Below are 537,864 nucleotides of genomic sequence, written 5' to 3'. Positions count from 1 at the left end.
CCCTGCTGTGCTTTTGGCAGAACACTACAGTGCACCCTGCTCTCCACCGCCTTAAACTCCCTCCTGCCTGGTCGCAGCCTGCCATATCGGAAGACGTCTTCTCTCACCCGCCTGGCATGTCTCACCCACCCACAGGGCCCTGGGCTAACCTGGCCAGAGTTACTTGCAAGACCCCCATGAAATCCAGGGTCCCACTTGGTTAACGTTCGCAAAGGCGTGGCCCAACAGTTGATGGACCTCCAGTGTCTGCAGAGAGGGGGCGTTTCTCGGCATTTTGGTGCGCCTGCGGTGGGTATTTGTTTGTAATTGAAGGGTGATCCCAGAGGGTCCGTCCAAACGCAAGGGAGCTCCCCCTGCCCAAGTCCCTCTCCTTCACAGCCTGTACCCCAGCTGGCCTTGCCACTCCCAGGCATGCCTGCCTCATGGAGGCACTCTGCTACCTCCAGTGGCTCCACTACCAAGGGTACGTCTGCAGGCTGCGAGGATATGTCACAACAGTCCTTCTGCTCAGCCTTGAAGGCTTGGTAGGGAAGGCGCCCCAGAGAGAGTCCTCAGGAAGCCCCCTCCCGCTAGGAGGAAATGGATGCCAGGTTTTTCAGATGCCTTGAGCATAGCCTTGATGCTGTGGCCTTAGTGCGGGAAAGATTTTCTGCTGCAGCCCAAGAGGCACCCTCTTTTTGGCATCGGGCTGCGTACTCCCTGATCGTCGGCCCTTGTACCGGCATCAATTTGTTCACTCAGCCAAACGGGTCTCCTTCTCCCCCGCCTCCCTCAAGGCCCCTGGTCTTGTCGGGTCAGGCTCCTCTCGGCCACTTCTCTCAGGAGGGGACATGTCTGAGTAAAACGCAACAGGGCTCCTGAAGGCGGCAGCCACTATGGAAGAGGACATCTACGGCGGGACTAGCTCTCCCGAGGAAGCCCCTCACCGTGCCAATAATGCAAAAGGAGCATTGCTGAACTGCGGATGGTGGAGGAAGTGCCCGTCGGTTAGTTAGAGAGCGCTGGCCGTACGTCCCGAGCCTTGGAAAGAACCACGGCTGGCAAAGAGACCAACCAACGCCCTGTCTGACATCCTAGACCATTCACCGAGGACAAGGGAGGCAAAATGCATGCAGCCCTCTCCACGGAAGCTGTCCTGCCGGCCGGGGAGACAAGAGGCAAAATGAACTGAGACTTACCAACTTCACAGAGCAGAGGAAGGCTCGAGGGGAGGACGGAGGAGCTGGGAGTCGCGCACACTTTTATACTGTGTCCCAGAGCCCCAGGGGAGCTGAAAAATGACACCAACAGGAAGCATGTTGAGAAACAGCAATTTTGGCTTCTCAGAGCTCTGCTGGTAGATGAAAGACAAGCCTCCTTTGCCTGAAATGCTTGACTCCCTTTTCATCCTGAGCATGAGGGGAGTTTACACCGAAGCACTGAAGTGATTTTGTTGATAGCAATTCTGTTTCTCTGCAGACCAGCGCTCGTTCGAGGTCTCCTCCCAGTTGCTGGTGAAGCCTTGCAGCGGATTCAGGCCACGAGTAGGTGTTGTGCGCGTCCTGCCCTTCCTGGGGAGCATGGCCACCACTCGCTTAGGACTTTGCCTGTGGAGCATGCCTTGAAGGCCACTCAGAAGGGTCTCTCTTTGACGGGCTGGGGCCGACCCTGAGCAACACCGGTGCCTGCAGGCTATGGGGTTGCTCAGAGGCCAGCCAAGCCTCTGCAGGATGGCTGTTCCACTGAGGGCCAGAGAAGGGAGGAGACTCAGATCCCCGGGGTGATTGGAAGGTGACGGTCAAACAAGGCCCTCCTGCGGTCTGGAGAGAAAACCCCTTGTGCGCAGGGGTGGCGACACGGAGGCCATTGCTGGGGTGGCTCAGGCTACTCGGTGGCAGGTCTCTGCTCCCCTCGGGCCTCTGAGATGCACGCACTTTCCAGTCATGCAAAGGGAGCCCAGCAGTTCAGCTGTTGTCTTCGGTCAGGAACGGCCAGAGTGTTTTCTTTGGGAACTGCACAGCCCTTGCCTTGCCTTGCCTGCCAGGACTTTACTACTACTCTCCTGAGGAGAAGCCACGGCTCACCGTGGCCCTCGAGAGCGAGGAAGGAGCATGCTGAGTCGTGCCTGAAAGCGAGCCATCACCAAGTGGACCTGTTTGCTTTGGCGCAGTTTGGCTTCCCAAACAACACTCATCCTTGGCATCATTGCCGGGTGGCTTGTTCAGGTCACTGACCCAGAGGCTCTGGCTTGTTTTCGCTGGCTCAGGGACGGATTGGCACGTTCAGGGCCCTTTAATTGCAAGGTGGCACCAGCAGACCACCTCGGAGTCATCTGTGAGTCACCAAAGAGGGCTGAGGCACTACGAGAGACCTCAGCTCCACCTCGGCTGCAAATCATCCATGCACTGGCATCAGGGGCTCTGGGGGAAATGGATTCAAGACGTGCAGGGGAGCCTAAGCACAACCTCATGTCCGCATTCCTGCAGAAAGGCAGCTTTTTTTGTACGGTGTTGTCATGGCTCTTGGTGTCTTGCCCAACCACTTGGTGACTCTTTGAAATCCTGTCACGCTCCTTGGTGAAACAGCAGCCTGAGGAGGCCAGCACGGACGTGTCCTGACGTTCCCGCTCCCGGACGTTTCTGGAGCACAGAGCAAATTGAGGAAAGTTGCCGCCCCTACGTGTCCAGGGCCTGGGGAGCCTGCTTTTTTGACAGACCGGTGTGAGAGCCCACCGGACTGAGGCTGCAGCCACTGAGTGGCACCACATGGTGCTCCCTGCAACCCTACGAGACACAGAGGAGACTGTGCCGGTCTGGAAAGCTCTGCGGGGAGCTGAAAGGCCAGGCCCATGTCACCAGCCCTGAGAGCTGCCTGGAAAAAGCCACGCAGAGCCCGTGCGGCTTGGGAAGAAGGGCGGCCTGGTCCAACCTTTTGTGTGAAAGGGAGCCCAGATGGGATGCTCTAGCACCCTGTGCCATTGCATCTCAAAATCCTCCAGTCATGGGGCTTCTACCACGTCCCTGGGGAGGTTCTTGCAGCGGATGCTTGTTCCCCCTGTGAAAAATGTCTTTACAGGCCCCTGGGGTGGGCTGGGGCTGGAGAATCTACTCGGACTGACCAGGGTGCAGGCCCTGCCATCGGTGTCCATCCCACGCGGCGCAATCCCATACGCAGCTTTCTGTTAGCCACCAGGGACAGCAAGCCTAGCCTCTGCACTATTTCCGCCAGCTCAAGCTCTGACCTTCAAGGCGCAGAGAGGTCTGGCCTCAGGGGACCAGTGCAGTGGTTTCAACTCTCTGCAGCACTGGAGCTCTGGCAGGTAAAAAGAGGAGTTGCGTGCAGTGGGGCTGGTGCCCCTCAGCTCCCTCTTCATTCCTGACTTTGAGCTGTGCTGGGAGAGAAGCAGCCTGTGATGAGATCCTAGGGGAGCGCCACTTCCTGTCACAGAACATTGCACGTAAGGTATTTTTTTTGCGGGAGACATTGCTCTTATCTGTTCACAGAATCTCAGAATCGTTGGGGATGGAAGGGACCTCCTGACATCCTTTAGTCCAGGCTGCACTGATCAGAAGCAGGGCATGGTCAGGCAAGCGCCAGTTCTTGAGTGACAGCCATCTTATCCCATCTCCCCCCCTAGTTTTCTCAACTTTCTCCCCCCCCGCCCAGTAGCACCCTGAACCCTCCCTTCCCCCACCTCTGCTTCCTCCCCCAAAACATCCCAGACCGAGTCTCGTGCTGTGCTTGTGGGGACCAGACCTGGACACAGTACTCCGCATGCAGCCTGACGAGCACTGAGTAGAGTGGGATGCTCACTTCTCTGTCTCTGCTAGCAATGCCCCTTCAGATGCAGCCCAGGATCCGATTTCCCTTTGCTGCTGCAGCGGTGCGCTGCTGACTTAGGTTCAGCTTGTTGTCCACCAGGACCCGCGGGGTCCCTTTCTGTTCCCCAGCCGCACACATCCTAGCCTGTACGGGGCTCTTTCGTTATGTCTTTCTTAAACGTCATACAGTTCTCGTGCTGTCCTGTGATGCTCTTCCTCTGCACTCATCACAGATTTCCAGTACTTAAAGGCCACTAGAGAGAGGACAGACGTTCTTCACAAAGAGTCACATGGAGAGGACGGGGAGCAACGGGGAGAGGTTTCACCTTGAAAGAAGCGAGACATTTTTCACAGTGGGAACAATCATCCGCTGCAAGAACCTCCCCAGGGACGTGGTAGAAGCCCCATGACTGGAGGATTTTGAGATGCAATGGCACAGGCTGCTAGAGCATCCCATCTGGGCTCCCTTTCACACAAGAGGTTGGAGCAGGTGAACTTCTGAGGGCCCTACCAACTGGGGCGATTCTATGAGTCTATGACTATTTGGCCTTCCTTCCTGCTTTGTCTTGTGGCTTTCGAGGTGTGCCGATGCGTCAGGGGGCTCCCTGCCCAGCAGCTCTCGCTCCAAACCGGCCTTGTCTCCGTTGCTCTGGGATGTCATCAGGGGCGAAAGAGGAGGCTCTCTCAAACCCAGGAACTATGGAGAAAGCCGTGCTTTTCCCAAGGGAGGCACTCTTGTGTGCCGACTCAGCTGGTCGGGATTGGCGAAGAGGGGAGAACAAAACATGACTCTCGTGCAAAGCTGATGCCCAATGTCTTTAATGAGAAAAATCAGAGGAAAATGGGGAAGGCGAGCGCTTGAGCAAGGCATTTTGGAGGCTGCGTAAAGGTCAGGGAGGTGCTGCCGTCTGGAGGAAAACCTCCACGCCAGGGGTGCTTCTTTCCCAATTCCCTTTCAAGGCTCTGTCACTCGTGTCTCACCTGGACCCATTGCTACGGACGGAAGGAGGAGGTATTTCATGGGGAGCCTAAGGCAGAGCAGAGCAAGAGGGGGAAAGAGAGAGGCTTCCCTGGGAAGAGACGGAAGGCCAGCGCCTATGCCTGCGCTGGCCTTTCCTCCAGGCGGAGCGGTGGGAGCTCGGCTCCTCTGCAGACCGTGGCCGTGCTCTCAGGGCTGGCTCCAGGGCTTTCCTCGAGGCTCCTGGCGCTCGACCACGGGCTGGCAGTCCACGGGCTTCAGCATAAAAGATTGCCCCGTCCCAGAGGCCCGCAGAGCCCACGGCCCAGACCGGACCACCCAAAGCCCCCCAGGCCCAGGAAGCCCCCGGAAGCGATGGGCACACTGCCAGCGCTGAGAGAGCTCCCCACGGCAGCCGACGCGCTGGATCCCACGGCTGTGCTCTGAGGGAAGGAGCTGAGGATTGGGCCCGGCAGCGTCACCGTCACTGGCGAGGGCTGGATGGCAACGCTGGAGTCGGCGCACCGGATGACGCACGGCTCGTTGCAGCTGTTGGCAAGCGGGGTCGGGCCGCAGGCGGCTGGCAGGCACGGGCTGTAGCACGACATGTCTGGCGGAGGGAGGCGACCCTGCGAGACCGGGAGGGAGCACGGGGCGCTAGCTGTCGGGCCCTTTTGGACCCGCAGCTTGGCTCCTCTGAGAACAAACAGTGCCTGGGAACTCAGTGGAGAGAGATTTGGGACGGGGCGTGAGTCATAAAAGCTGTGTGCAGCAGGAGGGCCCGCAATGGTGCCCTGCTGTGCTTTTGGCAGAACACTACAGTGCACCCTGCTCTCCACTGCCTTAAACTCCCTCCTGCCTGGTCACAGCCTGCCATATCGGAAGACGTCTTCTCTCACCCGCCTGGCATGTCTCACCCACCCACAGGGCCCTGGGCTAACCTGGCCAGAGTTACTTGCAAGACCCCCATGAAATCCAGGGTCCCACTTGGTTAACGTTCGCAAAGGCGTGGCCCAACAGTTGATGGACCTCCAGTGTCTGCAGAGAGGGGGCGTTTCTCGGCATTTTGGTGCGCCTGCGGTGGGTATTTGTTTGTAATTGAAGGGTGATCCCAGAGGGTCCGTCCAAACGCAAGGGAGCTCCCCCTGCCCAAGTCCCTCTCCTTCACAGCCTGTACCCCAGCTGGCCTTGCCACTCCCAGGCATGCCTGCCTCATGGAGGCACTCTGCTACCTCCAGTGGCTCCACTACCAAGGGTACGTCTGCAGGCTGCGAGGATATGTCACAACAGTCCTTCTGCTCAGCCTTGAAGGCTTGGTAGGGAAGGCGCCCCAGAGAGAGTCCTCAGGAAGCCCCCTCCCGCTAGGAGGAAATGGATGCCAGGTTTTTCAGATGCCTTGAGCATAGCCTTGATGCTGTGGCCTTAGTGCGGGAAAGATTTTCTGCTGCAGCCCAAGAGGCACCCTCTTTTTGGCATCGGGCTGCGTACTCCCTGATCGTCGGCCCTTGTACCGGCATCAATTTGTTCACTCAGCCAAACGGGTCTCCTTCTCCCCCGCCTCCCTCAAGGCCCCTGGTCTTGTCGGGTCAGGCTCCTCTCGGCCACTTCTCTCAGGAGGGGACATGTCTGAGTAAAACGCAACAGGGCTCCTGAAGGCGGCAGCCACTATGGAAGAGGACATCTACGGCGGGACTAGCTCTCCCGAGGAAGCCCCTCACCGTGCCAATAATGCAAAAGGAGCATTGCTGAACTGCGGATGGTGGAGGAAGTGCCCGTCGGTTAGTTAGAGAGCGCTGGCCGTACGTCCCGAGCCTTGGAAAGAACCACGGCTGGCAAAGAGACCAACCAACGCCCTGTCTGACATCCTAGACCATTCACCGAGGACAAGGGAGGCAAAATGCATGCAGCCCTCTCCACGGAAGCTGTCCTGCCGGCCGGGGAGACAAGAGGCAAAATGAACTGAGACTTAGCAACTTCACAGAGCAGAGGAAGGCTCGAGGGGAGGACGGAGGAGCTGGGAGTCGCGCACACTTTTATACTGTGTCCCAGAGCCCCAGGGGAGCTGAAAAATGACACCAACATGAAGCATGTTGAGAAACAGCAATTTTGGCTTCTCAGAGCTCTGCTGGTAGATGAAAGACAAGCCTCCTTTGCCTGAAATGCTTGACTCCCTTTTCATCCTGAGCATGAGGGGAGTTTACACCGAAGCACTGAAGTGATTTTGTTGATAGCAATTCTGTTTCTCCCGCAGACCAGCGCTCGTTCGAGGTCTCCTCCCAGTTGCTGGTGAAGCCTTGCAGCGGATTCAGGCCACGAGTAGGTGTTGTGCGCGTCCTGCCCTTCCTGGGGAGCATGGCCACCACTCGCTTAGGACTTTGCCTGTGGAGCATGCCTTGAAGGCCACTCAGAAGGGTCTCTCTTTGACGGGCTGGGGCCGACCCTGAGCAACACCGGTGCCTGCAGGCTATGGGGTTGCTCAGAGGCCAGCCAAGCCTCTGCAGGATGGCTGTTCCACTGAGGGCCAGAGAAGGGAGGAGACTCAGATCCCCGGGGTGATTGGAAGGTGACGGTCAAACAAGGCCCTCCTGCGGTCTGGAGAGAAAACCCCTTGTGCGCAGGGGTGGCGACACGGAGGCCATCGCTGGGGTGGCTCAGGCTACTCGGTGGCAGGTCTCTGCTCCCCTCGGGCCTCTGAGATGCACGCACTTTCCAGTCATGCAAAGGGAGCCCAGCAGTTCAGCTGTTGTCTTCGGTCAGGAACGGCCAGAGTGTTTTCTTTGGGAACTGCACAGCCCTTGCCTTGCCTTGCCTGCCAGGACTTTACTACTACTCTCCTGAGGAGAAGCCACGGCTCACCAGTGGCCCTCGAGAGCGAGGAAGGAGCATGCTGAGTCGTGCCTGAAAGCGAGCCATCACCAAGTGGACCTGTTTGCTTTGGCGCAGTTTGGCTTCCCAAACAACACTCATCTTGGCATCATTGCCGGGTGGCTTGTTCAGGTCACTGACCCAGAGGCTCTGGCTTGTTTTCGCTGGCTCAGGGACGGATTGGCACGTTCAGGGCCCTTTAATTGCAAGGTGGCACCAGCAGACCACCTCGGAGTCATCTGTGAGTCACCAAAGAGGGCTGAGGCACTACGAGAGACCTCAGCTCCACCTCGGCGCAAATCATCCATGCACTGGCATCAGGGGCTCTGGGGGAAATGGATTCAAGACGTGCAGGGGAGCCTAAGCACAACCTCATGTCCGCATTCCTGCAGAAAGGCAGCTTTTTTTGTACGGTGTTGTCATGGCTCTTGGTGTCTTGCCCAACCACTTGGTGACTCTTTGAAATCCTGTCACGCTCCTTGGTGAAACAGCAGCCTGAGGAGGCCAGCACGGACGTGTCCTGACGTTCCCGCTCCCGGACGTTTCTGGAGCACAGAGCAAATTGAGGAAAGTTGCCGCCCCTACGTGTCCAGGGCCTGGGGAGCCTGCTTTTTTGACAGACCGGTGTGAGAGCCCACCGGACTGAGGCTGCAGCCACTGAGTGGCACCACATGGTGCTCCCTGCAACCCTACGAGACACAGAGGAGACTGTGCCGGTCTGGAAAGCTCTGCGGGGAGCTGAAAGGCCAGGCCCATGTCACCAGCCCTGAGAGCTGCCTGGAAAAAGCCACGCAGAGCCCGTGCGGCTTGGGAAGAAGGGCGGCCTGGTCCAACCTTTTGTGTGAAAGGGAGCCCAGATGGGATGCTCTAGCACCCTGTGCCATTGCATCTCAAAATCCTCCAGTCATGGGGCTTCTACCACGTCCCTGGGGAGGTTCTTGCAGCGGATGCTTGTTCCCCCTGTGAAAAATGTCTTTACAGGCCCCTGGGGTGGGCTGGGGCTGGAGAATCTACTCGGACTGACCAGGGTGCAGGCCCTGCCATCGGTGTCCATCCCACGTGGCGCAATCCCATACGCAGCTTTCTGTTAGCCACCAGGGACAGCAAGCCTAGCCTCTGCACTATTTCCGCCAGCTCAAGCTCTGACCTTCAAGGCGCAGAGAGGTCTGGCCTCAGGGGACCAGTGCAGTGGTTTCAACTCTCTGCAGCACTGGAGCTCTGGCAGGTAAAAAGAGGAGTTGCGTGCAGTGGGGCTGGTGCCCCTCAGCTCCCTCTTCATTCCTGACTTTGAGCTGTGCTGGGAGAGAAGCAGCCTGTGATGAGATCCTAGGGGAGCGCCACTTCCTGTCACAGAACATTGCACGTAAGGTATTTTTTTTGCGGGAGACATTGCTCTTATCTGTTCACAGAATCTCAGAATCGTTGGGGATGGAAGGGACCTCCTGACATCCTTTAGTCCAGGCTGCACTGATCAGAAGCAGGGCATGGTCAGGCAAGCGCCAGTTCTTGAGTGACAGCCATCTTATCCCATCTCCCCCCTAGTTTTCTCAACTTTCTCCCCCCCCGCCCAGTAGCACCCTGAACCCTCCCTTCCCCCACCTCTGCTTCCTCCCCCAAAACATCCCAGACCGAGTCTCGTGCTGTGCTTGTGGGGACCAGACCTGGACACAGTACTCCGCATGCAGCCTGACGAGCACTGAGTAGAGTGGGATGCTCACTTCTCTGTCTCTGCTAGCAATGCCCCTTCAGATGCAGCCCAGGATCCGATTTCCCTTTGCTGCTGCAGCGGTGCGCTGCTGACTTAGGTTCAGCTTGTTGTCCACCAGGACCCGCGGGGTCCCTTTCTGTTCCCCAGCCGCACACATCCTAGCCTGTACGGGGCTCTTTCGTTATGTCTTTCTTAAACGTCATACAGTTCTCGTGCTGTCCTGTGATGCTCTTCCTCTGCACTCATCACAGATTTCCAGTACTTAAAGGCCACTAGAGAGAGGACAGACGTTCTTCACAAAGAGTCACATGGAGAGGACGGGGAGCAACGGGGAGAGGTTTCACCTTGAAAGAAGCGAGACATTTTTCACAGTGGGAACAATCATCCGCTGCAAGAACCTCCCCAGGGACGTGGTAGAAGCCCCATGACTGGAGGATTTTGAGATGCAATGGCACAGGCTGCTAGAGCATCCCATCTGGGCTCCCTTTCACACAAGAGGTTGGAGCAGGTGAACTTCTGAGGGCCCTACCAACTGGGGCGATTCTGTGAGTCTATGACTATTTGGCCTTCCTTCCTGCTTTGTCTTGTGGCTTTTCGAGGTGTGCCGATGCGTCAGGGGGCTCCCTGCCCAGCAGCTCTCGCTCCAAACCGGCCTTGTCTCCGTTGCTCTGGGATGTCATCAGGGGCGAAAGAGGAGGCTCTCTCAAACCCAGGAACTATGGAGAAAGCCGTGCTTTTCCCAAGGGAGGCACTCTTGTGTGCCGACTCAGCTGGTCGGGATTGGCGAAGAGGGGAGAACAAAACATGACTCTCGTGCAAAGCTGATGCCCAATGTCTTTAATGAGAAAAATCAGAGGAAAATGGGGAAGGCGAGCGCTTGAGCAAGGCATTTTGGAGGCTGCGTAAAGGTCAGGGAGGTGCTGCCGTCTGGAGGAAAACCTCCACGCCAGGGGTGCTTCTTTCCCAATTCCCTTTCAAGGCTCTGTCACTCGTGTCTCACCTGGACCCATTGCTACGGACGGAAGGAGGAGGTATTTCATGGGGAGCCTAAGGCAGAGCAGAGCAAGAGGGGGAAAGAGAGAGGCTTCCCTGGGAAGAGACGGAAGGCCAGCGCCTATGCCTGCGCTGGCCTTTCCTCCAGGCGGAGCGGTGGGAGCTCGGCTCCTCTGCAGACCGTGGCCGTGCTCTCAGGGCTGGCTCCAGGGCTTTCCTCGAGGCTCCTGGCGCTCGACCACGGGCTGGCAGTCCACGGGCTTCAGCATAAAAGATTGCCCCGTCCCAGAGGCCCGCAGAGCCCACGGCCCAGACCGGACCACCCAAAGCCCCCCAGGCCCAGGAAGCCCCCGGAAGCGATGGGCACACTGCCAGCGCTGAGAGAGCTCCCCACGGCAGCCGACGCGCTGGATCCCACGGCTGTGCTCTGAGGGAAGGAGCTGAGGATTGGGCCCGGCAGCGTCACCGTCACTGGCGAGGGCTGGATGGCAACGCTGGAGTCGGCGCACCGGATGACGCACGGCTCGTTGCAGCTGTTGGCAAGCGGGGTCGGGCCGCAGGCGGCTGGCAGGCACGGGCTGTAGCACGACATGTCTGGCGGAGGGAGGCGACCCTGCGAGAGCGGGAGGGAGCACGGGGCGCTAGCTGTCGGGCCCTTTTGGACCCGCAGCTTGGCTCCTCTGAGAACAAACAGTGCCTGGGAACTCAGTGGAGAGAGATTTGGGACGGGGCGTGAGTCATAAAAGCTGTGTGCAGCAGGAGGGCCCGCAATGGTGCCCTGCTGTGCTTTTGGCAGAACACTACAGTGCACCCTGCTCTCCACTGCCTTAAACTCCCTCCTGCCTGGTCACAGCCTGCCATATCGGAAGACGTCTTCTCTCACCCGCCTGGCATGTCTCACCCACCCACAGGGCCCTGGGCTAACCTGGCCAGAGTTACTTGCAAGACCCCCACTGAAATCCAGGGTCCCACTTGGTTAACGTTCGCAAAGGCGTGGCCCAACAGTTGATGGACCTCCAGTGTCTGCAGAGAGGGGGCGTTTCTCGGCATTTTGGTGCGCCTGCGGTGGGTATTTGTTTGTAATTGAAGGGTGATCCCAGAGGGTCCGTCCAAACGCAAGGGAGCTCCCCCTGCCCAAGTCCCTCTCCTTCACAGCCTGTACCCCAGCTGGCCTTGCCACTCCCAGGCATGCCTGCCTCATGGAGGCACTCTGCTACCTCCAGTGGCTCCACTACCAAGGGTACGTCTGCAGGCTGCGAGGATATGTCACAACAGTCCTTCTGCTCAGCCTTGAAGGCTTGGTAGGGAAGGCGCCCCAGAGAGAGTCCTCAGGAAGCCCCCTCCCGCTAGGAGGAAATGGATGCCAGGTTTTTCAGATGCCTTGAGCATAGCCTTGATGCTGTGGCCTTAGTGCGGGAAAGATTTTCTGCTGCAGCCCAAGAGGCACCCTCTTTTTGGCATCGGGCTGCGTACTCCCTGATCGTCGGCCCTTGTACCGGCATCAATTTGTTCACTCAGCCAAACGGGTCTCCTTCTCCCCCGCCTCCCTCAAGGCCCCTGGTCTTGTCGGGTCAGGCTCCTCTCGGCCCACTTCTCTCAGGAGGGGACATGTCTGAGTAAAACGCAACAGGGCTCCTGAAGGCGGCAGCCACTATGGAAGAGGACATCTACGGCGGGACTAGCTCTCCCGAGGAAGCCCCTCACCGTGCCAATAATGCAAAAGGAGCATTGCTGAACTGCGGATGGTGGAGGAAGTGCCCGTCGGTTAGTTAGAGAGCGCTGGCCGTACGTCCCGAGCCTTGGAAAGAACCACGGCTGGCAAAGAGACCAACCAACGCCCTGTCTGACATCCTAGACCATTCACCGAGGACAAGGGAGGCAAAATGCATGCAGCCCTCTCCACGGAAGCTGTCCTGCCGGCCGGGGAGACAAGAGGCAAAATGAACTGAGACTTACCAACTTCACAGAGCAGAGGAAGGCTCGAGGGGAGGACGGAGGAGCTGGGAGTCGCGCACACTTTTATACTGTGTCCCAGAGCCCCAGGGGAGCTGAAAAATGACACCAACAGGAAGCATGTTGAGAAACAGCAATTTTGGCTTCTCAGAGCTCTGCTGGTAGATGAAAGACAAGCCTCCTTTGCCTGAAATGCTTGACTCCCTTTTCATCCTGAGCAGGAGGGGAGTTTACACCGAAGCACTGAAGTGATTTTGTTGATAGCAATTCTGTTTCTCTGCAGACCAGCGCTCGTTCGAGGTCTCCTCCCAGTTGCTGGTGAAGCCTTGCAGCGGATTCAGGCCACGAGTAGGTGTTGTGCGCGTCCTGCCCTTCCTGGGGAGCATGGCCACCACTCGCTTAGGACTTTGCCTGTGGAGCATGCCTTGAAGGCCACTCAGAAGGGTCTCTCTTTGACGGGCTGGGGCCGACCCTGAGCAACACCGGTGCCTGCAGGCTATGGGGTTGCTCAGAGGCCAGCCAAGCCTCTGCAGGATGGCTGTTCCACTGAGGGCCAGAGAAGGGAGGAGACTCAGATCCCCGGGGTGATTGGAAGGTGACGGTCAAACAAGGCCCTCCTGCGGTCTGGAGAGAAAACCCCTTGTGCGCAGGGGTGGCGACACGGAGGCCATCGCTGGGGTGGCTCAGGCTACTCGGTGGCAGGTCTCTGCTCCCCTTCGGGCCTCTGAGATGCACGCACTTTCCAGTCATGCAAAGGGAGCCCAGCAGTTCAGCTGTTGTCTTCGGTCAGGAACGGCCAGAGTGTTTTCTTTGGGAACTGCACAGCCCTTGCCTTGCCTTGCCTGCCAGGACTTTACTACTACTCTCCTGAGGAGAAGCCACGGCTCACCGTGGCCCTCGAGAGCGAGGAAGGAGCATGCTGACTCGTGCCTGAAAGCGAGCCATCACCAAGTGGACCTGTTTGCTTTGGCGCAGTTTGGCTTCCCAAACAACACTCATCTTGGCATCATTGCCGGGTGGCTTGTTCAGGTCACTGACCCAGAGGCTCTGGCTTGTTTTCGCTGGCTCAGGGACGGATTGGCACGTTCAGGGCCCTTTAATTGCAAGGTGGCACCAGCAGACCACCTCGGAGTCATCTGTGAGTCACCAAAGAGGGCTGAGGCACTACGAGAGACCTCAGCTCCACCTCGGCGCAAATCATCCATGCACTGGCATCAGGGGCTCTGGGGGAAATGGATTCAAGACGTGCAGGGGAGCCTAAGCACAACCTCATGTCCGCATTCCTGCAGAAAGGCAGCTTTTTTTGTACGGTGTTGTCATGGCTCTTGGTGTCTTGCCCAACCACTTGGTGACTCTTTGAAATCCTGTCACGCTCCTTGGTGAAACAGCAGCCTGAGGAGGCCAGCACGGACGTGTCCTGACGTTCCCGCTCCCGGACGTTTCTGGAGCACAGAGCAAATTGAGGAAAGTTGCCGCCCCTACGTGTCCAGGGCCTGGGGAGCCTGCTTTTTTGACAGACCGGTGTGAGAGCCCACCGGACTGAGGCTGCAGCCACTGAGTGGCACCACATGGTGCTCCCTGCAACCCTACGAGACACAGAGGAGACTGTGCCGGTCTGGAAAGCTCTGCGGGGAGCTGAAAGGCCAGGCCCATGTCACCAGCCCTGAGAGCTGCCTGGAAAAAGCCACGCAGAGCCCGTGCGGCTTGGGAAGAAGGGCGGCCTGGTCCAACCTTTTGTGTGAAAGGGAGCCCAGATGGGATGCTCTAGCACCCTGTGCCATTGCATCTCAAAATCCTCCAGTCATGGGGCTTCTACCACGTCCCTGGGGAGGTTCTTGCAGCGGATGCTTGTTCCCCCTGTGAAAAATGTCTTTACAGGCCCCTGGGGTGGGCTGGGGCTGGAGAATCTACTCGGACTGACCAGGGTGCAGGCCCTGCCATCGGTGTCCATCCCACGTGGCGCAATCCCATACGCAGCTTTCTGTTAGCCACCAGGGACAGCAAGCCTAGCCTCTGCACTATTTCCGCCAGCTCAAGCTCTGACCTTCAAGGCGCAGAGAGGTCTGGCCTCAGGGGACCAGTGCAGTGGTTTCAACTCTCTGCAGCACTGGAGCTCTGGCAGGTAAAAAGAGGAGTTGCGTGCAGTGGGGCTGGTGCCCCTCAGCTCCCTCTTCATTCCTGACTTTGAGCTGTGCTGGGAGAGAAGCAGCCTGTGATGAGATCCTAGGGGAGCGCCACTTCCTGTCACAGAACATTGCACGTAAGGTATTTTTTTTGCGGGAGACATTGCTCTTATCTGTTCACAGAATCTCAGAATCGTTGGGGATGGAAGGGACCTCCTGACATCCTTTAGTCCAGGCTGCACTGATCAGAAGCAGGGCATGGTCAGGCAAGCGCCAGTTCTTGAGTGACAGCCATCTTATCCCATCTCCCCCCTAGTTTTCTCAACTTTCTCCCCCCCCGCCCAGTAGCACCCTGAACCCTCCCTTCCCCCACCTCTGCTTCCTCCCCCAAAACATCCCAGACCGAGTCTCGTGCTGTGCTTGTGGGGACCAGACCTGGACACAGTACTCCGCATGCAGCCTGACGAGCACTGAGTAGAGTGGGATGCTCACTTCTCTGTCTCTGCTAGCAATGCCCCTTCAGATGCAGCCCAGGATCCGATTTCCCTTTGCTGCTGCAGCGGTGCGCTGCTGACTTAGGTTCAGCTTGTTGTCCACCAGGACCCGCGGGGTCCCTTTCTGTTCCCCAGCCGCACACATCCTAGCCTGTACGGGGCTCTTTCGTTATGTCTTTCTTAAACGTCATACAGTTCTCGTGCTGTCCTGTGATGCTCTTCCTCTGCACTCATCACAGATTTCCAGTACTTAAAGGCCACTAGAGAGAGGACAGACGTTCTTCACAAAGAGTCACATGGAGAGGACGGGGAGCAACGGGGAGAGGTTTCACCTTGAAAGAAGCGAAGACATTTTTCACAGTGGGAACAATCATCCGCTGCAAGAACCTCCCCAGGGACGTGGTAGAAGCCCCATGACTGGAGGATTTTGAGATGCAATGGCACAGGCTGCTAGAGCATCCCATCTGGGCTCCCTTTCACACAAGAGGTTGGAGCAGGTGAACTTCTGAGGGCCCTACCAACTGGGGCGATTCTGTGAGTCTATGACTATTTGGCCTTCCTTCCTGCTTTGTCTTGTGGCTTTCGAGGTGTGCCGATGCGTCAGGGGGCTCCCTGCCCAGCAGCTCTTGCTCCAAACCGGCCTTGTCTCCGTTGCTCTGGGATGTCATCAGGGGCGAAAGAGGAGGCTCTCTCAAACCCAGGAACTATGGAGAAAGCCGTGCTTTTCCCAAGGGAGGCACTCTTGTGTGCCGACTCAGCTGGTCGGGATTGGCGAAGAGGGGAGAACAAAACATGACTCTCGTGCAAAGCTGATGCCCAATGTCTTTAATGAGAAAAATCAGAGGAAAATGGGGAAGGCGAGCGCTTGAGCAAGGCATTTTGGAGGCTGCGTAAAGGTCAGGGAGGTGCTGCCGTCTGGAGGAAAACCTCCACGCCAGGGGTGCTTCTTTCCCAATTCCCTTTCAAGGCTCTGTCACTCGTGTCTCACCTGGACCCATTGCTACGGACGGAAGGAGGAGGTATTTCATGGGGAGCCTAAGGCAGAGCAGAGCAAGAGGGGGAAAGAGAGAGGCTTCCCTGGGAAGAGACGGAAGGCCAGCGCCTATGCCTGCGCTGGCCTTTCCTCCAGGCGGAGCGGTGGGAGCTCGGCTCCTCTGCAGACCGTGGCCGTGCTCTCAGGGCTGGCTCCAGGGCTTTCCTCGAGGCTCCTGGCGCTCGACCACGGGCTGGCAGTCCACGGGCTTCAGCATAAAAGATTGCCCCGTCCCAGAGGCCCGCAGAGCCCACGGCCCAGACCGGACCACCCAAAGCCCCCCAGGCCCAGGAAGCCCCCGGAAGCGATGGGCACACTGCCAGCGCTGAGAGAGCTCCCCACGGCAGCCGACGCGCTGGATCCCACGGCTGTGCTCTGAGGGAAGGAGCTGAGGATTGGGCCCGGCAGCGTCACCGTCACTGGCGAGGGCTGGATGGCAACGCTGGAGTCGGCGCACCGGATGACGCACGGCTCGTTGCAGCTGTTGGCAAGCGGGGTCGGGCCGCAGGCGGCTGGCAGGCACGGGCTGTAGCACGACATGTCTGGCGGAGGGAGGCGACCCTGCGAGAGCGGGAGGGAGCACGGGGCGCTAGCTGTCGGGCCCTTTTGGACCCGCAGCTTGGCTCCTCTGAGAACAAACAGTGCCTGGGAACTCAGTGGAGAGAGATTTGGGACGGGGCGTGAGTCATAAAAGCTGTGTGCAGCAGGAGGGCCCGCAATGGTGCCCTGCTGTGCTTTTGGCAGAACACTACAGTGCACCCTGCTCTCCACCGCCTTAAACTCCCTCCTGCCTGGTCACAGCCTGCCATATCGGAAGACGTCTTCTCTCACCCGCCTGGCATGTCTCACCCACCCACAGGGCCCTGGGCTAACCTGGCCAGAGTTACTTGCAAGACCCCCATGAAATCCAGGGTCCCACTTGGTTAACGTTCGCAAAGGCGTGGCCCAACAGTTGATGGACCTCCAGTGTCTGCAGAGAGGGGGCGTTTCTCGGCATTTTGGTGCGCCTGCGGTGGGTATTTGTTTGTAATTGAAGGGTGATCCCAGAGGGTCCGTCCAAACGCAAGGGAGCTCCCCCTGCCCAAGTCCCTCTCCTTCACAGCCTGTACCCCAGCTGGCCTTGCCACTCCCAGGCATGCCTGCCTCATGGAGGCACTCTGCTACCTCCAGTGGCTCCACTACCAAGGGTACGTCTGCAGGCTGCGAGGATATGTCACAACAGTCCTTCTGCTCAGCCTTGAAGGCTTGGTAGGGAAGGCGCCCCAGAGAGAGTCCTCAGGAAGCCCCCTCCCGCTAGGAGGAAATGGATGCCAGGTTTTTCAGATGCCTTGAGCATAGCCTTGATGCTGTGGCCTTAGTGCGGGAAAGATTTTCTGCTGCAGCCCAAGAGGCACCCTCTTTTTGGCATCGGGCTGGGTACTCCCTGATCGTCGGCCCTTGTACCGGCATCAATTTGTTCACTCAGCCAAACGGGTCTCCTTCTCCCCCGCCTCCCTCAAGGCCCCTGGTCTTGTCGGGTCAGGCTCCTCTCGCCCACTTCTCTCAGGAGGGGACATGTCTGAGTAAAACGCAACAGGGCTCCTGAAGGCGGCAGCCACTATGGAAGAGGACATCTACGGCGGGACTAGCTCTCCCGAGGAAGCCCCTCACCGTGCCAATAATGCAAAAGGAGCATTGCTGAACTGCGGATGGTGGAGGAAGTGCCCGTCGGTTAGTTAGAGAGCGCTGGCCGTACGTCCCGAGCCTTGGAAAGAACCACGGCTGGCAAAGAGACCAACCAACGCCCTGTCTCACATCCTAGACCATTCACCGAGGACAAGGGAGGCAAAATGCATGCAGCCCTCTCCACGGAAGCTGTCCTGCCGGCCGGGGAGACAAGAGGCAAAATGAACTGAGACTTACCAACTTCACAGAGCAGAGGAAGGCTCGAGGGGAGGACGGAGGAGCTGGGAGTCGCGCACACTTTTATACTGTGTCCCAGAGCCCCAGGGGAGCTGAAAAATGACACCAACAGGAAGCATGTTGAGAAACAGCAATTTTGGCTTCTCAGAGCTCTGCTGGTAGATGAAAGACAAGCCTCCTTTGCCTGAAATGCTTGACTCCCTTTTCATCCTGAGCATGAGGGGAGTTTACACCGAAGCACTGAAGTGATTTTGTTGATAGCAATTCTGTTTCTCCGCAGACCAGCGCTCGTTCGAGGTCTCCTCCCAGTTGCTGGTGAAGCCTTGCAGCGGATTCAGGCCACGAGTAGGTGTTGTGCGCGTCCTGCCCTTCCTGGGGAGCATGGCCACCACTCGCTTAGGACTTTGCCTGTGGAGCATGCCTTGAAGGCCACTCAGAAGGGTCTCTCTTTGACGGGCTGGGGCCGACCCTGAGCAACACCGGTGCCTGCAGGCTATGGGGTTGCTCAGAGGCCAGCCAAGCCTCTGCAGGATGGCTGTTCCACTGAGGGCCAGAGAAGGGAGGAGACTCAGATCCCCGGGGTGATTGGAAGGTGACGGTCAAACAAGGCCCTCCTGCGGTCTGGAGAGAAAACCCCTTGTGCGCAGGGGTGGCGACACGGAGGCCATCGCTGGGGTGGCTCAGGCTACTCGGTGGCAGGTCTCTGCTCCCTTCGGGCCTCTGAGATGCACGCACTTTCCAGTCATGCAAAGGGAGCCCAGCAGTTCAGCTGTTGTCTTCGGTCAGGAACGGCCAGAGTGTTTTCTTTGGGAACTGCACAGCCCTTGCCTTGCCTTGCCTGCCAGGACTTTACTACTACTCTCCTGAGGAGAAGCCACGGCTCACCATGGCCCTCGAGAGCGAGGAAGGAGCATGCTGAGTCGTGCCTGAAAGCGAGCCATCACCAAGTGGACCTGTTTGCTTTGGCGCAGTTTGGCTTCCCAAACAACACTCATCTTGGCATCATTGCCGGGTGGCTTGTTCAGGTCACTGACCCAGAGGCTCTGGCTTGTTTTCGCTGGCTCAGGGACGGATTGGCACGTTCAGGGCCCTTTAATTGCAAGGTGGCACCAGCAGACCACCTCGGAGTCATCTGTGAGTCACCAAAGAGGGCTGAGGCACTACGAGAGACCTCAGCTCCACCTCGGTGCAAATCATCCATGCACTGGCATCAGGGGCTCTGGGGGAAATGGATTCAAGACGTGCAGGGGAGCCTAAGCACAACCTCATGTCCGCATTCCTGCAGAAAGGCAGCTTTTTTTGTACGGTGTTGTCATGGCTCTTGGTGTCTTGCCCAACCACTTGGTGACTCTTTGAAATCCTGTCACGCTCCTTGGTGAAACAGCAGCCTGAGGAGGCCAGCACGGACGTGTCCTGACGTTCCCGCTCCCGGACGTTTCTGGAGCACAGAGCAAATTGAGGAAAGTTGCCGCCCCTACGTGTCCAGGGCCTGGGGAGCCTGCTTTTTTGACAGACCGGTGTGAGAGCCCACCGGACTGAGGCTGCAGCCACTGAGTGGCACCACATGGTGCTCCCTGCAACCCTACGAGACACAGAGGAGACTGTGCCGGTCTGGAAAGCTCTGCGGGGAGCTGAAAGGCCAGGCCCATGTCACCAGCCCTGAGAGCTGCCTGGAAAAAGCCACGCAGAGCCCGTGCGGCTTGGGAAGAAGGGCGGCCTGGTCCAACCTTTTGTGTGAAAGGGAGCCCAGATGGGATGCTCTAGCACCCTGTGCCATTGCATCTCAAAATCCTCCAGTCATGGGGCTTCTACCACGTCCCTGGGGAGGTTCTTGCAGCGGATGCTTGTTCCCCCTGTGAAAAATGTCTTTACAGGCCCCTGGGGTGGGCTGGGGCTGGAGAATCTACTCGGACTGACCAGGGTGCAGGCCCTGCCATCGGTGTCCATCCCACGTGGCGCAATCCCATACGCAGCTTTCTGTTAGCCACCAGGGACAGCAAGCCTAGCCTCTGCACTATTTCCGCCAGCTCAAGCTCTGACCTTCAAGGCGCAGAGAGGTCTGGCCTCAGGGGACCAGTGCAGTGGTTTCAACTCTCTGCAGCACTGGAGCTCTGGCAGGTAAAAAGAGGAGTTGCGTGCAGTGGGGCTGGTGCCCCTCAGCTCCCTCTTCATTCCTGACTTTGAGCTGTGCTGGGAGAGAAGCAGCCTGTGATGAGATCCTAGGGGAGCGCCACTTCCTGTCACAGAACATTGCACGTAAGGTATTTTTTTTGCGGGAGACATTGCTCTTATCTGTTCACAGAATCTCAGAATCGTTGGGGATGGAAGGGACCTCCTGACATCCTTTAGTCCAGGCTGCACTGATCAGAAGCAGGGCATGGTCAGGCAAGCGCCAGTTCTTGAGTGACAGCCATCTTATCCCATCTCCCCCCTAGTTTTCTCAACTTTCTCCCCCCCCGCCCAGTAGCACCCTGAACCCTCCCTTCCCCCACCTCTGCTTCCTCCCCCAAAACATCCCAGACCGAGTCTCGTGCTGTGCTTGTGGGGACCAGACCTGGACACAGTACTCCGCATGCAGCCTGACGAGCACTGAGTAGAGTGGGATGCTCACTTCTCTGTCTCTGCTAGCAATGCCCCTTCAGATGCAGCCCAGGATCCGATTTCCCTTTGCTGCTGCAGCGGTGCGCTGCTGACTTAGGTTCAGCTTGTTGTCCACCAGGACCCGCGGGGTCCCTTTCTGTTCCCCAGCCGCACACATCCTAGCCTGTACGGGGCTCTTTCGTTATGTCTTTCTTAAACGTCATACAGTTCTCGTGCTGTCCTGTGATGCTCTTCCTCTGCACTCATCACAGATTTCCAGTACTTAAAGGCCACTAGAGAGAGGACAGACGTTCTTCACAAAGAGTCACATGGAGAGGACGGGGAGCAACGGGGAGAGGTTTCACCTTGAAAGAAGCGAGACATTTTTCACAGTGGGAACAATCATCCGCTGCAAGAACCTCCCCAGGGACGTGGTAGAAGCCCCATGACTGGAGGATTTTGAGATGCAATGGCACAGGCTGCTAGAGCATCCCATCTGGGCTCCCTTTCACACAAGAGGTTGGAGCAGGTGAACTTCTGAGGGCCCTACCAACTGGGGCGATTCTGTGAGTCTATGACTATTTGGCCTTCCTTCCTGCTTTGTCTTGTGGCTTTCGAGGTGTGCCGATGCGTCAGGGGGCTCCCTGCCCAGCAGCTCTTGCTCCAAACCGGCCTTGTCTCCGTTGCTCTGGGATGTCATCAGGGGCGAAAGAGGAGGCTCTCTCAAACCCAGGAACTATGGAGAAAGCCGTGCTTTTCCCAAGGGAGGCACTCTTGTGTGCCGACTCAGCTGGTCGGGATTGGCGAAGAGGGGAGAACAAAACATGACTCTCGTGCAAAGCTGATGCCCAATGTCTTTAATGAGAAAAATCAGAGGAAAATGGGGAAGGCGAGCGCTTGAGCAAGGCATTTTGGAGGCTGCGTAAAGGTCAGGGAGGTGCTGCCGTCTGGAGGAAAACCTCCACGCCAGGGGTGCTTCTTTCCCAATTCCCTTTCAAGGCTCTGTCACTCGTGTCTCACCTGGACCCATTGCTACGGACGGAAGGAGGAGGTATTTCATGGGGAGCCTAAGGCAGAGCAGAGCAAGAGGGGGAAAGAGAGAGGCTTCCCTGGGAAGAGACGGAAGGCCAGCGCCTATGCCTGCGCTGGCCTTTCCTCCAGGCGGAGCGGTGGGAGCTCGGCTCCTCTGCAGACCGTGGCCGTGCTCTCAGGGCTGGCTCCAGGGCTTTCCTCGAGGCTCCTGGCGCTCGACCACGGGCTGGCAGTCCACGGGCTTCAGCATAAAAGATTGCCCCGTCCCAGAGGCCCGCAGAGCCCACGGCCCAGACCGGACCACCCAAAGCCCCCCAGGCCCAGGAAGCCCCCGGAAGCGATGGGCACACTGCCAGCGCTGAGAGAGCTCCCCACGGCAGCCGACGCGCTGGATCCCACGGCTGTGCTCTGAGGGAAGGAGCTGAGGATTGGGCCCGGCAGCGTCACCGTCACTGGCGAGGGCTGGATGGCAACGCTGGAGTCGGCGCACCGGATGACGCACGGCTCGTTGCAGCTGTTGGCAAGCGGGGTCGGGCCGCAGGCGGCTGGCAGGCACGGGCTGTAGCACGACATGTCTGGCGGAGGGAGGCGACCCTGCGAGAGCGGGAGGGAGCACGGGGCGCTAGCTGTCGGGCCCTTTTGGACCCGCAGCTTGGCTCCTCTGAGAACAAACAGTGCCTGGGAACTCAGTGGAGAGAGATTTGGGACGGGGCGTGAGTCATAAAAGCTGTGTGCAGCAGGAGGGCCCGCAATGGTGCCCTGCTGTGCTTTTGGCAGAACACTACAGTGCACCCTGCTCTCCACTGCCTTAAACTCCCTCCTGCCTGGTCACAGCCTGCCATATCGGAAGACGTCTTCTCTCACCCGCCTGGCATGTCTCACCCACCCACAGGGCCCTGGGCTAACCTGGCCAGAGTTACTTGCAAGACCCCCATGAAATCCAGGGTCCCACTTGGTTAACGTTCGCAAAGGCGTGGCCCAACAGTTGATGGACCTCCAGTGTCTGCAGAGAGGGGGCGTTTCTCGGCATTTTGGTGCGCCTGCGGTGGGTATTTGTTTGTAATTGAAGGGTGATCCCAGAGGGTCCGTCCAAACGCAAGGGAGCTCCCCCTGCCCAAGTCCCTCTCCTTCACAGCCTGTACCCCAGCTGGCCTTGCCACTCCCAGGCATGCCTGCCTCATGGAGGCACTCTGCTACCTCCAGTGGCTCCACTACCAAGGGTACGTCTGCAGGCTGCGAGGATATGTCACAACAGTCCTTCTGCTCAGCCTTGAAGGCTTGGTAGGGAAGGCGCCCCAGAGAGAGTCCTCAGGAAGCCCCCTCCCACTAGGAGGAAATGGATGCCAGGTTTTTCAGATGCCTTGAGCATAGCCTTGATGCTGTGGCCTTAGTGCGGGAAAGATTTTCTGCTGCAGCCCAAGAGGCACCCTCTTTTTGGCATCGGGCTGCGTACTCCCTGATCGTCGGCCCTTGTACCGGCATCAATTTGTTCACTCAGCCAAACGGGTCTCCTTCTCCCCCGCCTCCCTCAAGGCCCCTGGTCTTGTCGGGTCAGGCTCCTCTCGGCCACTTCTCTCAGGAGGGGACATGTCTGAGTAAAACGCAACAGGGCTCCTGAAGGCGGCAGCCACTATGGAAGAGGACATCTACGGCGGGACTAGCTCTCCCGAGGAAGCCCCTCACCGTGCCAATAATGCAAAAGGAGCATTGCTGAACTGCGGATGGTGGAGGAAGTGCCCGTCGGTTAGTTAGAGAGCGCTGGCCGTACGTCCCGAGCCTTGGAAAGAACCACGGCTGGCAAAGAGACCAACCAACGCCCTGTCTCACATCCTAGACCATTCACCGAGGACAAGGGAGGCAAAATGCATGCAGCCCTCTCCACGGAAGCTGTCCTGCCGGCCGGGGAGACAAGAGGCAAAATGAACTGAGACTTAGCAACTTCACAGAGCAGAGGAAGGCTCGAGGGGAGGACGGAGGAGCTGGGAGTCGCGCACACTTTTATACTGTGTCCCAGAGCCCCAGGGGAGCTGAAAAATGACACCAACAGGAAGCATGTTGAGAAACAGCAATTTTGGCTTCTCAGAGCTCTGCTGGTAGATGAAAGACAAGCCTCCTTTGCCTGAAATGCTTGACTCCCTTTTCATCCTGAGCATGAGGGGAGTTTACACCGAAGCACTGAAGTGATTTTGTTGATAGCAATTCTGTTTCTCTGCAGACCAGCGCTCGTTCGAGGTCTCCTCCCAGTTGCTGGTGAAGCCTTGCAGCGGATTCAGGCCACGAGTAGGTGTTGTGCGCGTCCTGCCCTTCCTGGGGAGCATGGCCACCACTCGCTTAGGACTTTGCCTGTGGAGCATGCCTTGAAGGCCACTCAGAAGGGTCTCTCTTTGACGGGCTGGGGCCGACCCTGAGCAACACCGGTGCCTGCAGGCTATGGGGTTGCTCAGAGGCCAGCCAAGCCTCTGCAGGATGGCTGTTCCACTGAGGGCCAGAGAAGGGAGGAGACTCAGATCCCCGGGGTGATTGGAAGGTGACGGTCAAACAAGGCCCTCCTGCGGTCTGGAGAGAAAACCCCTTGTGCGCAGGGGTGGCGACACGGAGGCCATTGCTGGGGTGGCTCAGGCTACTCGGTGGCAAGTCTCTGCTCCCTTCGGGCCTCTGAGATGCACGCACTTTCCAGTCATGCAAAGGGAGCCCAGCAGTTCAGCTGTTGTCTTCGGTCAGGAACGGCCAGAGTGTTTTCTTTGGGAACTGCACAGCCCTTGCCTTGCCTTGCCTGCCAGGACTTTACTACTACTCTCCTGAGGAGAAGCCACGGCTCACCATGGCCCTCGAGAGCGAGGAAGGAGCATGCTGAGTCGTGCCTGAAAGCGAGCCATCACCAAGTGGACCTGTTTGCTTTGGCGCAGTTTGGCTTCCCAAACAACACTCATCTTGGCATCATTGCCGGGTGGCTTGTTCAGGTCACTGACCCAGAGGCTCTGGCTTGTTTTCGCTGGCTCAGGGACGGATTGGCACGTTCAGGGCCCTTTAATTGCAAGGTGGCACCAGCAGACCACCTCGGAGTCGTCTGTGAGTCACCAAAGAGGGCTGAGGCACTACGAGAGACCTCAGCTCCACCTCGGCGCAAATCATCCATGCACTGGCATCAGGGGCTCTGGGGGAAATGGATTCAAGACGTGCAGGGGAGCCTAAGCACAACCTCATGTCCGCATTCCTGCAGAAAGGCAGCTTTTTTTGTACGGTGTTGTCATGGCTCTTGGTGTCTTGCCCAACCACTTGGTGACTCTTTGAAATCCTGTCACGCTCCTTGGTGAAACAGCAGCCTGAGGAGGCCAGCACGGACGTGTCCTGACGTTCCCGCTCCCGGACGTTTCTGGAGCACAGAGCAAATTGAGGAAAGTTGCCGCCCCTACGTGTCCAGGGCCTGGGGAGCCTGCTTTTTTGACAGACCGGTGTGAGAGCCCACCGGACTGAGGCTGCAGCCACTGAGTGGCACCACATGGTGCTCCCTGCAACCCTACGAGACACAGAGGAGACTGTGCCGGTCTGGAAAGCTCTGCGGGGAGCTGAAAGGCCAGGCCCATGTCACCAGCCCTGAGAGCTGCCTGGAAAAAGCCACGCAGAGCCCGTGCGGCTTGGGAAGAAGGGTGATCGTGTCATTTGGGGGAAGGGTCTTGGAAGGGGGATGTTGTCTTCTCCTGCAAAGGCTGGATGGCTCTGTCTTTCTTCTGCCGTTGTTTCCAGAAGAGCCATGCTCTGGGGCTGTTTCGCCTTCCTGCTGGGACGGTCGACCCTGTGCCACATCTGACGGCAGCAGCGTGCTCACTGTGCACAGGCAGAAACAGGTCCCAGGAGTCAGTATGGCGCCAGGGTGGGAGGCAGCCAGCCGTGCCTGATTTCCAGGCGGACCTGGAATTGCGCTGACAAAGTAGCCAGTGATGCTCCCTGCTGAAATGCTCTGAGGCTCTGTGAGGAACTTGCGAGGCACTAGACCCCGCAGCGTGTCCTCATCTGACGGGCAGGGAAGTGGCTGCCTATCTCTTCCAGCCCCCAAACCCCCGTGAGGTGGCCCTATGAGACGTGGCCCAGCCCTGCAGAAGAGGCACGGCTGGCCCACAGCAATCTCCACGGGGGAAGCTGCCGGCAGGAACCAGCCCCGAGGGAAACTCCCTAAATGGGGGGACCTGCCCTATGGCTGCTCTGTTCCCAGCTGGTGCACTAATGGATGAGCACTCAAACTACTGATGTGCACGAGCAAATGCCAAAGGCCATGGTGAGTAAGGACAGCAGTTGAGTACAGCCTTGCTGCTCCTCCCTCTCTGCTCTCCCTTCTGGCAATTGAGAGGCTGTGCAAAGAGGAGCAGACGCCAGGACAGACACTCTGCTCCTCACGTAGCTTCCTTTGCCACCAGATGGGAGCACGACACAGCCCGTAACAGCTGCGCTACAGCAGGCAGTGAGTACCATCGCTGGGCTGCTCTTCTCCTTGGCCCGCCATCCTGCCCCGCTGCTGGGTGTGGGAAAGGTGGGGAGGCATTTCTCCACTGCGTGAGGAGCCTGGCATTTGCTGTGCCTGGGCAGAGCTGAGGCAGCAGGAGAGGGCACACGCATCCACCCCCCCACCTCAGCAGGCATGTGGTAACACCTGAGGGTAGGAAGCGGACAGCACAGGCCCATCCTTGTTCCGCAAGAGGCCTTCTGCTTTGAACTGCAGCCACAAGAGGATAGGTCCTTCCCGAGGCTGGCAAGGCAACAAAAAGGGACAAGCACCCTCAGCCAAATGCCCATGAGTTCACTCCTCAGCCACTTTGAACTTGCAGCCTTGGGGCTGACTACCCACTTTGAGAATGAGAATTGACAGATCTCCATAGAACAAGACCCTTTCTTTTTTCCCCCCCTTCCGCTTTCTTTCTTTGTTTTGAGGCCCCCACAGAGCTACCTGGCCAATTCTGGGAATGGTCCCACTGCCCTCATCCCTTCACTCAGTGGCGCTTCTCTCCGTCTCACAGAGGGTCCATCTTTGGCCTTCACCTTCCAACCACCTCTGGGCATCTGAGCCCCTTCCTTTCTGTGTCCCTCAGCTGGACAGGCATCCAGCCGGGGCTTGGCTGATTGCTGAGCCCTTCCATGGCCCAGCGGGGCCTTGTGTTTCTCAGGGTCAGCTTCAGCCCTTCAACAGGAGACCCACGTGGGTGGCCTTCATCAGGAGTGCTCCAGAGCTGAAGGCCTGACTGAGAATGGTAGTCACGTTCCCCAGCAGGGATGTGCACAACCCACACACAGGGCCTGGAGCTACAGAAACCCTTACCTGGGAACGGGCATGGGACCTCAAATGACCGTTGCTTTTGAGGAGCCAGCATCTGATGCATGCCTGTGCTCTCGCCCAATAGGAAAAATACAAGCCAGACCTTTCAGATGAAAGAGACAAGTTCTTCATCTCTTGGCTGTGCTTTGCAAGCCTCAAATGGCTGATTGTTAACGTGCGTCACAAAGAAGGTGTGTTCCCAGTCTCCTGAGGCGCTGGATCACCATATAAAAAGCCTGGGCCACTCCGGGCCCTTCCATCCACATCTCTTCCCTTGCTCTCCACGGTGAACTTGGTAAGTCTGAACTCACACCTTCTCTTCCTGCTGATAGGATTTCTGTCAGGGGGACTGCTTCCCTTCTGTGCGTGGTCCTTCTGGTACGTGGTCCAGGCTCGAAAATACACTGTGCTTTCCTCTTCTGGTCAGTGAGTTGCTGAGGGAAGAGGGAAGGCTTTGTTCCCGTGCGCGAGGGAGTCAGCTGGGCTCTTTTGTAGCCGTGACTCTGCTGAAGTCTGAGGCTGGATGACCAGTAGCGCCTAACCAGTTATCAGATGCTTCCCCGGTGCTGTACATAGTGCAGTGGCCTGCCTTGGTCACTCTTGGCGCGGAAAGGAACCTTCCAGAGGGAGATCTGGCCCTACCCAGGCACTGTTAACCAAGCTGGGGGTCTGAAAGGGCCCGACAGCTAGCGCCCCGTGCTCCCTCCCGGTCTCGCAGGGTCGCCTCCCTCCGCCAGACATGTCGTGCTACAGCCTGTGCCTGCCAGCCGCCTGCGGCCCGACCCCGCTTGCCAACAGCTGCAACGAGCCGTGCGTCATCCGGTGCGCCGACTCCAGCGTTGCCATCCAGCCCTCGCCAGTGACGGTGACGCTGCCGGGCCCAATCCTCAGCTCCTTCCCTCAGAGCACAGCCGTGGGATCCAGCGCGTCGGCTGCCGTGGGGAGCTCTCTCAGCGCTGGCAGTGTGCCCATCGCTTCCGGGGGCTTCCTGGGCCTGGGGGGCTTTGGGTGGTCCGGTCTGGGCCGTGGGCTCTGCGGGCCTCTGGGACGGGGCAATCTTTTATGCTGAAGCCCGTGGACTGCCAGCCCGTGGTCGAGCGCCAGGAGCCTCGAGGAAAGCCCTGGAGCCAGCCCTGAGAGCACGGCCACGGTCTGCAGAGGAGCCGAGCTCCCACCGCTCCGCCTGGAGGAAAGGCCAGCGCAGGCATAGGCGCTGGCCTTCCGTCTCTTCCCAGGGAAGCCTCTCTCTTTCCCCCTCTTGCTCTGCTCTGCCTTAGGCTCCCCATGAAATACCTCCTCCTTCCGTCCGTAGCAATGGGTCCAGGTGAGACACGAGTGACAGAGCCTTGAAAGGGAATTGGGAAAGAAGCACCCCTGGCGTGGAGGTTTTCCTCCAGACGGCAGCACCTCCCTGACCTTTACGCAGCCTCCAAAATGCCTTGCTCAAGCGCTCGCCTTCCCCATTTTCCCCATGGAGCAAAGGGAAATCGGATCCTGGGCTGCATCTGAAGGGGCATTGCTAGCAGAGATAGAGAAGTGATCATCCCACTCTACTCAGTGCTCGTCAGGCTGCATGCGGAGTACTGTGTCCAGGTCTGGTCCCCACAAGCACAGCACGAGACTCGGTCTGGGATGTTTTGGGAGAGGAAGCAGAGGTGAGGGAAGGGAGGGTTCAGGGTGCTACTGGGCGGGGGGGAGAAAGTTGAGAAAACTAGGGGGGAGATGGGATAAGATGGCTGTCACTCAAGAACTGGCGCTTGCCTGACCATGCCCTGCTTCTGATCAGTGCAGCCTGGACTAAAGGATGTCAGGAGGTCCCTTCCAACCCCAACGATTCTGAGATTCTGTGAACAGATAAGAGCAATGTCTCCCGCAAAAAAAATACCCTACTTGAAATGTTCTGTGACAGGAAGTGGTTTACAGGTATTTTCTTTTTTGTTCCCGTGGCTGCTTGAGCCTTACTGAAGGCAAGGTAAGCAGCATCCACTGCTCTTCCCTTCTCCACCAAGCTAGTCGCCTCTACTGTAGAAGGCTACCAGCTTGGTTAAGCATGACTTATCCTTCGAAAATCTGTGCTTGCTACTCCGAACCACCTTCCTGTGCTACCTGTCTTTGGAAACTACTTCCAGGATGTTGTGCTCTATCATCTTCCCAGGGACTGAGGAGAGGCTGACCATCCTGTGAGTGCCCTAGATCTTCCTTCTTTCCCTTTTTGTTCCTCTTGCCTGGGAGGAGACAGAAGAGGTTGAGGTGTGTCCTGAGCCACTTCAAAACCTTGCAAGTTCTTGTCAGGCAGCTCTCATTGAGTGGCTCGCACTCAGAAACTTGGACCATTGTTGGGCTAACCGACGAGGATGGGATTCGAACCCATGCGTGCAGAGCACAATGGATTAGCAGTCCATCGCCTTCACCACTCGGCCACCTTGTCACCATACTCCTGCTGCTGCTGCTGCTCCTGCCACGGCTACCACTGCCGCTGCTCCTGATCTTGCTGCTATAGCTCCTGCTCCTGCTGCCTACACTTTTTGATACTGTTTGACATGGAAGAGAAGGAGCCAGGCTCCAGTTTTTGCCTTTTGACATCTGTCCTGAAATAACTTTTTGTTACAGGGCTTTAGTTTAGAAGCATTTTAGGATTCATTAATATTTTGAGAGAGATCACAGTATTAGGTTTTATAATTACGTACAGCACTTAATGATCAACAAATAAAATATAATTACTGTATGTATTTTTTTCAATCAAACACGGAACTTATTTAAAGATGTCAAAATGGCACAGGTCACCCAAAATTTACAGCACAGTTGCACACACAGAGGGGGAGTTAATTGAAACCTTACTGAAAGACAGCTAGAGAAATAATCCTGAATATATTTGCACACACATTCAGACAGACAGATAGTTCTGAACAAAATCACGCATAAATACCCACAGACAGAGAAATAGTCATGAACGAATTGCATGTGCATACGCACATACAGAGTTTAATCTATGATTGAAACTTCCCTTTTTGTGAGTTTCATAAATTATAACTTCTATGTGCCACCATTCATCAACAGAGAGTTGGTGAACCTTGCAAAATCAGGCTTTGAATCCTTGCAAAATTGTCAACAGATGACCTTTGAATTCTGACGAAATCTACGCTGAGTGGCTTCCCAGCTCAGGGAGAGACACTGGGTCACACAGCCTGCTGTGGTCCCAGAGAGCTCAAAGGGTCTCACTTTTGGATCACTATTTATTGGATCTCAGTATGATTGGCTTTGGTCAGAATTCTCCATTCTGGCCACAGTTTGTGCTGAGTAATTCTGGTAGACATTTCAAACAGCAGGTGGCCCAGGTGTGGTCAGAGGGTGTCTGGCCACCCTGGCTCAAGGCTACTGCACTTGCCACCAAGATAACAGCACAATGGGGCTCATCCTGACATACCATTCAGGCAGCAGATGGCCCAGATGTGACCAGAGTGCCTGACACACAAATCGCTGCACCTGTATCCAAGATAAAAGCACAAAGGGGCTTATCCTGAGGTCTTAGAGTGGCCCAGGGGGGAGGTAGATGGGGGGGGGGGGCAAAGAAAAACAAAGTACTGGGTAATATTACAAAAAAAATTGATAATAATTATAGTTGTGTTTGGTTTTCACATGCTCCCTGGTATCTACCCCATTCTCTGCAGCTGTACTTATTCCTCCTCTGTTCCTCTTAGTCTTAAGTACCAGCGTTACCAGGACCACTCACTGGAGCACAGTGTAATCATGGGACTTTGAGGCTTTATACCTTCATTCCATGGGTATCCTGCTAACCTTTAGGAGAGACCTCTTCCTGATATCCAGTCTCATTTCTCTGTGACAAGTTTGCTGGGTAAATCCCCTGTAGCCTCTGGCTGCACTCTGGAACCACCGGTGCACCAGCCAGAGGGGCAGCGTGCAGGATCAGAGCTCTCAGCAAGGGCACTTGCTGGCCTGTCCCACTCCAGGATCTGCCTGTATCTACAGAGGCTTCAAGAACCATTATAGAGGACCTGCATGATTTTTCTAAGAGACAGCTAGAACTGCAGTTCGCCACAGTCTTGGTGCTCAGATCCTACTTCTGGAAGCAATGGCATGCTACGGCATCCAGGCCTTGAATGCTGAAGCATTATTCCTGTATCATATTGCACATGTTCAGAATCATCTATGTGATGGAGATAGTGAAAAGCCTGAGAATCACTCACCTAGAGGAGCCAGCATACATCACTCCTAAAGATTAAACTCCTAAAGGTTATCACTCTTAAAGACTTCTAAGTGTTTTTTGAGACAGAAAAATATCTTTGGCCAAGATGGGATTCAAAATCATGTACTGTTTATTAGCTGTCAGACAGAGTAACTGCTTGGCCATCATGGGTTGTTCCTGTCATACCACATTAGGACTCCAATTGATTAGACACCTGAACTAGAACTGCCTCAACCTTTTGTTTCAAAAGAGTACACAAAAAGACGCTGAAGGGTCTTTGCTCCTCGAAGTTACATTTTTATAAAGACAAACTGGAACAGAACAACACTGTAAACGGATAAAACTAAGATCTGAAGCAGACAGTAAAATAAAAATGTCTGAAAAGCATTATTTCTCTGGCATCTGTCTTGGAGCCAATACACCAGCTCACATGCTTGAGTAAACTTTACTCAGCCATCACTAGGAACCTTCTTTTTCACTCAGAATAATAGAATCATAGAATCATAGAATGGTTCGGGTTGGAAGGGACCTTAAAGATCATCTAGTTCCAACCCCCCTGCTACAGGCAGGGACACCCTCCACTAGACCACATTGCCCAAAGCCTCATCCAACCAGATCTTAAACACTTCCAGAGATGGGGCATCCACAACCTCTCTGGGCAACCTGTGCCAGTGCCTCACCACTCTAACAGTACAGAATTTCTTTCAACATCTAATCTCAATCGACCCTCCTTCAGCTTAAACCCATTACCCCTTGTCCTGTCACTACACTCCCTGATAAACAGTCCCTCTCCAGCTTTCCTGTAGGTCCCTTCAGGTACTGGTAAGCCGCAATTAGATCTCTCCAGAGCTGCCTTTTCTCCAGGCTGAACAACCCCAAGTCTCTCAGCCTGTCCTCATAGCAGAGGTGCTCCAGCCCTCTGATCAGCTTCATGGCCTCCTCTGGATCCGCTCCAACAGCTTGATGTCTCTCCTGTACTGGGGTCCCCAGAGCTGGATGCAGTACTGCAGGTGGGGTCTCACAAGAGCAGAGTAGAGGGGCAGAATCACCTTCCTCGACCTGCTGGTCACACCTCTTTTGATGCAGCCCAGGACACAGTTGGTTTTCTGGGCTGCAAGCGCACACTGCCGGCTCATATTTAGTTTTTCATCCACCAGTACCCCCAAGTTCTTCTCCACAGGGCTGCTCTCAATCTACTCATTGCTCAGCCTGTATCCATATTTGGGATTGCCCCGTGCCATGTGCAGGACCTTGCACTTGGCCTTTTTGAACTTCATGAGATTGACACAGGCCCACCTCTCCAGCCTGTCAAGGTCCCTCTGGATGCCATCCCTTCCCTCCAGCGTGTTGACCACACCACACAGCTTGGTGTCATCAGCAAACTTGCTGAGGGTGCACTCGATCCCACTGTCCACATCCCCGACAAAGATGTTAAACAGTGCTGGTCCCAGTACCGACCCCTGAGGGATGCCACTCGTCACCGTTCTCCACTTGGACATTGAGCTGTTGATCACAACTCTTTGAGTGTGACCATCCAGCCAATTCCTTATCCACCAAGTGGTCCATCCATCGAGTCCATGTCTCTCCAATTTAGAGACAAGGACGTCATGCAGGACAGTGTCAATTGCCTTGCACAAGTCCAGGTAGATGACGTCAGTTGCTCTTCCCTTATCCACCAATGCTGTAACCCCATCATAAAAGGCCACCAGGTTTGTCAGGCACAATTTGCCCTTAGTGAAGCCATGTTGGCTTTCACCAATCACCTCCTTATTTTCCATGTGCCTGAGCATAGTCTCCAGGAGGGTCTGCTCCATAATCTTGCCAGGCACGGAGGTGAGACTGACTGGCCTTAGTTCCCTGGGTCTTCCTTTTTACCCTTCTTAAAAATGGGGGTTATGTTCCCCTTCTTCAAGTCGTTGGGAACTTCGCTGGACTGCCAGGACTACTCAAACATGATGGAGAGTGGCCTGGCCACTTCATCCGCCAGTTCCCTCAAGACCCGCAGATGCAACTCATGAGGTCCCATGGACATGTGCACCTTCAGGTTCCTTAGATATTCTCGAACCTGATCTTCTCCTACAGTGGGCGGTTCTGCATTCTCCCAGTCCCTGCCTTCTGTGACCTGGGCAGTGTGGCTCAAGCATTTGCCAGTGAAGACTGAGACAAAGAAGTCATTGAGTAGCTCAGCCTTCTCCATATCCTGGGCAACCAGGTCACCTGTTTCATTCTGGAGGAGACCCGCTTAGCTTTCAGCCGAGGCTAAACCATGACATCCTGATAAAGGAACATGTAGTCTGTAGTGAGTCCTGTGTTACCCATTTGTTTCATCCACGTGACATTGTAGGGCATTTGCTGTGACTGCATTACTTTCACAGTTAGGTGAAATTTACCTTTCCCTCCATAACCAGTCAGATGGTATTTTTGGTCTAGTATTATCATCAGAAGACTTTAATTTTATTTTTTTTATAGCTTTGAAATTTTGGTCTCTCTCATAACCTACCAGCACTTATGGAAAACTTATAGATTAGCAGTATAGTGTTTTCCAATGGAATAACCAAGTCTCCATTCCTTTAAGGATTTCAGTGTTCTGTGCCTCTCCCTTTTTGTTTTGTTTTTGTTTTTTTTTTTTTCCAAACTCTATGAAAAAAGATCATCTTAATCTCCTCTTTGTTCTATGTCTTTTAAAAACCTTTTCTATCTTGGCTAGAAGGTCAGGAGATCGTCTTTGTAACTGTGCTCCAGACTAGACATGTGTCACACTGCAATTTCAATGCTATATCTAGGGACTTTTTAATTCAGTTCCACACTATATCAAAGGCTTATCCACTATACATGAGCTTGGAAGTTAGTGCTGATCTTGTTTCATATGGTTTATTGCAGGATGGCAAGAGGCAGACTCTGTTTTACCCTCACAGACAGTGATGTCTCATGCTACAAAAAAGCACCTGTTGGTGTCATCATCTGGCATATCCTCCCTGGAAAAAATTCCGGAAAGTAAATTCAGTTTTTGGAATAAGCCACAGTTTGTAACTCTCGCAGCTGGGGACATTTAAAAAAATGCAGGATGCTGACATCAGCCAGAAGATCTCTAATATTGCTCAAAAAGCTTTAAGAATTTTATTTGTTTATTTCAAAATGACATGAGAGTATTATCCAATCGAATAACTAATCAGGCACAAACCACAGCTCAATGTAGTTTGTACTGAGAGTAGCTGATAAATCAGAGAGAAGAAAATTGTGTAGTTCAGGAAGAAAACTCAGACACATTCATCATCACATCCATACCAGTCCTGGGTGATCAGACTGTAGAGCCAACAGGTCCTTGGAGAAGTGGATTCTTGCAGCAAAAGATATTCTCCAGTGCTGACTCTGTGCATATAGCAAAACCCTCCCCACACCAATCTAATCATTACAGAAAAATGCCTGCCCCTGCCCCTCTTGGTCTGTGGCCAGCAGTGCCAGTCCTGGTAGTAGTTTCTTCTTCCTCACCTAAGGACCACTTAGGGATCTTGTTATACATTCTCAAATGTGCTTTACCTCTTCTTCTTTCTTCAGTGGTTTGCAGCTCCACACTAAATTAAAATTTGCCTTATATGGCACATTTAAAAATGCTAGTTACTTTCCTGTGTTCTCTTTGTTTACTGGTAGAAATGGTTTCACCGCACTAGGAGGTCTACATTTCTTCAGTTGACTATTGCTGAATTTGTCAGAGCCTGGAAGTATCCAGTGTTCATCCCTGCCCCTTTTCTGATCCCATACGTATGGTCCTCTATGCTACATATCAGCTCTCCACTTCAAGGCCTGTATTCCTACACCAGAAGCTACAGCAGAGTATAGGCACATGCTATCACCCTTTATTCTTTATATTCTGCACATACAATATAATTCATGTATATATTCTGCATCTTATTTATTCAGAATAAGGGCCTGTATATCTATACTGCATCATGGTGCTGGAGTCATCAGTATTTAATTCTATGCAGAGTAACTACTTGTTACTGGCAGCAGCATAAAAATATGTCTATACTGTACAAAATGTCAGCAGAACTATAAACAAAACAGGCATAGCCAGCTGGTGTGAGAATTGCACATAAGAGGTTAAAATCACTGGTGTCTGCTTATCTCTTGTGCAAACATTGTGGATGGAGATCTGTAAGTTCGGCATGAGAAGCAGATGAAAGAGGGAACCTTACTGTGGCAAGACAGTCCTGTTTTGGCTAAAGAACACGGAATAAACAGATAAATGGTTTCTATACAGAATCTTGAAGACCACAGTGCTCAGAGTGAGACCTTTTGCTTAATTATCTGTGAAATGACACCCCTAAGTATGATGAGTTGAAAGAAGTATATGCTAAACATAGATGACTATAGTACTAAACTCTCCACCCAAATCATGTTAAATGTCACCCCAGGGAGGGGAGCAGCTAAGGCTGGGGTATAAAGGTTGTTGAGAAAAGTACCCCCCTGAGGAAGAGAAGTAATTTAAGACCCAGAAGAGGCAGTTGAAGGGCTGTGCTCCTTCTCCTGCACCCAAGATAGGGATCCCTTCTTGGTAAGCATTGTTCTTCACCTTCTGGTGAAGAATACCCAGGATAGCATTTTGCTGGCATTATAGTCACATATTAGCGCTATGGCAGGAAGTGTATTTATCATCGGCAATTCTGAACTCTTTATATCTGTCACTTTAATAAATTACCTATCTGTTTCAACTTTATGAAACTGTCTCAGTGAAAGTCCTTTGGGGGCTCTGACAGGCAAACATTGACTCTGATAAGTGGCTACACACATAATCCTTTAAACATAAACCATTAACCAAGTCTGGAACTAGGACTGGACCTAGCCCTACCTAGGCTCCTCTCTGAGAAGGACTTTAGAAAGCAAGAGTAGAGGAATGAGAAACAAAATGAAATCTTAAAACACCTCCCCCCACCCCTCCCATCTTCCCTGGCTCAACTTCACTCCTGGCTTCAACCTCCTACCCCCCCAGCGGCACAGGGGGATGGTCAGTGGGGGTTACAGTCAGTTAATCACACGTTGTTTCTGCTGCTTCTTCATCCTTGGGGGAGGACTCCTCTCTTTGTCCCCCTGCTCCAGCGTGGGGTCCCTCTCATGGGAGACAGTCCTTCACGAACTTCTTCAACGTGAGTCTTTCCCATGGGCTACAGTCCTTCATGACCTGCTCCAGCATGGGTCTCTTCCATGGGGTGCAGACCTTCAGGAGCAAACTGCTCCAGCGTGGGTCCCCCATGGGGTCACAAGTCCTGCCAGCACACCTGCTCCGGTGTGGGCTCCTCTCTCCACGGATCCACAGGTCCTGCCAGGAGCTTGCTCCAGCGCGGGCTTCCCACGGGGTCACAGCCTCCTTCAGGTGCCTCCACCTGCTCCGGTGTGGGGTCCTCTACGGGCTGCAGGTGGAATCTCTACACCCCCTCATCCTCCCTCCATGGGCTGCAGGGGGACAGCCTGCTTCACCATGGTCTTCACCATAGGCTGCAGGGGGATCTCTGCTCCAGCGCCTGGAACACCTCCTCCCCCTCCTTCTGCACTGACCTTGGTGTCTGCAGAGTTTCTTACATCTTCTCACTCCTCTCTCCGGCTGCAAAAGCTCTCTCTAACTGTATTTTTTCCTTCTTAAATATGTTATCCCAGAGGCGCTGATTGGCTTGGCCTTGGCCAGCGGCGGGTCCGTCTTGGAGCCGGCTGGCATTGGCTCTATCAGACACAGGGGAAGCTTCTAGCAGCTTCTCACAGAAGCCACTCCTGTAGCCTCCCCCCGCTACCAAAACCTTGCCACGCAAACCCTACACAAGTCTTTAGCAGTCCATTGTATCGTACAATTTTCCCGGAGGCTGGTGCATCATAGGGGATGCAATAGAGCCACTCAGTGCCGTGCTCTTTGGCCCAGGTGTCTATGATGTTATTTTGGAAATGAGTCACGTTGTTTGACTCAATTCTTTCTGAGGTGCCATGTCACCACAGGACTTGCTTTTGAAGGCCCAGGATAGTGTTCTGGGTGGTGTCATGGGGCACGGGATGTGTTTCCAGCCATCCAGTGATTGCTTCCACCATAGTATGTACCTAGTGCTTGCCTTGGTGGGTTTGTGGGAGTGTGATATAGTCAATCTGCCAGGCTTCCCCATACCATTGTTAAGCTATCGTCCTCCATACCACAGAGGCTTTACCCACTTGGCTTACTTGATTGCAGCACATGTTTCACATTCATGGACAATATGTGAGATAGCGTCCATCACCAAGTCCACCTCTTGATCACGAGCCCATCTATATGTTGCGTCTCTTCCTTGATGGCCTGAGGTGACATGAGCCCAACGAGCTATAAATAATTCACCCTTATGTTGTCAGTCTAGATCTACCCAAGCCACTTCAATCATAGCATCCTGATCCACCTGATTGTTGTTTTGATGTTCCTCAGTGGCCCAGCTCTTGGGTATGTGGGCATCTACGTGATACACTTTTATAACCAGCTTCTCTAGCTGGGCAGCAATATCTTGCCATAATTCAGCAGCCCAGATAGGTTTGCCTCTGTACTGCCAGTTGCTCTGCTTCTATTGCTGTAACCACTCCCACAGGGCATTTGTCACCATCCATGAGTCAGTATAGAGGTAGAGCATCGGCCACTTCTCTCTTTCAGCAATGTCTAGAGCCAGACGGATGGCTTTCACCTCTGCAAAGTGGCTCAATTCACTTTCTCCTTCAGCAGCTTCTGTGACTTGTCGTGTAGGACTTCATACAGCAGCCTTCCACCTCTGATGTTTTCCCACAATGCAACAGGACTCATCAGTCAACATAGCATATTGCTTCTCATTTTCTGCTAGTTTATTATAAGGTGTGTCTTCTTCAGTGCATGTCACCTCCTCCTCTGGTGACATTCCAAAATCTTTGCCTTCTGGGACCCTCCCTTTGAACATCCAGCCCTGCACCGGCAGTTGAGGTGCCAAGAGGAGCTGTGCTTCAGTACCAATCACTTCTGAAGTGGCTTGAACCCTTTCATATGCTGTCAATATCTCTTTTTCAGTTGGAGTGTAGCGGACCGCAGATCCTCTGTATCCCTGACTCCAAAACCCCAGGAGTCGACCTCTGATGCTTTCTGCCAGAGACTCCAGGTAGGACCATTTTCTCTGGCAGCGGTGCATAGCACATTTTTTACATGTGGTCCTCCCTGGACTGGCCCAAGGGCCACCACATTAACTATTTCCTGTTTAATTTGTTCAAAGTCTTGTCGTTGCTCAGGGCCCACTATGAAATAATTCTTCTTCCAGGTCACTTGATAGAGAGTGTTTACAATGAGACTGTAATTTGCAATATGCATCCTCTTAACACAAGACCTAAGAAAGCTTGTGTTTCCTTTTTGCTAGTAGGTGGAGACATGGCTGCTGTTTTGTTGATCATATCCATTGGGATCTGATGACATTCATCTTGCTATTTTATTCCTAAAAACTGGATCTTCTGTGCAGATCCCTTGACCTCACTTCATTTTATGGCGAAACCAGCTTTAAGAAGGATATGGACTATTTTCTTCCCTTTCTCAGAAATTTCTTCTGCTGTGTTACCCCATACAATGATGTCATCAATGTATTGCAGGTGCTCTGGGGCTTCTCCCTGTTCCAGTGCAGTCTGGATAAGTCCATGGCAAATGGTGGGGTTGTGTTTCCACCCTTGGGGCAGTTGATTCCAGGAGTACTGGACACCCTTTCAAGTGAAAGCAAACTATGACCTGCACTCTGCCACCAAAGGGATTCAGAAAAATGCATTAGATATATCAGTTGTGGCATACCATTTGGCTGCCTTTGACTCCAGATCATATTGAAGTTCTAGCATGTCTGGCACGGCATCACTCATGGGCAACGTGACTTCATTCAGGCCATGATAGTCGACTGTCAGCCTCCACTCTCCATTGGACTTCCACACTGGCCACATGGAACTGTTAAAGGGTGAGTGGGTTCTGCTGATCACTCCCTGACTCTCCAGTTGACAAATCAGCTTATGGATGGGAATTAGGGAGTCTTGTTGGTGTGGTATTCCCGCTTGTGCACAGTTGTAGTAGCGATTGGCACCTGTTGTTCTTCGACCTTGAGCAACCCCACAACAGAAGGGTACTCCGAGAGACCAGGCAAAGTAGACAACTGTTCAATTTCTTCCATCTCCAAGGCAGCTATACCAAAAGCCCATCGGTACCCTTTGGGGTCTTTGAAATAACCTCTCTGAAGGCAGTCTATGCCCAGGATGCACAGAGCCTCTGGCCCAGTCACAATGGGGTGCTTCTCCCAGTCATCCCCAGTTAGACTCACTTCAGCCTCCATCAGAGTCAACTGTTGGGAACCCTCTGTCACACCAGAAATACAAATGGGTTCTGCCCCTTCATAGCTCAATGGCATTAGAGTACAATGTGCATGGGCGTCCACTAGGGCCTTATACTCTTGTGGGTCCGACGTGCCAGGCCATCAGATCCACACAGTCCAATAAGCCCAGTTGTCACTCTCCTCCACCTTGCTAGAGGTAGGACCCCTCTTATTCTGCTCATCATATTTGCTACCCACTTCTTGCAAAAATGACTTAGAAATCCCTTCAAGAATACCATACATATGAGTAGGTCTTTCACTCGGTCTGGGAGACTACCCGCTGGAAACTGGAGCGGCATTTTTCCTGGAAGAATTCCCTTTTGTGATTGTTTTGCCTTGCAACTCATGTAGTCATGCATAGTCAGGGGTGGCATGGCATGTGGAAGAATATGGGCAGGTATCTAGAGAACTTCTCACCCCCAATGATTTGGAACTTCACTCCCGAACAACTAATGGACCCTGATAAAGTGATAGAATAGTTGAAAGGAAAATGCTTATTCCAAGCAGGCACAACTTACCACACTGTGCTGGGCCCTGGCCAGTATCTTCGAAAGACTGCTCTATATCAGGCAGCACCATCAGGAGGAAGAGAGGGAAAACAGACCAACAGGCACTGTGGCTACTCCAACCACTGCAACACATATGTACCCTCTTTATCTTCACTCTTGAGCAGAGGAACACTTACTCCTAATAGCTGAAATACTGGTCTGTACAGGTGGGGAGTAAGACATATCTTCTTTGAGTTGTGGGACATTCTGGGACAGTTTCTCCACAGCTGCGACGAGCGGGGAAGAGAGAGTTTCCTTGTATTGCTGGTGTTGGCCAGCCACTTCATCCACTGCTGGAGCCTTTTTGCTTTTCCAGTCCATTACTGCCAGTGAGTTGGCATATGATGAAGGTGCGCTCCGCACAAACTTCTGCCACACGGGTCGGGTACATTGGACTTCATCAGGATCTGTGGGTAACTGTGTGTTATAATAAACCATCTCCTGCGTGGCTAATTCTCTGAGGTACTGGATATCTCTCTCCATGGTGGTCCACTTACTTACCTGGATAACATACAACATCTTCACTGAAGGGATACCTTTCCTTCGTGCTTGAAAGAAGTCACTTCCAGAGATTGGCCCCATTATCCTAGTATCAGAGCAGCCAGGTAATGAAGTACTCACCTGGAAGTTGGTTGAAATCTTTTCACATATGTCGCAGCTCACTCAGGGACAGGGATCAGGTGATTATCTTTGGTTCTTGTCCTGGTTCTGGCAAGGACAGAGTTAATTTCACAAGGAGCCAGGACAGGTGAGCCAAGCTGGCCAGGGGCTAGTCCATACCATGTGATGTCATGCTCACCATAAAAGGGGGCTAGTCGGGCAGGGGCGGGCTTGACGTGGCTCCGGGACAGGCTGAGCATCCAGTCGGTCGTGGGATCGGTAAATCATTCTCTGATATCACCCATTGTTAGTATATGTTATCAGCACTGTTGTTGATTGTTTTCCCTCTCCCTTGCTGTCCCAGTAAACTGCCCTTATCCCAACCCTTGAGGCTGTGCCGTTGTTTTTCTGTTCTCCTCCCCATGCCACTGGGGGAGGGGTGAGCGAGCGGCGCATGGTACTTAGCTACCGTCTGGGGCTAAACCACGTCAGTCCTTTTTGGCGCCCAACGTGGGGCTTCTTCAGCATGTGTCACCTCCTCCTCTGGCGACATTCCAAAATCTTTACCTTCTGGCCAATCTGTGATCACTTCCAGAATCCCTGGACGACTGGGGCTTCCTATTCGAGCCCGTTGTGTAATCAGTGCAACCCACTTACTCCATGTAGCATCGGTTGCATGATGTGTAGAAGGAACCCTCTCTTTGAACATCCAACCCAGCACTGGCAGTCGGGGTGCCAAGAGGAGCTGTGCTTCAGTGCCAATCACCTCTGAAGCAGCTCGAACCCCTTCATAGGCTGCCAATATCTCCTTTTCCGTTGGAGTGTAGCGGGCCTCGGATCCTCTGTATCCCCAACTCCAAAACCCCAGGGGCTGACCTCGAGTCTCCCCTGGTGCTTTCTGCCAGAGACTCCAGGTCGGGCCGTTCTCCCCGGCTGCGGTGTACAGCACATTTTTTACATCTGGTCCTGCCCGGACTGGCCCAAGAGCTACGGCATGAGCTATTTCTTGTTTAATTTGTTCAAAAGCTTGTTGTTGCTCAGGGCCCCATTTGAAATCATTCTTCTTCCGGGTTACATGGTAGAGAGGGCTTACTATCAAACTGTAATTCGGAATGTGCATTCACCAGAAACCCACAACACCTAAGGCGGCCTGTGTCTCTTTTTTGTTGGTTGGTGGGGACATGGCTGCTATTTTGTTGATAATATCCATAGGGATCTGACGCCGCCCATCACGCCACCTTATGCCTAAAAATTGGATTTCCTGCGCAGGCCCCTTCACCTTACTTCGTTTTATGGCAAAGCCAGCCTGCAGCAGGATTTGGATTATTTTCTTCCCTTTCTCAGAAACTTCCTCTGCTGAGTTGCCCCATACAATGATGTCATCAATGTATTGCAGGTGCTCTGGGGCTTCACCCTTTTCCAGTGCAGTCTGGATCAGCCCATGGCAAATGGTGGGGCTGTGTTTCCACCCTTGGGGCAGTTGATTCCAGGTGTACTGGACGCCCCTCCAAGTGAAGGCAAACTGTGGCCTGCACTCTGCTGCCAAAGAGATTCAGAAAAATGCATTAGCGATATCAATTGTGGCATACCATTTGGCTGCCTTTGACTCCAGTTCATATTGAAGTTCCAGCATATCTGGCACGGCAGCACTCATGGGCGGTGTGACTTCATTCAGGCCATGATAGTCTACTGTCAGCCTCCACTCTCCATTGGACTTCCGCACTGGCCATATGGGACTGTTAAAGGGTGAGTGGGTTCTGCTGATCACTCCCTGACCCTCCAGTTGACAAATTAGCTTCTGGATGGGAACCAGGGAGGCTCTGTTCGTGCGGTATTGCCGCCGGTGCACAGTTGTAGTAGCAATTGGCACCTGTTGCTCTTCAACCCTCAGCAACCCTACAACAGAAGGGTCCTCTGAAAGACCGGGCAAACTAGACAATGGTTCAATTTCCTCCGCTTCCAAGGCAGCTATTCCAAAAGCCCACTGGTAGCCTTTTGGATCTTTGAAATACCCTTTCCGGAGGTAGTCTATGCCCAGGATGCACGGAGCCTCTGGCCCAGTCACAATGGGGTGCTTTTGCCATTCATTCCCAGTTAGACTTACTTCAGCCTCCAACAGGGTCAACTGTTGGGATCCCCCCATCACACCAGAAATAGATATCGGTTCCACCCCTTCGTAATTCGATGGCATTAGGGTACACTGTGCACCTGTGTCCACTAGGGCTTTGTACTCCTGTGGATTTGATGTGCCAGGTCATCGGATCCACACAGTCCAATAAACCCTGTTGTCCCTTTCCTCCACCTGGCTGGAGGCAGGGCCCCTCTAATCCTGCTCGTCATAGTCACTACTCACCTCTTGCAAAAAGGACTTAGAAGTCCCTTCAAGAGGATCAGAAGTGCAATCTGGACTTTCACTTGGTCTGGGGGGCTGCCCGGTGGAAACTGGAGCAGCATTCTTTCTGGAAGAGTTCCTTTTTACAGCTGTCTTGCCTTGTAGCTCATGTACGCATGCCTGAGGGGTTGAGGTGGGCTTCCCATCCCATTTCCTCATGTCTTCTCCATGGTCACGCAGGTAAAACCACAGGATACCTAGTGGTGTGTGTGCTCCATATCCCCTCTCTGGAGCAGAAAAATGCTTACTCCTAACAGCTGAAATACAGGTCTGTGCAGGTGGGGAGTATGATATATCCTCTTTGAGTTGCCGGACGTCCTGAGACAGTTTCTCCACAGCCGAGACGAGGGAGGAAGAAAGGTTCTCTTCATATTGCCGGAGTCGGCTGGCCACTTCGTCCACTGTGGGTACCTCTTCACTTTTCCAGTTGATTACTGCCAGTGAGTTGGCGTACAATGATGGTGCACTTCGCACAAATTTTCGCCACATGGGTCGGGTACAGTGGACTTCATCGGGGTTTGTGGGCAACTGTGCATTGTCCGGATCGTAATAAACCATCTCCTGCACAGCTAATTCCCTCAGATATTGGATACCTCTCTCCATAGTGGTCCACTTGCCTGGCCGACATACGACATCTTTGCTGAAAGGATACCTTTCCCTCACACTTGACAGGAGTCGCCTCCAGAGGCTAAGGGCCTGCGCCGCCTTCCCAATTGCCTTGTCAATGCCCCCTTCCCTAGACAAGGATCCTAGCTGCTTGGCCTCCCTGCCCTCCAGTTCCAGGCTACTGGCTCCGTTATCCCAGCAGTGGAGCAGCCAGGTAATAATGTGCTCCCCTGGAAGGCGGCTGAAATCTTTCCACATATCTCGCAACTCACTCAGGGACAGAGATCGAGTGATCACTTCTGGTTCTGGCTCTTCTTCTTGTTCTCCTGATGGTCCTGATTCATCATCATCTTTCACTAAGTGAACCGATTTCTTTGTGTATTTCTTTTTGTGTATAGGGGTGACTGATACCGGTATGGGTCGATCTTTTGGCTCGGCTACAGTGCCTGTTGCAGGGGTTTGGGCAGCTGCAGTGCCTGTTGCAGGGGTTTGGGCAGCTGCAGTGCCTGTGGGTCCGCTCTCTCCCTCTGGATGGTGCTGTCTACTATCAAGCAGTGTTTGATAGTTTGTGGCCAGGGCCCAGCACAGCGCAGTAAGTTGTGTCTCCTTAGAATCCCCACAGCATTTTCCTTTCAAATATTCTACCATTTTATCAGGGTCTTGCAGTTGTTCAGGAGTGAAGCTCCAAACCATTGGGGGTGAAAAGGTCTCTAGATACCCGCCCATACTCTCCCACATGCCATGCCAGCCCTGACCATTCAGCCTTGGGGAAGATCCCTGGGTGGCACTCTTGAAAAAATTTTTGCTAACCCTGAACAGGACTTGGAAAGCATGCAGGAGACCTAGCAATAGGAATATACTGGACTGAACATTCCAAGGATATTCAAAATTCTCAAAAATTGTAACCAACCAAAAGGGAAAAGGGGAGGTGAAAGAGTGGGAGAAAGTATCCCCCCTGTCTTCCCCATAGATTGGGTCCAATTATTAATCAATTCTGAAAGATATTGACCGAGGTACAGGCCTGACCAAATGCTACATACACATACCAGCTCAGACTCATGACTCTCAGTGATATCATAAGTCATTATCACACGATACAACAACATGAGAACACGAACCCACACGAACCAGAGGTGATACACAGCGCCGCAGGGATTACATAGAGTAAACACGGGTTTACAAACCAGAGCCATGTAACCAAACAGAACATCATTATGACCAGCGACTGTTTCAATAACATTATAAATGCTTATAACAACTTTGTTTTAACACACTCGGGTCAGACTTGTTGTTATCACAACCCCTCGTGCCCCACGTTGGGCGCCAAAAAGGACTGACGTGGTTTAGCCCCAGACGGTAGCTAAGTACCATGCGCCGCTCGCTCACCCCTCCCCCAGTGGCATGGGGAGGAGAACAGAAAAACAACGGCACAGCCTCAAGGGTTGGGATAAGGGCAGTTTACTGGGACAGCAAGGGAGAGGGAAAACAATCAACAACAGTGCTGATAACATATACTAACAATGGGTGATATCAGAGAATGATTTACCGATCCCACGACCGACTGGATGCTCAGCCTGTCCCGGAGCCACGTCAAGCCCGCCCCTGCCCGACTAGCCCCCTTTTATGGTGAGCATGATGTCACATGGCATGGACTAGCCCCTGGCCAGCTTGGCTCACCTGTCCTGGCTCCTTGTGAAATTAGCTCTATCCTTGCCAGAACCAGGACAGTTGTTCTTCTTCCTCCTGTTCTTGTGATAATCGTGGTTCATCATCATCCCTCTCTAAGCAGACTGATTTCTTTGTGTATTTATTCTTCTAGGGGCGACTGACACTGGTACAGGTTGCTTTTTGGCTCAGCTGCAGTGCCTGTCACTGGGGTTTGAGTAGCCACAGTGCCTGTGGCAGGGGTTGGAGTAGCCACAGTGCCTGTTGGTCTGTTTTCCCTCTCTTCCTCCTGATGGTGCTGCCTGATATAGAGCAGTCTTTCGAAGATACTGGCCAGGGCCCAGCACAGTGTGGTAAGTTGTGCCTGCTTGGAATAAGCATTTTCCTTTCAACTATTCTATCACTTTATCAGGGTCCATTAGTTGTTCGGGAGTGAAGTTCCAAATCATTGGGGGTGAGAAGTTCTCTAGATACCTGCCCATATTCTCCCACATGCGATGCCACCCCTGACTATTCATCCTCGGGGAAGATCTCTGGGCGGTATTCTTAAAACATTTTTTTGTAACCCTGAACAGGAGTTGAAACACATTCAGGAGACATAGAAATAGGAACATGCTGGCTTGAACATCCCAAGGGTATTCAAAATTCTCAAAAGCTGCTGTAACCAGCCTGAAGGGAAAAAGGGAGGTGAAAGAGGAGGAGAAAGTATCACCCCACCATGTCTTCCCCATAGATTGAGTGTGATTATTATTAAATTCAAAGAGATGTCATCCGAGGTACAGACATGACAGCAAGTCCCCATACAAATATCACCTTAAGCTCGTGACCATTGATGTTATCATATCATAAGTTGATATCTCACAGCACAGCAAAATGAGAATCTGGACCCTTCTCCCAGAGGTGATAAACATGGAATATGTACAGCAAGTAAGGGGTTTATATACCACAGCCACGTGACCAAGGAAAACACCATTGTGACCAGCACTGTTTAAATAATACAATAAATACTTATCACAACTTTGTCTTAACACGCTCTGGTCAGATATGTTGTCATCTCAACCCTTCGTGCCCCACATTAGCCACCAAAAAGGACTGTCATGGTTCAGCCCCAGCCAGCAGCTGAGCACCACACAGTTGCTCACTCACCCCTCCCCCCCCGCAGGATGGGGAGGAGAATGGGAAGACAAAGGCATAGCCTCGTGGGTTGGGATAAGGACAGTTTACTGGGACAGCAAGGGAGAGGGAAAAAACAACAGTACTTAGAATATACAAAATGAGTGATTACACAATGCAATTTCTCACCCCGCGACCCAGTGACCACACACTCAGCCTGTCTTGGAGCTGCCACTCTTCCTTGGCCAGCCGCCTTTATATACTGAGCATTGGCTAGTTTTGGCCGAAAACCAGGACATTCCTACAAATCCTCCCTCTTTAGTGTGCACTTCTTTTTGATGTTTTACCTTCACGGAAAAATGGTTCCAGAACCCTGAAGAAATTAAAGAACAACATAGTCTGTTCCACAAAAGGAAAAAAACAGCTTGCTTACTAATAGGGAAATGCATATCTGTTTATTTAAGGCTAATGCTTTGAAAGTAGGTGAAGATGGGGTGATGGAAAATCAGATTTCCTCTCAGCTTCTGCACATGGCTTGCATGACTTCTCGGCTCATTTGACTTAATGTTTTTGCATTCTCCTGTGGAAACTGATGAAAAATTCAGGACACCATGACCATTTTGCATTGGAAAATAGGTATTTATTCATATCTGTCATTCACTGTGGAGTCTTTTCAGCTGGAAGTGCACACAGTGTTTCAGACGTTGGCACATTATACAATTCTGTGGTTTGGAAATCTTAAATCATAGGTTGTTTGGCAGGCAACTTCAGTTTTCACAAGCAGGAATATGCATCTTGATTCCCAATGTCATTAGCTTCTAGAGCAAGTCAGGTTTACAAACTATGTCCAAAAGTCCTCTCCTATGCCCTCTTGAATAACCTTCTATCCTTTCCCACTCATTGAAAGCTAACACTGTCCTGGTACCTGCAGACCTAACCATGAAGTCTTTGTTCCTTGTTACAACACTCCAATATCAATGACTCCCCATCATTTGTAGATTTGTCATTCTCTTATTGGAGATGAAAAGTAGAATATAGAATGTAGGGCATCAGTTACACAGCAATGACAGGACTACTAAATCTGGTTGTCAAAACTTACAATTTTAAGACTGTGATACAATTTTTTGAAACAGCAAAACAGGAATGATTTATGGTAAACCATTCTTTTCCCTAGAACGCCAAAGGGCAACCCATAACTGTGATTGTCAGGTTAACAGAGAATGTCTCTCTGCAGGAAATGTGAAAGTTAGATCACTTACCTAAAGTTGCTATGGTCCTGAAATTGCTGGGAAAGAGGCACATCTGCCTTGCAGATACTAAAAGTGACAAGCAGCCTGCGGCACCTGGAAGCACAGTATGCCAGCCTGGTCTGTGTTCCAGCACTCAACTATCCACAGCAGCTCTGTGTGAGGTACTGGCTCCCAAGCCAGCTTGCTCAGAGACCTTTTCCTGACATATACATACGTCATTCATATTGCTGAACAGTGATTATTTCAAGTGGCAACTTCTTTATCGTACCTTTTGCTTGTTTTTGAAGATCTATTGTTATCAAGGGCTTTATGCAAATGTTTTTACGTGTAAAGTTAATTGAAGGCCAATGACAAGAAATTGAGACAGTCCTATGAACAACTACAACCGAAGGCAAAACAGAAAGGTAGATGTTTCTTTGTACCATTGAATTGATATTGTACTAGTAGCTTTTACATGACAGCCCAGCCTGTTGGTCTAGATAGGTCAGGCATGCGAATCACACTGTAGATGCTATATTTACTTTTAAAGTATCTCTGTCACATGGCTATACATAGCCATTCTCATTCAGGGCAAGCAGTCTCAACAAATGCAATGTTCTATGAAACTGCTAAAGGACTTTAATTAAACCTGTAATACAAAAATTTACAAAAATACAAAAGAATGCTTTGTCTGTACCTGGAGTCTTCATAGCCATAGTAAGTGATTCTATTTTCTCTTTTAGAACCAAAACCACTTCCATTATGTCTTTTATCTGAAACTAGGATTAAAAGCTTATCTGTTTTCCTATAATAGCAACATAACTAAAAGTTCAGTGTTATATTTTAGCCTATGTTTTGCCTCAAGACAGTATTTGTACTAAAATTCTATTTGCCAACATAAAGTAATTTTGAACAAAAGGAATCCAGATTTGATTAGACCATGCAATGATCAGGAAAACAGACAAACAATATTACCCTGTTTATGAAATAATAATATTAAGCCATAGATTGGAAAACAAGCTCCCACTGCTTCAAGCCTTTGGCATGCCAATTACCATATTTTCTATATGTGAAAACATAGCTATTTTAGATAAGAATAATTTAAAAAATAATGAATGTATTATTACTGGTTTTGTAACTGGCTACTGTTACTCTCTGTTACTCTCATATGATCTTTTGTTTCCTGCAGAGATGGGTATTCTTGCTGTACTTGCTCTACCATTGCTTCTCTTAGGGATCAGTGGAATTATTTATATTTATCAGTCAGTCAGGTGGCTATTGTCCACGTCAGCTGTGCAAAACAAGGTGGTGGTGATCACAGATGCCATCTCTGGACTGGGCAAGGGTAAGTTGTCTCATTTCTTCTCAGTGTCAGAGAACAGAAACAGCCAGGGAACCACTCTCTAGGTGATAAAATGTGCATACATTACCTTGTATGTATTCATAACAACCTGGATGAAGCAGAAGTTAAGAAATATATTTTTAAACCAATCCTACGATTTTTAAATGTGCATTTTTAGTCTCAGCCACAGGGACTGGTGGCTGGTAAACTTTTAGGAACTGCATTATTTTGTGTTTATTTAATTCAATAGAATGAGAGGTTTTGTAAGCACATTAGAAGTGCTATTTTTAGCATGTTGCTACTATGAGATCTAATTACACAGGCTGTCACTGCAGGGCAGCAGCAAATCAGTATAAACAGGTATCACCTTACTCTTTACATGTTCCTTCTCAGCCCTTAAGGATGTCAACATTTCCTGATCCCTGTAAACAGCAGTGGTCTCCCCTCTGTCCCTGTTCATATCTCTGCCCCCTTGTCACCCATGTTACTCCTCTTCCCTTGATATCCTCCATTACCTTAAACTGGGCTGCCTGGCTACATGTAATGGTGGGTTCAGGGACAGAAGGAAAGGGTATTTGATAATTTATCTGTTTATACAACCCTATTGCCTGGGTGGCCAGCCAATTAGAATATACTACTTCTTGGCACATATTTCCTGCCTACATGGTGCTGCCAGATTAAAGGTACTGGGTCATTTATTGCTTACATACAGTCCTGTTCTAGGCATCACTTGAGGGGTACTAGATGCAAGTACCTGATAAGGCAAACACAGCTTGAGGCTACATTTTGGCATTTTCGATGAAGATTTGCTGTCCGTTGGAAACGTTGCACTCTCAAGCAGAAAATAGATGGGGAAAGGGAATGCTCTTACAGAATTATTCTTTAGCAGAACAGAGCAGAGACCTGCAAAAGAAATGCACACTATGCTGGCAAGGAGTGCTCTTTATCAAAGCCTGTTAGGACAAGGTATGCAATAAATCTGACCTCCATATCCCACCTGGTCTTTCCCTTTCCCTGACACACTTCAGTTTCAGTTGTATGTAGTATTAGCATGTACTTTCTCTGATTGGTTGTACTTCAGTATTTTTATTTGGAGAGGCATGATTTAGAGTTCTCCAGCTGAGATTGGGTGTCTCGTAGAATCACAGAATGCCTGAAGGTTTCTAGACAAAAGTCCTGCTTGGAACAGGAACATCACCAGTGCTAGACCTGGTTGGGTATGGCTTCAAGTCAAATCTTGGAAACTTCCAAATATAAATAACATGTATTAAACATTTCTCCAGGTATCTTACTCCAGCACTGCATGACCTCTGGGGAAGATTTTCCTAAGTTCAATTTCCTTATTAACAATTTTTTTTTGCTTGTCTCTTGAGACTCCAAAAGCAATCACCGTGTCATGTTCCACACTCCCCTCCTCCACTGCCCCACATCCTTTTTCACATAGATGAAAAAGGAGATAACTCAAAGCAATTTTATTTTATTATCCTAAACATCTACTACCACTATCCTATAGGGTGATACCAAGAACTTATCTGCAGACTTGAATGATTCCAAATCATGCAGAATTTACTGTGCAGTCCACTCATGCATATGTGATGACCATTCATCTTGAGCTTTAAAATACCAGCTGTCTGGCCAGCTGCTGCATATTTGAGCTCTTAGGCAACAGCCAAATTCCTTTTCCCACATGCTAGAATTTCTGGACTAAAGATGACATTCATCAAAGTTAAAAAAGAGAAACAAAACCTATGATGATTGAAGATGTTTGCAATGGTTTATGGTTGTTATTTAAACCTGATTCCTGTTTCTTCTCAGTGCTATAACTCAGAAAAGTCCAGGATAGTTCTAGAGGAGAACATAATTGTTTTCCCTTTTTCCCTTTTATTGCTTTTCACACAGTAGTCACATTTTATTCACAAGGTTGCCCCAACTGTTATGATTATAGCAAAAACACTGGTGTAGTTGCCCTAGTACTGGCAAATAATCTTTTGGGCTTTAAATCAAAATCTTTGTATGCTAGAAAAAAGATACTAAAAAACCTACTGTTATAAATAATAAAAAAGATTTCATAAATAAAAGTCTCCAGCTGCACAGGTTTACAAAAATAGAAGAGTGGATCCAGAAGTGCTTCCATGTAGATATTAAGAGTTTAATATGGGCATTTAAGAAATCTAAGATGGGCATATTAGCATAACTGGATTTGCCTGTGGGTATTGAAATCTGAAGAAAATGCTTTCTGGAGGACAGACAGCTATAGCACTAGGGTTGTATTGTTGACAATTCAGCAAAGGCCATAGGAGCTAAGACAAATCAAACAGGCTGGAAAGGCATAAGAGTGATTATAAGACCGTATTCCTGTTCTTCCCATGCTGAATATGTAACTGTCATACAGATTAGTCAAACTGACATGACAGCGAGGAATATATTCTCCCTCAACAGCACCTAAAGAAGAAAATAGACCAAACACATGCTGTCAAGATGCTTCAGTCTGGTACTTCATAATCTGGATTGAGTTGATCACATAGTCCCATGAAGACCTAAACTAATAAGTTGGCTGCAGTCTTGTAGCCACTGAGGTGGGATGATGGGTAACACTGACTGCCAGTTCCTCTTGTTATGTGAATCCCCACTTTCAGAAAATCACAGTTGCGGTTCTCTTGCATAAGGAAGGGAAAAGAATCCTCCCCAAAGACCTAGCTTAAACTGGGGTGAACCCCTAGCTCAGAATCTCCCTGAATACAAGGAGAGAAAGCATTGCCAGCCCAGCATATCCAGAAACTTCTCAGTGGCCTTCTCAAGAAGGCTTCAGGGAATGTAGAAGAACTAGAGGTAGCTCAAGCTCGTCCCTGATTCCTCTGCCGACTACTGGGAAGGTCTGATACTCAGGAGATAAAGGTCTTGGGATGGATTATGTATGGAGGGAAGGGTCTGTAGAAGAAAAACCTCCCTCACTGGTGCTCCATCTGTGGGCCAGTGGGTGGTGAGTTTCTCTGTATTGCTCTTTCTTAAAGTTGTAGATGAGTTTCATGTTGCCAAGAGTTTCATGAAGGTAGCATACAGACCTAGTTTTACTATTTGCTGGGGTTGATTGTTTTCTTCTTTATACTGCAGTTTACATGAAGGTTTGCAAAAAATGCACTTTGTATTGTAATAAGCTTAAGCATGTATTTTTGTAAATATTTTTCTTTATAGCAAGTCTGTCTGTATCTGGAGAGAGTTAAGGAAGAAAGATAATTAGAACAATTTTTCTAACTAAAACACATCATCCATTAGCTCACATATTGTTCTTTTCTTAATTAAATTTTTATTAAATCTCATCACTAAATAGTACCATTGTGCTGTACCATTAATTGTGCATTATACCATTACATTAAATTATAATTTATTACTCACATATATATTATTGCCATTTAGTGCTTTCTATTTTCTCATAAATATTTATTCTTTCAAAATTACTGAATTTTAAAGCATAGATTCAACATCATTAGTGAAATCAGCATCCCATTTCAAGCAAAATAAACAAAATGAAATTATTATTGTCATTATTTCTTTTGAACGTATATCTCTCCTAGAATGTTCTCGGGTGTTTCACACAGGAGGAGCAAGGCTTGTGTTGTGTGGCAGAACATGGGAAAAGTTAGAAGCCTTGTATGATGCTTTGATTAGTGTGGCAGACCCCAGTATGGTAAGTATTTCCTCACCCTGCTTTGAAAATTCACAACTTGATGTAAACACCTTGTTCAAGTATACAAAGCATTTTAAATCCAGTAAAATAATCATAGAATCATAGAATCATTTTGGTTGGAAAAGACCTTTAAGATCATCAAGTCAATTGTTAACCTAGCAATGCCAAGTCCAACCACTAAATCATGTCCCTAAGCACCATATCTACACATCTTAAAAATACCTCCAGGGACAGTGACTTAATCACTTCCTGACACAGTCTTTTCCAATGCTGGATAACCATTTCACTGAAGAAATTTTTCCCTAATATCCAACCTAAACCTCCCCTGATGCAACCTGAGGCCATTTCCTCTTGTCCTGTCGCTTGTTACTTAGGAGAAGAGACCAACAACCTCCTTTCAGGTAGCTGTAGATTTCCCCTCAGCCTCCTTTTCTCCAGACTAAACCACTCTAGTTCCCTCAGCCACTCCTCATAAGACGTCGTCTCCAGACCCTTCACCAGCTTCGTTGCCCTTCTCTGGACACACCCCAGCACCTCAATGTCCTTCTTGTACTGAGGGACCCAAAACTGAACACAGTATTCGAGGTGTGGCCTCACCAGAGCCAAGTACAGGGGCACGATCACTTCCCCAGTCCTGCTGGCCACACTATTCCTGATACAAACCAGGATGCTATTGGCCTTCTTGGCCACCTGGGCACACTGCTGGCTCATATTCAGCCAGCTACCAACCGATACCCCCAGGCCCTTTTCCGCCACGCAGCTTCTCAGCCACTCTTCCCCAAGCCTGTAACATTGCACGGGCTTGTTGTGACCCAAGTGCAGGACCCAGAACTTAGCATTAAACCTCATACAATTGACCTCAGCCCATCGATTCAGCCTGTGCAGATCCCTCTGTAGAGCCTTCCTACCCTCAAGCAGATCAACACTCCTGCCCAACTTGGTGTTGTCTGCCAACTTACTGAGGGTGCACTCGATCCCCTCGTCCGGATCATTGATAAAGATATTAAAGAGAACTGCCCCCAGTACTGCACCTCAGGGAACACCACTTGAGACTGACCGCCAATTGGATGTAACTCCATTCACCACAAGTCTTTGGGCCTGGCCATCCAGCCAGTTTTTTACCCAGCAAAGCGTATGCCCATCCAAGCCTTGAGCAGTCAGTTTCTCCAGGGGAATGCTGTGGGAAACGGTGTCAAAGGCTTTACAAAAGTCCAGGTAGACAACATCCACAGCCTTTCCGTCATCCACTAAGCGGGTCACCTTGTCATAGAAGGAGATCTGCTTAGTCAAGCAGGACCTGCCTTTCATGAGCCCATGTTGACTGGGCCTGATCGCCTGGTTGTCCTGTACAGGCCACATGATGATGCTCAAGATGATCTGCTCCATAACATTCCCCGGCACCGAGGTCAGACTGACAGGCCTGTAGTTCCCCAGATCCTCCTGCTGGCCCTTCTTGTGGATGGGCATCACATTGGCTAACCTCCAGTCAACTAGGACCTCCCCAGTTAGTCAGGTTAGCTGATAAATGATGGAAAGTGGCTTGGTGAGCACTTCTGCCAGCTCCCTCAGTACCGTTGGGTGGATCCCATCTGGCTGCATAGACTTATGTGTATCTATGTGTTGTAGCAGGTTGTTAACCACTTCTCCTTGGATTATGAGGGCTTCATTCTGCTCCTCATCCCTGCCTTCCAGCTCAGGAGGCTGGGTACCCACAGAACACCTGGTCTTATTAAGACCGAGGCAAAGAAGGCACTAAGTACCTCAGCCTTTTCCTCATCCTTTGTCACTATGTTTCCCCCCACATCCAATAAAGGATGGAGATTCTCCTTAGCTGTCCTTTTGTTGTTAATGAATTTATAAAAACATTTTTTATTGTCTTTAACTGCAGTAGCCAAATTCTAGCTAGGCTTTGGCCTTTCTAATTTTCTCCCTGCATAGCCTAATGACATCTTTGTAGTACTCCTGAGTTGCCTGCCCCTTCTTCCAAAGGCCATAAACTCTATTTTTTTTCCTGAGTTCCAGCCAAAGCTCTCTGTTCATACAGGCCAGTCTTCTTCTGGCAAAGGGGATGGCTTGCTCCTGCACCTTTAAGATTTCCTTCTTGAAGAATGTCCAGCCTTCCTGGACTCCTTTGCCCTTCGGGACTGCCTCCCAAGGGACTCCTTAACAGGCCAAAATCTGCCCTCTAGAAGTCCAAGGTAGCAGTTCTGCAGACCCTCCTTACTTCTCCAAGAATCAAAAACTCTATCATTTCATGATCTCTATGCCCAAGATGGCCTCCAACCATCACATAACCCACAAGTCCTTCTCTGTTTGCAAACAACGGGTCCAGCGGGGCACCTTTCCTAGTTGACTTACTCACCAACTATGTCAGGAAGTTATCTTCCTCACACTCCAGGAACCCCCCTGGACTGTTTCCTCTCTGCTGTATTGTATTTCCAGCAGATGTCTGGTAAGTTGAAATCCCCCGTGAGAAAAAGGGCTAGTGACCGTGAGACTTCTCCCAGCTACCTGTAGAACATTTCATCTGCCTCTTCATCTTGGTTGAGTGGTCAATGACTCCCACCATGATATCTGCCTTGTTGGCCTTCCCTCTGATTCTTACCCATAAACAACCCTATCGTCACCATCATTAAGCTCTAAACAACCAAAACACTCCTTAACATATAGGGCCACCCCACTGCCTCTCCTTCCTTGCCTGTCTCTTCTGAAGAGTTTGTAGCCATCCATTGCATCCCAGTTGTGTGAATCATCTCACCGTGTTTCTGTGATGGCGACTGTATCATAGTTTTCCTGCTGTACGATGGCTTCCAGGTCCTCCTGTTTGTTGTCCATGCTGTGTGCATTGGTGTAGATGCACTTGAGTTGGGCTACTGATCTCATCACCTTTTTAAGGGGAGAAGCTCTAATTCCTACCGGACCTTCTGTGGTTTCTAACCCATCAATAACCCTTGTGTCTTTGCTGTCACATGGCTTTGCAACTCCTACCTCCACTGAGATGTCAGACCAAAATGACCTCACTAGCACACCATCCCACAAACATTCACATGTCACCCCCTGGCTTATCTCTAGCGAGTCTGCTTTTATCCCCTTCCCCCTTCAAATCTAATTTAAAGCTATTTCAATGAGCCCTGCTAACTCCTGTGGAAAAATCCTTTTCCCTCTTTGAGACAGGTGCACCCCATACGTCACCAGCAGGCCTGGTGTCTTGTAGACCAACCCATGATCAAAAAAGTCCTACTGGTGACACCAAGCTCAGAGCTAGTTATTGATCTGCTGGCTCTTCCTGTTTCTCCTATCATAATTCCCTGCACCTGGAGGGGTAGAGGAGAACACTACTTGTGCTCCTGATCCCTGAACCAGTTGTCCCAAGGCTCTAAAGTCTCTCTTGATTGCCCTCGGACTTCTTGTTGCAACTTCATTGCAGCCTATCTGAAAAATCAACAATGGATAATAATCTGGGGGCTCTATCAGTGTAGGAAGCTTTCTCTTCACATCTTTAACTCAAGCCCCAGGGAGACAGGAGACTTTCCTAAGAAGTGGGTCCTGTCTGCATATTGGGCCTTCTGTTCCCTTCAGAAGGGAGTCTTCTATGACAATGATCCACCTTTTTTTTCTTTATGGAAGGAGTTTTGATGCAGGGCATAGGCCAACTCAACCTCAGCAACACCTTCCAAGTTAGATGAACCATTGTCCTCCTTATCGTTTGGTTCCACTTGCAGAGCCTCATATCTGTTATGCAAGGGCACCCGGGAAGGTGGGGAAGTCACAGGGCAGATGCTTCTGCTGCACTGGGCAGGAACTTGTCACCATTCTTCCCTATACCTTAAGTCATTGTGTTCAGCCAGGCAGAGAGAGGATAGGGAATCCTCTGTATCATGCATCCTACCTTCCTGTTGGTCCTGTCCCAGGGAAGGTAGGTTGTGATTCCAATAGTCTATCTCTCTCTCGCAGTCCCTGATACACCTCAACCTACTCACTTCCTCCTTCTTCTATAAAAGATACTTGAAACGTGATTCACTGTTAATGGTGATTTGGTCACCCAGGTAACACACCCAACACAGTCCAGAAAGAGAGAGAGAAACACCTCTGAAAGTCTTCAGAGCGTGATGCCAAAAGTATAAGCAACACATCCTGTTCTCTTGAGCTAATTCAAAGCAATTACTGTAAAGTGGTCCTGCATTTTGAACAAGCCACCTAACTAGAAATGCTAATTTGGATGAAAGGGATCCAAAGTGCTTCATTTAATCACAGGAATTATCATTCATTTTTCACATAATTAGAGTGGGAAATGAGTCTAAAAATTGAGTTAATTTTGAGTTTCTCCACTACTTTGAGAGAAGTCCCAGCTAGAAGGGCATGGGAGCATGTGAATAAGAATGCCCTTTCCTCATTACCACTGACTGAGTCACCATACAAGTAGGCATGCCAGGCTGCCACTTCTACCGGTTCTTTGAAGGTGGTTTTTTGATGCTCATGGGCAAGCTTTCCTTCTGTGATGAACAGATAGTTGATTCATATCAGGGCAAAGGTGTTCCTGAAGGCATCACACAATTTCTACAGCCATTGCTCACCAGACCAACAAGTATTTGTGTTAGATCCTTTTTTTTGCAGTGAGCTTCATTCATCAACTATGAACATAGTGTGTTCATGTTAGTCTGCACAGAAAAAGATACTAAGTATGACTAAGGGATCTGCATTACATTGTCATAGTAATATATTAAGAGAAGACACTCAGATTTCATTCCTCTGTCCCATAGCTGATAAAATCTACATCTTTGCAGAAATTATACATATGTAAACTCTATTTGAATAACCTATAGCTGAACAAACCATTCCTGCCTTCCAACTGCCCCCATGTATATGTAAATTATCTATCAAAGCACTATATCCTAAACTCTGTGATCAGCAAAATTCTCCAGAGGGCTGCTTACAGAAAGACCATAACTTGGAGTGGTAGAAGTCACCCCCCCTCCCCATGTCTATCTGTCTCCACTACTACAAGAGAGTCAAAATTCAATAGGGTAGAGCTAGTCCAGCTTACCCTTCCCATGGTGTTCTGCTTCATCTGAATTTCAGTCTATGAATACCTATTGCTGAAGCATGTTCTTTCTAGAGTGGGTTAAAAGACAAATCAAAATTTTTGTTGGAATGATAAAAGCACTTTCTTCAGATATCAAGGTGAAATAATTTACAAGACAAGTAAATAGAATTACATTTTTACACAACAGGTATCCTTGAAATAAGTCTTTTCTTTATTAGACATACGCACCAAAGCTCGTACTTCTGGATATCTCAGACATAAACTGCATTCAAGATGTAGCTAAGGAAATCCTGAATTGCTATGGCTGTGTGGATATACTGATCAACAATGCAAGTATGAAGGTGAAAGGAGCAGTGCAGAGCATTTCATTGGAACTTGATAAAAAGATAATGGATGCCAACTATTTTGGACCTATAACATTAACCAAAGGTATTTAAATTATGTTTGCTGTTTTGCTGTCGCCACTTAAAGATTGAGATCCAAGACATTGGCATTATACTGTTTCATTTGCATTTATTTTTGTCTTCTTCACTATAATAGAAACCAATTCTGTGAAAATCAATGTATTGAAATTGAGGTGAAGAAGATCAAAACAGGAGTGTCTGGGTTTGGAAATAGGTTGGTCAAAAAATATATAAGCAGATATTTGAAAGACAGGGTTTTTTTAAATTTTCTGCTTATTGTATTTTGCATATGGTGACTCTCATTTTTGTGCTTCCTGCCTTTGTTACAAAGACAATTGGTTTCAAAACCCTTGCAAGGGTTTTGAAATCAGACACTTTCGAAAGCAGACAGCTGACAATTAAATGTATTAATACTGCACCCAAATCTGCATGTAGAATCCAAGTGAAGTCTAGAAGACACTCAATTTCCAGCTACTGGATTTTGTGATACTTTTGATTGCAGTATTGAGATAACCTTCATTAAAGTTCTGCTATCTACACTTCAGCTATCACTTCTTTTCACTAAATACATTGAGACCTTTTACTTATATGGCTTTCTTTTATTTCTTTCTTTTTTTTTTTTTTTTTTCCCCCAGCCATTCTTCCCAACATGATCTCAAGAAGAACTGGCCAAATTGTTCTAATTAATAGTATCCAAGGAAAAATAGGAATCCCATTTCGTGCAGCTTGTAAGTTAAACATAGCAAAAATGTACATTCTAGTCCATAAATTGTGAGTATTCCATGGCACCGATAATAGGTTATTAAAAGTGTTAATTTGCATCCCAATTCAATAAACTATTAATACAGTATTTGGCCAAAAAAATCAAAGTGGAACTCAAGAAAAACTAGGTAAAATATTATCTTTGAAGTACAACTACTGCCTAAGGTACTTGAGGACAAGAAGATGTCAAATGTGACAGCAAGGGGTGTTTTTATGATCTTAGGAAATATTCAGGAAACATCAAACTTGTAGGTCTAACATCTGTACTGGGCATATTAGTAGAAATCATAATGAAGAACGAAGCAGTGTATAAATATAACATACTGGTAGATACTAGGAACTGCTTTGTAAAGGGAGACTCATGCCCTTAATGGATTTATGTGTGGGAGTTTAAAAGGACATGTAGTAATTATATTCTGCTTGGCTTTCCAGAAAATTTTCAAGATCTTTCATCCAAAGTTCCTAATGAAATTAAGCTGTACTGAATTATGATGAAATATTAATAAAATGCAAAGTTAGTGGATAGAAAATATGGGATAGATGTAAACAGACATTTTTAACTGTGACAGGAGGTCAGAGTGGATGATGGGCTCTGAATTAAAAGGTCTGTGAGACCTCCAGATTGTGACTTACAGTTCCATGAAAGCAAAATACAGTTACAGAATCTGTAAGGACACCAATATAGAAAAAAAAAAAAAATTGTCTTTATGCCTTTATATAAATTTATGCAGTGCCCACATCTTAAGCATTGTGTGCAATTCTGGTCGACCATCTCAAAAAAAGTAGAAGAACTACAAAAAAGGCTCAGAAAAGAAACAGTACATTGATGGGACATCTGGAATGGTTTCCATCTAGGAAACAACTGATTGTGTCAAGATACATTGTATGTGTATAAAATCATGAGTAGCTGAAGAGCTATCAGAGATAGTTTTTACAATGCCTCTACCAATACCTATGTGGCGTGAAATGAAGCTGCTAGAAGAAGGAACTTAAAAACAAATGAACAGAGAAGCTTCTTTCCATTCCTGGAGCCCACCTGACATATTTTAGATTATATTATGCACAGATTATATTTTTACTGCAAACCGAGTCAAATACAAGGTGGACGACTGCTTTGCAGCTTGGCTGCACTTAACACATAGTTCTGGTTTTTGGTTCACATACTATCAGCATTCTTTAACACCATTCTCAATAAAAAGGCACTAAGAGGAGTTAAAAAATTCTTAACATTTAGTTACTTTAGTAACTTTAAGATTAACTTTAATATTAAAAGCATCTTAGATTGCTGCTGCAGGGCAAAGGCCTAATTAGTTTACAAAACTTTAGTACTCCTGCCTTCCAGAAATGGATATGTATTTCACTGCATTTTATTGATGTGTCACAGACTGCAGCGACAGATGGTGTAGAGACTCATCTCAGGGACAGCTGTCCATCCACCAAAGACATTTTTAAACTGTAGAGATAATAGAAGTATTATTCCTTAACCCAGGACTTAATATTTCTGATTGGAAAATCTAGACGCATGTTCTTTGAGATGTATTGGGAGATTGACTGCATGCCTCATGCATAATTGCCCTGTACAAATAATTTTCTTTTGTTTGTTTTAAATACATCATATGATGATTTCACCAAGTGAAATAATTCACTGCTCTTTTGCTTTTTGGCTAATCATTCCATGCTCAATTTTCCAAACATTCATGTTTTATGGAGCTCTATCATATATCCACATCCATGCATTCATATATTCAAACATATATATGTGGGGTTGTTGGGTTTTTTTTCTTTCTTTCAGATGCTGCTTCTAAGCATGCTGCTGTAGGCTTTTTTGATTGCCTTAGAGCTGAAATGGAAGAATTTGATATTTCTGTCGGCACTGTGAATCCAACCTTCATTTGTTCATACCATCGCCAACCTGCACCTGGCAACTGGGAGGCATCTATTTGGAAATGTAAGATTTGATGCATCAAGACAGTCAGTAGATGAAGCCCATGAGGCAGCATGGAGGCATTTCCCAGGTAGAAGAAAGGACCACAGGGAAAAGAATGGAAATGACAGGAAGGATGAACAAGTTAGGGGAGCAACAGAAAAGAGAGATTGGAGAGATCAGATGAGCCTGGTGAAAAGAGAAGGAACATGGAAAGAGACAACATTATGTGAGAAAATAAATATACCAGGGCATGGGAAATGGAGGTGAAGCAGAGCATGAAAGGTCCCAAGGGAGAGGTCCACTGCACTCAAGTTCTTCTTCTCTTAGGGACTGTGAGGATTTTATTTCAAAATTGTAAAAAGATCTTAGGGACGTACTGATGAGGGGAAGGGAAGGGGTAAGGGACTGAAAGTGCGTAGGAGTTTAACTCATTTGACTGATGCACTAACCGTGTATCTTTTCACCACCATTCCCTCAGATCTGTCTGTCTGTCTGTAGCTCTCACTCCTCTCTGATTTACAGTCTTTTTCAGAAAGGTGGCATATGGTGTGCACCCAGTGGAGGTGGCAGAGGAAGTCTTGCGCACAGTGAGCAGTAAGAAGCAGGAGGTACTTATGGCTAACCCTATCCCCAGAGTAGCAGTTTACATTCGCACCTTCTTCCCTGAGCTATTTTTTGCCATTGTTGCCTCAGGGATTAGGGAAAAGATGAAGACAGAAGAGGAAAATTGATTTTGTTTGGTTCTTTCCCCTGCTTTTGACCTGAAAAAAGTTTATGTTTCAAATGTCAATGACTTATGCTTCTCACTATGGGTAAAATAAAGCATGAGGTTTTATTAAACATGAATCAGCCAATGTCTCACTACCATTGACACACATTCATCTGTGGGACTTCTACTCTTCTGGATTTAGTAAATATGATGTCATGGTTTGCATTACAACAGTATGGGCAAAACTCTACTAGGAACTCTATCACTGTTATAAGAGAGTGAGTCCCAATCTAAATAGGTAGATCAAAGTTTGGGGACATGCAGCAACTTATCAGAATAGTCTTTCAGTGCTAGGACTGATGAGAACTTTAAAGGAACAAAGGGATGGGGACATACGAAGATGTGGGAGACAGAGGAGTGAAAATCAGTGGATCAGAGTTTTCCTCAGATGTGCTTTTTGGAAGTATAATAAGGGCTCAATATCTCATCTCGACAGGACCCTGGAGTGCATGCTTAAAAGATGGATTATGAGAATGGGACAATAATATGGAGATACTCCCTGTATTATACTCTCCCAATCTGCTACACATTTTGAAACAAAATCTGTCTCCGTATCTTGTTAACCTACTAATTTTTCACACAATTTTTTCAAATTCCTATTTGAAACATTCCATCCCTGAGGAAAGAATTTATTCATACATTCCTTATGTTTACTTTAAACCTCATGTCAGATAATATTCTCTGAGTTCTCCTACTTCTTTTACTGTGAGAGACAAAAAATAATAGTACTCAATTCATTCATCCCCAGTCATCCATGCCCTTCATACTTTCCATGCAGTTACCTGTTTTCCAAGTTGGAGAGCCCTGGTATCTATTCAGTCTCTGTGAGAAGTCCAGATTATTATTCTTGTTCTTCTTTATGTCTTTTCTTGGTTTATGTTACTTTTTTTTTTTTTTTTTTAAGATGGACAGGACACATCTACATGCAGCATTCAGGATAGATAAATATTCTGGATTCACAAACAGGTATACAGATGCTTCCTGGGTTTTTCAGTTTTCTTCTTTTGCATCTCATGCAAATTCCTGGTTTTGAGCCATTTTTCTGACTGCTACTGAGCATTGAGTTCCTTCCCTTGTCCACTCTGCTACATGTGGTAATTAATCATCATGTCCAACATCAGTGTGGCCATTGCTCATGCTAATTGTGTAAATTCCATATATTCCCAAAGTTCTCCCACTCCTAGTTATTCTAGGCTTCTCTTCCCTATCACATTTTCCCAGTTCGTGCTGAGGACTTGCCCCCTTTTTGCCTCATCCTGTGAGCTAAACCAGAATGTAAATAAAGCTAATGCAATGGTGTCCTGATCTTCAGTTTTACATCTAAGAGCTTAAATTCTGTCTCCCAAACCCTCCACTGGCCTTTCTTGTGTCATCAGTACTCACAGAGATCATGATCACCAAGTTTTTTGCAGACACTGTCAAAATGCCTTGTTTACAGAATATCTACAAAGAAAATACCTTCTCAGAAAGCATGCAACCAAACTACACTTGCTGCTACAAGTTCTATTGCTCATATAACTTTCAACACCAGCTGCACTTATCTAACTCTTTCTACCAGTAAGAATCACCAAACATGAAAGAAATTCTCAGTGCAAGGAAATACATGGTTATCATCTTGCAGGGACCTTAACCTTTTCTTGTATCTCTAATTAATTGCTGCGGCTTCAAGAAATATGCATGTATCTACCTCACTCAAGGAAGTAATTCACAACTAATGAGAACTAGCCAGTTTCTGCAGTACCTGCTGGAGCTTCATCTATTTTCTGTTGTAGCACTGGGCTTTTATTGGTTTTTTTTACTATCCCTTAACTGCGAAATCAAACATCCACTTTGTTCAAAATTTTCTTGCTCCTCACCTGAACTCTGCTCCCTCAAACGAATGGGCTTTTGCTGTGGTCTCAGTCGTACTTGTGTCTGTATCTCAGCAACAGCCAAGCCCTTCACAGCTCCACAAAATGAAGATACAGACTAATGGGTAATTTCATCAGAAAAGTATCAGAGAATCATAGGACATCACAGCTAAACGTGGATCAACATTGTCTTGCTTTGGGGTAAAAACAAGTGGGTTGCATGTTAAAATAAGTGGAATAATCCTTCTGCTCCATTTTGCACTTTCTAGATATCAGCAGAAATTCTTCATTATTTTTGAATATTTCACTTCAAAAATGTGGAACAGTTCTAGAAACCACAGTGAAAAACAGTGAGAATGACAAAGGTAAAATAGCACCTGTGATCTAGCAAGAAATTTTTAAAGAACAGATATATTTTAATCTAGAAAGTAGAAGAAAGTTATATCTAAACAATTTTCAAATACCTAAAACGTGCTGCCAAGAGGATAGAACTAAACTCTTCTCCATTTCTGCTGTAGTAGGACAATGCGCTAAAATTACAGCAAGGGAGATTTACAGGGAAAGAATTTTCTGCTAAGAATAGTTAAGAATGAAGGATAAATCGCCACAGAAATTTTAGAATGTCTGTCTTTGGAAGCTTTAAAGAAGAGATTAATGAGACATCTGTAAAAAAGCAATGTAGCTTTAGTTTATCCTGCCTAGAGGAAAAGAAGGATTAGATGACCTTTTAAATGGGTCACACTTTTCTATAATTTTGTGATTTTTTTCTCATATTGAGAGCAAGGTTTCTCCAATGGTATTTCTGAAGTAATACTTTTTCCTCTGGGGAAATCTATTATTTATTCTGAAGTTTTCTATTTCATTTCTCCATCTCTGCCTCACTGTCTCAATACCTTTGGATATTTGTTGCATATAAAAATATTATGATAATAAAAGAAATATTATGAGATGAGTTCATTAAGAGATACTTTCCGTGAGTCTCACCCAGCCATATTTTCATCTATGTAGATTCTTTAAGTACTTAATTACTTGAATCACTTTTATAAAGGTGGACAAAACTAGGTCTGCATATTTAGTTGTAGAAGTCATAGGAGAAAGATATTCAACTACAGCTCCCTTTTATTTCTTTTTTTTTTTTCTTTTTTTTTTTCTTTTTTTAAGCTTCCCACATGCCTAAGGGACACATAATTTTCTTTTAATGAGAGCTGTGCTTGCACTGTTCTATAATTTACATGTTTTTCTGCTGAAATCAACTATTTCTTGGTATTGGTCAATAAATTTGTCATTGCTGAACAAAAGGGCCCTTGAAGAAAGGAAGAATTTAAAAGAATGCTAGGAAATGAAAGTCTTAGAAGTGAGGACACTCTCGTCTAATTTTAGACATCTGTCCTAGGTATATCCTACCAAGAGCTAACCTCCCACATCCCCTTCTTAAGCAGTGGAAAGACACAGGTGCTGTAACCAGTGATTTATCTGACATACTGCTTAGGATAACATGAAATGCATCATAGAAGTGCCTGTTTCTCTCATTAATTTTTGCTAGACTTTAGGTAACCAGCACAACTGTAGATCAGTATATCTGTGCCACAGGCATCTGAAGTTTGCTGACATGCCACATTCATCAAGATAGATTGGGTCAAATGAACTGCAATAAAAATTCCACAGTATTTGATAAGTGCTTTTTTTTTTTTTGGTTGGTTGGTTGCTTGCTTGCTTTTTTTGTTGTGGTGGTGGTGGTTGTTTTGGTTGGGGGGGGCGGGGGGGACGACACAGTTGTTTTTTGGGTTTTTTTTAAACCTGATTTCAAATAATGTGGTAAGTCCTTACCCCAGAATTAGCAATGTCTACAAACTGGGAGTCAAAAGGGCCAGAATGTGAAATCATGGGTGGCAAATAGCAACAAGAAGTCTTTCATGCATTTCATCAGGTGAATTTGTTTACCAGACGTCCAGCAGAAGACATGTACCTTCTTGAATGGTTAACACGTGAGAATACCAGACCGTCTGAGAGTAAGAATTGAACAAGATGGGGGTCCTATTGCACAATTATTTAAAGGCTCTTGTCCACATACAGCACTTTATATGAGTGCAAACCACTGTGAGAAACAATCCTGAGGAAGGAGCATATGGTGGAGACTACTAGTCTGTGTTTATAAACTACAGGCTAAGAAAAAAATTGAGGTACTTAAATTAGATCTTTTAAAAATTTTGTAGGCACCAACCAAGTATGTTCCTGGATGAGGTGGAAATTCATCAGTGACATCCAGGAACAACACAGGACAGGTAAAAATCTATTGTAAAGAGACCACAGTTATTATAAAAGAAAAAAAGTAGAAAGATGGAATCAGGAATAATTCCTCTACCAGTGAAGATGTTAGAAACATCTCTATCACAAATATCTGAAACAAGTGGAAGGAATCAAGATCTTGTGTTCTGGTCAAGACATTGAGAGTCCTTCTACTAGAGTGGATAACAAACGCTCTAGCAACTGCATTTTTTCATCTGCAGAAATGAAGGTGACAGTTTCAGAATACTGGGTATGTTGTAATGAATAAAGACAGACTTTTCTAAAGATGCTTATTGCTGTCTACAGCTGTCTAGTGGGATGGTGTAGAGAAGATGGAGCCAGACTCTTCTCAGATGTGCACAGCGGAAGAAACAAAGGTAATGGAGACAAATTGAAACACATAGATTTCAGATTAGATATTAGGAACTATTTTTTCCCACAATTACAGTAGTCAAGCATTGGGACAGGTTGCCAATGAGGTCAGGAAATCTCACTTCTTGAATATACTCAAAACTCAACTGCTTAAGTTTCTGAGCAACATCATCTAACTGGTCTGTCTTTGAGTGGGGAGGTTGCACCAGAAACCTCCAGAGGTACCTTCTAACTTAAATTACCCTATAAATCTGTGTGAGTCACCTAGGTATAGATGAGTCTTGCAGTTGGTCTCAGCTAAGATAATTTTGATATTCCTCCAGCCAGAGAATGTAATTCTGTCCGTTTTCCCACTGGATGGGAAAATTTGGATGAATACCAAATGCTGAAAACGCTGAAAGTTAATGAAACTGCAGACAAGTTAGGCAGAATTAAATATATAATCAAACAAACCCTGCTGAAGGTACCAGGAGATGACTTTGGGTATAAATACCTGATTGACATCCTTTAGTGAGTCCCACAGTGCTCTATGCAATAAGGTGTCAGCTGGCAGGACACAGTCTACCCCAGTCACTATTCAAAGATACCACTTTACATTCATTGTTTTTAAGGTGTTCATCAGTGTTGAGAAGCTGGGAATAGGTTAAATGCTAAATTAATAATTAGAAAACTATGGCAATTGTTCTTTCTAAAGTTCGTGTGAATGAAGTGATGGTGCACAATGACCATAAATCAATCAATTATAAAACTAGCAGACTACATATAACTTAGCACCACAGGACATAAAAACCGTGAAGCATTGTACACAGTCAGATGCTGTATAGGACAGAAGCCAAGAGTTGATTGTAGGAACATACAGGCTGATGAGAAGGAATTTTTGTATTAGGTAGAGGGGTAAAATTTGAACCTTGAAAATAAAGGTTCATTTAGTATTTGAAATATACAGAAAGAAGCAATCAGTACTAAAAAGAACAGGAAAAAAAGGTTCCAAATATTTCCAAATATTAGATTCAATTTTGAGGAGACAGCAGGGGAAGGACCGTAGGATAATTCAGGTGGTCAAGGTACCTCAGGAGGTCTTTGGTCCACGCTCCTATCAGCTATGAGGTATGACCAGGTTGCTCAGAGCTTTACCTAGTCAGGTCTTGAAAATCTCCAAGTAGGAAGACTGCACAGCCTCTTCTAGGCAGCCTGTTTCACTGCTTGATAGTCCTCATGATGGGAAAGTTTCCCTTTATATCCAGTCCAAGCCTCTCTTACCTGAACCTATGCCCAATGTCTCTCATTCTCCTACCATGCACCAGTGTGAAAAGTCTGGCTCCATATAATAAATAACCTTCTTGTACAAACTGGAAGACTGCTAGACATTATAGATATTAGAGGGCTTCAGGTCCCCCTGAAGTCTCCTTTGCAGGCAGAAAAAGCCTCAGTCTCTTCTCATATCATATGTGCTCCAGCCCCTTCACCATCTTGGCGGCCACATTCTTACTCCACTTTGTTCCTGTGTTTCTTGTGTTGTGGAGCCCAAAACTGGGCATAGTATTCTATATGTCATCTAATGAATGCTAGATGGAGAGGAATAATCACTTCCCTGGATCTACTGGGTATGTTCCTGTTAATATATGGATGGCTTCCTTTCTGCCGTGCACTTTTTCAACTTGATGTGGTCTCAGTTCAACAAGATCCTCAAGTCCTTCTTCAAAGAGTTAATCTTCAGCAATCACAGCGGCCCAGTTATGCAACCACATCTCTTATTCCAATGATATTGCAGCTTGTCGACTGCATGTGGAGATATAATTCCTTCCACTTGTTTGCATTTGCGTACATACACTTGAGGTGGGTTTTTCTTTACCCTGTTTTATCATTCCTCAGGTCTCATTTTTTCCTATCACCTTGCATCTTTGCTTTCCATCACTGTTGACTTCTACCTCATGACAAAATCTCCCTCCTCCATTATTCCTAAAGTATTTCTCAACAAGTTGGTCAGCCTGATCACAAAGATGCTTTTTTCCAAGCAGTTTCTCATCCTCTGAGAGAGACATACGGTTGTTAAAGCCAAAATCCTGTCACCAGGACCAGCACAATCAAGTGTTTACCCACAGGATCCAGGCCCTACTCCCAAGCCTTGTCATTGCAGGACAAAGAGAATGCCACCTGGGCCCTCATGTCCTACACCTTCACACTCCAGACTCATATAGTTGCTCTTGACATGCTCAAGGTCTCCCTGATAATATCGTTGGTGTCCACATGGATAATCAGCATGGAATCAGTCTGAGAGCTGGACAGGCTTCAGCAGTCTCCCTGAAACACTGAAAACATCCCTGGATAGCAAGTCAGGTCACCAGATAGTGACCTCCATCCCCTGAAGGACATAGTCTCTCACTACTGTCACTTGCCATGCTCCCCTAGTTCTGTGGTCTGTTTCAGGCTCAGCTGAGTCTGAATGCTCCCCAGAGCCTGCAGCCTCTTGCCTGCTGCCAGAGACCAAAACTATTCTGCAGTTGCAGATCTGCCAATGGAGAAAGAGTTGTCCTCCTCTTGCCAGAGGCCACAAATACCAGCGTTCCTGATCCTGGGAGTCTCCAGTGAGCACAGCCTCTGCTGCTCTTCCTTCTGTGCATTATAGTTCAGGCTCTCATCTTTGCAGCGTCTCTGTGAAGATCTTGTCAATCTTTTTCATCATCCATTGTGCTAGGCAGCCTTCTCTCCTCCTCCCACAGCTCCTTAAATTCAGTACAGCTTCTCAGTCACAGCATATCTTCTACAGGTAAGGATGCTGCCTTCACCTGCTCCAGCTTCAGCAGTCACTCCCTGCAGCCCCAGACCCAGAGAGTTGCATCCTTCCTCGGGAGCCCAGTCTGAGCCAAGACCTATGCTGTGCCTGAGACAGTTGCTCCAGTTGGAGCTGGGGGCAATGCCCACTTACATATTACCACCAATGCTGAGTGCTCACACACTGCCTTCAGCAGAGTTTCTGCTGCTTTGAAGAGCAATGCTCTGGGCCCAAGGCTTGGAGTCCAGCAGTCATATAGCTTTCTCCCTAGCACTAGTTGCATGAATGCTTGAAACTCCCTGATCAGGAGTCAGCTTTTCCCATCTGCAACCTGGATCTTAGAAGCCTTGAACTTGATCCCAGAAGAACTAGAAACACAGCCCAGAACTGTTGCACAAACTTCAAGCGCCAGAAGCCAGCAATAGCCCAAGAAGTGTCTGAAGTCCCTGCTTGCATCCTGCCCAAAACTTGCCTGTCCTGAGGTCACACAGCATTCCCAAGGGCCAGTTACATAGCAGATTGATCCTGGGCACAGGTGCCTGCCGTCCCTTGATGGGCTTCCTAACACACACCACTTGCCTTCTGAGGAGACTGGCTTGTGTGTTGCTTTGCTATCTCACCTCATTTCTCTCGATTTTCCTCTCTTGCCTCTAATGACCCATGGTTTCCTTCTGAACTAATTGTTTTTAACTGTGCTACTCTATTATCAGCCCCACCTTATCACTGGCCTGCTATGGATCCTGCTAGCATAATAAGTTCAGACTATATTCATTTTAGGATTTTTTTTGCCTGAAAAAAATGTATAGTGATTTTTCTAAAGCTCAGAGCTTTAGTATACTGAGCTGCTCAGTATGCTGAGCTGCTCAGTATACTCTGTATGGCCTCTGCCACCCAGTGTTCCCAAGTGCATTTCCTAGCTGGCTCGTTAGCAGGAGAATTCATACAACAGTGAAGAAAAACTGGTGTCCAACAGAGTAGGCACACATGGCTCAGTTCCATGGGGATGTTCCACCTTGTTCTTCAGAGTGAAGTGCTGTGTATTCCTGATCTATGAGAATCATAATAATTTCTGCTTTCCCATCTTTAATGTGATTGTAGGTGATTCTTCATGTATAATAATAAAAAGTCAAATTTTGATTCTTTCTGATACTGTTTTCAGAATGATATCTAGAGAATTTCATAAGTTGTGTTCTGTCTACAACCATGTATCTTCCAGATTTCTGTTTGCCTTCCTAGCCATTTTAAATGACAGTATTTACATTGAAAGCATCTTCCCTCTATTAACCATCCATAATGCTCTGAAATTCTAACAAACTCACATACTTTATATTAGCATTAGAGACTGATTAGAAATCAGAGCAGTGGAAGACCTGTGTCACTTTTTCTGAACTGAGACACCTGAATCTACTTTTCCAATACTAAGACTTCCTGGAAACATCCATGGAAATATCATTTCTTTATTAAGAAAAATAACTAATGCTACACAAATGTACATTTTTATTAATTAATACTGTTTCATTCTGATCTAGTATTATCATTTACAGAATGTCTTGAGATACGGTTCAAATTTACAGAACTGAAATAGTGGCCAAGTGACGCATGCCTTTTATTGGGTGTGCAGGGTCCTCTGTACTGTTGTGAAAAGAGTTCACATACACATTGCAAGCTTTCTCTGGAGCTGTATGATCAGGAAACTTGTATTTAATCTTTAAATTCCTTTCCAGCATTTTTCTTTTGTGCTTGAATTCCAAAATAGTTTTTGTATATTTGTTAATAGTGGTGACAGCTGCAGCCATACAGCAAGCGAAGGAAGCCCATGCGAGGCTATAAACAAAAAAGTTTATCAGAAATTAGCAGAACATTTTCATATCCAAGTCCTTTGATTTTATTTTTGAAAATACTGCATACATGTGATTGTGTATTAGGGAAAGAGGACCATGGTGGGGGAGGAAGAAAACTTCTTTTTTAATGACTGTCCACATACCTGACTTATGTAGTTGACCTCTACATAGTTGTTATAATATTCACATTTGACATTCCTGTTTAATAAAACCCTATCACCAATTTCTCTGTTTACTCAACTTAGAGCTTAATATCAGAAAGAGCAACTATAAAAAAAAGAGGATGCATAAAAAATTAAAACATGCAGTTATTGAGACTACAAATCTCACATGTGACACAGAAAAAATGTGTGCCAGTTATTCGAAAGGGTTAAAAAGAAAAAAGAAGGCATAATTAAATAGCTGACTAAAGCAAGCTTAGAGCATTGAAATGCATTCCTGAGAAAATAGAGGTCATGACTAAACAGAGAGAAAAGGGCATCGACTCTGAAATGTTAAAAGTAAAACCATAAGAAGACAGAACTAAAAAATTATGTTGAGGTACAATTTGCTAGAAATGTGTGAAACTTCCAGACTACTGAGTGGGCAATGCATGCTGGAGGTGTAAAAGTAGCATGTAAAAATATGGCCACAGTGGAATGAATTGGAGTTCACAGTGGACAAACTTACTCATCACAGCCTTTCTTAACATGGCAAGGTCACGATTATCTAACAAAACATATGCTTTGGTGGAGAAATCAGTTTAAGAAACTCCTGCTTATCTCTACTCTTCCTCAGAGCTGTTTGTTCCCACATCTGTACTGTAGTTCAACAAACTAATCTAGGTTTTTAAATAATTCTTTCTTTTTCTTTTTTCTCCAGTATTATTATTAGCCAGGATTGTTTTCCAGGGTGATCAGACAACCAGATGTGTTGACAGAATTTGAGGGTGGTGGAGTATGACATGTAGATGTGAAGTTTATTATAAGAAACTCTTATAATAAGGAAACAGCAAGAATAGGGGAAAATCAGCAGAAGCAGATAAATTTACCTCCCCATGTGAATGGAGCAAGAATGGGATAGCAGGCCTACCTATAGTGGTATGGAACCTGTGGATTAAGCCAACCATGATAGAGAAGAATTGAAGATTCAGACTCTGGAATGAGATAAAAGTGGCAGATCTGCAGTAGTCCTGACTCATGTAGTAAGCATTTTTGGCTGAATAACTGAAGCACAGTAGCATTAGTAGACAAACTGATAGAACTGATATTACGAAGTACAGCTTTTGTTGAAGGTGCTTTTCCTAACCCATCTGTTGAAGCCCTTTGAAGGCATCAATGATAAGGACATAAAACTGATGTCAAGAAAGCTTCTATAAAGGTCTCTTAGTAAATACTGAAAGAAATTAATCTCTTATGAGCAGAGTCTTTTGTAGACCAATACTGTGTTATAAAAGAAAAAAACAAAAGATAGAAATAAATGGTTTCCTTTGACAAGACAAGAAGGATATCAGTGTGATTCTTCAAAGTTTTTGCCAGAAATTTTGCTTTTCCATAACAATTTGGAAAAAATGGGGAGTCCCCTATCTGACTAGAGAGAACTGAGGAAGGAAGTGAGCAAAGTCTTGTCGCTGAGAGTCAGAGAATAAAGGGCAGTTTGTCTGCAGTGGAAATTCAGCTTCAAAAAGGAGAGCATTCAATTTGAATTCTGTGCAGAGACAAATGACAAAAGGAGAAATCAAACAGGTCAACTCAACAAGGAAGCAAACTAAAGCAATCAGTCATTCATCAGCATAAGAGAAATGCCAATAGGAGCTCAACTGGATTATGGGTTGTCCTTTTACTGCATGGAGTATCCCATATGACATGTGCAATGGGAATTTAGCACAAGGCAGGTCTTTAGAGAGAAAATGTTGTCTCTTTATGCAAGGATGCCTCAATCTGAGAAACACAAGGAGACTGAGAGATTCACCAATAATAGAAACATCTTTCAACTTCCAGAAAAGCTGTTGGATAAGAGAAAAGAGAAATATGGAGGGATTTATTGAAGAGATGTTCAGGGATACCAGAGTGAGTAGGCTGAGAAAAGGAAAGAAGAAAGTGAATCCTGATAGAAAAATGGGGCATACAATTGATTAGAAAAAAAGGCATCACACAGACCATCCTCCTCAATGTCTTCCTGTATGCAAGTATTGATGGCTTGGAAAGTCTTGTGTTGGTAGAATCATTTCTTGGGGCATTCAGTGGTCCAGACTGCACTGAATTGTTAGAGAGCAGCCGTGAAATCCTCAGTTCCTGAGTGCATGCTACATGACAAAAGTCATTAGTCCAGGTGCTCAGAAGAAGGCTGGCTGTAATGTCAGCAGTGATGACATCAGTGACAAACATGATGGTGGTGATAGTGGCATCAATGGAGTTGTGTCAGCAACAGCAATAGTGAGAGTGATTTTGGTGTTTTTCTTCTCCTCCCAGTGGGATGGAAAGGAGGGAACAAGCTCCTCAGTATCAGTCTGCAGTTTTCTGTTCCCTCTCCCATTGGAAAGGGGAAGTAACAAAGGGAAGTAACACTCCCTCTCTTTCCACTGACCACACTTCTTACTGATTTTAGAGTAAAACCAGACCTAATCCCATTCCTGAAAGAAATGGAAATAGCTCCCAGAGAAGAGATCATAGCCCCAAACCATGGACACAAAATTACTATTGCAAGAACAAAAACATGAATGAATGGAAGCAGTGAGAGTCAAAGAAGCAAAACATATCCAAGTCTGAACAGAGGGAAGAAAGTGCCATTTGAGGATCCCGCACAGCTTCTATGATACCCATTGAGGGTATCCAAGTAGCCCCTGGACACTGTCCAGTGTATTGTCTGGATACTTGGCATTGGACCTTCTCAGACCAGTTCTTCCTGACAGAAGGGAGATCAACCTTTCCACTTCGACCACCCCAGACAATGCTACAGTCTTGGGGAAGAGTGGCTGGAAAGTTGCCCAGCAGAAAAAGACCTAGGGATGCTGGCTGACAGCCTGCTGAACATGAGCCAGCAGTGTGCCCAGGTGGCCAAGAAGGCCAATAGCATCCTGGCTTGTATCAGGAATAGTGTGGCCAGCAGGACTGGGGAAGTGATCGTGCCCCTGTACTTGGCTCTGGTGAGGCCACACCTCGAATACTGTGTTCGGTTTTGTGCCCCTCAGTACAAGAAGGACATTGAGCTGCTGGAGTGTGTCCAGAGAAGGGCAACGAAGCTGGTGAAGGGTCTGGAGACGACGTCTTATGAGGAGTGGCTGAGGGAACTAGAGTGGTTTAGTCTGGAGAAAAGGAGGCTGAGGGGAAATCTTATTCCTCTCTACAGCTACCTGAAAGGAAGTTGTGGTGAGGTGCACGTTGGGCTCTTCTCCCAAGTAACTAGTGATAGAACAAGAGGAAATGGCCTCAGATTGCATCGAGGAGGTTTAGGTTGGATAATAGGAAAAATTTCTTCACCAAAAGAGTGGTCAGGCATTGGAACAGGCTGCCCAGAGAGGTGGTGGAGTCATGATCCCTGGAGGTGTTCAAAAAATATGTAGACATGGCACTTCAGGACATGGTTTAGTAGGCATGGTGGTGTTGGGTTGACAGTTGGACTTAATGGTCTTAGAGATCTTTTCCAACCTTAATGATTTTATGATTCTATGATTCTAAGTGGGTGACATATGGGTGCTGGGCCACCGCATCTGCTGGACAAACAGGATAATAATCTAGATAATCTCTAGTTTGGGAGTACTGACAGATCCATCCTTCAGTGCTCTGAAAGCACTAGAGAAACATCTCCATTTATGCACATGTAACAATAACTTCAAACAAACTGTTGCTTGGGAAACAGACTCCTGGAAAGAAGCAGAGCAATGTACAGTGACCTTCAAATGAGATTTGAGTTATTAGGGAGGTGAAAAGTAACAGAACAAAAGACAAAATAAACCCCTATTTCACTGCAAAAATCCCTAGCATGTCTGCATAGTAAAGACTGCATGGAGCTATAAGCTCTTGTTCAATAATGGTACAATAAAAGTAGAAAGAGCAAGAATGAGTGACAATGAGCTGTGATCTTGGCTGTCAGAGCATGTACGAAGGAGTCAATCAGCCTGAGCTCTGCTGTACTGACCCAAAATATCAATCCTGATTGACTTTTTATTTAACCAAATACAGTTGTTCCTATTCTTTTTCTCTGTCACAGTTGGGGAAACAGCAGCAGTTTCCAGCACCTGAACATGCAAATGCTTACTATTGATTACATTTGATGGGTTTTCAAAGACACATGCCTGTAGCAAAAATCCCGTGAACAGTCCTCTTTCTTAATAAATTCACTAGATCTCCTCAGAGGATATGTTACAATTACTTACAGGGCCAAAATAATGTGGCTTTACCTAAGCCTGTTTTCAAAAATTTGAACCATCTTGTCTGAAATGTTCCAGATACAATAACCTGAAGCATATATTTGATCAGGAAAAATTCAGCCTAACTGGCTAAAGCTGGAAGTGTTTTAAACAACTTATGCAAGGCAGTTGTCCTGGGAGATGAGGGTACTAAATCTGAGTCTGATGTGTATGGAGAAGAACCTCTGCTTTGTGCAGAGCAGTTGGAGGTCCCCACACTGTCTAAAGGATGGCAAATGAAAAACTCACCAGCTTATACATTCTACGGAATAATCTAAGACAACTGAATTTGGAGAAAAACAGCTGGTTACTGAACTGAATGCCCAGGAGTGAAATAAGGAAGACCCAGTCCTTAAAAATTAGGTATATATTCCTTGAACATAGGGTGAAGTGACTGAAATGTAATGGAAGAACCAAATATAAACCAATAGGTACCAATAGGACCAGCCATAATCCCATGTGTGAGGTCTCCAGTCTTCAGGACCAAGATTTACAGTCATTTGAAATACAGTCGTGTACATCATGTGAGCAACCATGCCCAGAAGACCTAAAAAATATAATATCATAAGAACATTAGAAAACGTAAATTGAGGACATTCTTCTTTGCAAAAATTTTGCAGTTGTCCCTTGAGCTTCTGAAGAATATTTTATGAAGTATCTACATTCTATAAATCACTCAAAAATATTGGACATTATAATCTAAGTGCATTTACGTGTCATGTATTTGCCAATATAGTCATTAATACAGTCCCTTGACATCTACTTTGTATGCTAGAGGAATCTATGGGAGCAATGGGACATGCAGCCCATAGATACTAAGAGGTAACAAGTTGATTGGCTCTCATCCTTTGAAAACTTCTTAGTAATTCAATCCTAAGCAAAGATCAGCCATTACAACAAAGAATTGCTCAGCTGCATCGCACAGGACACATTTTCCACAGTTGCCTATCATTCAGTGGAAAGATTTTTCGAAGGTATGCAGTCATATGCCCTTTCTCAGTGCTTTAAATGCAGCCAGATTTATCAATGTTATGTAGGTGAATGAACAAGGAATAAACACTTAATGGCCATTATAAAGCACTGAAAGTCTAGATGAGAGGGGCTTATATTTAATCATTTAATTTTCAACATTTCTACTAGGCTGCTGCCTAATCCTAAGGGTATTTGTTCTCCCTTAGAATTTTATCTTCCAGTAGTGAACTTCCCTGTCAACATATTTATTTTTTTTTTCCAGATTCATTTACAAATCTATAAACACCCTTGCAGTATCAACTATCCTGCTATCTAAAACACATTAGCTTCTCAGAGCAGGCAGTCGCACACCAAACTCACAAGACCGAATTTCTTAGGTGTTCCTAAAGTAGGTCTGTTTCATGAATTGTTACAGAAGTAGGTAGCTAGCACACAGTGTCTCTCAGGCTAGGACAGGTGTCTTCGGGCATAACAAGTTGGGGCTGACAATGACCTGACTTCAGTAATCACTGGGAAATGGTCTTCCCTGACAAAATCAACAGGCAGTCAGGGGAGCTCTTTTACGTAGCACAGAGCCAAGAGGCTTTATGCTGTGACACACAGCGTTCGGTAGTTAGCAGGCACTCTGATAGCACTTTCCTTAACAAACTGATGGGAGAAAGTTGTTTGACTGTCAGTGTGGCTATTAGAGAACTGAGACCAGTTGTCAATCTCTCACCAGAGAGGTGAGATGTCATAGCCATCTTTGAGTTACACGAATGCCCGTCCTGAATCCTTCAGTCTGCCGAGAAATGTATATAACTGCAGTGTGAACATGACCTCCTGTGTTGGAACTCTCCTTTTAGCTCTTGTACAAGGATTAAATTCTGAGTCGGGCTCAGCATTTCAGCAGTGGTGTCTGGGCAGTTTGGTGCCTGAGAAATGGTGAAAATTCAGCTAATACAGATATAAAAGGTGAGCATAGTCATATATGTGTGCCTGCCTATTCGTTTTCATCAAACGCCACTGAGGGCAAAAGGACAGCGATATCAGTAATGTGTATTTCATAGCAGTAGAGTTAACAGTGCACATGTATGTAAGAGAAAACACTCACAAATTAGAATAATAATTATCACAAATTAGAATAATAATTTCTGTAGAGTGAAGAGCTGCATGTGGGACATTTTAAACCTACTACCTGTGGTCAGAAAATTTCACACTGTGATTCTTCTTTTAAGACATCATGTTCTGCACAAGTTAGAACATATATTTTAGGTTTCTATTCAGTCTGATCTAAAGACTGAGGGAACTGAGAAATCAAACAATAGCTTTAATGTGGTTTTTTTCAATAGTTAAATACCATAACAGGTTTTTTTAATTGTGTGTTTTCAATATAGCTAGAATTATGCAGCTACTCTTTCCAGTAGCTGAATTTTAATTTGCATTTGTCTGCTAGAACTGAGGGCATGTTTGTACAAGAAATTGCATCTTCATTACAGATTAGGGCAACTAGATTTCGTTTGTTTCTACAAAGACTTTATACATAAGTTTAACAGCCAAGACAGATGCTCTTCAACTTTTTAAGATTTCAAGAAATTTTACTAGCGGAAGTAAACGGAGCGTCCAGGAAAAGCTTGCTGCTTGCTGTGTAAGCCTCCTTAATACTGTACATGTCAAAACTCAAAAGAATATAAATAAAAGTGAGTATTTATGACTACGGAGAGAGGGAAAAGTTCCTAATAGTGGGAAAAACTTCCTAAAGAGTTGAATAAAGCTCACTACTCTTTCTTTGGAAATACACATGACAGTGGATCATGAGTTTTGGTGGAGGTTTTTTGGGCTTGGGGATTTCTTTAAGATGGGGCTAGACGAATATCTCCCAGGAAAGGTGTAGGAGAGTTGGGCCTAACTCAGGGTGGTGTGATGGGTCCCTAGAGGTTTTATAGTTCCATAAAATTAAGTAAAACTAGAGTACTTCAGAAGTCACCATGCGGAATGTAAATCGTGTTTGTTAAAGTCGACATTTAGCACTGCCCTCCAGGAAGATAGTGCAAAAAGTGGGCTAGAGAAAGACTAGAGCAGCAAGAGTAATCAGAGGTCTTACAAATACATATGAAGTCATATGACGTGTTTCTTAATCATTTCTTTTGGAGAAGATGAGGGAGAGATGTGATAGTCATCTTCAACTATGCAAAGGCTTCTGCAGAAAGGAAGAAAATTATTTCTTCCCAATTATCAAGGTCAGCCATTTAATAATCTTGATTTATTTAGCTAACAAAAATATGACTGGCAAATGAATTAAATATGTGACTATATTTAAGAGGAAAAAGTATAATAAAAAATATTTAATTGATGAAGAAAGGCATAACAATCACAAATGCAGGAACACTAAATCCAGAAATGTTAAGATCAGGATCAAAGCTCCAAATTTTGACAAAGACAATCTTAAGATTAATTCTTTGCCATCTGCCAGGTGTTTGATTTGCAATTAGTTGCCATTCTAAAAGATATGCTTTCACCAGGTATAAATTACTTTGGATTCTAAACAACCCTGACCATATCAAGCACAGTGGCATGTGTTCCACAAGAAATTGTAGTAAATAAAAATATGATTGCTTCTGGCTCTAAAACTCTGTGAAACATTGTTCGTGTTACCCATAATTGCTGGTTTTACTGCAACACTCCTTAATAACAATTCTATAATATAGACAGAATCACAGAGTACTTGAGCCTGTAAGACACCTTCAGAAGTCTCTGGTCTAACCTCCTCTTGCTCAACACACAGTCAACACTGAATTAATACCAGATTCCTCAGACTGAACTAGGGGCCCTCTGAAGTTTCTTCCAAAATGAATTTGCCTAGGATCTTCTTATGATTAAATAGTACTGGATTAAGAAGTAATAGGCAGAAAATGAAAGACAATTTAAATGACAATTCTCAACCAACAATTATCCAATTACATTTTATTGCCTTTAAAAGTGCTATTTTAATTTGACTATTGCTAATTTTATACTCAGCACATTGAAAAACAAAAAAATCCAAAATCAAGTTATTTGGAAGAGTATGTTACTTTTTTATCTTTGACAATAAACCTGAGGGTAAAAAAAATATAAAATTAAAATAATGAAGTTTAAAATAGTGAAAATTATAAATATAAAATATAAAAACATCATATGAAGAACTAATTAATTGAAAATAATATTTTCCATAAAATATTTCTGCATCTTATATCGTTAGTGGCTCTATAGGTATTGTAGTAGTTTTGAAACTTGTACACTGCTATTAATTTACAGGTGGAAGTGTATCAGTGTTGCATTTTCTGGATGTAATAAACTGAGATCCTTAACTGTACCTGCTAATACGGTGACTACCGCAGAAAAGGCGTTGATCTTTAGCCCATCAATGACAGTACTGTAGTAGCACATTTGTACTGACATAAGAATGGCTCCAATCAGAAGCAAAATGATGTACAGAAGCTCTGCTACAATAGACAGCCATAAAACCCCTGGAAAACCAAATTAATAGCACTTATATTATAAGCAGTCATTTAGTATTTTCATCATTTAATTATTCATTTATAATGTTTACTCAGCCTCAAAGGCTGTGAGGATGCTGTTATAACATCTCTAGGAAGACTTCAAGGTCAATGGACACCCTAAATTGTAATTCCCTCTACTGATTTGGCCATTTAGTGGAAGAGCACTTGCACATTCCTGCTATACACTCAAGAAGCTTACAGTAAAAGTTGGGGCAGTATGGTTTTACACTTAGTAGTGACCCTAAAATTACCATGAAACAAAGTTAATATAAAAAGAATTACTATCCAATTATCTAGTCGTTGACATCACAGTTGGTTAGTCCAGAGAGAATTGTACTAAAAGAGAACATCATGTTACCCAGCTAACAAACTGCACAGCCACACACACAGCCACATGGCGTGAGGCTCTAGTCATTAAATAAAATCTTCCCCATAGACTTAATTTTCCACAAGACAGAATCTTGATTTTTTTGGAAAGAGAAGCCTTCATGAGCCCAGACAGTCTCCAGGTTTCACTGAAATTCATTTCTCTGGTTATCTGCTAATTCATCTCTTTTCTGGATATCTGTTAATTACTTTTTATGTGAGAAGTTAATTTTCCCATTAAAGTTTCTCAGTTTGCTGCTTTACTATTAGCATGCTAATGTCCCATAGTCAGGAGCAGGAGGTCATCTTGTGTCCAGATCATAGCAAGAACTGGTCAACAACATTTCCAAACCTTATTAAAAACAAGTAAGGGTGTCCTAAGATTGTAGATTCAAACAGCAATTTCATGTGAAGGTGTATAATAACAATCATAACTTAAAAATAGACATGTTGCTAAGACATGTAATTGATTACTAAACACTACATATGGCAGTAAATAATGTTTGTGTGGTAAATAACCCCTACTGCAGGTTTTGACAGTGTCTGTGGGACTTCTCTGATTCAAAGGCCATTTAGACATTAGATTCTTGGGCCAGGGTATGTGTGGAGGTTCCTGGGCAAGGTTTATTTCTCCAACAAATCTTTGTCTCAGTAAAAAAATCTGATTTTGTTCAGGAACTCCATATGTAACATTGCCCAACAGAATTGAATGCTCCAGCTATGACAGCTTGCATCTTAACATTTTTGATAAGTGAGCCATCATTACATATGCACTGAACAACTGTGATAATCCCTGTCTATGATGCCTAGGAATGGTAAATTCACAAGGTGCATCCTAGGTTTGTGCACACAGCAGCCATATGCATGTGCAGAACACAAACTCTCCCTAAAAAATCTGCACACAGAATTTCACTACCCAGGGATAGCTTCTCAGTGTAGTTGTCAGGTACCTGGGTGCTGTCTTAGGTATCTTAATCTGACCTGCAAGTACCTGCGGTATTTGCCAATGCTGTTCATAGTTAGTTTCAGCATTATGCCCACTAGTGCTTTCATGTATTAGGAGCTCTCAGGGAAGGGTCCATAATCCACCCGACCTTTCTGAGGACCATGTCTGTATGGCTAAGAACCACATCTCATTTATATTTTTTTCTCACACTATAAAAATCTTGAATTATTTGTGCACAGTGACAAACTGCAATAGAGGGGGAGGACTAGGCTTCTGATACTGAGTCTTTCTTCTTCCCCAAGGGGCTGAAATTGTGTATCCAGCAAAGTAATCCAGTCCCAGTATCCTGGACATACAATTTCCACCCCCTGGGGAAGAAGGAAGACTTTTTTTTTCTGGATCAGCCACTTGCAAATTGATTGGTCTAACCACATCAGTGATAGGGTTTATGTTGGAGGGGGTTGCTCAACAGCATCTGCAGGCATGTGTTATAGGAACATGAAGCATTCTTTGAAAGAAAGAGGGCAACTCTCTGCTTTCAGGAGAGTGGAAATTCCTCCTTACTGTTCTGTGTAAGGTACAGGGAGGGGATTCAGACTGCCATCAAGATAGGTTTTGTCCACAGCATGTCTCCCCCAAGTCCCCTCAGCATGCTGCCTGCCTTGTTCACACACTGCCTGTCCCTCTGCCCTCTCCAGGCCACATGGTGCAAGCCACAAAATTCCTGACTGTGAATACGGACGCATGAGGAGAGAGGGGGCAAAAATTTACAAATCTTGACTACAGCACCTATATTCAAAGTAATTTTAAAAAACATTTGTATTCAAATGGAGTGTTTTCAAAAGTCACAGGGTCGTATTTAAAGTCATGTGGACTTCATTTTGAAAGTGAAAAACTAAATAACGGACAAAAAACTGTGGGATTAAAGCAACATTTTTTATATCAAAATACACAATATTTGTACTGGTAAATGTGATCAGGAAAGTTTTATTTACACAAACATAATATGCATATCTACCTCGATCAGCAGCTGGAGTCAGACTGATGAAGCTTCTACATTTCTCACCTAAAAAAAATAACATGTATTTTAAAACAAAATTCAGGATTATTTTGTATTCTGTAATGATCTAAAGAAAGTGATTAATAGAAAGCAGAAAACATAAAATCTTTTTTAAAAGCACAAACTGAGATGATCAGAATAGACCATTTCTGATGTATGTTTGTACACACAGAATCCCTGGTACGTCAACCTACTCCTGGGACTTAGCTAGAGAATCCTTCCAGACTTTTTCAAGACAGAAGCAGAGTCTGGAAGACTTAGAGAAAGGCTATAAATTGATTTCCAAAAGGTTGTAGCTGTGAAAGCCAGAACGGGAAAACGATCAATTCCTTTGAAAGACTGACAGCCTGTATACCATCATCTCTGTGAAGGAAGACCTGTTCTCCTTACAGCTGCTGCTCACATAAATTTCTTCTAAGCTTGATTCCAATTTCTTTCTGTAAGCTTTGATTTTCAAACCCATGTGACCTCCTGACCCCCACACAGATGCTGTGTACAAAGCTCTTGGAATTAATTCTGCTCTGCTCTGAAAATACAAGGGTTTTTTTTCAGCTACAAACTGCACCAAGTTGGAAAACAAGAACTGCCATAGCAGATGAACAAATTAAACAACCCCAGTATCTATAGTAATCACCACCTGGAAGATGTCTTTTGGAGATGTATAACTTAGATTTCACAAATTTAATTGCTCAAATTATTTTTAAAACAACAAAAAAATCACATTGTGCCTTTTATGTTGCCATAGGGGATCGTAAGCGATCATTTAAGGCAAATACGTTCATTTTTGCCTAAGTGACTAAAAACATCAGAAAAATAAAACACTTTCCTGTTAAAATAACTTCATTTGCTGCTCTGGTTACATGAATTAAAAAAAAAAAAAATCTTAATCTGCACTACAACCTGTCACTCTAAAGTTCTTTGCAGAATTTATTAGGAATATTTTAGGAATTGACTAGATAGTACCTTCTAAGATCCCCCATCCCAGAGAACAGCAACTTTTTAAGGATACTTTTTTCCTTTAAAATACATACACGATATTGCAGCAAAGAGGAAGGTGACACCAAATAAGTAGGAAGACTCTGATTACTTTCTTAAGTAAACTTATATAGTTTTACTCACCTTCTTCATTTATAATTTCTTCACAAGAATACCAAATCCCAGCATGAAACTTTCTGTCAATGAACTTGTCATCGCCTGTCTCCCAAATATACTGCACAGCATTGCTGTTGTTGGCATCAGGGCTATTAAAGCGGATGCAGTGATCCCCTTTGCTCTGTCCTGTACAGAAAGGTTTGGCAACTTTTCTTGTCCCTTCACACCAGTAGCTGCTACTGAATGCTGTAATAGAGCAGGCTAAAGAGAGAAAACTGAGAAAAAATGCCACTGAGGCTCTCTGTCGTCTGTCTGCAGCTGGGTCTGAAGCTGGCATCCTCCAGGTCTGCAGTATCAATTATTCTAGAAACAACCTTTTACAAAGTTATGTATATATCCGCCTGGTGAGACATCTGCCTGTATTTACCATCTCATTCTTCATTCGTCTCAGAAAATTGTACCAGCTTAGTAGTTAAGACAGAAAGCAGAGATATGGGCATGACCAGAAATCATGTGGCAGAAGAGATTAAGGGTATAGGACAGTGTTGTTTGGCAGTAATGTCTTGTGAAAGAAACATGAGGAAGTGGGACAATAGATTATAGTCTGCCCCATGAGTCACAAGAGTAAAGATACACAGAGCACAGAAGCACTGGAAGTATCCCAGTATGCAATCAGAAAAGTTTTATTTATACACAAAACAATGCATATTCACCTTGATCAGCAGGCAGAGTCAGACTGATGGAACTTCTCCATTTCTCAGCTAAGAAATAAATAAAATCTTGTGGCTCCAACTTTACACTGTTACACTGAACACTGATTAAATTGAATACAGTTGTGGATCTTACCACAGATAAATTCTTAAGGAGATAATACCAGTTGCTAAGTTAGAGCATTTCACAGCATTACAATACTTCCCAAGACCACTGGGAAGGTGATTGCATCTGTTCAAAGTTCCACCAGTGACAAATGAAAGTTATATGACTTTGCTATTGATGGGCTTCTGGGCACTGTCCAGACTGCTTCCATGAACACACAATAGAAGTCTCGTCCAAGTTAGGTCCAAGTAGAGAAGCAGCTGAATTATCCTCATTTTGTCTGTCCATCTGTTCTCTCTGTAAAATAGCATATTTTCCCTTCATCTGAGAAACTTTTCCCACCTTGACATGTTGTGTATGTTGCTTTTTCTGCCTGTTTGACAATGCAAATAAGTGATGCAAAGAACAAGAAGGAGCAGGAGTGTTAAATGATTACTTCGTTTTACAACTGTAAGGTCAAAATACATGCCCTAAGGGAGAGTGTTACCACAGGACACACATTGAAGTCACATATTTTTTAATGAAAATCATTCTGATTTTTAGGACAACTCTCTACCCAGAAGGTGTCAGGGTTGGAGAAGCATGTGGCTAGACAAGTCCCAGCATGAAACTCAAAGAGACAGGATAAATGCCTGTTTTAGACTGTTAGAAAGAGCTCAGCTTGAAGAGTTGGCCAGCAACAGAGTGCAAGACCAATCAGGTATCTGGACTAAAAAGGCAGAGCAAATCTCAGACCCTGAAAAGCAGAGTGTAGATAGAGCCAGGAGTTCTTTTTTCCTATAGCTTTGTGTTCCTGTATTTTCACAAGGACATAGCACTCATGAACTTCAGCTGAAGCCTCTAGGCATTGACACTGCTTCTGGACAGCATAACCAACTGCCCAGCAAATCTGAGAACAGGATCAGTAGGAAGGAAGGAGGGAGGGACGTCCTTTTAAGGATTAGAAACTTATCTATTTTGGTATTCCCAGGAGTTCTCTGCATATGACTGTATTCAAACATATCTTGAGGCCTGTGAAACCACTGACTCAAGGCAGCTGAGTTCACTTGTGAATAACACTGACACCTCTTTCATATCTACAAACTTTACAGTTTTATGCCCCTTATAAAATTTAACCAGCATAAACATCATAGCATTGTAGTTATCTTTGACTAAATACACCTTGTACTAGACTATGAATCAGTCTCTGGAAACTGTAGAAAAAGCTCTGTCAATTTTGTTCTGGTTGACAACTACAGTCTGAGATTTTTCACTTAGCCAGTTTTCTGCTTAAGCCCTATCAATGCTAGTACCATGCACTTTTAAATCATTTTGCCATTTAAGAATGTTCTGTATAGTAGGAGAAATGTATTCTATAAGCATTTATTGGTTAGATCTGTCATACTGTGAAAAAAGAAAATAAAAGAGGAGCAAATAGATTAGCTGGACCTTCCTTCAAATAAAGTGTTATATTCAGTGATTTTTGCTGAAGTAAAGTTGAGAGTAAATGAGGGTAAGCAGCTGTGGTTAGAGTTCAGCATTATGACATTCCTGATTTATGTTGTTCTAGAAAAAACACAGATGAGCAGTTGCTACAGGGGCTTTGAAGTGCCTCTCCTTGGTCCACAGAGTTGCCCTTAGGTGTCTCAGGGAGGAATACATATACTGACACATCCACGTAGGAGGCACAGTAGTGCAGAGCAGCCAGTGCCCTTACTGCCAGGCCTCTAGAGTGGGCTGGATGCATTTCCACCTTGAAATACTTGTCCCCAGAGCACTTCCATACCCCATGCCCCCGTACTCTTTGTTACCACATCCAGACTCATGTTACTCACATCCAGAGATGAGACATAGGTATACATCATGCCCTTCCACCTCCTGGATTCCTCTAGAAGAAAGTTTGGGCATGTGTCTAGAGAGGGAGTCAGGTCACACTGCTGGCCAGGTTGATGGGATGTGCTGCAGGGTGTATTTGCCACTGTTTGGGTTTAGTCTAAGTCTGGCAATGAAAACTGGTCTACATCTGGCCTCCACAATACTAGTGTTGCACCTCTGCCTGTCCTCTAGCTTAGCTGTTTGGGATGCCCATGATTTCTGGGAAGGGCACGAGCCATTCTCTGGTATGAATAGCTGTTTCATTTCTCTTGGAAATGGAGGAGTCAACATATGCTTGACTCTCCATATTGCCAACTCAAAACATGACAATCATAAGCTAGACCCTAAAATTATTATAGGTGGTTTTATTCCATGAGTCTCTATAACACATATATTTATTCATGTTTTCAAGCTTTTCTCTGCAACTAGAAAAGCTGTAAACATTTTTTTGAAAATTAAACTGAAATTCATTGGCAGTTTTCAAATTTGGCAGTTGAAGCTGTGAAAAAAACACTGAAAGTCACAAGAATTGTAGTAAAACTTTAATTGCTGGTAACAGCATTTTTTGTACATTTAGCTTCTCCCTGCACTGAGTGTGCATCTTTGACAAAATACGATCAGAAAGGATAAAACCAGCTATTACTGAGCTGCTTCCTAACAGTCAACTAGATTACTAGATTCAGTAAGCTTCCTACACAAAGCTTTTCTGTGTTCTAGGGCATCTTGTAATGGTTTCATGAGGTGTGTATAAATATATAGGCATTTATGGAGCTGGATTACATTCTTGCAAAAGCACTGGCAAAATTCCCATGGAGTTTCAAGGGAACAGGATCAGCCCTTCAGTGTTTTAATAGTTTTCTGACTTCTTATTGGCTAAAGGACAAGCTACAGTAAGCAGACTTTCTGTGAAGTTTAGAGTAAAACATAGTTGGAGTCTAGCAAGCCTAGACACTTTAGTAGATTTCCTCACTTATTTGTCAGAAGATTCATGAAGTAGTTGCACTCATAAAAGAAGACATTTTTACTTTTTTTTTTTCTTTTCCACAGGACGGGGTGATATAATTGATCTATAGTAGAGTGAAATAGCATCATACTGGGGACAAATTTATTAGAATGGGCATGGTGACACTTTTTGGTCTCTGTTCCAGCATGGCACTCTGGTCCAGAATATCTCCTGCACCTGCCAGCTCTGTCATGATATTGTTTCTAGTGAAACAGGTAAGCTAATTTAATAATTAATAATAGAAGTATGAAAGTGGATTCCTATCACATAACATTTTAACTTTCACAAACAGTATGTTTGTTTCAAAAATAGTTCTGACATAACAATTCATGTTTATTAAAATTTAGTTATAAGAAATGCTGACTGAGAAGCTGTGGAGTCTTGTATTAGAGCTCACTCTGACTAGGTCATTTATTACAAATTTATTCTATTAATGCTTGTTCATACAGTTAATAAATTGTGTTTACATGCATTTATACAGTCTTTTTTTATACCAATATTGATCAGTATTGAATTATATTTATTTTTCCATTTCCTACCAGATATCAATACTATTGTGAATCACGTTTATTTTCTGACTGTTTGTCCCCTGTTCTAAAAACAGATTTGCTTTGTTTCTAGCACTATCTTTTAGTCTTTGAGTTGTACGACGGGTGAGCATTGAGTCTTACATTTATGAAATCTACTGTTAGTGGTTTCATTCTGCACCTCAGCTTCTAGATGCTAGTAAATGTATATGCAATTTCTACTTTTATTTCTTGTAGAGATCTACTAAACTATTCACTTGTTTTTTTTTCCTAACTCTATTTAAAAATCTGAAAGCTTACTTCTTTCTCTATGTTGTGTTACAATTTAGAAAACCTTTAGGTATTTAATGACAAAATATCTCAGTGTAATTCACTTCAAGGAAATTTTCTCGTATGTGTTTAATTATTATTATTATTTGCCTATAAGAAAGCTACTAATCATGTAGTGATAGGAAAAAGGGGAATGGCCTTAAGCTGAAGGAGAGGAGATTTAGATTAGATATGAGGAAGAAATTCAGGTTGCCCAGAGAAGCTGTGGCTGCCCCTGTATCCCTGGCAGTGTTCAAGGCCAGGTTGGATGGGGCTTTGGGCAACCTGGGCTAGTGGAGGATGTCCCTGCCCATGGCAGGGGGTAGAACTAGGTGGGCTTTAAGGTCCCTTCCAACCCAAACCATTCTATGTTTCTATGATTTATTAATATCAGTCTTGATTTTGATTTTTTTTTTTAATACTAAGATGAAATACTAAGAAGTAGTAAATTTCAATTAATCTGAATAAAATTCATACATACATTTAGGGTACATTTCTATGAAATAAGTGTACATGAGAATAAGTGTAATTTACAGGCTTACTTCAAACTGAAAGTAATAAGGTATTTCTATCCACTTGTCCTCACTGTAGCTGGGTTACTAATAAAGTAACCCATGAGTTTGCATGAGCATATGCTGTAGAAATAGTAATTCTGTTCCTAGCTTTTTTATTAAGAAAATGTTACTGGGAGACACATATTCTGGTTTTGTTTTTTTAAATAGAAAATATGCCTAATGATTTTGTATGATTTAAATCAGGAGCTTCTCTGGCATAAATGAATGTAGAACTGAAACAACACTCAGGTTTGTGAGACACCTTAATTCTGTAGGACATCTTGACCAAAGCACTAGTTCCATCAAAGTTAACAGAAAATCTCCCAATTACTTCTGAGAGGTCAAAACTTTACAAGAATATAAGTCACAGTGAATTAATTTCTCACAGTGATTGCTGTAACTCATTTAAAGAAATATGTGATATATTTATTTATATTTTATTTAATAAGAAAGAAAAATTTAAAGAAATAACAATCATAAATCACTATATCCATATTTTCTAGCAAACAACTATATAAATATGAAAAATATCAATCAGAATAAACCAGGATCATGGCTGAAAGAATAAGTAAATATTTAAGTTCTTATTTCTAGTTTATACCTAAATTGAAGGGACTTTTCTGTCCATAATAGCATAGTCTGAATAAACAGAAACTTTTCATTTCACCATTAGCTTAGTATAAGAAATTAAAAGGGTGAAATCCTGATTATACTGTGGTCAGTTATGAAAAAAATAAATTGAAACCAGGCTGTTTGCAATCTTGGAGATTTATTATTATAATCCACTTTCTAAGTGAGAGGTTCAGGCAGTATTTTCTGCTGCACCCAACATATTTTTAAACAATGGTGTCATCTTGGTGTTGTTTGTGGACTCTGAGCAAACCAAATGGAATGAAAGACCCTTCCAGGGAAGTTTGATTAAATTTCAGTACGACTGAACTTTGATATGAGCGGAGACATGGGGCGGTTCATTTGCTATTAGCAAAACTTCAGATAGCCTGAAGTGAAGAAATGTCCAGTGTAGGGCAAAAGGTCACAGACTTTCTGAGTTTCTGTCCTGGACATTGGAGTTTAATTTCCTCTGTGTTGGAAGTCCCGTTTAAATGCTAGTAGCTGAAAATTAACTGAAACATAAAACTGAGATTAAAAGCCATGCTGAGCTGCATGTTGCCACTGCTTGAGATCATGGTAAATTTACCTGAAAGCTTGTATATCTACCACAGAGCATGCATTGTGTCTAAATTTTGATAGCACTGAGTAGCCCAAAACTTAGGTCATAATAAAACCTCACTGGGATCTGTAATCACAGACCCATGTCAGACGCAGAGAGCAATTTGTTGGTTCTTCTCAGAATATACCCACAGGACTGGGCCTGCTCCCACACATGCCAAAAGCAGGGGGAGCCCCCGTGATCTCAGCAGTGATTGCTGTGCTCCTCATGTTCACAGGCTGCAGACCTGCACCCCTCTCTGAAGAATAATAGTGACATGGATGTAAGATACAGAGGCAAGCCTGTCTCTCTGATTTTTTTTTTTTTTTTGTTGAATCTTTTTCACTTAGTTAAACAGACATACATCATCAAGGTATCCCACTTCCTTAATTTCCCCTTCCCTCTTAACACTAGTGCCTTATTCCCAGCCCACACAGTTTGCCTTCTCACTGAGCAATGAATAGCTCTCTAATGCATTTAATGCAGAAGGACATTAACAGGATGTCCCACCACAGAAAACACTGAAGTCTTCTGTCTGGGGCACCTGCATCGATCCCTTTCAAACCAAGAAGGGAAAGAAAGCTGATTTTCCTCGTTCCAAGGCACTGCCAGCATTCTTCAGCCTTTCTCTATACATATGTCCTTACAGATTTTCCCCAGAGAGAGTGAAGACCACTGCAGACTGAATAGTCACGTATGGACAGCAAGTTGCTTTTTTTAGCTGCTTTTGGTAGTCCCTGTGTAAGTAGCTGATGATCAGTTCAAAAGTTGCTGCCATTCAAGTCATCATGGTTTGCTGTTGAATATGTGTATCATTTCTTTGATAAGATAAATCTATGGGGATTTCTTAGTCTTTTAGTTTAATGATTAAGGCCACCACTTTTCTTACCACTTGTAAATCTATCACCATCTCTTTTGATGTATGACCATTAGAGTTCGTCATATTACCCAGGCAGAGTTGCAGCAGGGACAAATACTACTCATTAATACTGTTTTGTACTCCTTTTCAATATCCTCCCTCATATGTACAACTCCAGAAATGTCAGTAGTCTCCTGTACTGCAACACTGTCTACAGGTGGCTCATGTCATTTCACTTCAACAAGTAAACATAAATTCTTACAAAATCCTGACATACATCCTTCAGTTGTGGCTTCTAGGAGTAAAATGTTGCATTAGATCTATGACAGCGCATGCTCTGCAGAGGGGTTCATGTTTCTCTGTGATCTAAATGGCCCTTATTAACTGGTCATTGTTTAATCCCCTGCTAATTTCCAATCATCTGCACAATTTTTGATTAATAATTTAAATTATTTTATATGTTCTTCTAGCTGTGTTTCAGATTAACTTTTGAGGTCAGCTGACAGGTCTTATTTTTTTTGTCAGGTGTAGCTCTGATTTTATAAAGCCTTGATTTGTTTTTTTCATCAGAAACTCTTATGGTAAAAAACCAAGCATCTCACAGATATTTATATCAATGGTGACCAGGTATTGGCTATCTGATTCTGCTTGCAGCTTTGCAGAAACTGACAATTACGTAAGGAAGTGATGTGAAACTGTCATTTATGTCTAAACTGCTCCTCATTCTTGTTGAGTGAGCTTCTTCATGACTGTATGTCCAGGAATGGAACCAAACAAGTAGCCAGGTAGCCACTGTGAGGCTTTCCTTGTATTTTCTTGGCTGTTTAATGCATTTGTTTATTAGAAACTGAAGTGTTATCCCTTAAATCAAGCACTCTTTTCTACAAATGCGTCATCTCCACGTCTTTGCCTCTTCAAATGAGGTTCACTGACCAGGGAGTGTCTGAAGAATCTTCCTTGGCTCCCAGCATTTTGAGGCCTACATGAGGGAAATGTCAAGATGGTTTTTATTTTGGAAACATGCATTCCTTTCTCATGGCTGCTGTAAATATTCTCTCCTTATCTTACAAGCCCATCAGAGGAAGGATAATTATAGTCTTTCTACTCCTTGGAATTTAAAGTAGGGTGTCTGGAAATGAGCTGAGAGACTAATAGCACAGTATTGAACAGGCAACATTTTACACAGCAAAAACATGCATGAAAGAGTGGTCTCATATAACAGGTAGCTAATAGTCCCCACTGTTCTTGTTTTAAAAGTAAATAAATAAGATTTTCTTTATTTTTCCAACAAACATAGGTTCAAAGAAAAAGATACAGGTGAAGTTCACAGCCATACATTGTCCTGGTTATTTGTCTCAGCCCTCGGCACGTCACAAAGCTCAGACAAGCTCAGGACAACCACCCATGTATGAAAGTCAGTTTCCAAAGAGGGTCTAGCCCAGGCAAAAGGAAATTGATTTTACCTGGAGAGCTGAAAAACATCCTTTGGTATAAGGATTGTTGCTTTTTAGAAAACTTATATTTAGTCTGCTTTCCAAAATTTGGTCGTTGCAATTGGTAATACTTTCAACCAGTAGTCAATTTTTCATTTTTGGTGACTTCTAGTGAGAGTGTTCTCTGACTACTTGCCTGCCACTGGCCTCTCAAAGCCCTGGTTTCAGGAACCAACTGGCATAATACACAGAGACTGCTTAGGCTGATGTTCTTCTTGTGGATAAATAATGATCAAGTCACCATGCTGATACGGATCAGTAAGCACTATCTAGCATTATCCTTTCTCTACTACTTTGCTTCTAATTGGGCATTTCTTCAATAGCCCAAATCTAACACAGCACCAAGCAATTTTGCATTTAACTCTTCTATTTTTAACCATTTCTTTCCTAAACAGTGATTATTAGCTCTGGCTTTCTTAAAGGCCTCTGTAGTCAGAGTGTTGTGTGATAAAGATGTGTCAGAAAGATGGATATTTATAGAGAGCAAGATAAAACATGACAGTCTCCTCAGGACAATTGCAACCTTTACATTGATAGGGTGTATGCCACAGATGTCTACCACACCCTAAACACATCAGTCACTATATATAAAATCATTATCAAAATCTGTCTATAGCTGAGAATTTTTAATTTTTTTTTTAATAGCAGAGCAGATTTGTATTAGGAGTAATTTTATCAGTGGAGACAAATTTAATTCTCTCCTCTGTGCTAGCAATTGTTGATCTACATCCCTGATCTCATTCTTTCATGCTAACATATAGGTCTCTTTCCTTTCTGCTTATTTGCTTCCCAGTGCCAAGGGAGTGACTCAAGGTCAGCATGTCCAAGCAGCGCTCCTAAGCCTCTTTTGGAGGTTAGAAGTGGTCTTTGAAGTGCTGGACAGGAGTACAGAATGCACTGGAGAAAAGGTGTTAGTAGCTAAATTCTATTGCTTATTCATTACTCTTTTATGCTATTTTTTACTGTACTACTCAACCAAGTGTGCTTGATTATCTTTCAAAATACACTAAAAATAAACAGCCCTCAAAATTATCATCAATCAGATTCTCAAATTAATCTAGCAGAATCATAAATACACAAGAAGTATTAACTGACCTTGGCATTAATTGACTATAAAAAGCCTGGAAAGACTATAAAATTTGTGAAGATAATCACCCATTTTCTACAGTGGAGGAATGAAATGCCAATGTTTTTGGTGCACTCTCACAGTTCCTAGCAACTCAATATGTGTGTGGATTTTTTAAAAGGGATTTGACACAAGTTGAATAAATTTCTGGGGTAATATAGCACCACAGCAATACATTTCTTGCTCAGGCAAAGACAGCAACTGAAGAAATTTCACTAATAGTTTCCTGGAGAAGGAAGGGGTCTGTCTTTATCTCCCTGTTTACCTACTGTTCCTCCATTCATCTCTCCTTTCCTCTCTCCTCTCCTCTCCTCTCCTCTTAAATTTCTTATGAAGGGAAGAAACTTGCCACTAAAAGACCACAAGGTTCTAACTGATGTTCCTCATATTCAGTATTTTCACTCACAGGCCAAAGGATCTCTGCTGGAAAAAACCACTACTGGATGGAACAAATATAAACAAGAATGCTTGAAAATGCTGCAGGAATCAACTGTAGATACTGGTAAGGAAACAAACAGCACAATAAAACAACATGTTATGTTATGTTGATGAATATGGAAATATTCTTTTACTTGCTTTGCAGAAGTGTGCTTCTGTTTTTATAAATTCTAAATGTAGAACAATCAGCTGTAACGAGACATGCAGACATGCAATCATAAAGTTAATGGCTCTCTTTGTCCTGAAACATATTAGGTTCCCATATGTAAAACCAGATCATATACAAAAATGAAGCACTGGACAGCTGATGCTTAGCTACCACTATGGTGCAGCACTGATTGCCTGGTCAAGAGATAGCTGCTATCCACCATTGGTAAGAACCATGTCATTTGGATGAAGGAGACCAGTTTTCACTTCCCTTTTCAGCCTGAAGGAAGTCAAACCCGTATTCCTGGAAATAGAATAGAATATAATAGAATCTTTAAGGTTAGAAAAGACCACTAAGATCATCAAGTCCAACCAAATTATGCTAACCACAGGAGAACAGACTATCCAGGGAAAAGACGCCTCCCATTTCTGTACTTTAGAAACTGAGCCATGGCAGGCCAAAGCCCAATGCACTTGTGATACAGCCATTAGGTTAATAAGCTAAGGCACTGAGACCAGGTTGGCCCATGTTCACCTGGCACTTACAACCATTAGCTTGAAGTCCCTTATTTATTCTTCTGCCTCCATGGCTTTTGGATTCTTGCCCGAAGAGCAGCATAGCTTCAGAAGACAGTGTCTTCTGAAAAGTGGCAGAGGAGGAACTGAGTCCACACCTCCTACCTCCAGCTGAGCGCTTTAATTTTGATGTTGTTTGGCAAAAGGGGAGTTTATAATCTGGGATTATTTCACTCTTAAAAGTATTAACTCTGCTCAGCTAGATGTCTGTCTTTAGGAAAGGATGACACAGGCTTGGTTTGAGCAGTTGGAGAAGTTTAAGCAGTTTAAGCAGAGAGGTGACTGCAGTCACCGAGGAAACACAGTGGAACTTTGTAACTGTGCTCTATGTTTTGTACTCACTGGCAGATCTTTGCTCTTGTGTGCAAGAGAAACACTCATGATCGTCTTGCTTAGTGGCTATCTCACCCCATCAGCTGCACAGGGACATTCCAGGATGGTATTATGAGCTCTGACTCACTTTGCTGGTGGCAGAAAGCTGCATTTATGACACTATAGTGTGCAACTTTGTTGGCCAGAACGTATGGTCTGATTAAGATCAATGTGTGTATTTTTGATCATTTAGAAGTTGGAAATCAATCCAAAGCATTGGCCTGGGAATTTAAAACAGGAGGGGAAAAAAAAAAAAAGAGAGAGAGAGGTTTTCAAGCCTAAATTAAGTAATATTTTATGTTTTAAAGTTCCTTAAACTTTTCCCAAAATACTGAAATCTCTAAAATTCGCAGGCCTTTCAAAAGCAAAAGGGAAGATACACCCTGTGAGTCACGGAAATTATTTTTAGTGATCACATTCAGTCACAGGCTTTCTGTCCTTTTAAATGAATTCCGAATTGCTGAAAATGAGCAGTTCTACTTCGGTATGGCAGCATGCTAAATGAATGAATCCTCATGCTCTCCAGCCTTCATCACTGACCTGCTCCAGAGGCAGCTGCAGCTCCTGGCCGCTGCAACAGCATGAGCTAATTGACTTAGATAACACTGTGAAGCTGTAACAGCTGGGGAAACAAAGCAAGACTCCATTCTCATTACTGACCCCTATCTCCATCAAGAACTTAGTGCAGCTTTCATAGTATACGTGGGGCAGGATATGCCCACTCATTCTTCCTGAGCTTTTGGGTGTGCTTAAAAGCAAAAAGAAAAAACCATGCCAGCTATGCAAAGGCATCCAAATACCCATCAGGGACTACCATTCCAGTGCTTGCAGAGATGCAGTCAAAAACTAAGGCTCATCTAGAACTGAAATTGTGCAAAGATGTCAAGAATAACATATATGAGTAGATGCAAAGAGAAGACATAGGCTCCTAGAAACTTTTACTAACCAAATGAAGCAGGTGATTGGGAAAAGCCACACGGATTTATCAAAAGCGAATCATGCCTGGCTAACCTAGCATTACTTTCTACAACAAGGTAACATCTGCTGTCGACTCAGGGAGAGCAGTAGATGTTTTTTACCTGGACTTCAGCAAAGCATTTGACACTGTTTCCCACAGCCTTCTCCTGGACAAGCTGGCAAGGTACAGATTGAAAGGAGGGTTGCGAGATGGGTAGCAAACTAGCTAACAGGCCACACTCAAACAGTTGTGAAAAATGCTTTTTTGACTCAGGCTGGCAGTCTGTCACAAGTGGGGTCCCCCAGGGATCAATACTGGGCCCCACCCTGTACAAAATCTTCATAAATGATCTGGGCACAATAGCATTGAAAGCACCCTCACCAACTTTGCTGATGACGCCAAACTGGGTGGTGAGGTGGACATGTCAGAAGGCAGAGCCATCATACAGACAGACCTGGACAGGCTGGAAGAGTGGGCTAGCAATAACTGTATGATGTACAACAAAGACATAATGAAAGAGCCCAGGACAGGCTAGGATGTGTGTAACTGGTGAGCAGCCTTGCTGAAAGGGACTTGGGGGTCCTGGTGGATAACAAGCTAAACATAAGTAAGCAGCACACCACTGCAGGAGCAAAGGGAAATCAGATCCTGGGCTGCATCTGAAGGGGCATTGCTAGCAGAGATAGAGAAGTGATCATCCCACTCAGTGCCTGTCAGGCCACATGTGGAGTACTGTGCCCAGTTCTGGTCCCCAGAATTCAAGATGTGGACGGACTGGAGAGGGTTCAAAGGAGGGCCATGGAGATGATCAAAGGGCTGGAGAACTTGCCCTGTGAGGAAAGACTGAAGGAGTTAGGTCTTTTCACCTGGAGAACAGAAAGTGCAGGAGGGACCTCAATGAAGTAAAAGGCAGCTACAAAGAGGATGGAGGATCTCTCTTCACAAAGAGCTACATGGAGAGGACAAGGGGCAACAAATTGTATTGGGAGAGGGTTCACCTTTATATAAGAAAAACATCTTTCACTGTGAGAATGATCATTCACTGTAACAACCTTCCCAGGGATGTAGTGGAGTCCCCATCACTGGAGATTTTCAAGATGGAATTGAACAGGGTGCTAGATAATTTCATCTAGCAAATTGACAGATTGGATCCGATGATTTTCTAATGTCCCTTCCAACCTGGGCTGTTCTATGATTCTATGGTATTTCAGGAAAGCATGCCACTGGGCCACTAGTGGTGCTGAAAGAGATGGGATAACCCTTGTCCAAGTTGACCCACTATGTACCCAGCAGTGACAGCTAGGGGAAAATAGGAGTTCCAGTCCTAGTTATCCATGATGTCTATGTATTTTTTATGGGCAGGCACTGGATGAAAACAGAAGTAATCTGGGGTGTGTAACTTGTGCTTTCTACTCTCTGGGGACATTGAGGTTTTGGATTCAGCTTCCACCAACTTAAAAGAGGGTAATAAAGATTATATGAATAATGTCCTGGAGTATTCTTCTAGCCATTACTATGCAAAAGGGGAAAACCATCAATAATATTTAAAGCCAATTCTGCCAGTATGCATTTCCATGCTGAGAACTTAGAATCTGGTAATCTCCGTAGTTTAGGGACTTGCATGATGGCACATAATTTCTCTGTACTAAGCAGTTCAAAGCAGGAAAACCAGGCGGTTACCTCTGTCAAAACTGTTATGCTTCTAGTACAACAGAGTGTCAATTTGAGCACCTAATGAAATGTCTGCCAGCAGCGTCATGCCTCTGAGCTGTCTCAGGTCCCCCTAAAACTCAGGTAGGCAGGTTTTGGATTCAATAAAATCCACCTTCTAGGAAGTCTGATCATCCCTAGGCATGTGCTTCCCTAGTAGTAGGACCCCAAGTACCAAGAAGAGTATGATCTCACTCCCAGAGTTTTGCTTTTGTTGTCCTTTGACACTTTGAAAACCCCTCCCTTCTCCCTTCCCTTTCCTTCCCTCATCTCCTCTCCTCCTCCTCTCTTCCCCCCTCCCCACCCCTCCCCTCTCCTGCAATAAATTAGAAACTATGTGACTACACTCAGAGAGGCAAGAAGGCAAAGCGATGAGGATTGCAGAGGGGACAAAAGTTTTTCTGGAAAGCGAGGGAAGCAAAGCACAGATCAGCCCAGCCAGCATATCTGCAGGATAGCTTACAACTAAATCTGGTAAGAAAGAAACAGTAGTGAGAAGCTAGAGATCAATGACCTATGGCAAAAACCTGGTATGCAGAAACCCTTAGCATGATGCAAAAGGAGAGTGTATCATGGCGGGAAGGCAGAGAATGGTGGTTTTTAGTGGCAATTAGATGACCCAGAAGGCCAAAAGCATTGACACAGGGCAAGATATTAGAGGGCACTCTTTTGTGATCAGTAGAACCATAGGGACTCAGAACTCCAGTTTTCATGAAATGGAGAAAAATCTATTTTTCTCCTGGCAGCTTACTCAATTCACACTTGAACAACGACTACATGGATCATAAGGCAGATGGGGCCACAGACGTTCAGCCTCAAAGGTACAAGGTAATTATTTAGAATGCACATACTGTGCTCTGTATTTTAGCAGAAGCACCCCAAAAAGATGCTGATGAGACAGCATACAGCTATCTTTGTTGCTCCCTGTATTTTTTTTCCCACACAAGTCTCTCAAAGTGGACAACAAGGACGATATACTCTTCTGGCTTTGGATGGACAAAAGCATGAAATTTAAGAGAGAACTTCATCTTATCCTAGAAGACAGACAGAAACTAACCAAGAGACTAGAACAACCATTAAGGCATTTTATTTTATCTTACTGTAACCTGATTGCACCATTTCAATTCGGCATTATCAAATGTTTTATCTTAGCCTTAAGTCCTGTGAGTGTTGCGATACCTGTAAAGCTTAAAACTGAGTTAGTCTGAGATATTACCAGCTCCCTAACCTCTATTGCCAAAAGACTAAGAGCAATCACTATCCGAGAAGCTGGCAGTGGTCTGAGCTGAGAACCAGTGTCACAGGCGTCATGAAAGGTGGCATATCTTCCATTTACCAGCAAAAAGTCTGCGGCATGTACCAAAACCAGTGAGTGAGAGCAGGGCTGGAATCTGTCTGTTACATTTGAACAATAGGGGCTTTCAGGATGATTTTGAGCAATACACTTATCTCATAATGAAGCATGTAAAACCTGCTGCTGTTTTGTAGATCCAGGGAAGAAGAGTTACAGACATTTCTGCACTGTGCACTGACCATTGCACAGTGAATGCACGACGTTTATCTGCTACGCCTTGTAAATACTCTGAAGTAGCTGGCAGGTTATGTGGAACAGTATACAATGGTTTACATGATTGTCCATTATCTGAACAACTTTTTGTAAAAGTTCTTTTTGCTTCTCTCCCCAGGAATACATTGTAATGGGACATTTGATCAGTTTGTTTGCTGGCCTTACTCACCCCCAGGAAATGTCTCTGTTCCTTGTCCTTCATATTTGCCGTGGTCGAAAAATGGTAATGTGAAAGTAGTAACTTCTCTTTGAGTTTATGCTGGGAATCCAGCTAATGGACAGGTGGTGCTGGTCTCCCTTGTCCTGGAGTCCTTTGAAGTGTCTGAGGGTTTTCTTGTCTCACCTCTTTTTGCCTCTTTTCTGAATTGAGGCACAAAATTGTTGATGATGTTTAATTATTTACCCTTTTTCTCCATCTGTGCTTGTTAGCTATAAAGCAACATTTCCAAGATCGTGTAACTGTACTGCCAGGCCTTTATTGGCAGTAACAGGCTTGGGGTTCAGTTTCTGAGGTTCAACTTCTGGGGTCCCTACTAACCCCGGACATGACACTGTCTCTCAGAAAACTGGAATAGCCAAGCAAAGTAGCGGTCCGAGTGGTCAGCCCTCCAGTAGGACATACCGCACCACCAGCAAGTAATGTGCATGGTGAACAAACAAGCTTTCCAAGCAGCCTTTTCCTGTAGGGAGTGGAGCAGGGAGGCTCTCAGAAAGGGAAAAAGTATAACATCTGCAGGAGCAAAACTGTTTAAAAGCAATCAACATTCCCTTTCTCCTAAAGAAATGAAAGAACATTCCTACCTCTGAAGCCCCACATTTCTGAATCCTACTACACAGCCTTTCTTAGCTACATGTGGCTTTCTTAGCTGCATTTCTAATGTCACTTGGAAGGACCAATTGTGTCTGAGTCCTTTAGTTTATGGGAGACTACTATGGGCTCCTTATCCTAGATTCTTCCAGCCCACCCCACACATGGTTTGTTCTGTAATATCATCATTCGTCCTTTTTTGTGCTGCTAAACAGAAAAAGACCCACCCTCTATCTAGTCTCCCAAACAACTGCTTTTGCCAACCATTTAGAACAAGTTCAACTCTTCATAATAAACCTATAAGCATCTTCCCTCCCTCCATGTAATGGAGACTTTTTTTTTTTTCTGTCTAAATGTCTGCAAGAGCAAGGTGTAAGACATTACACCAGATTATGGAGCTTTTAATTGTCTTCACAGTGAGGAACACAGTGGGGTATTCTCATCCCTACCACAGCACCTTAGAAGAAGAGGCATTAGCGATAGCCCAGCTGTCTGTCCTAGCAATTCTGTGGGACTGGGGTTAGGGTTGCTTGTCATCCCCATTTCCATTGCTGGTCCCATTTCTGAGGCATAGCTGTGTCTGCTCCGGGACACTGATGGACTTGGACCAGAAACGCTTGGAACCTTGTAGTAAATTTATTGTGGTTGTCATCACTGTCAAGCCTGAGCACTGAAAAATTAGGATAGCCTGGAAATAAGATTCCTGATCACATTTCATACATGCCTTCCAATTTTTTTCAGTGTCTAGTCTCCACACAGAGCTCCTGTTCCATCACAGCAAACTGTCCTCCCAAAGCAGTTCTCTCAGTTCCGGTTGTTTTGAGTGAAACTAGATAGTCTGGTTGTTGCTGCAACCCTTGAACAGTTTCTAATTAAAAATGCATGAAAAAGTTCAGCTAATTTTCTGATTAGAAATAAATGGAAGGCAGCTGTTGAAGACAACATCAAACGAACATCAACCACAGTCCCCATACTATTCTTTTGATGTTATGGGCAAATTCTTAATTAATATAAACTAGGACATGCAGTGAAAGCCAAGAAAGCTTCACTGGTTCACCACCACCTGCTGATCAGGCCCAAAGCCACATAATAAAAACACCAGCCACAGATGTTTCAGCGAAAGATCATTCCCTCATCAAACCATACTCTTCCTCCTACAGTTTTAACTGCACCATCTGGGCAATGTGCTAGCCATACTTGATGGAACTTATGAGCTTAATGAGGAAAAAGGGCTAAAGTGAGATGTAGGCTTGTCTTTTGGATGTAGTAATTATGTATTATTTTTTAAATACCAGGTACAATTCTGGGAATTATTTCTGCTAGATTACATTCGTACTTTGTCCTATGTAAATATGAAAAATATATTGTTAAAGACGAAAGAAAACTGGTTTTTATTCCTTTTTTGAGTGCGGGCGGGGTGGTGTTTATTGCTGTGGTTTAAGGGAGAAATCTTTAAAATATGTGTGAAAAATGAAATCTTTATTTTGATCTTTCAGACTAAACCTCTGTTTACTTTCAGGAAGTGTAGGAAATGTGTACAGAGTCTGCTTGGATGAAGGGACTTGGCAAACGAAGGAAAACTCCACAGACATTTGGCGTGATAGTTCAGAATGTTCTGAGAAAAATAATTTAAAAAAAAATGTAAGTATGTTTTATATTATGGTTTAATACTTTAATCTTCTTAATCCCTTCTTGAGTAACTGATAAAACATTTCCATTGAATACCTGCAAAAGATGTTCAGATTTCATTTAGATTACCAAATGGAAAACTGTTATTTTATTTAGAAGGAGTGGAGGAGGAAAGATTAAGGCGGGGGATTTCTACTTTAGATGCCACAAATTATTTTCTGTTCAGAGTCCAATGTTCACATGTGCTGAATTGCTCCAAATAAAATTGAACAAGACTGCAACTTGACAAAATTAAAGTATCCCATCCTCTACCCAAAATCGCTGTAGTCTGCCAAGGCCAGAAAACTTCATGCCCTGCCACTTCCTGAACCTTTTAGCATTTAATGAGCTGCTAACTGGTTCTTTCAAATTTAGCTAGTCACAGTGTGGAGGATTCATAATGCAAATGCCATCCTTCTGGGTCTGATAAGAGCATACAGTCCAAACGTTGGGCTTTGTCAACAGGGGAAAATGGCTCTCCCGAGCTGCATAAAGAGCAAACTGGATATTGTCACCTCAACATCTCTCAGCTCTTTGTGCTGAAGATAGTAAAAACAATTACAGATCAGCTCTGTTTGTGAAGCCAGGGATCGCACTCTTGCTCTGTATCTGCAAAGAAGCTCGTGTTCTCTGTGAGAAGGCAATTTGCTCAAGCTCACTTCCACCACCCAAGTTAGGCTTAAGGTAAAGGACAGGGATCTGATCCTGTTGCCTGCTTGCACACTGAGGCAATGACTTACAATGAATGCAGCAGAGTTTCAGATAACAGTAAGGCATGCAGCTTATCTGCTTTCAGCTTCTTGTACCTTCTTTTGCCATAGAATTCAGCTTAGCTGCTGACAAAATAAAATCTCTTAGGTAAGCACTATTACTGTTGATTATTTTCTACTTTTTAGTACCTTATTGGGAGAGCACTGTTACTGTATATTACTTTATTGAGTAACATTACTTTATTGATTACTTTATTAAACACTATTAGTTCAGGATCTCCATGTACTACTAAGTTTTTACTAAACTCTTTATATAGTGAGTACATGAACTTCCAAACTTACAGTTTATTTATACAAGTGTGATAAATATTCATAAGTACTGAGAGTTTTCCATGGTTTGTTGATCATTCTGGATCACAAACTTGTGGGTGAGAGACACATTAATTCATCTTGTGTGACAGCAGACGATGTCTCTGAAAGCTTTAACTGGTTTTCCTACTGACACTAAATGTGGTTCTGTACCTGTTTGTTATATTTAGTGGAAAGCCCCAAGATGTTAGGAGTAACCCAGAGCTAGTAGCCACACACACTGGAGGAATCAGCTTGATTTCATTTGCTTTGATGTTACAAAATCATCACAGTCAAGATGATAACTCATACTTTTTATTACCTTTGTGCCTGTTCGAATGCTTTCATGGAGCAGAGTGACTCATGGCTGTGCAATGGCAATCTCCTGCACACACCGTGCTCTCCCTGAGCACTTTCATCCTCTCCAAAAGAGTTTCTAGCAGCAGGCACAGCTCACCCGTGCTATCCAGACAGCAATCACTAGCATAAATTGTTTAGAGACAACTACTGGCAGGAAGACAGTGCTAAAATCCGTGGCGCTGAGCATTAAAACAATTCACAAACCAGCAAAATCACTGAGGAAAAGACACAGGTTCCAAGAAAATCTTGCAGGCCAAACATGGATTATGAAAGCGAGATATCCTGTATCACTACATCCTCCCTGCAGAGAAGCTATATGAAGAGATGGGAAGTAGACATAAGCACCTAAATGGAAAATAATTAGCCAGAAGAAATATTAAATGAAACAAAGTGGAAAGAAAGCGTGAGTGCCCCCCTTCCTCTTCTGAGGTCTTATTCATCAAAGACATTCAACACAACTCTAATTTCATAATTCTGGGTTTTTTCTTTGAATTCATGGGAAAAGTCAGTCTATTTCAATGATTCTAGATTCTTAAAATTGTACAGACACAAGTGATCTGTAGCTGTGTCCCCAGACCATACACATAGTAATTGCACTTGTGTGTACGGGTCGAGTGAAAACCAACAGGATCTATTTGGTGCATGTAACCATGGCAATGACTAGCTGTAAATCAGACTACCAATGGTGTTTGTGCAGGCACAATTTGGAAATGAGACCCTGAGTGCCATCGAATTTAGAAAGGCACCCAGGCTATCTGCAAGTCTCTCTGTCACGGAATGATTTCCTGAAGCAGTGCAGGAAGCATGCATGAGAAACCTTCCCTTGCTGCCTTGCAACTCAAAGGACTTCAACTCAAAAATTCATGCTCTGCCCACCTGCCTGCATGTGTAACACATTTTTCTTCTTTGTTCCTAGGAAGAAGAACATAAATTGCTTACCACATTACAGCTCTGGTACACTATAGGATATTATTTTTCTCTCATCTCACTTGTATTAGCTCTCCTCATACTTTCTTCACTCAGGTTAGTACAAATTTGCACGCAATTTAGAAGTACAGACCCTGATATGCACATTCTTCTTTTCATGTAATTGAATTTATTGCTTGGCTATGTAAATAACTGGTATTTTCCTAATAAGCATTATAAAGGCAATTCCTAAGCAAAATCCATTTATGGCAACAATATGAATACAACACTATTTTTGTAATTTCTGCAAATTAAACATATTCCAGAGGATTCATACATTCTTTTTTCTCCCACAGAAAACTTCACTGCACAAGAAACTACATCCATATGAATTTATTTGCATCTTTTATCTTGCGTGCCACAGCAGTTCTTATAAAAGACACTGTATACTACAATATTTACTCCAAAAGACCAAATGATGAAACTGGATGGATATTATACCTCAGTCCTGAGGTAACTTGTTAGTTCATTGCTAATAGTAAATGTGTGCTGCTAGTGGCTGTGACAGTTACAGTTTCAGAAGTTTGCCGTATGGCAGAAAGTTTTGAGGTGTTTGTTAGCTGAACTTGAATCCTGAATTTTGCTGATAAAACTTGGGATAATCAATAAAAAAATTGTGATTTGGTAAATTGCAATAGATTTATTTTATATGAAGCCTCGTATAGAAACAACAAATTAATCAATAGTGATACTGAGAAACATACAGTTAAGCAAAACAACTTACACCTGTAATGTTTAGGAAGAAATCTGCACATGTATTCAGCACTTATATAACACTATATTTATTCACTCTTAGTACGCATAGCACAGTGCAATGCACACAAATCTTGCTTTTAAGACAATGTTATCAAACAATGTATTTCCTGTGAAAGAATACTAAGAGAGAAAAAAATAGCTTAAAGACTTTTCTGTACTAGGAATATGTGGTAATTTTCTTACACTTGTTTATATAATGGAATAGCAACTTCTCTCCTTTATGACCACTGTGGATAAATTATACTTGTATGATATTGTCTGAATATAGTTTGCTAATGTCAACCAGCAAAATTACCTGCAAGATATTAATGGTGACTATTATTTTAATAGCTCATCAGTGAAAATTCTGATATGCAGATCATGACAAAGAACACATGCCCCATCCTACACTGTCACTGTCTTTTCCTACTTGGCACCTCCACTCCAACTTTATGACAATGTAGAAGCCTTTAAATTGTTGCACTCCCCTCCAGCCTCTCCCAAGCAGCAAGGAGACTCCTGTGAGATATGTGACAGAATCACAGTTGTATCACAACCATGCGCTAGTTTTAAAACAGTTGCTAAACAAAAAAACAGGATTTGTCAGAGGTTTTATATATTAACAATGATTCCCGGTCTCTCATTTCTACAGATTGTAGTCATTTGCAGGACTGCCCAGTTTTTCATGCATTACTTTGTTGGGGCAAATTATTTTTGGCTATTAGTAGAAGGAATTTATCTGCATACGTTATTGATAACTGTTGTACTTTCTGAAAGACGACTGCTACAGACATATATTGTGATAGGATGGGGTAAGTACATTACATAACAAATTCCAAGCTCTTGATTCTGCGGTACATTTTTGAGTCAGTGGTGGATACTTTGTAATGTAAAAACACAAAATTGGAACTCTTGTTTGTTTGTTTGTTTCTTTGTTTGTTGTTTTTTCTTTGTTTGTTTTGAAGTCATTGGTTTTCAGCATAGATATACCAGTAGTGATAAACTCCTTGCAGTCCAGCTTGACCTGCACATACAGGAAATGTGTGAATTGTTTCATAAGAAAACAGTAGCCTAGTGGAAAGAACAAGAAAAAATTTGAGTAGATTTGGCTGTATTTTCTGTCATCAACGAATATTATGGTACTATCAGCAACTTCATTTTCTTCCTTCATAATAGAGCACATCATAGATAGCAAAGATGTCTAAACAATTTTCTTTTATATGTTCACCTTTCGAGCTCACCTTAAAGTTCTAAAGTGTGCTTTAGGTTAGAGGACAATCTGAAATACTGCATGATTCAGGTCTTATATTTCAGGTATTCTTCATGTAATAAAGACAATGTAAAGTTAGTTACCAGCATTTGAACAATTTTGTGTAAATTATGTTGTGTAATCTGACAGCTACGTTTGTATTCTGTATCTTGCCTGGTCAAAGGAGAAAATGAAGGTTTCCCAATTTTCAATAATCATCTAAAATCTATCTGTACAACTTGCAGGCCTTTGAAGGTTTTAAATAAAGATGAAAAATGTACTCTTAGACAATATGTAGGCTTGTTGCAAGAGTTATTGATTCAAATCCAGTGGCCTGAGATAAGGAGGAGGATAGGATGGATAGCCATAAGAACTTTTAATTGTAAAACTTTTATCAATGTATAGTTTTACAAGCTGGTTCACCATCACCACGTCTATGTCTATTGAACTACATTGTCAAATGTAAAATTGTGTATCCAGGAGTGTGGGACTATAGTTTATAGTCCACTTAAGAAAAAGTAATTTTTAGAAAGATTTGATTGTGGTAGATGATTATGTAGTTGTAAATAAATTATTCCATATTTGCTGTGCTGTACTGCATGCTAAAATTATCTACCAAGGATAAAGAGGTATGATTTTAATGAGGTGTTTGAACTCAAATATAAATAGCTGAAGCAAATGGCAGCAAAGATAGAAATTACAGTCCTTACAGTTAGAATGCTACAACATTTGCCTGTTTAAAGGAAATTTTTTGTTATTGTTATCAAGGCTGTAGGAAACTCCCTGTCAGTTTGACAGTAATTCATGTCATTCCGTTTTACTTGTCTGAAAGTCGTACTGGGCTCTGTCTGTACCAATCACAGGGAAAGAAGACAGTTCACTTTGGCATCTACCTTACCTCTTGAATTTTGAAATGAGAATTGGATAGCATCTAAAAAAATAGCCTACTGGAGGAATTCCTAGAATTAAGTGAATTTCAGATAAGGCCATTTTCATGCTTTTCTAATATGAATGTATTAATTTATTAACAAAGAACCATTGCTGAGAAAAATGCCAATGCTTAAAGCCAGACAGAATCACAGAATCACAGAATGGTTTGAGTTGGAAAGGACCTTAGAGATCTTCTAGTTTCAACCCCCCCTGCCATGGGCAGGGACACCCTCCACTAGACCAGGTTCCTCAAAGCCTCATCCAACCTGGTCTGATCCAAAGCAGGACTTCAGCATCTAAAATAACACACAGGGGGAAACCTGAGCAAAAAAGTTTTGAAAGCATGATATAACCCCCTGTTTTCCCTGAATTATCTAGCCTGAAGCAATAAAGATCCATTAAAGAACCCAGAAACCTTAACTCTCTTTTATAGAAATAGCTTGTCTTTACTATTACTGACAAAATTAAAAGATATCTGGCTTTTGTCTCTCATAGCATTTTTACCAGGTTTTGAATATGCATGAAATAGTATTGTATGCATTGTTCTGAATATGTCAGTACAACAGATTGTTTCACTAAAAGTGCATTGCATAATCTTGTTATCAATAAAAAAGTAGTCAGACCCAGTAATTTTGGCAGTGGCACATTTAATTTTGGAGTATTCAATCAGTTAGTTACAAGTGAATGTACAATTCATAGATGACATTGTGCCAATTCTTTTTCCTTTCATTAACATTAAGAACACCTGTGCTCTTTTAATCCTGTTTTATAATTTTAAATCCAAAATAAAATTTTATTTATCTTCCTGTAACAACAGAGGAACTCTAAGAGACTGCTCAGCACCTCACACCTCTTAGTTCTTTAAAGACCAGATAATACTACCATATCTCCAGAAGTTAAGAAATTCAGGTTGTTTTAGTCTAGGCTTGTGAGAAACTGAGGAGTTTTGACACCCTGATGATAAATGCAGAGCAGAGCCTTCACTACTGACAATAATTTAATAACATGGAAAGAGCTGAGAGTACAGAACAAGGATTAAACAGAGATGTTTGCAATGGGAACACACGCTTTCAGAAATCAGTCCATGCACACAAAGCAAGTGCTGTAGCCTTGAGAAAGTTTCATTTCTCATGTATAAAACAAAAAGGTTGATCTACTGTTTAAATCAAACTATTTCATGTACAGTATAACCTGACATTTTGACATCAGATCAGAAAGGAGCTTCAGGAAAAATTGCATTTAATTGAGGAAGCATGTACAATGGGGAAAGGCATGTTTGATTGCATACTTGGAAAAAAAGTTATTTTTTTTCACACGTGAAACAGAAGTATTGATTTTCAAGTTAAGTTGAAGTTTAACTTCAGCAAGTTAACTTTGTAAACGATGATGTGATGGAAATCAGTATTTAATACCTTTGAAGAAGTGATAAGGAAAGCCTAAACAAACTAGTCATTGATCATTTGGAACACGGTACCTCAAAGTCAATACTAGATACTCAAATGCAGTTCTTCAGGTTCCAAGATAGATATGAAATTCCACATACGAAATCTTTTTTCACCAAATCCACTCACTCATTTAAGCTGAGAAGGATATGTATATATTTTTCATCCTCATGCTGTCTCTCAACCTCTATCACTTCTCTGCTCCCCCAGTATGATTTATGCAGTATTTACTGAGTGCTCTGAGTGGTGTTTTCGTATCAGACTTCCTATGGGTTCTTAGAATCCGGTAATGCTTAAATCTTCAGTTTAGTTTACCTAATGGAGGAGGGGATCCATTTTATCTAACCTTTATCTAGGTCAAAATCAGGGAACCAATATCAAGACTCTCTCTAGAACCAAAGAAAGAGGGCAAGTACCTTTGAAGAGTGAATTATTTCAATGTTTAAAAGTGGGATATTATCTTAATCCTTTCATACATATCTAGATATAGTCATATTGAAACTCATCTTATTTCCTACAGCATCCTTTTCTCTGGCCTTACCTGTATTTATCCACTATGCTGCTGAGAAAACTATTTTTCAGGCTTGCAGTTTTGAACATGCTATCCCACCTTTGGCATCCCTCCTTTTCCTTTTGCTTCTTCCTCATCAGACTAACTACTTTCCTTCACTTTCACACACATTCCCATCCTTCCTCATCTATTAAAAGTTTCTGTCAAAGCATAACACCACACTTCATTGTCCATCGCCAAGCCTCTGGGATTTCTCCTCTGATGCACCTTACACTTTAAAGGGTCCTTCTCACCATCCATGCCTTGATTTCTCTGTTGCTTCTCACATTTCTCTTTAAAGATCCCTTGTGCTAGATTAATATGGCAGTATTAGCATACAAGCTGCTGACACACCAAGACCACTGTTTTCATGCTAGTTAGTGTTGTCTCATTGCTTCCTCACTCTTCCCACCTCTCTAAATCCATTTGTTGCTTTGAACACCAGCTCATTGAAACAGGGACTAATCATTTTCTTTATTGTTCAAACTGCAATAGGACAAATCTGTTAAGAAATTTGCTCACTAGCGTTAAGAGTATAAATAATAATGATCATCTCCCTGTCGGTCCCTTGCCATTGCTCTCATACCTGTATCATAGTCACTGATTTCCCAAAGCCCTTTTCCCACTAATTAGCTTAATTTGTTATTTATATTTATTAGAGTTACTGCTAAGATGGGACATCTGGCACCTCTCTTAGAGACATTTGTAGTACTGCTGCTGCTGAGCCATGCTTGCACCTACTGAGACACAACTACCCCAGCTACCGCCCAGGAACTGCACTAGATAACATCATCTCATCCTCCTGGGTATCATGTTTCCCCACAGGACAACCTCATATTCCCATGGACATGTAGCACCCTTCCCAAGTGGTGCATGCCCTGATTGTTCTCTCAGACCCGCTTGTTGCACCAATGCCATCTCCCAACCAAGTGACAACCTTTCTATCTCTTTCTCCATTTTACCTACTCAGAGGTCTATTATCTCTGAGAGTATTTTTCTTCTGGCCCTTTCCCTCTATTGACACACTCCAGCTCTCCCCATGATCTTAGCTAGTGTCCCAGAATCCTGAATAGATCCTTTTCTGGTCCCAGTGACCCACATCTCCTTTCCTTTCTTCCACACCCACCAGAAAATCTGTGTGTTGTAGGGCTGAGAATCCAGTTAAACACCTGCCTTTTGTAGTTCGTGTGCCTTGTGCTTATGATTGAAGCTTGTGCCTGCACATTTGTAGACCACTGAAATAGCAGTAATCTTTATTTCAGGGTTTTTTTTCAGTCTGCAGTCTATTATCTCCAGGAGAGGGTGCAAAAACAGGGGAATGGGGACCACTGATTATCTTTAAGGGGTCCAGGAGAGGTAAGCCAGGAACACAAGCTTTTGTCAGTTGTTTTAATTAACTGGACAGAGTTCCATGCCCCCACTGAAAATTTTTTAAGGTTCAACAAATAAAAATGTCAATAACTGGTGCCTTAGGTAGTCTGTGAGGCCTCAAGTACCAATTATTTTGAATTCTCAGAATCAGGAATTTGGAAGATTTGGACAGGTTAGCAGTGTGTGCGTGTATATATATGTATATATCGATTTGAAAATGCAAGATTCAACTATACAATGAAATTTAATTTTGTTTTTGTCCTACAAATGGGAAAAGCCAAGATCAGGTTGATTTTTGTACAATTCTAAATAGAAGACTGAAAAGCATATGTCTTTGCACCATGCACTACTGTAACATATCTGTGTTTTGTATGAAACATTCTCCAAGCTTGGCTGTAATTGATTCCTTTTCTTTTCAGTTGTTCCCATCCTGTTTGTGGGCCCTTGGGGAATAAGCAGATCAAAACTGGAGAACACAGGGTAAGTTACTAAATAAAATGTGCCTTAGAAAACTGGCTTTCTGTTTGCTGGAAACCCTTGACAGTAGTTGACACAGGTATTGATTACTAGATTATATTAAGATTATACAGCACCTATTAATATTTGTTACATTTTCTAGGTTAATTTTAGTACTTTTACATTAAACTTTAGATTTAGGATTTTACATTAAATTCTAGGAATTCTCAAATTTACTTATACATAAATCAAGAAGTAGAATGAACATTCACTGTTCCTGAAATGAAAGCTATCGCATCCAATATTCATCCACTTACATGAAGCAAATTGTCAGCACAAATAGCTTCATGGAAAGTATCTTGTTAGTAAGAAAAGGAGACCAGTGTTTTCCTTGGAGAGTATTTGCATTTTCAGTTTAATTAGTATTCACTGCCATTTTGAAAAAAGAAAAATTGTTATGGAGGATAATGACAAAAACTGATATTCACTAAAAGTTGATATTAAATGAATGTGTTCAGTATTCAGTGAATTAATCAGTAAGAGTAACTTGAACTAGTAAGAGTCAGATTTCCAGCCTTCTGATCTTCAATGATGCTGTTAATGGCATCACAGAGACTTTGGGGTTTATGTATGATTTTTCTTGTTCCCCTATTTTATTTGTTCCTAGAGAGTTTTGTTTGGAACACCAATATAGTTATTAAGCAATCACATCAGAAACCAAATCACTGTTACAATCCCATAGAGTTAGATGTTATATAGACCATAAATGACAAGCCAAGATTCTATGGAGTTTCAGGCTAATTAGCAAGAAGGAGCTTAGGACAAATTAGAAGGTTAGAGCAGGAGTAAAGTAGAAAGCTTCAAGGAAAAAGTACGCATACTTTTTAGCAGGTCAAGAACCATGGCCACAATTCATAGTTTACCCATTTCAAGTTTCCAGTTTCAGATAGATAAATTTGAGTAGGATGAATTCAATTATGAAGGTTTGGCGTTTGGTGGCATGTACAGTTGTGTGGATCCAAAGACTGAGTTTGCCATATAGTTATGAAGTTTGCAGTCCAGGGAAACCTCTCAACATTCTGGTGGAAGGATCTTCAGAATAAATACAATTACAGCTGTTGGTGAGATTCTTCCTAGTTTTTTTTCTAGTTCCATTTCTCCTGAGTGTGACCTGAAAAAGTTGAACTCTGTCAACTTCCTTTTGAAATATATACAGAGGTTATGTAAGCTTTTACATTTTTTACTATGACAATATAATTACATAATTATACTTTAAATTATTCTTCAGATGCTGGGCAACGAATGAACATATGGGAATCTGGTGGATCATCCGAGGACCAATGTTATTTTCCATTACAGTAAGAATTATTTCATCTGTTCTTCATACCATACACAAGTGTGATTGTCTTTTGTGACCCTTTCTCCAAATATAATCCAATTCTTGGATTATAAAAGATGAGACAGAAAAAATCGTAAATGAGGTTTCTTACTGTGGGTGGATGGGCATAGCTACCTCTCTGTTTATCTACAAACAACAAATATTTCCCTATCAAACTCTCGAAACACTGCTGTTTATCTGTGTGGTGAATTCTGCATAGAACCCTCTATATCAAAGATGTATTCTTTTTCTTCTCATATTTTTTACTTATATTTTTATCCTCATTTTGTAAGTGAGCATGTTACTTAGGAGAGTGGTACCATGTAGTGAGCACCACTAGAAAGCCCCAAGTTGTCTATAGAACAAGATGGAAAACAAGAAGATGCACATGGAAAATAAGGAGGTGATTGGTGACAGCCAACATGGCTTCACTAAGGGCAAATCGTGCCTGACAAACTTGGTGGCCTTCTATGATGGGGTTACAGCATCTGTGGATAAGGGAAGGGCAACTGACGTCATCTACCTGGACTTGTGCAAGGCATTTGACACTGTCCTGCACAACATCCTTGTCTCTAAATTGGAGGGACGTGGATTCGATGGACGGACCACTTGGTGGATAAGGAATTGGCTGGATGGTCGCACTCAAAGAGTTGTGGTCAACGGCTCAATGTCCAAGTAGAGAACAGTGACGAGTGGTGTCCCTCAGGGGTCGGTACTGGCACCGGCACTGTTTAACATCTTCGGCGGCAGCACGGACAATGGAATCGAGTGCACCCTCAGCAAGTTTGCTGACGACACCAAGCTCTGTGATGTGGTTGACACGCTGGAGGGAAGGGATGCCATCCAGAGGGACCTTGAGAGGCTGGAGAGATGGGCCCGTGCGAACCACATGAAGTTCAACAAGGCCAAGTGCAAGGTCCTGCACGTGGGTCGGTGCAATCCCAAGCACAACTATAGGCTGGGCAAGGAATGGATTGAAAGCAGCCCCGAGGAGAAGGACTTGGGGGTATTGATTGATGAGAAGCTCAACATGAGCCGGCAGTGTGCGCTTGCAGCCCAGAAAACCAACCGTGTCCTGGGCTGCATCAAAAGAGGTGTGACCAGCAGGTCAAGGGAGGTGATCCCGCCCCTCTACTCCGCTCTTGTGAGACCCCACCTGCAGTACTGCGTCCAGCTCTGGGGGCCCCAGTACAGGAGAGACATGGAGCTGTCGGAGCAAGTCCAGAGGAGGCCATGAAGCTGATCAGAGGGCTGGAGCACCTCTGCTATGAGGACAGGCTGAGAGAATTGGGGTTGTTCAGCTTGGAGAAAAGGCGGCTCTGGGGAGATCTAGTTGCGGCTTACCAGTACCTGAAGGGGCCTACAGGAAAGATGGTGAGGGACTGTTTATCAGGGAGTGTAGTGACAGGACAAGGGGTAATGGGTTTAAGCTGAAGGAGGGTCGATTGAGATTAGATGTTGAAAGAAATTCTGTACTGTTAGAGTGGTGAGGCACTGGCACAGGTTGCCCAGAGAGGTTGTGGAGGCCCCATCCCTGGAAGTGTTTAAGACCCGGTTGGATGAGGCTTTTGGCAACGTGGTCTAGTGGAGGGTGTCCCTGCCCGTAGCAGGGGGGTTGGAACTAGATGATCTTTAAGGTCCCTTCCAACCCAAACCATTCAATGATTCTATGATTCTATGATCTTAGAGAAATGATCTTAGAGAAATAGCAACAGAAGTACTCATGGTCATGGGTAAAAAACATTCACCTACTGAAAAAAAAAACAACCCAGCATGGCATAACAAGAATGAGTTATGATTTTTTTTTCTTAAACAAATGCAAAAAAAGTGTACACCTGAAACGCAACGATAATGAAGAAATGGAAATAGCATGATCAAAACAACTCATGAGGACATGATTATAAACACAGAATTTTGATAGGTGGTACTATGGTGTGTGTCCAGAATACCTTATATTCTCATGATGTCAGCAAGGCATCAGGGTTAGAAGAGTAAGTGAGTTAGCTAGACAGATAGCAAATATTGTAGAAATGTATTTTACTCATGTATATGTGTACGTGGAGTACAAGAAGGACTGCTCAAAGTGTAATATTGAGGAATTGATGCATTCAATGCATCAGTTGGAAAGCAGGGTATTGGTTTCTGTCACACTGGAGAAAAGATGTGGAAAGTAAAACTTTAGAGAAGAAATAATGGACTTTGTTTTGCTGCTGCTGAGTTCCGAGAGAACCGTGTGAGAGAGGAAGTGGGCATAGTTGGGACTGAGCTGTGAAACAGAGAAACACACTTAGTATCTATCCATCAAATAATTAGAAGGACAATGGAGGACTCTATCAAAAAATAAAAAAAAAAATTTAAAAAAAATTAAAAAAAAAAGAATTGCAGTAGAGACAAGAACCAGAAAAGAAAGCAAAAAAGCCTGAGACAAGGCAAAAGCCAAAAGAGAGCATTAAGACAGACAGAAACTGTCCTAAAACTGAGGGAAAGGTCAAGATGGATGTAGTCCAGACGTGAGGGGATCTGAACCAATTTCTTTCTGGATATGTCTAATTCTGAAAGAAGACTCAATCATCAGTTTATTTTGGGGGGGCTGGAGCAGAAAATACACAGCTAGTGGCAAATGACCAGCAGAAACAAATAATAGTATTTCTGTTACATCAAAGAGATCAAGTGTTTTGCTTTTGTTGTAAGACTATTAAGTTCACTGGTGTTAGTATGCTCAACCCAGAACAACTCCCCTCAATAACAGGAAATTAAACACACCTAATAGGCAGGAATGCATTTGGAAGTAATTTGAAGACAAGCACTTGGATGGAGACAGTAATTTAAAAAATACCTTTTAATTAAGCTGTTTCTGCAGAATTTCCTTTTAGCCAGTGACTCAATAGGGCATAATCTTTGCTGATGTAAATCAGTGCAAAGAACTGAGGAAATGAACCACTGTTTTTAGCAAGAGAACTAACTTCAAGATTGCATGTTACATCAAGAACACAGCAGTTTATTACTCCTCTCTGTTGAGCACTTGAGAGATCCCATCTGGAATACTATACCCATTTTTAAGACATTAACATACTGGACACAGCCCAGCAGAGGCCATCAAGACTATTGGGACCTAGAGCACATAATGTACAAGAAAAGTCTGAGAGAACTGGGTTTGTTCAAACTTAAGAAGAGAAGGCTAACAGGGGATCCGATTACTGTCTTCAGTAGCAATAACAATGGGGGCATTATGGGGCCAGGATGGTACAGCAATTTTTTTTCATTATTATTAAAGGGAATAATATCCACTTATCACCCTGTGATGTTTTAAAGAGACATCTGCGCACATTTGGGGAGAACAGCATGAAAAGTGTTTGATTCTTTACACAGAACAAGAACTAAGGTTCCAACAGTAATACCTACACATCAAAAGAAGGCAAGAAAAGTAGTCTTGAATAATTGTCCATCCCCAAAATGAGGAAGCAGGTTTTGCATTAAAATTAAAATGTAATTTTGTGCTGGAAGATCATGTTTCATAATGTATATGTAAAACAGGCTGAATAAGACAATGCAACCTCAGTAACATTTTTGAATAGGACTTTTGGTTTGTGGAAGTGAAATAGTTAACACCTCTTAGGCATTTGCAGACCTCATTAGAAAAGAAATACTTGCAGATTGGTCTTGGCCAAGTCAGCATAATTTAATTAACAAAAAGAAGTGAATTATTCATAAAAGAATGCCCAAGGCTTCCTTGTCTGGCTGTCTAGAGCCTCTTTATCTGAAGAACTGCAATCACTGCTGGTTTTTACCACATCCTGCTTACCTGTCATGATTTGGTGAAGAGTTGTATAACCTAAATGTGTATAAACTCAGTTAACTTCTCATTTGGAGAGAGTTGATGTCAGCACAGTCTGTCACTGCTGCTCTGTGCTCTCTACTGCAGCGGTGGTAATAAACTGCTTCTGTTCTGACCTGATCACAACTGCATTCTGGTTATTCAGCAACAGGTTTTAAAAGTGTTTAATATCAATTTTACATTTATTTAATAGCTATACAAGTAGTGTCATAGCATTTACTGTAAATAACCCATATATATTTTCTTTCAAGGTTAATTTTGGCATCTTCTTAAAAATTCTCAGGATGCTGATTTCCAAACTAAAAGCTCAGCAAATGAACTTTCATGACTACAAATACAGGTATGTAATAAATAACAAAGAAGTCCTAGCTGTTGGGTTTTTTTAACTCACAACATCAGAAGGGTGCCGATTTGCCCTTGGAGATTATTCATTTACCTACCACCACAAGGTGTAACAGATATTCAGAGTATGATATACGAAAGCCATCTGGGGAAAGAGGCTCCACAAACATTTTCTTACCCGAGAGGTAAAGGCAGGTCAGCACCTGTGTGCTGAGTATTATGGGCATTTTCTCAAGGATTTTGCAGTGGGGTAGGATCTCTGCTCTCAGGCATCCTCACTGTACACCTGTGGCCTCTACTGTTATGACACATTTTTTGCTCGAGTGTAACAAAAAACCATCAAAAAAAGGGGAAACATAACCCCCATTTTTAAGAAGGGGAAAAAGGAAGACCCATGGAACTACAGGCCGGTCAGTCTCACCTCCGTACCTGGCAAGATTATGGAGCAGACCCTCCTGGAGACTATGCTCAGGCACATGGAAAATAAGGAGGTGACTGGTGACAGCCAACACGGCTTCACTAAGGGCAAATCGTGCCTGACAAACTTGGTGGCCTTCTATGATGGGGTTACAGCATCTGTGGATAAGGGAAGGGCAAGTGACGTCATCTACCTGGACTTGTGCAAGGCATTTGACACTGTCCTGCACAACATCCTTGTCTCTAAATTGGAGGGACGTGGATTCGATGGACGGACCACTTGGTGGATAAGGAATTGGCTGGATGGTCACACTCAAAGAGTTGTGATCAACGGCTCAATGTCCAAGTAGAGAACAGTGACGAGTGGTGTCCCTCAGGGGTCGGTACTGGCACCGGCACTGTTTAACATCTTCGGCGGCAGCACGGACAATGGAATCGAGTGCACCCTCAGCAAGTTTGCTGACGACACCAAGCTCTGTGATGTGGTTGACACGCTGGAGGGAAGGGATGCCATCCAGAGGGACCTTGAGAGGCTGGAGAGATGGGCCCGTGCGAACCACATGAAGTTCAACAAGGCCAAGTGCAAGGTCCTGCACGTGGGTCGGTGCAATCCCAAGCACAACTATAGGCTGGGCAAGGAATGGATTGAAAGCAGCCCCGAGGAGAAGGACTTGGGGGTATTGATTGATGAGAAGCTCAACATGAGCCGGCAGTGTGCGCTTGCAGCCCAGAAAACCAACCGTGTCCTGGGCTGCATCAAAAGAGGTGTGACCAGCAGGTCAAGGGAGGTGATCCCGCCCCTCTACTCCGCTCTTGTGAGACCCCACCTGCAGTACTGCGTCCAGCTCTGGGGGCCCCAGTACAGGAGAGACATGGAGCTGTCGGAGCGAGTCCAGAGGAGGCCATGAAGCTGATCAGAGGGCTGGAGCACCTCTGCTATGAGGACAGGCTGAGAGAATTGGGGTTGTTCAGCTTGGAGAAAAGGCGGCTCTGGGGAGATCTAATTGCGGCTTACCAGTACCTGAAGGGGCCTACAGGAAAGCTGGAGAGGGACTGTTTATCAGGGAGTGTAGTGACAGGACAAGGGGTAATGGGTTTAAGCTGAAGGAGGGTCGATTGAGATTAGATGTTGAAAGAAATTCTGTACTGTTAGAGTGGTGAGGCACTGGCACAGGTTGCCCAGAGAGGTTGTGGAGGCCCCATCTCTGGAAGTGTTTAAGACCCGGTTGGATGAGGCTTTTGGCAACGTGGTCTAGTGGAGGGTGTCCCTGCCCACAGCAGGGGGGTTGGAACTAGATGATCTTTAAGGTTCCTTTGAACCCAAACCATTTGATGATATGATTCTATGAAAAGAAAAGGAGGTGTAGAAGATTTGTGGGACATTCCTAAGTGACATTAGGATTTCTATTCCACCTTATGACTCAAGAATATTCCTAGCCTTCTTGTAAACCCAAATGAGAACATTATCCTTAGCCTCTTGCAGGCCCTGGTATGGGCTCTCTTGGCCAAAGTCTCAATGGTACGTCATGTCTTATGTAAAATCCTGGAGTTGGCCTTTGCACAAACAGCTTCCCACATTGTGGGAACAGCAAGGGCAGGCTGCTCTGCAAGGAGCTAAGAGTACAGTGAAAACTGCACTTAAATCAATGGAAACCTGAGGATTTGTTAATAGCTTTCCACATCCCAGTTCTTTCCAGTTCTTAGTATCTTTAATCAAAGCATTGTACATCCCTGTCTGCTACTACAGTTCTGCTTTACCAAGATGAATTATTTGTCTAACAGGACTGGGCAGGGGGAGGGGGGATGGAAATTCTACTACTAACTTCCTATTAAATTCCAGTATTAAATCTGTAACGAGAACCGCATTTTTGTTTTCCTTCAACATTCAAGTTCTAAAAGATCTCAGGTATATTCTCCAGATTGATATAGGAAGATTGTTGTGAAGATAGTCACAGACAGCAGTGCTTGTATTTAACATTGCCTAATGTTTTGGATTATATTCTCTTTACTACTGCTTATAATTTTGCTAAACTTTCAAAGATTCAAGCTATTCCTCACATTGCTAGTCTTCCTCAGAATCACTTTCTTTTGAGATCTCTTCTTTCATCCATGCAAACATGTTCCTAGACTTGTTAAAGAAGATTCTTTTCCATAAAAATTATTCTGGTTGCATTTTTTTATAAAGTAGACTACTGCTGATAGTACCACAGAAACTTTGTATGCAACTACATAGTTTTCAGTGGTGAAAGGAAGGTCCAAGAATCCTGTTAACAGATCACTCATATTTAGCTATGTAAATAATTTTGCTACCTAGCAGCATAAGTTTGATGATAGTGGCCTTCCTGTTCAATTTCTTGTCCCTAACTTTTCACCTTTAAACCCAAAGCTAAGATTCCCTCCTGTACAGGCTTTTCTGAGTGTGCTCTGAAATTTGTTTTCTGGGAATTTGTCCTCAAAATCACAAAATTACTAATACCATTCCAGATATTGAGGGAATATTTCTGGTATCATTGCTATGCAGCCGAATTTTTTTAATTTTGCATCAAGGATCTTCAAAAATACTATAACCCAACATTTTCTTTTTAAGATTGGCAAGATCTACACTTGTTCTGATTCCATTGTTGGGGATCCATGAATTTGTATTTACCTTCATTACTGATGAACAGGTGGAAGGACTTTCAAGACATATAAGACTTTTCATTCAGCTGACAATGAGCTCGTTTCATGTAAGTACTGTTTTGCAAGTACTCTTTTTGGGGGTCATAGATTCACATATATATGTTGCTAACCTATAGATACCACAGGTATACAGTATTCTTATTTAATATTATGCTCCAACCTATAATGTCTCCAAATAAATACACTATTACAGTGACAAGGTAAAAAATTCACAAGCTGTGTATTCAAAATATGGTAGTCCAAAAGACCAAAAAAGGAGTCTGACATCTTTAGAAACAGTGCGTACTGTGTTCTCTGGTAATGGGCGACAGTTCATCAGAGATCCCTGTTCTGAAAAGAGATTAAAGTGGTTTATTTAAAATACATGTTTCACATAAGTTAATTACTAAAACACACTGGATGTCTTTTTTTAACAAGATTTTCAGGTGATCTGTTGACTTTGCAGTCACACTGAGGAGGCAGTTGGTTCTAGACTCATCTTTTTCAGTGCATAGTACATGTCCAGCATACTTCAAAACCACCACAATAACCTTGTTGTTGTGCCGCTGCACAAGCAAAAACCATTCAAGACTCTTTGCACCAGGAGATAAAGGATTAGCTTCACTTTAGCTTGGTTAGTTGAGGCAGCCAGTTCATGACTGACACATCACTGGCACAGCCTGTGGGGCAGTCCTTACCTTTTAGGACTTTTTCCAAGAGGAGATGAATGTAGACTACATGACATTTGGGGCAGTTTGATGAAAGGAGATGCAGATCTGAATACTGTGAGAACAACAAGCAGAGTTAAAACCTTTACTGTGAGGAGAAGAATGTGAAGGATAAACAGGAACTGCTTTGTGTGTGGTTCCGGCCTGGAGGACACACTATGGGTACACCTACGAGACTAATGCCCTTGAGTAAGTGCATTGAAGACATGTCTTGTACAAGAATTTGGTCAGGGCCATGACTCACCTGAGTTGTGTGCTGTTCAGCAGTTGTAACAGAGGTACTTCCATGAAAGCCTAGAGAAAAACTCAAAGACATTTTTTATGCTCAAACCACACCTTTTCAGACCTCAATAGTTCACATATAGGCATCAAAGATGTGAACTATAGGCATCTGAGATGCCCTTTTGGAGACCTCGGTTTGGGGCTTCTGTCTCTTTCATGGGTGTCATGGTTTAGCCCCAGCTGGCAGCTGAGCACCATGCGTTGCTCGCTCACCCCTCTTCCCCAGTGGGATGGGGAGGAGAATCAGAATAAAAAGGTAAATCTCGTGGGTTGGGATGAGGACAGTTTACTGGGACAGCAAAGGAAAAGGAAAATAACAGTACTTATCACAGAATATACAAAGCAGGTGATACACAATGCAATTTCTCACCAGATGACCTGACAACCTTATATGACTACACACTCAGACCATCCTGGACCTGTGCCGCCCCTCCTCAGCTAGCCCCCTTTTATGCTGAGCATGACATCATACGGTATGGAATACCTCTTTGGCTAGTTTGAGTCACCTGTCATGGCTGTGTCCCCTCCCAGCTTCTGGTGAAAATTAACTCTGTCCTAGCTGAAACCAGGATATTGGGTTTACGTATAAATTCAACAAAGTACTTAATGCATCAGAAACAAAATATTGAAAACCGCCCATGAATTCAGTGAACAGGCACCAATGAAAAATTTCACTTTTGCACACTATACCCCTGATTAGTGCACTCCTCTGGGACACGGAGACAACACAGGCCTCAGCTAGGAGATGATTTAACCTGTTCCAGAGAAGTGCCCAGTAAGGCTTATGCAGCACCATTTCCTCCTCTCCAAACAAAGCTGTGTAAACCAGCAACCAAAGATGCAAAATGACCTAAGACAAAGGAGGATGAAAGAGAATCTGAATCTGTGGCTTAGCAGTTAGAGCAGCTGGCTGGGAAAGGGATGCTTTGAGGCCTTGGCACCTGCTCCTGAATGTTGATACCATTTACATTAAATAACTATATATTTAAAAAGATAAGAGAAAATTAAACTAATCAGAGTAGCAAGGAGTAGAACATCTCAGTGCTTGCCTTACTCAACCTTTGCTTCCACTCATGGCCTTGTGAGACATGGCAGTAGTTGAAACTAACCTGCCTTGATTCAAGACAAGGTGCAGATATGGGCATGGCTCTGCCTGTGGTGAGGCACTAGGTATTTCTTGTACTTCCAGGTTATAGAGCAAAATATAGGATATATCACAACAGTCAGCTTCTCCTCCTTTGAAGAAAAGTGCATTGACCCACTGACTATAGCTGGATCCTTAACACAGGTGTCTAAGCCTATGCAAGGAATAACTGAAGCAGTTGCATCCCAGCTTCCAGTTACTGGGTTATTGTGAGTCCCAGTCTAGGTGCCCAGTGCCCCATCCTCCACCTCATTCAGTATATACAGGAGCTTAGGACTTGACGCTTGGGAAAAATTGCACTTGTATAGGTCTGAGTATTCAACCTTGGGTCACAGCATTTAATTGCCCACTGAATATAGTTTCCTAACCCTTAAATGCTTATATTTGACATGTTCCTGCTGGTTAAAGGACTTTTGGTATTTTTTCCCAGCAATAAAAAGATCACCTCTACATTTTCCTCCTATAAGATCAACGCCTGTAAACCTGTGTCTCATATCTTACTCCCGTAAGAGAGTAAGCTCTACAAGGAGCTGGTTTTCCTCCTGGTAATCATTTCAGCTTGACCAACAGAAGAACTCTTCCCATTTTGGTTACAAATAACTATAAAACAAGACTGCATAAAGTTCAAGTCCTTATGGGATGCCATTCATAAATTCTAACTAAGATTTTAAGACAGACTCTTTTTAATGGAGTTGCCATATATCCAGTTCTCTCAGAAGGCACACAAGGTAAATCAGGTAGCAATTTAATTTTCCTGAGCAAAGAAAGAGCTTTCTTGTTGTCTTCTGAAATAATTAGGCAGTTCAGGAAGTACCAACAATTCTTCAGGTGAAAGAATAACAAACAAGGTTAATTTCTGCAATACTCCATTTGAAAGGCCTGTGTATCAAGCTTTTCTACCCCCAAAAAAATCATAACTATGAGAATGTCTGTCCTCATCCAACGTTTGGGCTCCATTTCCCTAAAGGATGTGCTCCTTCACCATATCTGCTAAGTGACACTATGGCCTCCTATATGTACACTCACAAGAAGCGCTATGCTCATGAATAAATTTCTAGAGCTAAGATAAAATTTGTCAGAGCACTCACATGAATGGAACAGATAGATGGACTTGCATCTGCAGGTGGAAAAGAAGTTTCTCACCTATACATTCAGCAAAGTGTTTTACAGATGTTTATGCACTTGACTCCTCTTCAGTCACCCTGCCTTAGTAGTGTGTAAGTAGACAGAAACTTGAGGTGGTGAAGGCATGAGAGTGTAACTCTGGCAGCTCTGCACCCTCATACCTTGGCTGCAAGCATGAAGGTGTGAAGGAGCCACACTCCATTACAATAGTCAATGCTAAATAGTCCAAATTCCACAGCCAGCTGTTACTGCAACTAAATGGTGATTCTCAGATAGCTGCTTATGCACAAGCATACATGTGTTTCACTGCAACTATTTACTCTCCAGTTTACAAAGGCTAAAAACTGGGGATGCCAGTCATTCTGCAGGCACACAGAGCTGCTGTCTGATTCAATCTGTGTTCTGCAGACTTGCTGAGTAATGACTTTTCCAGGTAGTACTCCCATTAAACTACCTGCTTAGCGAAGTTGTCCTTTACCCTTATCATCCTGCCTTGACGTTCTTGGTGAAACAGGACAACAGTTTCCAGGCCTCCTTTCTTTAATGAGGTACCCAGCAACATCTCTGGCTAGAAGTCCTAACTACTCACTAACTCACTACTTTGACATACATGTGCCGCCTTCTACAGTCTGAGACATGAAGTCATCAAAGCATTATTGCACTTTTCCCACAATTTATGGTAACCTTTGTTTTTAACCTGTATGTATGTACCAGTACTCTGGCGTATGTATGCATCAGTGCTTTGACACTGTTATTGAGGTTCTAATGAAAAACTTCCAGTACAGCTTGGGGGAGAAAATGTCCAGGCAGGCAGAAGGGAGTTCATGCAGAGACATCAACTTAAGGGGGCCTGCTGACATGATGGTGAAGTACATGTTGTCGGTTAGACATATTCTTACTTGGAGAGGTTGCATGGACTAGATGTTATTTTAAGAAACACAGAATCATTTTAAGTGAAAATTTTATTTACTGGCTTGTACAAAGAAATCTGATAGAGAAGATAGCTTACTCATCCCTGCTAGAAAACACAAACTTCATTCCTTTTAGAGGAACATGCACGCGGTCGGCTACATGACATGCTTTACAGGCAAAACTTCTTTTCAAAATACCCAAAGATCTTAGATAATGCTTATTGCAGATTCTCTTTTTTAGTTACAGCATTATTTGTGAAGGGATTAGCAAAAAAGCACATAAACTGTACACAATTACATTTGTTTAGTCTGTAAATCTTCTCAGTAGTTTTAAAAAGCAATTAAACTGTTTTGTTAAAGAAAAACAATTACCTCTGGGATCTCATCTGGAGGTTTTAACTCAAACATTTTCAAGGAGCACAAAATTAAATTCTAAATACTAGTTCTACTGCAGATATGATGCTGGTTTGCTTTAGAAAGTGCAGCAATCTTGGCTCCCTGGTGCATGTGAGCTGTTAGCCGCAGGAAAAAATTACTATTTTCGGGTGGATAAAACCCAGTTATTTATCATGTTGAAATTGTCAATAGAACTGAAGAACAATTGTGAGGCTTACACATGCCTCTATCCTTTCTAATTGGTTATTATGCTAATGAATATTTCTTTTGAATTTCTGATTTTTCTTTTTCCTTCACACTGTGATAATTTTAAAAATGTATACCTTAGAAGTCATGGCATATGAGAAAGATTTCTAAATATGAAATTCCTTGTATTGCAAAAAAAATTAATATGAGGAAGCATTAAAGAAATCAGGATATAAACTTAACATCAAATACTAATAATCAACTGAATTTTCCACCTTCTGGTATGATTTCACAGTGCTTCTGCCTGTCACTGCATGTTCTGATCTTGCAGCAGCAATGAACTAAATTCACATAGGGATTTCTCCTCCTCACCCACCTCGCCTTCCCTGGTACCCCTGTGCAACAGGTACAAGGCTCTGGCTGTGGAAGGTCACTTGAGCGAGGATATGGATGACAGTCAAGCTACTCCAGAGGTAGCACCTAGGCCCAAAAGGCCCAGGCCTAGGGTCGTGACCACCCACACAAAGAAGAAAAGGAGGGTTATAGTCGTAGGGGACTCCCTTCTGAAAGGGTACAGAGGGCCCAATATGCAGGGCAGACCCTCCTTTCAGAGAAGTCTGCTGCCTCCCAGGGGCACGTGTTAAGGACATTACAAGGAAACTCCCCAGCCTGGTACAGCCCTCTGACTATTACCCACAGCTGCTCCTCCATGTGGGTGGGGATGAAGCAGAGACACGTAATGCAAAAGCGATCAAAAGGGACTTCAGGCTCTTAGGGCAGTCACTGAAGGATTTGGGGGCGCAGGTAATATTTTCCTCCCTCCTTCCAATGGAGGGCAGCAATGGTGGGTGGAACAGGCGGACACAGTCCATAAATGCATGGCTCCGTGGCTGGTCTCAACGTGACAACTTTGGGTTCTTTGACAATGGGGTGGCCTACATGGCACCAGGCTTGATGAACTCTGATGGGATTCATCTCTCTCAAAGGGAGAAGAGGATCTTTGCCCAGGAACTAGCGGGGCACATCGACAGCGCTTTAAACTAGGCTTGAAGGGGGAAGGGGATAACATCGGGCTTGCCAGCAACATGTTGTGGGACGATGTGCCCAGGTTGGAGCGATGGGGCGCTGGCAAGAGCCCTCAGCCTACTGCTCAGAGACGTGCTGGACGTACTACAGCACGTTCAAAGCCTAGAGGAGATGAGCCAGGGGCTCCAGATACAACAGGAACCAACAGCATAACACTGGGAAGATACATCACAAGAATTCCAGCCACTCCAGCTAATAAGTCAGCCTCATCAGGGGCACAACTGAAATGCCTCTATGTGAACGCACAGAGCATGGGGAATGAACAAGGGGAGCTGGAGACGTGTGTGTGCCTGCAAGGCTATGACCTTACTGGCATCACAGAGAGGTGGTGGGATAGCTCCTATGACTGGAGTGTTGGGATGGAAGGATACAGGCTCTTTAGGAAGGACAGGCAGGGCAAGTGAGGAGGGGGCATCACCCTCTATGTCAACGACCAGCTGGAGTGCATGGAGCTCCACCTGGGGATGGACGAGGAGCCGACCATGAGCCTATGGTTCAGGATTAAAGGGAGGGCTGGGGCAGGGGACTTCATAGCGGGGGTCTGCTACAGGCCACCTGACCAGGGGGACTGAGCAGATGAAGCCCTCTATAGGCAGATAGGAGCAGCCTCACACTCACAAGCCCTGGTCCTTATGGAGGACTTCAATCACCCTGACAATGCAGCTGAGCGCAAGCAATGTGTTGATGACAACTTTCTCCTCCAAGTGATAGAGGAGCCCACGAGGAGAGGTGCCATGCTGGACCTTATTCTCACCAATAAGGAGGGCCTTGTAGGGGATGTCAAGCTCAAGGGCAGCCTTGGCTGCAGTGACCACAAAATGGTGGAATTCAGGATCTCAGGGCAGTGAGGAGGGTGCGCAGCAAGCTCACTACCCTGGACTTCAGCAGAGGCAGACTTGGCCTCTTCAGGAACCTGCTTGGTAGAATACCATGGGACAAAGCCCTGGAAGGAAGAGGGGCCCAATACAGCTGGCTAATATTCAAGGGTCACCTCCTCCAAGCTCAGGAGCGATGCACCCCAACAAAGAGGAAGTCAAGCAAAACCACCAAGAGGCCCCCATGGATGAACAAGGATCTCCTTGTCAAACAAAAGGGCAAAGTCAAACAAAAAAGGAAGCCTGCAGAGGGTGGAAGCAAGGGCAGGTAGCCTGGGAAGAATGCAGAGAAACTGTCCAAGCTGCCAGGGATCAGGTTAGGAAAGCCAAAGCCCTGATAGAAATTAGTCTGGCCAGGGATGTCAAGGACAACAAGGAAAGTTTCTATAGGTATGTTAGTGATAAAAGGAGGACAAGGGAAAATGTGGGTCCCCTCTGGAATGAAACAGGTGACCTGGTTACCCAGGATATGGAGAAGGCTGAGCTACTCAACGACTTCTTTGCCTCAGTCTTCACCAGCAAATGCTTGAGCCACACTGCCCAGGTCACAAAGACAGGGACTAGGAGAATGCAGAACTGCCCACTGTAGGAGAAGATCAGGTTCAAGAATATCTAAGGAACCTGAAGGTGCACATGTCCATGGGACCTCATGAGTTGCATCTGTGGGTCAAGGGAACTGGCGGATGAAGTGGCCAGGCCACTCTCCATCATATTTGAGAAGTCCTGGCAGTCCGGTGAAAGTTCCCGCCAACATAACCCCCATAATGGGGAACATAACCCCCATTTTTAAGAAGGGGAAAAAGGAAGACCCAGGGAACTACAGGCCAGTCAGTCTCACCTCCGTGCCTGGCAAGATTATGGAGCAGACCCTCCTGGAGACTATGCTCAGGCACATGGAAAATAAGGAGGTGATTGGTGACAGCCAACACGGCTTCACTAAGGGCAAATCGTGCCTGACAAACTTGGTGGCCTGCTATGATGGGGTTACAGCGTTGGTGGATAAGGGAAGGGCAAGTGACGTCATCTACCTGGACTTGTGCAAGGCATTTGACGCTGTCCTGCACAACAACCTTGGAGGGAAGGGATGGCATCCAGAGGGACCTTGACAGGCTGGAGAGATGGGCCTGTGCGAACCACATGAAGTTCAACAAGGCCAAGTGCAAGGTCCTGCACGTGGGTCGGTGCAATCCCAAGCACAACTATAGGCTGGGCGAGGAGTGGATTGAAAGCAGCCCCAAGGAGAAGGACTTGGGGGTATTGATTGATGAGAAGCTCAACATGAGCCGGCAGTGTGCGCTTGCAGCCCAGAAAACCAACCGTGTCCTGGGCTGCATCAAAAGAGGTGTGACCAGCAGGTCAAGGGAGGTGATCCCGCCCCTCTACTCCGCTCTTGTGAGACCCCACCTGCAGTACTGCGTCCAGCTCTGGGGGCCCCAGTACAGGAGAGACATGGAGCTGTCGGAGCGAGTCCAGAGGAGGCCATGAAGCTGATCAGAGGGCTGGAGCACCTCTGCTATGAGGACAGGCTGAGAGAATTGGGGTTGTTCAGCTTGGAGAAAAGGCGGCTCTGGGGAGATCTAATTGCGGCTTACCAGTACCTGAAGGGGCCTACAGGAAAGATGGTGAGGGACTGTTTATCAGGGAGTGTAGTGACAGGACAAGGGGTAATGGGTTTAAGCTGAAGGAGGGTCGATTGAGATTAGATGTTGAAAGAAATTCTGTACTGTTAGAGTGGTGAGGCACTGGCACAGGTTGCCCAGAGAGGTTGTGGATGCCCCATCCCTGGAAGTGTTTAAGACCCGGTTGGATGGGGCTTTGGGCAACATGGTCTGTGGAGGGTGTCCCTGCCCGTAGCAGGGGGGTTGGAACTAGATGATCTTTAAGGTCCCTTCCAACCCAAACCATTCTATGATTCTATGATTTACAAACTTATATTCAACACAGAGGTGACACTAGTATCCATAAAGTCGTCTCCTGACCTGGTGAGTTTCTACATTTCTGGCAGCGGGTATCATCAGGCTTAGCATTCACAGGACTTAACAGCACCATGTAGTTCAGATCCTATTTCTGCTTGTGGTGTCTGTGAGGCCAAATTTAGAGCTTCTGCTCAGAATACAAAAAAAACCACCCAGTAGAGACATTTTCATAGACTTTCTACCCCAAAAAGAAAACTATCTCCAGGTGTAGAAGCAGTTCTGCATAAAAAGCTGCTTTTAAATCTATTAAATTTGTATTTATCCACCAGAAACTCTCTCCATTGTTTCCAAGTCTTCTATAACTATTATTCTAAAATTTATCCCCATAGTAAAATATCTATGGCAAACTCAATATTTTGTGATTTTTTTTTTTTTAAATTTTCTGTGAAATAATTCAGATGCAGAGGATTATTAAAAGTTACATTGATAAATGACATGTCAAAATTACCTATATCTTGCTACCATAACCCAGCTGAAGCATGAAATATAATAGAAATGAAATAAATGGGAAAAAAAATTGTGATTTCTGTTTCTCCTGCCCCCATTTCCACTGGTGTGGCAGATAAAATGTTCTTTTTCATACTTACTGCACATATGCTTAGGGAATTAATGGCTCCTTTCAGGATTGCTAGAAATTAACAGTAGGCTCAAATGCTATTTGTTAATACTAGATATAATAAAAAAATATGGAAGCTGCTGTGTATGTCAATTTCTTTTTTAAGATTTTGTCTGAGAAAACCAGAAACATTTCTGGAAAAGTATGAGTGTGAAAACAATTGAATTATGTCAGCTGTATTATGTATGGTTATGACACCTTTTACTTGTGATATGAACATTGCCTTGGGACTGATAATCAACAGTATTTATTCTCTTCATCAAAACTTGTGCCATAGATGTGTTTTGACATACCAAAAGAAGTGCATTTCCTGAAGCTATGGTAATAAATCTGCATATCTGTGCCAGACTCTTAGGCTGAGATGCATGCATGTAAGCTGTTTTGATCTGAGATCAAATATAGACAGGAGGAAAATGGAAAGAGTAATTTTAAGGTTGGTTTAAAACAAGCTTTATGTCTAGGATTTAATTTTTTAAAGGTATTTATTTAAATCAATTTCAAAGGGAAAATGGTAATTCAAAATAGCCTTAACACTTAATACAGCTGAGTCTTACACTAGCTCTAATCACTTAATATATCACTAATTTTTAAAAAGCACTCAAATGAGATCCCTCTCAGTAGTCTCACTGGCAAATTCAAACAAGCACATGGATAATATGAGACCCCAAGCTGCCTTTTTTTTTTACCGTGTTTAGAAATAGTAGCAGTCACAGTATAACAGCAGTAGTTTTTAAAAAAAAATATTATGTGTTAGCAAAAGGAATATAACATGGAAGATCAAACTGGGTTGTATAGACTCTGTTCTTCAACATCTGCAGCAAATGTGCCCTACATTTGCTAAGGCACCATACAAAAACAAATTAATTGGTACTTCAGTAATAATTAAATACAGAAAATTTGTTTCCTTTTTGAAAATTACAAAGCAATGTTTATACTTATGGCTTTAACGCTAATGTCATCTTTAAACAAAACCTTCAGGTATTTCCTGTACACTCTAACTTTTTCCTCTTACTGTCTTTTTCTTACAGGGTTTTTTTGTAGCAGTTTTATATTGCTTTGCTAATGGAGAGGTAAGAAGCAATGCTATGAGAAAAGTTTTTAGTTGATTAGTAAAGTATATTAATAGCACCAAGAAGAATGAACACTTTGGCTATGTCTGCTTACTCCAGAGCCTGTGTGCATTCTTCTGAACCCATATAATTGTTTTGTATGAAGAGAACAGCAAGACGTCTCACAGGTTTGGAATTCAAATGCAAAGTATTTCCACTGAAGCCTGAGTGGCTATAGCAATGTGGATGTATGGATACCCTGGGGTGTCTGAAATACCAGTAGAGACTTATGGTCAGCCACCTAAACCTCACTCCTTAAATCAGCTGGAATCCCAGACTTCGTGTTTGGCCAGGCTAAACCCTCTTTTAGTTTACCCCTAAAATCTGTGTGAAGCAACCAAGTTTGGGGTGTCAGACAGCAACATGTTGAAAAACTAATTTCATGCATGCACTTCTCAGGACATCCCTAAACCTGATGTGAGAGGAGTCCTTGTCTGGAAGTTGTCTCCTGCTATGCCTCAAGGGACAGCTGGGGGTTCAATTTGCTCCATGCCAGGATTTAGGCAGATCAGTGATGGCTCTGATGCAAGGAGATGACAGCAGAGAAAGCTAACCTCCTGCCCAATGTAGGGTGAAGACTGAATTCAGATCGGTTTGCTTGGGGTTTTGTCCAGCTGAGCTTTGAAACACCCTACCAAGGACAGAAGTTCCACCATCTCTCTGGTCCTCTGTTCCAGTGCTTCACTGTACTCAGGAGGAAACATCTTTTCCATATATTCTGTTAGAACTTTCCCTATTTATTTCAATTTAAGATCACAATCTCTTGTGTCCCTACCAAACACCTCTGTAGAGTGCCTGGCTCTCTCTCCTCCATGGTCTCCTCATAGGCAGTATGAGACAGTTAGGCTTCAGCGTGAACTCAGCCTCTCCTCATAGGGCAAGTGCTTTAGCCCTGATCTCTGCTGCTAAGTTCAAGCTTGTCAATACAGTTCTTGTATTGGGGCCCCAGAATTAGATGTAGTATTCAGAGGTAGTCTAAGTTACTGAGTAAAGAAGAACAATCACTTCTCTTGATCTACTGCCTCTGCTCCTGTCCATACAACCCAGTGCCTTCATCACTGGCACAGCTGCATGCTGCCTTTGCCTTATCACACTGACTTGCTACAACCTACCCAAAAAACGATGCTATGTAGGCTGTGGAATTAGTCTCACTTAATTTTAAATGTTTTCTAAGTTGAATCTCACTGTCTGTCCTTCCCTTACATTTGGTCCGGGTGCAGACCTCCACTACTTATAAACAGATATGTCAGTAGCACTTCAGAGTCTGGCACAGCCAGCTGGCGTGGTACACACTACACTGACACAGGTACATGAGTTGGACACCTTCTTAAAGGCACTAGTGAAACAAACAAGATGGACTTTATACAAAAGGTAGGCTATATGTTCCTAATATTTAACAAGGAAACCTGGAGCAATTTCAGAACTACCGAAATAAAAGAGAGAGCTGGCACTTGTCTACAGTACAGGAGGACTTGTCTAACATTTGTGAAGGGCACAGGACTGCTACCATCTCTCATCAGCAGTTGAAAGGTGCTCTTTTGGCCTTGTACCTCCTGGTACAGCTGAGCTATCAGGCCAATGGGCCTGCTGGTTAGAGCCAAGGCAAATCCCGCTCCTCTGGGCCGGCCTGGAGCCTGCCCTCCAGCTCGGGGGATGCAGGCAGCCGGACACTTAGTGCAAGGATTTAAGGCAGGCTGCCAGATAAACAACTTTAACAAAACAAACCAGATATCCAAACACAACATTCTGGCAAAGCTGCATGGTCCTCATTTCCACAGCCCCTTTTCCTCCTGCTCACTTCATCAGGCTGTAAACATGAAAGTCACTTGAGCTCTCCCACACACATGCATTAGGATCACAGCGTATCAGAGATTCAGGGGCTAGGAAAATCTTCCCTAAATTAGACTGAAGAGGATGCAGTCTTAAGGTGAACTTTGTAAACAAGTCTGTTTCTACTCTATGAGGACCTCGCCAGGTGGATGGTGCACCCCAATGGGGCAGGAAGCTCAGCACATCCATAGTCCCTCTCACTCTATAATTAGCATTTGGCTAGTGGACTGCAGGGTGGTCACAAGACATCACCATGGACAGACTGTTTTCTTCTCCCCTCCAGGTGAAAGCAGAGCTCCAGAAGCAGTGGTCCCGCTTCCTGCTGGCAGATCCCTTTGGCTGTAAACTCTGCTTTTTTGGGGAAAACATAAAATACCTCAGGAAATGTTCACAGAAACGAAAAAAACAGCACCTCAGCAGCAAACACCACTTGTGCCTGCAGGCAAGTGAGACCTGGGGCATGCAGCTCCAGCAGGTGCTAGTGAAGCAGAGGACAGATCTCAGTCCAGAGCAAAGCTGTGCTCTCCCATCTCGTCCACGGGCAAGCATGTCAGACAGCAGCGAAGGAGAAGTCACCACTGGAGAGACAACCGAGGAAGTCTTTGAAGAAAGTGAGATTTAGAAAGCTGTCCACTAGAACAGCACCTTCCAACAGCCACGGTATTTTGAAAGATCTTCTCTCACCTCCAGAATGTACAGATCTCTGGGATGTGCAACACAAGGAGGAAGCAGTGAATATCCCAATTGTCTCAGTTTTCTTAATCTGAGAAAAATGTTGATCTGGATGTTGCTAACCTGTGTGGCTGGGGTAGAGGAGGTTTGCTGAATCAAAAAATGCTTTGAATTCACCAGTCTGGAAGATGATTGATGCTGAATGTACACAGGAAGCAGGATATACTCTGGAAATGAGTAGACTCTGGACACACCACGTTGTGTCCCAGCAGCTTAATCCATGCTTGACTGCCATTCTATTCACATAATAGAGTTGTTTGTTTTTCCCTTTCACAGGTGTGTTGCATAGAGATATGTGTGCAGAAGACTCTTCTCCTCCACAGACTGAAATCATTCCATCTCAAAACCACAGTTTCAGGCCAAAACCACACACATTTTGTTTAAGCAAAATGAAAGGATTTATATATATTAACAAAAAAAAGCTTGGGAAGAAACAAACTTTTGCTTGCATTTTTGAGCATCTTCACTTCAAATTTAGTGCTGGAAATGCCATTATGAAATGGAAGATCAAAATGTTGTCTTTTGAAAGTGCCCAAATCAAATGTTTTGATACACTTTTTGTTTGCTTCTTTTGGTTTTCTCTATTTTTTGACACAAGCCACACATTCTAATGCATCTGCAGCTTTGCCCTACCTGTGGCCCAAATGACAAAATAGGTCAGTGGTAAATGCTCCTTCCATCTTCCTCTCAGGGGACCCAAAATGGATAATGACATGGGATTGTTACAGCACCAAAAGAATATTGTGAAATCCTTCTTCCAGCATTTAACAAGAACCATTATGAAATTTTAATTGTCACATACAGCTCACCCAGAGACCTATGAAATTCAATTGTTTGTTAATATTCAATGAGCCAGTTTCCAAACTTGCAAGCACAAGCTAGTTGGCATACTGAAAGGAAAAAAGAAAGAGGCAACAGAAAGATTGGCAGACAATATTTATCTACAGTCTAAACGTATACCCCAGGCATACACAAGTGTAACTATCTAGCCTGCAGCCAGTTACATTGCATTTGTTATCAATTTTTCCTATACTTTACTGGCAAACACTCTATTTGAACCTAAATGCCTGCAAATGTAATAAAACATATCCTGGGCAACTGGCTCTAGGTGGCCCTGCTTGACCAGGAGGGTTGGACCAGGTGACATCCAGAGGTCCCTTCCAACCTCAGCCGGTCTGTGATTCTGTGAAAACACTGTATGTCAAATCAATAATTTTCAGGGCTGCTCATGGGCTCTATTCACACATCTTCTCTCCACCAGGTGCCAACACTGTGGCTGCCCTTCCGGCTTTCCCATCTTCTACATCTCCTCATGGGGTGCCTTCATCCTTAGACCCCTGCTGCCAGCTTTACTGCAAATGGCACTTTTAAAATATATCTTCAATGTTTTGTTTGAGCAGACTAAGTTTATGCAGCTTATATAACTTACCAATGCTTTTGAAAATTATTTATCAGTCTACAAATGTTTAGACATGTAAACTTTACCAGTTATGATATACCATTTTCTTGAAAGAGCAGATAAATTTATTGACTAGCATTAGGTTAAGAACACATTTGAGCTATCACATTTCTGGTACCTTTCAAAAAGTATTTCTTTTACAGTTCTATCAGTGTTAAAATCTTAACCTATTTAATCAATACAAGGTTGTCTATTTCATTAAAATATTAATAAAATGTAAATATTCGATCCATTTAAAAATATATCTGCAGTTTTAAAAGGTTTTTTACCAGAATGTTTATTCTGTTTATACAGCATTTTACTGCAGTGGATTTCTCCACCATCCATTACAAGCATTAGACAGTACCTATCTGTTGACTGTGTCTTCTCCAACTTAAGAAAGACTGGTTCCTTCTAGAGCTGTTCTTTAAGATATTAAAAAGCTTGAAATGATTTAGAATGCATTTTACTTGGGTACTAAAAATGCAAAAGTGTAAGATTTTACTGCATCTCAGTAAATAATTTCCTTTTTAATTGCATTTTAAAATATTTCAAATGGTCAAGAAGCTAGTTTTCTGTGCTCTCAACAGCAGTCCCTGCTAGGTGCATTTTCCCCTCTATTATGTCTACAGTCTTTTTGCCTCTTTCAGTATATAAAAATCAACTTTTTTGTATATACAAACCCTGGAGGCCTGATAAAAACAATCATGACATGGATCCCTTCGGAAAGTGTGTTTGTAAGTAGATAAATCAGCAAGTTTCATCATAAAAATATAGCATTATTTATTATGGCACTAAAGTACAGAAGTTGTTAAATCTGGATGGCCACACACACGATGTATCTATTACAAGCTCCTCAGTTCTAAATAAAATATTGAGCAGTCTAGAAGACAGCAGCAGACTCAACAATTCAAACATATTAGTAGAATCAGCAAAAATAGCTATGAAAAGAGTCAGCAAAAAAAGCTGACTCTCCTCCTAGGAAGGTGAAGGTCTGCAGCTAGGTATCTTTTCCTTCCACTCTTTGTGAAGCTCCAGGGCCACAGGAGGGATACTGCAGCCAGAGGAGCTGGTCCCTGGAACGTGAGACAGAAGCCAGACAACTACAAGCTGCACAGATTGGAGTGACAGATACAGTTGGGAGAAAGGGCAAGAAATATGATCTCGCTCTGATGAAACAAGAGGTGAAGGAGACAGATTGGCCCAAATCAGTCTTTGTTTGCAAATGATATTTTGTGGAAATTACTTATCCAATTTGCACACAGAATAATTATCAGAGAACAAAAACTTTAACATTAGACCAGGTTTTTATGCTTGTCTAGACCTAGTAACAGGCTTTTTCTCTTTATCAATCAATTGCTCACCTTTACTCCCCAGATTTCCATTGCCTTTGCCTTATAAGAAAGACTGGTGTGAGCTAAAGGCTTCTTCCCTCTCAACGAGATACCCCATCCTTCCAGGGTCCTGGTGAGTTTGGTCTCTGCTGAGTCAGTCCATTAAGGTGGGATAAGGTTAAGACAAGGTGGGATATTCATGCTCAGGGCATCAGACAACTTCCACTAAAACTTGACTCCCACAGCTTCGAAGTTGTCTTTGCCAAGGATTTTGCTTTCCATCAAAACTTGTATGACAAAAAATTGAATTTCAAGCCCAGAATAGCTTGTGGGGTTCAACAGAGCTTTCCCATTAGATGTAGTGTGTTAACTGATCTAATTTGTATGAATAAGGTTTACACAATCTTAATAATCTGCTGTGAGACATGCTATAAATTTTTATGCTTTACTACACATAAAGCATAACCTTCCAGACACAGTGGCTCCTTCTATGGCCAGAGATGTCAACTATATGCTAATTATAAATGTGTACTTACATTCTTTGTTTAAATATATTGCTTCTACATACCAGGGTCTGTGCCTCAAAGGCTCAAATACTAAAGCACAAACACTCCAGTCTTGAGAGCTCTCTGTCAGTTATGTGTTGGAATCAATAATGCTGGTTTATATTTTTTAAAATATGGAATAAATCCAGTAGATTAAGAAAGATGTGCCCGTTCTGTCGTTTGATGTGCTCACTTCCCAATAGAAATGAAGTAAGGCGAAGAGTCACACATGTGCTACCTCACTGAATCCTATGAAAAACAGAAATTTGGGAAGGTCAGATGTCTAGGAGACACTCCCGCACTAATGTTCTGTTTTGTTCCAGTGCAAACACAAATTAATATAAGAACCTTTTTTTTTTTTTTTTTTAACACATAAAATGGATAAACAAAGGAGCCTATGACAACTTGTTCTTAAACTACAGTCATCTTCCCTCTAGCATGTTGAGGTTGGGATGGGTGTAGGTCTATCTTATCTACTGACCAAACTATGGCACGGTAATGGTATCCCTACACCTCCAACCTCAAGTACCGGAGATGAAAAGGTGATGCTGTGCCTCTGGGTCTATTTGGACTTCCCATACACATGCATCTGATACCTGTGTTGGGTTTGCGTGGCAAGGTTTTGGTAGCGGGGGGGGGGGGGCTACAGGGGTGGCTTCTGTGAGAAGCTGCTAGAAGCTTCCCCTGTGTCTGATAGAGCCAATGCCAGCTGGCTCCAAGATGAACCTGCTGCTGGCCAAGGCCAAGCCAATCAGCGCCTCTGTGATAACATATTTAAGAAGGAAAAAAAAAAAACAGAGAGAGTTTTTTGCAGCCGGAGAGAGGAGTGAGAAGATGTAAGAACATCTGCAGACACCAAGGTCAGTGCAGAAGGAGGGGCAGGAGGTGTTCCAGGCACCGGAGCAGAGATCCCCCTGCAGCCTATGGTGAAGACCATGGTGAAGCAGGCTGTCCCCCTGCAGCCCGTGGAGGAAGGATGAGGAGGTGTAGAGATTCCACCTGCAGCCTGTGGAGGCCCCCATGCCGGAGCAGGTGGAGGCACCTGAAGGAGGCTGTGACCCCGTGGGAAGCCCACGCTGGAGCAATCTCCTGGCAGGACCTGTGGACCCGTGGAGAGAGGAGCCCATGCCAGAGCAGGTTTGCTGGCAGGACTTGTGACCCCATGGGGGACCCACGCTGGAGCAGTTTGCTCCTGAAGGTCTGCACTCCATGGAAGAGACTCACGTTGGAGAAGTTGGTGAAGGACTTTCTCCCGTGAGAGGGACTCCATGTTGGAGCAGGGGAACGATGAGAGGAGTCCTCCCGCTGAGGATGAAGAAGCAGCAGAAACACCGCGTGATGAACTGACCGTAACCCCCACTCCCCGTCCCACTGTGCCGCTGAGGGGGGCGGAGGTTGAAGCCGGGAGTAAGTTGAGCCCAGGAAGATGGGAGGGGTGGGGGGAGGTGTTTTAAGATTTCATTTTATTTCTCATTCCTCTACTCTCTTTTGCTTAGTAATAAATTAGATGAATTCCTTCTCTAAGTTCGGTCTGTTTTGCTCGTAACGATAACTAGTGAGTGATCTCTCCCTGTCCTTATCTTGACCTATAAGCTTTTCATTGTACTTTTTCTCCCCTGTCTAGTGAAGGAGGGTGACGTGGTTTAGGCCCAGCCGGCAGCTGAGCGCCACGCGGCCGCTCACTCACTCCTTCCCCAGCGGGACGGGGAGGAGAATGAGAAAAAACAATGGCAAAAAGCCTCGAGGGTTGGGATAAGGGCAGTTTACTGGGACAACAAGGGAGAGGGAAAAAAACAATCAACAACAGTGCTGATAACTAATATTAACAATGGTGATAATAGAGAACAATTTAGCGAACCAACGACCGACCGAACGACCAGACACTCAGCCCTTCCCGAAACTGCGCCTCCCCTCCCCTACCCAACTAGCCCCCTTTTATGGTGAGCATGACTTCACATGGTATGGAATAGCCCCCCGGCCAGCTTGGGTCACCTGTCCTGGCTATTTGTGAAATTAACTCTATCCCTGCCAGAACCAGGACAGAGGGGAGTGATAGAGCGGCTCTGGTGGGCATCTAGCCCCCAGCCAGGGTCAACCCACCACAATATCAGAACTGGAGGAAGAGAAGTCCAGGCATGTACCTTCTTCAGCAGTCTTGATCTTTGTGAGTGCTCAGTCTTCAGTGCAAATTGAAGACAACCTAGAGTGTGTGGGACACAGAGCAGCAGGAGAAGAAATGCCAAACCATAACATACCTCCTCAGAAGACAGTAGGCCACAACTTCCTGGGCACAATCCCCTCACCCCAGACTGATGTCAGCTTCTTCACCTGCACAGTAGAGCAAACCACTTCCACTTGACTACAGGTCAAGTTCAGCAGCCTGTTGTCCCTTGCTCCACTCTCTGATATCCCTCTAGCACCAGCATCTGATGTTGCTGGCAGTCCCTGTTGCAACACTCAAAGCTTCTCTACTGGCACTTCTACAACAGCCTGATGGCAGAAGCTGCATTCAGGGACTTGTGATGTCCTCAGTTCACCAGCTCTCACCATCTTTGGGTCTCCCATAGTACTTCTCACTATACTAGCAACCTCACCATTCCCATCTGCCATTGCTAAATTGGCTTATTATTTGGTCAGGGTACCAGGTTGTTAGGCAGGCTGCATACATGCCTCAACTTTGTAGGAACTTTCAGGATACAGCTTCTTCCTTTCATTTGCTTTAGGAATTTTCTTACTTTTTCCCATCAGTCTCAGTAAGAGGAGACATCCTCCCAGTAAGAGGAACTCTGTGATCTGTAAAATTCTTAATGACATTAGATTTTCTTTTTTTTTAAAATTCAAAAATATTTTACTGACATATTCTTTTTCAGCTTTCATTGCAACCACAATTCTGGATTTTTTATTATTCCTTTTCAGCCTGCCATTCCAAGTATCACAAACCTTCTGCTGCACTAGATATGTTATGTTTAGGTATCTTTGCAGTCATTCCCGGAGCCACACAGAACTACAGTGAGAAGCAGCTGTTTGTAAACTATGTTATTGCAATTATCTCCAGGAAATTAAATTGAAGCTGCCACATAACCAGGCCTCAAAGGGGCAGTTTCCTTGTCTATTATGTTCATCACATTGTAATGATTATTTTCACTCATCACAGCCAAATTCTCACTGCTGTCCCTGTTTGCTGTTCAGCTTCTTTCTTTGCCTTCTCTGGAGTCAGCTCTGACTTCAAGCCCAGCAGCATCTCTGCAGACACTGCTGAGCAGCAGTCATGGGCTGTTCACCCTCTCCCACAGGCTTCCCTCTTCCATGTGTGTATCTGAGTCCCTCTGGGGCTCACGGAGAGTCCTGTCTACCCAGCATGCCATGCCTGTCTACTCAAATGCCAAAATCCTGTTTGATTTTACTATGTTCCAAATGGGTCCTTTCCTCACAGTGTCACAGTTTCCCTGCTTGGAGGACCATACAATTGCCAGAAAAATGGCACAATTTGCAGGGAGTTTGGACCTGTTTGGATGTGAAGAGCTGACTCCACATGATGTGTACCCCTTAACCACAGCCACCACACGGGCCACATCATCAGCAGAGATGATGAGGCTGACCAAGCGCTCGCTCCTGGCTTCCTCCCTTCCTTTGTGTTTAAGGGCTGGTGCTTTGGTCTGGCTCTGTGTAATGCTTTGGGATTGCAGTCTGCCCTACTTCAGAGTCCTCTCTTCAGGCAGGCAGTGAGGCTTCACAAGGAGGGTGTTAAACACCAAATAGAAGAACTAAAGAAAGCAACAACAAAAAAACCCAAACAAACAAAAAATAAATGCACTAGGGCTAATTCTTCAGCTTTTTCCTGCCTCCTTTGTCTCACAGTGCCACCTCTGGCAGGTAGCCAGAGTTTAGGGGTGAGAGGATGCAAATGGCATTTCCACTTAAAGCTGCCAGTATGTGGTTTAAGCACATTCATATTTGAATTTTATGGACACAATGAACAGAGGACTGGGACTCAGGATGTTTAAATTTTACACACGATGACTTCTACCTTGCTGGGTAACTTTGGAAAAGTCATGTCAGCTCCATGTGCTTCCCCTTTATGAAACAAAGGTGACAGTAATGACTGCTTGTTCAAAGCAAGGGAATAACAGGGTCATCATTACTGTTTATTACTTAAATCCAAAGTGTCAAAGATTCAGATAAAAAATATAAAAGTCCAAAGACAGGTTAAAATATAATACTTTGATTTTGATTTTTTTTTTTTCTTTAAATCTTATTTCCAGACCTGTACTCTGCTTTAGGTGGTTTGATGCATTTGTATTAGCATTCTTCCAGCAGCATCCTTAAAGGCAGGAAAGGGGTGGTGGGTTGGTAATGGTTCAGAGTTACAGCTGTGAGGAGCAGTAAGGCAGCAGGAAAGACATAGCACAAGTCTTTATTTGTACCTTATAAGGAATAAATAATGTACCTAAAACTTTAAACTTTGAGGGAGATGATAGACAAAAATCTGAGGTGTCTCTGCAGCTCTATTGGCAGCTGCATGCTCTGAACACTGCAAAGCAGGACTCAGCTCTGATCCCTAGAACAGCTGTATAGGATGGGTAGGAACACTGAGGAGTTGTGTACCCTAAAGGATTTTCCCCATTTTTTCAGACATTTGAGTATCACTGAACTCAAAATTCCACAACAGAAAAAAATCACAAAGAGTAACTGCCTTAATTCTCTTTTTAGTCAACACATTAAGTTGCACTGTAGTTGCTCACAGAAACTCACTGTCAGAGATGTTGCTTCCCACCTCGCCCGCTCTCCAGTCCAAAGGCCAACTTGTGCACCGGAAGGGCACTCTGTGCTTTGAAGCCCAGTTGGCTGAAAGCATCTCTTATGCCATACTGTGAGTTAAGAACTGCTCAGGCACATGCCTGTGCATAGTGCCAGAATTCTGTTGGCTGGCTCCAGGACACCTAGGTCAACGTTTGGAAGCAGTGCATGAACCTGCAGAGGTGTGCAGACTCCTGAAGAGTCTGGAGAGCACTAGGTTTATCAAGGATGAGATCCACCCGACGGTACTGAGGGAGCTGGCAGAAGTGCTCACCAAGCCACTTTCCATCATTTATCAGCTAACCTGACTAACTGGGGAGGTCCTAGTTGACTGGAGGTTAGCCAATGTGATGCCCATCCACAAGAAGGGCCAGCAGGAGGATCTGGGGAACTACAGGCCTGTCAGTCTGACCTCGGTGCCGGGGAATGTTATGGAGCAGATCATCTTGAGCACCATCATGTGGCATGTACAGGACAACCAGGCGATCAGGCCCAGTCAACATGGGCTCATGAAAGGCAGATCCTGCTTGACTAAGCAGATCTCCTTCTATGACAAGGTGACCCGCTTAGTGGATGACGGAAAGGTTGTGGATGTTGTCTACCTGGACTTTTGTAAAGCCTTTGACACCGTTTCCCACAGCATTCCCCTGGAGAAACTGACTGCTCAAGGCTTGGATGGGCATACGCTTTGCTGGGTAAAAAACTGGCTGGATGGCCAGGCCCAAAGACTTGTGGTGAATGGAGTTACATCCAATTGGCGGTCAGTCTCAAGTGGTGTTCCCTGAGGTGCAGTACTGGGGGCAGTTCTCTTTAATATCTTTATCAATGATCCGGACGAGGGGATTGAGTGCACCCTCAGTAAGTTGGCAGACAACACCAAGTTGGGCAGGAGTGTTGATCTGCTTGAGGGTAGGAAGGCTCTACAGAGGGATCTGCACAGGCTGAATCGATGGGCTGAGGTCAATTGTATGAGGTTCAATGCTAAGTTCTGGGTCCTGCACTTGGGTCACAACAATCTCGTGCAATGTTACAGGCTTGGGGAAGAGTGGCTGAGAAGCTGCGTGGCGGAAAAGGGCCTGGGGGTATCGGTTGGTAGCTGGCTGAATATGAGCCAGCAGTGTGCCCAGGTGGCCAAGAAGGCCAATAGCATCCTGGTTTGTATCAGGAATAGTGTGGCCAGCAGGACTGGGGAAGTGATCGTGCCCCTGTACTTGGCTCTGGTGAGGCCACACCTCGAATACTGTGTTCAGTTTTGGATCCCTCAGTACAAGAAGGACATTGAGGTGCTGGGGTGTGTCCAGAGAAGGGCAACGAAGCTGGTGAAGGGTCTGGAGACGACGTCTTATGAGGAGTGGCTGAGGGAACTAGAGTGGTTTAGTCTGGAGAAAAGGAGGCTGAGGGGAAATCTACAGCTACCTGAAAGGAGGTTGTTGGTCTCTTCTCCTAAGTAACAAGCGACAGGACAAGAGGAAATGGCCTCAGGTTGCATCAGGGGAGGTTTAGGTTGGATATTAGGGAAAAATTTCTTCAGTGAAATGGTTATCCAGCATTGGAAAAGACTGTGTCAGGAAGTGATTAAGTCACTGTCCCTGGAGGTATTTTTAAGATGTGTAGATATGGTGCTTAGGGACATGGTTTAGTGGTGGGCTTGGTAGTGTTAGGTTTACAGTCAGACTCAATGATCTTAAGGATCTTTTCCAACTTAAATTATTTTATGATTCTAAGGTCACACCTGGCCATACATCAGTCAACTCCCCATACACTCGTTTAAGCAGAAAGAAGCTCTGGACTCTGAGTTGGAAGGAAGTCATGGTGTTGTCCAGCCAAGACCCCAGTCTTGGGGTCTGGAGAGGCCCGGAGACCCCAGTCTGGAGAGGCCTGAATGCCAAGGACCTAGGATGTGGTACAGCACATCAACCCTCAATATGAGGCAGCCTTTGTAACCTGTGGGAGGCCCTTTCTTGTCATCATCTTTTGCAGTACAGGGATCCTTGCAACCTAAACCAGCATCTCTTGATTATCCTCCTGGGACAATCAGGTGTGTGGGGCAAGTAGCAAGAAGCTCAGATGTGGTCCACTACCCCTGCAAACCACAGAGCAACCTGTTGAGCTGTAAAAGTACAGGACAGATGAAGCTCTTGAGTGAACGGGATGAGGAATGAGATGTGTGCAAAGACAGCGTTGTGAGTAGTAGCATGGGTCTAGAAGGTACAGCTACATTGTCAAGACTTTTCTGTATTAATGTGACAGTGAGTTATGCAAGAAGTTGCCTAATGAATGGAAGAAAGAGATAGGGGATAAGCCACTAATAAAATGTAAAACCGAACCAGTCTGAGTAGAAGAAATTGTAGAATGAAGGAGATAAGGAGGAAGAGGAACCTGTGAAGGCTGACAGAGAAAAACAGAGATACAACAGATGAGAGACTAAATCTAAGGCAGTGAACAGAGATCGCATAGAACCACAAGAGACCAAGACCAGTTGTGATCAAGAAACAGGCAGTTAGCAGCTTCCAGGTAGAAGAAAAAACCAGCACAGAGCAAAGATGAGGTCCAGGTAAAATCCATAGGAGAGACAGAGGTCTGGGGGTGAGCAGGAAATAAGATTCTGGTATTGTAACCATCATTATGTTTTAGTTCATGGCTGGAAGAAAGAGGCTGGAGCTCCATGTGAAGAAGAATGAGTGAGGCAGCTTTGGGGTGTAGGTCTTTTTTTTTCCTTTTTTTGTTTTTCAGGCATGTGACATTTGGAAGCAGTAGAGAGCAGAAGAAAGCAGAGAGACAAAGTAACAGAGAGGAGGTAGCAAGAATGGAGTTGAGGTGAGGCAATGCCAGGCAGAGTGGAAGAGAACAAATGAAAAACAAGCAAAAGAAAAATCTCCACTCCTTTGGGGAGAGAAGAATTCAGTGTGACAGAGGAAGGAAGCAGGAAAGACAGGAAATCAGGGAAGGAGATGGGTGAATTTTATTGAAATTTATTTGAAAAAGGTATCAGGAGATCAATTGATCAATCATTAACTGATCTGTCTGTTTATATATTTATCTGTCTGTCTGTCCATTTATCTGGTAACTTGGGTATGGTCAGAATATTATGCCCCCTGGAGCATATTAAACATGGAGATCCCCAGCACCTGAGGTGTCCAGGAAAGAATGCTGTTCTGCCTGGGGCTGCTGGTGCAGCTCTGTACAAAGAGGTGGAGTTCTGTATGGGCTGGAGTGAAAGCCAGCATAGAAACAGCAGCAGTTGCAGATAAGGCTGAAGAAGTCTGGTGGAAATGAAGAAAGTAGATTAGTGGAGAGGATTTATGGAATTGAACTGTCCCAGGAACAAGAATGGATGTTGCAGGATAACAAACCAGACAGAGTCTTTAGAGAGAAAGGGTGCAGAATGGAGAGGGAGATGACAGCTGAAGGAACTCAGGGAATAATCATCATGAATTGCATCAGCAATTCAGGTGTCAGAAGAAGTGGCTGGTGAGGGGGCTGGATGAGAAGATGCCATTGGATGACACTAAGTGATGCACGGTAGGAGAGAAAGCAGGAAGAAATAGGGAGGTCAAAAGGAGAATCATTTACTGGAGGCAGAGTTGTGGGAAGTTAAGGGGTTGACTCTGAAATGAGACAAATGAGACAGAGGGGTATAATGTATGTATATGTGTACAGTTGAGGCAGGAACTGAGCGGCCTGAAGAAAGGGTGAAGAAATTATTGCCTGTGGCCAAGGGTAGCTCAGAGAGTAAGGTGGAGTGATGTCTTTGTTGGTGAGCAACAGGTAGGTGTGATGTTTAAAAAAAGTACAAGCCAAAACCAGCAGAGGCAATATCTGTGCAAGGAGAGCATTTACTCTGACAAGAGCATCATTGTGCTGGACCCATTGCCTAGGGTCAACACTTCTCTGATAGCTTTACACATGGATGGTAGAGGGGAATTAGTATCTTACTTCTCTGTTGTAACCACCTTGCTTTTACTACTGCCTTGGGCCAAAACTGCTTCTCTAGGCCTACTTTCCTGTACCAAGTCAGTAGAAGTTATGCTTGTCTTAAGATTTTAGAATATACAGATCTTTCTCCATATTTCAATGTTACTGGTTTTGATAACAGCATCTATAAGCATTGCAGAACAATTTTTATGCAAGAAATTCAAAACACTATATTCTTATAGTTGTTAGCTAGTTCCTATTAACTCTGAGGCAAAGAATTGCAGAGCACAGGAACTATCAGGAGAAAAAGCAACACAAATAAAAAAGTGCTATGGATCATTAGGAAAGAAATAGCCACTCAGCATTATGTTATTCTCAGTGGGCCTGCATCTTAAATACCTTGTGTAGTTATGTCCGTCCCACCTGGAGAGGACAAAGCAGAGCTAGGTCAGGCACATAGAAGGAGGATTTTGGAATCAGAACTGCTCACCCTGAACAACGCATGATTGGGGCAGGAGGGAAGGAACATGACAGTGAGCTGTCAGGTCATAGGTTGACTATAGAAGGCAAGTAGCTGTCTCTTCCCATGCAAGAACTAAGACAACAGATTAACCTCGAGAGGTGCAAATTAGTAGGCAGCAGAAGGAGATGCTTCATATTGTACATCACTGTGCTGTGCAGCTGTTTTCCACATAATGTTATGGGAAGTTTGTATCAGTTTCAAAATCAGCTCATGGGAGAAAGAAAATAATCTGTCAAGTGCTGTTTAAATACAACACTGCAACTGTTGAGGAAGAGAGTCCCTGAGCAAGGATCACGAGGGTCCCAAAGCGTAACACATACAACTGTAACACATTTGCAGGCATTTGAATGATAATGTGAGCAAACATGAAAGAATCCTGAGAATTGTGAGCAGTGCTAAGAGAGTGTCCTGACTTGACTCCCAGGTTTCCACATTAACCACAGCACCATCCAGCAACTTTTCTCCCTTTTAAATAGACCTGCCAGAAAGTGAAAGGGTCCTGAAGCCTGGACCCATGAGCAGAGTGCCATGATTGTCACAATGTTGGAGAAGTCAGCTTAAAGATGTCTGAGCAGCTGATGTAAAAAGAGAGTCCTAGTCTCTTTGAGCAAACAAGCAGAGACAAATGATACAATCTTAAAATATTTGCTAAGTCTAGGGAAAAAAAAAAATCATAGCTCTGGAAATAAAAAGACTACAACTTATGCTGTAGCTCCAGGAGACTGAGTGTTTGGTTTTCTACTTTATAAAACGAGAAGTCAAAATAAAATCAGAGCTAGATGTTCTCATCCTCTACTTTTAGGGACTTGTGAAAAAACAGTGCAATCAGAGCAGGCAGCATTAACCAGTGAGGCTGGACTGTTTGGCCCTACAATAAATACTTCACTAGTGCATGTTTGTAATTTTTTTTCATTTGTATAAGGACCAAGACAGTAATTTATACAAGCAAGATTCTTTGAGTAAGAAATGTGACATTAGTATTTCTGTGGTTTGAGTCAAGAATGAGGATCCTAACTGCTGAAACTTCACTTGGGGGGGGGGGGGTTAGTTCAATGTAAGGTCTGCAAAAAGCATTCCTTGGGCCATTTTGTCTTGACCATCAGTTCAGAAATTGCCATTGTATTTCATGAAACCATGTGAGAGGAATGTTAGTTGGCACCTATGTAGCAAACCAGAAAAGATTACAAAAGCTAAGTTAAACCAATAGTTTCAACTTTGCACATAGCTTCGCTTTTAAGGGCCTCATGAAGGACATACGTCACAATGCCCTGTGAGGGTTCAAAAACACTTTCAGCCCATTCAGCTTGTAGAATAAGTTTAACTTCTTCATTTGACTCACAAAAGTAGTTATGACTACTCCTATTCAGTGGTCTTGTGTGAATCCTTCCATGAGCAGTGCAAATCACTATGAGCATCTCTGACCTGCAGCCTGGTTCTCTGTCCATTGTAAGCCCTGCAAAGCAGAATTGTCTCTTCTTGTGTTTGTACAATGGTCAACATGGATGCAGACAGATCCAACAGATCACTGTCTGTCAGGCCCCTAAGTGCACCAGTATGACTTAACTGCCCTCACCAGCCTGACCCATACCCTCTGCCCATAGTTCCAAAAGAACCATTTAAGTTCAGGCCTGAGCTATGTTGTAGGTGTCTAAACTATGTTCTATGTGCAGCGATCTCCAGCTTTGCCTCTTGGATGGACCTCAGCCTTTGTTGTAGGCTTGTCTCCTAGTCCTGTGTCTGCCTCGTCTCCTGTTCCTCCTGACAAAATTCCATGGATGAACCTGGTTCATCACCTCACCTTGTCTTAGGATGCCAGTGCACCCCATCACCAGCACTCCGCTTTTTCCACACTTTTCAGACCTGTGCCTCTGGTCAGTGATGGCTCTGCCTGTGCTGTAGTCACTTAGCTCCAGTTTGTTCCACCTTCATGGAGTAACCCTGCCTCTTGCTGCTTCCTGATACCATTGCTCAGCACATTTTTAATCAGGAAACAGGACTATTTGTGATGGTTATATGTGAAACATTAGAAGATATAAGAAACAACTACAGTAGGGTGATACCAGGGAAAAGAACTGCCCAGTAGAGGATTATGTGGTGCCTTTCCGAACTTGGCACCCAGTTATCCACCTGGGAGGTGGAGATGCTGGGTGCCTTGGTGCTTCCAAGATTGTAGCTCCCTCTGGCATATAGTTTCAGCATCATGTCTTTTTAGCTGCAAGTTATGCCCTACTCCTTGAACAAGGCAACTTGTGCTGCATCACCACTGGTCTGCCTTAGAAGAATGCTTTAAGTACAAGGCTTTTCCCTGAAATATACTCAAAGATTTCAGATTAGGGTTAAGCAGTAATGCTTGAAGTAAGGTATGTAATGCAGCTAGAGATATGGTAGTGTCCTCTGCTGACCATACATCAAGGCCATATACGAAGAAAACAATGCAGTTAGAAAGGTGCCACATGGCACATCACAGGGCATGGCCTGTCATCTCTTTCCTTGTGGGATTCATTGAGGCACTGTAGACTGACAATGAGCAAGAATAAGTCAACTATGGCAATAAAGCCAGATTTTTAAAAGTAGGTGGCTTTCATATTTGTGGCCAAGATGATGTATTTCTGTGCTGTTAGGTCTGTGTCTGCACATTGTCCATCACTGGTCCTGGTAACACACCTTGCAATTTTCAACTGACACAGCTGCAGTTCTCTAAAGACATCCTAGTCTGAAGCCCTCTAAGGCAAAAAGGGAGGCACACTGACATCTGGTGTAAAAGACTGAAACATGCACTCCAAAAAATGCATTGTGAGACACAGAAACAGTTTTGAACTGCAGGAGGGCGAAAGGGCACTGGCAAATAACCCTGGGGTTTATCCTCAGGCAGCAAGTTGCTTAAAGAGAAAAATGGAAAAGCTATGCCTGACATAACATCATCTCCTGCATTTTAAAAAGAAACACCTAGAAGCAGTTTACCCTGTGTTCAGGAGAACTTGTAGATTCATTTTCAGTGCTATTTTTAGCAGATTTTTTTTAAAATTGTGACATTTAATCACGCCACTGATTAGATTGCTTGTTTCTCTATTTGTCTCGATGACTGGTCTTTTAACTATGCTTTATCAAGCTCCTGGTGTGTTTCTTGTCTGTAACCAGAATAGAGCTGGAGCCTCTCAGTCTGAACAGATCTCCAGTGTAAACCAAATCAGCACGGATCAGGTATAAATGCAGGTGCTCAGAACCAAAGTGCCGAGCTCACCCTTGGGCAGAAGAGCGCAGGGGCTTGCTGGGACATGTCCTGTTTTAACAACAAAAATCTGAGCCTATTAGGACCTTTGACACATCCTTGAAACTCACATTTTTGCTGCTTTGTATCCTGTCTCCAGTGGTGAAATCCTCATACAGCCCAGGAAGAGTGCACGGACAGACACTGGCACTGCCAGTGCACACCTGGCACTGCCTCCCTCAAACTCCTATCATAGCCCCTATAGCTGCAGGACCTTCTGCCACCAGAGGCTGAATGTCTGGCTCCAGCAGTGCTTGGAGTAAAACCTTTCTCCCAATAGCCTAAACCCATTTTAGTTACACAAACTTCTGACATCCTCAGCATAAGAATTTGCAGTTTGACGAATTACCTTGGGTGGTGTTTTTGTGTGTGTGTGTGTGTGAATTTAAATGCTTCTAGCAGGAGGGATTTGTGAAGAAAAGAGCTTTCTTGGCTTGTTTCAACTTCAAGTGAGGGAGAGGGACCCACAACTGCAGGGTACAAAAAAAAAAAAAAAAAAAAGAGAAATACAGGCAGGTACACTTGAAAATAACAGGCTGGGAAAAGATATAGAAGGCTGTTGAGAGGAAAGCTTCACACCCTTGGACTTCAAATGAGTTACGAGTGACAATTTAAAATTACCCTTTAGCTTCTTGGACATAAGCCCTGGTACAAAACCCCAAACTGTGAACATGGGAAGAAGTGTTCATTTGCTGAACACAAGACTGATACAAGGTTTTCTCTTTACAAACAGGAAACAGTTAATTAAGTATTCCATGGACTCTGTTAAGTTTTACTAACCTACTGACTATACTGGGTTTTTATCAGGTGTGAGGTACGAAAAAGGTACACCTCATGAAGGACTGGAGGGCACTTCCTTCAAAGGAGGAAATAATTACTGGGCACTGCAATGAATGACACTCTTCACAGTCCACACCTATATAAGCACCATAGGGTGATGCTGTCTGCCTGTTAGGTACAGCAGGCTACTGTTGGTAAAAGACTAACTCTGCTTTTATGACAGCAGGAACAGGGGCTCTGGACACTCCCGAGGCTTTATTGTTTGGGAACTGTGGGACAGTATGAGTGAGCATCTAAGAAAAACTTGTAGAAATGCCATTTTGCAAAGTAGATCTACACAAACATTTCATCTTAGGTAACAAAGCACTTGTTTTGTGTTAAAAGGGTCAACAGGTTACAAGGCTTTCCAGGCTCACCAGCTGTAATAAACATTCACCTACAATGTATGCTGGTTGCAGGAAGTCCCCATCTGAAATAATAAATAAATAAATACAAGATTTTACTCAAATCAATTGATGAGTCTTTTATTGCATACGAGTTCACTGCAGAGTACACAGTCTTAACTCTGAACAGGTATGCCTGAAATGCTGCATTTTTCCACAAGTTGCGTGACAGTCCCAAATCATTGATTGAAATATAGTATACAGTATCAAAAGTGCACACTTAGCTTCAACAGCGTAAGACAAATGCAGGGTGGTATCTGCAGCCAACAAAGCAGGTATCTAGTCCTGAAATACTCTGTATAAAGCCCTCATTCAGCCATCGCCACCTGATTACGTGCCTATGTACTTGGAGTGCTGAAGTGGGGTGTCCCTGTGGCAACAGTTCTCTTGCCGAACAGCCAGAGAGGGTCTGGCCAAGGCGGCTGGGTGCCGTTTGACACAGGGCAGTCTGCATTCACTTCAGGTTTCGGGACTGTCACAAACAAAACCTACGCTGGTTAAAACATTTTTCTCTGAATCGCAGGGGTCAGCTCATGTTTTCCCCAGGTTCCTGTAGGGTCGTCTTCTGTTGATGGGGCCATCAGTTCAGAATCTATTAAGGGACTTGGGAAGGGGCTATATCCGTCCTGCCTGTGGCATGTGCCCAGGAACAGCAACACAGGCAAGATGGTGTTTTGTGTATGCCTGAACCACTCTTCACAGCTGCACCTTGTCCAAAGCATTTCTAGAGCAGCACCTCTCCCACCACTGAGCAGTCTGAATGACTGTTTCTAAGGGGGGTGACCAGTAATGAGTGCCCTTCTCAAAAAAGCACGGCTTTTCAAAAGAGCCAAGGAATCTACACCACCTCCCACCCACCCTGACAGCAAGTAGGGCTGCACTCTGCCAGGGCTTTTCAACGGCTTCAGCATTGAAAAGCAAAGCAGTAATTCATCACAGCCATTTACTTCCAAAAACACTGCTCAAAACTGCATTCAAATGATTCACGCAAATCCACTCCAACATGTCCCACTCCCTCCTCAGGTGGGAGGAATTCTAAGTTTGTTCTGCTGCTTGGGGATGTGGTATTCCTTCACAACACTCCGCAGCAGTCTACTGCAGCTCTTCTCTGAAGCTGGAGCTGCATCAGAGCACGCAGGGTAAGAGCGTGTGGGGACCAAAGCTTGTCAGGCAGGGCTGCAGCACCATTTTGCAGTGTGCAATCAAGAGCCTACCTCTCACAGCAGTTCTTTGCTCTCTTTAACCACTGAATCGCTTCCAAATTCTGCCTTCAGCAAGACTTAGTTATTCCACCCCCAAAGGTAGGGGGAACCCAGCATAAATGCAGTGCAGGTGCTGTGAGGAACAGCAAATGGGCATCCCAAACATCCCGAGCAAAATGGGATCCGATCCAATCCTATGGTGTGCACATAGCTCTAATTTACACTTATACTTAATACTTGCAATAAAGTTAGGATACTCCCCACATACTGTGCAGTTCAGCATACAGAAAACTTGTATTTATCTGGAGATTTCAGGATCATATTGCTGATCAGGGAAACAGAAGAAGATGCAGGCTGTATTGACATACTTTTATTTATAATTAGCAGGAATTTCTGCAGTGTTAGATAACATCTTGAGGCACAAATCACGTATATTTCTTAGTCCTAAAACTGGTCTGAAATCAAATCTCTTCACTGATGCCCTGCAGCTTGCTTTCCACTTCTGAGGAATGTGAGAGGGTCAAAGGCTTAATTGCACAGTGGAATCCAAACTGATTTTTTAATTATTTTGATTTCAAAAGCCTAGCACAGATATTCCTGTGAAGAATGGGGTAAAACCTCCTGTCATTTACAACTAAATGTCGCAGTCTGCGAGGCTGCCATCCTGCTACTTCCACCACCCGCTCTGGTCTTTTCACCATTACGTTTTTCTGAGCATTGGCACTACACCAGCAGAGCAAGTGTCACGGCTTGTACAGTATAACTCCCCATCTTGGGTTTCAAAGTTGTATCAAAGTCCTCTACAACTGAAAATGCTTTTTGCTGGCAAGTTGCAGTTAAACGTACCACAGTATGTGGAGAATTGTAAGTATTCACCAAGCTGGTCTATACCATGCACTAACATCTTAAACAGCATTCTGAGTTTTATTTAGGCTACTTTGGGCAAGGTGCAAAGACTCTGCTGTGAAAACCAAGCTTATACCTGGAACTTTTTCAATGTCATACCTTTCTTCTCCTTCTCTGTGAAGAGAACGCACACCTCTGCAACTACTTACCACATCAGTGTACAAACACACTGCGGAGCTGCGGGATGCCATTCTGCAGGTGGTTGCAGAAATTAAATTTTTATATGAGGTCAAAACCCAACAAATTCTTAGAAGAAAGCTCCACTGAGGTTTATGAGATGCGTGGATAATGCCATTACTTCCAAGGTCCCAGAGTCACACATTGCTGGGAAGGTGGGCTTGTGTTCTGCAGAACTGCAACATCTGCTTGCTCTGAGTTCTGCTGCTATAGCAGTATCCCATGCTGGTCACTCTTGAAGACAGTTGTTGGATTAGACAGGGTTTTGGCAAGGATGACTTTGACTTTGCCAGAAAACCTGCCAGCATGCATGCTAACTCAAATATTCAAAGTAGAACAATTTATTAACAACAACATTTCACAACAGTGTTTTCTCTTCAACTAAGCTTCAAGATGCACGTGGAACTTGCAGGTAAAGGTCTGACCAGGTGTAGAAGACTTTTACAGATCATTTAAAGCATGCCCATTTCACGGCAACTGCTTTCAAACTGATCACGGTCAGCTTGCCTGCTTGCTTAAGAAACAAAACCTCTTAACTGCAGGTGTTTCTTAAGTTGATTTCCTAATACAAATTAAAATTTTGGGGACTGTATTCATCTGAATATCATGCAAAGACTTGAAAAGAAGAAGTACAAGTACTTTACACCCAAGTGATGTGATTGCAAATTCAAACTCCATTAAGCTGGTATCAACAAAGCAGTACATGTGCATATGGCACCCCAGGTATTCTGTGATGATACTGCATTCAAAAGGCGTGTGGCTTCAGTAGGAGAAAAAGCAACTGGGTAAAGACAATTCCATGCTCAATGTGTCTCTGTACAGTTTATTTTACAGGAGATGAGATGAGCACTGTGGTGCATATAAACTTGCGGAACAATATAGGAAAATACAGTTTAACCATATGAAATTGTTTTACAGTAAGACAGAAAAATTATGTATAGGAAATGCCTTCAACACTGAAGGAGAAGATCCACAGCTGACATAGAGTAGCTTCCACTGAACTCTGCCAGTTTACCCAAGCTGAAGATCTGCCCCTTAAATATTTTCTGCTTTCAACTTCTTAAGTTCAGTAAGTGATTCCTTCATGTATCCTTATGGAACAAAAGCCATAGTATAATTTGCACAATGATCCAAGAATTACTAGTTACCCAGAGGCTGTATGATATATAAACTATTTAAGGGGTCTATTCAGCCAAAATTTATGGAAAGTTATAAAAGTTTGGTTACACATCTTTAAAAATAAGTCATTAGTACTGGCAAAAGACAACTTTCCTAGAAATTTAGAAGTATTTAGCAAAAGTTACACAAAAAGGACCAAACAAGCAACTTTATTTTAGTAGAAAACTCTAGTTTAGTGTATGACTGTTGATCTGCCCCACCTTTGAATCCCTGCTGTTAGAATGTCTGCAGAACTGTTTGGTGGATTTCTCACACTGTCTTGGGGTGCTGAAAGAAAGGAAACCTTCTAAGGAGGAAGAGAAAATAATTGTCCAATACTAGTACCTGCTTTTCTTATAGTGGATACAGGTTGCTGTCCCTAAAGAGTGTTTTTGACCTCTTGGAGTAAGAGTGGTAAATGGACATCCAAATTCCTTAGGTCATTCTGAAAATCTCAGCCATCACATCAAAAAACTCCAAAGGAACACAGAATTTCAGGTCAAGCGTTCCCAAATTCAAATGACTAAGATTGTCAGGTCATGCAGATGTGAGATCCCCAGAATCACTATTAAGCTTTAGAACTTCCAGTACCAAAAAAATTCTTCTCAGCAACTGCTTTAAAAAAAGAGTCAAGGGTTTTTTTATTTTACAGAATAAAGGCCTATTTAGGCCCCAAATGCCACTTACTCAACTATTTTTATGCAGAATTCCCTGCTTATTCTACTGACACCACTATACTGAAGGATGTGTCAGAAGATTAGGATACCAACGCTCCTTCAATGCAGTTGCTTTTAAGTCTAACATTTCCTACTCCATTTTCAGCACTGAGAATTTAGGATGACTGTGCTGGACAGTAAATGATCAGTGAGACAAAGGCAGGTCTACTGGATATGTGGATGTCCTAAATGAGTGCGCAGTGCAGAGCAAGGAAGGAGGGTTGAGAATCCTGCATAGATCTGTGCATACTGGCTGCTCCTGAGTTTTGGAAATTTGTAGGGTGAATCTGTGTATTTTATATGTTTGTAGCAGATACAATTTAAAGAGGCACTTCAAGGGGAACTACTAGCAGAATTTTAGTAGGGTTCTGATACAAGCCATTACTCAGTTACTCGTTAAATCAGTAGCCCTGAAAGACTGCATATATTCAAAATTAAAGTCTTGTTCATTCACTGAACCTGAATACGGCAGCTGAAAAGCTTTTGTTCTCAATATCCACTGAGTTTGTCTCTTATGATGCACCTGAAATAGTTTAACTTAATGTAAGTTGAGGGAATTAAATTTGAATGTTTCAAATTTATTTTTTTCTGTAATTATTATGCAGTTAACCTAAGACGTATTTTTTATTGGTCTAGGAAAGATTTTGTCCATGTACAATTCTTAGAGTGAGATGCATCATTAGGCACGAAAGGTTTCTGCCTTGAGGAATACATGGGATTAGAAATTTAAGTCAAATTGTGCTATGTGTTGGTCCCTTCAGAAAATATGTCCAGGAAGAAAAAAAAATAAAAAAAAAATGTGACTAGCACAAGAAAGAGTCATTGCACTTCCAAACCCGGTGGCTAATAAGAAAAATCCAAAACAAAAACCAAAATAACCCCTCCAAAAAGCGTGCACTTACCACTCTCAGAAAATACCCAAAAGCATGAAGTTTGGTCAGCACATTAAGGAGAAATGAAAATTCAAAATTAAAGAAAAGATCCTGAAAACTTATGTATCTCAGTGATGGAGGGTTGACTACAGTAACAATGCAGAGGAAAAAATAAGAAAGATGCACATTTATATTAATAAGATCTACTATAAGACAAAGTAATGATTATCATTTATACAATAGTGCTTCCCAGGAAAAGACAAGGATTTGCTGATAGGAAATACTTCATCACCGTTATGCAACAGAAAGACTGTGTGCTGCTCCAAGCTCCGGGAGAATACCTGCGCACCAGGCTGGACACGTCCCCGCCTGACTTACAGTCAGTTCAACACAAGGGCACAGGACATCACAGCGCTGCCAACCACCAAAAACCATTCCGTAGTCATCAGCGTGGCACTGCCACAACTGGTCTTCCACTGGCACGACCAGGTGCTAGTTGCAGTGCCTGGTATCAAGCAATAGATACAAGGGAACGTTTCATCACTGATTTTCATGTGCTAAGTAGAATTGAAGAGTGATGAGGCCGCTACTGGACCTGTCAGGATCTGAGGGACACAAGTGCCATATGTTGAGAAGCTTAAATGCCACTGGGGCAGCTAAGTATTTTCCTGCCCTATGTGTCTGGGTTTTACTTTGAATCTGCCTGTGACTATTGCCCAGCTGTCTGAGTTCAATGGACCAGCAGGCTCCTCTGGTGAAATGCAGGACAGCTCTGCTGTGCAAAGGACAGGACACCCGTTAGCCGTTCCCTACTGCTGTACAAGCACAGGAGGAGTGCCCACACAGCAAGAACCATTCACAGCAACGCTTTGGCAACCTCTGGGACCTCATTCTCCTATTTCAACGCATACTGAGCGGCAAAAAGCTTACAGGCTTTCCAGAAAGGTCTGTGATCAGGAAAGCTCATTATTTTGAAAACTGCCTTTTTCACTGTCTTTTGAAGACCTAGTTGTCACAAAGCAGAAATGTTAGGGTGACCAGGACTGCCTCCAGGACACCAGACTCTGACAGCTATCTCTGGGAACAGACCCAGACTGCACTAGTGCAAAAGAGCACACTAGCTACTATAAAATTGTAAATATGTTTTCAATTCTGAAGGAAACAATCAAACGATCAGACCAAGAATTCACATCTACTCATTCCAGGGGGACCTTCAAGGTGCTGGTCTGGATTTCTTAAGGTGCTTGATAGTGAAGAACCCACCTGGGTAAAGCAGTGCTGCTCTTCTCCGTGTGTGTGACTAAAGAAATAGATGGGCAGAACTACCTTTCCACTTAATTGTGGACTTGAGTTTTTACAGCTGCATCAGGAGGTAAGCTGCAGGCCCATGTGCTGAGCTGCACTCCTACCACAGCCTGACACAGGGTCACTCGTGGAGCTGCTGGGAACTGCACGTATAGCAGCTAGGTCTTATACATTAAGTATTTGAGGCTCTCATTTCTTAATGTTTACCTTATGCATGGACTCAGTGACTAAGGAGAAAAGAGGCTTGTGCATTTCTATTTGTTAGCCTGATTTTCAAAGTCTTTTATCACCTACATGGTCCCCGTTGTGTTCCAAGAAATCTCAGTGCTGAGCACTTCCAAAGAGCAGGTGAAAAGAAGACTGCACATTTATACATAACCACTCTAACTTGCAGCAAATATTTAAATAATGACATTAACAACAGTGACAAATTTAAAGAGGTTCTGAGAAGGTCTGAGAAATTATGACTGCCACTGAGCATGTGAATGTAAAGTTTCCTGTGAATGCTTTACAGAAAACTCCTGCTTGCAAAAAAACCAAACAACAAAAAACCAAAAGGTGATCTGCATGCAGTTCACTGTCACAAGACAGCTACACACACTGACATTACAGCATGGGGCTGTCAGTTAAACAAAAAGCAGTTAATTCTGCAGCACAAAACTGCACAGATGCATAAAGTGTAAAGGGAACCAGAGCACAAGTTTGCATGCTGCCTGTTATGCACGAAAGGAAGAATGACTTTAGTGTTTACTGTAACTGTGCAACACGGAAGGGGAGCACAGCTACCCCACAGCAACGCAGGCAGGGCTGCAGAGGGGGAAAAGTATATAGGATTTCCATATGACTTTAACTGCGCTATTTTAACAATCGCTAAAAATCCCAATGTCGAATAATGAAATAACATTCCTATAAGGGAACAACTGAAGTCTTTCAAAAGATGCTCATAGAAATGATGAACAAAAGTGAGTTACAGGCGTGAGTGAGGCTGGAGCAAATTGGAAATCTGAAAATTAGGCCATTTTGGATGTTGCTCTATGAAAGCAACTGGACTCTCGCCAGTGATGGGAAGAGAGTGCACCAGGCCCACGTGGTAAGGGACTCGTGGCTTTCTACTCATTAACTGCAACAGGAATCAGCCAACAGCACTGGATCCAGAACGAAAGAATACCTTAGAGAAAGACTTCCAACAAGGACTCTATTGAGTAAACCATGCCAGAAGTAGGCTGGTATGGATGATGAATAGAACTTTCTTATTCTGTATGGCAGCTAACGTTACAGCTGGTAAGCACCTCACCACCTCTGGCACTGGATTCAGGACACCCAACGGATTCCAAGCCCTTGAGCAAAAGGGGCAAAAGGCTCTGGCTGAAGCAGGTCACCAGGGAGCCAGAGGCTTGGCAGCATGAGACCAGTATGTGACAACATTGCTTAGACAAAGAGGGAGCTTCGCAGGAGCAGCAGGACTCCTGAAACACAGGCAGCTTCAACAAAGACTTGGGCAAGCAAAGCTACCAGAAAAGAACCAGAGGCAAATTCCCACTAATTGCACCTCTTCAGGTAAAAGCAAACAGTACTAATCAAAAGCTCACCACCTGCTCTGTGACAACAGAGCTGTATGAAGATGTAAGACAGCTTTGTCACTCAAGAAAAATAGACTGATACCTGTAGTGACTAAAACAATAAAAACTTGCATCAAGCGTGTGAGCCCACCTGCCAGACGAAATGAGATGACCCTTAAGCTCAGTACCTATGGCGGCAAGAGACTTGCTTTGCTATTCCTGTTAATCAGTTACACTGCATCATCATGCTTTTCACATGCTAGCTATTTTAACATAACATGAAGCTTGATCTTGCTCTGGAGAAGAAGCTGTTTAAGATGAATTATTGCATGGGTTCAACTGCCATTTTGCAACTCAATGGAAGATGAATAGAGCAGTGCTGAAACTCCCAGTTACCTTGTTAGGAACAAATACAAGGGCAGGCATCCATGCTTCCCTTCAAACATGCCACTACCTTCTTTGAAGATGATGTCCGTTCGGAAGCACAGAGGCTCCAGCACTCCCTGACTTGTAAAGCATCACACTGTCCAGGATCCATCAGCCACAGAAGCAAATGAGCCAGGTAACACTGATCCCACTGTCTGCAGTGCCGTATCACAAGGGAATATCATCTTTTGCAGGAAATAAGCTGAAAACTGTCTACAAGCAACAGTAAAACTTCCCTAACGCTTCCACTGATTACAGATGAAAGTCTTGTAGAGGAAGCATCTCACCCGTGGCAGAGCAGCACCCCGTGAGAGTTTGCTGGCCCTGGTAAAGATTAACAGTCCAGTACAAGTGCTCTCCTCAGATTATTGAAGTGAAAAAGAGATACAGACTCCATCAAGAGAATTATTGTTCTGTGCAGCTCACACATTCCTGCAACATTTCGAATGGACCAAAAACTAGAAGTAGGAAAACTGTTTGGAAACAAAACAAAGGGGAAAAAATTACCAGAAAACACAACTGAGAATTTAGAGCAGCTTAAATACACCTTGGTAGAGGAACCAAAATACATTTCAGTCCTCAGAGAAACCTGTGCTAATGGACAGTATTTCCAGTCCAAAATAGATAAAACAACAAACATTTTTGAAGAAAGAGGAAAGATAAAGTATAATTGATAACAGATTATTTCAGATATTTATTAAGGAGAATACCGTATAAAGTGCACACCTAGCTGGTTTTGCAATCAAAACAAGAATGTGGTCAAGATTGCTCATTCTAATTTACAATACAGCTTAGAATACAGGGGTAGACCTGAGATGCAGCTCTTAAGTACTCCAGTTATTTTTGGCCATTGAAGTTTTGAAAGCTCACCCTGCACCTGTGGTTTAAAAAAAAAAAAAAAAGTGCCTGTCCTCCAAAGTGCATGGTAGAGATAAGAAAAGTATACATTGGTATGCAAAAAAAATTAATAGGACAGAGAGTGAAGCAGTAGGAAGACTGAAAAAGATCATCATGAAACTTCCTTGGTTGAGCAGCAGAAGCGGGGTCTAGGGAAGCGTATGTACTCTAACTGAGCTCAAGGACTATGCAACGCTTAGGCAAACCATGTTTCATGTGTATTGGAATGATCTTTGCAGGAACTTAGGAGAGACTCATGTAACAGCGTGCCAGATGCTTCCAACACAGAGAATAAAACAGTAGTTGCAAATTCAGACATGTGCAGTGGAAGTGCAGTACAGGAGGTGTCACACCAGGCAGGAACAGTGATCCTGAGCACACAGTGGTCACAGCATTGCACCTGCCAATGTGCAAAGATTTATAAAGGTTCATGACACAGCAGAGAAGTGGGTTGTGGAGGCATTTGCAAGACAGGAATGAATCTATACTGATAAAGAGATGGTTGAGAAAAAGGGAGCAACAGGAAAATGCAACAGAATTCAGCTTGAAATAACACGCCAGAGAAATAATCACTGCAGTAATATTAAAAATGTGTTTCAGGTAAGACTTCTCTGTGTCTCAGTTTGTATTTGTAAAGCAGAATATTAATTCTCAATGATCTAATTACAGCACTTTGAGGCTGGTGACCAAAAACCTAGAATAGTAGTAGAACAAAAGAAGGATGCAGTTTTGGTGTTGGGGAAAAAAGGATGGTAACGACGAGATCAAGTGGAGCATAACTGTCAATCAAATGAAACAGTATGGTTTGGGAAACTGCAGATAACAACACAGTAAACACTGAGTAAAGGCCACAGTGGTGAGAATCAAGGTTTCTGCTGGATCTAAAGCAAGAATCTTAAGAATCTTGGCATTGTACGAAATGCTGAAAAGTATATTAACAGCAACACCAAATAATCAATCAGAAGTAACAGCAGAAGAAAACGAGTACCTTTTCAAAATCAGTCTCCAAACTACGTAACACTATGGGCCAAGAGCAGTGTTGAATTTTTGGTAGTTTGCAGTAAGGGTAACAAAGAAAAAACCTAAGGTTAAGACTGATGGTGCAGAAGTGCTGGGCACCTACATCTACATTTAATGCAATCTAGCATCACATATTCATGATACCTTTGAAAATCAGTCTCTAAGAAGATAAACCTCAAAATTTAGCTGGACAAATTTGGTAATTAAAGATACCCAAAGGCTGTGATATTCAGCTGAAGGAACAACAAAGGGCAATTTAAACCTGGATCTCAAATAATATGTTAGGTGACTGTCTTTAAGGAGATTGTGAGAAAATATCTTGCATAAGCAGGAAAGGTTTTGAATATCTCATTTATTCCTTGGTATATAACCTCCTTCTGTCATTGAGGGCACTCAGACAGCTAATGAGGTAGGTATAGCACATCAAGTCTTTCCTGATAAATAATGGTGATGGTAACACTTTCAACCTTATTGATTGGCCTGGAACAGAAATCATGATGATAATGGGTTTATGTATCCCTGAGAGGGAGTATAAAACAGGAAGAACAGGAGTCTTCTCCATAGATTTTGGGAGAAGGGCCATCACTTCACTGCCATGGTGGGAAACTGTCATATAAAATCAATGTGTTCGCACAACACTGCTGTGAGATACGTGTGTTTTATAGATAGGGAGCCAGAAAAGTTAATTGACTTGCCTATGGCCATGAAAGCAGTCAGCAACAGACCTGGGATTCATGATCAGGATTTCCTTGCCTCCTGCATCATGTTCAAACAGTTATCTACTTGCTGGCCAGAGGCTCACTGCATGGTTTTTCTAACATACTGTATAAAGATAGTCATGCAAGGGATGTAGTACAAAGTCACTGAAGAACAGCGCACTCAGAGAGCAAATTTCCTCTGGAAGCTGCGTGCAATTGGGAACCTCTGGTGGGAAGCACATATCTGGTTTCTTCACCCTGGAATGTCTGGTGCTTAAGGCTTAGCACAATGAGGACCGTTTTAATGACTAAATGTAACAGAGAGCCCGCACAGGCATAAATTACATGGTGTCTGGTAGTGGAACAACCTTTTCCCTATGCTCTTCTGACCCCTAAAAATAAACATTAGCCTGGTTAATTCAGTGGACTCGTCACATACAACTATAGATCAGTCTATATTTCCATGTCCACAGGTCGGATATCTCCAGTTTTGTGTTCTTTTACCCACAGTTCCCTGTCTTTGGCAGGATCCACTTTCCGAAGCAACTGATCCACGAGCTCTACTGTCTAAAATGAACAAAACAAGAATCAAAATGTCACGGGTGCATTTCAAGCAGAGATAGTCATTACTCTGAAGCATAGAGCGGCTACGGGCACGCCTACGTTGAATTTGCAGACAAGTGAGAACTGCACGTACGCGAGACTCGGTGGACAACAGCCAGATCTGAATGTGAAGCCTTGTAGTGGGAAACAGAGAAAATGCAGACTTTTAACGTCAAGCAGACAGGCTTCCTATACCGGGCACTGGTCAGTTGGTCTCTGACTCCTGCCCTGCAATCTGTACCTTACGCCAAATACAACCATGTACTGACATCAGCATTCCCTGTATTTTAATATTTGAAAATTAGCCATTTTTTAGTAAGAAAAAAAAATATACTCCCTCCCCCAACAGTGAAACTATTTACCATCTTCCTTGCAAGAACAGATGACCTCAAGGAGTAGTACATCATGCTGGGAGAGCTAGTAATGGCTCATGGTGGCCAAATATAATTCAATTCATTGTGTCTCCCCCAGCAAAAAGGTGTAATTCAGCAGTATGAAATGTAACCAGGATCAGAGCAGAACTGTAGGGTGGCAGTACAGTACTGCTGCAAACTAACAAACTGACTGCATGTTTTCACATCTCCTTTTGATACAGGTCAGTCAGATGAGGATAGGGACCATTCTGTTCAGCTGGAGTGCAGTAGAGACCAAAGGCACCAAACAAAAAGCAGACTTACGCTTTGGTTGAACATGTCTGTCTCATGCCGCAGCTGTGTATACTGGCAAAGATGCTGCCGAATCATCTCCACCCTTTCAACTTCTAGTCTCTCAAGCTCCTGGACACGAAGAAAAACAAGTCCATATTTTTCTTGGAAGCTGAGCTTGAAGGCCCAGAGAAAGGATGACACACAAAAGGCTGCCAGTCAGTGCGATACTACCCCAGGGTCACGCTTTGGAGCTGAATTCTGTGGTTGCACATCCCTCTGATTTGCAGAGAATCAGAGACAGCAAGCAACAGAAGTCACTTCAGCCTGTGCCTAACGGCAGAAAAGAAGGTCAACACTTTTCCAAAACTTTTCAACCAAGACAAAGAGAGGAGCTACTGTCTTCAGGGATGCTGCAAGCAAGAGGGAATCTATTTCCTGCAAGAAGCTTTGCACGCTTTGTTGCTAGCTCCAGAAGTTACAGTGATTCCCTGGGGAAGCAGGAGCCCATGTTGGGGTGTATGGCTGAGAGGGCCTGACCGACCTCGGTCTAACCAGACACCTGTAAGAGCAGTTTTATCTGTTCACCAGATGATGAGCTGAAACAAGTCTCCACCTCACTCAGCTGGCCATAAACAGACCCCAGCAATGCTTTAGTGGAAAAGGCAGGTGATTTCCAACTTTGCTCCTGATTTTTTCTGCCTCCCTCTTCTCCTGGATTCTGATATTATACCCCAAATTCTGCATTTAGTCCCTCTTTGTCCATCTGAGCCGCAAAAGTGGAAGCAGCATGCTATGGAAGTCTGCCTTTAAAGACGTATACTGTAATGCACTGTGCTGTATTACTAGAAACCTCTGTATTCACAAGGACATCAATGGGGCCAAATCTTAAGAAACCTGCATTCAGAGGGCATTTCAGGTGTCCGCTTATGGGGCATCGTGGTGGAGTGCAACCTGAGCATATACAAGTAGGCAGGCTCCTACACTGCCTTCCCTGTGCTACCTGCAATTTGTTAAATGTCTTTTGGGAAATAGATTCTTCATTACAGCACAAAAATCTCAGGTGGCAGACTATCTGCCTAGGGAGGAAGAAGAGCAAAGGAGCTTATGGTATGGAAACAGACTGAGCTCCAATTGCTGTTGCTGGTTGATGTACTGCCCTTACGGAACAAATGGCTCACTTTAAACTCAGCCTCCCTTACTTAGGGCACAGATATGCAGGACCAGAACGCAGAACCCAGTGTGCTAGTGCTGGTAAGCACGCCACATGCAGAACGTGCATTGTATCTGCACCAGAAACTTCACGGAGGAAGGTAAGCAAGGAAACACAAGTCGTCAGACCTTGACTCTCTTGACTTTGTATTGCATATGAACTAACCTATATCTGAGCTGATTAGATGCAGACTGTTTTTCAATTTAGATTTTATATTCATGTATACCAAGACTTACCTTCAAATGCTTCTCAGTCTGAGTTTCACAACTGACAAACCTGCTGTGCAGCCTGCTGGCTATGACTTCCCTCTTGAGCTATCTACTAGTGCACTTCTGCATCATATTGATTCTCCAGGGGCAAATATGCAGCTAACATATACCTGGCCACACCTGGAGACAGTGGCACTTGCATCAGTGAGAAACCGACAGGGAAGGTGAGAAGAGAATCAGATCCCTTATGTATAGGAACAGCCAACTTTTTCTCTTTTGTTCTGCTTTTGGAAAGACATCTGCCTCCTGGTTTTCCACTTACCCATACGCCTTTATTTATTTACTGCAGTTTAAGTATTGCACCAACACACTTCCAAATGCTGCGCAATTTATTACCCTGCTTCTCATTAGGAGGAGTTTACAGTTTTGTGTTTGTCCAATGAGAAAAATATATGCAAAAGACGGTTTTATTTCCTACTTTTGAAAGCGACTGGATGTTGTCCAGAAGGGCTCTAAGGAATGACATGAGGGAGGAGCCCTAAAGCCAAAGTACAGGTATTTCAAGGAATACAGTACATCAAAGCTGTATCTTGGCATCTTGGTGACTAACCCCAAAGGTAAACACCCTGAGGGTGAATACTGTGAGCTGTGTTATCTTCAGAGAAACAGAATAATAGGCAATTAAAGCATGCCTCTTCTGAACTGGCAATACTCACGAAGAAATTCTAAAATCATGGAATGCAAAAATTCATTAATGTATAAATGGATTCAGTGATTTATCACATGTTTTTCCATGTCTTCCTTGTGCATTACTTCATCCTTCCTGAGGACAATTCCAGTGTTATGGCCCCTAAGAAGCCCTGAACTGATGTCTTCCTTGTGCATTACTTCATCCTTCCTGAGGACAATTCCAGTGTTATGGCCCCTAAGAAGCCCTGAACTGGTTTAATGCCTTCTGCAAAGAAACAATTATTTCTTCCTTCCCCTAATGATATGAGTTTTTCTTAGAACTGAGAACAGGAAATACATTGAGAAGTTTATCACTCAATTTTTCTCACTGCTTTGTACTGTGACTAGCTGTGAGTGATGAATGTTGCACGCTATCACAATTTTGCAGTGTTATACACGTAAGATGCTAGACAGAGTGACATACCAGAGTGGTGGTCACCATTTCCTCAAACCACTTGGACTGGGCTTGATTGTAAAGATCCACACAGCGCATCAGGTCATCTCCTGAAAAGTTCAAGAGAGCAACACATTAGTCTTCTCTAGCCAGTGTTACGGAGCTCAGAAGGAAACTGCATTTCAGGTTTTGCAGGCAGACCCAGAGGGTTTGCAGGTCAGTCCTGGTGGAGCTGAAGGCAGTTCATGGTATTTGTTATGTGCAACAAAATTTCAACAAAATGCAGGCACTTAATGTGTGGTAAAAGATTAAGTGATAAGAATGAATGAGGGGGAAAGACAAAATTTTAAAAAGAAAAATATGAACATTAAGTAATATTTTACAAAATGCCCAGAACTATGAAAGCAAGTTACTTCAGTTGAAAAAAACAATGGTCACAGACAGAATAAAATAATTAAAATGGGAAATCAATAATAATGAGTTATTGAGCTGTCAGGTAGCACTCTGTAGGTGACATTGCTGTCTAAGACAGGTCTGTTTAAAATGAGAGTCAAGTGTCAGGCTCAAGCTGTCTGAGATCAAGGCATGCTTATTTGCAACCTCAACCCAGGTGCACACTCATGCCTTCTCCAGCCTCTGAGGATGCACGATTCCAGTCAAGCTCTGACTTCCTCCTGTGTTCAGGGCAGTAACACAATCAGCTGTGATTATTTCAATTTTTACTTTGTTGCAGGCCTCTGTTCCGACAGAGAGAGAAAGGTGGGTGGAAAATCTGGAAGGCATGTCTCAGAGATTACTGCTTTCTGGCTAGTACATTTTTTCTTCTTTAAATGAGGCTCAGTTACACTTTCCCTAATGGTTTGATGCCTAGGTCCAGGGCTCAAATTCATCCTGTTCTTTTAGGTGCAAAAAGATCTTTATACATAAACAGGGACAAATCAAGCTTTAAGAACAGGATTCCACAGACCAAACAAGTGCCAAAGAAGTAAATGCATCTGGAAGTCTCTCATGGACTTAGAACTTGGGATGGCAACCAAGCTCTATGAAGAAGACAAAACAAAAGCACAATTCACCCTCCTTTCACTCTTCTCACCCCAATTATCAAAATCATCCGTTTGCGATGTCTGACTTTGAAAAACTGCACTTGTTTCTTCAGAGGATTGAATAGCAAACAGATTTGTAGCACGGTTCACTTTGACTTTGTAGCTACAATATTAAAAAACAAGAAACAGGTGGGTGGATGTGCAGCTGCACCCCAGCTCAGTCCTGCGGGGCTGTGTTCACCTCTGGCCGCCGATAGACACAGGTACTCACCCGCCTGCGTGGACTTCCGTCTTGCCTTCTTGATTTCCTCTTCTGTCTTGTTGCTGAGCTTCACCTCTAGCTGCTGTGTTTTCACTTCCAGATCCTTCTGTCTCTCTGTCAAGGCTTTCCGGGCCTTGGAGTAATTAAAAAAGAGTCACATGTTTTTGAGGAAAAGAGCTGCCAGCTCCTTTCAGCCATCTATGACTCCTTCACACAAATATTTGTCAGTAAGAAGTCTGGGACTCTGCATAAAACATGGTCTTAAATGGGATACAAGTTCTCAGGACACCGTGTGGTGTTCAAAGAAGTGTCCTACCACCATACAGAAGGTGTCACCAACAAATCACAAAAGCATCTGAACTCTTCGCAGGTTCTCAGAGAGGCACAGTGCAAAAGGGATCATCAGACTTTCATGTTTCTTAGTAACCTTCTCATTCGTTCTGGAAGAAAGGGAAGCTGGAGCTTCCTCCAAATGTCTTAACCAGCATCATCAAGACACCTCTTCCATTTGCTTTTCTTAGTTGAACGAATTTCAAGTATCTTACAAAATTTATTTTTAAGTACCTTCTGGATTGAATACACACTTACCAGAAACTCTAACCACAGGAACTTTTAGATTTATTTCAGAAAAACTAATTCAGGTGTGTAACAACAGCAGTTTATACTGTAGAAATCAAGAACCTGAGACCTGGTTACAACTATTTAAATTACTTAACTTTAAAGTTCTTCAGGTTTTTAAAACCTGATTTATTGGTATCATGACTGAACTTATACAGGCAAATTAGTGAAGTGTCTTAATAAATAAACACCATTACCACATAGGCATGCTGTCACCTCACTTGCTGACGTTGCTTAAATACATAAAAATAACTTGTTTTGCATGGACTTGCTAAAAAATAGGTCACATTTGTTCTTTATCCTGAATGGTTATATTTTGTTAGCACCTTGCAGTTTTCTACAGTCACACCAGCCTCCACGTTAGAACACTCTTGAGGGACTACTTGAATTTTTTGTTTGGTTTGAAAGACTCTGTGCTTGGAAGGTCACAAGAGGGAGCTGCAGGAAAGCAATCTGGTGAGAAGCTGTTTCCTTCATCAGGCACACTGCAGACATAGCTTTTCCCTTTATTTTATACCTTCTTCTCAAGGCTATTCTAATTCATTCTTTTCAATATCCTTACTGAGGACTGTGTTTATTTGTAAATATGACTGTGAAGAACTTACCGTTTTGCAGGAAAATGCCTTCCCTGCGTACACAGTCTAATAGCCTTGTGTATCCTGCAACAACTCTGTCCCCAGGCGAACTTTCTCACGTGCACTCTGGTCTTTAACAAAAGCCCAAACAGCCTTCTGGGTTGGCTGAGCATTGTATTTTCCTTTCCAACTTAAACCCAAGAGCAAACCACATGAGGATACCATTTGGCATAAGCAGCACCCTGGCAGCTGAGGCATAGGTATCCCATTTCCTGCCAGCTGCTGCTAAGAAAGCACTTTCTGGTGGGTGTAACTGTCCCTAAATCACAACCTCAGCTACCTACTGGATGTTCATGTTAAAACATTCTCCCGACACCAGGGTGCTGCTGCTGTTTGGGTTTTTCAGGTGAGGATGTTTGCTGTGCGATGCAGAAAACAGGAACTGGGAGAGGGTTGGTGACTGGCTGTGCCAGGTTCCAGCTGCCTTCCTTGGCCATCTGCCTTTGGCCACTTGCATGAGAAGATACTGAGCCAGGCGAGCCTTTGGTCTCACCCTGCTGCTATTCTAAAGCAAGGGGTTTTAAATTTTGAGGGCAATAGATGTGACTTCCAGATGCACATGAGCAAGGAGTATTTGCATTAAATGTATTAGAAACGCATTGTCCCAAATTGGGACGGGGAGGATGAAACAAAAAGCCAGTTCAGCAGTAATACATTAGCCCTGCCCATAGCCCCCGGTTTCCCAAATCTCAGCTAAGCGGCAAACCGTGCCAGGGGCCGAGCAAAGCATAACTAACAGCAGAGCCACCTTTGTGGTTCTTTGTGGAGGAACAGAAACTTTCCACAGGGCAGCTGCTTTTTTGTCCATACCAGCAGTATCTCATGAACTCTCCAGTTTGTTCTCTGCTCCCACCTTTTCAACTGCTGTGTAGCGGCTGGCCAGATGCTTCCGTAAGTCTGCTATATGGTGGTCACACTTCTTCATGTCTTTCTTAAAGTTCTCTCTGAAGTTGAGCAGGGGTTTCTCTACCTCGCTCTGAAGCTGGTAATGAAAACAAAGAAGAAATGGCAATAATCCTCAGGCAGTAATTCCTGGCTCTTCTGCTAAGCAGAGCTCAGGACAGAGAGGAAACAATACATACAGCGCAGCCAAAAGCAATGTCGTACAGCAACACTTCTCTTCCCCAAGGGAGATTTGAGTGAAGCTGCTACAAAACTCATCCCTTTGCAGGACAGCTCTGTTAAGGGAATATTTACTGAAGGGAGCAAAAGGACAAATATCTTGTTTTCCTCTCTCCCCATTAATTCGTATCTCTCTTCTTACACATAAGATTCAGCTGCAAGCAATATCCAGAATGCTACTTGAGGTGCTCTGATTCTGACCTAACTGATGCAACTTGCTTAAAAAAAAAAAAGTACACAAACTAAAGCTGCTAGCCTTGACTGTAACAAGATGAATCAGTGGACTGCGGTGACATGTCTGCATTTCTTTTATAGTGAACAGAGATCCAACAAGGGCATATCTTATTTATTTCTGTCAAGTCTAAAGAGAAGCCTGAGTATTTAGCTAAAACTCTTTAAGTAGTGGCAAGAAACCACCAAAACGAACTCAGGAGAGATCCATCAAGATCGCACATATGACTTATCTCTTACAAGCAGGACTTGACTGTCGGTGATACTCAACTCTATCAGAGTTTGTATCATCTTGCTCTTTGGCCTTCTGATGCACAGCTGTGACATCCAGGAAATGTGCTCTGAAGGGATACAGGTATTTCAGCTCCCCAGAAGCAACCAAATACAAATTTCTCTTGTGCCTCCTGTGGGGATGCTGGACTCCACCAATGCAGGTGAGTTGGGTCCGTAATCACCTAACATGCCCACACTATCAAATAGTGTCTGAAAGCAAGTATTTTCAGCCTTTCTCCAGTGCTGTTTTAATGGAGAAGGAAACTTCATTCAAGCTCAGTGCCGTCTTTTAATGGAGAGGGGCTACAAAGACAGCCGAGGCCCTGCAGCACACATCCTGGAGAGGTTAAACAAGCCTAAAGCAGAGCTTGTTTAGGCAGATGAAGACTGGCATCACAGCGATCTAATAAGGCCTACAGCTATCTGAAGGTTGGATGCAAGTGTAACAGAGCCAAATTCTTCTTCATAGGGCCAGGCAATCTCAAAACAAACAATTGAGCTTTGGGAGGTTCGAGTTGAATGTAATTTAAAATAAATAAATAAATAATCACCAGAATGGTGGCTGGGCAGTGGAACAGGTTGATCAGAGGTAATGAAATCTCTGATATTACTTTCTGAAAGTAATAGCAATAATCAATATGTTTAAAAACATAATCTTGTTAATAGAAGAAAGCTGGAACTAGAACTCCCGAAGCAAGTGCGGGAAGAGTTCAGAGGGTGCTACGTGAGTTTCTGTGCAGGGTTTAAGGGAAAAGTACAATAATGAAAGAGCCCCTATACATTGCCTGCCCACATGCACACACCACGCCAGGGTGCATTTCGTCCTCTTGGAAAACAATACAGGAGGACAACGGGGAGCAAAAAGTACTTCACTAATTACAGTCCTGAAGTAGAAGTTCGAAGCAGAGCAGCCGGTTTCCAAGGTAGCGGCCGGTTGCCGGAGTAACCTCTGCATAATCACTTACAAACAGCGCAGAGCTATAATTTTCCTCCAGAACATGGCTGTTGTACTGAGACATCTGCCACTGTATTGAACTTGATCACCCACAGAGGTTAACATAATGTAACAGGACGCAAGAGTATGTCACATGTGGTAGAAAAAAGCAGATAAATACCATAATTTGTAGAAGAAATCTCCTTGGGCATCACTTGAGAAAAGATCCAAAAATAACATGAAGTAAGTTCCCCGTGCACTTTCCAGAAAGGCTAACAATACAAAGAAGTTAGAGTCCTGGTTCTCCTCCTTCCAGACAGATATAGTAGATTCTTGTTGAAAAGCCAAATATTATTTTTTTATTTCTTCCTCTACAGAAGTAATCTGTACCAGCTCTAGGTAAATTTACTTGAGCAGGCTGGAACTTACATCCCTAGGTGAATAACCTCTCGAATCAGTTTTCCTTCTTTTTTTATGAAAAACTAGAGCAGATATGTTTTAACTTACTCATCAGGTAGATTAAATAAACTATGATTTTGGCAGGAACAATGGACAGAGTTTCAATAAGTTTGTTCACCAACTTATTAATTCTTTTAAATTTTTAACATATGTATGTGTATTTTCCCCACTAACAAGCACTGAAGGGAGATCCACATCAATTACAGGGCAAAAATCTTTGCAAAAGGAAGAACTATTTACCTTAGAAGAAAATTTGAGATGAACCTCTGCTTCATCAGCTAGACTCTTCTTTAGCTGAGCCCAAGCCTCTCCTAGTGTGCTGAAAGAACACAGAGCAACAATGATCAATGCCCCGTCTTCTGCACATCCTCCCAGTGAGACTTGTCAGGTAGTGCCAGACAGACATGGTACAATGCTTTGTGCCATATCTTGCTCAGCAAAATCATGGAAAAGTGACAACAGAAATCTGAGAAGACAACCAATCTCTGTGACCAAGGCAGAATTATATTAGCATTATATGTAGCAGAGCTTTGAAAACACTGATCATAACGATCTCCAGTTACAGAGATGCCACAGTCTCCATAAGCAAGGTACGTCAGTATCTTATCCTTGCCGTAACAGTTTTCTTTTCTAATCCTTAAAATAAATCTTCACCCATGCAGTTTTTCCGTTGCCTCTTCTACTTTACACCCTACTTTTGGTGAACAGATTATTCTGCTTCTCCTCGGAGAAGCCTTTCAGTATTTGAAAATTACTCCATTTTCTTCTTCCTTCAGATAAATTATTTTCTAGATGATGGCAGTTTAGGTACACTCCTCTAGACTTTCTCCAACAGCCTAGATTCCTCTTAAAGTGTCATAACCAAAACCATCTTCCAGCAGAGGTCTTCCAGTTGCTAAACTGGTAACAGATTATTTCATAGCAGACGCTCTTTCTTCTACATATCTCTCTGTATGACTGCCTTTTTAGACAACAGTGTGAAGTTGTTGATGAATAAGCTTGTGATTCATTACAGCCAGATCCTTCTCCCACAAACTGTTATGTAACTGTATCTTTCACATCCTGTGAAAGTATAAAACCTGGTAGTTTGTTGTCATTGAAATGCATCTTCATTTTTTTCAGTTAATTTCTCTAGTTTAACAAAATAATTCTGAATTGCAATCTTTTCTTCAAATTGTATGTACCATCCCTCCTGGCTTTGTCTCATGTCTGATTAAACCAATTATTTATTCTACCATAGGTCATTAACATTGAAAAAAATCTGGACCTAGGACGAACCTTACGGGATCTAGCTCCATAGCTACTTTCTGTACTTTACTTAAGTAGTGGGTATGATTTCTTACCTGGTTTTGCGCCTTAGGTTTTATTTAGGCCACATTTCTCTTGCCTGCCTACAAGAATCTCCAATTGCAAAAAGCTATACTAAATTAAGAGCTACGATGCTGATGACTTCTGTTATTCCACCACTGGAGGAATTTAGGTTGGTTTGACACTGTTTTGTTCTGTATGCATCCACAATAATTGCTCATCACCTTAGTTTTCTACAAAGTGCTTCCAGAAAGCTTGATGGTTTATTCTACCACTTTGCAGAGGTTAAATAAAGCTGAGTGACCTACAATTTCCTGGCTCCTTCTCTCTCCTCCACTCCCTTTTCAAAGATTCATTTTTGCCCCTTCCTGACAGCCTGAAAAATTGCCTGTCATCTGCAATTTCAAAATAACGATCTGTAATCTCTGACGTTGCTCCAGTGAGTTGAGTCCTCAAATATGGTGTTCACCACAGCTAAACAACCTGAGATGGTTTCACCTACATAAGTGCTCCCAACTCTTCTATTTCCCTGGTCCCACCCTGAGGTCCCCTCCCCATTGTCTAGTTCTCACTAGCACTAACTAGTGGATCCATTTAAATAAAGAAGGTATTTCAGCTTGCTAAGCATCTTCTGCATCCCATATCCAGCTACAATGACTTCAGTGACCATGGATTGTATCACCTTCTGTGTACGTGCACCAACTTGGGAAGAACCACTAATCTGTCATCTCATCACCCTCGTGTCTCACTCACGTACATGATGGTGGGTCTTTGTACCACCAGAGGAATGCAGAGGATCCTGGGAGGGACAGCCCATAATTTGTGTGAAGTCCAGAGACTGCTGGGCAGCAAAGATGGAAAATGCTCTGGACCAGCAGTGGTAACTGGTGTGTTCACAGAGCAGTTCACGGGGTGCCCCAACTCACACCTTCTCAGGAACGAGAAGACGACCCTGGCGAATGTCTAATTTGAGTGTGCTAGGCTGCAGTCCCACTTTTGGCTCCTTCAAATTTGCCTGTTGGGTACTCTTCCTCCCTCACTTTTTAAAATGGAATTTCCCCTTTCCTGGGCCTCACCAATTCCCAGGATCTTCTCACCAGCCTCTTCTTGGCCCTAACCAGTTTGGCCAACACAGCACGAGGAGGAGAAATTCCAGCAGGACCTCCCTCCATTCCTTCACCTTCCCGCCACTCCAGGCAGAACACCACTGGGCAGTGTTCCGAGCTCCCTGCACTCTGCTCCGTATCCCCTTCAGTTCTCTACTTCAACATTTTTAATGCTTTGGTCCTCATTCCCTCTCTTTTCATCTACTCTCCCCTAGTCTCCTTCCCCTTCATTTTTTCAGGCATTTCTCCCTTCTCCTATTGGGGGTAGGAGAAAGTGGGAGCAGGATGTGGAAGAAAGTGGTTTTAGCTTTTCTAGGAGCAGGTTAACACACACCCCTAAAGGGGAAAGAGGAACAGAAACCATCATCAATGTAGGTGCTTAGAGACCCAACAGCCTAGTTAGCCTCTTGCAATTTCTGTCCTTGCCTACTGGAAGCTGAACAAACACTTTGTGGAGCTTCCCTGCCAGTACAAACACACTGTGTCAGAACTAGGACAGTCATTTCCAAACTTGACTTTCAGTGCTTAGAGGTTTTCTGTTGGAACAGATAGCGTGAACAACTTCTAATCCTTCAGGAGTGGTGTCTTTTCATTATTACTGAGGAACTGCAATCTAAACTGCATAGCCTAATACCTTCTCAGTAACTTCCAACACGTGAACATGCTGTAAATAAGGGACAACCTGCTGCTTTTCTTGGAGGGCCAGACCCACGATGAGAAGAGACTTCTTCGTCCTCCCTCTGTCTGTGCTGCTCCAATTCTACTGGCCTAACCTTATGGATCCACTTTCAGCAGTATATATATTTCATATATTCTTCCACATTCAAAGTAATTTAGTACTTATACATACTTACTACTCCCTAAAGGACGTAGTGCTGGCTAGAACAAGGATAGCATAAACACATCATTGGAAATGCAAAGTTTTATATACATATTCCTAAAAATTTACCATGAACATCTTCAAAAGAAAAATACTCCAAAGCAATTCTATCTTCCCCAACACACCCAGGATGCTAAGCTAAATAAACCTCTACTCAATGGGAGAGCTCAGGAAAAATACACGCATCTATGTGGGAGGAATGCCTTTTACATTGAAATTCTTGTCTTCTGCAAAAGTCACAGAGACACACTTACCCTTCTTCCTGAGAAGCCAAGGAATTCTGAGACAGTTTGGACAGGTTCTTAGCATATTCCTCCTCAATCTTTATCCTACACTCACACACACACACACAGAAAATAAAAAGACATCAGTAAGTAAGCTTTAAGGCACACATAATTTAAAGAAATTCTCTGCATTTTAACAGATTTTGCCACCAAAATTTCGCCTTCAGTTTCCAGGGCTTGGCAGCACCAGTTTCAGGCTCCATCTCTCCCCTCCATATGCTAAAAATGCAATGGCAAGAGATGGGATATATGCAGGACAGCATGTCTGATAAAATTAGAAGAAAAAGCTACAGTTCTGGAAAGCAAATAACAAGGACAAATTGTTTCTACTGTGCAACACGGACTATCTGCGAAATTGGGCTCACTTGAGAAGCACGTCTTTCAGTCTGTGGTTAAACGTGAGGTCGCACATCCTTGAAGCAACGCTGAAGGAATGCAGTGATACAGGAGAAATCCAAACGACATTTGGGGTGCTGGACTGCATCTTTCCTAGGAACACTGAATGCTTCCTCCTCCCCTCTACAGGTGACAAAGTTAGTGAAGATGTGGCAGGGGCTCCTTTCACTGACAGCTGGTGGTGCAGCCCTTGCCCTTGACCCATCCCACGCACTGCCCTGTCCCCCCATCCTTGCCAGCTCAGCTGCTGGCACACAACCACTATGGGAATAGCTGTGGGGAGAACAGCAAGTGACCTGTCAAGTGAAGGGACAAGGGTAAATGCTGATTGCACAACAGGGAGGTTCACAGGTGATGTGCATTATGCCTGAAACCCATCTCTGCCTCTCGAGTTCTTCTAGTGAAGCATTTGCAAGGTATACATGATCCCAACTAGGGCAGACAACTGGCTGTTTGCTGGTTTTCAAACCAGCTTGCTCAATAGAGCATCTCCAAGAGAGAGCTGAGTGGCGCCCAGGCAGAGCAACTCCTGATTCTGTGCTAACTACGTACAAGCAGGGGAAAAAACTAGTTTGCAATCCATCTCCTTCCAGCAAGAAGACAGAAGGTGGGATATTTTTGGCACGCCCATTTGCAGTAGCTAGTTGAGCAAGCACTGTTATGTGTGGCACATTCGAGACAAAAGAGGTGCCTCGAGCCAGCTAAGAGGGGTCTGATATTCTGAGCTGCTGCAAATATGATCTGGATGTCACTCTGTGTGATGCAGCTGGCTGAGGCCCAAGGTGGTACCCAGCACAGTACAACTACAGACCTCACCCAGCATGCTGGGGTCCTCCTGCAAGAAAAAACCAGCCAGGTCCCCATCCTGCTGTAGCAAGAACAACAAATACAGCTGTCCAGCACCAAAGGCTACACTGTGGTTAGGACCTCACTATGAAAACAGCTTTATCCAGGCAGATTTCACCTGGCCTACTTTAAATATCTACTTTAGGATGAGACTTACCTCATCTCAGAAGTGATAATTTCTAAGGACTGGAAAGGGAGCGTAGCTCAACTATAACAAAGATGCAAACATCTAAATGTAGCCAAGATAATACCTAAGTGTCCAGCCCAAAGCCAGGGCTCACTGTTCTTGCCTCGGTTACGAGGAGTTCCCAACCAAAGCTCTAATCTACATCCTCCACCGTGCAACTTTATTCCTGCTAGATTTTGGCTTAAGGATGCCTTTGAGTGATTTACTTCTGGATGATAGGTGTGCAAAGGTGCTAGCTGGTCTGCTGACTGTTCTGAGCTGCCATACAGACAGACCCTCACAGAATCTGTGTCTCAGTTCTTCGTCTCACGAACAGAGGAATAACCACCTTCTATCATAAAGGTTTGCTGTGAAAATAATGAATTTAAAACCCTGTGAAGTTCTTCCTTGATACTGCTGTATCTGGGGAACTATTGAACACAAGAAGACCAAAGGAAGCCTCATGATTTTCACAACTGCACATAAGACACACCACGTCTGCTGCCATCAGTGCCTGCCCTAAGCACGGCACCCTACATGGAAGCCACTGGCTTTGGTGGAAGCGCTCCTCATCAGCCCCAGCTTTGGCGCAGGCTCTGGGGTTTCAAGTGTTACTTGTACTGCAGGTGGATGGCACTACTAATAGGGCAGACCGCCTGGCAAGGAGGAATAACAATAAAAAATAACAGTAAAAAATAACAGTAAAAAATAACAATAAAAAATAACAATAAAAAATAACAATAAAAAGGTGAATTGGTTACTGCTTAAGAGCCCCAATTGTAAGACATAAATCGTTCCACCCCAGCCTGGCATCCTGTCACCATCTGTGGCAAAAACACATTGAACACCTAAAAAGAGGCTAAAAAACCAAGATGAAGATATACCTCAAAAACAGAAAAAAATATGCCTCCTGGCCCTGGCCGATATAAACACCCTGCAAACTCTAGGATTGTGGTGACTGTGAAACTCCAACACATCAGTACACAGGGACTGCAGAGCATTGTGAGCTCACCTCCAGAAATACACATGGCTGTTTCACAGTTACTCCAGCTTCGCACCAAAAAAACTCCAAGCTTCTGTATCCGCTAACTTGTTTGAAAATTTTCAAATTTCACTCCCTGTGTAGTCAGAAGCATTACAGATTATAAGTGCATTTTGACCCATTCTGTCCTGACTTTATTAGTTCCAGTTGCAATTTGGATGTTTATTCCCTGCTCTCTTGTGCTTTTTTTGAAATAAGGTACTTTGTGCGCCCACACGCAAATAGTTTCAGTCACACCATGCTATAATGGATGAAGAAAAACTAGAGAGCTACAAAGGGAGGCAAAGATGATCTGATGTGACTACCGTGCAAGAAGAAACTAAATAGATTAAGACAACATAGGGAATACGGAGAAAAGGTGACAGAGGATACCTGACAGACATCTACGCAGCTGTCACTGTGTAAAGACAGTGATTATAAGTCTTTTTACACTATTTCTCCAGATTAGGAGGCAACAATGAAATTGTCAGACAACAGAAGCATAATTACTTTTCCTGTAGTACATAAATTACAAAAGTCTTCTACAAATCTTTGCAGTGGTCAAAAATATAAAAAGACTCAAAAGAATTAGACAAGTAGTGGAAGATGTTTACAAGTATCTGCTTAACACAGCAGACCTAAGGCAAACTCTGGCTCTGGAAATCCCCAAACTTTTGGTTATTGGAAGCTGGGAGGACAGAGACTCTCGTGCTCTTTTCCTCTTCCACACTCAGTACTGCCATGGTGAGATTAAAGTCAGTGGGCCAGAGAGACCTTCATCAGACTCACTACAGCCACTCTCCTGCTTGTGTTTCTTTTCATGTAGCTAAATAATCTACTATTTATTTTAAATTTTCTAAGCAAAGTCCAGCTCAATTAAAAAGTGACGGGTGAAAAGCCTAAGACAGTGTTCCTTTTCTAATAAAAACACTACTTATACTTAGAGAGACTGATGCTATTCAGGGCAGTTAGATTTTCTTCGCTGTTTTGGAGTGCTTACTTGAATGCAAATGCTGGACCATATTTTCACATTTGATTTAAAGTAATTCTTTCCTTCTTTCACTCCCACACCCTGATCTTTCAGTTCAGTCAATTTACTAATTACTTTCCTCCATTTTGTGAGGTCTGTGTCATTAAAATTCAAAGTCTGTATTGTAACCCTACCTTTGTCAACAAGAACTGAATGAACACATAACTGGTCAGTCTAAGATTACTATTTACAAGTTGCTCCTCCAAAAAGCATCTACTTGATTTCAGTTAGTGTTGCCTCTTGTTGGTTATTTGATGAAGAAATCTGGCTCTCGTGTCTCATCCCAGCTTCCTATTTAAAGCTATAGTTATTAGCTGCCTGAACCTCACCTCCAGAAGGCTGGTTGTACAAATGGGAGAGAATTTTTCCGGACATGAAAACCTCTAGTTAAGCATGGTCTTGTATTCCCCAAGCCACCTGATGGTCATCATGAAAATCTTATCAGTACTTCTTCCCTCTGAGCTGGGAAAGCAAAGGTTCCCCTGATGGCCTGAGCTCTCATTTCCATGAGTAACCTCTCCAGCTCAACACTGTCCCCCTCCTTTTCCACACAGAGCAATCCTGAATCATTTGCTCCAAACAGAAGAAAAATACATTAATCATCTTCTAACTCCCATCTAGATCCTCTTCACACTCAATTCCAAATCTTGTTTCCAGCACAGTGAATCTTTTCTGTCTTTTCTTCTATAACATGCCTAGTTCTTCCTCTACTGAGGACATGAACATGCCTCTTCCCAGTGTCAGAGTTGCTCTCTCCTTGCTCTCTCTCATTTCACACCAACTTTCTCTCTCTCTTGAATGCTCCTTACTTTTGTTTCTGTGAAATTTCATTATATATATTACTTTCTTTGGAGCAGCTTTCCTCCTCTTTTCCCTGGCCACGGCTATCACAATTCTGCTTGCCTTCTTATCTTGTTGCAAGCTTAGCAAGACTATTTCTCAATTGTACTTTTCCTTTGCCAGCTGGTCCTTTCTTCTACCTGCATTCTCTGTTCCCACTTTTTCATGGATCAGAGAGGCAACTGTCTCACAAACTGCCTTACATCAAAGGCATTAGGAACTACATGTGGATGCTGGGCACTCTGCACCTGCTGTATCAGACTGTCTTTATTGCTTGTGCTATATTTCGCGTTTCTCCACTGCTGCCATATCCCTGATACTAAAAAAGAAGACAAGAGGGAGAAAGAAAACAAACCACAAAGAAAGTGCTGCCCAATCAAACTGCCCCCCAAATGCCAACACAGGTGCCTGTTTGTTGCCCAGTTCATAGAATCACAGGATGGTTTGGGTTGGAAGGGACCTCACAGCCCATCCAGTTCCACCCCCTGCCATGGGCAGGGACACCCTCCACCAGCCCAGGTTGCCCAAAGCCCCATCCAACCTGGCCTTCAACACTGCCAGGGAGCCAGGGGCAGCCACAGCTTCTCTGGGCAACCTGTGCCAGGGCCTCACCACCCTCACAGCGAAGAATTTCTTCTTCAGATCTGATCTCAATCTCCCCTCCTTCAACTTAAAGCCATTCCCCCTTGTCCTGTCACTCCCTGCCCTTGTCACCAGTCCCTCTCCAGCTTTCCTGGAGCCCCTTCAGGGACTGGAAGGTGCTCTAAGGTCTCCCCGGAGCCTTCTCTTCTCCAGGCTGAACAACCCCAACTCTCTCAGCCTGTCTCCATAGCAGAGGTGCTCCAGCCCTCGGATCATCTCTGTGGCCCTCTCTGGACTCACTCCAAGAGCTCAATGTCTTTCTTGTACTGGGGACACCAGAGCTGGACGCAGTACTGCAGGTGGGGTCTCACGAGAGCAGAGTACAGGGTGAGAATCACCTCCCTCAACCTGCCGGTCACTCTGTTTTTGATGCAGCCCAGGATACGGTTGGCAAGCGGAAGGCAATATCAACTTGGCAGCAAGCACCAGCATAGAGGCAATAACAGAGGACACCAGCTCCTTCAACTGGTGCAGTTTCCTCCAGGAGAGGACATCCACCAGCATGCTCTGCCTTCCTCCAGGGAGTAAACACTGCTTGTTCCTTATGGGCTGTTCTCAAACTTTGAGAGTCATCCTCAAGATGATTTATGCTAGCTTGGACACATGACAAGCGATTTCAAATAATAGTGACACTACTTATGAGTAATAATGTCACATGGTCCCCTGTACATGGTTGAACTGAGCATCTATCAAGCGCTTGTTTGGTGCTCAGTGCATCTCCCATGTCAGCAGAGCGACAGACTGTTAATAGAATTTTCTGGTAGTGACATCTGCCTATATAACTTGGGGTTCACTCTAAATATCTGTATGTGTAGTTTAGCTCCATAACCAGTTTAAGTGCCAAGTGATGTGCTTTTACATCTTCCTCTAGGAAGCTGTGCCTATGCTCCATGTCAACAAATTGCTTCTCTAATTTTCAGACAAAATATTTCCTTTCTAAATATCATCTCTACTCTTGTTTTTTCCACATCTGTGTTTTTTCCTTGAATCTGCAGCTTAAAACCTTCTTGGTTCCCTCTATCTAAACAGACAGCTTGTGTGCAATACGACTGAGACAGGCACAGCAGGAGAGACGAGTGAGAGCTGGGGAAGATTGAAAGGTATGGATGGACATTAAAGAAATATTAAATGTTCTTTAAGAATTGGTAGCCTATCTTTTATTCAGTTTAAGCTATATCATAATGTACCAAAATAATATCTAAATCGGGGGGGGGAAATTGACATAAATAGTTAATTTGAAAGTAAATCGCTAATTACCTTTCTCGAACGAACTCTGCCATTTCTTTCTGCATTTGCTTCCCTTTTAGTTGTTTTTGAAGAAGAATTTCAAATCCTGACACTGTATTGTTCCCTTGTGAATCCTTCTTATCAGCCTGGAAGAAAAAAGTAATTCAGCAAAAATATATGGGGATCAAAACCACAGACACGCAGTTCCCAGAGGCAACGGCCCAAGGAGTCCAAGCAGTGGGTGCCAGTGCTGCCCGAAGAGCCCTCCTCTGAGAACAGCTGGTGGCCACAGCACCTCAGTCCCTCTCAGAGGAAGAGTCCAACACTTTCTCTTTCCCTCTCCCCTTATTCCTTTTTTTTTTTTTAATTTAAAAAAAAAAGGAAGTTTTACAGTTATCTTTAGCTAGCGTAAGACTACGTTGGGGCCGAAGCAGCAGCCTTGCCTTCCCTTCTGCCCATGGCCTTTCATACCTGGCAATGCCCCTGGGCTGGCTCTGGCAAGCTCGAGCCCTGACGGCTCCGCCCTGCAAGGAGAAGGACTCATGCAGCCAGCACCAGGAAACTGCTGGGGAAGAGGGAAGGACACCGCTGCTCCTTCCAGGGGTAACGTAGCCCTAAATGACCTTTAATAGACTGTCAAGTTCAACCCTGATTTGCACTCAGAAAAATACAGCCAGTCTGCACAGATCTGCTGTAAAGCAGGGTAAAACAGCAGCTTGTGCAATAGATTACTGCCATACATCCTATCGCTGTTTGTTTCCTACACAGCCCTTTCCACCCTTTGCTCCACTGACTTCAGGGTTGCTACAAGGATCAACAGAGTCTTCTCTCTGCTGTCTCTTTTCTCTCTCCTCTCTGTGCTCTTCCCTATTTCAGAATTTCATCTCCTACCCTCTTCCAACAAACAGGCCTGGAGAACAGTTCCCTAAGGACTACAGGTTTCGCTCCAATACCCTGGGTGCTGCACATTTACAAAGAGAAAAATGCCACATTAATCAAAGCGTGAGAGTTGCAGGACACCACACCAGGCACCGGGCAGCTGAGACAATGGGAGGAGTGGAATCGATCGAAGGAGGGCGAGTCGTGGGCAGGCCATGGATGACAAGGCTGAACAAGAGGAAAGTCCTGGGAGCGCAGCTTTGGGAGGATAAAAATTTGCAGAAGAATGGCAGCTTTAAGTGGAGTTTCACTGAGAGCGAGATGTGACCAAACCCAAGGAGCCAAGCAGTGGCCAAGCCTAAATGGAAAGAACCAAGCAGGGCAGCGACTTCCGTAAGACACATGCAAAAAATAAGCCTACACACCATTAATGATTTATTGCTCATTGGGATCAGAAGAAACTTTGATGGTTTGTTAACATGACCATTTCCAAGTATGTCAGTGTATTTTAGCAAGTTACTGCCATTAGTCCTCACACCAACGCTGAGCATGCATGAGGCGAAATGCTGCTGTGCCTCCAACAGCTACACTTTTTTGCAAGGGAAAGTCTCTCTTTTCTTTTTTTTAATGGAAACGCTTCAATAACTGAGAACTGAAAACACATGAGAAATTCATAAAATCTTCGTTGTTGAGGTAGGTTCCCCCTGCCCCCAAAAAAACAGTTTTCCAGTGGAAGATTTTTTCTATTAGCTCCACACTTGAGGGACTACTGTATCATTTTAATCTGATTCAGGAACCTGGAAGCCTTCTTTGCCTCAGTCTTCACTGGCGAATCCTTGAGCCACACTGCCCAGGTCACAGAAGGCAGGGACTGGGAAAATGCAGAACCGCATGCAGAAGATCAGGTTCGAGAATACCTAAGGAACCTGAAGGTGCACAAGTCCATGGGACCTGATGAGTTGCATCCGCGGGTCTTGAGGGAACTGGCAGATGAAGTGGCCAGGCCACTCGGCCATCATATTTGAGAAGTCCTGGCAGTCTGGAGTAGTTCCCGCTGACTAGAAGAGGGGAAACATAACCCCCATTTTTAAGAAGGAGAAAAAGGAAGACCAAGGGGACTACAGGCTGGTCAGTCTCACCTCCGTGCCTGGCAAGATTATGGAGCAGACCCTCCTGGAGACTATACTCAGGCACATGGAAAATAAGGAGGTGATTGGTGACAGCCAACACGGCTTCACTAAGGGCAAATCATGCCTGACAAACTTGGTGGCCTTCTATGATGGGGTTACAGCATCTGTGGATAAGGGAAGGGCAACTGACGTCATCTACCTGGACTTGTGCAAGGCATTTGACACTGTCCTGCACAACATCCTTGTCTCTAAATTGGAGGGACGTGGATTCGATGGATGGACCACTCGGTGGATAAGGAATTGGCTGGATGGTCGCACTCAAAGAGTTGTGGTCAATGGCTCAATGTCCAAGTGGAGAACGGTGACGAGTGGCGTCCCTCAGGGGTCAGTACTGGCACCGGCACTGTTCAACATCTTTGTCGGCGACATGGACAATGGGGTCAAGTGCACGCTCAGCAAGTTTGCCGACGACACCAAGCTCTGTGATGTGGTCGACACGCTGGAGGGAAGGGATGGCATCCAGAGGGACCTTGACAGGCTGGAGAGGTGGGCCCGTGCGAACCACATGAAGTTCAACAAGCTCAAGTGCAAGGTCCTGCACGTGGGTCGGTGCAATCCCAAGCATGACTATAGGCTGGGCAAGGAATGGATTGAAAGCAGCCCCGAGGAGAAGGACTTGGGGGTATTGATTGATGAGAAGCTCAACATGAGCCGGCAGTGTGCGCTTGCAGCCCAGAAAGCCAACCGTGTCCTGGGCTGCATCAAAAGAGGTGTGACCAGCAGGTCAAGGGAGGGGATCCTGCCCCTCTTCTCAGCTCTGGTGAGACCCCACCTGCAGTACTGCGTCCAGCTCTGGGGGCCCCAGTACAGGAGAGACATGGAGCTGTTGGAGTGAGTCCAGAGGAGGCCACGAAGCTGATCAGAGGGCTGGAGCACCTCTGCTATGAGGACAGGCTGAGAGAGTTGGGGTTGTTCAGCCTGGAGAAAAGAAGGCTCTGGGGAGATCTAATTGCGGCTTACCAGTACCTGAAGGGGCCTACAGGAAAGCTGGAGAGGGACTGTTTATCAGGGACAGGACAAGGGGTAATGGGTTTAAGCTGAAGGAGGGTCGATTGAGATTAGATGTTAGAAAGAAATTCTTTACTGTTAGAGTGGTGAGGCACTGGCACAGGTTGCCCTGAGAGGTTGTGGAGGCCCCATCCCTGGAAGTGTTTAAGACCCGGTTGGATGGGGCTTTGGGCAACGTGGTCTAGTGGAGGGTGTCCCTGCCCGCAGCAGGGGGGTTGGAACTAGATGATCTTTAAGGTCCCTTCCAACCCAAATCATTCTATGATTCTGTAAGCAGAGCTAAGAAAGAGAGGGCACACACAGAACCACAGCCACTGGAGACTTCCCGTGCTGAAGGCTGTATAAAAACTACTCAATTTAAGAGCTATTAATAGGCCTTCCCTTCATAAACCTCATCCTTTAAAAAAGTCATTTATCATTTGGCCTCCAAAATGTCCCGTGGGACTGAGTTTTACAATTCAACACAAAGTCTGTAACTATCTGCTTGTTTTAAATGTGATGTCCCCAGCTTCCTTGTGCATCCCTAGCTCTCACGCTCTGGGAAAAGCTGAAATAACATTCCCTGTCACCCACCTATCCCTCCTCCTGCTGCACAGACCTTCCGACTGAGGTATTTTGAGATGTGCAGTTTGTCCTACATCTTCCCCATGCCCTGACCAAAACCATCTCCTGACAGCTGACCTTGCCTTTCTGGACACAACCCTGATAACCACCCACATCTGAGACCAGTTAGATGGTTTCCACCTGATCTTCACTGGCATCCTCAGTCTCCCCGGTGCTCCCCTAATGCACTGCATTTCAGCCCAAATTCTCCTTTATCTTGTACCTTAAATCAAGCTGTTTGTTCCACTTTTTCAGAATCTCAGGAGCTGCAATATGGCATGTGGCTGTCTGCCTACTTACCCAGAAATAATCACAGTAGCTCCACTCCGAAGGTTTCAGCAACTGCTGCTCTGGCATTACGTCAGGGTGGGGGAAAGTCACAGAGTTTATCTGTAAAAAAAAAAAAAAAAGGCAAAAGAGAGTTACAAGGTAATGAAATTTAGCTGTTGGTGAGAAATAAGCAAATGAAAGGTTATATGCATGCACTTCCAATCAGAAAATCCGCAGTGAATGTATGTCAGTGAAGAAAAATTGGTTGTTGCATGGAAACAGCAACTAAGTATTCCCAGAAAGCTCCTCTGAGCAAGCAGGAGTGTCATCTCGGAGGAAAATAAACTACCCATTTCACATGAGGAAAACCTGCTTGATTTGGAAAGCGCTGTACAGGGAGTTCTCCTAGATCCCCAACAAACTGTGGTAAAAATCCTGACATGAAACACCCTGAGCATGCCCTGAACACAAGAAATACCATGAGCAGCACAGAGCACTGATGAGAGCACTTAGCTCATCAGAAAATCTTGGCTATGTTCGTCTCTTACAAGATTACAAAAAAATGTGTTGTTTTTTCAGTGTACAGCCCTTCCATCTGTCCCAGAGACCTTTTCAGATGAAAGTGATGCTCCCTGCAAAAACGAACAGGGGCTGTCTAAAGCCAGCTAGCCTTCAGTGTGCAAAACCCACAGCAATCTGTGAGACAGGACTCATCACATAGTCATTAAATAAAGGCATAAAAGAGTGTAAGTTATCACAGTAGAAAATGTTGCCTGATAAAAACACAGTGGAAGCTAAGAGCATAACAGCTACTGCAGAACATGCTGTGGAACAGCTCTGGACACAGTTAAGCCCTTCAGGGCAAGAATCACAGCTCAGTGCCAGCACATAACGCTCGCCTAAAATTTCTGCTGGGCAGGCACACTAAAAGCAGCCCCTCTTATCCCACCGACAGTACTTGTGTTTTAATCAAGGAACCAACAGAAATTGGGGATGGAAGACTCACAAATGTAACTGTATGGGTTCGGGGGTTTTTTTGGATGAGTTAACATGCATAGGAAATCCAAACCCAAAGCTGTGCGCAGGGTTAGCACAGCTGCAGCGGCAGACCTAAAGGTAGTGCTTACAGGCAGCGAATCTGCCTTTGGGCTATTCAGAGAGGATCAAAAAGGACACGCAAAGTGCTGACACAGCGTAAGCCCACTGTGCTGGAGCAATGCAGACAAAGCCTTTAGCTGATACAAGGCTGTTCCTACAAACCCACATTGGCTCTGCTGCTGTCTGACTATGCTGAAGTTTCAGTGGCTGTCCTGTATGTAATGCAAGAGCCTTCTCTACAAAATTCACTCTGTCCAGAGCTTGCCAAGTCCACTGCAAAGCAGGCTGAGGACCCCGTACCTACGATGTCTTCAGCTTGGAGACCAGGGCTCTCACTTCACCATCACTTTGCAGGCAGCAGCCGTGCACCGGTGAGCCTACGTCTCCAGCCACAGCCAGCCTCCACTAGCCACACGGTTCCAGCAACAGCCAACAGGAGCTGCTGAACACACCTCCCTGTTCCTTCACGCTCCCCATCAGAAGTGCCACGCACCAGGACCTATAAAACATCAGCTCAGTCCAGAGCGGGATGGCCATGCGACAGAGGTACCGGTGCTCACCCTCGCCCGGGCATCCCGCACCCCTGCAGCATCAGGGGACGTGCCAGGGGACATGCCAGTGTAGTCACACAGCTGAGCTTGCCTGTGCTTCAGCGATGGGCACCTGTGTTACCCCAGGCTGACCTCTGTCACCCCCACAGCCTCCACCACAAAGCCCCTCCATGAGGGGGCTCATTTCTCTGAGGACAAGTTCTGTCTCTGCTAAAGTCTTTCTCTCCTGCCTCTTCTGTCAGCTCCGTTATCTCAGGACAGCACTGCAAGCCCATCTTGCCCTGTTTTTTTGGTTAGGTAGGTTGGGTTACCTTCTCTTCTCCATTCAGGGATCAACAGATCTAAAAGCCTGCAAGCAGATCCCATCATTCGCTGGAAGCAGCCCCACCACAGGAGAGGAGCTAGCACCTCGCCTCCAGGCGCAGCCAGCGCAAGCAGGGTGTGCAGAGCTGCTCCGGTGCGAGGGGCTGTCAGTGTGCACTGGCTCAACACCCTGGTAGGAGACATCAGCTCCTCACACCCCTGCCAGGAAGCTTCACAACTGATCAGCCCAAATGTCTTAAAAATACCAGCTAGAAACCTTAAGTCAAATTGCTGCTTTCCGACAGCATCTGACAAGCTCTGACCTGGACCAGTGCTGGACCCGTGCACAAGGGCAGACAGAGAAAAGTCTCTGCATCACCGCACAGATCACTTAAATCACATGCCACTGCTGACCAGGGGCTGCGCTGGTACCTGGTCATGCCTCTACACTGTCACAGCCACACCCTATTTCTCAAATAACACAATATATTGTAGTATTGCCTTAAAAAAAATAAGATGGCCTCAGAAACCATGCACAATTGCTCTGCCACATATCAAAGTGGGCCAACTGCTTCCCGTGAGCGAGTACCACTGCAGCTCATCCTCCCAGAGCAGGGGAGATCCAGGAAACAAAGTACTGTCAGCAATGGTATAGGTAACCATGTGAAGGCATGCGGTGTCAAACAGGTTTAAACAGCTTCTAGCTTTGAGGATTTCTGGGTTTGATGCTTCATTTCACACTACTACATAAACATTTAGGTGACAGCCACAAGTCACTTGGAGTCCAGCCCCTCCAGCATCTCCAATCCCCCTAAAAATTTCAACCCCTCCAGCATCTCCATCCCCTGAAGCCCATCCAGGCTCTACAGCCCAGCATGAAGCACTGACCTGTGCCCAGCTACTCTGTGAGCTTACACAGCACACCTCTTGGGCATCCGGGACAAGGTGCTGCCTCCTAGGAGCAGACTGCCAAGCTATAGGAACTCAGGATTTAGCTTAAGTTAAAAACAGTTAGTAGCAGAAGGTAAATGAGGTAAAGAGACTGCATGGAAGTTCAGGGACACTGGAAACAATTCATATCTCATATCAGGAGCACCAATACTGCAGTGGTGAAAGGAGAAGCTATTCCGGTTTCCACCTGCCCTCTTACTGGTGCTCTTGCAGAGAATGGCTAGGAGATGCCCTGTGGAAACACACTGCTGAGTGGAGATTTGACAACTTATTTCAGCTGAGAAAGGACCAAATGCTTCCCATGAAGACAGCAGTGTTTTCTAGGCAGATTTCTAGGGCCCAACATTGTCACACTGGATAATGAGAAGGGGGAAAATCAGGCACTTCCTACGTGTATTTTGCAGCCTTTACCAGAAGACTGGGCATCGTCGCACTGCACACCAGGACACAGAGGTGGTGTGCAGCAGGAGCGTGTACAGTGGCACACAAGTTGTTCCTTGCAGCTTAAAAATCTGCAAAGGGAAACTGGAAGGGAAATGCATATTCCCTGCTAAAAACGGTGCCTGTTTCACAAAAACTAAATCTGTGTCAGTTGGAAGCTGCTTATTAACTAAGACTCTCCATTACAACGCTAATGTCCTGAAGAAATAAACAGAGTCACTGGAAATGCCCACACTCAGACTGGTGAAGGTGTCTCACTGCAATGGCATAAAAATTGTTAAAACTCTAGAAATAGTACTAAAAATTATATATGACTCCACAGGAAATCCTGTGACTCTTTCCTTTCATCAGCACAGATTTCTTAAACAAGAGCTTTTGGATCTGTATTTCTGACCATTTTTAAAACCTCTCAGGGTCTCCTAGCAGGGAGGGGAACACTGGGCTGACACTGAGTAGGACATGGCCGCGTACCAGTAATGAATGACAGCATCTTGCTCCCCCAACAATCCTCCCTCTGAAACGCCCCTTTTCTTGTTTCTGAAATCTAAATGAAAAAAAGTACTCTGGTTCACCAGCTTAGTCCCACTGATGAGCTTTTTGATTGATACTAAAGAGAGCCAAAGCATCTTGCGATGATGTCCTGATGGTTAACAAGCATTAAATAGCTCTATCAGTCCCACAGACAGTGATGTCCCTTCCCTGCATGAGGGACCACTGCTTTCCTTAATTTCGAGGGACCACTGCTCTCACTAATCGCATCCCTGACAGCCAGTCAGGCTACGTGCAAGGTCCAAACTCAAACAACCGGATAGACCATGGCAGTGCTAATCTGTCTCAGCAACACTAACTGGCCGACAAGGCCTGAACGAAAGTGTGCAGAAGCTATTACAGCTGTAATTGCCAGTAAGAAACAAAACAAATTAAAATGCATAACTCAGCTAATAATGGAGTCACAGAACTTTAAGAGAAAACAAAGCATTACGACCTGCATTATATTCACACAGGCTCCACTGGGACAGCTGAGGTGATAATGAGCTCCACCGTGACATTAACTCCTCATCCAGCTTCTTCACTAATAAAAATAATGGCTGTTGTCAGCTTGCAACAAAGCAACATTAATGACAAGACAGCAGCAAGGCGTACTCCAAGCATAAGCTGAGCAAACGTGCCAGAAGACAGCAGCCTGTCCTTCCAGCTGCTCCTGGACACCAGTGGCACCATAAAACCTGTGTGAGACCCTCTGGGTCGCTGGGGCTAGAGGAAGGTACGCCGTCAGAGAAGACGGGCTGGGAAAAACAGGGTGACAACAAAGCTGGGGGGGAACTGACAAGTAACAAATATTGACAAGCCTGCTGTGTACCAAACTCAATAAATAGATTAAAATATTTTTGCCTGTATACTGATCATGAGCAAAAGCAATTATAGTCTTACCAGCTAAATATTCCAGCTCATATTTCACATGAGTGCATCGGCAGTGATGGCAAAATGAGCTGTTTACTTTATAGGTGACTCCTGATTTTGCCTGAGATGCAAAGGGGTGACAGAAGAAGAAAAGTCACAGAGAGGCAGGTGAGCGCACAACAGCGGCGTGCAGCAGAGCAAGAAACTTTGTTGGGCTGGACATGCACATTAATTTCATGGACTTCAAAATCCTCTGGAGGCTTTGAAGTTGGTACAGGCACTCACCAGTAAATGAGACGTTGCCCAGCAATGTGAATAAAACAAGAATAATTTAATCAAGGCTTAGGTAATCAACTACATGTTTATTACAAAAGACGCTATATAAGTAAATGAGCAGACCGTGGGTGAGCTTACTGTGCTGTGCCTAAGTGACTGAAGCGGGGCAACATTCTTATTCATTTCTTCAACTTAAAAATGCAGATTATTTTTCCTGATTTCTGCACATTCACAGCACCTTAACCACAGCACAGCTGTGCCAGATTGCCTAACTTCAGTATCTGCTTTACAATTTCAGCTGAGACCTCAAGTACAATGGCCAACTCCACTAGATGTAATGAATTCACCTGCCAAATGGGACTGTTTGGGCAAAAAAGCCAAATGCAAAGGCTGGAGATCTCAGAAGAGCTTAGGCACAGACAAAGACTTGGGCAGTTTTAACTCTACCCAGACAGGGAAGCTCAGGAATGCCTAGACTGTGCCTAAGTAGCTTCAATATCATGAGTTTGCATGTGGTGGCAGGGTAATGGCTATGGTATGACAGTAGGGGAGAACAGATAACTGAAGTCCTGAACGTTAACAAAGTCAACTGATATGCTTCCTATTTCAAAGGGAAGATTCTGTCAAAAATGTTCAGGAGCCCTCTTTATTTGGTGTATCTGTAGAAAGGTTCAGATATGATTCAGTCGGTACCTGACAAAGCAGGGCATTTCTGACAGTTTCTGCCACGCTGAACGTGCAGCCTCATACTGTGTTCATCACGTTGTGACAGATGCAGAGCACAGCAGCAGAAAACACCAAGTTACTGCATGTAGGCTGCTCCCCATCTGCAGCATGCTTTCATTTATGTGTCCAACATACGCAATACAAATGCCAGCATTTTCCAAGTCATGCAGTATCTTGACAAGGCACTAGAGCATTCTTCAGAAAGACACCCAAGATAGGGGGTTTCTAGGTTTTCTAAGAGAAAGATAGGTTTCTTGCTCTTCAAGTTAGGCGCAGCTCTGTCCTTGAGTTGATATGCCCCTGTACCTTCTCTATGTAACTCTACCTCACCTATGGCACAGGAGGTTCAGCTTGCACAGGCCAGAGACAGCTCTTCAGGAATCAGACAGCAAACCATCCAACCTAAAATTAATGAGTGCACTCATTGCAAAATCACTGCAAAATCAACTCACTGCAAAACTAACGCAGAGTGCAGACCACAGACCTGCACTGCTGTTTCCTAAGTAAGCATCAATAATTTGTGCAAGCAGTAGTTTCATAACAGCCTCTGATATAACCCAGCAGGGGTTTCCCTTCCAAAGAAAACAGACATCACAGTGTTGGTAACATTTGTTTACCAAAGAGAAAACACCATACTCTTAGTTTTGTTGCGTGCATACAGATGAGAAATACTCCAGCTCCCACCTGCCGTCAGGATTTCCAGAAGCCATGCTCCTAAATGGCTATTTGGATGTAGAGGAGGCAGATGCATTCCTAGGAAGATGGGAACAAACCCCCACTCCTCTGCTGAAAGTGGTGAAACAGAGTCAGCTAGGCTTCAGCTGCTGGTCAGGATGGACATCACCTGATGTCCACAGTTTGCCTATCACAGGATTTCAGTTTGGGGGGAGATTTGCTGGACTGAACGCCCCAAAGTTAATCACAAAATTCTTCTCTCCAAGAAGAGATTCTGCCTGAGCACTGCGACAGACCAAGAAAAAACATCTGACAGTAAGCTAAGGATGTGCCCTGCAGCTCTGTTAACCAGAACATCCCAATGTCAGCTTGAGAGGCGCTGAACACATATAACCTCCTAGGAGACAGGGGGAAAATTTACATTGCTTTACAGTTTACACTCTGTATGAGAATGTTGTTTTGCATAACGCTTCCTTGATGCAGGCAATGGCTTGGAGCAAAGAGCTGTTAAAATTAGCTTGGTTTTGTCTGTCTGATGCATCGCACTTGAAAGCTTTGGACTTCTGCTGGAGAAACGCACACCCAGTGACCCTGACATAACACACGCTTTCTTGCTTTGCAGACACTACCAGACAGCACATGGGCTAGCAAATATGACAGTGAAAACCACCCTCAGTGAACAGCCTGAGCCCTCACCCCCGTAAACAGCGAGTTATTTCGGAAACACAAGTGCTCTCACTCTTGTGCTGCGCCCTACAACCCAGTGCAGCCCACCTTGCGACAATGTCTAGTCCCTCTGGAGACAATTCCTCAGGGCATTTGCAAATCTGCCTAAACCAACAGATTTATACCTACTTCATGACACCCCGCTTCCTCAATACACTAATTAACAGCAACCACACATTTTTCATTCATAACGATTGATTTTGATAACCAAGTACATTGTTGAAGATTTTTTTTCCCCAGAAAACTATACCTACGTGTCAATGACTGACCTGCACCGCAGTCAGACACCTACATGTGCTCCTTTCGAGCCCTCGTCCCTGTCACCAGAAACCCAGAGAATTGTGGCCGCTAATGGACAAATCAACAGGCTGCATGTGATAATGTAGACAACAACCTCCTCCTTGTAGTAACAGTTAACAATGACGTATAACATTAAATTATTCCTTTTGTTCTTGTGGATTTTATACCCTGCCAATGCTTGCAGCTGTAAGGAGGTTTATTGCCTCTCCTTTATCACTGCAATTCATTTATCTGCTCATTCATCTTCATCATTTCCTTTTAAATAAATCTTTCTATTCCCAGCCACTTTCATTAACCTATTTTGTTTTCCTTCCTGTTTTTACACATCTGTCCTGCACTGAGTCCAGAAGAGCAAAGTGTGTTCCAGATGAGGTCACCAGGCATACAAAAGATATTAATGTCTGTAAACGTGATACGGAGAACATCTTAACTGAGTCAGCTCTATTTAATTACTAATATTAAAAGCAAATGTAAGATTAACTTCATACTGAACCTAAAGCCTTTGCCTATACTTCCCATCAGAAACCTTGGGCGCTCTGGCACTGAAAAACACCTTCTGACACCTCTGAGAAAAACGTACTCTGCCCTGGCAGGGCAATGCTCCATCTCTTCAGTCTGGATTGCTCTGACCTTCCAGTGCTCCTCCAAACACAGAGGCTGTTGGGGGTGGCTACCAGGTGAGGAAGTTTTTTCAGGACACCTGGTTCCCAGCCAGCATCTCTGGAGCTCGCGTGTTCCCCTCCCTCGGCCCGTCCTCATCTCCTGCCCATGCCAGGACCACCATAATCAAAGGGAAAATGACACCGGGGTTCTGCCCAGGGCGGAGATCCCAAACCCTCCCTGAGCCCCTGACTTAACTGAACACCCACATCGCTCGCGGGGGAGGCTCTGCCCGCCCGCCTCCCCCAGCCCTGCTCAGCACGGAGCCCCCCGCCGGACTCACCGTCAGGCTGCTCTCCTTGCTCTGCCGCCGCGGCGCCGCCGGGGACCCCGTGGTCTGTGGAAATAAGCGGGGCGCATCGTCACGGCCGGTCTCGGAGCCCAGCATGGCGGGCGCGGAGCGGGCGCTAGGCGGACCCCATGGCCCGGCGGCTCGGCTCCGCACGGCTCGGCTCGATTTGCTCAGCGCGGCACGACTCGGCGCGGAGCTGAAAGCGGCGGCGCCGCCGCCCCGGCAGGGCCGCCTCTCCCCCGCCGCCGCCAAACCGCGCGGCCAATGCCGGGCCGGGCCGGGCCGGGCGGCGCAGCTGGCTCCGAACCGGGCGAGGCGGGCCGCCGGCCCCACCGCCTGCTGGCCGAGCCCTCGGGGCGGCACCGGCCTGGCGCTCCGCCTCTCGCCTCCGCCGGGCCGGGCCGGGGCGGGTGACGCGGCTGCCGGCTCGGGGGCAGCGGGAACTGGTCCGCAGCGTGCGAGTCCGCCACTGGCAGCAGCCGCTGGGCCGCAACCCCCCTGACCCGGCACCGCGCCCACAGCAGCCGCCGCGGAGGCGAGCAGGGCCGGACGCGCGGGGGTGCGGTCAGCGGACCCCAGCCGGGTAGCGCCCCGGAGCAGCGCGCTGCCTTTGGGCTACAGCCCGAACGTCCAGCCGAAGTCCCGTCAGCAGCACCGTGCCCAGGGCCGAACGCGCGGGGTTTCACTCGGGCCCACTGCGGGCCGGCGTCCCGGCCGGGCCCTGCTGCTGCCCCCCCCCGCAGTGGCTGCGACCACCTAAGCGGGCAGCGTTTAGCTGCTCTCTAGGAAGCCGTAAACAAGGCCTGGCCCTGCGCCCAGCATAGTACAGCTCTGCGTTGCTCTCGTTTGTGGCTTTTTCCCCCTTGACCTGTTTCCAAGAAATGTGGCTGAGCTTGCCTGAGGGATCTTGCCAGCGTTTGTTTGCGTGATGGCTGCTACCCAGGTCTGAGAAAGCATCCTGGAGAATGCCTGGAAGCTGCTCTGCAGCAGGAGACAGCCTGTGCCAAGAACAGACAAGGAGGCAGTGGAGGCAAAGCAGCTTGGGATGGCCCAAGACAGGCGAGTAGGAGAGGGACTGGCCAAAGCGTATGGGAGTTTCAGGGTGTAGAGGACAGCTTCTTGCAACCAACAGGTGTTTTCCTTACTAAGGACTCTTCTGCAGAAGCAGCCACAGATCCTAGGAAAAGCAGGCTCCCAAGTTGGCATGGACACAAGCTGCTCTTAGAATTAATGGCACCAGCAGCTAGTTATAGATTCAAAACTAGTTATAGGTTCAAAGCAGGAATGAAGCCAGGACTTCAATTTGGAAAAACCTGTAATAAAGGAGCAATGGAAAGAAAGTATCATGGAGGCTGTTGAAGTGAATGAGAAAAGTCATGAAAGGGATTTTTGTCAGTCTGATGGTTGAGTCAGCTGAGCAAACAAGTGCATGGCAATGGACTGCCCATGTATCTCAGATGTGAATTTGACCAAAAAGGTGGCTATAAACTTGAGTCAGACCCACCACCATAAAAAGTGAAAGTGGCAACTGTTGTCACAAAGGAAGTTCTGGGAGAGTCAGTTAATCTGACTTGCATACCAAGCCAACTGCAAAAACATTGTGAATCAGATACTTTGAGAAATGAGATTTGTTGCACAAGGATTAACATAGCTTTTTTGTAAAGGGAGTCACTGCCTGCAAGTTTATTGGGGTTCTCTGAGGGACTCACAGCAGACATGTGGACAGTGGTGTCTGGTAATGCACTACGTCAGTTTCTAAAACACTTTGACCTTGTTTAGGTGCCCACATGCTCTGCCTCCAGCCTGTGCAAACAGCTCAGAGAAGCAGCAGCACAGGACAGTTAAGTGGAAGGAGCAGGACAGATGTGGAAGGAACAAGGAATCCAAAGCGCTGGACTGTATCATGGGAGATGGTATGAATCCACTGGTGGGCAAGCCAAACCAGAAATGCTGACTTAGCTGAAATGGCACACGAGGGCAAGGCTGAAGGCCATTACCTAGGAGGCAGTGGGTGAGAAAGTGGGTTGAGGCAAAGAGGGACAGTTGGCAGATAACGCAAAATTTAGACAAAGAAATAGGGAACATCAGAGGGATGCATGAAGTTCAACAAGGCCGAGTGCAAGGTCCTGCACGTGGGTCGGTGCAATCCCAAGCACAACTATAGGCTGGGCGAGGAGTGGATTGAAAGCAGCTCCGAGGAGAAGGACTTGGGGGTATTGATTGATGAGAAGCTCAACATGAGCCAGCAGTGTGCGCTTGCAGCCCAGAAAGCCAACCGTGTCCTGGGCTGCATCAAAAGGGGTGTGACCAGCAGGTCAAGGGAGGGGATCCTGCCCCTCTACTCCGCTCTTGTGAGACCCCACCTGGAGTACTGCGTCCAGCTCTGGGGGCCCCAGTACAGGAGAGACATGGAGCTGTTGGAGTGAGTCCAGAGGAGGCCATGAAGCTGATCAGAGGGCTGGAGCACCTCTGCTATGGAGACAGGCTGAGAGAGTTGGGGTTGTTCAGCCTGGAGAAAAGGCGGCTCTGGGGAGATCTAATTGCGGCTTACCAGTACCTGAAGGGCCTACAGGAAAGCTGGAGAGGGACTGTTTATCAGGGAGTGTAATGACAGGACAAGGGGTAATGGGTTTAAGCTGAAGGAGGGTCGACTGAGATTAGATGTTAGAAAGAAATTCTGTACTGTTGGAGTGGTGAGGCACTGGCACAGGTTGCCCAGAGAGGTTGTGGATGCCCCATCCCTGGAAGTGTTTAAGACCAGGTTGGATGGGGCTTTTGGCAACATGGTCTGTGGAGGGTGTCCCTGCCCGTAGCAGGGGGGTTGGAACTAGATGATCTTTAAGGTCCCTTCCAACCCAAACCGTTCTATGATTCTATGATTCTATGCTGAGAGCAACAGGCAGCCCAGGTCGGCATGCTAACAGCACACAAAGGAAACACTCATTTCACTGGGAGTATTTAGTAGCCCTGCAGAAGAACCTATAAGTTAATACAGAAACAAAACAGAGAACTCTGGTCAGGTACCACCGGGGAAAAAACACCAGTGGGCAGGGAAGCACAACCCAATGGGAGTGCAACCCACCAGCTATTCAACTGTTGCTGTTTTGGCAGGGAGCAAAGAGTTTCATGGGAGGAGCTGGACGAGGGCCCTGTGCTGCATCCACAGACCTGCGGGGAAGACTCTCCCAGGGACATGAAGTGGTGCAAGAAAAAGTGCAGAGATATTTACTGAAAATTTGGACAAACAGGCAGAGAAAACCTGCTGTCAAAGAGCCAGTGTCTTGAATGCTAGCCTGGGGGGATGAGATGGGTGAGGCATGGGCTGTGTAAGGCACAGAGGAGAGCCTGTAAAAGGACGTGCAGGAATGGATGAAGTAATTGAGAAATAAGCTTCAGACAAATTCTTTGTGAATACTGTCTTTGGGAGGGAAGGCTGGAGCTGCAAGAAAATACAGTGATATACAGACATGGGCAGATGTGCAAGTCTAGAGAGAGGACTGTGCTGGAGACAGGCCCAGGCTTCAGGCTGAGGTGGCAAGAAAGTCTGTAGGGTTGTTAACAGTGACTGAAGTGGCCTGGTGGATTTTTCAGAAAGGAGTAATAGGACAAAAAAATCCAAAGTGTCTTGGCATTTTGTACTGTTTTACCAGTTGGACAGAAAGACTAACTATTCTAGATGCCACAAATCTGTGTGATCTGATGGTTTCTAAAAGAAAATGCCTCTTGATCTCCTGCTCTGGGCAGATTCCTAAACTACATAAGTGGAGACTCATTTATTCTTGGATACTACTGTTCGGCTTTTTCCCCAGAACCTACCTGAGGGTCCCCACTGGCTTTTCGGAGGCTCATATTACCAGAGTCGAGCTGGTGTACCGGGGTCCCAGAGATGTGGTAGCCATTCACTGTAAGAACAGATGGAGAGTTAGCAGGCTTGCTGCTGGTAGCAAATGAATAATTGCACATTTTAAAAACTAATCACATAATTTAATACACAGATATAGATCATGGTGCCTTTTTTGAGTCACCAGTGTTCACTGCCTCCAGCCTAAGAAACTACAGGTGTTTTTCCTCATCCCAATGGAATGTGATGTGGCAATGTGATGTGTTAACTCCAACCCAGAAAGATCCCAGAACCCGACCGTACAGAAGCTCAGCCCATGGGCCCACTCCGCCCTTGGGATCTTGCAGCAGGCTCTTATCAGGAGTTATGACAGGAGTTACTGAGCTGGAAAGAGCCAAGAAAAAGAGACCCCCAAACTCAAAGCAGTTTCCATAGCGCTGCTTGGTAAAATGACGTGTTTGAAGAAGTGGGTTATGTAAAAAGTACTGGTTTAATGGGGATGGGCTTTTCATATCAAGAAAGCAAGCCTTGTAAGATGTTTACGGTTCATGTATACAGCTGTAGGGTGCTTTATTTTTGGAATATACTGAGCAAAGAATAATGCTTAAAGTAGGGTTAAAACAAGATACACAACTACATCACAAATCCTTTGATCACAACAAAATGCGCAGTCTTCAAGCATACTTCCCACTCAGCTCTGCTGATAAAGAGGTGCATGAGTTCAAAAAAAATCTATGAAAAACATCCTCTAGACATCCATCTGCCTCCATACTGCAAGGAAAGAGCCATGTCAGCTCTGACATTTCAGACAACAGGCAAGAAGATGTATCAGAAGGGAAAGCCCCACCACGTTTACTCTGCCACACTCCACATGACCGTGTACATTAAATATACATCCCATGTAATCACAGCATTTCCCTTTGCTCTGCTGAGTGGCAGAGAAGCAGATTCACCCAGCGCAGTGGTCAGGCACAGCATCAAACAGTACCTGCAGAACTCTTCTGTGACACAGGGCTCTTTGGAGTCCCAGGCACACTGCTTGGCCGCTCCCAGGTCGTTTCTGTTGAAGGGAAACATCAGTGTAAGGGTGATGAAGGCCTTGCACACACATTGGAGTTAAGTCTGTTACACACATATACAAATGGGTCTGACCCTCAAGTGTTCTCTGAACCAGGTTCTCACCCTGTGAGGAAGGTGCCTGCACCTCTCTGCACTCCCCATCTCTTCCCATCTCTTTCTGCTGTCACTTTCCAGCCCCTGCTCCCTTGGCCGCCAGCTGGGATGAGTGGAAACAGCAGATTGGGAGCTGCATCACTGGTTCTTCCAGTGCAGGTCTGCCCCAGGGCCGTGCTCGGCAAGAAAGCAGGAATACAGCTGTATGCACAGATCACCACCTGTAAGCTGCTGCCACCATCTGATCTGCGCAGACAGCATTTCCAGGTGTAATTAAATCTAGCCCAGCACAGGTCCCACCTACAGCACCCTGCGGACACGGAGACCTGCCCGGCTGCAGCACAGCCAGTTGTGGCACTTACCCTGGGAACAAGGACCAAGTGGTGGCAGTGCCTTTGCCCCTGCTCTCTGCATCAAAAATTTAAGTGAATGACTCAAAGATGTGGTTTTAGTGACATATACACAGACCATAGCATGTTTTTCCCTCAAAAAACTATTTCCCTGGCAAATTTCCTTTTTTCCACTAGCAGCTAGGATATACACATATATGTTACACTAGTTTTGATACTCAAAAGGCTGTTGCTGCTTTTCCCCTCTCTGTTTCCTCTGTAGTTTAACCATTCTGCTAATTTTCTCAGCAAATGGAAAATTATTTTTGACCACCTGCTAAATACAGAAGATGACTTTGTAAAAGTTGCAAACAGCAGATAGTGAAGTTAGAACAGCAGCTTCTGTAGAAGTCTAGCTAGAAAACCCAAGCCAGCATTCCTTTTGAATAAACATATTGGTACCAAATCAAATTAATAATACTGACTGCCCATATCAAAGAAGAAAATAAGCAAGTTAGCGTAATGAAGTCAAAGGACTACTTTGGCAACTTTGCTTGAAACTCATCCCCAAAATCCCAACCAACAGCCATCTAACCTTGCCAAAGCCTGAAATCCTGCATCTCTCTCAATATTCTGGATGAACATGGTCAAGTTGTAACGGAGCAGGAGAGGCAGAGAGAGCCCATGGGCTTGACAGTTTCGGGGCTGGCAGTCAGCATTTCCATCAGGGCACATAATGCCTCCTGTCCTGGGTGAGCGCTTATCTGAGCACCAAACAGGATGCTAACATGCTTCAAGAACCATAAAAGGCCTATTGGGTAAAGAAGGGAGTACTGTTTTATCTGTCTTCACATATACATGCATGCACATATATACATATACAGATGTCCTCCAGGGTTGTGTTAGGTTCCTCATTTCAGGAACGGACTCAGGATTACGGATCCCAAATGGGGGAAGGTGCCACCCCCCACAGCTGTGATGCCTAAATCCTTGAGACACACATCCTGCTTCCCCCTCTCTCCCCAAGCCCCAGCATGCTTTTGCTTGCAAAGAAAAATACTTTGAGCTTTTTTTCCTTGCAAGTGCAAAACCTGGTGGACTAGAAGCTTTGATGACTCATGGAGAAATATTTTCATTTTACTCAGCTTTTTGTGAATTGGGTAGTAAGTTAATAAAGTCTGTTAGGTCAATCAGGAAAAATTGGAATGTGTTTTGACTAAACAGAAGGAGAATCAAATGCTGAGAGTTGTCTTTTTTGAGTCAGCTTGTCTTGGCTTAAAATACACAAGTGCATGGTTAAGTAAAGACAAATTCTATTTTACATTTCTTGCAATGCAAATAGAATATGCTACCCCCATTTCTGGTAGATTTTTTCCCCCTAATTTAAATAGTTGATGAATGAATAATGTAAGTGAATTGACTTGAAGACAAGTGTTTTAAAGAATGGCTTCTGGAGATCTGTGTGGAGGGGTTGTGATGTCCACTCTTGCTATGCCCAAGCACAATCAGTGGAGTAACATGTTTTTATCAGAACAAACTTTGACATTAGCAGCAAAAACAATTGCCTTCATATTTGGCTTGTTTGGTGGTTTTTTTGCTTTAATTTGGTTTGGTTTTTTTTAATGCAAGCATATCTGTCTACAATATTTTTGCATTTTTGAGACCATACAGAGGAATGTACCTAAAAACCTAACAAATATATTTGAATTGTAATCAATCAGTTAAAATTACCAGCTGCTTCTTGTAACTGGTCTCTGCTTTGCCTGCTAGCTGCCTACTAGTGAAGCTAGCATGAAGTGCCTAATTCTTCCCCTCTGCCATACAGAAAGCCAAGATGCATAAGTTGAGGGCAGACTTTTTATATGTGAAAGACCAGTGCCCAATGGTTAGCATATTTGTGAGTACAATACAAATACAATTTGTCTTCACAGATTTTCTACAATAAAGTGATTGTAGAGTTATGTACATTGAAAAATAAAACAAAAAATGGTATAAAAATGCATAAAATAGAAATAACATCTTTTCTTGGACATGAATTGAAAAGAGCAAGAATGTTTTTAACCCCATTTATTTTGAGTACTAAGGAAAAAAAAAAAAACCAAACACTTCTGTCCGCAGAAAAACTGAGGAATTATTCCAGCAGCCCGAGCAAGGAGAAGAACCAGCCTGGCTCAGGGCTGCACAGCTGCCATGCCATCTGCTGGAAGCAACTAAATTTACCAAGATAACACCATAACATCACAAGTTGCTCTGCAGCTTGGTCATGATTAGAAGTGAATGGGGGGGGGGTGTGTGTGTGTGTGATTTTTTCCACAGCTAGAAAAAGCTAGAGAAGACTTGGTGAGAGAGAACACCCTGTTTGATACAGACAAGACAGGGTCTTGTCTTGGAGTACCAAATGCAGCCTTTGATCCTGGCACTTGGAAAATCTGAAGTCTACTTGTAACCCTGTGGTAAAACAGTGATCACTGCTATTAGGAACAGATTCAATACCGGACAAGATTTTATATCCCACCCAATTTTTCAGAGAGGATGTAGGAGACAAGCTAGAACCTCTCATTCTGAGAGTGTGTAATTTAGCACGGGCAAACTGACCCTGACAAGTTCTGTCTGCCCTTATCAGCCACATGTTAATTATTCTATTTAGCCAATGAAGGGAAGGAATAATCAGCAGTTTCATTGTCACCCTCTGCACTGCGGAGGAAGTCTGTGAACAGAAAGAAGTCCTGCAGCCCTGGGAGATAGATACCTGGAAAATAGTTACTAAACAGCAAGGCAGCAGAAAGCCACTCGTTCAAAGTGAAATGACGCAGCGAGAGGAAAAATAGTCACAAGACCCAAGCGATGCATGCCAACAGAACCAAAGAGGATTTTCACAGATGTGGTTAAAACATTTCCTCCCAAAGGAAAGTGGAAACCTGTGGTGTTCGGGGGAAGAAAGTTCACTCTGTATCTGTTTGGCAGGATGAGAAGTGGCATGGTATGTCAGGCCTTCAGAGAGCCACACGCTCTGGGACCTCATGTCAGTCAAGAATCACAGATTCCGAGAAGGTCTTGATGCAGACAATTTTTGTGATCAAAGTGTTGCAGCTGAAGAAGAAATTGTGTGTCCCTTCTTGAGGTCAAAGCAGCTACTTTCCAGTCTGAACATACAACATCAGCCAAACATCAGGGCTTTAAGGTCCAGCATAATCCCTTCCGAGTGTGCTTTCAGGAATGGGTTAGTACCTCTATATGGTATCATGTGCAGTGCTGTGGTAGGAGTTAAATCCTCCATAGTTTCACTGACCAGGGCAGAGCAAGCCAGAGGACCTCCGGGTCTGCGGGCTGCACAGAACCTTTCCCTGGTCTAAAGGATCTCTGGCAGTTACAGCATGTCACCCAACTGCTGGTGCTACCTCACCTCTTCATAAATAGCTTTGGACTTTGTTTTGGCTTTAACAGCAACAAATCTGTAAGGCTGCGCAGCTCCAAGCCCAGTTTCTGCCTTGAATAAGGTGAAGCTGTGCAGGCTGCACAGGTCGCTCCGACATGAAGAACAGCAACGGAACATGTCCCTCCTCAATGACGTGAGAAGAAACCCTCCAAGCTTCCCCAAACTATTCCTGAAAACATGCAGAATTAGAAGTGATATTCACAGTATGGTTGAAAAGGCCCCATAGCCTTACCTCATCTTTTTTGGATTCACTTTACTCTTGCCAATGGGATGTAGGAATCACCTTCAAGTACAGAGAGTTTGCAAACCTCCCAGCGTTCCTTTACTGCTCCACTGCATCTCCATAGACTTTCAGACAGGTTTGCGGCCTATCCATGGCTCCTCAAAGTGCAAAGATTGGTTGGACCTATGAGTCAAGGGGAGTGCAAACAGCCCTGCTTTGGAAACAGGTCCCCTTTAACAGTGCAGTACTGTGCTCCCCACTCCAAACCTCCGGGCTGCTTGAAGCCACCACGCTCCAGTTGGCTTTGCTGAAGCAAACCTCACCTCACCAGCTGAAAACAAAGTGCTGCTAGTGCTCTCACACCTTATCTCCCTTTCTTACTAAGATCTTCCCCACATGTGTGATGAATCAGAAAAGGTTTCATGACACTTCATTTCTTGATATTGTGTGTGGGAGAAAATAGCCCAAAGGAAAGGCAGGGGGAGGGCGTGGGTTTGTAGGGGAAACCACTTGCAATGCCCTGAGAACGGAGTAAATAATTCAAAACTTCAGAAGGAAAAGGAGTGGGTGAATGAGAGTACAATTAAAATGTTTTCCTCCTGTTCCGTAGAGGACGTGTAGCACAAGGAGATTTTGTTTCACTGGAATGAGGAGGTCTCACCTCTGCATCAGTTCACAGAACTGTCTCCAGTCCAGGAAGAACCGTCCTGGCTCTCCCCTCCTGACCTCCTGCAGACCAGAGTTTGAGGACTCTCCTGATTCAGCACAGCAGCTATTTTGTCTTTGTGCTCCATCATTTTGGTCCAGTGAGCCCTGCAGTACTGAACCCAAAATGGGTCACCTATAGCAACATCAGCTCAAAAGGCCCAACCAACCAGCCCTTGCACGAGCCTCTGAACTGCAACACGGTCCTCTACATGGTGTCCTCACATTGCATTGCAATGTTACACTCCTCCATGGGCCTCCCAGGACCCTGACCTTTACTTCCATCCTCATACCTAAAGAAAAGAGACAGGAGAAGCAGGCAGAAGTGATGGATGCAAACCTCTCTGGCCCTGCATGAAACATGAGATTCAATCTTGCATGTGCTGAAAGCAGAGCACCATGTCGTGCATGAACTAGTTCAGCAGGAGTTGCAGTGTCAGAACTGAAATCCAGCTCCATCCCACAGGCAGTTCAATAAAAAAGAGACTGAGGCTGCCACACAGTTTTTATCCTCGGACCTGAGACAGGCACCATTCAAGAGTTCTTGAAATCTTCTGTCCATGTGTTGAGGGTAGAGGTGCTTGTTGCTACCTCAACAGCATGGGAAAAGCTGCTAATAGTCCTTACTTGATCTTTCAAAATGAGCGCTGGGACCTGTACCATGCCCCTCCTTTTGCAAACATCATGCGACAAAAGCAAGCCCTTCATTGCATGTTTAGTAATGATAATAGTGTTATTTCCAGCACTTTCTGAGACATACTTTGTTTTTCTAGGTTTTAGGCCACTTTACCAGGACAGGTTTCTATACCACCCTTTAGTTAGGGTATCCTGTATCAGAGGGAAATTGTCACTGAAAGTTTTATCTGTAAGAGAAAAAACATGTAATAAAAATGCTTGACATCTCCTAGGTATCTCCATAGATGACTTACTATTTCAGCTGCAGTTCATAAGTTTAGTTGGAGTAGGTGTTGACCGTAGCTGGTGAGATATGAAAGAAAAACCTCAACCCACAGACTAAATCTTTCCACGCTCCTTAACTGACTCAGACAGGTGGAAAAATATCAGGCAGAGGAACTACTAGAGTAGGTCGTGGTTACATTCCTTCACGTCTAGCAAGTACTTCAGAAGAGGCAGGAGTTGTCCTCAAGTGGTGAACTTCCTCACTGCTTTCCAGCATCGCAGTACTAGTTGTCTTCAAGGAGAGAAACCCTTTAATGCGTCTGGCTTTGCTGAGCACCAGGCTGTCCCAGGGACGCGACAAGGTGTGCTGGACAGGAGCTCCAGGAACGTCAGTCTAGCTGAACTACTGGGTCGTCTCTCTCAAAGAAATGGCATGCTTTCAGCTCACTTTGAGGTTGCTTTCTAACCAAGCAAAGATAAAATAAGTCTTGTTTATTCTCTGAAAATTGGGAGTTTAAGATTTGGTAAAGGTTGGAGGTAAAGCAGAATAACCAACTGTTATTAATAGACTTAGTGCCATTCTGAGCCAGATTCATTCTGGGTTGTGCTTGGGCTGCCAGGACTTCTCCTCCAGAGAACTGGCCACTCGTTGTATTCACCCAGTTCCCTTCTGCACTCACAACAGCATCAGTGAAAATGCAAATATCACCGCATGATCACAGGGTAGAAAATTCTCCTACTTAGTCTGTTGTCATCCTCCAATTACCCAGTGAAATGCAGCATTACTAGAATTGTTTTCACATTCTTGATTAAGGTCTAGCTTTTGATGGTGCAGTAGGGAGGTTTCCTTTGCACCTGGCACTTCTTAATTTAATCCTTTTTATGTGCTTACAATGCTTAAAAATTATATGTCTTAGGAAAGAATAGTTGAGCTTGTGACATACTGATGTTAGAGTGCTCTCAGCTCTGGCACTGCACAGCAGCTATGAGACATAAGTGTACTGAATGACATATTTTAGGATGGAGAACCTCAAAACACACAGAGGTCCCTTTAAGTTTCTGCAGGTGTTCTCAGACCCAGTCCTAATGACAGAAGTGTCACATACAAGATGACCACAACCACTGTTACCATCTGCCCATGTTGTGCTGGGCACTGTTCATGACAACAGCCTTTGGACAAGGCACAAGGAGGATGAAGACTGGTGGCTTCCAGCTGTGGATTCCAATGGGGCTTAGACATGTAACCACTCAGACTGGGATGTTTTAGCACATACTGGTTTGGTGTCCTGGCAAATCTACTTGCAAGACAAAGACAGCACCATGCTGGATAGAAAGAACTCGGCTGCTCACTAGCCATAGGATGTTTAAGGTCCCTAAACACTAGGTTTGTGAGGGAAATACAATGTGTACATGGCACTGAGTTTTCCACTATTGTTTGGGTCCTGGCTAGAAAAGCACAATCTGTTGTTTCTGCTCTTCCTGGGGTCAGTAGGCAGGCTGCAGGTTGCAGTGGATGCACAGCTGTATCAGAGATTTGCTTGGAGTTAGGAATTTCAGTGAAAGAAAGGTGAAGGGTAAATCAAGAGAAGCAGGAAAGGGTACCCAGGAGGACAGAAACAGAAAGGCTGGCTAATGGTACCAGGAGGATACCAAGTAATGCATATTTTTTCACGCAGATTAAGAAAATTTTCCTAAAACTCTGAAGTGCTGGACTTGAGATTCCTTTCAAGGAAATGACCACTTGCAGTTACACATTTCAGAGCTGCCTGAAAGTCCATGCCCCAGAACTTGCTGTTGCAGGTGACATTTTACTAATGCTGTTTGTGACAATAAGAATATATGGACCTTAATTAGGATCAAGATAATGTGAGAACGGAATTCCTGCTTTCCAGGAGACGGAAAGCTGTTTAGTGAATGGGAAGGACATAACACCACAGATGAGAAAAGCCTGGAAATAAGGACACACTATGTAAGGTTGACCTCAGCTGAGAATGCAAGATGGCAGAAAGCCACACGCACACTTGTGTCTTAAGTATATAAGTCATCTTTAATGTGATGGATAAGGTAGCTGGAGTGCTATTGTTTGACTAATGCAAGAGGTATTACAGCTGCAGCACATCAGAGAATTTCCTTAGCATAATCAAATATTTTCCTGCTGAATCTACCACCCACGCACAGTTGTAAACCACTCCCAAAGACACTGAGCAACCATATGGTTAACCACATAGTAGCTGTGCATTCTGGGGACATGGTACTTTTGAACTCGGCATGGCAGTGTGATCCTAGGGCTCCCCTTTCAGAAAACACACCAAGGCCACCCCTGCTGAGCAGCCCAGAAACTTTTCCATGTTCTTTTACAGTCCAGGTTATGTGCAGCAGCATCTGCTTTGCCAGCACCATTCAGTCAATGTTTTATAACAGTCTCACATCTGAAAAGAAGTTTAACAGGATGTGAAAGCAGAGGAGATTGCTCATCCCAGTTTTCTTAAAGATGGATAAGTATCGTCCATGCACATAAGATGGTTTTAAGAGGCTATGTGAAGCACACAATTCTTTATACCTTTCAGAGAGTGGATAGCATCTCCACCCTCCCACCCTGACTGCTTCTCACCTTCTCTGCCCTTCATTTACCTGTCCTACCCTATATCTTTACATGGCAATCACAACACAGAACTGCAACTATTACTGATGAGAAATGTCATACTAGGGAATTACTTCAGAAATATCCATTTGTTTGAGATGATGCCAATGCAGTTGGGGGAAGGGTGAGAGGCTCAGCCATAGTAAGCTGCATGAAGTTGCCAGCAGTCCTGACACTGCCTGAACCAAATATGAAGCATTGCAAAGAAATGCAGGCAGGGGAGAGCAGTGCTATGTTCCTTGCTTTGGGGTCTGAAAATGCCAGCTACAAGCCTGCTGCCAACCCCCCAAAACAGCAGCGAGTACATAAACATAGTTATTTCACAGGGACTGTCAGTTAGGAGATATCCAGGGCAGAAATTATTTCACCTTACCTGCACCTGCCTCCAAAAGACCCACAGGTTGTCCAGATGTGCTCAGGGTTGACTGTAAATGCCAGCACTCTTTCTATTTGCTCTGTCTCCCAGACAGGGTTTGTTCCTACTCACAGTCTTCCCATCAGCTCATATACATGGAAGGTTTTGAAAGCTTCACACACAGTGATTTTGCAACCCAGACCAGCCTGGGGACATTTATTTCTTGAAATTCCAGCAGAACAACAGAGCGTCTCGCTGACTTGCTGCAATGGTACCTGTCTTGGGAAGGGAACAGATAGAAACACCCCTGCCCATCGCCAGGTACAGGCAATTTCAGCTGAATGGTAAAATGGACACAGGCTCCGAGGGGCCGAGGGAGGACTACAGCACTTCACATAAACACCTACTGGCTCTTCTTCAGTAAGACCACACACAACACTCCCTCACTGCAGTCAGAGATGGAAGAGTGTGCATAAAACACTGGGATATTTATCAAGCTGAGACTTGAGCCAGCTCACTTGACATATGAAGGCCACAAGATAACTGGTGGTTTCTGAAGACCTTATTTCATGTTTCTCCAAACAGGTCAACACCAGAGCTGACCTGTGAGATCAAGGAGATGGACAGCTGGCCTCAAGGGATAGAGCCCACCGTTTGCTGAGGTAAAACCAACAAAAAGGGCAGCGCAGTTCTGGTGAGGAAAAAATAACAAAAAAGCCTGTGTTTGTGTTTTTTTCTGAAGCAGATAAGGGAATTTGATGGGCAGTCAGGATGGTTCAGAAGAAGCATGGGAGCTGTGCACAAGGGTGTTTTACACTCTCTCCAGTCGTCCTACACTTTTTTCTCTCCTTGCCTGCAAACAGAATCCCTAAACCCATCCATCTTGGGACATACAGACCCCCTTCTCCCTCAGTCCATCAAGCTGTCATCACCCCCAGCTCCCAACACCCTTCCCCATCCTCGGGAAGCAGAAGCAGCCATCCCTACAAACCCCTCTTGGCCACTGGGAAGGATCAAGCAGAGAGGGGTGGGTTGTGCACCATGCCCTCCGTATCTAGAGCCACAAGCACCATTGCTACAGGCCAGACTTCCTCTGCAGGGCAGCAGGAGCTTCAGGAGATGGCAACAAGGGGTTTGGGCTGCTTACACACTTGAAACAACGCATTCCTCTTCCCTTGGCACACACATTGGTTTTGGGACAACATGGACTGTGCACGCGTCCTTTACCACTTGTGCTAGTGCAAGGGGCTGTGTGTCGGTGGGTAGTAATGCTGAGGCTGGAGAAACTGGGGAGGCATGGGCGTGGAGATAGCCAGACACTGGCTAGGAGGAGATGAGTAGTATTGTTCAAGGGTGCAGAGACAGAGTGCTGAGGAATAGCCAATACTGCAGGTCTGGTAAGGACCTTCTCACCCTCAGAGTAACCACTGGTCTCCCATTCATTGCTCCAACAGCAGAAAAGCATTTCCCTCCCATCGGCTGAATCAAACCTATGAGTACTGCATGTAATAATGCAGTTATTTCAGATCAGACCTAGCAGTTTCTAGCACATAGAAAAGCTTTCTGCGGGGCTTACAGCTCTGCAACACTGAGCTGCAGCTCTGGCCAGTTCTTAGCCATATTCTATGGCTACTGTGAATGAGGCAAAGTGTGCAATGGGGAAGGTGTCCTCCTCCCTGAGACACGCCCGAAGCTGTATGTGCAGAGCTTGCCTTTCCTTTCCACTGCCTTCCTGCCAGCCCTCATGTGGCCTCCTAGGTTCTTCTTAGTACTTGCGTAATGAAGGTATCTAAAGACATTTCTTTCCTCAACCACTGCTATGCCAACAAGTCATGTTTCTGCTATTTCTCTTATTTTCTAAACCTAGCAAGGCTTCCTGCCCCTGGATAAATATTTTTGCCCTGGTCTGATTTGCAGAGCTGTTGGCCTGGTCTTCCAGCTCCTGTTATTCAAGTAACCCCCAGGAATACCGCAGCTTTTCAGATGCTGATTTGCCCCCAAAGTGCTGTCCCTCTGAAGTGTGAATGCACGTGCAGGTGTGTGTTTGTGTGCATGTGTGAACATGACTGGGTATTTGCAACAGCTGTAGGAACTAAGTGTAGAAATGGGGTGGGGCATTTTACAGATGTCCTATGCATCCTATGCTCTGTTGGGAAAGAAAGCCAGGGTGGATATTTTGGGTGTGGGGGGAGGTGTGCTCACCATATGACCTGACAGGAAGAGACTGTTCCACTGTGCAGCCCTCTGTGCCTGCTGACACCATCATGGCTGCATTCTGCTACGGCAGTAGTGAGGAGCTGTAATCCCATGCAAGGGAACTGAGGACAACTTTTAAGGTCCCCTTCAGTTCTAGGCTGTGAGCTCAGGTCGCCAGCGAGATTCACTACAGGCAGCTTTACCTGTCTGTGGAGTTGGTATTGTCACCAAAGCTCTCCTTAGAGTCAATGAAGAGAGACTGGCATCTATGGGTACAGCTCACATCATTAGCTATTTTAGACACCTGCATCAGGAAGACAATTGAGAGGTAAAGGTAATTATTTCTTTTAATGGGTAAATGGTGAGACTTGAAGATTCCATTCGAATGGAGTTGTCCACTCTGCGGATGGTCCTTTGTCAGGCAAATCAAACTCTGCCCTGCTCAGATGGTGACAGGGATGGTGAAACCTATCCAAGGGCACAGCAGTGAGCATCCTAGAGGTCAGACACTGCTGTGGACTCTGATGAGCAGCAGTCTGACTGGCAGGTCACACTTCTTTGGACACACTTCTTTCCAGTTTATCATCCTTGCTTGATGGTGTCCTGACTCTAAACAGAGAGTGTGAACATGCACTTATCCCTCCAAATCCCTGGAGAGGTATCCTGACTGTCCTTCCAGACAGCACAGGACTCCTTGCAGACTTAATGATGCAAAATAAGGACCATGACTGCTACAGAGAAGGGTCTTCCAGGCCTTTTAAAGTGGCTTGCCATCTCCCTCCTCTTTGTTATGTTTTGACATGACAAGCTTGATGTCTCCAGTTGTTGCACAAGATAGATGCCAGGCATCCTGACTGTAACGTAACTGATGCAGACTCGACCTTCCTACAGCAGGCCATACTGTGAAAACAGATTTTAGGTATATTGACATTCTCTTGGGCTTCATTCTGCACACCTTTCACAGGTCAGAGGCCTTTAAAATGGTTTCAGGATTGAGTCCAACCAGCTCCAAAGGATGATAGATGTGGAGTGTTCATCTGGTTGGGCCATCAAGTGGAGATAGACAGCAATGTGCTGTCTTTGTTGGATGGCTCATTTACCTGTGCAAAACTGTTTGTTCCATACAGAATCACCCCAATTCTTTCATTACAGATTTTGCTAACATCTTTTTTCCACATAAGGACGCTGTCTCATAAATTCTATTTCTTTCGAGTTAAGAGCCAATTTCCTCATGTTTTTCATGTAAAGACAGTGAAAATTAGATCAGACAACAACATGCATGGTGGAAATACTACTGTGGTCAGATAAGATGTAGGGATAGCAGAGGCAGTTAATCACAAAGTGGAAGGACACTAACCACTGGAAACAGCTGACAATCACATTAATGCCTTACAAGGGAGGAAGGTGCTGTTGCATTTTGAAGGCTCAGAAGAATCGAGATGTTACTTGCCCCTAAAATCCCATTTCCCTTCCCCAGGAATGGAAATACATACTTGAGTTCCCATCTCTGAATAGCTCAAGCACCAAGAGCAAAAAATCTATTTATTTAATGAAAAAAAAAAAAAAAAAAAAGGCTGGCTTCTGCATCATGTGAGGAAGGATGCAAATGGTGAAGCAGAGATGGTGCAGCGCCAGACATGTTGAGAAAGGCAATTTGTTGGATGGACCAGTAACTCAACTCCTCCTGTTTTCAGAAAGAGGGAGCCGAACTACACAAAGGGTTCAACTGGGGAGCAGCAGAGCCCCACTGCATCAAAACTTGTATAGCTTTTGCTTGCTGACCTTCTTCAAAGGCTGTGTCCCCTCCCTGCTCCCAGCTGTGCACCCATCCCAGCAGATCGACTGCACAGTGCAGAACCCACCAGCTACTGCTGCCCTGCACAGCGCTGGCTAACCCTGCTTTTCCCTGGAGCAGGAGGACAGGACTGCCCAGGGAGGAGCAGGATCTGTCCCAAAGCACAGTGGAAATATTCAGCACAGGTGCATGTGGGTACACATGCATGAAATGAAGCACAGTAAATGTTCCTCTGAACTCATATTAAGATTCTTTGACATAGACAACCAGAAAAAGCAAACCAGCAGTTGAGTGACAACAGCCTTGTTAGATGTGACATATGTAAAAATTGAGGAAACACAAAGATACCAAATAAAGAACAACTCCCATGTGAGTCCCAGTCATTTGTCATCCTTTACACTGACAAATATTTTTGATATAGGCTTTACAAACAAAAAACAGGCCTGACAGGGAATTCAGGAAGTCATCTAGTCCCTGCTGTGCCCCAAAGCAAGGCCAACATGATTTTTCATGGGTTTGTGTAACCTGCTCTTAGAGACCTCCAGTGATACAGACTCCCAGGCAACTCCCTACTCCCACACTTTACTATCTTAGAGAGCTGTGAAGAGCTAGAATTGTCCTCATTGCAACTGAAGTGTGTTACTGTGTCTTCTAGTCAAGACAGCCATTGCAAGCTGTCCTCCACAACACCATTTTACGTGCTTGAAGCCTGCTTTCATGTCCCCATCCGTGACTCTGCTTTCTCAGGGCAGACAGCCCCAATCTCTTAACATTTGCCCACATGCCATGTTTTCCACATCTCCCATCATTCTTGCTACTCTCTTCTGGGCTTTACCCAACTGGCTCACATCTTTCCTGAAGCACAGAACTCAAACAAGATAAAATATTCCAGCTGAGGCTTTATAATTTCCTTGTAAAGTTGGAGGCTTACTTCATGCCTCACAGACAACTTTCCTATTTATACAATGGAAACTGCTGGCTGTTTTTGTACTAGCACAACAGTGCTGGCACATACTCAGTTTTTAGATCCTCCAGAGCCGCTAGTCTTTGTCTGTAAACTGCTCCATTGCCTGTCTTTGTCACTTAATTATTTCTGATGAAATCTCCAATCTTAAGTGGATCTTTACTGAACAGCATCCTACTCTTCCAGCGTGTGCCTTTAGCTGCAGGATGATTGTGAATTCTGAGCCTGTTCTGTGCAGCACACCATGTTCTCTCCCAGCTTCAGTTAAAGTTAACATTTGAATAAGTACTCTCAATGTCAACATGCCATTCATTACTGGAAATACTGACTAGAATGAAGCCTCGGGCAGATCCCTGCAGGATTTCCTTTGGTGCAAACTTCCCCTTGACAAGGGACCATTGATTATCATGCTCTGAGTATGAGCTGCCAAGCAGTTTTGCACCATCTTGTTGTAATTAACTATGGCCTCCTTTCCCTTTAGTTGGTTTTCCCTCTAGGCAGCTTTCAAACTGCCTTTGCTGCTTTTAAGGTCCTGTCTCCCTGTAAACCAGCTGCCTTCCCTGCATGCGGGGTCCGCGCACAGCCCTGCCCTGCCTGGAGGCTGTGCGAACGTTTAGCCACAATCCTGCCCCATAAGAGGGCAAGTTTGTACCTTGTCTGACCACGACTTGTCCATGATGGAAGTGCTAAAACTGCCATGAACTTGCCAAGAAAGCCTGCTCTTGCTAGCATCCACCTTCAGAAAGGCGGTGTGTGCCAGGGAGGCCGCGGAGCGGGGTGGGGGATGCTCTGTTGCGCTCTCACCCGACCCGGGGCTCAGCCACAGCCCTTAGCTTGATGAATGCCCCCACCTAGCTCTGCAATATGCCTCCCACCAACTGACAAGGCAACTGGCTGGGCACGCAGGACAGCTGGAGTGCTGCAAGAGGAGGACATGCCACTCAGAGGATGTCCAAATACAACATTTAAAAGAACAGACAGTGAACCCAAGGCCTGGAGCTTCCACATATGCTTAACATATGGCTGAGATAAGCGACTGTCTTCCACCTCATGCACGAGAGACATGTGATGGAAGGGACGACCAAAGGGAGGATGCATGATAGCAATGCCTAAGGGATGTGTTGTATGTATAAAAAGAAAGCAAGAGCATGAATTTCTGGGCTTCAGGCTACAGGAGACCTTGCAGAGCACTGTTCAACCAAAAACATGGTGCTACATTTGCTACTTCACATCAGCCCTGAAGGAAAAACCACAATGCAGCACTCTAGTAACTAGCTGAGTTTAGTGGCAGGCCAAGACCTCCAGACTCTGGAAAAGATGGCATCAGAGACAGCTCCTGCAGCAGTACAGTGATGGCAGAGGCTCCGCAGCTGCATCCCTGGACAGAAGCAGCTAGACAGGGTCCCCAGGGTGCGTTACAGCACACGGGCAAGGCAAGGCTCAAAGGAACTGCTAGAAGGGCTCCAGCTGAGAGCTGAGGATACTCCTGGATGCTGTGTGTCATGGAGAGGAGCCCTTCCTTCCACTCACTGTCTGGCTACTTTTTCCCCCAGATCACTACCTATGAAAGAGCACTAACATCTCCTGCTCTGTCCACTGCACAGCTATGTGCTTCTTCTAGTCACTGTTAGTTTCTCCTCTCAAATTTCTGCATGCTTGAGTAGAAGTAGAGCTCCTTTCCTCTACTTCAGCTCCACTGCCTGGCTCAGCCTCAGTGGGTAGGAGAAGCACAGAGCAAATAATACAGAAAAGCTTTGATAGAAGGGATATTCTAAGTTATTTAAAATAAGACAAAAAAGCCTGCATAACAACCAATCTCCACAGCAGTCAGAGAGACCTGCTGTAAGCTAGAAGAATAACCAGTCATATTTATTCTCTCTGAAACCGTTTGTTCTTTCAGCAAGCAGAGCTCAGACCATGATTGAGATACAGAAATCCCTTCTTGGATTCAAAAATTTCAAGGAAGAAAAAAAGGACTACATAAAGTACAAGCCACTGTAGCAAAGCTGAAATTGTACAGTCCCTTTAGACAACTTGGTGCTTCAGCACCCAGAGAAGACACCCTTGATTTGGCACGGTGAGCGATCGAGGTGCAGATTCTGCACCTGGAAATGGGAGGAAACTCCACAGAGCATTGCAGAGGAGCCTGGGAGGGAACCTTTCATAGATGACAGATAGCAACCACAGAGCCTTTCCAGGACAATTTTATGTTTCTTCCTGTTGAATAAGAAGCTTTGTAGATCCTGATAACAGGAGACATGAGACATACACAGAGACACGCCTAAGCTGGTCTGAAGTCAGAACCTCCTTCCACTTTGGGACTGAAAACTGAAGTCCTATCTGACAGAAGGCTCCAAATGCAGAAGAAAAACTCCTTTTTCAGTGTAGCCCAGTATAACAAGGTCCCTGGAAACCCTTACAGTCTGTGTCCAGGTGTTTTGCTGTAAGTCAGAGTGTCCACCCCTCTGGTGCCAGCTCTCCACCCACTCCATGCAGCGTAAGGCCCTGGGAGGGCTGAGCAGACAATGTACTGGCTGAGGTCCCCCAACTGAAACACCTGCCATAACCAGTGCACAGTGCCTTGCTGTTATCTACATTGCCTGAAACTCACCTTCCAGTGCAGCTATGTTAATGTATGATTCTCATAAAATACTTTATTCACAACATCTAGTTTCAGCAAAGCAGTTGCAGATGCTTGTGAAAGACAAGTGGGGAAAAAAAAAACAAACCACAATTAAACCACTTAGACTAAAAGTGACTAGAAAGTTCTTTCTCTTTGCCTTATCACTCTGAAGTGCTGTCCTCTCCTGGCAGGGTGCTACACAGAGGTTCCTTCTCCAAGCATACCTTATGCCTTGTTGCATCTGTTAAGGAGAGCCCTCTGTGAGAAAGTCTGCATCACAATGTACACTCATTTGACAGCTCTGGGAAGCTTCTTGTCTCAGGGAAGGCTCCATCCCTAGCCCTTTGAAGGAGGTTCAGACAGATTTAATTTTTCATAGAATAATACAATCCTTTCAGTTCGAAAAACCTTTAAGATCATCAAGTCCAATCATTAAAATCGTTTCACTCTGAATCTCACAGTACTTATTCCTTGTCCAGGAGATGGTTTGTCCATTTGCCTTCTCTAAAATAAGGACTGCTTCACTCCCTTGGAGATGCAAATATTTCTTCCTCAGACTCTGTTTGACTGTCTGGTTAACACTTTGCTGCCTCCAGAAGTTCCCTTTTCTTCCCTCTAGTGACTGGCATGTTTAACCATGAAATATATCTTACACAGAATTTTGTATTTCGCGATAGTCTGTACATTAACGAGTATACTTGGTGCACCCATCTATACAGGATTAATACGTGTAGAACATTGCTGGCGTTTGGCTGAGACCAGGCACAACAGTAGTTGGGTGGGTAATCTCTAACATCTTTCTCTCTAGGCAGACTCAACATCCCGTCTCTGGTGGGCTGCATGGACAGATCCCAGAGCTGTTCCTTCCCATGTTACGCTGCATCCTAATAGAGCCTACATTTCATCAACCCCGCTGAAGGTGGACCTCTGTCCAGCAAGGAAAAGTTATCAATGCGGTTTGGCAGGATGTGCAGTGTACATGCACATCCTAGCAAGAGAAGTTCTCATGCCCTTCCTGAGGGACACTATTGCCATCAGCACCCAAAGCAGCATTCTATGACCCCTCACAGTCTCCTGCTGCATGTGTGGGGGATGAGACAAAGCATCATTTCAGACTGTCTCAGCTGTGGAATCAGAGGGCGGAGACCATGGAAAAGCAATGTGCACAGGGTCTACAGTATTTCCTGATGGGTTGGCACTGTCACTTCTCTTTCAGCTGAGACCAGAAGAACATTCTAGCAATGACTGTCACCGCTGGAGTGGTTTTACAGCAAGTCAACATGCAGTCAGCCAGCCACTGTGTGAGTCACTGTGTGAAAGCTGCTGAACACCCAGACTTCCCTGAGGTAGAAAAAAAGTTTGAGAGAATTTGTGAAGAGTGTGGAGGAAATCTTGAACCACTTTACGATCATCCATCTCAGTAAAGAGATGACTGGTCCCTGGGAGATCTGAGAAAGGTTTATGACCTTACAAACCAAGAGTTTTGAATCAACTGCCGTTGGTGGGTAATGGTGAGCAGAAGACATTTAACTACATGGATCAGACTGAAGACCAACCAGCTAGCTTCCACCGAGCTCTGAGTTACCATGCTTATGCACTAAACAGTGACATCTCTCTCAAACGCTCCAGCATACTTTCATCATCTGGTGATAGCTATGATAAAGAGAGAGCAACCTAGGACTGCATCTACACAAATAAGACCTTGACGGAAAAGAGATCTAGCTCCTGCTGCTGAAACAATGGTGCTACAGTGGCAAAGCAGGAAGGAGGCCCATGAAACCCGGTGACAGAGAGCTATGCTGGCACCAAGTCCCCATGACAAACGCCGTCAAATGTTTATCTTGATACTTCCAGCAGCAGCTGCAACAATGACAGGACAAATAAGCAGTTAAGACAAGTCAGCAAGTGCAGTCAGTGAGCTGCCCAGTCTATGATGAGACTTGTGATAAACATCACCCATGCCAACGGAGCTCGACCGTAGGAAAGACGAGGACTGCAATTTTATAGCATATTGTCTTTGACTTATCATATGGCTCAAAGCCCAAGAATGCTTCCTGAGTGTCAAGGTGCAACCCCCAAGGTGCAAGCCTTGCATACCAAATGTGACTTTATGGTGACTGCATGGCACAGCAGGTCCAACTTTGCAGCACAGTCAAGGAAGAAAGTGCATATCCAACATGAGACTGGACAATCTACCTACAGATAGTCCTGCGCTACCAGATCTGCAAGGACAAAGGTCAGAGCCAATTAGTCAGATTAAATCAAAACAGTGTCCAGACAGATGTTCATGCAGGGCTGGATAAGGCTTCATCACACACTTCAACAGAAAGGCCTGGAGGTTGCATTCAGCTTCTGCTTTGTCTGAGGCCTAGATGACACCACAGGTGACACTTCTTTGGCACACAATCTATTTTGAGGAAGCAGAGGCATTTGGGATGTAAATCTGATAGTGCAATAGAGCCTAACTAGAGCAAAAATACTCCCAAGCAATATCATCAAACTGATAAATTAGCAAAAAGCAGTATCTAAACAGCTAGAAGACTTTCAGGCAGCAGCATATTCTAACTGAGCAGGCTGAGAGAAACTGAGCTTGCCAGAAACACCAGCTAAGCTGGGGGAGTGGAGGGGACAGAGTGCTGCTGTAGAATGGTGTTGTCTCACAAAAGGCTACAGCCCTCATGGAAGATGGGGGAGGCTCAGAAATGCATGATTCTTGAATCCAGCACAAGAAACAAAAGTCAAACTTCAAAGCCAGTTGGGCTTAGGACTACTTTGGTGAGGTGATCTAATGAGATCTTGTATAAGTGCTCCCTAACACAAGGACCAGAACAGAGAAATCTCACTTCTACTCTCTCTCTTATTCTCTGCTATTCTGAGAACCGTATTTCTTGCTGCATAGCAATGCCATTGCAGTAGCTGAGAGCACAACTGTAGGTGGTTTGGACATTCTCCCAAGAAGGACTGGTTGGAAGTGATCTCTGGAAGTCTCCAGCCCAGCTACTCACTCCAAGCAGGATCACTGCTGACAACAGATCAGGTCAGCCACAGCTTTGTCTAGCCAGGTTCTGAGATCTCCCAAGGATGGAGATTTCAGCACCTCCCTGGTCAGTCTGTGCCAGGGCTATCCTGCCTTCTTAGAGAGAAAATCACTTTCCTGATTTCTGACCTGGACCTACCAAGCACGATGTGGCTATTGGCCCTTGTTATATTTTCTGTAACTTTTGTGAGGAAAGTAAAAAGCTGCCTGACATTATGGAGAAACTGAGTCCAGGACATCTATCTTTCTGGAGTAGGGTTCCTGTGACAAGAGCTTTTATCACCTAAAAACCAGGCTCTGCCTCTTACCGGTTTTATCCGACCTCAGCCCAGTGCATGTGAGTAAGGGTCCATCACCATGACGGCTTGGGACCAGGTTTAATCACCTCCTCACCCATCTGTGAATTGCAGTGGGGACAGGGTATCTGATCTTCCCAGCCATGCAGGGGATGCTGCCCATGAGCCAGAGCAGACTATACTTCAAAATGAAGGCAGTGTTTAATGGTAATGTGCCTCCTTGAGCATCCTATGACATGTCAGTGCATAAAACTCAGGTAAATAATGACTTGGCCAAGTTCTAGACCAAAGGCTTCTGAAAGAAAACACATCAGTCCCTGAAGGGACCGTGAGGAGTGTTGTGACAGCCCATGGCTCTCCTTCCACTCACAAGTCAGAAAGAGGAATGCCAGTGGTCACTCCTGAGGGCTTCAACTCCATCATGAACAAGGTGAACTCCTGCTGTCCTCCCCTCCTTTGTCATTCTGTCATTCTTTCTGCTAAAGAAATCTGGTTTTGCTGGTCACAAGTCCCTGTTTTGCAATGCTGTTGCGAGCTCATGATGAGAAAAGCAGGTAGACAGAGTCTTAGGTAAGCCAGAGGTGGTACAAGTTTGACAGGTCTTGAGCAGCTGATAAGATCGTGAGTTAAGTCTGCTTCTCTACTAGCATGACAGTGAACAAAACTCACAAACACAGACTGAAAATTCTGTCTTTGATGTCCCATTACATGTGTTTTTCTTCCCTTGTCTCCATGGGCAAGCTGACTCTGACTTGAGCAACTTTTCAATTAACTATTTTTGATTTTCCCCAATGGTGCTTTAGTGATGTCTGGCATTCTACCAAACTACTTTACATATATGTACACATATAGACATAAATATCTCCAGCTAAAGGGAAAGGAAATAAGGAATGTGGTAAAAATTATATCCTTAACGGTGTTTTATATTCTAAAACATTGATGGTAGGGGTGTTTCTGCTTTACATTCTCTGTCCTTTGTAAAAGATTCAGATGTCTTCTAATGGTCAGAATTAAGATGACAGAGGATCTAAATCTTCTTACAATTATTTTCTTTCATATGGTGGCAGGGTCACATTAATTCCTGTGACTCTGGGCCTCCCTTGTCATCAAAGCCAACTTGAGAGACAATTTCCTGCAACAGATCTGTGCTGCTAGGGTGACACATTTACTGGAGCCCTCACCCCCACTTACCATTTGTGAAGGTGTTCACATAGTACCTTCGGCCCTGGGGAGACATATAGCTCTGCCAGCCGGGGGGAAGATGGCCGTTCAAGGTATCTTCTCCTGTCTGAGGAGTTGCCTTTCTGGGTTTCTGCTAAGAAAAGAAAAAAAACCCAACCTATTAAGTCAATATTTAGATAATGTGAAGTCTAACCAGACACACATCTGGAAAGGGACCATGTAGTTTGGCATTCTAGAGATTGCAATACACCCAAAGACTTTCACTCCATTTCTCCCCTCATCTGTCTTAGCTTCATCCAGAATACAAAGCAACCTTCCCTTGGAGCACTGGGTAAACAGAACATCCTTTGGGAGAGAAATGAAACTCCTCTGTATTTGATGTCTCATGAGCACCTGGACTGTCCAAGAAAATGACTTTTGTTAAGCAGCAAAATGCAAAGCGCAAAATAAGCAGGTGCCTGAGAAAGAAAGGCATGCATCTGGCACTCATTTACCTTCACGTGGATACACTGGTGGGTCAAAGGATTGGTCATGGAGGCGCTGCCCCAATTTAATTTACAGGTGCACCATCACCTTCAGACATTTTCAAGAAGAAACACTGCAGAGCCATGTTGTCTATAGTAGTAGTGTGCTGAAGTAAATTTATCAGTATGCTGATTATATACTAATAATGCATGTAATTAGCAATGCATACATTACTGATCTAGATGTAATCTGGATCCATGTCATCCAGATACAGGATCATTAGGATCCAGATTACTAGGAGTGATCCAGATCATTAAGAACAGCAGGAGATGAGCGCCATGCTGTCACCTGCTCTCCAGGCACATGCAGAACTGCTGTCAGGGTTCAAGTGCCACCTTAGCTGTACATCTCTTCACTAGCTCAGGTGCAAGCCTTGGTGCAGGTTCAGGGTGCAAGGAAAAGAAAGAGGTGAAGCTGAAGTGCAAGTAATTGTCCGCACTACATTGCATCACCTGGACTATTTCCCTCTTCCAAGTAGCTGTAGGTGGTTCCTTGGTAGCTTGGGATTTACAGCAGCTGCTTGATGTGAGACTGGCAAAGAGGGCTTCATCCCAAAGGAGGCATGAACCCCGTCTGGTCCCTTCAACCAGGAACACTGAATGAGGCAAAGGTAGAGAGATAAGGTGAATGGCCAAAGATTGCCGGCTGCAGCCCTACAGGGCTGTGGCTATGAACCCAACAGCTTCCTCCTGGCTCACATCCAGAGAGCTCCACTTTACCTTTCCATATTCTGTAAGGCAAACCAGGCATGTGATGTGCTCATTTTTTGTTTGTTTGTATTGCCTTCAAATGCAGAAATACAAAAGAACAAGGAAAAACGTGTGAAATGGAATTATTTATCCCATGGAAGCTAATCTCTATCCAGGAAATGCCTCCCAACACAGCGGGGAATAAGTCTGAAGGGACCACGCTCAATTCACAAGCAGCCACATCCAGGAGAGAGGTAGAGTTTCAGCATCTGGCTGCATATAACGTTCAAACATTGACAGACATATGAACAGTATTGTCAGAAATAAACCCATAATGTGTCCTTCTACACATTTAGTTTCTGAGTGAAATTCCAACTCTGTTCCAACCCAGAATAAAAGGGACATTTAATGATTTTGGAGCCAAAAGTCTATTTTATGTTTCTTTTCAGTTTCAAAAAACTCTGATTACAATGGCTCTCAAGAGACACTGACCTCAAGAATGATCTTGTGTTCATGCCTCATCAAGCATACTTGCACAGCCAGGTCACAGGCTGCAAGGCAGCCATATGGACCCAAGGCCAGCGTGAGATGAATACTGGTCTCACCACCGCAGCACAGATGGAGCCTATGCTGGTTCAGATTTTAGCTCCTCTCCTTGAGCAGAAATGCAGCCTGGGAGACTCAGTTGGCCCAATGTGAACTGAACAAGGTAGCTCGGGAGATACGAAGGGACTCTACCTGGTGCGTGACTCAAACCTCATGCTCTGCATACCTATGGCTAGCAGGGTGTGTCCTGGATTCATCTGAGATAGAGTTAACTTTTTCATAGTAACTAGTCTCAGGCTATGTTTTGGATTTGTGCTGAAAACAATGTTGATGATAGTACTAAGATGTTTTTGTTATATAGACATGTTCTTGTTATTGCTGAGCAGTGCTTACACAGAGCCAAGGCCTCTTCTGCTCCCCACCCCACCAGTGAGTGTCTGGGGGTGCACAAGGAGTTGGAGGGGACACAGCTGGGACAGCTGACCCCAATGACCAAAGGGATTTACATACCATGTGACGTCATGCTCAGCATATCAAGCTGGGAGGAGAAGAAGGAAGGGGTGGATCTTTGAAGTGATGGCGTTTGTCATGTTCATTATGCATGAGGAGCCCTGCTTTCCTGGGGATGGCTGAACTCCTGCCTGCCACGGGAAGTGGGGAATGAATTCCTTGTCTTGCTTTGCTTGTGTGTGCAGCTTTTGATTTTCCTATTAAACTGTCCTTATCTCAACCCACGAGTTTTCTCACTTTCGCTCTTGATTCTCTCTCCCATCCTGCCGGGGGGGGGGGGGGGGTGGGGGGGGTGGGTGGGGAGTGAGCGAGCGGCTGCGTGGGGCTGAGCTGCCGGCTGGGGTCAAACCAGTGCAGGGTGGTATGCAGAATTCATCAGTAGGATCTCCGCCATCTATTCCTATCCCCTGTGTTTTTGCTCTCTAAGGTTTAATAAATCAATTTACAGTTCCATTCACCCTGCTGTATGTGTGAGAAGGCAGAAGCTTTCAGAGTTTATGTTACTTTTTTTTTCCTGACCTCAGCTTAGGATGCAAGTGAAAACTTCTCTTACACATTAGCCTGCCCAAAGGCACATGTTCTCATTATTGTTAGTGTTATACTATTGCCTAGAAATGCACTCAATGAAATGCATGTCTTAGTGAAGCTAGCACAACTGTGCCCATTCTGTGATCACAGAGGTAGGACCCCCCCATACGTGCCACTGAAATACCGCTGTTTCATATAGCTTTCCATGAAAGCTCTGAATCCTACTAATGAAAACTTTAAACCTCATGAATACGACAGAAAAATTAAGCTACCCCAGTTTTACATCTGGGTTATCTGAGTTCTTCTCCAACATGATATGGGTCTTTACGGAAGTACCTGGTTTCACTGTGCAATACCACTGCTAACATGGCTCCAACAACCATGTATTTATTCTAGTTCTTTACAGCCATGTACTGGCACCACCAGAAACTTGTTCACAGAGCCCTGACACCTGTAGTCTGGCCCTAATATCCAGCAGCGTCCTTTGGTTTGGTTTTACTCTCAGCCAAGACTGAAAATAACTCACTGCAGGCTTCCCAGGCATAACGTCCCTGGAAGCATTGCACGGCTTGTGCAGGTGATGCAGACCAGTGGACAGGTGTACGGCACTCACACATATTTTTATCACGTGGACCTGACAAACAAAAGCTGTTTTGTGAAAGCATCCTTTTGGTCTTGTTCAGTTCCTGTGACCTACCATGCAGGGGAGCTTTTCCATCTCACATCTCTCTCAAACACCCCTCTCTACAGTTTCAATGTAACCAAACATTGTGAAGAAAAGAGAACTCTTGGAAAGAGTATGTCTGACCAGTGCAGTCACCCCAGTAACTGCAATAATAGCTAAGAAGGTGGCTGGTTGGTTTCCGTCTCCAAGACTACATCCTGGGGGGCTGTCCTTGCACCTTGCCCATACACAGTCCTTGTCCAAAACACAGGTAGATCTGGTGAGAAGGCCAGGGCTGAAAGGCATTCAGAGGTTTAGGATCAAGTAGCATATGCAGAGAAGGTCAGATCAGAAGGGAAAGCATGATAGCCCCAAGCTATTTTTTGAACCACAAAACCAGTCTCTCTCCCAACATATTCCAAGGGATAGCATGGAGTGCTGGGACAAATCCTAGAACAGCTCCTGAACCCTTTTCATCACAGGCTTAATGGCCCTCCATTATTGTTTGCAAAAGCATGCTGAAAAAACCCACAATTTTGCAGTGTAGGAGTATACCATCTCTTGTGAAGAACTTGGTTGGGCCCCTTAGATTCACAGATTCATCTGGCCTTGAAGATAACAAAGTTACACTAGACTATCTCTGCTGTGCATAATCACCCCATAGAGAGGAATTTGGAATAATCCAACCCTGGGTTCTGTTCCAGAATCTAGAAGGTACAGAATTTCTCACATTTTTACTGCATGCTCACCATTCCTGTCCTTAACACCTCCTTTCCCTTCTGGAACTGAAGTTCCATCCGTTCCCACTATCTCCTTTCTTAATGTGATCCTACAGTGATCCCATATACCAAGTAGGTCAAGACCAGGTTCAGCTCACTTTAGGGACCCATGGCATTACTTCATCTCACACGGTCAGCACCAGTACCCTGCAAGGACACATACTGCTGGTTTGCTTAAGGGAAGCTTTGCAATTGCCCAAACATCCTTTGAGTCACTTTTTTCAGTGTTGCTCCAAGACTCCCTGTTGGACTGCAGGAAAAGCAGAGGTCTTTTACAGACAGGTGCCATGGTTGTTCTCTTAAACAAAGGCTATGCCAAGAGATGGATGTATAGAGTGGACAGCAGCAAAAGTTGCATGGAAAAAGTACAAAGACCAAAGTTAAGCCAATGTTTTAGCTACAGACCCTGCCAAAATGCATATCACTTCAAACAAGCACACAAATTCTATTTTTGAGTTACTAATATTTCTAAATTTGCTTATGATTTTGGCAATAAAGAAGTGTTGTGAGCACAGTAGTCCCTATGAATGATGGTTAGGAGGACTGAATATAAGGAAATCCCCAGCACTGCCAAATGCAGAAGTTCTTGTAAACAACAGGGCAATGGTTTGCTTGGATATACTCGGAGTATGGATGTGTGGATCTCTTCCTTTTGTTTGAGAGAGGAATGTGGTCCTATCAGCAGCTCACTATTGGATAGGACTTTATACCCCCATGGGGACTGTAGAGGAAGATCCTCTGGATGCTGGGGCCACTTCTGAGTTAGAGCCCCTAACTGGTCCCAGTGCAATCCCCTCCCACACACACTTTAACTCCCACTCCTATAGCAGCTCTGCTCCAAACTGATACTCTGTGGGGGAAAGAGGAACTGAAAAAGGCATAGGGGAGGAATTGAAGAAATGAAACTTGGCTTCATCCCCTACTCCTCACCACCCTGCGCTCATTGAAGCAAGGATACCAGGAGGGTTTGGGGTAGATGGTGTGGGGCAGTAGCATATGGGGCTGGGCTCTATAATGCATCACAGATTAAGTACTTCATAGTTTCGGCACACTCAGCAGCACTGAAAGAAATGAGTACCACGGAGGCCATGGTGGCAGCACATTGTCCTTTCTCTGCCAAAACAGGCGATCTGAGTAACAGGGAAGACCTTCTTGCTCTGTTTTTCTCAGCAGACAGAACCCTGTCCACTCCAGAGCCTCTGCAGTCCCTTCTTCTGGCATCAGCACAGTTAAACTGGAGCCATGTTTGCACACCCATATGGGAGAAGATCAGGCTGATCTGGCATGTAATGACAGGCAATCCTGCTGCCGAGACAAGGCAGGGGCCAGGACGCAGCAGTAGATGGTAAGTGACCAGCAGCTGGTGTTCGAGGGCCCGGCACCGCAGCACGCCGGGCAGCTTCAAACCTCTTCCCCAATGCAGTTCTTACCAGGACACACCCTGTGCCCAGCCACATGTCACAAGAAAAGGGAGGCACTTCTGCTTGCACACCTCTTCCTTAGGCGGCTCAGCAAGACTGTGCTAATACTTTGATCTCTTGTTCCCATTTTTAGGAGAATTATTGCCAGGATAGTTCATGAGAATGGTAAATCACAACAGAGGTCTGTCTACATGCAGAGGAGGTTTCAATACCAGCAGAGAGAATTACAAATCAGCAAAACCAGAACAGCAGAGAGAGTCTGGAAGTTGAAACTAGACAGGCTCAGACTGAAAAGAATCTGTCAGTCATGAGGACAGGTATTGACTGGAATGGCTTACCAGGGGCCTGTGCACTTCTTGTAGTTCCTCCATCGAGATTAAGTGCCTCTTTCTAGAAGATCTGCTCTATTCCAATCAGAGGAAAAGGTGGGAGCCTGAAGCCGCTGCCTCGGCAGTGCAGAAGCTTGGGATGGGTGGGCTAGCAATCCCTTCTGGCTTCCAAATACTGCAACTCCCCAGTGGCTCTGAGCTCTGAGAAATGCTCACGCCACTCCCCCCTCACTGTCACTTCTGGGAGTGTCACCAGCCGCTACGTGGTGGTGGACAGGCAGATTTGGACCTGAAAAGGATGTCTGCAACACACCGTCGAGGAAACAGGAAATTTGAACAATGTGAGCAGAGCAGAGAATGTGTGACCCCAGTGAAATCCTCCTGCATCTGTATTTGCTGCCTGGAAAAGGTACCAAAGTATCTCTGAAAATATTCAAAACCAAGAACACAAGCACTTCCCTCCTACGAGATTTCCTAGGATCAGAAGTCCATACAGCAGGGGTACATGCAGGGGTAGACATGAGCCGGCCACCCAACAGGCCTCATTCTCTATGACAAGCAATGGTTTTCATTTGCAGTCTGCAGAAACCCAGGGACAAGATTCTCCTGATACATGCACAGGAGAAAGGAAACAGAAATGAGCAGCAAATGCAAAAGGCGTCTCAAAGCAGAGAGGGCACTGGAGCAACACGCCATGCGCCAGAGAGCTAGCAAAGGCAAGCATATGAAATAACAGGAGATCTATGGGGTTAACCCACCTAGTCCAGGACACCAGCACTGACAAGAGGCAGAAGGATGTGCTTTTTAGGGCAGAGCACATGAACCTGACCATTACCTGTAGCCCATTGCCCCCACATCCACAGGCAGTGAGTTAGGGATGTCAGGCAGAGGAGGACAACCAGTGCTGAGCCAGCTGGGAACAGGGCAGCGTGTCCTGCAGGGAGGCAGTGGGGGTGCCTCTCCCACTCCACCTCTTCTGACTTTCTGACTATTTTGTTTTTCTTTTCTTTCTTGCTCTTCTTGATCAAGTTAGCAGCAGCCCAACTCATTCTGTTCCTTTGGCAATGTGATCCCCTCCCAGTGGCAGAAGAAAAGAAAACCAAAAGAGGTTTTATGCAGCAGTGAGGCAAGAGGGAGAGAAGGGCCTGCACACATCAGTCCATCCCATGCTGACTGACCCCTTGAGACCAGTTCAGCCTTGCTCAATAGAGGAAAATCACTTCCCATTTTCAAACTACAGGAAATCCCCATTCCCCTTCAAAGAGGGATCCTAGGGAGGAAACATCTGTGCACTTAAAAGCCTGAGCTCCCTGAAGATGTAGATGTGTTAGCTCGCATTGCACTCCAGCAGCATGCAGCCCAGGGATCTCTGAACACACAACCCAAGGTAAAACAATCCCAAACCCACAAACACAGGCCCTGAGCAACCCAATCTAACTCTGAACAGGGGGTTGGACCAGAGACCTCCAAAAGTTCCTTCCAATTTAAATTCTTCTATGATTTTATGATCCTGTTTCAACAGAGCATCCAGCCCTGGAGCAAATGAAGAGAATGCCTCTAGCTATGGGAAAGGTTTGAATTAAATGCAGCGTCAGCACACTTACCTGCTGTTGTCACTTTCTCAGAGTCACACTGCACGTCTGCTGAGATCCAACAGCACAAAGAGAGGCTACAGAGTCCAGCTAAGCAGCTCCCCTGCAGCGTCATGCCCAGTGCTGGAGGATCACTGGGGACAGAAAACCGGACAAAATGTGCAGGGGAAACTCCCTGCAAGAAGCAATGCAAGGACACAGTAGGGAAAAACTGCCACAACATGAACCTGCACCAGAACAGCCCTCTGTCCTGTGGGGAAAAGCTGGCTCTATTCTGACATTACTGAGCTTATGTTTCTGTCTAACTGCAGTTTTCGTAAGTACCTAACTTGGCAAAGGTGTGTGTCAACCCAAGGATACGAAGCAGAAATAAGGCAGACATGGGGCAAAGAAATGGGGTCTGTGTTTGAACACAGCTGATGCTGCAAACAGGATTTGCTAATGAGAGAAGCCCACAGAGAAGCCTTGGCGGCAGAGATACCTACACCAACGCTTGTGTCCATCCCGAGTTTGGCATGAAGATCCCAACAGTGAGAAGTGCCCCGCAGACCCTCCCCAGGCTAGGCATGGGCACGTCCACACTAACATGTGTCCTGCAAAGGGGAATGCCCGCGGCAGCTCTGTACCCCTCTGGTATTACCAGCAGCCTCCCTCTCTCTAGTACTTTGAGTCATTCTGTATTTTGTTCATTTTTATGCAATCTTTCTTGCTCAACATTTGGTTTCCATGGAGTCACATACAGTGTGAGAAACAGATTTATATTTAGAAAGTGGAGCGGGTCATATGACCTCTCCCGGTTGTCATGGCAACCAGCACAGCACCCGTTGGTGCGGACTCTGATGGCACATGGCTGCTGGGGACAAGTTGCCCTCCCTGCGGGCACCGCTTCTGCAGCAGAAACGCAGCATGACACAGCCAATGCAGACATGGCTGCTGCCCCCCCCCAGCCCGGCCAGTGGCATTGCCCTCCCTGCCTTGGGCACCGTGCCTCGGCTCTGGCCACCTTCTGCAGCATCAGCCCTCTGCCTCGAAGAGAAACAGTCCCTCTGCCCGTGCCAAGTGTCTCAGAGCACTGCTTGCGTGGCCGGGCTGGAGCTGTGGCCTGAGCTCTGCCCAGCACATACGCCACATGCCAGGCTAGCAGGACAGCTCTCATTTTTCCCAGTCTTAAAAGTCTCCCTGCCCTGAAAGTCTCTTCTGTGCCACACCAAAGCCTTCTTCACCTCCTCTTCCTCCCAAATAACTTCAGGAGCTCCGTGCAGCTGCTGTCTCCTTGGATGCCATCTCTGCCACCTTCCTACCAACCCACTGCAGCTGTGACCAGGAGCAGGACCAGGTGGCCCTTCTGCATGGGTGTCTGCTCTGGGGCCAACTCTCCTGTAGCTGTGCACCCCTGCATTTCCCATTTGGCTCTGAAATGCAGTGTGCGTGCTTCCCACCTAGCTGTACCCTCCCCGCTGAGGGCTTGCTCTCCCAGCCAGATCCATGGCTACCGAAATCCTCCCTCCTCTCCCACCCAGGTCCCTGGATGCAGTACAGGTATGTGCCCAGAACTTCGCTTTAAGGCAATATCCATGAATAGCACCATGTTTACAGAGAATTAGCATTCTGGGACTGGTATACATTCCTCTGCCAATACCCTGAACCGGGGAAAACCAAACCGTTTCTGCCGCAGGGAGCAGACTGGGTAGTTTTCTGTCTCAGTGCTGTGTGAGACTAAAATGGGTGGGAAGAGAAATGGTCTGCTCCGTGAATCCCACCTAGACCCCTTCAAAACAGGGGCTGTCAAGCCAGAGGTGAAAAATCCAAGTCCAGTGCAGCTCAGCCCTCTTCCCTCCTTCTCAATGAGTGCCTGGTGCACGAAGCCATGTAAGGGGCCAGGCTCGGAGAAGCCACAGCACTGAGCTGCACCTGAGCCTGTGCCCCGGGGGGGGGTCTCACGGACCTACAGCCTGGGGTCTGGTCCAGGTCCTGCCACAGGTGATGCTCACCCCCCCCGGCGAAGCAGCAGTTCAGGGAAGTGTTGGCAACAGCTATCAACTTATTTTGGCTGAGGGAAGCTGGGCAAGCATAGAGAGCAGGAAGGATGAGAAAGATGGGGAGGAGGCAAGATTCAATGTGGGGAAAGAGCATGGGAGGGGTGCCCTGATTTGGGGACTGTAGTTATCAAGAAAGAGAATAAAAAGACTGTGACAGATCCCTGTTTGGGGAGCAGCAGGTGTGGCAGGAGGGTGAGCACAGTTTGCAGAGGAGGACAGCCTGGCTGCTGGCTTTCTCGCCTCTTGCTCTGCCTGAGCTCTCAGCACACTCCCAAGCGAGTTCATCACTTTCTTCTGCTCCCTCTTCAGTGTGCTCACAGCCTGTGTGAGTGCTACCCTGTGACAGTATTTAGCACTATCTGACAAGGGCGTGGAGTCCAGGCACTGAATTAGCAACCAAGAAAGAGGAAACGAAGGACCTCCCTCACAGCCGACGCCAAGACCCTGAACAGCCAGATGGGAGTGGTGTCTGCTCTAAGAAAGCCTGTCTAGAACATGGTGACCATGGCTACGTGCACACATGTATCCTTGCAAGTATAATGCATATATACCCACAGGGAGCTCAAGAATCACCCCCTAGGAAAATACACTGTTGTTTTTCCTTTGTGTGCTAACGGACAAAAAATCGTTTAATGGACAGATCTGTCCTATTCCCTTTGAGCAGCTTTTCCCAGCTAGTGTTATCCAGTGGAGCTATGTGTGGAGAGGTGACAGCCAGAGCGAGACTGGATGGGAAAGAAGCCGCGGGTGGTCACATAGGGCAACAGCAAGGAGCTGGCGCTGCTAGGTGAAGCTTCTCCAGCATGACCTGGGGATGCCAAAGGCACTTGGCCGAGGAGGTGTAATCAGGCAGATTGCTGTGACGAAGGCCTCAGCTCCATGCACAGTGCAGCACAGAGGAACAGTAACAGCAGAGGCATAATGATGGGTGGGGAACCAAGATAACCTAATCCCAGGAACAGAGCAGGCTGCCTGGAGCCTCCCCTGTGCATGAGAACAATCAGCCACATTGTCTGGGATGAAAACTATGACAATGAATCAAGGGAAAGGCTCTCTAGATCTTTTTACAGACTGATACTGCCTCTAGGGGTATGGGACTCATGGGATGCAAGCAAAGAGCATCTTGGGATTATACAAAACAAGGAATGGTAAGGGGAATCATAGAATGGTTTGGGTTGGAAGGGACCTCAAAGATCATCTAGTTCCAACACCCCTGCTACAGGCAGGGACACCCTCCACTCGACCAGGTAGCCCAAGAAAGAAAAAGAAACAAAGGTGGGGGAAGGGAGGAAACCAGTGTGGAAAAACAGAAGGGAAAGGGGATAAAAGGAGTTAGTCAAGTGTAAATGGGCAGCTGGTCATCACATTTGTCTGTCCATGCCCTGAGTCTGATCACTGCAGTCTGTTCTGTCTTCTTATTAAAATCCATTTATAACTATTTTCCTTGGTAAGGGTGTGTTCATGCAGTATGCATGTGCATGCATGGAGATTTAATTAGTGCCAGTAACTGGAGTGGGGACCACAAGTCATAGGAGCCAGTGTGTTTGCAGTGCCAGCAACTGGAGACACTGGTGTACCATGTGGGTGCATATCAAGCTGGACCAGCCAGGTATCAAAACAGCCAGTCTTGGCCAGATACTGGAAAGACCAGAGGGTCTTTGAGCTGTTACTGGAGAGACCAGGTGATCCAAGCCAGCTCCTGTAGGGACCATAAGTTCTGGTTGTTGGCTGAGACCCATTTGCTTATGCATGTCTGTGTCAGGTGAAAGGATCCATGGCTCAGCTGCCAGGGAGACGGGGTGTCTATGTCAACTTACTGGAAGGATCTTCAGTATGTGCCTGTGCATGTGCTGGTGTGTGCAAGGAGGTCTGCGAACTGGAGTGGGGCTGTGGTCTCAGGGGCTGCACGACCAGGTGCCAGCAACTGGGGAGACTGGGATCCAGGGACAGACTGTCCCAGGCCATTTACTGGAGGGCTCCACATTGTATATGTGTATGCATTTCCCACTAACAGACCTTTATCCTTTTTCAGCCAGAAAGGGGAACAGGATGAGGCTGTTCATGCCATTTGTGAGATCTCAGCATCAACATGTCACCTTGGAGACCCTCATGGGAAGTCAGCATACGTACCATACAGAAGTTAAAAGGCAAGTGCAAGAATGCCAGGGAGGACCTGGCTGGTACTTCTCACCCATTCCCAAGCACAGCTGTGTCCAACTGCTTCCCTCAAACGTGGAGCAATCCCTCCCAGCAGTCCATTTTCCTGTAGCAGTCAAGGAGTTTCTCTGAAATATCTGTAGTCCTTTTTCTTTTTCCCAAAGAGATATAAAGAAGTTAGCACTCTCCCATTCCTCTTGTTTTCCTTTCAGCACCATTGTTTCTTGCTGTTCAGAGAGGTAACATTTGCCATCTCCTCATACGAGCTGTGGAGGTTTGGGAATAGTTCATCTGCCGGTATACAGCCAGCTTGGATCACCAACGAGCAGCGCACTGAGTGCTCTGCCCTGCTGCCTTTTGGAAATGAAGCCATGGTGTCTTCCTACCATGACGTCTCAAAATAACAGGATGTGGCCAGCTGGGACAAAGTTGATTTCTCAAGAGATCCAGAGCTGGTGGTAGCACAGTTTCATGTTTCTATGCCTAAGCTCTGCACAATGCCACATAGGCTCGGCTTACTAGGATATGATAAAGTCTGACATGAGCTACTTCATCACAGCCTCATTCCCTCAATAGGAATTGAGACCTGGAGCTCTGCCACGGGCTGCCACGAGCTGGCTCTTCTGGATCTTAAGACTTCCCTGAGCATGAGTTACCACACCATGGCTTGGTAGAGTGGAAATGGGCAGAAGGTACAAGCCTGCAGATGAGGCAGCGCCAGCACCCTGAGAGCTCTGGGCTGGATATGCCCTGTGCCAGGGCAGCCCTGGAGGAGGCAGGAGCCCTCCTCCCCTCGCCCCGCTCAGGGGGGATGCGCCGCTCCGTCTCTGACATCAGCATCTGGTACAAGGCAGAGTACCAGGGCCAAGCTCTCTGAAGGGCTTTGTTGTCCTGGGCAGCCAGGGACAACAGGGCTATTGTTGAGCAAACCTTGTACTGTAAGAGTCACCCCCATACGCCCAGAGAGTCACAAGGCCAGGTCAGGCCAGCTGCAGCATTACTGCTTGTCTCCAGTTCAAAATGACACACTGCGGGGACAAGATCCCCCTCTGAGTGACTGCAGAGCGTGGCACACCAGCAAGATGGTCAGAGGCCCAAGAGGCAGCCAGGGTGCTGGGGGCATGCTGCTTGCTCCAGGCGCTCTGCACTGGAAAGGTGACTGGAAGCAGTTAAAAAAAGAAACTTCCCACAACCACCTAAATTCACAGTCTGAGCCCTCTCCCTGGGCTGCTGCATGCAAAAGGAAGGTGGAGAAGTCACCCACAGCAGGCTTGAGGGCAGGCAAAGAGCTGGGCAGCATGGCTGTCTTCTGCACTCCTAGGGCCCTGCGAGTGCAGCTGGTTTTGGAGAAATCTGGGAATAGTGCCAGATGTTTTTATACGGGGCCTCCCGCCGGTACACTGCAGGAAAGCTCAGCCTGGCTAAGCGCTCTCCTATACACACTGACACAACATGCTCTCACCAGCCCAGGACGAAGCCCCGAGCCTACCCAGGCTCACCTACCCGTGGGAACTGTCCCCTCTCTCCAGCCACAGCCAAGCAGCACTGATGGCTTCATGGGATTAGATGCAGTGTCACGGTTGGATATTTCACAAGATGTTGCAGCGAGCTCCAAAATGCATGCACAAAGGACTGGAAGGGAGTCCCAAGCCACTCTGGTCTTTGTGGGGATGTGCCCTATCTCCTCCTGCCATGTCCCCATGACTGTCCCCAAACAATGCCACAGGGTTTTATCTGAAGACAAATGTGAAGAAGTAACTGCTTAAATAGGAAAAAAACTTGAATAGAGAACTAGCAGAAATAAGAAGAGGTGGTAAAGAAACCTGTGCCTTGCTCGCTGTGTGGTTCTGTCAGATCCACTCTTGATCTCGTGTATGCATTTTCTGTGTTGCGCTACGCTTTGCATCACCCTGCTGGTCCCTAGCACAAAATCCTTCCCCAAGGCGCAGGCAGGGAGCCCTTGCCCGCTCCCGCCTCCCCCATGGGTTCCTGCAGGCTGCTCGGCTGTCTGCTGACCCCTCTACCCGCCCTGCTGCACCGGCAGCCCGTCTGCCTCAAGTGTGCTCCACAGCTCCCAGGAATTGCAAGCATCCTCTCTTCCCGCAGCATCGCCTGACCCAGAGCACAGCGGCCAGGTAAACAAGCCACAGTGTCAGCCCCGGCAGTACCACAATGCCAGAACTGCCCCCAGCAGCAAAATATTCCTGCTCCACGTTGGATTGCAGGCGTCCAGCAATTCACCCAGGGAGGACATGAACGCGATGCCATCACAGGAGCTATTAGCGACAGGCTCATTAGCTTTTGTGGTTTACACAGAACTGGGACACTTTTCCACTCCAGCAATGCACAAGATGCAGAAAGAAGTTATGAGTAAAAATAAAATAATGAAAAATATACAAATCACTACGAAAGAAAATTTTTCTCTCCAGGGTACAATGTACCCATGCAACGTACCTTCATAAACATATGCCACTTACAAGGGGGCTGTGCCAGGGCTTGCCTTTACTTGCTTCATTTCTCATACATCACTATGGTTTAACAAGCATGATTCTACTGCTGTGTTCTGCAGCTTCCCAGACACAATAAAATCACTTCATAACAACTAATAATTAGTGTCGGTTCTTTTAGGAAGGAAGGATTTTCCCTGAAGTTATATAGACTCTCTCCCATGTGCACAGGCAAGCAAGCACAGCAAAGCTAAGGCATGGCAACATCCATCCACCTCTGCTGCAGTCATCTGCCAAAAATGGCTATTTACAAAAACATTTTGGAGCAAGTGAGTAATATATTTCTAAGTTAGAAAAGCAAGTAAAAGCATCATAGAAGAGATTCTGGTCAGACCCCCATTGCTAGTGTATTCTTCTCAAAAGAAGTTAATGAAAGGATATTCTGAGATTGTCCAAAGAATAATGCAGATTAGTTGTCTGTATTTATCTTTAATTACTTTTTAAGAGACTTTAAATATCCTCTGTCTTTTAGGAAGAATGCTGGGACCAGGTCTCTGAGAATCTTATGTTCATGATCTGCATTTCTAATAAGATATTTTTATTATAATCTCAAAATCTATGCAATTAAAATAAAATTGGAATAGTTAATTCAGATTTTGCTCCTGGTCCCAGGCCTTAAGCAAAGCTATTAAGGTTTTGGCATATTGCAGCTACATTTTCCCGCACCTTAAAATGAAATTTGCTTCCCCTTGTTGCTGTGGTAGGCCAGGATCCCCAAACAAAGCTCCTAGCTACTTTTGCAGGCAGCCAGGGTGGGGACTTTTTATTTACAATCGTTTTCTGGAATGGTGTTTCCCTGCAGAAAAAATATGTTATGCAGCCCCGACCTGATATTCCCTGGATTAAATGGCCCTCCATGACCAAAACTTCAGGAACCTCAGATGCAGAAAAAACAATGAAATGGCCAAGATACAAAGTGCTGCCAGATGCACATTCCTGAGCCCTCCCTTGTAATCTCTCTCAGGCGTGGGGAATGTAACCGTTGTTGCCTGTAACTCTGCAGTAAAGCACAGACACACGATATTTTATTTTTATTTTTGCTGCTGCTACAATTCTTAATAAATGAGCAAAAGAAAAAAAGCTAAAGGAAGAAGGCCATTCCCACAGCTTGCCACAGCTGAGTGAGGCTGCTGGAGCCGCGGCTGGAGCCTTCCTGTGGGGCTGTGGCCCACCCGGGACCCCTGCCTGCCTACCGCTGTGGCCAGACAGACGGACAGGCAGCCACCACTGCAGTATGGGTGGGTGCTGGTCGAGGAGCGGGGCTGGCGTGATGGCAAGCGGGAGGCCACATGCCCGTCCCTGCTGGGGGAACCAGGTGGCGAGGGGGGGACTGGGGGCTTTAGAGCTCTATGGTGCAATGCAAAATAACTTGCTCCCCCCTTGCAGCTGGGACACAGGTCTCGGGCTGGGCTCAGCGGGCACGTCCTGCGGGGAGAGCCCTGCTGACACAGGCACTTGCTGCATTTGCAGCATTTTTCCAGGGGTCCCTTCTCTAAAAATGCAAAGTGTGGGTCTGCCTTTGTAACCTGACAGAGGACTGAGATATCACTAAAGCAAAATCCTCCTTCTCCACCAGGCTCAGCGACTCTGGAGGTTGCTCAGGTAGGACATACTGAGCATGACCACAAGCATCTCTGCCCGGCTGCCTTGACACCCCCCCCCCCCCCCCCCGGAAGGTCTGGACGCACACAGCAGAGTTGCCTGCTGGCACCAGAGTATGCTAAATTCATTTACAAGCTTCTTCCCACTACAGGAATGGAAAAAAGTGCAAATGTGACGTACAGGTAATGCAGCACCATCAGCTGCTTCTGAAGATGACCCTTGGTGGGCAATGCAGCAGGGGATCTCCATGCTGTGCAAGAGCTGCGCGCTCCCCTCGCTCCCCTGCAGCTTCTGCTCCAGTGATCGACCAAGCTGGTTCGCATCAATGCTGGCAGCACCAAGCGCTCTCTGTAGATGCTGTCCTCTCTGGTGCTCCTGCACAGAGGCTCCACTCCTTCTTCTGGCCTTTCTGATTGGGAGGAGGACACCCGTGTCTCTCTCCCACATGCCACCTACCCAGGCCAGTAAAGCGAGCCGCCATTTGAACAGAGCGGGCAGTCCTTGGTAACGTGGATGCCTCTTACCTCTGACATACCACCGCTGACATGAAAGGGTCTGTTCATTTTTACTTTCTAATTAGTGACATACCTTTGAGCATTTGAAAAACCTCAGTTGCTTATCCATGGAGCTACTGGTCCCGGCCCTCTGCATGCTAAAGGAAGCTCAGATATCATTTGCCCGGTTTATCTCTTTTCAATGAAACTCCACAGTACAAGCATTTCATCTGAGAAGAGTAATATCCAGGTCACCACAACTGTGCAGTGAAATTCATTTAGTCCTGGCATGGCCCATATACAAGAATAACATTTAAGCCAGCACACTGCGGACGGTGGGAAGGACTGCAGAGAAAAGGGATGACAAAGGCAGGTCTCAAGAACAGTGCTGGGAAACAGCACAGCCGAGCAGGTCCGGGACAGGTAGACTAATCGGTCAGAGGTGATCGGCTGCAGCCAGGACAGACGCATGCAGCAAAGTGGAGCAGGCAGAAACACAGACAGGAATTATCACGACAAGATTCAGCTTGGAAAAAATGCAAGTACAAGAAAACAGCCCAAAAAGCAGCCAGTGGGAGGGAAATCCCTGCAAATAGTTATTGATGAATTTTAATTCACCCTACCTGGCAACTGAACATCCTCAGAAGAACACAGCGAGCATCATTGGATCATCTCCCTCCCACTCGTTGCATGGTCACTCCCCTGTCGCTGGTTTAGAGGAAATTAATAAACTGCCCACTTAGAAACTGCCACGTGTGCCTTCTAGACCCTCCATTCTCTTCAGACCTTACCTTCAAGCCCCAAGTTGGATGTCTGTGAAGATGCATTTGCTTCATGTTAGATTTGTTTATGCAGCAAAAAGTTATGGAGGAAGTTCTTAGAAAAAAGGCCAATGTTGAAGCATGGTTATGCCAAGGGTTACCCAGTACTTGGGTGATATGAGTAGGAAGTTTAGAAGTTTTGCTAGGAGGTGGTGGTTGCTGCATGCAGGATTTCCATGGGCCCTGAGAACATCAGGCCAGGTTATAAACTGCAATGGTGACACATCACTGGAGGTTGAGGTTCCCTTTCTTTCTCAAGCCCAGCTATTCTGTTGGTGAATTGCTAGTCAGTGACATGTACCACTGCTGAAATACATGACTACACTATTACCCTTTGACATGGGATGAGACACAGAAGTACAGAATTCAGCACTGAACTCACTCCCAAATATCATTATTCCTGTGCAATTCACAACTGCTGCTGTTCCAAGAGAAGTAAGCTTCAGCCTGAGCTGATGCTACCTACAGAATGAGCAAGCACAGGAATTGGCTATTACCACAACAAAGTTTAAATGTAATTTTGGCTTGGAGTTACTGCAACTATACAAAGGGAGCCAGAGGCACCAAGCCTGTATGATTTGCCACTACAGATAAAGCTCATCGCAGAGCTGAGAACTGCATGTACTCATTTGAAGGAAGGCTGTCCCCCGAATCCCTGGGACTATCTTGCAATGAGGATGCATTTCCAACATGGTCCAGACACTGTGACCTGCAGCTTACTCAAGATTCATCACCAAGCCATGCGGTCTCTCAAAACAGATACAGAAAATCTATCTGCTTGGTTGTTCTACATCCAGCAAGTGAATCTTGTTTGTGAAACTCAGCATTTCAATATACATCTTCCTCTTACGTCCACTGGATATAATTAATTTTTACTGCTGCAGTGAATTTTAATAATTATAACATGGAAACATCAGAAGTCGTTGGGACTGGGAAGCCTTTGTGCCTGGTGCTATGCGTCTAAGGAAAGGAACCTTTTAGATTGCTTTTAAATGAAAAATAAGTTGCCAGTTACTCTGATGACAAGTACAGAAGTGTAGGCGCAAAAGTAGATAAAATCAGCAGAAAAGCATTAACACTAAGAGGAAATATTCTGTAAATGCAGTGTAGTATTAAGAGGAAGACCAAGTAAAAGGACCAGTTGGGGCCCAGCAGTGACTCACCACTAGCCCCCAGGTGGAAGTGAGGCCACAGAGGTGCCTCTCCCCTATAGAGACAACCATTGTACTGGGAATGACAACACGTGAGCAGCCTGAGAGACATGGAGTTGGTAAGACCTCAGCTGCAGCTGTGTGTCAAGTTTTGAGCTTCAGTCTTTAAGGGATGAAAAAACTGACTAGTCCAGAAGAGAATAAAAACCAGAGATCTAGAAAAAATGACCAGAAAGGAAAGAGGAAAATTTGTTTAATACAGAGCAGGAACAAGTGAGAGGGGAGTGTCTCAGATATGTCACAAAGCTGCTGAAAGGACAAAAAGGATGGTGTATTTTCCCATCCATCAGAGGTGGGATAAAAATGGATTTAAATTGCAGAAAGGAAGGTTCAGGATGGAGGTGATATTGAAGCCATGGTATAACGTGGACTTTCTTAAGAAAAGACAGATAACTATTTATAAGAAATGATGTAGGTATTATCGAGCCTTTCTTGGAGCAGAGGAGTGAGCCTATGACCATAGTATGAGATACGCATATGTACCCTGGGCAGTTGTTTTCGAAGATCACACTATGATTATGTTCCCTGAGGTGGCATGGAATAGATGCCCTTGATACGAAAATGGAAATACTATTTAAAGTATGACAACATTTATTAAAAAGAAACCAAAATCTAATATAAGAAAACGCTACTTAGAAAAGGTCAATACCTGGAGCTGAGAGTTAAGAAGAATCAGGATGGGGACAACGTAATCTTTCTGATGGCATTCACAATGCAATCTTTAATAACATTATCACAAATCATTTTCTTCCACAGGCCTCTGATGCTTGAGTTATGTGATTACAGAGAAACTGCTTAACTCTACCTTATTTCTGTCCTCTAGGGGAAAACTTATTACAAGGGTAATGGACTCAGCTGTAAGAGCAACAATTTAGTCTAACATCAGTTGGGAATAAGGCCCTGGAGACCACAGTGACATGGGTTTTACCTCTCCTTTATCCTGATATTTAAGAACAAATAGGCGTTAACCACCAGCCAAGCCAGTAACATCTCCCTGCAGACACCAAAGGCCATTTTCAAAGGGGTGTGGAAGCCCCAGGTTCAGTTTTATTCATCAATCACTTCTCAGATCAGTTGTGTTCACCTTGCATTCAGACAATTCTCCATTCCTAAGCTGAATGCAAGAGACTTTGCCAAATCAGTCTGTATCAAGAAGCCAGACAAGCTTCTGGACTAATCCAGCAGGCCATTAAAAATGTCTATAAAATGAATGTGCTTGAATGACAGAGACACAAGGTCATTGTTTTTGAAAAGACCTGGTAAAAACTCAGAGGTTGACGCGATTGCAGATCCCAACCTGCGCTGTACTATTCAAAGGGTTCTGGAGATCAGTGACCTTGGGTTTGTACAAAGTACGTTGGGCAGAACGGTCTCTGCCAAAGCCCTTAGGCGCTGCAGCGCACGCGTGCTTCCAACATCTGGGGGCTTCTGCAAGAGGCTGAAGTATGGAGCTGCCTGTTTCCCCCCCAGCCCAGCACCCCAGCGAAGGTGCCATCCTGCAGCCCTGCTGCTCCTCACAGCATGTAGCACTACCTCTCAACTCACGTATAATTGCATGGACATCATTACCTCAAAGAGGCACAAAGAAATAAATCCTGGACTATAAGCCCCCTCCACATGAACTGCAGCAAACTTTTGCATGTGAACCACAGTAGTATTTGCAGTTGAGGTATTTTGAAGCCTGGGACTGCAAAAAAACTCATCCTAGGCAAAGCAAGAAAGTTCTGATGAGTCTGCCAATTATATCCCACTGCTTTAGCTAGGAATGTTAAGACCATGAGATTTTTAATTCATGTGTTTTTGTGGAAAAGATAGGATTTTATTTTTAGTCTAGACGATGTAAATATAAAGGGTCAGAAATTTCCTGGTGACAAGCTGCTACACTGTGGAGAGCAGAACAGAGGAGTATTGCAGCTCAACTTTTGGTACAGCTAATCCAGAAGTTGTGGAAACACCTCTTGAAAACATCCAAAAACCCAAGCTCCTGAGAGGTAACCTGTCTCAGGAGTTTGCCCTGCTCAGGGTACCTCACTGTCCGTACCACTTCCCTCCTGAAACTTCCCGTGAAATCCACAGGTTAACCTCCCCATGACATCTGTGGGGCTGCACCCAGCTGCCTGAATACTTGTGTGGCTCAGAGACACACACAGGAAAAGAAAGCATTTAGGTTCTAGGAAAATTGTTTTAATTCAAACCCAGGAACCACTTTCTGGCTTGTAAAAACCATATTTGTACCTTCCTGTTCTGCTGCAACAGCCCCATTTATGGAGGAAGGAGTCGGGTCCCCTAGCACAGCCTTGCATTTGCAGACAGGTCCCACCTCCTCCTGGACACCCAGCGCCAGCCTTGGCCTCATGCCTAGGGAAGAAACAGGACGATGCAGAACAGATGCTGAATTCAAACTACAGATTGATAACAACACCCCCAGGCTCCTGCTCTCTGAGTTAGCAATAGGAAGAATGGTTTGGCAAGACATGAAAACTACATTTCAGTGTAGCTCCTCGTGGAGCTGTTCTGAGTGCAGGGACATCAATATGCAGAGTTGGTCAATGCTCCTGCCTCCGTTCAGCACTGCAGACTTCACCTGAGCGAACGCAGGTGCCCATAGCTGAGCCAGTCGGGCTGGTGCTCTCCAGTCACTGGGGAGAAACAGAGAACCCAGCTCCTTCAGCCTGGACATCTGAGAAAGCATCAGGAGAGTCTGACCTCAGAAGTACCTCCTCCTCAGCTGCCTATAAAGGAATCTGACTATTTTGTCTCTCTAAAGATGAACTTGTTCTTCGCTGTCTGCATGCTGAACTGATAAGTTTCTGCTCCAGGACTGCTTGCCCATCTATATTGGACCATCACAGCAGAAACAATCCTTGAAGCTTATGAAGAACCTGCCATCCCCCTGGACTCCCTGTGCTTGCTCTCCTGCCTGCTGACTGCCCCCGGGCAGCAGGATGTTCACTGCACAGCCTAGCAGCTAACATGCTCCCCAAGGAACAGAGAAGTACGTGCTTGACTCCACATAGGGTAAGAGGAAACCAGAGCCACGTCTCTCACTTCCTGTGCTTGAGCTGCTTGCCTGCTTTGGAGGTTGGTGGTTAACGGTCTCTTCTCCCCACAGCTTTTAACAAGCTGGTGGACATCGAATGCATACAGCCCTCCTGCATAGCCCCATGCCAGGCAGTGCAGCTGCCAGAAGGAGTCCTCGCTTACACCACCCCCAGGGCTTGACTTTTCCCACTGGTGAACTTTGAGGTAAGCATAAAAAAAAGTGTAACAACTCAGTCCCCTTTGGAGAAACCAGCATCTCTCACATCACCTGTACAAAAGGGCTGGATGCCTGCCTCAGACAGTGGAGATTACTTGCTTGAGCAGCACACCTACATGTTAGTGACCAGGTGGAGGTCTGGCTCTGGTGCCATGTGCAACGCCTTGAGATCTGTGTGCTCAAACTGCTTCACCCCACCACCACCCCAGTCCCAGAGAGGCAAGGAACATGTTCAGCATCCCTGGAGACCCAGATGCTGCAACCACAGGGTGAAATACTGGGGAAGGCACTGAGCTGCCTCGCAGCAGGGTCCTGCTCCCGTCCCCACTCTTGCCATTCACTTTGAACAGGCTCTGGTGCTCAGTGTCCCAGCGAGCTCACCCAGCAGAGAAGCCACCTCAGGAAAGGAGCGAGTCACCTGCTGGTAGAAGCTGGAGGGAGGTTCCCAGGTCCATCACAGGACTGCTGCCGAATGCCGACAGGGTTAAAGAGGCAGAGGAGGACACAAGGGAAGGCCAGACCAGGTCAGCTCTCAACCCTCGCCATAGGTCTTCACCTGGCATAACCTAAACATCCTTCACTTTGCACTAAATATTGCCATGCTTGTTGCTGAACAAAAAAAGTGAAAGCTTATGGACAGCCTGGGATCAGCAGGATCTGTGTGCCTGTGACATTTGTACACGTGCCACCTTCCTCTGCAGCCCCCACAGACAAGTGTCCATCTTCCCCACCTTCACTGGTGCTTCAGAGGGTGTCAACAGTGCAGCAGGGCTCCGGCCACAGCAGCTCTGTGCTGTCCGTCCCAAGTTCTGTAACTGACTGGATTAAGGGAGAAAAGTTGGTCTGATTACAGAAGGAATTTCCCTGGTGCATTCTACGCAGCTGCAGGATCTCACCATGTGAAGAAAAACAAAACCTGCTTTATTTGAGGGAAATCTGGGAGGTTATCCTGGTTTTGGCCTGAGTGTAGTGATTGTCTTGCACACTTAAACATATTAAATCTGTGTCTAATAAATCATACACTACCACACCATGGCAATACACTTAATATTATTTTTCTTCAGAATAATATTGTTTAAAAATATAGAGAACTGCAACTTTCCTGTAACTGGTGGTTGTTGTTCCCTTAGACTGTGCTCCTGAGAGAAGGTATGTCTGGAGCTGATAGCTGTTTTCTCAGCATGCTCTGAGCAAAAATAGTGAATGTGACATTTCATGATCTCCACTGAAAGAGAAAAGTCTTTAGATAGGAAACAGGGCTGAGATCAAAATTAGTGTTATAGGATCAGCTTTCAGATCTGGCTTGCTTTTTTCTGGGGTGATATATTTAACTCCTTCAACTACAGAAATCGCCTTCATACTGCTGGAGCTGAAGCCTAGCAGACAGAGCAGAAAATGAGCCAAAACCAAAGAATTTATAAATTTATACATATCTTAAATATATTTTATTTATTTATAAATAAATTTCTCACCTTGAGAATAAATTGTGGAAGCTGTCAAGGAAGACAACATCATAAATAAAGGGAAAAGCTTACAAAAGAGGAAATAATTGTGTCCTACATTGTAATGATCAGTGATTCACTTCTACTCTTTGGAAATATTCTGATAAGGCAACTGAGGCAGTTACAGGTCACACAACAAAAAGAGACAACTGCGGCTCCCTGCAGAGCAGAATAAGACATCTTAGGTATATGAGCTCTATCAGAGGCTAAGCTGTAACCTTATTTGTTAGCATAAAAGTATTTTTAAGGGTTTTAGCTGCATTGCATTTCAAGCCATAAGAAGCTGGAGGACATCTGCCCTTAAAGCTGCATGCCACCTGAACAAAAAGACAATGTCAAACCATGACCTAAAAATATTTGCTATATGCCCTACCTGGCAGGAGAAGCACTCATGAGAATTATTTGTTGCATCCAAGCCAAATAGTCCTGACGATGCTAATGTGCATTTCTCCACAGGGGTACAGGTGTGCACCCTGGGCAGGCACACAGATTCACATATCACAGACTGGTATTGGTTGGAAGGGCCCTCTGGAGATCATCTAGTCCAACCCTCCTGCTAAAGCAGAATCACCTACAGCAGGTTGCACAGCACTGCATCCAGGCAGGTTTTTAATATCTCCAGAGAAGGAGACTCCACAGCCTCTCTGGGCAGCCTGTCCTGGTGCTCGGTCACCCTCAATGTAAAGAAGTTTTTCCTCATATTCAGATGGAACTTCCTGTGTTCCAGTTTGTGCCTGTTGCCCCTTGTCCTGTCACTGGGCATCACTGAGAAGAGTCTGGCCCCTTCCTCTTGACACACGCCCTTTAGATATTTATAAATATTGATCAGATCCCCTCTCATTCTCCTCTTCTCCAGGCTAAACAGCCCAGCTCTCTCAGCCTTTCTTCATATGAGAGATGCTCCGGTCCCCTCATCATCCTCACAGCCCTCCGCTGGACTCTCCCCAGTAGTTCCCTGTCTGTCTTGAACTGGGGAGTCCAGAACTGGACACAGAACTCCAGATGTGGCCTCACCAGGGCAGAGTAGAGGGGGAGGAGAACCTCCCTTGACCTGCTGGCCACACTCTTCTTAATGCACCCCAGGACACCACTGGCGTTCTTGGCCATGAGGGCACACTGGTGGTCATGGAGAGCTTGCTGTCCACCAGGACTCCCAGGTCCTACTCCACAGCGCTGCTTGCCAGCAGGTCAACCCCTAACCTGTACTGGTTTTGGGGTTATTCCTCCCTGGGTGCAGGACCCTACACTTGCCTTTATTAAAGTTCATTTGGTTCTTCTCCACCCAACTCTCCAGCTCGTCCAGGTCTCACTGAATGGCAGTGGAGCCTCCTGGTGTGTCGGCCACTCCTCCCAGTTCTGTATGGTCAGGAAACTTGCTGAGGGTACACTCTGTCCCCTCGTCCAGGTCATTGATGAGTATGTTGAGTAAGACCAGACCAAGCACTGACCCTTGGGGCACACGACTAGCTACAGGCCTCCATCCAGACTCTGTGCTGATCACAAACCTCTGGGCTCTGCCATTCAGCCAATTCTCTGCCCACCTCACTGTCCACTCAGCGGACCACCAAGAGGTGCTGGGAGCTGCACTGTTAAAATAAGCAATGCAGGAACCCACAAGGCCTCTATCAAACAGAGCAAGGCAAAGGTTATTAGTCAGCATCATTGTTATTCTCAAAAGAAGGACCGATTTTGATTCTTCCATAGGTGCTGTGTGTCAGAGAGGATGCAAGTGCACAGTGGTTAAAGCATGAATCCTCTGAGATGAGAAAAAAACCAGCAGAGGACTGCGTGAGGCTGTCCCTTGGTGGTGAGGGGTAAACACGCCTCACGGCACAGGGAGGAAAAGGCCTGAGCACAGCAACTCAAATCAAGCTCCCCAAAACGCTTCCCACCCGTAGGCAGGAGAAAAGGGGCGTTCAAGCTCTTCCCTCTAACCACAGGCAACATTAGATCCTCCAGCACTGAAAGCACTGAATTCTGTTCCATGGAAATGAAGCTTGAAATTTGTTCACTCCAGAGGCTGACACTGGGTCTGGACACAGACTGGGGTTCCTGAGCTGCTCCTCACTGGCTGCCAGGGCACAAACCCTGTCCCCAGCACTGGCACCTGGGCTCAGGAGCCGTCGTGCCCCCAGAAGGCAGTAGGAGGGGGAACGGGGCAGGAGGCTCAGCTCTAACAGCATTGCATAAACCAGGGACACGCACACACACAGAGCACTGGTCAGTGCCAACACAGGGACCACAGGGACTCATGCTTGTGTATTTCTGATCCTGGAGTCACAAAAGAGCCATTTCCAGAGATCCACATCTTGTCCAGCAAAAAGCTATTCAGTGTAGCTGGCTTCCTTCCCTGTGCTACAAAAATCACTTTCAGCTCTGAGTGCCGGGTCCAAGAGCTGCTGCTTTGCCAGGGCCCAGTCAGTGCATGGCACTTGGCTGGCCCCCTCTGATCAGCCCAGCACCAGCACCTCCCCTCATCCTGCCGAAACGCTGAAGGATGGTAAGAACAAGCCTATGAATAGTCAGCTCAGAGGAAAGGGTAAGACCCATTGGCTGCAGAGACTCTGAGCCTCATGCAAAGTCCACCGACGTGAACTGAGAGAAAGAAAATTGGTGAAGCAGAAGAGCCCTTCCCAAGAGCTCCGTGCAGCAGAGGTTGCGGCAGCAGCCGGCTGCTGCCTGGGACAGCCCCATTCTCCATGCCAGCCATCTGCAGGCGAACCAGCAGCCTGCCAGCCTAGGAGTGCTAAGATGTGGGCAGCTTCCTTGACATCCATGCAAATGATACGACAAGGTGATCTGTGTATCTGAAATGATCTGCGCTTGGCTGCAAACCAGCAGCCTGTCAGCCCAGAAGATACGACTAGAGCAGCTCCTGGCCTACAAGGCCAAGGGAGCCTAGGGAACACTGCGTCACTGGGTCATGGTCACGAGGAAGGTGTCAGTCCCCATACGCTCCATATCAGACTGGAGTGGTCCTCCCTTGGACACACAGAAGGAGTAACGCACGTGTGCAAGCCTATAAGCCTGTGATATAAAGAACTTGCTGGGCATCACTGGGTGGAGCTCCATGATCACATTCTCCAATCCACTCCAGGAAAAACTACAGCTGGAGTTGCAGCATTCAGTTTCTCTGATTCACCGTGAGGGCAGAAGCCCTCAGCTTCTTTCCCCTTCCATGTGCTGCTTGAGGCTAGTGGTCTTTCACTGTTGGTTCCCTGTCCATGAGGCTCCAACATGGCCAGATGACCTCCTGTCCTGCTCCAGTGGAGAGTCCCACCTCTGAAATGTGGTGGGTCCCACCTCAAAGCTGACAAGATGCCAGAGCAGGGGATCATTAGTCAGAGATATGTTGGAAGATGCCCTGTTCAGAGACTACCTCCTGCAGTGACAAGGTGGGCAGCATCCTGCTTGGTGCACACTGGACAGTGCAGACCACCAGCCACAGAGATCACGATACGCTGGGAACAGTGATTTGCACCCGCTCTCCTCCCCGCCACTTCCAGCACAGCCAGCAAGGTGCACATCACAAGAATTTGCCGTGGTCCTGTCCCTGAGCTGAATTAGAGCCCATGATCATCTCTCTGGCTCGCATTAAGGGAAAACTTTGTCCCTCACCAGAGATCCATATTCAGACTTAGTAAATTGTGCCGGCCACGAGCAGAGGAGGGAGCAGGAGTGAGAGAGTCCTGCAAACCCTGGAGCAAAGCAGCTGAGATAGCAGCTGGGCACAGGAGCTCACTGACTGAGTTTTATTTCAAAATTATTTTCCAAAAAGGGCCCATAGATAATTTAAACATGATTTCTTTTTGGAAATACCTGAAGTTCTATTCTTCATCTTGTAATGGACAGGTTCTGTTCCAGTCTTCATTTGGTGCCAGTTATCACTGTGATAATCAGCAGTTCACAGCGCAATGAGACAAGTCATAGGCTCTCCTCTAAATCTTGCTATTGAGAGTGATTACTTGGCCTTGTGTAATGAATTAGTCCCATTATACAGCAGCTGGCACAAGAGGAGCAAATCTGCTGCTCAGGCAGCTCATTACATGGGCAGGGCTGAAACTGCTCGGCCATGTGCTACACACGCAGCCCTCGGCAGGATTTTTAAACTGAATTCTGCAGATGGTATACACATCTCTCCAGGACTGTAAAATACACTACATTCATCAATCCACTTTCTGCCTATTCCTTTCTAAGTTAAGCATTTGCCCACCCCTTGGAAATATAATTCCTCTTCTGTTCAATTTCTGCATGGCACTTTGCTGTATCAGTATCAAATTCAAACTGCATTAATTCTTCATTCTCTGCCACCCCTTGCAAACTCTGTCACTCAAAAACTCCATTTTTCTCCTCCAAACTCCTCCATACTAATTATTCCTTCTCCCTCAGTACCAAAACTTGCCAACTCTTGATGCTGCCTCTTCTATGACCAAACCTTCACTTCTGCAGCAACTGAAAGTGCTTGTCACTGTAGGTCTGGCTTTGTGGCTTTGTGGCACATGGCTCAAGGAGGAGCAGGTGGGTACACAGCGACTGCAGGGTTTTGTTTTGGAAGCATGAATAAAATGTTAAGTGAATTAGAAAGGATCAGGAAGACAAAGCAGATCCAGCCAGCCAATGTAAAAGAACATTCTTAAAGTGCTTATAGATTACCAGAGGGGAAAAAAAAAAGCAGAATGACAGAATACACTCAATAGCAATGTGATAACCATGATGGCATAAGTGTTAGGTACTCTTGGGAGTGCTGATATCTTCTGTTAGACCAACTATCACAAGCATGCTTGTGAAAAAAAACTCCTTTCTGTGAAGACCTTCAGAAGAAAAGAAGCAGTCAAGGAGTGAGAAATCCACTGTGCAAAATAAAAAAATTGATTAGCCAGAGAGCAAGAAGCAGAAACACAAAGAATTAGTCTTCCTCAAAGTCCAAAGTCAGCCACAATGTCCTGGTGATGCCACTCATTCCTCCAGCAATTCAAGAAAAGGAGAGTGAGATGTGTGTTGTAAATATGTGCACGTTATACATAATTTTTTACCTGAGGCAAAAGCCTGAAGAGCTTCAGTAAGTCTTCAGTGAACAGGTAACATCACAGCAAATAAATTACACTAGTGATAAATGCAAAATATTACATACAGAGGTAATAATTGGAATCCTACATGTATCTTTCATGTCTCAAACCATCTCCAGCAGCCCAAAGATCCTTGCACCTTCCCTCTGTCTTCCACAAAGGCTGGTCCTTTGGCAGCCCAGGGAGCTCTGAGGAGAGAGGAGATGCTTCATTTTAACCCCTTCCATGCTCCCCATTCAATTGCTGTATTTTTCCTCAACAGTCTCGGGGCTGCCTGACTGCATCTCTGAACGGGTGTGAGAAGGCTAACAGAGGCCACGAGCAATGCTGAAACGCCATAGAGCACGCTGCAGGGTCAGTAAGAGACCAACGTTAGCTCTGAGTTCACAGGTCTGCCTCTGAAAGATAAGGAAGATTTTACAGGGGTTTCAAGTAGAAGATAGGGCAAATAAGGGAAGATAAAATGAGCAGCTTGGGACCACAATTCTTTGTGATGTGCCTCTGCTCCCTCCTCGCTCTCACACCCTTCTTCCTTTTACCAATTCCTGGACTCACTGAGTGTGAAAGGGCATTCCAAAGGCTGAGATCCAGAGCTAATGGGGCAACCTGACAATTACAGGCTGCATATCCAGCCCAGAGTAAGCTCTTGCTTTCTCTTTACCTAACGTGTGAAAGCCTTGCAGCGTTGCCCCTGCTCCGGCAGCTCCACCAGCAACGCTGCCCAGCTCTGGAGGTGGTGCTGCAGCAGCAAGCAGCATCGCAGCTGGGCTGGGCAGACCCTCTGTGTCTGTGCTTCCCTTCCTTCAGAGCTCTCTTCAGGGCAGCCACCAAAATCTCACTCACACGCCTTCCTTACAGACCTTGGCCTAACCCATCCAGTGATACAAACATCCCAGGTCTTTACAAGACTTTTCATTTTTAATTACCTTTTACTGAGCTTTTTCTTCTCTGTGGAAAACCAGCTCACAGGGCAGAAGAGAGAGGCACAGAACTGGTCAATGGGGGCACGCGAAGCAATAGCAAATGAAACAGTTAATGTTGACGTTAGCTTGTTCCCGGCACGCTTGCCGCAGACTGCAGCAGCAGAGGTGCAGAGGGGTATCACAAGCTGCCACAGAGCTGGGAAAACCCTGGGAAATCTGTGCAGGAAACAAACTCGGTGCTCAGAAGACCACAGCGCTTTTCCTGCCAGCATCACAGTGGGAATATCTGTGGCTCAAGAACAGCTAGCGCAGCATACTCTTACCAGCTACAGATGTAGGAAGAAGTGCCAGACAGATCTCAAACGATGTCAAGGAAAGATTTTCAACCTTTGGGTCTGCACCCATCTAGGAGTTCTAAGATCAGGGACCAAAGAAGTCACCTGTCAGTCGGCCTAAATTCAGTCCAAAGTGGCCCACACCAACAACTGAGTACTGGGGGGACTGCCCACAAATGCTGAAAAAGGTGGGTGTTAAGACACGCTGGCCTATTCCACTGCTAGATGTGTTTTACAAAACACAGAGTGGTAGCTCCTAAGTAACCCATGGCATCCCCCATCAGGAATCTGCCAGCAAAAAAGCAAACCATATATGTACTAGGCTAATACAAAAGCTATTTTGGTAGCATAATGTGCAAAACTGCATTACTACTATGAGCAAAAAACTTTCTCTGCTATTACATATACCTGTAAAAGGAGTGTTTCCCAGGACAGTCACCACAGCACGTACAGAGAAGGTACCGCAGCAGGCAGAGTACTACCAGCAACTCCACAGCCCATGGAATAGAGCCTGCTCTCCCCATCAACCAAAACAAGTTTTACGAGCCAAAAGTGCACTTTGCTGGTATGGCAGGTATGCAAGGGGCTCTTGCTGGCCCAGCCCTCTCCCAGCCCAAATCCCCATGCTGCACAGGCTCAGCCTGTCTGCCTGCACTGCAGATACAGCACAAATCTGTAGAGCTGATAGTCCAGGTTTCCTGCCACATACCAACCCTTTACATGAGGTCCTCTTAATAAGTAATGTTTTACACAGTGGTGCGACATAAAAATTCCGACTTCACTAAAGTATACTTATATTTTTCAAGGCAAACACTTGTTAAAGCACCCTGTTCTTGAAAAACAGTGGCTGTGCAAACTGTTGGCCCTGATTTTACATTGTTCTGCACTCTGAGTGGATCATACCAATAAATGGGAATGTGACATGTAATTAAATATGGCCAAGGACACTTTAAACTGACGTAAACCAATGACAGCATGCAAAGCACAGAGTGGGAATCTTCAAGTCCATTATGCTGCTTTCAAATTTCCCCAAGTCCTCCTTCCCGGTCTGCAAATGCAGAGCCGTGCACCATTACTGGCACAGCCACTGCAACACGGCCCAAGCTTTTAGGAGGCTTCCAGCAAATCTGCCATGTGTGCACAGTAAGCAAGGCACATCCCAGAAACGCTGGATTCTGAAAAAGCTGCACAGAACAAGCAGTCCCTGGAAGTGTCAGAAATGAAAGACAGAAATATCAGTGCCTTATGCAAATATTCCAAGACAGAAGTTAGCAGTGCTGCCTGCCTGCCACGCTCAGCAGGCTGGCTCCCTGTGCTCTGCCGATGGTGTGAACAGGATGAACACATGCAACACGAGAAATATCACTCTTGCTGCCCTGTGTTGTAACGTGGCCACAGCAAAAACAACTGCAACAGTCCCAGATATTTCCAAAAACAGATACTACCTGCAATGCTGCAGCACCACATATGTGCTCCTACTATTGTGGGACTTTTCCAAAATAGAAGAATGTCCTATCTTTGGGATTGCACTTGGTGTCTGTAGTCAGTGAAATAACGAAAACAAGTCCTAAGTACGTACTCAGATAATTAAAACTGGTAATGTGGAACCAGGGTGCATTACTGACTATAATGTGTTCCATGGGGCATAAGCAACCATGAAGATAAGGAACCATGGAGAATAAAACAAAGGTTTAATCTGGTTATTTATTATCACACAGGTAAAAGTGAAATAAGTAGAAAAAAAACAAATCCCACCAAATCTGCTAGAATCTTCTGGTCTTGGTTTCAGGGCTAAATTTTCCATTTTGGACACCAAAATAAAGACATGTTTCAGAAAAATACTGAGTATCCAACATTTTTTCATTATTCCTACTGTATCTTTTTAACTACACTCAGTATGGAGTGCCAGGTAATACATCCAGCACATGTTGTTTGCAGTACAACACTGAAGGTGCATTCTGCACCCAAGTTGGAAAGTGAGACTGGAGTACCCCACATCTATCCCGGAAGAAATCACTCCTATTCTACAGGGTCCATGTCCAATTCTCAGAGCACAGAATGAATGGGGAATTTTTTAGGGAACTAAGTGATCTTCAAGTAAGTCTTTAAAAGAGCCACAATTTCACCTTTGCTGTATATCCACCCCTAACGTGCAGGTGCATGGCAACTCATTTAATCTTTAATATCTGCAATGAGACTGGTTTTTAGACTCGCTTTGCAATCCATAGGCATAAAGAGGTCCTTTCAGATTAAGCCTCCGCGACATGTTTTCATGTTTTAGCCAAGGATAAAGAAAAACATCTTTAAAAACTCTGTCTTATGCAACTTCTGCAAGGCCACAGATGTGATTGTTCTCACCTGCTAATGAGCCCAGCTTCTGCAACACGTCAACTTGTGCAAAGGACAGAAGAGCTCACAAAAAATGCCACACCTATCAGTAAGACTCTTCCTTTCACAAATTTTGAGTATTTATAGTACTACTCAGTTGTTAAATTCTATCTATAACTTCAACAGTCCAAGACAATTATCCCCAGATGCACAATAAACAGCATTCTTATGAGCAAGGGATTGTGAACTGTAGTATCGCATCTCCTTTGTGTTCTCATGGGGCTTTAAAATCCCTCAGAAACTCTGATCAAAAAGTGATCTTCTGGCAGGAAAACATAATTTCCTCACCCTTTTAACATGAGAAATTAAGACTATTTCATTTTATTCACATTTACCAGAAATGTCAATGGTAAGATGACCAGAAACTTTAAGTCTGAAAAGTTACAGTTACAGAAAGTCACAGACAGAAAAAAAAGACACTTGAAGCTAAAATGCAAAGCAATACCACATAATTCTCATTGTCACTCCTATTTCACAAATGCCACACTTTGGGCAAAAGTTTGCTGTCAAATACTGCAAAGCAGACAAGGCTCAGCAGTTGTGAACACTGTATTTTGAGAACTCTGCCCTTCCCCCTGAGACCCACAGCAACCGCCATCAACAGCCTTGCGAATCTGCCCCTTTGCCTGCCTTGGTCATCCCCACAGGAGTCAGCCCTGCACCAGTAGAATCAAAATAATTCTTCTGTGCCTGGAGGAGATGCTGTCCCCTTTCAATACTGGTCGCTGCACCTCCCCAGCACCATCTCAGTGGCAGGAGAGGAGCCAGAAAGCTCAAGGAGGTGCCACAGGCATCCCAGGGCAGGGCTGGCAGGAGATGGGAGCACCAGTTCCAGCCCGGCAGTTGCTCAGCCCACGAGCTTAACTGCTAAGCTTGTAGCATCAGAAGCTGAAAACCGTACAGGTTTCCTGAGCACAACGCCGTGCTCATTCCCTAGCCACTTAAAAATCACAGAAGGGTTCAGCACCCACAACCTTATCACACAGAATTAAAGACCAGATTCCTCTTCCATCACACAAGACTGTGCATTGGTACTTTTTCCATGGAGTATCCTTAGAAAAAAGCGGTAGCAGTCGCATTTGTACCCGAGCTTGTCACAAATCCCTTTTGTCTTTGTTGCTCTCCATGACTTTTTATCTTGAGCTGATTTTGGAGTGGAGAAATGGAGGAACGAGAAAGCACGAGATAAAAAACTCCAAGGATGTAGAAGAACCTGCTAAGAAAGCAAAGCACCATTGCTGTGTGCAGGAGGTACTGACGCCACATACAAAGAGCCCAGGCCTCCGGTACTCACGGCTGGCCAGATACTTCCCACACACAACCTTATTCTTCTTTGTATGGCCATCAGGAAAAGCTCCATTGCAATAGGTACCAACATCTCCTCTTTTCCAGGTGTATCATACACATTATATAGCTCCCATGAGAGCAGAGAGCAGCTCCAGCAGATCCCCATGCCAGCCCTTGCTGGGGCAGCACGCAGCGCAGCCGTCACATCATAGCACTGGCTACAGTAATGCTCGTTTCTAGGACTGGCTGGATATTTTCTGACAAAATGTTTTGGGGTTTTTCTTCATCAAAATACACTCCATCACTAACATGAAGAAAGAGAAATATAAACTATAATTTTTTTCTCTCTAAAAAGAGGGGTTTCATCACACCACCATTTCACATCAATGTTCAGAAGCTGAATTCTGTCATGAAATGGAATTTTCCTTGCTAATCAGCTGGCAGGTTCTAGTTTGTCCTTAAGCACACTGTCTCCTTGGATCACATCAGCTTACGACAAGGTACAGCTTGGCACGGAAATTCTCTACACATTCTCTGCTATTACAGATAAATTAGAGGCATTATCATTTCTATGAATTCCTTTCATCCTTTTTCTCTGTGACTACCTGAGCACAAAGAACGGAGCAGTTCATGCTGTGCCACACCTCCCGCAGCTGAACCTGCCACAACCTCCAGGCTCGACTGTTTGCACATTTCAGTGTTCATGCAGCAGATGTCACAGGTTGGGTTAGGTGAGATGAGTTACCCCCCCAGTACTACACAGCAGTGGAAGTAACGTATAATACTGTCTGATGCCTGCATGTGCACCATACATCAGGGAGAAGCGCACGATTCTTTCCTTCCGAAGCGCCTCACGGTTCCAGTAAATCAAGCTGTGGAAGTGCAGACAAGATCAGTGGCAGCTCTCAGTCCTACTCAGTCCAGCTCACTCAGTCAGATTCCAGAGCCACCTCCATCCATGCTGGAAGCACACACTGTGCTTCATACAGAGACATACATCTGTGGGATGACTGAAGCTATAAAAAGTGCTGACAATTTTCAGCGAATTTGCATATGTTGCTACTGCTGCTGCTTATATAAGTGATTTCTAGCTAAACACAAAAAGCAATGCCCAAAATAGATTTTAAAACAAACCACTTGGAAATGTGACTGAATGACACATCTCCCCACCCCTCTGAAAATCACTTCTCTAGAAAAGGCAGACGTAACAGCCAGCACTTCCCCAGAGGGTCCCGTGCAAAGCATCTCCTGGAGTACATACCCCAGAGGTCTAACACCACCTTACCCTCAACATCTATGCTGTCCTGCACCAAGAAAGACTGTGACAAAATGGGACACACCTGAGACTTGTCCGAGGTTGCTCTCAGGTCTGGAGCTGTACAGATCTTTCTATACACATTATCGTCCCAAGCATCTTGATATTTGGTGGGACAGTCAGCCTCTGGGTAGAAAACATTTTGTTACCTTCAGCTGTTACGAAATCCCTCCCTGTATCACACACCACATTCCACCTGCTCTATACCTGTGTTCCCCATGGCAGTGCTGGCTTGAAGGACTGCTCATCACCTGTATCTACACAGATTCCTCTTTGCACCAGGCTGGGAAGGACAATTGCTTAACCTGGGACTGCAACAGCCTGGTACAGAGGATCCCTGCGTGGCTCTGCTCAAATGGTCAAAAGGTCAGGCAGAAATATAGAAGTATGCACGAGGGAGGAAATGGTCAGAAAAATGCAGCTGCTAGTCCCTGACTTTCAGGTCTCATGGCTGACATAGCTATAAATCACCAAAGGAGGGGTGAATGTGAAGCTGATGGTGTATCTACTCAGTGGAATACAGATCACAAGCAACGACATCCATCCTCTCCAAGCCCTTGAGTTTGCAGAAGAGTGTTGCTTGCTTACAGACCAAGCTCTGTCAAAGCAAAACCATATGAATTTGGCAGCACTCTTTTGGATTCCTCTGGTGTCAATGGATTCTTCTGTTCAGAAAATATTGGTGGGGGGCTGAATCTCCATTAACCTACTGTCTCCAAGAGTGTAAGAAACATTACTTGGCTTCCCAGCACAAGGAAGACAAGGACATACTGGAGAGAGTCCAGCAACGGGCCACAATGATGATTAAGGGATTGGAGCATCTGTCATACAAGGAAAGGCTGAAAGAACTGAGACTATTTAGTATAAAGACAAGAAGACTTGAGAAGGATGTTATCAATGTGTATAAAAACCGGGGGGGGGGGGGGGAAGAGTAAAAAAAGCAGACAGCCTGTTCTCAGAGATACCCAGTGAAAGGATGAGATGCAATGGGCACAAATTAAACCACAGGAAATCCCTTTTAAACTTAATAAAAGACTGAGGGTAGTCAAACACTGGAACAGATAGCCCAGAAAGGTTGTGGAGTCACCATCCTTGCACATACTCAAAAGCTGACTAGATATGGCCAGGGAAGCTGGACTAGCTGATCTCCAGAGGTCCCTTCCAACTCAGTGATTCTGTGAACAAGACTGCAACAGCCTCCCTGACTGCTGCCAACCAGCCGGGCCTCAGGGAACCCCTCTGGAACCCCATCGTGGAGCTACTATCCTCCCTTGCTCACTTTGCTCTCTGCTTTTGATAGTCTTTTGGTTTATGCTACCCCTTGTGCTCTATGACAACTGTATCCTCTCCAGAGCTCACAGAAACAGCTTGTTTCTGGCTTATCCCTTACACGCACTCCTCCGGTCCTCCTCCAGCTCTCATTGTTTCCATCATTGCCATGAGGAGAAACCTCCAGTCATCACTGTTTTCTGCTAACCCCCCACTGTGGGCTTGCAGGAACCAAAGGGTGCCAAACATCTTTACCTCCCTATGTCTCCCTTGCCCCACATTTACTATAGCTTTGGTCCTTTCCTGGATCTTCTGTGATGAATGATTTGAAAACACATTTTTGCTAGCAAGGGAACTCGGGAGGCAAAAGGCAGCAATCCCTCAGGAATGCCCATCTCTAGCACTGGAGTTCGTTTCCCACAAGCCACCTTCATGGTTTTCTCACAGCTGTCCAACTCCACATTTGCCATTAAAACCAGTTCTGGTTAACCACCAGCCATGGATACCTATTTTTCTTTGCAAGACTCAAGAGCTACCACTCAGGGAGCGCACACAAGGAGGAAGAGCCTGCCCTATCCCCAGCTCCTGGATAAGCCAAGTAGAGCCATGTGGCAGCATGCGGATGATCGGCGCTGGCAGCTCCACAGCCTGTGAAGAGACGCAGGTGCTGTTGGTGCAGCACAGTTCCTCCCAAGTCAGAGATACCATCAGGAGCGGTCATTTCTCCTCTTTCATTCAGCAGGAACTAGCACACTGCAGACTGGCTGCTAAAATAACTGCTGAGGGGTGGAAGAGACTCCCCTCTCAGCTGCTGTCCTTCATACCTTTCCCGCTTCCCTCTTTCAGCTGAAGACCAAAACTCAGTGCAGACTTTAGAGCAGCACCGTCAGAGGAGATTTCAGTGTTGGTAAACCTGAAGTCATGTGAATGAGAAAATCCAGCCTGCCTGTCTATACACAGTGGCAGGCTCAAAGCTACAAAGGCTTCAGAAGGTGGCCATCTCCTTTTGGTAGCACCCAGCCACTTAACAGACTTTGCTGAGAAGAAAGGGTGTGTGCCATGCAGGGCAAACCCTACCAGCCCTGGCATGCCTTGGACAACGCCGCAAGCCACGTTCTTTACTGCCCTGGCAGAAAATGCAGCCAGGTGTCCTTCGGGACAATGGGTTACAGGGCTCCAGAGGAGGACAGGTACCTGCTGGAGTGAACTGGGCATGGGGAAGTGAGGGCAGGACAAAGGGTGGGAATAAATAACATCTTCCTCTTTGAACAACAGCATGTGGTTAAGTTCAGCTCTGAAAATAACACTGAACCTTACTGAAAGCTGCAGGGCCAGAGCCACCCAAAGCCAACATAAGTGCAGGTTGGTGCGGAAAGGAGAATCGTGTTCATGGCCCCATCTGGCTAAGCATTGCCATCACCTCCCTGACGCTAGCTCCAACATCAATGTGGTTGAACTGAGGCTTGGACCAGAGAAGAAGAGTATTTCTATCGTGGTGCCTTGCAGTTAGATCAGGTCCCTGAGCAAGCTAGCTGCATACCTGCACACAGGAAGGGCTACCTGCACAGAGCCATGAGAGACACACAGATTTGTCTTCTTCTCACACATCTAGTCTACTGTAATGTGTGCCAAGTACTGTGGTCCCATAAATTTGGTTAATTTGGTTACTTACCTCTCATTTGACATATTTATTAACTCCGGCTCATAGTCCTTTTTAGGCACCACCTCTGGAGAAAAGGAGCAAACACCACCTGGCACTCACCATCTTTCTTACCTTATTTCCGAAGCTTTGCTCAAGAGAAAGGAGGCTGGGCTCTGTGGACCAAAGTTTTCGGTGGTACGTGAGCCAAGGGCGAGAAGGGCACATGTGGGGGGCTGCAGGCACTGATCTGAGCACAGTGCAATTTGCTCAGACTTAAGTAAGGAGAGATGTTTTCGAGAGGGAGATGATATGAAAACAAAGTTATTGTGTATGCAGAAGTGATTTCCCATTGCCTTTGCTGAGCAGAGTTTGTCTCATCTCATGATACATTTTGCCTCAATTCTTAAAGTCCTGGTTAGATGTGTAAATATTTAGCAATTTGTGAAACCACAAACATTCACATATGATCTTGTAGGTGGCAAAACTGACAAACAAAAGGACTCCCACATTTTTAAACTAACAAAGAAATCCCGAGTGCTTCAGTGGCATAGAAAAGTCCCTGGCCTCACTCTTGTAGCACTGAGTGGGGAAATTTTCCTGTCTTTCCAGTTAAGAATGAGAAACAGAAACCCAATGGAAACATCACAGATTTTTTTAATTCACTTGGACTAGAGAAACCAAAAGGCAATGCCAGATCTATAGGCAAAATGTCCTTTTGCATAGAACGTTTTGCTCACTGAACAGTGCTCTGCATACATCTGGTGGGCCTGGTTCTGCTCAGGGCTGTCCTTCCTGCCACTCTGGAGTTCCCAGAGGGTGTGCATGGAAAACCTGGGGTGGGAAGTGCCTGCCTTGCCCGTAAGCAAAGCAGGCTGGCTGATTGCCCTTAGAAACCTGAAGGTCAAACAGAGGGAGACCCGAGAAACGTGCTGCTAATCACTTCAGCCCAGTCACCACAGGGACACTGGTTCAGGAGACCATTTCCATACCCGCATCCTAGGTTAAGTTCCAAATGACAACAGGGCATGGTCAGCAAGGGAAGGACTGATGGGCTCATGGCAGGTTCTTGCTTTGGCACACAAGCTGTTTCAGGTTTCACTTTCAGAAATGCAGAGATTGTGAAGGTACTCTTCATGGACATATGTTTTACACTCACATTGTATCTTGTTTGCATGGGAGAGAAAGTAATAAACAAGTTCAGACACAAGGAGTCCTGAGGTGGGAACACAACTGCTCCCCTAGCTGTCAGAACCCAGAAAACAACTGAAGCTAACAGAGCTTCTCAGCATCCTGATGGACAGTCCGTGACCTTTGAGTCTGGGCAACCAACTCTGCTGGGGCTCTCTGGGGCAATGCCACACATACGGCAGCAAAGTATATCTCCAGCCAGCTGGGGAACTGTTGCAACAGAAGGCATGTATCTGAATTGCCTCTTCCACGACATAAAGCCAAGAGATGTTCAGTGAAAGGAAACGAGAGGGAAGAGGAGAGGGAGAGAGAGAGGTGGGAGAGGAACTTGGCCAGCATCTGGCCCACACGCCTGACTGGACGGGAGCTGCATCGCCTCAGCCACCGACTGCCCGCAGCTGCCATGCGGCCTTAACTCTGCTGCTCCGTGGCTGCGACTGAGGGTACCAAAGGCTCTGGCTGCCGGAGGGGTGCCGGGCGGGTTGTTCCCCCAAGTGCCGCGTACTCTTACCAGCACCCCGCACACTGCGGCCCTGGGGTGGCCGGGGCACCTGCCCGGCCCTCGGACGGGGCAGAGCGATGCCGAGGTGGGTCCCCGACAGCAACGCCGGTCTGCAGCCGCGCGCTGCCCCCCCGCACTGCGGGCACCCCCTCGTCGCTAGCAGAGCTGGCGGCTGGGGCACCCCCGGCTGCTGGCCAGCGGGACAGCCCCCCGGCCGAGCCCGGCGAGCCGAGCGCGGGGCGCTGCGGGACGGCTCCTTCCCCCGGCCCGGCCCGGCCCCCGAGCGGCTCCCTCCCGCCCCCCTCCCCCGCCCAGCCCGCCCGCCTCCTCCCGCCGCCCGCTCGACGCGGCCCCGGCCCGGCTCCTACCTCCAGGAGCTGCACGTAGCTGGCCGGGAACCAGCCGCGCAGCCCGTCCTCCTTCTGCCCTTCCCACCAGCCGCCGTCCGGCACCTGCAGCACCGTGATCAGCTCCCCCGCGGCGAAGCGGAGCCCCTGCCGGTGCCGCTCCCCGGAGAAGGGGTACAGCGTCTGGCAACGCGAGCCCGACATCCTGCCGGCGGCCGCGGACACGCTCCAACCGCAGCCGCCCCGGCCTCGGCCGCCACTCCGCGCCCGCCCGGGGCGCCGCTGCCCGCCCCGCGGCGCGCAGGGTGCGGGAGGGCCCGCGCTTGCCGCGCCCCCCGCCCCGCCCCGCTCCCGAGGACGCGGGCGGCAGCGGCAGCGGGAGCGGGGCGGCCCCGGCGCAGGGAGGCCACGGGCACCGCCGGGGCGGGGCAGAGCAGCTCCGCGCGTGTGACACTCGTGTCGGCGGGACGGCGGGTGAGTGAGAGAGAGACAGAGACACCGTGTGCGTGTGTGACCCTGAGAGACATCGCGTGTATGTTCGGGGGGGGGGGGGGGGGGCGGTGCAAGAGAAACGCCGTGCGTGTGCGTGGGTGTGTCTGGGAGACACTGTCTGGGAGACATTGTGTGTCACCTGTGTGCTCAACACACCTCTGTGTGTGTGTGTGCATGAGAGAGAGACACTGCTTGTGGGGGACAGACACTGTGTGACCCCAGGGGTCCGTTAGTGATACCCACGTGTGTGTTTGTGAGAGGCACCCGTGGTATGAGAGTCACCATGTCGGTGACACAGAGGCACCCGTGTACATCTGTGAAAGGAGCCACGTGAGACACTAAGTGTGTCTGAAGTGTGTGAGACACTCTGTGCCTGACATCCGTGTGTGTGTGCAACACCAGTGTGTTTGTGAGAGCCAGTGTGTGAGACACCGCGTGTGTCTGTAAAGGCTGCACATACTGCCCTATGTGTTTGAGACACTGTGTGTATGTTTGGAGACACTTGTGTCTGTGTGAGAGTGTGAGACATCTCTGACACTGTGTATATGTGACACACACCCGAGTGTGTGAAATCCAGCTTGCCTGAAAGACATCGTGTGACACACCCAAGCATGTATGAAACATGCAAGTGTGGATGACACAGGCCCAAGCGTGTGTCTCTGCAATGCTCAGCTGAGTGCACAAATTCCTCCCTGTGTGCATATCTGACTGCAGGACGTCACACATGCGTGAGACACCTCTTTGTATGTGACACCCTGGTCTGTGTGACACCTATGTGTATGTGAGAGGTGCACCATGTCTGTGTGTGTGACACCCTTATCTGTGTCACACTAGTGCATAAGTATGTGTGAGACACCACCATGTGTGTATTTTGTTTATGAACACCCACTGTGTGTGCACAACTGGCTCTGGGCGTGCATGCCTGACTCATTCTCTAGCACATACGTGACTCCTGTGTGTGTGTGCGTGTAAGACACACCTGTCTTTGTGCATGCAGATGTGTATGAATGTGTGTGTGTTTCTGTCCAGGTGTGCACACCTGGCTCACTGGACATATGTATATGCCTGTACGTGTACGAGCACTGGTGTGGATGTGTATGAAGCCCAGGCGTACACGTACATGTAGCTTGCTGCAGGGCGGGCTGCCTGACACACGCAGTGTGCATGTGCATGTGTGTGTGTGTGGGTGAGAGGCTGTGCATCTATGATACTCACCCATATAGCGCTTGAGATCTCCACATGTGCGTGGGTGTACATGAAAGGCAGGGCACACATACCCGAGTGACTCTGCACTGCGTCTCGTGAGTTGTTTATGGTACACGTATCTCTGTGTGTGTATAAGACTTTCCCACAACTGTGTGTGAGAAACTCAATCTTGTATGAAACTCAACTTGTATGAAGGTGTACTTATGTTGGGTCGTGCAGGAGACACATCTGTGCACGTGTGAGACTCACCTGTGAGTGTGACTTACTGGGGTGCATGGGAGCACACATCTTTGAGGCTGAGCTGTGTGTGTCACACCCATGCGTTTGTGTATACAGCCCCCCTGAATGAGACTCACTTATACAGGAGACTGACCTGTAGGTGTGCTTATGGGGCAAGCGTGTGAGAGCCAGCTGCATGTGTCTGACTGTGTGTTTGTGTGTAAGCTGGCTGTGTGTGTGCTTGTCCACACCCGTGCACGAGAGACTCGCTCCAGAGCGCCTGTAAGAAGCAGTGACCTGTGTGACTCACTGCACCACAAGCGCGTACAAGGGTCTCACCCCCATTTGTGCAACCTGCTGCACAACAATCTGCAAGTGTGGTACCCATCAGTGGCATGCGTAGCATGTGGAGGAGCAGGAGAGGCTCAGTGCTGCGTGTGCAAGAGTCACGCCAGCACGCATGTGGAAGGGATAAGGCAAAAGGAGTTGGATCTGCCCAGCAAGAGCCCCTCGGCCATATCCAACCTGCCACCCAGCATCCTTCTGTCGTCAGTGGTGGAGAGGGGAAAGGAGGGCACAAACCTGCTGCTGTATGCAGACCCCTGTAAGAGGAGAGCTAGCAACACCGGGGTTCTTTTCCCCACTGACCGCTGGGAGCCAGAGATGCCTACAGACATGTCCACGACTCCTCTGGTGCTCACTGTGTTGATTACCTCCCAGGCACTGCATGTCTGCGGGTGCAACACACATCTACTTCAGTGCATTTGTGAGACCCTTAGGTGTGGGAGCACTGAACTCGTTGCGCATGTGTTTGAGAACCTTGTTGGTCCACAGGAGAGCCTTGCTGCAGTACAGGGGTGCATGACTGATGCCAGAATACGCACGCACACTTGTCTATGTGTGTATACATCATTCATTTCGATGTGTGTGTGACACAATCCACTGTGAGTGTGGCAAAAACTCGCAAAGTGTGCAAGTCACAAAACTCGAGATGTGTTGTTTGACTCAGCGCAGTGTGTGTATGTCTCAAATCCACTGCATTTCTCTCCAGTTTGGTGAGATCCTCCACCCAGGGAGGGTTGAGACATAGTGTAGACCTATGTAAGCTGCAGTGTACTCATGCGCGCTACTCTGGAGAACATGAGATCTGTGTCAGTGTGCGTGATTCCCCCCGTGTGCATTACAAAACTATCTCCACGTTCCAGCATGTCACTAACTCCACTGGGCTTATGATTATGTGCACAAGTCAATTGTGTGTCCCATTCTGCTGTATGAGGGTGCCTGCTTGCATGCTGCACATTTGGGCTGCAGGTGTTCATGTGACTGCAACCTGTGCGTGATGCTCCTCGCCTGTTTGTAACTCCCTCAACTCAGGTGTGTACATGAGCTACTACAGTGAGTGCAAGTCAGGCATTCCACCTGCCTGGGCCCTCTGTGTGTGTTCACAGCCATGTGCTTGTGCAACTCTTGTGGGAGCAGGTGCTGGTGTGGGTCTCGCACTTCAAGGCACGTGCATCAACTTCTGTTCCAGTGTAAAGGACGCAGGTGCTTCTGTGAGTCACTCCAAGTTTTGCACAATTTGTGGTGTTTTGCTGTGGGCTCAGTCCTTTCCACAGACCCCACCTGACCGCTAACTCCTCTGTGGCCTGTCCCATTTCTAAGATTCAGATTCCTTTCTCTTCCACCTTTTTTCATGGAGGAAGAGCCTCCCATTTCTCCTTTGAATTTGTTCTTGCTTTGCAGTCAGTAGTCAGGAGCAAGTTCAGAACAACTGCCACCGTCTGTGCCCATAATGTACCATCATGTGTGTGTCTCCTGGCCTGGGGCTGCACAGGCTTTTTACTTACGTGACACCTTAGGAAAGTATTTTTCTCTTTCTCTTTTCCTGGTGTTTTACAAATTTGCAATACTTTTTTCTTCAAGGTAGCCTGACTGTAGCCTTTCTCCTGGACATTTCAGAAGGTGACTTTCAATGTAGCTGTCCTTCATTTAGATGGGCTAAGCAGTGTTCTGAGCTGAGCTATTCAGTGTTTTTTCTTAAGATTCTTTCAACAACTTTTGTACTACTTTCCACAGCTCTATTTTTGATTCTCTGAATTTGTAGTAAATAGCTTAAAATCATCCCTTTTTGATAAGTATTTAAGCTGATAACTATTGAACTATGATCCATTATGTGTTATTATCACACCAGCTGTGTCTTGTTTGGCAAAAAGCAACAGACTTGATGTCATGGCACACATCCAGGTGCATCTATCAGAAGTATTCTCTAACAATGTCATTTATAGATAGCAAGAACTGAAATCAAACCGAAAACCCCGTATTTTTCTTCAGCATGTACAAACCAAACTTTGCCTATGTTGGAACACAGATCCAAATAGTTTAGAATGTTCATGTTTAACAATGAATTTTAGTCTAAATTTTACTTTCCTTATGTTCAATGTTGCCAGAATACTTAAGTATTTTTCTTTGGTTTATTGTCTGATATTTTTTTCCTCTGTTATTTTTATACTGTCAGCTTGTTCTGCTTTCTCTTTATCTCCCTGATATTTCTGTGGGTTTCTGTCCTTTTTTGTGTGAACTTTCCTGATGAGAAAGCCTCTAGCAGGGTTTTAGTCCTAGGCTTGTCCACGTCCTGAAGCAATTACTAACTTCATCTTTTCAGCAGGCGAGCCCAAAGGTAAACCACTAACTTCATTCTTATTTTACATTTTCTTTCTAAAGCTGTCTCTACAAGTTCACGTTGGCTTGTGTACAAATGTCCAGCCTGTAAACAGAAGGGCTCTGTTCGTGTCAGAGGATCCCTGTCAGTCAATGGAGGTACGTATCTCTTGAACAGGTCCCATAAGTAATCCTCATTTCATTGTGCAGATAATTACATGGTTAGTTTCTCTTGAGATATGTCTGGTCCTTCTCCTCAACTTGCAAAATGGCTTTACTTCTTGCACAGAGAACAGCTCTTCCCAAAGGTTTACACCTATGTTTGCTTCTTCATCATGTGTTTTCATGGTGAAGGATGTTAGAGGGTGACATGTTTACTATCTGTGGGGAAAATATTTCTGAGCATAGAAAGCTTTTTTATCTAGCGTAAGATATCAGAGTCAGAGTCACTAGACAGAAGATATAGAAGCCATCGTAGAAACAGGCAAATTTGCAACTTCAAGGGTACAAGGCATTGGAATGAATTGGTCAGCTTTCAGTCTCAGTCTTGTTTTCCATCATCTGCTCCAGCTCAGCTAAAGCTTTTTGGCTGGATGCAGGTGTTCTCTGGCCAGTACTCAGCAGGTCTGACTGAATGATCAAAACAATCCCTCTGGCTGTAAGATCTCTTCAAACTTATTTCCTGAGCCATCACAACTGTCATACTCTGTCATCTGTTCTAGGAGGGTATTCCACTTAGCAATGAGAAAGCAATTCTAAAATTCGTGTCACATGAACATATTCTGTGCTAGGGTAAGACAAATCTCACCTTGAAAGGACCTTTTTATCCTTGACTGCTGCCAAAGAGTGTAGGGTGAAGACCTCAGTGTTAGACATCTAACTTTTTAACACACCTTAGTGTCACTGAAATGCTATCTGTGAAAGAGAAAGAGCCAACTTCATATAACACTGTGGAGAGCCTCAGTTATGGTTATCCAGTCAGAAAGAATTTATTCCATGATTTTACAGATTGTACCAGGAGCTTAAAATGACACCACTGAAAGAAGCCCTATACAGATGGGCAGATTCCCTGAAGAGGGACCTAAGAACATCCTTGGAGTAACAGAAGAAAGTTCACATCTGACAGCTGTAGGAGCAGCATGGTCAATGTTTTATTTGTTTAAAGCCACATCTGACAATCTGTTTAGTCCATGGAAAAGAGCTAAATTACTCCTGCTGTCTCACTGAAAAGATCCTGCAGAGCTCAAAATGAAAAAGGGTTGGCATAGGTACATGGGAGAGTTTTTCCTGTTTGCAAGACACAGCAACACCAGGAGATCTCCTGAGGCCAGAAACCAGGAAAGAGACTAAAAAGAGGCCACATGTAGCACTGGATCTTTAAGTGACCTTTGAAGTCTAAATGACTAGCAGAAATTAGTTCTGTTTTTGAAGAGGAAATGTTCTGAGCCTGTACATAAAAGATAATTCTGGTTGTTAAGATGCTTAAAAACTATAGCTTTTGATGGAAGGGACCATTCTCAATGCTTTGAACAGCCAAGACATAAGAACAGATAAAGGAGCTCAGAATAAAATTTCATCTAGTCTACCATCTTCTTTCTGACAGCAACTCAAAGAGAAAGCATAGGGTGGAGTGAAAGAGCAGGACAACACATAGCAGTGCTTCCCTTGAAGACTCTTCCATCGTTTACCAAACTGCAGTTTAGGGATGTTCTAAGCCAGATATTCTTGAGTATCACACTTGGAAATTTAAGCATCCAGGACCTCAAACTTCCAAGGAGAGGACTTGGAGTTATGAGTCATGTTCATATGACCAAATATGTGATTCAAACACAATTTAAAAAAATGCACTTAATGATACACAATGGCTTTACCTTTGATTTCTGCCTTTAGCAGTGTTTCTTGTGGATCTGCTGACCTTGGAACTCCCGTTGTACAAGGTCAATTCTGAAAATAAGATCAGACATGCAGTGCCCTGCCTGGCTGTGGCCATTGTAAAACTTAGAGATGTTCCAGGGCAGGTTTAGTCATCTTTGTTGTAACAGTGCCCAGAGCTGTACCTACTATTTTAGAGTCAGACATAAACAAACGTAGTGTCTGTCTATAAATGGACAGTGATATTACATGAACAAACAGTTTGTGGTGATTCACCTGAGACTAAACTGGATTTGCCTGCCAAGATAATTCACTTGGAGAGCTGATTACTTCCATTCACCTCCTTTCTTGGAAGCAGGCTGAGAATAACAAACTGTTCTGATAACATCAGCCTACTTCCAGTCAACATATTTCCTCTTGAGAGGCAGGGCAGGTCCCACCCTGTTACATGACAGACACATATTTGGTCATGTAAATGTGACTCATAACTCAGACTCTTCACCTTAGAGTTAGGTGTCAACAGCAGCCAGTTGTCACAAAACCCTTGTTTGAAATGGCGATGCCATGCCTTCCCTCCAGCAGTTAGGTGTTCATCTCTCTATTCCTGGGGCTCTGGAAAGCCCAAATCACGGCAATGTGCTCCAATCAGCTGGCTGTCGAATTTCAGGACAGACCTTCCCTCAGTCCATCTTGCTGCTGTTCCTCTTGGTGCAAACTAAATATGCAATGCATATCCAGGGAATTTCATGGTGGTCAGGATGCTCACAAAGAAGAGGACAGTCCTGACTCTAGACCACCTCAATTATTCCTAAGCATTTATATTCACTGGGACAGATACTGTAGCTTTGTCCTCTCCCCTTCCAGCTCTATAAACACTAGGTCACACAATTTTATTTATTGAATGTTTAACTATTTCATGCTAAATGGAAAAGCCATTGAAAGGAAGAAGAAACATTCTCTATAAATCATATAGTTACAGTATAAGTAACAAGCAAGCTGTGGCCATTTGGGTCTCAACTTCTAAGTGTTATACAACAACATAAGACAAATAGTTCTCGATCAGACCACAGGTCCGTCTGGTTTACTATCCTGTTTCCAGCAATATCTAATAGCAGAAGTCTAGGGCAAAGGACAGGTGCAGAGAGATATTTCTGCAGAGCATCCTCTTGATTCCAGCAAACGATAGCTCAGATCTTCCCCAGTGAGAGATAGTATCTTGTATTTAATAGCTCGTTTCCATTATTTAAGGCAGTTATTTTTTGAGCCCATGCAAACTTTTGGCATCCATAAAATTCTGTAGCATGGGTTTCCAGTGCAGACACTGTATTTTGGAACCTGCTCCTTGCCTGTTTCATTTGAGGCAGTGCTGGCCGGCAATCATAGGCACAACCCACCCACAGTGACCTTTATACTGTTCTAGTTGCACTGATGTCCAAACCTGAATCATTGAACTGAAAGTTGCCTCCATGTAGAGATGTGGGCATGAGCCTACATGAATCATCTACTTTAAGGGTCTTAAGGGACTTGTCCAAGATCACATGGAGAGGCGCTGGAAAAGCAGGAAAACATCTGATGAAAGCACCTAAAGCTTCCTTCAAAGCTCCTTTTCTCTGGCTTACTATCACTCTTGGTGTGATCTGGACTTGCCAGATCATCTACAACAGCTTGCTTGGTCCCAGAGCATCTGATCTTTTCTTTTGATCCCACGGAGAACTAGGCTTCTGGCCAAGTAAGAAGAGCAATCTAGCTAGGCAGTCCTCCAGCCAAACTCCCCCTGAGTGTTCTAGTTTGGACATTGGTATTTTACTGACACTAAACTTCCCTCTTCAGCATGAATTGCTCATTACTTGAATTCCATCATGGATTTCTTATGTCATGAAAGAGCAGAGACTCTGCCTGAACACACTGAGGACTGACTGCTTTCTGTGGATAAAGTTGTTGATCTGTGTATATGTGTGTGCCTGTATCTGCAGGACATAGATGTCTCAGTGTTTTCCTCTCAATGGTGTCTCTGTTCTGCAACCATCTGTGTATAAAGCTGCTATTCTCTCGTGAACAATGACTCATACAGGAAGGTCTCTAAGAATTAGGCAAGAACTATGTTCATCCTGAGTAGTATTGAAGATGAGAATTCAATTCCATATACTCTTGGAAACTCAGCATTAGTTTTCCCTTGACAGCTTTAATCTTTAAAATCTGCTGTTGCTGACACACATTTACAAACAACAGTTTGGCAGTAAACTTTTGTTTTGTCTCTGCAAATGGGTGCTGCAAGTCCACCGCTTGCTTCTGACGAAGACCCAGCACAGCACTGCTCACTGTGGCCAACCTTTTCCTCACTCCATTTTCCAATGAGGGTCCACCTGGTGACTCTTCCACCTCCCACATTCTTCTCAGCCCCCACAGGTGACTCTCTCCAGCCCTTTCCCTTTATCTCCAGGCTGCTCTGCATCTCTGCCAACTGCAGTGGGTGAGTGGGAAAAAGTAGGGTCACTGTTCCTGGCACCCTGAAAGCTACACCTGGACCTGGAGCTGCCCGAAAGACTGTGAAGTTGGCCACAGGGACTGTCTGGGGCAGTGATCCATATTGGTATCAAAAAATCACGATCTTCACTTCATATATTGAGCAAGGTTTGGGTACTTAGGAAATAGTTGAAAGAAAGGAAATATCCAGAGGATATTATCAGAAAGTGTCCTGTGGTCAGAATGAGGGCAGAAAGAAGAGTTTCTGAAAATCAAGTGAGCTTCTCTGGCTAGTGGGGAAGGTTCTGGTTTGTGTCACCTTGTCCAACACTGGGGATGCAGATTAAGATGATCAAGCAAGTTTAAAACAAATGGTGACATATCCTAATAATGTAATCTTAAGACCATACCCAGAAAATATGCACACAATAAATACAATTTTTCAATTGGATTAGAATTTTAATCAGTAATTTTATTCTCAGAGTTTAAAATTTATCTAGGATGTCAAGTCATAAGCAAGGGTCAGAGGTGCTAATACATGAAAGGAAACATGCTGCTGTGTGAGTGAAGCTGGGTGGCTGGAGTTGGACAGAATGTTAAAATCAACAGATAAAATCAGAATCACAGACTCACAGAGCGGTTGAGGTTGGAAGGGAACCCTGGAGGTGATCTGGTCCAAACCCCACAAGCAGAGTCACCTAGAGCAGGTTGCCCAGGACCATGTCCAGACATCTTTTGAATATCTCCAGGGACAGGGATTACAAGTCTATGCTGTAAAAATGTCATAGGTAAAAGAGGTTGGCACTTTATCCCTGGAATCATCACTTTGAGGACTCACATGCTGAACAAGGTGATTTGATGGCTCACTTGGGTGGTGCCTGAGCCAGAGGCCTCATTCCCATGCTATCCTTTCCCAACCACCACCCTTCCTGCCAGCTGCATGGTTGTCACCTTCCCATGGCTGGTACCAGTTCTGTGTTCCTCGGCCTTTTCAGTGAATTGATCAGTCTTCAAACAGAAGAATGCAACTTTCTTCCTGCTGGATTAGTGAGTTCAACTGAATCAGTGAAAAATGTAGGTTGGAAAGGATATCAGAGGTCTTTAGTACAATCTCCTACTCAAGCAGGGCTAACTTCAAAGCTAGATGAAGTTGCTCAGGGCCTTGTCCACATGTATTCTGGAAATCCCTGAGGATGGAGATTCCACAGCCTCTCTAGACATCCTGTCCCAGGGCTGCACCAATCTCGTAGTAAATAATGTGTTCCTTCTGTTGAAAAAGAATTTCCCTGGTTCGCAACATGAAACCATTGCCTCTTGTCCTTTCACTGTGCACTTGCAGGAAAAGCTTGGATGCACCTTAATTCTCAACCCCTGTAAGCAGTGTTAGTCTGCAATTAGATCCCCTGCTAGTCTTCTCCAGGCCAAACGAACCTAATTGCCTTTGCACCTCTCACAGGGTACGTGCTCTGGCTGACCAGTACTAGGGGCTTTTGTCAGATCCTCTCCAGTATATCAACATCTCCCTTACAACAGGGGGAGGGCGGTGTCCCAAAACTGAACATGGTATTGCAGATGCCGCCTCACCAGTGCCAAGCAGAGGGGAATAACCACATCTCTCCACCTGCTGGCTACTTACTCTTGCATCCCATGACCAGTTTGGCATTACTACTGCACGGACGCGCTGCTGACACAGGTCCAACTTGTGTTCCACCAGAATCCCAAGGTCTTTTCTGCAGGGCTGCACCCTAGCAGTCAATCCCCAGTCTGCACTGATACATGGGGTTGTTTTGGCCCAGGTTGAAAATATAAAAAGGATTTATTATTTCATAGAATTAGAACAAATATATGAGGTGAATTAGACCAAATTTATCATTTGATTAAAAAGGGTCAAACCCTGAGTCCTCTTGTTCTTAGTCTGTCTGCTAATACAAGCGAGGAGCAATGGTGACACATGGGAGCCCAGTTTCATACCTGAGAAATCTCACTTTTCTGCAAAAAGTTTTTAGAGCTGTACAAGGTCTGGTGTCGGTCACAGACATAAGCAAATGGGCTGTAACTCTCAGCACAATTTACCCTTTTCCTAGCAAAAGGCCCTGAGGGCTTGAAAGAGAATCTTGTAGGCCACTGGAATGAATCCCACTTCCATCCATTTCCCCTGGACCTCAAAGGAGGAGCAGGCACCATGCCTAGAAGGGATGAGCTTTGTGTGTGCATGGTGTGTTTTTAAATCAGCATTTTAATCCTCCTTCTGACTTCACAGATAGGCAAACTATTAAGAGTTACTCTTAGTATACACTGAAGTATGACACAGCTCCTGCTGTCTTATTAAGCTTATTTGTTACTTTTCTAAAATAAAGAGTTTGTGCTTTTTTATTTCCGAAATATGTCTCACACTACCTCTGGTTGAACTGAATGAAAAATAGTACATTTCTTATTCTTAAAGAAATAAAGTTTATTGTGAAAACCTACCAGTTATCCTGTTTTAATTTCCTTCCAGCTTTCTGGTCTTTTTTTTTTTTTTTTTTTTTTTTCACCCCTCAGTCCCTCACCTATTTTCCAGAAACTGTCTGCTTCTCCTTAGAATGCTAATACTCACCTGCATATCTTATAAATTTAGTGGCAAGAACTAAGCACAGAGACACAGAAATACAAAAACCTCTGAGCTGGGAATACTCTAGAGTTGCCCACTGGAACTGCTCAGCACAGTTCAAGTTCTTGCCAGTCTCTGGAGGCTCAATGCCTCTGTCCTGTCATCTTAGCCTCCTTCTGTGTGGAGATACTTAGCTGAACAGCTTTGAAGAGCATGTGACATGGATGTTTGCTGTCATTTTCACATTTATAGCTAAGGTAAAGGCATGGCCTGTTGTTTTTTGTTTGTTTTTTTCATCAGCCTAAGAGCAATTCCAGCTTTCGGCCTGAGCATTGTTTAAACTATCAGCTTGGACAGTGCACCCTGCCCCTATGCAGAGGTGGCAAGTAGCATAGATTTGGACTGAGTCTTCAACCTTCACCCTGCCTCTTCTGCCTTTCTCCCAGAGCTGTCTTGAGTGAGCAAGGTGACAAGTTCTCTGGTCACAAAAGGAAGCCAGTAATGCTGATGTATGGCCTAAACACCTAACAGGCTGCTTTACTCCTGCAGAGAGACAGGTGATCGCACAAAACGATCCTTCCTACTGCTGGCCAGCATGCCAAGGATGAGCCAGTGCTGGCTCAGGGGTAATGCACATGTGTCTGGTCATTCCATCACCTCTCCCTTCCTGGTATACTGGGACAAGTGAAGGACTCAGAGGGCTCTGTAGATCTCGTGACAACCACAAAGCACATCTAGAAGCTTCTAGGAGTGCGAAGAAATTTTCAGACAAAGGCTTTTCTTTCAGCTTTATAAATATATTTGCAGCTGTCATCATGTTAAAGAAAAAATAGCCTTAAATACTGCTCCTGCAGAACAAAACTCCCATGCAGGAGCTGTTTCTCGTTCTTTCCATTTTTATTCCTTTATGTACAAATAAGAGTATTGAGAACAGGTTTGTACTTAACAAAAGGATAAACCCTGTTAATCTACTGATTTGTCTGCTAACATTGTGCTTATCACAGCACTGTTTGTTGGCTGGGGCAAACGTGGTCCTAATGTACACAGCTGTGCAATGAAAACCGTATCATATCATGTGAGAGTGTGGGCAGGACCTGCTGTTTTGGGGGGGTTGGACATGATGACGGTTAAGTTACAGACTGCTGTTTGTGACCGGGCTGTCCACATCTGTCTCTAACAACAGAAAATGCCGCGCTGAAGAACATGCAAGCTTGAGCCAATGATGGCAGGTAGCCATGGAGCAGGGGAAAAGAAACAATAAGATGATTTTGGTCAGCTTGACAGGCAGCGATGGCAGATCACCATCTGATGGAGCATTAGCAGACAAAACATCAGAGAGCTATGACTGTCACTAAGGCCCCTGAATGTGAACAGGGTGACCAGTCAGGAGGCACATGGGTTACAGCCAGCAGCGATGACAAGGAATAAAACACAGGAGGATGACAGAAATCCAAATGGAACACAAAGTACGAGAACAATTGGCACAGATGAATACACAGGAGTACTGAATGTAAACAGGAGGAGTGATACCTCACGGGTGGCCGGCCGGGGCCTGGAGATGCCACTTGGGCCTGAAGACCAGAACGAGACCGAGGAGAATGGCCAGAGCCCCTGGCTGTCACTTGGACATGACCGCCTGGATGAACATGACCACCCAGCAAAGTCTGGCTCCTGCAGACACAGAACCTCCAGACATTTAAAAATTAGAAATCTGAAGGTGAAAATATGTTCCTGAACATTTCGGCTTTTCAGAAATGGTTCCTTTTTTGCCTTAGAGAACGATAAGCAGCTCAGCAAAGACCTGTGCTGTGCTGGGCTGGGAAGGGCAGCCCGTGCATCCCCTTCCCCTCCTGCGGGAACCTGCTCACCAGGGAGTGCTCTGACACACCGGGACCTGGGGCGGTACGTGGGGCCAGAGCCCAGACCCCGGCGGCCTGGAGGGGACAAGCCTGGAGCGGGCAGAGAACGCGCCAGGGCAGGGCCGCCCCGGCGGGCTCCCGGGAGAAGGCGGAAGGCCTGGCCCCGCTCCCGGCCCCGCTCCGGGGGGAAACTGCCGGCCGGCTCCGGCGGCCCCGAGCACCGAGACCCAGCCCCGGGCCCGCCACCGCCCCAGCCCCGCCTCACGCCCGCGGCGCGCAGGGGAGGGTGGGCCCCGCCCCGCCCCGCCCCCGCCAGCCCCGGCGCGGCGCGGCAGCGCCCCCTGCCGCCGCTCTTGGGCGCGGGCAGGGCTGCCCCGCTGCTCCCCCCCCCCGGCCCCGAGCGCTGCGGCCCGGAACCGCCGCCGGCCTGGGCCCCGCGGGGCGGGGGGGGCTCCCGGTGCGGCCGGGGGGCTCCGGGCGGCGGCGGACGAGCAGAGGGGGCCGGGCGATCCTGCGTCGCGGCCTGCGGGGCGCAGCAGGTTCACCTCGCTCCCCGCATGGAGTAGGCCCGTCCCTGGGTGCGACGCTCCCCCCGTCCCCGCAGAGTTAAGCCGCATCTGCAAAGGCAGGAGAACGCAGCAGTTCAAGTCGCAGGTATTGTTACAGCCTCACGGAGATATCTTTGCATTTTTTTTTTTTCCTATTTAACTGTTACCTTCTCTCGAGCAGGAAGGTTGAAACCATGGAGCACAACTGAGGAGTGTGTTCCTGTTGCCTTGGGAACCCTTTTCCCTGCGTTGGACATAACCTGGACTTTGGTAACTGCTGGCCATGCCTGATACATCGATCTGCAGATACTCACTGTCAGCTTCATAATTAATTGATAGTCCTTACTGTCACCAGAACGTCACTCAGCTTTATTTTTATTTCTCATAGCTTCTACTTAGGGTTGGCTACATATGACCAGGTCAAGGATCAGTTACGTGCACAGCTAGTTTCTTGAAGCAAGCAATGAATATCTCTGTTGGATGCGCAGAAGTCTATGTTGTAAGGGAGCCTGTCGCAGCTCTGGTCAGGGACCTCATTCCTCTGATTTCTAAAAATAAGGAAGATAATGTAGAGGTTATTGGAGCAATTGAATTATTTGTGGGGTTGCTTCAGGTCTGTGGCTATTGCAAATGTTCTGCCATATTACTGGCAAAGAACCAGTATCTCCCAGTTCTGCTGAAAGACCTGGATCTGCTCTGTCTCTTGGAAGGCACCAAAAGGACTTCCAAAACTCACCGGTTTTGACTAAGTGCCAATTTCTGGTCTTCCTTTATGAGGACACTCCAGTGCAGGAGCAGGAGGAATACAGCTGTGGCTGCCCAGTGTTTGGGCAGAGATCTGTGTGGCACTTGCTGCATGGGGAGGGTCCTTCTCTGCAGCCCTCCAACTCACCTGTCCTCCAGTATCACGACTTCTGGCTCGCAACTTGTTAACCTGGCATTCAGCAATATCAGCTCGTTCTTCAGCCTCTTCCAGCTCGTGCTGGGTCTTGCGGCATCGTGAGAGATTAATGTTTGCCTGTTCTTCCTGAAAGTCATGCAGTGCCATCAGTGACATGGACACAAACTGACATTGCCCTGTTACAGTTAACCGAACAGCCTATGGCTGCACCACAGTAACATCACCTCCTGCGGTTAGCCTCACAGCTGCACCCCTGCGTTGCCAGCACTCAGTGCATTTCTATCTGGCACTGCAACACCATGAGCACGCACTCTGCTGGGGACAGAACAATTAGTCCTGCTCAGTTCCAGCTGGGAAAATTGGCTAGTGTGGCTCCAAAAGTGCAGCAACTCTAGGATAATTACATCTGTGCCTGCTCTGTTGTGAGCCCTAAGTCTTTACAAGGTAAGGAATATTCAAAGGTAGTGGCCATAGCTGCTCTGTCAAACTGAGTATTCAATTATTTTAATGAACTTGGGAGCCCAGACCTTTTGGAAATCTCCACCCAGGGCCCACAAAGATTTGAAAAGGGTCAAGCACTCACAGCCTCCTCAGCCTGTTTCTTGTATGCTTTCACTTTTAACTGCAGCTTGTTCACCAGGTCCTGGAGCCGGAGAATATTTTTCTTATCCTCTTCAGACTGTGGGAAGTGAAAATCACGTCAGCCTCAGAAGATCAACCAAGGTGATGCACATAAGAGGGCAGAGGATTTGAAATACCTGGTAAGTGAGCTCCTTCAGCCTTCGCTCATACTTGCGAACACCTTTCAGTGACTCTGTTCCTCGTTTCTGCTCAGCATCAAGCTCGTTTTCTAACTCTTTAATCTGAAACACGGTATCATGATGAAGACAGCAAGCTGCCAAGAATGGCTGCTGATGCTGCAGAAGGATCCTGGGAACCAGGGTCCTGCAGACTAAGGCTGTAGGGAAAGTGGCAGTGCAGGGCAGCTTCCTGCAGCTGCTTCTTGGGGCTAGACTAGCTAAAAACTGCTCACCATGCTATATTAGTAGTGACATAGTATGTGAATCCGTAGGTATTTATAGAAGGAACTTAGCTGTGCATATCTGGGGCATTTATAACTAAAGTTAGGCTTAAATCTGTCAGAGAAGAGGAAATTGAAATGGAAGAGAAGGTTCTGTCAATGTTCACCAGGTAAATGGGGAAAATCTGTTTCATTTGTAATCTTTGCTCATCCTCATGAATAGTCCTTAACAACCTCCCATAGCTCCATGCCTCTTCTACAGTGTGTATAAGTCAAACCTGGACACTAATGTTTTTAATTCTGTGTGGGTATTTGCTTTCAAAGCCAAGACACCTAATTCCCAACCAGTTGTGCTGTGTTTTGGCACAGGAAGCTGAAGACCACAATGAGCGGGTCAGGGGAATGGTCCACCTAGCCCATTGTGCTGCCTCTGGGAGTGGCAGCAGCACATACAGTTTAGGGACAGCATGGAAGCCTGGCCGCTATCTGCTCCCCAACTTGTCCAGCTTCCACAGTCATTAGATTAGAGGTGTAAGGTGGTGTATCTGTGCCTGTTCCCTTAAGTATGTCCATAAACCTGCTGATCTCTAATCCCTTTCTGAACCTTCTGCCAGCTGCCTCTACAGCCTCCCACAGCAGCAGGTTCCAGAATTTCACTGCCTGCTCTGTAAAGTACTTCCTTTTATTTCTTTTAAACTGATCTCCAGACAAGTGAAGATGCCCTGATCTGCATCCTGTGTCCTTATTTCTCATAGTGTGCATTTTGATGAATAACCATTCAGAATACATCCTGGTCACTGCTGTCATGATTCTGTAAACTCTGATCACATCCCCCTCAGCCTTCTTCTCTCCAAACAAAAGAGTCCTAGCCTTGTTTGTCTCTCCTCATAAGGCTCCACCCACTCAGCTGCCATTCCCTGGATGCTTCTCTACCTGTCAGGTCCTTCTCAAGTTGCAGAGACTAGAACTGCACATGGTACATTTAATATAGTGGCAACTGATGTTCTCTGTCTTGTTCTCAATGCCCTTCCTAACGAATTTTTGCTCTTGTGGGTTTTTGCTTCTAGTGGACATTGAACAAATGGTTTCTGAGGCCTGTCATGGATGAGACTGTAATTGCCAGTTCCAAATTCTTCTCCAAGTAAGTATATTTTCAATTATTTTTCCCTAGATAAGTTACCGTGTATGTCTATCCTGATGTTCATCTGCCACCATTTTTGCCCATTCATTTTTTATGAGGTTGTTCTTAAATTCCTGACTCACAGTGCAATGTACAACTACTCACTGTAACTCTCATCAAACCTGCTGGAGATACCTGGGCTTCTCCCTGTTGTAATCTTCCCAAGAGGTTCCAACAACCAAAGGCCCACTCAGGAACTTGATCTTAGCCTACCCTTGTCTTCACCATACCCTTGCCTCTAGTTTCTGGAGTTGCTTTTTTCCACCCTTCAGTGCCAGCTGCTCAGCTTCATCCAGACGGTGCTGCAGGTCCTTCACCGTCTGTTCCAGATTCTTCTTCATCCTCTCCAGGTGGGTGCTGGTGTCCTGCTCCTTCTTCAGCTCTTCTGCCATCATGGCTGCCTGGTGGTAGTGCACAGTTATGTTACGATTATGCCTCTCCATCCCTGACAGTTCTGCGGTCTGTCGGGGAGCAATGCCCAGCTTCACATTGGTGTATGGCTCTCCCCATTCTCAGCTAGCACCCATGGCTGTGCTAAGGGTCTGTCGTATAAAGAGGATCACCATTTCTCCAAATCTGTATTTCTAAAACTACTCTGCCTTGGTGAACAGACAGGGCTGATGACAAGAAAAAAATAATTAAGGCATGCAAATGACTCAGTACCAAAGTTTCTTTTTTTAAGAGTCAGTGAAAATTAGGGGAATGTTGAAGTTTCATCGGCTATCACTCTGCATCTCTGGGCTCCCTGATTATTTTGAATATCTGGCCATTTGGTGCCTAAATTTGCCAGAGTCAGACTCCTAAGCAGTTTTTGCCAATGAAATGACCCCGAGTATCTCGAACTACAGTGAAAAGCTTGTGCCTGCTGAGACCTTCAGAACCCGGGATGGATAGCTGTCACCAGTGTGACGGGGCAGAGTGGAACCTGCAGCACTGCCGCTGGCGGGCAACAGCATCCAGGCTCAGGTGCACCATCACTTGGTGCTATAGTGTAATCATTTTCTGTTTCATTTTCACCTTTCATAGATAGTCCCAGGATTTGTTTCTTTTGATGCTGTGGAACTGTAGCCTTGTTGAAATGAAACATTTCTGTTCTGTCTTTTTGTTTCTTACATGTCTAGCATTTGTATAGAAGCATGTATGATTTTAGTATTAATTTCTGCTTTTCTGTGCTGTGTCTAAACACAACATGGTTCAGACTACTCTTCTCCTATTACAATTTTGCCACCATCTGTTCTGTCCTGTCTATTGCATTTATTGTGGAAGCAAAAGTGAAGGTAGATATAGGGCAGGGGAGACAGGATGCCTCCTCAATACAGGCTGCTAGCAGAACATGAGTAGAGGACCTGGACTGAAGAGGTCTTCTGTGGCAAGCAGTAGGGCAGAGGCTGTATGAGGCCCATGTGGGAGGGATTTTGTCACTGATCTTTTCTGTTCCTATGTTGAAGAATTGGTTCTCCTTGACCTGATTGCTGCTTTTCTAAAGTGTAAAACTGACTGCAGTAGTATAAAATGAATGAGAGGCAAGCAAGAAGACTCACATCTGTGATCGCTTTCTTTGCTTTCTCCTCTGCATTTCTGGCTTCCTGAATGCTGTCTTCAACTTCAGTCTGTAAATGAGTAATGTCCACTTCCAGTCTCTTCTTGGTGTTGAGGAGGGTTGTGTTCTGTTGGGACAGTCAGGAGACAGGTCATTCCTACCTCATTTCATGCCACTCCCGCATGCCTATTGTAAAGTAGATACCAAATACCTGCAAGTGGAGAAGCTGTACTCGCTGACTGGCATCTGTCAGCTCCTGCTCAGAAGCTTTCCGGGCTCGCTCTGTCTGCTCCATAGCAGCTCGCATCTCCTCCATTTCTTTTGTCATCATATTGTTCCTATGCTCCACCATTGCAAGCTGCTCCTTCAGATCATCGTTCTCTCTCAAAGCATTATCCAAATGGACCTGGGAGTCCTTTGAAGGTGAAAGCACCATGAGACTCAGAGGCAAGTAAAATGAGTGGCAAAGACCTGTAGGACACTAGCCCTTGTGGTCCCTACCTTGAGTTGCCCTTGCACGGCTTTGAGGTGCTTCTGTGTCTCTGCTACTTGATAGTTGGCATGGCTCAGCTGGATTTCCATGTCATTCAGATCTCCCTCCATCTTCTTTTTCAGCCTCAAAGCATCATTTCTGCTTCTGATCTCAGCATCCAGTGTGGTCTGCATAGACTCTAATACCCTCTGGTGATTCCTCTTCAGCTGTTGCATTTCCTCATCTGTCTCTGCACTCCTTCTATCAACATCTGACTTCACCTGGTTCAGCTCCAGCTGAACATGTAAGATTTTTCCCTCTTCATGTTCTAAAGAGCCCTGGCAGGGTTGAAATAATATAATTTATCTCTGTAGTGTCCATTATTGGGAAATGCCCGTGCAGAATTTTGACACTTTGTAGCCAGTAATGCAGATATATTTGCTTTACTGTAGACCTTTAGAAAAGGCCTAGCACTGAAAAATTTGACTGCTGTTCCCATAGACAGGAGTCATTATACCTCAGCTGGATATTAATCAGTAATTCAGCAATAAGACTCCTTAGTAAAATGCCTCACAAGATCTGGGCACTGAGAGCTATGTTGACACTGATAGCAAAACATGTGAAAACTTACAATAGGACAGCCAAGCCTTGTGCCCAGAAGCAGCTTGCCTCCTCTTGCATCTCCATGCTGAATTCTGCTTAGGGGCTTTGCACTTAGTCCCACCCAAGTGACTGTGTGGGCATGTTCCCCTTCCATACAGCCTTTTCCCTCTGATACTCATACCATCTAGCTTCAGATTTCTAAGAGTTAGAAGCCTGAGGGTGGGTCTTTACAACTTTTTAAGAGCAGCCCCTCCAGAGATGTCTGTTTCTCCTTTTTGATTCTAGAATGAGCCCATGGGGTCTAATTCAGGATTAGACTGATGACATTTCCATGCATAAATTAGAGCAGATGGATTTGCATGGCCACTGTAACTTGCTCCTACTGCCCACTCATCTAGTGAGATCTAAAGATTAGAGGTGTGTCAGTTGGTTTTTAGTTCTTTTTCTACCTAAGGGGAGTTACAGAGAAAATAAGGTGAGGCTTATTTGGTGGGGACAGCAAAACGACAAAAGGCATCAATCCAAAGTTGATACAGGGCAAATCTTGACTGTATAGAAGGATTAAAATGTTTTCCCATGAGAATGATGCCACACTGGAAAAGTTTGACCAGTGATACTATGAAATCTCCATCCTTGGAAATGACAAAGAACAATTAGACAAAGCTTTGAGTAATCTAATGTAATTTTGAAGTTAACCCTGCATTGAGCAAGAGGTTGGACTAAAGATCTCCAGAGATCCTTTCCAACCTAAGTTAATTCTATGTCTCTGTGTTTGAGCTATGCCTAAGTATACCATGGGCAGCTCCATGAAATGCTCTCAAAGGCATTTTGTGGAGAATCAGATATGGTCATACAGACGTAATAAAAGCTTTTCTAAGACACAGTCAGGGCAGATAGTGAAGAAAAGGCAGAACCCAGACAAGAGGGAAATGAAGGAGCCACAATCTGGCATGGATTGGGAAAAAAGTAAGATTTAAAGTTATGAAGAGTTGAGGGATAGCCAAAGACAGTAAGGAACACTGAGAGGTCATGGAATTGTGGGACCTGGTATGTGCCTGTGTCAGCAAAGCATGTCAGTGTACCAGTGTCACCTCCAAAATTCAGCTGATCCCCAGCAAGCTCTCCATGAACCCATCAGAACCCATGTCCTCTGAACTGACTCCTCCCTGAATGTATTACTGACTCTCACTCATTGAAAGTGGAGGAACTGAAGAAATATTATTTTAATTCTCTTCAGCATTCAGCTTTCTTTGAACAGGATGTGACATCAAGAAGATATATTAAGTGTGGTTTAGATGTGCTCTGAAAACATCCTTGATTAATTTGACTAGTAAGCAAAAATTTTCAGAGTTTTGAAATACAAATGACCTTTCTTTAGCCTCTCAGAGGAGTGAATTCACACAGGTGGTGCAAAATAAGCTCCGTTTCAGTCTGTGACTGAGGGTTTTTGTGCATGATAGCACAGCAAGGAATGCCACATTGGTATGGGAGAGGGGCCGTCCCTATGCTATTTGGTCTGCTTGTGCTCTCATACTGCACCTTTGCGACAGCAGCAGGTTAAACAGGAATATATAATCTCCAAACTTTCTTCATTCATAATCTCTCTAAAAACAACCCCCTTTATTGAGGACACTTGCCTCTGCTTCTTCTAATGCTCCTTGAAGTTCACACTTTTCTTGCTCAACTTGCTTCTTTGCTTTCTCCAGTTCATGATTAACTTTTCCAGATTCAGCAATCTGTTCAGTCAGATCAGAAATTTCCTCTGCAACACAGAACACACACACTCATCTTAGATAATGCTTAGTCAGTGGCACCTGCAATTGCTGTTTGGCAGTGGGAGTGACGGAAGAGATAATGATGTAGTGTGATGCAGCAGTGAGGAGAAAAAATAGGTCTTGTTTCGTGTGTGATCTTAATTTCTGATTACCTGCTATGTCCAGTGTGCAATTTGAAAATGAGAGTGACCAACTGGAGTGAACTCAGAGAATAATGTCAGCTTCCTCTGGATAGTGAATTACATCCCCAGAGACAGTCCCCAGGAATCATTCAGCTCACAAAAAGGAGCTGAGTTGTGTTTCCTTTATAGTTAGTTTGCTTATTAAATGCCAATCTGTTGTGCCACAGCTGCATGGTCCTCCAATAATCCAGAGATAGGCAACAGCCCTCCAGATTTTTTCTAATGACAGTGACTGAAGTAATCTGGAGAAGAAAAAGAAAAGACTATCCAGTTTCATCATAATTTCTGTTCATTCAGTTAATTTGGTCCCTAACCATGAATGGGATTATGATGGTGTGAAGGAGGGGGAGTACCATGAGGAAGTAGGATGCTGTAATGAGCTGTAGGCCTGTGCTTACAGGTGACTTTATGATCACCTGAACAGGAAAGCAACTTGCCTAACCTGAGCTTTGTGGAAAAAAACATAAGGAACAAAACCCTGGGAAGAGGCAGATCTCTGGTAGCCCAGAAAAATGGAAGCATCTTAGAACTCATGGTGGATCCTGATGGAGCTGATGGTGGATCATGGTGGAGCTGCTAGAGATCTGAACTTACGCTGGAGGTTCTTGTTCTCCCGTCTGACAGTCTCAGCCTGGTCAAGCAGTTCTTCATAGGCGTTCTTAATCCGGAAGGTCTCAACGCTAAGAGAGCGAGACTCTTTCTGGGCAGCTTCCAGCTCAGCCTGACTCTCCTGGTACTTCTGCTTCCATTCAGCCAGGACCTGGAGTGACAGGAGCTATCAGAGCATAAAAATGACCCATTCTGCAACACTCCTGTCTCTGCACGTTTACAGAACAAGAATCCAAGAGGCATGGCCTGTCTTACAATCTTTTGCTTTGGACTGTTCTCTGCCTGTGACAATCAATTCACTGCAACACCTACTCTGGCTGTTTTGGTGGCGGCTACTTAAATTATTCTCTTCAGCCAGCACTAGTGCATTCCCCAAGCTCTCAGGCAGGACTTTGGTTTGATGCCAGCCTGGGCACAATGTGGTTAGTCTGAATGAGGCTGCGTGAGCCTTATTATTACAGGAGCCAGTGGTCTTGCACTCAGCCCACCAAGAAAGATCATGTTCTACCAATTGTCTCCTGAGTTTGATACAACAGCCCTGCAGGGCATCTTTTTTTAGCACATTCGCCCAATTCACTCACAAAAGGCTGGGCCAAGGCACAGGGGTGTGCAACATCACTGGGGCAAACTATGTTGATTCTTTTAAGTGTTATTAAAGGCAGTGAAGGCTGGAACTGTGTAAAGGGGTCTAAGGCTTTGCCTTACCCACATATAAGGCTGACAGACTAGCACCAGGCGAAAGTCAGGGCTTGTTAGCTTGCATGTGAATACTTGCTCAGTCTGCGTGATCAAAGGCTAGGTATGGATCCTCCTAATCTCCCTTGCGAAGACTTCATGCTTTTAAAAACTATCAGAAAGCTACTTTATTGTTTGCTGTGGTCATCTGTGGTTACTCACGTGGTGACATTATTATTGTATATCCCATTGTTGCTCCTTACCATAGTTTTGCTTTGGATAAAATGTAATTTATCTTACTGTGAGTGCAGAACTTTCAGAGTTTTGGAGTTTGGCTTGGCCTATCAAATGTCTAATGATGTTCAGATCTGTCAGACTCTTTGAACAAACCTTGTCAAAATTCCTCTGCTTTTTATCAAATGCTGCACAGGCTGCATTCGACCTCTCCACATCAGTCACGAGGTCATCAACTTCCCCCTGCAGCCTCTGCTTTGTCTTCTCCAATGAAGCACACTTTGAGTTGAGAGTGTCAATCTGCTCCTCTGAATCCTGTAGGCGCTGAGCAAGCTTCTTTCTGCAGGATGAGACAATCAGTGCTGAGAGAAGGAAAATTCTGGTGTTCTCAGAAAATGGACATGGAGTTTGGCATGGGAGAGATGGGCAGAGAGCAACATAGAAAGCTGTGATGGTGTGAACAGAGAGCATCGATAGGAGCCTGGGATGACACAGCATGCTGGAGTGGTGCATAGGCTGGGAGAATACTTAACCAGAGGTAGACCATACCAATGTGGAAAGGAACCAGAAACACACTTTCAATATTGGCAGTGTAAAGAATGTGATTTTTCAACTACTATGATTAACTTCATAATTAATGCACTGGAATTCTCCTTTCTGTAGGCCCTCCCAAGCCTCTCCTCCTCCTCCTCCTTTAAACCTCCATTCACTCCCCTTTTCACTCCTAACACGTTACAAAGCACTCTGCATATTACTAGTACGAGCATATTCTGGTTTCCTCCAGTTCCTTCTCACATTTATACTCCAGACCATCCCTCCACGTACTTGGCCTCCTCCAGCTCCTCCGTGCGCTGAATAGCGTCTGTCTCATATTTGGTTCTCCACTGGGCCACTTCGCTGTTGGCCTTGGACAGGGCACGCTGCAGCTCCCCCTTGGCTTCCTGCTCCTCCTCATATTGTTCCCGGAGCAAGTCACAGTCGTGGCGAGCAGACTGCAAGGCGTGGGCCAGGACTTTCTTGGCCTGGGGGTTTAAAATTATACAAATCGTCAAAACGTTAACAATTTGTGACTTGATTTTTTTACTGTATTTTGATAAAACCTCCACATCTCACTGCACATTTGCAACAGTTGCTAGAGTAACAGAAGGAGCAAAGTGAATAACATTAGGGACTCTGTGTTTCAGACCTGATGTTGTTTAACAAGATGCTTGTCCATCTTGTCTGGGATACTGCCTCTCAAACACATCTGCACAGAGTGCTTCAGGCAAAGAGACAGGAAATCCAGCAACAGACAAGGTGGGAGTTATTTCTCAAGAAGTTCCTCTTTAAGCTTTTCAGGTAGAATTTGGTGTTTATCTGAAGGTGGAAGAAACTTTAAACTGTTGTCCTATCTGACACTGGTATGCCTGCACTCCTGCTCTCTTTACGTTTTTGGCTGCTGCCTCAGGGATTTCCCGTACTGGTAAGGTAAGCACACAGAGCTATATCCATTCACTTCTCTCATGATTTTGAACTTCAGAAAGGATGATAAGAAGGCCCTAAACTGTCTCCCTTATTTAATTTCTAATGTCTTTTCTGTGTGTTATACTCCAAGGCAAAGTTCAAAAGTTTCACTGTTCTGATGTCTCCACCTTTCTCTGAGGGGAAATCTCATTTATTGTTTTAGCTCATTGATTTATTTTACAATTTGTTTGTCCATATTAAAACAAGTCACCTTAGTTTCTTCCTCTAGTTGCCTCTTCAGGTCTTCACTCTGCTGAGTGAAAGCCTGTTTGCCTCGAGTCAACTGAGAAATCAAGGACTCCTTCTCCTCCAGTTGACGAGTAAGTTCACCTAATGAGAAGATTTTTATTTTTTTAGACAGAGACATGAGGCATAAAACATACAAAACATACATGTGGAAAGAGATTACAAGATATAATGTGGTAAAATGAAGGGAGAGTAGCAATTTCATTCCCACCAGTAGGAAAAAGCTATCAAAGATAAATGTTGTGCTGGCATCAAAGGAAAGGCGATGAACTGCCCACAAACTCACACATTAATTTTGATTGACAATGCTTCTTTTGGTTTGGTTTTATGTTTCCTCGGGTGGAGTTTATAACTGCCACCAGCAGAAAATTTGACAGCCTGAGTTTTGTTCAGATCGCCCAGTGATAAATATATTACAAAATATACAGGCATTCAGACAGTATACTTAAGTACTTGGCACAGGACAATTACATTTCATCTAGAGACACACCATTCTCAGTCTGCAGACGTGTTTTCTCTGTGTTCAGTTCATTAATTAGTCGCATATGTTCATCATCTTTGGTTCTGACTTCACTGCATTGGTCTTCGAGAGCTCGGCACATCTTTTCCAGATTGCTCTGTTAAGAGATAGAAAGCATATCCTTCAGCTCATCTGATTGTTCAGAAGAACAATGGTAGTGATGAGAAATGTTTCCTCCTGTGCAGCAACCTTGGCTTTGGAGACAGACTCCATGTTACTGGCCAAGTCGTCAATCTCCATCTTCAGCTCACTCTTCTCCTTCTCCAGCTTCTGCTTCACTCGTTGCAGGTTGTCGATCTGCTCCCCAAGCTCAGCTGTGCTGTCCGCGTGCTTCTTCCGCAGGGCGGCAGCCGTGGCTTCGTGCTGCAGCGTGGCCTCTTCGAGGTCGCGACGCATCTTCTGAAATTCCGCCTCACGCTTCTTGTTCATCTCAATCTGAGCTGCGGTAGCTCCTCCTGCTTCTTCCAGGCGCTCGCTGATCTCCTCTAGCTCCCTGGAGAGGTCAGCTCGCTGCTTTTCAGTCTTTGCACGGATTGCACGTTCAGCCTCAATTTCCTCCTCCAGTTCCTCAATTCGAGCCTGTGAAAGTTAATTGGTTAAATGAGGACTTCCAAATAGACAGATTTGAAATTATCATTAAGGAATAAAGAGCAAATATTCACACTCATTTATATCAGCAGAGAGAGTGAAGTACCACTAGAAATTTCACTGAACTGTGTCTGAGGACACGTGATACTCAGTTTTGGAACAATAGAGAATGTAAAATCTGGTATTTCATGGAACCATAGAATGGTTTGGGTTGGAAGGTACCTCAAAGCCCATCTAGTTCCACCCCCTGCCATGGCAGGGACACCCTCCACTGGCCCAGGTTGCCCAAAGCCCCATCCAACCTTGAACACTTCCAGGGAGCTAGGGGCAGCCACAGCTTCTTGGGGCAACCTGTGCCAGGGCCTCACCACCCTCACAGGGAGGAATTTCTTCCTAATATCTTACCTAAATCTACCCTCTTTTACTTTAAAGCCATTACCCCTTGTCTTGTCACTACATGCCTTTGTATACATTTTATGTTATACCTCAGAATGGATTTATTAAGTTGTGAAGGATCTAGTATTGCACTTTTGTGAAGAAATAGGGTATGTGTCACTGGAAAATGTAAAGGAATGCAAGTTTCTTAGAAATTTCCCAAAGATCAGGACAAAACAAAGCAGTATCCTCTCTCCATCAGCAAACATTATGGAAGGAACCTTGGGATGAGCAACCATGGGACGATAGCACTGAAGAGAACTGTCTTCCTGGCTCTGTATTTAGAAAGTGATCTCTGTCCTCATCATGACAGATTATTTCACATTCTATTGTTTTCTTAGAAAAGTAATTCTTAGTGGCTTCACTACTGTTACAACTCAGTAACTGATCCATTTTCAAAGCCTGCCACAAGCTTCACTTAAGAAATTTCTTACATAGTTATCTATGATTAGAGGCCAAAGCTTCTGTAAAAGTGCCCTGAGAGGGGAACAGCATCCAGAGTCCATGTTGTTTCATGTTCCATGTGTAGGAAAATATTGAAAATATTTTCAGAACAGTCTAAGAATAAATAGCAGTTAATTCTGTGGAACTTGTAGCTCAGCTCCTAAAAATATCAGTAACTCTTAGACTTTACCTGAAGCTCCTTAATTTTCTTTTGCAGCTGAGAACTTTGAGCCTGCTCATCTTCAATTTTACTTTGCAACTGGCTAATTTCAATATCCTTTCTGTTAAAGAACAAGAATGCAAATTCAATACAATTAAGATAAAATCTGAGTTTTAGAATTCAGAGCATAAAAAGTCAGTACAATACTTTTTTAGCCTGTCATCCATCTGCTGCTTATCATTTTCCAAATCCATTATGCTGTCATGGGCAAGCTTCAGGTCTCCTTCGAGTTTCCTTTTAGCTCTCTCAAGGTCCATTCGCAGCTTCTTCTCTTGTTCAAGAGATCCTTCAAGCTAAAGCACATAAAACATACTTTGAAACATGTAAATTATACTTTGAAAGTAACTTTTCTTGATTCAAAAATCTAACTAGAGTTGGAAATTGATGAATAGAGAAAACAATGAGATTCTGTATATAGTTTTCATATCCACCTGTGTTACACTCTCACTGCAAGATCAGAGCTACCATTATGATTTGGTTTCAGATATTAAGCTGTCCACAGCTTGGCTGTGCACGGTTGAAATTAAAGTTTTTGAAAAGTACAGAAATTACTTTTTTCCAGTGGCTGCAGTTCCTGGCATATAGACTGCTAATTATTGACAAATTCCCCGTATTCATAACTTCCTGGTGTATGTCCACACTGCAGAGTAAGAGACCACAAATAACTCTGCAGGAAACTTCAAACTGTCACAGATACACTGCTCCAGCTAATTGGTTAAAACAGGGCACAGAAGTCTACAATGCTGAAATACCCAGTGATGAACATAGTTTACATAGGCAGGGCAAGATGAAAGATGTATTGGATTCCACGATACCCTATCAACTGGCAATGATTTATTAGCTGAAATTATTAGAGCTGGCTTGGCGGCTTTAGGTGTTGCTTATACTCCCAACTACAGATCTCTATTCTCTCCTGGTTTGCCAGAACGTCCACCTGCACAACCCAGAAACATTTCTTACGTCATCTACTTGCTGCTCCAGTTTGGTCTTGGTTTTGGTGAGTGTGCTGACTTTATCTTCCTCAACTTGCAAGTCATCCAGTGTCTGCTGGTGGGCTTCCTGGAGGGCCTTTTTCTCTTTAGTGAGTTTCGAAATATTTTCATCCAAAGCTGCCATCTCTTCAGTAAGATTCTTAACCTGTTGGACAGCCAGCATCCATACTATGAGGGAGTGCCTTGAGAAATGACAGACTGAGAACACAGTGAGTGCACTTTTGCAAAATCTTGCATGCATGTAGTCAAAATGCTCTCCACAGGAGGTCTGTATTATTCATGATGAGAGTAGCAACAAGTGTCATGTCTGACAGTCACACCTCTCTCATACTGCAATGGTAGGAATTCTTGCTTTATTTGTTTTTGACTACCAGCCCTATCCTGCTGAATTCTATAGTGGAACATGTGCTAGATCTTCGCTTGCCTCTACAAGCTTTTACTCACTGGGATTTACAAAAGGCCTCTGAGTTGCACTCGCTCAAAAACTGTATTTCCTGCATGTGATATATTTGCTAGGCAAACAGCTGTAAGTTCTCAGCAAATGAGGTTCTTTTAAAAGATATTAACAACTGCCAAGCATAGCCAAAGATATGTTAAGTTTTCTATAGAAGTTAAAGGAACAAGATAACATGACATGTGCCCTTGGAATAGGTGATCATGAATTTAGGGCAGGAGCTTCTAGTTGGGCTGCTGGACGTACCAGCTCTGCTGGCTTTATCTTGGAAACTTATTCCTTGTACTTCAATGGAGTATTGCACACCAGCAACCTTATCTCAATCACATCAGGTGCTGTGCATTAGCCTTCCTGACCTTTGCTTTACATTTGTCTCATTTGATGGGAAAGCCTGACAGTAGGCATAAGGAAAGACCACTCTGCTGAGTGCTTTAGCTATGTGGCCCTGATATCTGATAAGACAATCCCTCATCCTAATACCCAGCACCAGCTAGATTTCCTCTAAGCATTAGTATAGAAATGTCAAACATATCTGTAATTGTGAACTTAGGATCCAGTATTGTTCTCAGTAATGGAGGGAACCTCAAGGTTGTAATTACAGTCCACAGCAGGACTGAACACTGTCACCACAGACATGGGCTTTTGAATTCTAACATAGATATCTCAATTCTGTTTCTTCATATTGATTGTTGAGATGTACGTGAAGAGACCTGTGCTTTTACTGGGAGATAAATGAGTTAACGACCACCTGATAATGACTCTCCTTGCTATACTGACAGTCTGAACCTTAGAAATCAGGAAGAAGTCTCATCGTATCATCAAATCAATGGAAGGAAGGGACATCCATCCCAGCTGAGACCTGAGCTTCTCAAATATGAGAGCATTATAAGAACACATTTGACATCTGCAAAATCAGTGCTTATTGCATGTCAGACAGGACCAGCGTAGCCATTCTGTGCTGAGCTACTCACAAGCATACTAGTCCTCCATTATCCACAGGAGACACAAATATATTGATTCTTTATGCCTGCAAATAGCCAAATATGGAAATACCCTATCAAACACATAACTACCTCTTAACTCTTTTGAACTGTCACAGAAAATATATTTTTCCTAAGAGGAAGTTATAATTTTAAGAAAAAAAATTTCTGTCACAGGTGATTAAGTGGCAAAACATCTCTCCAGTGCTTTGGGCACATAGTACTTCTATTCAGAGCACATAGGAATGATCACAAATTTCCACAAAACTGAAAACTGAGAAAACTGTCTGGGGAAGAATAATTCCCTGATTCCTCTGTCACCTTATTCTCTGTTGCATGCTTCTCTTTTTCCACTTTGGCCAGAGTCAGTTCAAGATCATCAATATCTTTCTTCAGCTTGGAGCACTCATCTTCAAGTTTCCTCTTCTTTGCTGTCAGTTCAGCATTTATCTCCTCTTCATCCTCCATTCTTTCACTTAGTTCTTTAATTTTGGCTTCCAGCTGGATTTTACTTTTGATGAGTCCTTCACATCTCTCTTCAGCATCAGCTAGGTTTTCACTCTCCTGTCAGAACATATTGAAGGTACGTTATATTTATCATAAAAATGACAAAAGGCAACCTATGTTGTTCAGGTGCCATCTCCAGGAAATGGATTGCATGAGTCAGGGCAGAATTTCCTATGCAAATCACAGTAATGCACATGATTCAATCATGAGGAAAGTGTCCTGCTCAGTTATGGCTTAGGAAAGTGGACCATAATCCCATCGTAGAGACACTTCCTTTCAGCTGGTCAGATGGTTTGACTACAGTACCATGCAATAGACTCACTGGGTTCAGTCATAACAAGGAGCCTGCAAGGAATCAGTGACATAAATGGGTGGGCAGCAAACTGGATTTCATGGAAGCATGAGCTTAGATGTGGATTTGTAAAACATACAGCATTTCAAAGTCGTTCTTTGTAGAGTGTTGGATGATTCTGTCTTTAATAAGCTTCTCCAACTCTAATGACACAGGTTAGACTGTCTCTCCCCAATCTTTTTCTCCCACTTTATTCACGAGGCTAACCTTGCTCACATCATTCTCTATCCTCTCTCTCAGCCAAGGCAGGGTCAGGCTCAACCTAAATTTTAGCCTGTAACTTTTACTATAACAAACATTTTGAGACACATAATTGACAGATAAAATTTTGTCTACATTAATGCTACTATGATTCTAGGCAGAATACCAGAAAAGGTATCTGTTGCTTCCCAGAAGAGTCATGGCTGAAAGCCATAGCTGCAGTAGCAGAGAATGGTATGTTTAATTCTCTCTCAGATTCTGACTGAAACCCATAGTGCACTGAAAATCGTGGCTAGCGAGTGTCCATCTTCTGAAGACAAACTTGGAGAAGATGGTGCTTGTGGAATCTTTAAAGCAGGGTTGATAGAAATTCCCCTGGGAAAATAGGACTTGGTGAGAAGAGAGGAAGGACTCTTCCAGTACTGAAACTGTGAGAAACTGGGAGTCAAGAAAGAGTCTGACAACACACTTGAGGGCAATGATCATACCTTAGGAGTTCTTTCATGTTCTAAAATCTGAAATCTGAGTGCTTTGAAAGGCATCCTAACGTGGAAATTAGTTAACGTAGTTAAACTTGGGCTTCTTGTTTTTTCTGCCCTATAATCCGTGAAGGGGTTAAAGTGAAAACCCAAATGCTTGTAAACTAGGTGGGTTCTGGAGAAAGAGCATTAAGTACTAAGAAGGGTACGCAGAAACCCAGAAAATTGGGTGGGGTTAAGTTCAAGGTCTTAAGAAGGATTCACGTAATGAATCTGATCTTCAGCATGCACAGCTACAGCCTCGGTGCTTGAAACAATACAGGACTCTTGTTGAAACCCAACTGGTTCAAAAGCACATGGAAACAAGTGACAGGTCCACCTGTACCAGACTGCCCTTGGCCAAGTAGTATCTTATTAGTTTTTAAAACCTGTCACTATTCTTATCATGTGCAATTTCAGTCTCTGCTCAGCATTCCAGAGAAAAACATCAGTCTTTGTGCCACAGTTTCAGTCCTGTCTCTCTGACAGAAAAGTACCCGTGGCCTGGGTCCATATTATAATGGTCAGCAGATGTGGAAACAGCTTGATTCATCCAGAATTGGATACCATTGTTAGGAGCACATTGTATATACTGTGGAACATCTGATTCTTCCACTGGTGATTGCTTAATTGTGAAGTGGCTTTGCATGGGAGCCCAGTCAGAATTTCCTGTATTTATACTGGTGGTAATGGTAATGTTTTGTATGTGCTTTGTACTCCCTTAGCTTAGCTGTAAATGACAAAACCACATACAAAGCAGTGGAGAATCTGGCCCTGTTGAATGTCTATTTATGAAGAACAATGGAAAAGAGAAGGGAAAAAACAGGAGAGTAAGAGGAGGCGGTGTGAATCTGAAAATGGAGACTACTTACAGCCTGCACTTGGAGCTGCAGGTCATTCTTCTCCTGCAGCAGGGCCACCATTTTCTCCTCCAGCTCTTTCCTCTTTGCTTCAGACTTTGCAAGCTCTTCCTTGGTTTTTTCAAACTCCTCCTTCATGTTGGCCATCTCTTTCTCAGATTCTGCACTCTTCAGCAAGGGCTTGATCTTGAAGAACAGCTTCATCCAGGGCCAGTGCTTGACGTTCATGAATGCTCTAATGTTGTATTGAATGATATAAATGGATTCTCTGAAAATACATGAAAACACAGTTTATGAGGCTGGTGAGACTGGGGTTCGAAGCAGACTCTGATTATTGGCCATATAGCGTCAGCATTTTCCTCAAGGAACTTTTGCACAAGACTTTTTTCCTCACCTGCCTTGCTTTTATTAAAGAATCCTCACCTGCCTTGCTTTTATTAAAGAGTCATTTCTAGGCCCTTGATTGCAGACTGGCTGGTTCAGTAGCATGAACAGTAACTATGTCTGGATATAAGAGGGAGAAATACTCCCAAAACAGACAAACTTTTGTGGCATGTTGCCTGGGAATCTCTGAGACTTTCCTCAGCCTCAAAGAATCTGCAAGTGCTCAGGTGAATATCAGAGGGAAAACTGACATCCTTGAAGTACTGCTTCTGAGATTACAAATCTGGGAGTTACTATCAATTGTGGGAACAGCAACTTTTTGGGTCACTCAAAATAGCAAATACCATATTAAAAATTATTAAGATAGAAACTGAAAACAAAAATGAAATCTTTTTATAGTATTGAATGCAAAAGGGTGTTGTTGATGCCTGTAGTTCAAGAGGAGATTAGACAGTTCCTTGCAAAGAAATCCAGTAAGAGTTACTGAATTCTTGGAAACTTTCCCTGGCTCAGGAAATCCCTGAACTAAATATATACTGCAGAGTATTGCAAATAAAAGCAGCTGGTTGGCAGAGCATCCTATACATTTATGCAATCTTTGCTCCCCCTAAGGCTTTCACTTGTCAACAACATTTGAGAAAGTTTGTTTGGCTCACCCTGTACTGCCACTCCTACACTAAATTTTGCATGATTCATCATATCTCAAAGGGAGAGAGCCGAAATGGGAAGGGTATCTGGGGTGGTCAAAAGTATGGAGTACCTTCTCTGTACAAGCTAAAATTGTTCATCTTAGATGATGGAGCCATGAAAGAAAAGTAAAAAGAAGTAGAGCAGAGAGTGATTATATGACATTATTTACAAAACCAATGTGATCCAAAGAAATTATCAGACAACATGTTCAAAACAGACAAACCTTAGGACTTGTTCATTTGGCTATCTCTGTCACAGAGTTCTTTAAAGGTTGAAAATGGTAAGTGCATTCCTTGAGAAAATGTTCGCTGTTAAATACTAAATATCATGGGCCAACTTCTTGGTCCAATTGCTAAATAGCCATTACCAGAACTTGGGAGGCTATAACAAGGAAACTATTTGTTTGTGCTTGCTCTGTTTCCCCTAGTCTTTGTAAGAGTCTTTCCCAAGCACAGTTTTTTGCCTGAGACAGTATACTGCATTGCAGGACTTTTGGTCTGGTATAGGATGATTGTTAGTGTTTTTTGGTATTACCTTCTTTCATTCATCTTTTTAAATTCAGTTCTCATGAGGTACCCTCTGCACATAGCTTGTATATCAGTGATGAGGCTCACAAGCTTCTCATCTCTCATCTCTTCTAGGCGTCCCAGGAGACCTGCCTTGAAGAACACCTAGAACATAAAAGAGGGTCAAATAGTTTGAGGCTTAGGTAGACACAACCATTGGCAGCTGATGTGGGGTAGTACAAGGCAATTTTGGAAGAATTCCTGCAGAGTAAAGGTTTAACAGCTAGAGAAATTTTGTGTCAGTATTCACATCCCCAGTGTTCCTGTGATTCATGAGAAGTCACTCTATGTATGATCTAATCACATTATTGCGATTTTATTTGATGCCTGCTCCAGAGTAGGTTTTGGAAGATCTAGCTCATCAGTAGCTATTAAAACAAAGAGCTGATTTTCATCTTGGTACTATACCCTACTCTGTCTCTTTGCTGTATTCTACCCTTCTATGTCAGGCTCAAGATTTGCTCTGTAAACTGACTTAGAGGTGGCTTGAGAAGCAAACATGATGATGTCTGTTCAGTAGTGTAGGCGATTGTTTTTTTGTCCAGACATAGTACTGCCTTGATTGTGCTGGTCAGAGAATCAGTCCCCTACCTAACACTGCTTTGGATATCAAAGACAGTCTTGCGTGTGTGCCTAAATCCCCTGAAATGTCTGACTGTCCAATCTTGTCTGAGTCTGTCTAATATGCATTGATATAAATGAGTTCAACTGGCAGGAGAAAGGGGCAGCACTAGTTCTAGTTGCAGCCACACTGGGTCATTCTGGTAGTGTGGTGTTCCCAGAGCTACCCCTCACACATACCCCCAGAACCAGAGAAGTTTTCTGTGCTCCTTGCTAGTGGTGTGCTTTGTTTCTAATAATCGTGAAGGCTGATTTCATATGCAAGAAATACTTTCAGTGAACAATATTTTTTGCCATTAATTATACCCACTCTTCCACACGGACTTTACCTTGGTGTGGCCATATCTGTATTGGTTGTGGTCAACATCAATGGAGGAAAGAAGCTTTTCGGAAGCCTTTTTGCTGTCAATGAATTGTCCTTCTGGAATGGCTGAGGCGTTAAGAATCTTGTACCTGTGGTAAGACAAATTGCAAGGACTGCTTGCAAACAGGATGAGGAAAATAGGATCCATCATATTTCATAAAATATATGGAAGCTGAGCTATCTGAAAGTGGTTGCATATGCCAACTGAAATCTAGACAGACTTGGCTGAACAGAGCGTGGTGATGAGGGGACACATTTACTCTTCAGAGGTATCTGTTGCCTGTGTAACAACACAGTATGTTGTTACATACAAAATTAATGTGCATACTTAAGAGTGTCTGCAGGTCCAGGAATTAGGAAGAACATAGTGAGAACATGTCAACCTCTTCTCATCTTGTTTCATTGATCGGGGCAATGCTACTCAAATTAAAGCTGAAGATGAATTAAAGCTACTAACAAAAATCAGCTATATTCCAAAGGGAATACAAATCTTGCACAGCTCACAGTCTTTACAAGTGGTATCACTGAATCCTTGAGTTTGGACTAAAAAATGGCATGGTACTATTCTGTAAATATTAACAGCACTCGTAGCATTTTGCAAGGTAACTTAATGATTAAGATAATCCTGTGTCATGGACAGGACCACCTAATCCTTCTAAAGCCGTTTCTTCAGATATGTCAATTAGGATGTGTGACTGTACTCTAGAGCACTTCTTATTCTCAAGTCTACCTTGAAAGAGAATATGTAAGATCAAGATAGTGATAATGGTGTAGTGAATTTATTCTCTATCTTAGGTTTCTATTGTAGTTCCTCCTGAACTTCAGCACATTTTCTTTGAACTATAAAGCACTTTGTGGTTCTGGATGATGGCCATTATGGATAGATTCCTTCACCTGTCACATGAAATTATAATTTGACAATTGGGACCAGCTAATGCCCTACTGAACATAACGTTGCAGGGTATTTTCGGAGGGGTCTTGGGACCTTTTCACACCAGTTCAGCATGGAAGATACTACTGTTACATTTAATTATAACATCAGCCAGTTCTGATTCAGCACTTTAGAGCAACTGAGCTCACACAAACTAGTTTAATTGTCTCTATTTTAAAGTTGAGGAAAACAAGGCACAGGATGCAGGTCAGTGATAGAGCACTGGCAAAGCCTTGGATTTGTGAATGCTTAGTCAGTGCACTGTAAGGAGGCTGCGCTGATTTGTATTGGGTTTGTATCTATACTCTGGGAGACTTACAAAGAGCAGTCTATAATGCCACTAAATTCATTAGACAACAAGCATTTTGCATCTCTTTGAATTATCAGGCATTGACACAGTTTAGAAATGATACTGGTTCTGATGAATCAAAAAAAATCTCTGGTCTAATCGGAAAGACTGGAGTGACCTGAGACAGTATTCATGACTTGGTTCCCTCAAATGCCACTAATCTAGTCTGATTCAGAGGTTGTCTTTCCATGATGTCACCAGACTTGTCACCTGAGTTGTGCATTTACTGAGGCCATAACAGACAGTAATAACTGAAGACTTACCGTTGCTTGAAGTCTGCATAAAGGATTCTGCTTGGAAACCCCTTCCTGCAAATTCGGATGCCTTCTAGAACCCCATTGCACCGCAGCTGATGCATCACCAAGTGATGGTCCATTTCACCTTAAATAAAATACTTCCATCATTATTCTCCTTTTCTTTCAAAGAATCTCCATGTGTATTAGCATTCCAGAATGACCTCCCTTTTTTTGATAAAATTCAACCAATTCTTGATTAAAGATGCAGGAAGTGAAGACAGAACATGCCTTCAATTCATGCAAGTTGCAGAGAGCTGCCTCAGTGAGCTGAGCTTTATTAAGAATGCTAGGGCTGGCAGTGCTTGTGAATCGCCAATGGCCAAAAGGCATAAGGCCGCATTACTCAAAAATGCCAGGAGAGCGATTTAGGAGACCAGCTGAAAAATCTTGAACGGCGTCAGCATCCTCATTGGATGTAGGTAGAGGTGGCACAATGTAGAGTGTAGTACCATCTAGACAATCAGCTCTTCATGTTATGTAATTTTAACTTGGATATGCCGTGCAAGTATTCACTGTACTCAAACTTGATTAAATTTGATAGCTAGATAGATTCCAACACAGGAGTGGATAAGCAGGTTGCTGAAAGCTTTCAGTCTACCTGTAGGGGATAGTTGATTAAAATTAGAAGAATTATTTTTCTCCTCCTAAAATATCTATTGGATATAATAATCAACTGTATTTCTAAGTCTTATTGCCAGGTATTACAAAATACAACTGGCAGAATAAAACCCTCTTGGAATCACTTTGTCATACAGAAATTTCCGTCAGCTGCTAGAGACATTAATTAGTGCAGAATTGCCCATACCCTTAACTTTATGTTTTCTGTGTAATCAATAAAGGTGTACCCAAAGTAATTGTTAGAAAAGTCGAGCATAAGCAGCCTAAAACCAGCTAAAAATCAGAAAACATCCAGTTTCTCTTCCTTCACGTCACCATCTTTAATTTCACTCACACAGTACTACTTTTTCTTAAAAGGCAAAAGTAAAGATTCCCTCTGTCTCACCTCTGTCAAAATAACCAACTGAATATTAAAATGACAGCCATATCTGGCAAAATCATTCATTCAAATATGCTTTTCTATTTTAGTGGGTTTCCTTAATTCCCCCCATTACACCTTCTCAATTGTCAAGACCCCAGTGGGATTCCTCTTTCTTCCCTTTAGGATATGAAGTGTGGACATTTGCATTTGGGCTTCATTTACAGTCATTGGAGTGAAACAGTGTCTTTTAGGATGTGATTCATCTCATCCTAAGATAGATGTATAAAAGGGGCCAGATGAGTCATACCTTAAAATGCCAGCGTCTCTCCACTGAATATAAAAAGTTTAGATGAATAGCTGAAATGTGAATGTCATACATATGTGTGTTGCTTAAATCCTGCTTGAGGTCTTCAGGGTTAAACAGAGACGTAAAAAAGAAAGGTAAGAAATGTTCTAAAATTGTTCTTTTGTTTCCTGAGTAGCTTAAACAGTTGCTAAGCTCCTGTTTCCTGATATTCCTGTTGCATCCACTACATTCTACCAGTATCAGACATTATCATTCTACCAGTATCAGATCTCTTAACGATTAGACTCCTAAAATCCACACAGGCAAGTCTCTCCCCAAGTACTTTGATTTAATGGCCATGTGAAAATACTCCCAGACTTGACTGTTCTCAGAGACTAAACTCTTTGTGGGAGTTTAATATTTAATTAAATAAAGGAAAAAAACCAACTTTATATCAAAATGCTTTCCAAGTGCTAGCAGCACTGAGCAGCTTCTACACAGAATTCTACAATCAATATATGATTTCTTTGACAGTCCTCCAGCTCAGTGAATCAGATCCTAACACTGAATATTTAGAAATTGGTAAGTAGTTTTGGACTGAACCCACCAGTTCTGAGTGCCACAGTGGTCCTTAAAACTAGGCATTTGATAGGGATTTGCTAATGCTGTTACCCAGAACAGACAATTTCATCAGCTCTAATCGATCACATCTTTATCATCTTCAGCTCTGTACACACATTAAGCAAAGATGGGTAAGTGTTGTAGACCAAGTAATGCTCAAAATTTTACAGTCACAGTAAACAATACAAGAAGGTTTACTTGGGCACTGTCCCACAGGCCAGCCCCCACAAGAACTTCACATGCAAAGGAAGCTGTTCTGGAAGTTGGTGTGGAAGTTAAGCCAGCCAATTCCCATCAGTCCCGTGTCTTCAGAGTACATGACAGACTTACCAGGTGTCTTGGTCTCATTAGGAATCAGGCAACGCACAAAGTGAGGATGGGTGCTTCTCAGGTTAGTCATCAACTTGTTTAGATTTTCCTGTGGTAGAACAAAGCATGGGATTTGAGCTTTGAGCTATAAAGCTTTTGCATTTTTATCCAAATGTCAAGGAGTTACAGGATCATAATGGTTTGGATTGGAAGGGGTCTTTGAAGATCATCAAGTCCAACACGTCTGCTATGGCCAGGGACATCTTTCATTAGATCAGGTTGCTCAAAGCCCCATTCGACCTGACCTTGAACACCTCCAATGATGGGACATCCACAGCTTCTCTGGGCAACTTGTTTCAGCATCTCACCAACCTCATCATAAAAAAATTTCTTCCTTATGTCCCTCTTTCAGTGTAAAACCATTACCCCTTGTCTTGTCACTACAGGCCCTGGTATAAAGTCTTTCTCATAAGCCCCTTTTATATATTGGAAGGCTACAATAACGTCTCCCCAGAGCCTACTCTTCCCCAGGCTGAACAACTCCAGTTGTCTCAGTCTCTCTTCATAGGAGAGGCATTCTAGCCCTCGGATCATTTTTGTGGAAGCATGGCTCATTTAAAAGGAAATTCACATACCCTGAATACAGCAGACACCGTTTGGAAAGAGCCCCCCTTCTTCTTAGCACCTTTCTTGCCACCACCACTGTCACCTTGAAGGAAGTAGATAGGAAGTGAACAGTTAAGAGTAAGCAGTATGTTTCATAGGCCTCACCTTCCTTCTTTGGTCATGGGCCAATTAATTAATTATTTTTTAATGTTAAATACTGACCCACTGCTGCATGAGAGTTTTAGTGAACTGCTACTAGCTGGTTGTTGATGGTAGTGTATGGTATATGTGGTCTCAGGTGCGTGATTTAGGTTGCATCATAAGGTACATGGCTTTGGTGGTGTAGAACACTATGGCATGAGATATGTTTCATAACAGTTTACTCGGTGCTACTAGTCACATTGCTTTTACTTATAGACATAGTCTCCTTTTTTTTTTTTTTAATTAGGTGAAAGGCCACAAGAATGTGGCTCAGCAGTGGACATTCGTTTATCAGTGCAATGAAGACTTCTTTAGAAAAATCTCCTAATGCAATGTTCTGGGTGAAGAATAGGGATCTATTCTGAGTTACAGTAGCCCCAAGGCAGGAAGCAAATTACAGTCTCAGGAATACAAGTCCAAGCAGCTCAGTGCCTTTCCATATTTGCTGCAGTGTTGAAGCCAATTAAATTGAGACTTAAATGGTGTCTTTGTGCTCTGAGCTTCACACCTTATCCAAAATTTTATCCCCACAAGCTTTTCTTCTTGCCTTCCTTGTACTGATGGTACCTGCAAGGACCACAGGTGACTCATCCTCAGTATTTCCTGGGAGCTCACTCAGACACATTTTGTCAGCCAAACTGAACTAGAGGAAAATCCCCATGTAGTATTCTCTTAAGCCTCAAACCCTGCTGTCCATATGCCCAATGGATGAGTTGACTACTGCTGTATACTGCCTCTTCTTTTTGCCCAGCATCCAGGCTGCCAGAATATTGTGGGGGTTTTGTAGAAATCTGTGTGGCCATTTTTGGTAAGGCAGACCTATTGACTGTCCAACTTGAAGGTCTTCAGCCACAAAAAAGGGCAAGAGATTGGACTGCTCTCCAATGCCCTTAGAGGACTTCTAAATTATATTCTCTGCCTCTCTCCTTTTCCCCTGCAACACCAGGACTGCTCAGCTGGATATGAAGTAATTCCATGGTCTCCTTTTAGTTCGTCCAGTTCACCTCAAGATACAAAACTCTGTCCCCAAAGACTATAAAGTGCTTGTACTTTGCACCTGTATTTGGCTCCTGCCTAGAGGATGAGTAAGCATGCACATGATTCACAACACAGTAAGTCAGGAAACATATACCTCCTGTCACTTTGTTTTGGCCTTGCTGAATTTTACTTCTCTGCACCACATGAATGTGGTGTTTTCAGCAGTTCTGCATGTTGGTGTCTTAGTTTTGGCAGATCTGGGTGCATACAAGAACAGGGCCACGTTAGGGGATAATAGAGAGTCTAGAGTATACCACAGAGTGGAGAAACAGAAGTAGACTTCAGTTGATTCTTGCCTTATTGATTATCATTGAAAAAGCACTTACCTGTTTCTGTACCAGCATAGTTAGAGAAAAGGAAGGACAACAGCTTCAAGGATGATTTCTGGTACAGCCCAACAACAGTTTCATTCAGGGGGTCCTTGTTCTTGTCAAGCCAGCCAGAGATGTTGTAGTCCACTGTGCCAGCATAGTGCACCAAGGAGAAGTGTGCCTCAGCCTTGCCTTTGGCAGGCTTGGGCTTCTGGAAGTTGTTGGACTTGCCCAGATGCTGGTCATAGAGCTTGTTCTTGAAAGAGGTGTCAGTTGCCTTGGGGAACATGCACTCCTCTTCCAGGATGGAGAAGATGCCCATTGGCTGGGAGAAATGTGTATACATGCAGAAAGTAAGTGGTGGGGAGAGGAAAAATAAATAAAATGTCACTTTACATATGATTTATGGCTTCTTTCAGTGACTGTAATTTCTAGTGCACAAGTTCTTAATACATCACTAGGTATTATATAATCAGGCAAACTATAATTAGTCTGTGTTGCTCAAGCTACTACCCATGAACATGGCTACTTGTCAGTACTGTTTACATGCATCTTTGAATGAAAGGCTAACTATATGTGTTATAATCAGTTGTTTCACTCATCCTTACCCTGTGTTGTTAGGAAGCAGGTTTCAGTGTCCTGCTTGTGAGACTGATGCTGTTGTGTATGTCTGTTATAAGCCATCAGGTTGCAGTTGTCAATGTGAACTTAATTTGATGGCTTCTCAGGAATGTGCATAGATAACTGATACCTAACAAGTCCTGTTCTGTCTCCGGTGAATGTGCATGATGGATCAGATTTTCCTCACCTTATATGGAGTGTAAATGGCAATAATCTGGCACTTTAGAATACCCATAGACTTTTAATTTGTCTCAGAATTGTACTTAAAATTGAAAGTATTTCAATACGGAGATATAGGCACATTCTCAGTGACATCAGAGCTTTCATGTAAGCCACGTTAGGTATATTCTGATAGTGCATATAGGCACATGTCCTCTGATTTTGCTGCAGACACTGATGTGACCTGCACGTCATTGGCCTAGAGAGAATTCTGGGAGTTCCTTCTTTGTATGAACTTTTTTTTTTTTTTTTTATTTAATAAGATTCCGTTAGATGCTTACATCTGATTTCAGCTAGATAGGTTCCAGAGCTAGCATCTGGGATCCTCCAGAGCAGCAGCAACCGCAGGAGGTGGATGTTGGACAGGAATGCTGTGTTTTCAGTGAAGATTTTGCCCTCTAGGTGGGACTGCTTTGTGAAAGCTCTGGGGTTAGCATTCATCTTCCCTAACTGTAGGTTAGGGAATAAATAATACAGAATCTAAATATGAGTTAGGTGTCCAGACTGGTCTTCTGTAATGGAAGCATTAGAAAGACATTTCACAGAATCTCTAATATAATGTACTTTATAAGGAGATCATTTGCATCCTAGAAGTGTCTGCTTCTTTTCGGTCATTACAAAAGAGACTACAGCGTTAGATCAGCATAGATGTTCTGATTCCTCTGGCTCTGATACTCTGTATTGCATAGGTATGGCACACAAAATGTGTGGACACTAAACAGTAAGTGTGGATTTAAGGTGTTAAATATAGCAATAGGCAACAGGCACTAGCTGTGAATGGTAGCGCTGACTGTAGATGCTGCTATGTGGTGGGAAGTGCAAGAGGTCAGCAAGAAATGTGAGGCTCGTGTGCAAAGGCATAACCCGTGGGTACGAGTATTAAGCAGTGAACATGCATGTGGGAATGAATGGGCCCTGGGCACTGGCCATGAATGATAGTGCTGGGAGCAGATACCTGTATGCTCCTGAGAAGGAAGATGTTTGGGTGTGTGTATGCTGGATTTGCTCATGATATGTAAGTGCTGTGCACAACCACTGGACACCGTTTGGTAATGTAGCAGTGAGGGGTTAATTCCCATTAAGATCACCAGTGCAGTAGCAGTGGGCAGCGACAGAGGGGCTGGAAAGATTTGTGTTGCCAAAACCAAGAACTTAATTCAATCCATTACTGCAAGGAGTAAGACTTGAGGTTCACCTTACTGTTAAAGGCAGTCTTGTTAAAGGCACCAAATTAACATTATGTGTCCCCTTTCTCTTCCACTCCCCAGCAATGTTGTTCAGGAAATCATTGTGCAGAGACAGCCTGTCATTCCAAAAGCGTTGGTTTTTTAAACTGCCTCTTCTGTGAGGGGGTCATTCAATGAGTCAATTTATTAAGAGTGACTTGACCAAAATAAATGATCGTGAAATAAATGTGCTTTCCTAAAATGAAAAGATTTCCTCTACCTTCTCAATGAGCTCAATGCAGGCAGCCAGGTCCATCCCAAAGTCAATGAACTCCCATTCAATTCCTTCCTTCTTGTACTCCTCCTGCTCCAGCACGAACATGTGGTGGTTGAAGAACTGTTGCAGTTTCTCATTGGTGAAGTTGATGCACAGCTGCTCCAGGCTGTTGAACTGCAAATTCAAAATACAAAAAATGCTAGTTAGTTTGGAAAATTCATCAATGGGCAAGCATACCTACTATAACTCACATCAAAAATTTCAAAGCCAGCAATGTCCAGGACACCGATGAAATACTGTCTAGGCTGCCTTGTATCCAGCTGTTGGTTGATTCGAGCAACCATCCACAGGAACATCTTCTCATAGACTGATTTACTCAATGCACCCACTGAATTGTATACCTGTAAGAAACACAGCCATGGCAGTAATGAAAGTTGAGTTAGCTTTAAAGGTGAAAGAACTGTCTGAACAAAATGAAAAGCTGATCAGCTGTCTAGGTACCTGTTGGACATTTTGTCCTTTAGTTACATATTCATTCCCGACTTTCACCCTGGGATAGCATAAAGCCTTGAGCAAATCAGCAGAATTCAGACCCATCAGGTAGGCAGCTTTGTCAGCCACTAGGATCAGAGACAGCAGATGAGTTCAAAAGAGACAAAGAAAGGTGTCCTGGTCCTCTGAGATGTTTCCATTACAAGGAGCCTACTTTTGGCACTACTCAAATGCACCTATTGTAAAGGGAAGCTCCTCTCCAGTCCCATGAGGAATGTTTTCCCCTCAACACAGGCAGTGTCTCAGCTGCAGCACACTCCTGTTCCACACCTGGAGGGCTGCAGCAATGCTTCATCTTTGTGTCTCTCTCCTTGCGGAGTGTAAATTAAGTCATTGACTTTGTGCAACTTGCAACAAAGTTAAAAAAATTAGTTTCTGGAAGGGAAAAACATTCTCAAAGTGTTGATCCCTTTATGGGATGGGGTTGCTGCCTTGTCTGCTGGTGAAGTTCACAAGCAAACTCTGCAGCCAAGACTACCTTCTGTGCCATCCGGCTCTGCCTGCTCCTCCCGCTGCTTCTGCTTGAACTTCATGTTCCCGTTTTGCATGACAGCTCCCGTCAGCTTGTACATCCCCACCTTCTCATCGGGGCTGAAGCCCAGGATGTCCATGGCGCTCTGCAGAGGCGACAGGCAAGTCAGAGAAGGGCAGAGAAACACAAGGGCTGAAGCACAAGGTGCCGTTAACAGGCATGTGTGCTGTGATGGGAAGGTGGGTTTCTCCCCCTGCCATCCCACCTCCCTTCCTGCACCAAGTGTGTGCAGTGCCGGCCCGGCTGCTGCGGGGGTCAGAGTGCGGCACTTGGCAGCCCTGGGCCGGTCTGGCTGCGGGGCCTCCCCACAGGTGCTGCACTCTACTCACGTCCGTCGCCAGCAGCTCCTCACTGTCGTCAATGCTGGCAACAGTGATTTCTCCTTGACTCACATATAGGAAGTCGTAGGGGTTGGTGGAGATAAGGAGGAGATCTGCAGGTATACAGGGCACCTTTGATGGCACCGAGGCAGGTCACAGTGGAAAGAGAAAGCACTGAGCCAAGCCCAGCACTGCTGGCACTCACCAATGAGCTCCGGCTTCTTGTTGGACATTATCTGGTAAAAAATATGATAACTCCTTTCACTGGGCAGCTGGAAAGTCACTCTGGATTTCTCCAAGAGATCTAATTAAAAGACAGATGCTGTTAGTCTCCTGGCAAACTTGAGATCATAAATGCACAAATTCTGCATGCACCGACTTGCTCCAACTCACAGGTCTCGATATCCGCAGAGGCCAGCTTGCCAGTTGTTCCAAAGTGAATCCGGATGAATTTTCCCTATCAAGTGGTACAGATCAATCTGTTGGCTATAGTGATCAATGAATGAGCCATGTATTAGATGTCTGCATTATAACAAATCTGAAATGAACTCACAAAGCGTGAGGAGTTGTCGTTCCTCACAGTCTTGGCATTGCCAAAGGCCTCCAGCAGTGGGTTGGCGCTGATGATCTGGTCCTCCAGAGTTCCCTAGTTACAGGAGAAAGAGATTCTTACCAAACTTCACTTCTGGTTAATAACAAATATTGCAAAGGAGATATTACAAACAGATCATTTTTACACTTGGTACATGATTTTAACCTAAAATTTAGCAGAATTTTTAAGCATTCATCAGCCATCACTCATGAACATTGCCATTGGTTTCAAAAGGAAGGGTGCTGAAAGACAGGTCTGTATTTTGCCTCCTTCTTGTCCTGCTATCATATATTTGGTATCATATATTTGGTATCATATATTTGGTATCATATATTTGGTATCATATACAGAGCCACTACAGTGGAGCTCAGGGAGTTTGAAATCTGTCTGACAGGTGCTTCCACAGTCCCATTCACAAAGGCCATGACAGTGAAAGAAAATGTGAAAATTCTGGGATTTTTTTTCTGGAGGTTACTTGAGCCCAGGACACACAGAGAAAGGTACAGCCTTTAGCAGGAAGCATCTAGCAAGGAAGAATGTAAAGTTTTGCAGTTGCATTCAAACAAGCAGCAGCCTTTCAGAATGCAGAAATACATCTCCAGACATGCTTCAAAACGAAGAGTGGGACAGGGACAAAGCCTGAGACTCAAATACCAAACTTTAAAAAGCAGAGAACAGAAACTCTTTGAGCTTTTTGCTGCATGACTGCAGAAGGAATCAGCCACATGTAAAGCTTCACTATTGTATCACTCTTGTTAACTGCACAAATATGGAAGGAAGGAAGCTTCTGTGACATGTCTCTCCTTTTCTGCGCAATACTCTAAGCAGAGTCACTGTGTGCTTTTTTGGAATGATAGAGCAAAGCTTTTCTCAGGGCTTCTAGTAAAGTCATCATGATTGATCCTTACGTAGCCAGGGCATGAAAGTGTTGCCAGGGATAATTTCCAAGACAGAGATGGAAAACAAAGAATGAGAAAACAAAAAATCAGGTTTTATCCAGATGAAAGATTAGTGGCACAGCTCAAGTTGCTGCATCTTTGTACATGGTGTTCAGTGCAGCCTTCAACATCTTGCAATGGAGAGGGAGCGACATTCCTAAAACTGTCTGCAGATGGCACAATGGGTTTAGATTAGTTTTTATTAGTCCACCATGAAGGTGGACTCTATAAAATTAAGGCAACACAGTAGCATATGAAGCTCTTTCTATTTTTTTTAATAAAAAATCCCAAATCCCTAGAGTAATGCCCTCTTACATATATTTTTCAGCTTTCTAAATGAGCTTCCTCATTTAAGGAAAGGATGTGTGTGTCAGTGCAGCTGACTACGCCACCACCAAACCTGTTTTTAGTGTACAGCTGAGACCAAGGAACTCACAAGGGAGCATCGTGCATGGAGAACAGTATGGAAAAAGACATGGGAATTCTTTACACAAGTTCATTCTGGAGTCCTGTTTATAGGCTGAGTGACAACGTGCTGGAGGCTGAGACAGTATTCTGGGGAAATGCTGTTACGTGCTTCCTTATTCATACACTCTTGCCTGGCATCTGATTTCAGCCTGTATCTGAGATAGGATGCTGGGCTAGACAGAACTATAACCTGAGTGTTTTATTTAATGTTCTTATGAAGAGGCCCATTCTACAAAGACTGTGAATACTAAAAAAAATATTCTGTGAATAAACTTGGAAGAGGGCAGAACAGGTTATTGTCCATCTAAGAGCCAGGTGATTTTCCTTATATCAAACATAGTCAGTACATCTCTCAGCTGTCTCAAAGTTTTTCTGAGATCAGTCCTGGCGTAGTGAGCAGCTGGTGAAAGCTGAGCCCAGGAGATTCTGAAACGGTGCTGATGGAAAGAGTGCTTGTGATGAACTTGCCTTGGCCATAACAACCCATCAATCACAGACACCTGCCTCTGAGTGCAAAAAGACTATTCGGCCTTGGAATCTCCTTAGGTTCTGCTGTGCCCTTGGGTACTCAAATAACATGCTGACACGTGTCACCCGCTTTGATGCACATACCATCTCACAGACTGTGCTGACACACACTTGTGCCACAAGGATGTTTATTGCTTGCTCTGTGCGAGGGAATGAAGCCCACGCCTTGCAAATGCACCAGTGGGCTCAGATTGCAGCAGCTGGGCTGCTCAGCAGATGGGGTATCAGAACATGTGCTTTCTTCCCTGGAAGGATCCTTTCTGAGGTTACTTTCTAACTGTTAGGCAAGTGGTCCCAGCTGTCCCAGATCAGTCCCTTTTCTTATGCTGCCCCTCAGGACTGTTACGTTGACCACAGGCAGGAGAACAAGCCAGTGGAAGTTATTACCTGATGCAATTGAAAGGACTGTTAACTTCAGTGGAACCACTCTGCAGTTCAGAGTTCCTGCATTTCCCCCACTAGTAGGAATGAACAAGGAATAGGAATGGCACAATCAGGTGTCGGTGGGAACCGACTGCTCTCTTTATACTTGCAACCACTCGGGTGCTGTGGATGTGGCTGATCTATAGAATACCGATGGACAGATACATGGACAGACAGCAAACAGAAAACTGCTGCCTTATATTATCTTCCTCTCCCTGGTGAAGACTTCCCCTGTGTAAATTGAGACTGGAGAGAAACTGAGGCTTGGGCCTTTCCTACATTAAGAAAGTGTTTCTTTGAGTAGAGTTCCACTAGTGTTCAGAGGGATGGAGGCTGGGTGGCAGTGGTACTGAGCGTGGGTGTGCTCAGACTGTGCATCCTGGCTGTCTCTTCAGTTGCACTACACTTTCTACCTTTTGATCGTCCTGCAACCCCAAAATATGCATTGATTTCTGCTCTGCAGGCAGAGTCTTGGGCAAACAGTAGAAGGGGGAGTCAACAACATACCTGCAATTTGCCGGGCTGTTGGTCTTTCTTTTTCTCACCAGTGACTGCAATTGTTGCAAAGTACTGGATGACACGCTTTGTGTTCACAGTCTTCCCTGCACCGGATTCTCCGCTGTTGGAATGAAAATATTAATTGTTACAGGAAACAGGGACCATTTTTACTTCTCTGTCAGCTTTGTCACACATATGAAAACATACTCACGTGATAAGGATTGACTGATTGTTGTGATCTGAAAACAAAGTCACAGAAAGATTTGTTCAAATGAAATGTGGAGGGCTTTTTGTTCCTCAACATAACTAACTGACTTTAAGGGAAAGAACTATATTGTAACTGTATTTATCACTTTGTAACCAGATAAGGCAAATTCTGCATTAGTCTGTACGTGGATTTTTTTTTTGTACACAGAGGGATGCAGCAGCCCAAAATCTAACTTCAACAGTGGTTCTTTATAAAGCTTCCCACTTATTCTTTGTTTTCTATTATGTATAGACCTTGACTTAAGTATTGTTTAATTGGAATCAGATTCTCTGCTGTGTTCCTTCCTTACTGTTTCTTTAAGTTTCTTACTAGGAGAGTGGGCACAAAGCCATATAGCTAGCTACTGCCTTTCCTTTATTATCTGACAGCACAGAGGTCATTAAGATGCCATAGGCAGACTAATCTTGAGTTGTACCGTGTGACTATAGGAGCTGTTGTCATCAGGCACTGAGTAGAACAGCACCTAAGAAGCCTGAACTGTCAACTGTTCTTTGACCAAGCAGCCAGCCCTGCCTCTATCAGGGTTTCCCATTCTTGCCAAATGACTCACCGGTCAGCATGAACTGATAGGCGTTGTCAGAGATGGAGAAGATGTGTGGAGGGGCCTCCTGGCGCTTCTTGCCTCTGTAGGCCGACACCACCTCCGGGTTGTACACCGGCAACCACTTGTAGGGGTTGACAGTGACGCAGAAGAGACCCGAGTAGGTCTGCGAGGAAGGGAGACAGCACGTTGGCTTCCACTTAGCCTGGCAGAGCAGTTCCTCCTAGCTACCCAAAGGAAGACTGCTGCTGGTACTTACGTAGATCATCCAGGCTGCGTAACGCTCTTTGAGGTTGTACAGCACAGCGGGTTCGTGAAGGTGGGTCATCATGGCCATGTCCTCGATTTTATCAAATTTGGGAGGATTCATAGGAAAGACTTCATCATCCTTTACAGTCACAGTCTGAGAAAACCAGAAGGGAACAATAGGAGAAGAAATGTAAGCCAGGGAACTGCCTGAACTGGATGATCATGTATGAGTAACGGTATCACTTACTGTATTATCAGATGTTTTTACTGTGACTTTGCCACCTTCTCTAGTCTGTATGGTACCTTTCACAAACATTTGCTTGTCATCCACTACAAAACAGGCTGTCTTAGCATCAAATGGGCGATTCTGGGCTTCAATTCTCTCCTTCTCAGATTTCCGTAAATAGGGAGCAGCTTCTCCGAAGATTGCCATCTCTGCATCTGTACTCATGGCTGGAGTTGCTCTGGAGGAATTCAGAAAAGTTTCAGAGAGCCTGTGCATTTGTAATTTATATCTATGACTAAAAGGAAGAAGACTAATCAACATCAGGCACTTAAGAGAATGTCAAGCTAGAAGTCTTCAAAAGCTGTATGTTCACCTGCTATTCACACAGCTGCACAACCACATACTTCTCAAAGCCATATACACATAGCCACTTCGATTGCTTCATTAGACATGTAAAAATTTAGATGCAAGTAAGATCGATAAGTTAAGCAGATTGGCTCTCACACGTAATTTCTAGGTGGAGGTATTCTTGGCACCATTCTGTTTTCTGTGTTTTAATACCAAGCTGGGAAAGTTCAACTAGTTTCTGTCTGTACCAAGCACTGGAACAAATTGTGAGGGTCAGTCATCACCTATCTAAAGCCAAACTTGTTTAAACATCATATGAACCAAAAATAAAACATCTTTTCAGATCTGCAGCAAAATTAGCAAATACAGGAATATAATGTATATTGAAGGTAATAATTAATAGCATAGTGTTATCTAGGTAAATAAATACTTGATATAACATTTCAAAGAATTTAAATTACAAAGTACCTTTTAGCTTTAACATATTATATAGAGTAATATTGGTTGTGAATCATTAAAAGACAATTAATGTACCAATATGTACCAGTCATTCAGTTAGGGATTCGTCTAGTAGAAATATTTCAGAAAACTGCTTTATGCTCAGTTTTATTTTACATTTTTAGCAATGTCTAGTAAAATTCTTCAACACAAATAGATGCTATTGGTTGCTACAGTCAGAAGGACTGGCATGGATAGTTCAAGAGCATCTGGAAATAACACAGTCAGAAATAATGTAGGCAGGAACTAGCATTAACAGAATGTTCTTCCCCAGGCAAGCTAATATACAGGCTAGCAAAAAAACCCCAACAATTCTAAACTCCTGCTACTTTGTGGGCTGTCTAATGCACTGTGGTACTAAAAAAGATAAAGGGACAGAATTGAACAACTCAAATGTAGACTTCCAAGGCATCACAGACCTGAAACAATCAATACAGAGTGGTTTTATGTGCAATAAAATGATGAAGAGAGTCTGAAGGCATTTGTAATGCTGCTTTTGGACACATTGCTGTGGGAGTGCTGATTTCTCTCAGCAAAATCTTTCTGCTATGGGATATGCACCTTGCAGGACTTTGAGGGACTGCATCTCTCCAGAGCCTTTAATACCCACAAATTTCAAAGCACAGAATCCAGAACCTTTAACTTACTTTGAAAGTATTATTCTATGTTTGTAGAGCCCAGAATTTTTGCCTATGTGATCCTGCCTCTGACAGGGTCAAGGGAGGCAATGTGAAAGAAAGAGAGAAATTAATTCACAGTGTCCATGAAAAGGTTAAGCAGAGCATCAGAAAATGCCAATAGATTATCAGAAAATTTCTCAAGGGGCACAGTCTGTTAAACTGCTGAATATCTTTGGTAGGAAATAGTGTAAAAATTTAGATCTTTATGCATTCATGAACAGAGAACAAGGCATTCTCTGGGAGAATAACCTGTACTTCCATCCCTTCCACCTCCAATTTCAGTGAACATTTTTTGTTACTAGGATGGAAGGCACATGTGTGGAGGGTTTCTTCTGTTGCTCTGGTGAACTCCCCCATCACTCTATCACTAGCCTTCCCCAGAAAACCTGGAAGGGAATGGTGCATATGGAGTTCTCTGTGAAGGTCACTCTCTGTACATAAACAGATCTATCTATCAGACAGGAGACAAGATTGTGCTGAACTTTGTTCTGGTTTCAGGACCTGTGTGATAAGATAAAGTCAGCATATGATTTTCTAGACCTTACCTCGGAGGAAACTGACTTAAGGCAGGATAAGCTTAGACTCTTCTTGAATTGTGCTTTGAGCCTCCTCTCTGAACACCACCTCAGTTTCAGGTTTCTGGCAGTTGTGCAGATGGCAGGGGGTGAATTTTAATCATCTATAAATCCCAGAATCCCAGGTTACACCACAAAAAGACTTCAGTGTCACTGTCTCTCATGTCGTCTTGGCTAAGCTTGAGTATCTGTCACTTTTCTTTCCCAATAAATGCAGTATTTCCTACCAAGAACTTTGAATATGTTCATATTGATTAAAATAGCATGTATCCTTTTCATTGAACCTGGTTCTACAACATGGCCTTTTGCCACCTGCCCTTGCCATTGTCTGGGTGAGCTTCACTCATTCCTTAGGATCAATTAGCAAAACTACATTATTTGTTAAACCCTTACCTTCAGAGACCCCAGGATCAGAGAGCCCAGGAGGATATCTGCTTTCAGTATCTGTGTGGAATGGTTAAAGAAAGGACAGAAAGAGTTAAATCAAAAACAGTCTTATTGTCTTGAGCGTATGCTCTATCAAATATTTATACACCTTGTGTAGTCTCTTCCAACAGTTGAACTGTACACAGAGCCTTACAACTCTTGAGCTAGAGCCAAATCCCAAAGAAAATCTTGTGTTCCTCCCCACATTACCATAATCTGCAGAACATACATCTAATGTCTAGGAAAAGATCAGCTACATTAAATATATATTTCCCAATCAATTTCAACTGCCTTCAGAGTTAGTTTTCATGTGCCTTTCATAGAGCTTGGAGGTAGCAAAGTTTGTAGAAGGCACCTCCAAGGAATGGCATGGCATGACTCTTCTGCTTCTGCTTGTGCCACCACACTGGAGCAGTTTGGGTCATATAACCTTGACATTGCATGTAAAGCATGACCTGGAACATTAGAAGTGGGGAATGAGAGGAAAATGCCCCTACATATTCCACCTCTTTGCAGAGCTGTGGAGATGCCACAGTCAGAGTATGAAGCAAGCAGATGGGACTTACCGTGAGATGCTGAGGTAACAAAGAATAAGGTTGCTTTCAGCTGTGGCTCTTTATATGTAACCTCCTGCCCACACAGCATTCAAGCACTCTATTTTTGGTCAATAATAATTTACTCTTTAGTTGTAAACGTGTTGAAGCTCTGATCTCTCTGCTAATTACTCAGAGACAGGATTGGTTTAAGGTTGTATGGAGTCAGCTGCACTGACCTGTTCTTTTCACATTGCTCTGTGCCAGGATGGAGGAACCCAAAGACAGGTCTGATAATGCCAAATAAGGCAACACTTAGCTCCTGACTTCAAGAACTTGCTTTAACCAACAACATGGGTTTTTTTTCAAATTGTGCACAATTACTACTTTATGAGCTATGATTTTAATGGATCCCATCCTATCCTCTCTGTCTGTCTACACATGTTGATAGAGAAGGAGGAAGACTTAGTGAGGCAGAATTTTTCTTTCATTAAATTTCTTTATACCACCATATGGGGTGCTGGCAAGCCTGAAACCAGCCTCAAGCTTGGGACAGGGTAAGACAGCAGCCAGCTTATGGACCACAAGAGAGACTTGCAATCCTGACCTGTAGGTTTGCAATAGCGGAGTCCTGCTGACATACTCAAGGTCTCAGCCTGTGGGAAGGAGGCTGGTCTCTGTGCCACTCCATTATCCTGCAGTGGACATCATGGAGCAGGCTGAACATCGAACCAGAATAACTTTGACTTGCTCTATAAGGATATATGGAAGGAGAGCGTCTGCTCCTTTAAGAGTATCTGGTTAAGGACCGTTTTTGACACTGCAAGAGATGGTAAGAAAGGAAAGAAGCAATAAACAAGAACCTACCAGGACAGAAACCTGACTGACAAATTGTAAGGGAGGAGGTGATGGGAACCAAACCCGGTCAGTCACACTACTTGATGAAGGCATGTGAGAGTGTGAAAACATTTATTCCAGCAAGGTTACCAGATCAAGGACCTTGTCAGGTGGGAAACTAAGGTAAAAGGGGGAATCAGAAACAATATATACTGTTGTGGTTTTGCCCCAGCCAGCAGCTCAGCACCACACAGCTGCTCACTCACTCCCCCCCAGCAGGATGGGGGGAGAGAATCAGAACGGGAAAAGTGAGAAAACTCGTGGGTTGAGATAAAGACAGTTTAATAGGTAAAGCAAAAGCCATGCACAAGCAAAGCAAAACAAGGAATTCATTCCCCACTTCCCATGGCAGGCAGGAGTTCAGCCATCCCCAGGAAAGCAGGGCTTCATCACGCATAACGGTGACTTGGGAAGACAAACGCCATCACTCCAAGCTTCCACTCTCTTCCTTCTTCTTCCTCCAGCTTTATATGCTGAGCATGACGTCACATGGTATGTAATATCCCTTTGGTCATTGGGGTCAGCTATCCCCACTGTGTCCCCTCCCAACAACTTGTGCACCCCCAGCCACTCGCTGGTGGGGTGGGATGAGAAGCAGAAAAGGCCTTGGCTCTGTGTAAGCACTGCTCAGTGGTGAATAAAACATCTCTATTATCAGCACAAATCCAAAACGCAGCCCCGTACCAGCTACTATGAAGAAAATTAACTCTATGCCAGCCAAAACCAGAACATTAAAGAGGCGCAGATGTGACAAAACAGACATGGAGACAATGAGAGGAAACGAACCTCACCAGTCACACTAATTGATGGGCTATCAAGAAACTACAGGTGCCACTTCCAGGAAGATCAACCTGGACTTCACGACTTGATAAGACTGTGAACCACAGGGGATCCCAAACAGGGTTGGGGTGGGCAGAGGAACTGACAGAGCTGTACAAACCCGCTCAGGAAACGCAGGGAAAATGGGAGCAGACAGGAACAAAGAGGGGGTTAAACAGGGGTACAAAAAGGGGCTGGTTGCATCTAAAATGGGACCAGTCAGTGTGCTTGTCTGGCTGAGCCCTGCACCTGATCACCACACTCTGTCCTGTCTTCTTACATCTTCTAATTCAATCTTTTCTTAACTATCTCTCTGTGTAATCTCACTGTCTGTCCTGTGTATGTGTGCGCATACATGGACTAAGTGCTAGCTACTGGTGAGGCCTCTGTGTTGGTGTGAGTAAAAATTGGTGTCAGCTACTGGAGTCAGGCTGGGGACACCTCTGTCCTCTGGTGTCAGCTGCTGGAGCCCGTGGGGTCTCACCATCAGCTACTGGAGTGAGTGAGGGTCTTTAGCTTCCAGCCACATGTGTGGGAATGGTGTGTGTTCCCAAAACCAGCTACTGGGGGACACCAGGGTGAGTGAGGTCAGTGAGGGGCTCAGTGCCAGCAGCTAGAGTGGGACCAGAATTAGCAGCCCGTGTGGCTGGTGTCTGCTGCTGCAGGGAACTGAGCATCTGTGTCTTCCCCAGTCCTGGTGTGCATGGTGTGTACGTGTGCATTCACCAGCAAACTTTAAGCTGGACCAGCTGGTCAGTAAGGGGTCCTTGGGTCCAAGCTGGGTGTCAGGCAGGTGGGGTCTGTGCTGGCATGCCCAGGGGGACTTGTGAATGTGGCGTACCCGTGGGATGAGTGTGTGAGTGCTGCGTGTCTGCGAGCATCAAGCTGGACCAACCGTCCAGTAGGTAACTGTGGGGCAGGTCAGAGGGCTGGGGTCAGAGCAGGGGTACTGGGGAGACAAAGGGGCTGTGGGGGACTCAAGGGAGCTGCAAATGTGCATGTGCTTGTGGAACTGGTGTGTGTGTGCCTGCACTAATGACCTCCTGTCTCTGCCAGTCCCGGAGGAGGAGGGGATACGTCTCTCTGTGCTCGTGTGATGTGGGTCCTGTTGATGGCACCCTGTGTGGGTGCTGTTGATGGCAACACCTTGGCTGTGGCAGTCTCTGTGTCCACCTGTGTTAGTATCCTCTGTGTATGTGTCTCTGTGTCTGTGTGTGTCTCTGGGACACATGCTCAGTTTGCTACTGGTTGAACCCACAAATGGAAAGTGGCAGCTGCTTCCCTCAGCCTGGGCAGAGACCTTGGGTCCCTGGGCACCAGGTGGGGCTGCAGTGGCCAGGCAGGATTACTGGGCTGGAGTGGCTGGAGGAGGTGGCCATGCATTCTAACGTCACTTAACATGCTCCATCACAGAGGTGCAGTAGTTTTGGGAGGAGATGCGGGAGTCTTTGTCTTTCACAAGCACTTACTGGAGCCCTGCTGGATACCAGCTCCCTGTGTTAGGAGTGTGTAGGCAGAGAACTCATATGCAAAAAAACTCTAGTTGGACATGGTGATAGCTTCTGAGTTGGGGATGTGCTGCCTGCCGAGTAATGAGCTTAGAGGAGGGAATTCCACTGTCAGGAATGGAGGAACGTTCCCAAACAAAGCACTATGTGCCCCTCCACTGTTTACAACTGACACTTTGTCACTACTGGGGGAACCCACTTCACCACCTGTACCAGTAGTGGGAGCTCACCATCATCCTTCCACTGCACCCTTGACCTCTTGAACCACTATAACAATTTTTCACTACAGCACACTTTGGACAAGTGTTATCACCACTGCCATCTCCCTCAGTGAGGATGTCTCACTAACGTAGAAGGTGAAACTACAAATGCTTGGTTTTATGTGTTATCTCTGAAGCTTTGGTTCATATATTGAATAAAAGCCCTTCTTCATCTTTTGCACAGACAACTTATCCATACCACATCTTCCAAAGCCAGTCTACCTTTGAACTCCCTGTTTGATGGCAGCCATTAATAAGCTATGTGGTAAACAAGTGGTCACTAGTGTGATGACAGCACAGCCAACTCATATTTGAGGGAAATGTTGACCCTGGCAGCATACTATGAACTTAACCTGTCACAGGTGAAAAAGTATTAATTACATGGCAGTACCTGATCATAAATGCAACACTGATTTGTTTGAAGAAGTTGTGTGGGGATAGAACATTATGGTAGGATGGTGTTCTTTGCCACTCTTCTTTTCATCCTCTCGAGTCATGGATGTACACTTCTCCAAACATTTTGGGATTTTGCTATGTATAACTATCTCCAGCCTCATTCTTGGTTCACATCCCTCCACATCTTCACCTGCAGTCCTTCCATGCTCCCTAGCCCGAGTCTGTCCCTAATTGTCTTTGAATCCTCGAACCTGACCTATCTCTAAGCCAAACTATTCATGTCTGTGTGCTGCCCCCGTTGTTCCTCAGGTTCTTAGTGCTGGGTACTGTGTAGTTTCCAGTCTGCAGTCCTTACTTAATCTGGCCTACTTAATGCCCTACATTAGCCTACGGATCAGTCGTACGGTTTGCTTGCTTTTTATCTCCTATTCTCTCCACTTAAACTATTGATTTCTAAGTCTGCGTGAACTGCCCCCTCATCATCTACATGGCACTCCTCTGGACTTGCTCCAACAAGTCCATGTCTTTCTCTCTCAAGATCTCTTGCTGGAGGTGCTCATTGGCCTCATCTTTGACCTGGTAGGACTAGCAATGGTGGTAGCTACTGGATATTAGTTATGAAGATGGTGGTTGAGTAGAAGTAACAGTGTCTTCTAAGTGTAGATGTGTAAATGGTGTTACATTGTGCACATAAATGTTGAGACATAGGGATGAAGATCAGCATTTCCTAAAATCAGCTGCTTGCTTCCTCCCACCTTCCTGTCCTTCAGTAAAAGACCTAGATATAATTTCTTCCTCTGCCATGGGCCACTTCAACCCATAAAACCTTTAGACAAAAACATAGGAACAGCTACATTATCCCTCATCCCATTGTTCTGTCCCTAGCCATGGCCAGGAAAGATGTACAGGAAAGAATATAAAAACCAGGTACACACTTAGTGCTGCTTACCCAAAGTGCTCTCCTAGCCTGTGAAAGCTAACAGTTCAAGGAATCCCTAGTTCTTAATGGAATTCTTCTATGAAATTATTCTAGTAATTTTTTTACTCCTTTAAGCTTTTAGCATTTACAACATCCCGTGTCGGTAAGTTAACTGCATGTATGAAGAGTAACCACTTTTATTTGTTCTGAGCCATCCACCTGAAAAGTTACTTGGTGTCATCTGCAGCAAAACGTTATTTCCTATCTACTCTCTTTTTGCACCCATGCCTTTATACTCCTTAATAATTCCTAATTCAGAAGCGATCACATTGCTTTGTTCACTATTACTGTCCTTCTCTCAGCCTTCCCCAGTTCATTCATCTCCTTTTGGGGTACATGTAGCTAGAACTGCATGCAGTATTCAAGCTGGGAGTACATCATGTATTTATACACTTACGTAATAGTTTCTCTTTGTGATCTATTCCTTCCCTAATAGTGTAAAACAATTGATTTCCCTTTTTGAACCATTACCAAGCATAGAAGCTAATATTTTCAGAGGAATAGCTATTGTATCTGTGTGATATCTTCTGAGTAATGATGGTCATGTTAGAACTCATTTCTAAAAAAATGTGTAAAAATGGGATTAATTTTTTCTCATCGGCATCATTTCATATTTTTTATTATTATTAATTTAGTCTGCAGCTTTATCACTCAATTACAAGATAGTTACAATGAGGAAAGCAAGGAATAAAACTCTTCATCATTTCTCTTGAAGCTGCTCTGATGTGAAATAAAAATTCAAAGTGTTCTGAGTTAGAACAAATATGAGAGAGCCAGAGATAACCGCAGGTCTGTAGGATCACCAGCAAGGAAGTGTCCATTTATGCTATTTAATCAGTGGTTGCTTGCCATAAAATATACAAAGAGGCCTCTGAATAAGATTTAGCATGTAGAGCTAAACAGATGGATTTCCAGAAAGTCATCTCTACTTTTCTGCCTGTGTTCCAAGCACTCCTGTAGCCTTTTTTTTTTTTCTATTTTTTTTTTTTTTAACCTCTTGAAGAGTAGAACTTCAGAAGGCATGTTGAGAATGTTAATCCGTTCCCACATGGGCCTATGCACATGCCATGAGCTTGCTGCGAGGCATATAGCTACGGGAATGAGAGCTTGGGATCTGAATTCCTCAAGCGACAGTAAGAGTTGAGCTCAGGTCTCTCACAGCTTGGGTAAATGCTCTTACCATTAGATTATTTTGTAAAGGAAATGAGGTAACAAAGTAGATTTGTCATCATTACCTCATCTTTTTTTTATTGTAAGTGCAGAACAAACAATTGTCAGAAAATTATTTAGAGGCCATGAAATCTTATCGCTTCTTTATAGAATTGACCCAGGTCCCTATCCGGAAAGAGATGGATTTTCAGATGCATTGTTGTCATTGCTTCATGTTGGCTTGATCTAAGGAATGTCCTTGGTGCATTTACACAGTTCTCATTGGCTGTTTGTTTTGGATTATGTTCATGATGCCTGCTATTTAGGCACACTGTATAGGAATTAAAGGCATCTAAGAGGCTATATTGGACTCTGTTACAGAAAATGGAGTCCTTCCAGTCTGGCATTGCACCACGCAGTGTTGAGATGTGTCCTGTTTAGGCCATTTCTCTTGCTTCTGGAGTCCTTTTTAGTATGTTTTTCAATCTTTTTATTACATTGTTTGGGTTTTTTTAAAATCAGAGTTGTTGCCAGTTTGTGACATGAAATGACAATGATAACTGCTCAGATGTGGAGATAATATTATTACTGTATTTTTCTTTGACTAATTGCTATGTATCAAAGATTCAAATTAGCTGTGCTGGTTGCAGCACCGAATTTGCGTGTAAAAACATTTTAGCAGTCTCAATACCTGGTTTTGGTACCCTCTCCATCTGTATTACAGGCTGCATTCTTCATTGTTTGCTATATGTACTTTTATTTGCATTTTAATTATGTGCTTCTTTAGATTAACCATAGGGATAAGGGAACCATGATTAGTCTTTATCAGAGACTATCTTGTCTTTTGTATCTGACTCATCCAATTCTTTTGTAATAAAAGTGACTTTGCATTTTCTCCTGGTAATTGTTTTTATTAAAACAGTATATGGTGAAGAATCAATCCTTTCCAAAGGGACACCCACCCACTGGTGACCCTACACATGCAGAATCATTTGACACCTTTCATTTAAGCAATTTTTAATCTGTGTAGTGTATACTGCTCTAGTTTTGTGGTGTTCTAGCTTACTAAAATACAAATGAAAACCAGTAACAGATCTATGTGCTATTAGTATTATTACTTTTAACAAGAAAGTATATAAACTCATAAATATCAACACAGTTTAAGCTTCCTTAAAAAGACAGTACAAATTACTGGATTTAGTTTGGCATATCAAGTATTCCAGTGTTTGCCTCAAATCAATATCAATATGATTAGTCTATTATTTACAACACTGTTATAAGCATTACAAACATTTATAATATTTATAGAATTTTAAATTACACCTGGCCTCTGGGGATTCCCCAGTGTTTCAAGAATTACTGAAAATCAGTATTAATGCTGTTTTTGAAATATAGTGTCTGCTTGCCAGATTGGCAGAACAAGTTACTTCAGAAGAGGCGTGCAAAAGGAATGAAGAAAATGACTGGTATGGAATAACCTCCACCTGAAGTTATGACTAAGTAGACTTTGATTCTCCAGCTTGATAAATATTTAGTGGAGAAGGTAATATATCTATATTATCCAAAAAATCCTGAGTGTCATAGGTGTATTCAGTTTCTCTTATATGTAAGAACTATGCAACAGCAAATGAAAATAGCAGGATGATGGTTCAAAACAGATGAAAGGAGGTGTAATTCATTGCCAGAAGGCATAATGGATGGCAGGGCATCTGACTGCAAGGGTCAATGAGAATGACTACCCCAAAGGAGGACCTCTAGAATGAAGAAGAAGCAATAAGGATAATCTTCCAGCATGGCTGGGACCTCACAAGTTATTAGGGGAGGACCTGGGTTCATGAGAAACAAGGGACCGCAGGTGGTGCAAATTATGAGTTTCAGGAAACCAGCTCCAGACTCTGTATATTTCCGCTAGCCAAAAGGAACTACTTTTACAGGTGATGACAGTCCCAGATTCATGATTGCTGCCAGCAACTTTTAACCAGAACCTCTGTTTTATTTTGACAAAAATTCATTCCCCCTTCACAGGTAATGATGTCTGACACTACTTCCCTCAGGAAACTCCAAATATCTGTAAAGCACCCCTATACCTCTCCACACCATTTATTATGGTGTATCTGGAATACTGAAAATAAAACACCATTGCTTCCACCAAACTAGAATGGTGGAGACAAGTCCATACCATCTTCAGGGGACATTGTATCTTCTCTATCTTTGTCTCAGGTACAGTCTTCTCTGAAAACCTGCATGAGGAGCAGGGAAACCAGAAGAGTCCCTCAAGGAGAGAGAGAAATCCGAGTGCAGAGGCATTTGTCCAAAATGGGCACAAGAGGGTAAGTTGTGATCTGGAGGCGTTGTAGGCTACGGCAGCTGGAGAGTAGCACTGTGAAGTTCAGCAATGGAATAGCATGGGGTGTGCACTCTGTTGTGGCCCCAGAAAACAGCTAGCAGCCCCGTTGCTCTTGTGACTGTTCTTGTGAGGGATGGGACTGGTTTGCAGAGCATAAGCAAGGTTTCCCACATTTCTCAATATCACTTGTGGCACAAGATTAGAGTTGTTCAGGTCCTCCAGGACCTCTAATCTGGTGCTGCTGAAAGGATATGGGAAGGGAATGTATGTTTTAGGGGTACCCACCTTACACAGGACATTATGAAGCAATAAAAAAATTCAGGAGCAGTCTGAGGAGGAACATTATCTTCTAGATAATACAGACAGATCCACAATTGCTGCTTCTTTTTGTTTTCCGGAGTATATAGTTGTCCTTTAAAAGGGCTCCCAAGTTTCTGGATCATTCATCAGTGTCATTCCCACAGGAGCATGTCCCCTGTTGATAACCATCCAATAGGCCTCCTTTTCTGCAGCTGCAGGGCCATTACATTGAAAGAACAAGAGTATACAAAGACAATGAAAGGTTGTATGTGTGTCCTTGAGCATGATGACTTTTTGGGGCATCCCAGTAAAGCACTGAGGAGTTAAATGACTCAGGGGTCTTGATGTCTACCTTGCTTCCCATTGTATGAATGGGGGAATAATGTCTTCTTTGGGCAAATCATACATAAAAGACGTCTCTTGTGCCAAGTAAAAATTTCCACTTCTAGTTAGATAAACTGAACCTTCAAAGTTTTTTTAATTTGAAAAAACAATTAACCAAATGGGTTGCATGTAAAGACTCAGAAAACATCATGTACCAGGAAGATTTGTTGAAAGCACATTTAAAGTCAATTCAGGTAAACATACCAGGTAAGTTCTAGAAGTATTGTAGTGGCTTTGCCCCAGCTGGCAGCTAAGCACTACATAGCCACTTGCTTTCCCCTCACCCCCCGAGGGGATGGAGAGGAGAATGGAAAAAAACCCTTGTGGGCTGAGATAAAGACAGTTTAATAGGATAACAAAGGAAGAGAATAATAATAATAGTAACAATAATAGCAATAACAACAATAATAAAACAAGTGATGCACAAATGCAATTGCTCACCATATGCAGAAGGAAAACCCAACACCCTATGCCCAGTCTGTTTCCAAGCAGCAAATCTGCCTCCCGGCTGGCTTCCCAAGTTACAAATGGAGCATGATGTTATCTGTCAGGGAGTATGCCTTTGGCCAGTCTGGGTCAGCTGTCCTGGATTCTTGTGCACCTGGCAGGGCCTAAGAAGCTGAAAAGTCCTTGGCTTAGTGTAGACACTACAACTACCCAGCAACAACTAAAACATCAGTGTGTTATCAATGTTATTCTCATGCTAAATCCAAAACACTGCACTATACCAGCTACCAGAAAGAAAATTAACTCTATCTCAGCTGAAACCAGGACAACTGTATATATCTATGCAGAAATAGATATGATACTGATGTGATGAGTCTGTTGTATATCTTGACTGATGTGTTGTGGTTCATAATATTTATTTTCACATGATATATGCAGATGCCAATTTATCAAAAGCATAAGTATGGCTGGAATTTTTTACAGCAATTTATCTGTCAAGAAAAGTGCCACACATTTATCATGTCAGTTTCTAAACACCTGTTGTACCAGCTGATTCATCTGCATGGTTTCTGTAAATTCTGCTATTCACAGAATTCTGTAAATTCTATGCTATTAACATGGGTTGATCAATCAAGGCATCATCATGCAAATAACATGTTCATGAGTTCTTGTAATTCTGGCTTTGTCAAACAATATATAAAATGTAAATGTAAGCTTGTCTTGGTAGCTGAAAGCTTAGATGCCATGCAAAGCATAACCTACAAAATTTGTGGATTTGATTATCTTATAAATTCTTTGCTCTTTGTGGATAAAAGAGTATTTGTTTTCTCTGTTCCTGTGCTTCTGGCAAGGACTCCTCAGTTCCTTGCATTTAGTGCAGGGTGTAATAGCACACCTGTTCATAGCACTAAATAGCTTTGATCCTATTACAGTAACCCAGTATTTTTGCCATTGGATGCTCATGAAGGGATAATTTTCGTAGTACAAGTGGCCAGTGAAGTAAGCCTGCCTATACTAAGTCCCCAAACCACTGATTGATAAGTTGCTGTATCTGCAACCGTCTGACACTGTTGGGACAGATGGACATTTTAGTCTGAACTAGTTTAGCTATTCTCATGTTTCATACCCAACCCTCTTTTCCTAGGCCTTTAAGCAGATACATATTTGTTCCTTATACCATCCACCTTTCAGACTTTTTATCATTCCATCTTAACAGGTTATTGTTTTGCTGTACACCAGGAAGAATGAAAGGGAAAGAGAGGCAACTAACTTCTTGTTGTCTCCCATCAATTTAAACAGCTTCTGAAAATACAATTTTTTTGTGGTTTTAGCCTTCATGTAGGATTCTTCCATTACATCTTCAGTGATGCAAAGTTGCCTGGCCTTTAAGATCATTAATCTGCACTAGTAATTCTGTAAGTTTGGACTGCATCCTCAACTGTTCATGCAGGTCTCTAAAAGACACAAAGATATTCTATCAATCATATACATTACTAGTGTTCATTATGGGTGTTCCCTATGCTTTAAATTAGGTGTTTGCAAAGTTGTGTGGACTGGTTCTGGAGAAAAGGAGGAAAAGAAACACTATCCACAAGACACAGAACTGTGATGTGACTCAGTGCAATTTTATGCCATGGTAACCCCACAGTTTCATTTGGTAATGAAATTTTGGTTTATTGAAAGCTTTTTGGCATACAGTCTCCTATTCCATGGGCAAAAGAGTGACAATTCCTCCATAGCTCTTCTCAGATTAGACAGAATGATTTTTAGGCTCAGATGATCAGTGATGGCAAAATAAATGCATATTCACAGAAAGATGTATCTTCAAATATGCTTTTGAACTCAGCAAGGGTTCCTGCATTTAATAGAAACAAATGTATTGAGCTTTGAAAATATATACTAAAAGTTCATCTTCTCAGCCTGACTTTAAATCACACTCTTTTCTAATGAAAGTTGAAAGATAATTTATGTAAAGGGAAAAGTAAGTTAGTCTAAACTTGTCAAAAGTGTATGATACTGCATGCTGATTTTCTGCATCAATAAGCATGAGGTTGACACTGCACCAAGGCCAAATAGAATTAGTGATAATCTTTGAGGGATTCCTTTCTAAAAATATATTTGCAAGTGTTTTTCACAGCTGTCAACTACCCCTGGTCTAGAAGAGCTTCTGTTGTAATGCTGGAGCATGGGCATTGAAGATGTCTTTCAGCTAGCTACTGAACACTGCAAAATGGTCAATGCTATGTGTATTTTGGGGGAAAGGTGACCTCTATCCTAAATTTATTGTTCTATCTTTTTTCCCAGCGTAAAGCACTGATACGATCTTCAGGTTGTTTCAGCAGTTGTAAAGTTGGCAGCCATCCATATTCTCTGCAAATTACTGACAAGAACTATTTATCATCCTGTGGGCTGTGGGGCTATTTGACCTTAAATGACAGGTCTTCTACTTCCTTCTGCCCTTCCTGAGGCAACCAAACTAGAAAAGAATTCATTACCAGACCATCATTTGTATGTTGGCATTGTGAAGGCAGCAAGCCATTTTTTTTCCCAGGCAATTCTGGCAGCAAAAGCAGCAGAGGCAGGAGCAACTGAAACGATACAGATATTGTTTGCTCCCACTTAGAACTGGTCTCAGACCTGTACCATCTCCTTGTACAAGAGCAAATTATATTGCTTATTTTGGATGTTATCTAGTAGCAGCAGAGAAAAAAAATGGTGTTGGGAAAAAAAACAGCTTGACTTCCATGCCAGCATTGTTGAGCTAATCAAATTATGATGATTGTACATTCTGCCTCTTGCCAAATAGACAAAATGAATAGTAGTAACAAGTCACCAAGACCAGATGGGATTTACACTAGATTTCCACAAAGGCACAGGATGAAACAGCTGAACTATTGACTGTGGTGTGTGAGCTTTCACTAAAACTGCTTTGCTTTTGGAGATCTGGAAGTTGTCTAGTAGAATGTGAATTTTTAAGAAGTGTTTCAGGGAACTGTGGCCCAATAAACCTGGTGCCTGTACTGGGAAAAGAGTAGAAGCTAATAATGAGTAGAATCAGAGGACACGCTGGTAAATATAACGTACTGAGAAAAACAGTGTTTGCAAAGGGAAGTCATAATCCACAAACCTCATGAAGTATCAAGAATAGGTGGATAGGTGGGAGAACCACCTGGTATTGCCTTAATGGATATCTAAAAGCCATGTGAGAAGGTATATCACCTTTCTTAAAGAAGCTAAGTGTGTGTCTGTGTTGTTATATGAGAGAGTTCTGAGAAGTGATCCTGGACAAGGACAGGCTGATAATCATTGCTGCAGATGTATGAGTGTCCCTGGGGATGGTTTCTGAGTGTCCAAAGTGGTTTGAGCTGAAGCAAATCCCAGGAGCAGCCTGGGAGAAAGCTCACTCCAGCAGCTCTATTTTTATATATGTTGCATTAGAGCCCAGCACAGCCCTCCAGTCCTGCCTCAAGGGGCCTTGTGTCCTCACACTCCTTATGTAACTTCACACCCCTCCTAAGTAATATGTCCCATGTACTCTTGGTATCCTTCTCTATAGATTCTACTAGCAGGTTATGAAACAGCTATCATTATTTTAAGTCATGAAATTTGCACCTTCCATCCCTCCCAAAGGCCCATAGTGTTCGTGTATGAATTGGAGCTCTATTACCAGACTTTGCAAAATTATAAGCTCTTGAGTTCAGGACACTCATTTGCAACTGTCAATACCTCTTTGTAACTCAACTTCCAAGAAGTGGCTTGCAGAGAACCTGGCCGTAGCTTTCTGGTCTCTACCTGTCCTTCCTAAAAAGTCTGTATCCTTCCATCCCAACACTCCAGTCATAGGAGCTATCCCACCACCTCTCTGTGATGCCAATAAGGTCATAGCCTTGCAGGCACACACACATTTCCAGCTCCCCTTGTTTATTCCCCATGCTCTGTGCGTTCACATAGAGGCATTTCAGTTGTGCCCCCGATGAGGCTGACATTGACTGGGGTGGCTGGGATTCTTTTGATGTATCTATCTTCCCAGTGTTACCTTGTTGGTTCCTGTTGCATCCAGAGCCCCCAGCTCGTCTCCTCTAGGCTTTGAGCGTGCTGTAGTACATCCAGCACGTCTCTGAGCAGTAGGCCAAGGGCCCTTGCCAGCTCCCCGTCCCTCCAACCTGGGCACGTCATCCCGCAACATGTTGCTGGCAAGCCCGATGTTATCCCCTTCCCCCTTCGAGCCTAGTTTAAAGCTCTGTCGATGTGCCCCGCTAGTTCCTGGGCAAAGATCCTCTTCCCCCTTTGAGAGAGGTGAATCCCATCAGAGTTCATCAGGCCTGGTGCCGTGTAGGCCACCCCATTGTCAAAGAACCCAAAGTTGTGGTGCTGACACCAGCCACGGAGCCATGCATTTATGGACTGCATCCGCCTGTTCCACCCACCATTGCTGCCCTTAACTGGAAGGAGGGAGGAAAATATTACCTGTGCCCCCGAATCCTTCAGTGACTGCCCTAAGAGCCTGAAGTCCCTTTTGATCGCTTTTGCATTACGTGTCTCTGCTTCATCCCCACCCACATGGAGGAGCAGCTGTGGGTAATAGAGGGCTGTACCAGGCCGGGGAGTTTCCTAGCAATATCCTTGACACAGGCCCTGGGGAGGGAGCAGACTCCATCTCTTGTAACATCTTCGTAAGCAAGCTTAGGAAGTGTGGGTTGGATGAGTGGACAGTGAGGTGGGTAGAGAAGTGGCTGAATGGCAGAGCCCAGAGGATTGTGATAAGTGGCGCAGAGTCTGGTTGGAGGCCTGTAGCTAGTGATGTGCCCCAAGGGTCAGTACTTTGTCTGGTCTTACTCAACATATTCATCAATGACCTGGACAAGGGGACAGAGTATACCCTCGGCAAATTTGCTGATGATACAAAACTGGGAGGAGCGGCCGACACACCAGGAGGCTGTGCTGCCATTTAGTGAGACCTGGACAGGCTGGAGAGTTGGGCAGAGAAGAAACAAATGAAGTTCAATAAGGGCAAGTGTAGGGTCCTGCACCCAGGGAGGAATAACCCCAAAACCAGTACAGGTTAGGGGTTGACCTGCTGGCAAGCAGTGCTGTGGAGCAGGACCTGGGAGTCCTGGTGGACAGCAGGCTCTCCATGACCAGCAGTGTGCCCTCATGGCCAAGAAGGCCAGTGGTGTCGTGGGGTGCATTAAGAAGAGTGTGGCCAGCAGGTCAAGGGAGGTTCTCCTCCCCCTCTGCTCTGCCCTGGTGAGGCCACACCTGGAGTTCTGTGTCCAGTTCTGGGATCCCCAGTTCAAGACAGACAGGGAACTACTGGGGAGAGTCCAGCAGAGGGCTGTGAGGATGATGAGGGGACTGGAGCATCTCTGGTATGAGGAAAAGCTGAGAAGCCTGGGTCTGTTTAGTCTGGAGAAGAGGAGAATGAGAGGGGATCTCCTTAATACTTATCTAAAGGGGGCGTGTCGAGGAAGGGGCCAGACTCTTCTCAGTGATGCCCAGTGACAGGACAAGGGGCAACAGGCACAAACTGGAACACAGGAAGTTCCATCTCAAATGAGGAAAAACTTCTTTGCATTGAGGGTGACCGAGCACCGGGACAGGCTGCCCAGAGAGGCTGTGGAGTCTCCTTCTCTGGAGAAATTCAAAACCTGCCTGGATGTAATGCTGTGCAGCCTGCTCTGGGTGATCCTGCTTTAGCAGGAGGGTTGGAATAGATGATCTCCAGAGATCCCTTCCAAACCCTACCATTCTGTGATTCTGTGATTCTCAGGTGTCTGATGTGTGACTCTGGGAATGGGCTTGGTGATACAGTGACACTCAAGTAGGACTGCAGTCAGGGGAACCTGTCATGTAAAGCTGTAAAATGCTTATCAAAGGCTTGAAATTGAATGATAAAAATAGTGACTACTTTTGACCTTGATTGCATATCAGTGATGAAACAGTAGCATACATCTTCATATTACTGGATTGCTGCTGAAAAAATACTTTGGAAACTTTGTATACATATATGTGTGTGTATGTGTGTGTATATATATATACACACACATATATATCTGTATGCATATGTATATATATATTGCACACTTATCTTATAACCTTGGAAAGGCCATGAGGAATTTAGTATTTACATCTTCAAGCTTGGTTTGAATAATACTTATTAAATGGAGAACAAAGGGGGGAAATTAATGAATAGCTCTCAGTCACTGAGTGCTCTATTTCATGTGTCTTAAATTAAAAATCAGACCTGTGGAAAACAATTAAAGTTTATATAGCCTAATACATAAATAGAAGTGGCTGTGGTAGACTGAACACCAGTTATAATTCTGTCTTCTCCTAACCACTCCATGGGTAGAAGCTTAATTATTTTATTTTAAGAGGGAATGGGAGAGTTGTGAATGACTGGCAAACCATTTAGAATGATGATCACTTCTGAGACCTGCAATATTGTTTCGTCTGTGCTGTGTTCACCGAGAAGTACAATGGCTGTAAGATTGGTCTGAGACAGTGGTTTCTCAATGCCAAATGGCAGATGTGTTGTGGGCTAGATCACTCCTCTCAGAGTACCCAAATGAAGAAACTATAAACAGAAGTCTACTGTGAGGAAAGTGACTACATCATGTTGTTCATTATAGCCTTCTGCTCTGGACTTCTTCAAAACATGGCACATAGCACCACAGCCTCATTGTCCAGTGAACATTGGGGTATGAAAGGAAGAAAATTATATGAGACCTGAGAAGATGGAAGAGATAAGGAAGAAAGTTTTAGGGTATGGCCCAACTCAAAATAAAAATAATTGAATTTCCTTGGTGCTTGGGAACTCTGACAAGTCATCACATTCATCATACTATTCAAAAAAGGAGTTAGACAGACCCATGTAACACTAGTGAACTGCCAGCCGTTCAGTAGTGCTGATGGGTCTATCAAATGCAGTCATCCTTTTCCCAGATGTGTATTTTCTCTGTTATCCTACAGAGACTGTTTTGACATTTTTCATTGTAGATAATTCTTTTTGATTCCTGAAGGCATAGCGGTTCATCTTCAACAGGAATGGTTGATTTGGCTTCTCCAATTATTTCCAGGTGCAATATGACACAATCGTGAGAAGGTCTCAGTGGTTCAAATCCTTTCAGACTTGGAAGGACAAGTGCTCTAAGTAGTAGATTATGACAGAGAAAGTGACACCTATTTCTCCTTGTTTTCAAAGAGGTGACCATGGATTCTCTAATGTATGCTGATATCTACAAAGAATGAAAACCCATATTTTGAGTGAGGCCAACCTAGGCAAAGTTATCTGGATTACCCTGGAGACTTCATAGGAGCTACATGGCGGCCTGACTAGCTTAGAAGTTTCAGGGGACTTTTGGGAACAGAATATAGACAATGAATAACTATACAATGTAGGTGGTTGTGCTGCCCTTGTAATGTTGGTTTGCCCATCACTTTCAGGAACAGAAGTTAAAAGTAGATCTCATTTTAGGTTTAAATGTTCTCCAAACCATGTTTCAAAGTGGCTTGAAGGACTGAAGAGGTTTAACCTGAAAAAAGATCTTCTTGCAAATAAGACACATGATTTACTAGAATAATCAATGATTAGACTGGATTACCAGAAGTTGCAATAAATTCTTATTCTTCTGAAAGAACTTTCAAGTTAAAATCTATTGTATTCCTAAAGCAGAAGTTATAAGGGATTATTACATTCTGTTGCAAAGAAATAATGGTTTCCTAACTTAAGGAAGTCTTAGATGAAATTCCACGGTGAGAATGAAGCAAGATGTCTAATTGCACCACTTTAACAGTGGCTGAAACACTGAAAATACCTGAAGCAAGATTGTTAATTGAATGAATTTAAATAAGTAAGGAAAAAAGTAAACCTTATAAGGATTCAGGATAATGATTAAAATACAACAGTAAACTTCTCATTATTTCCATGGGAAAATCTCTACAATTTTTATTATCTAGGCATTAATTATCTAGAGGTTGATGAAGGAGTAAGCAGTGATTACAAAATCAAAGTGATAGAATTTCACATTTTGTGCAATTCTGTTTCACCTTGCACCACTGGAGGCATTTACTCCTCACTTTCTGACTTCTTGCCAATTTCACGGCTCTTTGCTCGGAGCTTGTTGATCTGTGACTCTGCAATGTCAGCCCGCTCCTCAGCTTCCTCCAGTTCATGCTGGATCTTGCGGAACTTTGTGAGATTGACATTGGACAGCTCCTCCTGGGGATAGGAAGAGACATAAAATAGGTTTTAAAATGTTTAATAATGTTCCTACTGTAGCACTGCTCTGGACATGCTGTAGTATTTTGCCTTTACATAATAATAATAAAAAAAAAGACTGTGAGTTAGTATGTAATGCTCTCTAATACTTCTAGGAGGAATCCAGAGAAATAGCTTATATGCTAAATGTTTAGATGCTTAATAAGATATACCAGGAATCCCCCTCTGGATATGAAGTGCTAATGCACTTTAGAATTTTTGAATAATTACATATAATTACAGTTATTTCCATTACATCGTTTTCCATTTATTTACTGCTATAAAATTATGTATTAAAAATTTTGAAGGTGATTTTTTTTTCTGCTTGGCAGAAATATGAAATAAAGTGAAAAGAAGCACAGACCTACTCTGACAATGTTGACCTGGGCCTTTGCTGCTTTTCCCAGTGATGCAGTAATGCTCATAGAAAATGTATTCCACACCCTCTAGACCCCTGAGCTGTTCAGGCAGAACAGCTGTTAAGCTGTTCATTCTTGAGTGCCCAGCAAGACAAAAAAAGTTAAGCGTTTGAACAGAGTTACACAGGGGGAAACACCAATACAGAATTCCACCTCCACATGGATGGAACTGACTCTGCACACAGCAATACTTACAGCCTCCTCAGCTTGTCTCTTGTAGGATTTCACTTTCATTTGAAGCTTGTCCACCAGATCCTGGAGCCTGAGAACATTCTTCCTGTCTTCCTCAGACTACAGAGAAGGACAAGAAAGACCAGCACCTCTTTGCCTCTCCTCTTTAAATGCCCTCTATATGAAACAGAGAGTATCATTCCTTATAGACCATTGCTGTCCAGTAAGACAGAGGTGATAAGCTAGATCTTCCTAATATGACCAGAAAGAAGATTTCTTCTGATGTTCTCAGTCTTCTCCTTTTTAACTATGTGACTCAGGACAGAAAGAAATCCCTAAGGATTACAACTGGCTTCCTGCAAGAAGGGTGTGTGAGCCCAAGGACGGCTACTGCCTTACCTGGTAGGTCAGCTCCTTCACCTTCCTCTCGTACTTGCGCACACCCTTCACGGCTTCAGCACTGCGCTTCTGCTCAGCATCCACCTCCCCTTCCAGCTCCCGCACCTGCAATGAGAAGACCATCTTTGGAGCTTCCCTGGGATCTCTCCAAGGGACGTGCTCACTCGTGCACAAATAAAAGCCCTACGCACTCTGGCCTCCAGTTTCTGGATTTGCTTCTTGCCTCCTTTCAGTGCCAGCTGCTCAGCCTCATCCAGACGGTGCTGCAGGTCCTTCACCGTCTGGTCCAGGTTCTTCTTCATCCTCTCCAGGTGGGCGCTGGTGTCCTGCTCCTTCTTCAGCTCTTCTGCCATCATAGCCGCCTGATGAGAGAAAAGGATCAAAGCGATTTTGGGGCTGGAGACAGTTTGGGGGAGAATACATCCACCATCAGCACTGAAAGCAGGCCCCGACTCACATCAGTGATGGCCTTCTTGGCCTTCTCTTCAGCATTGCGGGCTTCCTGGACTGTTTCTTCCATTTCACTCTGAATTTGGGCAATGTCTGTTTCCAGCTTCTTCTTGGTGTTGATCAAGCTGGTGTTCTGTTGAGCAACATTAGAGGTTTTTTTTTGTTAGCTCATTATTTCAAATACAGAACATACAGGATTTAGAATTATTTCAGACATAATTATGTGAAAAATCAATACTACAGATTTTTCTGTAAAATTTCTTATCATTGGCGAACAATGTTTTGGGTTTTTTCCCAACAATTAATTTTATTTAAGTTGAAAAAGAGTACTTAAAAATATAATCTGTGCCACATCTCATTCACCAAAGCTGGCACAGAAATGTAATACAAATAGTGAGGGAAGTCAGAGAAATGCCTTCTTTTCAACATAATTAGGGAAGAGTAATGCACTATCATCAAATGAGAAGAGAAAAATTTGTGATGTCGATAGGATGGATTCCTTCAAAAATCTTTTCAGCATTTGAAACCAGACACTTTCCATAGATTTCAGCACTTGACTACTGGATGACTGCTGTGACATATAACTTATGTCAAAGTTTCTTGACACGGGCTACATCAGAGCCAGGAGTTCATCCCCACTTTCTTGCTAGAGTGGACAAGGACATTTTTGAAGGAATATGAGGATTCCTTAGTGCTACATTTCAACTGAGCAAGGAATGAACATTGCTGTTGTCTCAGAGTTTCAGTCCCTGACTGTTCAGATTGCAGACCATTTGGCATGTGTGACTAAAAAACCTGGTCCCTGTTACTAAGTTTCTTTACTCTGTAGATTATGTTGGGAAGCAAAGAAGGCAGAAGCATGGATTTCATCAAATGCAGCCTGGGAACACAGCTAGTGTACACACTTTTTCAGAAGATCTCTTTTAGTATCATGATGATTACTTCTCGTCTTAGAAGTCGACCCTCTAGTGCTGACTAGAATATAGTGTACAAGTGTTTTCCTACTTACCAAAAGTACCATTTCTCACAAAGTGACCTCACCTGGGTATGGAGGAGCTGCAGACGCTCACTTGCATCCAGAAGTTCTTGCTCAGCCACCTTTCTACACCTTTCTGTTTGTTCTAGAGCTGCCCGTAGCTCCTCAATTTCAGCCTGCAACAGGTTTGCTCTGCGATCCACCATGACCACCTGCTCCTTCAGGTCCTCCTGGGTCCGGAGAGCATCATCCAAGTGTATCTGCGTATCCTGTACCCCCATTGAAAGAAATTATAAGCATATTCAGAGCTCTTTGGCACTGAAAATATCAGCTGAAACATTTGTCTGTAGACAGCTTTTATTCAACTGACCTTGAGCACTGCCTGTGAGTTTCTCAGGTTCTTTTGTGCCTCTGCAGCCACGCGGTTGGCATGGCTCAGCTGGATCTCTATTTCATTCAGGTCTCCCTCCATCTTCTTCTTCAGCCGCAGGGCTTCATTCCTGCTCCTAATCTCAGCATCCAGGGTGCTCTGCATGGACTCCACAATTCTGAGGTGGTTTCTCTTCATCTGGTCAACCTCCTCATCTTTCTCTGCTATCTTCCTGTCAATCTCAGACTTCACCTGGTTGAGCTCAAGCTGGAGGCGCAGGATCTTCCCCTCTTCATGTTCAAGGGAAGCCTGAAAAACAGGAAAAACCCAGATAATTATATAAGTAACAATGTCAGTAACTTCACATGAACTATTCTCTTGAAGAATAACGTACAGCATGAGGTCTGAGACTGCAGGAAAGGGAAAAAAAAAAAAAAAAAAAGGATTCCCGTGTATCCATAGACTTAAATGGTGTCCCAAATCCTATGATTCCTGTGGCTGGAGTTTATTGTCAATGCATACAATTTCATAAATGGTATCTGAGGTCGCTAAACTGCGTTGTAAGTAAACAATTAAGAACAGAAGGCTGCACCTCAGCTTCCTCCAGGGAGGCCTGGATTTCAGATTTCTCCTGCTCAATCTGCTTCTTGACTTTCTCCAGCTCATGGATCGCCTTTCCTCCCTCGGCAATCTGCTCCGTCAGGTCGGAAATCTCCTCTGTGAGAACAAAGACCAAACGCTTGGTCAGGCACAGAGCAGAAGGGGAAGGGCCCTGTCGCACCAAGGTGACGGGCATCTTTGCCGACCTGCAGGCACGGACCCATGTGGAGCGGTGGGTGGTGGTGGATAGTGAGAAAGCCCTGCCAGGAGCAGAGGGCCAGGGACTTACGCTGCAAGTTCTTGTTCTCACGCTTCAGCGTTTCCAGGTGGTCCAAGGACTCCTCGTAGGCATTCTTCATCTTAAACAGCTCCGTGCTGAGAGAGCGAGACTCCTTCTGGGAGGCTTCCAGCTCAGCCTGCGTTTCCTCATACTTCTGCTTCCACTCTGCCAGGATCTGAAGAGAAATGGGCCGTGAGTATGGACGTGGCAATCAGGAGGGGATGCTCTGCCCAGGAACCCCAAGGCTGGAGCCCAGAAGACCTTGTCAAAGTTCTTCTGCTTCTTATCCAGAGCTGCGCAGGCAGCATTTGATCGCTCCACGTCAATCATCAGGTCCTCCACTTCATTCTGCAGCCTCTGCTTTGTCTTTTCCAGGGAAGCACATTTGGCATTGACGGCTTCAACGTGCTCCTCTGCATCCTGCAGCCGCTGTGCCAGCTTCTTCCTGGGAGATGTAAACACACAGCTCACATTTAGCTCAGAGGAACCAGTGTGCTTTCTACAAGAGCATGCTTAATCATTTTGCAGTCTGCAGTCACACAGAGTGAAGGGCTTCATTTATGGTGTTCTTAGCCTTTGCCTTTACTAAACCACTAAACTTCTTTAGGATAAAGATTCTCATTTTCTCTTACCCTTCCCCAAAGGAAATAGATAACTTATTCCTCAAAAGACCTTGAGGTGTGTCTTCTAATGTCACCTTTGAATTTTCAGTCCCCCCTGGCTTCTTCACATTCTATCACCACGTACTTGGCCTCCTCCAGCTCTTCCGTGCGCTGAATAGCATCTGTCTCGTATTTGGTTCTCCACTGGGCCACTTCGTTGTTGGCCTTGGACAGGGCACGCTGCAGCTCCCCCTTGGCTTCCTGCTCCTCCTCATATTGTTCCCGGAGCAAGTCACAGTCATGGCGAGCAGACTGCAAGGCGTGGGCCAGGGCGTTCTTGGCCTGGGGGAAAAATAGTAGTGTGACAATGAATGGAAATATCCTGGGAAATCTCCCATGTTGGTGGACACTGGATTATTCTGCTGTAGGAATGATGGCAAACTACTGGATGAGAAAGGAAGATCTGAGAATATGCAAAAGAATTAAGGTATAGAGTGCAGCGAAGGGGGAGGAAATCTAATATGGGAAGACTTGCACTGAATGACTAAGTAATTATTTCCTCCCCCCTACCCCGCTCTTGTTGATTCTGTGATTTCATATATATCTGAAGCTCCTCCTAGACAGGACGAATCTAATGGCTAAGACAGAATTTGGAAAGCCTTCTCACCTTTATCTCTTCCTCTAGGTGCCTCTTGAGTTCCTCAATCTGTTGGGTGAATGCCTGCTTGCCTCTGGACAGCTGAGAAATCAGAGCATCTTTTTCCTCCACCTGGCGTGAATATTCACCTGGGAAAGTTCACATGAGTAAAAGTGACTTATTTAAAAATAACTTATGTTATGACTTATTTAAAAGTGTAATCCTTGATAATTAAATGCACATAAAACCATTTTGAATTAAACAAAATTATATTTCTTTCATGGAATCCTGATCACTGATACCTATCCATATCTCTGAGTATGTCAAAGTATTTATTTTAGAGGCAAGAAATGAGATACATCATGCCCCCTTATGCAATATCTGACTAGTCTTATTAGATGTTTGCACTAAATCCAGTGGTCACTTCAAGCCCTGAGCTTACAGAATGAGTATTATGTTGCGGACATGCTCAGGTATATCACTGTCCTCTCCTGAATGTCTCCCGGGAAGCAGATGGCTGAAGTCTAGGTTATGAGATATATGAGGTCTTCTTTGAAACTCCAGTCATCGAATCATAGATCAGTCCAGGTTGGAAGGGACCTTGAAAGGTAATTCAGTCCAACCTTTCATGGGAAAGGGAGCCTACATGAGATTATCTAGCATCCTGTCCAGATGTGTCTTGAAAACCTCCAGTGTTGGGACTCTACCACAGCGCTGGGGAGGTTGTTCCAGTCCCTTAATCATGTTATTGGTCCTGCTCCAGGATGTCTGTATCTCTCTGGTACAGGGGAGGCTAGCACTGGACACAACACTCCAGGTATGGCCTCACCTGTGCTGATTAGGGGGAAGGATGACCCTCTGTTAGCCTGCTGGCAACATTTCTTCTAATGCAGCTCAGGATTCTGTTGGCCGCCTTTGTCACAAGAGCACATTTCTGGATCATGTTCAACTTAGTTTCCACCAAGACCCCCAGGTCTTTTTGACCTTTTTTTTAAAGCCACAGGTCATATACTGTGGTCTCTTAAAAAACACAAATGTCTTACCAGATTCTGTTTGTAGCCGAGCTCTCTGGGCACTGATGTCATTAATTGTGCGCTGCTGTTCCTCCTCCTTTGTCTTAATCTCACTGAGCTGATCTTCTAGGGAGTGACACATCTTCTCCAAATTTGCCTATTTCCATGAAGAATAGAATGAAAGATGATTGGTAGTTCAACACATAATTACTGAGAATCTGAAGTCTTACGAAGGGCAAAAAAAGAGACCAATGATTTAGAAGTAAAGTCAAAATGTCTCACTTAACTGATATATCTTTCTATGACATTTGCATCCCTAATTTGAACATTTTTATAATTTATTAATGTACACTCCACTTTTTCAATAGATAAAAAAGATGATGGGACACTGTAATATGACAAATTATTTTAAATTTATGTTTGGCTCTTAGTGATTATGTCGTTGTAGTATTTAAGGGAGGAAAAGAAAAATAGGAATAAAAAGGAAAGGGTAGGAGTAATTTCTATTTTAGAACAAACTGAAAACTTGATAAGGCCAGTTCTTTCATTTCACCATCATAATATTCTGAACCAAGCAATGAGACCCTATAGTTCCTTAGCTCAGGTGCTTCAGGTAAATTTTTTTAGCTCTCACCCAAAGGACACAATATATTATTATACTAATACGTAAATATATAAAATCAAATTCAAGTTGTAAAGTGCAACTATTTATTTTAAAATATGACTAACTTAAATTTCTACTTTAAAATATAAATACTTGATTATGTTTGAACTACTACTACAAAGAAGGATTTCAGTACCTTAGCTTTGGAGACAGACTCCATGTTACTGGCCAAGTCGTCAATCTCCATCTTCAGCTCACTCTTCTCCTTCTCCAGCTTCTGCTTCACTCGTTGCAGGTTGTCGATCTGCTCCCCAAGCTCAGCTGTGCTGTCCGCGTGCTTCTTCCGCAGGGCGGCAGCCGTGGCTTCGTGCTGCAGCGTGGCCTCTTCGAGGTCGCGACGCATCTTCTGAAATTCCGCCTCACGCTTCTTGTTCATCTCGATCTGAGCTGCGGTGGCTCCTCCTGCTTCTTCCAGGCGCTCGCTGATCTCCTCTAGCTCCCTGGAGAGGTCAGCCCGATGCTTCTCTGCTTTTGCCCGAGACGTTCGCTCAGCCTCAATTTCCTCCTCCAGTTCCTCAATACGAGCCTGGGGAACATTAGGGACCCTTCACACCCATGCCCTCCTCCTGCCTCACCTGAGACTGGGGGAAAGAGGACAAGGGACAGAGACTTGCCTGCAGCTCCTTGATCTTCTTCTGTGATTGCATGCCCAGGGCTTGCTCATCCTCGATTTTGCTCTGGATCTGGCTGATTTCAAAGTCTTTCCTTTGGGCAAAGCAAACCGTGTTAGAGCTCAGGGGGAAAAGACAAGTGCACCAGCCCAACACCCGGGTGCCCCGCAGCCACACTTACTTCTTCAGTTTCTCATCCAGCTGCTGCTTATCGTTTTCCAAATCCATTATGCTGTCGTGGGCCATCTTCAGGTCTCCTTCGAGTTTCCTCTTAGCTCTCTCGAGGTCCATGCGCAGTTTCTTCTCCTGCTCCAGGGACCCTTCCAGCTAAAAAGAGCAAGATCATCAGTGCTCTGCCAGCCAGGTCTAACTCCATACCTGTCCTCCTCTTGCTGTATGCCTGTGTGCTTACATCGTCCACTTGCTGCTCCAGCTTGGTTTTAGCTTTGGTCAGCGTATTGACTTTGTCCTCTTCTGCCTGCAGGTCATCCAGTGTCTGCTGATGGGCCTCTTGGAGAGCCTTCTTCTCTTTTGTCAGCTTCACAATGGTCTCGTCCAGGGCTGCCATCTCCTCTGTGAGGTTTTTCACCTTTGAGAAGAAGGGAGCACGTGTAAATAAGGGAAGTAGATACAGAAGTCGTGTAAGATCACAGTGCTCTTTTCTGGAGTGAGAGTGACAGGTTCTGCCTTGTACCTTGTTTTCGGTGGCATGTTTTTCCTTCTCCACCTTGGCCAGTGTTAACTCGAGGTCATCAATGTCTTTCTTCAGCTCTGAACATTCATCCTCCAGTTTTCTCTTCTTGGCTGTCAGCTCAGCATTCATCTCTTCTTCATCTTCTGCTCTCTCTGTCAGCTCCTTAATTTTGGCTTCCAGCTGGATTTTGGTTTTGATGAGCTGATCACACCTTTCCTCAGCATCAGCCAAACCATCAGCTTCCTACACGATTGGTTTAAATAAAACAGTTTTCAAATAATTATTTTTTCTTATGGATTTTCAAACAAGGAATTATTATTTTCAAAGAGCTTTACAATGTTCTTTGTAGTTAAAACTCATTATTATAAGATTATTGATTTGTTTTGGACTTCCTCAAGCCCAGAAAATTAGGGAATATATCATCACACTATAAATACAGACTCTGAGCATTTTTTTTTTAAACTCTTTAACTGCTCATGCAATTCCACCATTAATTTGAAGATAGAGCCTGAAATCAGACATGGCAGTATCTCCCTTGTTGTTTTTTTCATCATTTTACTATGTTGCATTTGACTGGACTGGAAATTGGCACAGATTTCTACTGAAGAGAAACATGTAGGCAGATTTTTTTAGCATACAGTATTTAAAACCTGAATGCTACAAATTCCAACATTCAGCTGAAAAAATAATATTACAGCTCTCCTCAAAAGATTTACTGAGCATGAATTTAATTTCTAGTTTTGGTAAAATTTTGTGTTATGATCACTGTTAGAAAGGCAGTAGTTGAATCAGGTACATTTCTATCCCCTGTGGTCAAGAAGAACAGTTTAGAAAGGAGACTGGTGTTTACCAGGGGCTGTATCAATTACCCGAATTTACATGAATTCTAAGATGCAAGTTACTAAGACATAACTTATTTTCTACATACTACTTGTTCTTTGCCTCTTTCTTCTAGTGAAAAGCAATGATACCATCCAGGCAGAAGACTTTTTATAGCTCAGCAGGATAGTTAAGTTGGGGTTTGTCTCATCTAGATTTAGATATCTGCCATGATATCAAGATCCAGTCCATTCAACCAAAATTTTATATTTTTGGAGGAATTGTATCATATTCAGAAAGGATGATCTTCTCATTGCTGAAGGTGAAGAGAACCTGAGGCCACTAGCTTAGATGTAGACTTTTAGACTGTACACATCAAAATGGGGTCGGATTAATCCTAATCCTTGCTAGTAAAGACAGTTTTAAGGGGGTTATTGTTGCTACCTTTTTATTTCCAGGGAAAAAGGGGAGAACTCCACTTTCATCACCGTTTTTCTTGAGGAGCCAGGGACCATAAATGTTAGAGAAATGCCTGACACTCTCAGCCCCTCCTATTCCACCTGAATTCACTTCTGATTCTCTAAATAAACGGTGTTAACAAGACCTCCAGATTAACATCATTGATTAGATGATAACGTATCAAAATTATATAGCATATAAAGTTGTATAAAGACATGATAATTGCTGTTGTAAGTTGCAGTGTATGATTTAAAATATACTGTAAACTGTAGTATTTACTAACTGGAAATTGATGACTTCCCTCTTGATTTAAAAGTGTAAGAAACCAGCTGCAATAATTAATTGCAAACTTATTAATATTTGTAGATTTGAGATTAGTTTTTCTATGTGGTTTTCCTTTGTATTTTATAAAATATGTCTATGCTTTTAAAATAAATACTGTTCTGGGATAATGTGTCTGTTGCTGATACCTTTGGGATCTTTTTACACACGACATTACAAGCCAAAAACTTTAGCAATACTTACAGCTTGCACTTGGAGTTGCAGGTCATTTTTCTCCTGCAGCAAAGAAACCATTTTCTCCTCCAGCTCCTTCCTCTTTGCCTCAGACTTTGCAAGCTCTTCCTTGGTTTTCTCAAACTCCTCCTTCATGTTGGCCATCTCCTTCTCAGATTCTGCACTCTTCAGCAAGGGCTTGATCTTGAAGAACAGCTTCATCCAGGGCCAGTGCTTGACGTTCATGAATGCACGAACGTTGTACTGGATGCAGAAGATGGACTCCCTGAAAGGTAATTAAAAATATATTATGTTACATATTTTTAAATATATAATACATTTTTAATCATATGTATTGATATGTATAACATGAAGTTCTACATATAATGCTTTATAGTTATAGTTCTATACATCTGTGTGTATATAAAATATTCATTATATATTTAATAATATATTAATAATATTAAGTATATTTAATATATATAAAATTATATATGTCTAAAGAAAACTCCCTAGTTTTGTCAGCCTTTATGGACAGTTTTGAAGTCCAGATGTTTGGCTCACTTTCATGGCCAAAGATAAGGAACACTTTCAGAAGGTGACTTGGCCCCTTTCATGAAAGTTATTCAAGGGAAGCAGATACTTCTCTTGTGCTACAAAAATGTGCTTCTCATCTTGGATTATAATGGTAATAATTAGCTTGGACTAAATATCTGGTTTCTGGACATATATATAATGTAGCCATTTACTGAATTTAGCAAAAATTAGTACAAAGAGTGATTTAGGAAAAAAAATCATCATTTTTAACTTACATCAGGATTTTATACTGTTTCATCTACTGCCAGTGTATACTCTGAAATACATCCATATTGGTAAACTGAATTAATGATAAATAAATGAGATTTGGTGTGAAGCAGCTTATTTTCAGTTTTGTTCATGTCTTTGGAATCTGATGAGAATAGGCCAAGTAAGTGTAAGTATCTACCTCCTCTCCATCATTTTCTTGAACTCCACTCTCATCAGGTAACCTCTGCACATGGCCTGTGTGCGGGTGATGAGCTGTGCCAGCTTCTCATCCCTCATCTCCTCCAGGAGTCCCAGCAGCCCAGCTTTGAAGAACACCTTGAGAATGAGAATGTTGCAGTACATAAGTGTCAGGTATTGCAAGCACAGTACATCAGTCAAGCAGCATTTGTACCTTGGTGTGGCCAAATTTGTACTGGGTGTGGTCCACATCGATTGACCCTAGGAGCTTCTCAGAAGCTTTCTTGCTATCAATGAACTGTCCCTCTGGGATAGCGCTGGCATTAAGCACCTTGTACCTATGGGAGGAAGTAAATATGAAGAAGGTCAGATTCCTGAAAGCTCAATCAAACCTGTACCAGCTGATGCCATTGTTAAGATTCTCTGAAGGGGCATCAAGAGTGGAAGAGAGGTGAATAAGTCTGAACTCTGTCCTGTTGTTTAGAAATCACATTGTCATGGCTAAACATGTTTTTAGGAAAAACCTTGCACTTTCCTTAGTCCAGAAATTCTTGACACATAATGGGTACTGATTTCCATTGGGTAACACTGACATCTTTCACATGCCCTGTTATCTAATGCCTTATCTCCAAATGAGAACTTTATATGCAACAAAATATGTGGAGAGAGGAAGTAATAGTGGCAGTACAGACTGAGTATTTTTCAGCTGATAAGAAGCAGCAGCAAGATCTTTTTATTTGATTTGGTTTTCCAACAAGTTAGTCTAGAATATCTTGCAGTTTCTTTATTAACTTTTCTGTGCTGATGGCTGCAAGTCATCTTACTACCAGAAGTTAACAAAGTCTAAACTAATCAACTTCAATTCTGGACAGTTAATTAAAAAATACTTTATCCCATACTAGAATATGAATCAAGGACAGGAATAATTGCCTTTTGAAAATTCCTGTTCTTCTCATTAGCTATAGAAAGACTCTGGATGACTAACTTGGACAACTGACTTTTGTATGCCTAAACGTAGGTACAATAAACCTCTGCCATAACACCAACAGTAGTTAAAACAGTTAGGAAGTGCAAATTATTCAGCATTGGTGGATATGGTGGAGGGTGGATGACATGGAATCTGACCTCTGTTTAAAGTCTGCATAGAGTATTCTGCTGGGGAATCCCTTCCTGCAAATTCTAATCCCTTCCAGCACGCCGTTACACCGCAGCTGATGCAGCACCAGCTCATGTTCCATGGCACCTAATAAATGACATAATGAATTGGTACTTCATTGTACTGCACAGAGAAGAACAGATTTATCACATCTTTGAACATTAACAACTTACCAGGTGTTTTTGTTTCATTAGGAATAAGGCATCGCACAAAATGGGGATGTGTGCTTCGGAGATTGCTCATCAGCTTGTTTAAATTTTCCTTAGGAACAAGAGCAAAGACTTGGGTTTAAAAATGTCACTTACACAATCTCAATATTAGATAGAGTAAAAACACTGTGTGATCAGTATTTATTTTTTTTTACAGAGCTTTTGGACATTTCTGAAAGAATACCTCTAAGGATTCAATGAGAATCCTTCTTTAGTAAGAAGCACGTGGCTTTATCCTTCCCGAACATAAAGACTTTGTATATTAGATCAATCTAAAGCTTTCTGAAATGAATTTTTGATTTTTTTTTCACAATGCAGTAATATTTATAACGATTATTCTACAGTACCCGGAAAAGAGCCGAGACAGTCTGGAAAGAAGAACCCTTCTTCTTGCCGCCCTTCTTGCCACTGCCACCACTCTCTAAACAATAATATTTTTTTAAAAAGAAATGAACAACAAAAGCATGCAGTTAGAATCTGAAGAACTTTGTGTGTTTGTTTTAAAAAAATAGAAAATGTAATAATATGATCAAAATTTGTAAATGCATAGTGTTTAAAGTTACAATGGGAGACTTGATTTTTTTCAGATGATAGCAGAATGAAATCTAATGACTTCAAGCTGAAGTTAAGAAAATGCAAAGAGAAAATAAGATGTAAAATTTTGTATAGTAAGATATTTAAGGAATTAAATAAATCGCTAGTGAATACACCGAATGCAGTCTTTATGTATCTTTACATCTAAGGGTATGCATAAAATTAGCAGCATATTGATACATTTTATTGTGTTCCCCAAAGTATTTGGGCATGCCCCTTATTGCAGAAATCTGGTTTGGCAGCTAGCCTGTGTTAACGTTGTAGTAAGCTGCCTGGTCTTAAAGCCTACAGATCTATTAAGGTCTACAGGGAAATGTAATATCCTTTATTAGTCTGAGCAACTGAGTTCCAACAAGTAGATGAGGTTTTGCGTTTTCAATTTTTGAAATATAAATATTACTGCAAAATAGTATTGCAAGATTTTTTCCTGTCAATTATAGCAGAACTGATTTCAAAGAAATCACCTGCTTCCGCCCCACCAACAGAGGCAAAGAGTAAAGCCAGTGTCTTCAGGGATGATTTCTGGTACAGGCCAACAACAGTTTCATTCAAGGGATCCTTGTTCTTCTCAAGCCAGCCAGAGATGTTGTAGTCCACCGTGCCAGCATAGTGCACCAAGGAGAAGTGTGCCTCAGCCTTGCCTTTGGCAGGCTTGGGCTTCTGGAAGTTGTTGGACTTGCCCAGATGCTGGTCATAGAGCTTGTTCTTGAAAGAGGTGTCAGTTGCCTTGGGGAACATGCACTCCTCTTCCAGGATGGAGAAGATGCCCATGGGCTGGAAGAAATAGCAACGTGTGAAGAAAGCAAGCGTGGAAGCAAGAAGCAGAGAGAATGTATATGAGAGAGGGAAATGGAAGATAAAAATTATACAAAAAGCTCTCCTTAGAAAGTGTAATCTTATGTTTTTCCAAAAAGGGCATTTTGTTAGTGAGTATGCCATCAGTTATGTGAAAACAAGCTCACCCATAAGTTTCAGGATTGTGATGTAATAAAGATCTAGCATGTAGAAATTCACTGTGTGCATGTTAGTTGAATATTGAAAGCAAAATGAATTCAGATGTAAGGGTTAACACTTCCTAAATGCTTTTTCTTGGAAACAATTAAAAATTAAATTAAGCAATTAAAATTTAAATTTCTTTAAACATACTAAAATAGAAGTTTCTCAGTGTATTACCCACTCAGCACACATTTAAACAATACACCCATTTGAGTACGAACTCCAGAAAAGTGACTAGGACTGAAATTTTTGCCCCATGTGAATCATATGTACTACAGATCGTATGTACTACTAATCGTCTGTATGACAGAATCCCACAAGCAGTGAAATAACAGACAAATGAAAATGTATATGAAATGCTTGCAGCCCAGAAAAAAATCATGTTATGTGCTGTAGTAAGTGTGAGTGCCACACATTAAAGTGGTCTAATTCGAACATAGAAGATTCCTTTTACATTTTACATCTGGAAAACTATTAAGTGTGTAGGGCCCAAGAACCTTCTCAATGAGCTCAATGCAGGCAGCCAGGTCCATCCCAAAGTCAATGAACTCCCATTCAATTCCCTCCTTCTTGTACTCCTCCTGCTCCAGCACGAACATGTGGTGGTTGAAGAACTGTTGCAGTTTCTCATTGGTGAAGTTGATGCACAGCTGCTCCAGGCTGTTGAACTGCAGAATGCAAAGAGATTTATGTGTGAAGTTCAGTTCCAGGAACACTTTTCATCTTCCAAAAGGTTTTATTTTCAACCCATTAAGGTCTCCATGACTGGGATCTTGAATTTCTAGTCATGAGACTGGACAGGTGACTGGCATATTCCATCCTCTGAAATATCTACTCTTTCAGGCCCTGGCACTATCTCAACATATATCTGAGCTCTGGAAAGAGTTGCAGAGCTTAGTTCAAGTTCATCTGTTTGAATTTGTCTACACTGCCCCAAGCATTCAGAGGGAACCTGGCTTCAGCATTGACAAAGTCTTCCTTCAAGATGGCATATTTTAACTTCCTCAAAATCTGTCTCCGCTGTTACCTATCAGTTATTTAAAATTTTCATATCTGTTTTCAATGCAATTTTCACTTTGACATGCAACAACAGACATCTATAAAACCTGTAGTCCTTGTGGAATAATACATATGATGATAATGATACCTACATAACATTTCTACAGAATGTCACAATTCTCCAATAAATAAAAACAATCCTGCCCCTTCCAGGAAACTTGTACAAAGATCTTCCTCTTACATCAAAGATCTCAAAGCCAGCAATGTCCAGGACACCAATGAAGTACTGTCTGGGCTGCTTTGTATCCAGCTGTTGGTTGATGCGAACAACCATCCACAAGAACATCTTCTCAAAGACAGATTTTGCCAGAGCACCCACTGAATTGTATACCTAAAGAAAAGTAACAGAAAATTTGTCATCGAGAGCAAAAGAGGAAGTTCAAAGTTTTTAATTCATGTCATTTGTTTTCTATCATAACTTGTTTCTTACCTGCTGCACAGTTTGACCCTTGGTCACATACTCATTCCCAACCTTGACTCGGGGGTAGCAGAGGGCTTTGAGCAGGTCTGCTGAGTTCAGACCCATCAGATAGGCCGCCTTGTCAGCAACTAAGGAAACAAGCATACAGCAGGATCAAATATTAGCTCTCCTGTAGACATATCTTGTAGTAATTCAGAATCATTTCTGCAGAAGCCACATATACTTTGTCACATGATTTACTGATTTTTCCCATTTAATTTAGATGATTTGTAAACATAAACATTCTACCAAATGATTTTACAATGAACATGCAGATTTTGACACAAGTGACTAGAGAGACAAAAGAGCAAAGGGCCATGAAGATGGCAGGTCAAACAAATGACTATTTCTGAATAAAGAGAAAAGGAAACTAGTTGGTAGTGAAATACACCGTACTGAAAAATATAGTCAGTGAAACTCTACTGCCGTGAGAGAGAGAGAGATTAGTGAACTATTATGCCAAAAGATGAATAAGCTATCTCATACAACTTTCATAGTGGGACCACATTCTCCCTAAGCATAAATATACTTATGATATAAATATGATGATCAGAGGGCAGAAGCACCTCCCCTATGAAGACAGGCTGAGAGAGTTGGGGTTGTTCAGCCTGGAGAAGAGAAGGCTCCGGGGAGACCTTACAGCACCTTCCAGTACATAAAACAGCCTACAGGAAAGCTGGAGAGGGACTTTTGATAAGGACATGGAGTGACAGGCCAAGGGGCAATGGCCTTAAGCTGAAGGAGGGGAGATTTAGATTAGATATAAGGAAGAAATTCTTCCCTGTGAGGGTGGTGAGGCACTGGCACAGGTTGCCCAGAGAAGCTGTTGCTGCCCCTGTATCCCTGGAAGTGTTCAAGGCCAGGTTGGATGCGGCTTTGGGCAACCTGGTCTTAGTGGACGGTGTCCCTGCCCATGGCAGGGGGTTGGAATTAGATGGGCTTTAAGGTCCCTTCCAACCCAAACCATTCTGTGATTCTATGACGATATGATAACATATAGGTCTTCTCCAGCTCTCATTTTCTCTGAATCTAGACTATTAAATACAGTAGAGCACTGAATATACTCTGTCATCACTTTCAATTTTGCTGTCTGTCTTTTCTCAAAGTGAAGATGATAGCGAGCACCAGTACTATTTAGAGTCCTTTACTGTGATAAGGCCAAACCTCACTATAGAATATATATGTAGAGATGCTATTTTTGAGCTGCTTCTATTGTACATATTATTTACAACTAAGTATTTAATGTATATGTATCAGTGGAAAGAGTAAGATACAAAAAAAGAACAACTGATGTTTTATTTCTCTTTCGTAGAGTTATTTTTTAATAATTATTAGTCTAATTCTTTTATACTTTTCTATAACTCTTTCCTTTGGTTATATTCATTCAAGGATGTCAGCTATTATTTGTCACCTATTCTACTATTACTATTCATCATTATCAGACTCATTGCTATTGTATTCCTTTCAGTCATTTTCATTTATGTATTAACTTCCCTAAAAAAAAAGATATAGACCACACACACTAAAAACCAACTCAAGAAAAAAATCCCTTAAAACCTGCAAATAACTCTGGTTTCATGGACATACGCCCATGAATTTTTAAAGGAATGCACATTTGAACAATTCTAGGCAAGCAAATGCTATAGACATATCTTAGATGTCTATTTTTCAAACAGAAGTCCTGGAGACATGCAGAGACTCTACAGAAAATGTAGAGCATATGAGCCACAGCTGCAGTATTAACTGATGTTCCTTTTTAACCCCCTGTGTAAAATGAAGTAACACAATGCCCTCAGTTCAGGCATTGTGAGTTGTCTCCAGAATACAGGCTTTGGGGCAGAGCAGCTTCCAGATTCTGGCTTCTTGTCACCTGGAAACACCACCACTGGGAGGTGACTAGAGCTGATGGTAGGTGATAGTAGCTACCTGGGTAGATAAAACTGAAGTCAGTGAGCAGAGTGGCTCCTGATTCTGTGCCACGTCTGGGAAGCTGCCATTCAGTCTAGCAGCAAAGCTTGCTTTTCTGCTACCTGACTCCTACTGTGTCAGCCAATGGAAGCACGCTTTAGGATTCACTGGACCTTATACTATTATTTTGCATAGTTCAAAATAATCTGCATCTTCCGTTGAGTTGTGTTCATCCAGCAAAGTCCTCTGGTAAGGACACACTTATATCTGGGGAAATGCGCAGGCTGAGTCAATGATTCTGATCCTGAATTACTGCCTGTGCTAGCGAGTGTTCCGGTATATACTGTGCTCTGGTTTATATCGTGCTGGTACCTTCTGTGCCGTCTGGCTCTGCCTGCTCCTCACGCTGCTTCTGCTTAAACTTCAGGTTGCCATAGTGCATGACAGCTCCCGTCAGCTTGTAAATGGCTGTCTTCTCATCAGGAGTGAAGCCCAGGATGTCAATGGCACTCTAACAGAAGAATCGTTAGAGTAAGTACCATGCCTGCTGAAGGTCAGAGCCCGCCTAAGAAAACTTCTGTGCGTTACTTACGTCCGTGGCCATCAGCTCTTCCTGGTCGTTAATGCTGGGAACTGTGATCTCACCTTGACTCACATACTGATAGTCATATGGATTGGTGGTGATCAGCAACATCTCTGAAAAGAAGGGCAAAACACATACAGATCAAATGTCATTGGCATGTAAAGGAATTAAATGTTGTTTTGTGACCTTTGTCTGGAGAAGTTCGTGATCCTGCCTACCAATTAGCTCCGGCTTCTTGTTGGACATGATCTGATAAAATATGTGGTAGCTTCTTTCTGCCTTGAGCTGGAAAGTGACTCTGGACTTCTCCAGCAGATCTGTCAAGGAAGGTAGGACAGAGTTAGCACAAAAATTCAGGAAGGCTGGAAGGAAAGGGATCAGGCCAGGAGGGTCGCTTACATGTTTCAATGTCAGCAGAAGCCAGTTTGCCTGTGGCACCAAAATGGATTCTGATGAATTTACCCTGAAAGGAGCAGGAAAGTCAGTTGAGATCTTTTTTATCAATCCTGACTGCAAGAATATTCGAGTCTGTGTACTGGTACAAAAAAAGTGATTTTGTCCCAGGCAACAACTTACAAAGCGTGAGGAGTTGTCGTTCCTCACCGTCTTGGCATTTCCAAAAGCCTCCAGCAGTGGGTTGGCGCTGATGATTTGATCCTCAAGCGTCCCCTGAAATAGAAATCTTATTGTCATGATATAGCTCATAAATAAATTTGATAGTTGCAGAGTCCTACCCCTAGGACCGCACCTGCATTTTGCCCGATGTCTGTTGCTCCTCCTTCTTCTTCTCCCCACTTGCTGCAATTGTTGCAAAGTACTGGATGACACGCTTTGTGTTCACAGTCTTCCCTGCACCGGATTCTCCGCTGTCAAACCAAAGAGAGAAGCAGAGAGCATGTGGTCAGGCAGGAGGTCCCCTGGCACCAGGCAGCCCTGCAGGGACCCGAGCAGGGGTGTACATACGTGATCAGGATCGACTGGTTCTCGCGGTCTGTGAAAGGGGCAGAAAGAAAGATACTGTTAGCAGTTGACCTGGGTAATACTCAGCTGAATGAGAAGTAAAGCTGTAAATGGAAGTTGGGGCTTCTCTAAAGTCTAAGAGTAATTTAAGTAGTCCAAGACTACTCCATTCCTTTCTAGGTCCCAACAGATGAAAGTATAAGCCAAAATGGATGCATAGAGCTGTTAGCGGCATGTGGTCCTCAGACAAGCTGTGTACCCACTTGCCCTTCACATAGTTCTCATCAAGAAATCTAATCAAACTGCCTATCTGTATTCAAAATAGACAATGGAATAATAATTCTTTCTGTCCCATCAGTGGAAAAAAGTAGTAAATAACTTCAAGTAGTATTTCTGCAACGGGAGTGGTTACAATTTCATATAATAAGGTGCAAATAATAGACAGTGCTGAGTCCATGAATACTTCTGGGTCAGTTGCACTTGAAATTAATTCCTGCATAACTCAATCAAGTTCTCAGTCATACAACTCTGTGGTGTTTTTAGCTGGCTTGTCACATGCTCCAGTGGGGCTTTTTGTTTTATATTGCTGTGAGGAAAGTCAAGCACTCACCAGTCAGCATGAACTGATAGGCGTTGTCAGAGATGGAGAAGATGTGTGGAGGGGCCTCCTGGCGCTTCTTGCCTCGGTAGGCCAACACCACCTCTGGGTTGTACACCGGCAGCCACTTGTAGGGGTTGACAGTGACACAGAAGAGACCCGAGTAAGTCTGTAAGGAATGGGGACAGGGTGCTGATTTGGGAGACCTGAGAAGAGTTGCAGATATGGCAGAGGTGAATGATGTTCAGGAGAGACCAGGGCAGTGAAAGAAAATAAAGTAGAGGAATGACCTTTCAGAGAATGGGTAAGTTCTAGCATATGATAATGAAAGGTAAGATTGGGAAGGAAGAAGAGGGAGAGGATGTAGACAGCAAGAGGAGAACACATGCAAGAAAGAAAGAAGATATAGAAAAATGAGGACAGAAGAAGGCAAAAAGCCAGGAAACTCTTTAGAGAGATTGAAAAGTATCTTCAACTCCTCCAAAGCAGGAATTGTCTCCTGCTGGCACTTACGTAGATCATCCAGGCTGCATAACGCTCTTTGAGGTTGTACAGCACAGCGGGTTCATGGAGGTGGGTCATCATGGCCATGTCCTCGATCTTGTCATACTTTGGAGGATTCATGGAGAAGATTTGATCATCCTTCACAGTAAGAGTCTGTCAAAGAAAAGAGTCTGTCATCTAAAAGTCCACAGCAGGATTAAATTGTATTCTCATGCCTTGATTTTTTTTATTTTTTTTTTACTCACTTCTCCACCTTCAGTCTTGACCGTGACCTTTCCTGCTTCTTTGTTCTGGATTGTGCTTTTCACATAGGATTCCTTTGCATGTACCACAAAGACAGATGACTTGGCATCAAAAGGCTTGTTCTGGGCCTCGATTCTCTCCTTTTCTGACTTTCGGAGGTAGGGAGCTGCCTCCCCAAAGATGGCCATCTCAGAGTCTGATGACATGGCTACTCTTTACTAGGGGTAATGCAGCAAGTATCTGTGAGGGTAGAAAATACATTACAATAGCGCATGATGGAAGAAACACTCCTACAGCACAGTGGTGCTCTGCTGTATGTATCAACTGATTGACCTGACTCATTTTTTTTTGCTAATTCAGAGGTCTGTTCTACAATTTTCTTTATTTCTGGTTTATGTAGTCAGATCTCTATGCCTATTGGACAACTGCATTTACAGAGGCATGCTTTCTGCAGGTTTTTTTCCCTTCTCATTTGTGGAATTAATGGGATAAACAGATCATTTCCAGGGTTCCAAACACTGCATTCATTTGATATTCCCAATTTTGGAACTGTGAAAGCCCTCTTGTGTCTTTTTTGTTTAGTACCTTTCAGACTATGAGATTTGTTTACAATAAAGAGTGGAAGAGGTGCCATACACTGGATATGCAGAGAGCTAATAATATTAGCACTTCTCATTAAAAACATTCCCTTGGGATAAAATAGCCCAAGTTGTCCAAATATTTCAATTATTCCACAGATCCATCAGCTAACAAACAAAGCTGATATTCTCCACTTTGATCTTTTACATAACAGAAACCTAGTAACCTTGCATTCATTCACTACTATTAAAAAAAAAACAAAACAGTAACCCTTTAAATTATTGCCAAACAATTGTCTTGACTGAAAATTTTCATAAAATTGTGAAGCTGCATTTTAGCTATATTGTTCCACAATTAATACTGTTCCAAATTTAGCCTTTTTTTTAATCCTAATTTTATCTAGGTTCATCATCTACAATTTGGATTTTGAGTACATTTCTGAATAAATTAGGAAGCTCATTTCTCTATCAATACTTACGCCTATGACAGACAGTGAAAATCAAATTGGTTAACTTTTCCTTGAGAAACAGTTTAATTTTGATTGCAGCAAAGATATTGTGAACTCTGAATATTTTTTAAACTCTTTTCTGAACTCTTTACCGTTTAGCAACCTCATTATTGCAGTATGGGCAGCCTAACAAAAACAATGTTTTAACAATGATCACAGTATTTTTGTACAGTGTAAAACTCGTTCCACTCAATATTCCACTGCTTACACATGAAAAAAAAAATCGCTTTTCCTTCTTAGCTAGCAAAGACAGACTTCATGACACAACTTAGTGTTATTAATTTAATTATTAATTCAAATGCATGGGCACAATCTCCTGACTGATGATTTTGTTTCTAATTACATGATTTTCCACTTCGTTAAAGTGTTATTAATCAAATGAGACCATTTCACAAAATAATTACCTAAGGTTGTAAAATGGACCCAGTCTTTCACCAGCAGTTTTAGCATTGCCTGTATCACCTCAAATTTTCTTACAAGATTCCTAACAAGAATAATATTAGCATATTATATATATTAGTATATATTATTTTAGTAAGTATTATAGTATATTAGTGTACATTAACTACATCGCATGTATATTGTATATTGTGTTTTTTGTATAGATATTGTATGCTATTATTGCAATGTTTCTTTATGGTATTATTACAATGTATAGTATATATAGTATGTTAATATACATTATGTCAGCATATAATATATATAAAATATGTCAGAAGATTGCCTTTTTAAAGTTTTTGGTAACTATTTTCTTTTTACTATTTTATATGATTTTTCCTGAAATCAGTGATATGCTAACTCTCCTCCACTTATTCAAAGCACGCTAGTGATATTATTTACACATGATAGTTTGTTGACATTTTATAATTTTGAGGGATATATTCCAGTGACAATGTTTGAAAAAATAATATAAATTAATATAAAAATTAAATGTCAACAGTTAATTTTCCTGGGTGCAAATATTTAAAGCTTTGAAGTTAGTTGCTGTTCCATATCTCTTTTTCTAGTTATCTAAGTAGGTATCATCCTTTCTTCATTTCCTTGTGATAATTAATATTTGCTTATATAATTATATCACAATTGTGCAATACTTTCATAGGTACAAGCAAGCTTATAAAGAAACTCAGACTGAAATGTTTTCTTTTAGCACTTTGATGTTTTGATACACAACATTCTAACTGCATTCCTCAAGCATCCCTGTGAAAAAATAAAATATTAGCATTATTTGAAAATGTATGTTTTTTCCTGTTGCTTCACAGATAGTGCCAGTGACCCTTGATGTTTGAGGTAAATGGAAAAAAAATAATTGTTTGCTTCAAGAATATATTTAATTTATGGACAAGTAATCGGAAACTATTTCCTGATGGGGTTTTTCTTCTTAGGGCAGTTTCTTCTAAGCTTAGGACCTAAAGTCTGTTAACGTAGGAAACTACTCTCTACAAAGAATCCTGAGGAGTATTTAGGCAATGCAGGATACAATGGACATAAATATAAGGAATACAGGGATTGCCAGCACACATGCATAGAAGTTCTACCTTAGAGCATCTCCATGATGAATAAATCAAGATCTTACCTTTTATGAGACAAGATGCAGACTGGATGCTAGTCAATACTGTAAAACAGAATTAGCAACTTTCTTCTTACTACTGCACAGAATTCCAGAGAAAATTTATAGACAGAAAACATATGGATGCCTTGAAAGCAGACTGAAAATCCCAGCTGACAGTGGCAGTCCCCCATTGAATGAATGCGAGCGTCTGTAGGAATGCACTAGTGCTTGTGGAATGCAGGGCCAGTTTCCCTTCATCCCCCACCTCCCCAGTCCAGAGCCTCTGACACTCTTACCTTAGAGATTTCTGAGGAATGACAAGACAAACTGATCCCAGGGTACTTTTATAGGGTCTGATCTGCATACGTAGACACCACCTCCTCTTTCTTAGGTCAAAACATTTCTGGCAATCTTAACTCCTAGCAGAATTGCCATTCATATTAGAAGTGAATGGATATAATTAGACATAACAGGTCTGTGAATAAATCTCCTATAAATAATTTGACAAGAGAGCCTGAGAAGGGGGGGAAGCAGGAGGGTGTGCTTAAAGGAGATGAAGGGAGCTACATTGGTACTGTAATCCATCGGATGCTGACTCGAGCAGAGAAAGTGAAGAGTAAGAGCCAGTGTATTGTAATCGGAAACATGTGGGGATGGAAAGGTGGAGATACAGGCTTCTGCATGCTGCAAATGCTCTGACTCTGCAGTGTGGAAAAGCATGAGGGGTTCTACTGACATGCAGGGTTCTTTTTAGAGGAAGGAAATCCCAATGCAGGAGGAAGCATCTGAATAGGAACCGAAATTGTAGGAGTGAGAATCAAGGGTTGATATGAATGATCAAGGAGTAAAATGGACCAAAAAAGCCAAAGCAAGAAAAGGGGGGAAGGATGAGTCTGAATGTGGTCATAAGGAAGGATATGTGATTAAGGAAAAGGAAGTAAATAGGGGTGAGATTCCAAGGGGGTAACAGCAAGTCACCAAGGACCAATAAAAGGGCAAAACAAGTTAAGTCTAGAGTTGAAGATAGAAGCCTCTAAGACTGAAGTCACTGAGTTAGATCCCAGAGGAAAGACATAGAAATCCAACTCTTGTTTCTGGGGCTGAAGGGTTTCAAAGGTCATATGAACAGGACTATGGAACTGTTGTACTGAACTTAACACATGTAGCCCACTGGAAGAAGGAGGAATAGGTGCTGTCTCAACATAGGGGAGTCATTCAGCACTCCTTTTGCAGGATAAGTATGCTAGATGGAGGGAAGAATTAATAAATTTACATTCTGTAGAAGAGAAATACTCATGCCCTTTGCTAGTCTGGGAAAGAGGCAGTTATCATTAGGAGCTGAACCCCATGTCAGCATGTGAAAAAAAAGCCAATCTAGTGTGCTGATCCCTGGGATGTTCCTCACCCAGATTAAGGAGAGGGTTGCACATGCTCTGCAAGAGCACAAGAAGGGGGCTGGTGAAAAGGGCAGTGGAATCCTTGGTTTTATTGAGAAACAATTTTATCCCCATGCAACAGATCTTGATTGTTTGGGGTTTTTTTTTCATGTGTTGGTCTTCACTTTCCAAATTACAGTTCCTATGACAAACACGGCAATCTGAACTGAATCACTTCTCAGCAGCTTCATCTGATCCCATAGCGTACTGCCTCCCCACTGCACCTGTTGTACTCCACTCCCTCTTAGCATCACCTACTCAGAGGGACTGATAAGAAAGTGAGGAAATTCCTTCCTCCTCTTCTCTCAGCTGACTCTGTGATGGCACTGTAATCCTGGGGGTGGGGAGGAAGTTGGCAGAGGTCAGCTTCACATTTGGAGTAAATTCACACTGATGAATAAGACTGAGGCCTATGGTTGAATGCTAACAGCTAGATCCTAACCTGAATATAAAAGATCACTTATTTCATGTTTTTAATGTATTGTCTGAGAACTGGAATTCATTGTGAATTTCAGCTATATCAATGACTCTATGTGCTGTCTTATTTTGCTGGGGTATGCAGTTTTGACCTTGATTAAAATTGGCTAATTAAAAAAAAAAAAAAAAAAAAAAAATTCCGGGGTTTTCTAGAGTCATGTGTAATACTGGCATAAAGCTGACAGCTGGCTAAAAGCCTTTATTTGTGAGAATTATTCAAATAGAAAAATAATAATCCATAAATTTTTGAAGACTCAAAATGACTTATGAGAAATAATTTTTCAAAGTATTTTTCAAAATTACATTAAAATTGAACATTTCCACAAGCTGTAACATTTTGCTTCATCTGTTTTCACTTATTTTTTCCCTTGCTCTTATTTGTCTTTATGTTGCTACTCAATATAACAAAATACAATGTGACTACTGGTTTTCTATCTGTATGTATTTTTGCTTTTACTTTTTCCTTTTTGTCCTTTTAAGAGCAAAGTTTTCTTAATTTGGAAAAATTCTGTAGCTGTCAAAGAAAAACTGAAACTATGACTTTCTGAATTGGAAAAACTTGGAGGAAATACAGAAGTAAAAGCTGGAGGTCAAGAAAAAATGCATGTGTGTGTCTGGGGCATTAAACCTTCTACCTAATTTATTTTGCTACATTTGGTAGTAAAAGAAAAAAGTCAAAAATTAAAAAAAATTAATTGTGGGAGCACATAAATAAATGCAGCTTTCCCCCCTCCAAATTGTCAGGAAATCTTTTGCTTTAACACAGGTGTTTTGTTTCAATCAATCAGAATGAAAACAGCCACAAGTTTTCACAGCATTTCACAAAAGGCATTTTAGCATTTTTTTGCCAGCTGTAATATTGTCTCAGGGCCTCCCCTTCTCTACAAAATCTAGTGCAACTCCCTCGCTACTACCTGCACAAGTATAGCCCTCCTAGTGTATACATGCACTCTTCATTTGCTCAAGTCTTCCATCAACAACAACCCTTCACAACAAACCATACGAAGACATGCTCTCATGCCTGTGAGCTAGATGCCTGAGATCCCGTTATCATTGATGGATCTTGAACTAATGGAGTCTGGAAAATGATTCAGTTGTCCTAATGTGGTTGCCTACCTTAGAGTGAACCAAAACATTTGCTTGACTCTAATAGTAGTGTCTATGGTGGGAGTTCAGACTTTCAGCTCACTCATCTACATACTCATTTAGGCACAAAGATGACTAAATGTGGATATTTGAGTTTGGAATTGAATCTCACCCACACCAGTAACAAACGCAAACCTAGTACTGCACATCTATCCATCAGTGAAACTCCTCTCTCCTTGTGGCCAATTACTGCGCATTTTGCCCCTTTCTTCATTCTGAGGGTGTCCACACTGGCAACAGTTACTGAAGCTAAAATTTCTGCACTTCTGCTTAAGAAAGGGGAAGCAGCAGTTGTCTGAGCACAGAGGAACCTATAAATCCTTCTAGAGAGGCTGCAGTGAAATGGGAACTGAGCATCCTCTTCAGCCAGCTCTCAGACCTCAGGTTGTGGCTTCTTCAAAAGGAAAATGTTTGAGGCACTTCTAAAGGACAAGTTTTACTTATTGAGCATTATGGCAAAAACTATGCCAGTAATTTTTTCTCCTTTGTATTATAATTAGTTCATGCTTTACCTTTAGACTATGTTCAGTTTGGGCTAACAATGCAGCTTTCGAAGAAGTCAGTAATGATAAATTGTAATCCCTGATAAACACAAGCCAGAGAGCAATTACAACTGATCGTTGTTGAATGCTCACTAAACAAACTACTACGAACTGAAAGGGCATAAAGACTACCTTATATATGATCCAGAAAAAAAGATAAATGCATATAGAGGTCGAAAGAAATTATTTCCCGTTTCAGCCATACTGCAGAAGTTGTCTGGGTGTCTACTGACGTCACTGACACTGTCCTATGCACCAACACCAGTACTACATAGGCAGTGTCACTTCTGACTGGTAGAAGAAAGGCCTAAATAAGCATCATGCCACAGTATTTTTCTTCATCCCCTGCCTCTGACAGGCTCACCCCATGCTCCCCTCCCTCATCCCGCTGCCCCGATGCAGAGGTTGCAGCCAACCTGGACGGGTACCATGTCTAAGCAGAAGACCCCAGAGGCAGGCGCTGCAGCGTAAATGGTCTGTGGGGCTCCAGCAGTGTGACCAGTGTCCATGCTGCCGTGCAGCACTGCCACGAGGACAGGCCTGATGCTGGGGAGCCCTGAGCTGTCCTGTGGGGCCTCATCCTGCTTGGGTCTGTGGCAGGCTGTGCCGGGGCGGGGAGACCAGGCCAGAGCTTGGGCAGGCACTGGGTGTGAGGCATCAGGGGCAGAGCACAGGGTAACTGCAGCTGAAAAAATAGTGAAAAGAGAAAGGGAACTATTGAAATTCCCAGAGAGCTGAATAAACCACCAAAAGGGGTTTTAAAACCATCTCATAGCTAGCATTCACTGGCCTACCTCCCTGCACACTTCCCCTGGTAGGGCCCCTGCCCTCAAGAGCCAACCTGGGCAGTGGCCATTGCCCTACAGGAGAGGGCAGCAGGAAGCACTGGCAGAGGCTGCCCAACTCTCCTCCACGCTTGATCACCAGCTGCCTGCCTCCCGCTGCTCTCCTGCCATGCCCTGCTTTTGTGGTAGAGGAGCTGCACGTAGGTGAGCAGCTACAGAAAGAAATAAAAATTATCTGTCTCCTGGTGCATGGCCAAACAAGTAAGTGCATTTACCAGAACAGCTTGTTCACCTCCTGCCACCCTTCTGAAACGTGGCTGGTGCTGAAAACTCTGATGTGTTAATGGAGGTCTCTGATGAACCCTTAGGATAGCGGAACATATGTTAGTACACTTATAAATCCTGTGATGGGAGATGCTGCTTCTCACTGCAGTTGGGTTGTGTTCAGCATTACTGGCGTCACAGGGAAAACAGGTGCTGCTCGTATGAAGGGTGCCACAAGAACCCAAAGGGCTCAAGGAGACATGAAAAGCGCCAGAGATGCTCAGCTATGGTGGATTCTGAACTACCATTTCTGAAATGTATGAAGTAGTGTCCCTTTCTAACTCTAGCTGTCTTCTGCTGCCCAAATGTTATTTACATGTTTTATTAAGAACCCTTAGCATTTGAAGGTAGTTGTTTTTTTTAGAGCACTTGAAGGCTGGATGGAGGATTAGAAAAGATATCCAAAAAGGACACATGAAGGTCAGCTAGGGATTGACAATTCTGGCGGGATGGTCAAAGATGTTTAGCACTTGCTTAAATAAACAGCAAGTTTGAGGTAGCTGCTAAAGCTTGTCACAAATGTCAAAAATACCAACCGAGTCAACCTCATACTCTTTCTCCGTGGCTTGGCAAAACCAAATGTATTTAGCAGTAACAGGAATCCCAGTACAGCTTCACTTCTAATTTACCCTCCAACACATGAAATGTATTCTCAAACAATCTGATTTAGCCATTTTTAAAGCGTGATCAGTAGTTCGACACCTTACACAATCAATGCTGTACTTTTTCTTATGTTACATTTGCAACCAACATGTAAATATTGAATGTCTAATTCAGTTTAATGCAAAATATTATGTTTTGGGCTAATAATTTATTCTTGAGAAAACGAACAGGCCCAGTATGTTAAGAATGGCAATAAACAGGCAAGAGAGTTAGCCTGTGGACACAGGAAGGTGAGCAGAAGGGATGAGGAGAGGAGAGGAGAGAGACTTGGTGGAGCTGAGTAGGACAGGCAGAGCCACTAGTCCCAAGGCTTGAAGTGGGCCCATGAGCTGGGTAAAGGGTCAGCTCATTTTGCTCATAGAAGATGTTGGCATAGTACAACAACCTCTCACCACCTGATTTCTTGTGGATGGCTGAAAGCCTAACATTTTACAGCATGGCATGTCTGGCCACAGTGCTGGCCTTAGCTGTCAAGTTGTGGTAATGAGTGTAGACTCCTTCTGTCTGATATCAAGGCTTTGCCTTAATCATTCAGGGAAAATAACTGATTTTTTTAAGCAACTGCCCAGACTGAAGGCTTCCCCGCCCTGGAGCTTGTTGTGTAGGCGGGAAGATAGTGGTGGACCTGTGTGATAAGGCAATGGCACTGCATCTGACAGAGAGGACCAGCTAACATGGCTGGTATATTCATCTAGAAGTGAATGATCTACAGCAACAGTCAATGTCACTCCTCTTCTATGAGGAGGCAGCTGTACCTTTGCTATGGATATGGACACTGGTACAACCACTCTTTCCTAGGCCATTCTTGGTGGCTCTGCAATAGACATTCCCTAGACAGAGAGAGAGTAAAGACTCCTAGAAAGGTAGGAGAGGGCTTGACTCAAATTATAAATAGATTAAATATACTGTGATGGCTAAATCAAATGCCCACCAATTCTAGGACACCCTTCTGTCCTCTAAGGAGCTTGTGAAATAAATGGCAATTCAGTGTGAAAACGAAATGAGGGGCTTGAGGAAAATCACCCTGTAGTTTCTCCCCCATATTTACCCAGTGAGTCTTCCCTGTGGTGAAAGGGCTCTGAACCCAGAGGCTGTGGCAAGTATCACTTCTTTTTCCGGCCTGGCTCTGCTGTGTTCCTACACCGTGCATGGTAGAAAGAGCCTCCAGCCATGGTCACAGTGTCCCTTATATTCTGCTTCAGTGAATCCAGTCTCTGCTGGTCTCCTACATTCTGGACAACACAGGATATTTCAGAGCAAACACATCAGTTTATGAGAGCAGGAGAGTTTCAGGAGACTCGCCTCAGCAGGATTCTCCTTAAAGTGACTGTTCCACTTGTAGAGACAATTCAGAGAACAGATGTGCTCCCAGGAATCCCCCTTGGTACTTTCCTCCTCTGACACATTCTTCTAAGACAACAAAACATAGTGCCATGAGGATTGTCTGGTTTACTTTATGATTTTTGATGACAAGCCATGGTGATTGCCTCTCACAATTGAACAGCATAAGACATTTCTCCACTGAGCACCTTTTCCCTACTTTGGTGATACAGGTACACTCCTATATGGGAGATATGTATTGTATGTATTCAATAGTCCTCACTCAGTTGTCCCAGTAAGCTATCTAGCTGTGCTTCTGTCCAACTTTACTGTCCAACATTACCTGACATTACTGTGATGCAATAGTTTGAAGAAAAGATTGGTTTTCTTAGCCCTTTGCATGAGATTCCTTGAACTTTGCCTGGAATCACTTAGGAGTGTATGTGATGTTGGCCAGGACTTGGCCTGTGTTGAGAACTGGTCATGGAGCAGGAGGGCACGCACATAGGAAGAGGGGTAAGGGTGTTTTCTTAGCTAGGCGGATAGAGATTTTTTGCCACCTTAGAAAGTTTCTGTTGTGATGCAGAAATTGGCCAGTGTTGGCTCTGGTCAACTTCCAGCTTACTTCTTCCTTATCATATCCTTCAGTACTCCAGCTGGGCTGTCTTTGCCCTGTCTTTACCATCAGGTTTTGGGTCAGTGAGGTTCCTGAAGATGATCAGTGCAATTCCTCAACCATGAGGTGCACAACATTGTTAATCATAGAATCATAGAATAGCTTGAGTTGGAAGGGACCCATTAGGATCATTGAGTCCAAATTCCTGCTCCTCACAGGACTACCTAAAACTAAACCATATGACTTCAGAGTGTTGTCCAGAACATGGACCAGAGTGTTGAGCTCTGACAGGCTTGGTGCAGTGACCACTGCCCTGGGGAGCCTGTTCCAGTGACTGACCACCCAAAAGTGAAGAACCTTTTCATATGTCCATCTGAACTTCCCCTGATGCAGCTTCATTCCATTTCCTCATGTCATTGGATTTGGGGATTGTCAATGTATTTGGGGATCTTTTTGAGGGGTATCTCCTGTAAAGATTAGTGTGGGTGTGTGGCTGACCTCTCTCCTTTACTGCCAGATGAGGAAAGCAGTATTCTGTACCTAACAGAATGTGGGGAATATAGAAAAACCTGAAGAGTATGTTTGCTTTTCACAGAAACTCTTTTGCAAGTCTCCCTACAGCAAGCATGCATGCAGGGAACAGTGAAATGAAGTAGTGAGATGAGATAAACTCTTCAACTGGTGTCTACTCTGCATCAGAATATAACAGGTGAATCTCACCGGGAAGTGTTTCATTATGAAACAATGTTTGATTTCTATAGAAGGCAGTTTTTAAATATAAGTACAAAAACAGAAGTACAAGATCTCCATCCACTGTGGATAGTTGCTGCACCTCTTACATTCTAAAATTTTATGTCCATCAGTTTTTAGGGTAAAAAATTTCATTAGTGTCTAAAAAGGTAATTTAAGTAGACACTGTGTATACTCTCTTTTGAATTGAATCAACCTGTTATCACTTATGAGATTTCTATCTTGCACTTAAATATTTGCTTCTAATGCTGCTACTTAGCAAAATCAATGGTACATTGTGACCTCCTCTTGTTTCACTAACAGCTTTCTGGTGAAATACAAAACTACACAATTGTGTTTGATCTTCAGTCTGTATGAGGAAAGTCAACATGAGAACACAATTTCCAGAATTATTTCTCTTTTTTATGATATAGAAATACATATCCATATTCAAATCCAGTCTCTGGTAAGTGTAGCAGGCTTTCCTGATACCATACTAATACCTCACTGGAAACAGTTATCATTCTTGAAAGTGATTTTCACTTAAACTTGCTCTTTTTATCTATGACATTACTTCTTTACACTATATTGTATCTAGAATGAGAAAAAGAAAACACTCCATCCCTTTACCTGTCTTAATACATGTTCAATCATCTTTCAGTTGTACATAAAATACTCAGTTTTACCTATGCCCAGGAGTCTGCAATCTTAGCTATTCTTCTTTTAACTGTGGATTCTTGTCACTTGCCCCCACCTGTGAACTGGCTATCATTTTGTGCAATGTATGAAATAAAATAGCTTCAGAGAAAGAGAGTGAGGATCTCTTTATGCCACTATCTCATCATCTTTTTTTGACTGCCTGTCAATGCTTGGAGTGAACTTCAGTCTCCTGAATCAAATTAGAAATTTGAGTTTCTCACACCCTTAAGCCTAACGAAATAAGCAACATTTTTCACTAAATGAAAATAATATATATTTTTAAAAACCCCACACTGAAGGAATCTCTTTTTCTTTTTTTTCATTTTTTGTTTGTTTTTGTTGTTTTTTCTTCTAAGAATTCATCAAAATAACTTGAAAGAATGTAGTCTTAGTCTGTCAAAGAAATGCATAGTTCTCATTGCAAGATGAATAGCAAATCCATATAATTGTTATTATTCCCCATGCATCTTTAAAAATGTAAATGTAAAAATTTATTGCTGTTTAATATACTTTCAAATGTGACCATGAACTGTGTACATGTACTCCAAAATAATGAATGCTAGAATAAATAAATAAAGCATACTAATCACTGTTCATATGCAAAGGTCTACACTGTCTTTTTTACCTAGACATAAATGATAATTACAGAAGAAAGCAACACAGAGATTTACATTTTATGCATGCTTCAGGTCACTTTTTGGCTTTGAGATCCTCATTCCACCTCTTCTATCTTCTTATGAAACTCCCGGCTTTTCATGCGGAGCTTGTTGACCTGCAACTCTGCAATGTCAGCCCGCTCCTCGGCTTCCTCCAGCTCGTGCTGGATCTTGCGGAATTTGGAGAGGTTGACATCGGACAGCTCCTCCTGTGTGGGCAGAGGTTGTTGTGAAAACAACAGGCAGCGTGTGGACATCATGTGTGATGAGGCTTTGGGCAATGTGGTCTAGTGGAAGGTGTCCCTGCCCGCAGCAGGGGAGTTGGAACTAGATGATCTTTAAGGTCCATTTCAACCCAAACAATTCTATGATTCTATGATTTACTATCTGAAAACTGGGCAAACCAAAATTTAAATGCCACAGCTGGGCAAGCAGGGCAGCTCCAAAACCCAAGTAAGAAACTACTCAGGGCCTTAAGTGTGCCAGAAGAGAAAAGAAAATTGGAGTGTCAGAAAGGCCATGGCCACATTACACACAGCATGGTCTAGGCAGAGTCCCGAATAGAGAGACTAGCAGCTACTTCTGAAACCCAGGGCAGGGTAGGAAGGAAGAAATAGAAGCAGGAAGAGAGGCTTAGAGGAAAACAAATAGGGCCGTGGAAGTATAGTTCCTCCCAAAACAAGCAATTCTTACTCTTACATTCCCCACTGTCTTGTAGCAGCAAATGCATTAAAACAGTCAAGGTTTCAAAAAGTTGGACAGAAGAACACACCAGCAGAGATTTCCACCTCCACCAGGAGGAAGTCTGGCTTTGGTCAGAGTGATACTTACAGCCTCCTCAGCTTGCCTCTTGTAGGACTTCACTTTCATTTGCAGTTTGTCCACTAGATCTTGGAGTCTGAGAACATTCTTCCGGTCTTCCTCAGACTACAGGAAATGATAAGTAACAGAAACCCTTGTTTGCCTCTTCCTGTAAAGTTCATAAATGTAAAACAGAGGGAGTAACATTCCTTATGGATCATTGCTGTCCAGAAGGACAGATGTCAAAATCCTGTTTACTGTGTCATTGATTGAGGTACAGAAAGAAAGACCCTCTGGAAGGCAATGTGACAACATTTTGACTTCCTGGAAGAAAAGTGTGTCAACACAAAAAAGCCTCCTGCCTTACCTGGTAGGTCAGCTCCTTCACCCTCCTCTCGTACTTGCGCACACCCTTCACGGCTTCAGCGCTGCGCTTCTGCTCAGCATCCACCTCCCCTTCCAGCTCCCGCACCTGCAATGAGAAGACCATCTTTGGAGCTTCCCTGGTGGTTACCTATGTGCCATGTTCACTCATGCACAAATAAAAGCCCTACGCACTCTGGCCTCCAGTTTCTGGATTTGCTTCTTGCCTCCTTTCAGTGCCAGCTGCTCAGCCTCATCCAGACAGTGCTGCAAGTCCTTCACCGTCTGGTCCAGGTTCTTCTTCATCCTCTCCAGGTGGGCGCTGGTGTCCTGCTCCTTCTTCAGTTCCTCTGCCATCATAGCCACCTGATGAGAGAAAAGGATCAAAGCGATTTTGGGGCTGGAGACAGTTTGGGGGAGAATACATCCACCATCAGCACTGAAAGCAGGCCCCGACTCACATCAGTGATGGCCTTCTTGGCCTTCTCTTCAGCATTGCGGGCTTCCTGGATTGTCTCGTCCATTTCACCCTGAATTTGCACGATGTCTGTTTCCAGCTTCTTCTTGATCAAGATGGTGTTCTGTTCAAGAGCATCAACATCACAATTTGGGGTTTTTTTAGCTTGCAAAATCATATCAAGAACATTGCATAAATGATATTTAATATAATTTGTGCCATCAGGTCACATGGGATTCTGTTCTAAAGGAGCTGCTGTGGTAGCTGTTAGTTTCTCAGCTGTCATATGCTTCCACATTCCCAGAACATCCTCCATAATTCTTTCCTCACAGTTTCACAGCAAATAGAGAAGGAATTTAGACTTAAGAAAAAAGACATAATCTTTCCTTACCATTTTCAATCTAGCGTCAGTAAATATTTTAAATGGTGCTATAGAATACTTATAATGACATTGATAAATTATGTTAATGACAGTATTAGTGTATTCCTGTTTTGTTAATGATCAACCTACGTTTGACTTTAAAGTCTCAAATGTAGGTCTAAAAGCTGTTGAACTTGCTTAAGTTGTAGAGCAAGAACTTCACATATCTCTCTGTATTTATTACTTTTAAGGTGTCTGCACTGTAGTCTAGAGAAATTCAGATTATATCTGCAGCTGAAAAGTCACTTTTAATATTTGTTATCCATACTGTGAAAACTACAATGCATTTTACAAAATACTGTTACAGTTCAGCCAGTCTTCCATTATTTTATATGTATGGAGCAAAAGTATAAATACTAAATATATTTATACACTGACCTGGGTGTGGAGGAGCTGCACACGCTCACTTGAATCCAGAAGTTCTTGCTCAGCCACTTTCCTCAACCGCTCCATCTGCTCCAGGGCTGCCCGTAGCTCCTCAATTTCAGCCTGCAACAGGTTTGCTCTGCGATCCACCATGACCACCTGCTCCTTCAGGTCCTCCTGGGTCCGGAGAGCATCATCCAAGTGTATCTGCGTATCCTGTACCCCCATTGAAAGAAATTATAAGCATATTCAGAGCTCTTTGGCACTGAAAATATCAGCTGAAACATTTGTCTGTAGACAGCTTTTATTCAACTGACCTTGAGCACTGCCTGTGTGTTTCTCAGGTTCTTTTGTGCCTCTGCGGCCACGCGGTTGGCATGGCTCAGCTGGATCTCTATTTCATTCAGGTCTCCCTCCATCTTCTTCTTCAGCCGCAGGGCTTCATTCCTGCTCCTAATCTCAGCATCCAGGGTGCTCTGCATGGACTCCACAATTCTGAGGTGGTTTCTCTTCATCTGGTCAACCTCCTCATCTTTCTCTGCTATCTTCCTGTCAATCTCAGACTTCACCTGGTTGAGCTCAAGCTGGAGGCGCAGGATCTTCCCCTCTTCATGTTCAAGGGAAGCCTGAAAAACAGGAAAAACCCAGATAATTATATAAGTAACAATGTCAGTAACTTCACATGAACTATTCTCTTGAAGAATAACGTACAGCATGAGGTCTGAGACTGCAGGAAAGGGAAAAAAAAAAAAAAAAAAAGGATCCCCGTGTATCCATAGACTTAAATGGTGTCCCAAATCCTATGATTCCTGTGGCTGGAGTTTATTGTCAATGCATACAATTTCATAAATGGTATCTGAGGTCGCTAAACTGCGTTGTAAGTAAACAATTAAGAACAGAAGGCTGCACCTCAGCTTCCTCCAGGGAGGCCTGGATTTCAGATTTCTCCTGCTCAATCTGCTTCTTGACTTTCTCCAGCTCATGGATCGCCTTTCCTCCCTCGGCAATCTGCTCCGTCAGGTCGGAAATCTCCTCTGTGAGAACAAAGACCAAACGCTTGGTCAGGCACAGAGCAGAAGGGGAAGGGCCCTGTCGCACCAAGGTGACGGGCATCTTTGCCGACCTGCAGGCACGGACCCATGTGGAGCGGTGGGTGGTGGTGGATAGTGAGAAAGCCCTGCCAGGAGCAGAGGGCCAGGGACTTACGCTGCAAGTTCTTGTTCTCACGCTTCAGCGTTTCCAGGTGGTCCAAGGACTCCTCGTAGGCATTCTTCATCTTAAACAGCTCCGTGCTGAGAGAGCGAGACTCCTTCTGGGAGGCTTCCAGCTCAGCCTGCGTTTCCTCATACTTCTGCTTCCACTCTGCCAGGATCTGAAGAGAAATGGGCCGTGAGTATGGACGTGGCAATCAGGAGGGGATGCTCTGCCCAGGAACCCCAAGGCTGGAGCCCAGAAGACCTTGTCAAAGTTCTTCTGCTTCTTATCCAGAGCTGCGCAGGCAGCATTTGATCGCTCCACGTCAATCATCAGGTCCTCCACTTCATTCTGCAGCCTCTGCTTTGTCTTTTCCAGGGAAGCACATTTGGCATTGACGGCTTCAACGTGCTCCTCTGCATCCTGCAGCCGCTGTGCCAGCTTCTTCCTGGGAGATGTAAACACACAGCTCACATTTAGCTCAGAGGAACCAGTGTGCTTTCTACAAGAGCATGCTTAATCATTTTGCAGTCTGTAGTCACACAGAGTGAAGGGCTTCATTTATGGTGTTCTTAGCCTTTGCCTTTACTAAACCACTAAACTTCTTTAGGATAAAGATTCTCATTTTCTCTTACCCTTCCCCAAAGGAAATAGATAACTTATTCCTCAAAAGACCTTGAGGTGTGTCTTCTAATGTCACCTTTGAATTTTCAGTCCCCCCTGGCTTCTTCACATTCTATCACCACGTACTTGGCCTCCTCCAGCTCTTCCGTGCGCTGAATAGCATCTGTCTCGTATTTGGTTCTCCACTGGGCCACCTCGTTGTTGGCCTTGGACAGGGCACGCTGCAGCTCCCCCTTGGCTTCCTGCTCCTCCTCATATTGTTCCCGGAGCAAGTCACAGTCATGGCGAGCAGACTGCAAGGCGTGGGCCAGGGCGTTTTTGGCCTGGGGGAAAAATAGTAGTGTGACAATGAATGGAAATATCCTGGGAAATCTCCCATGTTGGTGGACACTGGATTATTCTGCTGTAGGAATGATGGCAAACTACTGGATGAGAAAGGAAGATCTGAGAATATGCAAAAGAATTAAGGTATAGAGTGCAGCGAAGGGGGAGGAAATCTAATATGGGAAGACTTGCACTGAATGACTAAGTAATTATTTCCTCCCCCCTACCCCGCTCTTGTTGATTCTGTGATTTCATATATATCTGAAGCTCCTCCTAGACAGGACGAATCTAATGGCTAAGACAGAATTTGGAAAGCCTTCTCACCTTTATCTCTTCCTCTAGGTGCCTCTTGAGTTCCTCAATCTGTTGGGTGAATGCCTGCTTGCCTCTGGACAGCTGAGAAATCAGAGCATCTTTTTCCTCCACCTGGCGTGAATATTCACCTGGGAAAGTTCACATGAGTAAAAGTGACTTATTTAAAAATAACTTATGTTATGACTTATTTAAAAGTGTAATCCTTGATAATTAAATGCACATAAAACCATTTTGAATTAAACAAAATTATATTTCTTTCATGGAATCCTGATCACTGATACCTATCCATATCTCTGAGTATGTCAAAGTATTTATTTTAGAGGCAAGAAATGAGATACATCATGCCCCCTTATGCAATATCTGACTAGTCTTATTAGATGTTTGCACTAAATCCAGTGGTCACTTCAAGCCCTGAGCTTACAGAATGAGTATTATGTTGCGGACATGCTCAGGTATATCACTGTCCTCTCCTGAATGTCTCCCGGGAAGCAGATGGCTGAAGTCTAGGTTATGAGATATATGAGGTCTTCTTTGAAACTCCAGTCATCGAATCATAGATCAGTCCAGGTTGGAAGGGACCTTGAAAGGTAATTCAGTCCAACCTTTCATGGGAAAGGGAGCCTACATGAGATTATCTAGCATCCTGTCCAGATGTGTCTTGAAAACCTCCAGTGTTGGGACTCTACCACAGCGCTGGGGAGGTTGTTCCAGTCCCTTAATCATGTTATTGGTCCTGCTCCAGGATGTCTGTATCTCTCTGGTACAGGGGAGGCTAGCACTGGACACAACACTCCAGGTATGGCCTCACCTGTGCTGATTAGGGGGAAGGATGACCCTCTGTTAGCCTGCTGGCAACATTTCTTCTAATGCAGCTCAGGATTCTGTTGGCCGCCTTTGTCACAAGAGCACATTTCTGGATCATGTTCAACTTAGTTTCCACCAAGACCCCCAGGTCTTTTTGACCTTTTTTTTAAAGCCACAGGTCATATACTGTGGTCTCTTAAAAAACACAAATGTCTTACCAGATTCTGTTTGTAGCCGAGCTCTCTGGGCACTGATGTCATTAATTGTGCGCTGCTGTTCCTCCTCCTTTGTCTTAATCTCACTGAGCTGATCTTCTAGGGAGTGACACATCTTCTCCAAATTTGCCTATTTCCATGAAGAATAGAATGAAAGATGATTGGTAGTTCAACACATAATTACTGAGAATCTGAAGTCTTACGAAGGGCAAAAAAAGAGACCAATGATTTAGAAGTAAAGTCAAAATGTCTCACTTAACTGATATATCTTTCTATGACATTTGCATCCCTAATTTGAACATTTTTATAATTTATTAATGTACACTCCACTTTTTCAATAGATAAAAAAGATGATGGGACACTGTAATATGACAAATTATTTTAAATTTATGTTTGGCTCTTAGTGATTATGTCGTTGTAGTATTTAAGGGAGGAAAAGAAAAATAGGAATAAAAAGGAAAGGGTAGGAGTAATTTCTATTTTAGAACAAACTGAAAACTTGATAAGGCCAGTTCTTTCATTTCACCATCATAATATTCTGAACCAAGCAATGAGACCCTATAGTTCCTTAGCTCAGGTGCTTCAGGTAAATTTTTTTAGCTTTCACCCAAAGGACACAATATATTATTATACTAATACGTAAATATATAAAATCAAATTCAAGTTGTAAAGTGCAACTATTTATTTTAAAATATGACTAACTTAAATTTCTACTTTAAAATATAAATACTTGATTATGTTTGAACTACTACTACAAAGAAGGATTTCAGTACCTTAGCTTTGGAGACAGACTCCATGTTACTGGCCAAGTCGTCAATCTCCATCTTCAGCTCACTCTTCTCCTTCTCCAGCTTCTGCTTCACTCGTTGCAGGTTGTCGATCTGCTCCCCAAGCTCAGCTGTGCTGTCCGCGTGCTTCTTCCGCAGGGCGGCAGCCGTGGCTTCGTGCTGCAGCGTGGCCTCTTCGAGGTCGCGACGCATCTTCTGAAATTCCGCCTCACGCTTCTTGTTCATCTCGATCTGAGCTGCGGTGGCTCCTCCTGCTTCTTCCAGGCGCTCGCTGATCTCCTCTAGCTCCCTGGAGAGGTCAGCCCGATGCTTCTCTGCTTTTGCCCGAGACGTTCGCTCAGCCTCAATTTCCTCCTCCAGTTCCTCAATACGAGCCTGGGGAACATTAGGGACCCTTCACACCCATGCCCTCCTCCTGCCTCACCTGAGACTGGGGGAAAGAGGACAAGGGACAGAGACTTGCCTGCAGCTCCTTGATCTTCTTCTGTGATTGCATGCCCAGGGCTTGCTCATCCTCGATTTTGCTCTGGATCTGGCTGATTTCAAAGTCTTTCCTTTGGGCAAAGCAAACCGTGTTAGAGCTCAGGGGGAAAAGACAAGTGCACCAGCCCAACACCCGGGTGCCCCGCAGCCACACTTACTTCTTCAGTTTCTCATCCAGCTGCTGCTTATCGTTTTCCAAATCCATTATGCTGTCGTGGGCCATCTTCAGGTCTCCTTCGAGTTTCCTCTTAGCTCTCTCGAGGTCCATGCGCAGTTTCTTCTCCTGCTCCAGGGACCCTTCCAGCTAAAAAGAGCAAGACCATCAGTGCTCTGCCAGCCAGGTCTAACTCCATACCTGTCCTCCTCTTGCTGTATGCCTGTGTGCTTACATCGTCCACTTGCTGCTCCAGCTTGGTTTTAGCTTTGGTCAGCGTATTGACTTTGTCCTCTTCTGCCTGCAGGTCATCCAGTGTCTGCTGATGGGCCTCTTGGAGAGCCTTCTTCTCTTTTGTCAGCTTCACAATGGTCTCGTCCAGGGCTGCCATCTCCTCTGTGAGGTTTTTCACCTTTGAGAAGAAGGGAGCACGTGTAAATAAGGGAAGTAGATACAGAAGTCGTGTAAGATCACAGTGCTCTTTTCTGGAGTGAGAGTGACAGGTTCTGCCTTGTACCTTGTTTTCGGTGGCATGTTTTTCCTTCTCCACCTTGGCTAGTGTTAACTCGAGGTCATCAATGTCTTTCTTCAGCTCTGAACATTCATCCTCCAGTTTTCTCTTCTTGGCTGTCAGCTCAGCATTCATCTCTTCTTCATCTTCTGCTCTCTCTGTCAGCTCCTTAATTTTGGCTTCCAGCTGGATTTTGGTTTTGATGAGCTGATCACACCTTTCTCAGCATTAGCTAAAGCATCAGCTTCCTGTTAGAGAAACATAGCTTTGTTTGTTAATTTCAATTTTTTAGCAAAAGCTGAATAGAAAATGTTTTTCCTGTAAAAAAAAAGATGGAATTATTATTTTTTATTATTGTGTGGGATATGATTTTTGCACAGCATCTTTTAAATCAGAGTAGGTTTTTATTCTATTTAATTTTTTTTAGTCTCATCAAATATGTCTTTTGCTGCATTTATAGAAAAGATTAAACATCAAAAAGTATTTTTTTACTAAAGATTTTGATTACTTTCCCTAAATGTTAATAACTGAATGTAATTGTGCAAAGATCTTCTTGTTTTATCCCTGTAAAACCTTTTCTTGGCAAGAAAAAGAATTCAGTTAGAATTCTTAGTTGAGTTAGAATGAGTTAGAATTCATCGTCTTTCTTCCAGAAAAATTAGTACAAATTCTAGCTGCAATTCGTGGTTTCCATTTGAAACTAATTTTATTTTGAAGCTATGAAGCAGACACTTAAAAACACAAGAGCTTTGTGTAAGTGTTGCTGAATCTTTTGATCTTCCAAAGGGCATTGGACACCCACATATGGCTGACGGGATGTAGACGGTGTTTTTGTCTTCCTGGAATAGTAGCTGCAGGAGTACTCACGAGATACCATGTATCATAAACAATGACATAAGGCTCTTTTATTTGGGCAACAGTTTGAAACCAGAGTAGGTAGTCAACTGAATTTTCTCCAGACTCTGTTAACTGTGTATACTAAACATCCAGTGACTACAGCTGGACCTTCTAGTTTGAGCCAGCATGGAGAAACATATCTGTAGGCATGGAGACTGAAAAAGTAATTCCCAATGTAGAACCTCATATTATCAGTGGTCTGAATTTTACCTTTAGTGATCAGATTAAAATATTTTCTAAGGCAATTTAGACTGCAGTATGAGAGTTCCATACTATGACACAGGATTTATAACTTACTTATTTTCCCCTGGAAGAAATATACTAATAATACTCACAGCCTGCACTTGGAGCTGCAGGTCATTCTTCTCCTGCACCAGTTTCACCATTTTCTCCTCCAGCTCCTTCCTCTTTGCCTCAGACTTTGCAAGCTCTTCCTTGGTTTTCTCAAACTCCTCCTTCATGTTGGCCATCTCCTTCTCAGATTCTGCACTCTTCAGCAAGGGCTTGATCTTGAAGAACAGCTTCATCCAGGGCCAGTGCTTGACATTCATGAATGCACGAACGTTGTACTGGATGCAGAAGATGGACTCCCTGAGGCATAATTAATTAAAATGTACATTGAATATTTTCCGTATGACAAGCGCCAACACTTTCCCCCAAGTATTTAACTGAAGATGAGGAATGTCTACCTCCTCTCCACCATTCTCTGGTACTCCACTCTCATCAGGAAGCCCCTGCACCTGGCCTGTGTGCGGGTGATGAGCTGTGCCAGCTTCTCATCCCTCATCTCCTCCAGGAGTCCCAGCAGCCCAGCTTTGAAGAACACCTTGAGAAAGCCAACATGGCCACACATCACTGTCAGGTAGAGCAAAGCACAGACATGCAGTGAGTGAGTCAAGCAGCATTTGTACCTTGGTGTGGCCAAATTTGTACTGGGTGTGGTCCACATCGATTGACCCTAGGAGCTTCTCAGAAGCCTTCTTGCTATCAATGAACTGTCCCTCTGGGATAGCGCTGGCATTAAGCACCTTGTATCTGTGGGATGAGAGGAAATATGAAGGAAGGCAATCTCAAGTCATAAGGTTATCCTGTTTATTGGAATTAGCAGCAGTCTTTGCAGTAGAATGAGGCTGAGGAAGTTGTAATTCCATCCCTTGTTTTAGAGGTACAGTTATAATGAAGTCCTAATCTGATAACAAAATTAAGGAAACTTTTACTGCCTTGGGTGATCCGTCATAGATGAAGAGAGGACACTTGTCTCCAGCCATTGCAGTCCAATACCTTGTTCACTTAAACCATAGAAAATTGCTGGAGAGGAACATTGTCGCTATGTGCATAGGACGAAAGCATCTTTCCCTGAAACTTGCAGCTGATACAATGGGCACAGCAGTCTATCCGAGTTTGTAATTTTTGTCTGAGAATGTGTTGTACCACATCCCAATCTGCATTTTTCAGTCTTGTAATCACTGGCTGGTTTAGCTCTATTGTGCTTCCATATTTAGAGATACTTGCCAGTCATGTGATGAAAAGCAATTAGTGAGGACACCTCACTTACCTCTTTCTTTCTCAACAATTTGTCTTTTGCTAGCCATACATGTTGTCTTTGGTTATACATTCGTGCATTTTCACCTTCTTTCAGTTAAAATCAGATAGGGTTGGCATTAAAAGATCACCAGAAATGTTAAAATAGTTAAGATGTACAACTTATGCAGTAAAGAGAGAATGGAGAGCAGAAAGGAGACTGACCTCTATTTGAAGTCTGCATAGAGGATTCTGCTGGGGAATCCTTTCCTGCAAATTCTGATGCCTTCCAGCACGCCGTTACAGTGCAGCTGGTGTAGCACCAGTTCATGCTCCATGGCACCTAAGGAAATAAGACAATTATTTGGTATTTCTAGAGAAAGCATAGATAATAATGGCTGCATCACACTATGATTTCTCTCTTCTTGAGGTTCTTACCAGGTGTTTTTGTTTCATAGGGGATGATACAGCGCACAAAATGGGGGTGAGTGCTCCCTAGATTGGTCATCAGCTTGTTTAGGTTCTGCTGTGAGTTCATGAGCAAAGATTTTTCATTAACGAATGATACTTCTGTAGTTATACTGTCGGATGTGAGAAAAGTTCTGGAAAGCAGTAGTGGATCTATTACTCCCACCTATAGCTGTTCTAATTTGAGTATTCTTTTGCCTTTCAGTCTTGAGCATGAGAGAAAGTCACAAAGCTATGTAATGTGTTTTCATGAGACTGAGGGATACATCCACTCATCAGGACAGCCAGGGAGAATGGTGACCAGAAGTTTATGGCAAAAGGCATAATTTTGAGTGAAAGATGATTCTTTGTAATCATAAGATTCTCATTCTGAACTGACTATTGAACAGAAACGAAACCAAAAATAGGACAAAAGGGAAGAGGGGCAATGACCAAGTTTTCAGAGAAGGCTGGGAAAGGGAAGCTTAATGGAATTAGGTGCCACTTGTAAAGATGTATTTGACAAAGCTTGAGCAGGGGAAGACCAGAAAGACTCCCTGTTCAGTGAGAAGAAGAGAGAAGAGAAAAGGCATGAGTGGCAGGTCATAGAGCACTCCTTTCTAGAAGTGTTTTTAAAAGAAAACTCATGAACTATCTCTGATTTTAGCAATCACTTTTACTAGCTGGGTCCTAACAGTTCTCAGTTTAGCCCTGGTTTGGAGCAGGGGCAAAGCTTCTCTGACAAATACCTCTTCCACAGTGTGAAATACTGTTCAGGATGCCAGATAGTAGCTAGATGGCACAGGTGCTGAAACAACAGTGTTTCCACCTGCCTTAAGCTCTGTCCATCGGTGGAAAGGTAACTGCACTTGGCATTTCCCTATTGCCTTGTCTTCATATGTATAATCATGTGCAAACAATTATGTGTTATGCATTGTGTTATGTATTATCATGTGCAAATGCACATACATTTGTATGTGCTGATCCAGACTTGAGATTCCCTGAAGCAGGTAGCCAGATCCACCATTGTCCTTCCAAGGCAGAGGGAGAGGGGCAAGAGCTTGAACATACCAACCAGTGTACTCATGAATAAATGAAGCTGTAGCCTGACCTAAGTACTTTTTCCAGCATTTAAAGATAGGCTACATCAAGACATATCTTCCTCAGCTGGCCTCAGCTGACTTGCAGTCAGCTCTTTTATGAATAACTAAAGAGATGTTCATGGTGCAGAAAAATGTTAACAGATGCAGTAAAATGGCCTTGTTGGAGTTAGTGTGAGGTTTCACAATCTTCAACTGAAAAAAAAAAAAGGGAAAAAAGTAGAGAGAATGACTTCTGCACTCACCCTGAAAAGAGCTGATACAGTCTGGAAAGAAGAACCATTCTCTTGCCTCCTTTCTTGCCACCACCACCACTCTCTGAAGAACACCAAAAAAATGATGGTTTTACTTTGATTTGTAGAACTTTTGTCTGTGAGACTGCAAGAAGCTTGTTCATATGTAACAGTCATGCTAAGAAAGGAACCTTGGATGCAGTGGGAAACAGAGTCAACACTCAGTCTAAAGGCAGGACCAAAGATGTGTGATGATCCAAGGGATTATCATGGCTGAGTGGAAGACCTGAAATACATTTAATCTTTTCCTTTATTAATAAATTCATGCCATGAGAGACTCTGCACAACATGCAGTTTCTTTCGAACACTCTAGTTGATATTCATGGCTCTGGTGGAGTCATTAAATAAAAATGAAAATGTGAATTTCAGAGAACTGACCTGCCTTTCCTCCAGCAGAGGCAAAGAGTAAGGGCAGTGTCTTCATGGACGATTTTTGGTACAGCCCAACAACCATTTCATTAAGGGGGTCCTTGTTCTTGTCAAGCCAGCCAGTGATGTTGTAGTCCACCGTGCCAGCATAGTGCACCAAGGAGAAGTGTGCCTCAGCCTTGCCTTTGGCAGGCTTGGGCTTCTGGAAGTTGTTGGACTTGCCCAGATGCTGGTCATAGAGCTTGTTCTTGAAAGAGGTGTCAGTTGCCTTGGGGAACATGCACTCCTCTTCCAGGATGGAGAAGATGCCCATGGGCTGGAAGAAATAGCAACGTGTGAAGAAAGCAAGCATGGAAGCAAGAAGCAGAGAGAATGTATATGAGAGAGGGAAATGGAAGATAAAAATTATACAAAAAGCTCTCCTTAGAAAGTGTAATCTTATATTTTTCCATAAGGGAAAGGAGGAGGAAGAGGTGAAAAGGCAGAAATAATCACAGATAAAGAAATAGCTTCCTGAGTGGGACAATGTCAACACTCTGAGGGATTGTTCTTCTGCTCAGAAGAGCAAATTGTCAAATAATCTAAACTTATGTATTTATAATATCACATTTACCCTTTCAATCTACATTTATAAATATATAAAAAACTTAATGCATTTCTGAAAATATTAGACATTGTGAATTACACAAATACCTTCTCAATGAGGTCAATGCAGGCAGTCAGGTCCATCCCAAAGTCAATGAACTCCCATTCAATTCCCTCCTTCTTGTACTCCTCCGGCTCCAGCACAAGCATGCAGTGGTTGAAGAACTGTTGCAGTTTCTCATTGTTGAAGTTGATGCACAGCTGCTCCAGGCTGTTGAACTGCAGAATTACAAATAGAGATTACTATTAATGTAAATTTATAAAGCTAGAGACAAAGAACAGTGCTGGCTTTTTGTAGCAAATTACAGGATGATCTGTGAGTGTTCCTTCTTTCCTCAGCAAGAATTTGGAACTTCTGTCGGTGTGTCTCTTTTGTCAAGCTAAACTTTATCCATATGTTTATGATCCCTAGAAGCCTAGGCCACTTTAATATTTCAGACTTATCAGGTTTTATATCTATTAGACTGGGCTAATTCAGTTACAGGAGCATCCACAGTGCAACAGTTTATCCAACAAGTCCAAATGCTTATTTCAAAGCATGTCCCAAGCCTTCTAAGCACAAATTGTGTCTATGGAACTTGTGTCTCTGTGTTAGGTACCAAATGCCATGTTAGTCTACTGTTTGCAATCTCAGTAAAAAAACTGCATTTATGGATTTCCATTGGCATATCTGCAATAAAAAATTCATCATCTTAAGTACATTGGCAGACAATAGAGTTACTTCTAAAAACATGATAATAAAACATTGTTCTTATGTCAAAGATCTCAAAGCCAGCAATGTCAAGGACACCAATGAAATACTGTCTTGGTTGCCTGGTATCCAGCTGTTGGTTGATGCAAATAACCATCCACAAGAACATCTTCTCAAACACAGCCTTTACCAAGGAACCTACTGAATTCTATACCTAAAATAAAAACCAGGAGGCTTGTAGTTATCATGCCATGCAAAAGAGGAAGTCCAGAGGATTTATCAACAAAATAGGGACTTTGTTACCTGCTGCACAGTCTGACCCTTGGTCACATACTTGTTCCCAACCTTGACTCAGGGGTAGCAGAGGGCCTTGAGCAGGTCTGCTGAGTTCAGACCCATCAGGTAGGCAGCCTTGTCAGCAACTAAAGACCAAAAAAATCAGTTGTTAAGGTACCAGCAGGCATTAGTATTCCTTTAAAACAAGTATTAAAAGGCATTTCTGGTAAAGCTAAAAAAATGAGTTAACATGAAAAATAATGTATTTGTAGTTCATCATAAGCAAGATTCCCCAGTAATTATGGACCATTTATGTATGCTTTTTTTTTTCTTCACCTATTCTGAGTTTATTTTGAATTTTAAATGAAAAAATAGTTTAGAGACATTTAGGTAGGCAGAATTCTCAATAATAAATGCTGAAAAAGGAAAGATAAGCCTGGGAAGATGATCAGGTTGCCGGCAATCTCAGATCCTCTCAGAAGCCAATACAGTGCAATTTACTTTAGTGACTTCTGGTCAGTAACTTTAAAGACATAATACTCAAAAGAGCACAATGCCTAGGTGTCAATTATGTCTTTACAAATCTACAGCTAAACATATAAGATTTTTGGAAATGCATCCTCAAACAAAAAGTGTGGCATTTTACCTTCTGCTATATCTCCTTTACTACTTAATTCAAACTCTGACAGCAGACACAGTACGTAAAATGATTTGTTCAAGAATGCTTACATAATTCATACCAAACCATGATAAAAAAACACAGCAGGTTGCTCTATGAATATTGGACATCATCTAACAGTCTAAAATTGTGCCAAGAGATACATAGGCTAGAAACTGGGGAAAAATTTCCAATGAGCTAGGATAATGAACTAATGGAACAGATTGCATGTTTCCCTCAATGTTTTCAAAAGCAGATAAAGAAAGAAAGATTGCACAGTAAATGGAGTCCACAGGAGGCAGAGAAGATGGACTGCCAGAGTCCTCTCCCAGCTTTATGAGCAAATGAAACAAGCAAAATAAAAGATGACTTTGCCACACTGAGAAATTTGTTGAAAGGTTCAGAATAGTCCGCAGAAGAGGATAACACTGTGCAGCAGAACTGATTTCAATGGAATCAGTGCTCCAAATGTTTCCAATGTTTGGTGAGCAAAATACCATCACTTAAATAAAGTTACAGCTATATATACTCTGTCATCACTTTCAATTTTGCTGTCTGTCTTTTCTCAAAGTGAAGATGATAGCGAGCACCAGTACTATTTAGAGTCCTTTACTGTGATAAGGCCAAACCTCACTATAGAATATATATGTAGAGATGCTATTTTTGAGCTGCTTCTATTGTACATATTATTTACAACTAAGTATTTAATGTATATGTATCAGTGGAAAGAGTAAGATACAAAAAAAGAACAACTGATGTTTTATTTCTCTTTCGTAGAGTTATTTTTTAATAATTATTAGTCTAATTCTTTTATACTTTTCTATAACTCTTTCCTTTGGTTATATTCATTCAAGGATGTCAGCTATTATTTGTCACCTATTCTACTATTACTATTCATCATTATCAGACTCATTGCTATTGTATTCCTTTCAGTCATTTTCATTTATGTATTAACTTCCCTAAAAAAAAAGATATAGACCACACACACTAAAAACCAACTCAAGAAAAAAATCCCTTAAAACCTGCAAATAACTCTGGTTTCATGGACATACGCCCATGAATTTTTAAAGGAATGCACATTTGAACAATTCTAGGCAAGCAAATGCTATAGACATATCTTAGATGTCTATTTTTCAAACAGAAGTCCTGGAGACATGCAGAGACTCTACAGAAAATGTAGAGCATATGAGCCACAGCTGCAGTATTAACTGATGTTCCTTTTTAACCCCCTGTGTAAAATGAAGTAACACAATGCCCTCAGTTCAGGCATTGTGAGTTGTCTCCAGAATACAGGCTTTGGGGCAGAGCAGCTTCCAGATTCTGGCTTCTTGTCACCTGGAAACACCACCACTGGGAGGTGACTAGAGCTGATGGTAGGTGATAGTAGCTACCTGGGTAGATAAAACTGAAGTCAGTGAGCAGAGTGGCTCCTGATTCTGTGCCACGTCTGGGAAGCTGCCATTCAGTCTAGCAGCAAAGCTTGCTTTTCTGCTACCTGACTCCTACTGTGTCAGCCAATGGAAGCACGCTTTAGGATTCACTGGACCTTATACTATTATTTTGCATAGTTCAAAATAATCTGCATCTTCCGTTGAGTTGTGTTCATCCAGCAAAGTCCTCTGGTAAGGACACACTTATATCTGGGGAAATGCGCAGGCTGAGTCAATGATTCTGATCCTGAATTACTGCCTGTGCTAGCGAGTGTTCCGGTATATACTGTGCTCTGGTTTATATCGTGCTGGTACCTTCTGTGCCGTCTGGCTCTGCCTGCTCCTCACGCTGCTTCTGCTTAAACTTCAGGTTGCCATAGTGCATGACAGCTCCCGTCAGCTTGTAAATGGCTGTCTTCTCATCAGGAGTGAAGCCCAGGATGTCAATGGCACTCTAACAGAAGAATCGTTAGAGTAAGTACCATGCCTGCTGAAGGTCAGAGCCCGCCTAAGAAAACTTCTGTGCGTTACTTACGTCCGTGGCCATCAGCTCTTCCTGGTCGTTAATGCTGGGAACTGTGATCTCACCTTGACTCACATACTGATAGTCATACGGATTGGTGGTGATCAGCAACATCTCTGAAAAGAAGGGCAAAACACATACAGATCAAATGTCATTGGCATGTAAAGGAATTAAATGTTGTTTTGTGACCTTTGTCTGGAGAAGTTCGTGATCCTGCCTACCAATTAGCTCCGGCTTCTTGTTGGACATGATCTGATAAAATATGTGGTAGCTTCTTTCTGCCTTGAGCTGGAAAGTGACTCTGGACTTCTCCAGCAGATCTGTCAAGGAAGGTAGGACAGAGTTAGCACAAAAATTCAGGAAGGCTGGAAGGAAAGGGATCAGGCCAGGAGGGTCGCTTACATGTTTCAATGTCAGCAGAAGCCAGTTTGCCTGTGGCACCAAAATGGATTCTGATGAATTTACCCTGAAAGGAGCAGGAAAGTCAGTTGAGATCTTTTTTATCAATCCTGACTGCAAGAATATTCGAGTCTGTGTACTGGTACAAAAAAAGTGATTTTGTCCCAGGCAACAACTTACAAAGCGTGAGGAGTTGTCGTTCCTCACCGTCTTGGCGTTTCCAAAAGCCTCCAGCAGTGGGTTGGCGCTGATGATTTGATCCTCAAGCGTCCCCTGAAATAGAAATCTTATTGTCATGATATAGCTCATAAATAAATTTGATAGTTGCAGAGTCCTACCCCTAGGACCGCACCTGCATTTTGCCCGATGTCTGTTGCTCCTCCTTCTTCTTCTCCCCACTTGCTGCAATTGTTGCAAAGTACTGGATGACACGCTTTGTGTTCACAGTCTTCCCTGCACCAGATTCTCCGCTGTCAAACCAAAGAGAGAAGCAGAGAGCGTGTGGTCAGGCAGGAGGTCCCCTGGCACCGGGCAGCCATGCAGGGACCCGAGCAGGGGTGTACATACGTGATCAGGATCGACTGGTTCTCACGGTCTGTGAAAGGGGCAGAAAGAAATAGGCTTTGCAAATGAAATTCACAAAAAGATTGAAAATTAATACAGTAAATGTAAGGTATGACAAGGAAAAAATTCTGCATTTTTTTCCTTTTTTTACTTCTAAATTATTTTTTTAAAATTTCAATTAATTGTTAAGTAATTTGCACCACATTCTTACCTCTAAACATATGCACAACACTCTCACCTCTAAATTAGAGAGATAGTGATTTTATGGGTGGACTGTTAGATGGATAAGGAATTAGCTGGATTGTGCATCCAAAGAGTTACAGTCAGAGGTTCAACATCCGAACCGTTAACAAGTGGTGTTCCTCAAGGTTTTACACTGGCACAGTTCCATTAATGACATACATAGTGGGATTGAGTACACGCACCCTCAGGAATGACACCACGCACCTTTGCAGATGACAAGAAGCTGAGTGGTGCAGTTGGTACACCAGTGAGAAGGAATGCCATCTAGAGGGACCTCGACAAGCTTGAGGAGTGGGCCCATGTGAATATCAGGTAGTTCAACAAGGCCAAGTGCAAAGTCCTGCAACTGGGTTGGGGCAATCCCCAATATCAGTCCAGACTGAGGGATGACTGGCTTGAAAGCAGCCCTGCAGAGAAGGACTTGGGGGTGCTGCTGGATGTAAAATTGGATATGAGCTGGTAATGTGCACTTGCAGCCCATAAAGCCAATCAGATCCTGGGCTGCATGAAAAGGCAGCACAAGGCAGGTGATTCTGCCCCTCTACTCCATTCTTGTGAGACCCCATCTGGAATAGCCCTTCCAGCTCTAGGGTCTCCAGTGTAAGAGAGACATGGACCTGCTAGGGCTGGTCCAGAGGAGGGTCATGAAAATGGTATGTGGTCAGGAACACCTCTCCTATGAAGAAAGGCTGAGAGAGTTGAGTTCAGCCAGGACAAGAGAAGGGTCTTGGGACACATTATTGTGGCATTTCAATATTTAAAGGGGGCTTATGAGAAAGACAGAGAGAGACTCTTAACCAGGGTCTGTAGTGACAGGACAAGGGACAACAGTTTTAAATTGAAAGAGGGTAGATTTAGACTGGATATAAAGAAGAAAAGTTTTATGATGAGGATGAAGAGCCACTGGAACAGGTTGCCCAGAGAAGTTTTGAATGCCCCATCATTGGAAATGCTCCAGGTCAGCTTGGACAGAGCTTTGAGCAAACTAATCTAGTGGAAGATGTCCATCCCAATGCCAGAGGAAAGGACTACATGATTTTTAAAGGTCCCTTCCAGCCCAAATTGTTCTATGATTCTATGTTTCTATAATGCTTCTCTATGAACATTGAAAACCCTTGAAGGGCTGTATGTTTCTTCCCTACTGCACTCTGTGGTCTTTTGTCTCCTGCATACAAACAAAAGTGTTTCTGTTTTGGTTTTGGGGTTGGGTTTTTGTTTTGGTTTGATTTGTTTTGGTTTGATTTTTTTTAAAATTTTCTGCTGCAGAGATGGTATTTAGAGCAGTAGAGAAAGGGAGAGTAAGGACTCATGACAAAGGAATCCTGAGCACGGGTAATAGTTCTGAACTCAATAGCACAGAGAAAGAAAGGAATGGAAAGGTAGAAGCAAAACTGGCAGTAAAATATAATTATTTTTCATTTTTTTCATGTCATGATTTTATCAAGACCAATCTGAACATTTGTGGTATTGATGTTTCTTGTAACCCTTGAATTAACTTCACATCGTTGGACATAATTTTCACATCACATACGGATCTTATACCCTATTCACTTTCACTATTTCATTACAGACATAATTATATTCCTTACTCCACCTAGTCCATTTGGCTTATCATTCTTCCTGACACACTATCTGTATCTAATACTCTTCCTTTTTAGAAATACTGACATGGAAAAATACTGCTTAAATTATCAGTGTTTAATGCTATGACTGACATAAAACTCCAATTATGTGTGAAGAAAAAAATCAGCATTTTTAATAGGGAAACTCTGTGATTACTTTTAAAATGTATTTTTGATGGAATCACTCTGAGAGCCACTCACCAGTCAGCATGAACTGATAGGCGTTGTCAGAGATGGAGAAGATGTGTGGAGGGGCCTCCTGGCGCTTCTTGCCTCGGTAGGCCAACACCACCTCCGGGTTGTACACCGGCAGCCACTTGTAGGGGTTGACAGTGACGCAGAAGAGACCCGAGTAGGTCTGCGAGGAAGGGAGACAGCACATTGGCTTCCACTTAGCCTGGCAGAGCAGTTCCTCCTAGCTACCCAAAGGAAGACTGCTGCTGGTACTTACGTAGATCATCCAGGCTGCGTAATGCTCTTTGAGGTTGTACAGCACAGCGGGTTCGTGGAGGTGGGTCATCATGGCCATGTCCTCGATTTTATCGTACTTGGGACGGTTCATAGAGAAGATTTGATCTTCCCTCATGGTCACGGTCTGTCAGAGGAAAGAAAGGTACATGTATGTCAGCTAAGATCTCAGAGTGGGAATTTAATGCTGCTCGCCAATCTTGCATTTTACCCACCTCTCCAGCTTCAGTCTTGATGATGACCTTCCCTGATTCCCTGCTCTGAATTGTGCTTTTCACAAAGGATTCCTTTGCATGTACCACAAAGACGGATGTCTTGGCATCGAATGGCTTGTTCTGGGCCTCGATTCTCTCCTTTTCTGACTTTCGGAGGTAGGGAGCTGCCTCCCCAAAGACGGCCATCTCAGAGTCTGATGACATGGCTGCACTTTATTGAGTGCAGCATGGTACAGGGCTGAAATGGAGAGACATACCACAGTGCTGAGTGAAGGAAGAAATGCCTTTGTACCACACACCTGACTGTTCTGCTCTGCCTATTCTTATGGTCTCCCTCTCTGTCTCATCTGCTTTTCACCCTAGATATCCTTTAATTTATTCAGATCCTAAATGCAATAGGTGTCTTTGATTTAGATTATTTTAACTTTCTCTCCCTTATTCCAGTTTACATGTTCAGTTCTTTAGATCTAGTAGTGTTTCAATAAACCATACAGAAAAATGGGATTGATTGGCACAGTATAAGAATTTTTTAAACAAAGTAGCAGAGATACCAAGGGAAGCCATCTTACTGAAATTATGAAAGCCTACTTGTATCCATTCTCTCTTTCACATTTTAGACCATGTAAGTTGTATCAACTATAGAGATGGAGCAACATAAGAAAAAAGGTGTGGAGAAAGCAGAAGCACAGGTGTGAATTCTCTATGCAAAGCTTTTTCCTCACTTAAAAATCAGAGTTCTCCAGTTGTTCTGCCTTTTCCAGTTCAAGCTGATCCTTTAATACTAACTTGTACCAAAAGTGGAAAACTTCTTAATAAAAAATACTCAGAGGGATTTGACAAAATATTAACTATATACCTGCTGTTCAATCACCTTCTCTTTCCTGGATTTCTGTTTACAGGTAATCTTCTCTTAACAGTTCTATGTGGTAAGAGGTCAACTGTCTCCCAGCAAGTACCAAAGAAATGTCTCCAACCCAGTTATAAAAGGAAATACACTGGTTTAGACAGCACAGTTCAGGTAGAATTGCACTGTATTAGTATGCATAGATGTAAAGGGATATGGGAAGTGCCCATACAGCTACATAAAGAAAACATCTTGGAGATTCTATTCCTATGGAGCAGGTAAATCAGAGTCTTACCTCTTGTGATACCAGCTGGCTCTCAGGCTGGGAAGCTGGTCAATACTGAAAAACAGAAATAACAACTTCCTTCTTATTTTTACATATAATCCCAAGGATAAGCCACAGGGCAAAAATACGCCAGTGATTTGAAAGCAGAAGAAAATCTCTTTTGATACAGACAGTCCTTTGAGGAAAGCAGTTCCACAGGCAGCATGGGATTCTGCCAGCACCCCGCCCTCCATACTCTTACCTTGAAGATTTCTGTGGAGACAGAATGGACTTGTCCTACCAGTACTTTTATAGGTTCTGGTCTGCCTCCTCCTCTTTCTTAGGTCAAAAAATTTTTGGCAAAGCATTGTTTGGCAAACTTGACTGACTGCATGATTCCCATTCATGCTCGTAGATATATTTAGAAATATTTGAAGTCTTACTAGCTACGTGAATAAATCTCCTATAAATATTTTGACTGGGAATCTGAAAGGAGGAAGTGCTGTCCAGCAAATAGAGCAGGACATCAGGACTTTGAATTGTTGGCTTCTCTTCTCCTGACTCTGAATTGCTGTTTGACATATAAGATTTATGTGTCTCAGGACTCAGCAGTAGTGAGAAGGATTACTATTACAAGGAGCTTTGGGGAGATTCTAATTTGAAATATTCTGGAAATAAAGAACAGAAACAATGTAGTATGGTCTAATTCCAAAAGTTTGGACAATATCACGCTTGTGTTACTGCACCTATTTACAACTCCTTAGCTTTTTTCTGGCTACTTTCAAAAGATCAGAGAAGACTGTTTATCCCCCTCAATTCATACATTTAATTGCATCTTTTACCTTCTTCTCAAGTATTGCCAATTGGCTACAGCTGGAAATTGGATTTTAAAGGTATTGTTTTACTGTTCTCCCTATCTGACTATGCTGGTTTGCTCACACATATGTCTAGCAGAAGTTTTGGTAAGGTCAGATTAGCAGTTATTACTGGCATTTGCGCCCTTTGTCTTTTAGGTTTATTGGCAGTTTTAATTTGTCAATTTGCTGCCATTGTACAGACCTTGGACAGTGGCTATCATTACCAAATGCAAGAATGGGGTTTAGGTCACCAACACACCTCCTCCAGCCTTCTCAAGCACAAACACAAACTTCACAGAAATTTAGAGAACTCCTGGGAGGCTTGGGGTCTTGACATGACTTTTTTTTTCCTTATAGCAATCCAGTGCAAATCCTAAGTATTCTAGGTAGATTTGTTCTGCCAGAAGCCTCGTTCAACAGAAAGTGTTCAGAAGTAACCTAAACCTCACCCAAAGAATACAAATCTAGATCAAGAAGGAACTTTTTTTCTTAATCTTAAAATGCCTTGTCATTTCTAAAAAAAAAAAAAAACAAACAAACAAAAACAAAAAACCAAACAAAAAAAGAATCATTAGTTTAAGCAAAATTCACAAAGCTTTTGGATACTGTGTTGACCCTGGCTGGGAGCCAGGTGCCCACCAGAGCCGCTCTGTCACTCCCCTCCTTCACTAGACAGGGGAGAAAAAGTAGAACACAAAGCTTATGGGTTGAGATAAGGACAGGGAGAGATCATTCTCTACTTATCATTATGGGCAAAACAGACTGAACTTAGAAAATTCATCTAATTCATTACCAAGCGAAACAGAGTAGAGGAATGAGAAATAAAATAAAATCTTAAAACACCTCCCCCCACCCCTCCCATCTTCCCGGGCTCAACTTCACTCCCGGCTTCAACCTCCAGCCCCCTCAGCGGCACAGGGGGACGGGGAGTGGGGGTTACGGTCAGTTCATCACACATTGTTTCTGCCGCTTCTTCCTCCTCAGGGGGAGGACTCCTCTCATCATTCCCCTGCTCCAGCATGGAGTCCCTCCCACGGGCTACAGTCCTTCATGAACTGCTGCAGCATGGTCTCTTCCATGGGGTGCAGACCTTCAGGAGCAAACTGCTCCAGTGTGGGTCCCCCATGGGGTCACAAGTCCTGCCAGCAAACCTGCTCTGGCGTGGGCTCCTCTCTCCATGGGTCCACAGGTCCTGCCAGGAGATTGCTCCAGCGTGGGCTTCCCACAGGGCAACAGCCTCCTTCAGGTGCCTCCACCTGCTCCGGCATGGAGTCCTCCACGGGCTGCAGGTGGAATCTCTACACCCCCTCATCCTCCCTCCATGGGCTGCAGGGGGACAGCCTGCTTCACCATGGTCTTCACCATGGGCTGCAGGGGGATCTCTACTCCGGCACCTGGAGCACCTCCTGCCCTCCTTCTGCACTGACCTTGCTGTCTGCAGAGCTTCTTACATCTTCTCACTCCTCTCTCGGGCTGCAAAAGCTCTCTAACTTGTTTTTTCAGTTCTTAAATATGTTATCACAGAGGCGCTGATTGGCTTGGCCTTGGCCAGCAGCGGGTCCGTCTTGGAGCCAGCTGGCATTGGCTCTGTCAGACACAGGGGAAGCTTCTAGCAGCTTCTCACAGAAGCCACTCCTGTAGCCCCCCCACTACCAAAACCTTGCCACGTGAACCCAATACAGATACTATTTACATAGAGGAAGAAGAGGACCTGACTTCTTCTTATACATCAATGACAATGCATTCTGTCTTAGAGAGGCACATTGTTTATCTATGTACAAATAAGAGATGCATTAACTAGGTGGAAAGAACAGCCACTGACACGGCTTTTAGCAATTCATAGGGAATTTTAAGGATATGGCCACTTCTCTGGTGCTACAGATAAGCATCAGACAGCAGAAAATCTATATCATCTTGTGGGAAGGATGTAGGGGGAAAAGACACAAGTAGAACACTCTAGCTAGAACACTCTAACTCTAGCTGCTCTATATAAAAAAATGTTTGACATCCACAAGGTGTCTGGGAATATCTTCTGGGTCCTGCAAAGCTGTCATTTCCTTTACAAAGAGTTAGGTATGATCTGCTGTTTGAAGTTCTTCCATGGAACTAGAACGAGGTGCTGTAATTCTGTACCATATTCTGAAGACTCACGTTCTGTATTAAGTGTCTGGGAGGTGAAACACTGTTAGAAGGGTCAAAGAGGATGACCAGTCTTCTCAACTCACTACTTTAAAGAGCTTTGGTATGTTTCCAACACTGCATGTACAATTGAAACATCTGAACTCAAGTGTTCTTTTATGAGGCTGCCAATTTTTGTCTGAACAATAAATGTAGAGATTTTATAGTTTCTGTTTGAAAAATAATATTGAGTACTCGCAGAAATATCATTGAAGAAAATTGAAAGGTCTTATTCATCCTCTAGCATGCAAAACAGGATAAAGGGAGAGGAAGAAAGGATAGGTTTTCCCCTCTTCTTTTAATGCATTATATAATTGTTTAACAAAGAAAGACTTAACTGTTCTTTATATGACACGTGAAATTAAATCCAAGTTCGACCTGTATTTTTTGGATAAACTTTTCTCTGACTGTTGACATAGTTACTTCAAAGTTGTGCAGGAACTGAAAGCTTAGCAGCTGAAATCCATATAGCTGTAAGAAACCTCTCATCCTTTTAATTCAGATTAAGACTCTCTGTGACTCTGACAATATCCACTTTTACAGTCATTACTGTGTTTATGTGCCTAGTAGTAGCTGCAAAATGATTACATTTCATCTTCCTTCTTGGGTCCTCTGCACATGTTAATTAAAGAGGATGACTTGGATTCCAGTACACTGCTTCAAAGATCACACGTGCAGTATATCATCCTCTCTGTCAGTTTGACATCTTGTATTTTATTTCACCTCCTAGGGTAATGGGAATCATCTGGGAAGGCAACAGATTCAAGAGGGAATGACAGATGACTTGTTTTTCTGTTCCCTGTATCTTTAACTTCCCTACCAGAAACCTGGTAATAAAGGACTACTTTCTACAATGCATGGCTTTCATCTGCATAATTCAGGAAATAGCACCTCACACATATTCTCCCTGCAGTGAGTACACCAAAGCCATCCTGGGGCCCTGAGTTCTTGTGGATTGCCTTGCCTCTTTAGCTTAACAAAGTGAGAATGAGGAGAATTTAACAAGTCTGGAAAGAGGTTCTATCCATTACCTGTCTGGAAAGAGGACTTGCCGAGTCCTCTTACCCATATCCTGATCCTCAGCCTAAAGGATGCTCAGGAAAAAGAGCAATAAGTGAGCTGTTCCTCCTTTGCATAGGATGATTTGGCCTAAAGCTCCCCATTCCGTCTTCTGAGTGAGACTGATTCTGCCTGGAGTGTTAACACCCAGTCAGAACACAGCAAAGGAAGACAGTCACAGAAGGCATCTTCAGTCCAAGCCAGGAAACACTGCTCTGGTCTTCAATATCAAATTTCCCATTCTTGAGGAGACTCTTCAGGAAGCAAGGCTATGTTCAGATAAAGGCTTTCCTAAACAAGGTCATTATCCTACACTCAGCACTTTCTGGGTCTAAAACAGTTGGTGGTATGGAAAGGCACAACTATCAAAAATTGGTTTGGGAATTTTTCAAGCTCAGACATCTGTCTTATTTTGGTGGCACACTGATGTTTTTTCCCACAGCCAAAAACATAAGGGTGCAATAGAGAATGAACAAATGTTATGGCAATAGAGGACAACATCATAATGCAAGTATCTGTAGAATCTAAGTCAAAGCTGGCCAGATCCATAGTATACCCTTAAATTTTGTTTTTTATTGCTTCCAGTAATCTCTGTAATCTTCAATGTCTAGAAAAGAAGAAAACAGCAAGTTATTATTTAAAAAAAAAAAAAAGACAATTTAATGTTCTGTGAATTTTCTGAATAATTTTTCATGTTTGTGATATTCTCATGCTCCTGTTAAACTCAAGGCTTTTTACAGAATTTGTTAAACTGGGATGATAGAGTGTCAACTTGAGCTTCAGCCACTTCCTGCTGTTTTCAAGTTTTGGAAAAGATTGCAAAGATTTTTTTTCACTTGTGGATAGAAAAGAGATTCATAAACACAAAGGAGTGATTGTTCTAGTTCTCCTGTGATTGATTGTAGAGGTGAACTTTATGCTACTGGCCAAGTCATTGATCTCAATCTTCAATTCACCTTTCTCCTTTGCCAGTTTCTCATTGAGGCTTTGCAGGTTTTTAGTCCCCAAATTCATCTCTCTGCAGTAGAAAAAGAATAATAACTTCATAGAACCACAGAAGTGTTGGTGATAAAGGACCTCTGGAGGTCCCTAGTCATGTTTTAAAGTCTTAAAAACATCCCACCTGTCTCAAAAATCTGTTGCCGTGGTGCACTATCCTCTTACTGAAAAATAATGTCCACAGTGAACCTTTCAAGCAGCTACTTGTGTTTTATCATCTGACACTTCCAAAAAGAGTTTGTCTTCAGTACTTTTTTACGGGCACATCAAGCAGTTATAGGCTGCTATACCACTCCTCAGCCTCTTTGCCAAACTAAACTCCTTGTTGGTTGTGTGTGCTGACCAACTTGGTAGCCTACCACTGCACTCTCCATTTTCTCCACATCCTTATTGTACAGAGGGAAAATAGTAACTTTCTTTAATCTGATGGTGACACTCTTCCTAATGTAGCCTAATATATGGTTTGCTTCCTTCACAATGAGTGCATTTCTGGCTTGTATTCACATTTGTCATCTGAAGATTTGCCAAGGACACACTCCATATCATCATTGTCCAAGGTGCTGATGAAAATGTTGAACAATATGGGCCACAGTGTTGAACCACTGTGCTTGTTATTGACAGCTAACTGAATATCAAGCCATTCATCACTATCCTTTGAACTCAGGGGTCCTTCCTTCTTTTCTTCACTTCATTAGCTGTCCTGTAACTTTTGAGGGCTTCCTAAGTTTTTAAAAGCTATAGAGATAGAAAAGAGAAATGAACTAAAAATGCTTAGGAAAGAATAAAAAGCCTGCTTCTCTATTCATTCTCTCTACATTGCAATGATTAGGGGGGAAAAAAAAAAAACAGAGGAGGAAGAGGGGAAAATACAACCAACAACTGAAAATTCATTCAATTTCAAAGTGAAAGTAATTTATAAATTATTAATGAAACTATTTTGAATCTAGATGGAACTTTGAATTGTTTTTCATGTTCTTTAGGTCACTTTGGATCTAGAAGAGGGAAATTCACACAGATTGGAACACCTATGTGGTTCATCATATTTTCTGGTTAATTTTAATTTTATCATGTTCTGTTTTCTAGAAATCTGACTTAAATTATTTTCATCTTGCAGAAATAAAATTATTAAATAGATAAGTTATAACTGAAATAATTAAAAAGTTTGTAACTTAAATTTTCTTGAAGTTGCAGCTACAGGTTATAGTTTTGCATGGAATAAGTAGGAGTCTGGACTTTGTTCCAAGTTTTGCCTGTAAGCAAACTGTTCCAGCACTTGAATGCCTTCACTGCTAAATTATTTTTTCTTATGTTTAAAGAAGATTTCCAGTGTTTCACGTTGTGCCTATTGCACCTTGTTGCAGCATACCACAGAGAAAAGCCATTGTGATATGGTGTGATATGGTGTTGATGTCGGACTCTTCTCCTTGACAGGACAAGGGGAGACAATGGGGTAGAAAAGCTAGTGGCTCAAGATAAAGACAGGGAGGCTGCTTACCAGTTACTGTCACAGGCAAAACAGACTTGGCTTGAGAAAAATTTATTTAATTTTTGCCAGTTAAAATAGATTTGGTTAGTGTGAAACAAGGACAAAAATTAAAAACCCACCTTCTCCCCAACACTTCCCAGCCTCACCTTCACTTCTTCATTCCTGACTCCTCTGCCTCCACCTCCAAGTGGAACAGGTAGATGGGGTATGGGGGGGTAGCAGTCAGTCCACAACAGTTCCTCTCTGCTGCTCTTTCCTCTTCATACTTCTCCCTTACTCCAGCATGGGCTTTCCATGGGCTGCAGTTCCTTCAGGAAATTTCCACTTGCTCCAGTGTGGGATCCTTCATGAGCTGCAGTGTGGATATCTGCCCCACCATGGTCCTCTCCATGGCCTGCAGGGGAGTGTCTGCCTGGAGCACCTCCTGCTCCTCCTTCTTCTCTGACATTATGGAACACAGGATCAAAAGGGTGAAAAGCCTTGCTAAGGTCAAATTGAACGACAGACACTGCTCTTTCTCTATTCACTAAGCTAGTAATTTCGTCACAGAAAGCTATTAGGTTGATCAGGTATTATTTTTCCTGCTCAGTACTCCCAATGATCTTGTCCTTCAATGTATATTAAAATAGTTTCCATGAGGATTTGCATCAATTTCCCAGGAATCAAGGAGAGGCTGACTGGCATGTAGTTTGACCTTCCCGTCTTTCTTGAAGATAGGAGGGGCATTTGCTGTCTTCCAGTCCTCGGGAACCTCTCCAGTCACCATGATCTTTCAAAGATAATCACTAATGACTTTGTAATGACATCAGCCAACTCCTTCAGTACTTGTGCATGCGTCCCATCAGGTCACGTGGATTTGACTATCCGAATTCTTTAATTGTTGTCTAATTTGATTCTACTCTACTGAGAGTATGTCTTCCTTGCTCCATACTTTCCCACTGGGCTTAGGATTCTGAGATTTCTGAAGACATATCTTACCAGTGAAAATGAAAGTGAAGGAAGGCTTTCAGTACCTTGGCCTTGTCTATGTCCTCTGCCACCATGTAGCCTACCCTATTCATCAGCAGGCCCATGTTTTCCCTGCTCATCTTTTATGTTGCTGATATACCGGTAGAAGTCCTTCTTGCTCTTCACATCCCTTTGCCAGATTCAACTTGAAATGGTTTTTGGCTTTCCTAACCCTATTCCTGCACTATTACACTGTCTTTATATTCCTCCTGGTACACATGATGTTGCTTCCACTTCTTGTATGCTTCCTATTTTATGTGTGATTTTAGTCAGGAGTTCCTTGCTCATCCACACCACTACCACTTTCCCCTGATTTTCTGCATGTCAGGATGAACCAGCCTTGAGCTTGGAGGAGGTGATCCTTGAAAATCGTCCTGCTATCCTGCACCATTCTTCTCTCCAGGACAGTCTCCCATGGGATTTTTCCAAGTAGATCTCCAAACAGGTGAAAGTTTGTGTCCTGGTTCTGGCAAGGATAGAGTTAATTTCATAAGGACAGGTGACCCAAGCTGGCCGGGGGCTATTCCATGCCATGTGACATCATGCTCACCATAAAAGGGGGGCTAGTCAGATAGGGGAGGGGCGGCAGCGCAGTTTCGGTGTGGTTCCGGGACGGGCTGAGTGTCTGGTCGGTTGGTCGGTCGGTTCCGGGACAGGCTGAGTATCTGGTCGGTTGGTCGGTCGTTGGTTCGGTAAATTGTTCTCTATTATCACCCATTGTTAATATTTGTTATCAGCACTGTTGTTGATTGTTTTTTTTCCGTCTCCCTTGTTGTCCCAGTAAACTGCCCTTATCCCAACCTTCGAGGCTTTGCCGTTGTTTTCTTCCCGTTCTCCTCCCCGTCCCGCTGGGGAAGGAGTGAGTGAGCGGCCGCATGGCACTCAGCTGCCGGCTGGGCCTAAACCACGTCAGTCCTTTTTTGGCGCCCAACGTGGGGCCCGAGGGGTTGTGATAAGGACAAGTCTGACCCAAGTGTGTTAAAGAAAAATTGTCCTAAGAATTTATGATGTTATTGAAACAGTCACTGGTCATAATGATGTTCTGTTTGGTTACATGGCTCTGGTTTGTAAACCTGTGTTTACTCTATGCAATCCCTGCGGTGCTGTTTATCACCTCTGGGAGAGGGGTTCCTGTTCTCATATTGTTGTATTGTGTGATAATGACTTATGATATCATCGACAGTCATGAGTCTGAGCTGGTACTTGTACGTAGCATTTCGGTCAGGCCCGTACCTCAGTCAATATCTTTCAGAATTGATTAATAATTGCACCCGATCTATTGGGAAGACAGGGGGGATACCTTCTCCCACTCTTTCACCTCCCTTTTTCCCTTTTGGTTGGTCACGACAATTTTTGAGAATTTTGAATACCCTTGGAATGTTCAGGCCAGTATATTCCTATTGCTAGGTCTCCTGAATGTTTTCCCACTCCTGTTCAGGGTTAGCAAAAATTTTTTCAAGAATATTACCCAGGGATATTCTCCAAGACTGAATGGTCAGGGCTGGCATGGCATGTGGGAGAGTATGGGTGCGTATCTAGAGACCTTTTCACTCCCAATGGTTTGGAGCTTCACTCCTGAACAATTGCAAGACCCTGATAAAATGGTAGAATATTTGAAAGGAAAATGCTGTGGGGATTCTAAGGAGACACAACTTACTGCGCTGTGCTGGGCCCTGGCCACAATCTATCAAACACTGCTTGATAGTAGACAGCACCATCCAGAGGGAGAGAGCGGACCCACAGGCACTGCAGCTGCCCAAGCCCCCGCAACAGGCACTGCAGCTGCCCAACCCCCGCAACAGGCACTGCAGCTACTCAAGCCCCTGCAACAGGCACTGCCGCTACCCAAACCCCTGCAGTAGGCACTGTAGCCGAGCCAAAAGATCGACCCATACCGGTATCAGTCACCCCTATACACAAAAAGAAATACACAAAGAAATCGGTTCGCTTAGTGAAAGATGATGATGAACAGAGGCCATCACGAGAAGAAGAAGAGCCAGAACCAGAAGTAATCACCCGATCCCTGTCCCTGAGTGAGTTGCGAGATATGCGGAAAGATTTCAGCTGCCTTCCAGGGGAGCACATTATTACCTGGCTGCTCCGCTGCTGGGATAACGGGGCCAGTAGCCTGGAACTGGAGGGCAGGGAGGCCAAGCAGCTAGGATCCTTGTCTAGGGAAGGGGGCATTGACAAGGCAATTGGGAAGGCGGCGCAGGCCCTTAGCCTCTGGAGGCGACTCCTGTCAAGTGTGAGGGAAAGGTATCCTTTCAGCAAAGATGTCGTATGTCAGGCGGGCAAGTGGACCACTACGGAGAGAGGTATCCAATATCTGAGGGAATTAGCTGTGCGGGAGATGGTTTATTATGATCCGGACAACGCACAGTTGCCCACAGACCCCGATGAAGTCCAGTGTACCCGACCCATGTGGCGAAAATTTGTACGAAGTGCACCATCATCGTACGCCAACTCACTGGCAGTAATTGACTGGAAGAGTGAAGAGGCACCCACAGTGGATGAAGTGGCTGGCCGACTCCGGCAGTATGAAGAGAACCTTTCTTCCTCCCTCGTCTCAGCTGTGGAGAAACTGTCCCAGGACGTCCGGCAACTCAAAGAGGATATATCGTACTCCCCACCTGTACAGACCCGCATTTCAGCTGTTAGGAGTAAGTGTTTTTCTGCTCCAGAGAGGGGACATAGAGCATACACACCACGAGGTGTCCTGTGGTTTTATCTGCGTGACCATGGAGAAGACATGAGGAAATGGGATGGGAAGCCCACCTCAACCCTGCAGGCATGCGTACATGAGCTACAAGGCAAGACAGCTGTACAATGGGACTCTTCCAGAAAGGATGCTGCTCCAGTTTCCACCGGGCAGCCCCCTAGATCAAGCGGAAGGCCTGATCGCACTTATGACCCTCTTGAAGGGACTTCTAAGTCCTTTCTGCAAAAGATGAGCAGCGAATATGACGAGCAGGATTAGAGGGGCCCTGCCTCCAGCCAGGTGGAGAAAAGGGACAATAGGGTTTATTGGACTGTGTGGATCCGATGGCCTGGCACATCGAATCCACAAGAGTACAAGGCCCTAGTGGACACGGGTGCACAGTGTACCCTAATGCCATCGAATTACGAAGGGGTGGAACCAATATCTATTTCTGGTGTGACGAGGGGATCCCAACAGTTGACTCTGTTGGAGGCTGAAGTAAGTCTAACTGGGAACGAGTAGCAAAAGCACCCCATTGTGACTGGGCCAGAGGCTCCGTGCATCCTGGGCATAGACTACCTCCGGAAAGGGTATTTCAAAGACCCAAAAGGTTACTGGTGGGCTTTTGGAATAGCTGCCTTGGAAGCGGAGGAAATTGAACCATTGTCTAGTTTGCCTGGTCTCTCGGAGGACCCTTCTGTTGTAGGGTTGCTGAGGGTTGAAGAGCAACAGGTGCCGATTGCTACTACAACTGTGCACCGGCGGCAATACCGCACCAACAGAGCCTCCCTGGTTCCCATCCAGAAGCTAATTCATCAACTGGAGGGTCAGGGAGTGATTAGCAGAACCCACTCACCCTTTAACAGCCCCATATGGCCAGTGTGGAAGTCCAATGGAGAGTGGAGGCTGACAGTAGACTATCGTGGCCTGGATGAAGTCACACCGCCAATGAGTGCTGCCGTGCCGGATATCCTGGAACTTCAATATGAACTGGAGTCAAAGGCAGCCAAATGGTATGCCACAATTGATATAGCTAATGCATTTTTCTCGATCCCTTTGGCAGCAGAGTGCAGGCCACAGTTTGCCTTCACTTGGAGGGGCGTCCAGTACACCTGGAATCAACTGCCCCAGGGGTGGAAGCACAGCCCCACCATTTGCCATGGGCTGATCCAGACTGCACTGGAAAAGGGTGAAGCCCCAGGGCACCTGCAATACATTGATGACATCATTGTATGGGGCAACTCAGCAGAGGAAGTTTCTGAGAAGGGGAAGAAAATAATCCAAATCCTGCTGCAGGCTGGCTTTGCCATAAAATGAAGTAAGGTGAAGGGGCCTGCGCAGGAAATCCAATTTTTAGGCATAAGGTGGCATGATGGGCGGTGTCAGATCCCTATGGATATTATCAACAAAATAGCAGCCATGTCTCCACCAACCAACAAAAAGGAGACACAGGCCGCCTTAGGCATTGTGGGTTTCTGGAGAATGGACATTCTGAATTACAGTCTGATAGTAAGCCCTCTCTACCATGTAACCCGGAAGAAGAATGATTTCAAATGGGGCCCTGAGCAACAACAAGCTTTTGAACAAATTAAACAAGAAATAGCTCATGCCGTAGCTCTTGGGCCAGTCCGGGCAGGACCAGATGTAAAAAATGTGCTGTACACCGCAGCCCGGGAGAATGGCCCGACCTGGAGTCTCTGGCAGAAAGCACCAGGGGAGACTCGAGGTCGACCCCTGGGGTTTTGGAGTCGGGGATACAGAGGATCCGAGGCCCGCTACACTCCAACGGAAAAGGAGATATTGGCAGCCTACGAAGGGGTTCGAGCTGCTTCAGAGGAGATTGGCACTGAAGCACAGCTCCTCTTGGCACCCCGACTGCCAGTGCTGGGTTGGATGTTCAAAGAGAGGGTTCCTTCTACAAATCAGGCAACCGATGCTACATGGAGTAAGTGGGTTGCACTGATCACACAACGGGCTAGAATAGGAAGCCCCAGTCGTCCAGGGATTCTGGAAGTGATCACAGACTGGCCAGAAGGTAAAGATTTTGGAATGTCGCCAGAGGAGGAGGTGACACGTGCTGAAGAAGCCCCACCATATAATAAACTAACAGAAGATGAGAAACCATATGCCCTCTTCACTGATGGGTCCTGTTGCATTGTGGGAAAGCATCGGAGGTGGAACGCCGCTGTATGGAGTCCTACATGGCGAGTTGCAGAAGCTGCTGAAGGAGAAGGTGAATCGAGCCAGTTTGCAGAGGTGAAAGCCATCCAGCTGGCCTTAGATATTGCTGAAAGAGAAAAGTGGCCAACACTGTACCTCTATACCAACTCATGGATGGTGGCCAATGCCCTGTGGGGGTGGTTACAGCAGTGGAAGCGGAGCAACTGGCAGCGTAGAGGCAAACCCATCTGGGCTGCCCCATTGTGGCAAGATATTGCTGCCCGGCTAGAGAAGCTGGTTGTAAAGGTACATCATGTAGATGCCCATCTACCCAAGAGTCGGGCCACTGAGGAACATCAGAACAACCAGCAGGTAGATCAGGCTGCCAAGACTGAAGTGGCTCAGGTGGATTTGGACTGGCAGCGTAAGGGTGAATTATTTCTAGCTCGGTGGGCCCATGACACCTCAGGTCATCAAGGAAGAGATGTGACATATAGATGGGCCCGTGATCGAGGGGTGGACTTGACATGGACGCCATCTCACAGGTCGTCCATCAATGTGAAACATGCGCCATAATCAAGCAAGCCAAGTGGGTAAAGCCTCTGTGGTATGGAGGACGGTGGTTGAAATATAAATATGGGGAAGCATGGCAAATCGACTACATCACGCTCCCGCGAAGCCGCCAAGGCAAGTGTTATGTTCTTACGATGGTGGAAGTAACCACTGGATGGCTGGAAACATATCCTGTGCCCCATGCCACTGCCCGGAACACTATTCTGGGTCTTGAAAAGCAAGTCCTGTGGCGACATGGCACCCTAGAGAGAATCAAATCAGACAATGGGACTCATTTTCGGAACAACCTCATAGACACCTGGGCCAAAGAGCATGGTATTGAGTGGGTCTATCACATCCCCTATCATGCACCAGCCTCTGGGAAAGTTGAAAGGTGCAATGGACTGCTAAAAACTACCCTGAGAGCAATGGTTGGTGGGACCCTCAAACACTGGGACACACATTTAGCAAAGGCCACCTGGTTAGTTAACACTCGGGGATCTGCCAATCGAGCTGGCCCTGCCCAATCAAAATTTCCACGCCCAGTAGAAGGCGATAAAGTTCCTGTAGTGCGCATGAAGAATATGTTGGGTAAAACAGTTTGGGTCATCCCTGCTTCAGGCAAAGGCAAGCCCATCTGCGGGATTGCTTTTGCTCAGGGACCAGGGTGCACTTGGTGGGTGATGAGAAAGGATGGGGAAGTCCGGTGTGTACCCCAAGGGGATCTGATTTTGGGTGAAAATAGCCAATAAATTAAATTGTACAATGTTAATAGCTATACACTGTATTAATAGTATAACCATAAGAATCACCCAAAACTAATGAAGGATGGACTTTGGAACTGACGTCAACTGGTGCCCAGGAACTTCATCAAAAATTACATCTGTGACGTCCAGACTGCGAGGATGGACCATACCAAATACACCAGCCGTGAAAAATACTCCGGATGCAGCGTGCAACAATCCAGCAGCACGCACCATTGTTCCTGTTCTGAGACACTGTAATGGCAGATGGAACCCAAAGCCATGGCCTAAATGAACTCAATGGACACTTTATAGAGCGATGGCCTATGGAGTAAGAGAATGGTGTCAGTGAAATAATCTGGGCATGATGTAGATGGTATGGAATAAGGGGTGGATAATGTCCTAGTTCTGGCAAGGATAGAGTTAATTTCATAAGGAGCCAGGACAGGTGACCCAAGCTGGCCAGGGGCTATTCCATGCCATGTGACATCATGCTCACCATAAAAGGGGGGCTAGTCAGTTAGGGGAGGGGCGGTGCAGTTTCGGTGCGGTTCCGGGACGGGCTGAGTGTCTGGTCGGTCGTTGGGTCGGTCGTTGGTTCGGTAAATTGTTCTCTGTTATCACCCATTGTTAATATTTGTTATCAGCACTGTTGTTGATTGTTTTTTTTCCGTCTCCCTTGTTGTCCCAGTAAACTGCCCTTATCCCAACCCTCGAGGCTTTGCTGTTGTTTTCTTCCCGTTCTCCTCCCCGTCCCGCTGGGGAAGGAGTGAGTGAGCGGCCGCATGGCACTCAGCTGCCGGCTGGGCCTAAACCACGTCAGTCTGCTCTTCTGAAGGCCAGGGTGTGATCCTGAAATTTGCTTTTTTCCCTCCTCCCAGGCCCCTGAACACCAGCATCTCATGGTCACTGCAGCCAGAGCTTCCCCTGACCTTCACATCCCATTCTTCCTAGTTTCCAAGTACCAGATACAGCAAAGCACCTTCCCTTCTTATTGCCCCTATCACCTGTGTCAGGAAGCTATCATAAATGCCTTCAAATCTTCTGGATGGCTTGCACACTGGTGTATTGGCCTTCCATTAGATATCATGGTGGTTAAAATCCCACATTAACTTTATGCCAGCTGTCTTCTCTAGGTTCTTGTTTTGATCTTTATTTAGACACAGACATTTTCTACTGCAAGAAAAAAAACACAGTTATAAGTGACTTAACTCCATGTATCGGGTGTCTGTGGCAAGGTTTTGGTAGCAGGGGTTGCAGGGATGGCCTCTGTGAGAAGACACCAGGAGCTGCCTCCCTGCTGGACACAGTTGCACCCAGCTCTGCAATGGACTTACCACAGGACACAGCTGAGCCCGTCAGTGAAGCTGGTGGTGCGTCTGTGGAAATATATTTTGAAAAGTGTAGAAAATGTCAGGAAGAGAGAAGAGGAGGGATCAAAAGGAGTGAGAAACAGCAGAAGGAACACCAAGGTCAGAGAAAGTGGAAGATGTGGGGCTCCATGGCTCCTGTTCTCTCCCCATGTCCCACTGAAGGGGTGTGTGTGGGAGAGTGCCGGGGTGGGCATTTGCCTGCTAGCCAGGGCTAACCTATTATGCTCTAGAAAGAAATGGAAGCAAATGACATATAAGGGTGGATAATATTGTAAGTTTAAACACTGCTACAGTGCACTTGCAAGTATTTCCTTGTATACTAATTATTTGTGAAAACAGACAAGGACAAAGCAACACAGGATTCAGGAATTTCCACTGGAAAATCCTAAGGAAACACTGCATGTTCAGTAACAGTGAACATTGGTGTTCTTTGGAATTTAGATAGACAGGCTACTTAAATCTCAGATTTTGATTTTAATTTGATAAGTCAACCCAATGTAAAGAGTTTGCAGGCTGGAAACCGGTCAGGTCCAGTAAACAGAAATGTCAGGCCCCTTCTTACTGCTGCATAGAATTCCACAGACAAGTCAAAAGGTCTCTGCTATGCTGCTTTTTGGTGTGGAGTGGGGAAAGAGTACAAAGCTGTGTGCTCCTACTCTCCAGGAGTCTGCAGAAAAGCCTCCTGAGGCTTTTTTTTTCTGCCATGGTGGACAATTGCTTTCAGAGATGTAGGAGTAGCAATAAAGCATCAAATGCAGTAATAGAAAATGGTGCTTCTCATTCATTTTATGTAGCAGTTTGCTCTGATGCTAAGTAGCATGGACCTCTCTTCTGTAATAGTGGGTCTGAGAGAGGAAGGACTGGCGAGAGGTGCTTTATATAGCCTTACTCCAGCATGCATGAGGACAGGAATCTGTTAATTTCCTTTTTATTAGGATCAGATATTCCCTGTTACTCCACAATGTGATACTATTTTTTCACTATTACAGGCTTGCCAGACTTGACACTGTGTCAAGACAGCCATGTCTGAATGTCCACAGGGCTGACGTTATATATTAGAACATCCACAGAATAACAGACTGGCAAGTAAATATAGAAAACCAGATGATATACAACAAAAACTGATAATGAAGGTACACAGAAAGGTGAGAAATGTTGATGGGAATTTTATACTTCTGGGGGGATCTAAAGGGAGAGGAATGAAGAACTGGGACAATGAATATTGCAGTCTGGATGGGGCCCTCTGTAGTGTGTAGAGACATGACCATCCATGCTGTGTACTGATGTATTTTGCTAAGGACGCTTGGACTGTATCTTTCCCAGAGCCATGCCTTTGTGGGATGTCCTGGCTCCCTGGCTGCTTCCCAGAGCTGGAAGTGCTGTGCGGGAGGGGAAAGAATGGCAGTCTCTCTATCACAGGACTTTCCTCTGGCTGTGTGGAGGCAGAACACAGACCTCTGCTCCTGGGCTTGTGTGTGACTTCTTTTGTAGCTCTTTGAACCTGTACTTATATTCCCAGCATCATTAACTGCTTGAATAATTCACTGACATTTATTGGGGCCCAACTATGATGGGAATTCAGGAGATTCAGGTGTGTGTTCTCACCATTACGTCTCTCTTACGTCCACCCCCATCATTTACATTTGTCCCTCTGTGCCTTATAGCCATACTTAGATATGTTCTACCAAAAGAAGACCCTGGCCAACGTTTCTTAATTTTTAGCACTCTGCAGCTGTCTGTATGTCTCTATATACTCTGTCAGGTGGGCTGAATTTCTGTAAAACCTTAGATGCACAGTCACCGTATGTACTACACAGGAGGCATTGCTTTTGGAACTGTTCTTTTTACCTTTTCTTGTTATGCTTGGTGCCCTCTGATGAAGCATCTTATCTAGTCTAAACCCAGACACTTTTGAAGCCAGCTGGGAGACCTGCTGACATTTTAGAGAAGAGGATAGCAGGACCTCACCCTCATTCACATGCTTTTTTACATTGTTTCAATCTGTAATTTAAGAACTCCTCTATGAATTTTTTGGGAAAGTAATTCCTGACAGTTCGAGGTAGGCAGGGAAACAGGTATACTTTGGCCATAAGAATTGCCTTTAATTAAACTTTCTTTCTCAGCTGCAACTGGAGGGATATATAAGAGCAGCAGTAACCATGGCTGGTGGAAAAAGACAAACTTTCAATTCTAAAAGCCTTTATTAAAAGACCAGCTCAAAGCCCCACACAGAAAAGTGGGCTTTCCATGCCCAGGAAAGTTTGATCAGCACCGTCCCTTTTCTATTGTTAGTGTGTCAACAAACAGGCTTAATTAAATAGTGCATTATTGGAAAGATGATAGGAAAACAAAATAATATGTGAAAGGGCACAATTAGTCACTGGTGTCCTCTTTCTCTTGAGATTCTCTGGTGATCACCTGACTCTGCATTTCCTGTAGTCAGAATTTAGGACATGAATGCCCACAAGCGTGAGTCATTTGAAGGTCAGTGTTCTTTGCTCACTGTTGCAGCAGTTCCAGGCTGCTGGCCATCCTGTTAACTGCACCTGGCCCCAGATAGTCCTCACAGCTCCTTCAAAGTTACTCTTTAATAGCTCTACAGCTGCTGAAGAAACTTCCCAAATACTCCTACGTATCTTCTTTGTCCAGGCTTCCTTCACCCAAGGTTGTAACTTATTGCAGTATACAAACCGACTGTTGACTCTGGATGTATTCTAAGAGCAGATTGCAGAGAGTTCACATCAAATCTGGAAGTCACTGAATGGGACAAGCAGCTTGCCAGGACATAAAGGATAGGGGAGATTTATTTATAAAATCTTTATGTTTCTGATCTGTCTGTTTCTGAATTTTCTGTGTTGTTACAAACTAGCCTTCATAGTAGGATCACGTTTGGGGGTATAACAATCCTGTAATAGTGTTGATTTCATCACCTTACAAAAATGATTTGTGCAGATCAGTTGCAAAGTTTTGATCAGTTCAGAGTCCTGGCATAATCTCAGGAACTTTAGAAAAAGGAAGTAAAAAAATGTGGTAATCAAAAAAGAAGAATTAGGTCAGAGCTTGGCAGCACTCAAAATATTAATAGAATATAAACCCAGGAAACATTACTATGCTATGCTATTAAATTGATTGGGTACCCACATCTTGCCTAAGGAGTCCATGTGATTACTCCATTTAAAAATGTGTGTACGAAGTAGAAATCAAAAAATCAAAAAAAAGGGAGAGTGATCAGGGGTCAGGAGTGCCCTGCACATAAAGGACACCACATAGAACAGGGCCCTTCTTCTTTGGAATGGGAGAGGCTGATTACAACCAAGTCTCAAAAACTCTGGGTAAATAATGACAGGCATGCTAAGGTGAATATGGAAAAGTAGCTAAGGGACACCTGGTACCAATGAAGTAGTTTTTCTTAGAGTGCACAGTTGAACTGTAGAAATAATTTCCGTAGAACACTGTGAAGGTCAAAGGGTAAATGAGTTAAAAAGAATTAACTTTTTTGTTTGTTTTTAAGTTTAATAAAAATTTAGACTAATTTGTGGAGAATAGGTCCATCAGAAGCAATTATTCATACTAGTCCAGGCAGACCACCCTGTTCAAATCTCTTAACCACTATCTTTATTGTTCTCTCCAATTCTGCTATCTCCTCTTTGAGATGAGGGATAAGACCAGCCACTATATTCAGATGTTATAGACTTATATTGCAATGCAGCAAAAATCTGGGGACTTGTTTTGTTTTCTGGGTTTTTGTTTTTTCTTTTTTTATTCCCTCTTCTGATAATTTCTGCAGCTTATTTTACCCTATTACCAGTGTTGAGCAGAGGGGAAGGATCACCTCCCTTGACCTGCTGGTGATGCTTTTCCTAATGCAGCCCAGGATGCCTAGCAGCCTTTGCTGCAAGGGCACACTGCTGTTCACCGGGACTGCCTGGCCCTTCTCTGCAAAGCTGCTTTCCAGATGGCTGGTTCTCAGCCTGTGATGGTGCATGTGGCTATTCCTGAAGATACAGGACTTCACACTTCCTTTTGTTGAACTTCATGTCAGACCCTTTCTGCAGCCTACTGCTGAGGTCCCTGCCAACTACTCCTCCCAATTTTGTGTTGTGTGCAAACTTGGTGAACGTGTGTTCTATCCCATTATCCAATTTAATAATGATGATGTTAAATGCTACTGAACCTATTTTTCTGACTGTGTATTTCCTGTATTGCATATTGTTTGCAGGTTTGTCAGTAGTACCTATGTTTTTTGTTAAGCTAGGGAATCCCAAACAAAATTCTGTATCTCAGGGATGTCACTGGATATCACGCATAACATGGGACTATTCAGAGTTGTTGCTAATGCTTCTTCTGTGGGAGCACCAGGATGCCAGCTTGCCTGCCAATCTAAAACAGCCCACAGTTAGCTCCCACCTTTCAGTGCCATTTTACAGTCTTTGGATTCCTAGGATCTTTATACATCTCATAGAATCATAGAATCATAGAATCATAGAATGGTTTGGGCTGGAAGGGACCTTAAAGATCATCTAGTTCCAACCCCCCTGCTGTGGGGAGCGACACCCTCCACTAGACCACGTTGCCAAAAGCCCCATCCAACCGGGTCTTAAACACTTCCAGGGATGGGGCATCCACAACCTCTCTGGGCAACCTGTGCCAGTGCCTCACCACTCCAACAGTAGAGAATTTCTTTCTAACATCTAATCTAAATTGACCCTCCTTCAGCTTAAACCCATTACCCCTTGTCCTGTCACTACACTCCCTGATAAACCATCCCTCTCCAGCTTTCCTGTAGGCCCCTTCAGGTACTGGTAAGCCGCAATTAGATCTCCCCAGAGCCGCCTTTTCTCCAGGCTGAACAATCCCAACTCTCTCAGCCTGTCCTCATAGGAGAGGTGCTCCATCCTTCTGATCAGCTTCGTGGCCTCCTCTGGACTCGCTCCAACAGCTCCATGTCTCTCCTGTACTGGGGCCCCCAGAGCTGGACACAGTACTCCAGGTGGGGTCTCACCAGAGCAGAGTAGAGGGGCAGGATCCCCTCCCTTGACGTGCTGGTCACACCCCTTTTGATGCAGCCCAGGACACAGTTGGCTTTCTGGGCTGCAAGCGCACACTGCCAGCTCATGTTGAGCTTCTCATGAACCCACACCCTCAAGTCCTTCTCCTCGGGGCTGCTTTCAATCCACTCCTCGCCCAGCCTATAGTTGTGGTTGGGATTGCGCCGACCCACGTGCAGGACCTTGCACTTGGCCTTGTTGAACTTCATGCGGTTTGCATGGGCCCACCTCTCCAGCTTGTCAAGGTCCTTCTGGATGGCATCGCTTCCCTCCAGCGTGTCAACCACACCACACAGCTTTGTGTTGTTGGCAAACTTGCTGAGGGTGCACTCGATCCCATCGTCCATGTCGCCGACAAAGATGTTGAACAGCGCCGGTCCCAATACCGACCCCTGAGGGACGCCACTCGTCACTGTTCTCCACTTGGACATTGAGCTGTTGACCACAACTCTTTGAGTGCGACCATCCAGCCAATTCCTTATCCACCGAGTGGTCCGTCCATCGAATCCATGTCTCTCCAATTTAGAGACAAAGATGTCGTGCGGGACAGTGTCAAATGCCTTGCACAAGTCCATATAGATGATGTCAGTTGCCCTTCCCTTACCCACCAACGCTGTAACCCCATCATAGAAGGCCACCAAGTTTGTCAGGCATGATTTGCCCCTAGTGAAGCCGTGTTGGCTGTCACCAGTCACCTCCTTATTTTCCATGTGCCTGAGCATAGTCTCCAGGAGGGTCTGCTCCATAATCTTGCCAGGCACGGAGGTGAGACTGACCGGACTGTAGTTCCCTGGGTCTTCCTTTTTACCCTTCTTAAAAATGGGGGTTATATTTCCCCTCTTCTAGTCGGCGGGAACTACTCCAGACTGCCAGGACTTCTCAAATATGATGGCCGAGTGGCCTGGCCACTTCATCCGCCAGTTCCCTCAAGACCCGCAGATGCAACTCATCAGGTCCTGTGGACATGTGCACCTTCAGGTTCCTTAGATATTCTCGAACCTGATCTTGTCCTACAGTGGGCAGTTCTGCATTCTCCCAGTCCCTGCCTTCTGTGACCTGGGCAGTGTGGCTCAAGCATTTGCCAGTGAAGACTGAGGCAAAGAAGTCATTGAGTAGCTCAGCCTTCTCCATATCCTGGGGAACCAGGTAACCCATTTCATTCCGGAGGGGACCCACACGTTCCCTTGTCCTCCTTTTCTCACTAACATACCTTTAGAAGCTTCTCTTGTTGTCCTTGACATCCCTGGCCAGACTAATTTCTATCAGGGCTTTGGTTTTCCTAACCTGATCCCTGGCAGCTCAGACAGTTTCTCTGTACTCCTCCCAGGCCACCTGTCCCTGCTTCCACCTTCTGTAGGCTTCCCTTTTTTTTGTTTGACTTTGCCCAGGAGATCCTTGTTCATCCACGGGGGCCTCTTGTGGTTTTGCTTGACTTTTCCTCTTTGTTGGGATGCATCACTTTTTTTAATTTAAAGGGAATTTTTTTAATTTAAAGAGAAATTTCCAGGCTGTCAGGTTCTAATACTCTCTGACCAGGCTCTTTTGGATATTCCACACAAAAAAAAGGTTTAAATTTTTAATGCCAGATTTGGTATTTGAAGCTATTTGACATTATACAGTATTTTGATTTAGCAGAGTAATACCGCAAAATATGGAAATCACAACATAATATAGCAATTACAATATACAGTTGAATCACAATACAAGCATGATTCACATTACCAGTCTCTAGATGCTCACTGTCATGATGCTGGGCATCCTCAGTCACTGGGAAGGAATATGTGTGTTGAAGCCAGCTCAAGCCCATTGCTCTCTTCAAAGTTAATTTTGCTTATTGTTTGATTTTTATACTCCATGTTGGCTTGAGCCACAAACACACTTCCCCCCCCCACCCTTCTCCCCTCCTGCCTGGTCTGACTGGCTCAGGAGGATTATACTTTCTACTGGTTGTTTAAAAAAAAATAAATTTACATAAACAGTTGTGCCACTCAGCTCTTTATCTAAAACAAATGTCCTCTTTGTGTTCAGTTAGATAAGCTAGGATAGCTATGGTTACTTCCTACATTCTTTTCTGAGCTTTGTCAGCACATCACCCTTGCTTACCATCTCTGAACCTTCTGTTGTGTGGGTTTGTTGATTGGTCACACAGATTGTTGTTTGAAATTATGTTATTGAATGATCTTATTGTATCATATGCTTCTATTCAGAAGGATCTCAACTGGCTGGAGAAATGGGAACACAGGAATCTCATGATATTCAACAAAGGGAAATGCAAACAATGTACACAGGTTAGTGTCAGGCAGGTACAATCCAAGGGAAGTTGACAATCCTGGGAGAAAGGAGGGTTGTACATATTTGTGAGTTTTAACAAACAAAACAAACCAAACCGAAACAAAACAAAAATGAAAAAGTGTTCCTACAAAAGAGAAGACGATTATGAACAGAAATACAGAATGGCCTCTGAAATTTACAATACGATTGCATTCAGTCTGTGAATCCACCTGCCATAACTAATCAAGATTCAACTATACAATGTGGAGGGACAGTCCTGAAAGAGTCAGCAATGCTCGGATGCAAAAATCAAAACAAGTAGGGTCCTGCCAATAATTGACTTTCTGCCATTTCTTTTTCCATCTATGCACAGTTGGACTCCACTGGCACTAGAAGCAAAACACAGCACAGCCAGAAAGAAGTGGTTGATTGAAAGCCACCTCTGGATATAGAATACCCTGCACAGCAATTCAGTGTGAGGAAGACACTGCAGTGCTGACATTCCCAGCAGAGGAGGGGGAATTTGAGTATGCTGAAAATAGATCCTTCTTGAGATGGAGATCAGGCAGCTGCCTCATTTTCTGCCAGCTCTGAAGATATGACTTCCCTTCCCCCATGCTGAGAGGGGCCAGAAAGGAGAGACAGGTAATTTCAGCAGTTCAGATAAAATAAAGTTGAAATATCTCAAAATTTTCAGTTTATGGCCTGCCTCTTCCAAGACCCCCAATACAAACAATCTTCCCCCTGCTCATTCCTGTGGAGGCAACTTTTGCATTTCAAGTGAGAATAACTGATATGAACAATGCACTGTTCTGAAAGGAGCATTTACCCATAAGCAACACAATCTTTACGCTACTATCCTCATCCAACATTGCCGAGTGATTTTAAGGTAGCACACTAGACAGTCAAAGACATGAAAGTCAGCATTACTTTAATACATGCAAAAAATCTGTGAATGTTTATAATAAGTAGCTGCAATATAATAACTCATGCAGGCCTTGGTATGCCCACAGTAATACTTTCTGGAACTGTAAAATTCTTACAGAGGCATTTTAGTGTTTGGGCTCAAGCTTATATTAAGCTCTCTTCGGTTAATGTATTAGTTGCTTTTTCCTTGTTTACCATATGTATGATGATATAGCTGGACTCCTAGAGTTGCCCTCTTGAGCTCTTTGTCCAAGGCTGTAAATTCTGATCCTACCCTTCACTGGTGTGGTCTGAAGCTTGTCTACTCTGCCCAGTGAAAGGGGGTAATTTTACTCATTGCCTAGGCTGAATCTTTTCTGGACTGCCTGGCATGTCTGCTTCCAGAACAGCAAAACAGAAACTTCCTGCCTTACTGATACTGCTGACTTACCTGGCTTTGGGTCCCTCCTCCATCTCCATCAGTTTTAATGAACAGAAAATTGTTTTGCTTTGTTTTATTTGGGCAGGATATTTACACAGGACCAGTAACCATTGCATTCTTTGGAGCAACACATACCAAGTGCTGTCTATTCGTGTTTAATTGTTTGTCAAGTCTGCCAAGAGGAGATTGAGCCTATAAGAATGCAGCAGCATCTCTCTCAGCATGGGCTCGAGAAATACACATGGCAGGTGTCCCAGGACCCAGCTCTAACCAACTGAGAAGCAGCAGTAGGATATGTATCTCTGGTTAGTCTGAATGGGTTCTTTTGCTGCCTTGTCATTATCAAACCAACACCATAACCTTGAACATTTACTCTGACATAGATTCTTCATTCGTTTGACAGTTACTCATTGTTGTACTCAGTTTTCAAAGTACTGGGCATCAGTTCTTTCTTCCTCTCTTGTTTCTGCCTGCCCCAATGCATCATGCTCTCTCTGAACAGTGGAATTTGGCTGATATTTGCTTTATGTGAGAATGTTTTATATATGGGGGACTGTAAAATGTTTGTGCCATCTCTAGTGCTGACTTGGACTGGGAAATGCACTGGTGATGTCCTTTCATAAACAGGATGAGGGAAAGACTTTCATGTTTTTATGCAAAATTTCCCACTGCTTTTGGGAGCAGCCAGAGACATAAAAGGACTTGAAGCACTTCAGTGAAGAAATTGGCAATCACGTTAAAGAAACTCATGGTGTCAGAAAGAGAGGGAGTTTTATGCTATTTGAATTTTCTAAGACACATCAGGGTAAGGGAGCAGTGATAGGAGTGAGAGAAAGGAAATAAGAAGAGGACCTGCCAGCAGCTGGTCCTAGCTAGTAGTCTGTACAGACAGAGGCTCTGGGATTGGAAGACAGAAGAAAACTACTGTATGTGAGAAAGCAGCTGCAACATTGATGGTGACCCTTCCTCTTCATCTCTTCTTCCTAAGCAGAGTCTTCAAACTCTACATTCCATCCCTCCAGACCATTTTCCATATCTTCCCCTCATGTCCTCTCTTCCCCTCCCTCTTCCCCTCTCCACTCTCATTAGATGGAGAACCTCACTTCTGAGAGTGTGGTGGGGGACAGATACCACTTAGAAGAGCTGTACTTACTTCCTGGCAGAAGCCTGACCTGCTACTGCCTGCATAATTGTTATTTGAATAACAAAACCCCACAGAACTTCAAAGGCATAATAGACAGATATTTCACACAAAAAGATTTGCTAAAATATCCTTTGAGATGCAGCCTTCTAGGCTTTTGTGGGCAGAATGAAAATGCAGTAATAGACTGAAGGTTGTGATCCCTCTTTAGCTTCACATTCTTCACCTTCATCTCTTGTTTTCTCCTTCTTCCACTAAACACTATGGAACACATACTGGCAAACATGGCTCTGCCCAGGAAACCGCAATCAGGTTTCAGACAGACAAATACATGAACTATAGCAATCTTGAAGCTGTTCAGGGAAGAAAAAAAAAAAAAAAAAAAAAAAAAAAAAAGAGCTGCTGGTATTCCTTTCTAGAGACCTATGTTTTTAAGCGCCAGTGCTCAATTATATAGATAGCACAATATGGCACCTTGAAAACCAACACCACAACACAACATGTTTCATAATCAGATGACATAATCACAATAGGTTCCCTCTGGTATCAGGAACATCTAACAGGATCTCTGTAAGAGTCCTTCAGTCTTTGTAGCAGTGCCACACCAATGGCACCTGTTCTTCCCAAAGATAAAACATGAGGTATCTGCAGACCTTTTACCACAATATGCTCACTTTTGTTGTCAGCCACTAGACCTGGTATGATGGCTTTCAAATCTTGAACCCACTTTTTGGTACAGGGTTTTTGGCACATGAAGCATATACATGAATCTCCACCTCCAGCTTCCAGTTGAGCACATTATATGCAGTTGTGGACAGGACTGGATGCAAGCTACTACACATCGCAGCATTTCAATGGTGTTTTGGCATTGACCAAGTGCACATGCTGTTTTCTGACTGATGTGCTATTTTCTCTGAAGCTTTTACTAGGGTTCATTTGAAGACCAGAAGGTTTACCTGAAAAGGGAGCTGGTTCTAGATATCCTCACAAGACAGCTGGCCCCTCACTGAATGAGGCTTGATGGAGACAAGATGAGGTCTTGTTGCACTGCAGTGTGAGGTAGCAGGCTGCCTATCTTTGACACCACAAGACAGAATCACCATAGGACATGTAATTGAAAATACAGCAGAAATGGATGTTTTGTAAGTCATGTCCACATGCATATGCTGGTCCAGTGCTGCCCCACATGTTGTTTTAGTAGTGTATAAGTCTAAGATGCACTTTTATCTCTTTCTCTCACACCCTATGTAGATTCAATGACAGTTCCTGTCTGAAATTCTCCTGATTAATTGCTGAAGAATATTAACCTTCACCACTGAGCAGCTCATATTAGAAGTACAAAGAGATCTTCCCAGAAAAAAACCCAAACATTTTCCAGACTACAGTTCTTCAACATCTAAATGAGGAATTGTGAATTCTAAGATATGTAAATTGGCATCACTATGTAATTCTTCATAAATCATTTCTCACTGCCATTGCTTCCATTGCAATCTCCAGATTTCCTGTCAAGATAAAGGTGGCCATAATTTTTATTTCCATTAAACATTGGTCAGAAATATGGCAGTTAAGTCATGTCTGGTGGGGTGGAGAGAGTGTGTGGAGAGGACAGAGGTTTAAGAATCTAAGCTTTGATAGCTGGTGCAGGTTTTCTGCTAAACCATTCCGTGCTTCAGGACACATAGTCCTGAATGCTTTGGGTCCGTTCCCATAAACATCAGTTTCAGAATTAGGCAGAAGCTGTGTGGGAATTTGGGCTTCTAAATTTTGTGTATTGGCTCTGTTAGTACTCACCCCTCCCCACTGGCCTTTCCAAGGTCCAGTAGTGTCCATTTAGGCCATTACTCAGCCTGTCTCCCTATTTCTACAGGAGGGATGAAGAGATGTGATGTTCTGTTTTGTAATTCTTTGGAAAGACCTTAATGACATTTTCCTGATTTTAGAATGGTTAACTTGGAGTTTTCAAAATCTTATTGTTCCAGGATGCAGCAGAGGACACCACACATGACAGCAACAGCACCTTCATTTTAAGTGGAGAACTTTGCGCTGCTATTAACTGCAAGTGAGTCTTTCTGGGGAGCTAGACCAAAACAAAGTGTTTTATGAAGAGAGAAAAAGTTTGTTCTAGCAAGTGGATGAAGACAATGTTCTTGCAGTTAAATGAAAAAGGAAATCTCTGATGCGTTGAGCTTTTTCCATTTTTCCTCTTACAGCACTGGAAGGCTTTCTGTTTGTGTCCCCATTCTTATCCTTACTTTATCTGTCCCCTTCAGGCTCTGTAACACTGAAGTGCAGTTGTGAATTTAGTCCTGAATTAGGAGGATATAAAGAATATCTACTAAAACCACACCAGAGGTGAATGCAGTTGCAAATTCATGGCCACTAGTAGAGTGATTATATAACATGGATTTATTTATGTAACTATTGTGCAGTCATGCAGCAGTTGCATTTCATATTGTGTCTTGACACTGAAAAGAGTGAGAGTGACTGTGAGTATCAGGGTTTGGAGTCCACACAGGGTTTGGAGTCTGCAGCCCATGGAGGAAGGATGAGGGGGTGTAGTGATTCCACCTGCAGCCCGTGGAGGACCCCACGCCTGAGCAGGTGGAGGTACCTGAAGGAGGCTGTGACCCCGTGGGAAGCCCGCGCTGGAGCAAGCTCCTGGCAGGACCTGTGGATCCGTGGAGAGAGGAGCCCACGCCAGAGCAGGTTTGCTGGCAGGACTTGTGACCCCGTGGGGGACCCACGCTGGAGCAGTTTGCTCCTAAAGGTCTGCACCCCGTGGAGGAGACTCACGTTGGAGAAGGTCGTGAAGGACTGTCTCCCATGAGAGGGACCCCACGCTGGAGCAGGGGAATGATGAGAGGAGTCCTCCCCCTGAGGATGAAGAAGCGGCAGAAACACCGCGTGATGAACTGACCGTAACCCCCACTCCCGTCCCACCTGTGCCGCTGAGGGGGGCAGAGGTTGAAGCCGGGAGTGAAGTTGAGCCCGGGAGGATGGGAGGGGTGGGGGGAGGTGTTTTAAGATTTGGTTTTATTTCTCATTCCTCTACTCTGTTTTGCTTAGTAATAAATAAGATGAATTCCCTCTCTAAGTTCGGTCTATTTTGCTCGTGATGATAAGTAGAGAATGATCTCTCCCTGTCCTTATCTCGACCCACAAGCTTTCCGTTATACCTTTTCTCCCCTGTCTAATGAAGGAGGGGAGTGATAGAGCGGCTCTGGTGGGCACCTGGCCCTCAGCTAGGGTCAACCCACCACAGTCTTTTTTGGCGCCCAACGTGGGGCACGAGAAAATCGAGATAAGGATAGTAATTGGAAGAGGTAACGGGCAAAACATTGACTGAACGTAACTTGAGAGTGATATAGTGGTGAAGGGACTAGAGGTAGATTTTGTGTGTAGATTTTCCACTCTTGTTTGGTGTTGTGATAGTGTTGTTCTGATTTTGGTGTGGGGAATTCTTTTTTTCTTTGTTGATGTGATTAGTGTTTGTGAAGTTTTGTGTTGAATGTATATTTTAATGATAATTCTTAAATATGTGATTCACAGAGGCGAGGTGTGGAATGTGTTGGTTTTGCGTGGCAAGGTTTTGGTAGTGGGGGGGGCTACAGGGGTGGCTTCTGTGAGAAGCTGCTAGAAGCTTCCCCTGTGTCTGATAGAGTCGATGCCAGCCGGCTCCAAGACGGACCCGCCGCTGGCCAAGGCCAAGCCAATCAGCGCATCTGTGATAACATATTTAAGAAAGAGAAAAAAAACCGTTAGAGAGAGCTTTTGCAGCCGGAGAGAGGAGTGAGAAGATGTAAGAACATCTGCAGACAGCAAGGTCAGTGCAGCAGGAGGGGGAGGAGGTGCTCCAGGCACCGGAGCAAGATTCCCCTGCAGCCCGTGGTGAAGACCATGGTGAAGCAGGCTGTCCCCCTGCAGCCCATGGAGGAAGGATGAGGGGGTGTAGTGATTCCACCTGCAGCCCGACCCCACGCCGGAGCAGGTGGAGGCACCTGAAGGAGGCTGTGACCCCGTGGGAAGCCCACGCTGGAGCAAGCTCCTGGCAGGACCTGTGGATCCGTGGAGAGAGGAGCCCACGCCAGAGCAGGTTTGCTGGCAGGACTTGGGACCCTGTGGGGGACCCACGCTGGAGCAGTTGGTGAAGAACTGCAGCCCGTGGGAAGGACTCACGTTGGAGAAGTTGGTGAAGGACTGTCTGCCATGAGAGGGACCCCACGCTGGAGCAGGGGAATGATGAGAGGAGTCCTCCCCCTGAGGATGAAGAAGCAGCAGAAACACCGCGTGATGAACTGACCGTAACCCCCACTCCCCGTCCCCCTGTGCCGCTGAGGGGGGCGGAGGTTGAAGCCGGGAGTGAAGTTGAGCCCAGGAAGATGGGAGGGGTGGGGGGAGGTGTTTTAAGATTTGGTTTTATTTCTCATTCCTCTACTCTGTTTTGCTTAGTAATAAATAAGATGAATTCCCTCTCTAAGTTCGGTCTATTTTGCTCGTGATGATAAGTAGAGAATGATCTCTCCCTGTCCTTATCTCGACCCACAAGCTTTCCGTTATACCTTTTCTCCCCTGTCTAATGAAGGAGGGGAGTGATAGAGCGGCTCTGGTGGGCACCTGGCCCTCAGCCAGGGTCAACCCACCACAGAATCTTATTAGAAGTCATCTGTGTTGGGAGCCTTGTGTAAGACACTGTACTCAGGGAGTCACTCATCTTGAACAACGTTGTTGATCCTTGTACTTAAAGCCTGAGAATTCCATATTTTACTAACATAAGCTTTAACTGATAATATCTATGAGAAAGGTAAACTGTGTCTGCATCAAGGGGTGGAATGTCTTGATCCTGACCAGGAGACCACTGTATATGGAGGACTCAGTGATCCACATCACAGTTAACCTGACCATGCCCAGGCCCATGCCGCTCTGCATTGTGCTGCCCATCCAGCATGGCCTTTGGGCTGTGCTGCACAAATCCCTTGATGGGGGCACACTCAGATCATCGTAAGGGAGGACCCTGCAGGCAGCTCCCTCTCTGTACTGGTGATTACACCAGCTGTGTGGCCCTGCCTGTATTTAAAAGTGCAAAAAGAAGTTCTCATCCTTTATGAATAGAATTGGGGTTTTTTTGGTAAGAAAATTGTAGTAGCACAGATGACCTGAAAAGAAGGAACCTCTCCACAGATGGGATCTGTGCAATGTACCATGGGAAAATCCATCCTGGGTCCATCCGACGTTGTATGAACAAGGGGTGCCCAACATCCGAAGGGTTATAAGATTTACTCAGCATCTAGTCTATCTTATCCAACTGTCTATTTCATTAAGCCATTTGTTGTTGGACCTTTCTTACTGAGATCCAGAAAGACCCTCCTGCCCTCCGCCTTGCAGTACGCCATTGGATATTGAGATTTTGCAGCTTGTTTGCACCTTCTCACCTCAGGCCATGATTGCATCTTGAGTTAATATGAAAGTCCTTCTTTTGGGGGCTAATTAGAAAGAACATTTTCTTTTCTCAGGGGCAAGAAAAGCTTTCTTTCTAAGAAAGTTTCTACTACTCTGTAGAAAACATAGAAGCTTAGCTGTAAGAAAACTTATGCTAGTCAGAAAGCTACTCAAGGCCTGGAAAGAAAACTTCCAAAAAGGGGAGAATGTTATCATGGGATAGAGGCCGTGAGACAGAAACTATAGAATGATTAGCTTGGTATAATTAGTCTGTAATCAAGGTAACAGGTAACAAAGCTAACTGACCATGGCAATGTACAATGCTGCTATGTTCCATGTACAGTACCATGTACCCAACTGGACAATAGGCCTGGGAATATTAATCTTATGAAGTAAGTTGTTATGGACAGGTGTATCCACAGCAAGGATACTGCGCATGCCTGCAAGAGGGTCATCCAGGAACATGGGTGCGAGACCACTGACGACCACCAGAGACCCCTTGAGGACCACCGACTCAAATCACTGAGCGTGCCTGATGGGGAGGAGAATATGGAAATGAATTCCAAGAAATAATTATCATAGGACTGCCTTTTCTGAGAAAAATGATGAATATGTATGTTTTGATTCTATATAACCTATGTGTTGGTAATCACCTGCATGCACATTTGGTGCAGCTGTCCCCCGTGCATCCATCGCTGTAATAAAGCAAACCTAGGGTAACTCATGTCTTGTAGATTTCTTTTGCAGATGGCAACCCAGATGGGACCCTAGGATGCAAGAGGAAGGATTACCAGTTAATTCTCTGGACAGACCCGTGACAACGCTCATTGCCGGCAAATAGGTGAGTTCACCTAAGAGACTTGGACACGGGTGATTCCAGACAATACTGGGAGTACTCTTGTGTTTAAATTTGCTAAAGATTTGGTAAGAGGAAAAGAAAAGAAGAAACGGGAAACACATCTAGCATTGAAGGGGGGACGCCCCTTGCTGAGGTTTTGGAAAATTGGAATAAGGTTTATGGGGCACAGACTTTGCAAAAGAAAAGACTGATTGTGTTGTGTCAGGAGGAATGGCCATTCCTAACTCGAACTCGAGGGGGAGGACCTATGGATATTTGGCCTCCCAAAGGAACTTTTAAGCCCCATAAGTTAAAGTTTTAAGGACCATTTTAGAAGATACTGCAAGTCAAAGTATTGATTATTGGTATATTTGGTATGATTGGTCCTATCAAAGACGTAAACCATCTAAACTACAGCTAAGCCCACTTCCCTCTGCCCCTGAGGCCAAGGAAACTGACCTTCCCCAAGCAGGGATGTTTCCTATGAAATTGGATTACATCCCAAATCCAAGAGCAGGACCAGGAGCTCCTCCTGAAGTTCCTGCAGTGACTGCTGTGATGTGCCACAAACCTTGGAAACAAGGTGACTTGATTATGTGGCAAAGTAAAATGCCAAGATTAAGAGATGATGCAGAAAAATGTGCACAAATGCTATCTGGAATAGTCACTGATTACACACCTAATTGGAGTGACATGAAAACTTCGCTGAGAGAACTATTCCAGATGGATGAGCAAGATAAAATTTTTCAAAAGGACCGAGAAATTGCTCAGAGGGGTCAAGGATTAAATCCCTGGCCCACTGAGGACCCTAATTGGAATTTAGCCACAACCGATGGAATGCAAGCTTATTGAGCAGCCATCGGGCAATTATTGGAGGCCATACGGCAATGTGGTGAAAGAGTTACAAATTGGACAAAGGTCCGTGAATGCAGACAAAAACCTGATGAACATCCCAGTGATTATTGGACAAGATTGAAAGCTACCCTGTTGAAGTACGGGGGAATGACTAGAGAAAATTTTCAAGAACCATTGGCTATTAGTGTATTTGTGGAGCAGTCTTCTCCTGATATAAATAAGTACTTTAAAAAGCACATGCCTGGATGGCAAGGGGAATACTGAGTATTGCTGCATTTGTTTTTGATGGTAGAGATGAAGAAAAACAAAAAAAGATAGAATGAGAAAAATAAACAGGAAAGGAAGCAAGAGCGACAGGAAAAAGACAGAGAAATTAGTCTGCTAGCTGCAGCAATTACTCAAAATTATCAATCAAGGGGAAGGGGCAGGGGAATTTCAAGGGGAACTCCAAGAGGAAGGGAACGTGGGGGAAGGGCTCCCTTTCTTTTTTTCCCCAACCAATCTAATCTTAATACTTTAGAGTGCTTTATTGTGGGAATATAGGACATATCCAGCGGGAGTGCCCACTCCGCCCAGGAAGTGCGAGACAAGGATCAAATCCACTGTGTCCACCATGCCCTCACTCACAATAGAAAGTTAATGAGCTGAACTCCATGCTTGCTGAAGGACTGCAAAAATGTCGAATGAAGGAGTGAAGGTAAATGAGTACGGACAAATTACTGCAAAGGTAAACGGACTTTTTGTTGAATTTTTAGTAGACACAGGAGCAACCTTGTCTCTTTTGAATTATGCACTCTCACAAGCATTCATTTCTAAAGAGAAGGTACTTATAAGAGGGGTTGTTGGACAAGAAATAAAATCTATTTCAACCCCACTTCCAATTATCATTGCAGAAAAAATGGTATGGGGAAGATTTGTGATATCTCCAGATTCACCTGTGTCTTTGCTAGGACGTGATCTTTGGCAGGAATTTGGTACTCAAATACTCCTTGCTCCGGCTGTAATCAAATTAATAATCATGGGATCAGAAATTGTGCAAATTCCACAAAAAGAAGAATCGGCTTTTAAAATTCCAAAAGGACTTGAAGCAGTTCCCTGGGAACTATGGAGCAGTTCTGGTGATGATACAGGATTATTGTTATCTGCAGAAGCAGTAATAATTAAAACAAAAGGAGGGTCACCTCCATCAATTAAACAGCACCCAATTGCAGATGAGGCTATCCCAAGTATTCAAAAGCAGATTGTAGTTTTCTTAGAAAAAGGAATACTCAAGGAATGCCAAAGTCCATATAATACTCCAATCTTGCCAGTAAGTAAACATCGATTAGATAAGGATGGGGATCCAGAATATAGATTTGTTCAAGATCTCCGTGCAGTAAATGAGCATGTAATTTCCCCACACCCTGTTGTCCCTGACCCGAGTTTAATTCTTACCCAAATACCTGTATGGGCGCAATATTTTACTGTTTTGGATTTAACAGGAGCATTTTTTAGTATACCCATTGCTGAAGAAAGTCAATCAATTTTTGCTTTTACTTGGCAAGGGAAACAGCTGAGCTGGACACGCCTGCCACAAGGGTTCACTAGTTCACCAACCATTTTTTCTCAAAGTCTCAGAAATGATCTAAGAGACTTAAATTTTCTGGGGGTTCTGTCTTGATTCAATATGTTGATGATCTGTTATTAGCAAGCCATACAGCTGAAGATGGTATGCGGGATACTGAATATCTGTGCATCCAACTTGCAAAAAAGGGTCACTGCGCATCTCTATCCAAACTGCAGCTCTATCAACACCCGGTAAAGTATTTGGGGTTTATTCTTAAACCAGGGAGGAGAGAAATAGATCCAGAATGGGTAAGAGCTGTACAAGAAATTCCCAGACCAGTAACAAAGAAAAAATTAAGGGGATTTTTAGGACAAGTGGGATTTTGTAGGCCATGGATTCCTGGATTTAGTGAAATAGCGAAATCTCTTAATGAGGCAACGAAAAATGAGGAGGTAGAACCAATAGCTTGGGGTCCTGAATGAGAAAAAGCCTTTCATGCATTAAAGGGAGCATTAATGCAAGCTCCAGCTTTGGGTTTCCAGACTATTCTAACTCCTTTAAACTTTGTCGCACAGAAAACAAAGGAACAGCAAATGGAGTTTTAGTTCAAACTTTAGGGCCACATGAAAGACCTATAGCCTATTATTCTTGCACATTAGATTCAGTAGCAAGAGGAACTCCGTTTCGTAAGAGCTGTGGCTACCGCTGCTGAGTTAGTAGAAAAAAGCCAGAACATAGTCTTGGGACATCCCCTAGTAGTCTGTGTGCCACATGAAGTTGAAATATTATTCTAACAATATGCCGAGAAAGCACTTTCTCCACAAAGAGCCCATAAATATGAACTAATACTTTTGCTTGCTGATAATTTAAGATTGGAAAGATGTAATACCTTGAATCCTGCCACCTTAATGCCACTGCCCATGGATGGAGAAAAGGATGAACATGATTGTGAACAGGTAATCAAAACGATGAGCAAACCGCGAGACGACTTACGAGATCAACCTTTAGATAACCCAGATATGAACTTGTTTACCGACGGCTCCTCCTATTATGAAGAAGGATGGAAATGTACTGGGTTTGCTGTTACTGTGGAAACGAAGGTATTGTTAGCAGGACCTTTGCCTCCCACTTTAGGCGCTCAAGGCACAGAGATCGTCACCCTCACGAAAGCTGCACAATATGCGATCAGAATACGGGTTAATTTGTATCCCGACTAAGTATGCGTTTGGAGCTTGTCATGCTACAGGTATGCTGTGGAAAGAAAGGGGATTCCTCACATCAGCAGGTAAAACGATCGCCCATGGACAACAGATTAAAGAACTGCTGGAAGCAATTGAATTACCATCCCAAATAGCAGTGATATATATTAAAGCACACACCAACCAAGAGAATCAATTGGCAAAAGGGAACGCGCTCGTGGACCAGGCTGCAAAAGCGGCAGCCCGACAAGTCATCTTTGCAATGACACAGACCCATCAAGGAGAACTCGACCTGGAATTACCAGACATGCAGAAACTGTATGAGGAACTTCCCAAGGAAGAAAGACAGCTCTGGGAGAAGCTGGGAGCCAAACTGCAGAATGGACCACCAGAGACCCCTTGAGGACCACCAACTCAAATCACTGAGCATGCCTGATGGGGAGGAGAATACAGAAATGAATTCCAAGAAATGATTATCACAGGACTGCCTTTTCTGAGAAAAATGATGAATATGTATGTTTTGATTCTATATAACCTATGTGTTGGTAATCACCTGCATGCACATTTGGTGCAGCTGTCCCCTGTGCATCCATCGCTGTAATAAAGCAAACCTAGGGTAACTCACGTCTGGTAGATTTCTCTTACATACTCTTAAAAACAAAGGTATGCTAGGACAATTTACTTAACTGCCTTTCCTACATCTGGTGGAAGCGAGTTACTATATTAGGAAGTGAGAGCAGGATGAAATGTTCTAGATTTACCAATCTGAGTGCAGAAGAAAAAGGGTTGTGGTCTTCCCCAGCTGCTTTATGGTCTGTGAAAGATAAACTCAGATAAAATAACAGTGCGACCAGCATTTAAGTCATGGTAGACTTCAGAATACAGTGGTTTGGAATTCTAAAAGCAAGTGAATTTCCAACTTGGCTTTCATCAATTCCTATTAAGTCTGTCACATTCTTTCCTGTTGACCTAGATGGACTTGCCTCCCATACATGTTCAGCAACATCATCAACTCTTCAGTAAAAATAAGTCATGCCAGAGCCTTTCCATCTGTTGTGACAAGCAGCATACTCTCACCATGCATACCCACAACAAATCCATGTGTGAGCACCTTTATGAGATTATGTCAGAGACCAATACTCTTTGGTCCTTTTAGATATTCCATATGAGGAGAGTTTAATGTTTAATACCAAATTTCCTTATTTTAAGATATTTGAAGTTACATGGGGTTTTGATTTAGCAGAGTGATACAGCTGTTGTCTGAACTGTAAGTGGCAGAAATTTCACGACAAGATGAATGTGTAAGAGATGTGTCCAGTGTTTTTTTTTTCTCTGTGATACAGAGAGACATGAAAAGTTATGGAGATGGGAACAAATCTCAACACAGAGTGTCTTTTTCAGTCTTTCAAGCAGTGCAAGCCCAGGCCTTGGGACATAATGTCATCACCTCTCTAGACATGATAACCCAAGATCAAGGGGACCCTGTATCCTCCCCCTGCCCGGTTGAAGGCTGTAGCTTAAAAGGAAGGAGTGAATGGAAGCAAGTCCACGCTCAGGGTGGCAGGTGAACCTCCTCCTTGCCCACTTCACCCTCCCAAGTGCCTCTGTACAACAGGTATGAGGCTCTGCCTGTGCAAGGTCGGAGGACATGGATGACAGTCAAGCTACACCAGAGGTATTGCCAAGGTCAGAAAGGCCCATGCCCCCTATTGTGACCACCTCCATGAGGAAGAAAAGGTGGGTTATAGTTGTAGACAACTCCCTTCTGGGGGGTACAGAGAGTCCAATATGCTCGAAAGACCCTCCTTTTAGGGAAGTTTGCTGCCTCCCTGGGGCCTGTCTTAAGGACATCACTAAGAAACTCCCCAGCCTGCTACAGCCCTTGGACTACTACCCACTACTGCTCCTCCATGTGGGTGGTGATGAAGCCGCAACATTTAGTGCAAAAGTGATCAAAAGACTTCAAGGTCTTGGATGGTTACTGTGGGAATCTAGAGCACACGCTGTTTTTTCCTTCCTCCTTCTAGTTGAGGGCAGCGACGCTGGAAGGAACAGGTGGACACAGTCCATTAACACATGGCTCTGCAGCTGGTGTCTCCACCATAGCTTTCGGTTTTTTGACAATTGGATGGCCTACACAGAAGTAGGCTTGCTGAAGTCAGCTGGGATTTACCTTTCTCAAAGGGGAAAAAGGGTCTTTGCCCAGGAGCTTGCGAGGCTCATCAACAGAGCTTTAAATTAGGCTTGAAGGGGGAGAGGTGATAATATCAAGCTTGCCTGTGATAAGTTGTGGGATGACATGCCAAGGTTGGAGGGATGGAGTGCCGGTGAGGGCCCTCAGCCTATTGCTCAGAGATGTGCTGGACACACTTGAAGTCTAGCAGAGATGAGCAGGGGCTCCTGAGGTAATAGGAACCAACAAGGAAACACCAGTAAAGTACATCAAAGGGATACCAGCCACTCCAGCCAGTCAGTCAGCCTCATTGGGGGCCCAACTGAAATGCCTGTATGCAAACGCACGTAGCATGGGGAACAAACAAGAGGAGCTGGAGATGTGTGCACACCTACAGGGCTATGATCTTATTGGCATCATGGAGACATGGTGGGATGACTCCTACGACTGGAGTGTTGGGATGGAAGGATACAGACTCTCTCTGTGTCAATGACCAGCTGGAGTGCATGGAGCTCCCTCTGGCGATAGATGAGGAGCCGACTGAGATCGTGTTTGTTGTGTGTGGGGTCAGGAGTCTGCACCTGGTTCTCCTCCCATGGATTTGTGTGGCAGCTTTTTGAATGAATGGAAACATTCAGTAGCCACTCCGTTGGTGGTGAGGAGCTGTGCAGATTAACTATGAGTGGTCTGAAGAATCCCATCCTCTGTCTTTGGCCACCTGGTAATTTTGCTTGATGCCCCTACTTCCTACAGGGAAATTCAGTCATGCATCCACTCCCTCTCATTGTCCTCTCTTGATTTTACAGGCCTTATCTTACTTCTGGTGGATGTCTCCTCTCCACCTTGAAGGGCCCAAGGATGACTGGACATTTTCAAGTGCTGACAGACATTTCAGATGCCTGTGCCAGATGACACTGAATGTTCTTTCCAGTGGGAGGGACCCCTGCAGAGTGCTTGAAAATATCTCTCGTTCTGATTCATGTTTGTTGTTGAAGAGATAAAAAAGTTGTCTATCATCTCCCCAGTGTACATGAAGTGTATGATGTGCTCTTCAAAATGACCTTGCCTATGCTGGGGCAACCCAGTGGAGCCTGATTTGGTATGAAAATCCCTTGGCTCAGCAATTCCAGTACAAACACACCTCTGAGAACCCCAGCTGAAGTGCCTATTTTTATGGTTATTTATATCACTACTCTCAGGAGTCAGGTTTCAGAAGAAAGAATATAATTTTCACTGACATTGTAAAATTTGAGGGGGAGTTAGAGGTCTCTGGGGAGTAACTGAAGCATTTGGCTCCACCAGCTGTACAGGAAATATGATCTGGGCCCAATATAAGAACTTAGGGATTTATACATTTGTCTTAGATGTTAGAAGTTCATGTAAAGTGATGGTTGACCTTACAGCCATACTCATGTATGCCTGTACACCAATTGCCTACACCAATTATGGTATTCTAACGTTTCTCCTCAGGATTGATCTTGCCATTGCTGTGCAGAGTCAGAAGCCTTCCTGGGAGGGAATCGCTGGGTGAATGTGTAGACAGACTAGTTTTTCCTCAGAGAACTGTGGACATTGTTGACCAAGACCATGTTCACTCTTTTTTCCTGTTTCATCATCCCAGTTCTCACATAAGTACATGAAACAACATTCACAGCTCTCTATGGTAAGAAAAGCGCTTCCTGTGTGCCAGAGAGTAAGCATTTTCCTCTCCTTATGTGACAAAATTGTTCCACAGAGAAAGATTTCTCCACTGATGCTTTTGCACTGGGAGATGGCTCATTTCCTTCTTCAGCAGCAGAAACGTGGCTGTGGAACTGCAGAAAGAGAGTCCTTATATCCAGTTGGACTAACACTTACCTGTTCTCTGTGTAATACAACAGGAGGGAGGTCTCCTATGTGGCATCAGATTTCCATAGGGAACCAGGATCAACATGTGTTGGAGTCATGAGAAATGTCTGCAGTAGCATCTCTGTCTTCTGAGTCTTCAGTATCAGTCTTAAGAGGCAGTAACTCAGAAAAATTATGGGGGAAAGTTTTATCCCCTGCATCTTAATGTTATCATGGAAGATTTCACTTAGCAACCTGCTTCATGCTCAAATCATAGAATCATAGAATCATAGAATCTTTAAGGTTGGAAAAGACCTCTAAGATCATCAAGTCCAACCATCAACCCAATGCCACCATGTCTACTAAACCATGTCCCGAAGTGCCACGTACACAATGAGATGAGTTCTGTCTACACGTCTACAAACGAGAAGTCCTCCTTCTGCTCAGCCAGGAATGCTGCATCAGCGCCAGAGAAAACAGCATGTGCTTAGTGGTCACAGAAGTATTGCAGAAAAGTGAGTTATCAGGAACTTGACAATGTACTACAGGGACTGGAGAAGACTGTTGTTGACAGTGGCTTGCATTTAGCTCAGGGGAAGATGCTGGGCTTCTATCAGTTCACTCTTGCCAGAGCAGGAGTTCACTCATGTTCTTAGCTGAGATGTCCATGCGGCAGCCCTGCCAGTGGCAAAGGGCTTGTTAACATGCTCAGGAAACAGTCCACACATGCAATGGCTACTTGGATTGTTTGGGAACAGCCTGTGGCATGGCATCTACTAAACAGTGGATTATCTGCATAACAAGGAAGTTTGGCACCTAAGAGTTTGGCTTCCATATTATGCAAAACATTCAGGCTGCTTCCAGCACAGGCCAACCATGCACTGCACAGAGGGAGGCATGCACAGAGCAAGTAGTTCAGAGCCAGGACGGGGCACAGACCGGATGCTGTTCCTAGCACGGCTTTGTCTTCTCAGAAAGGTGAAGGGTAAGGAAGGGATTTGACCCTAAGACTCAGAGGAGAAAATGTTGGACAGGTGTTTCTTGAATTGTGACTTCTTGAATTGTCAAATTGCGGATGACAAAAAAAAGCCCTTATTAGGATATATGCAAATGTGTAAAAGAGAGTGTGTATATGTATAAGTATCTGTTGCATTGTACAGGAGTTCCCACACACCTCTACATTTTCTATTGCCTTGAGCTAAATGCTGTGCCATCTCTCTTGCTGGGAAATGTCCCAAATGAACAAGTCTGTCTATCCTATGCCAAAGGCGTTTACCAATAGTTCTCTCAGGGCATATTGGGCTGGATACTGATCACAAACACACCATTCTGGTCGGTTCCTGTCCCTTTTACTTTGATCAATTTGCTTTCCATCAAGCTTCTTCCTTGTCAACACTGAGCAAGTAACACGTGTGGCAAACACAGAAAAGGAATAGTGAGGTTTGTGCCTTCCCAGCCAGGTCAGCCAGAGGAACTTTCCAAATATGCTTGTCATTCACTTGTTATCTCAGACACTGCCAGAATATTTTGAGCAGCAAAAGCTGCTGCAGCCCTGCCAGCTGAAGGGGGGTCAGCTGGCAGGCTGGCTGGCCGGTAGGGAAACACTCCTTTCTCCACCTCACAATGCTCAATATCTGACTGTTTTCCACTTTAACAGCAGTTTCCCTGCTGGCTTTGTTCCAGAGGTGTTTCTTGTCACAGAACAGGGCTGAATCTGGCAGTGTGGCAGAGGCAAGACTGTCGGTTCCAAACACAGGTCCAACCAAGCAGTGAGACTGAGCATGTATTCCCAGCAGGCACATGCACACAGAGCACACATATGCAACACATATGTACATCTATACACAGCTGGCCACACAGACCAGCACAGCTGAACACATTCAGGACTCGTGCAAGTACAAAGAGGTCCATTGGTGGCAATACTTCAGGTACTGGAAAGCTGCAATTAGATCTCCCCAGAGCCGCCTTTTCTCCAGGCTGAACAATCCCAAGTCTCTCAGCCTGTCCTCATAGCAGAGGTCCTCCATCCCTCTGATCAGCTTCGTGGCCTCCTCTGGACTCGCTCCAACAGCTCCATGTCTCTCCTGTACTGGGGCCCCCAAAGCTGGATGCAGTACTGCAGGTGGGGTCCCACAAGAGTGAAGCAGACGGACAGAATCACCTCTGGGTGTGGCTTCAATGTTTTCTCTTACAGTTCTGTTAACAACCATTGCTTCTTTTTTCTCATCCAAAATACTGGCTTTCCCAGCTCCTTTGAGTTACACCTTGTTGAAACCCGCAGAAACCTGCAGTTCATGATTTTTCCAGAAATATTTTTTATGTCTGGGCCCCAGCAGATCCATTCTCTGATGACTGTATTTTTTTATTTGCAGTTCTGTTCTAGTTCAGGTAGGTCAGAAATGTCACAGCTCCTTTGCCTAGATAGTTGGGCATCTTATCTGAGGGAGATTGCAGGTTAGTCTGTCTTGGCCTGCCTTTGACAAACTGCCTTTCATCCACTTTTCCTTGTAGTGCCAACTCTGTTGCAGAGTGTTACCTCTTGCTGAAGGCCAGATCACATTCCTTGACCCTCTGGACAGTCATTCCTTCCCCAGACTTTGTAATTCCTAGGGCTTCCTCCAGCCTATGCCTGGTGTGTGCATGGTGTAAGAAGGAAGCTCTGGAAATCCTTCCTGAATTTTTTTTTTTTTTTTCAAATTAGTTTTGAAATGTGGTTAAATGCTTTTTTACCCCTTGGTATTTTATGGAGTATTGAAAACGAAATGAAATATATTATTTTGTCCTACAACCTGAAGTATCCAATGGAGACCCTTAAATTAACAGGGTTCCTCAATTTTTCTCTATTAATAGATGTTCTTTCTGGAAACTTCCTCCCTTCTGAAGTAAAAACCAGCACAAGTTGTTTACCTTTTCTGCTCTGATTCCTTTAGTGCTCTTTCTATACTTCAGTTGTTACTGTTTCATATACATTCTCTCACACAGGGCTTCTGTTCATAAAATGCTTATAATAGACATATAAATATATTCACATATATTGATGCTTGAGATGGGACCATTTGGATCATCTTTTAGAACCTTTTCTCACATTGGAATAGATTCGTCTCAATGATGCAGTTAATGGGATGACTCTTCAATGATAGTTTCAAAGTTAATATTGAAGCTGTAATTTTCAAGGATGCTATTGAAGCTGTCAGAAATGTTGTAGCAAACACTGAAACACTCAGATGTGCAGAGACATATCTGCTATGTAATAAGCTACATTAAAAAGCTCACAGATAACAAACATACTAATATTTCCAGTTAAATTGAGCTTTGTACTTCTTTGCATTATCTGATACACCAGATTATTTTATTCAAAAATTTTCCCCATGGGATTTGCAGTTTGCAAGCACTGTTGTTGGCCACGTTCTCAGGCGTGCTGGAGGCATCAGTGCACCCTGTGGACATCAATTAACTGTCTGATAGGGAATACCCAGCCTCTGCTGCAACAGCATTTCTGCTGCCCTCTGTGTAAAATGAGAGATCCCAGGAATGTTAGCAAAAGCCAAAATGAAATGCCAATTCTCTAATCTACTAAAGCAAAACTTCTCATCCCTACCCTTCTGCTAAGATGCAGCTGAGTACTGGACCATAGCAATGGTAAGGACATACATTGCATATAAAAATCAGTAAGAATTAGGTCATATTAATTTAAAGTGAGGAAATCTTTTTCTATTTATTGCAGACTGTTAGTTTGCCATACTATGGCTGGCATGATATCTTGCCTGGTAATGAAATGTGTTTTAGAGATCTGCTCTGGCATCCCTAATAGAGAATTCCATGCTGGTGCATTAAAAAAAAAAAAAAAAAAAGAAAAGGAAAAAAAAAGAAAAAAAAGAAAAAAAAAAGAGGGGAAACATGATCTGACCTCTGAAAGAAAGTTGCTAATAATTGTAATTAATGAGGGACTTGAACCCATCTTCTGGGATGAAAAGCAGTTCAGGATGTTCATTGCGTGGACTATGAGGGATGCAAGCTAAAATCCATGGAGCTAGAGCACAAGCCCCAGGACAGTGCTCCTGGTGAAGGCTGGGAGTTGTTGGGGGTGTTTTTTGTATGAATGGCTGGCTTTTCTCTCTCCAAGTCTTGTCTCTCTATTCATAGCAGTTGGTATTCTTGTGATCTTGCTTTAATTAATGGAAACCAAAGTGGTTACTTCTCCTGGTATGGAATGTTGGAAGTTGCATTTTTGTAAAGGTGATGCCATCCTTTTTCAGTGTGGATTTCAAGTGCCTTCCTGAAAAGTTACAGTGCCAGATAATCTGCAGTTAAGGGGGATGTATCATTTCACTGAGCAGTGGACAGGAAGGTAAAAACTATGATCTGGGATGATAGGATAAGCACCAGAAAATGCATCAGAGTTGGCTAATTATGCTCTTACCATCACTGCAAACCTGAGAGGATGACATCTGAGCAATGTTTTAAGTAAGATGAGGGTGATATAGAGGATATTTTTTCCACCACACACTGGAGGTCCAGTTACAAAGAAGACGAGTAGGGTGGAAGGACTGAGTAGTTGATGGGAAGAAGAGGATGTCTGGAAATGTCCGAGACTTTGGAGAGTAAAGCAGAAATGTCAGAAATGTGTGTTCAGAGTTCAATATTAAAAACCTCAAACAACCAGCTTGTAGTGAGAGAAGAAAAGAAAGATGATGAGGTATGATTCATTTACAGCAGAAACTTAAAGATCTTTGCATGGAAGTATATCAGCTTCATTTTCAAGCCTGATTCTTTTGAGGATATAAATAGAAGTTATACAGACATTCCATCTCTTTTGCCAGAATGTTCTTCATAAAAAAATCTCAAAAATCATAGAATTGTAGAACAACCCAGGTTAGAAGAGACCTCAACAGATCAGATGGCCCAGCCTTTCACGGGAAAGGGAGCCTAGATGAGATTATCTAGCACCCTATCCAGTCACATCATGGAAACCTCCAGTGATGGGGACTCCACCCATTTCCCTGGGGAAGCTGTGCCAGTGAATGTTCTCACAATAAGAATTTCTGACATCCAGATGAAACCTCTCCCAGTGCAATTTGCACCCATTACCCCATGTCCTCTCTTGAAGGATTTGCCTTCATTAACATGTGAACTTCAATTCTTTGTTAGCTTAGACAGGACTTCTGGTCTATTGCCTGGGATATAGTGTTGTTGCCTTGCAGGATATACTTCTGCAAATGCTGTGAGCAGGTTAGAGCTGTGAGGAGAAGAACCATGATCTCATTGCTCTATGCTTCCTAGTTGTTTGCATGAAGGTCACATTCACAGCATCTGTATCTCAAAGAGTTAACAGCTTATAAAATAGCATATCAAGCAGGTCTCAGTGTGCCCTTACTCTCTCCAGTCTCTCAGGAGCATCCTACTCTCTACCTGCCCTCCCACTCCCCACCAATACCTCTGCTTTCCCAAGGTACACCTCCCTTCAGTGTTTGCAGCCATTTCACTCACAAGGACTCAGGGTGTGAGGAGGCACCAGACACAGCCTCCCTGCCTGCCCTTCCTGCAGTGACAGCACAAAGCAGAGATTCAGAAAACAGATCTGTTTCCCACAGCACCTTTACCCAGAGAGGCAGGCATTGAGGTACTAAGGCAATGGGCATGAAATGGGTGGATGGACAGTGGGTTCACAAACACAGTGTGGAGTTCCCTTCTGGAATGGAGCTACAGCTGTTACAGATGCTCCCAAGTGAGTTCCCTGCATCCCTGTGTTCTGTTTCTTATCACAGCCCTGGCCACTGAAGCCATGATTCTGCACCTGGGAACAGCAGCTACATGCACCGTGACCCAGCTACTTGAAGACGGCTGATGTTGTAACTAGAAAATGCTCCCACAGATGATTAATAGCAGCAGAGTTAAGTGCAGGGTTAGGTACCAACAGCTAAATAATGTGCATTTGATTGATTGTTTCCTTCCTTCCTTCCTTCCTTGCATCTTTGATTTCTGTCTCTCCCCTCCCCTTTCTCAATGTTTGTCTCCCCCCCTCAATCTTTTTCTTTCAATCTTTCCTTCTTAATCTTCCTTCCTTCCTTCCTTCCTTCCTTCCTTCCTTCCTTCCTTCCTTCCTTCCTTCCTTCTTTCCTGTTTCTTTTTCTGTCATTTCTCCCTCTCTTTTCCTTTCTCTTTCTTTCTCTGTTCCTCTCCTTCTCTGTCATTGGGGAGGAATGCACTTTTTGGTCAAGGCAGTATTTCTGTGGCCTGAGCACATGGCCAGTAAGTACTTAGAGAAATGGAAAGCTGAATATGGCACTGTTGGCAAGAAGTGTCTGTCAGGAACTTCTTTCTACAGGTCAGAAATACTTTCTCAATGTATTAGTGCCTCTTCTAGGGCTGATGCTTCTGTGCTGAGGAGACACACTGCACTCTTTCATGCTCAAGCTGTTTAAGGTCAGAGAACTAGCAGCTCTAGTGGAGCTCAACCTTCTCTTATGGATGTTTCTTTATGCTTCTTATGGACCCATGTTTTTCCCAAGATCAGTTACCTTTGCATCAGCACTTACCAGGTCACAAGCAATCTGACTCCAGAAATAGTGTGTCAATGCAAAATGACTCCTGTCCTCCAGCAAAGGCAGCAAATGACAAAGTGAGGAGAAATTAGTTTTCCTTACCCCTCCCATTAATATTCCACTCAGACTCCAAGAAGTCTCCAACCGTGCTTTCTGCGATGGCCGGTGGCAAAGCCAGGTCAGCCCAGTGCAATGTGTGGGACTTCTCTCCATTTCCCACACATGCAGTTTGAAGTAAATAATCGGACCAAGATGGTGTCGTTTAAGGAACCCGCAACATTGCCTTTCATCAGTTGAGCATTTAGGAACAAATTCTCAAGACATAATTGTGGCTTACAGGTGAGAGACGAGCCAAACATTTTCAAATGCTTCAAGTGCACCATGATTCTTCCACAGTCCGGCCAGCTTGTTTGTTTGGGATGGGAACTGTAATATTGTCCCAGGGGAATAGGGATTTTTGGCATCAAAATATGGTCCTCAAAGTTGTTGTGGTATTTGCTAGTCAGTCAGCAGGTTCAAAAAGGTACCCATGGAGCTAGAAATACTTCTCCACTCTTTTACTGAGCCACAGTTGCAGTATACTGACTTTGAAATTAAGCTTTGAGGGCGGTTTGTTTGTTTAAAGAAATATGGAATTTAGTACAAACAAAATCTTTTTGCTTCCTTTCAATGTGTGGAAACAAAGGCTTTGTCTGGAAACAAAGCATGCCACCTATTTCTTGGGAGGATACTGTGGGAAGGGAGAGAGGAGGGGATGGTTTCCCTCCGTTGGTGCCCAGGTATCACTGGCATTGATGCAGCTTTCACAGCTTCACACGTAGAGATGCTGTCTCTCAAGAGACACTTACAGCAACACAGGAGGCAACACAGGGTGTCATCTTTTCCTTAAATATATTTAGCTGCTGCCTAGCAAAGTACTTCCATAGTTAGTCATAAGGTGGGAGAATTCCTTGGGTATAAACCTCAGCATGCTTGGGAGAAGGAAGACCTCCTAAATCTGAATACTGTTGCTGCAAACACACTGGCCACTGTGGTCAGTGCAAAAGGCTTCCTTCCTGCTGCCTCTTCCCCACCTCCCCTCCCACAACTCCAGCTCCCTTCCCCACCATCGTTCACAGTTTCTTGAAGTACTCCCTGGAAATGTAGTGGTGTAGAGCTAGCCAGGAACCTTAAGGGAGCCATAAGTGTGTCTGTAGTGGAAGAGAGCCAAGTCTCCTTTACCATTCCTGTATTTCAGTACCGGTGAACACTATACAGTACTGCAGCATTTCCCAGTCTGTTCTTGTGGCTCTGCATGTTACGTTGGTTTGGGTTTATCCCCTGGTGAGTCCTCTTGTCCAGCCTTACTTCTACCAGTCTGTTGATCAATCTCCATTTGATTTACAACAGGAGCATTCTGTCTTAATATTGGCTATTCTGTCTAATAGAGAAAGTAAGAAATGCAATATCTTCTTATCCAAATACATTATTTGTTTTGCTTTAGAACTGATTATTGATAACTTCTTCCTTAAAAAAAGCTCAGCCTGATCTTTAATTTTGCTCAATAGAAAGTTACTCTCTAGCGTTCGTGGCCTTCACCTGCCTTGTTCAAAGGAGGCAGCCCTTCAGTCCTTGCATAAGACGCCTTTGGGGCCCCAGTTTTTTCTTACGCGGCAACTTGCCTCTAAATCAAACTTGCCAATGTCAGAATGGGACCAGCAAAGAGATTCTCTGTGCACTGCACGCATTTAGAAAGAGGACTCCCCAAGGCAGAAACATTTTTACTGTGCCAGGACAGACGAGGTACTCTTCCTGCCTTTGTCCTGATCCTCTCCTCTTGCCAGTATGGGATTAAATTAGTATTATTCCCTACCCAGTAATGTAATAGCACACAGTAAAGAAATACTGGAGGTGGGATAATTAAAACTCTACTGCTATCCAAGAGTTAAAGTAAAATAAAATGTTTCATTTGCAAATGCCGCAAACTTAAGTAACTGCAGAATTGAACTGTAACAACCAAAAGCACTGCTTCTGCTGTGTATGCAAAGTAATCTACAGTCTTTATTCTCTAGACATTGACACAGTTACAAAGACTCATCGCAGAAGAAAGCGACCAAGAGGTTCACATTTTGTGCATCCCTCAGGTCACTTTGCTGCCTCATGACATCCTCACTCTTCCTCTTCTATCTTCTTGCTGTGAAACTCCCGGCTCTTTGCTCGGAGTTTGTTGACCTGCGACTCTGCAATGTCAGCCCGCTCCTCGGCTTCCTCCAGCTCGTGCTGGATCTTGCGGAACTTGGAGAGGTTGACATTGGACAGCTCCTCCTGTGCGGGCAAAGGGAGTTGGTGGTGAGGAGCCCAGGGCAGGGGTTCCACTCCTCCTGTGCCTCGGCCTTGTTGGGGCTGCGGCTCTTCCCCTCCATCCCCCACCCACCGCTGCTTGCACGTAAGCCTCACACAGACCTCCTCACCCTCCCTTATTCAGCATCCCACTGTGACAAGCTTCACCAGTACTCTGTCACTCTTGAGGAGCTATTTTGTCACTTGGATTTGTCATTTGTGTACTTCTCCCACTACTTGCTGCCCAACTATCAGTGTGACTTAGATTGAGAGAGATCCTGAAACCCTCCGCTGTTGATCAGCAGCAGAGATTCATGAACTTGTCAGTCAGTAGATGTGGCCCTTGGGTATTTTAAGTCTGACCTCTGTATAAAACAGGCTGCACAACTTCCCTCAGCTCATCCCTGACGGCAGGGTGCCCAGAACTCAGCAAGGCCTAATGAGACGATGGTAAAACAGCATGGCCAAGACTGTTGTGCCTTGGGAGCTTCTTTCACGCCCCTTTCCTGGTATCCATAGTCATCTCAGTGAGCATGCTGCCCCGATGGAAGGTGGCTCTTGCCCATTCTTTGAGCAATACTTACAGCCTCCTCAGCTTGTCTCTTGTAGGATTTCACCTTCATTTGCAGCTTGTCCACCAGATCCTGCAGCCTGAGAATATTCTTCCGGTCTTCCTCAGACTAGAGTTGTTGGTAAGCAGGACAGAGAATGAGTTCCTGGTTTCCCACCACGTGAGGTTAGCAATTCCCCTTGGGAAATTTGACTCGCCGTGAGAAAACTCTCTCAGCCCAAGGACGCCTCCTGTCTTACCTGGTAGGTCAGCTCCTTCACCCTCCTCTCGTACTTGCGCACACCCTTCACGGCTTCAGCGCTGCGCTTCTGCTCAGCATCCACCTCCCCTTCCAGCTCCCGCACCTGCAATGAGAAGACCATCTTTGGAGCTTCCCTGGTGGTTAACCTATGTGCCATGTTCACTCATGCACAAATAAAAGCCCTACGCACTCTGGCCTCCAGTTTCTGGATTTGCTTCTTGCCTCCTTTCAGTGCCAGCTGCTCAGCCTCATCCAGACGGTGCTGCAGGTCCTTCACCGTCTGGTCCAGGTTCTTCTTCATCCTCTCCAGGTGGGCGCTGGTATCCTGCTCCTTCTTCAGCTCCTCTGCCATCATAGCTGCCTGATGAGAGAAAAGGATCAAAGCGATTTTGGGGCTGGAGACAGTTTGGGGGAGAATACATCCACCATCAGCACTGAAAGCAGGCCCCTACTCACATCAGTGATGGCCTTCTTGGCCTTGTCTTCAGCATTGCGGGCTTCCTGGATTGTATCCTCCATTTCACTCTGAATTTGCGCAATGTCTGTTTCCAGCTTCTTCTTGGTGTTGATCAAGCTGGTGTTCTGTTGAACAACAAAAATATTGTCCAGTTATTTCCAAACAGAACAGTTATTTTAGAAATTTACTGCTGAAATTCAAAGTATCATCTATGTATGTAATATTAGCATCCTCCTTCAAATGATGCATCTTGTCAGGTCATACACAGCTAGATAATGGACAGTTCTTAAAATTTTAAGAAACACTTCAGTCTCCTGCCATCCTACTCATTTAGCTATAATCCGTTGCACAATTCGTTGCACAAGAGTAATAATTCTGGTTCAGGTTAAGTTTTTTATTAGAAGAGATGATTTAAGATTTTACAAAGATGAAAAAACTGTAAAGGGGAAAAAAATTAGCTCTTGAGATTTTGAATCTCATGAATCTAACCTGAGTGTGGAGGAGCTGAACTCTCTCACTTGCATCCATCAGTTCCTGCTCAGCCACTTTCCTCGACCGCTCCGTCTGCTCCAGGGCTGCCCGTAGCTCCTCAATTTCAGCCTGCAACAGGTTTGCTCTGCGCTCCACCATGGCCACCTGCTCCTTCAGGTCTTCCTGGGTCCTGAGAGCATCATCCAAGTGTATCTGCGTATCCTTTGAGAAGAAAGAGAAATTATAATGTCGCATAGTACTGTTGCACAATGACAATTAGCACCAGTCTAATCACTATTATGTCAGTAGGATATATATATATTTATAGATATAATATTTATTTGCAGAATTGTTATGTCAGTATATGCACAGTATCTAAGAATGTGAGCAAGAGATTGATACATGTTATTGCACACTGTCCCAGGCTGAGTGACAGCCCTGCTTAAATTTAAGGCTGTGCAAAGGGAATGTAAGCCTGAATTCAAACTCCAGCTGACTGACACAAGTAATTTACAAGATGAAGGAAACTGGACCTTTGTCCCGGCTCCCGGCAGAAGAAAGAACCTTCCCCCATGCCCCGAAGTGCCCCTATGTAACAGACACAATGCTGTGGGGTTGAAAAATGAAGAGCATGTGAGTAACTGACAGGATCCAGGAAAAATCAATCATTTAAAGTTGATCCAGCCACCCACTCTCATTAGAACCAGTGCCACCAGAAAAGCACATAAGGTATTAGTAATTGGAGATTTGTTACGGAGAGGCACCAAAACACCCGTTTACCATCTAGACAATGTCTCTAGAGATGTTTGCTGCCTACAAGGAGCTTACATTCATTTCACTGAGAGGCTCTCAAACTCGGTGAACTCTTCAGATTATCATCTGCTACTACTATTCCATGTAGGCTTTAATGATATTGCAACAAGGCAACTTATACCCATCAAAAGAGACTATATGTCCCTCAAGGCAATGTTAAAAGGATCTGGAGCACAGGTGGTGTTCTCCTCTATCCTCCAAATCAGAAGATGGTGTTCAGGAAGGAGGAGAAAAATTGAACAGGTGAATGTCTGGCTGTCTAGCTGGCACCATATTCAAGGTTTTTGTTTCTATGACCATGGATCTACCTTTGAGAAGCTCAGTCTGTTGGAAGCTGATTGCATTCACCCAACCAGCTGGGACAAGATGGTCTTTGCCAACAAGCTGGCCAGAGTTTTAAAGTAGACTTAGTGGAGGAAGAAAATTGAGTTTTGAGTAATAGAGAAGAGCCAGGGGCTGCTGATGTATTAGGAAGCAACAGGAAAACATCTGTAAAATGTTCCAAAAGAATTAGGGTTTGTTCCTCTAAAAAGGTGATATGGTCAATAGCCCAAATTAAGTGTCTCTGTAGCATGGATAATGAATAGGAGTAGTTGCAAGCTACTGTACACGTAGAAAGCTATGATCTAATCACTGTCACTGAAACTTGGTGGGATGAATCACATGACTGGAGTGCTACAATCAATGTCTATAAATTGTTCAGAAAGGACAGGAAAGGAAGGAGAAGTGGGAAGATTGCTCTCTATGTAAAAAATTGATTCATTGCACAGAGCTGTCTTTGAAAAACAGTGATGAGCCAGGTTGAGAGCTTATGAGTAAAAATTAGAGGCCAAGCCGGATCAAGGGCAGCCTGTTGACCAAGTGTTATTACTTCAGCTATGGGAAGCATCACGCTCGCAGGCTCTGATCCTGCTTATCACCCTGACATCTGCTGGAAAAGCAGCACAGCGTGTTGTAAGCAGTCCAGGAGGCTCCTGGAGTGCATCAGAAATAATATCTTCATCCAGGCAATAGACAGCCCAGCTGGAGGAGAAGTGTTACTGGACCTGTTTCTCACCAACACGGATGAACTAATTAGAGATGTCAAGCAGCCTGGGCTGCAGTGACCATGCCCTGGTGATATTCACAGTCTCAAGAGTTATGGGTCAGATGAAGAGTAAGGTCAAGATCCTGAATTTTAGGAGAGCGGACTTTCAGTTATTTAAGGAATTACTGGGTGGGACCCCTGGGAAACTGCCCTCAGTGATAAAGGAGCAGAAAAGAGTTGGCAGCTCTTTAAGAACATTTTTCTTCAAGTACATGAGCTCTCAATTCCCATGTGTAAACAATCAGGCAGGGAAAGCAGGACAACAGCATGGCTAAGTAAGGACGTCCTGGTCAAACTAAAGTGTAAGAAAGAAATGCATAGGCAGTGGAACCAAAGAGATGTATCCTGGAAAGAATATAGAGATGCTGCCTGAATGGGTAGGGATAGGATTAGGAAAGCTATGTCACTGTTGGAGCTGAATTCCTGTTCTATTAAGCTTTGGTGTGGCCTCACCTTCAGTATTGTCTGCAGTTCTGGGCCCCACAATTTTAAAAGGATACATCTAGAGAAGAGTAAGCAAGCTGGTGAAAGGGCTAGAAGGCATGGCCTCTGAGGAGTGGCTGAGGACATGGATTTTGTCTAGTTTGGAGACAAGGAGGCTGAGGGGCAACCTCAATACACTCTGTAGCTTCCTGAGGAGGGGAAGTGAAGAGGGAGGTGCTGATCTCCTTGGTATCCAGTGACAGGATGTTGTGGATGCCATGTGTTCAAGGTCAGGTTGGATGGGGCTTTTAGTAGTCTGATCGAGTAAAAGATGTCATTGCCCGTGGCAGAGGGGCTGGACTAGATGATCTTTGGAGGGTCCATTTCAACCCAAATCATTCTATAATTCAATGATTCTATGATATTAGACAAGCTAGACACCTAAGTGGACATCCCTAGCTTAACATACCTTGAGCACTGCCTGTGTGTTTCTCAGGTTCTTTTGTGCCTCTGCGGCCACGCGGTTGGCATGGCTCAGCTGGATCTCCATTTCATTCAGGTCTCCCTCCATCTTCTTCTTCAGCCGCAGGGCTTCATTCCTGCTCCTGATCTCAGCATCCAGGGTGCTCTGCATGGACTCCACAATTCTGAGGTGGTTTCTCTTCATCTGGTCGATCTCCTCATCTTTCTCTGCTATCTTCCTGTCAATCTCAGACTTCACCTGGTTGAGCTCAAGCTGGAGGCGCAGGATCTTCCCCTCTTCATGTTCTAGGGAGGCCTGGACAAGCAGACACAAATATTTATAACATTGATAAAGCTACTGCTTGCTTTCTAGGCAGTTACAGACTATTTCAGGAAATCTCAGCTGGCTGCACTTCCTAGCCAGAACAGAGGGGGACCCAAGCAGGTTTTAGCCATATGTCCCCATTGCTCATATTTTTAGTGCTGACGCCAGTGATTATGGGCATGTACCTCAGCTTCCTCCAGAGCAGCCTGGATTTCAGATTTCTCCTGCTCAATTTGCTTCTTGACTTTCTCCAGCTCATGGATCGCCTTTCCTCCCTCGGCAATCTGCTCCGTCAGGTCGGAAATCTCCTCTGTGTGAAAAAAGACCAAACGCCTGGTCAGGCACAGAGCAGAAGGGGAAGGGCCCTGTCGCACCAAGGTGACGGGCATCTTTGCCGACCTGCAGGCACGGACCCATGTGGAGCGGTGGGTAGTGGTGGATAGTGAGAAAGCCCTGCCAGGAGCAGAGGGCCAGGGACTTACGCTGCAAGTTCTTGTTCTCACGCTTCAGCGTTTCCAGGTGGTCCAAGGACTCCTCGTAGGCATTCTTCATCTTAAACAGCTCCGTGCTGAGAGAGCGAGACTCCTTCTGGGAGGCTTCCAGCTCAGCCTGCGTTTCCTCATACTTCTGCTTCCACTCTGCCAGGATCTGAAGAGAAATGGGCCGTGAGTATGGACGTGGCAATCAGGAGGGGATGCTCTGCCCAGGAACCCCAAGGCTGGAGCCCAGAAGACCTTGTCAAAGTTCTTCTGCTTCTTATCCAGAGCTGCGCAGGCAGCATTTGATCGCTCCACGTCAATCATCAGGTCCTCCACTTCATTCTGCAGCCTCTGCTTTGTCTTTTCCAGGGAAGCACATTTGGCATTGACGGCTTCAACGTGCTCCTCTGCATCCTGCAGCCGCTGTGCCAGCTTCTTCCTGGGAGGAGATAAGCACAGCTCACGATTTCAGAGCAAAGAGGAGGCCATGGCTTGTGGCTGATGTGCTTTTCACAACAGGACGGTTTATCACTTCTTTGAGTATGTATCCTATGCACAGACAGTGCCAGTCCTCTCCCAGTAAGTCACTGTTTTCCCAGTTCTGATTCCCAGGCTTGAACAACCACTGTGTCTTCTGTATGTACTGTCCAAAGGTTTTCTGTACCATTCTCTGGGTCAGGGGGATATTTTCCTCTACATTTCATAAGCCACACACTTTGGAGGATATACGTTCCCTCAACCCTTACCCTGCCCCAAAGCACAGCTTTGACATTTTATGACAATATCACAGTTGTGTCTTCAAATTTTCCTTGTTAGTCTACCCCTTTTTTCTCTTCCCCAGTTTCCCGACGTACTTGGCCTCCTCCAGCTCCTCCGTGCGCTGAATAGCGTCCGTCTCGTATTTGGTTCTCCACTGGGCCACTTCGCTGTTGGCCTTGGACAGGGCACGCTGCAGCTCCCCCTTGGCTTCCTGCTCCTCCTCATATTGTTCCCGGAGCAAGTCACAGTCGTGGCGAGCAGACTGCAAGGCGTGGGCCAGGGCGTTCTTGGCCTGGGGGGGTAAGAGCGAGATTGGGACAAGGGACGGTAATATCCTGGGAAATCTCTTGTAATGGATTAATTTAACACTGTAAACATGACTGCTGGGAGGGTGTGGGTGTTTGCGGTGAAGGACAGATGTAAGTCTGGAGGACAAAATCCACTAATCGCACTCCCTGCAGAAATGAAAATCTTCTCCCAGTATTGCCTGTGCTAAGCAGACCCTGTCCTCACCAGGCAGTGTGAAGCTAAGAGTGTTTTCAGTGGCCAGCTGTAGGAACTATGATCACCTTTATCTCTTCCTCTAATTGTCTCTTGAGTTCCTCAATCTGTTGGGTGAAAGCCTGCTTGCCTCTAGACAGCTGAGAAATCAGAGCATCTTTCTCCTCCACCTGGCGCGAATATTCACCTAGGAAAACACACAAAAAGGAAATATTTTCCTTGTCATTCGTGACCCAAACAAACTGGTTTTGGAAGCTCTCCCATTCCACAGCACAGAGGAGGCGCTCTCACCTGATTCTGTCTGCAGGCGAGCCCTTTGAGCACTGAGGTCGTTGATCATGCGCTGGTGCTCTTCTTCCTTTGTCTTAATCTCACTCAGCTGGTCTTCCAGTGTGCGACACATCTTCTCCAGATTTGCCTGTGGAGATCACACAGAATGAAAGAAGATTAGTGTATGGACGCCTCCTTCTTAGGAACTGCATGATTCTCACCAGAAAAATGTCAACAGCTGTGCAAGCTCTATACGGCTCATTGCGCCGTATAGAAGGTTAAAAATACAGTTCTACACAGAGACAGAGAGTTATATTGTAACATGACCATATTTTAAAAAGATATGTTTCAACATTATTTATTTTCAAGTTGTTTTCAGTATATTTTTCAATACCTTGGCTTTGGAGACAGACTCCATGTTACTGGCCAAGTCGTCAATCTCCATCTTCAGCTCGCTCTTCTCCTTCTCCAGCTTCTGCTTCACTCGTTGCAGGTTGTCGATCTGCTCCCCAAGCTCAGCTGTGCTGTCCGCGTGCTTCTTCCGCAGGGCGGCAGCCGTGGCTTCGTGCTGCAGCGTGGCCTCTTCGAGGTCGCGACGCATCTTCTGAAATTCTGCCTCACGCTTCTTGTTCATATCAATCTGAGCTGCGGTGGCTCCTCCTGCTTCTTCCAGGCGCTCGCTGATCTCCTCTAGCTCCCTGGAGAGGTCAGCCCGATGCTTCTCTGCTTTTGCCCGAGACGTTCGCTCAGCCTCAATTTCCTCCTCCAGTTCCTCAATACGAGCCTGGGGAACATTAGGGACCCTTCACACCCATGCCCTCCTCCTGCCTCACCTGAGACTGGGGGAAAGAGGACAAGGGACAGAGACTTGCCTGCAGCTCCTTGATCTTCTTCTGTGATTGCATGCCCAGGGCTTGCTCATCCTCAATTTTGCTCTGGATCTGGCTGATTTCAAAGTCTTTCCTTTGGGCAAAGCAAACCGTGTTAGAGCTCAAGGGGAAAAGACAAGTGCACCAGCCCAGCACTCGGGTGCCCCACAGCCACACTTACTTCTTCAGTTTCTCATCCAGCTGCTGCTTATCGTTTTCCAAATCCATTATGCTGTCGTGGGCCATCTTCAGGTCTCCTTCGAGTTTCCTCTTAGCTCTCTCGAGGTCCATGCGCAGTTTCTTCTCCTGCTCCAGGGACCCTTCCAGCTAAAAAGAGCAAGACCATCAGTGCTCTGCCAGCCAGGTCTAACTCCATACCTGTCCTCCTCTTGCTGTATGCCTGTGTGCTTACATCGTCCACTTGCTGCTCCAGCTTGGTTTTTAGCTTTGGTCAGCGTATTGACTTTGTCCTCTTCTGCCTGCAGGTCATCCAGTGTCTGCTGATGGGCCTCTTGGAGAGCCTTCTTCTCTTTTGTCAGCTTCACAATGGTCTCGTCCAGGGCTGCCATCTCCTCTGTGAGGTTTTTCACCTTTGAGAAAAAGGGAGCATGTGTAAATAAGGGAAGTAGATACAGAAGTCGTGTAACATCGCAGTGCTCTTTTCTGGAGTGAGAGTGACAGGTTCTGCCTTGTACCTTGTTTTCGGTGGCATGTTTTTCCTTCTCCACCTTGGCCAGTGTTAACTCAAGGTCATCAATATCTTTCTTCAGCTCTGAACATTCATCCTCCAGTTTTCTCTTCTTGGCTGTCAGCTCAGCATTAATTTCCTCCTCATCCTCAGCTCTTTCAGTCACCTCCTTTACTTTGGCTTCCAGCTGGATTTTGGTTTTGATGAGCTGGTCACATCTTTCCTCAGCATCAGCTAAAGCATCAGCTTCCTTGCACGAAAATGCAGGAAAGTTTTTTTATTGTTAAAGGAATAGAAGTGCATGAGTAAGACCTTTAGGATAACTTTTTTTTGAAAATATTACTGTGTGTTTACATTAAAAATTACAAATTCAGAATAACTTTTTAATAATTTTTTTTTTACCTTCTTCATCATCAGATACTGTGTCTAGCTCCATTACATTTCACTTCATTTATTTCAGGTATGTTAGTGGGTTACTTGGATTTAAGTAACTTGGATCTTTTCCTCCTCTCCTTTAGAAAATGATTGTGTTTTATAATGTATCGTATTGAAATTTATGTGGAAGTATTGAGAAATGTAAATAATTCCAGCACTGAAAAAATATTTGAAACTCCCATTAGTGGATTTATACCCAGTCAGTACAGTCAGTGGACACTAGAACAAGATTCATCTTTCCCTGAAATGGACACTGCAACTCAATGATATTGCCTGAGTTTCTGAGAGACCAAATTGCACTGGAGACAAACATACAAGGCTGGCACTGTGTTGTAGGAGGTAATGGACACCTGCGTCTTCTGGAGCGGTAGCTACAGGAGCTCAGGTGAGATATGCCATAAGAAATGACATTAGGGTTTTCATTTCAACAACTGAATTAAGGCAGAGTAGTTAGTCAATTCAATCAGTGTAAATACACTACAGTGACTATAATGAGGCTTTATGTCATGAACTCACATGGACACATGTACATGTAATCATTAAGACTAAAAAGTAATTCTTTAAGCTACAAATTGTTCTAGTGAGACTGAGTGCGGAAAGAGACCTGAATTTTACCTTTCGTTACATGGCATTCAGCTTAAAATATTTTGTAAAAGTCAGTTAGAAGAGTTAGATCTTATTTACTCATTTCCCCTACAAAAAAAACCAAACAAACAAACAAACAAAAGTTACTCACAGCCTGCACTTGGAGCTGCAAATCGTTTTTCTCCTGCACTAGTTTCACCATTTTCTCCTCCAGCTCCTTCCTCTTTGCCTCAGACTTTGCAAGCTCTTCCTTGGTTTTCTCAAACTCCTCCTTCATGTTGGCCATCTCCTTCTCAGATTCTGCACTCTTCAGCAAGGGCTTGATCTTGAAGAACAGCTTCATCCAGGGCCAGTGCTTGACATTCATGAATGCACGAACGTTGTACTGGATGCAGAAGATGGACTCCCTGAGGCATAATTAATTAAAATGTACATTGAATATTTTCCGTATGACAAGCGCCAACACTTTCCCCCAAGTATTTAACTGAAGATGAGGAATGTCTACCTCCTCTCCACCATTCTCTGGTACTCCACTCTCATCAGGAAGCCCCTGCACCTGGCCTGTGTGCGGGTGATGAGCTGTGCCAGCTTCTCATCCCTCATCTCCTCCAGGAGTCCCAGCAGCCCAGCTTTGAAGAACACCTTGAGAAAGCCAACATGGCCACACATCACTGTCAGGTAGAGCAAAGCACAGACATGCAGTGAGTGAGTCAAGCAGCATTTGTACCTTGGTGTGGCCAAATTTGTACTGGGTGTGGTCCACATCGATTGACCCTAGGAGCTTCTCAGAAGCCTTCTTGCTATCAATGAACTGTCCCTCTGGGATAGCGCTGGCATTAAGCACCTTGTATCTGTGGGATGAGAGAAAAAGGAAGATAAGGCTATTTTTTCCCCACCAACTCACACTAGCTACTGAACCCCACCAGCTCATATATAGCTATTTTTCACATCAGAGTCCAGTCTGAATGAACCAACATTCCTTTTAATGATGCTGAGAAGTGCAGCGCTCTCACCTCTGCTTGAAGTCAGCATAGAGCACTCTGCTGGGGAAACCTTTCCTGCAAATTCTGATGCCTTCCAGCACACCGTTACAGCGCAGCTGGTGAAGTACCAGTTCATGCTCCATGGCACCTAGCAATTCAGAGCATAAATGAATGCCACAGTTCCCAGTGCAGAGGGGAATGGATGTATCAAAGGAAGTTCTTCTGCTTGAGCATCTTACCAGGTGTTTTTGTTTCATTTGGGATGATGCAACGGACAAAATGGGGGTGAGTGCTCCGTAGATTGGTCATCAGCTTGTTTAAATTCTCCTGTGGGATCATGTGTAGCAGCTTAGATTAGAAAAAATTACTTCTGTATGCTCTGTATCTAGATAGCAAGGAACTAATATAACGAATCATAGGAGGAAGAAGCTTTCAAATTTAAAATTTAGATTTAATGAAACTTCTATATAGTTAAGTATTCTCATTAAAAGAAAGTTTTAAATTCTGCACCTTAGTCTGGAGGAAATAAAACACTACTGTATAAAAATTTTAACACAAGACTTTATTTAATTAATATTTATATTACATCCCAAATTCTGAAAAATATTTTTCACAAAGAAGGCAAGTGAACTTTTAAAAGAAATTCAGAGGGTCAGCTGAAGACTGCTTGAAACATATCCGAAATGTGAACAGATAATTATTAGGAAAAGGCAGCGAGTAACTTCTTCTCATTCATACTTATTATTGTTTCATCATAAAACCAAGGTCATGAGAAGAACAGGAGTTTAGATAGCTCAGATTTGAAACTATGTTCATGTCACATGGATTTTATACTTTACCCGGAAAAGAGCTGAGACTGTCTGGAAGGAAGAACCCTTCTTCTTGCCACCCTTCTTTCCACCACCAGCACCACCACCACTAGCCTCTTCAAAAACAAAAAGAGTGTTTTAATATTTTTTTTGTTTCATCTTTACCTATCATAAATGTTGGAAAACAAGAATTTTAGAAAACTAACCTGTTTCTGCTCCACCATAGGAGGCAAAAAGTAAAGCCAGAGTCTTCACAGACGATTTCTGGTACAACCCAATAACTGTTTCGTTCAGGGGGTCCTTGTTCTTCTCAAGCCAGCCAGTGATGTTGTAGTCCACCGTGCCAGCATAGTGCACCAAGGAGAAGTGTGCCTCAGCCTTGCCTTTGGCAGGCTTGGGCTTCTGGAAGTTGCTGGACTTGCCCAGATGCTGGTCATAGAGCTTGTTCTTGAAAGAGGTGTCAGTTGCTTTGGGGAACATGCACTCCTCTTCCAGGATGGAGAAGATGCCCATGGGCTGGAAGATAGTACAATAATGAGAGAATGCCTGTAGAATAATATGGTCATGACTTGTTCTTAAAGGGAATATAGCAAAAGATAGGAAGCTGAGAAACAAACCAATACTCTTGCCATGAAGAAAAGTTATTTCTAAAATGTTGTTTAAAAGATTCACCTGCTTGGCTCACACTTTGGCACAGTGATTCAGGAATGTTTTCTTATGTCAAAAATCATGTTAAAAATCAGGAGAATGAATGTATTTCAAAATATTGTTCACAAATGTGTCCATTTTATATTTACTTCAGGTTTTGTACTTTTAATCAAATCCCTAAACTACCTGGAACTACAAAAAATCTTGTTCAGTTTCTTGCATTCAGAGGTCAGGCACTAACTAGATTGGCCTGTACTTACTTTGCTATGAACCATGCAGAAAAAAATTGTATTGTCCAGATAATTTTATTCCAGAATCTTAAAAAAAATGTTTTTATTTTACTTTGGGACCTGCTCTGTGTTTTTGGAAAAAAATAAAACAGTCCTTTAAGCTAGCAAGTGGACATACTCTCCACATAGAAGATGTGTGAGGAATATTTCCATAGTTATCATCTGTGGATTTTGTAATATCTCTAATGCATAGTAAGTAACGCTACAGATCAAGAGATATTTCAACAACTAAAACTGAATACATGAAACTAACCATGGAAGAGACTTTTTTTTTTAATAAATAGCATTTAACAATTTTCAATTTAAAATAATGAGTTCCTGAAAATACAAGACATTTTGAATTAAAAATTTACCTTCTCAATCAGCTCAATGCAGGCAGCCAGGTCCATCCCAAAGTCAATGAATGTCCATTCAATTCCTTCCTTCTTGTACTCCTCCTGCTCCAGCACAAACATGTGGTGGTTGAAGAACTGTTGCAGTTTCTCATTGGTGAAGTTGATGCACAGCTGCTCCAGGCTGTTGAACTTCCCAGTTGAAAAAAAGCAACAACTCATTGTCAACATGCACAGTTCTTGATCCTTCTCAACTCTTTATAAACCTTCCTGATTAAAACACAACTGTATTATCAGGACTTCACCATAGCAGGACCTATATGCAGCTTCTGAAAGAAATATCTACATAATGAAAATGGAAATTTTTCCAATGCAGATATTCCTAGAGAATCTCCTAAAATTCATAAAGTACATTAGCATTTTTTTGGTTCAGCCAAAAAGATGAGTGTATGCACTGGTCTCCAATTTTTAAACACTAGTATCTCTGATTCAATACATATCTTTTCATTCCTTGGTCCTTTAAACAATTTACATATCTTTAACCTGTTGTATGTTTGTGAATGGGCCTCCAAATCCTAGTTCTGCTCCTGAAGCTCTTATATAAAATTATTGTAATTATGTTGGTTTTTTTAAAATCATTAACATTAAACTCAAACTGTTAAAATATTGCAACATATAAAATTCTATTTGCCATTTCTACACAAGCAACATAAATCTGTTCTTGTACTGATGAAGCTTCTGAGGCTTTTGCTCTGTGCTACAAAAGAAAACAACGGATTTTTTCCCAGAAAATTGCAAATGACTAGAATGTTAAACCTTCAGAGGAATATTACTTGGAAGTTCTTTGATATAGCAATCTCCTCCTGCAAAAGCAGTCATCAAACCTGGAATCCTTACATCAAAGATCTCAAAGCCAGCAATGTCTAGGACACCAATGAAGTACTGTCTGGGCTGCTTCGTATCCAGCTGTTGATTGATGCGAACAACCATCCACAGGAACATCTTCTCATAGACAGCCTTTGCCAGAGCACCCACTGAATTGTTCACCTAAACCAAAGAAGAATGGAGTAGAAGAAAAACAATATCTGGAGCAAATGGTGATACAAGCCAGAGGTTCCCAATCACCAACTGGTTGTTACCTGCTGCACAGTCTGACCCTTGGTCACATACTCGTTTCCAACTTTGACTCGAGGGTAGCAGAGGGCCTTGAGCAGGTCTGCTGAGTTCAGACCCATCAAGTAGGCTGCCTTGTCAGCAACTAAGTAGAAGGACAAGGAGACAGAAAAATTAAGACTAACAAGACAGGCAGCATTTTGAGTGATAAACCCTTTCCAAAGCAACAGTGATCAAATTCTGCTTATTGGATCTCAGAGGAAGCATGGCAGTCATTAAAAACAAAATCATCTTTGTTCTGAAAGCTTTTCAGAGCAATACACCTAATTGTGATTTGTGTCTTTAAAAATCTTCACAGAAGCATCTAGAAACAATATAGTTATTAAAAATTCATCCTGAAAGCTGAAGTTCATCACTTCAGTCCAGAGCTAATTGCTACCTATAAGCCAGGCAACAAAACAGCAAAGTGTCAGCAGGTTGGCCATGTGAGTGTAATCCAAAACATACACATAGGTACTTGGGCTACCTGTATTCTTTGGCAGCAGCTATAACCCTAAAGGGGAATGCATTCCAAAATTATAGCTAACAATTAGGAAGTGCCCCTTTCTGGAGACTCATAGTCATAGCAGAAAGGCAAGAACATTCATTCATTCGGGATCAAAACCTAAAAATTCAGTCCTGAAGCTGGCCATCTGAAAGCATTCTTTGGAAGAAGTAGACAGGGCATAGTCATTTTAAACCATGTATGCATTATATAAAATTTAAGCAATTAGGTAGTCAGCTGGGAAGTAGAAGTCTAAGTCAGTTCTTCCCTAGCATAGTCTACCTATGCCTCACTTAGACTGGTATTCAAATAATACTACTATGTAGTGATAATTACGGGTTTGAATCTCCAAAGGAGAAGAAAGAAATTGAAGGAAAGTTCCCTTTTACCTGGGCAAAATTCCTGAACAACATCACGGAGGCCCCATCCCCATGGCAGAGGGATTGGAACTAGATGATCCTTGAAGTCCCTTCCAACCCAAACCGTTCTACGATACTATGTGATTTATGAAGGAGAAGTTCTAATTCTAAATTTCATGCCTCCTTTTTTTTTTCTTTTTTTGTTTTAAGCAACCAGAAATATATTTTCTGAAAAATCTTTCTCTTCTCAGTAGGTCTTTAATATAAGCACACTGAACAGGCTGTGCTGTCCAGAACTGTGGCAGCCCAGCAGAGAATTATGGACATATATTCGATTTATACTTCAAATAAAGATTAGGTAGTAATTGAAAAAAATGTATATACTGGATGGCAGTTTCATACCTATACACTAGCTCAAATAAACACTTTTTCACACATTTCCACTGTTCTCTTTCTTGATCTTCCAAATACTGAATTATTATTGCTACTTTTATTTCTAACAGGTCAGCCACAGACTTTGTTAATACCTTCTGTGCCATCGGGCTCTGCCTGCTCCTCTCGTTGTTTCTGCTTGAACTTCAGGTTCCCGTAGTGCATGACAGCGCCTGTCAGCTTGTAGATGGCAGTCTTTTCATCAGCAGTGAAGCCCAGGATGTCAATGGCGCTCTGCAATAGGAACAATAAAATAAAAACTTTGTCTGGGAGAGATGACAATAGATACAACACTTTAAATTATTACTTACATCTGTAGCCATCAGTTCCTCCTGGTCATTAATGCTGGCAACAGTGATCTCACCTTGACTCACAAAGTGATAGTCATATGGGTTGGTGGTAATGAGAAGCATGTCTGAAAGTAAGAAGGGACATGGACACTTAGTTTAGTCAAGCAAGTAATAGTGTTAGCTGATGTTCAGCAATCTTCCTTCAAATTAGTAGTTTTTCCTACCAATTAGCTCTGGCTTCTTGTTGGACATGATCTGATAAAATATGTGGTAGCTTCTTTCTGCTTTGAGCTGGAAAGTGACTCTGGACTTCTCCAGCAGATCTGGAGGGAAAATTTAATTAGAAACAAGAAACAGCAAAAAAGAAAGTATGATTGAGTGAAGTGGTATTGTATGGATAGATGAGTGAATGGATGGATTGTGAACAGTTAAGGAAAGTGTCTTACATGTTTCAATATCAGCAGAAGCTAGTTTTCCTGTGGCACCGAAGTGAATTCTGATGAATTTGCCCTTTAAAGGAATAAAAGGTTCTTAAGATTTACATCATAAAAATACATCTCAAATAATATTTTGCCATTTACTCCACTTTACGATTTCTACTTAAGAGACATTTTCTTAAGAATCAGGTATATTTCCACCGTTGACATGAAGTCATCTTTTGCATTTTTGACCATGAAAATAATCAACAGTGACACAGATGTATATTCTATGCATGCTGAATGTACAAATGGGAAGGAATGGGTGGATTTAATTTAGCCAAACTCTTCCAACTATATCCTACATACAGACAGCAGTTGCCTTAATGATACGGAAATAGCTATTTAACTAGTTCAGCTGTTTAAATCTGTATTGCTATTTCTTTCTTTCTTTCTTTTTCTTTCTTTCTTTCTTTCTTTCTTTCTTTCTTTCTTTCTTTCTTTCTTTCTTTCATTTCTTTCTCTCTTTCTCTCTCTCTTTCTCTCTTTCTTTCCCATCTTTCCTAACCTCTCTTCCTTTCTTCCTGGCATTCTGTCTCTCTGTGTTTTAGTAAATTAATAGAAATATAAGTAAAAATTTAAAAAAACCCTATTTTTTAACACTGCAATACATTATAGGATAAAGAGCATGTGATCTGTTATTTTAATTTGCATCTCAATGCAAAGCGGAATTATTTTTTATTAGAATCACTGTTTTTGAAACCTAATTACCTTCAGTATAAGTGGTAAAGTCATGGTAAGAAAATTAAATCTTACTCTTGAAAACATGGCTAAACAACAGAAAAGAATGACTGCCTGTTTACTATTTTTCAGGAATCATTTGGTTAAGTAACTTACAAAGCGTGAAGAGTTGTCATTCCTCACGGTCTTGGCGTTTCCAAAGGCCTCCAGCAGTGGGTTGGCGCTGATGATTTGATCCTCAAGCGTTCCCTAGAGGACAATAATTATTGCTGGTTATCCTTTCCAAAAATCATCTCAGGAACAGAGGAAAGCATTGATTCAAGCCAGCACCTATTAATTTACCTGCATTTTGCCTGACTGCTGCTCTTCCTTCTTCTTATCCCCGCTCGCTGCAATTGTTGCAAAGTACTGGATGACACGCTTTGTGTTCACAGTCTTCCCTGCACCGGATTCTCCGCTGTCAAACCAAAGAGAGAAGCAGAGAGCATGTGGTCAGGCAGGAGGTCCCCTGGCACCAGGCAGCCCTGCAGGGACCCGAGCAGGGGTGTACATACGTGATCAGGATCGACTGGTTCTCGCGGTCTGTGAAAGAGGCAGAAATATAGTACTTAAAACTCAAAGAACAACACAGAAAGAATGAAATGTAGTCAGGTAAGTTTAATGTTTTCAACTCCATGCTGTCAGCTTGACCTAAAACCCCAAACAACCAAACAAAAAGCCTCCACAACACTGGGTGCACTGGGGCACTCTTCATTTAAAATAGTAGAAACAATGGTGTGAAGATAGGAAAAGACACAATAGTATGTATGCATCAAAACCATGAAAGCCTTGAAAAATCTCCTCCTATTACTAAGACACAGTATCCCTTCAGAGAATTTCGTGGTACAATCCCTCTGAGACACATAGAGCCACTCACCAGTCAGCATGAACTGATAGGCATTGTCAGAGATGGAGAAGATGTGTGGAGGGGCCTCCTGGCGCTTCTTGCCTCGGTAGGCCAACACCACCTCCGGGTTGTACACCGGCAGCCACTTGTAGGGGTTGACAGTGACGCAGAAGAGACCCGAGTAGGTCTGCGAGGAAGGGAGACAGCACGTTGGCTTCCACTTAGCCTGGCAGAGCAGTTCCTCCTAGCTACCCAAAGGAAGACTGCTGCTGGTACTTACGTAGATCATCCAGGCTGCGTAACGCTCTTTGAGGTTGTACAGCACAGCAGGTTCGTGGAGGTGGGTCATCATGGCCATGTCCTCGATTTTATCGTACTTGGGAGGGTTCATAGAGAAGATTTGATCTTCCTTCACAGTCAGGGTCTGTCAGAAGGAGGAGAACCATGTATGTCAGCTAAGATCTCAGAGTGGGAATTTAATGCTGCTCGCCAATCTTGCATTTTACCCACCTCTCCAGCTTCAGTCTTGACGGTGACCTTCCCTGATTCCTTGCTCTGGATTGTCCCTTTCACAAAGGATTCCTTAGGGTGCACCACAAAGACGGATGTCTTGGCATCGAACGGCTTGTTCTGGGCCTCGATTCTCTCCTTTTCTGACTTTCTGAGGTAAGGAGCTGCCTCCCCAAAGACGGCCATCTCGGAGTCTGACGACATGGCTGCACTTTATGGAGGGGCTCGTCAGCAGAGATCACTGTGGAAAAGCAGATATGTTAACCAAATGTGTAAAAAAGTAAGCACTTGTTAGTAGAAGAAAAGATGGGAAAAGAAAGGTGTTCTTCATAGCTTTTTTGGAAGTAATTGTATATTTTTGCATTGATGTGATTCAAGATTTATGGAAAATGTGAAAATTTATTTTGGGAGATTGTTTGGCTCAGGGTCCACTGTAATGAAATCACATTTGAAATAATCCATAATAACTTAATAGTCAAGTCTTTAGGCACTGTCTTGTGGAGTTAAGAACCTGAAAATTCCTTTCGGCTGCTTAGGCATTCTTTTAAAATTCACTTGAAAATGCAGTTTCTTCCTAAGGGATACTAATTCAGAAAGCTCAGAAAGCTCATACACCACTGTCTTGAGTTGCATACAGACAAATTGTGCATCTTAATGGCTCAGTTTCAGTCTCTAAAACATTGGTATCATTGATTCAATTATTTGCTAATTTTAGTGATTTCTCTATTGCAAGCATAAATAGCTACAATGCCTGTTAAAAGAAAAGAATGCTGTTCCAAAACACACTAGCATAGTTCCATTTCTATTATTATCTTTTCCTGTTTTAAAATTAATATAATTTTAGGGGAAAATGAAGTTAAACGTAATGATGATTCTATCATTCAAAGTTCAACCCAGGAATTTAAAAAATAAGAAATTTTAAAGCCGGTATTACTTTCTCTGAAAACATTTTTTTTTTTTCCCCACCAGAAAAAAAACAGTGGGAAGCATAGGAAAACATTTATTTATTTCTCTCCTGTATAGAGGTAGGTACCTAATATTTACACAATCCCTAGTACTGTATTTTATTTCTATTAAAATGAGAGACTAACATGATAATTCTTTATTTGTCCCTGTAGGAACAGGTGGCTTACGGAGAAGGAGGGCTGCATCTTCCATTTTTTGTGTGGTAGAGAACAGGCAGAGCAGTAAGGGGAACAAATGACAGTGCTGCATTTTACAAAGATGACAAGCAGAGCTTGGTTGCTCGTATTACAGCTCTTACTTCTTTAGAGATTTTGTGGTAAATTTTGGACAAAATAACACATCACATGCTCTGACACAAAATGTTGAATTTTGCACTTTTTCCTACTGTGCTTATCTTGGTCTTGTTCTACTGCTGCAGCAGCAAAGATGGGAAGCCAGCACACCTCACTCCCTGTTAGGTCAGTGAAGCAGAAGTGAAGAATGTCCCCCTGGGGATTTTCTGGTCTGCCATCAGTGGTCAGAGACTTCAAACACAGCCACTTAAAGATTGGACCAGATTGGCTTTCGAGGTCTCTTCCAACCTAGACTGTTCTACGATTCCATGATTCACTTGAAAACCCTACCAGCTTTGGGCACCCCACCACCTTCTGCGACCACACTGGGTTTGAAAATACAACGCAAAACAGTGACTATTCACTCAGTTGTACAGAAATCCCACCCAAAAGGACCTTTCTCTGCCCTCTAAGAATTAATAAATCAGGTTCTTACCTCTCGTGACACCAGATGGGTGGCTGGCAGCTGGTCAGTACTGAAAAACAGAAATGGCAACTCCCTACTTGCTGCTGCACAGAAATCCAGAGTGAAAACGTGCAGGTACCTTGAAAGCAGATTTAAAACCTGAGCTGAGAAATTGAGTGCCCTCCTGGAAATGAGCACTGGAGGCAGCAGGAATGCTGTGGCACAGAAAGGCACCATCCTCCTTCTGCAAGCCTGCGGACCCCCTACACTTACCTTAAGCTTTCCGTGGAGACAGGGCAGACTTGTCGCAGGGACATTTTATACGATCTAGTCTGCAGATGCTACAGATGCCTACTCTTTCTTCGGTCAAAAAATTTTTGGCAAACCTTCTTTGGCAAAGCATTGTCTGGCAAACTGAACTAAGGGCATAATTGTCATTTGACATGACTAGATATAATTAGAAAATTTTGATGTCTTACTGACTATATGAATACATCTCCTATAAATAATTTGACAAGGGTGTTAAGGAGGGAATCTGGACTAGTCAAGGCACTTAGAGAACTTGGATGCAGGACTTATGGATTCTATTGCTGGCTTTCCCACCGACTCACTGTATGACCCAGGGTGGATTGCTTGGTATGTCTGCGCCACAGATATCCCAGCTGTACAATGGGGATGACAACATTTATCTTCCCCATGTGATGGTGTGAAGCTTATAAGACATGCCTAAGAGCAATACACTAAGCAGGCCACTAAGAGGGAAATAAGTATTACTAAAAGCATTTGGCAGTTGTGTTGGTAAAATTCTGAAAGTAGAAGAGTAATCTGGGTCCTTCAGTGTGATAGTGCTGATGCCTGAGAGTCACAGACATCATAAGAGACAAAGATTTCATCACAGCAATAGGAAGCTGGGGTCTAGCTGAACTACTGGGTTGGAGTCTTGGAGAGAGATGTGAGGTTGCTTCTGATATATGAAGAAGAGCATACATACACTCACACACATATGCCCATCTGTACACTTGAAATTGCAGAAAAGCAGGAGATTATCCAAGAAGTGGTGTTATAAGCCTGTTCATGAATTTGTGCTAAGGAAGATGTCATAAGGTGTTCTGTGATTTCTGCTATGTAGGTCAGTGTAGTTGAACAATAGATACTCCTTCCTTTTCTTGATGATGTTTTAATTCATCAGAAAGTACCACACTGGCAATTCAGGAAAGGACCTCAGTTCTTAGGTCTTTTTTCCAAGTCTGACCTATCAATCTGTACCATAAATAAAGCAAATTGCTGAGGTAAAGATTTGGGCCTGTAGAAATCTATGCCATTTGAATGTTCTTACCCCTTTTCAACAATGAGTGGTTACAGGTCGTTACAGAGTCTATGTATCAACCAAGTTTTTTTCCATTCTTGCAGAAATTTCTGCTCCTGCAGAATTCCAGAGCCCTTCAACCATGTCAGAGCTCAGATCACACATCCAGAAGACAACCTAGATGAAGAAACTTGCAGTCCTCAGCTTAGCCATCAACACGCAGTATTTCTTTCCAATTCCTCTAACACAGGAGGAAAACAAACCACAGTCTCAACTAAAGCCTGTCTCCTATATGCTCCCACCACCAAATTCACCAACTGGAAAGAAAGCAAAAACCCCTTCAGTCCTTCTTTACCCACAACTCCCAGAAACTAATATCTTGCACATTTACACATTCATACAGTTCCTGTAACAAAAGCTATCAACAAGTTGCTGCCTATATCAGAGCACTAGAGGTGGTAGACAGTCCTGATACTCTGAGAATGGGGGATTTGCTAGTAGTCCGGAGAGTGACTTATTTTGTTTCAGGGAAAGGGCACTGTTACTTGAGCTGATTTAAATGCTGTCAGTTCTAAACACACTCTCCTCCTGGTCATTGGCATTTTGGTTATTGAAAGAGGTCAGGGACACAGGGACAAGGTTAGAAAAATGATGCCTGTGATCCAAGGTAATATCCAGCATCAGGCACTAGCCTGTGCATGAAGAGCTTGCTCCAAGAAGGGCTCTGACATTGCAGCACCTACATTTTGGGGGGCTGGGCCTAGCCTGGAACCCAAATCTGTTCCAAACTGAGGCACTGGGGTGCCACATGGTGTTCAGCAGCCCAATGGGCTATTGGTCCTGGCCGAGGAGGGGACAGGAGGGCCTTGGCAGATCAGAGTATGGGGTTAAGATGACCATGGGAGGAGCAGGGGTGGCTGAAACCTCTCGCAGGACATGAGAGCTGAAGGTTTTCTCCCATCAGGCTGGGAAGGGAGCTCTGGTCTCCCAATACCAGGGAAGCTGTAATATCACAGAATCATAGCATTGTTTTGGTTGGAAAAGACCTTTAAGATCAAGTCCAACTATTAAAATGGAATTGTAAAGGCAGCATCCTCTGGCAGCAAGAGGTTAAATATTGAGTAGAATGATAGACTGGCCAGTGTTGGAAGGGACATTAAAGATCATCTAGTCCAAAACCCCTGCTGTGGGCAAGGATATCTTTCACTGGATTAGGTTGCTCAAAACCCCATCTAACATGACCCTGAACATTTCCAATGGTGGGCCATCTGCAACTTCTCTGGAAAACCTATTCCAGTGCCTTGCCACATTCATCATAAAATATTTCTTCCTTATATCTATTTGAAATAGATCTAACACTCAAAGAGTTGTGGTCAACAGCTCAATGTCCAAGTGGAGAACGGTGATGAGTGGCGTTCCTCAGGGGTCAGTACTGGGACCGGCACTGTTCAACATCTTTGTCGGCAACATGGACAATGGGATCGAGTGCAATCTCAGCAAGTTTGCCGATGACACCAAGCTCTGTTATGTAGTCGACACACTGGAGGGAAGGGATGCCATCCAGAGGGACCTTGACAGGCTGGAGAGGTGGGCCCGTGCGAACCGCATGAAGTTCAACAAGGCCAAGTGCAAGGGTCGGTGCAATCCCAAGCATGACTATAGGCTGGGCAAGGAATGGATTGAAAGCAGCCCCAAGGAGAAGGACTTGAGGGTGTTGGTTCATGAGAAGCTCAACATGAGCCGGCAGTGTGCGCTTGCAGCCCAGAAAGCCAACCGTGTCCTGGGCTGCATCAAAAGAGGTGTGACCAGCAGGTCGAGGGAGGGGATCCTGCCCCTCTACTCCGCTCTTGTGAGACCCCACCTGGAGTACTGCGTCCAGCTCTGGGGACCCCAGTACAGGAGAGACATTGAGCTGTTGGAGCGAGTCCAGAGGAGGCCACGAAACTGACTGGAGGGCTGGAGCACCTCTGCTATGAGGACAGGCTGAGAGACTTGGGGTTGTTCAGCCTGGAGAAAAGAAGGCTCTGGGGAGATCTAATTGCGGCTTACCAATACCTGAAGGGGCCTACAGGAAGGATGGTGAGGGACTGTTTATCAGGGAGTGTAGTGGTGGCACAAGGGGTAATGGGTTTAAGCTGAAGGAGGGTCAATTTAGATTAGATGTTAGAAAGAAATTCTTTACTATTAGAGCAGTGAGGTACTGGCACAGGTTGCCCAGAGAGGTTGTGGAGCCCCCATCCCTGGAAGTGTTTAAGACCAGGTTGGAAGAGGCTTTTGGCAACGTGATCTAGTGGAGGGTGTCCCTGCCCGTAGCAGGAGGGTTGGAACTAGATGATCTTTAAGGTCCCTTCCAACCCAAACCATTCAATGATTCTATGATTCTATGAAATCTACCCTGTTTCAGTTTAAAACCATGGCTTCTTGGCCTGTCAGTACAGGCGTTGATAAAATGTCTTTCTCTCTCTTTCTTCTAAACCCCCTTTAAGCATTGAAAGGTCACAAGAAGGTGTCCTCGAACCTTTCTCATCTCCAGCCTGAACAACCCCAACTCTCTCAGCCTTTCTTCATAGGAGAGATCTTCCAGTTCTTGGATCATTTTTGTGGCCCTCCTCTGGACCTGCTCCAATAGGTTCATGTTTTTCTTCTGCTGGGGACCCCGGAGCTGAAGGGAGGTGGAGGTCTCATGAGAGCAGAGAGGGAGAATCACCTCCCTTGACCTGCTGGCTGCACTTCTTTTGATGCAGCCCAGGATATGATTGGCTTTCTGAGCTGCTAGCGCACATTGCGGGTCATGTCTAATTTTTCATCTGCCAATATCCCTGAATTCTTCTCTGAGCAGCTGCTGTTACTTTTCTGTGGGGTCCTGTTCTCAGTGGTACATAGCAAGCCTGTCTTATGCAGTGCTGTCAGCCTGGGACAAAGTGCCCTTAGGATGTGCATGGATCTCCAGAGGCTGTATGGAGAGTTTAGCTGAGTGTGACTTTGGAGACTGAAAATCTTTGAATTTCCAGTGGCCAATGACCAAGCCACTCTTCTCAGTAGAGCACTTCTGGGTTTTTGCAGTTGTGTTGCACAGGATGTGGACTCAGCTGTGTAACATGCAGAAGTGAGGCATGTGGCCAGGCAGCTCTGTGCATGCAGTCAGCCAAGGAAAGATCTGGTTTAAAAAGGAAGTGTCCAGTGAGTTGAGGTGTTTCCAGGTGCAATAGTCACTCAGCAGTGCTTTTAGGATGGTGGGCTTCGATTGTAGCATCAGGTATGTTCACAAAAAAGTTTAGAAACCAAAAGCCTTCTGTGGAACTGGTCCCAGCCCCAAGGTAGCTTCACAAAAGTGAGGCAGGCCATGGGAAAGAAGAATTCTTTCCTCGCTCCCTAATATCCTCTCAGTAGTCAGATCACATTTCCTCTAGCTGCAAATCATTCAAGGTTTTTTTTAGTAAAGTTCAAGCAGGTTTGGTCAGTGTTCCTAGGAGGGTATAACTGTACCCTGTGTACTATTCCACAGATATATAGCAGAAAATATCCATATGTACTTTTATGAAGGAATTGCATTAAAGGTATTTGAAAGATATTCCCAATTACCAATTTTACCTAAGGAAAAATTATAGTATTGTGTACATTTCTTTACGTGTAGTATATTATGAATATCAGGGAAGATAATTGAAACAATATTCATAAAAATTCTGAAAAATTAGTGAAAATATTAGATCCTTAAGTGTTGTATACCATAGTCCTACAATACCCATATGTAAGTATATATGGATATTCAGGTCTTAACTATTACATTGATTTACAACTTTTCTGTACATTAGCAACATGCTGTTTGCTGATATATTTCACAGTCCTAAACTCAGGTGACACTGTATTATTATAAATAGAGTTACAGTGCTTTTTCTGTCTTTTCAAATACTCTAAATTCTCTAGAATTTTTTTCAGTCTTCATCTTTACTTAAAAGTCTACTTATACAGAACTATCTTTTTACTGAATTATGTTGTCAAATTCAAAATATAGATAATTTCCACCACTGTGGTTGTTTTACATTTTCCAAAGACACTGCAAAAAATTCAAAGTACAAAATGATGAAGAATTTTTGGTTAGGTTATGGACCCTCACACAATTTCTACACATTGAGTGAAATGGATTTCGAGGGAGTAATAACAATTTAAACTTGATGATGTGTATGTGCATTCAGGCACAATGTCAGTTGATTTTCAGTCTGCAGAGAGAAGAATATCATTATCTGTGCTCTACCAGGAAAGTTGAGGAAAATGTTTGTGTACTGAACTCATCTAAAATATGAAGGCTTCTCATAAAAGAAACTGTCCCTCTGCCTTTTCCAGAAGCCACATGGTCTAGTGCAGCTCTGACCTATCTTCAATATGACCTTCAAGTGAGCCTTTCGGGGCTCTTTCAGGTTACAGCAACAGCTGAGAAAAGAAGTAGCTGATTCCTGCTGCTGCCAGGATTTAATGGAAACTTAGCAGGGGATGGCTGAAGAAATTAATTCCTTCTTATGTCCTCTCTCTGATATTAATGTCCCCTGCTCTTTGCCCCCATTCCCAGGATGACATATAACTGAACCCTTTTCCTTGTCCCTCTCAAGTCTCCTTCCATGTAGAAGGATAGTTTCTGAGGGAAATAACATCATGGTCTTACATGGTCTTACATTTGAGTCACTTATGTCTGTGCTATAAATCAAAGAGAAAATTCAGTGCAATTAAAAGTATCTTAATGATGTTCAGTGCTGATGGTAACAGCACTCTGTCCACCTGAGTAGCAAGGCAAGCCACAGTTCCCAAAGATGTATCATATAAAGGAAACTGCATCATTTCAGTAGGCAACGCTGTAAACATGCTCCTGCAATGCATCCAGCATCTTAGCAGGAATGGGAAGCTCTATTTCTTCCAAAAGCAGCTGATAATTTAGACACAGCTTAGCTAAGAGCCTGAGAGGAAATCAGTCTCTTGTCTTGGAGGAAACTTTCAACTATCTGATGAACTCAAAGACCCATTGATCTCTGACTCCCTCTTAAGCTACAAGTACTTCCTTATGGAATGAGATTTAAATAGTGATGGTTTCAATGTCAGAACAAAGAAACAGCATAATTAAATAGCTGGAATGCAAAACGAAATTCACTGGTCCAGATTTATTTTATTCAATGTTGTGTGGTTGGCACAGATGACAAAGTCAGAAGCTCAGCCATCATCAGTTCCCTATAAGCTCCAACAGACCAGGAAGACTGAAAAGACATGTGCAAGCAGCATATATATCCATTCACTTTAAGCATACTAGAGGAAAATCTCATTGCTGTCTTAGTTGTTTATGAGAACCTTCATTAGTCCTTGCAAATCTGGTCATCTTGGTCTCACAGATGACAGCTTACAGCCCCATCTCAGTGACATCTAACAGTTCATTTCCTGTTCTAGAGGAATCCCCTTGCTGATATTAGATTTGACATACTGAGGAAATAAAAAGAAACACGTTAACATTTGTATTTTTAAATTTGTCAGTTGTTATCTACCTTCACCTGAATAAGAATATATAAAAAGGGATTATTCTTTTTATATATTTTAGTAGTCAGTTGAACACCTTCTTCATTGAAAGAAAGAGCTATAGACTATTGAAAAATGTTGCTAACATTTGACATTTTGACTAAACAAAACATACAAAGGAAGGGAATCAAGATGAAAAATGTAGCAAATTTACTTGAAAGTGTATTGGTAAAATCATTCCAGAACAGCATGGTTTCATGAATAACTTGGATGTACATCAGAAGTTTGCAGAACTTACAACCCATTATATAAGCACAGTGCTGTGTAAGACTTCCAAGAGTAGATTTCTATATTAGCAGCCTCTCCACAGAGACTGGCTGGCTATTTACAGTCCTGGGTAAAAGCACTTGATGTCCACAACAAAAACTCACTTAGCAGGGAATTAATCAGTATCTTCATTAGTTTTTTGAGCTGGGAGAACACACAATAGAGACAATAAAATATTGAAGAGTAATTAGCTGGAAAAATGGAACTAAGACTTATGGAAACAATAGTCTGAAACATTCTTAGGTAATCTTATCCAAAATTCTAGTGGGTTTTGGGGGGTTTTGTGGTTTGGTTTTTTTTTGGTTGGGTTTTGGGGGGTTTTTTGGTTTTGTTTTTTTTTTTTTTTCTTTCTGCAGCTTTCAACCAAAAGGCAAAATATTTCACTGATATTTTTTTTTTTTTTTTATTTTGTCCATCTCTGCTCCTTGAGTCACAGACTGAGGATTTCAGGAAGTAATCTCAATGATTACTACCAAGGAAAATAGATTAAACATTATATTCAAGTTTTAAAAAGCAAACTGGGCAGCCAAAAGTAAATTGGACTATGTTTATAGATGTCAAAGACGGAGATGAGCAGATGATCATCAGATGAACATTATGGAAAAACATTGGATATCCAGGGCTTCTGTGTCACTGAAACTATTGATACAGATGGCACTTCTTTAATTTCCTGCAGTTGAAAAGGGTTTGTGAAATCAAAGAAAGTTTGTAGGCAGCCTATTCTGGAGTGTTCTTCTTCTGTAAGAAGCAAAAATTGCAAAGACTCATGTTCAGTCACTTGGCCACTCACATGAACATACCCTGAAGGGATTTGAGCTATTCATCCTTCATGGCAGCAAAATTTTCTTTCACAAAGCTGATCTTTCTCTGAGTGATTAAATTCTATTTCTTGACATGGTGGCCTGTAAGCTTCTTGCAAAGAAGTCTATAATCCAAAGTTCTCAATTCTTTTTCTTTTCTAAGTTCACAGACATTGGTGAACTACACTGGAGAAAACTCCATCTCGTGCTATGTCTTTGCTAGTATACTGCACTGTGCCAGGAAACATTTGCAAACATGGGAAGCCAATCACTTACACTGATAAAATATTGTCAAGCTTTTGATTTGTTCCAGCTACCAATCTCCTAAGCAGTTTCAAAGGGATAACTGGGCAACTGGCATTTTCTGGGACCATTCCCAATACAGTCTGCATCCAACCTCACCAGTCTTGATACAAAAATAGTTTACTCCTATAAGCATCAGCAGTCCCATGCCAGTTGGCCTGAGTTCCTGGACATGTTTAATTTACTAGTGTAGCTGTAGTGCTCCTGTAAAAATGTTTGGAGCAGCCACAAAGGCATCTGTCCTGGGGAAAGGAAAGACCTGCTGGAAGAAGCAATAGTACCTTAAAGGAAAAAAGGAAAGGAAATGGATCTTGCCTCTGTTAACTTTCTGCCAATGTTTCCATCTCTGCAGTGACGGATTCCACTGCGGCTGAATGCAAAGCACAGCAGAGTCAAAAAAGAAGAGAGAGAATGAGAGTAGAACCTGGATACAGGCTGTCCTGCACAGTAATGTGGCGTGGGCAAGGCTCTGCAGTGCTGACATTCACATGGAAGAGGGAGGATTTGGGTGTGCCAAAAATAGATCCTTCTTGAGATGGAGACAAGGCAGCTGCCTCACTCTCTACCACCTCTTAAGACATGGCTTTCCCCTTCCCATGTTCTTTGACTGTCTGTGAGTCACATCTTAGCAAGGCAGCACAGGTTGAGTGGGAAAGTGAGGGCATCTTAAGACTGCTAGTCTTGAACCCATTAGGACACCCCACCCTACGCTCCCATCCATGTTTTTTTCTCGATGCTGCTCATCTCATGAACTAGAAACTTTAGCTGAAATAAGTGTGTGGATGAGGAGATAGTGGTGGAAGTAATACACCTTGATAAACCTGAGCGTGAGACCAACAGAAACCTCATGAAGCTCAGTAAGGAGAAGGTCAGAGTTTTCCAGCTGGGGCAGAATAACACCATATGGACAGCGAAGTGTCTTAGCACTAGCCCTGCTGGAAAGGATGTAGGGGTTTTGGAAGATGCTAGTTTGAAGGTAAACCAGCAGTGCTTTCTCACTGTCAGGAAATCAAATCCCATAGCGAGCTGCATTAGGAACAGTGTGTCCAACAAACTGAAAGAAGTTACTTTGCCTCCTGTACTTGGGGCTGGTGAAGTCAGACCTGGAATATAGTGTTGCATTTGGGGCTCTGCAGTTCAAGAGGGATGTGTTAAAATCAGAAAGGGTCCAGTGAAGGGCTACCAAAATGGTGAATGACCTAGAACACACTACCTGGGCTGCAAGCTCCCAACAAGTAAAGGGCAACGACCTGCCTTTACATCTTCCACTATTTCCTATCTGCACTTCCCACGAGCCCTCTGCTCCTTTGGTCAGAATGTGTGCCCCCACAAAGTAGTGGAAAAGAAGCACAATGTCAGAGATGAGTCTTCAACTCCACAGTTTCTTCTTTGTGAGAGTGACTGAAGGCTTCTTTGAGCCAAAACACACTGTTAAAGGCTTTACTGCATGGTAGTGTCATGATTTAACCCTGGTAGGTAGCTAAGATTCACACTCCCTCCCAGTGGGGGATAGGGGACAGAATTAGAAGGGTAAAAGTGTGAAAACACGTAGGCTGAGATAAAGACAGTTTAAGAGGTAAACAAAAGCTTAAAAAAAAAAATAAAGGAAAAATAAGGAATTCATTCACTATTTCCCATTGGCAGGCAGAAGTTTAGACATTTCCTAGAAAGCAGGCTCCATCACACATAACAGTGACATGGGAAGACAAATACCATAACTCCAAATGTCCTTCAATCCCTCCTTCTTCCATCAGCTTTTATTGCTGAGCACAACATCATATGCTATGGACTATCCCTTTGGTCAGTTGGGGTTAGCTGTCCCAGCTGTGTCCTCTCCCAATTTCTTGTGCACCGTCAGTCTATTTGCTGGTGGGGCCATGCGAGAAGCAGAAGAGGCCTTGACTCTGTGTGTAAGCACTGTTCAGCAGTAACTTAATCATCTCTGTGTTATCAACACTGTTTTCATCACAAATCCAACATAGCCACATACAAACCACTATGAAGAAATTTAACTCTATCCCAGCTAAAACCTATACACACAGTCAGTAACTTTTGGTACAGAAAAAAAGGTGTTAATGATGTCTCATTTCCCCTTTACAGTACTTCAGCAGTGGAATATCCAAGCCACCTGTCTAAACATTAATAACTTTTTCAGGCTCAGCAGGTACCACTGTCAGTCCCACCAGCTGAACTGACTGTAGTCAAACCTGATGTCTGAGGATCATGCTGTCAGTCATTCCCAACCATTATGAGACTTGGTGGCTGTTCCTTGTTCAAACTAATGGCAAGAGTTAACCTTACTTAATGTAGCAGGTGATCTGAAGCTCTGTCACCTCTTTGGGGACCCTGGGGTCTGTCTCCCTCTTTCACCCAAGTTTCTTCTTGCACCTCTTTCTGACAATGTTTCTTCTGTCAGATGGCACTGAAGTCCCCCCAGATACTCAATAAATGAGGGCACTGGGCTACCTGCTGGGTCCTTTCCTCTCTGCTGCTGACTGCTAGTTACCTCAAGGAAAAGAAGATCACACACAAAGAGAGAAAATTTTTGCTGAAACCATCAGCAGGCCAGATGGACAGCAGACCAGAACTACAGCCCTCAGACTTATCTCATGGGGATGGCAGGGAAAACTCAGCAGGGATGCCAGGATCCAAGAAGAAATATATTTTTCCCCATGAGCACACCCTCTCTTTACACCCACATGCACAGTCCTTCCATAATTGCTAGAGTTACTAGTTATTAATTTGTTGCTGCCTTGACAATTGAGATGGTAACTTAATATTTGATCCACATGTGCTGTGTGACACTGTCATAAATACAACACTCTCCCAGCAGTTCAGAGGTAAGATGAGAGCACAGCACCAAAGAGTGACTGAAAATAAGAGGTCAGAGCATTAGCGGAAATCATGCGTGCTGTGGATTTCCCAAATGGGCTCAGTGATGTTGAGTGCACCAGCTGTGGTACTTTGGAAACCATTATGGGAGCACTGATGGCTCTGTATAAAGCTCTGGTGACACCTGCTCTGAAATATTCTGTACTGTACCAGCATACATTCAGAAATTACTGACTCAAGCTGTGAGAATTTGTGAGACCACAGAAATTGTCAGACTTCCTTGAGGGAGGAGCCTGGAAGAGTTCAACTTAGCAAAGGTTTACTATTGCAGGGTGAAGGTTGAGGTAGGAACAAGCACTGTAGATAAATCTTCATCACTCTCCCAACAGCTCTTGTCTGGGGCAGAAAAGTTTGGATCCACTCCTGGAGATCAATGCTGGGTTCCCATTTGATGTCCTGCTCAGAGAAATTGAAGCTGTGAGTGAACTCCTACACTTGCAAATGATGATGTCGATTCCCAAGAAAACAAGAGCTGCATACCAGGGAGAGGAAAGTAGGAGAACAACCATCTAACTCTTGCTTTCTGAAAAGACAGACATTAGCTTATTGAGATAACTGGGAGAGGACTGTGATGAATACCCTATGCCTGAAATAACAAATACCTCCTTTGTAATATGTGATTGCCAGGGTCCAGGGATCTGTGACCTGTCCTGACAGGAGAAAAAACATCCTTGAGCTTCAACTGACCCCATATAGGAGCTGCTCACCAAAGCCTTTCTCAGGTCCAGACTGGGGGCAATGTGCCGCAGGGTGACCATGTCTGCCCAGCTGCCACACATTCATGCCACCATACTTGCTCCTGCCTCTGTCTGGTGTGGCACTTTGCTGGATCCTCAACACCCCCAAAGGCAGTTGAACGTGTCTCAGGCCTGCCATCAGTCCCAGTCATTCAGTTTCTCCTCTCTCCATGATGTACCAGCATAGCGTCCCTCCTCTTGAGCTACTCCTTTGCTTCTGGGCCTTGTCCAGTGCCCAAGAGGCACTGACAAGCCTCCCACTTGCTTTTCAGAGCCTTACAAAGCAATCCTATGGGGTGCTTCCTCCCTGGGCTCTCTGTCTCATGCACTTCACATCGATGACTTGCCAAATTCAAACCCAACAGCAGCTTGGAGCCAGTATCATCGGGCACGGCATGAGCTGCCTTGCCCAGACAAGAGGAGGACCCCAGCTAGTCCTGGCTCCAGCAGTTTTCCACCCACTCCATGAATGCACGGAGTGCTTTACCTCCCGGGTAAATGCTCTGCCCAGAGCCACAAGCAATGGCTGCATCTGGCACTGCCGGTGCTCAGCCTGCCTGCCCGTGCAGAGGGGCATCCTCCCTCCCAGGGAGCAGAGCCTGCCCTGGCACTGGAGCAGCAGCACCCGGGCCCCAGCCTCTCCATGGCACGGCCCCTTTGCCAGGTGCTGACCCTGAGGGGGACCTACCTGCCTTGTTGCTGCTGTGTGTTGGCTGGCGGTGACAGGCATGTCAGGACATGGCAGTTTCCCTGGGTCAGCTGAAAGGCCAGCTCAGAGCAGTGTCTGCCTGGCAGGGGCTGAGAGCCTTGCTGGTGTCTGAGGCTGACAAAGTACAGGAATTATGAGAACAGGCAGATGTGTTCATGCTCTTCCTGAGCACTGCCCTATTTGCCAGGTGCTCCTGGCTCAGGGAACATCCCAATCCTGATGTGTTTGTTCTGTGGGGGGTCAGGAGTCTGCACCTGGTTCTCCTTCCATGGATTTGTTTGGCAACTTTTTGAATGAATGGAAACATTCAGCAGCCATTCTCTTGGTGGTGAGGAGCTGTGCAGATTAACTGTGAGTGGTCTGAAGAATATGTGACAGTAAATGGTCTCTGAAGGATGGTTCTTCTTATAGTGGAGGCACCCTCTGGGGCCATGAACATTGTCTCCAGAGCATCTGTTCTTTCGACTGTGTAACAGGCTGAAATGAGACAGAGAGCTGTTCCTATTCCACCATATATAAACTGTCGAAGTTACTTTTTCAAATTTATGTTGCTGGTTTGGAAGGACTGAATGACAACTAATATGATATGGACATCTGCACTGTCTTGGCCTGAGCAATTCTGTCAGCGATACATCCCTAAGGATCCCAGACCAGAGAGTTATTTTTATGGATGTTAATATCATTGCTCCTTGGAGTTGGGTTTCAGCAACATGGAGCTTGTTCTTCACTGACACCTTAAAATTTGAGGGGGAGGTTAGAACTCTCTAGGGAGTGAGTGTAGCATTTGACTGTCAGCTGCACAGAATATATGATCTGTGCCTATAATAAGAACACAAGGATTTATACAATTCAAGACATCATAAGTTAATCTAAAATAATTATTTTTTTTCTGCATTCAGGAAATTACACACATGGAAAAATGAATTTACACCCACATTTGCCCACACATCATTTATGGTACTCTAATATTTTGCTTCTGTGTTTGTTCTGTGATGGCTGTGTAGAGCTTGGACTCTTCCTGGGAAGAAATATCTGCATGGATGCACAAAGTGGTGACCTTTTCCTAAGAAAGCCATGAATGTTTCCGAACACAAATTCCATGATTCCACCCTCTTTCATCTTCCCAGTCCTCACTTTAGTTATTGGCAAGTAAATTCATCCAAATACTCACAACATTTTTTTGTAAGAAAACAGATTCCTTTGTGTCAAGGGGTGAAAACCTTCCTAGGCTGATGTGATGAAAAATATCTGGAAGAGATATTTTTCCACTGCTGGTTGTCCATAGATGGGGGTTGACTCATTTACTTCTTTGACAGCAGGAGTGAGGTGGTAGAAATGTTCCCCTTGCCTGGTCACCATGGAATTCACCTGGAGAGAGGTCTCCTACGTGGCACCAGAGTTCCTTAGGGAACCAGGATCATCATGTGTTGGGCACATCACAGGTACCCCTGAGAAATATCTGCAGAAGGTTCTCTGCTTCCCCCTCCCCCCTCCCCAGTCTTCAGTATCAAAAACTGTAACAGCCACTAACTCAGCAAAGTTGTCCTGACTTTTATCATGGAAGATTTCACACAGCAATATGCTCCATGCTTAGATGTGTCCTGCCCTCCCTCCCTCCAGGGCAGCATTACCAAGCAGTTCCTGGAGCTTTTGGGAAAAGGAGACAGTGAGTGGGGGGGTGGTTTGGGAAAGCCATCCCTATAGCAGCGTGAAGGAAAGAAGAACAAACCTTTGCAGAGATGTGCTGGCTCCCCACACTGTGGGGCTGGACTTCTGTGCCCTCTTCTGAAGTCACCCCAGACCGACTGAACAGGGGGGATGCCTGGAACCTCACTGCCACAGCCGGCCACAGTCAGCATGGCTGAGTCAGTCCTGGGGCATAACAGCATTGACATGCTTCTTCTGGAGGGGCAGGGATGGAAGGAAGGGAAAACTAGGCCAGAGAGGAGTTTAAGAGTTGCTTTGCTGCTCTGGTGCAGTGCAGCTGATGTAACACACCCTCGAGTGTATGAGAGCATCACTGACCCTCTGTCAATCTGATGGTCTTTTCCCTCCCAGAGAAAAATTCTGGTCCATTGTCATGGGTGTCCACAACCCTGTTGTGGGTCTCCCCAAAGCTGTAGGGAAACAAGGGTGTTGATGGTGCCTTGCATTTAGCTCACAGGAAGGTGCTGGTCACTCTTACCAGACCAGCAATTCCTTCATGTCCTCAGCTGAGGTGTCCATGCAGCAGTCCTGCCAGAGGCAATCCTGTTAACATGCCCAGGGAACAATCCGCACATGCAATGGCTACTTGGCTTGTTTAGGAAGAGCCTGAGTGGCATGACATCTACTAAACAGTGGATTATCTGCATAACAAGGAAGTTTGGCTTCTGCTTTATGTAGAACATTCAGGGCCTTTCTGATGCAGACCAACAAAGTGCTAGGCATGTGCAGGCAGAATGTGATTCCACTTTTAGTGTCACAATCAGGGAGTAGAATGTGGCATGAATGAACCCTTTCCGTAGCACGGTATTGTACAACCTTCAGTGAACAGCTCATCCAGAAGATAACACGGGTGGGTGCCAGTGAGTACAGAGAGCAGTAATATCCTGCCAATAATGTAAACAAAGAGAAGCAAATGAAAAAAGAAAAAAAAAGTGTCATGGTAATTCTGGAAGGAGGCCATTGCATCAGTCATTTTAGAACAGATGAAAAGCCACCGACAATCAGTGCAATATTCCCACCCCTTGTTATAAATTCAATATTTAGAAGGTACATGGTTCTTCCCCTAGCAATTCTCTCCCTAAGGGTGAGAAATGTTTGGCATGTCATGAAAGTTTTTGTTAAAAGATTTTTGAGATTTACAGATTGCTATTGCTGCGTGGGCATTTTGGCATATTAATTAGTCTACCTAATAATAATACAGTTTGTGCTCTACAAATCTAACCAGACAGAGAAACTTGACAAATATCCCTGTCATTCACTTGTTATCCATGACACTGCCAAAACTTCTTGAGCAGAAGGACATTGTACTTCTGATGTCCAGCTGGGACCAAAAAGAAGATTGAGCTTTAAATTAAAAGCAAGAGTTCTGTCACTTGGAAAACAGAAGGATAGGAACACAGAACTATACACAACTTCCCAGTCTGTCTGTATCAAACAACATTTCTTACAATCAATTCTGTAATCTCATCAGGTCCCAAGTTACTATCAGTTATAAAGAAGAACAATACAGGGATGAAGAAAAATTTATGATATGGTGCTCACCACTGCAGTGACCAGAATTTGATGGCATCTTTCTAGTTCTCTAGTTCTAGAAAATGTGTTTACCTCTAAAATTCTCAAAAGATGAATCTAGCATATAGGTGTTTGAGGATCAGAAATGTACCTCTAATTCTCAAAATTGATTAGTATATTGTGTCTTTAATTCATTCATTTTAATCCTAATATTTTCCTTCAGCCTAAAGAGATTTTTTCCTCATTGTTTTTTCTGCTCAGTAGAATTACACAAATAAATCCATCTTTTATCAGTTTCATCTCGCTAGACTAAACAAGCCAGTCTTTTCAAGTCACTCATCATAAACTAGTTCCTCCATTCTCATAACCATTTTAACAATTCTGAGCTGCACTTGTTCCAGATAAGTGAATCTTTCTCAACTGTTTCATCAATACTTGTTTTATTGAGATGATGAATGAGTTTTCCCCATTCTTCAGTAGACCTATTGGTTTTTTGAATTTTTTTTCGGGTGGTTGTTGTCTTGGTTTTTTGGGGTTTTTTTCGCTATAGCTGACTCCCAGTTTGATAGATTCACATGGCCACAATGACCACAAAATTGCATAAATAGTCTCTCAAGCTGCAAAGGAACACAGCCATATTTGCTGTGTCTTCAGCACAGGCAGCAGAACTGACACACTGATAGAAGTTGCTGTCTTCCAGCTGGAGCCATGTGCAGCAAGAGGCAGAAGTCATAGGCCACATAAGAAGGAGCCAGAGACACTCAGAGTAGAGAAGAGGGACCTAGGTTTTAGTTCTGTTCTTTCAAATATGCATACATTTCATGTCTACAATTATGGAAAAATGTGGGGGGAAAAAAAAAAGTAACACAGGTTTTAACATCCAAAGGCATTCTGAAGGTCATCTCAGCTATTCATCCTCAGATATTTTTTATCCCTGAACATTATTTCAGATGTTAAAGTTCTGACTTGCAATCCCTTTTCAACTTTTTTCTACAGATTTCCTTGCATCTGTTGTTCCATGTGCTTCTTTACCACTCTTTGGAGAGGAAGAGAGACTAGGGTTTTTTTCTTATTTTTACTGTCTTTTGGCTTTTTACAGGACAAAGCAACTTTATCAGACATCTCATGCCTTTTTTTCAAGAAAGTGTGAAACAAGATTATGACAGCAATCACATCATTTTCCTACATCTTCTAAAGCCACAGCTCCTGTCACAGGGATGAAGGCCTATCTCCTTAAAAAACCCATTTCCCATAGCCTCCTCAGAAGGATTTCTCACACACTTGTTAGCATAGGTCTAAGTCCGAATCAGTCATTATGCCTAGCTCAAGTATCATGCTCTTCTTTGCAAGAACCCAAAAGAGTTGCTTTCATGACATGATCTAATATTTTAATATATATGGAAATCTTCTCAGACTTTGCCATTTTGCTACATCATCATTCAGTAGGCAGAATGTCTTGTCTTTCTTGTGTGTGTCCTTCATCAGCTCTTTGTTGATCATAGAATCATAGAATCATAGAATGGTTTGGGCTGGAAGGGACCTCAAAGATCATCTAGTTCCAACCCCCCTGCTGCGGGCAGGGACACCCTCCACTAGACCACGTTGCCCAAAGTCCCATCCAACCTGGCCCTGAACACTTCCAGGGATGGGGCCTCCACAACCTCTCTGGGCAACCTGTGCCAGTGCCTCACCACACCAACAGTAAAGAATTTCTTTCTAACATCCAATCTAAATTGACCCTCCTTCAGCTTAAACCCATTACCCCTTGTCCCACCACTACACTCCCTGATAAACAGTCCCTCACCATCTTTCCTGTAGGCCCCTTCAGGTATTGGTAAGCCGCAATTAGATCTCCCTGGAGCCTTCTTTTCTCCAGGCTGAACAACCCCAAGTCTCTCAGCCTGTCCTCATAGGAGAGGTGCTCCAGCCCTCTGATCAGCTTCGTGGCCTCCTCTGGACTCGCTCCAACAGCTCAATGTCTCTTCTGTACTGGGGCCCCCAGAGCTAGACGCAGTACTCCAGGTGGGGTCTCACAAGAGCGGAGTAGAGGGGCGGGATCCCCTCCCTCGACCTGCTGGTCACACCTCTTTTGATGCAGCCCAGGACACGGTTGGCTTTCTGGGCTGAAAGCACACACTGCCGGCTCATGTTGAGCTTCTCATGAACCAACACCCTCAAGTCCTTCTCCTTGGGGCTGCTTTCAATCCATTCCTCGTCCAGCCTATAGTTGTGGTTGGGATTGCGCCGACCCACGTGCAGGACCTTGCACTTGGCCTTGTTGAACTTCATGCAGTTCGCACGGGCCCACCTCTCCAACCTGTCAAGGTCCCTCTGGATGGCATCCCTTCCCTCCAGCATGTCGACCACACCACACAGCTTTGTGTCGTTGGCAAACTTGCTGAGGGTGCACTCGATCCCATTGTCCATGTTGCCGACAAAGATGTTGAACAGTGCCGGTCCCAGTACCAACCCCTGAGGAACGCCACTCATCACTGTTCTCCACTTGATACCGAAAGCGTTATTCCTGGGCCTTTCTGCATTTGTGAAATTACAGGATCCAGTTACTTCTGGGCACCAGGTCTAATAATAATATTATTCTCTAGTCATTCAGAAGCCTGGTAACAAAGTTTGACCATTGGCCTGTTGAATAGTAGTCTACACTGATCTGTCAAAAACAACCCATGCCTAAATGTTCTGTGACATTTTGAGATGTTCTCAGGATAGAAGAAAAATAGTAAGTAACTTTTGTACAACTTCTGAGAAGTCCTGATATTTCCTTAAAACACACAGACATATTGGGACATGAAGATTGAGATCAAAATACTAAAGAAACCCCCTCTGCTGAAAGAGTGGTAATCACACGATCAGTGTCAAAATGGAAGAATGTAATGCCTTGTGCATCAATGAGTTGAGATGAGCATCACCATTAATATATGGATGGCAGATTACAGAGTATTCATAGTGAATTTTCAGGTGGTCCCAGAAGTTAAGAGGCTACAAACATACCAGAAGGCAGTGCTGAAAAAGTGACACTGGAAAAATAAATTTAATCTGTCCCTTCAGACAACAGATGTAACTCCATAAGGACAAGTACAAGCTATCCAAAATACGAATAAACAATAAATTGCACAAGATGAAGAGTAACTGGTTAGGTCTCATTTTTCATAGAGAGAAGCCAAAATGCTGCTGCAGCAGGGGCTGGGCATCAGGGGTCTCACAGGGGGCACTGCACACATTATGCCTCAAAATGGACAATGAATTGTATAGTGCCGAGAGGCAACATGTTAGAGTTTCATGTTCAGTCAAAGCAATCCTATCTGCACAGCAAAGAAGGAAAGACAGTGTTACACTGACAGGGCTCTCCATTGCAAACTGGAGCGATTATCAGGCTTCAGTAAGACAGCAGATGAATGGCGTGGAACAGGAGAGACAGCAGGGCAGGGACCAGGAGACAGGAGAAGCCCAAAACCAATAAGGAGATGAGTAAAAGGAAAGCTGGGTTCAAGCAGTGTGGGAAAGCCTTTACCGTTCAGCAGTAAGTCTAACGCCCACCTTGTTCAGAGAGAAGTATTTCTTTCTTCCCAAATCAATCCTTTTAGTGACCTGACAGTCACTGGCAGTGTTTTCCACTCCATCCATGACTCCCAAAACTGTTTCTGGTCCTTCAGTAGTCAGGCTGGCTCTATGAGAAGGACCATGATCTCACTGCTCTATGCCTCATAGTTGTTTGCATGAAGGTCACACTCAGACTATCTGTATCTCAAAAGAGTTACCTGCTCGTAAATAGCTTCTCATGCAGTTCCCAGTGTGCACACACTCTCTCAGCTCTCCCAGGAGTGTCCTAAACACTTTCTGTCCTCCCAGTTCCCACCAGTACTTCGGCTTTCCCTTCCTTTGTTGTTTTCAGCCATTTGTTTTGGCACCACGGTTCACAAGGACTTGGGGTGTGAGGAGGCACCAGACACAGCCCGCCTGCCTGCCCCTCCTGCAGTGGCAGGACAAAGTAGAGATTTGGCAAATGGATCTGTTACAGTAAAACCAAATGTAAAATGTGGTATGCATCAAGTTGTCATGCTGCTGCCGAAGCCCATTGTGTAGCCCTACCCCTGCTGGTCTAAGGCCAGACGAGAAATATCTAAATAATGTACCTTTGTCTGATAAGTAGGTTGTGATTGTTAAAAGCTGAAGTTTAACTGATATATTACTAGTTCAGTCAGTAAACCATGAAGAACTATTTGGATTTGCCAAAAGTAATGGGAAACTAGGGAAAAGGTAATTCTTGCAGGGGGAATTGCGACCACTGACCCACAGACTGCCTACTGCAATTATACCACCTACTCAAAAGATAAAGGCAGAGAAAAGAACTGAGCACGTGTTGTAGTTTGCATGTTAGACGAAGAAATCTAAACCAATCATTTAATAGAATAACAATGCATATGTATTAGAAAGATGAATATGTTAATGGTTTATGTATAAATAACCCCTGATTTGGAGCTTTGGGGTGGTGTCTTGGGACAGACAACCATATCTGTGCAAATACATAACAAAAAATGTATTTTGGTGTAAATAACAAAATGTATATTGGTGTATTGCACAGCGGGTAAATGAACACCAAGTTTTGGGACAACAGATCTGTTTCCCAAGGTGCTCTTTCAGTACCCATTTACACTGGCATTGAGGTACACTGGCAATGGGCATGAAATGAGTGGAAAAAACCAGAATGTGCCCAAGGCTGGTAGATCTTTTCTTCAGACATTTCCTGGAGATTCACCTCCATTCCTTCTTCTGAAATTATACATTTGCCTTTAAAGATTGCAAACTTCCGCTCATCACTGCTTAAATACTTATTCATACTAGTACCCTCTTTATTTTGAAAGAGCCTAGCAGCACGTGCAAATGGTGAACATTCCCCACTGTGAAAAGAACTGCCATTATCAAGCCTTAAATTACATCTCAGGGGTCAGATACAGTTTATTCCTGGGCATCAGATTACTAGGGTTAAAGCAGTTTCACTAGTTAGTCTTACAGAACTAAAGTCCGTCAAGAAAAAATACTTTCTGTGCAACTGAGATGTGTTCATCTGACTCGGATGATAGGAAAGGGAATGGAGTTCATATAGTCTAAGAAATACACATCACTCCTTCACATCAACATTATTATGGACTTGAAAGTGTATGCAATGCAAACAAAGTATCAGATGCATCTATTTTAAACTTTCTCTCACAGACGTTAACTTACGCCTATTATGGATCCATGTTTTTCCCAAGATCAGTTACCTTTGCATCAGCACTTACCAGCTGACAGTCAGCCTGACTCCAGAAATAATGTGTCAATGCAAAGTGACTCCTGTCCTCCATGTATGGCAGCAAATCACAAAGTGAGGAGAAATTAATTTTCCATTCCACCTCTATTAATATTCCATTTTAATCCTGATAATCCTCTGTACTTTATAGGGTGTTTAGTGGACTTCTGCACAGTGCAATGTGTGAGAATTTTGTGTTTCCTGAATGTACCAGAAAAACCAATGTAGCGGAAAACCCAACTGATATTTTTATTTTTAAAAATTTGCAGAGTTTTCCTATACAAAAAAAAAATCCACAATGTCAATAATTTGTGCAAAACTAAGACAATAACTTAGTAAAAAAAAAAAAAAAGCTATTTGATTTATACTATTTTGTGATTGCTTTAAAATAATCATCCATTCCATATTCTTTGTGACATCATCCAAAGTATACAGAATGGATTATGGCTAATTATAAAGTCTATTTGCCCTTCAGGAAATAGCCATAGACCTCAACCTTTTCTACACTTCAAATACAAACTTTGCTATTGAGTCACAAGAGCAAAATGTAAACTAAAGGCTCCACATTCTCTCCTTTCTTTTACTCTGTGTCATGGAAGACTGTGGAACGGTCCAAACATTTTCAGTCCCTCTGGTGCTACACAGGACTGGTATCCAGATACCAAATATTATCACTAGTGCCCAATAACTCTTTACAAAGTTGGATTTGTTGCCCTGCAAATCCTTAGGTGAAACAAAATGATATCAAATCACAGAATTAGAATTATGAAGTTATAAGGTGTCAGAGATTTGTGCCCATGGCCTCTTGTGCTGTCAATGGATAGACTGAGAAGAGTTTGGCTTTGACTTTTTTACTTCCCACCCCCCCAACCCCCAATCAGATATTTACACACATTGACATCATCGCCTTGAGGCTTCTTTTTTATGATCCCTTTCTTGTACTGGGGAGTCAGACCTGGACACAGCACTCCAGATGTTGCCTCACCAGAGCTGAGTAGAGAGGGAGGATTACTGCACTCAACCTGCTGGAAACGCTTTTTATAATGAAGCCCAGGATGCTGTTGGCCACCTTTGCCACAAAAGCACATTGCCAACTGACATTCAACTTGGTGCCTGCTAGGTCCTTTTCTGCTTTCCAGTCATCCCCAAACCTGTGCTCGTACATGGGGTTATTCCCTCTCCGATACAGGACTTTTCACTTCCATTTGCTGAAAGCCTGTTTCTCCAGCTTGTCAAGCTCCCTCTGAATAGAAGCACAACCATGTGGAGTATCAACCACTCCTCCCAGTTCTGTATCATCTGCAAATTTGGTGAGGGTGCACTCTGTTCCAGCATCTAGGTTGGTAATGGAGATGTTAAAGAATACTGGCATTTGTTTTTGACACCTGGAGTACACCACTGTTTTTCTGATAAACTTTTTTTTTTTTTTTTAAACAGCCAAGAAAGTCAACACATGAAGAACATTAATGAAAATCACCTGTGAGTGACCACAAAAGTGTGACACACTATTGTTCTGGATGTTTTAAAATGTTGGAAGCTGAGTTCAGGAAAGCAAAATGGTATGTCTGCTTTTGCTGCTATGTCAGTGACTACATACCCTTGCACAATTCATAGTTTTCCTGCAGAAAGACCGATACAAAACATTTAAAACTGGTTTTTTTTTATCTGAAGGGTTTAAGACTTAGATCAATCAGATCCTCAGACTCCTCATTCCTCATTCAACACCCACTGATATCCTTACAGACACTGTCCTCAAGAGAGGATGCTCAATAACCAGCTCCCAGGATCACACAAGCTGGATCCCATATCTTTTAGCTGCAGTTATAATCTGCTGGCTATGACTGTCAAGATATTCAAGAATAGCACTGCAGTTCAGGATAGGTGACCTCTGCACCTGAAGCATCCAACAGACCAGAATCACAGACTTTGACTCCCTGTCTGCATGATTATTTAAACTGATCTTCAAAGCTCCATGGAGTCGGATAATTTCAATGCTGTGACAAAAATATTTTTTCAGGATTTTTTTTTTGTTGATGCTAATATGGAGAAAATTATGCTGCAAAAATTGCACTGTTATAATTCTGTAATGATCAATACACCAAAAGTGTAACCATGAACAGGCTGATTTCCTGGCACAGCAGTTCTTACCGCTGTGCAAGGTCCCACATCGACGTACATTCTCAGAACAAAACTTTGTCTCTTCTGTGACAATGGAAATTGCTGTAACTCTCAGCAACAGTCCACAGGGAAACCTCAAGTCTCTGACATGTTTTCCTGTACACAGATCTTCCATGGTGTGGTGGGTTGACCCTGGCTGAGGGCCAGGTGCCCACCAGAGCCGCTCTATCACTCCCCTCTTTCATTAGACAGGGGAGAAAAGGTACAATGAAAAAAAAAACTTACGGGTCGAGATAAGGACAGGGAGAGATCATTCTCTAATTATCATCATGAGCAAAACAGACCGAACTTAGAGAGGGAATTCATCTTATTTATTACTAAGCAAAACAGAGCAGAGGAATGAGAAATAAAACCAAATCTTAAAAACACCTCCCCCCACCCCTCCCATCTTCCTGGGCTCAACTTCACTCCCGGCTTCAACCTCCGCCCCCCTCAGCGGCACAGGGGGACGGGGAGTGGGGGTTACGGTCAGTTCCTCACGCGGTGTTTCTGCCGCTTCTTCATCCTCAGCGGGAGGACTCGTTGTTCCCCCGCTCCAGCATGGGGTCCCTCTCACGGGAGACAGTCCTTCACGGCCTTCTCCAACGTGAGTCTCCTCCACGGGGTGCAGACCTTCAGGAGCAAACTGCTCCAGCGTGGGTCCCCCACGGGGTCACAAGTCCTGTCAGCAAACCTGCTCTGGCGTGGGCTCCTCTCTCCACGGGTCCACAGGTCCTGCCAGGAGCTTGCTCCAGCGCAGGCTTCCCACGGGGTCACAGCCTCCTTCAGGTGCCTCCACCTGCTCCGGCGTGGGGTCCTCCACGGGCTGCAGGTGGAATCGCTACACCCCCTCATCCTCCCTCCATGGGCTGCAGGGGTACAGCCTGCTTCACCGTGGTCCTCACCACGGGCTGCAGGGGAATCTTGCTCCGGCGCCTGGAGCACCTCCTCCCCCTCCTTCTTCACTGACCTTGGTGTCTGCAGATGTTCTTACATCTTCTCACTCCTCTCTCTGGCTGCAAAAGCTCTCTCTAACTGTTTTTCTCTTTCTTAAATATGTTATCACAGATGCGCTGATTGGCTTGGCCTTGGCCAGCGGCGGGTCCGTCTTGGAGCCAGCTGGCATTGGCTCTATCAGACACAGGGGAAGCTTCTAGCAGCTTCTCACAGAAGCCACCCCTGTAGCCCCCCCGCTACCAAAACCTTGCCACGCAAAACCAACACACATGGGCTATGAGATCCTCTGCAACAGTTGAGCATCCCAGCCATTTCCCTTGCACACACAATGTTGGTGGATGTTAGCTATATTAAACTATGTAGCAATGTGGTCCTAAACATTTTCTCAATTCTTTGTATAATCACAAGATATTAAGAGAGTTAAAATGATCCATCTAGATCAAATAGTTAAAAAATGCCAGGACAAAAAAAGATACTGGAGAGAAGAAGTCAGATAATCTGATACATTTAAATTGTACGTAAAAGAGTCTACTGCACGACTTCTTACAAATGCTTGTTCTTCATAGCACAGTTCACACTCCATAGCAAGAGTTCATGCTGGATCAGCAGTAGTCCATTAGACATAACGTGTTAGTCAATCACAGAAGAAATTCAACGCTGTATTTGACAGTAAAAGAGGAACAGGTGCATCACACTAATGTCTCTGGACTTTGGCAAATCTTCAGGAGTGTTTAATTTCATTTCACAACAAGCAAAACAAAGCTGAGGATTTTTCAGATTGGCCAGTAGCTTAGTTCACCTTTAACAGGTAGGCATGTTAATAGTTTCAGAGTGGGATCATGAACATAACCAACTGAGACAAAGCAGCTGGCAAAGCACCAAAGCCATCCTAATCTGACATTTCTTCTTCATTTCAGTCTTGAACACAAAAGTGAGGCATAAACCTATGTAATGTGTTCTCATGAGATGGAGGGACATATCCAGTCAAGACACCACTGGGCACCAGAAGCTTTTGGACACCAGGTGACATAATTATCAAGGAAAGATGATTCTCTACCATCACCAGATTCTTACTCAGCGTGGACACTAATTTACAAAAGGCATGCAAACAAAACCAGAGGGAAGACCAAAAGGACTGAAGATGATCATGAAGAGTCTGAATGTAGAGCTGAGCAGAGAAACAAACCATGTGGTCCTATGAAAGTCTCCTGTGAAAGAGCAGGAAGGAATCTGAGTGTGGAGAAAAGCCAAAGAACCTGCTGCTGGGTGACAATGGGGGTCACAGCTCTCAGAGAACAGCCACGAACAGAGGACAGATTGCACAAACTGTTTTCTAACAGCTAATTCAGGAAGTAGTTCTGATTTTAGCTGCCACATCTCCTAGGTTGGAACTAACTGCTTTCAGTTTAGCCTTGATTTGGAGCAGTGAGTGGCTGAGCCATTCAGAAATATACCCTTTCCGCACAGCATGACAGATTGCTGAGGATGCCAGGAAGTAGCTAGATGCCACAGAAGCTTGAACAGGAGTCTTTGCACCTACCTTAAGCTCTGTCTATTGGTGGGAAGGTAATTGGTCTTTGCATTTCCCTGTTGATAGCAGAATCTCTCATGCTAGATATTCCCTCAGACAGGCAGCCAGATTCGCTAGTGACCACACGATGGAAGACAAAGTATTCTTTGAGCACGCATTTGTCAGTAAGACAAATCATCTGAGAGTGAACAGCAATACTATAGTGAGAATAAATATATGCTGTCCTTCCTGGTGCCTCAAAAGACTTCTGATGGATATTTTATTATGTGTTCAGTAACTATATTCTTGGCTACAGATTCTTCAGATTTGGGTTCCTTAAAATCATTCTTGAAACCTTTTTAAAACAGTGGTGTCTCTTTTTCCATACTTTGTGTACTGAGGTGAAATGAAAAGTTAAGTTATACAACAGACCAAGTAGTTTTGAAGCTCTTAGCTTGCCTGGGAAAAAAATCCTCCAAGGTTAATGCACTCTGATCTTGGCAAGTTATCAGGTTCCAAAACCTCCTCTTTGGATGCATCTGGAAGGAGTTTGGGATTGGATTCTCTTTAAGCTTCCTGTATCTAAAATTCAGATTTCTGAGTCTGTCATTAACACAGCCTCCTTGCACAGTCAAAGGAGAAAAAACCTGAGACAAGTACCTAAGACCAGATGATCTGCCACATTTTATAGCCTATTCTCTTAATAAATTGACAACAGCCAATTAGAGTCATTACAGCACCAATAATTCAGGGAACAGCAATAGCAGAAATGATTCTTTACAGTTAAACTTTCTTCATAGACAATTTGAAACAAGATACAAGGGAAATGAGGAAGGAAGCTCAGGTTCCAGTACATTGATTCAAAAGTTACATTTACAGTGTATCATCACCTGAGTTTGACATTTCATATTCAGTTTTACCTCCCAGGCTTATTTAGTTTCACCTCCCAGGCTAATAGGAGTTCTCTAAGAAGAAATGATGGATTGTTATTTTACTGTGCTCTACTTCTTTGACTGTTTCATTTGACATCTGAAAATGAAAGTCCTCCACCTCTGGCCTCCCATCCTCTGAGCAATATTTTACTTTTTTCCTTAGGAATTAACAAAAACCCCAATGATATGAAGAGTGAATACTCCAGTATTTCCATAGGAGGCAACTTCAGATCCACACAGGAAATACTGCTCTAGCCAACTGCTATTTAGTATCAAACTTCCCACTTCTGACTGTTTGAGAAGGGAGAAAAGGCCAGCCAAAAGCTATTTGAACCAAGGTCGTTATTCTAAAACCAGGACGGTCTGGCCGGTGGAATGAAAACAGCTCTTTAGTGGCACTGATGGATGGTGCCCTGCTGCCAGTAGATGGATGCAGAAACATCCATTCTCACAGTCCTCTGCAGTGGCAGCACTGCCAAACATGACAGTGAAGTTCTGCTTGAGAGGGCTGGCACAGGCATGCTCTAAAGCAATCTACAGAGTTCCAGAGGGGAAATGTAGAAAAGGCACACAGCACATCTACTACTAGATCCTGCTCACAGTGCCACAAGATCGAGTTTAACCTACAACAGTAACTAACTAAGGTAGCAACATTAATTTTGTCTACTAACATAGAAGTACACTTGGTAAGTCTTATCTACTCAAAGAGATATGTGGGCATATCATCTCAATGGAAGTCCAAATCATAGCTATATAAATGTCATGGTTTAGCCCCCAGCTAGCAGCTACGCACCATGTGGCCGCTTGCTCATCCCTCCTCCCACAGTGGGATGGGGAATAGATTAAGAAGAAAAAGGTAAAACTTGTGGATTGGGATAAGGACAGTTAACCAGGACAGTTGAACTATAGTGGGCCTTGGATCCAAAACCCCAGGGGTTGGCCTCGAGTCTCCCCTGACTCCAGGTAGGGCCGTTCTTCCTGGCTGCGGTGTAGGGCTCAATTTTTAACATCTGTTCCTGCCTGGACTGGCCCAAGTGCTACCACATGAACTGTCTCCTGTTTAATTTGTTCAAAGGCTTGTCATTGGTCAGGGCCCCATTTGAAATAATTCTTCTTCCAGGTCACTTGATAGAGAGGGCTTACAATGAGACTGTAATTTGGAATATGCATTCTCCAGAAACCCACAATGCCTAAGAAATCTTGTGTTTCCTTTCTGCTAGTCGGTGGAGACATAGCTGTTATTTTCTTGATCACATCCTTTGAGATCTGACAATGCTCGTCTAGCCATTTTATTCCTAAAAATTGGATCTTCTGTACAGGTCCCTTCATTTTATAGCAAAACCAGCTTTAAGGATTTGGACTATTTTCTTCCCTTTCCCAGAGACTTCTTCTGCTGTATTGCCTCATACGATCAGGTCATCAATGTATTGCAGGAATTCTGCAGCTTATCCCTGTTCCAGTGCAGTCTGGATCAGTCCATGGCAAAAGGTGGGGCCGTTCTTCCACCTCTGGGGTAGTCAGCTCCAGTTGTACTGGATGCCCTTCCAAGTGAAAGCAAACTGTGGCTGGCACTCTGCTGCCAAAGGGATTGAGAAAAATGCATTCATGATATTGATTGTGGCACATCACACAGCCATCCCCCTTTATATGCTCAGCCTGATGTCATATGGTATGGAATACCCCTTTGTCTAGTTTGGGTCATATGTCCAGGCTGGGTCTCCTCCCACCTTGTGAAAATTAACTCTATTCCAGCCGAAAACCAGGACAATAAATTATACCTTGTAATCAACATACCTCCTTTAACCACATATAAACACACACAGTATAATTTAAGTGTCTTCTTGCTTTGGTCAAAGCCACAGCCCATTGTAAATCACATTTATTATTATCATCCCATATCTAGTCATATCGTAAACCAATCTCAGTGGGTCTAGAATACAGTTGATTAATATATCACACATGTGCAGGAAAACACTTGTAAAGTTGCCAGGTTGCAGAAGTTTTCCTACCAATATCTGTATAGCTGCCTATTCCTTTGTCTCAGGTATTTTAAGTATGCTTTTCCCCACTTACCCTGTCTGAATGCCAACTGTGTGTGAATTGCTTTCTGATACAGGATGATTTTCTCAGTGGCTAACAGGTGTACACTACCCTTTACTCTGAATAATTCAAATGCATTAAAACAAAGGTCTGCACCCTTAATTTGGGCCAATGACCTTTCCTTACACTATCTACATGCATTCAACGGGTTTTAAAGCTGAGCTCCAATGTAGATTACACAAAACCTTCTTCAGGATCCCGAAGACTGAAGTAAGGCTATTCAGTATATGTTATTCACATTTCCCAGATATGTCAGCTGATATCAGAAAAGGCTGCTACTATGTCTATAAAGCATCCTTTGTTAGATTATTCAGTTGTTCTTAGTATATATGTTTCTTTAAGCACAGCAACAGGCTTAAAACAGACTAGGAGAAGCACCAAGAATGGCTGAAAAGGATGTGTCACAGTGTAATATGCCAAGTACCAGCACAGAAAACTTCTTTAATCTGCCTAGCTTGATGTAAATATAATGAAATAAAAATAGTCTAATAAAACCCCACCTTCTTCCTGCAGAAGAAATGTCCAACAAAATTGAAAGCTTCATTCCACAAACAGTTCTCCCTATGAAATGTTAAAACTACTAGCAGTAAAAGATCTGAGTATAACATTACTTGATATTCCTGAAAGAAATGGAGTGCAGGTCCAGTGCCGGCCCGACCCGCAGCGGAGCGGCAGATCTAGGTGTACACGGTTTTTTTCCTGACTTTCCAGAGCCAGGGAAACGCCAAGGACGCGGAACGGACCCACCACGAGCCGCCTGCTCTCGCGGGAACCGCTGACGAGACCTGGGCGTTGCCAAAGCAACGGCGCCCACCCCCCCACCCCGATGCCTATAAGCAGCAGCCTAGGGAACGCTGGCGACCCGGAGCGCGGCGCGGCACTTTGTGTAGGCGGGGACTCGTCAGTCTACCTGCTCAAAAGGAGAGTCCACTGGTGGGCATCACTCTGTCATAGAAGGAGTTCAGCCATGGCACCCACTAGGCAGAAAGCCCTAAGCTCTGTGCTCACCAGAAGGCATGTGGCAACGCAGACAGAGCTGCCACAGAAGCATGCAGCCACCCAGCTCTCAGGCTGCAGGGAGTGTCTGAGCTTGGCACTGGCAGGGGAAGGCAGTAGTGACATTGGCTGCCTGAGGTGTGGCCAGGTGGACGATCTGCTCAGCCTGGTGGCAGAACTCTGTGAAGAAGTGGAAAGGTTAAGGAGCATCAGAGAGGCTGAGAGAGAGATAGACTGGTGGAGCCAAGCTCTGCCCTCCCTGAGGCAGAAACAGGGACAGCTAACAGACCAAAGCCATGGTGAAGGGGACCCTGTATCCTCCCCTTGCCAGGCAGAAGGCAGCAGCCTCAAAGAGGGGAGTGAATGGAAACACGTCCATGCTTGGTGTGGCAGGAACCTTCTCCTCCTCACCCACCTCGCCTTCCCATGCACCCCTGTGCAACAGGTACAAGGCTCTGGCTGTGGAAGGCCACTTGAGCGAGGATATGGATGACAGTCAAACTACTCCAGAGGTAGCACCTAGGCCCAAAAGGCCCAGGCCTAGGGTTGTGACCAACCACACAAAGAAGAAAAGGAGGGTTATAGTCGTAGGGGACTCCCTTCTGAAAGGGTACAGAGGGCCCAATATGCAGGGCAGACCCTCCTCTCAGAGAAGTCTGCTGCCTCCCCAGGGCCCATGTTAAGGACATTACAAGGAAACTCCCCAGCCTGGTACAGCCCTCTGACTATTACCCACAGCTGCTCCTCCATGTGGGTGGGGATGAAGCAGAGACACGTACCACGAAAGCGATCAAAAGGGACTTCAGGCTCTTGGGACAGTCACTGGAGGATTTGGGAGTGCAGGTAATATTTTCCTCCCTCCTTCCAAAGGAGGGCAGCGACGCTGGGAGGAACAGGCGGACACAGTCCATAAGTGCATGGCTCCGTGGCTGGAGTGAACACCACAATTTTGAGTTCTTTGACAATGGAGTGGCCTACACAGCACCAGGCCTGATGAACCCTGGTGGGATTCATCTCTCAAAAAAAAAGCCTGTGTGAACCGGATGAAGTTCAAGAAGCTCAAGTGCAAGGTCCTGCACGTGGGTCGGCGCAATCCCAAGCACAACTATAGGCTGGGCGAGGAGTGGATTGAAAGCAGCCCCGAGGAGAAGGACTTGGGGGTGTTGATTCATGGGAAGCTCAACATGAGCCGGCAGTGTGCACTTGCAGCCCAGAAAGCCAAACCATGTCCTGGGCTGCATCAAGAGAGGTGTGACCAGCAGGTCGAGGGAGGTGATCCTGCCCCTCTTCTCAGCTCTGGTGAGACCCCACCTGGAGTACTGTGTCCAGCTCTGGGGACCCCAGTACAGGAGAGACATGGAGCTGTCAGAGCGAGTCCAGAGGAGGCCATGAAGCTGATCAGAGGGCTGGAGCACCTCTGCTATGAGGACAGGCTGAGAGAGTTGGGGTTGTTCAGCCTGGAGAAAAGAAGGCTCCGGGGAGATCTAATTGCGGCTTACCAGTATCTGAAGGGGCCTACAGGAAAGCTGGAGAGGGACTGTTTATCAGGGAGTGTAGTGGTGGGACAAGGGGTAATGGGTTTAAGCTGAAGGAGGGTCAATTTAGATTGGATGTTATAAAGAAATTCTGTACTGTTGGAGTGGTGAGGCACTGGCACAGGTTGCCCAGAGAGGTTGTGGATGCCCCATCCCTGGAAGTGTTGAAGGCCAGGTTGGATGGGACTTTGGGCAACGTGGTCTAGTGGAGGGTGTCCCTGCCTGCAGCAGGAGGGTTGGAACTAGATGATCTTTAAGGTCCCTTCCAACCTAAGCCATTCTATTATTCTATGATTCTATGATATGTATATGTACCTATATATTTAATAATTTTCCATTATTATATATAAGAATACACCGTAATGCAGGTATACAATAGACAATACAGAAAGTTCAGGATATAGAAAAGATTAATGAGATTGCAGAAGGAAAAAGAGAAGTAATTTGAAACACTTACTATGCCAAGATCTCTACAAACTTTATTTTCTACAATTTTCTAAAAGAACTAACTAACTATAGTTTTGGGGAAAAAAGTGAGGGAGCTTCACATTCTGTGTATTCCCTTGTCACTTTACAACTGTCTAGATCCTCATTCTTCTTCATTTTTCTAATATGTCTCACGGCTCTTCACACGGAGCTTGTTGACCTGTGACTCTGCAATGTCAGCCCGCTCCTCAGCTTCCTCCAGGTCGTGATGGATCTTGCGGAACTTGATGAGATTGACATTGGACAACTCCTCCTGTGCAAGGAGAGAGAGCTGTGAAAATGGAAAGGCTCACACTTCCATTTTCCTCTACTTGTAGCCTGCTTGACTTCCTGCACATTCTTGTGCTTTGTACAGATGGTCCTTAAAAACATTCTAGTCGTAAGAGCTAGCACAGTGTCTGCGGTCTCAGGGAGGTCTTAGCTCTGCAGTGACTGTACACAGACTTCTAATTCCTCCTGCATGTTCCTCGTGCTGTATGAGTTTGTCTACAGACACATGAGATGGCTTTCCTTCCATGTTGCTTTCTCAGCAGAGGTGTGAGAACCATCCCCATCATGCTGTCCCCCAGATATTTCCTACCTGCATCCATTTGTCTTTTTATTTGGGCAATTTTGTTACCGTCCCCCAGTAAACCTTGTTTAAAGCTCTTCTCACTGAATCAGCAAGCATGCTGGCAAATATGCTTTTACCTTACTTGTTCACATAAGTCCACCACTCCCCAGAAGTTCTTGTTCCTCACAAAACAAGATGAAGTCATAAAAGCCAAATCCCTGCCTGTTACACCAGCCAAATAACCAGCTGTTGATCTGAAGAATGCATCTTTTCATACCCAAGTGGTCTCCTTGATCAGCAGAATCACACTTGAGCTCCCAGGCCTTTCACTGTAGTCCCCAGAGCTCTGTAATCTCAGGTGGTATCACTGAATATCAGAAACAGTGATTAACTCATGATGAAAGGGATCTTAGCAGCTTACCTAGTCCTGCTTCCTTCTCAAAGTAGGAACCACATGCCTAGGAGAAGTAATGGTTAATAATCTGATGGCTAGGCAAGATTTGTTAGTCCCTCCACAACATCCTGGATTGGAGCCCTCGGCAAGAGGCAGACTTCCTGAGAAAGAAGATCTGTGTGGCAGATGAGTTCCTCCACTCTATTTAGAAAAGAGTGTCCAACCGCTTTCATCAGCACTTCATGGAAGCATGGGGCAGGTTCACCTGGCCCAGATGCTTTCTCTGAAGAAGCATATCTCATTTGTCACCAGATCCTGTATCTAGAGTCTGTAAGTGTACATCTGTAGGTGGAATGTGCCTTCGCCTGATGACAGATGTCAGAAGCTTCAAGTTTCTTGGAAGTCTCCATCAAGTGTAGCCTCAGACAATGTCATTTCATGTAATGTGGGGTTTGAGCTCTTGCTCCTCCAGGGTCTCTCCAAGGACCTGTTGTTCTCTTGTTTGGCATTCCAGAAACAAAACAGTCTGCTCACCTTCTCCTGCAGCTCCTTCATTGAGCAATTCATCACCTGAACCAGAATGTATCAGCCCAAGCTTCACGAAGAAAAACTGTGAGCTCCAGCAAGACAAATCTCTTACTCCTCGGGAGCTCTGTTTTGACTGAGAACTCTGAAGTGCTGGGATGATCCCCCCATCTGGTGCTGGAAACTGATCTACAGCATGTTGCCACCATTGCTGGACTACTTTTAGGAGGCACCAACAATTTCAAGCAGCACCTCTGGGCCCCCATTTTCATTAAATGCAGTATGAAATGCTAAATCACTGTTTACACACCCTGGTACCTCACATTCTATAAATGGTAAAGTCTAGCATGCTTATCAAAACCACATTTCTATTACCAGGGGACAGAAATACCAAATAAACCCATAGTCTTTAAAACAAAACTAAAAACCCCAAAACAACTTAAAAATATTGTATTAATAAGATAGCTTTGAAGAAATTACTTCATTGCTGTGTTGTTGTGAAGGAGAATTGAGGATTACTTACATTTGAAATTAATTTATAATCTGATATAGTCTTCATATTTTTAAATATAACTATTTGCTTATTGTTCTGTGAATTCCTAATCAGTCCTCAGGATACATTATCAAAGCTGAAACATATCATGATAAAAAGAAAAAAGCAACTTATGAATTCTCAAAATTACTTCCTCAATGCCTAAGTTCTGCCCTTTGAAAATGTCTTTATCACCACTCAGAATGATACTTACAGCCTCCTCAGCTTGTCTCTTGTAGGATTTCACCTTCATTTGCAGCTTGTCCACCAGATCCTGCAGCCTGAGAATATTCTTCCGGTCTTCCTCAGACTAGAGTTGTTGGTAAGCAGGACAGAGAATGAGTTCCTGGTTTCCCACCACGTGAGGTTAGCAATTCCCCTTGGGAAATTTGACTCGCCGTGAGAAAACTCTCTCAGCCCAAGGACGCCTCCTGCCTTACCTGGTAGGTCAGCTCCTTCACCCTCCTCTCGTACTTGCGCACACCCTTCACGGCTTCAGCGCTGCGCTTCTGCTCAGCATCCACCTCCCCTTCCAGCTCCCGCACCTGCAATGAGAAGACCATCTTTGGAGCTTCCCTGGTGGTTACCTATGTGCCATGTTCACTCATGCACAAATAAAAGCCCTACGCACTCTGGCCTCCAGTTTCTGGATTTGCTTCTTGCCTCCTTTCAGTGCCAGCTGCTCAGCCTCATCCAGACGGTGCTGCAGGTCCTTCACCGTCTGGTCCAGGTTCTTCTTCATCCTCTCCAGGTGGGCGCTGGTGTCCTGCTCCTTCTTCAGCTCTTCCGCCATCATGGCTGCCTGACGAGAGAAAAAGGTCAAAGCCATTTTGGGGCTGGAGACAGTTTGGGGGAGAATACATCCACCATCAGCACTGAAAGCAGGCCCCGACTCACATCAGTGATGGCCTTCTTGGCCTTCTCTTCAGCATTGCGGGATTCCTGGATCATGTCCTCCATTTCACCTTGAATTTGCACGATGTCTTTTTCCAGCTTCTTCTTGGTGTTGATCAAGCTGGTGTTCTGTGCAGCAGGAAAGACATGATTTGTACTCTTAGACCCAATGCCTCCACATCAAGAGTTGATAGTGAGAGTATTGTTTATGAATGTCTTTAATGCAAGAGTCCTCTTTAGCGCCGTAGCAGCAAACCAGACATGGGGGGCTGGCCAGATTGGCCGTATCACAGCATGGCTCCTCAAATGTTTACATAGTCATCACTTACAAGATACATAGCAATGTCATTCTGTGTTATCTCTTGTTGACGGGACTCATTTCCAGCAGAGTGCCTCACCTGGGTGTGGAGGAGCTGCACACGTTCGGTGGCATCCAGAAGCTCCTGCTCAGCCACTTTCCTCGACCGCTCCGTCTGCTCCAGGGCTGCCCGTAGCTCCTCAACTTCAGCCTGCAACAGGTTTGCTCTGCGCTCCACCATGGCCACCTGCTCCTTCAGGTCCTCCTGGGTCCTGAGAGCATCATCCAAGTGTATCTGCGTGTCCTTTAAGAGAAGAAAGGGAAATTATAAGATGGCACAGCACTGGAGCAATGAGAAATTACAAGGCAGCAGTGAGCGCTTGGTGTCAAAAACGTCAGGGATGTCACCTCTCTTTCTGTAGCTTTGCTGAACAGACCTTGAGCACTGCCTGTGTGTTTCTCAGGTTCTTTTGTGCCTCTGCGGCCACGCGGTTGGCATGGCTCAGCTGGATCTCCATTTCATTCAGGTCTCCCTCCATCTTCTTCTTCAGCCGCAGGGCTTCATTCCTGCTCCTGATCTCAGCGTCCAGGGTGCTCTGCATGGACTCCACAATTCTGAGGTGGTTCCTCTTCATCTGGTCGATCTCCTCATCTTTCTCTGCTATCTTCCTGTCAATCTCAGACTTCACCTGCTTGAGCTCAAGGTGGAGGTGCAGGATCTTACTCTCTTCATGTTCTAGGGAGGCCTGAATAAGAAAGAAACAGGATTTTACCTACACTTGTTCTCTTCCAAACTACTGCTTACAGAGGAAAATGGGACTGTCTTGCTCTGGATGATGTGCAAACTGTGGCCTGAGCTTAAGACCAAACAGGAAGAGAGAGCAATGACATTTCCTTGACAGCCCCAAGCTTTATCTCTCACAATGCTCCTCAGTACTCCTCTCTGGAAAAAAATTATTATGGACATGTACCTCAGCTTCCTCCAGAGCAGCCTGGATTTCAGATTTCTCCTGCTCAATCTGCTTCTTGACTTTCTCCAGCTCATGAATCGCCTTTCCTCCCTCGGCAATCTGCTCCGTCAGGTCAGAAATCTCCTCTGTGCGAACAAAGACCAAACGCCTGGTCAGGCACAGAGCAGAAGGGGAAGGGCCCTGTCGCACCAAGGTGACGGGCATCTTTGCCGACCTGCAGGCACGGACCCGTGTGGAGCGGTGGGTAGTGGTGGATAGTGAGAAAGCCCTGCCAGGAGCAGAGGGCCAGGGACTTACGCTGCAAGTTCTTGTTCTCACGCTTCAGCGTTTCCAGGTGGTCCAAGGACTCCTCGTAGGCATTCTTCATCTTAAACAGCTCCGTGCTGAGAGAGCGAGACTCCTTCTGGGAGGCTTCCAGCTCAGCCTGCGTTTCCTCATACTTCTGCTTCCACTCTGCCAGGATCTGAAGAGAAATGGGCCGTGAGTATGGACGTGGCAATCAGGAGGGGATGCTCTGCCCAGGAACCCCAAGGCTGGAGCCCAGAAGACCTTGTCAAAGTTCTTCTGCTTCTTATCCAGAGCTGCGCAGGCAGCATTTGATCGCTCCACGTCAATCATCAGGTCCTCCACTTCATTCTGCAGCCTCTGCTTTGTCTTTTCCAGGGAAGCACATTTGGCATTGACGGCTTCAACGTGCTCCTCTGCATCCTGCAGCCGCTGTGCCAGCTTCTTCCTGGGAGATGTAAACACACAGCTCACATTTAGCTCAGAGGAACCAGTGTGCTTTCTACAAGAGCACGCTTAATCATTTTGCAGTCTGTAGTCACACAGAGTGAAGGGCTTCATTTATGGTGTTCTTAGCCTTTGCCTTTACTAAACCACTAAACTTCTTTAGGATAAAGATTCTCATTTTCTCTTACCCTTCCCCAAAGGAAATACATAACTTATTCCTCAAGAGATCTTGAGGTGTCTCTTCTAATGTCACCTTTGAATTTTCAGTCCCCCCTGGCTTCTTCACATTCTATCACCACATACTTGGCCTCCTCCAGCTCTTCCGTGCGCTGAATAGCATCTGTCTCGTATTTGGTTCTCCACTGGGCCACTTCGCTGTTGGCCTTGGACAGGGCACGCTGCAGCTCCCCCTTGGCTTCCTGCTCCTCCTCATATTGTTCCCGGAGCAAGTCACAGTCGTGGCGAGCAGACTGCAAGGCGTGGGCCAGGGCGTTCTTGGCCTGGGGGGGTAAGAGCGAGATTGGGACAAGGGACGGTAATATCCTGGGAAATCTCTTGTAATGGATTAATTTAACACTGTAAACATGACTGCTGGGAGGGTGTGGGTGTTTGCGGTGAAGGACAGATGTAAGTCTGGAGGACAAAATCCACTAATCGCACTCCCTGCAGAAATGAAAATCTTCTCCCAGTATTGCCTGTGCTAAGCAGACCCTGTCCTCACCAGGCAGTGTGAAGCTAAGAGTGTTTTCAGTGGCCAGCTGTAGGAACTATGATCACCTTTATCTCTTCCTCTAATTGTCTCTTGAGTTCCTCAATCTGTTGGGTGAAAGCCTGCTTGCCTCTAGACAGCTGAGAAATCAGAGCATCTTTCTCCTCCACCTGGCGCGAATATTCACCTAGGAAAACACACAAAAAGGAAATATTTTCCTTGTCATTTGTGACCCAAACAAACTGGTTTTGGAAGCTCTCCCATTCCACAGCACAGAGGAGGCGCTCTCACCTGATTCTGTCTGCAGGCGAGCCCTTTGAGCACTGAGGTCGTTGATCATGCGCTGGTGCTCTTCTTCCTTTGTCTTAATCTCACTCAGCTGGTCTTCCAGTGTGCGACACATCTTCTCCAGATTTGCCTGTGGAGATCACACAGAATGAAAGAAGATTAGTGTATGGACGCCTCCTTCTTAGGAACTGCATGATTCTCACCAGAAAAATGTCAACAGCTGTGCAAGCTCTATACGGCTCATTGCGCCGTATAGAAGGTTAAAAATACAGTTCTACACAGAGACAGAGAGTTATATTGTAACATGACCATATTTTAAAAAGATATGTTTCAACATTATTTATTTTCAAGTTGTTTTCAGTATATTTTTCAATACCTTGGCTTTGGAGACAGACTCCATGTTACTGGCCAAGTCGTCAATCTCCATCTTCAGCTCACTCTTCTCCTTCTCCAGCTTCTGCTTCACTCGTTGCAGGTTGTCGATCTGCTCCCCAAGCTCAGCTGTGCTGTCCGCGTGCTTCTTCCGCAGGGCGGCAGCCGTGGCTTCGTGCTGCAGCGTGGCCTCTTCGAGGTCGCGACGCATCTTCTGAAATTCCGCCTCACGCTTCTTGTTCATATCAATCTGAGCTGCGGTGGCTCCTCCTGCTTCTTCCAGGCGCTCGCTGATCTCCTCTAGCTCCCTGGAGAGGTCAGCCCGATGCTTCTCTGCTTTTGCCCGAGACGTTCGCTCAGCCTCAATTTCCTCCTCCAGTTCCTCAATACGAGCCTGGGGAACATTAGGGACCCTTCACACCCATGCCCTCCTCCTGCCTCACCTGAGACTGGGGGAAAGAGGACAAGGGACAGAGACTTGCCTGCAGCTCCTTGATCTTCTTCTGTGATTGCATGCCCAGGGCTTGCTCATCCTCGATTTTGCTCTGGATCTGGCTGATTTCAAAGTCTTTCCTTTGGGCAAAGCAAACCGTGTTAGAGCTCAGGGGGAAAAGACAAGTGCACCAGCCCAGCACTCGGGTGCCCCACAGCCACACTTACTTCTTCAGTTTCTCATCCAGCTGCTGCTTATCGTTTTCCAAATCCATTATGCTGTCGTGGGCCAGCTTCAGGTCTCCTTCGAGTTTCCTCTTAGCTCTCTCAAGGTCCATGCGCAGTTTCTTCTCCTGCTCCAGGGACCCTTCCAGCTAAAAAGAGCAAGACCATCAGTGCTCTGCCAGCCAGGTCTAACTCCATACCTGTCCTCCTCTTGCTGTATGCCTGTGTGCTTACATCGTCCACTTGCTGCTCCAGCTTGGTTTTAGCTTTGGTCAGCGTATTGACTTTGTCCTCTTCTGCCTGCAGGTCATCCAGTGTCTGCTGATGGGCCTCTTGGAGAGCCTTCTTCTCTTTTGTCAGCTTCACAATGGTCTCGTCCAGGGCTGCCATCTCCTCTGTGAGGTTTTTCACCTTTGAGAAGAAGGGAGCATGTGTAAATAAGGGAAGTAGATACAGAAGTCGTGTAACATCACAGTGCTCTTTTCTGGAGTGAGAGTGACAGGTTCTGCCTTGTACCTTGTTTTCGGTGGCATGTTTTTCCTTCTCCACCTTGGCCAGTGTTAACTCAAGGTCATCAATGTCTTTCTTCAGCTCTGAACATTCATCCTCCAGTTTTCTCTTCTTGGCTGTCAGCTCGGCATTCATCTCTTCTTCATCTTCTGCTCTCTCTGTCAGCTCCTTAATTTTGGCTTCCAGCTGGATTTTGGTTTTGATGAGCTGGTCACATCTTTCCTCAGCGTCAGCCAAGCTACCTTCTTCCTACAATAGATATAATTATTTAAGTTTTTCTTATTACTATTTATATCTCGTGATTTTTTCACTCATTCAATTTTGTAGCTTAAATATTATACATTGTATAATTATTTTCATATTCTTCACTGAAGTGATTTTCACAGTGAAGCTCTATACGGAGTTACGTGTATTCTCTAGGTTTTGCTTGTGAGCTTTGCCTCAGTGATGATTGCTATGTAGCCTGTTAATAATTCTGGTGCAGATTTAGAACCCATCATCCTGATTCATGAAGGAAGTGCTCTTTCAGAAAAATCAACCTACTCAACTACAAGTGTATTCTCTTGATGAAGATGTCTCCCATGCTTTTCATCATACATTTCAGAAGCCTCTGAAATGACGGGATTTTTTTCATACTGCTTTTTACTCTTGTTCCTGCTAGAACATTTCAGACAACATTTTAGTTAAAGTGTGACCATATGGTCACATGTACTTTTTTTATATATATATATATATGCGCTTCACACTGTGTTTGTATATACATATAGTTTTGTAAATATATACATTTAATATATACATTTATGTGTAGATCTACTTTATGTGTAGATATATTATATATTCACACATATGTTTTTACATATGTTTTAGATATATCTGTCTTGTATGTTTCTAATTTTTATATATTTTATATACACTCATATACTTTTATTGAAGATATTTTCTTCTTTACATTGAGTATATGGGGATGTCTCTCCAGTGCAAATCACCTACCAAGGCCACATCTATGACAGTATGTATATGGCCTTTTTTAATAAAGTTGAGTTTCATCATGGCTGCTGTGCAGATTAATTAGTCCTATTTGATTCTGTTCTTTGGAAGATGTGTTTGATCTTCATTTTTTACTAAGTATGAAGTTCACTGATGATACTCACAGCCTGTACTTGGATTTGCAGGTCATTCTTCTCCTGCAGCAGGGCCACCATTTTCTCCTCCAGCTCCTTCCTCTTTGCCTCAGACTTTGCAAGCTCTTCCTTGGTTTTCTCAAACTCTTGTTTCATGTTGGCCATCTCCTTCTCAGATTCTGCACTCTTCAGCAAGGGCTTGATCTTGAAGAACAGCTTCATCCAGGACCAGTGCTTGACATTCATGAATGCACGAATGTTGTACTGGATGCAGAATACAGACTCCCTGAAATTCAAACCAAACACAGAATGACTAAATCACAGAATCACAGAGTGGTTGAGACTGGAAGAAACCTCAGGAGGACATCTTGTCCCACCCCTCCTGCTCAAGCACAGTCACCTATAGCAAGTTATTCAGTACACATGGAAAGAATTGTTAGTGTGATGCCTTCAGAAACAATGGGCAATGAGATGAACTTTAAGAAGAATGTCTACCTCCTCTCCACCATTCTCTGGTACTCCATTCTCATCAGGAAGCCCCTGCATCTGGCTTGTGTGCGGGTGATGAGCTGTGCCAGCTTCTCATCCCTCATCTCCTCCAGGAGACCTATCAGTCCAGCTTTGAAGAACACCTTGAGAAACAGGATGGCATAAGACATCACTCTTATGTCATCAATACACAAACAGATTACATTTCCATAGGAATTACTGTTACCAAAGTAATTGAGACTTTATGGAAGGGGAAGATGATATTTTTATTTTATTTAGTTCTCTAAATTGACTTTAACCACTCACACTTTCACACCAATATGATTACAAACAGCAGTGTGTGCCGGTAGTCTGGATGGTATGACTTGTCTGATATACAAAAACCCAAGGAATTTAATCTACCAATTCCTCACTACATCCTCTAGGTTTATTTTGATTGGCAGTCACAAACTGGTAACTGGACAAGCTTTTTTATCCCTTTTAGGAATCAATGACTTTGCCGAATGTTCTTCACTTCAGAATATTGCTTCATACTTCACAAAACTCAGTGAAGGCTGCTGTCCATTTTCTTTTGTTTCCTCATTTTCTGTATCTTTTGGATACAGTCTTTCTGTTGCCATCCTCCTAGTTAACAGAGCACAGAATATCTGCTTATGGGACTACCCTGTGGTCTTGGTGCAATCTACATCTTCCTGCTACCACTTTTACTGCTGGCAATCATGTCCTTGGTTATTTATGCATCCTGTTGCTTTAGTCCTTGCATTGTTTTTGTTTCTAGTGCTTTCATGAATGTACATTTCTATTCATATTTCATTCATACCTATATTAATATGTCTGTAACAAATCTCTACATTTTAACCAAGATGTACTTGTACCTTGGTATGACCAAATTTATATTGGGTGTGATCAATGGCAATGGTTCCAAGGAGCTTCTCCGAAGCTTTCTTGCTATCCATGAACTGTCCCTCTGGGACAGCACTTGCATTCAACACCTTGTATCTGTAGGAAAAAGCAGAATGTAAGAATATTCTTATTACCCAAGCTAACATTCTTTTATAAGAAAAGCTTATTGGCTGGACAATGTGGCAGGACAATGTCTTGGCTGAACCTTGACTAATTTTTTGAGACATTCCTTTATTAGATAGAGATAAATTTTCTGAGCAACGCGAGCAACATTTGCAACAAGTTAGCCATTATAATTCTACGTGGAGTAGATGATACTACAGTATCACTGACAGTAAAATAACTGTTTAAAAAATGGAAACACTGTGTTAAATATTATAATGAATGCATTATTTAAATAACTAACATATAGAAGTTACAAAAAAAGCTGCATTAGTTTGGAATTTGAGCTAGCTGGGACTGGAAGGAAACTTGGCACACCATCTAATCTGTCTCTAAGTAATCACATTGCTCTCAGGGCCCTGAAGGCACCAGTAGGTCTGAACAGCCCTTACCAGCCTCACCTAGGGCCTCCACCACGGACCCAAGGGCTCCATTTCAGCTTAGGCCTGGGATGTCATTTCTTTCATGAGTTACATCATAGCTGTTCTCCAGCCCAGTCTCTGTCCTTGTTTTCTTGATCGACCTTGGACCTATACTGTAAGTAGTTGTCTCCTCCATGGAGCTCCTGTATGGATATTGTAGCTTTGTTTCCAGTGCTGTCTCTAGCCCCATCTCCTGCTGCTCCTGACAGGACTACCCAGATGGCGCCTTGATCTGATTCAATGGTAGCCCTGTCTGGGATTGTCAATGAACGCGTTACCAGCTCTCAGCTCTGGCCACCATGTTCAGACCCTTTTGGACTGCACCCTGTTGGGTGTTGTTGGTGAGGGTCAGCCCTGGGGTCACTTTCAGCTCCTAGTTCTCCTTCTCTTAGGGAGCACTAGACCATTGTTACTCCCTGATAACTGCTTATACAGATTCCAGCTGTCCTTGCAACAGACGTCAGGACCTTTCTAGGGAGGATACTTCTATGTCCTGTTTGCTTTCAGTGAGTCATGTAATGCTGTCAAAAGAACAGGTGCTGAGTAAAGAAAACAGAGTACTTATCCCATGTCTACAAAAGATATATCAATGTCATAACATGGCCCTAAATTGTCCCACCAGGTTATGGCTGTATACATGTGGACTTAGCTATAAGAAGACAGTATGCTGGAGAAACCTGACCTCTGTTTAAAGTCAGCATACAGGACTCTGCTGGGGAATCCTTTCCTGCAAATTCTGATCCCTTCCAGCACGCCATTGCACCGAAGCTGGTGCAGCACCAGTTCATGCTCCATGACACCTAACAATGCAGAGCACAAATGAATACTGCGGACTGCATCTTCAGTATCACAGGAAGGTCTCTATATACTTGAGGCTTTTACCAGGTGTTTTTGTTTCATTGGGGATGATGCATCTCACAAAATGTGGGTGAGTGCTGCGCAGATTGGTCATCAGCTTGTTTAAGTTTTCCTGAAGAATTATGAACAAAAGTTTATATTAGTAAATGTTTGTTCTGCATATTCAGCTTTACAGTAAAACTACTATAATGCCATCAAAATTGCTGGAGTCATATGAATATAGTATTCTTTTCCATTTTATGAATACTGTGGTAAAACAAATGTAAAAAAAAATGCCATTTTGCAGTACAAAGCTCATAGACAATGCTAATGACATAATTTTATTTGAAATATCACTATATTTTATATCTTTCACAAATTCTATTCCAAATAATGAGCTAATTCAAGTGAATATTGGCATTTATTCTACGTTCCCTGTGGAGCCAAGTGTGAAAGATTCTTTTTTATATGTGATTCAGAGGTAGGCACAAAGATAACAGTAGTGGAGAAGTGGGCAACAGATTCTAGCTGTGGACCAAAGCCTTGTAAACTGAACAGCTATCAGTAATATTTGCCCTGCCTCAAATCACATCTGAGAGGGCAGATTCCCAATTTTTTTAACCCATATCAAAAGAGGTATTTTTGTGATGTAAGCCGTGTTTGAAAAGCCAGTTTTGACAATTATGGTGGATCCCAAACCAGAATAAAACCCAATGTGGCAGAGGCTACCAAGTTTATCTTGGAAAACACAGTTTTTCAAATGTGTGATGTAGAATGTGAGTCTACCAGGAAGAACAGAAGAACAAGAGGACAACTAAGGAGACATTTACAACTGTCCTTCACCCATGAGAGGTCTACACCTGTACCCGTGACTGCTCCTGGAGCTCAGGCACACATGCCCGTGTTTTATTCCAGGGGAGGCTGGACAAGGGGACCAAGAACAAAACAAAAGCAATTCAAGAAGAAATAGGCCATTTGAAGAAGGTAGCCCTAAGGTGAAGGATGAGTATATGGTCCTGAATACCTGCAGGGAAGAACAGCGGCTTCACCTGGGAGAAGCATATGGAAAAGCCAGCCAGGAAGGCCCAGGCTTGAGAAAGAACTGTTAAGCCTCTGACTTGTCAATAGTCTAGAGCTCAAGATATGGGGATATTTCACACATACCAGACTAACTGCTAGAGTGTGCAGCTGACATGGGGAGGGTGAAAAAGTAATTTAATCAGAAAGGGAAAACAATCTCATTACAAGACTATATTTCACCTTGAAAACTGTCGGAAAAGGAAAGTAGCCTTCTAGGCTATATAAGATAATTTTATTATCATAGCTGCCAACATCATTGTAAAGTAGTGGATAAAGGGATAAGCTTTGCATCCACTGCAACAGAGGTTAAATGCCATGAGGGATTTTCTTACTATAAGAACATGGGTCAAGAACTCTAAAAAACTGTGACTAAAGCTTACCAAACTAGAGCCAAGAACTATTCAGATTTCAAGGGAGTTTATTTTCCATTTCCAGATCAACAGAGATAACAAATTATGTACTTACGCGGAAAAGAGCTGAGACAGTCTGGAAAGAAGAACCCTTCTTCTTGCCACCCTTCTTGCCTCCACCACCTTCTACAGAATTGAAAAAAAAAATGAAAAAAAAAAGTTTATCTGTGAGTCTCCCTGTACATTGTGCATGGATGAACCTAAAGGTTTTATAGAACTGACCTGCTTCTCCACCGTAAGAGGCAAAGAGTAAGGCTAGTGTCTTCACAGATGATTTCTGGTACAACCCAATGACTGTTTCGTTCAGGGGGTCCTTGTTCTTCTCAAGCCAGCCAGAGATGTTGTAGTCCACCGTGCCAGCATAGTGCACCAAGGAGAAGTGTGCCTCAGCCTTGCCTTTGGCAGGCTTGGGCTTCTGGAAGTTGCTGGACTTGCCCAGATGCTGGTCATAGAGCTTGTTCTTGAAAGAGGTGTCAGTTGCCTTGGGGAACATGCACTCCTCTTCCAGGATGGAGAAGATGCCCATGGGCTGGAAGAAGGAAAAAGAAATACAGGTGTCAAATTGGCCTTCTGACACAAAGGTGGCTGAGCAATATTCAATAGCGTATGAAATCACAAATAAAGACTGTGGTATCGATCAGGCAATAGTGCTGTGTCTTTTCAAATCCAAATATCAAGGTTAAACACTGATACTTAGTCAGTTTACTTTCAAAGGCTCAGTGACTGATGGAAATTTACATCATTTGTGCTAGAAAATTTGTATAATAAAGTTAAAAGTGTCATATTCACAAAAACTCTTGGTCTAAACAGCTCACAGTGTATGGATATGTCTTAATAAACGTGCTCTTTGTTCAAGATCCTCTTAGTCACTGAATGTCATGTACTGTAATGAACTTTACTGCTCTCTTATTGCTCTGATGCACATGAGAGGATAACTGTCAACTGGAAGTTGTGAAGTTCCATCTTTTATATTGCAAATATTAAAAAAAAATAATAATTCTTCAGTTGTAGCTGTACTGCTAGGTAGAAATTAATCTATCAGAGCTTAAGAGAAATTTGCAGGCTCTATAGTGGAAACTAACTCCAGCTGTTATGAAAGAATGCTGTTATTGGGACATTTGCAGTGTTTTGGCTCTTGAAGAGATTAGTACAGAGCTGCTGCTATGAAGTTGTTGAAACCTCATAGATAAAATAAGCTATATATTCAGGTATTTTGAATAACCAAAACTGTATGTTTGGATGTGAATGTGGCAGAGTCCTCTGAAAACTGATGCCAAGTAACTATAGAATTCCCAGATGCATAATGCATCTGAACAGGAAGGATACCTTCTCAATGAGCTCAATGCAGGCAGCCAGGTCCATCCCAAAGTCAATAAATGTCCATTCAATTCCTTCCTTCTTGTACTCCTCCTGCTCCAGCACAAACATGTGGTGGTTGAAGAACTGTTGCAGTTTCTCATTGGTGAAGTTGATGCACAGCTGCTCCAGGCTGTTGAACTGCAAAACAGACAGATGCAGCTATTTCTGAACCGTGTTCCTACTTCTATAGAATAGTGAGATTTACTCCATTACCTTCCACTCAGACTAGTTCTACGGTTAGGTCAGCTTATAATTCATGTGTAGCACTCTTCTACAGCATCTTTCCTGTAACAAGCTGAGCATCTTTCCTGTACCAGACACAGCTGAGCAGCCTGATCTGTCCTTTACTTAACAGCTGTATCTAGTGGAAAGAGTCAATGGTAGGGCAAGTGTCCTTTTCCTAACACTGACTAGTGTTATTCAACATAATAGGTGTCTGTGGTCAGAGGAACTCTATGTAGTTGCATATCATGCATCTGAAGACTAGCACTGCAGCTCTCTTCTCTCATGTCAGCACTCTGTTCGTGTCATGCAACAATGGTATCATAAGTTGAAAGAAGAGAAACTTGAGAAATTTAAATTCACAAACTCTAACAGGGAAACCTACGCTATACTAAGTGCTATGTGCAGCATTCTCAGTAACATCTTTCCCTTCATATTGAAGAAAGATAAACTTCAAAGTCAGTGCTCTCAAATGATTTTCTGGTATTCTTTGCAATAAATATTCCTAATTTGTACGCAGTTATAAAGCACATTCATGGAAAAATTTTAGATTAGTCCCTAGGCATGTTACAGCACTTGTTTCTGATTCAAGTTTAATATTTCAGTTATTTCATACAATTTTTTCTCTTCTTTCAGATAAAATCCTTGGTTTTCACGGCATCCTGAAACACATAATTTTGGTGCCCTACTACATCAAACATGATGTTGCAGAAAGCCTGTGTTCCTTTGCCACCATTTTCAGCCTATAATGGTCTATCTGATGGATCTTTAACACTCACTTTCTATGCCTTATAAGAACTTTTGTATTTCTGGAGAGTTGTTATTACTGAATTGTTCTTCATGTAACTCCATAACATTTGTATGGCCACGTGCTTCTGAACTCCTATAAGTGCATAATCATTTTTCCACTATCATGTAAAATAAACCAACATATTTCTCTGAGTTTCCTTAATAGTTGGATGGCTCTCCTAAGAAGCATTTAACAAACTCTTTTCCTTACATCAAAGATCTCGAAGCCAGCAATGTCCAGGACACCAATGAAGTACTGTCTGGGCTGCTTCGTATCCAGCTGTTGATTGATACGAACAACCATCCACAAGAACATTCTCTCATAGACGGCCTTTGCCAGAGCACCTACTGAATTGTGCACCTATACCAGGAGGAAAGAAAGAAAGTTACCATGCAGATCTGAAGAAAATGCTCATGATGCTAATTCAAGGACGAAGTTCCCAATCACCAAGTGGTTGTTACCTGCTGCACAGTTTGACCCTTGGTGACATACTCATTCCCAACCTTGACTCGAGGGTAGCACAGTGCCTTGAGCAGGTCTGCTGAGTTCAGACCCATCAGGTAGGCTGCCTTGTCAGCAACTGATAATAGAAAGAGAGAGAAGAAGAATCAATTATTGGATGATGCACAGTTTTTGATAAAATTATTTCGAAAGGGTAGTTTATAGAATTCTAGTGATAGAATTGTGGTGGGTTGACCCTGGCTAGGGGCCAGGTGCCCACCAGAGCGGCTCTATCACTCCCCTCATTCCTAGACAGGGGAGAAAAAGTACAATGAAAAGCTTATGGGTCAAGATAAGGACAGGGAGAGATCATTCTCTAATTATCATCATGAGCAAAACAGACTGAACTGAGAGAGGAAATTAATCTAGTTCATTACCAAGCAAAACAGACTAGAGGCATAAGAAATAAAATCAATCTTAAAACACCTCCCCCCACCCCTCCCATCTTCCTGGGCTCAACTTCACTTCCGGCTTCAACCTCCGCCCCCCCTCAGCAGCACAGGGGGACGGGGAATGGGGGTTACGGTCAGTTCATCACACGTTGTTTCTGCTGCTTCTTCATCCTCAGGGGGACGACTCCTCTCATCGTTCCCCTGCTCCAACATGGAGTCCCTCTCACGGGAGACAGTCCTTCATGAACTGCTCCAGTGTGTGTCTCTCCCACGGAGTGCAGAACTTCAGGAGCAAACTGCTCCAGCGTGGGTTTCCCATGGGGTCACAAGTCCTGACAGCAAACCTGCTCTGGCGTGGGCTCCTCTCTCCATGGGTCCACAGGTCCTGCCAGGAGCTTGCTCCAGCATGGGCTTCCCATGGGGCCACAGCCTCCTTCAGGTGCCTCCACCTGCTCCAGCATGGGGTCCTCCACGGGCTGCAGGTGGAATCGCTACACCCCTCATCCTTCCTCCATGGGCTGCAGGGGGACAGCGTGCTTCACCATGGTCTTCACCACAGGCTGCGGGGGGATCTCTGCTCCGGCACCTGGAGCACCTCCTCCCCCTCCTTCTGCACTGACCTTGGTGTCTGCAGAGTTTCTCACATCTTCTCACTCCTCTCTCCGGCTGCAAAAGCTCTCTCTAACTGTTTTTTTTTTCCTTCTTAAATATGTTATCACAGATGCGCTGATTGGCTTGGCCTTGGCCAGCGTTGGGTCCGTCTTGGAGCCAGCTGGCGTTGGCTCTATCAGACACAGGGGAAGCTTCTAGCAGCTTCTCACAGAAGCCACTCCTGTAGCCTCCCCCGCTAACAAAACCTTGCCATGCAAATCCAACACAAGAATCATAGAATATCCTGGTTTGAAAGGGACCCACAAGGATTATCAAGTCTAACTCCTGTATCCACACAGCACAACCTAGAAATTAAACCATATATCTAAGAGCATTGTCCAAATGCTTCTTGAATGCTGACAGGCTTGGGGCCACAAACACTTTGGTGCTTGACCACCCTCTCAGTGAAGAACTTTTTTCCTAATATCCAATCTGAACTTCCCCTGACACAGCTTTAAGCCATTCCCTCACATCCTATCACCATACACCAGAGAGAAGAGATCAGCACCTCACTCTTCCCTCCCCCTCATCAGGAAGTTTACATCAATGAGGTCACCTCTTGGTCTCCTCTTCTTTAAACTAAACAAACCTAGTAACCTCATCTGTTCTTCATAAGTCATGCCCTCTAGTTCTTTCACCATCCTTTATGCCCTCCAGTGGATATATTCAAATATTTTTACATCCTTTTTGTACTACAGAGCCTAAAACTGTACACAGTACATGAGGTGAAGCTATCCTCATGCTGAGTATAGTGGTACAATCACTTCTTTTAACCGGTTAGCTATATGGTGCTTAATGCACCCTAGGATACGGTTGGTCCTTTTGGCCACCAGGGTACATTGCTGACTCATCAACTAAAACCTTCAGATCCCTTTATGCAGGGCTGCACTCCAACCTCTTGTCCCCCAATCTACATGTACATTGAAGATTATACTGTCCCGGGTGCAGAATCCAGCATTTGTCCTTGTTAAATTTCATGCGGTTGGCAATTGCCCAGTACTCTATCAAGATCTCTCTGTAAGACCTCTCTACACTCAAGGTAATCACTTGTTCCTCCTAATTTAGTATTGCTGGCAAACTTAATTTAGTGTGCACTTAACTCCCATTTCCAGGTCATTGAAAAAAACACTGAAGAGAATTGAACCTAAAATTGAGCCCTGGGGAACACCACTAGTGACTGGTCGCCAGTCAGATGTTACCACATTTACGACAACCATTTGAGTCTAACCCTTCAGCAAATTGTTCACTCACTGTATTGTGTACATGTCTAGCTGTATGCTAGATACTTTGTCCAGAAGGATACTGTGAGAGACAGTATCAAAAGTTTTGCTAAAATAAAAAAACAAAAAAAATCCACATCCATTGCCTTCCCTTCATCCACTAGGTAGGTAACCTTGTCATAAAAGTACATTAAATAAGGCATGACTTTCCCTTCATGAACCCATGCTGGCTTTGACTGATGACTGCATTGTCTTCCAACTGTTTTTTTAATAATGCCCAGAATAATCTTCTCCGTATCTTTACCAGGCACCAAAGTGACAGGCCTATAATTACCAGGGTCATCTTTTTTGCCCTGTTTGAAAATTGGAATAACATTTGCTAGCTTCCAGTCAACTGGGACCTTTCCAGATTCCCAAGACAGCTGATAAATAATGAGCAAGGTCTTACAACATTGGTCAACTCTTTCAGTACCCTAGGATTAATCCCATTGGGGCCCATAGACTTATGTGCATTCAGTTGCAGCAGCAAATCCAGTACAAGTTTGAAGTCAGTTAGTAGCTTATCACTCCCCTAGTCTCAGTCCTCCAACCCTGGGCTCAGTGCGTCCCAGGGCCCATCATTGGTGCTAAAGACAGAGGTGAAGAAGGCATTAAATGTCCCTGCTTTTTCTTTATCCCTATTTGTGAGCTGACCAACCTCATCAAGTAATGGATCACTGTTTTCTTTGTCCTCTTTTTGCTGTTAACATACTTTAAAAAGCCTTTTTTGTTATCCAGTACAGTACTGGCCAATTTCAACTCCAACTGAACTTTGGCTGTATGAATTTTCTCCTTACAGTGGTGAACAGCATCTCTGCAGTCTTCCTATGTAGCTTGACCTTGCTTACAAAGTCCATACACTTTCTTTTTCCTACTAAGTTCTAGAAGAAGATCCCTGTTCAGTCAAGCCACCTTCTGCCCTGCTTGCTTGACTTCCAGCACATTGGAATTGTCTGCTCCTGTGCTCTTAAAAGATGGCTCTCTAAAAGTGACCAGTACTTACGGACCTCAATACCCTGGAAAATAGATTCCCAAGGGATCTTATTAATTAGCTCCTTGAGCATCCTAAAGTCCTGACATCCAGGGTAGTAGCTCTGCTGACAGTTTTTCTCATATCACCAAAGATTTTAAATGTAACCATTTCCTGATCACTACAGCCAAGACAGCCACCAATCATCACATTATCTACAAGAAGATCTCTATTTACAAACAACAGATCCAGGAGGGCACCTTTCCCAGTTGGCTCCCTTAGTACCTGTATCAAGAAGTTATCTTCAACGTGTTTCAGGAATTTCCTGGACCTGTTCATGTCTACTGCATGATAGCCCCAGTTAACATCTGGAAAGTTGAAGTCAGCCATAAGGACAAGGGCAACTGATTTGAGATTTCCCTTAATTTCATATAGAATAGTACATCAGTGTCACCATCCTAGCTGGGTGATCTGACGTAGACTCCCACAACATCTGCTTTATTAGCTTTACCCCTAATCCTTACACAGAGGCTTTCAATCATATTGTCCCCAACTGCAAGCGCTGTACAGTCCAACTTCTCCTTAACATGCAGTGCTATCCCTCCACCTTGTTTGTCCTGCTTCTCACTCCTGAAAAGCCTATAACTATCAATCACAGCACTCTAGTCACAGGACTCTTCCCACCAAGTCTCATTTATGCTAATGATGTCATAGCTCTGGGACTGAGACAAAGCTGCTTCTTTTTCTTGTTTATTCCTCATGCTGCATGCAATAGTGTGCAAATACTTCAAATAGTGTTCCAGAGTACTCAGTACATTATGGAGAAGAATGTAAGCTCTCACTAGCACACTATCCCTCAGACATTGTCATGCTATCACATAGCTTATGTCTAGTAAGCCTAATTTTATCCCTTCCCCCTCCAAATGGAATTTAAATCTCTTTCAATCAGTCACACTAGCTCATGAACAAAAATATTTTTGCCCCATTGAGAAAGGTGAATCCCATCAGGCCCCAGCAGGCCTGAGATCATCCCATGACTGAAAACCCAAAAATTCTGCTGGTGACACCAGCTTCAGAGTCAGGTGTTGATAAACCATATCTCTCTGTTTCTTTCAATGTCATTCCCTAGAACTGGGAGGATAGAGGAGAGACAATGTGATGTGAGACAATGGAGATTTCAGAGCCAAGAAACCTAAAAATTTAGAATTCAGGCTTAAAGACAATGAGAAGAAGACATCTAAGCAATCTTTTTTTTTGTCCTTGGAATGCTTAACTCAATTTCTTAAAAAAAAAAAAAAAAAAAAAGTCTCTTCTTAGAAGGAAAAAAGCTTGCCATTTTCAAAAAACACCTTTTCTACTGACTCTGTTGGTCTCACAATGCAAAATTTTGCTGGTAGTACGGACAGATCAATAGCAAATTATCCTAATACCTTCTGTGCCATCCGGCTCTGCCTGCTCCTCACGCTGCTTCTGCTTGAACTTCAGGTTCCCATAGTGCATGACAGCCCCTGTCAGCTTGTAAATGGCTGTTTTCTCATCAGCGGTGAAGCCCAGGATGTCAATAGCACTCTGGCAACAGAATCAGTCAAATAAACCTCTGGGTCATTAAATGGAACTTTCACCATATCAATATGCTTTGTGTCACTTACATCTGTAGCCATCAGTTCCTCCTGATCATTAATGCTGGCAACAGTGATCTCCCCCTGACTCACAAATTGGTAGTCATATGGGTTGGTGGTAATGAGGAGCATGTCTGCAAAGAGGAATAGGACATATCTGGGCATAAGAATGAAGATAAATGTTATTGGATTCCATCAAAGAATTCATAATACTTCCTACCAATTAGCTCTGGTTTCTTGTTGGATATGATCTGATAAAATATGTGGTAGCTTCTTTCTGCCTTGAGCTGGAAAGTGACTCTGGACTTCTCCAGCAGATCTGTCAAAGACAGTAGGACAGAGTTAGGTCTGAGAGAGTACACTGAGGTGGAAAGGGAGGAAGGAACGTGATCAGGCCAGGAGGGTCTCTTACATGTTTCAATGTCAGCAGAAGCCAGTTTGCCTGTGGCACCAAAGTGAATCCTGATGAACTTACCCTTAAGAAAGGGGGAAACAAAAAAAAGAGATGACAGTTTTAAGGAGAGGATATGTGGATGGAGTTCGGACAACAGAAGGGAAGCTCTACTTCCTAAAGGGAGTCATAGAGAAGTCAGAGCTAGAGGTTTATTATGAAAGCACAAATGGCAACATCACACACTGCAGTAAGAGAAATTCTGACTAGACACAAACACCAACATTTTTAATATTAGTGTATTGCAGTTTTAGGAAAGGTACCCAGAGGCTGTTTCAAAACTTGACTGTATGAGGCCCAGAACAATCTGATCTAGATTTGAATAAAGTTCTGCTGAGGGCTGAACTAGGAAATGAACATTTTATACAGTGAAAACAGATGTATGTATCATTCTACCAGTTTACCATTTCAGGGTATATTTGCACTGAATGTACATTTAAGGTTCCATTTTAAATTTTATTTCTGTCATTTATATGTGTATTTTGTCTTTTGTTTCAATACTTAGCTATAAAATGAGGAAATATTTAAGGAAACATGAATATAAATTTCTTATTGTTGAATTTCAGGAAGCACTCAATAACAATACCCTTCTTCCCACTTGTAAATTGAAGCCGGTTTTGCGTGAAAACTCACAAAGCGTGAGGAGTTGTCATTCCTCACAGTCTTGGCATTTCCAAAGGCCTCCAGCAGTGGGTTGGCACTGATGATTTGATCCTCAAGCGTTCCCTACAGGATAATTACTGTTAAAAGACACAGTTAAATCCACATAATAACTGCAGAACTAGACAAAATGTTAGTAATTGGTAACTCACCTGCATTTTGCCTGATTGTTGCTTCTCCTCCTTCTTTTTCTCCCCACTCACTGCAATTGTTGCAAAGTACTGGATGACACGCTTTGTGTTCACAGTCTTCCCTGCACCGGATTCTCCGCTGCCAAACCAAAGAGAGAAGCAGAGAGCATGTGGTCAGGCAGGAGGTCCCCTGGCACCAGGCAGCCCTACAGGGACCCGAGCAGGGGTGTACATACGTGATCAGGATCGACTGGTTTTCATGATCTGTATTAGAGGCAGAAACAAAGAAACTGTAATGCCAATGAACAACACAGAAAATACTAAAAATGGTCTAAAAATAAGATATCATGGTAGTTGTTTGACAAAAACATATGTTTGGCAGTTAAGTAACTTGCCTCAGTAGTACTCCGCCCTAGAAAGATTTTGGATTCTATCAAAAAATTGACATTTCAGCAACACTTTTTTTCCCTCTTTCTTCTTCCTTTCCTTTGTTCATTCATCTTTCTATCAAATGCAGAAGAATTAATGTTTTCTATTAATGTTTTTTTCACCATCTTCATTTTCTCTTTTGATTTTTTGCTAGATTTCTTGCAAAAAATCAGATCTTGTTTTAAAAGTTACACAGTGAGAAAAAAAAAAAGAGGAAATATTCAAATGAAATTAAAATTTCAGGTTAATATCAGGTCACATGATAAAAGCTCATCTGCACCCTCCCAGTATAGAGAGTCAATGGCAAGTGGGGGAGTCCAAATAATACCCTGTCCCAGCTGTTTCCAGGCCCATCAGAGGAGCCATCAGCCCACTGAAAACATGTTATCTCTTTCTGTACTTTAGGCATTATTCTTTCAGGCATGTATATTCTTGGCTGCAGAAGATTAAAGTAGACATTTTACCAAAGCTACATAGGTATATCTAAACTCACTTTGTAGTGTAACCCAGGGAGTGATTTGTATTCATTCAAGCCATTAGCCCAGAGAGACATAAATCCACATGATCCACCGCCAGTTCCCTGTAGAAATCACTGTCATCTGCATGCAATTCACTAGCATCTGGAATAACCCCTGGCTCGACACTCAACACCTATACAATGTTGCCATACCTGACCTTAATTTTTTACTCACTCAAGCCCACAACACTATTCCTTACACATGCCCAACTTCTTGTTTCCAGCATATTATGCACATCACACAGCCTTGTGCGCTCCAATTTTACCACATGAGTAGGCAAGTACATGCAAGTCAAGACTTTTGTCATTTTTAGTTTTCATTACTTCCACTGGAACTGCTCAGAGCTGCACTCCAGCATCCCACCCCACCATGTCCCATAGGCAGCCACAGAGACTTCTACACCAAGGAACTCCTTAAATGTTTGGTAGGCCAGGGTAGCTACAGCACAGTGCCACAAGAGATAGGCCACTTTTCTGACAGGAAGCTGATTTGAGGGCTGGAGCACCTCTCCTATGAGGACAGGCTGAGAGACTTGGGGTTGTTCAGCCTGGAGAAAAGAAGCCTCCGGGGAGATCTCATTGCAGCTTACCAGTACCTGAAGGGGCCTACAGGAAAGCTGGAGAGGGACTGTTTATCAGAGAGTGTAGTGACAGGACAAGGGATAATGGTTTCAAGCTGAAGGAGGGTCAATTGAGATTAGATGTTAGAAAGAAATTCTTTACTGTTAGAGTGGTGAGGCACTGGCACAGGTTGCCCAGAGAGGTTGTGGAGGCCCCATCCCTGGAAGTGTTGAAGGCCAGGTTGAATGATGCTTTTGGCAACGTGGTCTAGTGGAGGGTGTCCCTGCCCATAGCAGGGGGGTTGGAACTAGACGGGCTTTAAGGTCCCTTCAAACCCAAACCATTCTATACTTCTATGATTCTATGATTCTGTGAAACATTCTAATTGTTTTCTTAATGTTCTTAGTATCTTTTTTATACTGTGTGCAAAAGAAGGAGAAAATGGCTTTATTGCCCACTGAAATAATGTTTTTGCAGCATAAAGCTCAGATGTGCAGTAAAAAAACCATGAAATTGTATATTAAAGTGCTAAACCTGATATGATATCATTGGGGGACTTAAGAAGATGAAAACAGATCTGGAGGAGTTCACTCTATGCTTATTGTAATAGTCCTTAGAGCTAAACACAGCTTCTTTGAGATTCTGCTTAAAGGGACATCTAGAATCTTTAGAGTAACAAATATGGGTGATCTGGGAAATGACCCTGGAAAGAAACAATCCAAACTGAGAGTTTAGACACAACTTGTTATTCCCCTGAAAGCTATTCACAGTATAATTACCTTAAGGGAGTTACAGCCACTCACCAGTTAGCATGGACTGATAGGCACTGTCAGAGATGGAGAAGATGTGTGGAGGGGCCTCCTGGCGCTTCTTGCCTCGGTAGGCCAACACCACCTCTGGGTTGTACACCGGCAGCCACTTGTAGGGGTTGACAGTGACGCAGAAGAGACCCGAGTAGGTCTGCGAGGAAGGGAGACAGCACGTTGGCTTCCACTTAGCCTGGCAGAGCAGTTCCTCCTAGCTACCCAAAGGAAGACTGCTGCTGGTACTTACGTAGATCATCCAGGCTGCGTAACGCTCTTTGAGGTTGTACAGCACAGCGGGTTCGTGGAGGTGGGTCATCATGGCCATGTCCTCGATTTTATCGTACTTGGGAGGGTTCATGGCAAAGACCTGATCTTCCTTCACAGTCAGGGTCTGTCAGAAGGAGGAGAACCATGTATGTCAGCTAAGAGATGAGACTGGGAATCAATGGTGTCCTTCAGACTGTTTTTTCCCCTCACCTCTCCAGCTTCAGTCTTGACAGTGACCTTCCCTGATTGCCTACTCTGGATTGTCCCTTTCACAAAGGATTCCTTAGGATGCACCACAAAGACGGATGACTTGGCATCGAAAGGCTTGTTCTGGGCTGCAATTCTTTCCTTCTCTGACTTTCGGAGATATGCAGCTGCCTCCCCAAAGATGGCCATCTCAGCATCCGAAGACATGGCTGCAGTTTATTTTGGCTACACCTGTAGAGAACTCTGATTGATAGGCAAAATGTTATATCATGACAATACTGTCTTCAAGAGGATTAAATCTCTCCCATCAGAAGCTAGCTTTATGATCAGTCTGGTGGCAACAGCAATTCAAGTTATTCCTGCTCTGTCATGCCATGTTGTGCTATTCGCTCAGCCGTGTTAGCACATATATTTTTTTGATAAACATTAACTGGATCCACCTTTAGAAAATAAAAGAAAAAGATTTTTTCCCATCAGCCAGTTCAAGGATACAGTTAAGAAATGGGTCTTATTAACAAGCAGGAACAGTCACTTCAGTTCTAATTGCATGCTTCAGAGCAAAGACAAGCCTTTCGGAAGTACATATCAAAATGAAATTGAGAGCTGTTCCTCACTGACTCATCTGGCTTTAAAAGTCTAAAATTTTACAGGCTCCAAATGCCTTCCTAGCGAATACTCTTGTATCTTTGTTGAAAGCCACCCTTCAAGCATTATAAATATTTCCCTTTGCAAGCTTCTCCCTTGCACTTCCTCCCCTTTAGAAAGATACCTACTCAAAGACAAGGTTAAGTATATTTTATCTACTTATTGTAAATCAAGCCATGATTGTCATTTGGACAGCTATATTCAGTCATTTCCTGGTTTTGAAAACTTGCTAATGGGGAAAATACTAGTTTCATTGCTGTTTCTCTAAATGCAGTCCCCTGCTCCTACCCAAGCAAAGATATTCAAATGTATCAAATTGAATAAAGAACACACTAATACTATACTAACTTCAAAGCAGAGAAAAGAAAACAGAAAATGCTTTCTTTGTCAAGAACGTGGAAGTGAAATGAGATGTGATTGGAGAAACTAAGAAAGAGAAACTAAACAACATCCCTGCTGGTATGTCCTCACCAGTCTTCCACAGGTGAAGTGCAGGAACCTTTCATTCCTAGCATCTTCAAACTCCTATAAGACTGCTCCACATTATCTCAGTGTGCATTTCTGATTGAGGTGCCTTCCTTGGTCTCCTAAAAAACTAATTTATCAAGAGTTCCCCAGTTTTTTACCTTGAAGAAATCTCTCCTTTCCTTTCCTTTCCTTTCCTTTCCTTTCCTTTCCTTTCCTTTCCTTTCCTTTCCTTTCCTTTCCTTTCCTTTCCTTTCCTTTCCTTTCCTTTCCTTTCCTTTCCTTCCCTTCCCTTCCCTTCCCTTCCCTTCCCTTCCCTTCCCTTCCCTTCCCTTCCCTTCCCTTCCCTTCCCTTCCCTTCCCTTCCCTTCCCTTCCCTTCCCTTCCCTTCCCTTCCCTTCCCTTCCCTTCCCTTCCCTTCCCTTCCCTTCCCTTCCCTTCCCTTCCCTTCCCTTCCCTTTCCTTTCCTTTCCTTTCCTTTCCTTTCCTTTCCTTTCCTTTCCTTTCCTTTCCTTTCCTTTCCTTTCCTTTCCTTTCCTTTCCTTTCCAATTTATTTTTAATTTGGCAGTTTAATTTGGAGGTCCAGGGTGTCTACAGTTTCTGATGGAAAAAAAGGCACCTCCAGGAGTTAACTCCATCTTTTTTGAGACATCTTTCTCAGAGTGACCTGAATCATTCTCTGTCAACATTGCTGTTCTCCCTTGACTACAGACAATTTGACAATTTAGGTGATAAAGACTTAGAACAAGGATAAGTTTCTTCTTCTGAAAGTGATATTTTAAAGTTTAATTTTACCACCTCAGCACCCTTGTATAGTCAGTAGAGAGAAACAGACCCCTGTCGAAGGCAATTGATATACTCTCAGACGGAAAATATGGAGTACAGATCATTTCTGCAGTTCTGTATAAGCTGCCTGGTGTATATGAGTTAGCACTCTAGGAAGTATCAGGCATCAAACCTGGAATCTTTCTTCTAGGAAACATTTAATCATTCTTCCAAAGATCTGATTCAGACTTTCTCTTGTCTTTTAAGACAGGCTGGGTGGTGGAGCATGTATTATATGATAGGCAAGTAAACCTTATCTAAGTACTGGCATCTAGTTTCGATTACCACTTCTTACAAATTCCACTGAAAGCCAAGCAAAACACTTTTGTCCATTTTTCCTACTGAAGAAGAATCGTTGCACAGAAATGAATGCAAAATGCACAGAATAAGAAAGATTTCTGCCTTCAATCTAGCTGTTAGGGAATTAAGCTACAAAAAAGTAGTTCCAGTCTTCACTCACTGTTCCCACAGTTTTCTTCTGTATTCAGTGAATGCTGAGTACAGATTTTGTTGCTATTACCTGCTATGTATGTTTTTGTGGCTCAGGCATTCTCGATTGGCTGGTAGGATAATTAAGACACACCTTCATTTAATCCCTAATGGGATTTAAGGAGGAAGCACATGACAGCTCAGAATTTGGGGCACAAGCACATGGCAAAACTGGAGGCATCTCTGGGTCTTTAGCATAATTGCAAATATCTTCAAGAATTGCTGATGTTTCTGTTTGGACTTTTATTCTTAAGGTTTTTGGACAAATATTTTGGAAAAGTTAGGGTTATTAGGAAGTGGCTCCTGTCCTTCTTAGTCCAACCCTGCTCCATAGGGTTGGAACAGCTATCCACTAGGAAATGATCAGCTGTATCACCCAGCCAGAGGCAAAGTCCCACCCACCTAAAGCACCACCCTGAGGTGAGCACTGGTATCAGGTGAGTGGCAGCAAAGAAGCTATGGTTCCACAAGCTGGTTTGGTTGGCCAGAACACTGGAAAACCGGGCTGGCTGCTGCTACGTACAGGAGCATGGCCTCGGAGACAAACGACTTCCCACAGCAGCCACCACTGCTTTCCCTTGTGGAAGCAGGAGGACTGACTCCTCAAGGCAGTTGTCCCAGTGGAGCAGTGAGATCCAATGGGACATCCAATGTGAACAGCACCATGCAGCCACTATACCCAAGAACAACTGTTTCACATGGAGATGCTGCTTAGCTGTACTCTGTCTCTGTGTGAAACAGAAATTCTGGCCTCTCTGAGTCCCCTGAACAGCAAGATCCTGTCCTTGCACAGACAAGAGTGAACATCCAATGCCCAAAAAAAAGGCATCACCCTCAGTACATGCAGTATTTCAGTACCACTTTTCCAATTTTCCACTGAAAATGGCCTTAGAGACAGGTTCCCACATATTCATACCATGGAAGACGGCACCGAAACTTTACATATATAAAGAAGTTTAGATCAAAAAACTTATACTTCCCAGCCATGTAGTCATTCAGACATATTTCTATTCTGAATTAGCCTGCTGATCTGAGACACAGATACTGCACTTTTTAGATCTTTTTTCCCTTTTGACACTCAACTCTAACATATTGTGACTACCTGAACTTAAATCCACAGCAAAAATATTTGGTGACCAAAAGTGCTGATTGGAAATAACTTGTATGTAACACAATTGCATGAAAACATATGACTTTTTAATGTTTATCACAGTTTCTGTTTAATGGTGTTTCAGTGCCTTGTAAATGTACAAGAAAATAATTTATAAGAAAATAGAAGTTTATGAATTTCAAAAATTGAAGTGGAATTTTAAATCCAGTATTAGAATCCCAAAATGATAATACATTTCTCATAAGTGGAAATTTCAGAAGGCAAGGCAATATTAGATTCTCAGCTAAGTCTTTGAGCATTAATTTTGGGTAACCAAAAGCAAAGCATTAAATTAATTGCAGTTAATTGAGAGCTCCCTACATATTTAACAATTAAATTTGAGTTTGGAAAGGAAGAGAGATTTTCAGTTTTGTATATGGAGTACAGGATGGGCATAGTAGCGCAAAGTCCTTCATAATGTCATAAATGTTCCCTCCTTGTGAGGGAATGTGAATGGGTTGCACAGGTACCCCTCTGTATGGATGGAGAAACAGCCTGGGCTGAACAGAGAAAAAGTGCATGCTGTGAGAGTCTCCTCAAAACTGTCAAACTCTGCAGACTAGTGACCCTGATAAATCTTCAAGAACTGCCAAACCCACAACACCAAAACCTGCTGAATCTGCCCAAGCCCACCAGCACACACCACCATCAACAATGGGTTTTATAATTGGGTTGACATCCAAGAGGCTAGTAAAGACTACAGCATTATACATACTGCCTGATGAAACCAAGAGCCCCTGAGGGTTTTTTTCAACATGCAACTAGAAGCCACTGGCCTGTCAGGGTTGGCCTCCTGGTTGTTGCTCCTACTGGGGAGCTAAGTGGTGAGTGTGTGCATGAATGAGCTGTGAGGAAATACATGACTGTGCAGTGTCCAAGGATGCCTGGCATCAATAATAACAGCTTGATCTAGTAATTGTAGCAAGTTAGTTAATGAAACATGTTCAAGTAAATATTGGATGGGATCTGTCTTCACTTGACTCAAATCATTTACCAGCACCTACAGAATTTGCAACTCTAAGAGGACACTGCATCATGTTTCAAAGCTAATCAGCAGGACTAGTATGTTTTTGAACACAATATATTTTAATAGAAAATGTGCGATAAAGTGACTGACTCACATGTTTTTCACTAGTAAATAAATTATACAAATATTTTCTTCTGGTGTAACCACATTACTGCCACGTCAAAGATTTAGGGATTAAAAAACACACTCTGCTTTGGTCCACAATTAAATATGAGGCATCAGCTATGAGTGGGTTTAAGACCAGGTCAGTGGAATTATAATTGAATTTTACATAAGAGAGACAGCAAACAGCTTGGCAGCAGGAAAGAAATTCTACCTTAGATGGTCTCCTATGGTAGGTCTACAGCACATCACAAAGCACTATGCACTTCACAGTGTTCTGTGCACAGAATGACCATCATCAGCTCTGCAAGATCTAGTACTGGAAGCAGAAAAACTACATCAGTGTGCTCTTGTCCACCCAAATTACTTGATTGTACCAAAAAGCAGGGCTTATTAGCAAAAGTGCAGCATGACACTGATACAGTTATACTGCTTCTAAGATACATGTTATTCTTCAGACATCACTACCTTGTAGTTCTTAGACACACTCTGTGGGTAGCAAATGAAGTCCCAGCATAATTTCCTTCTCTTCCCCTGCCTCCCTCTAGTAAGTGTGTTTTTTCAAAGTAGAACTGCTAGACAAGTCCAAATCCTTTATATGTCCTTATTATACACAAGAAATGAATAAAATAGTGTCTTACCTCTTGTGGGATAAGATGAGTTAATTACAGGCTGGGTGACTTGCAGGCTGGTAGTACTGTAAAATGAAAAAAGAATTTCCCGTCTTATTGCTGTGCAGAGATTCAGAGGAAAGTTGCAGAATGATTATTTACAGATGTCTTGAAAGCATATTTAAAATATGAGCTGAGAAACAGATCACCTTCTGAAAATGAGGGCCAGGAGGAGCAGGACTGCAGTGTAACAGAGAATGGAAGCTCTATCCTCTCTTTGCTAGCCGAGACGCCCCACACTTACCTTGAAATTTTCTTTAAAGGCAGAGCTGTCTTGTCTCAGGGCATTTTATACTCTTGTCTTCACATAGTACAGATACCGTTTCTTTCTTCAGTCATAACATTTTTGGCAAACTTTGCTCCTGGCAAAGCATTGTTTGGCAAAGTCAACTAAAGGGAAAACTGTCAGATGATGTGAATAGATATAATTAGAAATTATTGATATCTCACTGACTGAATAAATCCCCTATAAATAATATGAGAAGGATCTAAAAGAAGTATTTGGACAAGTCCAGCAGAGACAGTTTGAAAGGGCCCACTAGGCTTGGTGAGTTAAACACTGAAATTAATGCAGGGTGCAAGTTTGAGAACACAGAGGCCTTGCTCTTATTGGAGAAAAATCACTGAATCATGGCATCCTGAAAATATTTAGGTCAGAATGTTCTCTGGAAATCTCTCATACAATTCTCAAAGCAGATCTAGATCAAGCCGCTCAGGACCATATATAGGTGAATTTTTGAAATCTCCAAGGAGGAATTTGCTACAATCTCTCTGGACACATTTTCCAGTGCTTAAGCATTTGTTTGTACTTCTCCTTCTCTCAGCACAGTCTAAAGTTTATGAAGAAATGTGCTAAATGTTTTAGATAAAATATGCCATAAAAGAGTGAGTAATTTTTTGTTAAAACCAGTTACCAGTTCCAATAGCAAAACACCTAAAGCAGAAGAGATGAGATGTGCTACAGTCCAGGCTCCTTCCTGTGACAGTGCCGGTGCTGGGGGCCCCTCACTATCATGTCCATGACCACGCTGATTTTCTGAGTGAGAGCCTCACATAAAGCACATCAGATGCATTCTGAGGTAAGTAGTTTAATGCATACACAAGTGTACACATCCATTTGCATGTGTGCACGCATGTACACCCAGCCTTCATATTCCTCATAAAAATGGAAGATGCTGTAGAAGTGCTGCTCTGTCCTGGCTGATCACTTCTTTCTGAAGGAGCATGTTTAGACCTGTGCCACATCAGAAGGCAGAGCAGATGGTCAATGACATTCACAATCTCTGACACAGGGTCTACTCCACAAACACAGAGAAAGATGTTCCTTCCGACAGTAAACACACCTACACTGAAGTACCGCACATCCACAGTTCTGCTCAGTGAATAAGCAATTCTTATCTGCACACAAGACTTAGAAACACCAAAGCACCAGGTCTGTCTGTCCAAGCAAACACATATTTGTTCGAAACTTTACCTCAGGACAGAGTCCCAGGCTTGTGGTACCCTGAATGCTTACCACTTCCACCATTTGCATATCTGATGTCCAGATTTGTTCACACCCTCCAAAATGATGTGTAAATCTAAGAAAATATAAGAAAATATGCTATTAGATGTGTGTATTTTCTAACTAGAAGATTTCAGTTTGCAGTGTCTTGAATTTCAGTGCTGTGAAAAAGAACTAATTTGCAGATTAAGATTAAATTGATTGTTATTGTGGTTTTTTTTAATGAGGAAATGACTGATATTCATCCTCACCTAGCACACATTGCACTATATTAGCATGTGGAGACCTTCTGAATGCTCACTTTCTACTTCCTTGCTACTGCCTTGTTACACAGGTTATTGGCTGAGACAGTGTAGAAAGGTACCCACACATTAGCTACTGTGCCAGCCCTGAACCATCTTAATCAGAGATTAAGATCAGGATACAAGATGCTATAAACAGTGGAGAGGCGTGGACACACATTTCCCTCTGTCAACTCTCCTTCACTACAAGGAGATGGGACAGCATTCCTAAATTGCTGCAGCTGAATCATAGAATCATAGAATGGTTTGGGCTGGAAGGGACCTTCAAGATCATCTAGTTCCAACCCCCCTGCTGCGGGCAGGGACACCCTCCACTAGACCACGTTGCCAAAAGCCTCATCCAGCCTGGCCTTGAACACTTCCAGGGATGGGGCATCCACAGCCTCTCTGGGCAACCTGTGCCAGTGCCTCACCACTCTAACAGTAAAGAATTTCTTTCTAACATCTAATCTCAATCGACCCTCCTTCAGCTTAAACCCATTACCCCTTGTCCCACCACTACACTCCCTGATAAACAGTCCCTCTCCAGCTTTCCTGTAGGCCCCTTCAGGTACTGGTAAGCCGCAATTAGATCTCCCCAGAGCCTTCTTTTCTCCAGGCTGAACAACCCCAAGTCTCTCAGCCTGTCCTCATAGGAGAGGTGCTCCAGCCCTCTGATCAGCTTCATGGCCCTCCTCTGGACTTGCTCCAACAGCTCAATACAACAGAACTCACCTGTTGAAACTTAAACATCAGCAGCTTTAAATCATGCCAGATCTAAACACACTCTGCTCCTGGTCATTGACATTTTCGTTATTAAAAGAGCTGGGTGGATAAAGTTCACTCAATAACATAGTAACAAAGTTAGAAAACCAATGCCTGTGATCCAAGGTTACATCCAACATTAGGCACTGACCTGAGCATGAAGAGCTTATTCCAAGAAGAGGTCTAGCACTTCTGGGTGTCTAGGCCCCAGCCTGGATCCCAACTTCAGGGCTCATGGCTGAGGTCCATGCTCAGGTCATGGGGAGGCTGATGGAAACACCCTGCACCCTGCCCAGGAGGAGCCCAGAGCCAGCCAGTGGGAAATGGTGAGCACAGGGCTGCATCTGAAGTCCTCCCTCTCTGGGGAGCAGGCACCAAGGGGTGCTGGCAGGGGCACCTCCCTCCAGTGGGACTCAGAGCACAACTGTGCTCTCCAGCCTGGGCCCAGCAAGCGTTGCTCTGAGGGGCTCTTGCAGCTGAGTCCCCCGGGTGCTGGGGTGCCACGTGGTGTCCAGCAGCCCAGTGGCTATTGGTCCTGGCCGAGGAGGGGGCAGAAAGGTCTTGGCAGCTCAGAGCCAGGGGTTTAGAATGGGCAGGAAGAAGCAGGGCTGCAGACAGAGCCCGGGTGGCGAGGGCACTGCCTTTAACTGGAGCCCTGGTTCTCTCGATATGTTTTCCCAGTTTTAGATAGTCTACATAAAGAAATATTTTTCACACACTTCATGAGTAAGCAATATCTATAGTAATATATACTTGCTCTTTTCTATACATGATCAAGATGCTGTCTCTGTACATCTCAACTTGACAATTGTGACGTAAGGGCTAGTCACAAGTACTAAAAGCTTTTTTTTTTTTCCTATGTCTTTAGTTCATAACTCCCTCAAGTTTTCCAGCCTTTGGGTTTTTTTTTAAAGATCTGGTGGTTTACATCCTTTTAGCCATTCAGACTCATAACAGTACAAAACTAAACACAATTTTCCTCACTGTGAAGCAAATTTCATAACCTATGATACCCAAGAATGATTCAAGAGTATTAAATTACAAAGTATCAAGGAAGTTGCAAATAATTCACAATCCTTCAAAATTTGCTACTCTTAGACTCAAAAGGATTTAAAGACGATAATATTTAAACTGATAAGCTGAATTTGCACCAAGGCATGGTGTCAAATTTAACTACTTGTTAATCCAAATTCAAGGATAAACATAGTTGCTGTCTATGTGTTGCTAGCTCAACATTTAATGGCACTGAGCTCAGCTAAAAATACAAAGGCTCCTCAAAAAAGGAGGTATTTAACTTTGCTTTTTCCAGAAACCAAGTGCTCTACGGCACAACTCTTCCACCTTTGGTACACAACCTTGAATTCAAGGCTCAGAAGAGCTACAGGCTCTTTCTAGGCTACTGCAAGAACAACAAAAAAGAAGCAAGATCCACCTGCTGTCAAGACTTCATAGAAATCCAGTGACTAGATAGTAGAAAAAGTTGTTCTTTAGTAAGATCTCTTTTTGACATTTGGAGTTGTTCTCTGCTTCTCCTCCACAGAAAGGTTTGCCTCACAGCCAGGATTGCAAAGCTTCAGAAAAGATACTAGTATTGAACATAATCAGAGAAATTAGTGCAAGATATGCAGCAGCCACCTCATACTGAAATAAAGTGAAGCAAAAGTGAAGTAAAACGACATAAAAAAATAGCTCATTTTAGAAGACAGTTTTCTAAACCATGTTTAGAAAAGAATAAATGTACTGGCATGACAGTATTAGAAAAGCTACCACTCACAGTAGTGTGAAGGATCAAGGAGTCTATGACAAGTGCAAACAGATGCAGAACTTATCTTCCCCTTAGGCTATCAATGTCAGAGAGTTTCATAAGATGTTTAATTGACTGGATTTCAATATGTACATAATCTAACACACTGAGAAAATTTCCATTTGACATGAAAACTAAATGCCACTATCTGCATAGCTGCAACGGGAAGTCTACACAGGCAGTCTGAGTCTACACAGGCTGCATCTTGCTTGTCTGTGAAGACTCAGACATTTGCAATATAGTATGTGTCACAGTCTAAAATTTTGACTTCTGGTCTAACTTGGTCTTCTAGGCTTGTCTTCCTATGGAAAGAGATAGGTACCTCTGTAAGTGATAACCCCTTCTTTACAAAAGATATCATGGTCATAGAAAGAAGTGCCTTTCAGAGTGGCTGACTTACTTCCATATGCTACAGATTGAAACTCAAAATTAATAGCTTGAACCATGAGAATGACCATTCTGGGCCACACCAAATGTCAAGCCAGTCCAGAAGGTGCCTAAAGCAGTTTCCTAGTGTAGTCCCGTAGCATATTACATTTCCTGTTGCCATTTCTATCAGAAGGCCAGAAACCTTGAGCTAGCTTAGCCATACAAGGACCCATCAGAGCTTGCCTGGACTTGTTGAACTTATTTAGCTTTGTGCAGCTGAAGCAGCAAGTTTCCCAAGAGTTTGGAGATGAATGTCTAACTTGTTTTTAGCTTTAGCCTAGTTCGCATGAAGAAACTAAACCTGATATGTTAATTTCTAAAAAATTTCTAAAAAAATAAGTGATCATTGGGTAACTAGATCTTTGGACTAAAAAAAAAAAAAAAAAAAAAAAGAAATATTAGCAACAGACTGTTCAATGTGTCTGAAAATAATCCAACAGGACTCAAGACGGAGGATGAAAAAAACCCAACAGCAACATCATACTCTTCCTGGAAAAGAACTCAGGGTGCTGAAGACACTTTATTGGGAAAGACCCTTGACCTCAGGAGACTGGAAAAGTGAGAACTCAGCATTTTTTAAAAAGGAGCAGATACTATCAAATTTGTGATTTATCCATTTTGACGGTAACACTAAGTACCACTGGGAGAAACTGGGCAATTTAGATTGTAGGTATTAGTAACTGAACAAGTAATATGTATTGTATTATGATCAGACTGTTGAAACACTGATTAGATTAACAATACATTTTCTTAGATTTGTGTATGTCTCACCACTGACAGCTGGGGATGCACTGGATGTGTAGGTCATGGCATGGGCCATTGCACATCAACAGGACAGGGAGTCACAGACCTCAGTACTGCTCTCACTCTCCCAATAACTCCAGATATATGGAGAGTATTTTTCCCTGCCCATGTCCCAGACACATTTGCCCTTGAAGAGGATCACCATGTATTCTGTGTCCTCCAAAGACCAGGAGCTGCTCTCATTCCCTAGGTAGCAAGAAGACTGTGGGGTGGAGAAGATACTGGACTCCAAGGAGGAAACCTCCACCTTCTGCCCTGAGGTGGGGGCAGCACTTTGCCTTGCTGGCATGGGAGGTGACACTGGTGGGGTCAGTGTGCTTGTCAGGCTCATGGCACCTCTACAAGAAAAGCATCCCCAGACTTCCTGCTGCCAGTTTAAGGCCTCGGTGTGGTCCCAATTCCTCAGATGCACCCTGGGCCATTGTCTTGTGGGCCCAGATGATGACTCCTCCTCCCCAGGAGCTTCTCTCTCCTGTCTCTCTTCAGGAGATCGGCCAAGTAGCAAGCTCCATGCTGTCCACCCCTTGCCAAAGGCACATCTCTGCTGCATTCTTCCTTAGCCACTGCTTCAGCCTCTCTGTCCTACATCCAAGGGAAGCAGTTGTGAGGCCGGGCTCACCTCTCCCATCTATACTCCCCCAGGCATACTGGGACACTGGCTGGCACTGGAAGGAGCCACAGCTCTAAAAGGGTGATCTTTGTCTTCCCACCCCCAGCTGGCTACACACTCATGTGAATTGATGGAGGGGATGCTCAGGTGATTTTTCTTCTCTTATCACCTCACTGCTTTAAATGTTGGGCAGCAGAGCTGTTCTGCTGGTGTCCCTCTCTCCTCCACCACAGAGACAGCAGGTGAGAAAATGATCCATATGGCCTGTGAAAGCAAAGGCAGCTCTTGCTCACAGGGACAGAAGGTCTTCTAGCATCCTGCTCTCACTGCTGGTGATGCACTGGGATGGACATGTCCCCTGGCACCTTAACACCCTCCTAGGAAGCTGCTTGTGCTGGGAACTGGGACTGAGGGTGCGACACAGGCAGGGACATATCAGAGGGTGCCTCCCCTCTGGACACTGCCCCCATCCCTAAGGGGATCAGGAGCTAGAAGGCACGGGAGGGCCCTCATACAGTACTACCCAGACTCTGTTCTGTCCTCTTGGGCATCTCCAGTTATCTTCTCTCTGAAAAGCACTCATTTCCTTACTTCACTCACAGTTGCCCTGGGACCAGAGTCATCCCCCAAAGACTGGTGCCAGAAAGAAGGGGAAGCAGGTTCCCATGCAATACTTGTTCACACTGGCCTGCCAGGTACCAGCCTCCACCATCCATGAAGCTGTCCTGAGCATTTCCCAGGGGCTTTGCACTGGGACTCTGTTGCGCTTTAACCCAGCAGGCAGCTAAAACAACCACACAGCTGTTCGTTCACTCCCTCCTCCCAGTGGGATGGGGGTGAGAATTGAAAATGGAAGAGGGGGGAAAAAACCTCATGGGTTGAGAAAAAGACAATTTAATAGGACAAAACAAAAAAAGGAAGTTAATAATAATAGTAATAATATACACAATAAGTGATGAACAGCATAATTTCTCACCACACAAAGTCGATGCTCTGCAAGACCCCAAGATGCCCCGCCTCCTGGCCCACCCCCCATTTATAAACGGAACATGACTTTGTATGGTATGAAATATCCCTTTGGTCATTTTGGGACAGCTGCCCTGGCTGTGTCCCCTCCCAGCTTCTTGAGTGCCCCCGTCTTCTCATTGGTGGGGCAGTACGAGAAGCTGAAAAGTCCTTGACTGCTTGGCAACAACAAAAACATCAGTGTGTTATCAACATTATTCTCATCCTAAATCTGTGCTGTGTTTTGCCACAGCACTATACCAGCTGCTAGAAAGAAAATTAACTCTACCCCTGCTGAAGCCAGGACAGACTCAGATGTTCAGGGACTGCCCTGGTCACAATGCAGATCCCTCCAGAGCAAGTATTGTAATCTTCTCCTCACCCTCCCTCAAGCCTGTCCTCCTCCATGAACATTTTGTCCTGCTGGTCTGTGCCCAGGCTTCCAAGTCAACCCAGTCCCACTGCTGCGGCCTTGCCGCAGATGTGCCCTTGCAGTTCCCTGTGCCCCTTTCTGAAGCCCAGCCGCAGGAATGACTCCTCGTCTCCTCCAAAGTCACTTGGGCCAGGTTAATTTGTAGCCATCAGTTATTCACTGTTCCAACCCAGGTTCCCTGCAGCCCTCTTTGTCAGCTTTGGGGAGGGGAACAAGGAAAATAGCTCTTGGCAACACATCTCACTGCTCCTCTTGGGATACTGCTTGAAAGATGAGGCTGCTGCCTAGCTCACAGCCCAAGTGGGAGCCCCTGCGCAAAACTCCACCAAGAATCACCCACTAGGCTGAGGCTGTGGCAGGCTCCTGCCCACAACCCCTTCCCCATGCAAGCTGGAGGCTAGAGCCCATCAAGAGCCTGACCAGTAGCTGGTTTGTACTCCTTCTTAGCTCAGCAGCAGCAGTGGTACCTCCCCAGCAGCTGGAATCCTCCTGTTGTTTGCACAACCTGTCCAGGGGCAGAGATGAGGTTACAGTACCCCTGGCCCACGGGTTATCTTAGGCACAGCAGGGCCCTCACAGTGGCCATCCTCCTTCTCCTGGTCTTGCAGGAAATATTGTCCTTCTCATGCTGGAGCAGGCATACCTTTATGGACAAGGGCAAAGGCAAGTGTAGGAGTTGATTACAAATGTTAAACCAAAGGGTCAAGGGGTGGAGACTGTAACAGATATACTTTTAAATTATTGTAGACCATGATTTGCGTTACATGTTATAGGAATTATTATAGAAGGAACCACACAAACCACACGCAGCCTCAACAAGATGACAATCAAGTACAGCAGTGAGCCAACCTGAGCTGGATTTGTTGCCAAATAACTCCAAAACCCACACCATCTCTCCTCTCCTAAATGACCACCATAATAGATGGAACCCAAGTCATGGACCATATGAACTCGAATATTTTATGGACATTTTACAGAGGTGGCACATAGGCCACCCCTGTCATAAAAAAATGACATTTGTGTATATATCGAAAAATGGGGAGGGACTAATGGTTAATAAGGATATATCAGATAGTGTGAAACCAGTGCATGATTTAAATGCTATGGAATAAGAGGTGAGATGGTTCTACTGTTGGCTGAAGTAGTGATAATGGAAACTCTAATGAGCTCATCATTCCAATATTCGTTTTGCATTCACCAGCACTTCATGTAGACAATGCAATGAAGAAAGACCTCATTGTACTAACAGATTCCATTTTGACAAGCCAGAAACGTGATTCTAGCATGAAGGAAGCGGAGGCAGTCCCTGGCTGTATCAATCAAGAAGTTTTACTTGATGCAGTAAACACTGAATAAGCATGATGTTTCATGCTATAATTATGATTACAGCCTCCTGTGAACCCCAGAAAGTATTATCCTGCTATATCTGTGCCTATGAATCCATGTTCACTGTCTGAAAGAGACACTAGTGTGCTTTTGATAGATGTAGGATGTGATCTTGTCTTAATAATCTAGACAAAATTAACTCTGAATAGAGTTTCTGTTTAAAACTGGGACTAATTTAAGAGAAAATAACTCTCTGAGCTAAATGAGAGAAATTGAACAAAAGGGTTCTGGATCAGAATACCATCACCAAAAAGACAGAGAAAAGGGTATTTTACATGAGTTGTAGTCCCTGATGGGCTCCAGTAGCTTTGCTGTAAGACCTGCTGGTGTGTCCCCACTGCCAATAGCACTCCATAAGCAGGATTTGCTCAGCTGTGAGCAGGCTCAGCTGTGCTGCAGGTCACACCTCGGCATCTGAACCTAGTGAGCACCCAAGGCCATGGCTTGGCAGCCATGGGTTGGATGAATGGATTGCCATGCACAGTGGCTGCATCTGAAGCTGCTGTGCTCAGCCTGCCTGCCCATGCAGAGGGGCATCTTCCCTTCCATGGAGCAGAGCCTGCCCTGGCACCAGACCAGCAGCACACAGGCTCCTAGCTCTCTGTGTCACAACCTCTTCTTGGTTGATCCTGAGTGGGATGTGAAGCCATTGGTCAGTAGTAATAATGTCAACAGTCATTTTCAAAGAAAATACAATTTCTTAGAGGCTCATGTCGCATGATTACTGTAGGCAGAAGATGGGAAGGACATCCGCTGGCAATGCATGAAGTAACAGTAATTTTGAGTTCGGCGTATACAAGGACACAAGATAAAATTGCTCCTTTCCCTGAAACACATGAAGTGTGCAATGACTTCTTAAAAAGGACCAAGCTGAAATGGGGGCCCCGCAAGGTCTGACTTGTTATGAAAATGCCTGTTCTATACTGGGCTCAAGAATCCAATAGCAAACACTTCTCTAAGGACCCCAGCCCAGACAGTTATTTTTATAGATGCTACTGTCATTGCTCCTTGGAGTCAGGTTTCAGCAGAAAGAAGCTAGTGTTTCGCTGGCATCTTAAGATATGAAGGAGAGCTTTGAGCTCTCTGAGGAGTGAGTGAAACATTTGGCTCTACCAGCTGCACAGGGAATATGATCTGAGCCAAATATAAGAACTGAGGGATTTATGCATTTGTTTCAGACACCATAAGTTCATTTTAAGAAATTATTCTCCCAGCACATATGCACACGCACGTACTCACTTACACCTGCATACACCCACACACCACTTATGGTGCTCTAACATTTTCCTTTGGGGTTGGTCTTACTGTTGCTGTGCAGAGCCTGAAGTCTTCCTGGGAAGAAATCTTTACATGATGTACAGAGTAGCTAGTTTTTCCACAAACTTTTCTGACCATGACATCATGATCACCCTCTTCTGTCCTGTTTCATCACATCTCCAGCTCTCTTTGGTAAGAAAAGAAGTTCTTTGGTACAGGAGAGTGAAAACTTCTCTCAGTTGATCAGATAAAAGACAGCCTAGGTGAGAGATTTCTCCACGACTTATTTTGCCCTGTGATGTGGATTTCCTTCCTCCACAGCAGGACTGAGGTGGTAGATATGCTCTCCACACACTTTGTCCTTACTTGCATACTGCTGGAGGGAGGTCTCATGTGTGGCATCAGTGTTACTTAGGGAAGAAGCAGCATCATATGGTAGGCAAAGCACAAGTACTACTGATATATGGCTACAGCGGTTTCTTTGTCCCTTCAGTCTTTAATACCAAAGGCCTTACAAGCCTTAACTTAGCAAAACTATGTGGGAAATTTTCCTGAATTTTACAGTGCAAGATATCACTTATCAGCATGCTCCATGCTCAGAAGTGCTTTGCTCCATTACAGGGCACGTCAGTTTACACGGCAGTTTGCGCAGGCTGGGTGTGCAGGTAGGTCCTAGTCAGTCTGCCTGCTCTAGAGAGGAGTCCACTGGTGGGCATCACTCTGTCATAGAAGGAGTTCAGCCATGGCACCCACTAGGCAGAAAGCCCTAAGCTCTGTGCTCACCAGAAGGCATGTGGCAACGCAGACAGAGCTGCCACAGAAGCATGCAGCCACCCAGCTCTCAGGCTGCAGGGAGTGTCTGAGCTTGGCACTGGCAGGGGAAGGCAGTAGTGACATTGGCTGCCTGAGGTGTGGCCAGGTGGACGATCTGCTCAGCCTGGTGGCAGAACTCTGTGAAGAAGTGGAAAGGTTAAGGAGCATCAGAGAGGCTGAGAGAGAGATAGACTGGTGGAGCCAAGCTCTGCCCTCCCTGAGGCAGAAACAGGGACAGCTAACAGACCAAAGCCATGGTGAAGGGGACCCTGTATCCTCCCCTTGCCAGGCAGAAGGCAGCAGCCTCAAAGAGGGGAGTGAATGGAAACACGTCCATGCTTGGTGTGGCAGGAACCTTCTCCTCCTCACCCACCTCGCCTTCCCATGCACCCCTGTGCAACAGGTACAAGGCTCTGGCTGTGGAAGGCCACTTGAGCGAGGATATGGATGACAGTCAAACTACTCCAGAGGTAGCACCTAGGCCCAAAAGGCCCAGGCCTAGGGTTGTGACCAACCACACAAAGAAGAAAAGGAGGGTTATAGTCGTAGGGGACTCCCTTCTGAAAGGGTACAGAGGGCCCAATATGCAGGGCAGACCCTCCTCTCAGAGAAGTCTGCTGCCTCCCCAGGGCCCATGTTAAGGACATTACAAGGAAACTCCCCAGCCTGGTACAGCCCTCTGACTATTACCCACAGCTGCTCCTCCATGTGGGTGGGGATGAAGCAGAGACACGTACCACGAAAGCGATCAAAAGGGACTTCAGGCTCTTGGGACAGTCACTGGAGGATTTGGGAGTGCAGGTAATATTTTCCTCCCTCCTTCCAAAGGAGGGCAGCGACGCTGGGAGGAACAGGCGGACACAGTCCATAAGTGCATGGCTCCGTGGCTGGAGTGAACACCACAATTTTGAGTTCTTTGACAATGGAGTGGCCTACACGGCACCAGGCCTGATGAACCCTGGTGGGATTCATCTCTCTCAAAGAGGGAATAGGATCTTTGCCCAGGAACTAGCAGGGCACATCGACAGAGCTTTAAACTAGGCTCAAAGGGGGAGGGGGACTACATCAGGCTTGCCTGCAACAAGTTGTGGGATGATATGCCAATGTTGGAGGGACTGGATGCTGGTGAGGGCCCTCAGCCTATTGCTCAGAGACGTGCTGACACTACAGCATGCTTGAAGCCTAGCGGAGATGAGCCAGGGGTTCCTGAGACAATGGTATCCAACAGGGAAGCACAGGGAAGATACATCAAAAGAATTCCAGCCACTCCAGCCAGTAAGTCAGCCTCATTGGGGACACAACTAAAATGCCTCTATGCGAACACACGAAGCATGGGGAATAAACAAGAGGAGCTGGAGACGTGTGCATGCCTGCAAGGCTATGATCTTATTGGCATTACAGAAACGTGGTGGGATAGCTCCTATGACTGGAGTGTTGGGATGGAAGGATACAGGCTTTTTAGGAAGGACAGGCAGGGCAGACAAGGAGGGGGTGTCGCCCTCTATGTCAATGACCAGCTGGAGTGCATGCAGCTCCACCTGGGGATGGACGAGGAGCTGACAGAGAGATTATGGGTCAGGATTAAAGGGAGCGCTGGGGCAGGGGACATCATAGCGGGAGTCTGCTACAGGCAGCCTGACCAGGGAGACTGAGCAGATGAAGCCCTCTATAGGCAGATAGGAGCAGCCTCATGTTCACAAGCCCTGGTCCTTATGTGGGACTTCAGCCACCCCGACATCTGTTGGAGGGACCACGCAGCAGATCACAAGCAATCCATGAAGTTCCTGGAATGTGTTGATGACAACTTTCTCCTCCAAGTGATAGAGGATCCAGTAAGGACAGGTACCATGCTTGCACCTTGTTCTCACCAATAAGGGTGAGGGGATGTGAAGTTCAAGGGCAGCCTTGGCTGCAGTGACCATGAAATGGTGGAGTTCAAGATCCTCAGGGCAGTGAGGAGGGCGCAGAGCAAGCTCACTACCCTGGACTTCAGCAGAGCAGACTTTGGCCTCTTCAGGAACCTGCTTGGTAGAATACCATGGGACAGAGTCCTGGAGGGAAGAGGGGCCCAAGATAGCTGGCTAATATTCAAGGATCTCCTGGGCAAAGTCAAACAAAAAAAGGGAAGCCTACAGAGGGTGGAAGCAAGGGCAGGTAGCCTGGGAGAAATACAGATAAACTGCCTGAGCTGCCAGGGATCATGTTAGGAAAGCCAAAGCCCTGATAGAATTAAATCTGGCCTGGGATGTTAAGGACAACAACAAAAGTTTCTATTGGTATGTTAGTGATAAAAGGAAGACAAGGGAAAATGTGGGTCCCCTCCAGAATGAAACGGGTGACCTGGTTCCCCAGGATATGGAGAAGGCTGAGCTACTCAATAACTTCTTTGCCTCAGTCTTCACTGGCAAATGCTTGAGCCACACTGCCCAGGTCACAGAAGGCAGGGACTGGGAGAATGCAGAACTGCCCACTGTAGGACAAGATCAGGTTTGAGAATACCTAAGGAACCTGAAGGTGCACAAGTCCACAGGACCTGATGAGATGCATCTGCGGGTCTTGAGGGAACTGGCGGATGAAGTGGCCAGGACACTCTCCATCGTCTTTGAGAATGATTCTATACAGTTTTACCAATCAGTGCTCAGATCTTTTAGGAACAGGATAATGTGAGTGCAGTTGTAGTTTTGGTTACCCATCCCTACAGGAGAATCAGCTGAGGAAGAACAACCCCTTCTTATTGTCCATAGCAGGAACATTATGAATGGTCTGAACAGCTATGCTTACTGAGTTCATAGAATCATGGAATCATAGAATGGTTTGAGTGGGAAGGGATCTTAAAACCCATCTAGTTCCAACCCTCCTGCCATGGGCAGGGAGACCCTGCACTAGATCCCATTGCCCAAAGCCTCATCCAACCTGGCCTTAAACACTTCCAGGGATGGGACCTCCACAACCGCTCTGGGCAACTTGTGCCAGTGCCTCACCACCCTCACAGGGAAGAATTTCTTCCTAACACCTAATCTAAATCTGCCCGCTTTTAGTTTAAGCCCATTACCCCTTGCCCTGTCAGTACACTCCCTGATAAACAGACCATCTCCATCTTTCCTGTAGGCCACCTTCAGGTACTGGAAGGCTGCAATTAGGTCTCTCTGGAGCCTCTGATCAACTTCGTGGCCTCCTCTGGACTCACTCCAACAGCTCAATGTCTTTCTTGTACTGGGGACCCCAATTGCAAGGACCCACGTGCAGGACTTTGCACCTGGCCTTGTTGAACTTCATGCAATCAGCATGGACCAATCTCTCAAGCCCGTCAAGGTCCCTCTGGATGGCATCCCTTCCCTCCAGTGTGTCGGCCACACCACACAGCTTGGCAAAGTTCCTGAGGGTGCGCTCGATCCCTCTGTCCATGTTGCTGACAAAGATGTTGAACAGTGCCATCCCAGTACTGACCCCTGAGGAACACCACTCGTCACTGTTCTCCACTTGGACATTAAGCCGTTGACCACAACTCTTTGAGTGCGACCATCCAGCCCATTCCTTATCCACCAAGTGGTCCATCTGTCAAATCCATGTCTCTCCATTTTAGAGACAAAGATGTCATGCAGGACAGTGTCAAATGCCTTGCACAAGTCCAGGTAAATGACATCAGTCACTCTTCCCTTATTCTGCAATGCTATAACTCCATCATAGAAGGCCACCAAATTTGTCAGGCACGACTGGTAGTGTTTAAGACCAGCTTGGATGAGGCTTTGGGCAACGTGGTCTAGTTGAGGGTGTCCCTGCCTGCAGCAGGGAGGTTGGAACTAGATGTTCTTTAAGGTCCCTTCCAACCCAAACCAGTCTATGATTCTATAATTCTTTGTCTTGCCCTTAGTGAAGCCATGTTGGCTGTCACCAATCACTTCCTTAGTTTCCATGTGCCTGAGCATAGTTTCCAGGAGGATCTGCTCGATGATCTTGCCAGGCACAGAGGTGAGACTGACCAGTATTCCTTTTTCCCCTTCTTAAAAATGGGGGTTATGTTTCCCCTCTTCCAGTCAGTGGGAACTTCACCGGACTGCCAGGACTTCTCAAATATGATGGAGAGTGGCCTGGCCGCTTCATCCGCCAGTTCCCTCAAGACCCGCAGATGCAACTCATCAGGTCCCGTGGACTTGTGCACCTTCAGGTTCCTGAGATGGTATCCTTGAACCTGATCTTCTCCTACAGAGGGCACTTCTACATTCTCCCAGTCCCTGCCTTCTGTGACCTGGGCAGTGTGGCTCCAGCACTTGCTGGTGAAGACTGAGGCAAAAAAGACACTGTGTACCTCAGCCTTCTCCATATCCTGGGGAACCAGTTTGCCTCTTTCACTCCAGAGAGGACCCACATTTTCCCTCGTCTTCCTTTTAGCACTGACATACCAATAGAAACTTTCGTTGTTGTCCTTAACATCCCAGGCCAGATTTAATTCTATCAGGGCTTTGGCTTTCCTAACGTGATCCCTGGCAGCTCAGGCAGTTTCTCTGTATTTCTCCCAGGCTACCTGCCCTTGCTTCCACCCTCTGTAGGCTTCCTTTTTTTTGTTTGACTTTGCCCAGGAGCTCCTTGTTTATCCATGTGGGCCTCTTGGTGGTTTTGCCTGACTTCCTCTTTGCTGGGATGCATCGCTCCTGAACTTGGATGAGGTGACCTTCAAGAGATACTAAACTCTTCAAAGTCAGGACAGCCAGCATTGTGGAGAACACTACATATTTCCGTTTACCCTGAGTGATATGGTCATAATCAAATACCAAGAAATACACACATTGCTTCTGGGATCTCACACAAGTCTGTCTACACACAAAATCAAGGCTAGCTCCCTCATGTGCCAACAAAGAATATTTAGTATGCATTGTCATAGAAAGATGTACAGGCTGTTATTTAACCAAAAGTACCCAGTGAGAGCAAGACAGTTATCCCCCCAACATGGGACAAAAACCCCCAGAAATTTCTTCCCATCCCAAGTCTTTTCTTCACACACAAGGTATGAAGAGCAGAATAGAAAACATCCACAAGCTAGTATCTCTGTATTGTTCTCATGTCAGCTCCATTCCAGACCTAATCCCTGGGACAGAACACAGTTTTTTGCCATCCCTTTTTCTACACAGTACTAACCCAGAAGAAGTAAAGAAGATCAAAGAGCTACATAATTTTTCAGAGGAAACAGCAGAGAGATAAAAAAAAGTATTACAAAATATATATAACAGTCATAGACAACCAATGACATGCAGACTATCTGATTGGAAGGGGGACAGTCTTATCTATGGCTGTGTTGGGAGTGCACGGACTGGCAGGGCTAAAAGCATGAGGTATAAAAATTTGCCATAACGGTGATTTGCCCCTGAAGAAAGGTAACCAGGAGCTGTTCGGACAGGAGACTTTGGTACACTTGTATGTGTATCCAAACAGATCTGAACAGTCAATCCTGCTGCTAACCTGTTATTTCTTGCTTCCCAAATACTGCGCAGAGGCCACCCTAGAACTGCTTATCCCACCTACGGAAGTGCTTCCTAGAATACATCTTCTCCATCAGCATGCTTGTTAGGAACTTCTGCCTTGAACTATACAGGTGGTTCAAGCTAAAATAATCACTACCACAAGGCCTGAAGAGATAGGACAAGGTGTAATAGTTATAAACTAAAAGAGGATAGATGTAAGGAAACAACTGCCCCCCCCCCCCCCCCCCCCGGTAGGGGACGTCAAGCTCAAGGGCAGCCTTGGCTGCAATGATCATGAAATGGTGGAATTCAGGATCCTCAGGGCAGCGAGGAGGGCACTCAGCAAGCTCACTACCCTGGACTTCAGCAGAGCAGACTTTGGCCTCTTCAGGAACCTGCTTGGTAGAATACCATAGGACAAAGTCCTGGAGGGAAGAGGGGCCCAAGATAGCTGGCTAATATTCAAGGGTCACCTCCTCCAAGCTCAGGAGCGATGCACCCCAACAAAGAGGAAGTCAAGAAAAAACACCAAGAGGCCCGCATGGATGAACAAGGAGCTCCTGGGCAAAGTCAAACAAAAAAAGGGAAGCCTACAGAGGGTGGAAGCAAGGGCAGGTAGCCTGGGAGAAATACAGAGAAACTGCCTGAGCTGCCAGGGATCAGGTTAGGAAAGCCAAAGCCCTGATAGAATTAAATCTGGCCAGGGATGTTAAGGACAACAACAAAAGTTTCTATTGGTATGTCAGTGCTAAAAGGAAGACGAGGGAGAATGTGGGTCCCCTCCAGAATGAAACGGGTGACCTGGTTCCCCAGGATATGGAGAAGGCTGAGCTACTCAATGACTTCTTTGCCTCAGTCTTCACTGGCAAATGCTTGAGCCACACTGCCCAGGTCACAGAAGGCAGGGACTGGGAGAATGCAGAACTGCCCACTGTAGGACAAGATCAGGTTTGAGAATACCTAAGGAACCTGAAGGTGCACAAGTCCACAGGACCTGATGAGTTGCATCTGCGGGTCTTGAGGGAACTGGCGGATGAAGCGGCCAGGCCACTCTCCATCATATTTGAGAAGTCCTGGCAGTCCGGTGAAGTTCCCACTGACTGGAAAAGGGGAAACATAACCCCCATTTTTAAGAAGGAGAAAAAGGAAGACCCATGAAACTACAGGCCGGTCAGTCTCACCTCCGTGCCTGGCAAGATTATGGAGCAGACCCTCCTGGAGACTATGCTCAGGCACATGGAAAATAAGGAGGTGACTGGTGATAGCCAACACGGCTTCACTAGGGGCAAATCATGCCTGACAAACTTGGTGGCCTTCTATGATGGGGTTACAGCGTCGGTTGGTAAGGGAAGGGCAAGTGACGTCATCTATCTGGACTTGTGCAAGGCATTTGACACTGTCCTGCATGACATCTTTGTCTCTAAATTGGAGAGACATGGATTCGATGGATGGACCATGCGGTGGATAAGTTATTGGCTGGTTGGTCGCATTCACAGAGTTGTGGTCAACGGCTCAACGTCCAAGTGGAGAACAGTGACGAGTGGCGTCTCTCAGGGGTCGGTATTGGGACCGGCCCTGTTCAACATCTTTGTCGGCAACATGGACAATGGGATCAAGTGCACCCTCAGCAAGTTTGCCAATGACACCGAGCTGTGTGGTGTGGTCGACACGCTGGAGGAAAGCGATGCCATCCAGAAGGACCTTGACAAGCTGGAGAGGTGGGCCCATGCAAACCGCATGAAGTTCAACAAGGCCAAGTGCAAGGTCCTGCATGTGGGTCGGCGCAATCCCAACCACAACTATAGGCTGGGCGAGGAATGGATTGAAAGCAGCCCCAAGGAGAAGGACTTGAGGGTGTTGGTTCATGAGAAGCTCAACATGAGCTGGCAGTGTGCGCTTGCAGCCCAGAAAGCCAAACCATGTCCTGGGCTGCATCAAAAGGGGTGTGACCAGCAGGTCGAGGGAGGGGATCCTGCCCCTCTTCTCAGCTCTGGTGAGACCCCACCTGGAGTACTGTGTCCAGCTCTGGGGGCCCCAGTACAGGAGAGACATCAAGCTGTTGGAGTGAGTCCAGAGGAGGCCACGAAGCTGACTGGAGGGCTGGAGCACCTCTGCTATGAGGACAGGCTGAGAGACTTGGGATTGTTCAGCCTGGAGAAAAGGCGGCTCTGGGGAGTTCTAATTGTGGCTGACCAGTACCTGAAGGGGCCTACAGGAAGGATGGTGCGGGACTGTTTATCAGGGAGTGTAGTGACAGGACAAGGGCTAAGGGGTTTAAGCTGAAGGAGGGTTGATTGAGATTAGATGTTAGAAAGAAATTCTGTACTGTTAGTGTGGTGAGGCACTGGCACAGGTTGCCCAGAGAGGTTGTGGAGGCCCCATCCCTGGAAGTGTTTAAGGCCAGGTTGGATGAGGCTTTTGGCAACGTGGTCTAGTGGAGGGTGTCCCTGCCTGCAGCAGGGGGGTTGGAACTAGATGATCTTTAAGGTCCCTTCCAACCCAAACCATTCTATGATTCTATGATTCTATGAACTTTTTACAATGAGGGTGGTGAAAAACTGAAACAGGTTGCCCCAAGGTAACAGTGGATGCTCCGTCCCTGGAAGTGTTCAAGATCAGGTTGGACGGGGCTCTGAGCAACCTGATCTCATTGAAGATGTCCCTGCTTATTGCAGGGGGAGGTTGGACTAAATGACCTTTAAAAGTTCCTTCCAACGTAAACCATTCTATGATTCTGATTCTATAATGCTGATGATTGTCTTGTGCTTTCTCACTTTTTATATTGAGATGGCACTACACAGCTCTGTGGCTACCCTGGTTGGCATTGGGCTAAAATGCCACCTCTTTATAGCAGTTCTGAGAAATTGTTGGTGAATCACAGGACTGGGCCAAGTCCTGTGGAAAAATGGCTTTTTGTCTCCTCAATTATGATGTGCAAAGTGCCAGACTTTTCTCAGTGTTGTCCAGTGACAAGAGGCAACGGGCAAAAGCTGAAATACAGAAAATTCCTTTAACCATAAGAAAAGACTTTTTGCTGTGAAGGCGCTCAAACATTGGAGCTGGATGCCTAGAGAGGTTTTTAGTCTCCATCCTTGGAATTATTCAAACTCAACTGGGCAAGGTCTTTAGTGCACCCTATTTGAGCACAGGGGTTGGACTATATGGTTTCCAGAGATGCCTTCCAAACTATTCTGAGCTTCTACAAAGAATGTAGAATAGAATGTAGAATTCTACATGGGATGTAAAAATGGGCCACAGAACTGGACAAACAAAATTAATACATAAAGGAACCAAAGATCAGGAATTGGTGTGAAAATTAAAAGTTCAGAAGGAATATCAATATAAGCCCCTTTCCTCTAAAAGCATTAAAGGACATAAGCAAAATAGCCAAGTTCTCTGCTACTGTGTCATTAGAACAGAATAAAATAGAAGGTACATGATGCTGATCTTGTGTTATTCTAGCCAGAACACACAAGGGTTCTTCTCTCTTCTTCTTTGACTTATTTACTTTCCAACAAGCTTCCTACCTGTCACTATTGACTGGTTAATTAGTGTGTAACATACTAGAATAATGCTGTAATCATTAAGGTATAGGGACTTCATGTAGAACAGTATTAAATTTTGAACATTGGTGGACCGGAACACCAGACGAGAATACATTTAGCAGACCTGATAAAGATGTGATTTAGCAAGATATTGTGTGGGAGACTTGAACCCTAAGGATGCCCAGCAAATTTGCAGCTGCAGTAGAATTGGCTGATTCTATATTAGCTTGTTTGAAAGTTAACTTGAGCTGATTTGTTTGTGACAAAATCAGGGGTGTTAAAGAATATAAAAGGGAAGCATTTTGAGATGGGAATGGTGGAAAAGGGAAGAAAGTACTATTCATTTTTTATATCGATAAGATCGCAGGAAGTACAATGATTTCAAGCACAAAAGCAGAGTAGAGTGCAACTTCACACATAGTTGCTGTGAAACAGAAAGAGACTGCTCAGGAATGAGGCTGCACAGAAAAGTGGTTACAGATATGTTAGGTAAGTATATTCAGGATGAAAGATTACTCTGGCAAGACTTGTTAGCCAGGAAGCAAACTCCTGCTTCTAGACATTTTCTCAACAGGTTTGGCATACATTCTAAGAGCAGCAGGACAGAATGTGAACACTTTTATTCACAGAGAAAAAAGCATTATGATGGAAAAATTCTGAAAGAGTCAATACTGACACAGATCAATGTTAACACAGCATAAGGGAAATAAGATTGGAATTGTTAAGTACTTCCAGTTCAAATCATATGAACGCAGACTGGCCAGTCACTGGCAACCCATGTAGCTGAAAGCATTCAGCCCAGCTCACACTGCAAACAAAATTTTTAGAATAAAGCCAGAATAGCAAAATCTATAGTTGAAAAAAGACAAGATAAAACCAGAAAAGTACAGAATGGAACCAGAAGTAACTGAAGACTTGAGGAAGCCACTTAAAGATCATCAAAGGAGATCTGAATCTTTGAAGTAAGAATTACAGGCCATTATGCCCAAAGATTTCTTAAAAGTATAGGAAGAATGGCTCTACACCAGTTTTTGAAGCAAGCTCATGGGCCATAAATCTATGCCTTTGATTGTCATATAAAGTTAGCTAGTCTACTGTGTGAGAATTGAACATAAGAGGTTAAAACCACTGGTGTCCGCTTATTTCTTGTGCAAACATTGTGGGTGGAGATCCACAAGGTCCTCATGAGAAGCAGCTGAAGGAGAGAGTCTTACAGCAGCAAGACGGTCCTGTTTTGGTTAAAGAATGAAGAATAAGCAGATAAATGGTTTCAACACAGAATCTTGAAGGCCACGGTGCCCAGAGAGAGACCTTTTGCTTAATTATGCATGAAATTATTATTAAAGTTGACACTCCTAAGTATGACAATGAGCTAAAAGAAGTACATGCTAAACATATATGACTATAGTTCTCGACTCTGTACCCAAATCACATTAAATGTCACCCCACGGAGGGGAACAGCTAAGGTTGGATAGAAAGGATATTGAGGAAAGTATCCCTGGGGGGAAACAAGAGGTTGAAGACCCAGGAGAGGCAGTTGACAGGCTGTGCTCCTTCTCCACTCAGGATAGGGATGCCTTCTTGGTAAGCATTGCACCTTCACCTTTTGGTGAAGAATATCTGGCATAGTAAAGAGGGGTTCCTAAAATTTCCAATCTATCCTCCAGCAGAATGACCTAAAATCCACATGAAAACAAGGTAAATGTAAGAATGCTATCTTAGGAAAGAGTTCAGGTGCCCAAGTCTTTGCATAGAGAGAAGACCAGATTTGAAAGCAGGATATACTCTCAAAAAAACCCTTGTGTAATAGGCATTGCAATAAAGAAAGGCTAAAAATCCCATTAACCAATGCTCTAGCAGTACTAAAGTTGGAGCACTCCTTTTGGAAGAAGAGAATATTCAGTTACTGATGGGGAACTATATTATTATTCCCAAATAGTCAATCCAATAAGCTGCACTGTAGTTAAGAAGACAGCCAATGAGTATGATGTTGGTCTCTCTGTTCATCCACCAGCGAGTTTCTGCTATTTGATGAGCCACATGGTCAAAAAATGCAAGGTCAGAGAGATCCACAGATCTCATTGGCAATTTACGGGAAAGCGGTCCTAAGTCTCATGTGGATCATGTCATTACATATGTTCAAATGTTATGTAACGACTTAAAATTCACAATGGATCTGGTACAGCAACATATGTCCAAGACCTGTAAGTTTCAAAAAAGTGTTATATGATAAAAATATATAAATATTATAAAAATGTGAATGCATCCATTTCAATGGAAAATTTGAAGGTTTGAGACATGAAGGGGGAGGTTGAAATAACTCATAAAGTTGCCTATAATATTAAAAATCCTTTAGAGCTAGGTCATTCAGCTTTTACGGATAAGTAGGTTAACACCTTACTGTAGCAGGGGTAAATAGAGTAGCCAGTAAAGAGATATTACAGGCTATAGACATTGCTAGATCTGTGTACTGACAGTTCAGAAAACATCATCACAAATTTATAATTTGAGGAAGAATTAATCATAGAATCATAGAATCATTCTGGTTGGAAAAGACCTTTAAGATCATCAAGTCCAACTGTTAACCTAGCACTGCCAAGTCCAACCACTAAACCATGTCCCTAAGCATCTCATCTGCAGGTGTTTTAAATAAGTGACTCAATCACTTCCCTAGGCAGCCTGTTCCAATGCTTGACAACTCTTTCACTGAAGAAATTTTTCCTAATATCCAATCTAAACCTCCCCCGGTGCAACTTGAGGCCATTTCCTCTTGTCCTACTGCTTGTTACTAGGGAGAAGAGACGAACACCTACCTGGCTACAACGTCCTTTCAGGTAGTTGTAGAGAGCAATAAGGTCTCCCCTCAGCCTCCCTTTCTCCAGGCTAAACAACCCCAGTTCCTTCAGAAGTTCCTTATATAAATAAATAGAATGTTTATAAATATTTATAATTATAAATATATATCTCTTTCTATATAAATAGAAAGAGAAACCATAAGTCTTTGCAGAAGGGACAGAAGACAGTTTCTTCTTAAGCCGGGTTTAACTGATAAGAGGTTCATGCTATTCTCATCAGAGACAGCCAATAGACATTTAAGTGTATCCAGATGAAGTGATTTTGAGAGTACCTCTGTAAATGTTGGAACTAGAGATTATATTTACTTCATGCTTCCTCACTAATTATGGTATCTAAGAAAAATGGGACGCTAAGGTTTTGAGCAGACTCCAGAAAACTTAACAAGATGGCTCTGCCCAATCAGTATCCCATATATAAAATAGACTCATTTATCATTCTATGCAGAACAGAATACTTCTCTATGTGGGGTTTAAGACTACTGACAAATCACATTGAAAAAAAAAGATTTTTCAGGAAATTAGTCTGCATTTACCACTGACATGGGACAATGAGCTGAGTTTAACACAATTCTTTCCAGATAAAAAAGATAATTACATTTCAGAGATCAGTCAGCTGAGCGTTTGTAGAGTACTTGTTCTTGCTACACCTGGTAGTTCATCCACAAAATGCAGCCTACCATTTTTTCCATAAAAAGAGATCTGGAACAAACTCTGCATTTACTTGAGCTGCTTGGTACACTCATTTCAAAAACAATCTTTGTGTGATTTGAAACTTGCAAATGCTGTTGTCAGCCATGCTATCAGAATTAGAAAAGCATGCTTGGGAAGAACAATATGGCCTGTAAACCATCAGTGTATACGATATGATGTAGGAAGCATAGCCTCATTCTGCTGTTCCCTGGGTAAAAGGAGAGCTTCCAGGAATGTTGGCAGATGTTAAGTAGAAATGCCAGAACACTAATCCTTCAGAGCAAATCTTCTCATTGCTACACTTTGACTAACATATTGCTGTGAACGGGACCTCAAGATGGTAAGGACACATTTTCTTTATTAGATTTGATAGGTATTGTATCAGATTGAATTAATTATGGGGAATACCTTCTACATTCCGCATGGAACTTGTCTGTTAAATATGGAGCTTAACACACTGTGTTACCTGCTTGAGATGTCCTCTAAGAATGTGTTTAGATGTTCCTGACAAAGACTTTGTTTACTGGGGCAGGGTGAGGGAGATGTAATTTTCAACTGATTTCTTGAAATAACCCAGTAATTACCATTACTAATGTGAATTGTGGAGTAATTCTCCAGGAAGAAAGGCAAGTGGGACCAATAATTTATGTACAGATGTAAAAGGCAATGTCTGAGGCTAAATGTAAATCTCCTGAGGAGATTATTGATGAAGACTAGCTAGTGCTATAGTTAATACAAGGCAGTGGCAGAGATGTCCATCCTCTTTCCTAATCCTGCTCTTGCCTTCAAGAACTAGTATCTGCAATGCATTCTGCATTTGTAATTTAGCCTTACTACATAAAAAGGAAAGCAAACATTCCATGTCTCTACATAGGGAATTTGGAAAATGGACACACAAATTCTCTTTCCAGCTATAACTCTCTGTTCCACACATAAAGCAACTTAGTTCCTTGGAAAGGTTCTGAAACAGCCAACTGAGAGTAGAGAGGTGGATAAATGTGCAACCTGTGATTGAAAATGGGCAGTACTGACTGTGTAGCCAAGGTGAACAATGCACACGCCTCCTATTCCCATAGCAAATATTAAGTAACTCTTAAGTGACATACAGAATGCCATTTCCTTCACACATTTAAGCAGCTGATTGACTCCAGTTACAGAACAGGTGAGTGAAGTAAAAAGGCTTAGAAGCCTCTGAGTAAAGTGCAGAAAGCAGAGCAACAACAGGTGGCAAAAAGAGTCAGAGAAGGACAGCGAAGTGGATGGAAGGGAAATTAGGGTTGCTAGCATATTAATATTAGGAGGCAAAGGACTCAGAAAAAGAGGTTAGATGGCATGTTCCATAGCTGACCATTCATCTGTCACAGAATTGCAGAGGTGTCATGATGCAGGCAGATTATCATAACTCTGATGTGTGACTCTCTGACACTATAGATTGAAAGTACAAATGAGCTATGCTTTGCCTGAACTTTGCCATCTTAAGCTGTAAAGACCATTTCACTCAATCACTGCTTTACCTTTGCCTTCTGCATCCATGTTGTCAACTCCCTGATGCTCCCTCAGGGATTTCTCCAGCTAGCCTGTGTCCTCCTGGAGCAGGGTGACCTCTAGGGGCCTCCGGGCAGAGCTGGCAAATAATGAGCGTGTCAGTGCTCTGCCCCACACTCTGCCTTGCACGTTTTGGACTTTGCCTGTTAGTGCCCCCAGTCTGAGGTCTTTATGTATGTTGAATCATATATTCCCAGCAGTATTGTCTTGTCTTCCAAAGGGCTACCCAGGTAAGTAGAATAAGATGCTTCAACAAACTTCTTCCTTTCTCTCTTTCATAAGAAAGATGGGCAGTAGTTTCTTCTGGGGTTTGGATAGACTTGTAAGTCATGAAGAACTGAATTGATAAATTTAGTTTGTCAGAATTCACTGAGTAGAACTATCTTTCTGCAGAACAGGAATATTTTCAGTTAATGTTACTCTGTCAATGAAACAGTGCTTATGTATACTTAGGAGGCACATCACTGATGTCCATATTATTATAGCTGTAATAGAATTTGCAATCCATGCAGCTTCACTTCCAGCTGCATCTATTTTAAACTTTCTCCCAGAGGTGTTACTTCATGGTAATTATGGACCAATGCTTTTTTCAAGGTCAGTGACCTTTGCATTACTTACCAGCTAGTAGGCAGTCTGACGACACAGAGTGTTCATACAAGCTGATTCTAATCTTCAAGGTATGGCATCAAACTATAAATATATGAGAAATTAAATATACTTTCATTTATATGAATGAAGGAGAGATATTTCCCCAATATAAATAAGGAACATTTCCAGATTGACAAGACCTAAACAAGTATTTAGGACATAATTTTTATTATTTGACTTTTCTCTGGACATATGCAGCCTAGTGGCATTTGTAGGTTCAGTTGTTGCTATTAAATACCATCTCCATTGTAAATGTTCAGCATGTTAACCATTAATGTAGTTTAATATTTTGGTTTTTAAAAAATAATGTGAAAACTTTAATTAAATTAAACTTTAGTTTAATTATGGAGTACTCCTCTTCCAAACACATTGGTTCACATGACAGGTGTGCTCCAGGGGCAGATCTAAGGTGATCCCACCTCAGACAGGCGTTCAGCTCTTGGGACTCCCACTCTTTCCCCTTGAAATCCATTTAGTCTAGGTGCCAGGTCCTCAGCACTTGCTGTTCCGCCCCACTGACCTCCTGTCATGCCGCTCTACTGGCTAAGGCAGAGACAGCCTGTGTTTCAAGTGCGTGTTAGTGACTGACCCTGCCTCTCACAGCAGCCCTGTCTCCCAGGGACCTGGTTCTGCTGGCATGTCCCAGAGGGACAGGAGACTGCTCTCACCCCAGCTCCAGGCTTCCTCTGCAAGAGGAAAGCTGAGGAAAGGAGAGGCAGACGAGGGAGATGAGGGGCAGGATTTCTTCTTCCCACTGTAGCCCTGCTCTGCTTTTGTGTGTGAACAGTGAAGGTCTAGGTCGAGTTTGCTTGGGTTCACAGTGCCATTTTCACATCCACTGCATGGGGAAGAATATTGTGATTACTTGTGTGTTTTGAGCCAGCATAAAGGTAGACCATGGGAATGACTCCTCTACACTTGAGGTTGCAAAGGGCTTGCTTTCTCGCCTTTGCTGGCCTAAGAGTCTGGGAGGTCCTAATCTGTGGAGGCTGGATCTCATGGTCATCCTATGATGAATGAGGGTGATCCAGAGGGTGATCCAGGCCCTCTCCTGGTACCTGCACTATGAAGGTCCAGCCAGATCACACCTGTAAAAAGAGGTGCTGCAGTCCCTCTCCTTAAGCTGCTCTACCAGGGGTGCGGTGGACTTGGCAGGGCCATTGATTCCTCGTGTTGGCCTTTTGATAGCCACACACTACCAAGCACTTACGTGGTGCCCTTTCTCAGCAGAGTGCCCGGTGCAAATGAGGCCCTGAACACTGACCAGCGGCTGCTTCTGTCAGCTCAGGCTCTTCTCTTTGAGCACTGAAGACCCTAACATTCCAGGCCTTCTTTGGACCATTCAATCTGTCTTTGTTCTGTCCCAGTGGTGAACATGGAGCTCCATGTCTCTCAAACTCTGCTGACACCCAATGATTTGTATGTATGGAAGCCCTGAGCAGGACACGATGTCTGGGTACTTAACAGCTTGTGGTGGATTTTTAACTGATGAATTTGTCCAAACACTTTTTGAACCCAAGAACTGTTCTCTGAACATATGGCATGTTACTATGATCTTCTACTGAGGCTAACTTGTAGAAGGCAAACATCCACGTATGCAGTTCAATTCACTTTGTTATTATCTTTGACTGAGTGTTACAAATATACATCTCCTTCACACTTCATCCAAATTTTCATTTGAAGTTACATATTTCAGGAAGAAGAACAGTGATTAAACTGCAGAGAGCATCTCCCAGGTGCCAAGGTAGACAATGGTATAGTTAATCTGCAGTACATATTTATATTACAGCAGGATATTTTTCTTGTAGTATTTTCAAGGGAAATTTTTTTTCAAACACCAAAGCTCCTGTCAGTTCCGAGACTCCACCACAGCCTCCTACGTAATGTTAGCAGATATATTTCCTTGGTGGTCAGCCTAAATGATTCCTTAATTGCTCTCTGCATCCATCTGAGATGCCGAGGGAAGGATACAAGTCCCTGCTGCTCCTGAAGGGCAAATCAGTTGCGTAAAGCAGAACAACTCCAGCAGGAGACAATGACGGTGATGCGCCACCAGATAGCCAGCAGCCAGGGTGTTTGACATCACATTCAGGACCGTGGCCTGAGAAAATATATGCTAACTCTTCTACAGCTCACGATGCAGTGCCAACTTCACTGCTTTGCTGAGCCACGCTGCCATATGTTGCCTGCCTTCCAGATCATTCCCTCAGGTCGGTCAAAGCGCATGCTGCTCCCCGAGAAGTGCCTCCAGGTGGCCAGAATCTTGCATGGTGCAAGGTCTCGGAGCAGAGCTGTCTCTTGACGGCACTGCTGTCTGCCTCATATATTTGCTAAGCCTGGATCTCACCCCAATGTATGTATCTTGTCCGCAGCCTATCTGTGTTGAAACTCTGAGTTCAATAGAACTAATGCATGTAGAAATGGGAGAAAGAAAGGATCTCTTTGTAGGCCATTTTCCTGGATGCATGGCAGATTCACTGGTAAATTCATGGAGAATTCAGCTGTTGAATTTAATCTTATTTCCTCAAACTCTTGGTCAAGAAGTTTCTTCCTTTCATACAGAATACTTTCCAAAAATTCTGTAACGGGTGTAGTTAGCTCAGGAGATACAGACGTCCCTCTAGACCAGGAGTTCACATATTGATCCGAGATCCTCTACAGTGGGGCAGCAGTGCTGCTGAAACACAGGCACTGTATCTATTTTAAACTTTCTCTCTGAGATGGTCCTTTACGGCTACTTTAGAGCAGTGTTTTCCCCACAATCAGCACTCGTCAGCTGACAGGCAGCCCAACTCCACAAAGAATGTCTCAATGCAAAAGGCTATTGTTCTGCAGTTATGGCAATAAATATCCGAGAGAAAGGAATCTTTGGTTTCCAACCCCTTGGTATGCTATTTGGATCCTGGTAATTTATCATAATCTATGGCCTCCTCAAGTGAATAGTTGTGTTAGTCGAAAGAAAACCTGAGAATGCCGTTTTTTTTTTTCTGTGTGCTCTAGCTATGTAATGTATCTCGTTTAGGCTACCACACTGCTATAGTTCATACTGCACCATTAGAGAGCTATTTTTTTTACAAGGTAAAGAATGCTGAAAAAACAGTCTCATAATATGTCTATAAAAGTAACAAGAGTTCTCATTTTTAGAGGGTCTTTACAGTGATTCTTAAATTAAAGGCAAATTATTTATCAATTTTGAAAAATCCACGTTTTTATATACCTTAGAATGTATTCCCCAAAGTAACCTTGTTGTTCAGGGAAGCAAACAGACAGAACCTGAAAATGGGAACTCTTTCCAATGGGAAAAAAGAAGCTTTTAAAAGATAAAAATCATATTTCAGATATCTACATGCCTGTGCAATTTTGCTGGGCATTATGAGGCGAAGTGGGACACGTACACCTTCTCAGAAATTATAGCACCTTTTCCAGGCAGGATCAGTAACTGACTATGAAATGTAAACATAAAAATAGACATCATGATCATCACAGTTTCAGTTGCAAGACAGCTATTGATATACCTGCTATTTTTCTATAAAAGTCCATATGATACCATCCATATCTAGACAGTCCTTGGGAGAGGCTTGTCTAAAGCAGATCCTTAAAGGCATAGGCTAAAGGAGATCATGCAATATTACAGATACTTAGTTCTACCATACAGTTTTTCTCATTCTAATATTTCCTTAACATTTACTCCAAATCCTTTTTACTTCAGATTAAACAGTTATAGTCCTGGCGCTATAACCCTCTATGTCTCTTAATGAAAATCGTTTCCATTTGGCAAAATTATTTTCAAACTCCCACACCCAGTCTTTACTCTTCTCATCTCTGACTTAAAAAATGAAGTTCTGCCCACAGCTTTTTCTGAGTCATATTCTTTATAGTTGTCATTCTAGCTCCTCTCCTCCCCAATCTACAGAAAGATTTTTCTTTCTTCAGAAGAGGTCTACAAAACGTGCTCTATTCAAAGTACTATAGATTATCGCTAAGACAACCCATTGCT

The 537,864-nt window shown here is 44.4% G+C and overlaps 11 protein-coding genes, 2 long non-coding RNA genes, 1 other non-coding gene and 1 pseudogene across 23 annotated transcripts; 5 read left to right on the top strand and 10 right to left on the bottom strand.

Moving 5' to 3' along the window:
* The first annotated feature begins 27,485 nt into the window (after positions 1 to 27,485).
* On the top strand, positions 27,486 to 27,815 carry LOC142604457 (beta-keratin-related protein). Its single transcript, XM_075771098.1, has one exon. It carries the CDS (start codon positions 27,486 to 27,488, stop codon positions 27,813 to 27,815), a length of 330 nt encoding a protein of 109 aa, XP_075627213.1.
* Positions 27,816 to 29,092: 1,277 nt separating this feature from the next.
* On the bottom strand, positions 29,093 to 29,174 carry TRNAS-GCU (transfer RNA serine (anticodon GCU)). The gene has a single exon. It is a non-coding gene; the product is annotated as a tRNA-Ser (tRNA).
* An 18,853-nt stretch (positions 29,175 to 48,027) lies between these two features.
* Positions 48,028 to 61,470, top strand: DHRS7C (dehydrogenase/reductase 7C). Of its 2 annotated transcripts, none has more exons than XM_075770558.1 (7): positions 48,028 to 48,177; positions 48,650 to 48,805; positions 52,375 to 52,487; positions 57,750 to 57,960; positions 58,571 to 58,663; positions 60,490 to 60,645; positions 61,147 to 61,470. In XM_075770558.1, exons 2-7 carry the CDS (start codon positions 48,652 to 48,654, stop codon positions 61,353 to 61,355), a joined length of 936 nt encoding a protein of 311 aa, XP_075626673.1. In that variant the 5' UTR covers positions 48,028 to 48,177; positions 48,650 to 48,651; the 3' UTR covers positions 61,356 to 61,470. The 2 variants fall into 2 exon arrangements, with proteins under 2 accessions (XP_075626673.1, XP_075626674.1); XM_075770559.1 differs by having other exon boundaries at positions 48,040 to 48,177; positions 52,399 to 52,487.
* An 8,741-nt stretch (positions 61,471 to 70,211) lies between these two features.
* Positions 70,212 to 83,199, bottom strand: GSG1L2 (GSG1 like 2). The gene is made up of 5 exons (XM_010306445.2): positions 82,884 to 83,199; positions 81,723 to 81,770; positions 79,207 to 79,359; positions 75,338 to 75,449; positions 70,212 to 70,498 (listed from the first exon to the last, which is right to left on the bottom strand). The coding sequence occupies exons 1-5, from the start codon at positions 83,191 to 83,193 to the stop codon at positions 70,243 to 70,245; spliced, it is 879 nt and encodes a 292-aa protein (XP_010304747.1). The 5' UTR covers positions 83,194 to 83,199; the 3' UTR covers positions 70,212 to 70,242.
* A 3,440-nt stretch (positions 83,200 to 86,639) lies between these two features.
* On the top strand, positions 86,640 to 131,629 carry GLP2R (glucagon like peptide 2 receptor). The gene is made up of 13 exons (XM_075770512.1): positions 86,640 to 86,744; positions 93,016 to 93,109; positions 98,494 to 98,598; positions 100,703 to 100,824; positions 103,186 to 103,292; positions 103,532 to 103,688; positions 104,623 to 104,782; positions 109,932 to 109,992; positions 111,257 to 111,326; positions 115,433 to 115,521; positions 118,528 to 118,666; positions 128,952 to 128,993; positions 131,146 to 131,629. The coding sequence occupies exons 1-13, from the start codon at positions 86,640 to 86,642 to the stop codon at positions 131,482 to 131,484; spliced, it is 1,590 nt and encodes a 529-aa protein (XP_075626627.1). The 3' UTR covers positions 131,485 to 131,629.
* Positions 131,630 to 151,247: 19,618 nt separating this feature from the next.
* On the bottom strand, positions 151,248 to 256,498 carry GAS7 (growth arrest specific 7). 7 transcript variants are annotated; one of them, XM_075771031.1, is made up of 14 exons: positions 256,193 to 256,498; positions 216,744 to 216,864; positions 195,868 to 195,939; positions 194,855 to 194,940; positions 191,030 to 191,083; positions 182,669 to 182,758; positions 178,719 to 178,834; positions 172,491 to 172,565; positions 169,183 to 169,261; positions 166,777 to 166,905; positions 164,680 to 164,803; positions 163,396 to 163,475; positions 160,854 to 160,997; positions 151,248 to 160,140 (listed from the first exon to the last, which is right to left on the bottom strand). In XM_075771031.1, exons 1-14 carry the CDS (start codon positions 256,373 to 256,375, stop codon positions 160,027 to 160,029), a joined length of 1,467 nt encoding a protein of 488 aa, XP_075627146.1. In that variant the 5' UTR covers positions 256,376 to 256,498; the 3' UTR covers positions 151,248 to 160,026. The 7 variants fall into 7 exon arrangements, with proteins under 7 accessions (XP_075627146.1, XP_075627145.1, XP_075627148.1 ...); XM_075771030.1 differs by having other exon boundaries at positions 216,744 to 216,867; positions 256,193 to 256,497; XM_075771033.1 differs by having other exon boundaries at positions 160,854 to 160,952; positions 256,193 to 256,496.
* A 33-nt stretch (positions 256,499 to 256,531) lies between these two features.
* Positions 256,532 to 266,730, top strand: LOC142604447 (uncharacterized). The gene is made up of 3 exons (XR_012838326.1): positions 256,532 to 256,645; positions 259,140 to 259,189; positions 260,810 to 266,730. It is a non-coding gene; the product is annotated as an uncharacterized LOC142604447 (long non-coding RNA).
* A 3,190-nt stretch (positions 266,731 to 269,920) lies between these two features.
* On the top strand, positions 269,921 to 321,401 carry LOC142604373 (uncharacterized). 3 transcript variants are annotated; one of them, XR_012838232.1, is made up of 6 exons: positions 269,921 to 270,184; positions 270,260 to 271,423; positions 271,608 to 271,740; positions 273,094 to 273,141; positions 316,349 to 319,839; positions 319,911 to 321,395. It is a non-coding gene; the product is annotated as an uncharacterized LOC142604373 (long non-coding RNA). The 3 variants fall into 3 exon arrangements; XR_012838231.1 differs by adding an exon at positions 280,455 to 280,566 and having other exon boundaries at positions 316,349 to 321,395; XR_012838230.1 differs by having other exon boundaries at positions 316,349 to 321,401.
* On the bottom strand, positions 270,488 to 292,619 carry LOC104629343 (myosin-4). Its single transcript, XM_010298822.2, has 23 exons — positions 292,259 to 292,619; positions 290,681 to 290,804; positions 289,699 to 289,835; positions 288,103 to 288,358; positions 285,974 to 286,216; positions 284,187 to 284,363; positions 283,374 to 283,519; positions 283,197 to 283,287; positions 281,729 to 282,118; positions 281,510 to 281,636; positions 280,985 to 281,103; positions 280,096 to 280,292; positions 279,427 to 279,610; positions 278,347 to 278,512; positions 277,433 to 277,557; positions 275,222 to 275,530; positions 274,932 to 275,135; positions 274,722 to 274,847; positions 273,411 to 273,581; positions 271,738 to 271,842; positions 271,563 to 271,658; positions 270,971 to 271,105; positions 270,488 to 270,626 (listed from the first exon to the last, which is right to left on the bottom strand). Exons 1-23 carry the CDS (start codon positions 292,369 to 292,371, stop codon positions 270,612 to 270,614), a joined length of 3,756 nt encoding a protein of 1,251 aa, XP_010297124.2. The 5' UTR covers positions 292,372 to 292,619; the 3' UTR covers positions 270,488 to 270,611.
* A 4,258-nt stretch (positions 321,402 to 325,659) lies between the features above and the next one.
* LOC104636858 (myosin-1B) lies at positions 325,660 to 345,682 on the bottom strand. The gene is made up of 37 exons (XM_075770510.1): positions 345,546 to 345,682; positions 345,045 to 345,201; positions 344,438 to 344,465; positions 344,223 to 344,340; positions 344,051 to 344,143; positions 343,874 to 343,937; positions 343,693 to 343,791; positions 343,484 to 343,587; positions 343,264 to 343,402; positions 340,954 to 341,072; positions 340,705 to 340,854; positions 339,962 to 340,132; positions 338,933 to 339,242; positions 338,222 to 338,295; positions 337,839 to 337,926; positions 337,635 to 337,752; positions 336,724 to 336,847; positions 336,511 to 336,647; positions 335,556 to 335,811; positions 333,753 to 333,995; positions 333,471 to 333,647; positions 333,240 to 333,385; positions 333,062 to 333,152; positions 332,584 to 332,973; positions 331,814 to 331,940; positions 330,801 to 330,919; positions 330,279 to 330,475; positions 329,793 to 329,976; positions 329,541 to 329,706; positions 329,244 to 329,368; positions 328,652 to 328,960; positions 328,347 to 328,550; positions 327,313 to 327,438; positions 327,047 to 327,217; positions 326,856 to 326,960; positions 326,481 to 326,576; positions 325,660 to 325,827 (listed from the first exon to the last, which is right to left on the bottom strand). Exons 1-37 carry the CDS (start codon positions 345,654 to 345,656, stop codon positions 325,675 to 325,677), a joined length of 5,589 nt encoding a protein of 1,862 aa, XP_075626625.1. The 5' UTR covers positions 345,657 to 345,682; the 3' UTR covers positions 325,660 to 325,674.
* A 12,182-nt stretch (positions 345,683 to 357,864) lies between these two features.
* On the bottom strand, positions 357,865 to 359,329 carry LOC104643892 (myosin-8). Its single transcript, XM_075771097.1, has 4 exons — positions 359,168 to 359,329; positions 358,977 to 359,081; positions 358,640 to 358,735; positions 357,865 to 358,017 (listed from the first exon to the last, which is right to left on the bottom strand). The coding sequence occupies exons 1-4, from the start codon at positions 359,327 to 359,329 to the stop codon at positions 357,865 to 357,867; spliced, it is 516 nt and encodes a 171-aa protein (XP_075627212.1).
* Positions 359,330 to 359,429: 100 nt separating this feature from the next.
* LOC142604369 (myosin-1B-like) lies at positions 359,430 to 378,193 on the bottom strand (annotated as a pseudogene).
* Positions 378,194 to 426,425: 48,232 nt separating this feature from the next.
* LOC104630160 (myosin heavy chain, skeletal muscle, adult) lies at positions 426,426 to 446,538 on the bottom strand. The gene is given in 41 exon segments (XM_075770501.1): positions 426,426 to 426,742; positions 427,342 to 427,437; positions 427,568 to 427,672; positions 427,760 to 427,930; positions 428,026 to 428,151; positions 428,516 to 428,719; positions 431,290 to 431,598; positions 431,793 to 431,917; positions 432,090 to 432,255; positions 432,342 to 432,525; positions 432,941 to 433,137; positions 433,415 to 433,533; positions 433,638 to 433,764; positions 434,011 to 434,400; positions 434,489 to 434,579; positions 434,667 to 434,812; positions 434,898 to 434,927; positions 434,929 to 435,075; positions 435,181 to 435,423; positions 436,345 to 436,600; positions 436,699 to 436,835; positions 436,921 to 437,044; positions 437,207 to 437,324; positions 437,416 to 437,503; positions 438,016 to 438,101; positions 438,192 to 438,501; positions 439,277 to 439,447; positions 440,153 to 440,302; positions 440,395 to 440,513; positions 441,799 to 441,937; positions 442,015 to 442,118; positions 442,218 to 442,316; positions 442,440 to 442,503; positions 443,307 to 443,399; positions 443,493 to 443,607; positions 443,705 to 443,732; positions 444,067 to 444,223; positions 444,317 to 444,460; positions 444,547 to 444,787; positions 446,281 to 446,389; positions 446,524 to 446,538. Coding segments are annotated over 39 exon segments (5,838 nt in total). The 5' UTR covers positions 444,751 to 444,787; positions 446,281 to 446,389; positions 446,524 to 446,538; the 3' UTR covers positions 426,426 to 426,586.
* A 31,579-nt stretch (positions 446,539 to 478,117) lies between these two features.
* On the bottom strand, positions 478,118 to 501,025 carry LOC104639113 (myosin heavy chain, skeletal muscle, adult-like). Its single transcript, XM_075771096.1, has 36 exons — positions 501,022 to 501,025; positions 500,112 to 500,139; positions 499,897 to 500,014; positions 499,718 to 499,810; positions 499,046 to 499,109; positions 498,854 to 498,952; positions 498,664 to 498,767; positions 498,445 to 498,583; positions 493,703 to 493,821; positions 493,452 to 493,601; positions 492,197 to 492,367; positions 491,093 to 491,399; positions 490,926 to 490,996; positions 489,426 to 489,513; positions 489,226 to 489,343; positions 487,932 to 488,055; positions 487,063 to 487,199; positions 486,598 to 486,853; positions 485,453 to 485,695; positions 485,171 to 485,347; positions 484,940 to 485,085; positions 484,762 to 484,852; positions 484,284 to 484,673; positions 483,911 to 484,037; positions 483,688 to 483,806; positions 483,214 to 483,410; positions 482,728 to 482,911; positions 482,476 to 482,641; positions 482,179 to 482,303; positions 481,645 to 481,953; positions 481,308 to 481,511; positions 480,913 to 481,038; positions 480,647 to 480,817; positions 480,456 to 480,560; positions 480,230 to 480,325; positions 478,118 to 478,264 (listed from the first exon to the last, which is right to left on the bottom strand). The coding sequence occupies exons 1-36, from the start codon at positions 501,023 to 501,025 to the stop codon at positions 478,133 to 478,135; spliced, it is 5,298 nt and encodes a 1,765-aa protein (XP_075627211.1). The 3' UTR covers positions 478,118 to 478,132.
* A 1,136-nt stretch (positions 501,026 to 502,161) lies between these two features.
* LOC142604370 (myosin heavy chain, skeletal muscle, adult-like) lies at positions 502,162 to 502,877 on the bottom strand. Its single transcript, XM_075770509.1, has 3 exons — positions 502,666 to 502,877; positions 502,436 to 502,579; positions 502,162 to 502,342 (listed from the first exon to the last, which is right to left on the bottom strand). The coding sequence occupies exons 1-3, from the start codon at positions 502,867 to 502,869 to the stop codon at positions 502,172 to 502,174; spliced, it is 519 nt and encodes a 172-aa protein (XP_075626624.1). The 5' UTR covers positions 502,870 to 502,877; the 3' UTR covers positions 502,162 to 502,171.
* Between the last annotated feature and the right edge of the window lie 34,987 nt (positions 502,878 to 537,864).

This window comes from Balearica regulorum, chromosome 18, assembly GCF_011004875.1.
Source record: "Balearica regulorum gibbericeps isolate bBalReg1 chromosome 18, bBalReg1.pri, whole genome shotgun sequence".
Taxonomy (NCBI): Eukaryota; Metazoa; Chordata; class Aves; order Gruiformes; family Gruidae; genus Balearica; species Balearica regulorum.
Note: the sequence above shows the minus strand (reverse complement) of the source record. Positions and strands in the feature narration are given on the sequence as shown.

What these genes read in the sequence shown, in the direction of transcription:
- GSG1L2 (XM_010306445.2), bottom strand. Translation starts at nt 83,193, where the DNA reads ATGCCAGCTTCAGACCCAGCTGCAGACAGACGACAGAGAGCCTCAGTG. An exon ending in AGAAATTATAAATGAAGAAG is followed by an intron (nt 81,771 to 82,883) that starts GTGAGTAAAACT and finishes TATTTTTTTTAG; the next exon opens with GTGAGAAATGTAGAAGCTTC. An exon ending in GACTCCAGCTGCTGATCGAG is followed by an intron (nt 79,360 to 81,722) that starts GTAGATATGCAT and finishes TTGGTTTTCCAG; the next exon opens with GGGTTTTATGGCTGTCTATT.
- LOC104643892 (XM_075771097.1), bottom strand. Translation starts at nt 359,329, where the DNA reads ATGGCAGAGGAACTGAAGAAGGAGCAGGACACCAGCGCCCACCTGGAG. An exon ending in TGAAGGAGCTGACCTACCAG is followed by an intron (nt 358,736 to 358,976) that starts GTAAGGCAGGAG and finishes CATTTCCTGTAG; the next exon opens with TCTGAGGAAGACCGGAAGAA. An exon ending in AGAGGCAAGCTGAGGAGGCT is followed by an intron (nt 358,018 to 358,639) that starts GTAAGTATCACT and finishes CTGCCCACACAG; the next exon opens with GAGGAGCTGTCCGATGTCAA.
- LOC104629343 (XM_010298822.2), bottom strand. Translation starts at nt 292,371, where the DNA reads ATGGACCATCACTTGGTGATGCATCAGCTGCGGTGCAATGGGGTTCTA. An exon ending in AGCATGCAACAGAGAATAAG is followed by an intron (nt 284,364 to 285,973) that starts GTGACAGAGGAA and finishes GCTGTCCAACAG; the next exon opens with GTTAAGAATCTTACTGAAGA. An exon ending in TACAGCTTCTCCACTTGCAG is followed by an intron (nt 274,848 to 274,931) that starts GTATTTGGTATC and finishes CTGTCCCAACAG; the next exon opens with AACACAACCCTCCTCAACAC.
- LOC142604457 (XM_075771098.1), top strand. Translation starts at nt 27,486, where the DNA reads ATGTCGTGCTACAGCCTGTGCCTGCCAGCCGCCTGCGGCCCGACCCCG.
- GLP2R (XM_075770512.1), top strand. Translation starts at nt 86,640, where the DNA reads ATGGGCATGGTGACACTTTTTGGTCTCTGTTCCAGCATGGCACTCTGG. An exon ending in GGAATCAACTGTAGATACTG is followed by an intron (nt 93,110 to 98,493) that starts GTAAGGAAACAA and finishes TTCTCTCCCCAG; the next exon opens with GAATACATTGTAATGGGACA. An exon ending in TTTCATGACTACAAATACAG is followed by an intron (nt 115,522 to 118,527) that starts GTATGTAATAAA and finishes TTTCTTTTTAAG; the next exon opens with ATTGGCAAGATCTACACTTG.
- GAS7 (XM_075771030.1), bottom strand. Translation starts at nt 256,375, where the DNA reads ATGTCGGGCTCGCGTTGCCAGACGCTGTACCCCTTCTCCGGGGAGCGG. An exon ending in GCTACGTGCAGCTCCTGGAG is followed by an intron (nt 216,868 to 256,192) that starts GTAGGAGCCGGG and finishes TTCTTTTCTTAG; the next exon opens with CAGAAACCCAGAAAGGCAAC. An exon ending in AAATGGTGACCACCACTCTG is followed by an intron (nt 160,998 to 163,395) that starts GTATGTCACTCT and finishes TGGGCCTTCAAG; the next exon opens with CTCAGCTTCCAAGAAAAATA.
- LOC104639113 (XM_075771096.1), bottom strand. An exon ending in TCGCCTGCAGACAGAATCAG is followed by an intron (nt 483,807 to 483,910) that starts GTGAGAGCGCCT and finishes GTGTTTTCCTAG; the next exon opens with GTGAATATTCGCGCCAGGTG. An exon ending in AATTAGAGGAAGAGATAAAG is followed by an intron (nt 483,411 to 483,687) that starts GTGATCATAGTT and finishes TTACCCCCCCAG; the next exon opens with GCCAAGAACGCCCTGGCCCA.
- DHRS7C (XM_075770558.1), top strand. Translation starts at nt 48,652, where the DNA reads ATGGGTATTCTTGCTGTACTTGCTCTACCATTGCTTCTCTTAGGGATC. An exon ending in CATCTCTGGACTGGGCAAGG is followed by an intron (nt 48,806 to 52,374) that starts GTAAGTTGTCTC and finishes TATCTCTCCTAG; the next exon opens with AATGTTCTCGGGTGTTTCAC. An exon ending in ACCTATAACATTAACCAAAG is followed by an intron (nt 57,961 to 58,570) that starts GTATTTAAATTA and finishes TTTTTCCCCCAG; the next exon opens with CCATTCTTCCCAACATGATC.
- LOC142604370 (XM_075770509.1), bottom strand. Translation starts at nt 502,869, where the DNA reads ATGTCTTCGGATGCTGAGATGGCCATCTTTGGGGAGGCAGCTGCATAT. An exon ending in TCAAGACTGAAGCTGGAGAG is followed by an intron (nt 502,580 to 502,665) that starts GTGAGGGGAAAA and finishes TCCTTCTGACAG; the next exon opens with ACCCTGACTGTGAAGGAAGA. An exon ending in ACGCAGCCTGGATGATCTAC is followed by an intron (nt 502,343 to 502,435) that starts GTAAGTACCAGC and finishes CCTTCCTCGCAG; the next exon opens with ACCTACTCGGGTCTCTTCTG.
- LOC104636858 (XM_075770510.1), bottom strand. Translation starts at nt 345,656, where the DNA reads ATGAATCCTCCAAAGTATGACAAGATCGAGGACATGGCCATGATGACC. An exon ending in CTGTCTCGGCTCTTTTCCGG is followed by an intron (nt 337,927 to 338,221) that starts GTACTGTAGAAT and finishes CTTGTTCCTAAG; the next exon opens with GAAAATTTAAACAAGCTGAT. An exon ending in TCCAGAAACTGGAGGCCAGA is followed by an intron (nt 326,961 to 327,046) that starts GTGCGTAGGGCT and finishes TTCTCATTGCAG; the next exon opens with GTGCGGGAGCTGGAAGGGGA.